Raw genomic sequence first — 532096 nt, 5'->3', positions numbered from 1 at the left:
GGAAAACTTTCTGCAAATAAAAAGCTGCTTCAGTCAGTTTAGCTCTGCTCTTATCCAAACTTGTAATGTCCTTGTTCATTAATCCACAAAATCCATCCATCAGTCATTAAGTGGATAGGCTAACATAAACATATTAAAGATATTTAGTTCCAACAACATTAAAACCAACAGAAAGATTAATGTGAAGTTTATGAGTAGCTGTGTAATGGACCTGATCGGGCAGGTTAAAGTCACTGTCCTGGTTCAAATTGGCTGCAATCATTTGTCTCATTAAAAAGTAGCTATCACACATCCCAGAGGATGATGTGATCAGCTTGGGCAGACCACGGACACCTGTATGTTCACACATTAGGCCTATAATGGCCGCTGCACTGTCTGATTCTGTAGCGTCTCTTAAATCAGAGAGCATGCTCCAAAGATGGACCACTTTCACATCACCTTGGATTAACAGGTAACAACTTAAGTAGGATTTCAATTTCTATATTCTCAGTCATTGTGATCAGCTCTTAAGTGTTCAAGAGTGATGGTGCCAGAAGTATTGTCATGACTCTCCAAACTTTGACAGGTGCCTCAGGCTACTATGCCACTGTAATCAGCGTCACCTTAGCGAGGTTAGGCCTGCTTTGCTACTCTCTCTTTCTCTGAAGTGACGTTTGCAGCACTACAGACCTTTTGTGAAACGGTCCTCTGGGTTCGCTTTCAAAATCCAGGCAACAGGTTATTCAGGAAGACAGTCACCAGCATGCCAAATCCATTCTCCAAAAAGTATGAATTCACTTGAATAAAGCCATTGGTTTCCCATTTTCAGCGAAGCAGACTCAATCTATCAAGGTCATAAACCTGTACTGATCTGAGAAGCAGCGACCCAGTAAGACCTTGAACCTATGCAGGTACCCCAGGAAAGCGGTGTTCTAGCAGGCAGTGATTTGGTGGTCCAGTCAGTCTAGTCAATATTAGCCCCTTGCCATGCAGTGCAACAAGATCAAACTGAACAACCAGTTGAAAAAGCCTTTTCTCAAAGGGCAATGCCATGAAAATGAAAAGCTGTCACAAATATAAAAATTCTTAGGAACATGTAAATGCGGTGGCAGAGACTCTCCCACAGTCCCTCCCCCACTGCTGACACACAGAGAAGATCCTTCCCTGGTTAAGATCTGCAGTACTAATGCACTATCACACATCTCTAGAGGGCAGTGTCAACAGCAACTTACTGGGGTAACAGAGCTGAACGTGTTGCTCTCCATACGCCATCTAACCCACCCACAACAAGGGGCTTTCAGTCTTGTGAGAGTCCACATACTCTTTCATGTGCTTACTTTTCTCATTGCACCATAGGCACCAATCAATAAGCCTTAAACTGTTTTTAGCTTTTTATTTAGGATCTGAGGAATTGCGAAGAAGAAGAAACCTGACACAGAGAGAGAGAACTGACTCCATCTGAGGATTACTCTGTCTCCTTTTATTCTGCATGTCCTCACAGTTATCACTAAGTACTTGTTCCTTTGAATTACCTTGTTGTGATGCCTGTACCATTCCCTCTTATCCATCAACTATTTTGTGAGCATATACAATTCTGCCATCGAGCGATCAGAGATACAGTTTGGTCAGTCACTCAATCATGGCCAGTGGGCGGACAAATTGTGTACAGCACTCGCATTCGATTGCTTAGCAGCACTTGTCTAATTGCATGTTTTTATGTAAATAGAGTTCAAATGAAGTTCAAACCCAATGAAACACTTAACCACCGAATGCAGAGGACACACAAATGTAGGTTACATTTAATTTTATGGTAGTTGTTTAACAGATGAACAAACAGGTTATGGCATAATTTTATGGTCAGTGCTGATTTATATATGGAGTCTAATCTATAACATTTATAAATGAAAGTATACTTGAAATATAAGTAAGTAAGTTGTTTCATTTACACAAATAGAAACTGCTGCAAATCAAAGGTGTTTCTGTTTTATTTTCATGTGCATGAACTGAACCGTACTATTTCACTGTATTTATTTTACTTCATGGCAAAGTCTTGTCTCTTCTATGGGGAACACACACACAAAAAAGAATCTGGTAAGATCTGTATTTGTGCTGTCATCGGTAAGTGTTTTTTTATACCTCACAGCTACGAACAGTCATTTTCTTTGTCATTTATTTTGGATTAATGAGTTAAGAAAAAGTTAATAGGAAATATGACAAATGCTGAATTATTATACCTAAAATGAATCAATTACAATGACCACAAATATGACTAATTCATCTTCTGTCACTTGACAAATTAGTTGTTAGACATATCATTCCAGGACTCTCTAGAGTCAAAGGAAACATACATCACACCATCTCATGATCAGAAACTCCTTTCGGTGTTGCCTTTAGCGGGTGACACAAAAACTCCCTCTAGTGAAAGATGGAGCTACAGGTATTTTGTTGAACTCCATGTCAAATGAGATTTCAAAGTCAGTTCATTATTGAAACCCCTGAATGTCTACACCAAATGTTTTATATATTTTTCATTCTATTATTTAGCTGTAGGTTACATGTCCATAGTCACATGTGCAGTGTTTTAATGCCGTATAAAGCAGAAAGGAAACACGAATTTATGTCACATTTTCCTTCAATTTCTGCTTTGTTCATTTACTTCATAACTATATAACCAAGTGTAAGCTAGGATGCTTTTACAAATAATAATAATAATAATAATAATTTGATATCATAATGCTGATTCAAATGGTTTTGGACAGCCATACACATGTGCCCTTGTCTAAGAAATGTAAGCTGCTCTCTGTGTTCCTTTCACCACACCTGATCCCCTCTATTGAAGAGAATCACAGAAGCATCTGTCCGTAGACACTGTAGCCCCCGATTGCACAACAATACCGTGGTATCCAGACCTGACCCAGCTGATGGCACTGACTGCATAACAGGCCAAATGCTTTGCCTGGGAAAGGCACTCTAGGTTTGGAGCATCTTGGCTCACCCTCTATCAATATTGCAAAGTGTCCGTAGTGCAATGGTTCAGACCAGTCCAGGCATTTTGTACCTATGAATACAGGTGCTCTTTTTGAGTCAGGATGATAATGATTCAAAAAGAGCACCTGATGCCTTTTTGGCTTCACTCGATGCTGAGGAAAGTGAGAGCAAATTTTCAAAATTGTCTCTAATTCATCAAGGCTTCACATTACTTACATATAATTTATGATTTCCTTTTTCCACTCAGTGTTCATGTACCATAGATTTGCAGATAATATTACAACATCATGAGCCAAAATGACAAAAAAGCAAAATTTATCTGACTGGTTATCAAAAAACAAATTCTTCTTTGAAAACACATGCTCTGGACATCAACTATGAAAAAGACAAGATCATTATTTGTAAATAACAATAATAATAAATATAATTCATTTATAGTATATCGCAAAATGCACAACATTTGATTAGTCCTCATGGAAGACTATAAATATTAGCAAATTCATAACTGATAAACAATTGCTGGAATTCCTTTTCTTCTCTGGGCATAATACCTACAGCAAACCAGCCATGCAATGGAAAACAGCCTGAAGATCACTCTATAACAAAAAGTTTAACAACATTAGTAATGCTGGAACAACAACAGAACAAATATCAACCTGATTCTACAGATTCTCCCCTCCCCCCAAGGACAGATACTGTGTCATTTGCAATATATAGTTCACAGCTCTACGCCTGTTGTGTGGAACAGCGCACAAGGCACAAATGGATCTGTTGTTGGAACGATCTAGCAAAATGACATGAATCAATTGGCTAAAGCGAGGTGTGTACACAACCAGTGATGCAACCTTTGTGTTTCACAGTCAGACACCTGCGAACAGCAGTAGTGCAATCACCTGGGAATTCATGAGGGAACTGTTGCTAAAGACCACGACCTAACTTCTAAGCGTTAAGAACAGCTTCCAAGAGGATATTTGCAAGAATGGTGTGAGAGATATGAGACTGCAAACAGAAAGGATAGTATCTAATAGTGTCTTTATGCTGCAGTGGTATCAGCTGAAAGAACACATTTGTTTAGTCAGTTAGTCAGTAACAAATCAATGGTGGTATTAAGAGAAATGTACACGAGGCCTGCCCCAGATAACTCCTGATTCTATATAGATCTGGGTTGATCTTTGATATTCAACGATTGAAGAGCATCTTCTTGCACCCTGCATCATACTATTTCATTGTATTTATTTTACTTCATGGCAAAGTCTTGTCTCCTCTATGGGGAACACATACAAAAAAAGAATCTGGTAAGATCCGTATTTGTGCTGTCATCACGAGATGATGTGATGTATGTTTCCCTGCATCTTCAAGCAAAATCTGCAATCATTTTGAATAACAACATTTTGCATCAGTGACTCTTACAGGCATTACAGTAATTAGCAAAAATGTATATTCATGTCATTGACCCCTGCCTTTCACCCACAGAGAGCTGGGATAGGCTCCAGCGGATGGATGGATGGATGGATGGATGGACGGATGGACGGATGGATAGATGGATAGATGGATGGCATATTGCAAAGTTCCCTGTACCTTGGAGATTCCTCAGTTTGAATTCTCATACAGATGACAAGAGACGTGTGAAAAAGTTTTGTCAGACCGGTGTTACAAATTCTTTTAGTCATTCGCATGGATAATCAATAGTAATGCATTCTGGTCTTGTCATTTTTGGTGACACACCACATTGTGTGCATTTAAATGTAAGTGAAGTAATGTCAGGCTTTCTCTCACCGCCTGCCTCCAAATCTCGTTCGCTGAGACAGGCCAAAATGGGCTGATGGTGCCAGACACAAAACAAAAACTGCAGCCCAGTGAGGTCCAATGGCTGACTGTCAGCTTGGCGTGTAGGGGCCCTGACAGCTTCATTCCAGTCCAATGAACTTGTGCATCTGCGATATAGTACATTCTCTCACAGAGAGTCTAAGTCATTAAGTGTGGGTGGGATCCTTTTAAGGCCATTGTGCCTATAGATGAACATCAGACATCGCATCCAACAATGTTTGTCTGTCTCAATATTCTATAGTTTGTCCAAATTATTTCTCAGAGCGAATTAATATCCAGAACTGACTCTTATTTCAAACTGATCTGAATACTTGTCAATATGGTTAATGACCAACCAGCTATTAACCATCTGCAATTTTGACCAATTTAATTGTTCAAGTACAGTGGGATAGATTTTAATTAATAATTAATCATAAAATCATAAATTAATAATTTAATTAATCTCCATTTCTCCATAAAAATGGTTTTCATGTTTAGAACCATGTGTGGGATATTTAATACGACAGTCACATCTGAGAAAGCTTTTACACTTCCATTAGTGAACTGTGACAGGATGAGAGCACTTTAAAAGTACTGAGGTAGAAAGATTACAGTCAATATTGCTTTAATATTACTTCAATATTGCAATATTTGCTCTAACCATTAAAACCATTTTGGCCATTATTTGATCGTTTTGCTTGCAAGCATTTAATGCACATTCACAGACAAGTGAAGACACTGGCAGAGATCCAATACTGAGAGGTATCTTACTTTACATGACTGTGTTTTCTAAAGACAATGGTGAGTCTTAAAAAGAGGTGAATATTCTCTCTATGTCACATGGAACAGGTGCTGTACAGTTTTCGTCCTACAAGTTCACTGCACCATGTTACCATGGTTCGAGATGTAACATGTAAGTCAGTGTCTTGCCACGTGCTTAAAGACTTTTGTACTTCATCAGGTGATCGTGTCCTAATAAGTAAGTAATAAGTAATAACGACTGCCACAATTAATGAACATTAATATGAGTCATTTAACTGTAAAATATTCCAACTGTAAATGTACTACAACAACCACTTTCAAAGAAATTAATACCAAACTCTGTATGAAAACATGGATGAAAGGCTAGACCTGAGGCAAGGATTTTTACATTGCAGTTTTTCTATGTCATTTTCTCCCTCACACTTTTCAGACCCGCAGCTTTGAGGCTCTTACATGTTGCAAATGCTCATTTTCAAAGAGATTACAACACATATCTGTCAGAAGCAGAATTGCATGGATATTATGCATGGGGACGACTCAGAAGTCTGCCAGTGGGGAACACATTGCAGTGTGCCTGAACCATCACCAGAGATTAGGGGTGACTTCTTAAAAATGGGACAAGACCAGGCTTGCGGGGTTGACCAGGTTGGAACCAGCTGTATACGTGCTTTAGCTGCACAATTTGCCTTTATTTGTCACACACGTATATAGGGAGAAATAAAACATCTATGTCAGCTACAAGTATTTCCTGAAGCGATTGGCCTCAAATGACTCAGTAAAAAGCATAAAACCCTGTAGCGGCTTTGCAGAATTCCTGTGGCCATTACCGCAGTTATGCCACACATACCATACAAACTCAAATACACAAAAAAGTCACTTGCAACAGATTAATCATATTCATTTTCAGAGACTTGCAGTTGCAATGCAGTATCTCATATTAATTCAGTGGATAAGTTAAAAACTATCAGTTTGTGAAATGTGAAACTTCATTCTCCAAGCACAAGTGCATTAATTTCATTCAAACTTATTAAATCCAAAGTATAAAATTTATATATTCACAGTAACTACACTTTTTAGAGGCTACGTGAAAGAGAGAAAAGAGTTTGAAAGAGAAATGAAAAGTCCACTTGAATAGGCAAGTTGGGCAATAAGAGCAGACCACTGTAATGTCTGTCATTCCACAGAGTAGTAGTTTGGTTTTAAACTTCTGAAAGTAAACAATCGGTACTGCAAAAGAAACTGTGTTTGGGACATGTGTTAGTCATTATACTGCTCACAAATACATACTAATTACCATGTCCATAAGCTTATTATGGCAGGTGGATTATCATATCAACAGAGAGAGGCTACTGAAAACAGTCTGGCTATATTTGTGTGCTAATGTTTGCTATGGAGTCATGTTAGCCAGAATGATAGGTACGGCCCAATTGAATGGGCTTTTCTAATTATCACAACAAAACTACAGTTAAATGGTAGGGATGGAACAGATTTTTAGGTTTGTAACTGCTAATTAATTTGTGAGTAAAATAGCTTAAAACAGAAGTATTAATTTGGCTGGAGTGTGTCTTTATATTTATGCACAGTACATAGAGCAATGCTATAAAATGTATAAAATAACCCTCAGCTAAATCATTATCAGTATTTGCTGTATTACATATATATTGCAGTATTAGTTGTGTTACTTTTTGTATGTCTCAGACTGTTGTACAGCAAAAAATACCATCCACATCTCTCACTTAAAAAAAAAAATAATAATAATGATCGGTTAAAAATACCTTACATTTAGACTGGCAGTAAAAAGAAACATTGGAAATATAAAGCACTGTAACAAAATCAGATAGGTCCAAATTTAATTAGCTTGGGAAGCTACTGTCTTCTGTTTTGTTATAACTACACATGTGTCATCATTTAGCATTTGCATGCTTCCCACTGTGCAGAGACAGACAGCTGGCAGGCATACTTTGATGAAAAATAACTGTCCACAGTGAGGTCTGTGGATTACCATGAGTAACTGTGCCATGATTTCAATTGCCTTTATGTCAACACTTTCTGAGGGAAACACACTGTAACACATTTTGGCCATGCTCTGTCTATCAGGGAGAAGACAACCATCCATTAATTAAGAAACTGAAGAAGATTAAACCGTTTGATTGAAAGTCAAACTCCTCACCTGTCACAACAAATTAAAGCAGCAAAAACAAAATTGTCTTCTGGATGGGATTTTGCTGCGCTCTTGCCTTTACTGTAGCACATAGTACATACTGTAGGCACAGTTCCTTTTAGGAGCCGTTCAAGTTGAAACTACCCCAGTGACATGTGAACACAGCATAATAGCTATGACTAAAAATGATAATTGTCCAGTGGCAGTCATCCCAGACCTAGACGTTACCAAAATCTGATCAACTGAACCTTGGGCCCACTGCCATCTGCCACTAAATTTCATCCAAATCCACTGATTAACTTCTGGGATATCTTGCTAACAGACAGACAACAACAGATGAGTGGAAATATAGCCTCATTTGTTGATGGAGGTAAATATCTTTACCACACAATGATTTAGCCTTATCACACTGGCTGGCAGCTCTCTATTCCAACATTTTGCAGACTGCCACAGCATCTGGGTCACCTAGCATAGTAAAAGAAAATGCCATTTTGTGTGTGTCAAGTTGCTGATGGAGGGATAAAGAGAATTTTTAATTCAGATCCAGCAAAGCAATACTGTAACCACTTTGCTTGCTTATGCCTGAAAGCATGTAATTATGCACCTACCCACATTGCTCTCTCTCGTTATCTCTCACACACATGCACAAACTTGTGCACACTTACATATGTATTCATACAGACAACAGTGAGAGCAGAAGGAAAAATTAAGTCAAAACTCGTAACTGACTAAATTTATTCAAACACCAATTATTATGTTTCTGTACTACTAATTTGTGCTGCAGATTTGTAAGGCACTCAAGTCACATGGAGGCCATTAAGGTAGACGTACAAAGCACAGGATTTTAGCAACAGAGATCTCTTGTCTGTGGTTTAGAGAACAAAAGCTCTTTGATTTACATTGGTCTTAGACTGTCGATTTAATTAAATGTTAAAAGCAGGCTTTAGTACATCTGTCTAAAGTCACGTTTACTTTTAACCATAACTCTAAAGCATGCTACTGTATACTGTGTTGCAAAATTAGATATAGTCTGAAACAAAGGAAATGTTGGAGCATTTTGCTGCTGCATTTAGTGTCAACCTCTGACAACTTGTCAGAATCAACAGTCTCTTCATTATATTGAGAACACATGCTAAAGTTTTTTTTTTGTTTTTTTTGCCAAATTATGAACACAAAACGTAGGCGTTTGTTCTTCACTTTACCATTTCAAAATATTACAATAATACATATAAATAGTCAACATTTAAATGTGACATATTCCCTTAAAACCAACATAACCAAATGCCATGTGAAGTCCTGTTTGTTCTTCCCAGTCTGTGGTGAGTCATCACAGCACATCCCTTAATTCTGCTTAATGGATAAGTTGACTTTTATGAATTGTTGTAAAAGCAGTTTGAATAAGGCGAACTGCTGTCCCCTTTCTGCATTTAGAAGCCATTCAAGTTCATGCATGAAATACACACTTATTGTTTTTCTACAGTACAGTACACTTTTTTTCTCCTCAATAAACTCTTTGGGGATTAGAAGTAACGCAAACAGTCCTCATCCAATAACTTTAGATGGAGGAAGATCCCCCACCCACTGACTCATTAGTTGGTAATGTCTTTAGTCAGCTTTGATTGCTTGCCTCAGATCTTCATTGTAGATGGGTCCCTTCATCTTACCATGCATTCAGCAATGCAATCTCTGACCACAGTTTACTTTCAGTATATTTTACTTTGCTAAATGTACCTAAGCAGTGACACAACCCAACAGTCTAAATGCTTTTGGCTTCTGATTGATTGTGAATAGCAGATAAGGGAAAGTGTTTTCTCTGTATGGCACAAAACACAACACACGTCTTTTTTATTCTGGAATACTGACAAAATGATATAATGTTAAACCATACATAATAAGCCCAAAGCTTATTTTCATATTAAATGGACACACTGTGTGCTCACGCTGTGGCAGAATACATTAAAATTCAATCACAGCATTAATGAAACTCATATTACATACTTAACATGTAACCATATTAATGGTTGTAGTTTAATAGTATAAAAAGGATGAGTGGTATCTTGGATTGCATTTAACTGGGGAAGGGAAGACCCTGGTACATTTATAAAGAAAAACAATGCATACCAAGCATTTCTCTATTTCTCTAATAGAATTTTGCAAACACTATATATTCATTATTGTAACAGTTTTAAATAAATTGAAAACAATCAGAATCAAATCCAGCTGTGGCTATAGCCTGAGTCGTCAGTCACTTTGGAAGTCATACAAATAATAGTTATTTGGATCTGGCTTCAGATCTACATTTTAATACTAATATTTACCAACAGTTTGCACAGCAGGAGCGTGACGATAGCACAGCAGGCAACAATCAGCACCACACTGCATACGCCCATTACGTGTCTGTTGTTTCTTAACTACGTGTTTAAAAATGTAAGATTCTATAACATAAATATTAGCTTTTGGTCATAACTGGCAACGTTGTAAACAAAATGTAATAATACATTATGGTGCACATATAGTGAAGCATGCTTTCTGCCTTGATCTATTAGAATATCAATTCATTAAAAATATATTTATGTATTACAATTCCATATTTACATGCTCGACTGACTTGTAAGGAAAGCTCCATTATACCTGAAACCTCTGTTCTTCCATCTTAGAGGAGGCATTTACATTGATGCAACTTCAAAGTTCATTCATATGTTTTCCATGCAGATATGAAACCTTAATAATACCGTATCTGAAATGTAATACAAAAATCGTATGCTGTTAGCAGATGACGTTTCAACTAATCAGCATTTCATTTCAGCAGGGAGCTTCAGACTGCTTTCACTTTTACCTGGATCATTTCAGTCAGTGGTCCAGGCGCTGCTTTGGAAAGGTTGAGAACATGTGGAAACAAAAAAAGAGCTTTCACAGTCAATGTTTAACCAGTACATATAGTAGACAAACTTGCCTGTAAGAAACCGTTTAGATATTGTTTACTTTGGTCTCTTTCATCTGGGTTTGAGACATTTTAATTTAAAGTGCACTGACCACAGATGCAGAAGCGTACACATCATTTCCTAAGGAAGACAGATTGCTCCCTCCTCAGGAACTAATTAGCCAGTGTCTTCCAGGGCCCATGTTCAAATGCCAAGTCCTGAAGCCAAAGAAGAATTCACAAAACAGGCAGACACAGAGACAATGCTAATTGTCCATTGAAGGCTCTTTGGAGGCCATTTGAGTTCTCCATTTTGAGGTCAGTTGTTCAAATTAATTCAATTTCTTAATTTTGGCAGTAAGAAATTCAAGTTGGTGCATCATAAAAAAAACACTATGAAATATTAGGTCAATTCGGGACAAAAAAAAAGTGTTCTAGTCATGTGAACCCACTGAACAGCACAGACTTTTTAGTGAGCTTTTAAGATGAAATGTAATGATGTAACTTAATGAAATGCCAATAACCAAACTTAGGTGCGAATGATGAGAACCTTATCTTTTTTTTTTTTTTTTTTTAATAGTATAGAGAGTAAAGAGACAGATTATTCAGAAGGTACAAACTCTCCATTTAAAAACATTACCTAACTGTACCTAGTGTATACTACCATAAAAAAAAAAATTAAAAAAAATCATTGGTTCATCTACAGGTATGTTCGGACAGTACTATTAAAGTGGACAGGAAACAACAATCTGGAATAAATGTATTATTTTTCATTTTGTTTCTTTCCAACATTCACATTTAACCTCCACTTCGCCTTCCTTTATCAGACAGTAGAGGATGTGTGATGATCCATGCACTCTAAGTGGATTTACCGCTTTGTGGAATAGTAAGGTAGGCTGCAGCAATAAATCATAGTGTTTTCTGACACACTCCATTTTGATTTCACTCTAGTAAATTTGAATAGCACGCTGTGAGATACAATGGCTAATTGGCTGATCCATCTCGACATTAAAGGCATTTCATAGCACATTTAGTGTCTTTTCAATAGTATTCAATGTGCCATTACAAGAATTCAATTGGAGGTAGAAAAACTAGTGGAATTGCAGAGAAATGAATAGTCATCAAGTACTCAAAATCGTTCACAAGCTCTCTCTGAAAACTGTCAGTATGTCAATAAGCATAATTTGTCTCTAAATCGTTCACTTGATGTATAATGTGTGTGATGATGCTTCCATTTTTTTTTCCATGCACTGCTTAAAGTCAGAGGACAGTGAACTGAAGAACAAATGTATGGAAATTAAAAAAAAAAAAAAAAGAAAAATGACTGTGTATTACTATAATAATTGTCAGAAGACGAACACACATCAGCATCCACTCCCTGTTCAGCGGCAGTGTGTGTGTTTAAGGGGTGAGAGGAAACCTAACCTTGAGTATTTACTGAGTGTCTCTTAGCTTCCTTTACACTCCTCAAGTCTGCAGCTCTCACTCATTTTGCCTCGAGGCCGTGTTGATGCTGAAGGTGGGGGTAAAGAGCCCTAGAGAGAATCACACACATGTACAGATTCTTATCCACCTGTGCTCCCACTCACAAACGTCACATCAAAGACTTGACTGCTGAATATTCATGAGAAGAAAAGAGAAAAAGGACAAAAGTGATTTTAAGTGCTATAATATCCAGGAGAGGCCTACTGAGAGTCAGTTTGTGAAGACCACATGGAGGGCTGGTTCATTCATCGACTGCGAATGCTAGTGACTAGTGACTATGACAACAGATGGTTTAGATTTTCGATGTAAATTGAAATCACCACTTAAGTACAGTAATCATTTGTTTTCTTTCTTTGCATCTTTGTGTGTGTTTGCATGAAAATCTATGTGTGTGGATGTGTGTGTATCTGCATTTGTGTGCTGACGTACGTGGGTGTGATGTGGATTAGTTTGAGTGAATACTGCTCTGCACACTGTAGCTAAACCCTTAAATGGGATTAATTCAAGGTGGGCTCACAAAGTGAAAGATGCCATTTACATTGGGTTTGTGTTTCTACCTCGGTTTGCTGCCTTCAATAAGCTCGGCTATTAAAAGTAATTATTTTTTTTATTGTGCAGTATGTTTCTATTTAAGTTGTAAACATTAGGTGTGTATGAATCTATGGAATCATGCTTAGAGGTTAAAATGGGAAAGAAGAGCAAGGTACTTTTCAGCAGCAACAGCAAACTTTGTATTCAGTTGCCATTACTGCTTAGACAATGCAAGGCAATGAAGCTCCTCAGTGCTACTGTTTTATAACACTGTCAGAAGGAATGCAAATTCATGCACACTTTAGAAATGATCTCCAGGGTCTGTATTTTAAAATATTTATTGCCAGACAGCAGGGTCAGCTAAAGCCAGAGTATTTTACTGCTATGCTCACCATGAATATACTCTACCCCTTCTGAATGACTCTCAGTTGAATATCACTATAATATTTGTCTCTCACCCACACTCTTGCTTTCTGCTTGACCATTAACTTCAGTTGCTTCAACCCCGAGATGCCCTAAAAACTGACAAAACGTCTCGGAGTAGGAACCTGAGTCGAAGCTAAACCAATACCGAGATGATGTGAACCAGCTGCACTGAACTGTGACTGCTCCCATTTACATCACCACACATCAACACAGCATGTTGTTAACATGAATACAGGAATCAGTATGCCTGCGTTCTTTTTTCTTTTCATTTGACTGATTGTTAAGTCAGCAGTGATGTTCACACTGCAGGGATGAAACTTGAAGTGTTCAAGCGAATATGGCTGAAATAGTTTATATATAGAGAACTCAAGGAGAGTGGAATGTGATACTTATATTTCCTTTGTTATTCTTTTCCTTTACTGAAGCAATCTGAAAATGTGTGCGAGCAACAATAGAGATATACTTGGAAGTAAACTGCAAACAATCTCACTGTGTTTTGTCAGAGCATCTGTGTATGGATGTTGGGACTAATATTAGTGCAGCTGCTCCTTACTGCGCTTAAATACACAGCTGCATGGTACAGTCCTGTTGCATCTGATTGCAGTGATGCTGAATTTTCTTTGCATATAACTAAACCCTGTTTTAAAACGACAGATCAGTCTCTGGTGATAAAACCATGATGTATGTGACCAGTCCTTTTCTAGTGTAATTTATTGGCAGCCAATTTTGCAGAGGTTAAGCAATTAATTTTATCCAGCAAAGTCTTACTTCACCCCTGGTGAGTTAGTTAGAATTTAGATGAATTGACACAGAGTATCACTGCTCACAGAGCATTCTGAGCCAACATCAACAACCTGAGCTTAAGATGAAAAAAGTGGTGAAGCACAAAGAAGAGAAAATGAAGTACTTAAAGGTCCACTGTTAAACATCCATCCATCCATTATCTTTACCTGCTTATTCCTTAACCAGGATCACAGGGATCTGCTGGAGCCTATCCCAGCTCTCTTTGGGTGAAAGGCAGGGGTCCACCCTGGACAGGTCACCAGTCCATCACAGGGCCACATAGAGACAAACAACCTCACACACTCACACTCACTCCTATGGGCAATTTAGAGTCACCAATCAACCTAACGTGCATGTTACTGTTAAACATAACGATAGAATAACTGTTAAAGGAAGCAGAAACATAGGATACAGGATGTTATACTGCAGAGTAAGACATCTCTATTTTACCCTATACACTCAGAAAGTAGCCATTGTACAAGGTATAGGAGCATCACCTCTTCCAAGTCACTCCACCGTGTGGTCAGGTTGGTTACTGACTCCAGTGGCTCACATCGGTGTGTCAAGGCATGACACTGCATGGGCACTTTGACATTCACAGAAAGAGTTCCCAGCTTAGTAAAGCCAGTTATCTCACAGTCCAATGAAAGCAAAGGCTGTGAGGCTGGTAGGACCTGGGGATGTGTCCTTCAGCTGTGGTTCTGATTTGCTCATAGACAAGATCCTTGAGGGATGAGTGTGTTAATTACCAGAGCCTGCTGTCGGTGTAAGATGGTTTAAAATCTACTCCATATGGTTGAATAAACAGATATCACAAAGGAGCATATGTGTCCTTCATTTTGTGATTTCTGTTTCTGATTAATTTCTACGTAATAAAAGGGACATAGTGTCCTGATATTTGGCCCCGATAGATTTTTTGAAACACTGACATGATTGACCGTCTGATTAAAAACAGCAAAAGTTGAGAGGCCACATATCACACACAGAAACATACACAAAAAAACCATTAACCTTTGTCTATGAATCCCCGCCTCAACCATTTGACGACTTTCTTCTTTTCCTTTCAGCTGCTCCCTTCAGGGGTCGCCACAGCGAATCATCCGCCTCCATTCAACCCTATCGTCAACTTCAAATTGCATTTGAAAAGCAACTAACATGTAGGAATCTAAAGAAATATTTTATTTTAAAAACTTAAATTGAGATTAAGGCATGTTTTTAAAAAAAGATAGTAACAGAGATTAGTAAAACTGGTAACTTTTTCTTGTGCTCTTTGACAACTTCTTGAATTAAACGACTGCTAAAAATCAACCTTCCTGGAACCAAATACAAAAAAATTGCTGTGATCCATGTATAATAAACTATATTGTTCACTACAACTAGGAAACTTGCATTCACATAGACGCATGCACAAATGTTTGGAATATCTAGAGCATCATATTCAGTGCGTGAGCTCTTCAGGCACTGCATGCATAATCAAGAAAAAAAAAAACACTTTGTTTGTTCCTCATCCAAAAAAGATGCAAATGCAAATGCTACAGCGTGGGAAGGTGTGAAAGCAATTCTAGGCAATTCAGATGCTGCAGACTATTCTCTGTCATGAAAATGGGCTTTGTAGTTGATGTGATCCTATTAGCCATACAATTCTGTGATAGAGTAACAGTGATGCAAATGGAAATGGTCAAGGAGTGTCCTAGTCTCAAAAATATGTTTATCCACAACTATTCCACATGCTATGCATGACCAACTATGCTTTCAATCTCTCACATTGTCCCTCTGCAATGAATGTGACATGCTTGCATTGTAATACAACAGGTAAGGTGCATCTCTATTAGCCATAAAAATGTAAAGTATCCCTAAGCCTTTACTGTAACATCACATGCTGATTATATAGTGAATGCAATGTATCATAAATATCTATTACTTTTCAGTTTATGCTAACAGGGCTAAAAAGTTTAAAGGCTGTAAAGTCTGCATGATGCAGAAATTTTATTTTTATAAAATATTTCTATATCGTTTAATGTTTTAATGTTTTATGTTTTAATGTTTAATTCCTCACATTTGTTTTTCCAAGTAACCAAAGTGTTGAACCCAATGCTGCATCACTGCTCAACCATTTGCATATGAGAGTATGAAGGTTCTGTAGTTCCACAACAATGGGACATGACACCCATTTCAGGGTTAGAGATACATATTTAAGAAGAACCTTCATTCTTATGATAAAACACGTTTTCCAGTGGGCCATCGTCGCCTCTGCTCCATCATTATTATGATAATCTGTCACGGTACATCAAACAGCTCCTGGCTTATAAATTATAAAGATAATTAATGGAAAACCTTTGTCAGAAAGTTCCAGCAGTGTTTTTAACCGCATCACCACTATAGATATATACATACATAGTAGTGTATATATATTTATTACTCATGCTCTGAAGCATGTTCTACAGTAATTCCCCTTCAGTGCATGCATTTTAATGAAGAGTAATTGCAGTGTCATTATTGTGATAGGACACAAATGACACAAAACTTTAGCACCAGCACAGTACATATTGAGTACATATTGATGTGCCAATGTGGCTTGCCAATATCTTAAATCAAATATTTTCTGTAATACAAATATAGTCATATATATGCTGCAACACAAGATTTAATCCTGAGTAAAACAGCAAAACTGGATGTGTAAAATACAGTTTAGAAGTGTACAGTTGTGGACAACACATGCTGTAGTTATTGTTTTCCTCCAGACTGGGATCCAGTGGCATCAGAGGTGATGTTTGAGCTTAGAGAAGCGAGGATATGGGGAGTTCCTCCTGTGTCCAGTGTCACAGTGCTGAACAGGAGATAATGTCAGCACTGTCGGGATTAATCTGCCTCAGCTAAGGGCAGAGATTAAGGCCATCCATGAAAGTGGGACAACATGGCATCAGTCTTTGGTTAGATGGAACTGAGCCCCACCAGCTCGAACAGCGCCGCCCTGTGTACTTACAAAAACATCCTACAACAGAACCTTCAAAGTAATAGAGGGTTTATCTGAGGTTTGCTGTCCTTTATCTGAAAGGAGCAACCAGAAAATCCTCAATTGTGTTGGAGACCTGATTTGGCCGCATACTGCAGGAAGAAACACCTTTCTACTTAATACAGGATATTTCACTGATTGCTGTTCGACATAAACTTTTTATGAAACCATATGCAACATCTCTTTTAAATTTTCATGACTGTCAGCATAAACTTGGAATAAGCACTGTGTAACAGCTACTTCTAATCCCAAGAGTTATAATGTTTTTCTCATCAAAATTTAGGACATCCTCATGGATTAACAGAAGTGTTTGACTTGTAAATTTTAAAAACCATTATTACAGCCTCCTTAACCCAGCATAACACAAAACACAGCCACATATTCAGCTGCCTTTATCATCTTCCCTACTGCTGTTTCCAGTGCCTCACTAGTAGTCATACACCAAACCCTTTAAATTAGAGTTAATTGCAGTCAGAATCATAAACAGGACACATGCATATTAAGAGCGGTTAATGATTATAGAACCAGCTGATAATTTGTGCATAATAAACACTTTAACTGCTCACGCTGACTGAAAAGACACGCCTTCATTACACTCTCGCATGCTGAGATAGCCCAGTCTTTGCATTGAAGCTGCTAGAGAGCACCTGGAAATCAAGCGGTTAATTATGGAGCTAGCTGAGGCTAAATCGGTAGCAACTGTCATTAGTGGAGCCAAGCCATATCTCAAGCAGCGCGAGTGACACGTTTATTAGTTCTTGCTGAAAAATTGGAATCCGATGTGGCTTAAAGCATTTTCCTAAACGCCTCCTTAATCACCGTCCTTATTGTGAGTTAGTGTCTGTTTATCTGACCAACTGCATGCCTTACTGCTTGGTCACAAAAATAGATATTATACAGGCATTAGCAATATTTTTTAAAATATATGGACAGATTAAGGTTATGCCAATGACACAACTTATGTGTGTATAAAAACAATACAGGAACAAACTAGTGACTTAAAATGTTCAAAAAGCCCACTGCATGCCTCTTATTTTGTCCTCCTCTGATTTGGGTGCAATGCAAAAACTGACAGTACAAATAAACCCACCAAAAAAAAAAAAAAACACTTGCAGGTCTCTAGACCTGAATCAATTTGAAAAATTTCCTGTTAAACAAGGTGTCGAGGTGTAAGAGGTGTCTTGATTTGAATTGAAGATTTTCTATTAATGTTTTCCCAACTATGGCCTTCTACTAATATTAATACGTAAACACAACTGGTGGAGAGATACCTGCGATGGCGCAATTTGAATTATGCATATTTTTATTTCACGAATAATCACAGTTTTTATGTTACTATTATATCGCACTTTCTTTTTATGTTGCACATCAACAGTTTGTTGACAACTAAAATCCTTGAAGAAGTTTTGTGTGTTTCTGTCTCTCTGCCTGGATATGTATCCTTTTATGTTCTGTGTTTGTTTGTGTATATATATTTTGTGACCATGTCACAGTGAGTGATAGAACCATGTTATTGTTGGCCAAAAAATAAAACAGAATTGAAAGTATATAGAAAGATTCATCATTTCCAAAGGAAAGTGTTGCAGGGCAGTTTGATGTAAGAAACCACTCAGCTTTAAACTGGAGCTTTATCAAAGTGCCGTGCTTGGTCATTAAAAAAGGCTGGATTCAATAATGAGATGCAGTATATTGTTAAAAGGCACATTTTAGTATAAAATGCATGCATAATCAGTAATTCATTGGACCATTCAGCTTTCCTGTTAGATCATCTAATGGTTAAGCCTGTGAAAATAATTGTATGCTCATGATATTACTGCTGGAATGCACTGAAATTATCTGGATGCGGATGAAGCTTTCTTTTGATACTTCTATGATTTTTGATGCCATTATTAATTAAAATAATAAGACAGCCAAGAGAAGACCTCTGGTCCAGTTATGAAAGAAAGTGCAAGGTGTTCTATTGACAGTAAAAATGAAAGTAACTTTGTAGATCAAATGGCAGTATGCATTGTAAATTAAAAGAGCTTTGGGAATAATTTTGGTTCCTAAATGTCAACTAAAATTAATGAATTGTAGTTTACTTTAATATGAAAGCTTGAATAGGCATTTTATGAGTCTACAAAGTAACATCATCTATGGAGAACCTGCAGGTTTTGTCTCTTGGTTACATTTCATAAACTGTTCATGATTATAAATAGTAATTAACAAACCAAGATTGTAGCAAGGTTTCAAATACACACTGACATTGTTTAATAAAGGTCTAAGTTTAAAACATATTTCACTCTGACAAAATAACATTGTGTTACAACATTTTTGATCTGTTTTACTTACTGTAATTATTAAGTGAATAACCAATGACTGATAAATGATGCACCACTGCTTCTTCAGCAGTCCCAAATTTCCAAGTTCTGATATTCATTTAGTCTTACAAAAGTTCACTTTGTGAGCTGCAGCCAATCCCAGCTGACACTGGCCAATAAGCAGGCTAAACCCTAGCCAGATAGCCAGTCTATCACAGGGTGACACAGAGACAACCTGTCACATTCATATTCACACCTACAGGCAATTTAGAGCCATGAGTCAACCTAACCCGCAAGTCTTTGGACTGTGGGAGGAAATTATGGAAACTATATACTGTGGTGTGTTTATGGATCAGTATGCCTCAGTGAAGAAATGGTTTCTATGGTTGTAAGACAGTTAATGGTGTCCCTGCTAATATTTGGACTAAAGCTAAATCCTTGGATTGATTCTTTTATATCACATAAATCTGCAAGGTGTTCAGCTAATGGGTGCACAGCTATTAAACTGTATGGTGAATGGCCAGAACTTGCACACAGATGGGATAGCTGCAGGAAGCCAGGCAAGTGTTTCTATTCATGACACATCAGAACATCAGTGGCATTCAACAGTTTCTTTTCCATTTGAGAAGGAGGGTGGACAGTCTCCTTTTCTAAAATGTTTCATTGGTTTGACAGGGTAAAGCAAAGACTGACAAGGCATGGTGTATCAGTTTGTGATAACACAACAGGTTTATTTCAAGAGAATCACTATCACTTGTGGGCATAATCTCAAGATTTTATTATTTCCATTTTGCGTCTCTATTGGCAATTGTCATTTTGTTGCCTGCAGAGACAAATGGCAGTAATTTTTTCTGCCTGGCTAAGGAGTAATCAGGGTGTACATCAAATCAACATTACACTAGCTATAGACTATAGTCACACAAAAATAAAAGAGAAAAATTGCTCACTGCCAATTGTGGTATCACACCATGCAGATCTGTTGTTATTTGCCCTGTACTTGATACAGCAACCTTTGAGATTCAATCACGCCGATATGGGGTGAATGAAATTAGTTTGTGATGCTCAAACTATTAAATCACATTTGAAAAACTCCACAGCAGTGTGTCTTTGAAGAAATGATTCCCCTCAGTGTTATACACAGACCTTGCTGTGAGCAGTTGCTGTATAATTACACTACTTTCTATTAAATAAATGGTCTCTGACTAAAGAAATACACCTTGTTTGGGAAGACTGTAATAGATTGGGAAGTCTGGATTCTGTATAATCCATCATCACACTGAAAGAATTCAAGTAAAATTCATAACCAACCCAACATGTGGTTGTGGTTAGAAAAGCAACATCTCAAATAATACTGGAGTTACTAAATGCAACCTTCGATACTGCTGATCAATTCTTTCTTATCTATAGAGTGAATTAGGAACACAGGTAAGGTCAGTCTAAATGGAGTCATTACTATCATCATTTTTTTACCAAAACTTTCACCACCCAACGATACATTTCTTCACATGGAATGCCCCAAAGCTCCGCATCTTAATTTTCACTGCTATATGGGTGACACCTACTGTAGCTCTACTGTACCCGGCTGTGGCTCCCAATGATCTCAGCTCTTTATGCTTCCCTAAAAATGAATTTTCACTTTTAACTGTTGCCTTCAGTTGGTTCATTTTTTAAGCAAATGAACAGTATTTCTATTAGGACAATGATGCACCATAACAGAAGTGCATTTTCAGTGTTCAGCTTTTTGCACATTAGTGCTGATGACCTTAGTAGACAATAGTTGTAAAGTGGCATAAGCATAAATGTTAGTATATAACGTGCAGAACACCAGCTTGGCCATTATCAGACCACCTGCTACAATATGCCATGACCCACGATTGACTAAAATTATTGTTGGAGTTGGAAACTGATCCCTTGCCAAAGTCACGCATTATATTATCAACGTTCACCTTTATGTTTTAATTCCTAGCTGCTAAATGATGACAGCATTAAACAGCATGCTCATCTCTTTCTCTTATGATAAGAAAACCCTTTCTGTGCACAGAGCATATTTGCTTTGAAAGCCATTGTGCTCTTTCTGAAATTTGTGAAATGGGTTGAAAGTGCTATGACATTTTGTAAAATGAGCATCTTGCAACTGAATTACACTTGTTATGCTTGCAAGCATTTTCATCACCACCCAGATGGAGATTTAGTGTGTAACCTAGATGGCTGATGGACTGTGTGACTTCATGTCTTGATAAAATGTGTCAGGTGATACAATTAATTTATGAAACAAGACAATGCAAATATTTTAACAGCGTAACTCATAATTAGACATGGTTATTGCATGCCTCCTCTGTCTTTTTCCATTACATGATTTGGTTATTTAGAACATGTTATGTGCAGCTATCAGCACAGGAAAAATAATTGGTTGCCTTATCTACCTCTTTTTCATTAATGGAATGAACTTCAGGCATCCTTGTATTATTAGTGCATGTACAATATATCTATGTATGTGATCTTTTTACATGCCTAGAATGCTAATTTTGAATTTGTGAAGCAGAGGATCACAATGCCTTACAGTAAATGCAGCAAACCATGTTAACACCTGTATTTGAGAACTTCTAATTTACCAACTGCAACACAAAATACTGGATGCTAATAGGGCAAGAGAAAAAAAAAAACAAGTAAAGGCCTCTTACAAAAGAATAAAGGCGTAAAAAGCATAGTGGCTGTCAAATGTTGAGAGTGTCAATTTGGGCTCCTTCCACACTGTTCAGACTGGAAAAAAGTGCACATAGGAAGAGGGAGAGAAAAGGTGGCTACAAGATGTGAGTATGAAGGAGAGGAAAAATATATATATATATATATATATATATATATATACACACACATACACACACACATACATACATATACATACACATACATACATACACATAGCATTGGTAATAGTATTTTTGCCACTAGAAATACTCTGACAACCACTATGATTCACATCTTTGCTCTGTTACTGCCATGTTTCCAATTGTGCTATATTGTTTATTGTAATTTGTGTTTTTAGTTATTGTAACTGATATTATTGAGACTAGGGTCACACCAAACTCTGACAGGACGGAGCTGACCCATTGTTTGAGCTCTTCTTAAATTGCTCCCGGACTCCACAGCAAGGGCCTGTTTATTAGGGCTTGGCAGTCCAATGTCATTGTGGTCTTGCTTGAGATGAGGGATAAAGTGACCGAGTCTTGCCATCTATACCAGAGAACCCTGAGTGCTATACCAGAGAACCCTGAGTGCTCTGAATCAGCACACTTCTGTGTTCAGTTGTTCCTTCAAGCACTCAAATACCAATATCACTCCATTTTAAGAATTGAGAATACTTTGGCGCACACTGCAAGGTTTTCCGTACCATATAAAATGCTTAGGTGCAGCAACACCACACAAAAATCATAATGTGACAAAATAAACTTGTTTTTTCTCAATTATATTGTCTTTGTCCTCACTTGGTGCCAAAAACAAAATCTTCGTATATGTAGAGGATGAGGTAACCATTATATTTTCAATAAATATGAAACATAATTGGTGAAATCAATAGCCTTTTCACTTTAAGTACAATAAATTTTTTCAGCTTTCTTTTACATGAGCTCAGGTTTTGGCTGTAGCATGCTTTGTGTTAAAGCTTAATAACATCTGTTTAGGATATTTAAAGAAATACCCAGTTTTACCCAGGCTTTAAACAATGATTATAAACATGAAATGAATTGGAAATGAATTGAATTACATTATCTTTAATGTAGCCCCATCGTCGTTTTCCATCTCAATATTTTCTGTGGTACTTTGTGATACTGGATTTACACAGATATAGAGTAGATTTGAGGACAGAAATTCATTGTTCATTTATTTTTTCAAATGACTTATGTGGCATTGTTATTTTTAAGTTTATGATGCTTGCAATCCTCAGTAAACATTACACAGGATAGCATTAATGTAGGAAGTGTCTTAATGCATGTAACAATGTGCTACCTGTAGTACGTCACCTTCAAAGAAGAGAGAGATGCAAAGACTTGTTCAAGGGAAACTAAGGCGTTTCAAGACAAACCTGAGAGTCTGTACTGATTGGTGCATTGACTGAGTAATAACAACAATAGCTACATCTTTAAACCATGCACTCCTTGAATCAAAAAAAAAAAAAAAATCTAAATTTCCTTAGCAAACATTAGCATGTTTTTGGTTTACAATGAATCAAAATTCCCTCAAGTCAAAAGGCCAAAACAAACAAACAAAAACAAGTTTATGTGTCACTTATTTTAATTCACGGTTTATTCAGACATCATGCCAAATGTCTGTGGCTCAGAGATGGGGCTGCAACATGTCTTTTTGCCAGATGTTAATGGAATTTCTGCCAGCATCCAGGGTAATCTATCCATTTCCAGATGGATTTCTTCATTTCATTAGCTCTTGATTTGGTCATAAGCCACCATGAGCAACCTCCAAATTACCTACATAATTGATGTCTGACATATGACCTAGTTATACTGCAAATTCAACAGTGAACACATCCTAATATGTAAGATTATATAACATCTTACATGTTTGTTTTAACAAAGAAAGATTTCCTTCCACCAATCATCAGCCTCGATCAAGTCATATAATTGATGCAACAGTATTTTAGGTTCTGTCAGACATGCTGGATTTTACAGTCACAGACACAAAAAACTATTCAACCTGTGGACAAGAACAACTACTTTGAAGCAATTTGCAGCAGAATGATCCATGGGGTTTGCCAGCATCTCAGATAAGCAACCCATGTTCTTTTACTGAAGCAAAAGCTTTTTTCCCCACTTTGTAGAAGTTTGACTCTGTATTGCCAATCTAGACTTTTATGAGTAATGACCTGTTACTTCAGTGATCCCCCTGCAGCTCCAATCATTCAAGTGATGGTACAGTGGGAGAGTGGTGGGATAAACTAGCCCTGGGCAGTAATTACACAGGTCTAGTGTCCTGACTGAGTTTATATGGGCTCTGTTCACTCTAAAATACAGAAAACAATGAAAAAAAAGACACAACAGAAAGACCTTACACCTAATCAATCAGAGCTGGGTGAAGCTAGAAATTAATCTGTTAAAAGTCAAAAGGAAATGTGTGAGTCAGTGACGCAAGAAACACGTCACTCTCCCACAGGAGCTTGTCCCTCACGCTTGACACATTTATCTGTGGTGAACCTTGTGTCACTGGCCACTTTACATAAAGAAAAGCTGAACTGCCATCTTGTATGCAACACAACTGTGGGTCAAATATCTCAAAGACAGCAAATATCAGGACCCATCAAAATTCTCAAATGCCAAATTTCTTTTTTCATATATGAATTTGTTGTGTTACATTACTGTCTTGACCAAAATGACATTTGAATTAGGTCAGTTCTGAGGACTTATCCAACATATGGAAATCAAGATTGCAATTATTAAATATAATTAAATTAATTAACCCAGATGGGCTACAATTAAAGCTGGAATAATACACCAATATAATCATCAACATTGATCAAATATATTTGGCTTTGTTTTTGTTTTAACTTGCACCTAATCATCAATGTGTGTGACTGTAATCAGAAACATAATAAAACAATACTCTGCATGCTTCATAAAACAGAAATATCTTACCACAGAAGCGCAACTGCTATGCACAGGCCTCTCAAGAGAAAACACCCCAGGGCTCTTCAACCTCAAAATGACCAGACAGCAGCATAAGTATTAATCCAGTGAGTTTTGTCTGATTGTTGGTATCAGTGCCTGAGAGCAGTCTTGCGTTCTTATCTGTTATGTTCCAGACAAGAACTCGATAGAAGACTAGAGCAGATACTAATAGCCAGTATGGCAGCACAGCTTTCTAGTCTATTTTCAAATTATGCGCAGATTAATGGGTGAAGTTATGGTTATTATTTATTAACCTATGGCAAGATGTCTTACATTTTTCATCAACAAATAACTAAAAAACTGTGACAGACAAACTAATGAACATAAAGCATCATGACAGACAAAAACAACTCCAGTAACCATGGTCAACAACATACATAAAGATAGCGACAGCTGTAGCACCAAAATGCAATTCAATTCAATACAAATCATCTCAAGGCACTTTATAAAAACTAAAACTAAAAACCCAACAATGCACAGAGTATAATAAAATGAAGGGAAGAACCAAGACTAAAATGTCTATATTTACTAAAATGTGACTAAAACTAAATGCGCATTTTTGTCAAGACCAACATGACAATGAAATCAAAAACCTTGCTTGGCATAAAAAGTAAAGGTTTTTAGTAAGACTGGACCCTTTTTTTGTAATACCCTTAATCTGGGTGATGCATTTTATTAATATTTCTTTTTTGTCTCCAAATTGGTGGAAACATCTACAATGGCAAACTTTCAAGTAGGGCTCTGTGATATGTGTCACCCTAACCTGATATGGCTGTAACTGCATTCCAGCCACAAGATTGGTTCGACACAGAGCTACTATATTTCCATTAAAACTGACTTTGTTATCTGTCAAAACATGAATGGAAATCTGTGGACCATGTCTTATGTTTCTATTGAGGAAAGGTTATTTTGCAATAATTATTTTACTGCCCTGCCCTACATACATTGATAATAACTATGTAAAACTTTAGAAAAACAATTGGATTGACTTGCTGAGAGAACTACAAGTACAGTACAGACCATACTTTGATTTAAGGGTCATACCTTGTTTGGTGTTCTTAATATTTTGAAAAGTGTTATGAAAAACCAGTTTAGGATGCCAAGGCACAGAATGATAAAGATCCCTAAGTGCTTGCTCTGAAATTCTTAAATGAATAATTAGAAATTCCTGTTACTGAAAACTTTGAAGATAATATTTCTGAAACTTACATTTTTCATGTCTTATTAGATTTTTTTTACGTTTTAACTGTCATTTTTTACAACCTGATTAGCACTTGAATCTCCCTAAGCCACTTATGGTAGGCGGTATTATTTGTGTGTGTTTGTGTGTTCCCTCAACAAGTCATGTTCAGCAATACTTGTGTTGTGCTGTGTTATGTTGTTACAAAGACACTGAAGTGTATCTCAAATTGTGGGCAGTCTGAAAATGCATGAGATCTTTCAATTCTCAGTAAATAGCCTTCTGCAGATTTTAATGAGAACCCTGTAAATGCATTCTCTTTTCTAATGCTTTGTTCTACTGCAAAGATGTTTTGCTAGCCTTACCATCCTGATGCAGAGAGTAACTGGTTCACTGAAACTGCACACAGGTATAGATAGTCACTACAAGTGATAAATACACCAAGCCACCCTTGTTGGCTTAATTGCCTGTCTCCTGGCCTATCACTAACTTTGCAATGCTTTTTGCCCATGATAATTACAGCCTATACAAAATTTGATTGTGAGTTGTTATGTTACAATTATGGAGCATCAAATTTATGACTTTAGCATTGTTCTCGACAATCAAACCTAGGCACATCTGTGATTACCTCACTTATCTTCCCAAATAACCTCAACCAAACAAATTAATCCAAATTAAAGTTACAATCTTTGTTCACCACACTGCTACTGGCACTGTCTAATTTTCTAAATAAAGGACACTCTCTCTCGCTTTGGCTATTAACATTTCAGTAAGCAAATGTTTAAAATGCAGACGAGTGACTTAATAAGTAATAGTGTAATTGCTTCCTTTTAAGTGTCACTGCTGCTGCAACTGATTAAAGTGCAATCTGAGAGATGTGTGAAAAACTGCAATGCGAATGTGGGTTAGCATAAAACTATGAATGTGTCCAAAACACACTACGTGGAGCAATTTAATTCACTGCTGACTGTAGCTAGTGGCACAGTTTGTTACTCATTATTTTCCAAGGGTCAAATCTTGGCCTTGGTAACTGGCAAGACTTGCCCAACCATTCAAGTTAATACGGCCTGAAAATAAACTATCTACAATATGTTCCCACAGAGTGATATTTAGATTGTTATGAGAGAATAGAACATAAAAAAAAAACAAGAGTCCCTTGTTAGAAATGGATTTATATAACTGTCTCTGTCCAAATTCAACAAAGAAAACTCATTAACGACCTGCTGCACCATTTGTATACTACAAGCATCCATTAGCTCATTTAATGATCACACCATCAATTCAGCAGACTTACACCCATGTAAAGATGTTAGAAAAATTACAGTGAAGACAATGATATGCTCTTTATAATCTGACAGCTCACGCTCTCACTGTGCCGATCTTTAATGTCAATGCTGCTGTTATGTAGCTGCCTAGATTATTCCCACAGTATCTGGGGGACAGCATCCTCAAGACCAGACCATTTACAATTGAACAACAGGCAGGTTCCTGGGTACTTTAACCTGTGGTTGGTCATGCTAACTTTGCCAAATAACTTAATTAAAAGGCCTAACTCTAACGATGGTGCCTCCAAGAAGCAGGACAACACAGCAACTGACTGGTTGTAAATCCCATTAGGAAACCATTTTATTTACTATTAACTGCAAACACAAGACATACACCTTCTACTTTGAGTTAGTGCTGACTAACAAATACTATTTTCATCATCATACATGAATATGCGCAATAAATACAACATAAAAGACTGCCTGAAATGCACTGAAAAAGCAAAATCAAACCAGTTTTTTAAAGCTCTGGAGCTGCAAGAACAGCTGACCCGATCACATTAACTACCCGAGTAGTCATCCCCTTTAACCCTGCACAGGCTAGGTGGCTGTGAGTTTTTGAGTAAAGCGTTATGGGCCCACATGTTTACCTTAAGAGCCCTGATCAACAGAGTAAGAAAGTATGTAATCATTGACTAATCTAAGCAGTCTGTCTGTGGTACTATTAGTGTTACCAAAACCTGCCTAAGGATCTCTATACCACTACTGACATGAAACCACAGAAAACACTAAACCATCAGGAAAAGTAATGTAATTACAGATGAAAGAACACTGAATGTAATAAACACGAAGAAATAAAAAATATTTTGAAAATGTCACCGTCATTGAGAATGTGAACAGGCCATAAAACAACAGGACTGAATTATATTAGTCACATTTCTAAGTTCACAGTTAAAAAGTTAAATTAGACAGTTACCCTTAATTTCCTCGTCAAACTCTGATGGCGATAAAAGGTCGCTTGTCACAAACAGCAAATGTTTTCTATCACATTCGCTAATTGCTACCCTGTTGCTCTTTAAATTATTTATACAAGTCAGCACGTCTGTCTGCGAGGTGCTTTGCCAAGTTGGACCTGTTGGCTGTGTTGGTATGAAACATCTTTTGCTGACGGGCTTTGCAGTGTCAGTGGCCTTGTTCTGACTGTCGGCTACAAAAGCAAAATAATGCCAAGTAGAACAACACGGGAAGTCTAGCTAAAATATGACCTTTAATACATGTTACAAGTCATATCACCACTGCACTAGTGACCAGTTACTGCACATGGTAGATTTGCCTGTAGGCCTACTTTAGATTTCAATAATTAGAGCAGTTAAGTCATGAAAACAAATATTTAGAAAGCTTATTGTTTTAAACTGAGGTTTCAATTAAGGTTAAACTGTTACTATGCGAACATTTCATCAAAACATCCACAGCTTTTAAGCCACAGATCCAGAATAAAACAATCTCTTAGCTTATGACCAAGCAGTCTGCAGACACACATCTCAAAACGGAAGCTAGCCCACGGAAATAAACTGGGGTGGGAAATAACATGATGGTCAGTTCCCTTTCTAAACAAACAACAGAAAGAAATGTAGTATGTAAGATACGAGAAGATAAGGTAAGATAAAGTGGCATTTATGGACAGTTTCAGGAACAGCAACAGTTTGTTTCTACTCACGAGTGCTCCATTATGGTTGACAGAACAGGCCGAGGACGGGGGGTGGGGGGAGTCTCCCAATGGGCCCATGGTTCTGCTCCAACACCAATAAAAAGCTGGTGTTCTCCTCATCTACAGTGAAAAGCTCAACCCGACTTCATGTTAGCTGACAACAAACACACAGCACAGAAACAAAACAGGCTAAATATGTTAGCGCGCTAATAAGCTAACTTGATTAGCATCCAGTCTTCATGAAACAATCCAAGTACATACAGAGAGGAAGTCACTTTAAAATGCCTGGACCACATCTGTAAACTGTGCATCGACCAAAAAACAGACATTCATTACTCTGAGCAGCGTTAGCTAACTCGTACGTTAGCTCCCATCTGCTAACTTCCTAAGTAGTCTCGTTAAATTTCCGCCCCCTTCACCTTTGACATTGGAGTGACAGGTGGATAACAGCCAATAGAAATGCACAAATGTCCACCTGTTGCCCTCTAGGAGTAGGTAGTCATCTAAAAACAAACTTTGTTTTTAAAACCAAATCACAGGGCCACATAGAGACAAACAACCTCACACATTCACACTCACTCCTATGGGCAATTTAGAGTCACCAATCAACCTGACATACATGTTTTTGGACTGTGGGAGGAACCCTGCTTGGCCACATGACTCTATAACTATGTCTGGCTATAAAAATGCTACATATCATTATCATTTATTACAGTTCTTCAATCCAAAGGGAACTTGGAGTAGATCCGATGCTCCTTTGGAAGGAGCCAGCTGAGGTGGTTCAGGCATCTGATTGGTGAAAGGCCTCCAGGAAGAGCTGGAACTTGTTGCTGGAGAGAGGAATGTCTGTCACTGCCAAACCCAACTCCAGATTAGTGGAAAACAGATGAATGGATCCTTCAACAGACAGAACAAACAATACAACTGCACCTTCCTCGAGCAGGTGGGGTGGGGCAGACAACGGGCCTTAATCATTCTTACGTGGCACTTACAACAGATTTTTGTAGGATTCACCCATTTTTTACTCTCTTGTAATTTTCTCTTAAGTATGAACAAAATTCAAACTAGACCTGTCCTAAAAGACTGGCTTCCTTCACAGGAAAAATGCATTTATTCTACTTAAGTATTAAGAGGTCTTAGTCTGAATATATTTTGAGTTTACATATGACACAGAAATGTATTTAATAAGAAGTACATACAATAGATACAAACTTAATCCTAAATTAATCTTGTTTTCACCTTATAATCATCTGGTGACAGGTATTGTTTTGTAATATTTCATCACAGCAGTTTTTGAATTTAAGCTTAAGAGAACATGCAAATCAAACATTACATGTATATGAACCATTAACAGTATAGCCTGCGTGCTAAACCTTTCCAGAATGACCATATATGGGAGTAGACAGTCAACACTTCATTATTAGGACCTTAAAGTTGTTGGTAATTAAAATTTTCTACATGATTTTAAGCAATTTTCCAATTCCGGTTGTTGTGTATATGACTGCATTTTGACACCTGGACAGCTGATCTTTGAACCTGTGGGTCTTTTGGCCTGCCCTGGACAGTCACATGCACTGTTGGGGTGGCTGTGGCTCAGGAGGTAGAACAGGTCGACCATGAACCAGAGAGTTGGTAGTTTGATCCTTTGCATTAGCTGGTCCACATGTCCACATGGGCAAGACACTAAACCCCAAGTTGACCCCAGTGGCTGTTCCATTGGTGTATGAGTGTGTGAGTGATTGTGTGTGTGAATGGCTGAATGGACAAATTGTGTAAAAGCACTTTAAGTACACTTGAGTGTAGAAAACTACTATACAAGTAAAAGACCATTTACCATTCAACTTGACCAGTGGTAATATAGCAGCAGGATAAGCTGAAGGACCTTGCATCAAACACCGCGTCACCAAAAAACACATTACATCCTTCGTGATGCACATAGCAACCGTAGATCATGGCAACGATCCACCTGATTGTCCTCCAGTATAGCTCATAACAAGTCAACCGGTGTTCTGTGGATTTGTTCTACCTATCAAGATGTGCTTCTTAGGTGTTCTGAGCATGCCTAGACCCACAAGCTTGGGCTCTGTTTTCATGCCCATAAATCTATGCAACATTTCTGTCGAATAGTGTGACTTTATATTCATTGGCCTCAGCACTAGGTTATGTCACAGGCTGTGGGGAAAGTGGACACACTGTACATACAGTGAAAACTTAGAATTCAGACAGGCTACTTGTTGGTCAGTCCCAAATATTTGTATTTTCTAATCTTAATAACTGTCCTACCAGATGAACATAGTCACCAAATGTAAAACTAATCTGCTGCCTGTTTTATCAGCAAATACTGTTAAATGGAGTCAAATTCCTGTACTGAATTATTGTTTTAGTTTGCCCCTGCAGTCAGACCCAGTATATCAGACCACAGTCCTTCAAAGCAAAATTGATCAGACTTGATACACAGACAATAAATAGGCTACATTTGAAACTGTTCTTGTCAGAACATCCCCCAACTAGTCTAAACTTAGTTTTTGTATTAGATAAAATTGGGCCAAATTTAAGCATGAATTTTTGTTAGGTGTATTAGAAAACTGAGCATCCTGAAAACACACAGTAGTGCTCATTGATTCGCTGAATAACTTCCTGAACACTGCTGAATAACATGCCACACTAGTAATTCCCCTCATTTCTTTAAGGCATCTCTCCTTTCTTCTTGCCTTAAAATCCTCCATGCTTCATTATAAAGCACCTTTCCAGACATCTGCTGAGTATTACAAGACTGTTGCCACCCTGAGATGGATTACATTGTTATGATCTGTACTGTATAAACTCAGTACGCAAAATTAGCAAATGGGCAGCTGTGACCTGTTTGCCTTGAGCATTGGCAAGTCATTTTGAAATATCATTTTATTACAGAGTACAGATATAGAGTACCCGAGCAACACTATTATGCATTTGGATATCTAAATAAGGCATTTAAACACCTGAGTACAGCAGTTGTACTTTGGTGCTTGTTTAGCTCTAACCCAGTGCTAATGGCTGCATTTAAACAGAGACCAGCTTTGGCCTCATTACTCATTACTGCACAAATGTGCTGAGTTAAAGTACAATTATTTTCCACATGGGTTTTGATAGTTTTATTGAATGTCATTCACTGAAGTGTGGTACTTAGTGTCTCTAAAACTGGGTTGTTTCAGTGTTTTAAATAAAGAGATGGTTTTTTCAACTATGTGCTCTAAGAATGTAGATTGGATAAGGCTGTGGATCTCAAGGACGCTTTTGAAACTCACGTGCAGCTGAACCTGAACGTCAGTGCTTCATTATTTGTTTATTACGTTATTATTCTGTTCGTTGTATGGAGTCTGACTCACTTCTAGATCATTTAATGTGATTTAGTGGTGAATCAGAAATTATTTGTAAAGCACACCAGGATGGAGGCTGAAAGAGGAGCCAGCAAAGTTTGCCAAGACTTTCACAGTTATCGGAAACAAAGCTTCTGGATTCAATGCCAGGGACAGGAGGAACTTGAGTTTCTTTGAAAGGTCTGAAAGAAGATCAATTGTGTTTGCCTTTGCTTTCCTGGAAATAGATCAATAACACTTTCTTGTGGCATGAGAATCTGATTGCCAATCAGCACCTCAAAAGAGCATGACCAAATGTGCCAACCACAAACATTTTGTGAATTCTAATTAAACACTGCCATATTTCAGTTATCTCTAAATCTCAACAAATTTATACAGATCCTACTGTCCAATAGCTCTTTTATACAACACAACAATGTTACCTTCCATTGTACCCTATTTTGTTTTCATAACACATTTACTTTGTTTTGGTTTTGATGTGTGCCTTGTATCAAGGAAGGTTTCTAAGCATCCAAGCGTCCAAACACATGCAGCTGCTTAAATAACTGGAGCATGGCAATTGACCTCTTCTTGTTCCCTCTCTGTCAGCTTGACATTTCTACCAAGCGCTGACACGAGAAAAGAAAATAAATAAAATACTACAAAACCATCATAACCTAGTGATAGATGCAGAATGAAGATCTTGTTTATTTTATCCATCCAGATGGTTGGGTTGAGGCGTTAGTATTTAATGATGACAGGAGGAAATTTGTGTTGCACTTACCACTGTTGTCATGAAGTGGCCATATACTCTTCCTCATTGTAAATATATGCATGCATACTTTGTTACTGGCTCTTAAAGGATTTGCTTTTTGCTGTTTTCTTTTTTACTTTGCATTTCCTATAGACCAAATCTAAATTTTGAGAGTAAAAAGGAAATTCGTATTGATGCAACTGCTATAAATCAGTACTGTGAGCATCATATAAAGAGATATATATTTAAAATGAGGTTGATGCAGATTAAATATGCATTACCCAGAGAGAATTGTTACAACTATGGAGCCATAATTAACTGATTAGGTACATGCATGAAAATTACTTCAGATCAAGGGAAAGATTCCTTTTTAGGTTAAAATAATAGTTTGAAAATAATAGAAAATAATAGTCAGGGATAAAAAACACAATCCATTTATCCCGACCTCTTCCTGTTAACATGGACTGTGTCGCTGAACGTCATGTGTCACATAATTCCATCCTTTGCTTGTGTCATTATTATTATGACCACTAGAGACAAACCAACACTAACATGTAACTGCACATATGATTTTTTTTTACAGGAGGAACATTTCCCTAGAAGGTCTGCTGACTATTTTATTGAGTTAAACCATATTTTCATTGATTCTAAAAGGCACAGAGGTATATTTAGCATTTCAGTCTCACCTAAACACAATGCAAAATATTCTGTTTCTACATCACCATGGTTATACTGGTGAGTTCAAATCACATTGGTGTTTTGTAAGGATACACTGCAAAAAATTGAAGTGCACATTATGTTACATTTTACTTAAATCATTACTGCCAAATGCAAAAATCTTGTAGGATTCTTGGCATCTCACAGTAGATATAGCACTCTCATTAACAGCATGCCAACTGCCAATGGCAATGCATTATCTCTGGATGATTTGTGTTGGTAATTAGAAGCCAGCAGGCAAGATGGCTCTGGATGTTTGAGATGGCAAACATGACCCTGAGCCTGAGTCATTGTCTATAGCAGGTAAAGTGGGATATGCTTCTAATATGCTCCTAATAGTTGGGTCGAACAAGAATAGTATCGTGTGTTACAGCTGAGTCAAGCTCTGGATATTTCACTCTAATGTGCCTGCACTTTGGTCTGAGTGCTGCTATTGTTAAATGTAGTAATGGCCATTACTTCTGACTGGTAAAAATATGCTGCAGTTTATGAATTCTTAAAATCGAAATGTACATTTTAGTATTTTGAATGAAGCATTACTATTTAGCAGTTGGATGATTTTATTGTGACTTTATGCTATACAAATAAATTGAATTAATACACAACACATAATGTAACACTATGATATTCTTTCATCTACTGCAAATCACTAGTACAGTTATGTGAATGTATATAAAGCATCAAAGAAACTCATCTGTTTGTTGAATTAATATTTATAAAAGCACTGTAACATGTTTTCCACTGATAATATTTGTGTCAAGGAGAGCACCATAGAAGGAGAGCATGCTCCCTGCAGAATCAAAACCGTGCTCTCTCTCTCTCTCTCTCTTTTTTTATAAGAATCAAACGGTTTTTATTAAAGCCTCATAATGTGAGTGAGGGCTGATTGCAGCCTGTATTAATTCTGCCCAAATTAAATTTTTCATTTTGTCTTCAGGATTATGTAAAAGAAATTGGTCCTCTAGCTGTTATAAGAATAAAACAACAGGAAATAAGACTAAAAATATTACTTTAAATGACTGTCAGATAAAATACCAACAGCAAAAGTGAAACATTGTGTGGAATTATAAGCAGATGGTTAGTCCGTGTGTTGTTTCCTCTTCCTAAATGTCAGTTTAACAGCTGTGAGTAGCAAACCAAATAATCGGAAGATGAAAAAGATGAAAAATACATAAAGACTGTGTGTCTTTTAAGAATCATCAACAACATGCACACCTGTCTATCTGGACCAGTCTAGTGTCCAATGTTTACGTAAAACAAAATTATGATGAATACATTAAATTGTTGCATGAATACCATATACACACACACACATACATATATATATATATATATACGTACACATAAACAATTTTCTAAAATTTATTTTAGCTTATTTACTAAACTGCTACTATTGGTGACAGGGTCCCTACTGGTGTCATGTAATGGGCCAATGTGGCCCCACTGCATTTGCAGAGAAATTCTCAATTTTCAATCTAGCATAGGGTTATTGGCACCTGCCCTTGTCGCTCATCTTCCACATGATGCACTGACTAATCTAGCATACCCTTCCCTACCTGCAAATGTGTTTAGTGAAGGGCAGATAAGACCTGTCACATACAAATCTATTTTTCTTCCCACCTCACCTTACTGGTAATGTCTTGATTGATGGAACAGCCCCAGCTGATGTTGAGACATGAACGGGGGAGGGAAGTTAATGGAACATTCCATTATCATTGCATACTTTAAACTGATTTAGAGCTGATGCCAAGGCTATGGTGCATTTGCATATTCTCACACGTCAGATCTGATTTTTGCATTGTTATTATGGAAACCTGCTGAAACCTTTGTAAGATTTATCTTTGTTTCAGTGTTAAATACTATTGTGCATTTGAGGACTGGGAACAATCAGCACTATCAGACAGTGTCTCAAATAAATCACTTTATTGGGCAAACTACAGAGTGGATACATGTTGTCATATTGATCATTATCCTTCAGCTTCTAATGACTTCTTTGCCCATAACTATTAAAAGAAAACTGAAGATGTGTAATTTGCTGTGATAACTTTTCTTGAGCACTTTAATTAACTGGTAGAACATAAAAAGGTAAATTAAAGCCACTCTTCAATGGTTCTGTCCAGAAATCAGTCCTTAATCTAAAAATAAACAGGTGAATGTGGTCATGTGAAGCTTGTTTTAATCACTGCTAATTGCTGACCTTCACAAAAACCATTCATCATTTTTTTTTTATTATTAACAAGATTATCGAGGGCACTTCACAATCAACAGTTAAAAACGGGTATGGACAAATCACAATGATACAGTTTTTAATCAATGCCAAAAGTGTTTATAATTAAAACCAAAAGATGAATATGCTGAATTCATGTATCTTGCACGTATTTTAATTGCTATTTCTAGAAACACTACACCAAAAAGGATCAAAGTATTGGCAAGTAGAAAAAGAAATAATTCCACTTCATTCTTAACTGGAAAAAACCATGATTTTATACAATTTAGTCCAGAAATATGTGTATTTTTCCACAGTGCTTGGAAGAAAAAATCCAATATAGCACTAAACAACACTTTCCAGTGTCTCAGTCGCAGTGAGTTGTGGGTTGGCTTTGTGGACACTAGGGCACAAAACTGGAGCTGATTTTCCAGGGATATAGTTGCATTTTCTGGTTCAGTGCTGAAAGCAATACAATGGAATAAACCTTATTTGCGAATTAAAAGCTCAAAAGCACAGATACACAAAGCACTAGCCATCTATTTAATGTCTGGGTCTGAGTTCTCTGTTTTGGTAAATGATTTATTCATGCAAAAAATGTCAAAATTCAAGTTCAAGAAACCAAATTTAATGAAAAAATTTGTAGTTCCAGATTTGTAGTAGATTCCAAATTTGTAGTAGAATCCTACACAGTCAAAATGAGAAATTAGATTTTTTTTTCCCTGTTTAAAACATTTGGCATTAACTATTCCACATGCCTAAAAATACATACATACACATAAACATGTATAAGTGCTGACCCCAAAGCTTGTGTGAATTAGCCTGTATATTACACAATATATACATTCCAATAAACCCTTAACAATGATCACTTTTTAAGCTATTTTTATTACTAAGTTTTTATCTTTAAATCTGCAAGGTCCACTTGGAAAGTCAAAATGCACACAAAGCAAAACCATAAATCAGCATTTTATTTGTATTATTTATCTGGTGGCTATGAATGGATGCAGCAAGAAAATGTTTCCTCTGCTCTTTGACAGCTTTCCTCTTTTCAGCTAACAAACAACAAAGCCCTGCAACAAGCCCTGTCTTACATACAGAAATTTGGCACTATGATCAAATGCATATCCAGCCATTCAAAACCTAATCATGGATAGACACACAGACAACCAACCTGAAACAGATGGCATGAAGAGAACACATTGTTTCAGCAAAATATACATTTGCTATTCATATCCAAATAAACCTCTTAGAAGTTAAGATTAATGCATGCAGGACAGATTGCTAATGTGTACTGTGCTTTGGAATTTGCCCAACTAAGGATACTATCAAATTCCAAAGCTTAACACTTCTTGAATGATATGCTTTTCGTGGCCATTATCAGTATCATAAATATGGGCTAATGGGGCCTGCCCCACTTCCTTGTCAGCTCAGTAGGTTCTTGTCATGGTTTATAATACTAGGTCTAGGTTCCAAAACAATTTGATTAGGTTTAGGGATAGATTGTCAGTAATGTATTAACTTACTAAGAAAGTGATGGGTATTATAACAATTGATAAGTGCCATTTAATGAGCTCATAATATTCAAATCCCATATCCTTACGGCTGGCTTTGGCCACTGAAGCACATAGCAAACAGTAAGCATTAACCCATCACTGATTTAGTTGTATCCAACGGTAAGACTGCAGAATGCAGCCTTTTGAGCACCCCTCACATCCCACTTTTTACCAGCCAGTTTTTGGTTTGTCCATTCTGGGTTACTATAGAAACATGGCATATGTATATTTAAAAGGCACATTATAAGATTAAGAAAATGCAACGGTTAGTCAGGTCAAGTCAAGTCAGTGGCAGGTTGATGCTTTCACTCTAGTTTTGCAGTTTGAACCACAGATGTCTGCATGACGCTCAGTTTCTGAGTCACTGTAATCAGAGGGTTTGGTGAAGTCAGTTCATTCATGTAGTTATTTCACATTGAGAACTCACAGTACTGACTAATCGCAAGCCATGTCTAAAGTGTTGAACTTTGAGGGAGTTGAAAGAACTACAGAGGTGAAAACAGAGAAGGCTAACGTATGAGCGGTGGTGGTGTTAACTGATTGATTGAGCAGTGCGACTGCGTAGGTGTGTCTAACTTTTGCTAATTACTGTAGGCCAGACTGACTGATATTCAAATACGGCTGCAAGCCACAGTCACACCTACCTGGTTCAACCTTTATTCTTTATTCTCTGTTTTGCTACAGATGCTATTTAATGAAAGGATTTTACTGTGAAGCTACGTTGTCCATAGATAACAGGTATTATATCTTTGCAAATATCATAAAGCAGTGTAGTAGCTAGACCATCGTTTAGCTTAGTTTTGTCTGATCCCAGGCCACTGCAGCATCACTGCTGAGAATATTTTAGATAAAATCATGTTTGTTTATTTTTACAAAAAACAAACACACACAAAAAGCACTGGCTTTAAACATTAAATTCCAGTCAAAATGCTAAAAATGTTAAAAGCTCACAAAGCTCAAAAATAAGAAATTCCACCAAGTTAAAGTCATTATTTATGATTGTTTACTTCTATCAGTCCAGTCAGACTTCTAATTCTGGCCATACACATGCACCCCTGACAAAGAAACCACTGAGGTCTTTAGTGTCTCTCTGGAGCTCCTTTGCTTTCAACTGTGGATGCAACAAGAGTAAATTAGTGACCCACATCCACAAACATTGGGGAATTTGTTCTTCCAACAGAGCAATGAGGAAATTCAGCCTTTCCTTTACTTATGTTGCATCAGTCCTCAGCAAATTAGGGTGGCATCTTCCCACTATCTCAGGCCACTGCCAGTTCATTGAGCAGGTCCACAAGACAAACTGGTCACTCAGGGTTGGGGATTGGTGGCATGGAAGGCTGGCAGGTGACAGCGATGCTCTTTTTCACTGGCAACCTTAGCACTGGATAAAATAAGGAATGCACAGAGGCCAGAGCGTGACAAAGAACTCAATGTACATATTTGCATTTAATATTAAAACTGCATGACATGAGTTTTTTCATGTTCAGTGCTCAAAATTCCACAATTTTGAATTACCCAACACTGTTTTGTCCTGGTCTCTCCAACCAAGAATAATGCCATAGTGAAAGTGTTTTTTTTATTGCTACCAGCTGTTTGTCAAGCATGTGGTTTACTTTTAAATTCAATACTGTGAAAGTAGATTCATTTCCATGATGCAAAATTTGCAGCATTCGAAGTTCAAGCTGTTCTGCACTTAAATGCAAATCTATGCAGTGAAGTTTGAAGTTCAATAAAAAGGCATCCTCTTAAAAAATATCCTCTAAAATATTTCTGGCAGCATATTTATTGATGCAGCAGGCAGCTTAATTGGTCTTGCATAGTGAGTGTTTAAAATGTTGAACAACACCCACAAATTGTGTAACATCATTTTGCAAATTCCACACTTGGATCTGAGTTAAGTGGCAATGAACTGCATTTTTAACTCACTCATCACTTGTCTTGTGCAGCTTCATATTTACAGATAACATTAATTGCTTTATATTCACTGGTGGATATTTCACTTTTAAAATGTTCCTTATGATGAAGAAATAAAATGTAATTGAATGTAAAATTGCCTAGTCACAAAATTCAAGCGAGATAATATTTTTTAAAATCTTTTTTCCCTCCCGAGGTCAATAAAATATGGTGATTAAAAAAAACCAGACGTGATCGCGTAACAGATTTGTGAACTCTCTTGCAGCCTCATCTCACACAGGTCTTGTGGTTTTGTTGTGCACCATAACAGGGACTACAAGCACCAGGAGAAACTTAATTTCTATTGGCAAGCAAAGAGAATAGATCTGACAGGACTCCAGAGCTAAAATCCCCATCATTAGTCTTAAATCTTCAGCAATTAGTACATGAAGCCAGGGCTCAGGGAATTCTACACTCTGCATAATGGTTGATGTTCTTTTTTTGGCCATTGTAATGAATTTAAAGAGAATGGAGAATTTGGTAATGGTAATGAGGAGGAGGTGTCGGTAGCTTCAAGAGAAGGTTCTACACTGCAAACCATGCACTATGAACATAGATGAGAGCTCACATTCATTTGAACAGTGCAGTAATGAAAGGACAGAGCTCTGTTCTTTACAGTTGTTAAAAGGATTGTGCTATCCAACAGGTTACTGTTTGGAGGCATTTTGGTGCCCTGGTGTCACTCCCCTACTTAATAAAAAGTCCATTATACCAGAAAGGAACCTTTTTTCCCTGCTATCATTACCATGACATTTTTTCTGTGAATCTGAACATATTGACACATAAAAGTAGAATTTTTCTTTCTATTCTAATTCTAGTGGAATTTGAACTCCCACATCTTTTGAAATGGTTCATAGTCATTTTTTACTATGAATCATTTTCTGCATTTTTTTACTGACAGTAATGTAATGTGTGAAAACTTGGTTCATCATGGTATTTTATCAAAAGTGGACAGTAACATACAAGTACTGCTGTATACATACAAGTACAAAGTTAAATTAGTGTATGTATATGCATTTTCCATTGTCCCTCCATTGAATTTAGAGTCAAATAATTGCATGAACTCTACTGTAGCTAAAGCTTTGTATGGCGCAAAGAATGACCTTTAAATGTACTGCTTTGGTCTGACTTTGTGGCTTTGCTGAATTGCTTGCCTGGCGTTAACATCCGTCCATTAACATTTTCCAAAGTGTTGCCATAACTAAAAAGATTCATTTTATTACAAAGTGCAGCATTAATTCATCCCTAAAAAGCAATTATAGCACACATTTGGTATAAAGCCACTTTGTCCTGGCAGGGGTTTAATTTCAGCAGGGACATGAATGCTACGATAAACAGAGCTGTCAGTTAAGTGCAAAGATTGACAGGTTCTTCCAGTTGTTCACTTAGTAGTCAAACGGTGGTGTCATAATTCACTTACAGGAAAATCAAGGACCTTTGAAAAATAATTTGGATTATGGCAAACATGCTATAGCTGGTTCCTAACTGAAAAAGTACCACTGTGCTGTCACTGTATGCAGTGTATCCATTTGTAGTCTAAGCTGAAATGCTGCAATACAGTACATGCACATTCCTTTACACAAACAAATAAATAATAAATGCATAACTAAACAAGGTAAACCTTTAAAACCCTATGTGATTATATCTGACCGTTCTTCTGGCATGCAACAATAGGGAGCTACTGCTCTCCAAACATCCACAAAAAGAGCTTAGTTTGATACATGCTGGGACTTGACAGCAATAAAATAGTAAGGGAATGTGATATGTTAGCTGCCCACCTCAATAATATTATTCCGACCCAACTGGGGAGGGGTTGAGTGAGTGTCCTCAGGGCAGGTGATGTGCTGAACTAAAAAGTGAGGCTCCAAGATCTTATCGGCACAGAGCGTCAATGACAAACTATGCCGACATTTGCTCTCAGCTTCACTCGGAGGTGGTTGGCATGTGCTGTTAAGTCAATCGTGGGCTGTGGTAGGCCTATTGATTTTCCTATGGAGTCTTACATGCATCCATCAATACTCCTTCCCACTTCTTTACCCACTCACAGACTGTGTCATTTTGGGTTGCAGATGGCAGAGAAATGCTTGGCTCTCTTCTGTTTGATGTAATTCCTTATGACCTGTGCAAAATAAAGAAATAAATCCTGACACAGAGCGATGAGTCAGTGCAGGCAACATACTGAACATAAACTGCCAAACAATCAATTGAGTGACAGGGTTGCTAGAAGACCTGGCAATAGTGTGTAGAAGCAAATAAGCATAAAATCAACAACATGGTGTAAAATCACTGTATTTTTGGAGAAAAGAGACTGGTGGAAAGTTTGAAACTTTTGAGCCTTGTTTAATGTGATATGACTTGGTTTCTAGGTAGTGAGATGTCTAGATTCTTTGTATCTTGAAGGGGCTGTGACCTTTTCAAACAACTTTACCAAGGAAGAACCTAAGAAGCACCACACAGAGAAAAAAAAATCAATAACGGCAATGCAACCACAGGACCCAGAGCACAGTATGGTAGGAAGCACGGTGTCAGCCTGAAACCATATAGACAGGTTTTTTTTTTTTTTAATCATAAGCCATTATCATAACAACGGTTGACTGTAAAAATAGCCATAGTGAGATATAGTAGAGTGCATTTTGGAGATGAGATAAACATTAGTTTAACACCTGTTGTCTAAATAAATTAAATTTCCCCTTGGCTTCCTGGCTGAGTAATTAAAAACATTTCAGCAACTTAGCTGTGGCTTTTACTATTTGCTTGCATATGTTGTGACAATGTAGTCATGCTTTTAACTTTGAAATACCAACAACTTAGATAACTGAAATGTTTTTAAAAAGTCATTGTTCATTATCAACACATACTGACAAAAACTTTCCAACACTCCCAGCTACAAAAAGTGCTTTGAAAATCTTGAAGTTGTTACTGAAGACAGATATATATGTTTCATATATTTTGAACATGAAATATTACTTTCACTAGTATATAGCTGGACGTTCAAAAAACAAATTCTGTGCATTTACCCACTACACCTTTTTCTCCCTTACATTAGAAGAAGCAAGCTGCCCCATGGTTACTATGACTAGAATCCTCTGCCACAGCCTGAGTTTCCTGGATCAGCAGAAATATTCCAATAAACACGGTGCAAGACCATTAACAGTGGGGAGCACTTTCATGGGACCTCAGGCTGAAGGCTTTGTTAGTCGTACATCAATTAATCACAAGGCCCAAGACATCACAACAGTCGGAGGCCAATTTTACTCAAGCAACATGTTGACATACACATATCTTTCGTCGTGCCATCACCTGGGCACACCCAGCCATCTGCTCATTACCATATTCTCCCCTGGTGGCCACGGATAAGCAACTACTGTGACAACATGAACAGCAAAATAAGTTGAAATCACATTCTGTTCATTAATCAGTACTTACTACAAAGAAATACCAGCTATGTGTAATATATTGATGTAATAATGCACATACAACAACTTACACTTCAGTTAAAACTCACCAGTACTAACATAATGTTATATAATGAACACATGTAAAAAAAGGTGTAACAGCAGTAACACCCTTTGGCCAGGTGCTATGGCCAGTCCTGATTTTTTTTCTTCTCCTCTCATTCCCACCTGGACTAACTTTTGTTGTGACCAGCCAGCACTCATCCTAACCCTGTTACTGATGTCTTGTCTCACTCACATCCTATTATTTCTCATAATGGCTTTTACAAAGCCTCTCCTGAAGAAAATTGGGTAAGTCTACCCAGGTGCTAAAAGCACAGGTATCACGTTCAGATGTTAGACTTTGCATTAGATTCCCTCATTACCTTTATGAATTCACACACTGTCAGCAGGTCTCTTAAGAACAATTTCTTTGGCCTAGCGAAGGTGTAGAACATGAACTGAAACTTTGAATGCAGCCTGGAATCGATGCTATATGTCATTCTCCATCTTTCTCTCTCTTCATTATTACCTATCAACTCCGTAATAAAGGTATACTTTTGGAAATTTGTAAAATGACTATCAGATGACAACAGATAAAGATATTAATAAAAATAGGCAAAATCCACAAAGTTTTTGAGGAAAAAAAAAAACTCTATTTTACTGCATGAAATATAAAACTGTTGAATGCCTGAACAGAATGGTGCAAAAACAGAACCATAAACAATGTTAACACATCTACAAGTCTTGTGGTTTCTTCAGTGTTTTGTATCTCTATAAAACCAATCCAAAAATGTAATGTATGAGGATGCAGGGTCTCAGCAGGCTTAGAGGTCACCCCTCTAAGCCTACCAGTTAATTTGGTAACAGCCCAAAGTTAACAGCCATCCACATGCCTAAACCTTTCTGTCAGTCTTTTTTATATTTTACAACGCTACAATCAAAACACATATCTAGGCAATTGTAACAGGTCATCACCCAAATTTTGTTTTCGTTCTGAATATTTAGCAGCACATTACTGGTATACACAGTGAGCAGAATCACTGAAACCAGCCTGCAGTACAAACAGTTTAAATGTTTATGCAAACAAAATGGTGCTACATGAGTCCCAGAGGTTTTTCTTGCTGTGCAGAAATATTCATTTGCATGCGACTTATGAAAATAAGCACCCTGATGTCTGAGTTCATGGCCTTATGGTAGTCACACAGGCACCCCATAATCAGGCACTCAATCAGTTAAGAGTATATTGGTAGATTCCCCAGAATGACGAGACTGACTGTCTGCGCCACTGAAGCTGGGAGAAGTTGCCTCTTGTTATATGCCAGAAACCTAAGGTTAAATTGTCTACATCTGGAAAAAAAAAAACATTTAGTTGCTGGTCAATTTAACTGTTCCCTTGACTAGCCAGAAAGACCAGCATGTGAAGACTGTAGATACAGCCCCCTCTGGGGCGGGGGGGGGGGGGGGGGGGGGCAGCAGAGTTAGTCTGGGTATCTTCTCAGGGTTATGAGTTTTTTCATGGTTTATGAGTTCCCTTTTATTTTTAGAGGGAGGACAAAGGGACCTTTATGCAGCCTCACACACTGAGATAAAATACGGAAGAGCGACAGGACTTATTAAATGACAAGGATGTGAGGTACACTACTTATGTTGCAACATTTGCTACATATACCTGTTTGTGGTAAGGTGTAGTAACACTGACATGCTATCTCCTTTACACGAAACATTAAAAAAAGGAAACTGAAATCTTTTTATTCTTTACAACAAACAGATCTTTAATTTTGGCGTATGACTTTCTCAATGCCTAAGTTTAAGCCTTTCTAGTCTCTTTCATTTTTCTTACAACTATGCTGCTTTTGAACTGAAAAAGAACTCAGTGTTGGTAGCCTGTAAAGAAAAACAAAAAACCGTTCCTAGACCTCCTAGACCTTTAAACCCTGGTGGTGTTTTGAGTATCCTGCATCCTCACAGCCTAGGAAATAGCACCATGTTTGTGTGAAGGACATTTTAAACTTTAATGGACATATAAGCAATAATATCTGAAATTGGAGAGGCATATATATCTTCTGAAACCACCACATCCTGCGCCCTGATCCTTGTTACAGTATGTGACTATAATGGTGCTTTATCTCAATCCTGTTGAGCATATCATCCAGATGCCCCCAAATGTGACATACAAAATATTTAAGCTGTGAAAATACAGTATTATCAAGCCAATATATTTGACAGTCATATTATTTAGCAATCATGGTTGTACAGTTAGTGTGCAGAATGAAGCTGTCAAACATGACATTTTGAACATACAGGTATGTTCAGCTTTGTCATGGCTAGACATATTCAGTGGTACAATGCCTGTGCAATTTTCATGGGTTGCACTGCCTTGCCTATTTCCCTTAATCTCATCTTTCAGTGGACTGGCAATTCCGCCTCCAGTCACAAGGGCATGTGGTACACCACTTTCCCCCGTACTTTAGCTGGCAGGATCCTTGAATCTGTGTATCATTTGAGTTTGACCAAGGACATCCAGGCTACTGCTGCTTTAATGCAGCAGGTCTTATCTTGATGCATACATCTAAAGCAGCTGAATATACTGTACTGACAAAACTAGCAGTACCTGATGTCCCACTGCAGCTAACATATCTGTATCATGCTAATCTTAGTTCACACATACTCTTTAGTTAATTTAAAAACATGCTGTCCTGATCTCTTTCACTATGTTCCTATTTTTTTTTCTTTTTATCCATAAATGCCTGTATGCAGTATACTTTGCCAGGCATTCACTGCACCCAAGAAACCAGCTTCTCTTATGAGCACACGTTTGATGCAATCTCACAACTTTTTTTTATTTGTTTGTGCCCACAGGCATCTCTCCCACAGTTGAGGAAATACATCAAATTGGATTTCAGTTGCTGTGCAGGCTCTATGTGTATGACGTCTTGCTGCTTTTTAACAGTTCACCCCTGCTGTCCTTGCTACATCATCACTGTCATTTGCAACTCCAACTGTAGCCTCTTAGGCTAAACACCCACGACAAGATTTTTCATTTGCAGCCGTGTTCCAGCGTAGTGTAATTTACACCTGGATGCCAGTACAGTAGGTAAACAAAACAGTAGGCAGCACTGAAAGCAAACTTAAGGACCAGGAGTAGCACACATTTTAGTGGCTGTGTGATAAAAGTAAAGCTAGAGAATGTGTTGATATGTTAAATATGCAGTATATTCTTTTTGTTGTCTTAATTTTTGACTGAACCTGGCTGCCCAGTTTAAATAGGGGAGACAGCCTGCCATTTCCACACAAAGTGCAAAGTGCTTCTTTCATGTTCTTCTTTTATCCTTGTTTTCATAGATAGCAGGTGCAGAAAACGACTTCCTGTTTTTCTCAACCATTAATGAAAGCATTACATATTAACATCTCTTTGACCCTTTCTCTGCTATCTTTTATTACAACCTATTAAAAGGAGATTTTGGTTTTGCAAGTATGGTGGATCCTTCATCATAGGATAGTTTCTATTAATGGCTCAAGCATGTTTGGATGGAATACCATAAATATCTAAAATATCGCAACATCGACTAGAGATTGGCCCACGATGACATAAAGAACGAACTGCTGTGACACTTGGAACAGACGTGGTTAAACCCAGCAGGTTTCACTGTAACATTTTATCTAGTTCCATCATCTGGCTGGAGTTAGGAAGACATTTATATTTGTCCAATATTTTAGTTGATGACCAAACACCCTGCCAAGTAAAACAAACAAGCTTCAAACATTGCAGATTCCAGAGCAATGACAAAAAGAAATGAGACAGATCTCACCCTTAGCTTCACCAGTACAACGCTTGCTAAGAGAGAACATAGTGTGTTGTGTCTCAAGACATTATCTTATGACAGTATGAAGCCAAACAAGTTCAGATGCTACTTGAAGACTTTATTTCCCAAACACAAGAGAAGCCAGCTGGTTTCGTTGGGAACAAACTAAGTCAGCATGCCTGACAGAGTCACTTTTCTAAAGGAGCATCTGCACCTTCACAAGCTCACCTCGCTTCTTACAGAGCAGCTACAGGGTTGGCGAGTGGGCTAAGTACATGACATTGCTTCAACAGCATCAAATTAAAGGCTTTTCCTCCATCAAATCCTAACAGTAGCACATGGTGTATTCATGATATGTCAACGATATAGAACAGCTTAATACAACGATCACTAACTGCTGTTTTACTTTGCAGATGGATGAAACTCAACTGATGAAACAGTCCTGCAGGAAAAGTTTGGAAAGTTTATATTCTGCACCTCCAGAATATATCATTTATTCTTTTCACTATGAGCCGCTGTGTGTATCTTTATCTATAATTGTGTAATAACCAGTACTAATACTGTACATTTTGTATCATAGCTCCTGTTTGTGTGAATCATCATACACATGGTTGGATGATGATAAGAAAATAAAACATAAAAAAGAGATAAATAGCTGTTGGTGGTAATGTTTATAACACATTATGAGTGATGCAACTGGGGGATTTGTCTTAAAACCTTAGGAACCTCCAATAATCTGAGCACAGCCCGTGCATTTTTTGTTCACCTTACTGCTTAATTAATTAACACTTTTGTCCCTTGAGTTGTCCATGCTCAAACTATCAATTTTGAATATGTGCTCTCCCATCAGCAACCCTGATTATTAAAGCGATCATGAAACCAAAAAGAACATTCTCTGATTAATAATGAATGTCGAAAGCGAGACAGAGAGCTCTTCCAAACTGTGACACTGTAGACATTAACATCTCAGCTGAATGATGAAAATATAGGTGTGTGAGCAGTGCATAGAAATGTATAATCTTTTGTGAAATGTAACATGACCATTATTTTCTCTTATTATCTCCCTTTCCTTTTGATTAAGGAGTCAAGGTACAGAGATCTGATGTTTCCCAGGGACTGTGGATGTGGCTGACCACAGTGTAGCTCTATCAGAGCAATTCGGGATAAGGTAGTTTGCTCGAGAGACTTCATGGATTACATCTACTACCTTTGAGACAAGCTGTAATATGTGAATTATGAAGTAATGTATATGGTCATTTTTATGCGAATTAATGACAGTGCCTTTTCTCATCGCCTAAGATATATCAGTGCAGTTTTCAAAGTAGTCTGGACAGCTTGTAGCAGATGATAGAACGTTAATTTAAACAATAAGAGACTTCAGACTAGATTTAGACTATCTTAAAGACTTGCAAAAAAGACTTGTGCGCATCTCTGCTCAGTACTCGATGGTGAAAGAATTTTGACAGCAGTATGACGTACAATCATTATCTCTGTATGGATGTCGTTTTAAAATTTGCTATAAGTTTTTAATCATAACATTTGCAAATGTTGACATCCTTTTCTCATATTCTGTATGGAGACATTGCTTCTGTATGCACTCATGTCACTGTCGCAATCCATTTGGATGTACTGACACTAACGGCACATCTAGTCTCCCCTGCTGACTTGAGTGTTTTATTGAGCTATACTCAGTATGGGCTTTGGATCTAAAATGCGAAGGAAGTGTGCTCAGTAAGCCAACCATGAGCGGCATAAGCTGTCTTCCTCCCAGATCTCTGTCTCTCTTTATCTCTCTCGCCCGCCCTCTCTCTCTCTTGCATTCTCTGTTGTGATGAGCCACTGCAGTGGGAAAAGGACTTTGATCCACTGGCTTGACAGCAGCCTGCCAAATTCCCTCTCCCCACGCAAAAATGCACAGATCCTGCCTTCCAGCAGTAGGGCCCACTTATTTGTAATCTCATAGATTACTGTCCCCAGGCTTAAGTGTAATGAGCCACAAACATCCAAGAAAAACATGTTATTTTTCACTCTAACTTGAGGGTTTATCTTGAGTATGAAGCAGTCCCACAGTAAGCTAAGACATACAGTAGGCCTAACTTTATTTTAAAGCACATCTGTAACCCAGAGATTCACAACAGGAGAGAATTAATCATCATACTTTTTCCTGAATTTGTTGTTTGTTCTTGTCCTTTTCTTCTCTTGAGATATACTGAATAAAACAGGTTGGGCAGGGCGGTCTGAGAACCCATTTCCTTTTGAAGACCTTGCATTATACAGGCCACTCCTATGTAATCAAAATGCCTCTCTCAGATGGAGTTACTGTACTTTTAATTAGAAAGTGCTTTAATCAAAACAATTAAGCACAGAGTCTTTGACAGGAAAACAAAGATGGAGTCAAGAAAGAACAAATACTTGCAAGAGGCTGCTAAAGGTGGATATGAAAATTACAGTGAGACAGATAGCCTGCTGGAACACAAACACAAAAACTAGTAAGAGGAGCCTAATGTCTTCAGAGCAGAAAAACAAGGGACTGGAAGATGTGGCATGCAGAGATGGATGAGCTATATGGATGCATTTGAGACAGCGTATAAACAGGAGGACCAAAGCCAACTGGTCTTCTGAATATAATGCATTTGTCACACGGAGTAGAACTGCTGAGATCTTTGGTGATTATTTTTTAACAGACATCAAGGGTGAAAGCAGTATGGCACTGACCTCTGTCGTTCCCCCACCTCATGAGGACGCTGCTTCCCTTATTTATCTTTTTCCCTCGAATGAAGAAAATCTCATAAACTAGAATTTAGCATTTTTCATATTCCCCCAGTCTTTCTTTAGTGAGTCCCCTGGGAAAAATACCTTAATAATAAAAATAAAATAAAGAAACACCCACAATACTTTTTTCTGGGCATGCCTGGGTTTGTAAAGCCAGATGGCTTAGGAAAATGAAGGAAGAATGTCATTCAGTAATGTCTAATATTTTTCTACAGTATGCTTTTCCACCGTAGCAATTTCCCTTCAAGGAATACAAATGCTGACTATTCTGTCCAGCCTCAGTCTGATTTCACCTTAAACGTTTTGATCTCCACGTCAGCACACACCAAAGTTACTTAGGCACCACATGCACTGTATGCTTTTGCCTCTGACAAACTGTAATTTAGATGTACCTGCAGTGCTTTTCCTGACAGCAGCTTTTTTTCCACTTTTTAGAGTTTGTGTCTCGCCTTTGCACATTTACACTCAAGCCAGAAAAAAGCAGTAATAAAACAAAACTTCAGTATCAATGCAATAAATTGTAAATAAACATCTAAAGCATTATATGTCATTTGGTGCACATCACCTCTAGAATCTTTCGAAGATCACAGTCCTAAATAATGTTATACTGTACATATACGCATATTGGAGGAAGTACAGTATATATGTGTCCAGAAACAAGGGGAAGCATTAAAGAATAAGTTGGGGGACATCTGTTGAGCCTGATTCAACTTCAGATTCATTTTTCAGCACATGCTGTCATCACACATAATGAATTCTGTGTAGAAAATCACATCAATTTTCATCCAGTGCAATCAGCATGATTCTAGCACTGAAATGGACAGAGTCACTGACGTTGAAAATTGCTGAGGCTGTACCAGAAAGGTGTGCCTCTCTATTACACTCGTCTCTCTTTCTCAGCATAATTACAATGTGCCCACTATAATTTTGTGCACTTTTAAATTGCAAATCTAAGAGGAACTGCAATATAGTTCATATCGTGGATCCAAACATTAAATGTGCAATGAAATCAAATGCTCTGTAGAAACACTGCCAGAAGTCCAGATCCAGAGCTCACTGGGTAGGACTGACATTAATAGATGACCAGCCTCAGCGGCAGAGCTTTAGTGCAATAACCCATCAGTCAACTCTCAAACCTGGTCTGGATGTGCCCACCCTTACCCCGTACAACTATGTGACTGATGACTTGCAGCCCAGCCCATGCAGAGCTGCAGTAAAGAAAGCTTCGTCATTTTCTGCTCAGGAGTGAAAGCTACATTCTGATCACCATTAGGACCCTAGGCTTACTGTGACCTTATGTTCTTTGGTAAATTCACCTCTGCAACTGAGAAGCACGTATCTGAACTTTGACCTCAAGGCTTGGTTTGAAAAGTTGGTGAGAACAAATTCAAAACTTGCTGGACAAAAGTACAGAGAATAGTTCCACAAAGCGCAAACACTGAAGGCCCTTTAAGTTTTATATAGAAGCATTCAGCATATAAAAGGTGTTGGGTCTTGAAAGCCAAAATAAAAAAGTCAAAGTAATCAGTGAGTCATTAGTATTGATCAACAACCATAATCGCTGGTAGATCTATCATGGTCATACTGTGCAATGAGGAAGCAGAGATCAGATCTCATTATTCTGACCTTTACTTTAAATAAAGTTCAGTGCAGCAATTTTATTCTCATGAACCAATGTCTGTGCAACATGTAGTAGATGATTCACAGGTGCGAGTCCGAGGACATGGCCAATGTGCGGCATCAGTGGATGTGATGGGCAGGATGTATTAGTGGAAAGTATGATGAGTGTGACCCTTCCTGCAGAGACACAAAGCAACAACAAGTATTTGGCAGCGGTCCTCACACTGATTGACTTGTCTCCACAGTGGGTGAGATAAGTCTCCGTCAACGTTCAGCACACTGTGCCAGCACCGGACCATTAACGTTGTTGTTTTTTCCACACAGCATTAAAATGCAATCAGTGTGACTTATTGTGGTCAGTTGCGCATTAAGGCAAGATCACCACCAACTTTTCAGACCATTTACTTGATGCTGAACTCCAATTACAATGAAGGTCAACAAAATGCCCATTTGTTTAGATGTATGTAACTGCTGCAGACACAGTCAGACAACATCCAGTCTTTGTATTGACATTTGGAACAATGTTTCTTCAGGCTTGTTATTTTCTGTATTTACATGTATACTTCCAGAAATATTTTGAATATTACTGTAAAAATAAACTAGATTTTTATATTTGTTAGTTAATGCAACACAGACATAAACCACAAACATATTAAAATCTACAGACAATTATTAGAAAGAATTGGCCTAAAAAAGCAGCTAATGAGCTTTCCATAATCAGTTCATTTCGTTTTGTTTGTTGAATGTCTGTTCAAATAGTTCATTATGTAAGTGTAATTATTGTTTGTGAGTTATTTGAAAACAGATATCTGGGTTTGAATGTCATTGATCCACTAGTAATAAATATTTCCCATGTATTAAAGATTCAGTCAGTGAAAAACACTGCAGAATTTTTCAACAAAATCATATTTCCAAATATGGCTCCAAATTTCACAAAAAAAATTTGCCGTCACTAATTTTTCAGTAAGATTTTATGTAGCTATACTATTTATCATCGAGACGATGAAATGAGTCTCACACAACATTAAACAACACTAATCAAAACCCTTCCTCATCTTTGAACTTTGGAGTTTTTAGATGTCTACTGAACAGATTGAAAAGCTTACATCCCTTAACAAAACCATTTTCACGCTTTCTTCCATTTAAAGGAAGCAGCAGCATTCGCATTGGAGTAAGATTACTGACTAAATCAATCACTGGATTCTTTAGCATTGCGTTCTGCATGTGGCTGATTTTTCCCTGGTGTTCATCACAGTTTGGACTCATACAATACTGCTGAAAGCTACACATTCATTTAAATGTAATTCTACTTTAAAAAATATCAATAAGTCTTTTTGTGGATTTATTTCAATTGTTATTGTCAGACAGTAAACACTACCAACTAGTAGAGCCCCAAAACAGCCTGCATATGATTCACAATGAAATCAGGAGATAAGGAAATTTATATGGCACAATTCCAACTCTTAAAACACTTATTCTTAGTGTATGTCATGAAAATCTCAAATGTGCCTTCACCCAGAGACTAGTCTTTTCAAAACGTTAATTGTTATTATCAACTCTAGGTAATGTGTTGCTTATTTCCTCCAATTTTGCCTCAGGTGGTGTTTTACTGAATTAGGCCAGACATTTTCATATTGCTAAGAAACACCAATAATGAATAAAGCAAATGACAAACATATTAAAACAGCATTTTATTTATAAAAATAGCCTAAGGATCCACATGCACTGCTGTGTTCTAACATTTAATTTTTCTGTGGAATTGTAAGACCAAGGGGTTGTACTGTTAGATCACAACTGTGTATGTCTGAAATATATTTGATTCTTGCTTTTCTATGTATTACTATGAAACCTAAGTTAATTACCACAAGATTTGAGAACATATGGGCTGAGCTGTGACATATGTACAGTGATTTTAACAGGTCTCATGGTGAGATGTGCTTAAGGGCCTCTCTAGAGATTGTGCAAGGTAGCACAGATTTTCCAAATCAATAGTAGTGTAGATTCTTTTCCTCCGTGGTTCAGACTCATTGATTGCCAACCAAACATGCTGATTTAAGTGTGTCATCCCTGGAGGAACTAAATTGAGATGGATTCAGTGAAGTAGAAGTTATAAAACTCTCAGATAAAGCATTTGGTGTGGTATCACTGTATTGTATGTTCATCTCAAAAAATACCAACCAGAGCAGTCACTCCTCTTAATATCTAAAAAGCATAAACCAACTTCTTCTTCTTCAAAAAAGCAAAGATTGTTTTGTGTAAGTGGATTATTATAACCCGCAGTTATGTTTTATTAAGTGACATCTAGCTGTATAAGTCTTTTGCCCCAGAATGATTGACAGCGCCTTCTTGTGGCCATAGTAATTATGATGGGAGACAAGAGGAAGTCAGGGCATTACATGGCAAAATCCACAACACAGAGAGATCAGTGGATGGATGGTTCGACAAAATATAAAACTTCAACATGTTCGCTGTAACTTCTGTGATAAATAAAATATATTTTTACATTCATGGCCTGAAGATGATGTATAATGCAATATCACACACCTCTAAAGTGGATCATACCAATTCCACTCCCTGGCATGAGCTTCCTCAAAGCTCCACAGCTGTTGGTGAGTGACAACAGCAGACTGTGCAGCATCCTGACTTACTTTACCTGCTGTCAGTGAAGCCTGTAGCATGACTGATCCAGACGTGTGCAAAGTATTTTGCTTTCATTTATTATTTTGTAACAAACCTAATTCCAAAAAAGTTGGGATGCTGTGTAAAATCTACATAAATACCTTTTACCAATTGAAAATATGTGACGTATTTTCAAATGAAAAATATGACAAACAAGACTTAGGACTGTTGAGCAGTTACAATCCTAAATCAGGAAAGAATGGGACAACATTCCTTCCTCAGAACTCCAGTAACTGGTTTCCTCAGTTCCCAAACCAGTAACGGTTGTTGTTAAAAGAAGAGGGGATGCTACAATGTGGTAAACATGGGCTCAACTTTTTTTGCTACGTGTTGCTGCCATCAATTTAAAAACTACCTTACATTTTTCTTAAAATGGTATATTTTCTCAGTTTAAAAATTTGATATGTTTTCTATTTTCAATTGATGATAAAATATGGGCTTATGAGATTTGCCAATCATTGCATTCTGTTTTAATGTGGATTTTACTGTGCCCCAACTTTTTTGGAATTGGGATTGTATATGGATTTGGTGACTTAATCAGAGAGTGAATTGAAACAACTGGATGAAGTAGCCTGGGCAGCCAGATCCACATTTCTTAGAGAGAGAATGTGGACCTGGGGCCCCTGGCTTGGGGTCTCTTTCTCCGGCTTCAAATGAGCTGGGCCTATCACAGCCCGTTATTTGCATTGGAGCGGGCTTTACGTTCCAGTCATCCAACCAGATTTAAACAAACCTTGCACATATGTACCGACTTGTCTGCAAATCTTTCTACAACTGGCTTTTGCCGTTTACTCTGTTCAAAAATATGCACAGAACTTGTGATTACACCGTGTATTCTCATGTTTTTACAACAAAAACGAAAACAGTCATTCGCTAGCGCTTCTACTCTGCCACATGCCTCGTTGGATTAGCACTGATAGTGGTCTCACTGTTGCTCCGCTTGCATCAAGAAAAATCTACACTTAGAAAAGTTGTGCGAAGACCTGAGAGAAGTCTGAGATCAGCGGATGCTAAGGAATGAAGTCTCTTGAGTGAAGACATTTTTTTGAGACAACCACAGGAAATCCTAGTTTGTTTTTTATATATGTATTTACATATTTATATATTTCCAACCTACAACACAAAAACCTAATTCAAATAATTGAATAATCAATTTTAGAATTGTTATTCTAGGAGTACTAGCATAATCCTTTCAAGCAATACTGTATGCTTTTGAGGACTTTCGCATCAGATATTTATTTCCAAGGGAGAATTCCTCCCCAGAAACATTCCAGTAGGGTTCTCTGAAATAATTTGCTACTACCACTGCACTACATTGCCATTATGTTCCACACAGAGTATTCCCAGTTGTTTTCTTTCCTTAATGGGATGCCTCACACAAACCTCATCTTAGATGACACAGCATGCACGCTCTGTCCTCCCTGCCTACACTGTTGATTCATTGGCAGGTGGATTGAGAGGCTTCACTTGCAATTTGGGAAAATAATGTAATCTCAGGATCTCAGGATGGGCAGAATTGTTGAACCCTCTCTAAGATTACTCTCTTCTGTCTGCCTCAGTGATTACTGATCACAAGCAATGGAAAGAAAAGAACGCCTTTCCTCTATTGTACGCTTCTGTTTTCATTCTCACCTCATCCGTCTGGTGAGTTATTCTCGATGGGTTTTGAGAATTGGCACTCTCTCTATTACTCCCTGTCTTTATTATTATTGTTCGCTATGTGACACTGCTGTAATGTCCAAGAACATAAGTTGTGTTCTAGCTTGTATTTGCTTAGACTGATTGGTTATCAATGAAAATGCATAAGAGACATAAAACATAAAAGTGCTCTTGTTGAGCTCAGCAGTTGCAGGCAATGTGATTTGGTCATATGACTTTTTTTTTTTTTTTTGTGAAAATTGAAAACTGCAGTAATCATAACACATCTCAGTGTTGCCAAGAACATGGTACAAAAGCAGTAACAGTCTCTAGTAGTAGGAAGTATTTAATGCAATTTTATTGTGAATCAACCTATAGCACCTGCCATGCTCCTTTAATACACTGAACATTACAACAAATTTTAAGAGTGCACAAAAAAGACTTTTTAAAAAATCTATTTGTTTTCGGTAACTGCCACAGTACTAATAGGCATTGTAAGATGTGTCTTATTGTTCACTTTTCACAATAACTCATCAATTTCTGTCACCAGGACAGTGTATAATGCACTTGGAAGAAAAAATCATGCCAGATGGAAATAGTGCATATGAAGATGTCAGAGGTGTATGTAAAAGGCTGAGTTTTAGTTTTGGATTGGAGGGCGACAGCTCATCAAGATATCTGGAAGAGTCTTTCCAAAAGTTAATGGTCCAATTAAAACGTCTGCCCTGGTGACAAATTCCTTTGAAGTCAGGCTCTGAACTCCAAATCGCAGAGGCTCTTCTTTAACACAGGGAAAGAGTGCACAACACCATTCACACCCACTGTTAAACGATCTCATCTGTTGAGACTTCCTGTGATGAATGGTAAGAGCAAAGGAAGGATTAGAGTGGAGTGGAGATTGAATGACTGTCTTGCATCAATGTAGACCAAACAGAGAAGAGAAAGTGTGGCCATTACTATTTCTGACATGGTGAGATAGATGTCATCCTTATTTGCCATCAGATTAGGGAAGCCAGGCGGGGTGCAGCTCTCAGCCACTACATCACATGGGTGTAATTAAATGAGTGAGAGCACTGACTGCTCCTTTGAGCCAAATTTTGGAGGCTGAACAAAAAGAGCCGTAACACATAGGTAAAACAATGTGCACTGACAGGTGTCCTCACATGAGGACAGAAACAAATCTAGTAACATAAGCTGATCTAGCTATAACTTAGCGGACCTTACCACTACAAAACCTGCACAATCCTTCAAAAAGGCAATTGCTTTAATAATAAAAAATTGCAAAGAAAATATGTATTTTGTCCACTTACAAAAAAAAAAGTTTGAATAAAGCAATAATGACCAGTTGAACATATGCACTAAATGACTGCTTCCACACCTTGGGCTACAGTCATCATGATAAGAAAATCATTTTATTCTTAGCCCACAGTACAACTTTACCAAAATCTGCATGACATGTCCTCATAGGGATTTTGTTTGGCTTCGTAGCTGCCCGACTGTTGTGTTGTTTATCGAGGATTTCTTTGCTGCTTTGGTGCATGATCATCATACTTCTTCTGTGGTGGATGGCATTGGTGCAAATCCATGAGATGGTTTTCTTTAATCCCTGTTTATGTCAGCCCTGACTAATTCCAATAGTGGCCCACACCACTCATATCTTGCACAGCTGAGGGTAAGAGGAGGAGAAAGGCTGGAGTCCAGGTAAAACTGAGGTGCCTGTTAAAGTGAGGCGATTTTGGAAAATGTCTGGCTTCTTTTGTTCCATGGAATGGAATTTCCTTGCTTTAGTTTATGGTTGCCAATACCATGGCTTGTGCCAGATTCAGGTCCAGCTCTTAGACCCATGCAGATGTCAATTATATCAAACCAAACCAATGGTGACATGATGATGTGGGTGCCACGTAATAGCTAAATACACACCATGTTTCTGCACAGATTTATAAATCTGTCCCTATAAATCATCCATCAATCAGAAACGTCTGTCATTTACATCAAAGATAAAGGAAAGGGCCAACTCAGCTTGGCCAGCTGGTGCAGTATAGCTTTTTTATTAAATGTCTACAACAGACTTGAGACAGTCAGACCAACTCTTTACAGCACACTGTGACAGCATCTGTTTTAGCTGAGTTTGTCACACTGGGTGGCTGATTAAGCATTAAGCAGACCAGTGTGAGGGCATATAGTCCCACACCCCCTCTGGTTTCTTTTGCCACATATTGGGCAGCATGGGATTGCTGTTTTCATTTGTGCGAGTGGTGCCTTGCACTTTTACAAGATCTGTAGGTTTTATGTTAGTGTGTGCTTGCAATCTGTTGGTAAATGAAAACTTTCAGCTGACTCTCACTGGACATCATATTGGCTATGGGGAGGTGGTGGGGTGTGCAAGAGTAAGTCTGAAAGATAGACAAAATGAAATAGGCCCAATAATCAAACCTATTAGTTCAACCTATGCTTCTCACATATGCAGCATTTCCTGCTTCCTCCTTTTTATATTTATATAGCTGCTCATACTCTTAAAGATTAAAGATTCAATTAAAGATTAACAATTCAATTTATCCACTGAAAAATGCTTCATCATACATTTGATTCAAAATTATGTTAATTACATTGTATCTACTACACTTTTATCTAGCTGTCTACAAGGTACCAGAGTTCAGGGGCAGTGAGCTGGCACAGTTAAAGCTGAAAATAGGAGCTACTTGAAGTCATTTGAATAACTTCACATAGTTTACAGATTCTCCAAGCCTCCAGCTGCAAGCCTCGCTGAATTCTCACTGGATATTTTGCAAACTAATGTTGTCATTGTCAAAACTGAGTTTATGGGATTAGCTTTGCAAGGCTACTGATATTAATGATCCCCTGTTTTATAGAACCTGGCATTCTTTAAAGAATTCAGAAATTCATAGTGGCCCCTTATACTTTATGAATGTGAATAATGGATTTAAGACAAATTAGAACTGATTATAAAAATGTATCTTGCATTTTTCACTTAAGCATTATTGTTGTACAAAAAAGCTGAACTATTATTTAATATTCCACATGAAAAGTTATTAAAATTATTCCATAAAGCACCTACTTTTTGATAAATGCCGTTCATATATGTATTCAGAGTGTCAAATCCACGCAACCTGAGATCCCAGATGTGTACCCAAATCAAATTGTGTTCTGTCTGCCTTTGTCCATACTGGGTATTAGTAAAAAGTAATTTCCCCTGCTCAGTCATGGCTCCACATTGCCTGTGAGGTGTATATTTTTTTCCTACAGCTGTCAAACTGTATTCAGACTTTTTCTACCAGATGACTGCAGAGAATGACCCCCCAACCCTGAGGCAGTTACATGGCATACAACAACGAACCCAAGGTAATTTGTTGCTAACAATATTCAGGTATTTTGTTCTGCATTAATACTGTGGCTTTGCACTTAACCAAAGGCTACTTCACCATACTGATCATTATACCAATTACCTCAGTGCATAACAAGTACACATGGAAGTAAATGGCACAAATCTGAGCACAGTGCCCATTTAGAGCATTTAAAAATGTAATAAATAAATTAGAAAATGTAAATATGCCAGGTTTTCCCTCTAAATGTAACTTTAGTTTTAAAGTATTTCTACTGCATTAGAGATAGTGTATTTTACTGACACATGATATGGACATGGAATCAGGCATAAATAAATTAAAATGTGATATCCTGAGACTAAAATGTGAGGTCGACTTTCCAGAAGTGTACAAGTGACCATCATATATACCAAAATGCAGGTGCAGTTCAGTTAAATATCCTATTTAAATGCATGGGCTGCAGTAGATGGAAACGGTATAGAGTTGAGGTATGCAGAAATGAGAGGATCTTGGGTGAACTGAGAATCTGAATACCGGTTTGACTTGAGGATAACTTCACATTGGATAACTTCATTATCTGTGACAATTGGTCCTCCTTTTCCCACCTGTTAGTGAATTTCAAACGAAACAACTGCTCCATCGTCCAAGCTCACTGCACTATAGGGAGGACCTATCTATAAACATTTGTTTAAGTTTCAGGAACACCTGAAAGGAACTAGGATGACCGGTAGCTTCAAACTGTAATTAGATATGAATAATAGATTCATGTCTGCACTGCTAGTAAATTTACCAACAGAGTGCTAATTACACTCTCACTTATTCAGTCTTGGACAAGTTCATTGACTTAGCTATGTCTCTGAAATGTTGTTTGATGTTAAACAGCTACATAACTACATCAGCTAGGAGGTCAATAACATTAAGAATTACTAATTAACCCAATAAAGTTTGGCTGACTTCTTGCACTAAGCAATTTTCTGCATAACTTTAGCTAACATGTGCTTGACCCACTTGTCTAACTGGCCTAAAGCGATTAGTTGAGGCCATAAATGACTCCTTTTAATCAGCTAAACATATATTCCAGTTCATAAAACACTTATCACAACACATGAGAAATTAGTAGAACTTCTTTCAATTGTTTTCAGTGAAAAACACAGATCTGACTGTGTTTTCATATCATATGCAACACCTGCTATGTTTTTTTTTTTTTTTTTGTTTTGCGCTAGTGAACTTCATTTGCTGCAGTTTAAAAGAGGTCATAAGAATCACAGAATAGCTCCTCTGTACTAGTTCCCTGACAGAATAACTGCTTTGTTGAGGCATACTTGATATTCATGAATATGCTCACTCACTGTGCCATTACAATTATAATTACATATGTCTAATCCTCATTATCTACTGCGTCAAGTCTGTCCCTGGATTCTTTTGAATATAGGAATACAGGCTTGAACTAAGCTGTAAAATGCATTACCAAAAGTGAATTATGAAGGAGGTGTTTTTTTTTTTTTGTTTTGTTTGTTCAGATCAATATTAGATTTATATTTGCATTTCAACTTTCTCAAATCAAATGCATTATGGCAGATGCAGTGGGAGTTAAGAGGCTATTGTAATGTTATCTTGTTATAATCAATATATTTCGTATTTTCTTCCATTAAACAGTGGAAAACAGCTCTTCTAAAATTATATTGCTTATTTGGAAATACTGCATTCTTTGTTCTTTGCAATGCAGGTATAAAACACAATCACTTTAAGTATTTTGCTCTTTAATTTTTTTGTTTGTTTCCTAGATTGTGAGTGACCAGAAGCAAGCAACTAAAAACACCACCTAACTCGTATCTGTAAGGAACTGTTCAAATGTTGCTAACTATTCACTGATCAGAAATATCCTAAAAAAACTGAAATAAGATCTCTGTCCACCTGAGTATGTAACAGTGTTTCAGGGGAAAGCACAACTTAAAAAATTAGAGAGCTCCCACACACTGTCACACGTAGTGCTGAAATTTACAACAGTCTGTTCTGATTATCAAGCCACCCACACCCACAGGTCTCATTGTTAACTGTAAACGAAATGTCTAAAGGCATGATTTCCAAAATATTTGTTGAGCATATTCTGGGTCCCTCAATAAGGAATATACAAGTGTGGTTATCTAGTTTCACACCAAAAATTTCCATTTTCACACAAGATCTTGATAGTGGATTTCAAAATTTTGACCATAAGAATAGCAAGATAGTTAGTATGTTGTTTTTACCATTCAATAGTTTCACAAAATATGGTGTGGGATGTAATTGAATATAATGAACACTGACTACTCCATTAGGCCTCTACTAGCTTTCTGTCTTGTTAAATTCTAAACATGCTCAATGTTTTTAGGGGAAAAGCTTTAGGCTATGCTATCCTATCTAAAATTTAATTTCATATTTTATGACTGCGCTGCAAGTGCTGCTTGGAGAATGGCACTTAGTCTAAAATATTTTCTTATGTTTTTATTGTAATTGAAATTTATATGAATTGAATGTCAAAATGTTTGTTATGTATCATAATCTTAATCATCAATTTTAAGAAATAAAGAGTCAATTTTAATGCATATTTTATTATTAGACGTGGTGAGTTCTATTTCTGGGGTGAGATGAAAGGCTGTGTCTGCAGTCCAAAGAACTAAGTATATGGGAAGCTAAACATGTTTTTGCTTCTCAAGCTCTGTGCTTCATATTAAATTTGAAATAAAATAATGGATATTACATTAAAGTGGCACAGTTTAAATCTGAATACAGTAGGTTTATATAAATATAGAAAGACCTAAGGGGGGTAATATATCGCTTTTAACACAGTGACCAGGGTTTAGGGGTTAAAAAGTAATTGGGCAGATACAAATGAAGTCACATAAAAGCATCATACTGAATGTTTTATGGAAATTCCTTTGCAGTCAGTGGCTGGTTGAAATCTCTGACCCACAGACATCCCCAGATGATTTCTATCTTCCCTGCCTTCACTGCAGCCACTTCGACCTCTTGCTTTTCTCTGTGGAGGTTTTTGCAAACTAGCCTGTTTGTTTTTGAGATTTATTAGGCGTTTCCATCTTGTGGTGACTTCTCTGAGGTTGGAGAGCATTCTTAAAAAACGGAATATTTTTAAGCTTGATTATGATCTTTTTCTTTTACATGAGTCCGCATATTGACAGACAACTGCACTTTAAACCTAAATGGTAGCGCTCATCGTTTATGGGCTCTTTTGTGCATGAACCAACCTTCAATTGATACACAGCTGCCCAAGAAACATTCAGTAGGCTACTGTCCCCTTTGGCCACTGTGAGTGAAAGGGTCATTTTTTCATTCACAACCTACTCAAATTAGTGCTGAGACTTAGGACAATGTGGTGTCTATTATTTTAAGTCAGTTAACTAAATGTGCTGAAATACAGAACCATAAAACTGCCCAAATACCTTCTACCTGGCCTGTAAGTACAATTGTTTAAAAAAATATTTTGTATTACATACAACATATTCCCACCTTTCACACTTTAAATGGATTATAGATGTTTTCTTTTAAGAAAAAGCCAATGTTCTGTGATAAAACTGGCAGTCATCTATTTTCTCTAGAAAGATAATGTGTCTATTGACCAGCAGGTAAGAAATCTCATTGGTATTCCTAATGTACTTTTACAGCACTTCTCTCTGTATATGGTTTGATGGTTGAATTATCTGACTTTCTCCCTGGTAAATAAAGTAAGAGCAGCATCTGCAGTACCTCATGTTTGAACATAAATTCACACATCCCCAAATGTGCAGTATTCTGGCCTTCAGTCTAATCATGGCAAAATAATGTTATAGCTCCTTGCTGTGGAAATTCAAACTACAATATTGCCTAATGCATGAGTAAATAAACCTGGAATTATGAGGAATAAGAAAGGAAACATGAAGGTCAATCTATTGTAGCTATGTTCTAATTAAAAGGTTTATTTACTCATTTGATAAAAACAGGAGATTTCATAAGCAGTGTAGATAAATATGTACTGACTACTGACCTTGCACTGCTTTCTGTGCCCACACATATTTCCAAAGTAACCAGAAAACCATCTGACCCAGGTCAGAATGTTTGTGGCCAGTTTATTTTACTATCTACTAACCCCTCAGGCAAAGGGATGGCTAATGTGTTTGTGTCTCTCTGCTACACTGACTCCAAAGCAGATGCTCATCATTAGTTTTAGTCATGCACCTCTGTTGGAGAAGGTCAAGAAGGGTGAGCAGGCCATGCTTTGTGCAAAGTTTGTATCCATACTACTAAGTCCTGCACTGTAGAGACTAATTACTTCACAGTACACTGTACAATATGTCATGGCTGTGCTGCTCTTTTGCCACTCCACACATATACAAACAGACTTCAGATCTGTCACACACAGTGAATGTTAGGCACTTTAGCCTAGCTTGGATTTTAATGAGTTTCTTGATATTCCCCAAGGAGAGAGAAACTTATCAAGTGTCCTTAATGAGATCCTTAATTGAGGAACACTTGTATCACCCACTAATAGGACATGGACAAAATATCTGCGATCCAGTGTCACTTAATGCAAGGATAGGTGAGCAGTGTCACACCAGCTCAAAACAAGCTACAGCGAAACACAAATATGGCAGAAAGTAATCCTGCTGTGTCTGTCCTTGACCGGACGTCAAAGTAAAGCATTAATAATAGCAATAATAGAATGTGGTGTAATTAAAATCGTTATATTATTGACCTGTATCAATGACAAGGAATGGACCACATCAGTGGGTCCGTAGCACCACATATCTCATGTGACAAAGGTAATTTCCACAGCCAAGACAAAGTTGTGAAAAAAAGTGAGCTACTATGAGCATGTCTTTGCTCACAGCAATGTCTGCAACTGCAAGTCGGGCTGGCAATGGCATTTTGTTTCAATACTGGCTAAAAAATGAGTTTTTAACAAAGCACAGGATGGAAAAGTCAGTTTTGAAATCCTCAGTATCCAGCAGAGCAATCATTGTGTCATTGGTATCGATTAGGACCACAGTCAAGCTGCCTGGACCCAACCTGTTCATCTGGAGTCAAATAATGGAATACTGGAATACACAGCAGAAGGGAGCAACCTTATATGTGACCTATGCTTTAAGGCGACTAGTTTACATTGGTGAAACATATCCGGAAAATGCTCATTTAAATTTTCATGTAGCTTGAGTTTTGTGGACATTTGCTTCAGTTTCACCTTTGATGCAGATAATCATGCTTTGGAAACATAAAGCAGATGCCAACTGGACCTTGGAAGATGAGACTCAGCAGCAGTGCAAAATGCAAATCAATTTACAGAAGAAATAATATGGTTAGTGTTGGGTGTGGAGTGTAGTTTACCACAGTGAAAGGATATTATTTACAGAGCCATCACCTGAGAGAGGCTGCTCCGATATGACTGATGCAGGCAAGTGAGAAAGAGAGACTGCTTGTGCAAGCAAAACATCAACAGGACGAAAAGTAAAGGCGATCTGTGAAGAGCACCCTCACAGTTGGCTGCCATCAAACACATGCATCAATCACTCATGGCACAGATGTGGACTGTGATGAATAGACTCCTGACAAGATGGGGTGATGAAAATAAGCTTGACAAAGAACTTTAATGAATCTGACAGCCAAAAGAAAAAAAGAAAGAAAGTTTTTGTTTCCAGCTGCAATATGTCAATGCAATATAGAATTTTATCTCACATACTTTTCTGTTAATATATTTAGTTTTTAGCAAAGGGAAGTCAGACCTCCTGTGTGGTAAATACAAGCAAATCAGCATCACTTTCTTTGTCTTAATATTTATCATCATTTATCATCATTTGCCACCATACCATTTGGATTTGAGATTATTTCACACAGCAAAAGCAATTTCAATGGCTCAGTCATGTCATTTGCTTATGTAGTCATAATGGTCATCCAACTGTGTAATTGGACATTTTAAACTGTTAAGCAAGTTAGTAGCAAGCAACACAGTACAGTAGAACAGCACATTAAAGTTGAATGACAGTTGAATACCAAAGGAATATGGCCGTCACTATCCCCTGCTTAACTGTGCTGTAAATTTAAAATCTTTGGTTAATGCAGATTATGTCAACATGTCCATTAAACACTCCACAGAATGATGAATATTATTACTGTCATGAGCCTTAGCCCTTCAGAGATGAACCACAATGACTGTCAAATGACCTAAATGTGAATTTGTTATGAAATCATTCCTCGAGATTTGGCTTTTTTTTTTTTTTTTTTTTTTTTATCTCTGTGTCCTTTTAGGATATCTGCTAAGGAGATTAGTGGCTGAGAATCAGTTAGAGTTAACTATGACAAGAGAATGACAGTTCATTTAGATGGTGAAAATTGCTGGTGGGATTTCTGCAGGAGTTGCCACCAAGCTGGGTTAATACTGTTTGTGATAGCAGCTGACAGGACGCCTTTTGGGAAAGAGCATTTGGGATTCTGACCTTTCCTTTTGACAGAGGTCACAGTTTATTTTTTTTTTTTTTTGCGTCAATACAGCTCCAGCTTGGCCATCGTCACAGTGGGAAGTGTTTCAAAACCCCAAAGGAAAGAGCAGGCAGTTATGGTCAAAATCACATATAATCAACCATTATGTGGGTTTGAGATTTCAATATGAAATGACTGATGGTATTTAATGGTTACAAATGTCATTACACTGATGAGAATGCTTTTATATTTACAGTCGGACAGATTAAGACTATTCACAGTAAGAGGGTGGTAGGTGTAGCAAATAATGTAATCACTGATACATGGCTTTCCTGCTAGAAAAACAACCTTTTGTATTTACACTTCTACTGTGTTTGTCAGTCACATCAAGGCTGTGTCATATTTATAGACGTTATCAGAACATTTGCTGACAAAGATGCAGACTGATGATATAAAGGCATGTTCCAAACTATCAGACTCTCAGCACTCTGGAAACAGGCAGTTCATAACTTCAACTACAGACATAACACCATTACTGTAAGTATATTATATCTCTTCCTGAGCAAAGTATCATATAGCAATTCCAATATCTTTTGGTTTTCAGTGGTCAGTACTTTTGGGCAGCACAGCTTTTCTAGACTCACATATAGCATTCACAAAGCTTTTGACGTGCCAGAACTTTACTGCATGAGTGAAAAGGATAACAATACCACCCCTATATTCTGCTTCACTGACTGACATGCCTCAGAAAAAGAACAGCTGGGTGGAAGGTCAGGACATTTAAAGAAGAAATTTGAAAACTTAATCAAATGCCAAAATAGAACCAAAACTAAACTTTTCCTGTACTGCTGTCACCCTCGGTCTCACTCGGTTCCCTGTTGTTTTGTACTGCTGTACTGAATACAACCAGTGTGATGGGAACGATAGTAAAGATTAAACTCACTGTTTTACAGCCACTCAATATAAAATGTAAAATCTCAAAAGAGGAAAAGACCCATGAACCTTGACTTCATATGGATCTGACAAAGTTAAAAAAAACCATTAATGCACTGCAGTCTGTTTTGCTCCATTTTATAAGAAGCATTATGCCACAGAATAATTTCCACTAGATGGTAGGCCCAGCTTATGTTTCTCTTCATTTCAAAAGCATGTCCATAATTAAACTTTATTTAAAATTAGCTCCAGTCTGTCCATTTAAATGGGGTAACAGAGCAGAGTATGAATCAGGCTTTCTCTGTGCTCTGGCAGAGCAGCTGGTGTGGCAGATATTAGCTCCTTTAGTGTGCTGACCACTTCACCAAGCCCGATAATAAAAGTCTGAAAATTGGATATGGTCACTGAGGGACAAGCGGACTGAGGAAATCAGAATTACTCCTCATTTGTATGTGATTTACATTTTTTTCCCAATGGTCTTTAAAAGGCCAGCATTGGACTCAATAAGAAGATTAAAAACAAGTATAGTTTTGTCAAACTGGGAGCTTGGTTGGGAGCTATTCACTTTCACGTCAGCTTTAAGTTGAAGATTTACTGTCAGGGCTCGTTGCTACTGTAGCTTATTGGGGGATTTAAGTGTCTTCTTGGCCCAGGATCTTTTAACCACCCATGCTCTGTGTTATTTCGAATAAAGTGCAAGTTGTAAGAGGAAGAAAGTAGGATTGCACAAAACTTGTGACCACTGTACTGTAGCTACATGAAATCAGATATATATGAGAAGAGTAAATTCAAGCCACACAGTATGCTCATCTACACCAACCAGTGCTTTTACTTGGAAAAGTAGCTTTAAATCTATAGGTTCTAGTCAGAAAAGGTTATATTTTATCACTTGTATGACAACTTTTTGTCTTATTAATCAAGCTGTGCAGTGTCATGTGATATAATCAACGGAATACAATCAGTATAAATAGAAAAGCATTGTCTGAAGTATTCAAGCTCAGACTGTCTTGCCTGCTGTGTCCATGCATGCAGCCACTTGTAGTCCTGTCTTTATCAATCAAAGTGTTTTCAGTGTCAAGGGCTTTGGACTTTTGTGGGGAAGAAATGGCATCCGGGTTAAAAAGTTTAGAAAGATCTAACTACAGGCTGCTGGATAAATCCCAACATAAGCCACAACAGCTTAGGACAGCTGTACAACAGCGTCTCCTGGCAGGAATATGTGTGCCGCTGAGATATGCACCCTGGGAGGCAGTCAGCGATTGGACTACCCTGTTATTTGCCTGACAACTGACCCACGTCCCTCAAGTCGCCTGCAGTCACTGCAATGACAATTTCACACCATGAGCTTCTACTCCCACCTAGCTCGCAGAATTCCAATGAGCTGACAAATGCCAAGACTGACCTCTGGAAAATTTTGTGACACGTTAGTTCAGAACAGCCTTTCCATGAAAAATTCCACATAATTGCATGTATGAAGTTATGTTTATATACAACTAAATTGCATAAGCAAATATTTTTTTTAGGAAAAGTAACTGCAACAGGAAGATGTTTTCTATTAACATAGAGAATGTTATTCAAATATTGCCAAAATATTCTTTATAGTTATGTTTGGGCACTGACAGGACATGGCTTATGGTTATGGAAAGATCACTGTCTGGTTTAATGCAGGAAAAGTTCTTATTTACAGCTGATGAAAACTACCATTCTTTAACCAAAGTCCTTTTATTGCCGAACTCTAACCGCAGTAAAGGGTCAGGATGCAAATCCTCTCAGGTGTGAGCAATGTGTATTTTGTATTTTACATCCATCCCATCCACCATCCTGGGGAATCCACCACCTTTAATAGATGTAGAGCTCCTCTGAACATAATCCAGCCAGCGATTACCTTTGCTACAAAACCTATTTTGTGTTGCACAGTTGCTCCAGAGAATTACTTCCTTTTGTTTTGCTTTGAAAGCTTTTTACAGTACGTCTGTGCTCACTGAGGATATGAACAAATCAAAATCCCACTTTTTCCAACATCAGTATTTTTGCCATAAAGCAACACATTGCAATTACAAACAACAAATGGATATTCAATGTTTTTCGAAGAGGGGCGAAGGAAAGAAAAACACTAAAGCTCAGAAGGGAGTGAGTAAAGAAAATGTAGTCTAAAGATAAGTACAATGACAGATGTGAGTGGAACATAGAGTTCTTCCAAGGTAAACAAAGTCTTTATTTTCATGGGGTGAGTCTGTTTATTTCCATTCAGTCTATCCATTGTGTTATGATGGTAAAGCTCTGACAGTTTTAACTATGATATGCTGTCATGCCTTGTGCCTCCCAAGAAGCAGTCAAGAAAGCTGAATAATCAGTTTTGCTAATTGCTTGACGGTACCACAATGTGCTTCCACTTTGCTGTGCATATTAATTGTCTAAACTGAGAGAAGATATCTTACTGTGTCAACAATTATGCTTTCACTTTCGGAATGAAAATATAGCATCATATTGGCATTACATGGTCTATGTTTCCCCTGTCAGCCACAACTGGGCTTAATTGGCCATACTTCTGAGGGACAATGATCCTAAGCCAAAGTTGCCTTAGAAGATTATAAGTTGTGTGCTTGCAATCCAGCAGACGTAATTGGGTGCTTAAAAACTTAATAACTTTTGAATAGAAGTACTCATCAGCTTTTTAGCACATCACATGTAATCTGTGACCAGTGCTCCGGAAGCCTCCACACTAATGACGACTATAGGGATTTAATTAAACGATTTTCCTCCCCTTCCAGTATATTTGACTTCATGTTCAAAATGCATTCCAACTTAATTTCTCAGACAGTATGATTTGAATAATGCCTTGGCATAAACCACTTTGAATTTAATTAAGATGCCTGATTGTCTTCCCAAATCAACAGATGCCCCAGTCTTAGTTCAAATGTATTTTGCCAGCCAAAAGGAACAATCAAAAAGACCCTGGCTTTGGTGGATTACAAAGTTTGTTGTCAAGAAGATGCATTGGCACACTACATAAAATATAAATCCTTAACCTTTGGATTTACATTTTGTTCTTCAGCAATAAAATCCTAATTGCATATTTTAGTATTTGGGACAAGAGAAATCCAATGTTTCTGAGTGCGTCATGCTGCCAGGAATGCAATACGTATTCTGACGACAGACTGCCCTTAGGTTAAGTTTCAGTGGAAAATAATTGAGTAATGAAAGCCCAAATCAGATTTCTCAAAAATGAAAAATGGATTTTTCCATTGTGTATACAGTGTTGTAGGAGTTGTAAGCATATATCAAGTCAATTCAGGGCTATCCAAATGTTTTTATGAGGTGCTTTTAACAAACAGGGTCATTGTAAAATTTTTTCCAGACCAACAAAGCACATGAATATAAATGTAAAAAACACACAGAAAAAAAAACAATTTAGTGTGTGTATATTTGTGTGTGTATATTTGTGTAACCCTGGGACAATCCAGAGAAGAGTACAAGATAAACCACAGAGCATGAAGCATCAGCATAGCAGAGGGGATAAAGGTAAAATAGTAAGCTGTACTAAACCTGGGATGTTGTATATGATCCTACATCCTGCTCAGTGTCCAACCAAAAGCCCCATTAAAACACATTTTATAGACCTACTTCTTGCTGCCATGACACAGCCATGAACTGACAAACACAAAAAGCAGAACAAAGCTTACTCCTAAACAAAACAGGCCAGTGCTTTGTTCTGTATTCATCAGCCTGATAAACAGTAATAATCACAGTAATGATGTCTGTTCAAGGGCACTTAGGAGCAAGGGAGGTGGATACGGGGCATGTGTAGAGGAGTGGAGGGAGGAGATGAGTGTTGTTAATCTAAGAGGCTTGTGAGGAGTTTAGACAGATAGGGAGGGGTCCAATGGCTGCTCACACCGAGATAAGGCAGCCTCCCTGCCACTGGTTACCCATGCTTCAGCCCCTTCCCAAAAAGGCTGGCCTAGTTGCTTGCTTCTAGGGCCAGGGATTTTGCTTGCATGTGATAAGATGCTCCTGAGCATTGCAAAAAAGCACAGGTATTAGCCTGCCCTCATCCTCACAAAGGAATGCCATAGAAGAGCATGAGGGGACGAAGAGGATGAACCTAGATAGAAGCCAGCCGCTATTCTGGGCAAACAGATAAGTGGTGCTCTGACAAGCGATTCTGAGAATGGGAAGGATGACCAGTAGCACTCCTGCTGAGAGAGATGAAGAGAAGCTCACCATGTGGTCTCATCATAAACAGCCCACACTCAACCCAGAAAGCACCAGATTACTGTTATGCATTTATCTGGTGGTTTAGGAATAGATAAATAGAACAATTGTGGTATTATTTTCAATTAGGCTTGTTTTTTTTAAGCTATACATTTAACACATGCATGGCACCTCTGATATTTCATCTGACTGTACATCGTCAAAGAAAAATGATTAATTTCAGTAAAAGAGACTGCGTTTAGTTATTGTGACTATACATTGTTATTATACAGTGTTTGTTATCGTTCTTATCTGATACTGTCAGATTTGAAAGAAAGGATAAATGCTCTGTGTGTACCGGTAATATAGATGAAGGGACATGAACAGAAATGAGGGTGAATTTGTATTTGAAATGTGATTTGATGATTTCCCAATCACTCCTGCTATAAACATTTTTTCAATGAAATTTCACTGAATAAAACTTTGCTAATTTCATTCCATGATACGCGAATATTTCACAGAACATTACTGCACCATGAGTAACTGCCGAATGAAACGAACAGATGTCCTAATCTATTCTATAGTGAGTCCAGGCAGAGTTTAATTTCAATGTGCGTAGCATTACAAGTGAGCCTGCCTGATTGAAGTAAACAGTATGTGCCTGTCAGCAGAATACCTTTACTCTAGAAGTAACTGTGTGCTTAATCAAGGACTATGGAACATTGTGGAAGATCTGCTTCACATGAGGCAGCATCACTTTCTGCAAAGTAAGTCACAAAGCCACAGAAATTCTTCAGACAACGGAGACTATTTCATTTACAAATGTACTTTCAGGGTGACCACTTTAAGTGCCCCTGTCAACTACAGCTCTGACAGACAGGGGAACAACTCATTGCACCACTTAAAGGGAAAAAAGAAATAGCTGATGGTGAAGAAGCAAAGAGAATGACCATTAATGTCAGGTGTCTGTAATTATTCCCTCAATTTATAAGCTGTAGCCCTAAAATTCAATACGCTTTCTGCTTTTCTAAGAACTATTTTTTTTTTTTCCTTTTGGTATAGCCAAATAGCACTTGTTATGAAAATCGTCTTTAAGCTCTGTGGCAAGGTTACTAAAGGCAAAGCATGACGGCATAGCCAAGGCTCTGATTTAAGGTGATTTATTTGGGCTCTTCTCCCAAACCAGTAAACCAGTGCAGACAAAATGTGTAAATAACTATATGTATGTATGTATATAAGATTAATGTTTACAATATAAAACAAAAACAAGAAAGAAATATTGCAGTTACTGTCCTTTTTAAATGGTTTGTTCTTTCCTTCCCTGTGACCAGCTCACCCTCATTTATAGTCTGAGACTCCTCCCAGCAAGCCAGCAATTACATAACACACATTTTCAGTTTATTTGTACACTCATTCCCACATTGATGAATAACATAAATATTTAAAAATATCTACATGTGCTCTTTTAAACCTCAGAAGTCAGATGGGTCAGTTTGATTACAGACCCTGCGAACAATAGGTGGACGCTGATCGTGAGTACCACAAAAACCACCGTGAATGAAAGCATGTCCAAACAGAGTCACCGAGTGTGCACTCTAAATGACCTGCGATAGACGGCAAGGAGGAAGGTGAGAGTAACCTAGAAATTAAAGGGCAACATAAAAAGGTAAACGAGAGATGATTCCCTAGGCTGTTTCTGTATATGTAGTGTGAATATGCACTTGTGAGTGTCTGTCCATGCCAACATCTATGCTAGTGTTTGTGTGTGCCACAACCGCAGTTCATGAGGGCTACTTCGCCACAAGCTTGAAGAAGAAACTTTCAAATTACTTCTGTGAATTCATGGACCTCTGTTTTGTGGTGAGCACAAACTCCAAACATTGTGTCCTTCATCACATCTCAAATTCTACCAACCCACAGCCAATATCTACTTATGTCACTATTCTTCTGTGACCTTTGAAAAATAATGGTTCCATTACCTGAATGTTGTGGTTCGGCATTTTCATAAAGCAGGAGATCTCAAGAGCAAGTGTAGAGGTTTTCATAACTGCACATTTCCCCTCTCCTCATTTGAACACCATTCAGATTGTATTTTATTTAAGATTTCTGTATAAGATAGTGTAGTCTATTAAAATTATTAGACTGATACAGAGGGCCTACAGCAAACTAGCAAATAAACAAAAAGCTTTGAAGGGAAATACACTGATTAATTAAGAGTTAGCAAGCAATGCTGATAATAAATCCACTGCTACAAACACACAGCTTCAATTTAGGCATCAAAAATCAGGGATGATTCTTATTGTAAAAATAAAAAAATAAAAAAAATTCTTATTTTCATGCAACTGATCACTGGCATGTCTTTGCAGTCGCCCAGTAATCAAACCTACAGTAAAAATACTGATGACCTTCTTGAACAATCAGTAACACAAGATTAATTTACTGTATTGCATTTCAGGTCCATCACACTGAGCAAGAACCGGCAAAGACAATTTTAATATGGCGATAAGATGTAATGCAGTACACTCAAAATGCCTCAAGCACCTGGTTTTTAATCCTCACAGTTTTGGCAATATGAGGCTTATTTTATTAGAATGCCATCGCAGTGAGTGAATTCAAATTGCTGTCATACAATATTAATTATACTGTGTCCCAGCAAAATTGAAAAAATTCTAGGACTAGGTCATGAACAGAAATTAATTTTTTAGGAGCATGTCAATAAACAACCCTCTTATTTTTATGCCTATTTTCTTACATACACTTCAAGGTAAAAAATACCCTGTACATTAATCTTTGAGATAAAAAAAGAAACCTGTCAAGAATCTGTTAAGCAACATCACTAACAAAGACATCTAGATCTGATTTATGAGTGGTGTACATTTGGCTGCTGTATGTCAGATCGCCCTGACATCATGTCTGTGAAGAGTAGACCAATATTAGGCTAATAGGCTGCATGTTTATGTAAAAATGGGTATGTACATAATTTCAAATGAGGAAACACTGCAATGTGGTTCTGTAACACAAATCGAGGACCGAGATTGGGCACCCCTGCACTAGACGATTTTAAAACTTCACCAGATTTGAATATTATAATCCTCTGAACACACACACACGCACACACACACACACGCGCACACGCGCACACACACACACACACACACACACACACACACACACACACACACACACAAACACACTAGATGATTCAACAAGACCAGGACACCACCCACCTGCCATTTGTAGTAACAGACACAGACATGAAATTTCACAGAAACTCGCATGATCAAACATCACTTTGTGACGCATGCCTTTTCATTGTCAGCCCTATTGTGATAACATTAAGTCCAGCACAATACACAATAGACAACCATGTTGTTGGCATAATTCAACGAGCGTGTCTTCTTTATCAATGCTCCTTTTGCCGCTGGTTTTGTTTTGATCCGCTACCATGTTTGTGAGGTGTAAAATTGGCTATTGTGAGCATTCAGTTGAAGCCTCTCCCAACCAGGAAACATGTTTGATATATACAAGCGAGGCTCAGACCCCGATCAGGAGTAGTAAAATAATCGTGTTGACACCACACCTTTGAGGATTTTTTAGACGAATAATTGTTGTGACAAGCCTCGAATTGGGCCACACCCCCCCGATCACTGAGAGGAGAAAATCGGGAATAAAATATTCTAGTGTCCTCAGCCTTAGTGATGCTCACATGAATAATCAGGGTTATGACTAAACATGGAATGCTATGCCTTTTGCGACTTGCCTAATGTTTACCTCATTATAATAAACAATTATAAGCCTTCTTTAAAACTTCAAGAAGAAGTAAGACAAGCTTCCCAAAACCTCAACAACAAAAAACCTCTGAACTTCAGTGATTTCTGTCACACTGGTAACTTTACATAAGCATTAAGAGCATTACAAGGATCTGACAGCTCATGGCCGCATTTACTTCTTGCTCATCTACCCAAAGATGTTTGATAATCACAGCATTTACCACACTCATCAGCAGAATGTTGAAAATGACATCTGACAAGCTGTAGAGTTTCTGAGCAGCCACAATATGGATCTGGCAGTACACCTTGGTTTTTGTTTTTTTTTTTTAATTATAATGAACTGGAGTCTGCAACAAGTACAGATACAAGTTGAACAAGCTATAAAAATGCTAAACACAAGTTCCTTTTATTCTGGAGACTGAATGTCGCTGATCTATGGCTGCAATTACTGTAAGCTGGAGAAGTGTAAGATTGTCATATCCCCTGATCTCTGCCTTCTCTGCAGGAAAAGGTGTGGTGACTTCGTGGTTCACCACAAGCCAATTTATTTACAGCCCTCCACTTGTGGCTGTGTAAATATTCTTCATGAGAGAGGAGGCTGTCACCAAAGCACTGCACTTAATCAAAAACAAACCCTTTCTTGTCAAGGGCTAATGTGAAGGAGTATATCACACCAGGCGTCTACTCTCTGAGTAGTAAGATGCAGGGATTGTGGCACTGTTACAAGTAATGTAGTTCCCTGAGGGACTCTACACCTCCACTGAGTGCAAGTCTCCTTCAGTTAGGTAGTAACACACAGTCTTTCCTGGCACTTGCTACAAGAAGTAGTGGGACTGCCGGTGTACAATAGCCTACAATGGGAGTGAGTATTTATTAGGGTAGACTTGAAGAGTCTTGCAGCTTATTACATCATTCAGATTGCCCCCCCAAAAGGCAGGTCATGCTGTGTGTTTAGAAATGAAATTTCTACCCAGTTACGGAATGACACATCTGCTTCACTATAACAGCAGTCATAATTGTAATGGAAAAGGACCATCCATAATTTTTCTGTGTTGTCTGTGACTAGCCTCAAGTTTCAGCCTGATCACCATAAGGGGGCTGTTATTGGATTAGACTGTCATGCCACCAGACTGACCCATGATGAAACACTTTTATTCTGCCCAGTAGTCTTTATTACACAATCTTTAACGGGGGGGGGGGGTGCATGACTCATAAAGAGTTGTTATGCATGCTTAGCCTACAGTTGGAAATGGACAGTACAATATGAGATGGAGGCATCTAATTTGATTTCATTATGAGACTATTGTGCCATTATCAGGTTGCTTTCATCAGGTTGTGAACCATTAGCATGGTTTTGAAAGCTATTTTCTTTATATAGTCTCTCAATGGAGGCCTTGATGATGCCTGTGGTCTATTTAGAGGGATCTCCTGGGGGTTAATGAGCTCACCACTCAAGGATGCATAATTTAACCATATGCCTCATTCCATGATCCGCATACTTCAATATTTGAAATATTCATAGGGTGTTTAAGCTGGTACGTTTATAGATCAGTTTACATCTCCATGAGGTCAAAGCAGTTCAACAAATGTAATAACTTCCCAACTAAACTTTCTATATTGAAAAGTCTGTTGTGGTGGTAATTGATACGTGATGAAAGCCAAATAATTATCTACTGGGGTTTCTGTATACACACGCAGTCACACAAACGCAATTAAGCTGATGCAGTGACATCACACAATATCTTATGTGAGCTGTGCATGAATTCTCCTTTGAGTAAAACTGAAAATAGTAATGTGTTTAAGGTAATGTTGATGTGTTTAAATCTCTCAGGTTACACTGCAAAATCAATATACACTCACCCTTTAACAGTACACACTGTTATCCCACTCATGCTATATTTACATACACAGTATTATGTCTTCTGCTTAATAATGAATGCCACAAGTTTCTTGTAATTATGTGAAGCACAATCTCATTGAACTATTTAGAAGATGAAACAACCAGTTTGGCAAAACAATGCCTAGTAAAGGGGGACAATACCTCTCATCACACAACCCACTCCTTTGCAGCAGCATCAAGAGAATAATAGTACCTTTGTCACTGACACAAATGTAACACGACTTGTGAACAAAACGATAATTGCCCCATGAAATATGCGTATTATCCCAAACACAAATAAACTCATGTGCATATTTCTAAAGAAAATTAAAGTGGGGATATGATTCAGGTTTTAGCAACCACTTGAAACAGTACAATGACATCAACTCTGATTAAAGGTGACTTAGCTCATATTTTTACTTCATTCGCAGTCTTTTGAAGAGTAAATATTCATATTGGTCAGCATCTGAGACAGAACATCAATAGTGGTGGAAAGAGTCACCCTGTGTTTTGATCATTTTGTGGTAATTTGCTTATGCGTTTTGTCATTAAGCTTCTATGAGAACATAATCCATATGAAGATTTTACATTTAAAAGCTAATCACATCTGGGAATTATCTTCAGTTGAGTCAAGAGTGCCATCTAATGCTAAAAAATATATACTTAAGTCACTTCGCTATATAAGTTGCAGGACAAGCTACAGGAATAAACTTATAGTCCGAAAAGTATGGTAAATACAAGACCTGAGATTGTATTTACCACAGCTTTGGACTCATTGAAAATCTAAGAATTTCAAGAGGCTGTGTAACAGATGTTTTAGTAGTACCCATCTCTATCACTATTTAGCTCAAAGCTCAACATCTTCACACATTCCAACCCAGAAACACTGCCTCAACGGGGTTTGCATTACTCTTACATCATGTGATCACACTCAAAAGTACTGTAAACATGCTGGAAATACAAGTTACTGCATACACACATCATACCTGCATAGTTGGTAATTATTGAGCAATGTTTATTTCTCTTTCAGATTTTCCATTTTTGTCTATAGCAATAGTCAATCAAATACAACAGTAAAACACATTAGTTAAAAAAAAACACACATTAAACAGCATAGTGCTGAGCACATATGCCCTAACACTGATAACTCACCATAACGTGGATGGAGAAGAATACATATGCACATAATTAATGCCACTTTGTAGTAATCAATCAATCCTGCTGTGTCACTGTTTGAGCAGAGATATTACAGTTTTGCTCAAACCTTTTGCCCTCCTTGGTGGGACTTTCCATCTGATATCAAAACTGTCACGAGTCCCCTTTTGGGATTTCCTGCCAGGGACCTTTAGACTGAAAGGACTTCTTGTCTTTGGTCCCCAGCAGCTTTACCTTAATGAGTTATTGTTGGCACCTGCGTTCTCTTTAGCCTGATTATGTTCACCCGTGTCTTATTAGTTCCTCCCTGGTTAGTATAAGTACTCCCTGTGTTCTCTGTTTCGTTGCTGTAGCATTGTCGACCTAACCGTAGTTAATATTGATCGTAGCTAGTGTGTGTATGTCTGCGACGACCGTCCCACACAGTCTTCCTGAGTTTTTGCCGTCTCATCCGGTTCCCTGGGTCTTGTGCTCTTGTGTTCACCCTGGAGATCCCCAGGGATAATAAAGTTACTGTGTCCTGCATTTGGGTCCTGCTCCTCCTCCTTCCATCCAGCATCTCTACACAACTCTTGACAAAAACTGCCTGAAAGGCTTTGAATCATTCTGACTCACTGGTATCTGCTTTCTACTTGGCCACCTATCTAACTTTACATCAATTAGTACCTGCACTCACTCATTTTGGAGCTATGGCTACTCCCTTTCTGATGAATTAGAGAGAGATATACACCCATCAAACCCCTGATGACTCCCATCTGGCTGGGCCCCCCTGACAACAGCTGCTTAGACACAGTGTCAGCCCAAATGTCACTTTGCACAGGGCAAAACTACACATCAAAATAAAGCACAGTTAGCAAAGCAATCCAGTGACTTTCAAACGCTTCTTCTTATGGTGGCAGAAGGGATTATTGTCTATTATGCTAATTCAGGTATCACCTGGAACCTTTCTAACATGGCCAACTGACAGCATGATCTTGACTTAGTGGCTACTAAACTTGCAATTTTCTCTGCATTTTCCAGGTTACTCTATGCTATACAGTCTCCTTGCAGCTAGTAGATTACAATCTAGGCTGCTACGATATGTTTTTTCAATAAAGGAATAGATGAATCAGCATCATTCACTTGTAAAGGACTTTCTCTTTCAGTTCGTATAAAGATTCCTGACATTTAGATGTTCACATATTATAAAAAAAAAAAAAAAAAGGTCCTTGGATTCAGCAACTGCAGCTGCAGTTGACACAGGACACTGGCTGGAAACCGTGGAGTAATCTCTCACATTATCTGAATCAAATCATCAAATTATTCACAGAAAAGTGAAAAGAACAGTTATAATATTGATGTTTCTTTCGAAAAAAGTTACATTTGACCAATTGGTGCAATTTTGCTCTGGTTGATGGGGGGGGGGGGGGGGGCGGCTGCACCACTGCCTTTGACCAACATGGTGTTTTAATTAAGCAGCTGTTTACCAAGAAGCTATGTACTTGTTTGATCATCTATTGTACCGTCTGTGTGTCCCCTCACATCTGCCAAATTTACATTGTGGCTTCAACTGTGGATTCAGGGAAATAAACCTGAAAGAAAAGGATTGTATGCTTCTGTTACTGGTAAAGCTGCCTCAACTCAACCTGTACATGAATCACAGACTCTTTGTAATAGCCTGCCTCTGTCAGGAGAGAAGATGTACCTGTCAAATCATTTAAATTACTACAACCATTGTTGAGATGGAAATGCTTGGATCAGCGCTTTGACGTTGTGGAACTTCCAAGGCCCTAAAAGTATGCCTCGCTGAGTTTTGGTGTCTTTGCAAAACAGAATTATGCTCTGTGAAATGTCTGTCTAAATCCATGGAACTGAATCAAAATCAACAAACTAAAGTTGAGCTTGGATGTATTTCATAAACACTGACGGTAATGCACAAAAAAATACACAAGCTCACTTGACAGTCTCTCTGTCAAGCACAACTATTAACATTAATGTACTGTGTGCTGCAACAAATCACAATTCATTTCTATTGTTACCATTTGTCACATTACACATTTCATATAAAACGCAATTTAGGTTCTCAGGTCTGACAATTTAGGTTAAAACTCAATAGTCCTCATACCAGCAAAACTCTCCTAGCACAAAACTTGCAACCTTGGATTTTAATTGAATTTATATAGATCTCACTATTCCATGTTATCTATAGTTAATGGCCTCTTGTAGACCCCTGACTGTTAATAAATCAGAAGTTCAGCTCTGGTGCTATTACAAATATAGTGATCTAGCAAAAGCTGTAGTATTCATGAATCTTCAGTTGAGTGTAAGGAAGAGCAGGGAAAAATAAAAGGGAAAAGCCTTTATTTTTCCATGTGCATTTCATGAAATAAAGTCATGGAAATAAAGCAAATCTGATTCTGAGTTTGATGCACAAAGGATACAAAAAAGGATTCAAATTACCTGCTTGTCTCTTAAATAGTTTTAAGTGGCAATGCTTTATTGACAGCATCCATCTTTTGTTCATGGAGAATCACATACATGTTGAGTTTTATTACAACTCCACCGATGGCACACATTAAAGGATTTTGTAATTTATATTTTTAGCAATTCTGCTGTGTTGAATTCTAACCTCAATTCCAAAAAGTTGGGATGCTGTGTAAAATCTACATTAAAAACAGAATGCAATGATTTGCATATCCCATAAACCTATATTTTATTCACAATTGAAGATAGAAAACATGAATGTTTAAATGTACCATTTTAAGAAAAAAAATAAGGTAATTTCAAAATTGACTGCAGCAGCACGTCTCAAAAAAGTTGGGACAAAGGCAACAATAGGCTGAAAAAAGTGGTACTAACAAAGGAAGAGCTGGAAGAACATCTTGCAACTACCGTATTTTGAGGGCAATGAGTGGCACTTTTTTTATTCCTCTGGCTTGCAGTGCGACTGATACAGCGAACTTATATGTGGATATTTACAGTCATTTTGTATAGTAGTCACTAGCATTAGAGGCTTCTTGACTTGAAGATAATATTGCACCACTGCAAAGTAAAAACCCTTACAACTCCCAGTGTAACAAAAGTGAAAATGCCCTCCAAAACAAAGCGCCATACTGCAGACTTCAAAGTGCAGGTAAAGTATGCTGCTGAAACAAAGTTTGGAGTGGGAGTCAGAGATGAGGAGGAGACGCTGTTTCATCTACCCTGAGCCCAACATTGCCGGTTGTTTAACATTACTTGACACAGATAAATGAATTTCGTAATGCACTTCTGCTTGTTGTTATGCCTAGCCTACATTCTTCATAGTGTAATTTACAGTATAAATAATATAATTAGAAATGAAACTTATACACTGAAGAAACTTATGTTATTTTCTGTTCAACAGGGTCATTTTTGCTAAAAGCAAATTATAGTCCTGAAAATATGGTAATTAGGTTAATTGGCAACAGGTCAGTAACATGACTGGGTATAAAAACGGCTTCTTAGAGAGTCAGAGTCTTCAGAAATAAAGATGGGCAGAGGTTAATTAATCTGAAAAGAAAATCTACAAACTGTTGAACAATTTCAACATAAAATTGCAAAGATTTTAATTATATCATTAACTACAGTACATAATATTATCAAATGATTCCAGGAATCTGGGGAAACCTCTGTGCACAAGGGACAAGTCCCAAAATGCAACACTGGGTGTGTGGGATATTTAAGCTCTATCGTGCAAAGATGAAGCCATATATGAACATGACGCAGAAATGCCACCATCTTCTCTGAGCCAAAGTTCACGTAATATGGTCTGTAGCAAAGTGGAAAACTAAAAGGGATTGTCCAGCTTATTACCAGCATTCAGTTCAAAAGCCTGCATCTCTGATGGTACGGGGTGATTAGTGCCTATAGAATGGGCGGCTCGCACAGCTGGAAAGGCACAATCAATGCTGAAAAATATATCCAGGTTTTAAAGCAGCATATGCTTGCATCCAGATGATGTCTTTTTCAAGGAAGGCTTTGCATATTTCAGCAGCACAATGCTAAACCACATACTGCATCTATGACAACAGCATGGCTTCATAGTAGAAGAGGCTGGGTGATGAACTGGCCTGCCTGCAGTCCAGACCTTTCACCAATTGAAAGAAAAATACAGAAAAGACGACCCAGGCCAGTTGAGCAGGTGGAATCCTAAAGAGTGGGACAACATTCATTTCCCAAAACTGGTTTCCACAGATCCAAGACATTTATAGACTGTTAAAAGAAGAGGAGACACTACACTGTGGTAAACATGGGTCTGTCTCAGCTTTTTCAAGATGTGTTGCTGCTATCAATTTCAGAATTACCTTATTTTTCTCTTAAAATGGTACATTTTCTCAATTTAAAACATTTGACATGATTTCTATGTTCTATTGTGAATAAAATATGAGTTTATGAGAGAGAGTAAATCATTGTATTCTGTTTTTATGTAGATTTTAACAGCATCCCATTTTTTTTTTTTTTGGATTGGGGTTATGAAAATCATCTTAGCCCTACTGCATTTCTGTTTCAACTAATTACTGACACTTCACTACCAGTTATTAATGATTTTATGCCCACCTAGATAACAGTACTAAAAAAATAAATAAATAAAGTTTGAGTTTCAGAGAAAAATATTTATATAACCAATGCTGTATTGCTGTAGTGCTGAGTCCTATTCCATTGTTACAAACCTATGATTATCCAATAGTGCAGAAAACAGTAGCTAAGGACTCACTTCATGAAGTTTACATTTTTTTGTTAGAAGTATTCACTGCAGGGTAATGTATAGGTACACAGTGGTGGTTTTGTTACCTATCTTTTTCCACAGGCAGGTATAAAATTTTAATGGTTGGCATAACAGGAAGATGTACAGAGTTTTCAATGATGTGGTGTCTCAGAAATATTATTAAAATTTTGTGGAGAAGTATCCTATTGTTATGCAGTAGATATTTGAAGTACTTTTTGAGTAGAGCCCCTGCAGGGAAAACCTATTGCATCTTTTAAAGAAGTGCTGGTGTCAGAGCTGCGAAAGAGACATATGAGGCTGTGGACATCCAATTGATTTTCAGTCAACACATCCCTCACGCAGTCTTTTATGTGTTAAATTATTTAAGCACCACAGCTTGAGGGAAGTGAGTTTATATCCTCTCAAAAGACTGGCTAACTTACCTGTGTCACTGAGTATTTCACATAGATTCAACTGTGTTAGGTAAATGAGTTTCCTGGATTGGCCTTTTTCTCCCATGGGTGGAAACGGTCCTAAGTCAGTGCCTCAGGGCACCACACACTATCATCATAGCGAAGATCTCAATTACTATGCATTAGTAAAGGGTCCATTTCAGCTTACCTCCCCAAGCATCGTTTTATCATCAGACAATGAACTTCCTCCTGCAGCATTCTTAGTAAATGATCATATTCATTATTCACCAAGGATTAGTGTCATAATCGATTTTGTCCAAACAGTCTGCATTCCACAATGTGTTCTTAATCCTATCCCCAAGAGATGCTGAACTTTGTTACATCTAATTATGCTGCACAAGTCAGCTCCACTGAGACAGCTTTTACAACTTATCCAATACATGCAAGACAAGCACTGGCCAATTCTTGGATTTAATCAACGTCTCCATACGTCTGACACCTAGTTATAGTGACATGATACAGCATGTACATGAAACTGAACAGATTTGGGCTTGTTTGGCATGTCACATATGAAACATGCTTTTCAGCAGTCTGTCAACAAAACAATTCAATTTTGTGTGTGTTGATTCAATTATGACCCAGTTGGTGATTCAGAAGAAATGAATGTTCTGCCTTTCAAGTAACTAAGTATAGTTTTTGTGAGGCTGCCCTGTGTTCCCTCCGGCCCTCTGGTTATGACCGTTCTGTTCTCCACTCCCAGCTGTAAGATGGACCTGTGGTGCATATGACATCTGTATCTGCCAATGGACGTGCTAAGCCTGTCAGCTCCACAGCGCTCAACCTGTCAGTCAACCTCGCTAGGAACAGCCTGGGACCACAGCTGTCATAATGATCCAACAACACAAAAGAACAGTCTGCTGATCTTCTCTTAGCCTGACTGAAACTATGGGTTTTCTTGAAACAGAATGCCTATTTGAGCTGTTACAGGCCAGACACAGAACATGGTCTCCTTTCCCTCTTATGTCTTTATTATTACTCCAATTAATCCTCCCCCACTTTCTATTTAATATGATAATGATGTTGATGGTTTGTATTACACAACAAACAATTTAAGGGATTGCATCTCACAATGACTGCACTGATTAGTTCTCTGCCAAGTACTGATTAGTTGGGTGTACATTTACATTTTCAGCAATACTTGGACTATTCCTTAAGAGTTGTACTTTAAATAGCAACTTTTTGTGCCCATTTTGCACAATCTGGTCAACTCAGCACAGTAGGCTCTAGTCTTAGTCTTAGCCCCCCTTTTTAACCTAGTTTTGGAGTTTACTTTCATAAAAATATATGGTTAACAGTCCTATAATATAATTTTCAGCATTTACAAAGAGCTGTCAAAGAGAACAAAATGTCAAAAATACTTCACCATAATGAACTGAGGACAGAGCTAAAACCATTAACACCCATATTTCCCTAAGGTGGGTTCTTGTTCTTTATTTTCAGATACAGTTAAATGGGTTTATAATAGTTTCCTTGTAATTAAACACAGCACTTTATCAATCACTTCAATTTGAGACAGAGGTTTTACACCCCAGGTCTTGACAACTTTGGATATATACTAAGAGGGCTCTATTGGTTTCTACTTGGAGCAAAAATATAAAAGAATATATAAATCAGACCCAGAGGTATAATGCTCAGTGACTTCATCAATTTTTTTTGATCTTTTGCCATTTAGAGACAACTCTGAAAAGGTTAGTGTGTCAGGCATTCTGGGAGGGCAGTTGATACTGCGATGGTAGGAGCAAGTGTATGAATAGAGCTTAAAAGAACAGCCAATTAAATTTTAACAAGACTGTTCTGGACTGCTGATACTTCATTGACGTATACAGGTCTAAAGCCTTGAATCCCCAGGGAAGATTCCAAAGGTATAATGAGCCAGTTATTCAGACAAGATAAATTCTGCCAGCCACTCATTACACAGACTGTCACTGCTGATTAAACTTGATCACTTGTCTTACTTTTAATTTGTATATAATATGATTATGATCTAACTCTCAGTTTGTTGATAATGCAGATTAAACCATGTGATCCTCTGTACTCAGTCTATTTCCAAATCCTGTAACTTAAATACAGCTAAAAGTTAGAATTTTTGAAGAGTTGTACGAATGAGTTTGCATGATAACATAAGAATTCTTTTAACCATGCACATCAAGTGGATATGTTTTTGTTTCCATTATTGAGCTAATCTGTCTATGTCGATAGATATATTTTAAGGTCTTAAGGTCCCTGTTTACTCCTAAGTGAAAAACTGAATACGGCAAACATAGTACGTTAAAATAAATAAATAAAATAAATAGAATAATCATATATAATAAATTAAATAAATCTACTCTGAACAGTCAAAAGCAATAGATGTTACAGGAGAACACATTAAATTTGGTCAACTTGAAATAAAACAAAATCTTAATTTGTAAATCTTTAATCTACAACTAAAATATTAAAGCTTTCATATTTTACAGAACAGAAACTGAATTCTTTGGTCACTTCCAAATAAACAAGGTCAAACATACATACTATGTTTTGCAGTTCATGCTACTCTGCTTCTTGTCGGACTTTAACAAGCTGATTTGGAGTCAGTGAGCAAATATTACTGTTTACACACTTGCACATGCAGTGGAACATGTTTTTCATTGACCCAGTGGGTGTTAAGCATAAGTTTCTTATGACTGATTCCACATGTAAACGAATGAGAAACTTTTGCAAAGGGCATTAAAATGACAGTTCACATTTTTCTCCACTATTTGTACAGCAAGGGCTGTAATGAGGCTACGAGCTGTCTTTGCCTCCTGTTACCCAAAGTGGAGTTTTAACAAGGGCGTTGTGAAGACAATGCTGTCATATGCTCTGAGTGTGTACAACACTGTCTGCATTCTGATTGCAGTGTCTCTCTCCCTGCTCAATGAATAATGCAAAGGTAGCTAGTCAGGTGATAAATTCTTGAGTGCAAATCCACAAAGCACATGAGTGAAATGACTGTATTTTGACAGTACATTGTCAAATGGAGAGGGTTCATACCAATCTACAAAGCTCAGACAGGAAAACACTTCAGCGCTAACAGCTCTACTGAACAGGCATGACGTTCTAGAGGATAAATGATCAGGGACGCTTTGTTTGTAATTTGGTCTTTCTCTGAGTGATCAGATGAAAGCATAATGAAATTTCATTTACTGATAATGTGACCACAACGAGAGAGGAAAGTTGTGCTATGACTAGGGATCATGGTCTACCAACCACCAGTTAAAATGATGCCCAATTATCTTCGCTGCTGGCTTCAAACATAAGCCAGTGGCAGTCACTCAGGTGATGATGGGTGGACGATAAAGGTAAACAAAAAATAGTAACAACAGAATGAGTGTCTTCTCTGTCCGTCACATCTAAAACTATTCAAAAAGGCTATTACCATTAAACATCTATTAAGCTAGATTTTATTTTCCAGTACTCCACTACATAATCAGAATCAGAGTGAGCTTTATTGCCAAGTGTGTGTGCACACACACACACAAGGAATTTGTTTAGGTACAGGGGGGGTACTCCAGTGCAAACAGACATAAATACAAATGCTACAAAGGATCAAACAGTAAACATATAGATCTCAGAGAATGACAATGCACTAGTAGTAACAAAACAATGAAGCGATACAGTTACAAAAATACACTCGGACAGTGCTTTATGCTGCTGCTATATTTTCTTGATAGTTGCTTTTTAACCAATAATTGAAACACTGCTAATACCTGAATTTCCCTTTGAGGATTAATAAAGTTTATCTCATCTCATTAATAGAGTACAACAGTACACTGGTAACCTTAGTCTTTTTATGCATTATCGTGTTAATAGAGTGCAACAATACGTGATCATTTTCAGCTCTTTTGTCAGAACAAGCTATTTGAATGTTATGAACAACACAGGAAAATTATCCAGGTGGAAAGATACCAAAAAAGCCATTGCATGTCTTCTTGCCCCAGTATCTGTTGCAGTATATAATGAAGATTTAAATAAAAATGTTGACATTTTTTTTTTCTTTTGACTACAAATGTTACGCACTGCACAGGCTGACAGACCGTAGTTAAGAAAAACAGAAAATGCTCATGGCACACAGGTGCATGCAATCATATGTGTACATGTGTTGGGGAAGCAGGAGCAACTGATGTTTTGCCTACTCACCACAGGTCCTCCTCTCTTCCTGCTTCATTGGAACCAGTATAACCATAAACATTGCCAGCACAGACATTGATCTGTTGGTCTGAGATGGGCATACTCCACCATAGTGTGCACCCAAGTGATTTGTAATTGTTATCACCATAACACTTGACAGCAGCACATTGGCAGGCCTCTCATTATATCCTGGTGCAGCAGAACAGCTTTACATGTAGTCTTGTTGAAAGAGCAATTAAGTCTTGGTGCCACTACAGACTATACTCTTTTTCATTAGTTTACATCATTAGGGTTCAAAGGTGCTTCAACTTTGCCTGTGGGAACAACCTCCCAAGTCCTTTAAGACACCTCATATATCAAAAGGATGTTTGAATGTGCTTTGATTACTTGCAGTTCCAGAACAGGTGCAGACAAAAAAAAAAAAAAAGCTTGAATTCTGCCATAAAATTGGAAATCTACTTACTGTCTAATGTGCCACTAGAAAACCAAGTGTCAGCTGCTTACCATTTATAGCCAAACCTTAGGGCGAAGTTATTTTTAAAATGTCAGTATTTGCAGAATATTTGTGAAGCATTTGTCAGGAAGTGGAAAATCTGTGCAGGGACATTTCTCAGCTGTTTTACAAGGGAACTTATTTTGAAACCCCCTGTTCTAAAGACAAATAAAAATCTGAATTTAATGACATTTTTTAAAATATATATACACATATACACAATCTGTATGGACTGGCAGTTTGTGGTGGTCCAAAGACTAGCAAATGTATGTGAGAGGCCAGTGGTAGGAAGACTAAAAGGAGAAGCTACTTAAAAATAAGCCAATAAGCTTATAACTTATCAACTTCAACCAGGTGGAGTTATCAGCTAAAAAGTAAAAATACACCACAAGTATCTGCTAACACTGGCTGTTTTGCAGTTACCTGTAGTGTGACCAAGCATTTTTTCCCCCAATTCAAACCTCCTTCGTAAGTGAGCAGCGAGGATTGTTCTGCGATTGAAAGCTGGCAGGAAATGACACTAAACGTCAGAGCACAGAGACATAACAAGAAACTTTCCAAAGATCTGCTTTTATGCTAGCCATACCAATTTTATACAATTTTTTAAAATAGAATTTGGTTCAAAGTTGTGGTTGTGAACCAATGCAGCCATGTCTCTTGACACTATTATTGATTTTCCAATAGTAGCCTATTGGTTAATCTTCACACCACTATTGACTATGCCTAACATATTTCATTACAACGGTAAAAGTTGTGTTCTATTATTCAGTAGGACCAGCATAAAATAACGAAAGCAGTCTCAGCATATAATGAAACATAGAACATATAAATCTGAAGTATAGGTTTAGCAATTTAGCCCCTATATTTTATTCCTGTAATCCTTCTATTGTGACTGATACTGCTGCTTTAGTGACTATCACATTCCTGAATCTAATTTAAGATCACTATAACATGTAACAGTTTAGCACCATGAAACAGAAGGCCTGAACATTAACAACTATCTATTACAACTATTTTGTGATAACACGTAAGACAACACAGCTCAATCATCACAGAGTTAAGAGGCAAAAATATTTTTTCAGCAGCTGTTGATAAAAACTACCAGATTATTGACTATCTACTCAACACAGCTTTCATCTGAGCAGCCTAAGAGTGACAAGACATGAGGCATACCGACAAGCAGGACTCATGTATAATCCACATCAAAAACCAGGTTGAAGTTCATGTGCATATCAAAATCCTGGCCCCCAACTTGCCAATGCCTGGTTCCAATCTGCCCTGGCAAGAAGTTTGTGAGAATGGTTTCTCCTAAGAGTTACATTTGGTAAACTAAACAACAGCATCTACATCTATAAATATTTACTGAAACAATCATCCACAAATGTGCTAATAATTAATAATCCAAATATGTGGATAGGACTTTTAAGGGACCATGCAAATTAAACTGCTTTATGTAATGCAAGAATCTTCAACCTAACATTAGTTTCTGATCGAACTAAGTTTGTTACCATACAGAGTATGTCCTTCGTATTTTGTAGTATCGCAAAACTGAACAAAGTACAATATAATACATAAAATTAATAAAGAAAAATATTCTTGATCAAACATATTTGTTCAAAAAACACAAACCGTGCCAATGTTTGCCATGATGTCCCTTCTCACCCAACTGCTCAGCCTTTCCTGGAAAACTCCCATGACTGTGAGAAGAGGCTGCATGAACTTTGACCTCAGCTGAACATTGGTGTTGCAAGGCCAAGTCTGCATCAACCTACAACCATTAAATAGCATTTACTATGGTTTTACACTTTTAATATATCTTTTCAAAGTAAAGCTATACAGTAATCATATCTGTTACCATAGTTTAATTATTGATGCAATCTATGTTTTATGTGCTTTCAAAAAAACACACTGTCACTAACACAAACAGACAAACTGAGAACTAAAACATGAAACATAAATTAAACCTTTTTTGTGACTGCGCTCTGTTTTAAGAAAACATCAGTACTCCAAATAGAAGCATATGTTGTCCTATTAGATAATTAACCACAGCTTAAAACACATCTACGTAAAATATTGTGCTTTTTTTAGTGTAGTGACCTAAGTGTGCTCGACTTTAATTAGCACTGAGCTCTACAACACAAGTTTAAAACTAGCGTTACTTGATTTGCAAATAAACTGCTGCTAACTAGCTAACGTTAATATTACCGAGCTAACAGCTAGCTAACTAGATCGGTAGTTAATATAACCCATGTTCTGCGATTAATGAACACCGATATGTCTTTAACCACATGTCGAAACACATTAAAAAGCTTTTTTAAAAAACATATTTACATAGATGTGGGTAGTTTTCTTTCGTTTCTGCCGTGTCCACTAGTCTGTAGTTTCTGATACGCGCCATCTTATGACTCTTATTCCCGTCATGCCACATTCCTGGAGAGAGCTTGAGAGCATGCGCACACTCTGTCCAATGACATTCAACCATGGTTGTTTCATCTATGGGCTACTGACATTTATAAGTCTTTTGCTTAAAGTAATTTAAAAAATCAAAAATGAAGCCAACTTCTTTCAACAAATCAAACTATTCATTAAGGAATTTCCCAAGAATAAGTTGTGAAATAAGGAAAAAGCAATCTGCACTTAAATATGTACTTAATCTTTTAATTAAGGGTTTTTGAAACTGAGTTTTTAAAAGGTGGGTATTTCACATTTTCAGATTAATATAAATACAACCCACTACTATCATAATGCCATAGCACTTTTTTATGATGGTGGCTCTTTTTCAGTTCAGTTTTTCAGTTCCCATTAATAGGTCTGGACTGGGTCCTCCAAATAGCCTACATTCCCCTAACCCACAGCAATATGGCTGACTCTTTTTTTCTTCTGTTTTGTTCTCATAAACTATGCACTTACTAGGTATATTTACCACTTACTTGGTATGCATAGGCACTGCTTCACTTTAATCTCCAGTCAATATATTTTAGACATCAGACACTTGACCCTTAATTTCTGTGTAAAATATATTGGCCTACCATGTTCTTAATTGCCACAGCTATCCTTGTAAATGATAATGACACCAAGGATGTAAGAATAAATACATGAACTGGTAATTTAATGGGATAAGGCATGGAAATCAATTTGCCATGTACTGTATGCACATATATTTCATTGGATTGCTTAATAGGCAGAAATAGTGCATGTGTTGAGTTGGCTAGCAGTCCCTTAAAATCAAAATGATCAGATCAACAGAGTAGTATTCCAAGCCAAGGTCAGTGAAGAATTATTAGCCTGTATTAAACCTGAACCTTGAGACAAAGGGATGTTAAGATAACAGATAAATCTTGCACCCACAACCAAATCAATACAGAAGATACATAAAATGCACAGAACAAAGTAATACATCATCTGGCACTTTGATGCTGAAAAACAACTGAAACCAAGGTCACAGTACCAACCATGAAGGTAACACAATAGTATCAGGGTAAATATTCCCATCAGAGTGTCATCGAAGGGTAACAGTTTTTTCTGTAGGACCTTTCATCCTGTTCAGTGAGTGGGATCGCCAAAATCACTTTATTCACCAGGTTTTATAGGGTCTTGACAGTGCATGATTCCCTTGTCATATATTTTAATAGTATATATGTTTAGTGATTCATGATCCCTCTCTCAACAAATAAATGGTTGGTATCTCTGATAGTTCAGTAAACTTATGTTAAGGAACAAAACAGTAAAGTCTCTGCCGTTTGGGAGAGTTCTCAAATAATCTGAGCAATGTCTTTAAAAAACACACATTAACATGAATCTTAGTTTAATCAGCAGCATAAAGCACCACATAATGAGGAGGTTGTGGTGGTGGAGGGGCATTGGCATGAGTGTAATCAGAGTAACTGTAACAGCGAAAAGTGTCAGATTGAAATGTACATGGTTTGCAGCTGCATGAATGTGATTGGGCATTGCTTGCCACACAACTATGAATCAGCTAGTCAGTGCAATCATAATGCCAACAGCAGATGTCAATCTGTCAATACAAGTGCAAATTTAGTGCTTTGCCTGAACTAGCATTATGTCTCATTTCTTGAAAGAGATGCTTGAGGTGAAATTACTGCTGATTTACATCATTTTGGTCAGTTCAAAGTTGTAGTCAGTGACTATGGAGCTAAAGTTTTTATTTTTTTCTCAGCTAAGTAGGCACATTGTCCTCAAAGTTCAGGTCTGTCAGTGACTGCATCATCGCTCATAACATAGCAACATAATGCACTGATCTCAGCAGCTCACGAGCAATCACATCATATTTTTTTTTTGGTTTTTATAGACTTTAATTTAGTTTTACCCCAGAGTAATGCACCGTGTATGATGGCAGAGCTGACAAGAGTGCTTTCAGTCACTAGTGAGTGTAGCTCCACTACTAAAAGCTAATTTAGCCAATGACAGTGGTGATTCGCTTAAGTCACTTGCTGATCCGACAATAAGGATGTGTTTGTACAGGCATGGAACATCTCTAAGATATGCTTGAAGTCAGTTATGTAGCTCAGCATTCTCTACAAATGTAGAAATGTAGTAAAGTCATAAAGTACTGGCATATCTCATATGAACACGCTTGTGTTTCAAACTGTAGCTGCTGTGCGGTAAACATGTGGATGTAATGCATTTTACAATAGTAAAGTGATCATATAATGAGAACAAGTGCAAATAAATACTAGCTAGGAATGTTTTGATAACCTGGCAATCTTTTGTAACATGATGGGTCAGAGCTGTGGGCAGCCAGCAGCATGACTAACCACTATATTTATTCTGCTCTGATTCGGACGATAACAAGCTGAACAATAACAGACACACACACATCCTGCCCATCATCCCTTCCTCCAAGACAACAAAATGCAGTATTAAGAGATTGCTTATCTAGCAGGTTTTCATGGTTTCTGGATGATTATAGTTACACTAAGTTACACAGGTATCCTTGGTACTGCAGTTGCAGGGAAATGCTGTAATTATGCTGGCACACAAACACATTACATGGACAACACATCACACACTGAGAGGCAGCAGGGAATATCTTTCATGGGGTTGCTTAACATCAAACAGGCAGAAATATGTGTCAAGTTAGCTAACAATCACTCGAAATCAACAACCTTGTGTATCAGCCCTGAACCTTGAGATAAAGGGAAATTAAGGTAATAGATAAATACTATATCTGATTTCACTTCAGAGGCAGAATATTCAAAGAATAAAGAGTTTTATTTTCCTGCACTTTAATACTCCAAAATAACAACATTACACAGCCTAATGTGGTGATTCAAATACATTCTTTCACTATGTGCATTTTGGCTTTCAAGGGTGGTGTGACTAACTAAAGGGAAACAGATTTTACTGTAGGCCATGTCATCCTGTTTAGATGGGATACAAATTTTCAGCAGCAGAATTTCTTTGTTTGCAGTGTGTATAAATGTACATGATATTGCTGGGAAATATAGCGACTGTAAATAAGCCGACATGCTATTACAGTACATGAAAAACATTTCTTTTACAGAGAAAAGAACAATGCAAGATAAATAATTGGCAGAACTATATATACCATTCTCTGGACATTCAGTCTGCACTGTGCATGCTAGAGATTGATCACAGCTGTGTAGTCAACCATAGTCAACCAAGCCTCAGACAGTGTGTACTCTGACATATTAGTGGTTGTCAAGGCAGCTATGATCTCTAGCATCATTTCTGCAGTTAGAACTGGGTTAGAACATAGTTCTGGATGTGTCTGTGTGTGTTGTGTAGGATGAGTTTCAGATTGCTGCTGGGTAATATCCTTGAAATTGTATTTCTGTTTTGCTTACCTGTGAGTTAATCAATATTTAGTTTGAAAGATACATTATTGGTAAGTTATTGCAAACAGCTTCAGCTGAAAAGGCTACAGTTTCTTTTGAAAACAACAATATAAAGAGAAATTCTTCTTGTTGCACAGAGATGTACAGGTATGCCTTGGATGCACAAGAAAAAACAATATATTTTAAGGATAAAAACAAAAAAGCATGAATCAAATAAAAAACAATAATAGCAAACAGCTATTGCTGTAAAGCACAGAATTAATCAGAAAACCAGACCCAATAACATTATTTTTCCCCAGCAAGCAATGTTCATTTACAGCTATTAAACAAAATCTTCAAATTCACTTTTCTTCTGCTGTGAGTGTTAAATAAAATCTTTGACTCCTTTTTGCATTGGATAATTAATAGGCAACAATATTGGTCTACTAATAGCAATTTAATTAATACCTAATATGCACATTAGCCTCAGACAGTGTGTACTATTAATGGTTGTCAAGGCAGCTATGATCTAGCATTATTTCTGTTTACAATACACTAAGACAACATATCTGGCTCTTCTTGGTTTTAGAGTAACATTCAATTATAGTCCAAAATGGAAAGGCCTTGGTCAATGATGAAGTTACATTTCAGGGGCCTTTAATGTTAAAGGTCTATAGCCTGCAGTTGTACCACAATGAGTATGTGATAAGGTATCTAACATAAAATATTGGTTCTAGTAAATCAGAGGTTTTGGAACCCGAACCGCCTGCAGGGTAATAGCCTATTTCGTTTTTCTTGGGGACAATGTAAGCTTTATCAACAAGTTAATAATTTGTGGCTTCCACACTGAGGACACAGCTGAACTCTGCTGACCTGACGGTAATAGTTGGGTTGAACAGTAGATACGGTTGAAAAACTTGTTTAGGAGCAGTTAAAGCAAAATAAATATGGATTTGATGCAAGGAAAAAAGAATTATAATGCAGTCAATAAACAAATTTCACATAAAACTGCCAGGAAAAGGACATAAACTGTGGGCTTACAATTTTACTTTAACATGATTGCTAACATTTGTTTACAAGCACTCAGCACACAGTGTAGCTGCAGCTGACGGTTACGTCTCCAGTTTTAGTCACATACCAAAGTTTTTTGGTTCAATTTCAACATTGAATCAATTACAGTTCTAGAGAACAAGTTATCACCCACAAAAAAAGTCTGTACCAAATTTTCTGGCCAATCACTAGCTGTCAAAACATTTCCCTCTGAACAACAAATGTCAATATCACTGTGGTGCTACAGGAAAAGTCCAACAATAAGCACTTAGGCCATGAAAGTCTGCACAAAATTTCATTGCAGTCCATCTAATAATATTGCCGTCTGGTCCAAAATAGTAGAGCAGCTAGCTGAGCCACATTGCCCTCCCTACATCCATGGTGTAAAGTGGCATTTGACTTGTAACCTTTAAAAACATAAGGTCTCTTTAATGTGCGTTTTGCTATTTGTGTGTAGAAATAAGACCACACAATATCTTAATTTTTTCCAAAAATGATGATGAATAAGCTAACCTTCATAACTTTAACACCGACATCACTAATAGTGACTGATGGAAGATATATTATATTTATTGTTCTCACTCTAGCTTGTTCAGCATGTGGAATTCCCACCTATTGGTTTCCCGTCCACGGAGAGCCTTAAATAATGTTTCTGAAATGCTCTAACTGTCCCTGACACACTCTCGCAGAGCTTTTCATCTTGTATGAGCAATAAACACACCAACCAATATAAAGTGTATACACATTCTGTCACAGGCATTTATATTGTGTAAGATTACCTTCTACCTTCTGCCACTTAGTTCGTTGATATCACAATAAAGGCCCCTCAGGGTAGGGAGTTTATTCTATTTTGCCACCTAATCTCTTGAATATGAGCAGGGATCCCAATAGCTGTATAGTTATTTCCAGTAAACTGTGTAGTTAAACCTGCTGCATATGCCAAAGGAGTAATGAAAAAAAAAAAAAAAAATCTCAGTCTGACAAATGCAGAAACACTTCAGACTGTGACAGTAACATAATCACTTTAACAACCATTGGTTTATTTGGGTGTTTATAGTTGTATGTAGTCTAAGACAACTACCTCAAGCGATGAGAAGGAACCAGCCGGTCCCATCTGTTTCAAAACAAGAGTATCAAAGAAAGTGCCGGGCTCTGCATTTATTGTGGTAATGTCTCAAAACAACAGTGAATCCACTGTGTCTGTGTCTCTAATGGGCATCAGTTTGTAATGCACTGCTATGGTATGGGTGATTATTCCCAAATTCAGAGCATTTGAATTCCTGCTTTTATATTCTGAACGTGACTTTCACAGTTTTCACAGTGCACACTGGCTGAGGAGAAGCCTCCAGAAGTGATGCAGGCTGGGGCTGAATTCATATCACCCCTCTGCCATCTAAACAGACAGTGAAACCTGATAGATGCCACTCTGCGGAACAAAAAATAAATAAATAAATAAAAAAGAACAAACTGAATTGAAAAAAACTAAAATACTAAACAAAACTATATATTCTTATGTTCAGCCATTTTCATTATTTAAACATGTTCTGTCTTAAATGTAATTCTTACTTTCATAATTGATTGTGACTTCAAGCACTGAGGAAAATGGTGTGTTAATGCTTGTGAGGAACAGGCAAAGAAGTGTTGTGCCAACTTTATTGCTAAAGAGTCATTTTTGCTAATGGTGATACTTTTGCACACTTGGAGCCCTAATGATCATACAGGCACCTCACAGTCCCAGCAGGTGGCTTTGATTATAAACCAATTCCTGGCTTTTAATGCTCTCAAAGTTTCACATTAAATAAATGATGAGAATATAAACCCACAAGAGGAAAGGCATAAAAACATGACTTTCACTGAAAAATTGTGCTCATCTTTATTGCAGTTGCAGGTGAATTGATGCAATCCTTGCCGTGGTCTTGATCGTGCTGAAGGATAATTCAGATAACTCATGTTTTTATCCTGGTTTGGCTTGTACAGTAACTTTCATAAAAACGTATGACTCTTTTTGGCTTTGACAGCTCTGCAACTTTCTTCAGCTTGTTCACTCCCTGTCTGTGTAAGCTTTGTTCAAAAGCACCTTTGTTTATAGCTGTATTTAGTTTACGCTTAACCCCTTGTAGATTATTGCTGCACATTCTCCTCAAACTGCTTCTGGTCTGAATGCAGCTGAGCTGAAAAAAAACCAAATAATTTAAAAAACATAAATACTTTCTTTTTAAATATAATTGTAAATACCTGTGATGGACTGGTGACCTGTCCAGGGTGTACCCCTGCCTTTCACCCAAAGAGAGGTGGGATAGGCTCCAGCAGATCCCTGTGACCCTAATTAGGAATAAGTGGGTATAGATGATAGATGAATTTATATCATTTTAAATGAATTTGGGCAGTAAGGGGTTAATGGACACACCAATCTAAATAATAATATCCGTCCATCCTTTACCTACCACCTCTCCATCCAGGGTCATGGTGAGCTAGAGTTAATCCCAGCTGACTTTGGGTGAGAGGCGGGGTTCACCTTGGACAGATCACCAGTTTATCACAGGGCTGACACATAGAAACAAACGCTCACACTCACATTCACACCTCTGGGCAATTTAGAGTGACCAATTAGTCTAATCTGTACGTCTTTGGTTTGTGGAAGGACAAAAGCCACGTGGACACAGACAGAACATGCAAACTTCATGGAGGGCGAGGTCAAACTGGATTCAAACCTGGAAATGCTGTGAGGCGACAACACTAACCCTAGCAACATTGTGCTGTCCATAATATATAACATAGTCCCATATACTTTCCTCGGGGAAAAGATAATCATGTACATCCTATCATTTTAAATGAGAATTCCTCCTGTTCCAGCCAACTGCTATGACAGTGTTGGACTTTTGATTCTCTCTCAGAGGAGTGAGAGGTTTAAAAATAGAAACTGTCATCGTTGGTTAGTGTGAATGTCCACCCTATAAAACAGACAGCGCCTAAGCTGCCAAGCTTCCTGCACAGCCAAACCTCCTCTCCCCTTTTTTTTATCAGGCGAGAGAGAGAGAGTGTGCAGTTTGAATAAATATCATACCTCCCACCACTGATATCGATTTTCTATACTACTGAAAAACGAAGTATCTTAACTTTGTTGTATGTGTGGTTGTCAGCCCTGATGCCTTGTGGGAAAAGTCCATTACTTAGTCACACTCCCTTTTCGTAGGAGTGGAAATCAGGCTTGATGAGCTGGTGTCAGAGCTTTTTTTTTTTTTGCTGCCTCACTCTCAACTGACTGGCGCAATCAAAACAATCAAAGACACTGCAGCTGAAAACCCTCAGTAACTAAATCACAGGCATGGTACCCTGTACATGCATAGCGAACCCATGATAAGATGGTTCTATGACTCCCTCTTGCATCCTAGCACTGTCTTGGTAACAGCATTAGAAAACATGGCTTTGTTATTTACCATAATACAATAAGAATGTGTTTAAAAAGGCTCCATCTGAGGACAACAGCACTAAAAGGTAGCGTACATCTCTTGATGAGAGGCAGGAGAGATCAACGAAACACAAGGAACCACTGAAGAAAGTTTAAGAGGGAGAAAAATAGTGAGGGAGAATGAAAGCAAGACAAAGACTGCTGTGAGTCCAAACACAGACATCGTTAAAACCAGGCCCAAAGGTGAAGACAGTCCAGCATTCCTGTGACTCCTTAGACGCAGGTGATGCAAGCGTTACATCAGCATGTCACACAGACCAACAGTGAATGCAAAGATGAGATGCTTTTGTTGTTGTTTTTTTTATGCTGAAAATGACTCGACTTCTCTTACTTCTCTGGTGAAATATGGCCAGGTTAGAGCCACATCAGCACGTTATTTACCTCTGAGATCTTGTCTGGCTGACATCCAAATTCAATGTGAATGCAAAAGGAGAAAGACTGCACCTGAATGCTAAAATTCTCGTTTTGTTTGAATAGTCAGAGAAATGTTGGCATAAAAGTGACTTGATTCATTGTGAGACATAAAAAGAAATTTTATCTTCTCCACAGAGGTCCCACTGAGATAGTAGCAGAGAGTTATAGCAATAGATATATGAATTGAAGGTCACCCTTCAAAGGCCCAAACAGTCTTAGAAAATAAAACACTGCAGGACAGAGAGAAGTGCAGAGCGTGTAAAACTGGCATGTTTATACATATAACAGTAAATAAGAAGTGGGGATAGGAGTATTAGTTTTGAGGAAATTGCCTATAAAATGCCGCAGATGTACTACACCTATTATGGTTTTACAGACTGCAAAAATATAAATGATAAAGTCATATCTAAAGGAAAGTGCAGCAATAAGAAATCATTACAGAAATACCACTGAAGAAGTGCATTTATTTTCCTGTACCAGATGGACTAAGCGATAAATACTGCTGGAGATAGTAACTATTCAACACACACATGGTGTCCTGCCATTAAGAAGACCCCTCTCCTCCAGGACACGTTGAACAATGTACATTTAAAATTTCATCAATCTTTTGCATAATTAAAAAGTAGTAAATAAAACACACCTGTAAGCAGCAGTGAGACTTTAAAAGACATGTCTTCATGAGAGATTGATCGGTCTGAGCAGTGAACATGCACTGTGGGAATTTAGGTCTTAGATGTCAAAGTTTGGTGAACTGGAAAACAATATCCTGTATTAAAAGTTTTTTTTCTGGTTCATCGGAGACTGACTTTGCCAGGGGAGACAGTTAAATGTGACACAGAGATGTGACCCAGTCCCTCTCTGTGGGGATGTTGACAGGCATCAGCTCTAAGTGTTGATGGAGGGTGATAATAACAACCAAGGCAGCCCGGTGTGGGCCTTAGACTTGCATTCTCCATATGCAAATCATTAGCTACTGCCTCCTTTGTTAAGTAAGGTTTGTAGGTTTGGTTGCGCTTCTTCTTTTATCATTTGTACTGCCAAGCCGACGAAAATGAAAAGCAATGCAAATATGCCTGGCTTTTAGGAGTCGGCAGATAAAGCTGGGAGACCTTCAAACTGCAGCGCTTCATCCGCTTCAGTTTAGCCTTGACCAAGGCATGCAAATTATACCTGAGTCGTAGGGAGAGTGACGCCGCAAGCTGCACAGGCGCAAAGCTGGGGCTGGAGATAGGCAAATCTCTCCTGGAGCAGGGTTAATTGGCAGAAAATATCTATAGAAAGGTTTATAAAAAAGGGATTTGTGAAGTCCCACCAGAAAAAGCACACATATTTATGCCCTATACTGTTTGAGTCGACAGCGAAATGCTTCCGCAGCATTTCGGCCTCTCCTTTTGTCATTTTGCTTCCAGCCACGGATGTGGTCTACCGCTGACCCAGGTACAAGGCACAATTCAGCACTGCCTTATCTGATCAGTATTACATTCTCAATTCTCCCAGGAGTTTTATGGATACTTTCTGAAGCCTACTGTAGTGGTGTGATCCTTACTGTGTTGCTGGATGCTTGTTTGCGTATTGAGGGCTCCCAGGATAACATCTTTCAGCCAAAAACCTTGGGTAAATGAGAGCTTACGACACAACTGAAAAGAGTACAAGTAAACAAAGCCTAGATTATAGCCATCCACAGAGTATGAGGAGGCATGTAATGGCAGAGATTGCATTTTTTCTGACACTCCCCATGCATATCCAATGAATCAGTGCATGACTCGGGAAGACATCACTACTTTCACATAAAAAAACAAAACAAAAACATGTGGGTTTGCTTGTATTTACCAGTATATTAGTGACATACAGTAATTACCTAAATGTTGCTATGCACACCTGAACCTCCATCTGACTCCTCTCATTTAACCCAGATTTGCTGTTTTATTTTAGCATTGACCTTTCCTGCTAATTTCCTGTAGGCTGCTGCTGAGGTTGACTTTAGTGGATGTACAGCCACACTCCCCCCTCCTTGTGCCCCTTTATCTGACATTGTCAGCACCAAAGGGGGCCTCTTATGTGGCCTGACTGCTCCATGTGGAGTTAGTAGGAATAGAGGAAGCTATAAATGTAACTTTGTCAGTCAGAGGGCAACAGCACATGTTGACCTGATTATTGGTCATGAGGAAACTGCACACAGTTCATTTCTCACTGTGGTGGATTGTGGATTTGTATTCCGTGCAGACTTCTTTGACACGTGTTAAAATAAAGCAGCACAGCGAAGGAGTGAGCTACAGACCTGCAGTGAGAGTCAGAGGAGCAGGGGTAGAAGTGGAGGATGGGAAATGGTCGGGGTTCCCCAGTGTGTTTTCACCTGCAGTTTGAGCTGGCCCGTAACAATCCTGCCTGTCTCCCTGAAGTGCAGTGTGCCAGCAATGACATAAGCAGCTGGTACTCCACCTAGTATGAAGGTGAAGAAGCAGAAAGGAGATGAATAAACCAAGTCTCCATTGTTATCATTTAACTGAGAAGTTTTACTCAAAGGCTGCACTCACAGAAACAGCAGAGTCCCTGTAATTGACAAAAAAACCTTCAATTTGAGGAAAGATAAAAGAAGATAAAAAACTGTCTCCCTTTATGGATTCTGTTATTGCTTTTGTACTTTAGCCTAACGGTCAAAATCGACTTGATAAAGCAATGAGAAACAAATAACCTGGACTGTGTCACCTGTGTTGTGATGCCTAGAGGGTAGTGTATTGAAGATGGCACACTGCTAATTGGTATTACATTAGATTTTGTCTTCCTAACGGTTTCAGTATTCGTACTTTAATCGAAAAAAAAAAGATTCATGTTGTTTTTTTAAATATCTTTTCAAGCCTTGGCTTCCAGCATATATCGAGGTAAGCTCATTGTAATTTGAATAACCAAACACCAAAAAAACGTGAGAAAACAATCCAAATGATTTGGATTAAAGACAGGATTTTCTGTTCCTCAGTATGAAAAGTGCAACACTGTTAATATATCAGCATAGCATCATAATGCACAGCATCATAATGGTGCAGATGTACAATGTCTTTGTAAAACCCACTGTATCCTTGTCTCATTGTCATTCTTGATCTTAAAAAAGACTGAACTCAAACTCACATCTACATTTCTTTTTAATTTAGTATGAGCTTGTTAGACAATGTTTACACATAACATTAAGGTACTGCACCAAAATGAAACAAGCACTGTGTTTATTTACACCTGTGATGGCATGAAGGGTAAAACTACAGCTTCAAGGATAATTCTGGATTATTACTTTTATAATTTACTTTTGCAGATTTGACCAGCTCTTCATTTCAGTCCTGGTAATATTTTACCCAGCAAAGTAATCAATGAGATCTGGAAACGTTGCTACAACAGAGTCTGACAGGTCAAGAAACATGAGCAGTCAGATGATCACACAGGTTGTAAACAAGCCAACAGTTCTAGGTGGTAAAACTAAAGGTGAACGCATCCATTATGTCAGCAGTAATGCCTCGTTGCACAGGAAATCGGTGTGCACACAGCTACAGCAAGCCTGACACGTCAGAGTTGAGCTGGAAACCTGGTCTGTGAACTGTGAGGGATGTTTACAACAGACAATGTGGATAATAAATTTAATTTTGGTGTTTACTTTTTTTTACAAATTAGTCTGGCTGATCAAGGTGTTTATTCACATCCTGTATAATCATTTGACAGTTTGTATTTCTTATCTCACCAGACATCGTTACTGTCTCCTGATCTCAGAAACTAACTTGCACATGCCATCATAAGTGAAAGAAACGATGGACGAGTGTAAGATCATATTGTTATAAAAACCACAATTACCCTTTCACACCAAAGAATAATAAATTCCATCAACTGTGCTTTATGCATTTTAATCTACAAGAACACTGTTGCAATCCTTTACACAAGGGAATAAATGTGTAATTAGTACAGTAATGGTTCTAATTAGTAGTACAGTCCATTCATTTGTGAGTATGAGTCAACGTACACAAGTAAACATATATTTGGGATTAAATCTTAGCTGTCAGCAGATAGGCTAGTTAAACAGTTACCTAATCCATGGCAGCCTTTGTAAAAGAATTATTTATATTTCATCAAGGCCACTTGGGCAGGTCTACACACCCATCCTTGGGTTAAGGTTGAATAAACAACCTCTATAGTGACCATGAGGATGTTGTGGTTCCAGCAGCATTGAATCGCACATGAATTAGATTATACATTTCTCACGTGACATTGAGATTTACATTTAGATGAAAGCATCCGAGGACAGTTTTCATCATCGTATTTTCTTTGAATGATTCTGGCTGACAGCAGGATGTTTAAACTCTTTTGAATTTCAGTTGTGAGGAGGAGAAGAGAAGGGAAAATAAACCTCAGTGTGCCTCTGGGAAATACAAAACATGAACTTTCTGCTTCATCTGTGATGAAGGGATAAGTCAAGAATCCATGTGCGGTGGACGAGCTAAGTAGAGATGTGGGTGGAGAAAAATGATATACTATAACCTTTTGCCATTGCATGGTCTGTTGAAAAGCCACAAAGCTAAGTTCATCGTTGGATACTTGTGTCAGCAGAGTGAAAAATAATATCGCCATATATTCTTCTTGGTTTTGTCTGCAAGATGCCATTTGTCAATAGTCTTTGTTTACAAGCTTGCCAATGCTACTTTAACTTTATATTAAAAAGTTAAGAAAAAACTTTGCAATATTACACACAGTACTACTGCTCTTCAGTACACTGCTGTTTTCAAATCTCATTATTTCGCAAGTTAAGAAAGAGAACAACCTGTACAAAGCTTAATGACAATGTATTTTATAGCAGCCGATGTGTTTTCTAAGCCTCAGGTTTATAGACAAACTGTGTAATTTTTTAGCTGAACTGAAGACACGATAACCATCAAAAATGGTAATGTGAGGTTTCCTGCCGACAGTTATGACAAGTTGTTTATGTGCATCCTCACATCCTCATCATAAAATATTAATGTTTGCATTAAACTCCAAATATTTACCAAGTATTAGCATGAAAACAGAAGGAAAACAAGTGTTGATGGGACATGGTTTACAAGAAACCTAATTAATACCACAGGTAATATACATCAGTGCCTATACATCAGTACTTTAGAACACCTTTTAATCAGAATCACTTCATATATTATTGAAAATTAATGTGTTGTAAACATGCTCATTAGTGTCTGTTAGTTAGGATCCCTCTGATGATACATAGCTGATGGCAGTTTACATGGCTGCAGCACTTTTATTTAATAATTCTTTTATAGAGATTTCCTTTTGATGTGTAGTTCCAGCTAATGTGAGTTGTGCATTACCAAGCCTGTGGAACATCTGACTGACTTGACTTTGACTGTCGCAGTACCTGGGCAAGATGATACTCTAAAACATGCCACCAGAAAGTTGAATTTCTTCAAATAAATCTGTAATAATTACAGCATAACATCTTTGACTCTTTCAGTACAGTTTCTGTTGCACCACCCCCCTGCAGGAGATTAAACATTCTGGTCTTCCATATCAGTTTGTTTTTATAACAGTCTGCACTGGCATGATGTCCTCAGCAACAGCATTGGTGCACTAGGAAGCATCTCATTTTCCCTAACCAAAACTCATTTTTTCAACAGCTGCAACAAAACAGAAAAAATGAAATTCATTGTTTTTTAAAAAAAAAAATTCAATTTTGAGACACAGTGGAAGGTTTCATAAATTCACATTGAATGGGATGGGGAAAAGGGTGGCAAAGCTAATAAAGTGATGCTTATGTGCCTTGTGATGCGGTGGTAGTCCGCAGCTTTCAGCTCTAAACAGATGGGATCTCTCCCAGAGGATCAGATAAAGGATGTCCATCTCCAACTCTACAGAACAGATTCAAAAAAGGTGTCCTGTCCATGGTGCTCACACAGAAGTCCTGCACATAAAACAAATGTGGCAGACCACACAAAGCAATAATGGCATTCATCTGGAGCATATCAATCTTAACTACATCATGAGATGGAATATGGTCAAATAATTAAACTGTGGTGGCCTCTGCCACTAGTGGAAAGGTGATGATGCTCGATCCTGAACATTCAAAGTGTCCTATGGACAGTACCTCTAGTAAACGGCATGCCTTTGTTTCCTCATTTCAGAAGCTAAATCGTAAGACGTCAAGCTCTGTAACAGCAGAAAGACATTCTCATCATGCTGTCAGGTTCCTTCAAACTATGGAACAGGTGAATAAATGCTACTGTAAGCTGCACAGACATCTATAAATACACATCACCTTGCAATTTAATTTTTCATATCACACTGTCAGTGGGAGTTGCCATACCATAAGAATATTCTCTAAACCCTCACCACTCATCCTAGTACCAGCTGCCGTGCCTTCTTTCAGTCTACGGAAGCCTTTGCCTCCAGAGATAATGGCTGCAGAGATCACCCTGTCTCTGCGTCCCCCATCCCTCTTACAGGGACGCCCCTTAACCCACATTTCTGGGTCATCACTGAGCTCATAGATAGATCCATCTTCCACACTGTGCTCCAAAGACTCCAGGGAGGAGTCTGACGCCTCGTCACCCAGCGCCGTTAATGGCCGTCCAGGTAACCCTGACGTGGAGCGCAGCTTGTACTGCAGCAGAACACCGCGTTCTTTGCCCATTCCCTCTCCCTGAGAGGAGCTGTACTGCTGCAGGGATTCCTGAGAAGAGGTGTCACTGCGGTCCTCACCCCCACAGGCAGAGTCTGGGCCATCCCCAACAGAATCCCTCTTCAGCAGTTCAGGAGACAGGGTGCTAGTGGTGGCTACCAGGAAGTCCACAGGGCCACAGTGGGCGTTGAGAGAGAACATCCCTTTTCCTGTCAGAGGCCGGCAGAAGGAATATTTAAATGAGAGAGAACAGGCGAACAGGTACATCTCTCTACTGGGCTGGGTTTAAGTTACTGTCTTATCAGTTGCAGTTTGAAGTGTTATGCTGAAAATGACTTCCCTGGGACATTGTGCATCTCATCAACAGTTACCTGTAATTGTCTATTATAATTTACATCTGTAACAGTAATTACAGTTGCTGTTGTTCAAGGTGTATTTAGATATTATTCAATAAACGTTGGAATACGGTAGTCATGAAGTAACGCTTCTGCAAGTGGGAAACTAATGACCTCATTCACTTGGCATAATAAACAAAATTCTGCCAGGCAGTTTTTAGATTACTCTGCAAGAATATATATACTGTCTGATTTGTGTGTTGCCTGCCTGGTAATATTTGCACTGATTCCCTGAGCTACAAGAAAAATGTGAAGTGCAACCTCAATAATGGGCATTGCAGAGTAATTTTCTGCTGTGAAAAAAACTCTTTGCTTTTCTTTTGACCTCCCAAGAGGCTGTTCAATCACAGTCACCTGGTCCCCTTGCATCCATACCTGTTATTTTTGGGATGCCCTCCAATTTGGGAACTGGAAGAGTGATAATTAAGCCTTCGGCAGTGCCCACCCACAACAGCCCCTGGCAAATTAGGAGACTCGTGACTCGCATGCCCTTTTGACCTGCAATATAGAAAACATTGACAGAAAATTGAACAGTTTTTGTTCGCCACCTACGGGTATAGAATGACAGATAGCTCAAAACTGCATCAGATTATGGTGCCTTTTGAAAGAATAACAGATAACTCCCTGCTGACAAAACAGACTGGATGGTCCATCTTCTATGAACTTCCACTTATTTTATCATCGCCCGAGGTTTTTTCAAAATGCTGTATGTTGAAAATAACCTGTTCAGTCCTACAATAACAGTAAAAAGTAGGAGTTTTCTTGGTTATCAGTGTTAGCTCAGGGTTAGGTTTAAGATCTGTGATCAATCTGTATTTGACGAGCTTAACACATGCACAGCACAGCCACCTAAGGCTCTGGGTTACATAAGATTATGAAAAATTGGATTTGTCTACTTGCTACTGACCGAGTTGAAAGAAACTCTCAAAAAAGCACAAAGTAGGAAACAAGAGACTGAACTTGCTATTATATATTTTAGCTTGAAATCCAAGTGGTTTGCAACAGCACAGCAAAACTAATGTGCAGGAAAGCTAAATACAAACTCATAATCCTTCCAAATTACACGAGGCTCTATGTGACCATGGTACGCCCACACAGGGTTTTAAATCATTTTGACTGATTAGATCAGACCTCTTCTCAGCCGTGTGTGAACAGTCAGTGCTTGATTTACATCTTCCTGACCTTTAAGAACCCACAAACTTGTAATTGTTTTAAGTGTCCTATACAAGAACAAAATAGGTTAGTTATCCTGAACAACTGAAAACCATTCAGTGAAAAGCAGCCTCTTGCTGCCCTCTCTGGTGGACGGCTTAAGGGCTCTTTTACTGCTTTACTGCACCTTTAACCATCCATCCATCATCTACACCTGCTTATTCCTATTTAGGGTCACAGGGGCCTGCTGGAGCCTATCCCAGCTCTCTTTGGATGAAAGGCAGGGGTACACCCTGGACAGGTCACCAGTCCATCACAGGGCCACATAGAGACAGACAACCTCACACACTCACACTCACTCCTATGGGCAATTTAGAGTCACCAATCAACCTGACATACATGTTTTTGGACTGTGGGAGGAAACCAGAGTACCTGGAGAAAACCCACACAAGCACAGGGAGAACATGCAAACTCCACACAGAAAGGTCCCTGATGGGTTTCAAACCAGGAACCTTCTTGCTGTGAGGCAAAAGTGATAACCACCAAGCTATTGTGCTGTTCCTGCACCTGTAATCACACTCAGTGTTGATGTCAGAGTGACAGGAATACACCTGTACATCACTGCAGTAAGGTGAGATAATACACCATTTGATGTGAGCAAAAACACAATTTCCTGGGGGTGTGAACAGTTTAAAGAGTACAGACACAACTTACAAATGCTAGTAGTGTAAGGTTCAACCTTGTAAGGAACAACAGATAACAACAGAAGAAGGGCTTCCTCATTTAATGGACAGATAATTGGACTGAGAAAACATAAAATATGAATTAACATGTATTGCATGAATTAGTTTGTATATTTGTTTATTGTTGCCCATAACTACTCAGATCAGATGAGATATAGTGAGCTGTTAGTGCTGATTGAGGTTCAAACAAAGTCATTCAGAGGGAATTTTCCCCTTCTTTTCAAGTGTGCTTATAATCCTTGGGGTGAGATTAAACATTGATTTTCTTTGGATGAATTTACCTTTTTACATTCTGTGATAGAGAATGATGCAAAGTCACCATATATTTTCTACTGTGAGGTTTCCCAGTGCTGAACTGTTTTTGTAGCACTAGTGATTAGGATAATTGCACACTCTTATTATACATGCACATCCTTTGTTTCTAGTTAACAAAAGGGTGAAAAACATTGTGGGGGATTTATTTTTCGCATTCCTCCTGTGGTCTCTCAGCTCTTGGCTCCCAATGTGGCCTAGTTATCTATAGAACCGTTTACCATAATATCCATGGAACCAAAATGGAATTACAACACTCACGTGATGAAAGCTATCAGAACGCTAATTTACATGTGTAGCTGTATTTACATGTTTGTTCTCTGTCATGCTTAGATGATGACGATTTGCATGAGTGGCTCAACAGCATCATTAATTAATTAATTCATCTGTGCAGCGATGACTCATCCCTAGAAGGAAGCTGATATGTGTACAAGAGGAAGTGGAGGGAGAGCACAGGAGCACACTCAGCAAACACAGCGCAGCCTGTTGGGTGCAGACCTTGCAGGGTCACGGCAGTGAGTCAGGTGCTGACAAAAATGGCCTTTATCTCAAAACTGTCCGCTACCTCACCTCATAGTCTATTTGTACTTTGGTTAGAGAGCTTAAGTGAGAGAGGGATGCTCATGAACCCCCGCCCCTCTTGGGTTACCATGAAATCTGAAATTAAGAAGAAAGATGTGGGTGCCAGGCATTGTCTTTAAGAATAGTGATAAAGAGGGATAATGACAAAGGCACTTGAGATTAAGGAGGTATAACTTAACCTCAAGCAATCTTGCACCTCCAATTTTTGCAACAATTCACACACTCCACAGCGTAGTGGGTTTATCTGGGGAGCCAGTATTTGCCTTAAAAAGAAGATGTCTCCAAAGATAAATGTTTCTCTGTGATATGTCACTGAGGACTTTATTTTGGAATATTATTTTTTCACCCTAAGGATAGAACTATTAAAGGCATTAGTAGAGAAGAGATCAGCAGTTTCCTCTGCCTCAAAAACTTGTTGTTTACTGCAACTGGAATTCCCTGTCGAGTATAAATCACATTAAGGGGAGAGGATTAGTGAGTATATCATTACTGCATGTCCTAGCATAAGTCAAGGAGAAACCTAGGGGAGCGGAGACCCATTGACAGAGAGGACCCATCAGTATTTCATGTGCAGTATCTGTGATTGTAGAGTGTTGGGGGAATGGCCTTTTCTCTTGTGAGCTCAGCAGTCACAACTTAAGTCAAAGATCCCCCTCCTATTGTGGACCCTGAAGACATGAGCCAAGCAACTCTTTCTTTTCACCCTGTAACTTCCCCCAGGGCTGAGCCTTGAGGCTGCCACCTTCCCTTAAATATGCTGCATATTTCAAGGGGAAGCAGTGGTGCTGCGTGAAAATGACCTTTGGGTCACAGGTTTTCAGTAGATACCAGGGTTATAAAAGTCTGTTCTCCTTGAAGTCTTTTCAGAACTTTGATCTGAAAGAGAAAAGTTTGATCCAAAACACATGCCTGTTCTTATTATCTGCTCTTCACCCAACTCACAAGAGAAAATCAAGCATTTTTCTGATGAGATGAATTGCTACCACAGCTTTGAGTATTGCTCTAAATACATCAATCACAGTCTAGTGTGACTCAATAAAATGGACAATATTTACTAAATCCAGATGCATTCAAACCACTCCCTGAAGCCCAAATCAAATCTCCACATGTACTGAATGAGCTGATGCATGTGCTGCAGCCTGAATATATTAGTTGGCACTGAGTCACATGTACCGTAGTTATCACCATTAGACAGCTTTAGGTATGCTTCATTGCTATCTATTTTTTTTATCATAGTTCTTTCCTCAAATAAGGTAAAACACCCACACCGGCTGATAAATATTTTATCCATGTATGAAAGACGGCACACAGGAAGTGCTAATGGTTATCTATGGCATCCTAAACAGTCTGCAGTGAGAAATGAAACAGGGGGTGTGAGGAAGAGATGACACGGGGAGTGAGAGGGAGAAACTGGGACAAAAGGAAGGCAAAATATTAACTCAAAAGGGAAGAAGGTAGGAGGCACATGCCGAGCAAAAGATAGAATACGGGCATGGAGAGACAGAAGCATGGACATTTAAAGTAAGACAAGTGTGTTTCCATGGGAACATTTAGTATTAAAATCTTTAAGGCTGCCATTTTACTGCCCCTCAAAGACTTTATTTCGCTTTTATTAATCCCTATCTCTCACCCCATGGCTCTATATATTGGCTTTGTGAAGGTCTGCGATGGATACTTATTCAGGTCATCCCCCAGAGTGCAAGACCCAAGGAACAACTTGGACATGACATGAATATCATTCTAGGGAGTAGAGAATCATCAGTGTGAAAGGATAAGAGCAGTGATTTCCTGGTTTTTCCACAAATCCCATACAGAGACTAAAACCAAGAATGATTTTGATGTACTATCTGTGAATCCAGACTCTGGTTTAGGTTATTTGCATGTACCATTTACATCTATTGTTGTAAAAAGACACCACTGAACACATTGCTGCACTGGCCGACATGTTTGTTTCTCACAAAATATGAGGGGGTCTGTCTTTCAAAACCAAGCTCCAAACACTATCACTTTTTACAGTCTCTGATGTAAGAAAGAATCAAGTGCACATACACGTTGTTGCTGCTCTGTTCACGCTATTCTGTTAGCCTTTCACGCCACACATAATGCAAGGTTGTAGCAGAGTGATATAAACATGCCCATGTTCTTTCTTACTTCAGACTAAATGGTAATGAACATTATGCTGAGTAAACAAAATTAATTGCAGTTTTTTGTCTCTGTGTTTGTGAAGCAAAATCAAAATGTAAAAAAATCCCATGTAAATTGGTGCGATCTCATTGCTCTTATATAATACACAGATAATGCAAATAAATAATGGTAAATATATGATAGTCAAAGACAAAAATGTGACCAGTCCAACAAAAACTTTGTTGGACAATTTTTAAACAATAACTTGTCACAGAAAAACAACTTTTTACACAAAAGATGTGATTCAGCTGCAGTGCAGGTTTGAGGTTGACCTCTACATATGGAGGTCAGGACCAAATGTGCTGTGTGTGTACCGGTGTTCAGTAGCATCGACCGTGATGAGATGTTGATTTCCTGCAGAAGTTCCAGAGTTTCAGTGTGAAACAGACGAATGGAGGAACCCTCAGAGAACGCCATCCACACTCCTCCACCGGCACAAACCATGTGTGTGACACTAACCATTGGGTCTGGATGGACTTCAAATTTCTGTAATACAAACAACAACACTGTTATAAATAATGGAAATAACATCATCCACACATTTCATTTTTCAATTATTCACAAATAATGACCTTTGGGTCCAAATGTAAACAAAAGAGTAGTTCTCTTTGGAACCTTTTTTTTTGTCTGGTGGACATAACAGATATATTGGGAGGATTTTTTGTCTTACTGTTGACTTGTACTATTGTAGCCTGAGTGCAATTTTTCAGTCTGAGGAGTGTAGCAACATCACAGCTATTTCAGTAGCATGTGGTTATTTTTCTAAACTATGCAATTCACAAAGATAAGGAACAAGAATTGAAAACCTAAAAAAGGAAAAAGGAAAGAGGAGCCGAAGAGTAAACGGAGAATTAGACTTCGTATAAACAAATCAGGTGGATGAGTGGTTAACACTGTTGCCTCACAGCAAGAAGGTCCTGGGTTCGCAACCTGGCCTTTCTGTGTGGAGTTTGCATGTTCTCCCTGTGCTTGTGTGGGTTTTCTCCAGGTACTCTGGTTTCCTCCCACAGTCCAAAAACATGTATGTCAGGTTGATTGGTGACTCTAAATTGCCCGTAGGAGTGAGACTTTGCTCACTATATTGTGCTTTACCATCGGCCAAGTTAGTTTTTTTTTTTTTTATTGCCACATCAACTTAAATTACTGTAGTGCTCATTACAGCAGAACTGCCATAAGTATATCATGATATGATGAGGTCAGCAGCAACCCTCTGAAACGTTAAGTCATTGCTCTGTACTTGTTTTAATGTACTTAAAGTCTAACTGTGCCTCCAAATATTGTAACTTAAAGAGATCCTGACATACGTGGCATGTTTTTGCATCACTCTCTTGGCTTCTATCTTTTTAAGAGCACAATGGAAAAAGAGTTTTAGGCACACCGTCTTAATGAGTAGCTTGAAATAAATGCAATGAGCCTTATCATGGTAACACATGCAGCCCCTGCAGTCCAAGGCGTGACAAACGCTAGTTTGGGCATCATCTTGAAACTCATATCACTGTCAATTCATGAGTTGCAATTAGTCAGTGAGAGTGAGTGAATGAAGATGAGAATTCAGCCCCAACCCAAGTGCACCAGCAGACAGGGATTACCACCTGTTTGTGTGCCCTTGCCAGTGGGCCCTGCTTTGTTTGAAATTAGGGAAAAGGGAAGAAGCCTTTGATGTGTTTTCTCTTTTAATTGACTATCACCATTGGGTGCCTGCTCTGCCTGGGAAGGGGTATGGAATGTATCTCATCATTTTTTTCATGTGCAGTCATTAAATTATTAGTTATACATAATAAAAAGGCAAATTTCACCTTCAATAACCCATTGCAATTCAAATGTGTTGACAAGTTTGAAAGAAAGAAACACCCACTCTGCTGTATGTGCTGTACAGTTATCACATTAATCATTATAAAGTGTTGTGGCACTCAAAGGGACTTGCAGCTAATCAATGGCTGACACACTGTTAGTGTTGAATGCCATCTTGCCTACCATATGTTTGAAACCACCTGGAAGGCATTTTGGGAAAGTAAATGTATATGACAGTCTCAGCTGATTGCAATAAACAGGAATCTCAAAAAGTGCCTGAAAATACGTTTAAACCTTTGTGCTAACATCCGTAAGAAAACAATATTTTTACATAAATATCAATTCACACTTAAGCCGATGTTGCAAAATAGAATTCTCTGAATATTTTATCACAGATGTAGTCCAAAAATGTTGAATGCCTGCTGTGCTGTGTCAAATACAGGGTAAGTACAAGCCACAACTTGGTAATAGTGTGCTGAATCCAGAGATGAGGTGGTCAGTGAAGCCTGACAGCAATAATGTGCCCTTTCCACTCAACTCGGCAGTGTCACACTAACAGCAACATCCCTTCTATAGTCCTCCAACAGCAGAACTGAAGCCACAAACAGTGCAGCTGGTCTGAACAGCTCATTAGTCCTTCATTACGCCAGGTGGCAAGGTGTCTCTGTCCTTTGCTGAGCACTAAGTCCACATCTCCATTCTGAGCTATAGTGAGAGAGTCAAGTGGAAATGTGAGTGATAGGAGAAAGGTAGTAAAAGAAACAGTAATGGGAAGAGGAAGAAACAACGCCTGCCAGTCAGTATTGATCAAAGCTTGGATATCTTTGCGTGTCCTACTCTGTTAAGGTTTGGTTACATGGGAGGGACTCAGACCTCTACAGAGAGTTTCTGTTTGTGGAGCTGTGATAATTCAGCAATCTGCCTTTGGAAATTCACTATCAAAGCTGAGAAGTGTCTGAGCTCAAGACACACATCTTTGCAGGTTTGAACAAAATGACATTTGTGTAAAAATCAAACAAACAAACAAACAAAGCACAGCATTATCGGCAGATTCAAATCAGCCCCCACTGTGTGACTATCTACATAAGAAAACAGCACTTGATTGGTTGAGTTTTTCCTAATTTTCTCCCCAATTAAGTTGTTTCAAATTCCCATTGTGTGCCATGGTTCCTGCTGCTACTGAGCCCTGTTATTTGGTCTGACAGGAATGTAAATAGGCTTTTATTATTTAGATTTTTTTTATATTGCCATATTTTTTTTGTTAGAAGTGAACTAGTTTAAACTGATTTTTATTTTTCTCTCGCACAAAGACACCAGTGACCACAGTGTCACTGTAAATGGAATCCTCTGATGATGGAAAAAGCTCCGAACATGCCTGTATTTACTTGCAATTGCAAGTAAAGACAAAGAAGCTGGCGACCATACACTTTAAGATATCATTTGTGGCTGTACCATAATTGGTCACTAGGGCTGACAGACCTGTTGCACAAAGTTGGTCAGTCTGCCTCTTCTGATGCATGCACAGTTGTGGCCCAATGGCTAGAGTCGGATTTGTTAACCAAAAGTTCTGGGTTTGAGTCTCAGGTCCAGCAGGAATTGTTGGAGGGGGGAATAAATAGCCTGCGCCCTCCCCTTTGAGCAAGGCACTGAACCCTGTATACCCTGTGCACTTTGGATGAGTTAAATGCAGAGCACAAATTCAGGTTGGGGGTCACCATACTTCACCACAAGTCACTTTTTTCTTTCTATACCTGGATAGAGCAGAGGTATCATCAGTGGGAACTAAAGCTGGTCTCAGCTGTGATGGTATGATAATGGTGTGATCCCTCATTTATTGCCACCAGCAGGTCAGTGCGTTCCATAAACACAACTTGCAAAAGTCATGACCTTCCCATCAGGCTCAGTGGTGCTTTGTGTTTACTAATGTCAGCATGATAATGCATTAATTGAAAATGATAAACATGGTTAACATTACCCTGCTAAACACTGGCATGTCAGCATTATTAGTAACCTGACGTTAGCATTCAGCTCGAACCACCACTGTTCCTCAAAGAACTAGCTAACATGGCTGCAGACTCATTTCCTTTGTTTAAGCCTCTGTGGTAATATCTCACAGTCAAAACTGCCAAAGGTATCATTTTGAGGCTTTGTGAGCTTGTCACAAGATATCTGCATCTCAAGACTGATGAAACTGTTTCTAAAGCCCCACATTCCTTCAGCCACACTTTCCTTTGTCTTTCCTCACAGTCATTGTATTGTTGCGGTTTTGTCAGCACTATAATTTTCATCTATCCCCACTGGGGAGTGTACATAATCAAATAGTACAAAGCAGACAGCAGACACACATTTTAAGTGGTGATGATCCTTTCTCATGCGGGCAATTCCAACACAGTACGTATACAGCATGTTTAACCAAAACACACTGAAAAGGTTGTATTTAAATAAATAATGTAACGTCAAGTGAAGATTTAAAATGAGACACAGGGTGCAGGGATCAGTGGCATCCAACGAGTGCCCCAAATCTGACAAGGTGGTAAACATTCATAGGGGAAAATAACAGAATGAGGTGAGTCTGAGTCCATGACCCTCTAGTCATTACTTTAGATACATGTGCCAAGTACTTCTCCAGATCCTGGATATGCACCACGGCCCTGGTGAAGTCAGTCCCCTTGAGTCCACATTAGTGAGGAAGACAAGGTTAGCAAAGAAGTAACCAGAACTGACCTGTTAAGCTCTGTGGGAGACACAGTGAACCAGAACTGTGCTTCCACTGCGTGGCCATTCTACTGATTAAGCGTGTGTCTCTGGGGGACTAGGCTATGGAAAAGAGGTGAAGGAATAAAAGGAGAAATCCCTAGCTCATCTCACTCCTGATTGTGTGGATCTTTGACATTGTATTTAACATAAATTGTGCATTGCTGCATATTGTTTATCAGCAGCTTTAATACTTGTCATGAGGTCAATCAGAACATCTAGAACTTCAAATGAAGTAATTGGTTACATAAAGGATAAACATTTGCTACTTTCCTAATTTTTCCTTTTCCACTGAGATGTAAACAAATTGATAGATTTTTTTTCTTACTCTTTTACTTTGGCTGTTCATACTCAACATTGTTTTTTTGTGACCGACCTTACGTGTCCAGAGAAGATAAGAGGCAAAAACATTTCCACCCATTTATACAGCTACACACATCTGAGAGCTACAATTAAATGGTTGGCAGTTCAGCATCTGAATAGTATATAAACATTACACAGAGGAGTTCAATATCATCAACCACAGCCAGAGAAGCTGCTCCTTATATACATCTAATGACACACAGTACAGATGAACACCTTGGAGACTGGCTACACAAAAATGGAAAGTATGACAGAGACAACATCCAGGATGATTTTCTGGAGATAATAGTGTGCAATCCTGTTCTGTAACTCAGAGTGCTACAGAAAAATGAGGCTTATTTGTGTGTGAGAGATCCAACAAACACTGTCTGAATCTACAAAGGGTTTGATTCATTGTCCGTGCAGCAGCTCCGGGCTGTAAATCTTGATGACATCACAGATTAGGATGCTGCCTCTCTAAGGCTGTGTGCATAAATCTTTTCAGAAAATGAAAACAAGAGGAAATTTTCCTCAAAGCTGCAAAAAGACAAAGTAAATACATAACAAAACACCATGCCTAGCAGTTCCACTTATGAATCCATCAATTTCTAACTTCAGACCATGTTTTGGTTGAAGACTAAAAATATTTAGCACCAGGGGAATGTGGACAGGGTTGACTTTGCAAGTAGGGGTGGAAACACACTCATTTTTAATACATTAACTGGACTAAAATACAATAAACCAAACACAACTACACATAATTTTTGCAGTGTAACAATAATGTAATAGAAAGGTCATTGTTAAAAAAAATGTACATACAGACATCAGCCACAACAACCTGTCCAATATTGTATAGGTCAACTATTGCCACCAAAACCTCTGTGACGCTCCACTAAACTTCTGAACATGCCCTCTGGCATCTGACCCCACAATGTTAGCAGATTCAGTCCTATAAATTGCGAGGTGGGTTAGCCCTAGATCGGACCCTAGATTCATTAGATTGGGCCACTCTACTCCATTGCTTTTACCAGGGGGAAGGGGTGACCATGTGCACTCTGGGTGGTCTGCAGCTACATAGGACCATACACAGCAAGACTCAATGACCAGTGTGTTCTGACACGGCCTCTTCTGTAGGATCAGACCAGACACCTTCCCTCCCCACACACATCACTGAGCCTTGCTGCTGGTTCACCACCTTCTTGGACCACTTTTGGTACATACAGACCACGGCACACCGGGAACACCCTAAAAGACCTGCCGAGATGCTCTGACCCGGTCGCCTAGCTCTCTCCTTGTCAAAGTTGCTCGCGTCGGTACTCTTGCCAATTTTTCCTGCTTTCAATACATCAACTTCAAGTACTGACTGTCCCGTTGCTGCCTAATATATCCCACCTCCTGACAAGGTGCCATTGTAAAAAGATAATCAAAGTTATTCACTTCACCTGACAGTGGTTTTGAAGTTGAGGCTGATCTGTGGTATAGTTGTAAGTCATTCATTCATCAATGATGAAAGGTACTAAAAAGGTGACCATATCTCATTATAGTCATTCAATAAGCTTATATTAATGTAAATGACTATTTTCAACAGTCCATTTGATGGGGTGACAGTATGTCTACATTTATCAACCAGCTGGTGTGAAGATTCTTACTACAGTTCTTTTACTACACAGTTTTGTTCACTGCTTCCTCCCCTTTAAGGATGAAAATTTATCCCCATTTATACCCTTTATTTTTATAGTAACAGGGTAAAGTGCAACCTTATGATCCCAGCAACGATTTAGTTTTCTACCTGAGTGGTGAGGCTGGAGATGTCCATGACTGTCACAGAGTTCCCACAGCTCGCCCACACTGAGTCATCTAACACTAACAGTGTGCGCACTGGTTCTGAGCCCAGGTTTACACATCTGCAGGACTCAGGGTCCCAAAGATCATCTGTGAAAAAACAAACAGAAGAAATACATGAACACAAAACAAATACACTGTTCAAAACTGCTCCCAGGCTATCTCGAGGACGTGAAGAAATCCTTATAATTACTTATATTATCACAGCTTGACTACAGTTATATTAATAAACTCATAACCAGTGTCCCACTTCCATCTGAACACTGCTACGTTGAGAGGGGAAATTAAACTTTTTTACCACTTGTGCCACAGTAAGTAAGCTGGGCGTTCACGCTGAAACATACTCTTGCAGTTATTTAATATTGTTGAGCAATTACTGAAGCTTCAGTGGAGAGAGCTGACTGTGTAGGCTCGTCTTCTCTCAAAACTAACAGAGCACATAAACTACAGGTTGACTAAATAAAGACTGCGGACCTTCTGTGGACCTACCCTTGCCACCCACATGCTAATAATGTGGTGTGCACTTGAATCTACGTTCCAACTTCTTTATCTCCAGATCTTCTCTCTCTCTCTCGCTGTTTCTTGCTATTTAGCTCTCTCTTTTTGCTTCATCAGTGTGAAAATGAAAGTGACTTTTTTCTACCTTTGAGTTTTAATTACAGTGCACACGTCGCAGCTAGCACAGACACATTATAAAGTAAATTACATAAGCATTTCCTTTGCTATGCGTTATTGAAGAAAAATTAGAGAAGGAAGTGCACCCAGCCATTTAATTAACATTTTGAGCTGTTTATTTCTGCCTTTCATTTCAGAATTGCTTTACAATGCCTTCTGACTTCCACAGGTTAATTGCTTGGCATGTTATAAAGGTCATTTTCCCACCTTTTCAAAATTCACTCTTGTAAACGTCCCTCTGGCCCCTTGCACTAAGACGATCGTGCCAATATTCTTCTCTTTAAAAGCAGGTGGAAGGGTGGATGTGGTCTAATCACACCAAACCAAACTCCTCTGCCTTGTCTTATAAAATATTACTATAAACTGACATGATGCCTGATGTACATATCTGAAACTGGAGCCCATTATTCACTAGACAATGTGTTGCATATATCCATATGCCTTTTGATAAAAGTCTCAACTGAAACATTGGCATTTCTTGGCTGCTGCAGACTTGGACTTACAGTAACACGTTAGTCAAGGGCATAAATCTTTAACAGATGTGCCGAATCCACAAACATCCCCCCTGCACCCTCCAAAGCTTTTCTACTGTCCTGTTTTATACACAAAGCATGAATAGTAATATTTAATCGGCATGCAGCAGCTTGGTGTAATTAATCATCCTTTCTGCTTGGGAGGAGAGAGGAGCACAGGAGGAAGGCTGGCACGTTGACATACTGTGGCCAGGTAAGAAGAGCCCTGTGATAGAGCTATTGTACTCCTGCTGGCTGTGAAGACTGCAAACCACCGCTGAGATTTTGTTAAGCCCCCCTGGCCTTGTGCAATGCCTGACTAAACATGCTATGCCATCTACCACATGGTGCAGTGTTATTTTCATACTTGCACAGGGTGTGAAATTCACTAGAAATGAGAAGTATAGCATAAAGAGAAAAATGATGCTAAAGTAAACCATTTCAAAGTCGATCCAAAATTAATAGAACTCTACACATACACTCATTCTGAAAGCAGGTTTTCTGAAAATATATCACACCATGTATGCATGTGAGAACAAATAATAGTATTTATAGATCCAATTAAGGGAAACATTTAATATTGGAACTCAACTGGTGTTTACTACAGAGCTGTTTCATAAATACGTAATGCCTAAAAACAATAAAATTCATTTGTATAAATCATTTAACTGTAAGAAAAAAATATTGTTGCCCCATTAGAAACAAACAATATAACACTTTTCAATTTTTACTGTCACATCTCAGTAACAGGAAACAGTGAGTGACCTATAGCACAAATGTAAAAGGGACAATGCAGATGAGATCAACTAAAGTAAATAACCAACTATTAAATATATAACTTTTTGGGGAAATAATACATTTTGACTAATTGTGCCTGCAATGTATAGAAACTACCACACAGTAAATACTGAAATTCATAAATAAAAATGTGTCCTGATTTAATTGCCTCTACAAGACATCTGCAGAAAATGTACTCAATTTAAGTATTTATTGTGTTTTTGAATTGCAGTTTGTTTCATTATTCATTATTCACAATATATCACAAATGGAAATAAATGAACCAATGCCAATTGCACACTTTCACAAAGAGTAGCAACAGCAACCCATGACAGATGCTAAACTACAGCCATCAGTCTGAAAACAAAGCAACCTTAGAAGCATCTTACCACTGCTCTTTCTTCCATAAACCATCAAGGTCCCGTTCCGCAGACCTGCGAACAGGAAGCTAGAGGACTGCTTCAGGCACAGCACAGGGGAGCCCTCTGGGTTATGGAGGGTCAATAGGCACTGTGCTGTAGTATCCACACTGCCATAGACCAGTATGCTGGAAGAACAAAAACAGCACAAGCCAACGTGATAAATGAGTGTCATTTGAAATGACAGAGTGCCTCGTTTTCATGCAGTTTGATTTAACAGTGCACTTTGGAGCAAAGTATTGTGTATGTGCAACCACTCTGTCTTTCTCATGTTTCAAATGCCATCTGATCTTTGCTGCATCTTATTGTGTTCTTCAGAATGACAAATGTATATTGTGTTTTTTTTCTCTTTCTCTGTCTGGGAAAAAAATGTTTAAGCAGCAATGAAGCTGACAGCCTTTCGAGTGTGCTGAAATACTGAAATAATTTATTATTTTTATTTTAACATATGTCAGGTCAGACACCTGCATTGGAAGAGAGTGATTCAGTATAAACTGCTGCCACGATTTGGGTTTTTATACAACACTATTGTAAATGAAAGATAACTGATAATGTAATAGGAAAACCTGAAATTTTAAAATATTCCATCAAAGGGAAAAAACAAAAATCACTGGAACTATGACAGGAGACTGAGAATAAACCTATTCTCTATTACACACAGTGGAAATCAGAAGCTTTGTTAGAGCTGAAAATGAAACAGTGATTTTGGCAGTAGTATTGATGCTGCGTTGCAGTATCATCTCTGAATTCTTGCTTTGATGAAATAATGACAAGCAAATCTACACTGATAAAAATGTCAGGGACAATATAGACTATTATACATTTCTGCTTCTTGTTTGACAATAAATCATATTTTCAATAGATGTAATTTCTTCATTTCTACTCATTATGTATCAACACAAAAGCTTATTACTCTTTTCTCTGTTGCTTTCTGCAACATCTCACCAGCCATCATCTAATCCAACACAAATATTGGTGCAGATCCCTGAGGGTGCCTTGTGAACTCCAGCCTCCGCCTCTGCCTCCTCAGTCGGAAGAGGTTCTGGCACATATTCCAGACATCGGACAGTAGAGCCTACCTGCAGGCTCTTTACAGCCCTTGGTGTGGGTCTGTTGAGGGAAAATATCTCTATGTGCCCCTCAGAACCTTCGCCTCCACTAGCCACCTGTAGGAAGAAAAACACTGTTTGGAAAAGGGACAGACCCCATGTTAAGATGTACCAATGGACTGAATCACAATACCACAGGTAATAAACTATTCTGCTGAAACAGAGAAAAAGAGATAGGAGGAGCAGGGAGAAGAACCAGGCCAGTCTTGCTGAGATCATTCGTGCAATGTGTATTCACTGGCTTTATCAGATTGTGGAGACCAGATGGCAAAGTGGCTTTTGTTAAACACTCTATACTTCAGCAATGCGGATTTTAAATCAATTATCCCTTCAGCCCTTTTCATTTGCGGCCCTCCCTCACTTTTCTGAATATCATTTAAAAATTTAAACACAGAAATTGAGTGGAATCACAATGTCATTTCGAACATCAAACGATTCTTAAGCTTTGCGATCTTTTCATCAGCAAAGAACAGAGAGGCTCTTGTGAGTTTCTCAGTTGCTTACCAATGAGGCTATTTTATAAATTTACAACATCAAGTAACTGAACTACTGCTGCAGCCAATAAAATCATCTTCATTTGAAGACGTCTGATTTTAACGTGATTTTCCAAGGTTAAACTGAACAATGGGGACACTTGAGGACACTACCAGTGAAGTACCCACAAATGTACAAGCAGAGCTGCTGAAAGATGGGAGCTTACAGTTTATCATTGTAGAAACAATTCCAACCAATCTGCTTATAGATGTCTATTTTTGAAGCTTTTATGAAAAACATCCATAACAAACACAAAACAACCTTAGATGTTATCATAAACAGTCCACCAATCATAACAAGCTTCCCAAGGAGATTCAGAGCCCACAAACTGAGGGTCTGCCTCAATAGAGGCTTAATTTCCTATGTACCACATTTATATTGGCCTCTGTGTAAGCCTGTCAATGCCAATACTGAGAAAACAAAGACAGCATGAGCCCTCCAACCTATCTTTGATGCAATTCCAATTAAAGTGGCACTGCTCCCATTCCCAAACAATTAAAATGGTGGTGTGGGTTTTCAGTATGATTTAATTCATTACTTCTGTGTGAGGCCTAGGTGGATGTCCAGACAAAATATAATGTCCTTTTTGGAAAAAAGCAGGGCTGCTTGCTGCTAGACAGCAAAGATTTATTCTCTGTATGAATCACATTGTGTGAATGTGCCATGAGCTAAATATAGTTTTTAGATCTCCTCGTCTATGCTTACCCTTATTTGAATACAATCATTTGTTTGATTTGTATCAGTGTGCAGAATCTGGATAGCAGAGATCCTGTGGGTTCTTGAAAATGAGCCAGAACAAATAATGGTCTGTTGCACAGGATGAAAAGAAGATAGAGAGGACTAGCTTGCAGCTTGGATCCAAAAACTACAGCTTCAAGTAACTCTGTGTAACCAGTGCCAGAGATAAGCCCCCTTCACCTAAACGAACTCAATAAATTATATAGTTACATGTCCATCTATATCTCATAACCTTCAACACCAACATCACCACTGTCCCTGTCGACAAAACACTTTCTCTTCTTTCTTTCATTCTTCTCTGTTATCCAGTACAAATACTGTGTGCCCCAAAGTCATCACTACTTATTTAGAGGAATAGGTATCTGGAGTCATGCCCTGGACAGATTTGTCCTCTCAGCTTGCGGGAAACAAAGAGTATCCCAACAGTAAATGCTCAGCCAACTTTAATTAGATGGGTCTGGATGCAGTGAGGAAGTGTAGGAGAATGGTCATAATAGCACACTCTGCTCAACTGCTTTCACCACAGAAAGAAGCCAAAACCATGGGTCACAGATTGTTGATGTATTCTGACAAAGATGCATTTCAACTCCCTATCACTGACACTTGCTGTGAATGCTAATATCCCAAACAAGTGTACAAGACAAGAAACATAAGGCCAGAGCTAACAGAAACTTTAAAAACAAGACATAAGATGCTGGGAAAAGTGGGACAAGGAAGGTGAAGGCAAAGAGTGAAACACTGGGGTATCATGCTGATTAGACACAATGTCATTATTCTGATCAAAGCACAGAGAAATCCCTATAGCTCATCTCACTTTAACGTGATTAGTGTCATCTCTTATTTGACAAGCCTGCCAGAGAGGTAGAACCAACTGGGGGTGGGTATGCTGAGCCACTAATTATTCTTTTTGGTTGTGCAGGCCTTCATTATCACCTTTAGTGGATACCATTTTCTTTTTTCTTTACTTACATGTTGTAATTATCTCTAAATCAGATCCTGACCTAAGCCCTGTAACAGAGTTCCCAAAGCTGTAATGATAATTAAACAAGAAGGCTTAAGAGTTAGGTTACAGGCTATTTTCTCTCGTGTATTGTCCCATTCAGATGTAGAGGTGTGCAGGTACCCTGTAACATTGTCCTGGAACAAGGTCACATGTACTCTAGGAGCTGCTTGTCCCCTTTGCAAGGTTTCTTTCAAGAACTTCAAAAACTCTTGAAATCTCTCCGCTGAACATTTTGGCTCTTAAGTGAAAAACCACCTAGATGACCTCTGATGTCGTTAAGATGGTCTTACAGGTGGCATTCACTGCAGTCCTTGTGTCTCCACAGGAAGACAATTTTAAAGTTACTGAAGTGCAAGGAGTGCACCAAACTTTACTCGGAATATCAAGTGTGACAGTCCCTAAATACAAAAATGCAATTATAATTCCATCAAGAGGTGTATTGTCATTGTTTACTTAGCAATGATCCTGTGACCTCTAACATTTTTTCTTCTCTAGATCCAAACATCTTATGAGGCAAAACTATTTTCTTGGAAATTACTGCCATGAAAAGAGAGAGCTCACAGGCAGAGCCTGGATTCAAGTTGGGCATGTCACTATGTGAACTTGAAATTTAATTTCAACTCCACTTACTTTAAACTTGACTCTCAAAGAATTTGACTTTGAAATTGGAAACTTTCAAGTATCAAGTTATGACCTGGTAAAATCCTGGATCAATAAAAGAAATAAGTGGGACAGCAACAGACAGGCCTTGGACGGTCACACATTACATATCTATTTTATTAGGCATTTTCTTTTTAAGGACTTGGTCTAAGTTATGTGTAAAACAATAACAAAGCTATAAAAATAAAATGTCACCATGAGTTAATGACAACAATTTATAGACTTTCAGAAACTTGGATCTTGACTTGTACCATATTTTCAAGTCGCACCAGAATATTAGTCGGTTTAGTCGCTAATTTCGAATTTTATAGTCTGCTTATAGTGTAAATGAGCCTATGAGCAACATACTGTAGGTTAGTCATAACGACAAGCAGAAGTGCATCACGAAATTCATTCATCCATGTCAAGTAACGAGACAATGTCGGGATGTCAGGCTGCCTGAATGCCAACACTCACTCCGAACTTTTTCTGCTGCATACTTTGTTACCTGCAGTTTCAAATCTGCAGTATAGCTCTTTCTTTTAGGCAGCATTTCACTTGTAGTTGTAGTTTAGCGTGAACATAAGCGTTTTTACATTTTTCTGAGGTATGTCTGTGTAGATTCTCAGTTTTTCTGAGGAATAATGTTATCCTGAGTTGAGTCAAGAGTGCCAAGAGTGCCAGCTTACACAAGTGACTACTCGACTAAATGACTTTTAAAAAATACATATATAAGTCGTAGGACAAGCCAGAGGGGTGATTTGATTTGGCCTCGCTCACAAGATCTGTGAGACATGACTCGAGTTTTTCTCTAACAAAGTTAGAACATTATCAAAGCAGATGCTGAAGCAGTGGTAAGGGGTTACTGCTCATAAACACATGCAGGTGTGAAGGAACTGAAAGGTTTTAACGTTTTAACTATGGCTTTAGTGTAGCCTTCACTCATTTTCCACCAGTGCAACACACAGCAGGTGAACAACCAACCTTTGCTCTTCCAAATGGAGTGGGAGGACAAGGTCAGACACATTTAAGTCATCTGTAATAGTATGTGCTCTAAAAGAACTTGAAGGTCAGAGTGGCCTGTGCTTTTTCAGACACTGATATCACAATGCTCTAAATGCTGCCCCCGCAATATCTCCTTCTCCTTATTTCAGTGACCATCCAGTTCTCTTCAGAAAAGCACCACAGGAAGCAATTAAGTCTGAGAAACTGAGCTGGACTTGTGTCTTTGAGGGCATACAGTTGATTTAGCCACCTTTAAAGTCAAAAGAGGATTACCTGATAAATGTCCCACCTTTTCCAAAAGGAGTGGGAACAAAAATTGAAACTTAAGATAAATAGCAGATTCTCTGCATCGTTTTTTGTTTTTTTTTAATTCATCCTTTTTCTAGAACTAAATCCATTAGCTAAAGTCCAGAAATTGTGTTGTGAGAGTCTGGGAGCACAATTTGCCCCACTCATCATAAAACATTAGCAGCAGAACTGTACAGTTCTACTTAACTTTATACTGTATTAATGTTTCATTCTCAGTCTAGAAATTCATTTTTATTCCTTTAATTGAAGACAGCAGGTTGTAGAAAAGACTTTGAAGTGGACATGGCAATTGTGTTAAAAGCTACAACGACCAGCAACTGTAAAACTTGGTGTTCAGTTGAGCGTAAGCAATGTATTACTTACCCAGAGGTAGCCTTGAGGTAAGGATGTGCTCGCGGCAGAGAAGCCCAACAATGCACAGTGAACAGGATTGTGAATGGCAGCTTCAAGCTACAAGAGAAAAAAATGAATATTGATTTTATATGTATCAGTGCAAAAGAGAAACCTTATTTTTTCATCTTTTGGAAAATCAAATCAAAATTCCTGCCAACGACAAAGTGCCTTAACTCTGCCATCAACGGGACATTTGTAATGTCACATGGGGGCTGCTGGCTCTCCAGCCATATTTTAAGCTGTCAGTGTTGCTGTATGTATGTGCTGGTCTGAAGCACTGGCTGGTCACACATTTCAGTTTTTGTACATGTTTACATATTGTAGAACATCCAAAATTACTGTGGACTTGCTGGGAGCCCAAAATGAATTCCTGCTTTAACAGGCGTCTCAACACTTGAATAGTAATTTTATATACTCAATGCAATGATATACACAAGCTAGAGACATTAGTATAAAACCTGCAGGTGTTGCATTTTAGATTTATTTCAACTACCAATGTCTAGTTTTAGCTTTCGCCAAACCAGGCTTATTTTTACATGGTTAGATTTGTCGTCATGCCTGGTTTTGCTCTGGTTCATTTAGTAACCATACGGTCTAATGACTTCTTAACAGCTTCTTCATTGTGCACTGTGTTTGTTCAGCAAAGTTTGAAACACTGACACTTCATACATGGCAGATTCCTGGGCAGAAAAACAGCCTTTCCATTTCCTACTTATTTCCAAACTCAAGGCAAAATGCAAGATTTAGTTTGAGATTACATGACTGGCACAGACAATTTTTAACCTCCGAGAATAACAGAACATTTACTGAAAGAGACTTAATATAACTGGTACTGTATGTGACATTTACTATTTGAAAATGGCCACACCTGGGATTTCCTGAGGGCCCAGAATATTGAAGTCCTGTAATGAAGTAGTTGTCTGACTATTTATTATCAATGATAAGCTAACATCATAGTAAACAGGGGAAGAAATCTATATTCCTTAGACATAAAGTCATTTTTTTGTCTGAAACAGAGTGATGGACATTTACAGTATAGAGTCTGTAGTGGTGAAAGCTGCTCTTCCATATGGTAGGGAATGATAATTATTTTGGTGTATGACTGCTAAGGGCTGGCCATTTGACAGACAGAACACATAACTGTGTGTTGGTGGGGGGTGGGAGTGGGTGAGATGGTGTATTGGTGGATTTGAGAACAGGAGGAGGGAGTGAAATGAGGGTCAGCGATGAAAACCGCACGTCTTTAACTGTCGTCCTCTACGGCAGCAAGCATCAATCACAGGTAATTTATAGCCTCCCTTGGTCAGGACCCTCCCCCTTTTCTCCCTTGTTGGGTGTGTTTGTAAACACTAAACAAAAAAGGATGCTGCTCTCCCCATCTGTACTTCAAGGCTTCCCCGTCCTCCCGTCTGTCTCCATCTATTTAAATTCACTACACAGATGCATGACTTGTCCGCTCTATCAATCTCTCAGTCCCACTTTCCCATTTCTCTTTACAATCTTTCACTCTTTTTTCATCCTCTCTTTCCCGTCTGTCTTCTTTTTTCTCCCCCTCTCTCGCTCAGTAGCCCTTCATCAAGTGCAGTGAAATGTTTTTGATAGGCAATTAAACAGAGGCCATAATAGGTGTCCATAAGGAAGGAGTTGCTGTGGACCAGGGGGACTGGAGCACTACAGCAGATGGTGCTGGTAGTTCAATGGTGGCTGAATTTTATCAGTCACCTGAGACTGGCAAACATCATAGGCCAATCTTCCCAGGCCTAGATTGATTTGTATGTTAGCACTCTCCAGACTCAGTATGGCAATACTAGTGGGCTCTAGCCACTCTATCAGAGCAGTTCCATCACAGCATCATAAAGTATTCAAAGGCAGCAATGTGCGCTGAGATCATTCAGATAAAGAGCGGATGTGTAAATGAAGAAGCTTGTTTCTTAATGAGATATCCACCGTTTGAAAAAATTTTAAGCCTAGTCTTGTAAAATGACTGCGGGTATTAAGAGGAAATCTCATTTTGGAATATTGTAATTACCTATTTGCTAATGACATCCTATTATGCTTAAAATGTTAAAAGATCTTTTCATATAGGACAACTAAATTAAATACATGAATTATTAAATCAACATAATCATGCAATAATTAGCATGAGACATTTCCATACTGTCAATTTGGAATAAATCCTTTGTCATATGAAGCAGTATTCTGTGTGTGAATGGCTCATGGGGTTTAAAGCATAATATGATACCAAAGTAAGGACAGATTGTTTTGCCATTAAATTGCTCGTGATCAATATAATACACCACTGGTCCACTTACTGAACATTAAACTGCCAATAGAAAGAGCCCAGGTGAATATAGCAAGAAAACCTGTGAATCTTTTCCTCCTGGGAATATGACAGGCACAAAGGAAGCAGCTCTTCAACAATGACCATATCAGGGTCAATCGCCAAGCTAATAAGGTATCAGTGAGACACCATTTAAAAATCAATGAGATCCAAGCTCTCTGAAAGTCAATTGTCACTCTCATTTATACACAGTCTGTGTGTGTGCATGTGTGTTTGCAGCGCTGTAGGTGTGAAGTTGAGAAGCTGAAGCAATTCCCAGATGTAGAGGCAAAATTAGGGAGGAAGGTGAGCCCGTAAACCGGCTGAGGGAGGTTTGATGGAGGACTTTGGGGAGTGTGGGAAGGAAACAGGCAGGTGAGCTAATTAAAGCGAGATTTGTTGATGTGATGAAAGGGTGGCCTCCCAGCTGCTGGTTACCAATGACCCCATGGTCGACAGAGGGTCTGCCCTACCCATTACCCCAAGAGGGCGCCAGCCCATATGCTGGTTCCAGGTGGCAATGGTTAGCAGAGGAGCATGCATTGCTTTTGTGAAAGATAAATGCAAAATGTATGTAATTACACCATCCCTACAGGATAGAATGGATGGAGTCATGCATTGCAACTGTCTTTTATCTACTTTTTTTGCCTAATTACACACTGGTACAAAAGTAGGTACTGGTGGCTATGGGTAGGGGTCTAATATTGGAGACCGGGGTTTTAATGATTTATGCACTTCACTGTCAGACTGTCAGAACTGTGTCCCCTTGGTATGGATGACTTCCCCAAATCCAATTAATGTTGTTTTACTTCCCAAGGCTACCCAGGTGCACTGTTTTCCCTTGCAGCAATATTCCTCTGTAAGCACAGTGAAATCTGCTCTCAGATATGTGGGGGATTTACCAGACATTAGATTTGTGACAACTGCTATCCAAATAGGGTCCATGCATCATATTCTCCAGGGGTCCATAATGTTATCAATGACACACACTGCAGCCAGCATTGCATTGTTTGGCTCCATCATGCTTATGCAATGGATTCCCTTTATTGGAAAACTGCTCTATAGTCCCTTATGAAATACTGCATCAAGTCAAACTCCTGAGCACACATTTCTGGACAGTTCAAAAGAAAAAACAAGCTTGCAAATACTATATATTGCACTGTACAGCATGCCGAAAATCAAATAATAAAAAATATCATCTCCATGTGTTCAGAGAGCTGGGTGCTGAATGTTAAACCCAGGGAAAAAAAGTACATCTGTTTTTTTTTTTAAATTCCATAGTCACAGTGCCTTCCCCCAGTACCAACAATCTTTTACACGCACTAACAAGCACTAATAGAAAAGTTCCACTGTTTATTAACTGGTAATTGACTGGTGCTGGCGCACCCTCCCTACTCCAACCACTTTGCCTTAGGCTGCAGGCAGGACAGCCGCAGAGTGAATCGCCAGGCAACATGAAATTACTTACATCCACAGCACAGATACAGGTAATGCACACTAAACAAGCTACTACCCTCAGAGATTTCACAAAAGTTGCTGCTCAGATTATCAAAAAGGCAAACTCGACATTGCTTCGGTGCTAAAATCTAAACGGATCATGATGTTGTTAACCATGTTTGGTCTTGGTTTGACCTTTTGTGTCAGGCAGGCATCTCTGTGACGGAGCACGCTCTGCCACTGCACTAAAACTCAGCCCTACGTATAGTGCTCTTTGGCAGTGGTTCCCAGCTAGGAACTGAAAAGATATTTGCTTTTTTAACTATGCCACTGAGAGAAATTTAAAATTTTCCAGTGACTAGTTTTAACCAGTAGTAGTTTTTTTTTTTTTTTTTTTTAAGAAATTGTAGCAAATATCTTTCCCTGTTAAAGAAAAAGATTTTCATAACTTCTCAAAGGAATTTCACAGTTTTGATTTAAGCAACACTGGACATCATTAAGGTCTGTACAGCATACAGAGTACTCCATAATCCCTTACACACTCATTGGTTGTGGACAAACACACACACTCATGACATATGGGAACAGCAAAATGTTGTTTGCTCATTATCTGTTGTCTAATACATCATAGTCCATAATGAACCTAATACTAGAGGACAACAGGATCAAAGTTGAAGCTCGCTGTTCACGTTATGATTTCATGAGCTAGATGTCACTCTGTGATTTGAATTCTTCCAGCACCAACAAGCAGAGATCAAAGGGCCAACCACCTGCTGTGCTTGCAGGCCTGCGTTACACTCAGAATATTCAAAGTCATTTGAAGACAATACGATTAAACCATTTGCAGAAGAGGGGCTGAGCCTGATTTTTAACTCTTGATAGGCCCATATCTGGTTCTTTGGAGGTGGTTAAGACTTGCGGCAAAACCATATAGCTATCAGCTTATTATAAATATGGCTCAGGACATTTCCCTCAATTTAATAACCCCTGTCTGTACAGTAACGATTCCCTGTCTCCCCTAGCTATGCCACAGATCATATCAGCAATAAGTGGAATGAAGTTGGAGAGTGGTTTTGCATATCACCGCTCAGAGCCAAAGCCTGACATTGGTAGGACATCACAAACTGATATTCATGACTCGACTGAGATTTTCTTCCTCCTGTCCTTTACTGCTCCTAGCTGAACGATTGCAACACGCCCAACAAATGTGATGCAAATTCGCTGTGTCGCTATGCCCCCTGTTCTCTCACTCTCTCACTCTCTCACTCTCTCACACACACACACACACACACACACGCGCGCACACATTGCTGACTCCTGCAGCCATGGCAGTTCCAACTCTGCATGAAAGCAGTGTATTGCCCCTGCATTAATGGGTTCAAAAGAGGACTACGAGCCAAAACTTCTCTGTGTAGTCAATCACTTCCTCCACCTTTCGGTTCCCCGCGTTTCACACACAGGAGACATCTGCACAGGGCCCAGACAAGTTTTGGATGAATGCTCTTTAACCACCTCAAAGACAGAAACTGACAAGACTGTTTGTCAACATGGGGTCCTGGATGAAACTCTGGGCACATGAATGGACAAGGCTTTCTATAATCCTTAATATCAGATGGCAGGAAACACAGAACAAAGAGAGCTCTGGTGCCAGCTCAGCCCAAGCCATGTGGTGGTTGCAGCTACTGCTGCCAAGGAAGCTCTGCACATCAAGGAGTATCTCCTGAATTTGAATCTGCCCCTTACAATCCTTGGAGCCTTATACTCTTTGGCATAACATAAGACAAACACAAATCACAACTGTTCTCACATACTAATCTAGGACCACTGTATTTCAATTTTTAGAACAAATGTTTCATTTTCTATCCATGACTTACCTAAAAGTTTTTTTTTTTATGGCAGAACTGAAGAAGCACAGATCAAGTTAGTTTTAATATTAGATTTAGTGAAAATAGCTAAGTCAGGTTTACGTTTGCACTGCTTTAAAAGAAAGCAGGTGGGCAAAAACCCTGTCCTTAAAACTGACCAACAATAAATAAAGCAGCATTCATTGTGGCTGTTGCTCATGTCTGGAAAAAAGTAAGAGGAAGCCTAATTAGCAGAGCAGAAAATGAGGAGAGAACATATTACTGCATCAGACAGGACCGGCTTGGCACAATAGCAAATCAAAGACAGGACAGGGCTTTCTTCCCATTCCTTTTCAATTGATGTAATTTTATTGACTATCACCATCTTCACACTGATGTATAATCACAGAGAAAGAATGTGACTGAATTAGCACATTTAGCAGATCTGCAGGATTTCCCTTCTGGGTACATAATTTGTTCTTGCATGCTATCTTGACAAGTACAGAGTGAGCAGAAACCCAGGCCAGAGAAGGAGGACTCTGCTCTGAAGCACTGCCAGTGTCTCTGTAATTAGTTTGTTAACTGTCAAAGATCAGACTCTTCACAAATGACCTCGTTGTAAAACATTGGGTGTGTCTTCCTTGTTCATATGTATACAGGTAACGCACTATCTCTTTTGGCAGGGAGAGTAATGAAGACGTGTTATGTCTATGGTGCTGAATCCAGGTGTATGCATGTTGTGGAAAACGCTGTGAGTAACACGAAGGGTTACCGAGCCCCTCTCCTGTGGAACCAGCGCCCAGTCCGGGTTAAAGAGGCAGACACCCTGTATACTTTTAACGTTAGACTTAGAGTAAAACTTTCCTTAGTTTAGTTAGAACCATCTGCTGGAGGTTTCTTCTGTTAAAAGTTTTTTCTCTCCACAGTCGCCAAGTGCTTGCTCACAAGGCATTTGTTGACTTTCTATGCACAGTGCCTCAGATGATTTTAGTGGGATTTGGTGCTATACTAATTAAATAACTGGAATTGAAATCAATTTGAAATGACTATGTAATTGTCACATAAATTATAATTAGAAAATGTAGCTCACATGCAGTAAATGAATCTCTTCAGTGTGCCCTAACTGTGAGACCCACACTCAGCAGTTACCAAACCACCTTGATACAAATTAAAAATCACAAATCCTTTTCACCATCCCTGTTCCAGCTGTTTAGTAAATTAATTAAAAGCTCAGGGAAGCCGAGTGTAATGATGACATGTCTCTTAGCATACTGATGCTAACACAGCCTCTTGGATATTTGCACTATTTATTTCAATATACCTTTGTTCGTACTGATGATAGCACAGCCTTTTGGGTATTTGCACTATTTTTTTCAGTACTCCTTTACTCATTTCAGTGCACACACAGCAGCAACTTTACTGCCTAGTCTGGCAGGAAAACCAGTATTGCTGTTCTGGCCAATAAAAAGGAGAGAGAAGAGGCTGCATCAGACAGCGACTATTCATAATCAAACTTGTCTATGAGCTTAGCAACATCATCTAAATCATTCCTTTCATCATAACACTAGATCTTAGTGTTAGACACTATACACTATATAGTCTGTACCAAGTACCAGGTATTATTCTAACAAGTAATAAAAATCTGGACCAAAAAAAAAGCATGTCTAATAAGACTCTTAGTATCTTTGTGTGAATGTTCTGGTCTTCAAATTAGTTTCACAGGTGCTAATGAAAATTATGCGACACTACACTTTCACAGCCACCTCCTGTTATTTACTTTGCATTATTCAACACTAAAACCAAGACCATTTAAAAAGGAATCAACATTTAAACCGACCATTTAAACTAAGTGCTCACCCACTACATCTACGTTTCTGCTTCTGTGGTTCTTGTATCTTGTTTGGTTGCTGCTGACATAGAACTCAAATTTGTCACAAAGGGAGGTGGCACAGCTGGCAGTTGCTGCTTTCGAGTTAAAAGCACCTTCTAAGCATTACTTGAGTTCAATAAAATCGACTGCTGATGCTGCTTAGCTGCGGCAGAGTAGAGATCCAGATCTACAAAGAACAAAGCTTGACCTCTGCACACTCCTAGAACATTAGCCAATATGTTGCAAACTGTCACAGTTCCCTCAGAGTTGTTCTCTGTGAATGCCAAAGTTTGACTTCTGCCACGACCTCAGTGAAAGGTCCTTTTTGATCGGGAGTGTTAAGCAGTCAGAACTTGTGTGCTGTCAGTGGCCCCTGTATCTGTGACAGTGACAAGTTTGGTGTGTTGGGTTTTGCTGAACTGAGCCACACTGGCCAGAAGGGCCAAACAGTATCAGCTTCAGTGACAGGTCTGCTGCGATCCAGCTTCACACAGAGAAATTAGATTGACACTTCTTGCTGCATTCTCACATTCTGCATGCCAAAGGCTTGTCTGCCCCCTTTGAACTCAGAGGAGGAGCAGTGGTATGTTTTGGTGGGGAGAACTGTAGTACATGTTTACAAAGCTTATTGGACCGAGAGTGGCTCCAAACTTGAGTTAAATTATTTTCTTTGGATTCTAAATGCACTTTATCAAACTTAGGTCTTTAAATAAAAAAATAATCAGGACATACGTTGTACTGAATCACACAGTAAATAAATATCTGCAGGACAAGCCTTTCAAAAAGTATCAGTTTTAGAGACCATATGTTACTTTATACAGTATAATGGAAAATAGAATCTGTGCACTTAATATTACAAACAGCAGCTGATGATTTCAGTAGTAGATGCCACATTACATTCTGCTTCAAGTGCTGAAAACATCAGCATGATACTTGAGATGTGGCGAGCATCTACAGCATTAGAATGCAGCCGTCAGATCTTGAAATGCAAATCATGCAATGCAAATCAAACAGCAGGCAAAAACTCATGTTGTTCACAAACACTCATTACTTTGTTGGTTTTAAATTAGTAGTGGACATTTTTAACATGACCTCGACATTAACAACCTGATGGGTAGACACTGATGGCATATTTGAGAATCATTTGTGGACATGATGATGAAACAAAACCAGCCAAACAGAGCGTAACAGCACGGCACAGTAGTACTGTTACTCATAATCATGATTCTGCTGACCCGTAGTCAAAGGCCTGTGTACTGTAGATTTTCCCAGACTTCAAATAAGCAATGCACATGGAAAAAGAAAACTGATTCAAAGAGGATAAGTTCTAAAAGAATAGTGTCTCTCCAAACAACCTCAAACACTTCTGCAACCTGCTGTTTCTGTTTTGTTTGGTTTTGTTTTTTTGTTTTTTTTTAGTTTGCAAGAAGGATGTTTCTGCAGAGTAGGAAAAGGAGGTGCTACGCCTGAATGGATGTGTGTTTAGAACAAGCTTTTAATCCATACTGTGACACCTATTCTCAACAAAATAAAAAAATAAATCAGAGAAGCGGCTGATATCTGCTACTCTGAAAAGAAGCAAATGACCTTCAAGAAAAATAGAGCAAGAGGCATTGCATAAGATGTCAACATGATGTCTTTACCTTAAAAAAATGATGATTAAAAAAGGCTGGGGGAGAGAAATAAATCATCTGCTGCAGGAAAAGGCCACCTTTTTATGCTGTCCTTCTCCTTTTTTAATCCATATTTCATAACATAACATGCTCCACACAGTGTTCACATCGAACCCTTTCCTTCATCTTAGCTGTAAGAGCTTTGAGTCATTATGTCCGTAAATCAGTCATTTACCAGACAATGCTACAAATGCAGTCGTGTATCTGCTGCTGCCAGGGATGCAGCTCAACAGCCTCATTTTCTGTACATGTAGTTACTTTCATGTGGCTAGCTGAATGCACAGCGCTGCTCTCTTATCACTCCATCAGCAGGGAAGATGGATGACACGGTGAATAAGAGGGACATGCACAACATGCCCCAAAAGCAGTAGTCCAGTAAACAAGCACAGACCGTAGTGGTCAGGTACAGTGTGATTTCACCAGATGACAAAGACGAAAATAACCTATAACATGGTGAATGTATTTCAAGACTGAAATACAACTCATCCAGAAAAGTAAGCCATAAATAAATATTTAAATATTAACTGGGATCTGTGTGATCTATGTAAACTAGCTGAGTGTTTTAGGGGTGAGTAGGCTTTGCTGTTTTCTGAGCTGAGACACAGAAGCTAATCCTCTCAGAAAAGAAAAAGAACGCTAACCCTGATGCAGCCCAAACCCTTTTCCAGTTTGTCATTCTGCACTTCAAAGCATACATGATGAAATCCCTCAAGGTATTATAAGACTTCTGGCATAGCAGCCATCCGCAACACTGTCCTAGACTAATGCCTCATAAACGGAGTCTGGAAACATGTCCTTTTACTATTTTGAAAGTCTTTGTAGCCTTGGATCTTTAAGAACCTTTTAGAGTTCCAGAAGAAGAGGTGCTTTCCTCTTGGGGGAGATATGATGCATGAATCATTATGTAGCCAAGGGATTCCTGTAAAATACTCTCACTGTAAAATGCTGCACATACAGTGCAGTTTGCATATGCACTTCTTTGAGCACAGGACAGAGACCAGGCATCAATCTGAATACCTCGTGTTATACAGCTTACTGAATGGTCAAATTATTGGCTCTCATGAATACAATCTATTTGTGGTCTCCAGGCTTTAGCGTAGGACAAAACAGGAAGAAACAACTTACAAAACTGTGTCAGTCTCATACAGTCAAGAGGAAAGGTGAACACCACATGTTGTCCAGTTTAGTTAAGTTAGAAATACTATAACTCTAAATAGTCCATGCCACTACAAGGCTTCTTTGAAAGTTTTTAATTCCAAACAGTAAATATTATTCCTAGATGTAGCTACCACATCTGGGACAATGGATTGACATACAAAATAAAAGGCCAGATGTTTATTTTATGGCTGCTGCTAACCATTTCTGTTTTTATTGCTGATTAATCATCCAGTCTATAAAATGCCAGAAAATAAAGAAAAACGATCACAGATTACAAGTGCCCAAGGTGATATCTTCAAATGACTCGCTTGATCCAATCAAGTATTGAAATTTGCATTATATAAAACAAAACATTATACATTTTCAGTTTTACCTCAATAGATGTCAATAGCCAAATGAATGTGGATTATAAAATCGGCGAAGGACTTATTTGATATTGATTGTCTAACTGATAAATGCACTTAGGAGCAAAGCTACAAATTATAGCAATGTCTGCCTTTGACTTCATATTTCTGTATATGATTTCAGCCAAATGCTGAGCAATAATAATAATCAAAATCACTAACATGATTCTTGCACAGAAACGGCAGTTGTGCAGTTTAACAGCTGATTCTCCCAAATAAAATCTCATTCAGCTGTTAGCCTTTCTGCTATCGTATCTCCTATTAATCCTTTAACCCTCCCTTTGGGCCAGCTGTCAAACCTGCAGCAGAAATGGCAGTGAAATGGATTGTGCACTGACTCTTTAAATAACAAGGACCATCAGAATGTGGTTTGTCCACTAACCAAAATACCACCTCATTCTGCGTGTGTGTGTGGGTATCAGAGAGAGAGAGGGAGAGCGAAAGGGAGAAAATGAAAGAGATAAATTGAGAGAAGTCCGTCTGGCCCCACTGTTCTCACTCAGCAGACTTGTGATAAGGTTTATCTCCGGTACCTAACGAGTTCGCTCAGTCGCCTTCTCCAGCTCCCACTGCGTGGACCGTGGTGCACAGAGCTGCACACAGCCAGCAGTGGGTTGAGCTCCCTTAGGTGACCTGTGCATGTTGTTCATGCTACGCTGCTTTAGAACTTTATTTTCTGCAGGAAATGGCTTCGGCCCCTTCGGCCACATCTCTTTTAATCTGGGATTTCTTTTCTGCCTCCTTTTCTTCATTCTTTCTACTCACTGTAACTCAGACTGCCAAGAGTAGCTGCATGAGCTGGAGAAAGAGATGCTGTGGAGCTTTGGCACTGAGAGGCGTGTGTGTCCCAGAGGCAGTGGCTGAGGCAAAGATGGAGCCACAGAGAGGGAGAGGGGGCTGCTGCTGAGTTAAGCCCCTAATCACAGTCTGCTCTGCATGAAGGACTTAAAATCACTCCATTTAATGCTACCTTCTCTTTAGTCAAAAAAACAGAAAGAAAAACCACTGCTCACCTCTTCTGTTTTCTGATACCAAGGCTCCCACTCCTATCATGTCTACTCTTGTGATTCAGTAATGTATACAGTCAAAGCAATTCAAAGAACTCTGCAACTCAAGCACATATCACAGAGACAAACATGAACATATTCTTGCTGACACGGTAAATATTTCCTCTTCTACAATCACACATTAGCTTTAATATCATGAGCTATGACATGCAGTCTTTTATAGCCATGTACAAACATACACACTCCATTCAGTTCCCAGGACATGATCAGTGTGAAAAAATTTTTACGGTAAACTGACTGACTGCCATGCCCTTCACTGGAATGCTCAGGTGCTTCATTTGTTGTGTGAGAAGTGAAGAATATGAGCAGATCCTCTGAGACGCCACAGTCCCATTGGCTCAAAATATATTAATTGACTTGGCTGTGCTTCCAGCCAGGTGTAACCACTTTTGCAGAATACTCTGGAACGTTGGAACAATCTTTAGGGAAATCCCCCCACCATCATGTCAGAGCTACACTTTCTGCACATCCAGCTGCTGTTTCACCTCACCTTCCACTCTCCTCCGCATGGCTAGCAGACAATGGGTTAGTGTATAGGTCTTAATCTGATGTGGGAACATTGATTTATGCTTAGGTGTCCCACAGCCATTAAGATAATTGCATGATCACTTCATAACATCCTCCCCTGGTGGCCATGGTAATTTGGCTCCCCACACCACCCACCTTACTCAGTAAGACCGGTAACCACATTATGGCGATAGAAAATATCATCTTTCCTCCCCTGCAAATTGATTCCATACTGTCTCCTAAAACCCCTTTAGTCTACCTCTCACCTGTGCTGACCATTTGATCTATTAGAGGCTCCTAAGTCTTAACAGCTTGTATTGATTGAAATTCTTCAGCCGGCATCTTGAGGGGTTGCTCTCATGTCACCTTGTAATTCCAGTGGTCTAGGTAGTTTTTAGTGAGATCATCACTGACAGTGTATTTTTAGCTGTTAGGGCAAGGCAAGTGCACTTTGATTGCACTCGATGGGAAATGACTGCTAAATGGTACTGTGATCTCTGTCAACAAAAATCTTTATTAAAATCAAAATCCACATATTTCTATCTGCTAATAGCTGCCTAAAAGGAGAAGTTAGCATCAGTGAAAGTCAAATTGCTTTGACAGATTGATTCTCAGGGAGGCACTTTGCTTCTTGAGTATAAACACTGCCAGTCTAAAAACACTAAACACATCAAAACCTTAGCAGCTGAATTACAATTTGCAAGATCGGAAAGATGTAGAGATTTAAAACGTTAAACCGACAGAAACTGAGGTCCTGCTGAAAATATCATCTATTCCAGCGTTTATTCTTGAGTGCTTCATCAATAATATTAGTAAGAGAATTAGTATTAATGTTATGAACTGAATCATGACAACCTACATTAAAGTATCTAATAACAAATGTTTCCATATTTACAGGAACTTACAAAAGAATTATTCACAAATCACATTATAAAATCAATATTACAACATAGAATTTCATGTACTGACTGCTTATAATGTATCCCTATAATCCACACCTGCAGGGCCAGATACAGTCTGTAAAGTCCCCCAGTGTTTACTGATGTATGGACTGTACATGTTCTGCTCCACAGACCATCACTACTGAATGATTAGGCTGATTCCCATAATGCCTTCCCTCTTACATGGAAAGTGTAAAAACATATTATACTGATACAACTTTTAGTTTGGAGAAGAAGTACACTAAATTAAGATGTGAAGAATTTCAGCAGTATTCATTTTTTTCTCTAAAAACATGGACTTAGTGCAGGAGAGTGAGATGTTGTTCTCTTTAAGAGATTATCTTTATCTTGTCATGTTGGAGGTGGAATTACCTTTCTGTCCGGTGACTTCACAGCAAAGACGGGCATGTGGCAGGCAAGCAGCGGACACCAAAATGGGGCCATCGTTTTTCCTTCGTCCTCTCCACATAGCCAGCCTGGTGAATTCTCCTCTCCTGAAAAAGTGAATAATGGTAAAATAGTGACATTTCTTAATTTCTTAAAATCTCACTAAGGCAGCAGTAGCTTGATGTTATTGTGGATTACCAATATGTTTTGTTTATTCTGACTAACAGTATGCATCTCACCCTCATAGTAGACATACAATACATATGCCAAGCCATACACTCTCCCTCAGGCTATGTCTAAACCATGTGAAATAATCAGAATGACATTTCACTATGTCCACTATGTAATATGGATGGTGTTATTAGCATGTGAATGTTATTATCAGCCAGAGGATTAGTCCTTGTATTCCTGAGGCCAGGTACTGCCAACACAGAACCTCAACAGTGATTAAATTTGCACTTAATCAACAGTGAGAGTGAGTCCCAGCAGAAAAAAAAAGAAACAGCTAGATTTGAGTTACAACACGGGATCTGCCTGGTGTATACAGCATCTCAACACTTACAAATCCTACACTCACAGTCTTACAACAGGTGCATCACTGACAAGGCATCAGGAAAATCACAATCTCCCATTATTTAATTTTGTAATTATCAGTTTCTTAAATCTGCTTCTTGGTTTCTTTTCATACGATACCCTAGAATAAACTACACTTTACCTGTAGTTTGCCTCCAGGGTAGAGGTAAACAGTCATTTACATAGTTTCTGATATGGTTCCACCCAAGAAGCAATAACAGTCTGGGACTGCAGGACAGCACCAAAGGTTGTGCGTAGTGTCTGCATGAGTCATCAATTACTTTCTATTTACATATGTGCACCTTACTCCCCCTGGGCTGTCAGTTTGAAAACTGAGGGTTTCAGTGTAGCAAAATCCTTGTCACACTCAAAGCCTGAGTACATTTGAATAAATGACAAAACATGTTTACACAAAGCAAGAAGCTACCAGAGCGATCAAGGACAGAAAAGAACAGCATTGGGTAAGTCTATTGTGTCTTTTCATATCGTTCAAGGAGTTTCACCTTGTTTTTGTTTGCTGTTTTTCAAATTTCTTTTTTCATTCTTTTGACCACCACAAAACCTTGTTCACCTTAGTTGCGTTTTCAACAGTGGATCTCAAAATGTTTGCAAATAAAACATTAGCACTACCAGCATGGCTGCACTACTCTAGAGTCAAGATAAATACAGTGAACCTAACCCTTACACTTTGTGTATGTATTGTACAGATGGTTACATACAGATTTAATCTTACTTTCTTCAAGCCCTGCAGTACAAAACACTCAAACATGTCAAGTGTTAGAGCCATGAAAATGTAAGTTTACATTGTTACAATAAGTTTTTTAAAGCACCATTCCATCTGATGATGCTTTATGTCAAAAATACAAGGTATTGCACAATGTAAATATAACTCATCAACTAATTACTGCAGTCAGTGTTACTGTGATGACTGGGGAAGATGGTTGTAAGGATTAAATCATTCAGTCATTTCTATTTATCTTGAGTTGTTGAGGACAGTTGGCCTGTGGGCTGACTATCCCTCAGTGAGTCCCTGTTAGAACAAAGGGAGGTGAGGTCACTTATTAAAAACTTTAATTGATGGCAGATTGCTTCAGGTGGGGCAGATCATCCAGAGTAATCCTCACCTTTCTTCAGCTAATTATTAGATTAGCACAAATAAAGTCTCTGTTTGGGTATTCTGACGTCTTTGAGTAAAGATGAATCTGGTTACCAATTAAAAGAGAGACAGGCACAGAGAGCCAGAAAGACAGAAAGAGACTGGGATACACCAGAGACCCAGGGAGAAAGTGGCTGTAAGAGAACACAAATTAGCCTTAACCTTCAGTCTTTGCCATGTAGTAATGATGATGAATAACGGTGAGCAAATGATAAGCACAGAGTTAAATTAAAAAAGGCATCAAATAGGGACACACAGACCACTCATCTCAACAGACACACATCTACACACAGTTACCCATCTTCATTTATACATTTATCTGCATCAGCTGGAGCTCTAAGCACAGGAAAACATAACATTCAGAAGTTGTTGCCGTGCTGCATTTCCTTTAATATATGCCAAAAACGTCTACTGTGTAAAAACCTGCTGTACTAGTCACTGTCTTTACTGTATATAAGTTGATTCATAAGCACCTGTGTCAATGCAAAATTACTCATTATATATGTTAAACTGCAAAAACAGGAATATATGCCATATGGACAAACATCCTAGACAATAAAAAACAACTGTCAGTAAGTCATTCAACTAAACAAGTGAGGAAAAGTAAAACCAAACTCTTTCTGAAATGTGTGGGAGGAAATTATGTCAAATTAAAAGTTGGATTCCCTGAACAGAACAACAAACTATGCAGATTAAACATTCTCCAAACTGTGAACACTTCCAGGTGAAACATTTCAGTTTAACTACTTTCAAAGAACACTTGTCAACCATTTGACCCAAGGATCTTCACACAAGAAATCCATTGATTAATTGATCAGTTAATCAACAAAGAAATAATCAGCAACCACTTTGTGAATCAATTAATCTTTTCATTTATTTTCCAAGCAAAAATTGTAAAACATTTTTTGTTTCCAGCTTCTGAAATGAGAAACCGAGCTTCTTGTTTTGTTTTCTACCAAATGAAAGTCTTTGGGTTAAGGATTTGAAAATGAAAACAAATCTGAAGATGTCATCTTGGTCCCTGAGACGCCGCTGTTTGTGAAACTTTCATCCACTGAATGAGTAATCGTTAAACTGAAAAAATAATCAGCGGATTAATTGTCAGTGAAAAATAACTGCTGGTTGCAGCCCTAGTCTGCACATAATCAAAGCAATCTATAACAAAACAATCAATCAAAAGCTCACACACAACCAGCTTGGCTTAACCATAAGTCCCTGTGGGTGGTTTGACACTGAAATAACAAATCTGACTGAAAAGACATGCATGCTGAGGCACACATAAAATTCTCCCTGCATGGAAGTAATGGTTCTCTTACTATGGGCACGGTTCTCCAATTACATGCTCAGCTCTGCCTATTTTTCTTGGTTCAGAAAGTTCAAAGGGTGGTGAACAATGAGCTTTTACAGTGGATGTTAGCGCCTCTTAAAAGTAGCTTAGGTTGTTGTTACTCTTTAACAAGTTTACTGTACAATAATATAACAGCATCATTTGTGAAGGTGTCGGGTTGGAATACTAAGCAGGGAGATTTAGTTTTTCAGTTTCTTTATTCCAATCATGTTTTTGTTTCAAGTCTTTTGCTGATGAAGATTAATTTGCAGAGCATGGCGCTCTACCAAGCCAAGTGACACAAAGGGCAAAGATATAGACTAATTAAATACACCAGTGCAATTGATATTTCCCATGGATCAATGAGAGTGTGGGATCCGTTAATTAAATCCGTGATAATGTTTACTCATCATAAACATTTCCCATGTTTGAGCACAGCAAGATAGGGAGATAATCTTTGCTGTCTGACAGATTAATTTTAGGGCTAAGGAAAAATCCTTCCAGCACATACACAATGAATTTTTGAGGGTGAGACTTCTGTTGAATGTTTTAAAGATTTCCATTTTCTTTTAACATAAAGAACCATTATTGAGTAGACACATTTTAATAGCACAAAACAAAAAAGACAACAGATACTCATTAGGTATAGCTAATTTTATCTGAAAAGATGCAAAGAAATCAGTCAACATTACAACCAAGCAGTTTAAATCCACAGGCTAATGAGACTAAAGCCCTGCAGTCTCTGCAAAAGCCCAAGCAGCAGGCTGGATTTTGCATTCTTCTTCTTTGTTTGTCTAATGTGCAATATACATTGGCATGGCATAGGTTATCACACACTGGATTAAGAAGGCATGTGTGCCAGAACTTCCAAGCTGCACTCTACTCATCTATTGATCCCTGCACGATGGAAAAAGCGAGACCGGCACACTTAGCAGTGTAACCGCAGGCAACAGCTCCCTGCATACCCTCTGTTCCCTGCAGTGGGACTGATTGCTTGTCTCAATCATCCTTTCACCCCCCCCCAGTCACCCTTTCCTCCCCTTTACACATACCCCCCTACACACACACACACACACACACGCAAACACATAATCCCACACACCCTCAACATCTCCCTCTCTTTGCCCTTTCATTCATTCCTTCTGTCCCAACACCTCAGCAGCAATCTCTTATGATTTGATGGCCTCTTGTTCTTCTTGTGAGGGTCATCACACTCTGCAGGCTTACCTCTGTCTGAAAGGACTGGGACTACATGGTAGGAAGCAATTAATTCTGCAATGACTATTAACTAAGGAATGCTTCTGGCTATTTCACGAAGATCCTTCAGAAACAGTAGGGCCACTTGGAGAGGCATAAAAGATGCAGTGGCACACCAGGTTATTAATGGACTCTGGGGCTACTAGCGAAGTACCACTGTGGGGTAATTCTCACTTTCTGTTTCCAGGCCTCATAACTACACCACATGCACTCACACAGTGGCAAATACTACTGACTAGAAACATTTCTTCAGGCTTGACTGCCATATCACGTAAAGCTTGGCTAGCAGAGCATCTTCAACATGATGGAGGTAGCAGGATGTTGAAGTGGTGTGAAGATGGGTTTGGGAAAATGAGTGTGACGTCTAATCACTCACTAAATCATGCATGAGAATGCTAGCTATTTGTGTTGTCCACCATTTCAGGGACATTTTGGAGCACGGCACTCATTTCAAACTAAACAAGACCATGGTTCAGTGCATTTGAAATGCTGATTCAACTGTAGGTCTCCCCTGAGCACAGGGCAGGCCTGCCTCCGCCTGCAATGACGAGGAAGGCCCGGTGACAGTACGCCATCCGTGAAATTAAATCAACAACTCCCTCATTGTAATTACATTTGGTTAAATGGGAAGGCAAAGTGTGAGTGTAATACAATTAACATGTAATTGTCATCCTGACCAGGTTGCTGCTGATCTATTTCCACAAGGGATTCAATGAAATCCATCAGCCTGCCATCATGTCCACTACCTGTTTTTAAAAAAAAATATTTGATGACTTTATATACTCGTGTGTCTCTAACCCGCCTGTGTGTCCTGTCTGACACAACCGTAGACTGACATTAAAGAAATATTCTGCAGGAGAAAGGGTTTTTTTCCACACTGTCCTTTGCATCCAAGTATTCTGAATATCCTGAACCCAACTGACTAACGTGGTTTTAACACAGATATTATATCAACAAAGTGGGTCATAAATCAAATCTGAAAGCCTTGTGTGATGTTCCACAGTGTGGTTGTTGGTTCTGAGGTGATTTGAAATGCTGATTAGAAACTACAAATTAAATTTGTAATTTATATTCTGTGGAGTGTATTTATCATCAACTCTTGTTCATTTGAGTTCATATTTACTCTTCACATTAATATTCACCATTATCCCTGTGTATGGGGTCACTCACCCAGTGCATGCTGGGACAAATCCTTACGTCCCTTGTGACACTGTAGAGCATACTAAAATATAAAAACTGAACAGATTCATTTATTTTATATATTGAGAAAATGTTAGCTCACCCATTCTGAAGAACAAGCTGCTCTTCTGTTTATAACCTTCTTGTCTTATTAGCTGATCATAAACATTTCCACTAACGTCTGTTCGAGAGGCCACATGGGGTTACAGATGCAGAGGACTGACATTGTGTGGCTGTCAAACATGTATATATGTATATGTATATAAATTCTTATAACCCATCTGAGAGGAATGTAAATGTAAATGTGAAAGTGCTTTGGACAGTTGTCTTGAAAAATAAAAGCAAACAACACAAGTACAGCTTTTTTTCAGTCTCTGCTGTTTGAAGTTGGCCCACTTGCTTGCAGGTATAGTTAAGGTTAGTTACGACTGCAGGAACTTTAAAACTGCAGAGATCCTGCATATGCTACATAATGCATAATAGATGAGAGCTATGTCTATTGCTTCTTGGAAATAGGGAGGAAATAGTGTGTAACAAAAACAGCAAGTGTAGAGCAGAACAAGAACCAAGGAGTTTAAAGTCTTATGTCTATAAAGTGTAAATCATATTACTATATTTTACCATGAAAAAAGTATCATTGATTAATTTAATTTGTTTTTTATTACAAATGCTGCTCTTTGCAAATAGATCTTACTCTAAGGTAAATTTGAGATCAATTTTGGAATTTGGTGGGACTGTTTCTGTCATCATTTCATCTGAAACGTTTCTAAGTCAAAGATTTTATGTTTATCTTAACAGTGGTACTGATGACTAGGGCTCAAGGCTATAATGTAGTAGCATAGCATGACAAAGACAGATGTGCTGACAGTTGTGCCATATTAGAGGCACTCAACATGAGAGCAGAAATTATCTGCCATATTTAGATTTAGATAGCATTTTATCCCTTGCCTTCAGGGTGTGTTTTCTGCAGGTGTAAGATCCTTAGAAAATTCAATAAACATTTATTAGGTTTCTTTCCAGGTGAATACCAAACAATTTCTGTTTAATTACTCTGTTCATTTTCTTCAACTCAAATCAGACTTGATATTGACCAGTATACACTACAGAACAGAGCTCCTCGTCTATTTGACAGCTCTGGATAACTTGCATGATTTTGCTTTGACTATCACAAATGTCCACACAGCAGCCACAGGGGAGGCGTGTTGCATGCTATAACTACACCACTGTCCTCATTAGCACGCCCGCTGTGTTACTGATATGAGGTGTGAGCAACAAGCAAAGGCTGAGGATGCTGTGCCTCACTGCAGCTACAGCATCCTCTGCACTGCCTGATGTTTCTGATGCCACTCTGACACACACCGTATACTGTACAGCAAGCTCTACTAGAGAGTTTGAAGCTTCATGCACCTCTATACCCCTGCTGTGGAAGGTAGGCCAGGAGCACGGCAGCGTGTTCTGTTTTTTATTGTAATGTGCAAGAATGAAGAACCTTAAGATAGAGGGAAAGCCAAATCTCAGGACAAATTCTTTATCTTTGCTTTTACCAGGATAGACAAATATATCTGTGCTCACTTATAAGAGCCAAACATTTAATTGAGAGTCCTTTAATCTTTCTCCAAAAACTTCCTTGGAAACCTTGAATGTGTTTTGTTGATGCTCACAGCAACAGCCTCTGGCATATAAGCAGCCATAATACAACTGAAGCTACACACACACACACATGCAGTTCACAGAGACATACGCCATGTACAACAAAGCCAGAATAAAGTGTGTATGACAAGGAAGAGTGCTGAAGGCGACACAGGGAGCAGGAAAGGATAAAAAAAGGGGACTGTTGTTGTGAGTGGGTTGAATTTGCGTGCCATCATGGCCAAATAAGCAGATTAATGTCCTCGGTGGTCCCATCTCTGATTTTGCCACTGGATGACAACATGCATTGACAAACTCCAAAGAGGAAGACCTCCTGTACTACAACATGGTCAGACTACATAATAGGCCTGGGTCTAGGCAGAGCATGGCAAGGGTTGGAGAAAAGAGGTTAGGCGGATTAAAAAAAAGAACTGTGCTGCTCCCTGCTGGGCAGGGTCGGGCTGTTGTTGCCCATCACGGATGCTGACCACTACTGAGTCTCTACAGTCAAGGAGATATTAACAAAATAAAAAAGGGAGACCTACAAATGATCTGTAGTACAAAATTTAAAAATAAAATCTAAATATAGAAGTCTTTCCTGAATGATTAGTCATAGTTGTTTGCAATACATATACATGGAATATTAGTACAGAGTTCATTAATTTATCATCAAATAAACAGTTTGATTCTTTCCTCAGCACATAAACTACAGATGACCCAGTTGAGAGCCTCTGTGATTCTCTGATTATATAAGTTGCAACACCAGTTGTGCATTTAGCCAACAGGGAGTGAAACAAACACTGGTGATGTGTCTGAGCCTCTGACTTAAAACATTGTTATTGCATTTCATTGCCTTGCATCATCCTGTTTAAAGAGAAATGACACAGTAATCCTTTCTATGTGTGTATGCCTGTGTGTGTGTGTGTGTGTGTGTGTGTGTGTGTGTGTGTGTGTGCGTGTGTGTGTGTGTGTGTGCTTACGCAGTGCAATCTTGGCCAAGTGCAGACGGTTGACCCAGGAGATCTTACTAAGAGGGCTGGGAGTGTTGAAGACCACCATGAAACTGACAGGACGCCCAGACCTGCAGGAAAACACACATGCACACACAAACACACAGACTCAGCCTCAGACCTAAGCACAATTCTTAACACATCTGTCACTTCAGTGAACAGCACAAGATATCAACATTATTGCTGGTTTAGTCTTACGTCTTCATGTCATCATTTGATTAAGTCAGACAGTCTATGATGTTGATGCGCAGGAGTTGTGATTCTGCTTTTTGACACCAAAATACAAGGTTTACAAGTGCAGGTCGATGCGGGTGTAGTTGTTTAATGACAGGATAGGTGAACCGAAATGCATTATGTCTACCAGGAAAAATAACTGCAGAAACACAGTATTTTTAGCAGGTGTGCTTGTGTGATTATGCTGCTATATGTCCTTCTGCAACCCCATCTACTAGAAATTACCTTTATATATTATGTTCATAAGACTTTTTTAATGATGTGCTACATTTCTCTACCACACCAGAAATACAGGAAGGTGATCAAGGTGGATGGTAGCCACAGGAATTTGATTACATTGATTCACATTTCATCTGTGAATAATTTAAGGCAAGACACGTCCCTTTGACCACGATAAAGGGAAGATTGTGGTTTTGGGTTACAGTTCCTAATTACATTGTGTGTCATGATTCAAGCCAGTGTGGACTTTTCTTTCTAACCTCAACCAAGTGCTGCAACTGCCCAGATATAACGATATAGAGCTTTAATAACGCTGTGGTTTGTGGATACTGGATTTATTATGTGAGCAGAAAACAAACTCTGACTGAGATTACACTGCCTTCAAAACATTCCTGCTTTTGCAAATTCATTGTAGGAGACAGTGTTACTTTTCAGTATACTGTATGTGTGTATTAAGTATACTTCATACATGTACTGTATGAAGTATACTATATGTATTCAAGTATACAAATCCCTTTACCAGAGTGCATTAAAAGGGAAATGTTTGAATTCTAAAGATCTGATTACAGGTCTTGGGAAATACTCCTGATATTTGGAAAAATACTGAATGAAACCTTCTGTAGCTCCATAGGGACTGAGGAAAGTTGCCTAATCTTGGTGTAAGAGTTAGAGGCCAAATGGACACTGACAGTAACTGTGAACCATGAGTTTTAATTCACGTCAAACTTATTGAGCCTTTTAACTGATCAGAATCGGGTTGAATTTATGGGCTTTAATTCTCAAAAGAGAAGTGGAGCATTGTCATAAATATTAGCAGAAGTGCATGAATGGAAAATACTCAAGATGTGCTAGATAAAAACATAGCACATAACAATAGAGTCTGAGAATCAGGGCACCAACAAGGTAAATACCTTTCTCTCATTTCATGAGACTTAATACAGTGATTTTTTTTTTTTCTGTCTGAAAAGCAGGTTGTTTTTGAGAGATTCAGCTAGTCAACATTCAGGGCTGGTTGTGAAGATCACACAGCCTGATCACACTAAATCGCTTCTAGGTGGACTCCGCTCAAAAAGCCACTGTGCGCTCCGCTGGGAACAGGCAGGACCAGTATAGGATCTGTTCAGTGAGGGCTTTTTGGTGCCATTTTGAACTCAGACACAGTACGAGACCAAATCTCATGTGTGTGTGCCCATGAAAATCACAAAAAGAAAGAAAAAGAGAGGGGAGAAAGCAGCCTTAATGGGAGTGTGACATTAGGAGCATATCATGACAGTAATGGTTTAAAACATCGTGTGTTGAGAATACATCTGCATTTAAAAAGTGATGTCCTCACCAGAGTTCTTTGTAGGCTACTGTAGTATATATATTTTATAAATATTAAGACATCTCTTTCAGGCTACTTAGACCTGTTCATATAAAAATATGTTCATGCCAGTGACAGAACTTTTGTGAAAACATAATATATAATGAATATATGAATATATCAGAACCTACATAAGTACAGGAACTAATATATCAGTCTAAACTGGACATGGACAAACTGATGCTGTTTGTTATAGGTAGTCTCGTCTTGGTCTCTGAAAAGATATAATATGAAGAAGCCTTTTACCTGGACAACTAAAGGAGATGAAAGCACGAACACCAAAAATACAGTGGAGAAATGTCAAATACTGCAGGCGTGGTAGGAGACGTTCGCCTTGAAAATGAATCTTAGTTTCATGAATTCAAGTGAACTACACCTGCCATCGTCTGCAACGGTGCAAGGCTGCAAACTTTTCACAGGCACCTTTCAACTCTGCAGGGGGTTAGCATTTGATATTCAAGAAACTTCTTACATACAATCTTCTGAAAAATAAATCGAAACTTAGTGATTAGTGCTTATGGATTAATGAGTGTGTTCAAAACTAAAAATTAAATAAAACAGATCATTTCCCAAATTTGCTTAGAAGACAGAAGTGCCTCATGCCGTACACTGACTAATCTATGCATATATTTCCATAACAGGCCCATAATTCAGTGTTTAACAGGGTTGAAAAATGTCCTGTCTTCCTCTTCAACACAAATGATAAATAGTATAAATATTAGAATATAGATTATAGCTTGCTTAAGGCCTCATAACATGCCAGATCACACATCTCAATGCTGGAATTTGCATTTTGCCTCTGTTCCTTTATGGTAATTTTAGTACTCTTGACAAGTGGTAAATATGTTGTCGGTGGCTATATATTTATGGATATTTCTTTGTTGTAGCCATGTATAATCTGAGTAGGCACAGAAAATTTACACCAAAAAAAAGTCAGACAAAAATCAAACATGAATTTGTTCTGACAACAAGCTAAAATCAAAACAAGATTGCAGGTGATAGTGTGAAACAATTGAGAACAATACTTGTAACCTTGACAATGTGTCTGTGCCTAACAAAAATACACACAACGTTCTCTTCCATTTGGGAAGTAAACTGCTGGCTTTTATTTTATATAAGCCAGCAGAGACTGTAATACAGTTTGAAAAATAAAATGAATTTTAATCTGCTTCTATTGAAATGCTGAATCACAAGAACAGATGTGTGACCCAAATGTCCCTACATTTTCTAAGGTGTTATTTCAAGTTTTATTTAAAGGCTTCAGTGCGAGGTGGCACAGGTTAAACTAATTATTATATAAACATACTTTCAATGAGATTTCTATCAAATTGGAGACAAGGGACTTCAGTTTCTCAGTAGGCTTCTTCTAAACATTAACGCTTTCATTCGACATCAGGCCACCAGCTGTTTTGTCTCTTTATTCCCTCAGGTCAGCCTCTCTTCATGAGTTGAAGGAGTTACAAATTGCTGACAGGACTTGGCTACAAGCCAACCTGTGGTGGACATTGTTTTTCAATTCAATTCAATTCAATTCAATTTTATTTGTATAGCGCCAAATCACAATACAAATCATCTCAAGGCACTTTACAAAAACTAAAACTAAAAACCCAACAATTCCCTTATGAGCAAGCACTTGGCGACAGTGGAGAGGAAAAAACTCCCTTTAATGGAAGAAAAAAACCTCCAGCAGAACCGGGCTCAGTTTGGGCGGCCATCTGCCTCGACCGGTTTTTGTTGCCTGATGCTTCTTATTTGCCTAATCTTAAGCAGTCAGGTGACAATTTTTATTTATAAGTGGGATTTGCCTAGCACTGAGCAGGTAGCAGAGTGACATAGCCTGCTTTAGGCTGCTATAACCTATGCAAAGAATGTTTTTGGATGCTTAGTTAGTCCTCAAAGAGCTCCAGTCATAACCCCAGTGACAGACCACGTCCTTCTTCTTACCTCCAAAAAGTAGGTGATAGCCAGAACACGACCATGGGCATTGTCTTATGTGAGTGATTTAGGCAAGGTTTACCAGCTGATAGTCAATAGCAAAATCAGGCTCTCAGACCAGAGAAAGCTAAATGGACTCAAGCTTGTTAATGTTTAAATTTGACTCCCTCTCCTTCCAACTAAAATAAAATGTCTTAATGTCTTAATGTTGAGCAGTCTAACTTTAGACTATCAGCATCAGCCTTGAGTTAGCAATAACTCAGGAAGCGTCGATCCATTGACAGGGGTGCTCTGTTGTCTGGATTGATCAAACATTATTGCAACTACAAATAAGCGGTTAGGCCAAGGATGAGATGCCTTTTTAAAGCACTAAGCAGACCTGCAAAATAATGGCCCTGTCTGAGTCACCTGCACAACACAGTGATTCTGAAGCGATGAAAGAAAACGAGAAAGAACACACATGAAAACAGAGTGCAGGTTTGGCGGGGGGGGAAAGGGGGTGGTCTCAGACACACATAAGGAAGACAATTTCCCCTTCAGACATCATTAGAAGGTAACTGTGTGGAGAACAGTGTGCAGCCTGAAATTCTGCTTCTGTCATATCTGCCACTGCCCGCTGCAAATTCCTTTTCATTTTATGGAGAAAAGAAGAAAATGGTTCAGACGCATACACATGGTAGAGAGGGAGAGAAAGATTGAAGACAGGATCAGAATAAAGTAAGTAAGATCTCAAACTTCCTTGACATGTTGAGAAAGTGGAGCTTTCACAAAGAGGTGTAATTCAAACCATTCGCTGCTTAAATATAGCAGAGGCAATTTGCCTTAGACAGAAGGGGAGACAGGGTGTGACAAGAATACAACTACACACTGGTTGAATTCCTTAGACAACACTTTATGCCCACATGGCCTCAAACATGCTAAACTGAGCGCAGTCTGTGATTCCTCCCTCCTGCCCACTGATTGACAGCCGCAGTGCAGGTGTGGTGCACTACTAGAATGGTAAACTAGACTCAGGCATGCTGGCAGAGGGAAGATGAGGAGTGCTGAGAGGCAAGAGGAGTCAAAAAGGGAGGAAAGGGAGAGGGAAGAGAAGAACGGGGTGTGCGAGCGAAGCAAGAAGCCGGCTGGGCTGATTTATGGGAGCAGGTCAGTGCCGAAGCACACGTGTGACACTAATGCACAAGGACGGGACAGATGTAGGAGTGACTGCTGAGTGGCAGCTTGTCATGCACCCTTCCTTCAGTTCACCTCCACTCTCCAGAGAAACAAACAGAGAAAGGCTGCTCTGCAAATATAGAAATGAATAAAAGGAGACAGCTCAGCATCGCTACAAGATTGTTGATCTAGTGCTGGATGGAATTGACCAGTCACAGAAAAATATAGATTTAGAGACTGTGTTAAAGCAGATTCAGACCTCAAGTGTTTTATGAGGTGTTTTATAGCAAGGACGCGACTGTATACAATCTCCTACAGTCGGCACCAAACAAACACAGGATTCTCTGTAGGCAGCACTAAATGAACCAGAATATAACAAGCTCTTGAGTTCCTGGTAGGATGTCAATTAGTGAAGTCTGAGCATTCCCATAAACTCACTGCTACAGTTAATGACTACTACAGTCACTGTACTGGCTGTTTGGGACACAAATGTTCACAAATAGTAAAAAAAAAAAAAAAAAATGGCAGTCAGTCTGAATTCTTGTTTAGATTTCCATATCCTAAACACTCTTGTGGTGCAGTCCAATCAGTGTTGGGATTCATATTGGGTAAAAAGTCATATATCATTACTACAAATATGAAGAATGTACTATAGCATGTATAATGTAAAGATTAGATAAATACCTTCTTAATTAACAAGCTACAGAGGACTGAAACTGACCAAAGAAAACATGCTGCAGGTGCCTTTCAGCTCCAGTCCCACTGCTTCTGATCACTGGCTGAAATTATCTGATAACTGGCTGAATGTAGAGGACTGTTGTATTCTTTTTATTCCGGTTGCTCCCGTGTGTGACTCTGTCTACATGTGGGACTGTAAAGAAAAGAAGAAAAAATAACAGCCAGCTGTCCCTAGATGAATAAGACTGAAAACTGTGGAGCAGTGGTAGGGGTGTGTGTACAAGACTGTGACAGATGCTATAGGAAGGATCTGCCATCTTCAGAAATGCACTTTGCTGTCTAACAGAGATTTTGTTGAGAAGAAATACTGCAGTCCATCTATGTGATTTAGTCTGCAACACGAATGTCACAGTGTTCAGTCAGGGTTTCACAAAAAAAAACAAAGGGACAGGGACAGCATCATTCTGAAACACATGTTGCTGATGAATGTTTTAGTCATCTGTTCCTGCTGTGAGCACATTGAGTGAAATTCCATTTACCTACATGGTACTTCAGTGGAAGGAAACATCTGAGGACGAAATCTGCAAATTTGGGCAATCCGAGCCCACTATGTGAACAGTTAGATGCCACTGGAGGCAAACAGGAAATTATCTCTTTGTGTAATTTCGGTGAACAAGCCTTTTGAGTGTGATCCTGCCATGTACCGATTCACTGATTCCCCCCTCTCTCAGCTGTCCACATGCCTGAGATAACAGACATAAGGGTGCATGTCTGTTTGGAAAAGACTGAAGAAGAAATTAAGTCACTGTATTAAGTCACTGTGAGCCGTGCCATTCACCTTGCAGTGCAGGCTACTTGCAAGGTGAATGCTCCATGAAAAAGAGAGGCTTCAGACTTTGAATACTGTTCCTTCATGTATGCTGTGCGCGTGCAGCAGGGGGTTGAAGCAGCAAACACATATGATTAAACTATGAAATTTGAACTGTGAATAACGTACCAGCATGGCCCATGTGTCTAAGCCTGTGGTTGCTGCAGCAGATGCAGTAAAGGGGGATGTTAATGAACTGCTGTCACACGTAAGCTGGTGCTGCTTTGAGGCAGCAGTCAGGATTCCCTCCACGTACTGTCTGTTTGCAGTGTGGAGGCTGTGATGTCCTGCCTGACTGCAGAGAGTTGCTTGCGGCCAGACAGGAGAGGACCAATTCAGTACAGGGGGTTCCTGCTGTGGTCGCACTCTCTCACCAAGAGAGCAAAGCCTCAGCTCTGTGTATAGTACTGTATGTGTGCTTCTGCCAAATCATGTGTGTGCATTTCTGTCGCATACTTGCTTGTGTGCTTCAGTAGGAAGCTGGAAATACAAGTAACATTGTGCCCTGCAGATTGTTACTTAGACTGGTAACAAAAGATAGAAGGATCTCAAGGGAATACCAACGTATGTGTGTTGCACTTGTGTGAGACACAGACCCTGTCTGCTCGCTGCTCTTCCCCACAATCTGCCACTGCTGCACCCTGCATAGTGTCAGAATGGTTTGGGCACTCGCTGTGCCACCTGTCACCCCAGCCCTGAGGCTCACTGCCGGTCCAGCCACCCGACACCAAGGCCCAGCCTCAATTAGATTGCTATCACACAACCAGCATTGGCTCCTTTCTCCCCCACAGGAGACTTCTCTCTTTCAGCTGACATTGTTATCTTTTTACCTCCCCATAAACTGTGGCCATCTTCAAGTATGACATCATTGCAGTTCTTGCTTTATATTTTTTAAGTTTTAAATACAAACCTACAGTTCGGACATACATAGGGGTGGGAAATCCACTTGTCAATGCAGCTGCTAATGACATTATCACAGGAAGTCAGCCAATAGGATACCCCTTGAAGGGGAATTTGGGGACTCACTTGTAAGCATGACATCTGGTTCGACCAAACATCTGAGTAAGCAGATTGGCCCTGCAGGCCTGGTGTGACAACCAATGAGGAAGCTGGGAGATGTGGGAAAACTGATCTGCACAGCTTCACTGCTCAAGCTGTCACTTTAGCTTGGCTTGGCACAGTTAGATTCTCCCTGGCTCTGAAGCATTAGGCCCAATCTTTGACTGCCACTGCCCTGCCGGCACCGAGCCAAGTCTTTCATCGGGGAGGTTGATCATCACGCTCACTCTTTCTTTCTTCCACTCCTTCTACTGCTTAGTTTCTCTCAGCAGGGCTTTGGCTTCTCTATCATAGTCTGTCTCTTTTTTGTCATCCCCTGCCTCTTTCTTATCCTATCCCCACCAGAAGCAATGAAATGGGATCCATTATAATCTCCCATTATTTGCTATTCCCAGTTCCTGTACAGTGCTCTAAGCTACTCATATGCTCTCTCCTTGCCATCTTTGTTCTCTAAGTAGGCGTTCAGCCATTCAGAAGGAGCCACTCTGACATATTAAGACAACCACTCTCACATCTTCAGTATGTCAAGCTAACCTGTCATGGATTGCATATAAATGTTCATCTGAAAACAACTCAACTTGTTTTGTTGATCATTTTCACGTTTTAACTTATTTGCTATGTAACCTAAATAATAATAAAATCAACAACTGGTTACTATTAGGAAATAGAGGAATTTTCCCTCTAACTGTCCCTTTAGGTTTTTAACTTAAGACAGTTGACCCTTTCTGTATTCATTTTTCAAAAGTAATATAAAAACTAAAGGTGTATTTAATTTATAATGTGTTATCCTGCAGTCAGGAGATCAATTGCAACACTATTGTGTAGAAGAACCTAAGACAAATATCTTGGTTTTCAGAACACAGATACAAAACACATTACACATGTGGCTGTTTGCTGAGCAATTCAGTAAAGTTATGCACTATCCTACGGCCCAATGTTTGTAAAAAAACTGAAGCAAAAAAAAAAAAAGCCTCAGTTAAATCCAGCAAAAGATACATTTTGGGGAGGCGTTTTATTTTTATTTTATCCATCCAGTACTGCAGGAAATGAATTATCTGACTCAGGTAATTATCCACTCACAACAAAATAAATAGTTCTCTGCTAAATTTACTAAAGATCGGTGTGGCCTGTTGGCCCAATGAGCTACGTTCAGATACAATACAGACCTCTTTATTTTCTGTACAATAATGTGTGTTAGAAATTTTTAAATTGCCTTTTATACCCATTAACTGCAGAAAGAGTGACAAGGGGAAACATATTTTTCAATACTGCAAATGTGTGAAGTCAAAAGCTGAATTTTCACATTGACAAACATTTCTAAAAAGGTCAGTTTGTCCTTATGTGCTACTGAGAGGAGATTCATAGTCATTTTTTTTCCACTTAAAACTAAATATACAAAATGTGCACAATATGACTTGGTGTGAATACTTTCTGAAGCCACTACGGAATTTGGTCATCCATCTCTTTATTCATATATTTTGTGCTACTCTCATTTTGTCCACCCTGACAATATGCAAACTGTCACATAAAAAAAAGAAAAATTACAAAAGAAAAAAAAAAAAATGAAATAAGTCAGCAGCATGCATTAGATTCTGTTGAGCAGAAGTTTAGTGCATCAGCACTAAGATGACTGTCGATGCAGAATGTCACAGTCCCTAATTATTACCATCGTTGTTTGTGTGGGCATTAAAATATTCATGTTCTCAAACATAAAACAAATATATTCTCAAACATACACAGCACATCTGACTTAGAGCCACATCTGTATGTGAGGTACTACTCACTTGTCTGGCCTGCCGGGCACCTGCAGGCGTAAACGACATTTGTTAGCACTCTGGATCTGTTCTTCTTTGATGCGAATAAGCCTCTGCAGAGCTAGACACCAGTCCTGGGCCACAGTGGTGTTCAGGTTCTTTGGCGGGAATACACACACAGTTAAAACTTGTCTCTCAGCTGTGTCAAACAATAGGTCATCTGGCAGACACATGTGTATTACTGTATATCCACTGTGTATTACTGTATAATCATACATCAACTAACGTAAAATATCAGTACTTCTTGTTTATTCATTTAGCTTTCTTGTTGTGGCTTTTTTATCCCCTTTAAATGCGACACTAAATTCACCTTAACACCGACATTCATTTGACAGTAAAAACAGCAGTCCCTCAATTCTAATAGGATCAAATCAATTTACTGAAGTCAATGAGCTCTGCAGAAGTGTTTTGTCTGTTCATTCAGTGGACAATATTATGGCTGGATGGGAAGTGAAAACAGTAATTTCCATAGTGCCAAGCCAATATCACTCCTCCTGAGGATGTTGTGCTCATTACGTGCAGAGAGGCAAAGGTGCCACCATTAGCCTGAGAGGCTCTGTGGTGGCTGTGGGAGCCTACCTCCCTGGCTGTGTTATAAAGCATATGGTTCTGGAAATGTGTTAGTGGTAGACTGCTGGCAAGCGTCCTGATTTGAACGTTACAGGAAGGACACTGCTAGTTTCTTTTGCAACATAGCAAATTCTATCTGGTGTAGCAGAGGAAACACAATGTTGATGAGGAGATCAACGGACGACCTTATGCTTTGGGAGGCTGATGATTAAAGAAGCACGAGGCTGCTCTTTGATCACACTTTAAAAATCTAGAATCCTTTTGCAGTTTCCTTAAGATGAATAGCAGAACGATATCAGAATCAGGTTTATTGCCAATTATGTTGGACACACAAGGAATTTGACTCCAATACAGTGACGCTCAGTGTGCTTGTCACAACAGTTCACACAATATGTGAATCTTTGTATCATTAAAACTTAATTAAACTTACTTCAAACTGAATCCAGTAATCTAGGAGCTATTGTAAGGTAAGCTGCAGTTTACAGAATGCATTCCATATTTCATATATTTTCAGTCAATATTTTGAAATAACTGACTTATGAACAATTTGTGAAACGTTTAAACAAACCCTGACAGAACAATGCTGGTTTGTGAAGGGATGTGAAAAATGCTCTGTGGTTTGGTCTGTAGATCCAGCTGGACTAAGGAAACCTGAGATCTTGCCTTTTGTCTGCCTTTATTACATTATATATGTTGTATGATACACATTAAAAGTGTAACATGAAGCAACACATACCTGATATGTCCCCTGCAGTGTGCCTACAAGGAGAGTGACCTCCTCCACAACAGACAGATCATGTTGTAGTTCCTGCAGCTCTTGGTAGAGCCGTGGAGGGCCCAGGATTGCTTTTCCTAATAGATGGCAACACGCAAAACCTTATTGATATCACAGCATGATGCATATTCTTCATTAAAAAAAAATTTAAAAAAACAGATACTGTCAACCATGTCCCCTCATCATACACAGGTAAAATACAAAAAGCAGCAAGGTTAGGTTCATTCAACCCTTTTTAATTTTTTATATGGAAGAATGGATATTCAGCAATGGAAACCAAAGCAATGAATATAGAATTATGGCCACAACTGGCAATTACTTCAGTACCAAATCAATCTGTTGATTTGAATTAATAAACCAATGAATGTATGAAATATCAGAAATAATTAAAAAAGCAATGCTCAGAATGATCTATTCTTTTTGTGTTTAATGAAGCAGTCCAAACTCTAAAAAACCAAATTAAACACAGAGCGATCAAAATCAGAAAATTCCTTGTTGAGAAGGTATAAGCAGTGAATGTCCTTGTATTTTTTGATAAATACCTAAACTGATGTAGACAGCATGACAGTTCAAGGTCAAGACAAAACGATGTTGCATCTGCAAAATCTTGGAATTACAGATAGAAAAGTTACTTTTGCTGAGGCTCCAGTAGCACTAATAATAGAGTTTTGATGTGTGGATAGATTGCTCATTATTCGCTGAACTACAGAGAAGCAATTTATAAGTAAAAAAAAAAATTTGATGGAGAAACTGTTATTTAGAGCTATGATGCCCTTTTACTGGCCAAAAGGAGTGCAGGTGTCTCATTAAACACAAAATTCAGCATCGATTTGAGGCCCGCTACCTTCAAAGTCTCTCTCTCTCTTACTGCCGCAAATCGATAGCTGTGTCTCCTCCTATCTGCCATCCACCGTCCTAGTTCTCCTAGCCCCATCCACCCAGCAGTGGGCTCCATAAGAACTGCCTAATTAAATTCTGCAGGTAGATTTTGCTCCAGAGCTGTCTTGCACTGTCACTGCTGCCACATAATAAAGTAGCAGAAGAGCTGAGCCGGTAGGCAGGCTTAGTGAGGCATGCTCCTCCGAAGGGACCTGCCGTCTTTTGTCTATCCACGTGCATAAATGGAGTGAGAGTAAAGCCCTAAAAGGAAAGGGAGTGAGAAAAAAGGTGGGCTGGGACAGTTCGTTTAAAGAGCTCCATTGTTGCTTCTGGGGCTGAGCTTCTGACTCAGGCAGCCAGTGACATCTGTCATCTGTGAAAAGAAATCAATAGGTAGGATATCTGAATATAAAGGGCCATGCTGCAAGCTACAAGAACAATGACTTCCTATCCTCTCCAAAGGGATTGCCTGGATCCCAGTACAGGTTTGTTGAGCCCTCCAGGGCCCCCTGTTGGCTACAGCTCGAGAGGTGAATGTGAGTTGTAATCCAACATAATCCCATTGGTGAGGCAGGATATGGTTTTCACATTCAGACATGGCTATCTACACAAGCCGCCAAACACGTAGCTCATTGGTCTAGAAGGCCAGAAGCCACTGGGGTCCATCCCTGCTTTCTGTGGTATAAGGCACCAATCAAGAACTCAGCTGCTGTTCCAGTGATACTAGCCTTGTATGAGCCACAGCCAAAGCCCACTTAGTACACTTATGACAAAACAACTGCACTCCTGACAGCAGGTGAAAAAAGAGATTCCACAATAAAGGAGTTGTAATAGGGGCAAAATGAAGGTAAGACAGTGTGATAATAAACGACTGGCACTGTCAGCTTTTAGAAAAAGAGCACACCTACAGTTTTTGTGGGCCTTTCGTGAAGTGGCAGGAACGGAAAGACAGAGACAAACGGGGAATGTAAGAAAGACAGGCACGTATTTCCCTAAAGGCCAACTTTCCTCAACAAAGAAGAGCATCAGGGCCTGCAGAAGAGGAAAACTGACTCCATTTTGAGCAAAGCTGGGGGAGCACAAAATTTCAACTCAATGACATCACAAAGAATGGAGCTATAAATATATGAGACAGTCTGTCTCAACAAAAATCTGGGGAACAGCCTCACAGATGTTCAGGGAGGTTCCTGGATAGACATGATTAAGGTGACCGCACCATGTCGAAAAGGTTAAAAAAATGTCAAGGACAGACTCCATCACCATCTACTGGGCATAACATTTGCAGAGTTCAGTGCAGATAAAGGAAGAGAGACGACTGCACTGAGCTAACCTTAAATGATCCCAAAATCTTGCAGCAAAATTGTGAGTATACGAGTGCATACTACTTAAAAAAAAGGAAAACTTAATCCAGTGAGAATCTAACCCAGCTCTCAAAACAGTAGCAGCTTGCTGAGCATGACACGGATAGCTCTGAAGAAGGTGCCATTAATATTTAAGTCATGGAGCTGCAGCTTTAAAAAGCCTGTACCATTACATCCTGATAAGGCTTTGTATCTCTCTTTTCCCTTGGCACATTTATCAGGGATCTCGTCAAGCTCTGTATACACCAGAGTTTTGTGAGGGCTGGTAGAAGAACTCGTGTTTCAACCACCAATTCCTATCTGCTCCTACTGGCTCTCTAATTGGGCCTGGAAAGGGAAGGAATAATCTCTGCAGATTGATGAGTCCACTCTAGATGTGTTTGTGGTCTATCAGAGAGTGAAATGAGACAGTGGGGACGATGCAGCAGGGGGCTCTCTAGTCCCACATATCTCTCCCAGATAAAACACCTCAGGCAGATGGGAACAAGCGACGGTCATCACTATCCTCCTCACAAACAGATCCTCAATCAGAGTGACAAGCAGCACGAATGTATCTCCAGCCCTCTGTTAGACACTTGAGAACAGAAATAGATTAGCCCTGCTGAGTCAGAGAAAGATGCTGAGACTAGTCAAGTCAGTCCAAGTGATGAGATTAACTAGAAGGTAGAAGATATAGATGTTGGAAAGGAATGAGATATGACTGGTTCCCATTTTCTTTCATTTTACCTGAAGAGCAGGAAAGACTTGGCCGCTTAGCCCCACTCTGTTGGAATAAAGTGTCCTTGCTTTGACAGGCCTCTTGCCCCACTTCTACTACTTGCACCTGCTGTAAGGGGGCGCTCCACTTCATGGTGTACTTGGGGCCAACAGGAACCAGGCTGCTGATATCTGGAGGCCCCCTGGTGGAGATAAGAAAAAAATAATAATTAGAGGAGGGAGTTTAAGGCAAAACAGTGTGAGAAAATTTCCTTCCCTATCCACATACTGCTAAAAGTACTAGACCCAGCACTCCACAGGAGGAGACGCTCTTTGAATTGCCACAAAGACTTGGGAGTGGGAATTAGAATCCGTATGATCATCCATGTTCCCAACCAAAATTGTACCCCTGGCTGTGAGGAGGAGTTCATTGCTATTCATGTATTCCTGTAATCACACAGACAATCAACATTGTGATCGGTTTGTCAAGATCCTGGAGGGCAGACAAAGTCAACTTCGGGACACTCGAGTTGAACAAGACGTAGAGTGATAATTGCTTTGAAGGCTGAACAAGGGGGCTTTAGACGACATCTTTGACAGGAGCTTTGCAAAATAAACGCAGTTCCTTTCCTGTTTACTTCTCTTAGGAGAGAGAGGGAAAGAGTGAGAAAGATGTGATCAATGGTGCTGTCACGAGATAAATTGGAAAGAAGCCAAAAAATGTTTTATGTCAGTAATCTGGGTCTCCTGTAGCTGTAGTTAGGCTTTCTACCATTTGTTTAAAGCTGATAAAGCTCCTGCAACTGCAGATAATGCCCACAGCCCATAGCAGATATTTCTCTTTACTATTCACTTTGCCAAAACATCCTTGCGAAACCTAGGGCATCCCATTAGAGCCCCATGTCACCTAATAGCTGTTTCTCTTAACTATGCAGTTTAGCAAACTCTTCTATCAAAACTAAGGAGTCACACATCTCACATTAGGAAAGCATTAGCAAAGTATCCTTGAATGCTAATTGAGCTCTACAAGAGGGACTTACTTGACATTTATGTTGCCACAGATGAGTACATCATCAAAGAGGAAGACCTTTCTCTCTTTAGACTTCAGGACTTGTCCTCGCTCGCCATACACAGTCTCAATAAGCGTCTCACAAAGGACCAGCGACCCCTGCTCCGAGTTCAGTTGCTAAAAGAGACAGTAATCAGATCAGAGGGAGAGGAGACACCATCACAAAGGCCCAATCTCCAGAGCTCCGTGCCTGGAGGACACAGAAGTCGGGCCTGGAGGAACAGATGTCTCATAAGGGATTAGTAACACATTCATGCTGCTGAAGGTCATTTAATGTGTGTATACATACAGCATACGCATAGACACACACATTCATCTTTGGCCTGTTCATTCAGCAAACTTAGTGAAACAGACTGCACATGTTCTGCCCATCTTTGACTTGCACACATTTGCAATGATAAACCTAAAGCCAACCCCATAATCTCTGGGCCCCATGGAGCTGCCAGAAACTTTTTCTAAATAATAATTCCAACACACGCATCAGATCATTCCATCTCTTTCTCTGTACCATGCTATCCACCAGGTCACCACCACTGTGGCCAACACTGCCTCACTTATGAGCACTGGGAAACGCATTCCTTTAAAACCACAACAGGGCAACTTCACAAATGCACAAACACTTGCTACACACACACTTTTAGACATATGGACCCAACACACAGAAGGAGTTAAAGAATCCAATAGCAGAGGCAGTTTAGGCAAGAGTACATGGGCACATACTGTGGTTTACAGCCGCCCATATGTTTGGCAAAGGGAAATAGCAACACAAAGCTTTTTCATCACTTTGGTCCAGCTTCTTTTATGACTGCCTATATCAATACTTTTAGTTTTATGTATACTGCGTCAGTCTAAGTCAGGTTCATTACTATTTAAGTGTAGCCACTATACTGCAAATACCAAGTTTAGAGTTCAATCAAGTTCGCATTCTGATACTTTGATGTTTGTGTTTGTTCAAAAGGCACAAATTTTAGCAAATAATGAGTCTCTGCCGTGTCCACTCCACAGCCTGCAGTGCAGTAATGCATCTGACCACATTTCAGAAAAGTATGTCCTCTCTGTAGGCAATCTGTAGCTGTTTTTGGCTGTGACTCAGAAAGCACACAAAATGAGTCATTAGTCCAACTGGGACTGCTGTTTGATGGCCAGAAAAACCACACAGCTCCCTCAAGAGGTGGGCTGCTATAAGAACACAACCTTAAAGACTCCAGGCATCAATAAGCACTGCACCATGTATATGTGTGAGAGGGAGTGCGTGTGAGTGTGTGTGAAATCCTTTCTCACTCACATTGTTATCTGTCCTATTCCAGCAACTTAGATACTTCGAGACAAAGAATGAATATTTCATTGGATGGTTATGGGGGCAATAGAGGAGACTGTTTCCTATTGGAATTCTGCAGTGTCACTGCAGCAAATGGAATTCTGTGTGGAGTGGAGGAGATTGGCTGAATCGGCTCATCTCAGAGTCCTGGAAAGCAAGGGCTGATAGAGAAAAATAAAAAGGGAGAGGGTGAGAGAAAGAAGCAGTCACACTAGAGAAAGAGAAGAAGTATGTGTAAGTGGAGTGAGAAAGTAAGCAAGAGGGGAAGAGAGGGGAGGTGAAGTGGAGAGAGACAGAGGAAGAGGCAGAGCGACAGGGTGAAAGAGATAGCTCTCTTACAGTTTCCAATTAAATGACTCATTTACCACCTAATTCTTCTTATTCAGAGCAGCATTTGTTCAGATTTGCAGCGGCAGGACTGTAATTTCAGTGTGGTAATGGAGAGGCAACGCCTTCACCATTGCATTTGGGACTGTTTAGCAATGATAATGGGCATCATTTCCAGGAGATCATTTCTCTGACTAAAAATGCCTCCGTAGATTAATGTGTGGGAAAGTGATATAAGTGATTGCTATATACCATTTTAATTCATAGGTGTTTGGCTCACAGTGATAACAACTCAGACGGGTTCAAGGGCTTAGTGGCTGGCCTGCGGTTGATGTGATTGGGACACATGTGCATGTGCATGTGCATGTACATTGCACAAGGGAGTGCGTGTGTACCCAGTCACCTTACTGAGGAGGCGATCACTGACGCTGCGGGCAAGTTGTTGAGTTTCTGCAATCTGGTCAGCTATTCGTTTCTGTTCATTCAGCTTCTCAGCCAGCATCTCCAGCTCTGTCAGAGCAAGCTGCAGGGGCAGACGATCCACATGGCCTTTCGGTGTATTCTTAAGCATGTCCTAGAAAAGGTCACAAGGGAAGTTTTAAGTAAAGACACTGCAAGTGAACAAATTCAAACCAATATTTTTATTGTTTTATACCTTCCTGTATAATCTGCAATATACTCAATTCAAATAACACGTTCTTTTTAGAAATGTCATCTTTACCTTCAAAAGTTCAAAACAGGGTCAAATCCTGTCTGCTCAGGTGTGTCTCACAGTGTCCAGAGGTTTTACATTATATCCCACTGACTAGCTAGTAGTTATTTAAACTTTATAAAGCCTATTGTATTACAGTTCCTACCTTCTGTAGCAGTGTCAACTAAACCTAAAAAGTGAAAGCTTGTTGTTGTCTTGATATGCATTTCAAACGTACCTCAGTGCCTTGAGCTCTAGTTGCCTGTAATGTATGATTTAATACATATACTTGCTTTTTGGAAGTACTGAGTTTAGGCTGGAAGAAAATGCTTGATTCACATTCATAACTTATCTTTTGAATTCATGGATAATCAATGCCCACTGAGGAATGAAATGAGCTACTGCAGATCCAGCAAGTCAAGCTCAAATCCAAATCTTTGCTCAGAATAGAAAGTGTAAGAGTTGGGATGTAAAGCCAGCAATATGAAAATCTGATGTGGCTAGCTACCTTTCAAGCTCTGGCTTACCACGTTGTAAAGGTATGTGAAGTATAACTTCCTGTTTAAATCCATAATCGATTCTGCACCTTTGAAGCTTTGCATCTTTATTAGTGTACATCCTACTGAACATTTACTTCAACTTAGGTTTCTTATATTGGAAATGTAAGTTAATAAAAACTAAATGAATACCTGCAGGAGCAATATGAACTGAGGGAAGCGTTGAATGGGTTTAACCATCAGGCCATACAGAGTGATCCGGTCAACACTAGATGCCTGCTTCTTCTAGAAAAAAATAAAAGAAAGAAAGAAAAATTAAAATAGGTCATGCATTTGGAAAAAGTACAGTTTCAACAAATGCCATTAAGAGGAAAAAAATGCTATTCCTACTTTAAGGGGGGATTAATCCTCCAGAGACCACGTGTCAGTGTACGAGTGGGTAAATAAGGTACGAAATCAGGGTCCGTTCATCACAATAAAGTATGAAAGAAGGTTTTTTTTTTTTTTTTTACGTCTAATATATTACTTTGGTTGTAGGTCAGGAGAAGATACAGTGTCATTTCGAAGCAGTGTCATTACCATCAGTATAAAATGCACATCACTGGGCACATCTAATACCTAGTATGATTGTAAATTTTGGGTTAGAGTGACTGTGAGACAGAGACTGAATATTACCCAAGGTTTTGGAAATGTTAATATCACAGTTCAGCCTAATTCTGTGTGTGCCAGTGTGCTCTTTATGATTTCATGTTGGTTGGTTATGAACGTGTGACAGTAGCAGTAACATTGGGACTTTGGGCCTCCATTTTTGATGTCTTTAGTCAGCCTTTGGGGGATCCTCACAGAGACCACTATTTCTGATTGACTACCCAAACATTTTACTCAGTTTCTCTTTCACTTGGGACAGCCACATAATAATTGCACAAGTTAAAATAAGCCTAAAAAGGAATCCCCTTGATAACTATACTGCAATCATCAACATTGCAAAAACATGCACAACCGTTAGACCAGTGGTCAGTAGTCACACAGCTATGAACATGGTCGCCAATGTTTTATTTAATCTGCAACATCCAGCAAATGGACAGATACAACTAAACTGAAGGTGACCTCTGAGTGCATGCCATGAAAAGTTTAGAAGCAACAAGTAAAATCTTTCCACCACACTTGAGCAGGTCAAGATGTCAATGGAGATGGACTCTTTCCTGCTTTATGCCTCTAAAATCCTTAAGTGGTGAAAGGAGGAAGGGGAACCTTTCTCTCTCAGTCATGCTCAGTCAAACCTGTCAAACCAGACCGTGTCTAACAAATACTGCCTGAAATGATGTTAATGTAGTCATAGTTGACCTGTCTGATCACTCAGAATATGACCTGAATGTTCACAATGGGACTGGTCTTCACTCTGGGAAACACTAAACTAAGTCATGTTTCCATCAGCCACTGGAGCCAGGATCAAAGGCCTAAATCATTTGAACTGCTATATTCAACCATCACCATCATCCTAGTGTAGGACTCCTGCTTCCCCATTAACTAGACTAAGTAGCCAATAGAACCAGCAAGTGAAGCCAGAGGCCTTTCTCATATTGGCAACTACGAGCTGTAACAATGAAAAGCTGGTGCTTTCTTCACTTAACCCGAACAGCTTGGGGTTAGTTGGCAGGGTCAAACTGACAAAGTTAGCACTGACAAAAACTAGAAAGGCTACATGCATGAGATCATTTCAGCTTCCTGAACGCTGGCGGTGGCATGCTCAGAGTGAGGATCAGTCTCACCTACTGTACACGGGCAGCAGCAAAGAGCACAAGAAAGACGGAGAGAAGGTATTCTTTGACCAGAGGTGTGACAAGTCAGCTCGATGTCATGTTATTCTTTCAGGTACTGACTGAATGCAGATTTTGGTACTGTTGGAAGAGACTAGTCAAGCAGCTGCAAATATCAATGTGCTGCTCTACAGAAGAGAGAAGTTTTAAGATGAGTTGAAAGGATTTAAAAGTTATTTCTGGATGCTTGAAACCAACTCTTCCTACATTAATTCTAATGTAATAGTTATGATAGACAAATCAGGAATGTTTTACTTCTGCAAGATATATTTCTGGCAAAGTCACCTATCTTACTGAGTAGAAACAAACTGTTGCCAGGCAACCTTAACATCATACCAAGAAGCCTCAGTGTTTACTGTTGTTCTGGAACTGACTGGACTGACCCTTAGTCTATTTTTCTGTTAAAACACTTGACAACTACTTTTGATTTCAAGAAAGGGAGAAATGTTCAAGACTAGATATTCAACTGAACCTCTCAAGGGCCCACATAATGAATAATACGTACGTCCATCCAAGCACCAGATAACTCGACACCTGCTCTCCCTATTGAACTGCCACACTATGTGTACATACACACCTTCCATTATTGGTCTCAATGGAGCACAATGATTCAAAGATTTTATATATTTGATTTGCTGTTTCAATATTTTTGGTGTACAAAAGTAAAGAAAAAAAATTATTAATAAATATTATATGAAGAACAACTGAGTAAAATCACCTAAATGTTCCTCTGAAAATGCAGCTCTCATATCATGTCTGTCAAATATATTGAATCACTGAATTTAATAGTCCGCATCCATGTTCCTGGAGTGTTTATGGTGCGTGCAGTCATGTGTCTGTGCCTAGCCTGTTTATTATTTGGTATGTCTTCAGACAGCTGCAACATACAGTGGGAGAGACAGAGGAACATTTTAAAGGAAAGAAAGGGACATGTGTTACCTGGAGTAACACATGGGGCTCTCAGCTGTGTGATCTGGTTCTGTAAATCAGCATTGCAGCTCAACGATCCAAGTCATATTCACACCTGAATGCTAGGTGCTCAGGGAATTGTTAAACCCAGCACATTTAAATCACTTTGTACCATCCTCTGTGCATGCTGACACTACATTTCCTTCTTCATGACCTATAATTAATATCTGCCCACTTTCCATATTTTACATACAGATGTGAATCAACCTGGATTCTAGTTGAGATCTTTTGTATTCATTCATTCTGCAGTTTCATTATAAAACTATTGGCAGCTTTTTAAGATATAACTAACACGTCAAATGCATAGGGAAGTATATAAATCCATACCAGGACAAACAGTGGGTTATACAATGCTTAAAAAAAATCTAATAAAACTACGCTATGCTAATTGGCTGAAGCTCACCTTTAAGAAGTCCAGAAAAGCTGGTTTGGACATGCATGCTTTTTTAATGAGAGCCATGGCATTGGTGAAGTTGTTCACGTAATCACTGTAAACATCCAGCACCATGGATTTGGAAAACTGTGGAAACAGAAACAAGCACAATTATCTGAATCTGTAACAACAGCCCTATAATAAGTGGGTCTGGTGCACTGCCATGTTTGATTATTTTGTATTTACACCAGCACCTGCAAACACAGTCATGTAATTTCCTCTGACATCCTAAATGTCTGTCTAACCATCCTGTGTTCAAGGCAGCCTATAGGTAATTTCATGATAAAGAGAGACTAGAAAATGACCATTTAAGTATAGTACTTAAAAAAAATTGGTTTGTTTACCATCCTGGTTACCGCAACACCCTTCATGAGTCATTTAAGAGGGTGGGCAAAGAGGAATGAGGTGGTGGAGTGAACAAGTGTGTCTTTGAGAAGGGGGTGTGTCTGTTGTGCATCAGACATTTATTCTCTCTCCTCAATTAAACCCAAATCAGGCAGCTGATAGTGATAGTCTAAAAATTAACAAATCACACGAAGGAATTAACCTTCTTTGCTCTCACCTTACTTCATGATCCTGTATCTCATTTATCCCTAAAGGCCCTGAAGGTACAGATACATTGCTGAATGAAAAAGTGGCCGCTCAATGAGGAGTACATAGTCCCATCAAGTTCCCTTTTGCAGGGAGGTCTTGGAATATCAGTGGAAAGAACAATAATTGCACCAGAGAATAAGTGTGCTGAACTGTTCCTCTCTAATAGGCAAATAATGAGCAGAATCTATGGCTGTGCACACTGCAGAGCCTCACAAAAAAAACTTAAACTGAACACTATTATTCAGCAGCCAAAATTTGCAAACACATATCCTAGAGAGCGTTGGATGCAGTGGAGATATTCATCACAACTGTAATTGATTCCATGTTTGGGGTAAAAGATCATTGTTTGCCCTATTTAAAACCTGTAGCTCATTATAACTCCAGTAGCAAAACCTGTGTTATAAAGTTAGACAGAAATGCCAAGAAAAATATGAGTGCTTCTATCCAGAATGTAACTCGCTGCCTGCAGTTTAGACAGAAACGGTGTAGAGACAGAGACAGAGACAGAGACAGAGACAGACACAGACACAGACACAGACACACGCACAACTGTAAATTAGCCTCCAGTTTCCATTTCTATTTCACACATATTATTTTCCCACTAAAAACATGCACATGCATACACACTAACCGAGGCAACAAATAAGTCTCCAATTTTTTCACTACTGTCCCACTCAGCAACACGTGATGCCAGTGCAATCTGAAACATGGAGTGGCACTGTGTGATCTCACGGATTCGGTAAAATATAGGGCGAATCTTCCGCGGACTCAGGATGCGTGGATCAGCTTCCATCAGTGGTCTGTGGTACTCCTGGTGAGATTATAAGAGATAATTAGGTTTTCACTGTCAGAATGTGCATATACAGTGTCTATGTGTGTGTGTGTGTGTGTGTGTGTGTGTGTGTTCGTGTGTGTAACATGTTTGTGTGGTGGGGCAGCTTAAGCTAAATCAGCAGTCCACCTCTCTTAAGCATCTCTTCTTCACACTAGAAAAATAGACAACTGAGACGTAGCAGACAAATATTCTGTGGATCAAAAAAATAAGAGAAAGTCACGCTGCCTGGAAGCACATTAATCCAAAGGATTCATGCATAAAGCAGCATTTGCCAATAGCAAACATGTCCAGAATTCAAGGTGATCTGTAATCATAAAAGCCAGAATAATAATGCCAAAAAACAGCTCCCAGCTGGGTTACAGATGCAGAAGCAACATGTTGAAGTGGGCACTGATTGATTCTTCAGTCACCACACATGGGGATATTAGTATAGCCTACAGAAATGGGCTGACATTGCTGTGGATGGCAAGCAAGTAAACACAACTTCTTTGAATTTGAACATGCTGGAGTATAGATAATATTATGTACAAGCCAAATGCAGCCAAACATAAAAGCTGAAAACAATAACACCAAAAAAGAATAACAGTGGCAGTTTTATCAGTGCTGATGTTTTGCAAGTCACAACAAAAAATTAACAACTGACAGTTGGGATATGGGCAAACAGCACAACATGAACAACTGTGCAATCTTTTTTACAGTGAAGATGAATGTTACAACCTTCAATATCTAATTGGGCTTGTGGTCTTTCATCTTTTTACATTGTCTATGTGGAGGCAGTGCATTTATCACTTGGCTGGACTGTGAGATTTCAATTGAGCTAAACCTGAAGTTTCACATGTAATCATGTCACTCAACATCAAAGGTAGGACAGTGAAAGTTTTTATAGTCCAAAAGGCAGCAATTGATTGCTGTTGATTCCACTTCACTAGGTGCTCCTCTTATTTTTCTATGATGAGGAGATAACAAGCCTCCTTTTCCCCACTAAAAAGAGAGATTAAAGAAGAGAGGCTGCACCCCATCCTGTGCACGCCTGACAGTCTCTGTCTGTTAGCAGCAGCACGACACCACAGAAACCAGGACGGCTGTTTTATCAGGATTATTTGAGCTGAGACACCTCCGTAATTTGATGGATACCACCACTTCTCTTTTCAGTGTAATTCATAGTGGCTAAATGGTGAAGATATTGCATGTGGCAGATGAGGACAACAGGGACTAAACAACTCACCTGCAAGATTCTCCGGAGAGACTGCAGGTAGCTCCGCTCACTCTGAATAATGGAGCCAAGGATATGGCGTCTGACAACCTGCGCAGACAACAGAGCAGTCAGGAAATTTAGCACTAAGAGGACATGATGGAGCACCGTTGTGCGGCATGCTTTCATTTGAGCACAGTACAGGTTGATGGATTGCACTATAATCATGTGTTTGTCACAGGTGGGAGAAGACTCAAAGTGTAGGTCTGTTTGAACAAGGCCTTCACTAGTGTTGAATCATTGGATTTCCGTTGACATTAAAAGGCTTATTCTAGAGTTTACAAAACATGCTGCTTTTCCAAACAGAATAAATGTCTACAGTATATATGCATCTTTAAAATACTGAAGTAACAAATAAATCCTTTTAACATTACAGCCAAGAGCCTTATCTCAAGGCCTTTGGGTACAGAATATTCACATAAATATGGGAACATTCACAGAAATACTAGCTGTAAATATTATGTAAATATTTCTACATAAGCGGGCTGTACTGGTGGGAAAAAATAAGAAGACATATTAACAAAAACCATCATGTGCACCTGGTGGTTGGTCAGCCCCTCTGGCATGGGGCTCAGCTGTGGGGGAGGATGCTTTATTTCTGACACAGCTACATCCAGGTATCCTGCATCATCCTCAACCTCTGCAGACATTCAGAAATGATAGTTAAAAAGAAAAAAGAGGATATGTACCAAAAAAATGAGAAAAGGAAACAACAGCAAGGGAACCTTCAGATCTCACTGCAGCTGAACACACACTGTGACACACTAAATTTATTACCTCTAAAATACGAAGAGACGTCTGTACTCTTTGAAAGAGAGACAGAGAATGATCGAGAAATAACCGAGAGAAAGACAGGGCCTTAAAAACAACACTGTAGTGCTGTAGGAGTAAAGAAGCTAGCATGCAGAAGTGTGTCTGCAAAACACGATACAATACATTCTCAGCTCTGCATTGGCACAAAGACACTTTATAGTCTCAAAAAAAAAAAAAAAAAATCCCCATTTCACCCGTAACCATAAAGACACAGATACCAGAAGCCTCCACTGTTCCAATTAAAGACTTGAATGATAACAGAGGATTGGTGGAAAAGAAATGTAAAGCTGTGCAGATTTCCCTCGATCAACACCTAAAAATAGCAGCACTGGCCTCCTTACCTCTGTGATGGCTCAGAGATTCGTTTGAGGCATGGATGTGGTATCTATGCTTTATAGAGCGGCTTCATTAATAGATTGCTAATCGCTCTTTTGTTAGGCAAGGGTTCCTAAAACACAACCAATACGGAGTTGTTTCATCCTTTCTATTTATTAGACAGTGAAAACTTTACTCAACCACATCATTGGTCTGAAAATTGAAAAAGCTTTTCTGTTTTATTTATTACAGTTATAATCAGTGAGATCTTCCTTTTTCTTGGTGCTTTCATTTCTCCCCGTAGGGATTTGTTTAAAATAGGTAAGACTTTCTGCTCCATCTGCCTCCAGCACTGCTTTTGCTTGGCTAGCTTTACACACAACCAGCTGCCTATAATTCAAAGAGTCAACAGTTACTTCAAGAGTTTTAAAACCCAAACTTTATAACCAATGCCCATTACTAAAAATAGAACAACTTCCTTCTAAAATAGTGAGCTGATCAACAGTTACAAAAATGTTCAGACTTCTCCGTGTTACCCAATTGATCTTTTCTCTGCAGGAAGGGAACTTTTCGCATGACGGCTATTTTGGTCTTTTCAAGCCCATCCTTCGTTCCACTTCTTGCTGCCTTCATGAGCTGCTGAACCTAGTGGAAAGGAGCAGACAGAAACACAACAAAGGGACATTAGAACACAAGGAACACACCATGCTGTGGAGACTTGATAACCTACTGTGCTCCTCTGGAGAGAGATGGAGAGAAGTGGTGCTCAGTGGACTCATCATGAATCTCACCATCTGCGACTCCCAGTTGGTTGCTCTACAGCCTCTAATCAGAGAGTCTATGAGTATATCATGGAGAGATTATGGTAACAGAGCGAGATCCACATCAGAGTAACAGGGCTGCATTGCTAAGTATGGGAGAATTCAACTGACCACAAACTCCACCCTGAGCATCACAGAGGACCTGCAACCAGACTCCACTGACCTAGAATACACCTAGGGTTGTAGTATTTTTAAATGATTCTACTTCAGGAAAGTAGGTCATTAACTGGGGGCAAGTTGCACTGGTGTTTACAGACGTTAATGCACAGAATACTATTTAATAATTCATGTGTCCCATAAATGAATCTTGATATTAAACCAGACAAGGAAAGAGGGAATGACAGTGAGTCTTAAAGGAAGTTCACAGTAGAAAGAAAAGCTGGGGAGGATGGTGCAGAGAGTGAGTTAGGCCACTGAGTTTGTTGAACATACAAACACAGCATATTTCAGCTCAGGATGATCATCAGTCCTACTGGCAAACATCTAGCAGAGTGATCTGAGCTCTGCAAAAAACAGTTTTACAGAGCTGTACTCATTCGCTGCTGGAGATATACCTTAATGTCATAGTTGTGCTTGCCAGACAGTCTCATGGCCAGTTCACGTTTGGTCCTGGCACAGCGTTCCCTCAGCCGACACACTTCAGGAGAGAGCTACAGGTGTTGGACAGGGACGGGGTCAGGTCACGTTTAGCCACAGAGAGGCAAAGGGAGGAGGAAAACGTAGGGGAGAGGAAATAGTAAAAGGAAATGGAGGCAAAGTGATCAAAGCAAAACAAGCTAGGCAATATCAGAAATTAATCACAAGAACAAGAAGAGTGAAAGCTTGGAGCACTGCTTTGCTCCAAAGGTCATACTTTATGTGAGTAATAGCCACAGATTTATTTAAGGAAGGGGCAGAGGGGTACAAGCAGTTAAGGGCAAATATTAACGAAGCGAACTCCGTCACAGCTCTCAGCGGCTGCTCAAATTAAGCACTGAGCAAGAAGAGAACTTCAGGTACACAATGAAAAATTAATTGGGCAGAACTAATTAAAAACAATGCGTTTTTGAACAATGCTGTACTAGCTGAAGAGTGTTGCCGGGCACTAATAGTTAAGTGCAGCTGAATCCTTCCTTTTGTTCAGTGGCCTGAGACAAGAATGGCAAGTAAACTGTGGGGGACTTTCACATCACACACTCTCTGACCTGAGCAACTCATTTTCTCTCAGTGTAACAAACACGTTTTCCCTCCTGTCTCCTTCCTTTCTTGGATCACAACAGTTATATTCACACATAAACACCTGCAGTATGTAAATATATAAGAACGTAGGTAGCCAGGAAGAAGCCAGGTAGCCAGGAAGAAGCCAGGTAGCCAGGTAGCCAGGAAGAAGCCAGGAGATCTGAGGCTTTTTAAACAGAGATGCCTCTTGTTTACTTTCATTCCACAGTGAAAGTATAAAGCCTCGACAGCCTCCCATATATTTTTCATGTTCTTTATAGTTTCCTTCCAGTTATTTATATTAATAAAGACAACTGTGCTAGAGGAACAAGAGATTAAATATTCTCCTTGATGATTTTGGAACTGCTGTAAACCAAAGCAAACTAACCAGTCAGTCCCGACATCACACACTCTCTGACAAACTAACAAAGCAAACTAACCAGTCAGTCCCGACATCACACACTCTCTGACCTGAGCAACTCATTTTCTCTCAGTGTAACAAACACGTTTTCCCTCCTGTCTCCTTCCTTTCTTGGATCACAACAGTTATATTCACACATAAACACCTGCAGTATGTAAATATATAAGAACGTAGGTATAAATCTATACTTTAATAATCCAACTCAGCAAAAGTACTTCTTTATTAGTGTGACTCAAAATATTCCTTGCACCTGCAACAATGCATACAGGTTAACGGGTGGTAAAGCTAGAGAAGACAATGCACCACAATGTGAATGTGCACACAGTGCCATCATGTGGAAGGCAGTGCTGCAGAACACTGATAAATAACATCCTTGAGAAGAAGCCAGGAGATCTGAGGCTTTTTAAACAGAGATGCCTCTTGTTTACTTTCATTCCACAGTGAAAGTATAAAGCCTCGACAGCCTCCCATATATTTTTCATGTTCTTTATAGTTTCCTTCCAGTTATTTATATTAATAAAGACAACTGTGCTAGAGGAACAAGAGATTAAATATTCTCCTTGATGATTTTGGAACTGCTGTAAACCAAAGCAAACTAACCAGTCAGTCCCGATGTCATACATGTTGGACACATGCAACATATTTCAGGGATGTATCCGCACACATATACACACAAACACACACACACGCACGCACGCACACACACACACACACACACGCACACAGACAGACACAGACAGACACAGACAGACACAGACAGACACAGACAGACACAGACACAGACAGACACAGACAGACACAGACAGACACAGACAGACACAGACAGACACAGACAGACACAGACAGACACACCTTGCTCCTTGTGGGTGGTTTGGCCTCATTATCAGATTGCTCATCATAGCTCTCAAATTCACTGGAGCTCCATCCTTTGTCTGTATCCTGAGGACAACTGTCTCTCTGAACATCTTCATAAATCATATCTGTTAAAACATATAAACATCCCACATCAGAAGCTACACACTCATAAGACTCGTAAGCAAACAAGTATTCTACATGATTCTGTTGCAGCTGCTGACCTTCATCAGGAGAGAGGGGGTCCTCACTTGGAACATCATCATAGATGACTTCTGGCTCAGCTTCAGCCTCACATAAATCTGACAAAGGAAACCAGTAGCATCAAAATAAAGAAACATTGTTTTTATATTAAAAACATGTGTCTGTCTTCTATTCTTTATTTCCATGTTTGATAGTTGTACCTCTTGTTAATTATTCTTCTACATTTCTCCCTGAAAAAAAACATGCACACACATCTCCAAACTGCACCTTCTGAGTCCTTCTGGCAAAGCAGATTAGATAAAATATACCAGATTTTCTCTCCTCTCGTTTATTTACACAAGCTTTGAATATTTACATACTTAGTGTATCATTTGGAAGGGTTGTTTGTTAAGGGAGATCTCTTGGCTTTGACCATGTAATGTAACATGATTGTATCCTGCTTGTTTGAGCTATTGACCCATTCTATCTTCATGCTCGGTAGGATTTGTCATTAACTGCTTTGAGAGTGTTTCAGCCTAATTTAGCTCAGCGAGCTTTATTGATTTGGTTTTAAACTCTGATTTGTCTGCAACACTTATTCCCAAGCCCTGGACAGCAACAGTCACTGTTTTCAATTAATCTGATTGGAGATGTGGATTCTGTCATGGATTATTCAGCAGCATGCAGTCTAAAACTCAAAATAACCTTGGACACAATCCAGCAGATGAACAAAGAGCCACTGTTTTTCTACAACAGAGGATTAGCTACACAAATGTTCGTTATATCTCACTCACTTTGCTACGCTGTGAGAAAGGATTCAGAACAGAGCAGAACACAACTGGATTTGGGCTATCAGTCTATCAACATATCTGTAAATTGACTAGGTGTCTTAGCAACAGGGCTTGTTATTTTCTAACGTGGAAAACCAGAAGTTGCTCACTGACTTTTCTCTAGAGTAACACAATAATGCTTCAATAAACTCATAGGCCACATTGACACTGTGGGCAATTCAAAAATATGCACTGCCATTAGAAATAGGCCCTAACTGTTGCAAATGTGAAAGAAAGCATTTGTGTATCAGTGTTAGATCATAATGAGAAATGGTTGCTTTTACAAACAAGTCTCACTTCATTATTCATAATAATCAGGATAAGGTATTTATGGTCAAAAATGAAACATAGTCTGTATACAAAAACATTCTGGCCCTCAAATTAAAGCAAATACAAAATATTTCATGATTCCTTGAATAAGGTATCAAATGTAACAGATTTCTCATTACGATCAGCAAAAAAAACAAAAAAAGGTTATTTGTCTTATGTTATTTTGCTTATTTCAATTTTTGTATTTTTCTATAATTTAGGTTGAAGAAAGTTTTCTTATTGTTTTATTAATATAGTGTACACATTCAAAGTGACAGCAAAGGGCTGTGTGCAAAAATACATCAGAGACATGGGACATAAAAACATTGTGCAGCTTTGCAGGGCTCCTTTACATCTCCCGTTTCTGTGCCACCTTCAAATAATAGTGACTGCTGACTGAGTCGAAATCCAAAAGCAATTTTTCCCTCATGGAAATGGTGCTCTATTGATCCTCATCCTGAATTAATTGGATTCATGTCATGTCCATGTGGAAATCAAATCATGGCAAAGAATAGCGTATGTGTGTGTGAACCAGTGGATATAGTATGGGTATGTGTTGGAATGAAGAGCACATGTGTGTCTTTACATGTGTGTGGCCTCTTACACCATAGAAACCAATGATCCATGAGTTGACCACAGGTCTGTAATATTGTGTTCTTGCCACCTTTGATCTAGGTCAAAAGATGCAATGTGCAGTACTAACAAATACTGGTATACACAGTTTATATTACCAGGGTCATTACATTGTGTTGCACAGCCCTGTTCCAACTTTCTATCAGATCTGTCTGCTATGTGAACATAATACATATGAGGAATGAGCCTGGATCTCAAGGCAAGCTTAGGTTTAATCTTTCTGGTCTGAAATTGAACCCTTGATCTACAATATAAGGTGCATTGCTTTGCTGTCAAAATAATTTAGTTCTGTACCTTCAGAAATGTCCCTTGAGCCAGAGCTTTCCTTGATGGGCTTTTTGCTGTGGTGTCCTGACGCAGCCAGCATCTCCACAACTGACGGCACAACAGGAATCCCCTGGAGCTCCTCTCCCACACAAAGAGTTGAGGGACTGGGCTCAGCTGCTGCTGCTGCTGCTGCTGCTGAGGCCCTGGAAGGTGCCCAAACATTAGCAGAGTTAAACCAACACCGAGTGTTGTGCCTCACTACGAGTTAATTTCAGTGAGAGGAAGGGGAGGCAGAGAGCATGGAGGTGGGAGTCCAAATAGTTCTTTGTTATTAAAGCTTGCACATTCCCCAAAGTCTGACAGAACACATATCACTGCTGTCAAATGATTTAGATAAGCTAACTTATTTTGGAAGTAGCCTTGCATTTGACCTCCACCAACAGGCTGTTTTCTGTCTTTTGTTTGCCTGTTCATTTGATACCTAGCAGAGCTATGTCGCACTGTCAAATCATTATGTGTCATGCCGGCAGCTTACTCAAACCACCGCTGGCTTTTTAAGTGAAAACATGCCCTAAACCAGCTATTAAAAACTCTGACATCACAGGGGAAAATCTTGTTGACACAGTTATCACATGGCCTGTGTTGATGCTGCCAGTGAGAGATTGTCCTCCCCCACATGACAGGATCCAGCGAGCAGCAGAGTGACTTCTTCTAGCTAATTAAATGTGCCCTGCTAACAAACACCTCAGTAACAGTTACAATGCCAGCAGCAGCAGCCACTCAAGGTGACGAGCACCTCACAGACAAACCAGACATGCCAGGGAAGCAATGTGCACAAAACACCACTATTTCAAACTATTAGGGAGGCAGTCTCTAAATATCTGTTTAGATTAAAGTGGCCACAGACTGTATTCAACCATCATCCAAACCATTCTCTTTCCTTGCAGCGTACAGAGCCACGTGAACCGTGTATTGTAAGAAATATAGGAACGTTTTTCTGAAGCAGACAAAAAGATAACACTAGGTTGTATATAGTGTTGTAACCACATGTGTTACCACACAGGGCATACACACTGACAGGAACAATGAGAATACATTAGAAACTACATGAGAATCATTTCAATTAGCGATTTCAGAAAATCACAACAATCTGACATTTCAGTCTGCTCCAACATCAAAAAGAAATATGTTATATTTACATATAATGTCTATAAATATACAGTACTAATTAAAATTGTAGCAGTATAAACATTATGCTACTATATTACATATACTTTAAATATAGTCCTCTCTGCGTTAATTTATGCTGCAATCTCCCTATAATTTTGCTGTAAATGCCAACCACTTATCTAGAGGTAGATGTTATTCCCTGCCAACATACCATATTAGAGCTACTTTACTGACAGTAGCCATTTGGTTTTGCAGGGGAGTCATTTTGCAAAGTATCATTCTGCTGCATTGTCTATGGTACTAGATCATTCATCTCAATCTAAAGAACAAAAATGATCTTCCCCTACATGAAAAACTAAAGAGCTATTTGTCAAGACATTTCTTACAATAAACTGATCTCTTGTCACTACAGTTACTTCTGTGGAAAACAAAGTGGAGTGAGAACAAAAGCAATATACACCTTGTCTGTTTGACTGTATGCATTCATGTCAGGTGTGAGTGATTTGAGCAGTGTAGCTATTGATCCAGGATATCATTTCGCACTCCTTCACAACGTATCTGTGCCTGTAAACCTATTGAGTCATACAGCTCAAGGGGAGAAGCAGGAATCATTTTTCAATGCAAATGACATGGCCTGGGGCAGAGCATAGCCTAAAGGAGAATCTGCCTGAATGCAAATCACACACTTCCATCTGTTTCGATTCCCTTCAGCTACTGTGCCAGGGCAGTACTTCATGCCATAGCTCTACCTGTTCTGCCCCTGGTCTCTGCTGGGTATAGCCTGTTCTTCATAACAGCACAAAAAATGTGCTGACCATACTGATGAAGCTCTGTTTGTCCTCAGGTCATAAATCTCCTGCCCAGTTCTCACATTCAACTTTTCCCACAATGCACCCAGCAATACTTGCCAGACGTTGTTCTGTACATGACAGACTCCAATTATAGTAGATACCACTTAGATTGGACTTAAGGAGTTCATGACTTCAAATTATATTTGTATACTAATTTGTTTTTGATGCATTTACAGTATCACCTTTCCTTTTGCTTTCCCAGCACTCCCAGCTGAGGCAAGCACAACAAGGTGAGAGGGTCTTCAAAAAAAAAAAAAAAAACAGTTGCTGTGAAAAATCACTGTGTTGTGTGAGCATTAGAAGAGTTTCTTCACAAGGGCAAAAGTGTAAAGTTCTGTAAGGTGTTGCAAAAGGGTAAAAAGGTGAAGGCAAACAAAAAAGTAACTTCGAAGGGGGAAGCGGTGGAAGTAAAGTGATTTTCTCAAAGGTTCACTCTGTGTACATAAAACAGACACATACATGCCACGTTGTCAAGGTTTCTTTTGTGTTAATCTTTTCACTGGTGAGGTTTCATGCAATGTGTTTAATGATCTTTAATGAGAACTATCTGTCAAGGGGTAAAAAGTGAAGTCACAGGGAAATGCTGGCATGAAAGAGTGGAGCACAGAAAACTCGCAGGAAAGGGATGCTGCCTTGAGCGTAATAGCTGTAACGAGCTGTGCTGTCACTGCAGTGTAAAGAAAAACTCATTTCTGCAATAACAAAATCGCATAGTAATTTTGGCAATATTATTGTAAAACTGCTGACAGGCCGGGTGGATGCACCAACAGTCCTAACACCTTGAAGGTGGAAAGTGCTATTGATAGCTCTTCTTTAAAAGGCAGACTATTGACTACACCTAGGTGGAAATGTGCACTCAGCAGAAATCTCTCTGTGTGAGAAATTGCCAAGGCCTCACTGTGACTCCCTTGCGCACACTCATTAGCGAACACACACATATACAAGCACACACATATAGCACTGCACACAGAATAACCATATACACACAGACACACTCTCACACCTGTGTACAAATACAGGGCACTCTTTTCAGCACAGGAAAGCCCACAGGAATCCAAACCCCAAGTCAACTATGAGTAGAGGTTTCGGAGCACACTTCCTACGAAGCACAGAAAAAAAAATCAGGACACCTACAAGGCTTTATCAAGTAATCCACAGAAACTCCTGAGATATGACTCTGATCAGCTCTGATCTAAACTGCCATTTTTTTATTGTCTGTTTTAGCTTAGAGGAAACAAAGTAACAGTTACATATGATAATTTTGTGTGACAGTCCCTGAACTACTCTAGTATTTTTTAATACTCAGTGCAACCTTTGTTTTTTGTGATTTGGGTGAAGTGGCACATAATACTTCTGAAACTTAAGAATCCCTGCATCTGCAGTATGTATGGAAATATTAAAATCCAATTGATAAACAAAGACTTTAGCTTTTTAGTAAAGTGAACTGCAATCTGGATATTCATTCTGGGTGAGTATGGATGCATGTCAGGGCTATAAGTCAAATGACCCCAACAGTCACTGAGTCAAACAGTATCTTTCATACAACCAAGAAGTCAGTTTGCTTCAAGGCCTCAGCACAGTCAGTGATAATGTGATAGTTTATTGATTTCTCTAAGGCAACTGTCTTTTTGGCCTGGTATCCTTCACTGGGATGTCAGCAATCAAGGTCTCCTGCTGAACAGCAGCGCTGGAGCTGACAGAAAGTTAAGAGCTTTTCCAAAGGCATTTAGCATCTAAACAGTCTGACCCAGGATTTCATTTAAACAATGACACTTTCATCATTATTCAATATAAAACATAAAATTAGATAAACACTAAAAGAATATACTCAGCTGGTAGTTTATTAGGTACTTAACCAGTCCAATATAACAGCAATCCTCCCTTATACGATGTTGAATTTTCATTCAACTTTATAGAGTTTTGACTGTACGATCGTTCTGGAAGATATATCATGGGTTCAAGCTCACTGTTAGCAAGCTACAGTTTCCTTTGGAAAAGCTCTTGACTTTTCGTCAGCTCCAGGGCTGCTGTTCTGTAGTTGACCTTGATTGCTGACCTCCCTATGAAGGAGAGCAGGCAAAAAGGCAGTTGCCTTAGGAAAATCAATAAACTATCACATTATCATTGACTGTGCTGAAGCCTTGAAACAAACTGAAAGATGATGTCTGTCTCAGTCAGGGGTTACTTCACTCATACTCCTGACATATATTCACTCTCAGCCAGACATGTATTTTACGATTATAGTTCACTTTACCAAGACTTCCCAGTTGAACTTTAAAGTTTTCATTCATAAAAACTCTCATTCTTCAATTCCACTAATTTTGCTGCTGCTGCTTACATTTCGTTGCCCCAGTTTCATTGATCTGGTATACACTTAATTAAATTAAGCCACTGATGTTATTAATTACACCTTTCGTTTTCCTGCACTAAAGAGTGACATGTTTGCAGTGATTTGTTGTTCTGGAAAGAGACTATGTTGTTAAAGGTCTTTCAGTGCTTTGACTTAATCACAAATGACTTGAATCTCCAGTGGTTCCACTGTAATGGGGTTGCAGAAATGTTACAAATGGACACATAAACTTAAGCAGAGACCAGCAACTTTATTTCCATGGCCACATATCACCAGAGTCATGTAAAAAAAAACCCTGTTTTTGCAGTCAGGTGAATTGCCTTTATAATTAAGTTTTACACCATACTGTTTAATGCTTGACATGTCACATTAAACTACATTATCACAAATAAGGCAATCCTACAATTTCCATTTAGGGTTGTAACAGCAATTTCACATTTCACTTGATATTACCTCCTGTCACCGCTGGTGTGAGGTGACCGAGTGCATCTAAAGATTGTACAAATAGATGTGGTGTAACATCACAGTATATCATGCTCACTGTGGTGTGTTGGGATGGAGTGTAAGCATGGCATTATCTCAGACATAATGACATAATGCTGATGTGGAGTGATGCTGAATTTACTTTCTCCACCACCCTTTAGTAATTTTCCCCATATTGTGACAGGAATCAGAGGAAACTTACCAGCTGGGTGACTCACTAACTGGAACATCTGTCAAAATGAGAAAAAGAGGAACCATGAGACAAACTGTTCCAAAGCAAAGGAGGCACATACTTGAAAAGTGACATATTCTACTTTGTTAAAAAAAAACAAAAAAAAAAAAAACACACACACAGTTTGGATGATTGTGAGTTTGTATTGTAACTACTTTTCCCAAAGCAAAAACTTAACATTAAAAACTAGATTAAAACTGCTTACGTGTATTAAGATGATAACTACAATTGCCAATCAAATCTGAGATAATGAAGCAGAGCGTGTAACATAGTCAAACATAGTCAAAAGTTGATTTTTCAAAACAAATGTATGTACAAGGAAGGGGGTTGTTAAACAAATGCCAGGATTGATTTTCTGTAGATCTCACCATGTACACTCATGTCATCTCCTGAGGGAGGGATCAGAATCTCAGCTGTTCTCAGCCCTCGATTGTGTAACAGACCATCACTACACAACATTACAGATGCTTGGAATTCCCCTATGAATCTCCACTGCCCACATAACAGATTACCACAGACAGACTTTAATTAACCACTAACCACTTAATTACATCCAACAGAACTTTTCCAAAACCTCCATATTTGGGTATGTATTTACCCATGGCCTCTTTGACAACATTAGCCAAGTAGTAAATATATCATAGCACAGTATATCTGCATAACTTCATCCAATTAAGGGGAAAGTTAACTCTGCTCTCTAATGCCACAGGCAGTAATTATATTCTGTTAAATAATAAAACCACATAAGTGACTGAAGTCATCACACATTGCACAGCCATGGGAAACAGATTAGATTACATTAAGTAAAGTAGAAGGTTGGATTACCAAAGACATTTATTAAACAGTGAAGAAGGAGGCAGTGGCTCAGAAGCATAAGAAGCAGTTTGATGACAGAGCACATGCTGGGAGGATAGATCATGTGGGTTTTTGGTTACAGCAACTCTACCTGCCCCATGTCTCAAAACTTTCTATATTAATAACTTAATAACTCTAATTAAATCAAAGAGTGTTAAATCATTAGCAGCGGTGCAAAATAAAGCACATTTGAAGTACTGCACTTTCACTTAACTTTCCTGTTTCTTATATTGCCAAATTTGCCAGATGGGCCAGAAACAAATGTCCATCTTCGCAGATGCACCCTATGCTATTAGATTTGTCCTTAATTTCAGGTTTTTACTTTTGTCCATTTATTCTGTTGTTTATGTCCTCCACTTACATTGTTTTTAATAGTCTAATGTTGTAGTAGCTGATCCAGATGGAGCGAATTATGATTTGTTTCAGCACACCTACAGACCACACACAGATGTTTTCACTTATTGTGCTAATTAAGCTTCCATTTACTCCCACTTGGTACTCCTACTTCACTACACTACGGATGCATTTATCCATCACACTTCAGCACCATTTAAATAACAGCCCCCTTAACATTAGCTTTTATATAAACATATGATCAACTGATTTCATATTTCCACTGCACAACTACAAAAGCATTTGGTCAAGTATTAACTTTAAAACTTTCCAAAAGTGAGCATAACTCAATATTAACAAAATGAAATACAAGAGTCTGAATAGGACCATTGCTCCATAATGAATAATAATGAGCCGTGTGTGATACCAGCGTTGGAGGAGGCATCTTACGAGCTGAAACAAGCTCGACTGACATGTTTTGGACCAACCATTTCATGAGAAATCATGGAAAAACCACTAAAGACACACAGTGTTGCGGTGTAATTTTCAGCTCACAGTATATCGAACTACATCACACTTTAAAAGTTAAACATTTCTATTAAATGTCACTGAATATAGCATAATTATTATTTTAACACATATATGTATAGTTATTCTATATAAAACAGGTGTAATCTATCATGGTTGACCAAACAGTGCAAACTATACACTGTTATATACTGCTGAGGTAGTTTTGGAGTTGTGAGGCATCTTTGACAGAGTTAGGGTGAGTAGCAAAAACTAATGAGCAGCATTTGGAGAGGCTACACACATTATTAAGGTAAACCCATTAGCCTCTTTTATTGTCGCTTTTTTAAACAACACCCTCTTGATCTTAATTAATATTTTCATTTCACCCTCCTCTTCTTTCATTGGAGCTAGTAATTACTTTCTAAATAATTCTTCATTTGGGTTTCCTCCCAGTACAGCAAGTTACTTTCCAAATTAACATCTTAATGCAGGGATGCTGTCACCATCACAACATTCAGTGAACAACCAAGAAATATAAGAATCTTACGTTACCTGTGGTAGAAATTGAAGCTAGGTTACTGGTGGGAATGCCCTCCTGTCCAGCAGGTGGCAGAGTTTCCGAGGGTTGCGTGCTGTCTTGGACTGTATGGGATGGAGTGTCTGATCTTTCATTGTCCTTATTTTTTGACACATGGACAGAGCTGACAGAGTCAGAGCCAATTCCTTTACTGTCCTCTTGAAGTTTCTCCTCATCTGCACTGTCCTCAAACGTAAACCCTTCCCCTTGTTCCTCATCCTCCTCCTCTTCATCCTCCTTCAAGGGTTGCTGAGAGATCACAGTAGACATAATTCCTGTAAAAGAGATCAAATTCAAGTATAAATTATTTTGTCCACTTCTTTGAGTTAGAAGTGACAGATGATAAAAAGGGATTGCAACCACATAATCAAAAAGGATATGATATGTTTGATATTGAAAAAGATTAAAAGATAACGAACAACTTTGAATTATAGAATGGAATATCTAAAATATTACAGATACTGAATAATGAAATAAAGATTATGTATTTCAGGGAATTGTGCCTCTTCACATATTCAACTAATACAAAAATCTAAAGCAAAAATAATGTTGTAACCAGTCTTCTGCATCTGATAATAATTAATATAAACCCAGGAGCTATTGCTTGAATCCTAATGTGTTGTTACTGACATGAAAACTGTTGTTTTTACTTTCATCCTTCACCTGATGGGGATTTTTTTGGATAAAGGCAAAAGAGCGTAAATGTACCGGAGGATTAGAATGTTTTTTGGGATTTATAAACACACCAAAGCCACATAACAAAAACACTCGCATCTAAATACCTTTAAGATAAAACTCTCAGAACAAAACACCAGACTGGAGTACAGCAGAGGACCGTGTTGTCTTCAAAGTGCATAAAAACACCTTAATGTGGGTAAATTGATAAATGAAACAACAAAAACGAACGCACACATAAGACGACCCTACATTTCAGCTGTACAGATACAGTGCAATCCTAACCCTAAACATGACATACAGCTGTTAGTTGAATCAAAGGGTCTAACAAGGCTTAGTTGCAGATTCATTCAAACCTCCACAAACCCACTGAAGAAATCATGTACCCTAATCTTACACACCTCAATTAATTAAAAGGCTAATTTCATCCTGTCCTATCAATGAAAACAGGTTTACCAGCAGCCTCGATAATTTCAGAATTAATCAAAAATAATGACAATAAACCATTTCATTGTAAACACATATGTTTACGGTGATTTGGGGCCCATGCTACTTCCTCAACAAATAGCCCAGCATGTTGATGTTAGCAAATTTTCTGACTAAATGTAAAATTTCAGGCATGTCTCTAAGGTGCACACAGTAATTGTTTCATGACTTAATGTAGAGATTTTCTGTGACGTACAGGCTCTGTATCTGTACATGTTAGTGTACCAATCCTGGACCAAGCATCTGCTTTGCATTTTGATTAGCACTGAACTGCTTCCAGTGCTGGACCATTGTTGGGCCTGACAGGGCAGTTTGTCGGGCTCCTCTGGGAAAATGACAGCACAAAGTGGAGGCAGCTGAACAAGGGCCGGCTGTGAAGGAAACCATCCCTGCTGCTTATGAATGCTAAAATTCATGGTCAGCATTTATTGTTTCACTGAGATACAAGGCCTGTCATGATGTCAGTTACAGCTCCCATTATCCTTTACTGCTGTTTCCTGACAGCTCAGATTGGACATGAAATTTCTTAGCACGTTTCTTGAATAATGATAGCTTTGAATCCACAAAACCCTCCAGCAGTCTTTACATGATAGTGACAAAATTAAGTTTTATAATGAAATCTGTACCTTTTTTAGAAATCAGTTCAGAGCTTGTTTACGAGAATGCCACTACAGCCTTTGGACCCAGTCGCCTCCCCACTGTTTCTCCAGTCGGCCCACTCTCTGGTCACATCAACAATGACTCCTTTGTGGAGTTAAAACTCCTGGTTAGTCTCACAGGGCATTGTTTCAGTGTTTGTAACTGTAGCACTGATTAGCTCACAGGTCATTTGGGCCATAGCTGTGCCGTCTCTGGTATGGGCCATAGAACTCGCTGTGGAAACGTTTATCTAAAGAAGCAGCCCAATGAAAGTTGTCTTTAATTGGAAATTATTGCCTTTATACTTCCACAGATGAGAGCAGTGCTGACTGAGCAATCATTCTTGATGCTCACTGGCTTGAACATCAGAGCACCGTGATATCTTCAATATGCAATTGATATTTTCACATTATTAAAAATGAACAGGACAGCTGGCAGATTGAATAACGTTGGGTTTGCTGATGCCAACACAAAACTGGAGCCCGAAAGTTTGTCAATTAAAATACTCTCCTCCGAATGGAAATGACAGATATTCTGAACAACTGTCTTTAAGGGAAGGTATTTGGACAAGCCATCAAACAGACTACAGCTTATAAAAATGAAGAGCCCTGGGAGTGGTGCTGTGTGAAAGCTAGTCTTCAGGGGGAAAATAAGATACATCACAGAATAGAAATGAAACCAACTCCTACACACCCTGTCCCTGACCTACATAAAGCTCTGAAATGAGTGGAGGGATGCTGTATGTGCACAGAGGAAAGTGAGGTACAGTATATGTACACCTGTATGGGTAATCAATAGCAAAACCAGGTCATGTGCACTGTACACTCTGAATAAACATTTCAAATGTTATATTAGGTTGTAAATGTCTGTTTAAGGCAGCAGTTTGTGAATTTGCATATTTAGTGTGTTACATTCTCCTTCACTTCCTTTCCATTCAAGATTTGTGCAGTCTTTGATTACTGAGCTGGATCTTGTGGGTACTTGGCATCTGATTTATGTTTCCTGGTTCCGTCTCAGCCCCCTGATGTACTTTATTTTGCGAGGATATGTTGTATATATTGTATATGTATGCTTTAAATATGAAATGAAATGACAGATCAAAAGAAAGTTTCCTAACAAGTAACTGAATGTAAAGCTTTCATTTGGGAGTTGGGCTGCATGCTTATTTCCTGCCGCTGCTTTACACAGAGTTATGTTTGACCAACGGCACACAAACCTCACAGACACTGCTCTGTGGCATTTGGGTAAATCAATAGACAATGGCAGAAAACAGTCCCTGGTGATGACTGAATAAACAGCATTGGAAAATCTAACAGAGAGTCACTGAGAACTCTTCTACTTTAGGGGTTTACTTAACAGATGACACACAAACACTCAGCAGACAATGAGAGACCAGTGGACCACTGACAACAACAAACAGTGCCAGGCAGAGACAATTTTGCCTCTGGTGATCATTTCTTCTTCAGCTTCCCAGAGGAACTCCTATCAAGAGATACAAATGTGTCACAGCCAATTTAGGAACTGCAAACATCTCCTTGAGAACAGACGGAATATGTCTTTCATTGACTGTCAAAAGGCATAACAATCTGAGTGGGAGGCTGTTCACAGACATTTGTGGATTTCATGGATTCACTTAAACATGACATTGCCCTAGCAAAGATTTTTGAACACAGAGGAAGCTAAGCCTATTGCATTATATATTATGACTGTTATGAATATTTAAAATTTCACTATAAATGAATTTCTGACAACTGAATGCCAAAGGCCATGTGGAATATCATTTCACACTGTAAACACAACACGATAAGAGGGTTATCTCTGCATATTTGAGATTGTTTATTCCCACTCTCCTTCCGGTTTACATCATGATGCCACAGTTAAGATATTCAAGGATACATTATTAATTCAGAAGCCAGTCTGGCCTTCGCATGCCCTCTGCTGTAGGGAGCAGTTCGAGTAAAGTCAGTGCTCAACAGCAGTGATGTGCTGGTGGTGTCACATTATTCAAGGACACAGTGGGAATAACCTCCACCTCCCATCTGCTATTTGTGCCCACAGTGCAACAGTGCGCTGGACTCCGGTGTGGGCTTTGCTGTACAAACACTGAACAGTGATAAGTGTTGACCAGAGTTTTTGTTTCTCAAGAAAATTTCTTTTATATGTGATCAAATAAACACCAGAAAGGTCCAGGTCTGACAGGAGCAAGTCATTTCTTTCATTGATGTCAGAATATGACAGGTTAAAGATGAGAGATCCTGGAACAGGAAAATAATGTATGTGCAGAGGCTTAACTGGTTTGTTGACCACTGAAAACTGATCAGCCAAGAGCTTTGTCAGTGTTTCTAAATTTAAAACGCAGTGGCACTCCCACTTTCCTTTTCTTTATTTTCACATTTCCTAGCATACACCCAGGCAGCTTACTACCTCATTACTATGATTATCTGACTTTAAATGCATCACTGGGTGGAGCTGTGAGAAACTGGTGTGGAGGAGGACAAGTTCAATATGTGCTCTACAGTCCCTCCTGACAGCTGCTAGAAACTAATGAAAGTCATTAGTTACTTAAGGACTGCAGGGAATTTTGATTTATGTCTTGTTAGTTACCTATTCAGAGAAAACCTTGACCCCAAACACATATCCTGTTTCTATGTCCTGCGCACATTAAAACACATTACACATACACATTAAAAGCATTATCCTGCTATTTCGGACTTAAAAACCACTTAGCACCTCTGATTCAACAATTAGCATTCAAAAAACAAAAATCAGAAAGACATTTCCTTGTAAAACCATTACTTCCCTGAGAATCATTACATTTCTACATTAATCCAGTGATAGTTGCCTGTACATCCATGTATACATTGCCAATGGGAGAAGCTAATAAATAATTTTGCATACTGCCAACATGTAAACAAACACAAGTAATAAAAATATCTAGCTGTAGCCCACACTACGATGGAAAAATGAAGGATGTTGGGAAAAAGTAGTTGTCTGACTAGATTAGAATAGTAAAACAGTAAAATATCTCTGCCTGCTGTACATACCCTCACCTTTCCACACGTCTACCTCACATCTCACTTCCAAAGGTGAGATAAGATAAAAGTTAAGATAAACTTTAGTCATCCCCGAAGGGAAATTCAGGATGTTATCATGATTAGACTTGACACAGCAACAGAGCACTTTATACAGCTGTTTTCACCTGTTAGGTAATCCCATGACATGTGAGTCTACTGGATGTTCCCTATCATTTAGTAGTCATGTCAGCTAATTCTTTCTTCACATAAGAAATAAGATCACTTACCAAATCAAAAACCTGTGCCTCACTTTCATAGACTAATAACTGTAAGATTTCACCATAGGTTCAGATATTTTGCTTTGAGTTTGAACAGTTTGATGATGTGTTTTATTATTTGTCCACATAAAAACAGTAAAGATTAAGTGTCCAGATTCAGCGACTTACTTCCCCATTCCAAGTTTCCTTTGAGTGCTAAGTAGATGTCAGCCAACTCCTCTACCTAATTTAGGCTGATCCAGGACAACACTGACACATCAAGAATTAGAGCTGGGACCACAGAGCACAGAATGACATTTACACAGTATAAACTGCACTTACACAGATCTAAAATGTGAGCGGTAAACAGTCTCTTAGATATTCAGTTTTTAGCAGATTCAGTGACTAAATCTCGATTTCTACACTCAGTTGTGTCCTTTGGCATCATGCTTGTGTGATTGTGCAGCTGTAGCTATGGAGGTTAGGTTTCACTATCAGCGCAAAAACATGGCTGCTGCTGCTTTGATGTGCAAATCAAATCAGAAAGCGCTTATGAAAATATCCTGAATAAAAGTGTTTAGCTGTTTGTACAATGCTGGCCAATGAAATACTTTCTACAATTCAAAGGAAGCTCAGGCCCGAGAGATTAGGTGACATCAAACCAGTGTGGTTGAGTTGCTTTGGCCTTCGAGTTTGTTACCAGAAAAGTGTACCAAAAAAGACAAAACAAATTTGGACAACGTGATGCATGTGTAACAAAAACATCTGGTAGATAAGCGTGGACTTACAAACATCCCTCAAACGCATCTGCTAGTTAATTATCTGACATTCCCCAAGGTTTCTGTAATACAGCACACCAGTAAACATTTGGCATGTCACCACTATCAAATGACTGTGTTCTTGAGCAACAAGGCCTTGCATGTGTACATATGACTGCATGAGTGCCAGAGGCATCGGGGCTGAATGTGTGACAAAAGGGACAGACATTTCCCATTGATAGTGGAGTCTTTGTGATAGTTTCAGGCCATGCATGGACGGATTGTTAATGTTTGTTGGAAGTGCTGGACTGTGACTGAGGAGGAAAAAATCCAATACAGTGAATCCATAGAGTTTCTTTAGAAAAAAGGCTCTTGGACATCCGGACGTAGTGGGGCAAAAACAGGGTCCTGGCTCAAAATGCAAATTACTTGGTCAGAGGTCCCTTAGCTCACCCCTCACCCCTCTCTTCCCTGCCTTCCCTCTCTGTTTTACTCAGAGTATAGAGGCTGTGTGAAATCCATCCTGGGAGGGGCTATTGTACTCTGAGAAGCAACCGTCAAACTGGAATGGTTAAGGCCAGGCCCCGGCCAGGGAGTCTCTTTTTATAGCGTGAGGCTGTGGAAAAGCTGTGCAGAGCTGTTGAAAAACAGGTGACCTGGAGTGGGTCTGGGATGAGCGGCCAGTCTCTTACTCATCCTTCCTGGTGTCTGCCTCAGGAGCTGCTGCAATCATAACAAGGCCTTATGCTCTGCAGCCCTGCTGGCTCTGTGAAGCAGCCTCAGGTTTAATCGTCCATGATGGTGTGTACTCTGCCAAAAGGCCACATGGGTATCTGCCATTCCTATCCTCTCCTCTCCTGCACTACCTTCCCTTGTCCCCTAAAGCTTTCAGAAAGCAGCACACCCACCCCCGGCTTCACTCCATCAATGGCCTCCCTGAGCAAAGCTGCTGTCTTTGCAACATGCTAACCATGCTAAGCGTGAGGAGGGAGAAAGAGGAGAGACAGAATGAAGAAGAGGGAAAGTGTGTGTGGAGAACAAATATATATGGCTCTCACCTCCTTGTCCTCAGTGGTATGTCCTCCGAGAAGCTTCAGACACTCCCTGATGACCCTTTAATCCTGGTAACCTCCCACAAACTCTCAGCTTTCACCACAGTCTTCAGCCATGCACACTCATCTTTATGGTCTCCTGCGAGGGTGGAAGTGGCTGAACAGACTGGAATTCTCCTGTGCTGTTTACTTTCCCACAACTTCTCCCCTGCACCGTGTGCACTAGCAGCTCCAGATGAGGCAACCCTCTGTGCTTCCTCCCTTTTCTTTCTGCCCCTCACAGCTCCCTGGATCTGTTCCTCCCTCTACCTCCCCTCTCTATCCTCTCTTTTTTTAGATGGGTCTTTTCTCCCTTTCAGCCCCACCAGCTTCATTCTGCCTTTTCTTTGGTTTTCTCCCTCCTCCCACTCTCCAGGCCCCTGCTGCTGCCCAGACAGCAGCACAAAGCAGGGTGAGGACTGTCAACCACAACCAGCCAATGGCAGAGTGACAAAATCAAGCTTGTGGCCAATGAAAAGCCTGGAGGGCAGCATTTGTACCAATCAGGGGAGCTGTTCACTGCAAATGGGCGGGACTAAAGGAATTAGAGGCATGGCTTTCTCAGAGCACTTCCGTATGTAACCTGTGTCAGCTTTATGAATTTGACATTGATGAGTTTTGAAAGGAAAATACAAATTATTTCTGACACAGTGTGGGGGCTGCATTAACTGAACAATAGCTGTGTAACAGATTTATTTATTTATTTATTTAAATAAAAAATATAAACACTGTCTGAAATGTGCCTTCAATTGAAATCTGTGCTGTTATGCACATGTTAACATATTTTGCTGTTTCTCCCTTTTCTAACCAGGAGTCTCTTATTGTTGATGCATTAGCACAATGGAAGCCTGTGTCAGGTGTTTTAACTACATTTTATACTGTAACAGTACATTATAAAATATTACATGCAAATGATTATGTATGTAAAATCTTAATCGTAAAGTAAAATGTCCATGTAGAGCAAAAAGTAAGACATTTCCCTAGAATGTAGTAAAGTAACAGAAAATGAAAATGCATAGGAAGAAGTACAAGTACCTCAAAAGTGCAGTACTTGAGAAATATTCAGCGTTTATATGGGCAACAGTATTTGTCTTATATTATTTATCTCTTACTATTTCTGTGTAGACTACTCTATGAATAACTTTTGTCTGCTATTTCAGTCACTTACTCACTACACCAGAATTTCTATTTCTGTCTTTACTCACATTCACGGTCCTGCAGGCTCATGCAGATTGTGACATGCATTGCTGGAGGACACAGCCCACAATGCAAGGTAGTGAGTGAGGTCAAGTCAAGAAAGGGAGGCTGCCTACAAGGAGAAATGTTTATCACACAATGTTACTGTTGTCCAGAAGATTTATTAAAACACACTGAACAAATACACAGAATACAAATAAAAAGATGACAATTCACTTTTTCATTCAATTGCTATACAGAACAAATATCGGAACCATAACACAGCTTGGAGCTCATTGTCTGTAAATGCTAGATACACTACCATCTCCCCAAAGTGAACCGTCATACGTTTCACATGCTGTGCATTCACTGCAACAATGGTGCCTTTAATCAGGGTCTTTTGGTAGCTTTTGAAGCCACATTAATAAGCATGTACATACATTGTTAACATATTTATAATATTAGACTGAAGCCTTTATTTTCTAACAGACATTACATTCATACTGACTTCAGTTTGATTGCATTTCACTGGAGTATTATGTTTTTGATGTTGTCACTCCAGAGGTAAAAGACATGATTTCAACTGATGAGCACATCTGGTGCACACTGCAGTTTTATGGCAACACCGTCCAGCAGACATTCATCTTTTTTTTCAGTTTGTTACATAAATCTATATGAGATGGACTTATCTCTGAAAAATCTTTCAAGTATTTACATGTTTCTGAGGTTCTATCTGTCAAACAACCGAGTACATGTCAGGGTCAAGTAATAGATGTCATGAATAGAAACACAGTGAACAAAACAGCTCACTAACACTAACAAAGAATAGCACAAAAACTGATATGATGCACTTCAAGGTTCAACTCATGAGTTGAGTAACAAAGCATTTTTGCTCTAAGTTAAAGCATCTTGTCGGAGAAAAGATGGTCGCGGAGGTTGCAGTGACACAAATCTAAGCGAAAGCAGGTCAGAAGAGAGCACCTTAGGACAATCATTCTGAATTGGCAAAAGGAGAGTACGAAAATACACTCACCAACTCTGTACAACACAACCTCTTCAGTTTAGATAAGCCCAATCACAATCATAATCCCAACAATGTCAAATAAGTGCTGTAGCGATGGCAGTAACAATATAAACAAGAAATGCCACCGGTCTTTGGAAAAAGAAATGAACAAATAAGTCAACAGCAATTTGCACTTTGAGTCCAGACATTCAAGCAATGCCTTCATAGAAAAGGAAATACACTAAGACTAAATGTATAAAAGATTGTTTTACTTAGTGGACAGTCACTTCAGCACATAATAATAGCAGATGGAATGGACTAGATATGTAAGTATACCATGCTAACGTGCCTTTACACCAGGTAAAGCAATAGGCAACAGCATACAGTTATGAAAGAACCAAAACATAACTGAGAGAGCTGGACATTATCTACAGAGTAACGCTGTGCAACATTGGTCCTTAAAAGCTGATATACAGAGAATATTCCTTCAAATGTACGTTCAGACTGTGACACTGTCGACTCTGTGGAGGAGAAACACCGCATCAAAGACCAAATCATACTGGATCATCATCTAAAATGGCACCTAACACATCTAATTTTACCTTAACTTGAAGAAAAGCAAAGAAAAGCTTATTTTGGGACTAGTCTTATGTGTCATAAGCACACACTGTAAGTTGTCATTTAGTTCTAGCAATAAAAGGGAACTGGGGATAAAAAAAAAAAACACCCTCCACTTGGGACTCTGTTGCCAGTTAGGCCTGAACATTAAAGCCCTGTATGTGGATGTAGACCAGATAGGTTCCTGTTTATAGTGCAGTCCCACTGGTCATGGCCCCAGGGTTGAGCTCCAAAGCCAATGCTAACATTCAAATATAGAAATAATCACAAGTATTGTAACATACACAGAAATATTGTCTTCTCTCTGAAAAATCCTTTTTGCTGCTCCCATAGTTTCTTCTATGCTGCCTGATCTGTGTTTTCAGCCACATACATATTTTACTATGATTAGACCTATGTGAGGTAAAATAAACAGCAGTCTCTGAATATTTACAGTACGAGAGGCCAACACTCACAAGCACTGGAGTCAAGGGTAACTGCAGGTTTAGCAGAAATGACTTTCTCCACATTACCAGTGGGTGGCAGTCTTTACAGGATTCAGACAGACTGTCCAGTTACTGCATACATAGTAATAGTGTTTGATGCTTTCAAATCAATACTTTTTCCACTGGTTACTACAGGAATGACAAAACATATTTTCATATTAAAGTAATAATATTGGTCGTCGATGTAATAAGCAAAACAGTTTCCTATCAAACTGAAGACATCCACGACTCCACTCCTCTTCACAGAAAAAAGCTTGAGTGGGGTGCAGTCACAGTGTACAGTGAGTAGGCAGATGAGTAAAAGCGACAGGTTGCACGTAGAATGAAAAAGTTCAAGGCTGGCATGAACAAAACACACTCTCCAAGATTAGAATGAGCCCCAGTTAAGAGAATCAGAAACTTAGTGCTGTATAGAGCAGGGCTGAAAAAAATGCTCTTTCAGAAAAACTGGTCCTTTCCCCCACCAAATCCTCAGCTCTTCAGCACAGGAAAACAAAAGTAAATATCTACTGAAGTACTTCTACAGGATAATTGAAAGATAAAAGTGCAACTGTTAAGATAGTATATCTGCATTAATCAAAAAGTTAATCGCCTTATCCACAGCCAGTAGAGAGCTTGATTTCATAGATTTTATGTCAGGATGGAGCAGGAGAAAGAGGAGGATGTGGTGAAAGAGATGGGCAGCAGTCATCCAGATCCAGATCCATCCCTGGGAGTCCCTGATCTCAAGTCAGTGTTACAGAGCCCGTCTAGTCCTCAATACAGATGACATCACTAGGTTTGCCTGACTTGAGGTCAGGTGTAGCCACGTCTCTCAAGGAGTCAAGTGACTTCTTGTCCAGATGGCTTGTAGGGGGTGGGGGGCCATTAGAAGACACTACAGAAAAAAGAGATTCAATATTTAATAGTTCATTGGTCCAAAACAAATATCACCGTTAAACTATTCTTAGCTCGCTATACTAAGGAACTATCCTGTGCAACATGACTGTCCCAATTAAATGATTCACGACCAAGACAAGCACAGTAACTCAAAATGCCTGATGGATATCTGCAGTAACAATTCCACTGTTTATTATTATTTTTTATTTTTTTATTTTTTTTCTTCCAAATGCATTTGGCTCAGCCAGGAGTTTGTTTTTAAAACCTGTAAAACTGCATTAATGTTTCTTGCTCTGTCTGACTTCACTTCAGGTGTGACACTGATGTGATACTGATAAGATGCTCTATTAGCAGATCTCAGCAGAAAGACCAGTGAATAAAATCAAATTATTAGAAACAGAAATGATGAAAACACTCCTATCTTTTGATTAAACAGAATTATCCTTTGATGTTATTGCAACTATCAATGCAATAACAGATTATCAATAATGTGCCATTATAACATGGGCACATATTGTAAACTGAAATACAAATTCAAATTTAATAGTTACATGTAATATGTGGGAAGATTTTCTTAAATCTAATGTCTAGCCTACAAAAGAAAAAATACCAAAATGGTGTCATTAACTATAACCTTTACACATGTATCAATCTATTGATTGTTATGGGTTCCAGCAGATTCTTACCACTGACATATGGTCCCAGAGGCATCTGACTGTAGTTGACCATGGGCTGTCCACCAGGTCCTCTGAATCCCCCACCAAAGCTGCTGCCATACATCTGGGAACAGCCAAAGCCCCCCTGGCTAAAAGGCTGGGGAACATTCATTAAACATCAGTTATCCTGGTGTATGCTAAGTTCACATGACTTCTTTCTAGGATAATAACAAGAGAGTAAATCCTCCTGTGATTATGGTGATGCAGCAGCTGTCCAACAGGTTTTGATGCTTCTATACAACATTTAGCAGGTATGAATAGTGCTGTCAGGGATATTTTCTTCTAACAACAGAAAAGTAAGCATATAAAAAACAAAGTAGACCCGACTGTTTCCCTGGTTACAACAAGAGTTGGCATAGCAACTGAAAAAGCACACTCAGAGTGCAGGACCAGTCCCACTGCTGGGCTGAAGTGATCTCTTGTATAAGAGAGAATAAAACACGCACATTCAACTCTGGTGAACAGGTGCAGGAGAGATGAAAGTAATGAGACAATACAGGCTTTGTTAAATCCTCTGGGACTAAAACATGGAGCTCAGTACAGAAAGTAAACAACTACTTTTTTTCACATTACACTTGGGGATACTCTTCCATGGGGGATTAGTGAGTCTCCACAGGCTGCAGAAGGTATAATGTGGTTGCTGAGTCGTGACTACAGAACACTTCAAAGTTTTCAGGACACAGCCTTTTTTTCCTAAATTTGTTGAGCCTGCTGTCACATTTCAGTCAGTCTTGTTTTCACCCATACGAGCCACCAGCCTCCACTGCATACAACAGCATGTACAATCTAAAGGACACCAGGACTGGCCAATTCTGGTCCTCGGGGACCACTGTCCTGCTTGTCTTCCAAGTATCCCTGCCCCACCTACTGCTGCTCACATGGATCATGTGTGTTCAGTCAATCAGAAGTTGGAACATATCATCTCAGATATGGGCAGAAGTGGGGAAAGACAAAGAATTGGTATATAGTTGAAAGAGAAGTGGGGCAGTGTGTCCTGGGGACCAGAATTGCCCAGGCCTGGTAAAAACAAATGCCACAGACCTAAAATTGACCTAAAACTGATTAAAGCAAATAAGTTCAGTTAACTACACTTTAATTATTTCCTGAAGCCATCTGACCTTCTCGATTGTCTCGTCTTGTCTCACCTGCTGCTGAGGAGGTTCGCTGCCTCGGCTGGTGAGGCGGCTCAGGATGCTCCTCTCAGACATCTGTAGTCGAGCCGACACTGGCGGGATCCTCGACAGCATGTTGGGCAGTCGTGTCACATCTGCTTTCATGTCACTCAGAAGTTCCTCCAGCTGGTTCAACACTGTAAGAGCACAAAGCCAGACAGCATATCAGAAAGTGTGGTGTCACTGGTGTCAGCAGCAGAGAAACTCAGAAGTCCAAGTCAAGTCTGAAGTCTCTATAGTTGAGATGAGCGCTCCATCATCTGCTACAGGCCGTCCAGACTTCTTCAAAAACTGCACTAACATATCTAAGGAATTCAAAGCAGGTATTGCATTGTCATGGCTCCTCTATCTATGAAATAAATAAAGCTTGTTTGTAAATCCCAAATCTGGAGTCCAAGTCAAATATCAAGTCACTGTGTGTGTGTGAAAACAATTAAGTAAGAGTGTGAATCTGCGTGACAAAGCTTTGGAAAACCTTGTGCAAAATGAGTCTGAACAAGACTAAACCATTAAAAAAGCTAATTAATGGTGTGATCCAGGCCCTTAAATGAACAACTGCCAAGAACTAAATGCCATAAAATGTTTCATTTGCAGATAAATCCATAAAGGTTACAGGGAACAACATTTTGAAATTATATCATTTTTACGCCTTAATTTTATACCGACTTTGGTCTTGGCCACTTCCCAACCCTTCAGCCTACTAATCACTGTAAGCATGTTTTGACATTAAGTCAAATTAAGAAAAATGAAGCCGCTGTGTCAAACAGGGTTAGGAGCTCTACACACTGTGGTGTGAAACAGCTCTGTGCACTTCATGTTGCAGCCTCTTTGGGGTCTAATTGGCTGGATACTGTAAACCTGTTTCCAACTGAAATCATCTGATTTTAAGCAACTAATACTAGAGTGAAGGGCGAGGCAGGTCAACTGGCCCAGGATTAAAAAAAGAACGTTATTTTACAAAAACAAGAAGTTGTTTTGGCTTAGGAACAGGTTGGAAAAACACCAGAAGAAAAAAACATGACCACTAATTTCAAATGTTTTTTTTTAAGAGAAAAAGTGAAACACTAACAACTGTAGATATGAATTTAATTGATGTTTCTTGAAGAACCTGACTGTGCACACAACATAGCACACTGTGAAATATTAGGCTGCAGACCTTTATGCAACACTGCATTGGCAGGCTTGTTCCCAGCCAGAGACTCTTTGGACAGGTGCTGGTGGGACTCTGCCAGACATTCCACCTCAGCGAATCGAGCGTTGAGAGCCATGGCCGGGTGACTGGGATCCTGGGTCATATTCAGGTACGCTGCTCGCCTCAGCTGCTCCTCAATCACCAGAGCCTGTTCCAGTAGCTACAGACAGAGAGCGAGTATGAAACGCAGTGAGATGGACATACAGTTTGAGAGACAGTGTATTTCAAGTTGCATTCAGGTGTAACAGATCCTTTAATCCTTGAATTACTACTTTTAATTATAAAGACTTCAGGATTGCCTTAAAGCGGCGAGCAAGGAACTTGTTCTTCATCTCTAGGTAGTTGCCTTTATGCATCTCAGTCTTGAAGGGTTCATTTAGAATAGCATAACGTGGGTCATTCTGAATGTCCTGCCAGCGAGCGTAGCCGTGTCTGAGATAGACTCCTAGTCAAGGAAATAAATGTGAGAAGACACAAAAAAAAAAAAAAAATCTAAATTCTTCAAAATAAACCAACAAAGATAGTTTTTGTTTTTGGAAAGCACAGTTTTATATCACTCCTCACAGTTCGCTAATATCAGCCCTTCAACTGCAGCGCCCCAGGTTATAAATAATGACATTAGTTTGCCAGATGCTGAGCTTCCCACTCTACATCTGGAAAAGGATACGTTACAATCCCAGCCAACAGCCAGTAGTCATGGCGACGGTGCCAGATGTCATGCATCTTTCCAGAGGACAGAGCCGCTTGCTCTTCAGTTTGCCACAGGGTGTGCAACTCTGACGGCATAAATATAAAAACAGACACTTAAAAAAATACAAAGTGATAGTCAAGATGTTCGAAAGACTTAGTGAGAAGACATTAACAACACAAACACAAAGAGTGATAACAAAACAAAGCGGCTTAATTATGGCCCCTGTCGCCTGGTAGTGAAGCACTGGAGCACAAACTGAGGAAGTATTAAGCCAAGTCTGGCACATGCAGTTCTTCTTGTTCCAATGGATCTGGACAGTCTACAGGTGGAGACAGCTGACTCCCTTGGCTGAATATCAGACACTCAAAAACACCACTTGGTGACATCTTTGTTACACTATTTTCAGTGGTATTCAATTAGGGAGTGTCTTTGTGAAGTCATGGAATCAAAATAGTTTTATTTCAAGGTCTTTCAGCTGTGAGACAGAAAATCCAAACATTTATCAGAGAAATCAGCACAAATGCCACTGCGCCATTGTGGCAGTGGTTTTATTATTCGCTGCCTATTCATTCATTCATTCATACCTGTAAAACCTCCATCAGCAATATTAAACATGAACTTGGCCTTGAATCCGTTTTTGTCCTCCCTTCTGCTCTCATCCATCTCGTCCAAAGTGTCTTTGTCTCCATTTAATCGACCGTCTAATGCAGCTTCACTCCTTACATCATCTGTAACAGCTACATAAAATGACAGAACAGTTGCTTAAAAGAAATATCTATATAACGGATTATCTTTAAAGACTACTTAGCTTTCTGAAAAAGAGTTAATGCACCATTGTATTGTACCTTTTTCATTTCAAGATTCATTGTGTGTATACCTGGCTTATTTTCCTTGTCTTCAGTTTTTGCTAGAGGAGAATCATTATCCCTTTTTTCTGACGACGTCTCCTTCTCTTTGCAGGCCTCCACTGAGGATACAAGAAATAAAAAAATAATCAATTAAGCAAAGCACAACCTTGCAAAAGAGTAGGATTTGCAGCACACAAGTCATCCACTCACTTTTAGGTGAGGTTTGACTGGATGACAGCGCTGTGTGTTTTGGGTTGGCAGATGGCTCTGTCTTTGTGGAGGGTGACTCGGTTCTGTCCCTCTCGTCTCCTCTTTTCTCCTCTGAGCTGGCCTTGCTCTCTTCACTGTCAGCTACCTTCTCAGGTACAGATGCTGGCTCTGTATTGGAAATCTGCCAAAGTAAAAACAGAAAAGGTAACAGGAGGAGAAAAGAGGAAAGTTGGTAGAAGGCAAAGAAGTTAAAAGGTGTCTTGAGTTTGACAGAAGCTTTTACTGAGCAAGATAAGATGAAATGATAAAATGAGTTATGGTTAAGGTGAAATGAACCACGAGCTGAAGAAGAACAAAAGGAAAATACAAGTGATGTGTAGTGGGAGAGAAATAGGACTCACTTCATGCTCTGACAGTTTCTTGCTATCTTGCTCTGTGGTCTCCTTGTCCTCAGTGGTACCCAAGAGAGACTCTGTCTTCTCTACAGTCCAGAAAACAACAACAACAACAACTCAAACTTTCTTTTGATCCATAACTATTTCGGAGCATGAATGTTGCTTTACAGTTGGAGGAAAGCAAAACTTGTTCAAGGCAGGCGCTGACCTGGTGGGACAGGGGTGCCGGGTTGTGTGGCGACAGGACTGGCTGGAACTGGGGTGTTGGGATCAGACGAGACGCTCTCAGTCAGTTTCTTCAACTCCATTCCGATGGGAATCAGATCTGGAGAACTCAGCTTCCCATTTACATGTTCAAACTCTTGTACCTATAAAGAAGAGATCAGCTCTGTAATAACTGAACGAAGATGGCTGATGTTCCTTGAGTAAGGATTCAGGAAAAGATTATTATAAAGTGCGTGTGTGAACAGAATCAGTTTCATTGTAATTTGTCTGTGACCTAATGCACCAACGCTTCTTAAATTCAAACTCTGCCTTAGTCAAATAACTGAAAGACAGAAATATTTGGGAACTATTCTCACTGTAAATCAAGTGTTTCAGTCATTTTTTAGCAAAAATTATTTTAAATATTTTCTGATTCAGGATGAAAAGATGATTTGCTGTTTTTCTTCTATATCACTATAATCTCAATATTTTAGGATATTTGGATAACAAAAACAAGACATGATGTCACTCTTGGCTCTGAAACATATCTTTCTTTTAAACTTGTGAAACTTTTTATTTTCACAGGTTTGTACATTTAAAAAGCTAACAAAATATCTGCATTTGCCTCTGCCTGAACAGTTTGACCTACTTCTTCCAGTCTCACAGAGTTGGTATTCTGCGTTGAAGCTGTTTTTTGCTTGAATAACCAGTAGCTACCTTCTTCCTGACAAGGGACATGACACCGATCCTGGTGAGAACATGCTGACGAGACAGTCCCTCACGTGGGACTCCATCAGCGAAGGTCTCTGCTCCATCTGCCCCAGGCTCACAAAGATGTCTCATGAACAGGGACACGTAGGCCCTGATGAAGAAAAAAATGCCTTTCTATAGTGTTACCAGCACTAACACCAGGTTTTAAATGCTATTAACAACTGGGGAGGAAGTAATGCTTGACAAAGCAGTATCAGTAGTAGAAACACTTGTAGTATTTGCAGCAGAGGTAGTACTAGCACTAACAGAATTAGAATGAGGACATATAGAGACATGATATTATTAGTGAGCATAGTTGTAAGGAAAAGCCAGAAATTTATCTCCCACACTTACAAATACCTTTGTAACCTATTTCAGTATTTTCAGGCAGATTACATTTAAATATGAGTCATTTTAACCCAACAAAGTATTGACTTTATGTTGGATACAGTCTTTCTCTATTTTCTCACTTTTCTATTCTTGGCAGCGGGAAAAATAATACGTTTAATTGTGACATTGCCAATGGTTGTAGTACTGTACCAACAATTACACTAATGTTAGTAGTAACTGCCATGGTACTTGTAGCATTAGTAGTAGCACCAGAGGTAGTACTGGTAGTTGTATTTGCAATATTAGCTGTAATTATAGTCGGAGGAATCATAGCTGTAGAAAATGCAGGGGTAGTAGTGTTTCACTTCAGAAATAACGAAAACAACTCAAGGCAGCTCCCATATTGAATATTTATTTATGTAATGTTTGACTCTGGTTTCTACATTACAACCCTGAGAGCGGCAAGGCCGACCTTCACGACACTGATAAGAGCGTTCTGGAGCTTTGCCCTGGGCTGCCCAGCTAAATGTGAGAAGTTGATAAAATAGCCTGGAGGTGCCTCCTAACTTCATGGCAGGCAAGCAGCCCTTAACTAAAAACTAAACTGAGTGAAGAGAATTACAGTCAGTCAGTAATCAGATAACACTTCTTTGTGTATCACAGTGTAGAGCTTTACCTGAACTCACGCTCACTCTTCCCTCTCAGGTCTCTAACCAGCCAATGGGAGTTGAAAGCGTCCTGAGGGGGCATGCCCCAGCGCATGATTGCATTGAGGAAGGCTTTCCTCTGGCGAGCGTTGAACCCCAAAACCTTTTAATTAGAAGAAACAGCTTTAGAGAGAAAATGGTGTAAACTGAAAAGATGCAGGGTATCAAGTCAAAAAGTCAGAATAGTCAGAAGTGAGCAGCAGAGAAGCAGCACAAACTGAACAGCTTCAGAAACACCCTGGTGAAACAAATTGATTTCTTAGGAATATTATTCTCACAGGCAAGCTGTACTGAGCTACGCAGTGTAACACAATACAGTACATTCTTCTGCTTGCTGTCTGTTTTACACTATAATAACAACGTGCTTCTAGTTCTGTCCTTGTTTGCCCATTCCAGTGAGTCAGAACGCTGCTATAGAGCAGTGATGCTTTGTCATGGTCCTCCCTCAGTTGGTTGCGGCTCCTAATGTTGTCCCTTTATTCCCAAAACAGTGGTAAAAAGTAACTAAACACATTTGCTCAAGTACCACACTTAAAATTGTGAGGTATATGTATTTTACAAATATTATACTGTTTTTACTCCACTGCATTTTTTTGATCATTTTAGTTACTTTTAACATATGAATGCAAATTTCAGTCAAATCAAATGAATATATTGATGCTTATGTATGAATGGAACTATATAAAATTGTTAAATTAACTCCACATATACCATCAAAGTTTACAGTTATGCCATGAGTGTTTTATACTCTGATATTTCAACTTTTATCTCAATGAAGTATGTGAGTACTTACTGCAGCACTGCTATTAAACACAGAAGTACACAGAATGAAGTAATAGCTTCAAAAAATGTTATTAATTTCTACAAACAAAGCATGTACCTCCATTTTAAGATGCATTAAGATATACTCTGAAGTATCTGCAAGCTGTAATTTTTACCTCAATACTGCCCCCAACTCGTGCCAGTAATGGTGGCAGAGGTTTGTCTTTCTCGCTCTTCAGCTGCCGACGGGACTGTCTGCGCCCACCTACAGAAATTTAAATACTGTTTCTCCCTTTGTAGCATAGTACAATGATCAAAGTGACATCTTTTAAACAAATAACTTCTAACTGTCTCCTCTAAAACAGATGTACTGCATCCTCAAACCAAAACAACACAACAGTTTTTTTTTGTTTGTTTTTTTTTTTTTTTTTGCTACCTACCTTCAGGCCTCTCCTCGAAATCTTCGTCCTCGTCCTCGGACCCCACAGAGTACTCCGACTGATTGTCTGAAAGATCATCCTGCCATTCTGAGCCACACATCAAAGAAAAAACAGTACATTGCATTCGCTTCTGTTGGTGGCCACCTGAGGGCGCCATGGCACTGCAGATTACTACAGACCACTACAGCTGCTCATGCACACACTGTACCACTTGTGTCCTCTGGAAGTGAGGTGAGAGTTGAATACTCTGGCAGATAATCACTTTAAACTTTGAGAGTACTCTAAACTGTGATGGGTTTGAAAATCTTTACACTCTCATAGTCAACACTGTTGGACTGTGCCAATCAGGAACTTAAAGCCACTTTAAAAGTACAACTAAATTACTCTTGAACTATTACAAAGAAGTACTTGAAAACCCAGTGAGAAAACTATATAAATGCATGGGATAGAAGCAAGCTTTAGGCCGGTATAATAAACTCTTTAGAGGATTTAATGAAGGTCAACAGCTCTTGTTGAGACTTACAGCCTAAGAGGATTTAATAAACAAGCTGCTTAATTTCTGTGCTACTCTTGTCTGAACTGACACACCAAAATTAGTGCCAAGATAAATGTCACCTTGTTAACTCATTAATGACCCCAAGCTCGTGCAGATGTGGCAGCTCAGACGGGGGCTTGATTAACGCTGTCTCATTTGACGTTATCATACTTTTACTGTGTCAGCAATGTCGTGTCCTGTAAATACAGTAACTTAGACCCAGTGAATGTGCTTAAATCTTGGCAGCAGATTGATGCTTCAGATTTAAGTGACATCTTCAAAGCTCCAGTACAAAAGTCTCACGTTTGTTTAAAATCCATGAACAAGTTTCTACCAAGGAGAAACTACTCAAAATAAGACCTGTCTTCAGTTCATGCTCAGCTCAGAGAAATAGCTTCAGCAGAACAGAAAGTGTTAATCATTAGCGTAATCGATTTGCTGTTATTTGTTTGATCATGTGTGTCTTCATAATGGGCAACAGCTCCCAGAATGCCAATTCAAAACATAACATTTAGTATTGACTGCTGAAGGCAATAATACACCTTGTAACTGCAGGAAAATCATTTGAAGAAGACAAGAAACACAGCCATACAATAAACCCCAATCAGAAGTCCATTGAGTTGTTTATTTAGAAAATTATGTCTCTATTTTCTTAATCATGTTTCTATTCTCAGGGTGCCACCTGTCCACCATTTAGCTGCCTAACAATCCGAAAAGCTTGTGTTTTCCACTCTGCAGGCTGTGTGCTGTAGTGCATTTCTGCTCAAAGTAAAATATGGACAGAAATCCCAAATCCAACATGTAAAATGAAGAGTGGCGATAAGAGAACATTGCTGCTGCTTCGAAAATGTCACCAATCAATACTGTTGCACGCTAATCTTAAAGATTAAGACTTTAGAAATGAATTCTGGTGAAGCCATAGGTCAAAAAAACAAATGCAGACATGTGAATCCTGCTGACAGAGCCTACCTTGGTCCTCCTGGGTTGTATCATTGTAGTTGACTTGTTTCCGGATGCGTTTGCCTTTTCCCAGGTTGCGAGCTAAATCCTCCTGCTGCTGTTCGTAGTGGTGGCGGAGGAGTTTTTCCCAGTAGTCTGGATCCACGTTCTCCTCCTGCTTGATGATCTCTCGCTCCACCTCCTCCTGAAAGTAAACACACAGATATACAGTACACGTTAGTAAATGCCAGAGGCCTGTACAAATCCAATCTTAACGCTAAAAGCTTACAGGTTTTAAATGATGCATAATAACAAAATGCTGCTCGCATAGAATGTATTCAGACATTTGTATGAAAGTTTTGCATTTCTGAAAACAATACCTTTGTTGCAGTGTATTGATCTGGTCTATAGAGTCAAATAACCGTAGCATAAAGGACATCTGCAGGTGAACACATTAGTGGTCTCTTTTTCATGCGTGATACATCAGGGTAAAATAAACACATGTTTATTCTCACCTCTCCATCCTCTTCTTTCACAACATACTGAGCCACCTTGAAAGAACTCAGGTACTCGTTCATGTTCTGAATCTCTGTGTCTTCAGTGGCATCCTGGCTGCGGTCGAGCAGCTTCGAGATAGCGTCATCATCATAGTGAATCACGTTGCCCTCTTCACCATCTTTGTTGTCACCTGTTGATAAGAAGCTCTTAGTTAATGACTGAAAGCAGCTGAAGGTATGTTCACACGTCTTCGCCTACAAAAAACGTTTAAACCGTTTATACAACTATAAAGATTCGCTGGCATTTCTGACATTTGCTTCCCAAACTTTGATTCGAAGGCACGACAATGAGAATGCTTTTTAAAGACAAGACTATATTTGTTCCAGCACAAAGAGGAGCATGAGCAAATATCCTTTCTGCATTTGAAAGTGAAGAGGTATATACACAAATGTACTATTGAAAACACAACAAATAAGGAAACATCAAAATGTCTCCAGAGGTATTTGAAAATGATACAGGAGTTTTAAAATCATGTTTGGAGTTTTTCTGGGTTGACTGTAGAATCATCAACAAACCAAAACTATCAACGAAGATGCTTGGTGTTGAATCGTCTTAGGGAGAGGAAAATTGAGCCACTGACATACCCATGGTTCGTGCTGCCTCCATTTCATCTTTGAAAAGCTCCTCTGTGCCAAACTTGAGGATGTCGTCCAATTCCTGTTTGGACATGGAGCCAGTTTTGGAGCCCAGGCCAGGCCGCACCACCAGGTGGGTCAGCATCATCTTTCTCTTTGCCACCTGAGTGATTCGCTCCTCCACTGAGCCTCGCGTCACAAAACGATAGATCATAACCTTTTTGTTTTGGCCTATACGGTGGGCTCTGCTGAAAGCCTGGGAGGATGGAGAGACGTAGGAGAACAGTGACAGGGATGACATACGAGTGAACAGCTCAACAGGAAGTGGTTAAGCTCATTAATTCACATATTGCAACAAACATCCATCATGTATTCTGTGAGAAATCAGTACTTGGATGTCATTGTGCGGGTTCCAGTCAGAGTCGTAGATTATAACAGTGTCTGCACTTGCAAGGTTGATGCCAAGACCTCCAGCTCGCGTTGAAAGCAAGAAGCAGAACTGCTGAGCGCCTGGTGCTATGACAAAAACCAAAGCAGAGTTGGTTTGGATGTGTGAATATGTGAGAACACATCCACACAAACTCACCCAGATTCTGGAAGAACAAACTCACCATTGAAGCGGTCAATGGCCTCCTGCCTTAGTCCTCCAGTGATTCCTCCATCAATACGTTCATATTTATAACCCTCAAACTCCAGAAAATCCTCAAGGAGATCCAGCATCTTTGTCATCTATAAGACAAGATGTGAGTATTAAAAGTTTATGTGTTGTGTGTCATGTTAATTCGAATTTTTAAAAACAAGAAAATTGAACACTAAAAAAATATCTGTAATATCAGCTGATTTACCATCTACAATTGACACTGACATTGGAAAGGCTAAAATATGGATGACTGGATTTTCAGCGTTTCATGGCCACTGATCAATAAAAGCTATGGCTTCCAGCTCAACCACAATATTTATTTGACTATTACTTGAGAGAAAATGAGAACTCGGTGTCCTTCATCTTTGAGTTTCTTCAGCATTTTCTGCAGCAGAGTCAGCTTTCCTGAGGACTTAACCAGTAGGTTGCCATCATAAGAACCATTGGGTAATACAGGAGCTTCCTGCAAACACAAAAACACATTTCAGACCCCAATTAGAGAAATATATGAATATATGCATGTCTCCAAACCAGGAGGCAAGGGCTAGAACTTTCTGGGTAGAGAATGATATACAGCCCTGGTGTCTTTGAACAAACACTCTAACTATGATGACTATTCTTTTATTTAGACATATTCAGTCCTGAAAATAGCTTTTCAAACAGACTTTGATTTGCTGTCTCACCACAGCAGCCACAGGGAACAGGTAGGGATGGTTGCAGCACTTCTTCAGGTCCATCATAATGTTTAGCAGCGACACTTGATTCCCTCCACCTTTGGAGTTTAGAGCCTCAAAATTTCGGGTCAAAATAAACTTGTAATATTTCCTAAAGATCAGAGGAGAGAGGTCAGAGCCACGATCAGTGACGAAGGTACGATGCTAAGTGCAATACTTCTTTCATTCACATGGTGTAATTATTGCAAATGAATGTAAAACATTATTTGCCAAAATATTAATAACTTCAAACCGTACAATATTATAGAATTTATCTTTTGCTGTTATATAGTTCTTAGGGTGTGTGGCGATCATTGGAGCTCCCCTTATTTTATTTAAAATATTCTGTATATAAGAGCTGAGTTTTCTGAAATGCACACACACCAGAGACAATCAGTGACTAATGCAACTATGATCCCAAATATTCTATTCCAGGACATACTTCTGCATGGGGCTGAGCTCCACTCTGACAATCAGCTCTGTTTTTGCAGGCATGTTCTTGAAGACATCAGCTTTCAGTCTCCTGAGCATGTGAGGGCCCAGCAGGTCGTGGAGCTTCTTGATCTGGTCCTCTTTAGAGATATCAGCAAACTCTTCCAGGAAGCCTTCCAGGTTACTATACACATCACAGGTCACACAAAGAAGAAATCAATCAGTGAAGTGCAAAAAAGACTTTTCTGACTTTCATAGTTTTGATAACTATCAGTATTGAAAGAAAATGCAGAAAGACAGGACAGGATTTACTTGAAGCGATCTGGGGTGAGGAAATTAAGCAGGTGGAACAACTCCTCCAGGTTGTTCTGAAGAGGTGTCCCAGTCAGCAGCAGTTTGTAGTAGATCTTATACCCGTTAAGAATTCTGAAAAACTGAAAAAGAACACATTGGACAAGATATGAGGAAAGCATGTCCCCAAAAAAAGAGCTGCAATGATGAATGCACTGTAAAACTCAATTTGGCAACAGGAACTACATGCAGAAACTCAAAAATCTCAAGTCACCTCAAAGGCGTTTTCAACTTTCTATTAGAATCTTAGATGAAGTTTGTGGACAAACATTTTGTATTTTTGCTTTTAACCTCCAACAAAGTCTATTAACTGCTGCTATCAGTGCCAGAAATCCTGTTGTACCTTTGACTGGTTGTTCTTCAGTCTGTGAGCCTCATCTACCACCAGGCAGGCCCAGGTGATGGAGCCCAGAATGGCCTGATCTATAGTGATCAGCTCGTAGGACGTCAGCAACACGTGGAACTTGATAGGAGTGTCTTTCTACAAGGACAAGACCAAAGAACATAACAAGAGTAATTCAAATGTTGACTAATGTAGAACCACAGAGTAGAGGACAAATGATTTAGTGTTGTTCTGTTTGCTGTGACATTGGGTGAATATAAAGGAATTACTAGGATAAATTCAGAGTCAGGTAGAATGACAACCTAAACAAGGTATTTAAAAACACTATTTGACCCAAATGTGTTGTGGAACAGCTGGGTGAGCGTGGCGTACCTTCATGCGAAAAACTTTGCGCCCTGATTTCACTGCATTGTCTTCAAAGGTGAACTCATTCTCCCTGATGATCGCCCTGCTGTCTTTGTCCCCTGTGTACGTGACCACGTAGAAATCTGGAGCCCACATCTCAAACTCCCTTTCCCAGTTAATGATGGTGGAGAGCGGTGCACTCACCAGGAAAGGACCCTTGGAGTGGCCCTGAGAGTGGAGAGAAGCAAAACAGGCCTAGAGCTACTCTCACATCACAGACACAATATGCTGTAGCTTTTATCATTTACTTTTCTCATTAGCCAATAAGATTCAGTCTGGGTCTAAATCTGCATTAGTATTTCAGGGGTGGGCCTTTTACATTGCACTCAGTGAACCAAAATGTGATGTTATGTAATATCAGCATAACATGACATCCTCCCTCTCTTACCTCCTTATAGAGTGAATAGAGAAACACTATTGTCTGTACTGTCTTTCCCAGGCCCATCTCATCAGCCAGGATTGTGTCTGTGCCCTGAGCCCAGGAGAACCTCAGCCAGTTCAGGCCCTCCAGCTGGTATGGGTGCAGTGTTCCTCCAGTGGCATTAATGTACCATGGCTGGTGCTCAAATTTGATGGTTGGCTGGTAATACAGGATATTATTAGTTTATGTTCAAAGGTTAGAGTCAGCAACATGAGCAACATCTATCCCAGTATAAATAGGAATTATATCTATAGCAGAAGAATAAAAGCATAGAAAGTTCATCATGCAAAGTAATAACATTCACTGCATTACTTGAGAGATTTACTGTGGAAGGCTGCTGCATATACAATCAATGACAATACAGTCTTGTATTCCCTAAAAGAACAGAGAATCTAAGACAACTCAGGTCCTCTGTGATGCATCTAAACATTGACACTTACATCAATGATGGGGGCATCAGGAGGGACCTCCCTCTTTGGATGGTCTTCTTTGAGTTTCTTTCCTTTCCGCACAACCAGGGGGCGCTGGTCCTCCCCTAGAATTTGCTCCCTGAGAAATAATTGCATCAACACGATCAGCCAAAAAGCTCAAGCAGGGGCATCACAGATAGAGTGGGGCAGAAGGAAAACACCGGCAGATGTCTTTGTTTATTTTTGTGTGCCAGGGATTTCCTCGTCATCCCCACTGTCACCTCCACACTAGTAAGAACAACTATAGAAACAGCCAGAGTTCAGACAACTTCAGCATCCTGTTAACCAACCTGTGGTCCCAGTAAAAGGCTTTATGAGTCTCGTACTCTGGGATGTCAAAATCATCCACCTCCCAGGTGCACTGGTCGTAGGGCAGGTCTCTCCACTTGATCAGATAATGCACATCTCCATCCTTATCAAAACTAAAAATAAACAAAAACAGAAAACAGGGACATAAGACAAATTTAATTTGTAAATGAGATATTATATAAAACTAATTAAATGAAAGTCATTTTTTCCTTCTAGCAGTAGTAGCTGAAAAGAGACTGACACTTTAAATATATGATTTAATTCCAGAGCATATATCGTATGGTCAAACTTGATGATCATACTGAATGTATAGTGAATCTATTTCAAGCACATCTCTGTACATATGAGTGACAAGCACAGGTCTGAAAATATATATAAATGAACCTCTTGGTTTTCTGTTTAGAGAGAACCGTGTTCGGCTCTTTCCATGAATCTATTGCCTTGAATCTTTGTGCTTTCAAAAATGCAGCATCTCTCATAATCAGAAATCTTCTGTGCTCTGAAGCATAATCTTTATCTATAGAGTGAGAGCAAGTAAAAAAGCAAGATGTCAGTGAGCATAAACCAAGTGAGTGAGCACCAGCTTATCACCAATAATGTCAGGTCAAGATGTCTGATTTCTTAAGATTAAAAATGTTCAGGGCCAGATGTAAGAATCTGTGTAACTGGGAGCAGCTACCTGTGATTGAGTATCCGGTGGATAATCATCCACTCCGGTTTAATGCCGTAGCGGTAGAAGCGCTCCTCCATCACAGCATACTGGGGGTCTTTGCTCTTCCTCTTCTCGCTGTTGAGCTCCTCCTCTCCAGAGCCATAGTCATACGGTGGAGGCTCGTCCATATCGTTCTTACGCTGGTAGTTCCGATACATGACTGTGTGATATAGCTCCAACTGTACAGCGACACAACACAAGAATTAATTCTGCTTGGTTTTATTCAGAACCAGCTCTGGCCTCTGGCAAAAGGTGGTTTATATTTTTTATAAGAATGTAATGTGTAGTCCAGCCATGGTGACATTGAGAGAAATGTGCATATATTTCTTAAAGAGTGACATCTAGCATCATTTTATCTTAAACTCCAAAAGATGGTTTAAGGAGCATGTAGTTCCTGTTGCCAAAGAGCAGAAGTGTTCATTTGATACTGGACCGTCTCCTGGTATCTCACCTGCAGTTCGCTGACCCAGGAGCAGTGCCAGTACGAAAGGCCAGCCCACTTTACAAAGAACTCCCTCTCTGGGTGCCCCTTGAGTGGAGGCTTGGTCAGTGGATCATTTGGTTTGCCATCAGGGCCTGCAGGCAGCTCAGCTGGCAACGGGGGCTCTCCCCACGTCCAGTGCAGAATCTTTTGTACTTTACCTTTCAGCGGTGGGCACTAAGAGAAAGCGGAGAGGTGCTGTGTCAGAACACATATATACACAGTTGTGGATGTCAGGGGGAACAAAGTGAAAGTAGGGGCAGGTAGAGGAGGTATAAGAAACAAAATAAGGCCCTACACATCAATATTCAGAATCATAGCTACACTATATAGTTCATTTTCATTAAAATGCAGTGTGAGTAATGGGATGAGTCAGAGTGCTAGCTTAAAATAATGTCCTTTTTATATATTTAGCAACCAAACTTCACAAAGCATCACAAGCGTTAAGCTGACACTTCAGTTTGTCTCTCACTGTTTCATATAGACTTCTTTCACCATAGATCCTTTGTGCTGAAATACACACTTATTTTCTACAGTTTGGTCCTTAGCTTCAGTTCCACCTTAAGTGCCCCTTAAGAGTGTGCCCCATTCCCTCAAAGTGCATGCCAGAAAAGTGACATTGCAATCACAAATAAAGTTAGAGGTATTTTTCCTTTTTAAATTTTATGAAAAAAATCATATTACAAAGTGCTTGGACTGTGTGTCTGTGTGCAGCCTCAGCTCACCATGCAGCGAGGACACAACCACTCCCCGTTGGGTATCTCAGGGAGAGGCGGGTTGAGGCAGTGGATGTGGTAGGATGATGGGCAGGTGTCACAACACAGCAGCTCTCCTCCATCTTTACACACTCTGCAAAACTCCATGTGGTCATCCTCTTCTTCACCCGCAGCCTCCTCCTCATCCTCCTCCTCATCTTTGGCCTCCCACTGGATTCCCTCCTTCTCCTGAGCGGCGTGTTTAGCACAAATGGTTGTAGCAGAAGTTAAACACTGCAAGTTCATCCACCATTTTTGTTTGTAGAACAAAACTGACCCACATTATAACACATCATAAAATATATTATTTACAATCTTTACATAGCTTTGAAGACAATGACAACCACAAGACTGCATGAGTTGTCTTGCCCTGTCTGCATTATCATCTTTGCACAATAGATGTTTAGAAGCATAAAGCTATAGAGTATAAAGTATTTCTGAACTAGCTAACCCACTCACACAGTGTGGACAGCTCCACTTGCCCTCAGGGGCTTTCTCCAGCTCAGGGTCCAGACAGACCAAGTGGTAGGCTCGGGGACAGGTGTCACACAGGATGATCTCTCCACCCTGCTGGCAAACCTCACAATAGTCCTGGTGGTCTGTCTCATAGCCATCACCATCCTCCTCTGGAGAAGGTACAGGAAGAAGTAAACAGGGGAAATCCCCACACAGAGAAAGCCACTTGAATGCAGCTGCTCATTTATCAAGCACATAAGATTATTTAATCATTATACTAAGTGGCATCTAAATGGGAATAAGGACACTCACTGCTGAGACAGAGCATTCAGACAAAATTTCCTAAATAAATAAAGCAAAAAAAAAAAAACATTTAATTTCCTTGTTACCCATAATCAAACTGTTTGGTTCTGAAGGATTTCAATGGGATTTAGGAAGGAAAAACACACACCGCAGGGCATGGTGAGTGTAGACAGTAAACATACTTTTTCTTTTTTTCCGCCCACGTCGGGCCTTCTTCTTGGTGGCAGCCCCCAAGGTATCAGAAAGCACAGAGGCACTGTGGATGCTGATGTCATCAAAGTCTGACTCCTCCAGGAAGTCCTCCTCGCTCTGGAAATGCATACACACAAACTAAAGAGCTCGCAGCTACACAAGGAATTAAAATACACTGACTTTGACAGTAAGTGCAGTAAACAGTCTGGTCGCTTTGATGTCATTTAAAATATACACTAGCAGGGAAGCTGAGAGGATGAATGAGCTGAGAGAAGACAGCACCGCAGAAAAACAAGACATACCGAGGATGCTTTCTTCTTCTTCCCACTTTGGCCCGACTTGGATTTGGTCTTCTTCGGCTTCGGTTTCTTCTTCACCTCCTTCACAGTCTTGCTTTTCTTTCTAACTCCTGGTCCTGAGACACAGAGATCCAAATGTTAACTGGAGTGGTATTATTTCTAAAAATATGTGTTCTGCCACGGTTCCCTGGGCCTTACCCTTTCCCTCTTTGGTTTTGGCTTTTTTGACCGGCCCCAGCTGAGAGCTCAGTTGGCTGCTGCTGACAGATGTTGGCTGCGTCACCGTAACCGTTTCCACAGCGGCAGCTACAGCAGCGGCCACAGCGGTGGCAGATGCGCCTTTGAACGGGTTGTTGGCACTGAACTCTCGCCACTTGGCCCCTAACACTGTCATCATCTTTGACATGGGAATCTTCGGGTTCTTCTTGGCAATGAGGGGCCTGAGAAAAACCAGAGGGGGAGCAGACAACAACAGCAGCCTTATTATGTCACCCTTCATTCCTGTTGATGGAATTTCTACTTTCCCTGGCACTGGGGGGAACTGGGTCTTGATTTGCTGAAACCCCACTGCCCCTTAAGTTTTGTTTTCCCTGCTTAGCTGTGTGTATGTCATGTTTGTGATTTGTCAGGCAACAGCCTGAGGTTTGGCATGTTGGCCTGTGAAAGATAGTGGGTCAGAGCACCGAGTCCCAGAGTCTCCCGGCTGTCACAGGCATCCAGTAAGCAGCTGACTACTCACAGGGGGCACTGCAGGAGCTCATGCTCCACTTTGTCAGAGCAGAGGCTTAGCCGAGCCAGACAGCCCCAGGTGAGACAGACTCTTTATACCAACAGCCGAGCTTTCTAGCTCAAACAAAAAGAGCAGTGTTTGCTCGTCATACCACTCTCTCGACTCGCTGTGGAGTTTCTGTTGGAAGTCTCTCAGTGAGGGACAATCTAAGGAAAGAGAAACAGAGCAGTTTAGCACAGAATGGTAATCCAGACACAAAATTAGATGCTTGCCTGAGGAACTGGCTGAAAGCCTTGTAGTTGGTGATGGTTTTATAGTCGTCCTCAGTGAAGCCATACTGAACATCTTCAAGACCCCACTCCTGCATCAACTGGCTGGATGATTTGGGCTCCTGGGGACATAAGATAAAACAATCAACACACATTTTTCCAAATGATGTTTAATAAGATACTGGTGTTAATAAATAATTTCCCATCTGCACCACCTTTAAAGATGTTCTGCTTAAAGCGTCAAACAAATGGGCTTTTTTTGATTGTTGGATCCTTGCAAAGAATTTGGACATTGGACTGTTTCTTTAAGGAACCATAACTTTTTTTTACCTTGGGGTATGTGAAATAAAATGTATTGTTGTCCATTGACTTACTTTCATACTCCCATCATCGTCGTCATCATCATCGTCTTCCTCATCTCTCTTCTTCTTCCTGGGCTTTTTCTCTTTTTTCTCTCTTGGCTTCTTCTTCTTCTTCTTGGTGGGGCCGTACATGCTGCTCTCACTCTCAGAACCTATTTCGGGACGTTCCCGTTCCTCCTCCACCTCTGAGGTCTCCTCCAGGTCACTGTCAACTCTTGCCTGGATTCCCCCCTGAGGCAAGGACACATAAACATTGTGCACTTGAACAAATAAATGAACGCTGTTGTTTTTGTCAATCAATAGCAGGACACCATTTTGAAATCTATTCAACATTCACTGATAAAAATGGGTTTAATATACAGTACATGTATTTAAGATACACTTTGACAAAATCTCCACCAAGCAGTGTTTCTTTGATGTAGTCAAGCTCTCCTGCCAAACAGATACTGTTACACCTGTAAACTGGCAGAATCTCAAACTCAGGACCTGACTGTGCCTGACTGAATCTAGCATCAAAGCCAAATTCCTGGGCCCCAAATGTGGCATGGCAAAGCAAACCCATCGGCAGCGAACAGCTATCTTCTGAGACACAATGTAAAGTCTAGTGGTAGAGAAGGGGGAATAATTAAATAATAAAACTCAGTGATAGGGTAAGACAGCATGGCAGTCCTACAGAGCCCTCCTGCGACAAAAACATATGCTATAAGTGTAAGGCACGATAGATAAATACTCCTGTTTGACTGCATTTACATCATCTATGCTAACCATGATTTCAAAGTATTACTGATTTACTAACAGGCTAATTATTTTGCCTTTCATGAAATATATGGTTAGGCTACGTAAAAGTTAGAGGTAAGCTGACAAGGAGTCAAGTCAGAAGCATTTTTCCCTTTAACATGTGCATCAGCGACAAACTAAACCAAGAAAGAGAACACCTCAGGCGGTGCAGCCAATCATAGCACAGAGCTGATCTGCATCCTGCCTGTTTAATACGCGACATCTGGAAGGCGATATGGATTTAACAGTTAACAGGTGCTGTTTGTGTGATAAAGAGTCTTGTATATATGAACAAATTCACTGGTGCGTCTTCATGATATTATGTGTGTGTGACTAAGAGAGAGAGAGGGAGAGGGAGAAGTAACTGGTGTGTCTCTCATGCACCTCTCACCAAACTGACAGTGAGCATGTGTGCACGTACGTGCCTGTTATGAATGAGCATGCTTCTCTACCACATTTTTGTAAAGGTTTGTGTGTTTGAATGCATGTGCTCATGTGTGCCTTGATATGGGTATGAGTGTATGTGTGTAGCTGTTGGTGTGAGTTTTGTATTATTTTTAATCTCTCTCTTTTTGCACATGTTACTTTCCACACGTGCGTGTGTGTTTCTGTAAGCGCACGTACAGTAAGTGCATGTGTCTGTGTGTGAACATCAGTGTCCACAGGCTAAGGAGTGAATTAGTGCACAGCAGCTTTGTGGTCTGCTCGCTGCCTGTTGCTCAGCAGGCCTGTGTGGATCCGTGGAGAGACTTGCAGGCGTTTTGCTCTGTAGCGCAGTGGAAAGGCTCACGTTGCCGCAGCGCCCGCCAACCCTACTAGCAGCCTGGCTGTGTTGCCATGGCGACCACATTTGAGCAGTGTCTGGCTCTAGCTCTCTTTCTGTGTCTCTCTCCTCCTAGTTTTCTCTCTTTATCACACAGCTCACCCCCCCCCCCCCCCCCCCCCCACCCCCAGTGTGCGCACACACACACACACACACACACACACACGCCTTCCTTTTCTCTCCTTCACATCTCATAGCCCCCCTCCCTCCACCCCATTATTTTCTCACTGTCACTTTCTCTCTCTCTTAACTGCTCCCCTTTTCTTTTTCTCTCTCACTCTTACTTTCTATCCTGACACCCCCACCACCCCATCATACACACATACACACTCTATCACAGTGGCAGCCAATGGAACAGCGCCATCCAATCAGACACGTTTGCATAACGAGCTTGTTATGCAGAGGCCTGTGGTTGCAGAGCTGGTGCTCCAGCACCAGTCTAGACAAATCTCATTTATGCATAAGAAGAAGGAGAGAGAATTGGAAATTGAAGATTGTGGATGGGGGATGGGAGTGGGGGTGGTGATGGAGGAGGGAAAAGCAAAGAAGCAGAACCACTATTGCGAGCAACTGCAAAGACGCAATAAAACTGTGTAACAACCTCACTGTGGCCCAGAGTTCAATATTACGCACACATCATAGGACCAAACAAGAGACTGGAAGCAACAAAGAGAATGTCTCTACTTTCAGAGGGAAGAAAATCAGATAAGCACTGATAACATAATCAAATTAGATGTTTCCACATTATGACTCGGCCTTAGGGAGATTGCAGAGGATGCCACATAAAATATCATATGAGCAAAGAAGTGGGTATTGAATAAAATCTACTTCAATAAGAAAAAATACTTCCTCAAAAACACTCCAAAACAGCAGCCTATTCTTTTTTCCAAAAATCACCAACAGCTCTCTGTTTACTCACAGTCCCGGAGAGGACAACACAGAGGCTTATATCAAACCAAATATTTCAGCAAAATGTTAAAGCTTCAAGCAGCTCCCTCACAGCTTCATGGAGGTTTTATTGTGCCCAGACCGCAGCCTCTTCTTTTCCCAATAAAATTAACTGCTTTCTGTAAACTCAGATTCCCTTGAAATCGGTGTTTTGTCAAACAGAAGACAGAATGCCCCTTCCTTTGTTTCACTGCAGAGAAAGAAGGCAAGTGCGTCTCTCCCTGGCTACCATTCCTCCTGCCACTAGCTCTGAGCTGAGACTGCGATGTGCCACTGACAGTCTCTGACCTCAGCTGACTTTTGGCCCTTGTCTGACATGAACCATTGGGGAGTGATTGGAAGTGAATTACAGCAGCAGTGGCTCATCAGTGGAAAGGCAAAGAGAGAAAGAAACAATAGGGAGGGAGAGAGAGAGAGAGAGAGAGAAAGAAAGAGAGAGAGAGAGAAAGAAAGAGAGAAAGAAAGAAAGAGAGAGAGAAAGAAAGAAAGAGAGAGAGAGAGAGAGAGAGAGAGAGAGAGAGAAGACAGAAAGAAAAGAAAGAAAGAAAGAAAGAAAGAAAGAAAGAAAGAAAGAAAGAAAGAAAGAAAGAAAGCAAAGAAAGAAAGAAAGAAAGAAAGAAAGAAAGAAAGAAAAAGAAAATCCACAAAAGCAGCAGCATCATGAACAAGGCAAAGTGAGTGATGCATGTGAGAGATGGGAGGAGTGGGAAGACAGAGGAGAATACAGAGCAGAGTCTGTGTGAGAGAGGAGAATGTCAGAGGGAGTCCCCCCCTCATTAGTTCACTGAGATCCAGAGCTCAGTGTTTACCACAAGCAGCCAAAGGGCTGGGTGGCCGCCTGGCCAACCAAGCTCCTCACAGCACTGCTGGCATCTCCAGCCAGCAGAAAAGAACATCCTGACTATGTCACTGACACTGTTAAAGCCATCACCAACACAGGCACGAAACCCTGGGAATACTGTGAGTTCCTGTAATCACAGAAGAATCATTTATTACACCTTTTTTCAGGAGCGTTGAATATAGTTAACAGTTGAATTAATGAGATGCTGCGTGCCTTTAAAGCTGCACTAATCAATACTGTATGGATCAGTACAAAAGCTGTCACTGGGCTGTGACGAACCACCAAAAGCTATCAACAAATAATGCAGTTCTTGATAACAGTGTATTTTCTGGCTTCTGTGTTTTCCAATTAATTTCCTGATCATTTTCTCATCATTTCGTGTAATTGAAGAAATTGTATTGCCCTGTAGATAAATATTCGTGTTTATGGTGCAGGTTAGTTGAATTACATGTTTACCTGTATATTTCAGCTGCATTGAATTCCTTATGCAGTTACAAAACTATAAAAAAAAAACCTATAAAATAAAGTGACTCAGTGTACTATATATTATATGTTATATGTACCATATATTACATATTTTATATGTTACCCAGTACTTTTCAGTTTTACATTGTTTTAAACACTGTGGTCACTGTTTGATTTTTTCCAGCCTTGGGTTTATTTAGTTCATGGTTAGTTGACAGAGAGCTGACTGGTTGGGATTAGGGTTGTGCTAAAGTGACAGACATACTACTGAAACTTTACACTAATTAAGCAGGTTTCATGCTACAGCAACTGTTCTGTAAAACACAGTGCTACCTATCTGCATGCTGCCTGCTGATGTTTCCCTCAGAGGGCAGTGAAGTAAATAGTAGAGAAACATTCCCAATATGGACAAAAGCAGGACATGGAATTTCTAAAAACAATGGACACTAGCATGGTAAGCACACACGAGCAATGATCTAAAATACATATTTAAAAATATAAATAACTGAAAAGAACTGGGTAATACTTATTTACATGTAAGGTTAAACAAGCCTATGTGATGCTTGAATGAAGTGAAATAATTTGAAATCATTACTCAGTTAAACACAATGCAGGACTTGGTGGCTACAGCCTGACTGCTAAGCACTAACTTATATTCGCAAATTTTAAATAAAATGACTTATTACTGTATAAATCACATCCCAGGCACGAGGATCTTTTGCTAATGTGCACTACGTTTTAGCCATCACCATATCAGTTTGTGACCACGGCGTTAATAACAAATTTGGTTGAATAAACGTACTAGTGTAAATGCTAAGAGCAGTTCAGATCTCTAACCTGTTCTCTAAAAGTTGGTGAACCTCTGCTGTCCAAACTGCTCTGTCACAGCTCTGACTCCCACTCCTAGCTTGGCACAAATGCTGTACTTCCGACCTAAGTCCCTGCCATCAGCACCAGCACCACAGGCACAAATCGACACTGTAAACTGGCGTTTGGACTCTACAGATTACACTGGCAATGAAGGTGATACCAGTGCCAAACTCTCTTAGGCCTGAGACAGTCCACTGCCTCTCATTTAGATTACAGAGGCAGCCCAGCAGCCAAAACACACCTTTGATCCAATTGCAGAGACATCAAAAGAGCAATGGGGTGAGAAATAGAGAATGTGGAGTACAGCTTGATCCAAAATGCCTGCCAAGCTGTTGTGTCGGAGGTCATGACAGATGGCGATGAGTGAGAATTACACCTTACCTCCTTTTTCCTCTTCTTAACTTTGGGCATTTTTCCCTCTTTCATCTTTTTGGGCTTCTTCTTCTTTTGCTGTTTGAGGGAGTCATCATCAGAGAAGAAGCTGTCGAGGGGTGTGAGGGGAACGGTGTTGCGCTCACCTTCGTCATCCTCATCTGGACACAGACACATAAGCATTGTCTGCTTAGCAACATACTTTAGTACACTATGCAATGGGTACTTTTACAATACACTTGGAAATGTGACTCATGCTGTCAGGTTTGGTCAACTCTACAGATAATTCACCGTGGAATAATTCTGAATCTTTATCTTTTGAAACATAGTCTGTCTTGTCACTGTAGTGCTGAAATGATTAGTTAATTCATCAATTTGTAAACTGACAGCAGGTCAATCTACTAAAATTTGCTCAACTAATTAAAAACTATAGATAGTCAGTAATCGTGTTTCTGAAAATAAAAATGATGAAGCTGTGTCAGACCAACAAGAGTACTTGGCAAAACAAACCTCATCATCACACATCATTGAGTGTGGATCAACTTTACCCGTCAAAGCACAAATAGATGGAGTGCCTGCCCTGCTGCTAAATGGGAACTCCCTGGAGGACCACAGAGGTATACTGAGCATATCTTCTGTCTTTAATGCTTGCTGGGACTAAAGCGACCTGCTGCTGGTTGTCAGCTGTACAGTCTCAAAGCTGCTGTGTAAAAACGTGCTGACTGCTGAGCACAGCAGACTTCCCTGATGTCATAGCGGGTCACAGAGGAGTAAGTAAGGGAGACAGTACATCACTATAAAGAGACACGCTGAGAAACACACACAGGATGCAATGGCCCCATTAAAGGTCGATCTGATCTCGTTTCCCCTCTGTGTCTGTGACCGTCTTTCTGTCTCTTCCAGTCAATCTTTCTGCGTGGCTCACTCGCTCTCTGCATCTCACGCAGACAGAGTGGAGGGCATGAAATATGCAGCACATGTATCAGAGTCAATCAGCCAACACTAGCCCTGCAGTCTACCACTCCCCTGAGTAGCTGGAGTGAGAGACTAGGGAGGAGGGATTCCTATGTAGTAGACACACAAACCTCACCAACCACTTACCCTCTGTTTAGCAAAGCTAGCAGGAGGTACCCCATGCACACACACACACGTGCAGTATATGTGCCACCTTCTTTACTGCTAACTGGCAGGAACTTATGCTTTACATGGCCAATAGTTTTATAGTAAAATTGCTGACTTACAACATTTTTAATGGTATTAAAATGTGTACTAAAAGGCATTAATACAACATGTACACCATCATACAGCACAAAACATAGACTTCTACCTTAATTAAATTTAGAAAAAATTCTATCTATCATTTATCTATCTATCTGTTTATTATTTCTTTCTACCTCAAGAAGAGACTCACATGCTTCTCTCTCTAGCAGCCTGCTAGTCATGATGACAGCAGAGCAGGCCTTACATCTCTCTTACACACAGAAAATGACATGGCTCAGATGGAGATGGAGATGGCCCAGCATTACAGAAAGCAGTCCATCACTCCTCACCCTTTTCTTTCTATGAACTATGACTGACAGTCTGACCACACATCGCTGATTAGATACACCAGATGTGTCTCTTGCTCTACTTCCTGAACAATAAATCACTCCAACTTGTCAGTGGCGACGGTCTACATTTGAAATGTTTAGTCACATGCACATGATCAGAGTGAACCTAGTCATGATGGTAGTGTGGTTTTAGGAACGGCAATGTTGGTCTTACAAACAGACTGATCTACCTCAGTATCTAACAAACCGATTGGCACAGACTTTCATGGGGCCTGACTTCTGCTCTAGTGCCAACATGCGGTTGGCATTTGTGGTTTTGTATAAAATATTCATGTCTAATTAAGATAATGACTTTGACGACTCACCTTTTCTTCAGGTCAAAATTTCTTCTTTTAATTTTCTTAAACCTTTGCTTTATGAGGAAGACTATTCCTATCTTGTCATATCTTGTCATATCTATCTTGTCGTGTCATATCAGCTAAACATCAGCGTTGTGAGCATGTTAATTTGCTGTTAATGCACAGACACAGAGCTGCAAACAAAAAAATATTCCACAAATTGTCTGTCAGTAATGCATTTTTTATAAGGTGGTCTCACAGCATTGCAGTTCAATGAAACAAATGTCTGTGTTTAACGCATGTATTGCCTTATAATCCTAACCCTGCTTATAGTAAATGGCCTGTAAAGTCCCAGCAGGGAAAACCATCAGGGGAAAGATAATCTTTCTGCTTGTGAGTGGACCAGGCTGTGCCAGGTGTTGGAAGGGGGGACGGTTGCTCAGTCATGTGGCACAGGGAGGTCTGGCACCAGAAGAGGACCAAAGCTCCACTTGGCAAATAAGCCCTATGTAATGTGTGGATGGATAGCACAGACACAGTTCTGACCTTCCTACAAGGGCTTGGACACCGGACCGAGCCATTAGAAAGGAGATTCATGAGTGAATCCCAAGTAAGGAAGCTAAAGTTTACTGGAAAGCACATTAGCCATTTCTCTGTTGGCCCTTGTGTGGAAATGCCCACTTAATGTTGCCCAACACTGCTTGCCACTAAGGAGGAAAGACAGAACCAAAAGGTTTCCCTTCTTCATTGATTAAGTGCTTATATCTCAAGCATCAAGCGCCGTCAGACAAAGACATCCATACACTATTATTAGAAAATGCAACCATCAAAGAGGATAATGCCCAAATACCATCATTAAGCTCATATCTATTATAGATGATGCATGCAGAAGATCATAATGTGTGCACTATACCACAGACATAAAACAGACCAGAATGCAGCACCGCTCATCTGCAAACACATTAAAAAAAAGCATCTTTCAGGCTTTGGCTTCATGCACGCGCAGCAGGAAAAAATGGTGTCAACTTTCACAGTGAGGAATCCAAAAATAGACCCCTTTCCAATTGGGGATAACATTTGTAGGCACACAAAATCCCATGATAATCTTTCAATTTTAGGAAAGAACAAAACAATTAAAACTGAAAACACAATGGAACAATCTGAGACAGTGTAAGCACCCAGAGTGAAACAAAGGGAATTAGGATACTTATGTGCCACAACAAATAAAGGCTGTGATAGGATAGTATTTAGGGGTCTGGAGTCCCCCTAGGATGTGCTTCTACATGGTTGCATTTTAATTGCACGGAAGCATCTTGATGCCAGAAAAATCTGACCTGGATTCTTGACCTTGTCTGTCACTTAGATGTCTGTTGGTGGAGGTCATAAACTGTCTAAAAACTGCCCCCGGTATCAGCTGCAAAACAAATGAACTGTATCACTTTGTTATGGGCAATGATATGAAAAGAGAAAAGCAAACTGCTAAAACCATCATGTCAGAATCATGTAAGTCTCTTAATTTATCCACAGAATGCGTCATTAAGACATAAGTACAAATCAGTGTGTCAGACTTTCAATCGAGTGTCATCATAAGAGACTGCAGTGTTAAAGAATTCCTTTGATAAATTTATAGTCAACAACACAAAAATACAAAATTATATAAGAGCGCACATAAAGCAGTTTTGAAGTATGGAAATGTTTTGATTTTTCAAACTGGATTACTTCTCACAAATCTTCACTCACCTGCCATAAATAATTGCACCATTCTTTCCTCATACATGTTTAACCAACTACTGGGTTATTGGGGACACGCATCAGTGCTCGTGTTCTCCCTCAGGCTATGGCTGGCAGTCGTAGATGATCCCTCAACTGCTCAACACTCTGTTTCTCTCCTTCCCTCTCTGTTTTTCTCTCCTTCCTGCACACCTTCACATAGAATCATGCAGGTATTGATCTATTAAAAATATTGTTTATACATATAAAAACAATGCATGGATTTTATGTGTAAGGCATCACAACAGATAACACTGATTCTACAACAGTCAGCCCAAATGTGTCAGGCAAGTTCTAAAGCCTGTCCTTGGAAAGAAAATCCCATCTACAGTGACTGCAGACAGTATTCAGACATCCAGGCTTCACTTCTTAAAGTTTACTGTGTTATACATTAAAATTAAAACATAAAATTGCTGTTTCCCCATCTGTCTAAACTTAATAGTCTCCAGCCTGAAAATGTGTTTTTAGAAATTTTTGCAAATTTTGTGAAAATCACCAACTGAAATCTCGCATTTAATCAAAGTAATCAAACCAGTGTGTTTGCTTTAATTATCCTTCAGATGTCGAAAACTTAATTAGAGTCCACCTGTGGGAAAATGAATTGATTGGATATAGTTTAGCAAGGCACCTGTGTGCACACCTGCATGTATCAAGTCCCACAGTTCACTCTGTAAATGGCAATAGGATTTCCTGCTGAGGCACAGATCAGGGCACAGGTAAACAACAAAGCTCACTCTAGCAGAGCTTCCAAAGTCCTCTGCAGAGATGGGGCAACCACCAACAGCTCTCCATCAATCAGGTCTTTATGGTTGAGTGACATGAGTAAAAGGAAGATAACAGCTCATTTGGAGTTTGCCAAACAGCACTTAAAGATGATCACAAAGCAAAAGGTGATCTGGTCTGATGATACAAAAATTGAAGCCTAGGTGGTGGCAGCATCATGCTATGGAGAAGCTTCTCAGTGGCAGAGAGAGGGAGACTGGTCAGAACTGAGGAAAGAAACTGCAGCCAAATCAAGAGGTCCTTAAAGAAATTCTCCTCCAGGGCAAAGGTGACCAGAAACTCTAGAGACGGTTCATCTTTCAGAACAATGACCCAAAGCATACACTCAAGACAGCGTTTCAGGTCAGGACAAGTCTGACTGTCTTCGAGTGGCCCAGCCCACTGAACATCGGTGAAGAGACCTGAAGGTGGCAGTTCAGACAGTTCCTATCAAATCTGACAGAGGATATGAGGATCCGCCAGGGAGAATGAGATAAACCACCCAATGTCCATGTGGGCTCAGCTTAACAAAACCAACAAACCACAGAGCGTTATCAATTTGAGTAAAAATTACATTCATGCTTTGTGTAACACCCCATCATTCAGAAAACAGCTGATCACAGGTAGACCTATAGTGCACTGCATTTTTACACTCCCAGACCTTCCATTTTTATATGACCAGCACCAGGACTCTTTTCCATTGTGATGTGAAAGTGAAGTAGAGGGCAAAGCAGCATCTTTTAAGTCTTGCTCTTGACATCAAACCACTAAATCATCTGATGCTTGGAGCAAGCTGCAGGAGTAAAAAAGTGGATCTATTGGCTGCACTGGATGAACTGACAGTGTTATAAAGATGCCTGCCTTTTCTGCCAGTACGGTGCAACAGTAGTGCACCTCAGCCCATAACACACTGGGCCAGGGAACAGATCCTTTTAGGGCACCCCAACCAGCAGTTCAAGTACATGTCATAAAGCCATGAAGCATGATTTCCCCAACTAAGCAGGCGCATTATCTCTTTAAACATGTAGTTTTTAGGAGGGAGAATCAGTGGGGACACCTGCCAGGACAAACTGACAAACGGCTTCTTGTGCACAGGTCACTGATCTTATCCCTTGTGACTTTATATTTACACAGAGAAAACGGCACAGAGTGGACACTACACTTGGTTGGTTGCCAGACTGGCTGACAGATTAATTTTCCAGCCGCAAGAAATACTGCACAGATTTGGCTTGTGTGAAGCCACCGCAGCTGACTGAGCTGCAGGAATGTGGGTTACACTTCAGTTAGTGCACGACCTATAAAGAAGGGATGTCGGTGGCCCGGCTGTGGCCATCAACTGTGCACTCGATAAGCACTGTTTACTGTAGCCTACACGTGGCTTTCACACCTCTGCGGCCACGCAGTGCTGGGAAAATGTTAAAGTTGGAGAAGACACCTGATCACAAGCGGAAACAAGCGCATCTCCCACTAAACGAACACGGATGTTGTCGCTGAAGCCCAGTTTTACTTCAAAACATGTAGACATCAACCGAGAAGGACAACAAAAACATCACAGTACACACCGAAACCGTGCCCAATGGTCTGCCATGGTTTGAAAGAGCTCTCTGGTCCAAACTTGTGCGTAAATCCATTCACTTGTACACTCATGCAACCCACAGAAACCATGCAGCTGCTTTTCATCATGCCCCGAAATCAGGCTGGATGTGAGGACAGCCCGAGCCAAATCCGAAAAAAAAAAAAAAACCAAAACACCCATTCCCACCTTAAAGACACTATCGTGTAAAAAAAAATAATAGCATGACTCTGCTTATTGCACCCCACCCCTCCTGCTCTCTGCTCTCAGGAACGCAGGACAAGCCCTTTTCCCCGCATTCAAGGCGTAGCGGCGCAAAATAATCTGAAGGACACCCCGCCTCCCCTCTTTCCCTCACCTGGCATATCGTCTTCAAAATCCATGTCGTCCTGTCCCTCGTCTTCATTACTCAGCGACCCCGGCATCTTTATCTCATAGCCCCCAAACCCCTTTTAGGCTGAGAATACTGAAAGTTAACCCTCCAGGCGCCGCAGCCCAGTCTCTTTCTTCTCCAAAAAGAAAAAAAAAGAAAAAAAGAAAAAAAAAAAAAGAAAAAGAAATGTGTTCGTTGCTCAGTTCAATTTTTAATTATTATTTTTTGTAGTGGAATCTTTCTCTAAGGGAGTAAAAAAATAATAATTAAAAAAAAACATTTACATTTTTTCCACTGATCTCTATCCAGGTCTTCGAGTCTGAAAAATAAGAAAGACAAAAATGGAACACACATGCCCAGATTGTGACGTCTGGTCTGTTGCCATGACGATACATCCCATAATATCACCCACAACTAGTTAGTCATGCTCCCCTAGTTACCACTTTAACTAGTAATGTGCAAAATGAAACTAAATACTATAAAATAAAAAATGCACCAAGCAGCAACGCCATGTGCCGCTTCCAGGCGGCCGTGCTCCCGCGCCTGTCGCCTGCACGTTCCCTCCTGGAGGTCCGGAGGATTGACAGAAACTTCTGTCTTCCTCACCACCTCTTCCCTGTGCATGACGCCTGTCTGTGGGGGGAAGCAGCCCTTTTATTTTCATACTCGGGTAAAATGTCACTTACCGTTTTTCAGGCTGGCTGAAAGGTTGAGATGACCCAGTGTTTTTCTAACTTCCACTTTTTCCTGACAATAAAAAAACAAAACACACAAGTGCAGCCTGATGACTGCATGCTGGGACAGGAGTCCTGACTGCCAGTGGTCTAACTGTTGTCAAGGTTACCACAGCTGCAACAGAGGATGCCCCACAGAGAGCAAGAGTCTCAGCTCCGCTCATGGAACAGGACACACAGACAAGAGCTGGCTGCTCATGCTGCAGTGGCATTTTCATCCTGCACATTGTTAAAGCCATAACTATCTCAAACCTAACTGAAGCTAATGGAGACCTATGAAACAGCGTCTCTGTATACAGGGTATCAATACAACAATATATCACTGGACATCACAATACAGGGGAAAATAGTAAAAAAAATGTAAAGGTAGATGAACTTTCCATTTGGATTGTTGAAGTTGTGCATCTCAGCACTGAAAAACTTTTACAACTGAGCAACGTGTATAACGTAAAGACTAACTGGCTGCGTTTTGGCACACAGGGTGCAAGCACTGGCCACTGGGAGCAATCTGAGGATCTAAGCATCAACCTTGCAATAAGTGGATCTACCTCCTGAGTCACAGACACCCAGTAACGTGCACGCACACGTTCATACCTATGGTATGTAGCAACTGTGCTTTGTGACCAAAAGTACAGCTTAAAGAAAAAGAAAACACATTTTCTCTTATCTCTTGACTTTTTATTAAAAGTATAGCCAGATTTAATCTTCATCCTCTTCCTCCTCGTCCTGGTTGATCTGGAAGTAGCGCAGCTCGTAGCTCTCCTTGGTGTTGGCCACAACCCGCAGCCAGTCCCTGAGGTTGTTCTTCTTCAGATACTTCTTGGTAAGATATTTCAAGTATCTGACAGAGAAGGGGGGAAAAGGGGGAAACATCATAACCTTTGTAGCATTTAAGCCAAAATTAATTAGTTTAGTATAATGTGTGACCCACAGATCAATACATATGGGTACTCTGATGACAGCTGTGGATTATACTAGAGGTATACCAACATGTGCCTGTGAGTTTTATCTACTTTCATTCATTTAAGAATGAAAATGATAAGTCACCCTCTGGTGGTGGTGACTCAAGCTCAGACAGCTTGAGGTCTCATGAAGTATCAATGTATCTGTAAATACTTTTCATTTTTTAATGGGTTTACACAAATTAAAACTTGCAAATGCAGAGACCTTTTAAATTTGATGCCTTCTTCACTTTTTCTCATGCCACCTTCACACCATATTTTGGAAACACCTACTTAATATCTATCCATGCTTCCCAAATCCACTACTTGCATCCAAATATCCCCTCACTTGTTTTTTATTTGTCTTAGTCCAGCCCATAACAGATGCACAGAACGCACTGATGCGATCCTTATTGTGAGGTGTCCGATCACATACCGATTTCCAATAATAGGGCAAGTTAATCTGGAACCAGAAGTCACAGTTCCTCCAGGCAGTCCTCTCACTGCTCAGAGGATGAGTTTAGGGACAACCTTCATTACGCCGTTTAGGACGACTTCCAGGTCAGAGGAAGGATAACAAAAGGGAATTGGGTAACACACCTTGATTTTATTTAAAATTCAAGTCACTGGGATTTCCCCCCCCCCCCCCCCCCCCCCCCCCCATACACAAGTGCTATATATCTACAGATACACACTGAGTTTTGGCACAAAGAGCATCTCAACAGCAATAGCTTTTAACAAATAAAAACGCCCCATCAACTCTGCAACTTGAATATAATGAACTCGTTCTTGATGGTGCTTTTCCTACAGTATGTTTAAAGGCCTGAAGTCAAAAAAGCCCTAAAATACTCAGTTATTGTTTCATCCCCTGTAAAATCTAATCCAATCCGGAGTCGTCTTTTAAGATGCCTGTAATTATCAGTTTGTCTCGACACCTTCATGAAGTTGTTCATTTAAGTCAATCAAAGGTTTTGGAAATGACATAGTTGATGTTGTACTGGAATCTGTGACATGAGGAGGAAACTGCCTCGTACCTGAGTCCACTCAATACCATGGAGTGCAGTGCAACAACACCTTTGACCAAGTCCTCAGTAATAAGCAAATCCCATGTCCACTGTACTGAGCTGGTGGCACAAGCCTCAGAATGAGAGAACATTAATAACCTCTACAAATCAAACCAAAACTAACTGTGTGACAATATTGTGACAAAAAAATTAGGAAAAACAGAAAGACAAAAAACTATTTTCAGACCTAATGGATAAAAAAAAAAAAAAAACTAAAGGTATAATAGAATCTTCCTCCTGGGTATTCATATTGACCACATCAGACTATTTATAATTACAGAGAACAAGCTTTTAAATACCTACAAAGTTGCAGTCAAACCACACATATTCTATCACTGCTAAAATTCAGATTATGTCCCATATTCTCCGACCAGCCGGTGGAAAACCACAGAGAATAAAATAAAACATAATATTGGCTAAAAGGTTAACAAATGAATGTTGCTTGCTATCCAGCTGGACAAGGTCACCAAGGAGAGCAAGTGGATTAAGAAAATAGCTGACCACAGTTTCTCCCCACAAACCACAAACCTTTTACAGCCACATCTGAAGTCTGTATGGGCGAGTGCTCAGGGAAAAAAAGTAAATCTGTTTACTATACTAAACTATTTATTTGGTGCTTCCTCATTTCTGGATATTAATTTACTTTTTCCAAATCAAGTAGTCTGTTACACATCTGTTGAAACTGCAATAGTCACTGAAATTCCTCTCCTAGATATTTTCCTCTTTTTCACATAAATGCAAACAGTGATGATCCTGATGACTTTGCTGCTTTGAATTGGACATATCTGCTTTTGTGTCTCAGTACTTTTCTGGCTTGGTAGCAAACACTGCACAGAGGAATCACTGCCGTTTCATATGTCACTGAAAAACACGTTTCTGTCAACTGGGAAAGCAGGGTTCACCCAGCCAGGGGTGGCTGCACTGTTGATCGTACCTCTTTGAGAAGGGGACTTCAGAGTTCACCGCGATTTTGCTTTTGCTCCTCTCAATGGACACCACGCCGCCACCCAGGTTTCCAGCTTTGCCGTTCACCTTGATACGCTCCTGCAGGAACTGCTCCTGTAAGAGCACACAGAGAGTCACATGACACTGCTGCTACACATCCCCCAATAGGGAATTTCAGAAATAATGGTGTAACATATAGATAACGCCTGTTAACAAGCACTGAAAATGATGGTTGGTTGTTTCCAATCAAAACCACTTAGAACACCAAAACCAACAACTCAGGACTGATCTCACTGATGTCTGGGCTGGTCTACTCACAAAGTTGGCAGCGTCCATGATGCCATCCTCCACAGGGTGGGTGCAGTCCAGGGTGAACTTCAGGATCTGCTTCTTCCTTTTCCCACCCTGCTTCTTGACCACCTGCTTTTTCTGCCACAGAAACGCAGAGGGTTACCAAACAGCCACCCATCCCGGCACATGCAACCTCACAGCAGCTAAACAAAGCCCTAGGATCATTTGTGAGACGTGTCCAGGTATTAGAAGAGACTATCTGCCTTTGGGTTTCACAGTGTTACAGCAGCAGCTGCTAGCTAACATTAGCACCATCACTTAGCCCAACGTGGTGCTCGGCGACACCGCTGAAGAAGCTAAATTTAAGCCTTAAACCGGCGGTGAAACACGGATTCATGTCCACAGATTATATACGTTCATCTGAGTGCAAAGACAAGCTGAAATACATCGCCTGTATGGAGTTTATTTGATGGTTTTACTACTCACAATCGGGGCCATGGCTGACACATTCAGCGAAAAGGAAGGGGAAAGGTTGCGCAGGACGTTTAATACCCGGATGAAAAATCGATCACATTCGCATCGAATTATCTGGGATCGATTAAACAAAGAGTCACAAAGTCAATGCGTCTGTCAAAGTAGGATCCAATAGAAATACTCAAGTGAAGTACAAACACCTCAAAATTGTACTTGAGTATAGTAGTTAAGTAACTGCAGTAGTTACTTTTCACCACTGTTCATTTTGTTCCATGTTGAATAACCTTCAGCTACTTACATGCTGAAAATGTAAATCAGAGATCCTTTGTGAATAACAAACATTATTTTTATACAGGGGCAAAACTAGTGTCCACCTGCTACTTCTCCTCAGTAAACCTCTAATGGAAATGACTGAAAATGATTGGAAAATGATGGACTTCGAGAAAGTGATGTCATTGCTTTTATTCAGTATAATAATACCAAGCTTCATTTATCTATCTCTTTTTTAAAAATGAGTTTACAAAGCGTTGCAGCAGCCTGAATGATCAACCCCTTTCCCTCCATTCACCTTGCCTTTGTGTCCAAGACATAATATAGCATGACATGAGACACAGGACAACTGTATTTTTAATCTGTATGGGACATCAATATTAAATGTCCCTTTTGCACTTTGGCAACCCTTGCGGGCTGGCATTAGGTGTGTGCTGTCAGCTGCCTTGCGGAGGGACCCCATCGGCCTACTATTGAAGAGTTTCTGCATTGCTGTCATTCCTGCTGGGGGCAGCTGATAGCGCGACTGAAAGTAAGACAGTGGCTCTCTGCGCTTTCTGCAGACTACGGTACTGAATTTACAGTAGGTTTGGTAGCTGGATATAATTGTTGATGTTCATACTGTGTTTAATGTTATTTATTTGAGCTCTGTAGATTGTGTGTTCTAATTGAATACCTAGGCACTTATTACACATCTGACAAGGTAAGAGGAAAAAGGAAAAGTGAATTTTATTTCAAAAATGATCTGACTATTAAAATGTTTCGTTAAACATTCAGTTCAGTTGTTCCTAAAATAAATTGTATATTTGGATTGTAATTCAATAGCATACCACATGCTAAAGCTTGTTTAGTGTTTACTCACCGTTTGTCATTATTCACACACTCTGTCTGCAGATGGCAGGAGGAATTTTCACCAACTTGGATAATCTGTGTAATGTGGATTGTACAAATGTCCACCCCCTGGTGTGCCACCTGTGTCATGAGCAGTACCAGTGCCCGTGTCTGTTGGACTGCTATCACATCTTCTGTGCCCGCTGCCTGCGAGGCCGGACCAGTGACAGCCGTCTCAGCTGCCCCCTCTGTGGGTAAGAGACAGCACTGGGAGGTTGACCAGGACCAATTCAGGCTCAATTTAGATAATCAGTCTTGTGAAGACAATGTAAAGGTTTGTCATTTCTGGGCAGCCTAAGCAAAAGTAAGTGATGTATGTTCTTTATTTCAACACTGAAATGACATCACTTTCCAATGAAGTGTGCTGCCTTTTGTACTCACCAAACAGTAAATAATCATTTGAAATGGTCTCAGTCAGGTTTCTGAACTACAGATGATCACTGAAGTGTTTTAGGTCTGTGTGTGATATCTGAGCCTGGCTATTACACCTGTGGTGCTAAGTAATAAATCCCCAAACAAACTGAAGATATGGAAGCCAAAAGTCAAGGACAGGTTTGATTTGGGGGCCTCTAGACACATTCAGTTTTAATAACAACCTCTCACAGCTTGTATGGGGAAATTTGGTGATGCTGGAGCAGTAAGTAGGTGCTCAACTATAACACAGCTGTAAATTCCTATAATAAAATATAAATTGCATGGAGGGTCAGGTGTTTTGTATGAAAAGCCAAATTTTTCTCACAGACCCCAGTTTTGGCCAGTAATGCTCAAAGGGATTTGTTCCAGTAAACTGATTAGTAGATTGGTTTGGTTCATGCAGGAGATTTGCGCGTCAAGGTTCTCTGTTCTGGTTTCAGAGAGTTGCTCTGTGACTCAGTGTTGGCCTGATGAGTGTACGGAAAGACTGAGTGGCTGGAGCAGCTGCATCCCAGGTCATCCCAGTCTCTGATTTAGCCCCTGGCCTCAGCAGGGCCAGCAAGTTCCGCTAAGACCAGTCACACAGTAAACAAAGCATACTGGCATTTGGCACCGGTGCCAGCAGCTTAGAGCAATCAAAAGCAGTCACATGATACCAATCCATTTCATTCCCTATTATGGAATGACACATGGTTTAGAATCACACTCTGCAGTATAAACTACAGAAAATGATCTTCACTGCAAGTAAACAAAGCTTACTGGTGCAAAGTGGTTATAAAATGACTATTTTCTACTGTCAGATTGAAGTTGACCCAGATTTTGGATTCATCACGTGGAGATCATAGAATCAAAATCAAAAAAAAAAAAAAAAACTCACTGGGGAGCAGCACCTAATTGCCTAAGTTCTGTTCACGCTTCTAAACTGTCATATAAACTAAGTGTTGAGATTTAAGTATAATAATAAATGCCAAGGCAATGGCTGAACCTCAGGTGAATGTCCATATTTGATCTGCCTCACAACTATTACATGTATTTCTGTGTTGAAGGTACATCACACATGTTCATACCCAGTAAAAGTCATATAAGTCAAATACTAATAGTAATTCTTATGATCATAGTATAAAGCACTGCAAAATGAGGGGGAACCCCAACCAATCAGTGGTTTGCCATGAAATAAGTGGACACAGAGTTCAGGCTGCAGGGGCCTGCTACTATTTCCAGCAGCAGCAGCAGCCTGCTAACAGCTGCTCACTCAAGAGCCATGTAATCTAGGAATTCACTAGTCTGCTATTAGTAGAACACAATAGATCCCCGTTGCCATGAAAACTAGATAAAACATGCACAGCAGAGGGGACGAGGAACATTTACATTACTGCAACTAAATCAAAACGATATAAACAGCATCATGACTTAGACTTTGGGATAATCCTTTGATTGATCAATTGGACAGAAAATTACATAGCACCTACGCAATTCTTTTTATTCAGGAAGTTTCCAGTCTTATGCTCTGAATTGTAAAACTTTGATGTTTTTTAATGGATTTAATATCTTTGAGTGTTATAATAATTGCTGCATAAAATAATGAAAATTCTCATTATTTTATTGATCGAAATTGGAAAGAGTTGTAGCTCTATATTTACTCACTAATCCTGTAGAAACTGTCCCGTAAATTAAAATGCCCATATTTTCCAAACATTTCAGATTCTGGGATCTTAGTTCAATAGAAAATCTGGCTGTTCCACAGACTAATTATGCAGATTACTGTGCAGACAATCAGTTTCTATTTAAAATACAACAGAGACCTTATGTGCTCCCTTTTAACATGTGCCAAATCAAAGAGCAGAGCTAAAATATCAATTTAGATATGGCTTTATTTACAGGGTGTCATGGGTACAGGTGTATGAAAGGATGAATTTGTCACACAGTGCGTGGTCCACTGAGAACAAAAAAACCTATTTATGCAGAAGTTACAGAGCACCATCTTCTGGTATGTCACAATAATGCATGGCTTTTCGTCATTAACAGAAGCATACCTGTCTTATTGCCCTACAAATCAAATATCACTATGTATTTTTGTGTTCATTTTCACAGCCATGCACCCAAACTTAAAATGTATGAAAATGGCCGAACATACAGAGCATATTACAGCGGTTTTACAACAGGACGATATAAATTATTGACTTTTTTTAGTCCATTTAATTGGTGCTAGTTGTTCAGTTCTCCTCTTCATATCCCTCGGTCTTCATGTCATTCAGGCCGAGCTCTTCATTCTGCTCAAACGAGCGGGTGTACTTCTCAACAGTCATCTCTGGGTCTGGCTCGGGTGCGTACACATTCTGGAGATAGCTGTTTCCCGCTGGGTCGTCCAGGATGACATGAACATCCATCTTTCCTGCGATAATTTTCTCTATCTTCTCTCCAAACTCAGTCAGCTTCTGCACCCTGTCTGTGGTGCTGCTGTCACCGCAGACGAAGGGGTTTTTGGACACAATAAGGTCTTTGATGTCTTTCAGCAACCCCTCCAGAGTGGTGAACTTTCCGCCCAGAGCTGCCATCCCCAGCTCAAACTCCAGCTCCGGGATGATGACGGAGCAGGTCTCTGATTTGAGCACGTCTCGGGTCATATCTGAAGGGTCGGTGACGCGTAGGGTGGTCTTGGTGCCAAGCTCCTCCGTGGCTCCACCTGATTTCACCTCATTGGTCCGGTGGCCACAGCTGTCACAGTTGGTGGCCATGATGATGACCTCCTTAAAGTGAGGGATCTGGACAAGCTTCATGTTGGTCGAGGCTGGAGCGTTGCATTCTGGGCAGTTGGTGTTGAAGACCAAGACCTCATTTCTCATGGTGTCCAGGTCGTTGCCCTCTGACTCCTCATCCTGGTCCTCGTCAGCCTTGATCCCCAGCTGCCTGTCCTGCTGCACCGTCCTCTTGAAATGGACCACAGAAAGAGCCTCATCTCTTTGTGGGGCAACTGGATTCTCCACAAAACTGTTCCCTGACGGATCCTCAATCACCAAGGTGAATTCACCTTCAACTTCTTTCAATTTCCTCAGCTTCTGGATGAAACCATCTATTTTTTCAGCCACCTCTGGGTCAGTCGCTCTTCTGATAGGTTGGTCCTGCTCCAGTCCTGCAACTGCCCGGTCTAAAAGACCCTCTACGGTGGAAAGCGAGCCTTTCTGAGTGAAGGGGGGTATTTCAAAGTCCAGCTCGGGGATCCTGGTGGTCGCACTGTCTGCTTTCACCACCTCCCGGTTCAAGTCCTGTTTTCTTCTGACCCGGAGTGTGTAACAAACGCCTTGCTCCTGTATCCGGCCTGCAGACTGGATTTCAGTGTTGGACCAGGCGCAGTTGGCGCAGTTAAAAGAGCTGACGATGATTTCCTTAAAGAACGGTATTCTGGTCAGGAGCAGACGGGTCGTGCCGTTCTGGTAGCAGTTCATACACAGACTCTCGATCTCTGTGGGCTGCCACTCTTCGTCGTCCGCGCTGATATCCTTAAAAACGCTCTCACCTCGCACATTTTCCTGAGCGATAACTGACATTTCTGACGCGGATGTTGTGTTTCCCCGCTCGGTAAAACTGCTAAATGCGCTGTCAGTGGTCGTTTGGAAGAACCTTTAGCTGGAACCTTCTAGATTAAAACCCACCATGCCTCCCTTAATGATCACGTTTGTGGAGTGTGAATCGCTTCCGCATTTTCTTCTTCGACGGTGGTTGTTGTTCTAGCGTCACTGCCGCCCCTGAGGCCCGCTGCAGTACTGCAGAGCAATCTGCTGTTTGCTGCACCATTTATTTACATTTAACTGTTCTTTTATATGTAGCACTGAACTTTTATTCTCATTGTGATTTAAGTTCACATTATTGTCATCAATTGTAATTTCATTTATAAATCTTTTTGTAAAATAGTTTCTTTTATATCATATATATATATATATATATATGTATGTATATATATATATGTATATATATATATTTGTAAGTTTTTTGTAAATAAACTCAAATAAACTGCCTTGCCATAAAAATCCCCATTTTCAATATTTCTGGATTTTATGTATTATTATTATTATTATTATTATTATTATTATTATTATTATTATTATTATTTTAACTTTAGAAGGGCCTCAGCATTTGTCCATTTATACTCTTTTTGAAAATGTTATCAATATAGGTTTGTTTTTATGTTGTTGTAGCTGTTTTGAAGTTTTAGTCATGATCTGGACTGATTTGTGTGCAGATGAAAAAATGCTTTGATTATGTGTGTGTTGTCATGCTATAGATGAAATATTGCCAGAAATGAACAACAGTGTATAACAAAACCAGCAGGACAAAAACAAATCACCTTTTACCTCCATTTTTTGTTTTTATTAGATCAAACACCTTTTATTTTAATTACATATTTATTAAATGACTGATCATTTGTGCTGTTACCAATTTCAAGATCTGTCATAAGTTTCTCTCATTCCTGCTGGTTGACCTTGTGTCCTTTACCACAGATATCCATCCATAGTAAAAGGGAGTAATGGGCTCCCACCAGAGGACCGTCTGCTGAAGTTCCTTGTTGACAATAATACAGACTCTGAGGAGACAGTTCAATGTGCCAACTGTGACCAGGAAAGTAACACAACGGTACTAAATCACTGTTTTGTATTTTGTTGGTGACTCGCAATAACAATGAAAGTGAAAAGATGTGAATTTCACGAGCAGAAGAACTCAGGTTGAAGAAAGCATCAGTGCTGCAGAGAGCATGAGTCCTGTATTGATTTATGGCTTAGAAAATAATAAAGATACAAACAGTTAAACAAAAGCTAATCTTGATTTTTGTGGACAGCATGCTCCCACAGTACTGTAGCAGACGGTTTGCATTTGGCTCTTATTTCTGAGAGGTGAAATCAATAGGCACTGGATTCTGTCATTTCTTAACAACCACTGAGAAAATTCAAATTTATCACATGGCTTTACATGTGTATTTTTTTTTTTTTAATCAAGTGTGGCCTCATATAATTTTAAATGATAAAAATGACATAAACATCATTCCACTTTGCATTGTATACTCCGTTTTTCTGTACAGGACAAAGGGGTGATGTACTACTGTAATACTTGTAGCCAGCCACTGTGCGGCGCCTGCAGAGAGCTGACTCACAAGGCCAGAATGTTTTCCCACCATGAGATTGTTTCTCTGGCCAAACGCACCAAAGCCAAACACAGAAAGTGCAGTGAGTGCCACCTGGAATTTACTTTTATTGCACCAGTGTAGATGAATGTTGGCCATCAGGGTCTGTAGTTCCTCCTGTGTTCTGCTTGAATGTCCCAGGCTGTTATGTTAATCAAAGACACATAGACACTGCAGTCAGTAATTTATAAAGTTGTATGAAAGGCATAAAGTTAGTGCTTGGTGGTAAATGTGTCTGGTATGAGTGAAATCTGTCATTTTTATCAGCCAGCCTGTGTTTGTTTTTGTCACAAAGCTGCTCTCTTGAAAAACAGAATAATTAAATCCTGTCCCTCCTGTGGGCTGAAGTTAAAAGACATCTGTGTCTCCATAGCTCTCCACGACGAGCCATACATCCTGTTCTCAACACAGAACAAGTCAATGCTTTGCATCAAGTGCTTCAGAGACATGCAAGTGTGAGCGAATCCGCAAAACAAAATTTCTACAGTTCTCTCCTTCTCTTCTCTTTTCCACATTAAGTTAGATTTTGTTTGTTTACCACAGGGAGAGCCGGACTCACTGCATTGATATTGAAACAGCTTATGTGCAGGGGTGTGAGATGTTGGACCAGGCGGTGCTGGTAAGTGAGTCCTGTCAGCTAATCGGCAAAGATTTGGCATTTAAATCATTTCAGCACTCTGCAGTGGTGATGACATTGTGAGATGCAGTGTAGGTGTTTTCAAAATTAGCTTAGCTCCTTACAGTACATAGCTGAGTGCTATTTTTGCTCAGATCTTATTGCTCATGTTAGTTTTAGTCGTGCCAGAAAATCTTGGTGTTTTGATTTATAATATGCAACAAATCTGAGTACACCCCCACTCAGTCCACTAAACTGTTCAAAACTTACACAGTTTGGTCATTTTTAAGTTGAAGTGTAGATGCAGTATGATTATAAACTACATTAAAAATATTAGCCCTAAAGTAGCCTATAATGTCCAAACAAAACCAAATGTGTGATTTCCAGCCCAGGCTAAATGCATCAAGGATGAGTGAACCTGTGAACCCCCCAACTGCTCCCCGGGTGTGTGTTCGGGTGCAGTTTGGGTGGGTTAAATGCACAAATTCTGAGTATGGGTCAAGTCAAGTCAGTGAACGCTGCAGCTTCTCAGTTTAAGCCTGGGTTGTGTCTAAGGCAATATGGATCCACATGATGTTTTTTCAGTGAAGAATGCTGCATAAAGTCAACATTGGCAACAGGCTTTGGTCAGATGAAACCAAAATAAATTCGGTTGGATCAGATACGGTCCAGCGTGCTTTGGCATGGATGTGAGCAGGACCACCATGAGACATGGAGGGGGAGGTGTGTTGATATGGGGCACTATAATAAGTTTGTACACACAAACACTGTCTGAAAAAGGTGACTCCCAGTGTCAAGAATCTTTCCAACATGATGATAATGATGGAAAACAAACTGCAGAAATCAACATATTTAAAGAAGTAAAGCAGTGACCAGACCAAATATGCCCCCTGAGTTAAATCCAATAGAACATCTTTGGATTATCTTAAAGCAGACGTTAGAGGAATAAAACTTGAGTGAAGCTGGAAAGAATCATCTCTGAAGAAAAGCAAAACATCTTTCTAATCATTTGTGCAAGAAGATGAAAATTTGCCTGGGACAATCCAATCTGTTAACAAAAATAAAGAAAGAAGACACATACATACACCCAAAATTTCTATAGTTAAGTATCCTCAACTATGAATGCATTTCAGTCTTCTCTGAACAAGAGCTTGTGATAAAGCCAGTCATTTTAGTAGCAAACAATGTCCTTTCACTGACACTGAGCCTCTTCCTCTCTCTGTAGGTGGTGAAGGAGCTGCAGACTTCAGCTCGAGAGGCAATCGTTCTTCTGAGAGCAATGATCGGAGAAGTGTGTCTGAATGTGGAGGAGGAAGAGAGTGCAATCTGCAGTCTGTTCAACAGCCTGCAGGTAACATATGGATCCTCATTTGATTTTTTTCTCCTTTGTTACTGGAGTGACACCTGCATGTTGACTCCGACTCACAAATCTATTTAATTGGACAATGGTTTGATCCCAACAGGCCCTTTAAACAATCAAAATGGTCAGAGCACACATATACACTACACATCCATACCAATGTGCTGAGAGCAACTATGATAACAAGTGTGACTGATTTTCCTGCCATCCCATTAAAATATTTAAAGTATAGCAAAGATTTACAGAATAGTTATTTGTAAGCTGCATAAAAGAAAACAGAAAACTATTGTACATGGCAAAAGCACTGAAAATCTTCACTCAATAATGTTTTTCTACATTCTGGTTCATTGTCTGTGTGGCAAATTTCACTGCTTTACTCCTGAGGCGGTTTTGACTAGGTCACATACTCTCATTGGTGTGTGTGTGTGTTGACACCATTAACACTGCCTGGCCACTGGATGTCTCTGTTAGCCTAACTGTGAGAGAAGAGTGGATTTTCTTTGCATAATGAACAAAGCAAGAGAGCAGATAGCAGAAAGATTTTAACCTACAATGTTGAAAATTCATTAGGTAATAGAAAGCTCAAGGACATTTTCACAGCAGTGTGAGGAATAAAAGGGGCTGTTTTCTCTGTTCTCACCTGACAGGAAAAACTAGCAGAAAGAAAGAAGATTCTGCTGAAAGCAGCTCAGAGGTAATATTAAATATTTCAAGATTTATGGCGCTTATATAAAAATTCTCTTTTATTGCCACAAAGCTCACATCACAATATTTACTAAATTGAATGCTATTATCCCGCATTCACTGGGCCACCTGATACTTTTTCCATTGTATCATGCAGCATTGTATTGTGTGTGATGAATAGTGGCACCCTGTTTGCTCTGGGATAATCTCTCTCCTCAGCAAACACATTTTCTTTGGGTGATTTTTATTTCAGCAAAACGTGGTACTAAATTAAAGCCACTTCAGTTGGATTACAGTTTTCAGACCAACAGTTGCAGCCTGTGCCTGGGTCCAATCAATGAAAATGAAGTCAACTGAAAACTAACGGTATACAACTAGAGAGTATGTAAATTATAGACTTTCTTAGGTCCCTACAATGAGTGCTGTTGTCCAAATGCAGTCTTTAGAAAGTCTTTAGATTTTCTCCACTTTACATTAAACTCTATATTTTGCACCTGTTATAGGACCTAATGAAAAATAGACCTGCATCTCTTACAACAGCCACAAATGTGGAGTCACATCTTTTCAATATTTATTATTGAAGATCAACAGAAATCCTATTCCTGGTTTATATTCGTTTTTATATGGAAACATCCAGACAGCAAAAATCTCAGATGCAAAACTGAATGACCATTTCTCAGCACTTTCCTTTTTCAGAGTGCGTTCCCCGTGTATGTGTGCGTGATTAAATGAAAACAATTTTGCACATATGAGTGAGTATGTGTATCGGGTTGCACTCTGTGGGGATCTTTAATGAGATTTTTTGTGCCCAAAGTCCTCCATCTCCATTCCCTCTCTCTCTTTCTCTCTCTACACTGCCTGGAAACCGTCCAGTGGCTGGCTTCCCGGAAGGCTGCTGAAGGCTATTTATGTCAGGCTTTGTGTGTGCAACCCTATGTGTGCCTGTGTGTGTGTGTGTGTGTGTGTGTGTGTGCTTATTACAGGAGAAGACAGAGAGATTAGCTTCTGGAAATATGGACTATGTTGTTTGTGGTTGCACCTCCTGAGTTGAGTCCTCTGAGTATGTTGGCTGGCGTGGGCATGAAGGTTTAGGGTTACATGCTTGTTTGTGTGTTTTCAGTCAACACGAGGAGAAGGAGAAAGCACTAAAGGAACAGCTGTCACACCTTACTGCCCTGCTGCCAACCCTCCAGGTGACATAAATAATAACAATCAGTGACAAAACGCATGTGACTGACATATCAGTGAACACAGCTCTTCATTCAAACTCCTATATAGGTAAAAACCTACGCACATATTCTTATCAAAATATCAAAAGTACAAAGTCTGAAGACAAATGGCCCCTGAGAGCTGTATTACTGTTTTACTATATGTCATATAATTAGACTGTTAATTAGACTGGTAGTGGGAGTGGGTCACAAATGATTCTAGGGCTGTCATGAGATGATTAATGGCTAGGGAGGAAAAAACTAAGTTGTATGTAAAATTTGTGTTTGTATGTGTGTGTTTTTAATTTTTATGGTCTAATGTTTTCTTCAGCGAACTGGTAACCAGCGATGGACATCTGAAACATGAAGCATGAATAATTTATTGTAGTTTAAAACCTTCTTATATGTTTTGAATGTCAAATCTTAATCTAATAACTAAAATAATAAATAACTATTAACTGCAGTTGTCACTATATGTAGTGAAGAAAAAAGTAGTGTTATGTTGTTGCAAATCAGCGATCAAAGCTGATGATCTTATGGATCACTGTGCATTAACATTAGACTTTTTTTTATGTTTGAAAACTGACCTTTAACCTCTGGTGTTTTTAGGTTCACCTCGTCACCTGTTCGGCTTTTCTCAACTCAGCCAACAAGTATGAGTTTTTGGACATGGGCTATGTGAGTACGTTAGAGGAGTCAAGTTTATTATCACGTCATGATTATTTTTTTAAATGAATGTAGAGTTACAACACTGCAATACAATACAGAAATACATAAACAGATAAGAAATGAGTGGGTAGGGAAAGGGGAAATAAATACATAAAACATAACTCAAAAAAAAGTTATCACGTATAAAAACTATAAACAAAAATAAATGAATTAAAGAATACTAGTGTGTATACTTTTGTATTTACTACGCCATCAGTAACACTTTTTATGAACAACTGTACATCACAACAAACTGAGTTTGTTCTAAGGAAGTTTCTTGGCAGGACAGATGTTAAGGTATTAGCTGGACTGAATTAGTCTTTAATAATGTCCCAGTGAGGTCAAACAAGTCACTGACTCACCCCCGGATGTTCTTGCTTACACAGCAACTCATGGAGAGACTGAAGAGGATTGTCAAGCTCCCTCATCGACTGAGACCAGTGCAGAGCAGCAAAGTGAGTGAGAACAGCCTTCACACAGCCAAAGACAGGTTATTGTCATACATTTACAGAAACTAAAAGCAGGCGAAACAGCAGAAATAAACCACCATGCATAGTGTGTGACGGCCACAACGAAACAAGACCCAATACCACACAGACTTTTTAAAGTGTAAGTAAGCAAATACTAATGTGCTTCTGTTTGTCCTGTGAGTTTAACTAATGTATTTCCATCCATCCATCCATCTTCTACCATCGGTGCTTTCAGAGTCACAGGGGGCTGGAGCCAATCCCAGCTGACTTTGAGTGAGCGGCAGGTCACACACTGGACAGATCTCTAGTCCATCACACTCTAATGTTAACCCCAACCTGCATGTCTCTCAACTATGAGGGGAAGCCGGAGTACCCATAAAAAAAATCCACGCAGAGACAGGGAGAACATGCAAACTCACCATAGAAAGACCCCACGTTCAACAAAACACTAAACTCCATCAAAAAGATACAGTAGTGTTGAAAATGCTTCGTTTGAAAATTGAAAGTCCACTTAAACTCCAGAAAAACCTAGCAAATGCACTTTAAGTGGGAAAAAGAGACGTTATAGAGTAGGTTGAATCACTTATTGTTATTGATAAACAGTGGTGAAGCAGAATATACAGATGGGTGAGGAGGTATAGGGAAAACACCAGAAAAGCCTCAGTGTTCCTGGGCATCTCTCTACAACAGATATTTCCCATTTTGCTGTTTCCATGATGGGGGTGGAACTGACATGTCTGACATGTCAATCCAGAGTCTTTAATGGCTGCTCAGGCAGGTTGTAATCTGGTGACTGTGACATCCATAGCATATGAGTTTTCATTTCCATAAACCCATTCAGTAACCCCAGTGCCCCCGCAGGAAAGCTTCTAGATGCTTTATGTTTCCCTGCTCAGGCATCTCCTTTGATTTGACACTTCTCTGTCACTGAAAATGTCTCTGGCCAAAATGTTTTAAACTGAGGGTGAACACTACACTACAACAACATGCAAGAGATATAAACATAATATTTGGTCTGCAAATGGAAAGTGCAGTTGTTCTTCTGGAGGGATTATTATTAACACATCAATGTTTTCCAAAAATGTGCAATTATTTTTGATTGTTTGTTTTTCTTTTGGATGATGAAGTTTATGTTTATGGATGGGCCTTAATTTTTATGGCCCTTTCATCCTTTATGGTTGTGGAAGTGGTTTTTCTTATTATATTATTTTTATTTCCAATATTTGGTTTCTTGTAAATCACAATAATGAGCATAATAATGGCAATGTTGTTATTTTATTCCTCATATTGTTATTTTGTAAGGTTGGTATTTTTATTATTATTCTAGGTTTGACTGTGGAAATGGGTGTGAAGTAGGCGTTTTTCAGGAGTGGGGTTTTTATTTCAGTTTTTCATGGAAACGATACCAAATACTATGTAGAAGTTACATGTTATTGAAAGGCTTTTTTAATTAATATAAGACCAACTGATCTTTATCTTCCATTAGATCAACACAGAATACAGAAGTGAGTTTGCCCGCTGTCTAGAGCCCTTGCTGCTGCTGGGACAGCGCTGCCCGCCCTCTGTTGCTGGATCTACAAGTGTTGCAACAAGGTTAGACCATTTACCTCAACATCTGTGATGCTGCTGCAAATAACATTTGAATCTAATCACTAAATGATCCCTTCCTTTAAGGTTTATTTCTCAGTGTGCTTATGGTGCCTGAATATCACCATGGCATCTTTTGGATTCTTCCGAGAAAGAAAAAAGTTTGGGCAGAAAATTTCACACTTGCAAAGCATCCAAACTTAAAATCCCCAAATGGTTTGCAAGTACAGATGGTAGACAGCGATGACTGCAGTGAGAAGAAAGAGGCGCCATGCTGAGTCGCAGTATGGCAGTTATTCTGTCTGTCTATAAGCTCTGCACGCTGGTATGTTTATGTAAGTCACCTTGTTGCGGGGGGCTGGGAAGGAGGCAGCCGGTCCTCTTTTAGAAAGCCAGGACAGGAGATGAATGGATGAGCGAACGTGTGTGTGGTCACAGTTCTTGGATCAAGATGCTTTTGGTTTGTTGTCCCTTTTTGACACAGACGTTAAATTTGTTTGCACACTGAGGGAAAACAAAACAACAGAGAATAAATAAATAAATACATATAGTGTTCACAGATTTGTTTGGGAATTGTTGTAACTCAGCAGTAAATATAACAATTATTTACCCATTAGATCAATGATTGTCCTTCTCTCTCTGCTGCACATCCCTCTCCACATACACCCCCCATGACTGATTTTTTTTCCACATCAGTGTCTCCCAACTGTTCACAGGTCCTTAAGCCCACCCACTAATGCCAACATACTGACATATCCTTTCCAACTTGTTTAGCGCCCTGCTTGTACAAGATGCAAAGTGGGCAGGGATAGGTGGCAGGGCCGGCTGGCACTATTTTTATCTTAATTTCACAGAACTCTCTAGGATTCATCTGGAAGTTGGCAAGTACTGTAGGAGCGGTCGGGCCGCTTTGTTCCAGGCCGGTGATATCACAGCGTTAGCACCACCAAAGTCTTTCATTGGCGTCACTGGTGGGAGCACAGAGGCTGGATGTGCAGAGGATGGTATGTGTATGGCACAGACAGAGGGATACATGTTTTAGACAAGTCGTCTGTTGCATCAACACTGGGCAAGAAGACCCCAGGTAAATGATATAGACTTTATCATTTTTAAGTCATTGCAATTTTGCTCTATAGTGTACAGTGTCATGTTTAAGTGGCATGTATCTTAACTTGTGTGAACCCCAAGTATATTAGCTCTTGTGCTTTTGTGTGGGATCGCAGGCAGCGTCACAGCCTGGATATTTTCCTTTTTTGGTGAATTTCTGTTGGTGCCGTCGACACTATGAGGTTCTTCAGTCCACAATTTTTCAAATCCACCCCGTACTCCAGTTCACAGATGGAGGAGGAAATGGGCTTTTCCTCACCGTATGGTAGTTCAGAATGCTGCCCACATGGAGTAGCCCGTTGCTCAGCACGAATGAATGTGTTGTGTCTGATACATCCTCTGTCTGAAAGCTCCTTCCTTCACTATCAGCCACTAATGCAGGATACAAACCGGCCAGGGATTGGTCACCGCGCCAGCTGGCTGGCCCTATTTTTATCATAATTTTACAGAACAGAAGTTGGATGGGCACGTACCCTCACACAAGTGATGCTGCTGCTGTATTTCTGGTGAAGTCTTTAATTGGTCGTGTTGGGACACAACCTGGATCCTTCACTTTTGAATAGGAACATAAGAGGGATGCATAATGCCTGGACTATGGTTCTACTACAGATACATGTATGTTTCTCTAACTGTGTGACTTTGTGCTGCAGAGACTTTCACACTCTCGGTGGTGGAGAGATGTGAGTCGTGTGCTGATTCATGTCAATCACATGACACAAAGGGGACTGAACAGTTTCTGTTTCTGTACTCAGAGCTGACTGATTACAGGTAAACAGAATCTTGGAGACTTTGGAAATAACTATCATGCCTCTATGTGAACGTTTATTAAACTTATTAGAATAGTGTAAATATTTAACCACTTTATACCCTTGTAACTAAGAGATGGAAACTGCCACTGAGTTATGTTTAGGGGATGTACAATTAAAGGTAAAGCAGAGAATAGATTTTGTTTTTTTTTTTAAAATGTGTGCAAAGTTCTTTATCCTGCGTAGAAAGTCAGAGGTGGCAGTGACTAATGGAAATTCAGGATCTGTTTTTGCATAGAGGACATACACAAATCCATACTAATAGCAACAATGGAATTGACTATTGCACTCAGGAGAAGAAAACCTGAGTTTATTTTCTGCCTCTCCTGTGGTTTAAAAGACATGGGTTAGACACAAGTAATGTTTTGTTGATGGAAAATGATGTGCCCCAACAGTAAAAGCACTGTTATTAGAAAGAAGTCCTGTTGTGTTCCCTCACCTCAGGCTGCAGTCCCCTCTGTCCATGTCCTGCCGCTCCCCATCTCTCAGTGAGATGCCACTGAGCTCTGTGCTGGGGCGAAGGTCCACTTCCCACCGCAACATCTGCACCAAAGTCCTCCTGGCTGAGGGGAGCGAAACCCCCTTCACCGAGCACTGCCGCAACTATGAGAACACCTATAGGGTGAGCACTGTGTCTGACCAATAATGCTGTAGATTTACAGTTACATTACTGCCAGTCACCTTGTGCTTTTATCCAGAACAATATTTAAAGCACTGAACACAAGTGAACAATAAATAACACTTACAAGGACACTGGAAGAAATTTACTGTTGAAATACAACTATAATCTAAGAGCAAACTCATAATGGGTATCATTTAAATTGACTGGAAATACTTAATGTATTAAAATATGAGTTTTACTTCCATAGTTTATAAATCTCCCATGTTTGTGTCCACACTGGTTAAAACAGCTGCATCAACTTTTCTTCCTGGGATCCGCAATAATAGATGAGGAGTCAGAGTAAAGCTGTGAAAAGGCAGCAACATGGAGTCTTGTGGGAACTCATCCTCAGCCTGTGTAGTGGGCACCAAGCTCTTCATGCTCGGATGCATTTCACCTAGAATCTGTACATCCAGCACGTGTCTTTCGTTTTAAAGACACTCAAGCTACTCAGGAATTTTATGTCTTATATACTGAAGATGTGTCTGTGTTAACAGCTTCTCCAGACAGACATTCAAAATCTGAAGGATCAAGTCCAGGAGCTCCACCGAGATCTGACCAAGCACCACTCCATCATCAACACAGATAAAATGGAAGAGATCCTGGACAGATCGCTGCACATTGACAACCAAATAGCTTCCCAGTACTCCACTGTGGAAACTATGAGAGTCATGTTTGAAGAGGTGCGTCAGGTGATACCTTGATGTTTTGACCTTTACTGTGTACCTGCCTCTACAGAGCACTTCTAACAAAATAGTTTCTACGTTTGTCCTCAGTCAGTGCACTTAGCTGCATACTGCCAGGCAGGTTTTTACCCATCCTATAAATTTAGACTGGTAGAAATGCAAACAGAGGGAAAAGAAAAGAAGCAAATGTCAAGGTATCCCATGAGGTGACAGACTGCAGTTCATGTAATGTTTTATTTCTTAGGAATCAGCTTACATACCACATTTTCTTCACAGATCTGGGATGAGACTTTTCAGAGGGTCACTAATGAGCAGGAGATCTATGAAGGTGAATTATGAAGAAAGTCTAACCTCTATCTCATTTTTGATTTTCTTGTTATAATTTAATTCTCATTCACCAATTGCAGCCCAGCTTCATGACCTGATGCAGCTGAAGCAGGAGAACTCGTACCTGACCACTATCACCAAACAGATCAGCCCCTACATCTTCTCTATCGCCAAAGTCAAAGAGAGACTCGAGCCCAGGTTTTGTATTCAGAGAATGGATTACCATCTGCTGCAATACTGGTTGACTGATGACTCTGATTCAGAGGAAATAGAAGCCTCTAACATAACTGTAATATGAAGGACCACTCTGTGAAGCATGGGGGCATATGTATAACAGGGGGATGGATAACGAAAATTCGTGGTTATACACTTACATGCAGACATGGGGGAGCTGGAGCTGATCCCAGTTGTCACTGGACGATAGGTGAGGTCACCAGTCTGTCACAGGGCTGGTACAGAAACATTTGTAGCATTTTATTGAATTTTCTCTTGCAAACAAACCTGATTTTTAAAGCTGCCTTGGTTTCATTTTAAAGATGATTAAAGTGGAGTTAAAAATCCAAGCTGATTCAAATCAACAAATCTCATGAAAAGACCTAAACCAATAGTGAATTATTCCTTGTCTGTGCAGCATATCCCTTTGTGCCACAGAGCTCCATTGTTGTCTGAGAACTATAAAAACACACCAGTGAGGGCCATCGTTGCACTGGGTGACATGTTCTTTCATTACCATGAGCATGGACGCTGTAATTTAACCTAACTCAATCCCATATCCACTATTGCACTGTAGTAAACACTCACCTGAGCAGCAAATGTGCTTTAACCTGCAGCAAAACATTGTTGGTTGACGATAAGGACAGAATAGTCCCAGCCTTCTAACATCACTGACAGCATTTCAAAATATATTTTCCAGATTTCAGGAGGCTAAAGAGCGCCATGATGACCGCACAGAAACTATGCTGAATATCTATGACAACAGCTCAGTAGCAAAGGAAAGTCAAGACAGGTACTGACATTTGCTGCATGTACAACTGTATTTCATCTTCATGACTTAGGTTAGACATAATACCATCTCCTGTACATTTAGGTTCATTACCCTGACAGAAACAGGCCACTGAAAAGAAATATTGTTTCTAATTTGGACAAAATAATATTTTACTGCACCTAATACAGTATATGATTTAACAACAGTGTTCTTTCATTAAATTCCTCCAAAGATTTCCTCTGGCTGGAGGATAATAAAAGGTTCGAGCTGTGTTTTAGGGAGAGAACTTTTTTTGTGATAGATTTTATTTGCAGAGCTAAGGGAGAGGAAAAAGTCATTTGCACGTGCTTTACAGTTTTTGTGGTAATTTATGTTTTTTAGTGACAGGTCTCAGGTATTATTATATTATTAAAATATCACAAAAAAAATACTATATGGACCTACAGTAGGTTCAATAACAGTATATATGTGACCAAAGCCTCTGGCATCAGAATTGTAGTTTTTATTAAATATATGTTGGATTTTGAAGTGAAACTCATTTATTTTTGTTGACAGTGACAACCAGAGCAGCGTTACAGACCAAGACAGAGACAAGAACAACCGTCCAATGATGCTTGAGTCAGGGGAGAGCTCTGTCAAGACCAATCGTCCATGCAGGCAGAGGGTCCCCCCAGACCCGAGCAGCCACAATGAGATACCTTCATAAACACCATGTCATTTGATGGTGTGTGACTTCTTTGGCTGTCCAGATTCTGTACGTATCATTTTCTCAGCAGCGGGGAGCTGTCAGCAACTCAAAGACCAGCCCTCTGACTGACACTAACTGGACGCAGATACAGGGAAGTCAGCGACTCACAGCTGTCAGAGCCAGACAGAGACAGCTTCCGTGTGCAAAACACAACAATGTTATAAATAATTACTTAGGTAATATTTAAGAACCATGGACTGCTTTAATAAGAGAATAGATAGCCTTTTTTTGTTCTGTTTGCTTTGGTAAAAGAAGCATTTTCTACAGTGTGTGTTGAATTGCTTTTGGCAGTATCTACTCTTTGCATAAAACATTTCTTTGGATGCTAGAGGTTGATGATGGATGATTCCCCTGAAGATTGTGGTGCCGGTGTGTCAGCACAGATGAAGCACAGCAAATGCGATGATGTGTGTCACTCTGGGTGTGAGCATGGGTCACACGTTGATGTGTCATGTGTATCATCGCACGCGTCTGTCCCATTCAAAATGAAGCAGGGCTGTGAGTGCAGGGAAGTTTCGTCTCCTACAGGTTCTACATATATATGCAAAAAAGGTGAAAAAGCAGAAATAGCAAAGGTGTGTGACTGCTACCAGATATCCAAACCCAAATACACTTGTCTTGGTTTACCCCAACTTCGCACCTCTTGTACTTCCACCCTCCTCTACATATTCTTCTTAACTAATCATGTCAGTATTTTAAACATTAAAAAGTGGAACATTAAGGTATTTATCTCACAGGTAGGGCAGCTAGAGAAACTGCCACCTAAAAGTGAAGTTGGAATGATTTGAGGAGATATTGATGCCCAATGCAAAAGCTTTTTCAAGGTCTTTCTACTTTGCCAAGAAAATACAATGTTTTTAAAAAACAGAGTTTAGTATACAGGAGCAATTCAAGGTGAAACCTTCCTACTTGCTACCAGCACAGAGAAAGGAATGGCCCCTGTTCTCAGCACAGGTAAGGATAATAATGAGGATGAGACTGATGGCTTTGGCAAACACAAAGAGAAGGTTATTTACATTACACAGCCGGAGCTAAAGTGGGTTTGTTCAGAGCCACCGCTTCACAGGAAATATTGGGGTCATGCTGGCCTTAAGGAACAGTCCTGCTCTGCAGAGATGTCAGAAGTGCAGATTCATTAAAAATACATTTGTGACAGCAGAGTAACAAATGGCTGTGCCTCTGCTCTGGTCCTGTTCTCCCTCCCCATGGTCATTCATCATCTGCACTCATTGAGCTACCAGGTCCACGTTCACTGTTTAGTATTCTCTCTCTCTCTCTGAGGCTCTGCCGGGCTCTCTCACCTACTGCTATGGAGAGAAAATCAAACTCCGAAGGTTATTTGACACCAACAAAAAAAGGTATTTTTGAGAAGCATTCCTGGCACATTTAGAGGTGAGATTCACAGAGATATGCTTCTAATATTTAACAATTAAGGCGGGTCACACCTCTACTTTGTTCACATCGCAGCAAATTCCAGCGTCGACTCTCGCCGAGAACGCGAAGGGCCAACGATGCGTTCAAGGCTTCAGTTTTCTACTCTAAAGTCTTCATCATCATAAAACTGAGAAAGAACATTAAAGATAGAAGAGAAAGATAAGATAAAATGAAAGTTTAATGATCACTATGTAAAAATTGGGTCACTGATGAAATAAACGAGTATGACATTAAAAAAAATACAATTAGAGCAAATTGTGCAGATTAAGGATAAAAGCACAAATGGATGAATAATGAGGAAGAAAATACAGCTACAAATCCTAATTATGTTACGTCCAAGGCTGCACTTATTACATACATAAAGATCTCAGGCAGATTTACAGATCAATATGTTTTTAAATCTGCAAACAAATCATTATTAGTAATAGAACTGTAGGCTAAAAAAGGTCAGCACTGGTCATGGTCTACTAATAGGACAGGCAGGAACACCAGCATTCAACATCCATCCATCCATCCATCCATCCATCCATCCATCCATTATCTATACCCACTTATTCCTATTTAGGATCACAGGGATCTGCTGGAGCCGATCCCAGCTCTCTTTGGGTGAAAGGTCCTGCCTTACACCCTGGACAGGTCACCAGTCCATCACAAAGCCACACATGCAGTCATACAGGCTCCTAGCATTCAACATAATATTATCTCACTTTAGTACACATCACAAGTTTATTATGGATTTTTCATACTATTTTTTTTTCTTTTGTTCCTCTGGCCTGTCGATGAAATCTCCGTCTTCTTTATAAGGGAAACTGTGATCAATGATTGACACTGAGGCTGCTGCTTTAAATTGTGCACATGGAGCTTCCTTAATTGTTATGACCAGACCGATGAACTCTACATTGGTTTTGTGAATTGGATATAATCTTTTTTCAGGAATATACCCAAAGGACAAGTTTTTTTTTTCCATTGTTTGGTTTGTTTCATTTCATTTCATTTGCAACAACAAAAAACAGTAAATTAATTGGTTCTTTACCTAATGGTAAGGGATTTATTGACCCCCTTCTATGCACTCTGCTGTGCTCTGGAAGGTAATTGGAATCAATTTTTATATGTTATCGCTGGTGACAGATGCACGAGGCCACAGTGTGAAAAGGTTAAGGGTTGAGGGAGCTCTCCTGGGGGACACAAGATGCTTCAGGCATAAAAATGTCATTGCTGAATCAATTTCATATATAAACACTGGTTTAATCTCTGAGGGGTTTTCAGCAGGACTGTTGGCCACTGAGGCAGCAGGTGGGGGCTCAATAACCATGTTTAAGATTGCAGCACTATCAGTCCATGAACAGTGCAGATCTCCTGGCCCAAAGCGTATAAAATATTCTTTATCTCCGGACTGGTCCAATGCTGTATAATTCACCCGGGAATTAAAGCCAATGGTTTTCGTTTGACCCCTGCAGCTCCCAAGGTCATATTTTTAGTCAGCTTACATCTGGATATGTGTCAAGAAGAAAACATGTTATTTTCATCGTGTTTTGTATTTATTTATTTAAAAATATTTAAATATGCAAAGATATTTTGGGCTAAGTTGTGAAAGCTAGTTTGCAAAATCAAGAGGAAAAAGGGATTGGTATTGGTAAGGACTGGTAAGAGAATAAAAATGATGCAAACAAAGAAAGCAAAATAAGAAAAAGCAGATTGTATAATACTGATTTTGAAATCTGACTTCATAAAAAGGAAGAATACTATTTCAGGCCTTAAATCTTGGTGTTATTTGAGTTTTTATTCCAGACACAACAGCCAAATCACTGATCATATGTGCATTGGATGTATTGGATTTAAATGATTGGACTAAAAGCTGTTATTTTCATTATTATAGCTTTTCTCTGCAATAAACAAATTCATGAAAACTGAAAACTCTACAGGTCAATTAGATTTCAGACATTGGTTAAGGCATTTTCTTACTGGGCTGAATATCTGCAGTCCTGACCCCCACAAATTTGTTCTTTCAAGACCTCACTGGGGACTGTCACTAATGTAATAACAGAGCTGACAAATTGAGTGCCTTCTATTGCATCGGCCAACAATAGCAGTGAACGAGCGTGTCCTTGACTCGGAGGAATCACAGGTGTGAGCCTGAGGATGTGTCAAACCTGCATGCATGCAAGACTCCAGAGAGGCAGCCCAGCAGCTCCTTATTAATCAACAGCTTGTTGGGCTGCTGGCCAGACCCTCCTCTTCACCTCCTCCCCCACCTCCTTTCTTCTCTCTCTCCACCATCACCCCCACCTCCCACTTCTGCTATCTTTTTTTCTTTTTCGAGCCACTGACTCCTATTCTGTTTGAACGAATTATTACCATACTCATGAACATTAATTAGGAGACCAAGAAAGAAAGCACCCCAGGATTCAGTTCAGTAACTAGGGAGAAATCAGGACAACATACCCATTAATGGGAATTTTTTCTAAGGAAATTTTATGAAAATATTTATGAAATTTGTTACTAATTATGGAATTTAATTTATTAGAAGAAATATCTTCATTTAAATCCAAATTAATATACATCATCCAGTCACTAATTGTTTGTATAGTTTGTTGAATTGTATGATTTTGCATGCTGAAATGGCTACACTAAAAAAAAAAGTAAATTAAATACATGTGCACTAAGGTTCAAACTTTCTACAATTAGACTAGCACCCAATTAAATATACAAAACTTTTTAAGAAGGTATTAAAGAATTTTTCTCAAATTTACAGACCCATAAATGAAACTACTTGACAAAGTAAAATTTGGGATGTTGCTGAAAATGGATAAGATTGAAGGTGGTGAGTCTGGCAATATGGATAGTAGAGTGAAAAAATGGTGGAAGATGGGAAAGCAGGATGATAAATGTTGTGCCTGGATAAATAAATAAAAGCAGACAAAAATCTGTGAGAAGAGCAGAGTGAAAGTAAACAACAGAAAAATAAATATTTGAGAGAGGGGAAGGAAGAAAAATCCAAAAACCTACATGGACAGAAGAGATTTGTCAGTCTTAAAATGTTTCATTGTGTTTCCAGATGCGAATGGAAACCCACTGTGCATCGTTACCTTATAAACTATTTGACAAATGTTCCACATTGTTCTTTGAGAAAGACAACACTTTAAATCTGTAAGTCTAAGAGCAAACACAAAACATGGCAGAAATGATCAGGACCAAAACAAAGGCGCAGTATTTTCAGGAAAACATGCCGCCTGCCAGCATTTGTCATTTTTTATAGTCAAGTAGTGTAGCCTTATGCCTTTTTCTCGGTGACGTCAAGCTGAAGCAACTATAATGTCTTTGTCAGGATATGCCCACCTTCTCAGACGGATCCTCGAAGCAAATAGAACAGCATGAGGAAAAAAAAATAAATAAATAAACATTTTTCTGTCAGTATATTCTTACAGTTTCAAGAACAACAATCTGTATCATGAAGACATTTATGTGATGACATGTTGCAGCAGTCTCTTACAAGTTGTAATGAAGATTTAGTTTCATTGAGACCCTGCTGAAGTGCCTGTTATTGTTCCTGGTACAAAGACGTAGCTTCTGAATAATCTTTGCTATGAACGAACTCTCAAACACAATGCCGCTGCCTTTCTGTGAGTGTTTCCCAATCTACAATTATCTGCAGGCACCGCAGTGTCCACTATGCTCTAACCACCAGAACTGTTCCACTGTGAATACTGACCAGTGATCAACATGACACTAATGAAGTGCTTTTAGTTTAAAACCATTCATTTCTCACACATCTACTGTGTTTGTAGAGAAGAAACTATTCTAACAGATCAACAAGCAAAGACTAATTGAAAAAAACTCAACATTCTGAACACAAGAAGAATATACCTTTCAAGACACAGAGTCAAAATTCAAATGTGTGTAAGTACCACATTTGTGACAAGTGAAAAAAAGTGAAAACTGCTGTGTGCACACACACACACACACACAACAGTTTATCCAACACCTTTCTTCTAAAAATAGTAGGCATAACAATAGTAACAGCATGGGAGCTGTAGAGCAGTTTTTCCTCTGTAATTATTCTACAGCGAGGTGCCTGCTCAGCAAAAAACATCGACACCTTTGATGAAAAAAAATAAATGGGTTTAATTGCACCACACTTCATTCTAAGACCCAAACACAGGTAATGAATTCAAATAAGAATAATATGCCATTTGTTTTCAGTGGAGCAGTCTGCAGCAGACTGACAGTACTGAATATAGGGACGACTATAACAATGACTACTAAGCACTGAATAGTTGAGGGGGGCAACATTGTTCCCTGCCTTTTGCTCTCAGTATGTGCCGACTCCTGGTTTGCTGTCCTGGGCCGGGTTGAAAGGATGCTGCACGTTGGACGGCTCATTCTGCTGGTCAATGGACTGATAGGCATCTCTGTTTCGTGATACAGAGGGGAAACCTGCAGAGAAAAGCCAAAAGTCTTCAACACACACAACCGCTGCTATGCAAATGTAATAACCATTACCATATCTAATTAAGGCTTTTATTTTGAAGCCTGGACTACTGTTGACTTATACATTAAAGCAGCTGAATGAAAGAATGGATTCTTTCTCTGATGTTATTTTTAGGACTTCACACAGGTTTTTCTTGAAAACATATTCATGACAGAAGTTTTTGTTATCTTGACTCAAGCATCTAAACCCCCCCCCCCCCCCCATCACTGATGAATGCTGGACTGAGAAAACAGCAAACTACATTTAAAACACCTCTCTGAGTGATGATGAAATTCCTCCTGCTTCATCCCTCTTTGTGATTTTTAGATCAGCTTCATGTATTGTAGCTATTTGATTTTGAGGAGAATCTGGACACAGACATGACCAGCATCAAGTATGAGGTGACTGAATAATCTGCTATAGCTCTTTAGATATCAGTCTTCAAACACATAGTCAAAAGTCTTCAGAACCTGTGAATTACTCACTACAGTCGTGTAATCGTGCTTCCTAATGAACTTTATGAAGGCTGGTTTAATCCATGTGTACCATTTTATATTGTAGGACTCCCTGTGATGCCCTACAACAAACGGCCCAGACTCAGACATCACCAGAATACAAAAGATGTGTTTTTGGAAGTTCAAAGGCCCATACACATACCTGTTCACTGCCTATGTTCAATTACTGACAAATATGTAGAATAACAGTAATAAAGTCAAAATTTAAATTACAACTCTGGTTTCTTCTATTTTATTAAAAAGCATGAAAATATATAAATCGTTTTATTGACCGCATCATGTTGGTCATCTGTCTTAGTGTGCATACAAACAGGTCACATTCCTTGTCTATTAAAAGTCAACATTAAGTTCACTTTAACGAGGCTGAGTTGAGAATGTGCAGCAGCATGCAGCTCTGCTTTAAATATATGCAAACAGAATACACAAGCACAAATGAGGCGTCTGGAGGGAAAAATATGAATAAAACATAGATACAAACTTGCAGAAATATATAAACACATAACACAATAGATATGAAGACAAACACTGCAGTGAAACAGCTATGCAGGCAGGTAATGAGGACTGATGAAGGTAGGAACAGACAGATGACAAGACAAATGAATATAAATAAATACAAATAGAAAGATAGACAACTCAATATGAACGAGATGACAGTTAGGAAAGAAACGTGTCTCTTTTTTTGTCTTGCAGCCTGCTTTGCAATCTTACTTCCTGTGTGGGAGGGGGTGGAAGAGGATGATTGGAGGAGAGAAATGGCAAAAAGGAAGAGGCCAGAGATCAATAGCGGCGGCCAATAAAGGCACTGTCAGCACTATCCGTAGTGCAGCGACTGTCCACAGAGGTCTCTAAGTCTGAGAGGTCAAAAAGGAGCAGTGGAGAAAAGAAAAGAGAAACAACAAATGATCAAATTATTCCAGGAAAAACATGAGACAAGTCTTCACTTAAGGGAAAAAACAAAAAACTAAAAGACAGAAGTGTGACCATGTGCATGACAGACTCAGAAATGATGACATGCAGGAAAAGAATTGGGAAATTTCAGTTGTGACAAATCCTTTCACACGAGGATCCCACAAAACCACACACCAGCTCAGAACATGTCGGGTGATGTATGTCAGAGAGTAAAGCCCAGCGAGCCTGTCCAGTTTCACATCACAGCACAACTCAGTGAGCACAGCCACAGGTTTTACCACTCAAAACTAGTAGTAATTCTTGAAAGCAGGAGTCAGACAGAGACACCCAACAGTAACCTTTATGCTTTTTGCTACAGTAGCTGCTAGTTACTTTTTTGCTCTAACTGAAACCTGCTTGGATGATTACCATTAAAAAATGAACTGCACAAACACAGAGGTCATAGTTACACGTTTTACTGTGTGTATATTAAAACTCTATGTTTGACTTTTACAATAGACTGAGGACTGATCAATGTGCTAACGGACTGTGAAACGGGCTGCGGTGCTACCCCAGGTGTGGCCGGGGTTGTTGGAGTGTAAACTCTCACAAATCCAATACCAGCAGCTGATGTTAGTCTCAGCTCTAACATAGTAGCAGGAATAACCCCAGATCCCACACACTGGAGAAACACTGCACAGTGGATGTCCTGGGCTTGAACAGGCATTTTCTTAAACACTTTCAAAATAATGTGGTTTACTGCAGATACTAATAGCTTTTAATTAGTCCTGGAAGTAGCTAATGAAACCACTGCAATGAATAATGAGCTAGTTATCATGCTGCTTATACTATGGTGCAGCAGACAAACACTGTATAGTCCAGTCTGTGCAATGTAAATCCAGCTTGAGTCAGTATGTTTGAATTAAGTCATTTAAAGTGATAGGAAACATGATCACTCAGATTTGCAGCCTTACTGCATTAACCAGCATGAGAAGGCCATCAATCAAAGCTCAGAGAGCCGTGGATACCTGAATCAACAAGTCACTCACCTGATTGCCTGCATCCCACAAATGCTAAGTGCAGCAGGGAACCATGTTGTTTCCAGCTACACAATCAGAGAGTAATTAAAACAGACAATGTCTGAAACTAACATTAGCTGCATTCATCAGTCGTCTACACAGCCAATCACAGTCTAATGAATGTACCTGCTGTGTGAATGTGGTGTTAAAGTGAAACCACAGAGGGAACAGATTTGTCAATATTCTGTTATCCTCCAAAAAGTCAAAGCAGGAGGTGCTGGGTGGCAGCTCGGGAACATTTACCTACGTGTAGTGTAATTCATTTCTATTGTAGTGCATAGTAATTACATTTGTCTTTTTTTTTCCCCAAACTAAACCTCCACAACCTAGTTTATTTTTATCATTCTTTTTATGAAAGCAAACACCATAAAAGTCTCAAAAATCTCACTATCCCCGTATGTAACCAGTCTCACATCTCACACTACAAACGATGACTACAACACCACATTTTCTTAATACTGTCAGATGGAGCCTTGAGTAACATTTCCAAGAACCAGCAGACATCACAGCTCCATGGGCTCCACAAATCCATGGCTACACACAGTTTATCAAAGAGCACATCTTAACATCTCCTGACTCAACACAAGTCAGAGGAAGAAGTGTACTTATTGTCTGCAGAAAGTTATACAATATACTCGACAGTCTCTGAAAAACCTCTTCCTGTGCTGTCTCGTAGCTCCTGACATTAACTGCTTTTTTTTTTTTTTTTTCCTATGATTTCAGATCATAAGTGTTTCACTCTGCACTGGTTTAATATGTTTCTCCATTGAGTATAAACTGGTCTCCAGGATGTCACAGAAGCAGCTTGTGGGAAGATGATAAAGTCTTGTGACTAACTAATTAGTTTGACAGAGGAATCATCTGCCAGTGGTTTAGCACAAAGTCTTCCCAGTTTGTGCTGCACGTAGCAGGTCTGTCATTACAAACAGCAGAAACAACATGGGGAACATGTCAAAGTGCTCCCAACACACCATACCTCCACATTTGGTCACACACTGAGGAGCAGGAAACTTCACATATTTCAGCTAATTTGTCATCAATGGAAATGTTCTTATTAGACGATGACTTCTTTTATGTCACCTGCTTCTTAATAATCTAATTTTTAAAAGTGTCAGAACAATAAGTGAAGATTGACCAACTCTTAACATCTTCAAAAGCTCACAAACGTCACATGACACTCCTGTAACTCTTACCAAAGTTAATGTTGTAATCTCCTCCACGTTCATGATACATCTGGTAAACGAAGAAGCAGGAAGCAGGTTTGAGCAGCAGGCTGAGGATGGCCATTCCTATGCTGAAGCGTACTGTGTCTCGGCCCCTCTCGATCGAAAGGTCAGTCGGATAAAAGATCCCAAAATGGATGATGTCAGTCAGTATTGTCACAATCATCCCAATCAGAAACTACAGGGACAAAGACGAGAGAGAGAAGGAGAAGTCTTAATGGGCGCACGCAGTGTTTCACAATTTTAAAATTACTGCTTAGTGCTCTGAAATGCCAACAGCCCTATAATCACGCTACAGGGAAAGATTCTTTTCAACATACAGTGTGAAAAATAAAGTCAGTCAAGTGCTGAAGAGAATAGGGTGTTAGGAGGAAGTAGAGAAAACATACATAATGAAAATACATATGGAAGTAAAACGAAGGGGGAAACTCAACTTAGAAATCTTTCCATTGCACTTAGCTCAGACAAAGATTTGATATTAAAAAAAATCTCTAGAAGCCAAAAAAACGAAAGAATCACTGAAATATGTAAAAACACAAATAGAAATAATTTTAGACACTAAAATGAAGCCAGCACATTATTTTAAAATACACATATGAATGAGTGAGTAGTTCATTTGACTTTGAAGATAAAGAATAATGTCAAGAATTCCACATGGTCAGAGAAGTGATTCATTTCAGCCCCTTTCTGAGGGACCCTGGATGTGAGCGACTGCAACCCTGGAGCCCACAAGGTAAAAGAGTCCAAGTGTTTATTTCCTAATGACAATAAATTTCACAGGTTCAGTCCAGTGACACTCACAATCCATCACTGAAAGAGACACTGGACAGCCAGTTTTTCATCATCTCATTCAGAACCCTCACCTGTGGTGTACCTGTTTGGAAAGTGTCTCACATCTGGTGAGATCTTTACACATCTGGAGCCTTTAGATAGATATGTAAAGTAATTTTTTTGTGGATTATCTTAATTAGGACTGATCTGTCTTAAATTCCAGACAAAGACAGCAGAGAAGAAGAGCTCATCACATAAGGACACTGTACTGGGAGTGTAAGCATTAAATCTAAACAGTATAGAGTTGCAGCGGAGCTAAGATGCAGTCATTTCTTAATGCAGGCTCAGTATCTTAGCAAACTGTTTTCTTGGCAAATGAAAATGACTGACGAGCTCCTTACTGCTGGATCTTTCTTATTGCTCCCTCTGCAGCTTTGTTGTAAACCACAAATGATTTTTTTTCCTGGTGCCTCCTGTCAGCAAGTGTCACTGTGTGGTGGTAAGGGGGCTGCCAGTTCTAACATGTTACACTTAACATGAGTCAGTTTTTCTAATTGTAAACTGTGCATTGGACCAATGTATAAGCTAAAGTCAGACAGGCTGCACACTGAAGATAGACAGACACCATGACAACCAGAGCTGCTGTAAACCGTGATGAATAAAGGGAAGGCCATGTCTTGCAAGTGCTCACAGACTGTCACAGATGGGTTAACATGCTACGCACCACTGTGCGTATAGTTAGATCCCTGCAGACTCACCATGAGAACAGCGTCCACCGAGTCCCTCTGTGCAATGGCCCAGACCCCAACTGCTAAAACAGTGAAGTTCCCCCAAGCGAAGGACATGGGCAGCCAGGCCATGCATCCCCTGAACACAAGACACAATTTATAAAGTCAGATTTTTGCACATACTTGAAGAATTAGGTTTGATTACTCAAAGAGAAGATGGAGGCTAAAGAGTAGGCCTGAATCAAGGCTGACTCCATTTCTGTGAGTACGTGTGTGTTTGTGTGCCAGAACAGGAGAGAAATTCCTCAGGTTTGTGAAAAAAAAAAAAAAAAACCTGCTCACACTCACCACACTGTCAGCAGCCAGTGCACCAGTACTATGGCCTGTGACAGAACACAACGCAGAGTTTAAAAGGCATTTAGGGTTGAAAACTTTCTAGAACAGTTCAGTCAATGAAGTGAGCGATTGATCATTAACCAAATAAAACTGTTAAATCATAAAGTGTTTTTCCAGTGTGTGGATATGGTGTCATTTTTTTTTATTATTTGATATCATTGTAAACCAGTCTGACTGTTCTCTGAGGTTTGCAAACCAAACAAACTTTAATGGGATTTGAAAAATGATCTGAAGACGAATTAACAACAGCAACTGTCAGAAGCAGCATTAGTTCCAACTACGTGAGCTCATAAATGTCAAAGCCAGAACTAACCCTGGAATGTGAAGGTGCATCAGGATGAGTGGAGGCTGGTTTGAGACAATTGTATTTGAAGCATCTCCCTTTGAAAGTTTATGGCATCAGTTCACTTATGCTCATTACAGCAAAGACATTTTCTCCAAGAGCTTTTATCAGCTACATTTCTGGCAATAGATTTTGGGCGCAAAAGGTGGTACGTGTGATAAATAACAGCTGCTTGCCAAATCCAGCTAATCTTGCTGTTTGCCAAACTTGTACACAAATATACCATCTTACATGTGTCTTATAACAGCAGATACATCTCATATTTGCATTTTTCCTACACCGTGTTATGCACCCTCTCTACAGGTCTGCTGTTCAACATAATTTTGATAATGTATCTTTTTATAACTTCATTCATTACGTTTACAGCTGAACATGACCCACCCACAGAAATACAACTTGCTCCTTTACTGTGATCAGTCATTACCATAAAGAGGAATCAACAAGAACTAAGGAACAAAGTACAAACAGGTTATAAACACCCTCAATGTTACAGTTTAGTAAAGAGAAACCTCACCTTTAGGTTTATGGCAGGGATTTCCATAATAGGCTGTCTGGTGAAAGCAGCTCTGCCTTATTCTGATTCAGTAGGTCAACCTGTTGAGGGGCTACATGAAAAAGCTGGTTGTGCAGGTTTTCTCTTACAAAAACTTCTCTGTAAAACTCCTCCTCTCTTCAGCTCAGCCTGTAAACACAGACCATGTGACAGCAGCTGACTGCTCCCCATGTGACTCCAACCTTTCTCAGCCGCCTCTTCTTGCTGCTGCCACAAAGAAACCACATGAGCATTAACACTGCTCCAGTTTTTTTATTTGGTTTATTTCCAGCTGTCTGTCAGTGCAGTGGTTCACTATGACTGGTGATGAATGCAGCAATGTCTCTTTGAACATTTAACACATGAAAATGAGACTGTCAAGCTGACAGGTAGAAAAGACCACAGGAAGTATTTTATATTTTACCATTTTAACATGCCAATTGAACATAACATGCAACAGGCTCCAGTAGCATTATGATCTTAATAAAAGCCTTTGATTGATGCATGGCTTAATATGAACACTATTATTTGGGGACTTGTTTTGGGGCATGTGTCACATGACCGCTAGACGTCACTTAAAATGCTTTGCTCACTATAGCAATGTTAATATACTGATGTTGAGCAGGTAAAATGTTTACCCTGTTGATCATCATGTTATTTATGAGATTTTATTAGTCCCCAAGCACTGGAGGTATTGTTTCTGTAAGGATCATTATTAGTTAGTAATAGTTAGTAGTTAGTATTATCATTGCTGAACAGGGCCATTTTTGAACTGGTTCAGAAACTTATGAAATTTAGCACAGACATCTGTTACAATAGTGAGCAGTTAAAGTCTAAGCCAGAGTGTGGCCCAGGGACTCCATGGCACCCCCTTATGTCAGTGAGTCTTGCCATGTAGTTTCAGCTACACACAGCAAACTTGGTAGGTGTATAAAACTCCCCAGTACAAACATTTATTGCCTGCACATTGCTATAGCCATGCCCAACAGGAAGTGAGGTATCTGCAATTTTGTGTGTTTTCACACACAATAGAATTTAACATACTTGTCTTACATCTTTCATGAGATTTGTTTTAAATTTGGTATACGTGATGTCAACAGGTTGCAGATGTCAAATTGTGAGCATTTTTTTTTTTATATGTTTAAATATGGTGAAATAGTTACAGTAAATTTACACATCTCAGCAAATAAATAGGAAATGTCTCAAAAATTTAAAAAGTATTCTTTGACAAACACCAAACATCAGTGGTTACTGAGAATGTCTGCTTTGATATACGCACGTGCAACACGGCAGACTGACATAGAGCCACTATGTGGCAAGCTACATTTAAGATTACTTATAGGATCATAAACCAAAGCAATGGACAAACTAAAGTTCTGACCTGATGCTGTTCAGGCAGCTTCTCCAAACTAAACAGTACACTCACAGCTTTCCTGGACAAATCAGGGTCAGTCCTGAGCAAAAACAAAAGACACTCAAGTACTCAATGTTATAGCAGAGCCAAACAATGAGGCACACCGTCATCTTATGTTTATTGTAGCTGGAAATAATATTCTGTTTCTTCTCCATCCATCCTCCCAAAACTTTGGTCCCAAGCAAGACACCATATTGATTTACTCACATACTGCCTGGATTACTTTAAAATTAGGTTTGGCCTTACAGTCCCCAGAAAATGGTTCCTAATGATTTTTAAGACCTCCTGAACATTAGAGTGCCACATACACATTAGAATTTCCAATGGCCAAAAAAAGTATTCCTGTGTCATCATTAACACACTCTTTTTCCAGGGAGCTTATATCTTTTATTCTCGGCAACAAGTGGAAGAAATGGATAGGAGAGTGAGATTGACATGACTTAGAGGTTAAATTTGAAGAAGATCAAACTTACATGTGCTGTGTTCATTGCACTCAGAAGAATTGGTGCATAATCCTGATACTGAACAACGCTAACAGAAAATCATCTTGCTCCATAAACATAAAAAGAAACCACTGTATCAGAAGACAAAGCATGTAGCCTTTGTCAGGTCACAGTCAACTGCCTGTTTGTGCTCTCAGGTGATTCCACTCAATATAATTGGCTTGTACCTGGCTGAGCAATCATGAATGAGACGACCAATAGGTGTTCAGCGTCAGAGAATAGACAGTTCCTCACAAGGACGTTAGGATTTGATTGATGTTTTTTTACACCTAAAATATCAACAGCTATTCCTATAATAATCTAATAGCACAGCCAAGGAAAACAAAAACAGCATCTCCATGGATTAAAATCTAGGATCCAAGAAAGTATAACTAGAAAGTATAACTAGAAACATTCCCTTCAAAGATTTTTCTCCACCTCTATCATGCATTTCAACTCTTTCAGTAAAAATATACTTCAGTTCTGTATATCCAAAATTCATTACATGTCTTGTGATCTCTTTTCTTCTGCTAGAACCCAATTTAAATTTTAATCACTTGCATCTTATTTTCATATATTGGTTGGTGTAACACTGTAGCCACCAAACAACCTGCTCTGGGAACACAGCAGCATAGACTGAAGACTGAGACACACAACAATAACACAGATCACAGCAATTACTTGGTGAGTACAATATCTACTACAAAGACATGATTTAGATTCATTTGCGATCCATTTTTCCTCCGAGAACAGACCTGTTGGTGCACATTTCAAAGTCCACTACATTTTACTGTTACACAATATGAAGAAAGAAGTATTTCATTTGTCTCTTTGGAAATACCCATTTACTCCATCTTCCTCATTCATTTCTATCACCTTTTCTCTGTTCCCCAACTGTTACTATATGACTAAAAATCCAATCTTACGTAACATGAACTGAGCCATCTCTGTTACAGCGGTGCAGTCTTGTCTCCACCAGCTGGGAAAGGAAGTGAGTATTTAAAATACACATACAATCAACAACTTTCTCACTTTTCCGATCTTCAACTCAGACCTTTCTAAACGCCCTAAATCATAAAATATTTCTTACACCTTGGCACTGTGATTGACCTTTGCCCTCCTCATCCACAAATAGCAGTCTCTGGATTTAATCAATGAAAAAAGTAATGTCTGCACACTCACTCCAGGCCAGAGATTTGTGGAAGTATAACAACAACCCGCAGCTTCGTCGGGTCACAGTATTTCAGAAAGTCTGCAACAAAACTGTGCACTGACAGAGTAAAACATTGTTATATTTAAATAAATCTCTGGCCTGTCGTGAGTGTGCCAGCGTAAGGTGATCTGCATATGACTGCCCTCATGAATCATGGATATAAGCCTTAACCACTGAACTCACTGTAAGTCACTATGGACAAGAGTAAATGCTAATAAAAGATGACTTTTCTTTGTAATCAAGCAGCATTTGTAAATCTTATTGGTTGTTATCTACAGTATGCCACAATCAAGGAAGATGACCCTGCACTGCCATCACCCTAACCTCCAGATGACCTCTGACCCCTATGGTGGCATGACTCAAGATTTTTCTCTGCAATTTAAATATTTTTGCTTACTATTTATTTTGCTGTTTAAGGTGTAATCATTTTAAGGACGAGAGGCAAAGCAGTCCATGAAGCAATAATACCTGAAAGCGAGTGATCTCTGTTTTCTTTCACACCTGCAGCTGACAGACTTGACACGTCAGTGACCAGGTGTGTAAATATTAAAGAATCAGGGATCTAACTACAACACTTTATTATGTTTAATTTAAGTCCTCCTTCATATCAAATGTTACATGTTCTCTAAGGCTTTGAGACTGAAGCATTTCCTGCAACTTTGTTTATTCAAATGTAAATTCTGCTCAGTGCATCCTTATGAGAGCGGCCTGATCTTGAGTTAAGCTAAGATAGCAACCTTGGTAATTAATTACTTTGAGAAGGCCTTAAGAAAGGTAGTAGTTCCTTTGTGGTGTTGGTGGCGTGAAACTGCAGCTGTGTGTAATCTATCACTCTGTTGGCTCCTGGCCAGGTTTCAACTCTGTCAGAGCTAAGTATTAAAAATACATCACTACTGCTTTTATTCTGTGGCCGTAAATCAGGCTGGCACAATCACAGTCCGACTGTGCTGGTGGTTAGGAGAGAAAAATGAGGGTTACTTTCTCCACCTAATCAAATATTAATATGGATAGATTTTCAGAGGCCTTGTGTGTTTGGATCAGAGGCGCGCTCAGGGTTATTGCTTGCACTTGCTCTAATGTGGCGTAAGCTTTCCGTTAAAAGCTTCTGACAGAGTTCAGGGTGGTTAGGAGGTAATGAGCTTCAGAGACTGCAAAGATTCATCACATAGAGATAGATGGACACTTATTCAAAAATGTCCAAGAAAAGATAATGTCTTTGGTTTATGTAGGTTTATGTGACTAAACAAGCTTTAACAGAAGACAAACCATATAAAACATATTATCATATTAAACTATAAAAAATGTCATTTTTCTCCCTTTTAAGCTTAAGCAATGTTTTAAAAACAGGATCAAGTATAAACAAACCAAAACATCTCAACTTTCTTTAGAACAGAATAATGCTCATTTACCTTCTGCGTGAAGTGATTACATACACTCCAGTACTGCACACTTAGCTCAAAATCATGAATGTTTTTATTTTATGCTATACTTCTAAATTTGAGGAAATATTTATCCTCCATTACATTATCTGGCACTTGTAGATATTACTTTAGTTCTGGATTAAGATTTTACATTTTATATTACAAACAGTACAACAAAGAGTGTCTAACTCTGGTCCTTGTCTCACTTGAGGATGTTGCTGAGTTTTCAGCACTTTAACCAAAGTGACTGACCCCATTCATTTTCTCATGAACCCTCCCTGGTTTACAGGTATGTCATGACCCTTTGAGACAGACTGATCCCCCTAAGCTGGGAACCACTGGTCTGACTATGGAACTATACAAACTAGCTGGACCTTGAACAGCTACAATAGTAAAATGCTGCTGTGAGGCACCAATATTAACAATGTAATCAAAACACTGGTGACTGGTGGAGGTGTTTTTGTTTATTTTAAATACATTTTGCTAATAAATTTTCTGTGGAGTTTGAATATGGAAATGCGCTGGTATTTTTCCTGAAGCGAAGGATCCGAGTGCTTCTTCTACTGCTGCTTTGTTTCTCAGTTAGTGATGAGCCTGAGCCCAGGCTGACATGCTGCATGACGGTATCTGGTGTCATAACAGAAACCTCCTGCAGCCTGAACACTGATATCAAGACATCAAGTTATCTTCACCAGCTGGATCAAACAAACAAAGCTGCAGGTTTCATAACCACCAAAAACATGTCCTCAAATGTCCTGAATTTCCCTTCAGGGATGGATACATTTGATCTCATCTCATCATTTACCTCATCACATATATGTTATATGAACGTTATTATGAGAACTGTGTTACAATGTTAAGATAGCTTGTCTGCAGATGTCTTACAACACACTAACATATCTGTTTTAACTTCTCTTTTTAGGCGACAGTCATTTTAATGAAGGTGAAAATGTAGACACACCACAGAAAGTTTATCCTAGTAAGTGTTTAATCATGAAAACAAAGGAGCCAGAAAAACACAGTATATAGACAAACATGTGCTTACAGTATAAATAAAACATATATTAAGACGTGTAGAGGGAAGATCAAACAAGCATCTTCGTTTATTGTTCTACTACATTTGAAGGTGGTGCCAGGTTTTTAAAAAAAAGCCATTCAGCCACATTGATACTGTATTTACAGTTCAGCAGCAGACAGGATCAAAGAACATTTGCAAATCATTTTTAGGATTTGTTGGGAGAACAAGACAAGCAGAGCTCCAATAAATTAAACGTAGCAGAGAGTTCACAGTGACACTAATTCAAAGTAGTATCATTTCTGTGAGTGGCAGCTTATTTGACATGATCTGAATGTTCCTGAAGGGCATACTGGGACTCCAACAACATTAACCACTGCTAAAAATGATGCATAAACATAGTTTGACTCTGGTCTGCAAGATGGAGACAACAGGATGTATGAGAAATGAGGGACACTCTGAAAAGGGTTTTCCAAAACTCACAAAATCTCCATTTGTCCAGAAGAAACCAGTGATGTGTCACCAGCAGACTGAATCGTTTATACTAACTACGACTTGGTCATTGTGGGCAGATGGAGTGTTGGGAAACCATTTTACTGTCTATTTAAACAGAACGATTGTGTAGTGAAAAACCCAAATTCAGACTGATGTTTGGATTTGAAGTGAGTTTGTTAAGTGCTTAAAGGTGATGATTTGCTGGATTAGAAGGTTTGAGGCTCATCTCACACTGCGACAAGCTGGAATCAGTATTTCCAGGTTAATCACCTGTTATTTTGTTTAATCTGATGAAATTAGGGATTTGGAACCAACAAGTATCCTCTTTAAGCACTTGGTCCGTTAGCAGTGTCATGTGATGTCCTGGCTGTTTTGCCAGCTATGTCAGAGTGGTCATGGGGTCATGCTTCCTGTTCCTCCATCTTGTCTTCCTACTCCTCTTCCTCAGATAGTGATGAAGTCTCCTTGGTCACTGCTGACTGACTCTGGCACCACACAGCGACCCCTCCTCCTTGTCACGCGCCGCTTCCGGTGGAATTTAGCATAACAACGCAGCCCTTGAATGAAGGCAGAAAAATAAAAGTTAAAAAAAGCAAAGTGAACAGGGGAGATTAGACAACAATGGATGTGGAAGATTGAACGAATCACTGGTTTGTAAGGGTTTATATAGTCTAATACTGACGTTTACATACTTACAGATGTGACCCAATTGTATTTACTTTTATTAAAACTGGGACATTTTCTGTTTACCACTTTCTCAGTCTGACACTAATTTTGGCAACTCCAGGGACCCTTAACATCCCTAAACCTTTAAAATCTTAATTACAAGCGAGACGTGATGAAATGGCTGAAAACAGATGAGCTAGTACTGATTTCTATTTTTGTGGTATCATGAACACTTACCCTCCTCACACATGCAGTCATCGTAGCACTTGTTGTTGAGGCCGCGGTTGTGAGGTTTACACTCGTGTTGTCTCAGGTCACAACAAGAACCTTCAATGGAAGAAGCACATTTCACTCTGTCACCAAACACGTGTGATAAATAATTAATATGAAACACAGAAAAACAAATAATAAAGCTTATTTACAGGAAATATCCTTTGTCTTGGCATCCAAATAATAACAGTGGCCACAAACCCCCGAGGAGTGTATGCACTGCCAAAATGAAATTGCGGCATGTCGGATCTCAAGTATGTAAACTTGAATGCCCACAGGAGGTGATTATTTAAAACGGAAACCTGCTTCCTAAACAACACTGAGTGAATTCACTAGACAAAAGTTTAGAGGAATATCTCAACAAATTACTGAATTTTGGTTTTTGGTGTGTTGAACATATTTTACCAAATGATGATTTGATTAATTTCAGTTCTCGTGTTTGTTTAGGTTTTGATGCCTGTATGATGCACACTGACCTGGGAGACAGTCCAGGTGGTGGTCGCACGGCTCGATGGCATCAACATCGACAGTCGCATTTCCACTGCTCAGGTTCTTACTCCGCCTCTTGTCTGCAGCAGGAAAAGGAATGATGCACTTCTTATCAATGGAAAACCTCAGGAAACTGATGGACTGATTTGTGATTACTTTTCTGTACGTCATATTCTGGTGGAGACATTTCTATGTGTACAAACCATGTTTGAGCATTTCTTTTATTTTTGCAGCCCATGTCTGATCTGCAGTTTCATCACAAATATAACAAATCAACTAAATGTTTAACATATATTATATACTTTGGATAGTCCAGTGACAATTAGCTGCATAGGATAAAGTCAAATAAATCTAACTATGCTTTATGAATGTGAGTTCTTGCACTTAAAGTAATTTAGATATTCAGAATCGGCCTATTGTAAATAACGTGTTGATGTGTTGTTTGTAACCACTCTGTGGGGGGTGACTGTCTGTCTGTCAGCCAGTCCACCATGTTGATTCTGACAATAACATATCAACAAATACTCTTAACTTTTGGCCAGACTGCTGACTCCTGATTTCTGATCTGTGTCATCAAAAGCTCAACATTAAGGAGTTTGAGTGAAATATCTTAACAACTATTGGATAAACTACCGTTAAATTTTCAAATACTGAAGGCCATCTGAGCCCCAGCACATCAATGTTTTCATTTATTCATTAACCTTTCAAAACAACTTGTCAATGCATTAACACCACATTTTGAATCCAAACAACTTCTGTAATTTTCTGATTTTTGTTCCACTGGCAGCACCATGACATTGGCATTTCAAGCTGTTCCAAATCTAATTTGTCCAATATTTCAGTTTATGATTAAACACCTACAAGATCAATGACATTTCCACCAACTCTTTAGCAGAGTAACACACTAAACCAAGATGGCGAACATCAATATTGTCACCGTGCTCCAGTGAACTGCTACCATGGCTGTAGACTCTCAGTCTCATTAATTACTGTACAACAATCTGTTAAAATAATAATCTAGTATCTGTTTTTCCAAGACCACATCCAGCTTTGAGCTGAACACAAACCTTTCTTCCTGGAAGACGGCCAGGCGTCCACAGGTTTCAAGTCCTCATAATCTGTCCAGTCAAAAAGCGCCATGTCCAAAGTTGGCATCACTTCTCCTTGTCCTTTTCCAGGGCCCGATCGCTGCAAAAGAGACATAACATAAGGCGACACCTTACATTTTTTCATTGTTATCTAATGATATTTGACTGGGCATGTCTGCATACAGGCTTAACTCACACTCTGTAAAAGAAACCCAGACAGGACAGCTCAGACATGCTGATTGATATTCAAATCTATAATCCTAATCAGTTCTGTCTCCACAGATCAATGTCCTATCACTTCAATTAAAGCACAGCAGCTGTAGATGATGGTGGTGTGATTTGGCCACTATGTCTTACAGGTAAACATGTTCAGGGTGCTCTTATTGATACGAACTGGACATGTGTTGTGAGCAGCAGTGGTAAGGACTCATTGATTCATAAAATGCCCTCACAGACACAGCAGAGATAGCAGGAGCTTTAAAACCAATCGATTGGTTGATTGGTAAGAGAGATCATGGCTGCCCTCAGACCAGAATACAAATATAGCTGTAGTGTATAAACATATAAACACACACACACACACACACACACACACACACACACACACGTATATATATATATATATATATATCCTCTCCTGGAAATTGCTTAGACAGTTTCTGCAATAAAAGCCATAAACATTACTACTGTCATTTAACTCACACAGAGGAAACACAATAGAAATGTTACAGACAGTATAATTAAGTCAGCAGGACCTTGAACTACCTCTTGGGGAATAATTCATTCATCAAAAATAAGTACTTTATGGAAACAGATCCCTATTTGTTTCCTTTCACCCTCAGGAAATAAGTAGCTATGGAAATATCAATTAGATAAATTGCAGAGGGCTACCTACCTCTGCTCAGCTGCTCATTAAACCATCAGCAGATCGAACATTAATTACGAAGCCTTGCCACGTGCTCGTGCCACTGAACCTGGGGTTTTTTTCCCTGTGGTTAAATAATATTTTACTGTTCTCACAGTTGAAGACATGCACAGCCTCCCAGGTTCTCACAGACCTGGTAAACAGAAGCAGACTGGCAGTCCAGTCTATAAACATCAAACATAGAGACTGGCCAGAGAAATCCCACAGAGCAGCCACTACTCTTCTTAAAACCTTTCATTTAACCATGACCAAGACTGAGATCAGTAGCCTCATTCTTATTCATGCAGGGGGCAGACCAGAAATGTTCATATAAATCACAATTACATGTTGCATGTTTCAAAACACTTAGAGTTGTTTCAAATGGCAATGGCCTATGTTTTTTGTCCTTAAGCTGGAAAACTTGTGGATTACTACAACTACTTGAATTAGATACTGAGGGGCCCAGATTAAGGCATCAAGTTGAACACAGATCTGTTTGTAGCTTAGTCTGTCCAGGAAGAGGTATCCCTCCCCTGTTGCTCTTCTTCTTGTCCAAATCCAAGGTCTACAGGTCGATGGTGTGATATGTTGTACACACTTTAAAGCCAAAATCAAAGGAAACAATCTGCAGAGTTGAGTTTGAGTTGGGGATGTATTTATCCTTATTTCATCATCTTTGTCCTAGCATGAAAACAATAAACACTGCATAGATCGGTGGTACCATCACAGTCATTCAGGTGGTACAGTATGAGTATGGATGATTATGAGTGGAATCCAAATAACTGCACTGGGGTTTTGTTTCAACACGACTCCTTGAGTTTTGACTGTTGTAGAAAAATCTCTGTATCAGTCCATGTACCAGTGGCTGTGCTTACTTTTACTTGAGCACACAGGAAAAAAAATGCTCAGCAATATTCAACTTCATATGTGTTTGAATGTCAACCCCATGTCATTCTTCTTTCTTCTTCACTGAGCTTTAACATGAAGTGGTGTTTTGAGCAGAGGCCCTCAGCAAAACGACTGTCAATCAAACAGTGGCAGAGATCACATCCAGTGACTGTGGCGAACTGTTCTCCCACGAACACGCTACAAGCTGTTGGATGTTTGTAGCAGCAGCTTTCATGACGTGAGCATTGGTTTAAATATCGAATGACATCAGGTACCATCTTGTCTTAAAGAGTTTCATTCTGTTCTGAGATCGGAGGAGGCACAAGTGATCTTTTTCCTGCTTATAGATGCTGTTGATGAATACTGTTGAAGCGTCATGCTGGGTGAGTGTGACAGGTGGTGAGTGGTGCCCCACGCGCTCCTGCAGATTTTTCATAACATGTGCCCACAGTTTGAGACAAAAAGGATTCGCTATAGTCACATACATTTTCTCCTGACGTGGTTTCTAATAAAGAACCAGGACGGTAGTTACAAAAATATGCTGCTGGACTCTGAACTGTGTGATTTGGATCCCAGAGGTGTAGTTTTATTATATGGAACATAGTCATATCTATCATACACACTGTGACCAGGAGCCTGTGGGCTTGGCCTGCTGGAGGATATTTTTCAGCAGCAGGTTCACAATGTGGAGAGTGTCATTTCCAAGAAGAGCTATGAGGTTTGCAGCAGCATAATGGCAGTAATGGGAGCCATTTCCACTCGGTGTCCCCCCACACACTGGAACCACACTGAGGCACAACAGATGCAACCTTTAATAAGAACATGAGCTTCGATGGGGTTACCTGGGGTTTGGTGGAGGCCGGAGGCAGCGTTGGGGGATGCTCGTTCATCACCGTGGTAACCATGGAGGAGCCCGAGCCAAAGACGGCGGCGACGGGGGAGGATGGTTCATTGGGTGGGGTCACACTGAGGGAGGGGGAGGCAGCAAAGGAGGAGGGAGGATCCTCAAACAGATCTCTGTCCTTCAATGCAGAACTCAACTCTGGAGGGAACCATGGAGAAAGAGAAAATATTTCGCTTGATGATTTTTATTTTGAACATAAACAAAAGCCCAAAAGTGCTTGGAAAAATGGACATTTCATGATCTCAATGTCTCTGGATAGAGACTTTCTTAAATGTATCACCTTCCATGATGTGAGCACCATAAAATAATCAACACTGTGTTGTATGAGATTTCAAAAACATATCTAAAAAATGTTACCTAATAATACCACACCTATAAAAAATAAAAAATAAATAAAAATATGGTATTTAACAAAGTTAATGTGAATAAACCCTTTATCCTGAACTTCACAGGCTTTTCTTAAAAATGAGACTGGTGTAAATGTTAGAACAAAAAATTAGCAACCCTTCCTTAGTATCCCAAAGTACTAAGGTAAATGAAGTTACCATACATGGTTCCTCACCTGTTTTATTTACACAATGGTTTCCATAATGTTACATGTCTGTAAAACAGGGCATTTAGCTTCTTGTTGCCCCTCCAATACTGGAAACCACTGCAGCCAGACATAATGTGTTACTGAGAGGTATGACTACAGGTCCAGATCCAGTGAGTGCTCACCTTTTCCATGTCGCCCCTTGTCACGCCGACTCCCTGGTCTCCTATGTTCCAAGTGGTGCCCATGCCCATGCCCATGCCCATGCCCATGCCCATTCCCGTGTCCATGTCCCCTCCCCTTGCGTGTCCCCAGAAGGTGGTTTTCCCGGGCCTGGGACGGACTCTTCATACCCATTCGAACTCTGTCTCTGTCCCTGCCTGGGCCCATCTCCAATCTCACTGGGCTCAAACCCTCCAGACCTGTCCCATCATCCTCTGGCCTGGCCAGGGGGTGCAGGGGCCTGTGGGAAAGCAACCCGGCTCCACGTTTGGCAGGACGGAGCCCCTGGCTCCCATGTCCTCCACGTTCCCTGTTGTAGCCATGGCCCTGTAGACCATGCAGAGGGTACTGCAGGGCATTGCTGCCACCTGCTGAGGTCTGTGCCTGTCTCCTTTTGCCATGAGGCGCTCCGGGCTCAATGCTATGTGACAACACCAGGATGGCAGACAGGAACGCCAGGAACAGACTCCAGGAGAAAGCCATTGTCTGTACAGAACAACGCCTCCTGCTGGATATAAAGAAAAGCACATCAGTGCTGCACAGATTCTGCAATATAATTAGATTCAAATAACTGACGCTGAAGCTAAATGGATGGATGGTTTCTCCTGTGTAAACAAATTGTAAAGGATTATGTTATTGGCTTACTGACAAAGAAATCAACAACTATGTTCATCATTGTTATTGTCATTTCTGAATATCACTTTCAAATATGGACTCATGTGATAGTAAACCCAATGTTTTAGTTTTCTGGGCTGCTGAACAGACAAACCAGTAATGAGAAGACATCACTCTGTTGTTTCAGGAAACTGGGACCAGTAATTTCAAATTTCACTGATCAAATGAAAAGTTGATTAACTAAGGAAAAAATCAGCAGATGCGTCTTTAATGAAACTATTATTCTGTGTTTAAAATACATGTGCATGTGTCTTTCACAGAATATTATTTGGGACATAAAAAAGGCACAATAATACTTTTGGCTCTGTCCAGCAGAAAGAACATTTCTGTTGGTTTAAAAACACTTGTCTGGGACAAAAGAAATGTGTGAATGAATAGTGGAGTGAAATCGCCCACATTGCAGAAGTTTTTTGAGATATTTGTACGGATGCGTTTATATGTTTTTACACGTCCTTAGTGTGACCCTGGATTGTCATTGGACTCGACTGTAACAGCAGCTAGCTTGAGAATCTAAACTACTCCATGCAGGACATTTTTTCTGGTTTCATATGGAGTAAAGTATCAGATATGTTTGTCTTCTCCTCTGCAGGATTCATTCTCCCCAGCCTCCATCACCCATCCCCCAAGCTCAGTCTACAACACTCCCAGCCTCTTGACTGGGCCCATTTATTTGGACCTGGTAGGTGTGAGGAGGCGCAGAAGGGACGGATTTCTTTTTAGAAATGACTTCCCAGGCTCCATTCCTGTACTTTCTTACCTTGCTCAGTATGAGCTACCACACTGCACACATCCTTCATCACTGTCTATTCAGTGGTCTCAGGGGCCCTCCAACTGTACCTTTCATTACAAAAGTCAGCATATCTGTGAGGTGTGACTCTACTGAAATATGAGGTTCTGTAACACAGCACCTTGTCCAAACGTGAATACAATGATGGTGAAAAACAGAACAATGGAGTGGAAGCATTTGTTGCCAAATTATAACACCAAGCTACTTAACAGTGATGCTCAATTTAGACTGTAACTTAATATCACTAAATTATGATTTGTATTCATATGGATGTTTAGTTTTGTGTGATTCTGCCATAAGGTAGTTACAAAGGACAATCAGTGTTTTGGAAGATCAGCATTTAAAGCAATACAGTTTTTTCCAGTGTCACATTGTAACTGTCTGCAGCATTACATTTAAAACCCTCAAACTGATAGTAATGCACTGATCTTATGCATTAAATTCTTCACTTCAAACAAGAACCTAAGTAAAGGTTCTTAAATGACCTCAGCAGTCATTGTGATAGTTCATTTGCTGAAATTTGCATTAAGTAAAACAAAACATCCAAACTAAACTGAGAAACACAGACATGGAAATACCATTTCAACTAAAAGTACATCGACTCATTTTTAATGATCTTACAGTACACAGCTCTTCATACTTTACTCCTTTTTGATTATCTTGCGGTTATCAGGGTGCTGTCTGGTTCCCTTTAAACAGTCCATCAGTCATGTGACTTATAGATCATCACAGGCACGATACAAAACAGCTATAGCGTCATTTTTAAAAGTACATTTTGCAGGAAAGCTAAGCTAAGCTAAGAAACAACCCTAATGAAGGCAAGACAGCAAGGAGATATCTGGGGGAGGGAATGGAGCATTGTGAGAACAGAAGAGTGACATGTTTTAATTTTCATCAACTTGAATTGAAGTTGTGTTTGCTCAAATGATAAAATATTATATAACACTCAGCCCAATTTTGTGACATTTTTAATCCTAACACAGCATAACACCAGTTCATCTCCTTTTAAAAAAAACACTGTCATGCACAATGACAGGTTCGAAGAAATATGATTTGGTTTGTTTTGTCCTCAACTTTAATAGGCTGAGACAATCCATCGTGTCCGTGGACACACACAACGCCATTATGGTGCTGTGGCAGGCGACTCTTTTGTGTTAAAAGACAAACAGCAGTGCAAGGCTTACAGAAAATCAATGAGGGAGAAGTATGGTGCTGCTGGTGATGGCGTGCGTCTGTGAGCTGGAGCTGATAAGGTTTCTGCTCTTTCATCATACTGACACACACTAAGCTGAGAACACACATTCTTAGGTTTGTAGTGTGTTGTTTAGATGTTTCTAAAAACAGGACATAGGCAGCAGGTTGTTTGTGTGTGATGGGTGGACATGATGTGGTGATGTCAGGGGAAATTTGTAGTGCGAGGGTATTTAGCATCCCAGGGGGATTTTGAAGCAGGCTGCGTCAGCTGGCCTCTGGGAGTTAGACCAGCTGTGCAGTTTTGCAAACAAGAGCGTGAAGCTGGCTGCTGAGGTGAGACCTTTATCTCCAGACAGGTCTTCAGAGTGTCAAGGGGGAGGGAATTCAGTCGTGCCATGCACAAAGTGTTTAGCCAGGATTACACTGTGTGTGCTTGACACGTGAGGTACTGCTGGTGTTGAGCAGCCTCAGCCATGTAGAGCCCAGACGGGGATTTAGTAAAAAAACAAAAACTTCCAAACATAACTGAGCGGCAGGGCAGTGTAGATAGAGGAGTGTCTATGGAATCACATCTTAAGAATCTTAAATATATAGTTAGTAAAAGACATTTTGGGAAATGTGCTTGGTCGCAGGACTGCCATGTTGCAACACCATATACCTACAGTAGCCCAGAATGGACAAACCAAACACTGGCTCTAGGCAGGGAATCACATTGTGTTTCAAAGGTGACGGCCACCGTAACTATCACAACTGTGTATTCCCTAAATGTCAAATTCAAACAGTGGAAATGTGTGAAAAGGATTAACGGTTAATGGTGAGTGATGCATCCATCTTTGATAAGAGGGTATTTTTGCAAGCACAGACTTGAGTATTTGTTCAAAAAAATCAAGGGGTAGATCCATACATATAATATAACTCTTTAAAAAATGGATGTGCCCAACATAAAAGATGACACCACCATAGAAACAGAAAGCACCCCATGTCAATCCCATCAACCCTATGGCCTGAATAGACCTTCCATGCGAAAAGGAAGGCAGACTGTGATGGAGGGGGACCAAGTATCTCAGCACAGCAGTGCCCTGTTTTCATCTCTCACACTTTCATGTGCCGCTAACAGGTGGTCCTTTGAGGAGACACGGGATGGGGATGATAATGGAGCACTCTGGGTGGCATTCTGGGTTTCAAGCCCAGTCTCTCGTGTGTGATAAACAACTTCCCCGAACAACACAGCCTCCTGCCAGAGATTGTATTAAACATGGTTGTGTGTTGTAGGTAGAGCACAGCAGGGCAAGCATCTGCTACTGAGGCAATGGGAGGCCAGACAAGCAGCCTGGAACTGATGACTCTCAGTCCCAAGTAAGAAAATCCAACATATGACTGAAAATCTGAAGTGAATTCTGTTCCTTTTTAATTGTTTTCAGGGTGTTAATATAGCTCTGTATAAATGTTTGACTTGAAGGAAAGGAATTTATTTTAAAGACTGGAGAACTAGACCATGTGACACCTGCTGAGGAAAAACAAGCCTTTAACCAATTACCAAAGGTGACAGTCCCATTTTACATTCCTCAGATAGAAGAAAAAAAACGTAATTAAAATCAATTCACTTTGAAATTACAAGATTTTAAAATAAGGAACTGCACCTAAATTAATCTAAATGTTCTTCAACTTTACAGATTACACAGTTTGTTCCCAAATAATTTGCAGTGTAATGAAAAATAAAATCAACTTGTTTTAAAATGATTAAAGAATAGAATAAATAAAAAATAAATGCACTTATCTGATTTTCTTTCACACCTTTATCAAATCATTCTATAAAGTTATTTACTAGTAGCAATAATACTACCAGTACTAAACAACTTTATCAAGTCACACTTCATTAAAGCCAAAAAGGAAATCAAAACAGAAATAAAGCAAAATTTTTTATAATGTAGCTTAGAACTATAAAAAAAATATGATATTCAAGAAACATATACTTGTCTCATACTTGCATGCGTATGTTTTATTTCATCACATAAAGTTCATCCTACACACTCTGGGGTCTGCAGCAGGATTTAGGCACATCCAGGCTGGGATGGGTTTAGGGAGAGGAGAGGATGCTAATGATGTCAGGGGAAATTTACAGTAGAGAAGTAATAACCAGGTGAAAACAAAAAAGGCTCTTCAAAGGAACAAACCTCAGATTGTGAGGTTATTATGTTGAGTGTATCCTATATGGGGAGAAAATTATACCTCAATATAAAACATAATAAAATCTTAAAATGAATTCTACATGTCTACTAAGCAGGAGCAGCGAAGCTGAAATTGCGTTATTGTGGTTTACATTTTTTAGGAAACACAATATATGTGTGTGCCAGAAGCTTTTATAAGCACAGCGTACAGGGTGAGATGGCCACCAGGGAGACATGCATCAGCGCAGGGTGAGATAAGTATGAAGTGATAGCCAATCTTGCACGAAATTGCAAAAGGGGCACGATTAGAGGTTTGCATGATTAAGCTCTGATGAGATCAGAGACCTCACTCCAGCCTGTGATCGGTCGGTCAGTCCCTTAAGTGTGACACACTCGTTATAAAAATATATTTAACTGAGAGTGGACCCAGATCTGTGGCCGAGATGAAAAAGGTGAGAGGGAAAAGCAGCGAGGCGGAGCAGGAGGCATTAAACTGGTATTAAACTGCTGTATGTGTGCATCTTTTAGCTTCACCTGCTGTGACACCAAACCTTCACAAGCCATCTGCTCCTGTTGTTTCATCTCTCATAGCAACCAGCAAGGCCATAAGGATCCAGCAAACAAAGACTCCAGAAACAGGTGGCTGAAGCAGAGCTGTCATGTCAAGCAGAGGCCACCGTCAACACTCTCATTTTCCAGACCACAGGCAGAGATTAGAGGTTTAGATCAGGACTACTCTCCTGCTGATTACGGTCCGAAGTACTCACTAGATGATATCTAGTGGAGCACAAAGTCATCAACCACCTATTAATCAGGCATTTGAACATTTGATCAATTTGGAAATTTATCATACACTGTCAAAAAGTGACCCATAGGTCACTCTGGGAGTGTGGAGCTGAATGGGAAGAAGCTAAATTTCAGCTTTCAGCCACATGGTTCACTGAGCAGCAGCTCAAACATCTGCTGTAAACAGACACAACAGATAATAAATAGCAAAGCCCATGATTAAATATAATATTCACAGAAAAAACAAAGAAGGTTATCTGTTGTCACAAATATAATTCAGCTTTGCTCCACAGACATTCCTCATAATGCTGAATATTTGATGCATAAACACTTAACTTTTATATCTCTCATCACAGGGAAAACAGCTCTAGTTTGTGTCACCGAATTATCATAAATATCTGCTCAGTAACAAGCACGCAGTTAATGCCTCTGCATAATAAACACCTCTGCCAAGCTGCAGTTAACACCATACAACTTCTTTTCTTCCGGGGCCAATACCACTGACTTCAGCAACATAAAACCGCTTTGTCTCCTGTCTCCCATCTTCAGAAAACAGTATCAGTGGGATTCACACATCGACTGGTAGGTTTTTTGCATCTTTTAGGTGTGTATTGGACGGAAGCAACACAGGGTGAATAAAAAAACAAGAGCCATAAGGAAGGTCCATCTGTCAGCAAGTGAGCCGGAGCAGAGAGCAGGAACACACCAAATGATTCAGTGGTAATTTGGTCGCAGGTACAACAGATGTGAGGCGAGACCAGAACATTGTCACTGATGCACAGCAACATCAGCAACATCCTGCGACGTGGCCCTTATCGCCCGTTTGAACGCACTGAGGCCTGTGCACACATTCACACACTCAGAGACAAATACACACTCACAGCAGGGAAACCTCCTCCAGACACCCACACAGAGGCATGTTCCAAAAATGGTGTGAGACACAAACAGCACCAGAAGCAGCAAGAGGCATCCCACAGAGAGCAGAGAGAATGAGCGAGACAAAAGAGAGGACGAGGGGGAGAAACTGAGATGAGCGAATAAGATGTAATGCTGAGAGAGAGGAGAGAAACAGAAAGGGAGGGAGAGGAGAGAAAGTGGGAGAGGAACACACAGTGGGAGGATTTATTCTGTCTTAATTAGAACAAAGTGTCGGTGGCATCTTTCATTTCATGGCAGATAAGGACACCAGATGAATCCCCTCAAACACACTAAGAAACAACAAAGCTTGGGCTTCTGAAATCAACAACAAAACATGGTTTCGAACCCGTGAAAGCTGCATCTGGGTCTGTATCTGGATGTTTTGCATGGGAACAGTTGGAGCGGTCAGGAGGGGGAAACAGTTTAGAGATGAGCAAATGAAGCATGCAAACACATTATATGAACCCAAAGTTTCTCTCGCTCCTCCTCTGGTGGAAGCGAGCAGCACTGACCGTCTGCCAATGTTGAAAGAGTCTTGATCAAACAGATGCAGCCATGCTTGGCAGTGACGTTCGAGGCGAGTTTCACACCAAGGTGGAGGAGACGGGATGAATGTTTAACAACAGCCTTTTGGCAGAAAAGAGATTTGCTTAATGTTTCAATGCACCAATTTGAAATAGTGACTTTTTCAAGGTTTCTTGAGGATCCAGTAAGTGTCAAACAATCACATTTACTGGATCCTGTTCATAGATGATGATTTAGATGCTTACACTTCCAACTTGATCCAGTTTTTTTCCAACTTGATCCAGTTTATTTCTAACTCGATCCAGAAAAAGACTAAATGAATTCCCAATTCAACAAGAAATGATGTCAGTGTTTCCCAAGGTTATCTTTTCATTTTCATTCAATTCACTTATTAGTGAATCTGAGCTGTGGTGTGGCCTGAGGTCGACTCACTATGGGGTCTCCGCTCTTCTTCTGATCATGTCTAATGTTTCTGTGCTGGCTGACTTGCTATTAATTAACATTAACTCATTAATTTGAATCCACAAATATTGCTCCTTTGCAGTGTGCTTCACTTATAATTGCCTGGTATCACACTGAGACTCCCAACTTTAATCTCTCCCCTCCCTCCCTGCCTTTATCTCTGCTTCTCTTTCTGACACACACACACACACACACACACACACACACTCACACACACACAGTTTCACACTGTCTTTGGTGTGCGGTGAGCGACAGTGAGCTGTCAAGAAGAGATAATCGCTGCAATCATTTCTGATTCTCCTCACCATTCATCCAATGAATTCCTTTGTGATGCTGAACTGATTTTAAAGCGTGTCAGCGGGAAACACCGCCATCTCACAAACTGATTATCGGATTAAATCTGTTTTTCTGCTATCAAACCAAATCTAATCTGTTTGCAAGCAGCCATTCTTGCACTCGACAATCTCTGCAAGTCAGTTATCTTAGCAGTGAAACAGGGAAGGAAGGGTTTGCATTAATTAAGTTATTAACTTCTGGGATATAATTGGAGATGTCACATTGGTGCGTTTTTACGCGCAGATGCAAATGAGTCCATAAACTGTGCGGGGCAACTGTAATAAAACTGAACCATTGTGATAAGGATTTTAGTCAATCATAGCAGCAACAATGAGAACTATCGACAATCTGTTCCGTCTGTTTAAAATATGGTACAACGGGTTGTATGAAATGCAATGAATTATAATAAAGTCGCTGCAAACTCTTTGAGCCCAAACCACAGTAAAAGAAGCGACACCAGAGGATTTTTTTCTTCTGAATTGGGATGAAAACCCACAGAGCGCCAATGCGTCTACACTGGAAATAATGCAGTTACAGCATTAAGAAAATTCCTTACCTTTCTTTTTTTAATCGGTGTTGCTGTTTTCCTGTGATGTTGTTTAAGGTTAGAACAGCAGCTCGGTCATAAGGCTGCAGCGGACAGGACCGAAACGCGGCGCAGCAGCACCTCTGTAGTCCGCTCTCCGTGCACCCCGGGATGTGCCGAGCATCCGGACCGTCTTCTGCTTCTTATGAAGAGTAGAGTCACCGGCTTTAAGTGCGCGCTCCCGAGTGCGCGTCCGCGTCAGGTCTGGCTGTTTAGCGGATAGGCTTGTCCCAGCAAGTGAGACAAGGACAGAGGGGAGTCACTTTATGCTGAACTGGTATCTTATAGCAGGATCAGTTATTTCTGCAACTCTCCTCCTCTGGATCCAAGTACAACTTCATAGAACCTCTTTCTCCCTGCAACAATTTGCTTCCAGCTCAGGTAAATGTTAATGCTACAACATGCAACCATAGTCTAGACAAAGTGCTTGTCTTTGAGTCGTCAGTTTAGGGAAGTCCCTTTGCTGTTTAAACATGATAATACAACTCTGCATGACATGATGTCCACAAAAGATGCTTTCCCAGTTTCACGTGGATCTTTCTTGTCTGCACAGGCTCTTTACACAAACAGCCAGAATATTAGTAATACTGAGGTCCCATGTCCCCAAAACACAGCCCCCAACACTCAGTCCCTTATTGTTTGACCAATAAAGCCTTCAGGTCAAAACTGTTCATATTCTGTTCATAAATTATTCAGCTGCACTTTCTATGGGTTTTGTTTGTCAATATGAACATTTAGGCCTCCTCCACACAGCAAGGAAAACAAACCAGCAGGCCAAAGCCTAAAAAAAAAAAATCATAAAATAAATGAACAACTCCATGTCCTCAGTGGAAGCTACGTCCTAAATCTAACACCTCAGGGATGAAATAAACATCACAGGCCAACCTGACTTGTGCTTTTGTGATTAAATGAGAGAAAATCCCTGAAGGCTGGTTCCAAGTCCTGGTGGTAAGTCTTGCCAGAGAGGCTGTTATAGCAGCATATTAATGCCCATTACTTTGGATCATCCGGACAATCGGACGACACTTATGTTCTGACCATGTGAGAAACACACGCAGATGCAATTGGTTCCTGCGTAAAGTAGCTACTTCTTTTCTGAGTAACAAGTCTAAGAAAGCTGAGGTAACACAAGCAGTCAGCAGTGAGTTTGGTCTTTATATGGTTGATATCCTCTGCACTGAAACCCTGTAATTGCATTTTTCATGGCTGGTTCTTTCTCAATCAAACAAACTCAGCTGACTGCAGAGCGCCTGCTAAAACTAATTCTGAATCTACACTATGAACCCGCTGTGTGTTGACAGACCTAATGCTGTATATTTGGAGAATGATTGTGTCTAAACCACAGAAGGGAATAGGGCTGACATTTAGAATTTGAGTCTATTATTTTGTTTTGTGCGTCCGCCTTGAAAAATGACTTGTTAGCATTATTGAAACCAGTGAACACGCTTCATACTCATTTGGTCTGAATGCAAACAATGCTGACAAGCCACTTAGTGATGTGTGACTGTAACATAGTGGGGCTGAGGCTGCTGCAGGAAGATAACAGACTAAAAGTGAAAATGCCTTTAGAAATGTGTATACAGACATTTTACTGTGTTTGACTTAGTGAACATTTCTGTATGTTTTGTGCATAAAACATGCACTGGGATGTTTTATTCTTATGTTACATACACACAGCATTCAGCACATCATTTATCCATGTGGCCATCACGTGTTCATAGGGTATACACTTCTAAGGAGGCTGCGTTGCACAGTGATTATACAGTGAGTATTCCTGCTAAAACACATTATAAATCTTAAAACAGAGATCAGCAGCTCTGAAAGGTAAATGCCGCATTTTGAATGCGACCTCTAAAGCTCCTGTGTGAGACTGGCAAAGATTTTCACTGATCCTGATGGGAAGCCAGTGTCAGCGGAACACACACTGCAATCAAAACAAATGTATTCCCACAGGTCCAGATTCTGCAGCACCGTCAGGTAACAGCAGCTGTAGGTAATCCATGCACTATCCAGTGGAAATACAGATGGGTGGAGTAGATCAAGTTACAATGGTGTAACTCTTATCTTTATCGTCACAGAATAAACAATAAACCCCCAGCTAAGACAGGCTCGTTGTACAGGACTCACTTTCCACCTACTTGGTAAGTGAGTTGTAACACCCTAACACCATGGGCTGTAACTAAAACACACAGCAGGCATCCAGATAAATCCAGCATTTTATATAAGATAACGTCAAATAATATAAGATAGAGGAGACAACAAATGCTGGGAGCCACTTCAGTAAAGGAGCATGGTCTATTTACAGAGAGTTTTTGCATTTTATGACTCATTTTATCACACCTGATAGTATTTGAATATCCCAGGACAGTGAGCTCCAGCCTTTCATCACATTAAACAGAGTAAATCACTTGCAAATAATATTTTTAGGGAGAAAAGTGATTACAAATGACTCATGAGACGCAAGACTAACTTACTCTATTTACAGGTATCGGAAAGATGGTGATGCACAAAGTAGAGTATTGTATGTTTGAGGTCACCTGACCAGGGAAATTGATGTTGTTCTTACTCAGAATCCACAAAAGGTTTGATACTGTGTGTTGAATTCAAAGCTCAAGAAAAAAGGTCTTTTGAAATAGTTGTTTACTGTAACTACAGTAATTAGTGTTATGCCATTATAGTCAATGCTGCACTGTTTTCTCAGGGCCTGTGGTATGTAATATGGGCCCTGCCTATAATTAGAAAGTTATACAGTGAAAGACCATGCAATGAATGGTCTGTCGCACTGCAGTGGCAGAAAAAAGCCTGTGGAAACTGGGTTTTTTTTCATGCCTGGTCACATTCTCTGGGCATTCACATAGCAAAAATCTCAGTTGACCTCTGAGCAGAAATAAATGAGTGACAGAGAAAAGCAAATGCTAATTGTAGTGTATTATGTATACGCTCACATGTGATTGTCCTCCAAACAGAACAGCGGCAGAGCCTAAAGCCTTGCTCTGACCAAAACAATGATGTCAACATGCTAACTTGTCACACTGACAATGCTAACGTACCGTATGTTGCCATGTTCATCATTTTAGTTTAGCTTGTTACCATCTTGACATTTGCAATAAATTACCTGTAGTCCAGCTGTGACAGATTTGAATGTCATTTGAAGATGTTTACCATAATCCAAAGCACTGGACAGACTACAGTTTTTATATGATGACGGCATTAGATGACACGTTCAAACAGTTCACCCTGAAGGGAACAGGAATGTCTATAAAAATGTCAATCTAAACATAAATTGTTGAGATACTGTTATTAAGGAAATGTCACCCTGCTGTTTCTTGCTGCAAACCATGACTGTCTGTACACAGATTACACAAAATCCATCTGAAGGTAGTTGGGATGATAGAGTCTGGACCAAAACTGTGGACTGATGACAGACTGATAATGTCATTCATAGATTCATCCCACTAGTTTGGCTAAAAACATCTTCATGTAAAGTTTGACCTGAGCGTTGTGTAGCTATATTTTGTGGTTATTTGGTTATTTTAAACTACAACTTTCCATGTTCACCATCATTTTATCAGCTTGTGAGTTAAATAATATGAATACTGTGCCATTGTGGTGTTGAAATCACTTCTTACGTATGTCTGTATTTCAGCCAAATATACTCGGTGCAGCCTCAAACAGGCCCATGAGGCACAACAGGGGACTCCTGACTCCTTGGGCCCCTGCCCTGCACCACAGCTTCTGTTTAAAGTGACACAGAGCTCAGTTATTACAGCTACACTAACACAGCAGGCAGTAACTGTTCATTTAAATATAGTGAAATTACTGAATTAAAATCAAAAAGTCGTGATATAACCAGTATTCAGACTTTGTTGGATGATTTCCTATCACATTTTTTTCAATATTTTGCACCGTAGTATTTAGTTCAGTAGTTGTGCAGAGGAGTCTTAGTGTGTATCTGCTGTAGCAGGAAGCTTTGAATCAAAGTCAGACTGTCTCTCTTCATCTTCAATCAAACAGTAAAGTTTAGGTGCAGTTTTTGAACTAACGGTAGTACCCGGGAGTTCTGATGCACCTTGCTCATATGCTGGAGAGGTAATGGGGTGGGGGGTTTGGAAAAGCTAGAAAAATTCCTGTCCAGCCTGGATATTGGAAAGGCAGAAAAAAAACATGCAAAACCCAAACTGTAGCTACCACACATTAGAGCAGATCTTATGTAGATGTCACTAAAACCATGCAGGCATCCTGTAGAACTCTGCTGTGTGCATCTGTGGTGTGTGTTGAAACTGGGAGTGATGAACAGGAGGAAAAGCAGGAGGACCCCCTGCCAGGCCTCCCCATGCATGATCAGCTTGCAGCTCCCCAGCAGGGATCAACCACTGCACACCATGATGTCGAGCTTTTATACCGCCCTGGGCAGGTTCAGTTTTAATATGGGGCAACTCTCAACACTCCCCATTTCTCCACACAACCGCAAACTTCTCTCACACATCCAAAGAGAAATACACGCGCACACACGCGCACGCACACACGCGCACACACGCGCGTGCGCACACACACACACACACACACACACACACACAAAAGGAGGTTACTATTTAATTAACATTGATTGTCAGAAGAGTAACACACAAATCTGTGCTTGATGTGCTTAACTGAAATGCTGCAAATTTTTTATTTATTTTATTTAAATATATTTATATGTATATATATATATATATATATGTATCTATATACACACATTCAAACACGCGTGTATCGCATATATGTACAAATGACATACAATATCGTAATGTGAGTCCAGATGTCAAGCAAGTGTGACTTTGGAAAATATTTTCAAACCAAAGCAAAGCTTTCTAAATCTGACCCCGCCTTGATTTAACAATTAACAATGTGGACACGCAGCTGCTTCACAATTACACAGTGCTCTATGTTTGTTACTATGTGCTGGAGTATTATTGCCTTTACACAACTGCATTTGTGATGTAAGGATGGACTACATAGTGCACTTGTACATGCCTGTTACTAACAGTGAATGCATTAACTGATGCCAGCTCAGTGACACTAAGTTGACGGTTTGATCAGAGGCTGAATATTTAACCTGAAATATGCAGTGTTAATTTTGAGACCAAGCACCTTGGGCAAGAGTTGAGGAATTGTAAAAACATAGAACACAGTAGAATACTGCCACCTTGTGGATGAACAGAACCAATTTTTCACAAACCTCCCTGCAATAAAGTGCTGCTTCTTCCACTGATCAAGTATTTTCCCTGATGCCACTTTAACAGTTACACAAGTGACAGTGACCATGTTTTAATCTTAGTTAATTCACTGGCAGTCAAGAAAACAGGAAATTCATTGATTCTTTCTATTCTGTGGCGTAACGTTACGGAGAAATAAAAAGCAGATATTGTGTAGCCTCCAACAGGAATTAAAAGCAATCTGAGTGAATGATGCTTTCATCACATCAGCCTCAAGGCACATTAAATACACTTTATGTAAAAGTGTTACTGCTGAAAGCTGTAATTACCCCAGCAGCTCTCTGTAACACCAAAGATAACACATGCCAATGAATCTCATTTGCCCATACAGCTGCAGTGATGTACGTTGGCCACGTCAATGACTGATGCACTGTGTTTCCGATTCTTTTTTCTAAAAGCTGAAGATCTCATCTGTTATAACAGTCTTAGGGTTTACTGAACCCAGCCAGTGATTAATTTCACACTCCAGGTGCTGAATGAGATCAATTGGCAGTCATGATGGTAGAGAGAGCAATGACAATTCACTTTATGAAACCAGTTCAAAAATAAACAATGTTTTAAGCTAAAATGTAAAACATACCTGTTAATGATCAACTTTAAAACCCTGCCTAAATCAGCTTTACAAATCACTCATTCACTAAGTGGCAGTTTAAGATCATCATCCTTACATTCACAGCTCCAGGTAATCCGCTCTGGACTTTAGGACAGGACAGACCGCTCACGAGGGTGTCAGAGCTACAGAGTCTTGGCTGGTTTTTACCGCAGGGACCTCGTACTTGAAGACCACGCTGAACAGCTTCCCTCCCAGCCGGTCGGCCAGCCATGAGTTCTTGATGACGGCCATCTTGAGGCTCTCACAGCTGAGCATGGCGTAGTAGTTGGTGTGAATGGCTCGGCCCATGCCCTCAATGACCACCAGGTCGGTTTGACGTTCTCGCACCACCATTGCCAGCACCTTGTCCAGACGGCTGGGGAACAGCGGAGGCAGAGAATTAAACATAAGGCACATTTGATACATTCCTCATGAGTCGCTATAATATAAACCTCAAAATGAATGAATGCTGTGTTATTATTACATTAATTTATATCCTGATCACTGACAACTCTGCTGTGATAAACTGAGAAGCCTTTGACAAGTTTGTTTATGTCATTCACCATTTCTCAAGGAGGTAATGACCAGACACCTGTTTAAAGAAGACATGCTGGGTACAGTTAAGATGTCAACCACATTACAAGTGTCATATTTTTGCAGTACAGAGATGAAATAATAACTTTTCCTGTCAGTTTATTAGAGCTGTAGTAGTAGACTTCCACAAAACTAGGCAGGTTGCAAAAGACAGATTTTAAAGCTGTCAAGACCAATAAAGCAGAGGACAGATTTTAGTCCCCAGTACAGGAAAAGCTCCAAACACACTACATCATACATTTTTACATAGAGCAGACTATTTCGTTAAACTAAGTCTGACTGGTGAAAACCTGTCTTTCAAACTAAATCCCCTAATTTTAATTGTGCAGGCTTTCATTTGAAAAATACTGCAGTGCCAATGCTGAAGCCAAAAAAAAAAAAACCTGGATGAGATTGCCAGCCATTTAAACGTTACCATGACATACGTTATAAAGGTCCCTCCAGAGCCAGACATCATAGTAATGCTTTTCACTGGCAGAAGAGAACTGCCTTATAATGCTGAATGTAAAAACACCAAATAACCAACCTGAGATCGAGGCAGGGAGAACTGGAGCCACTCTGGACCAGTGTGAGCCTGTCCTCACTCAGACCAGCCCTGCAGAACAACAGACCAGAGTTCATTTTAGTTACAAGTCATGAAACCAAACATAGAAAATAAGATTTCTGAAGTTACTTGAGATGATATGTAAAACAGACTATGTTGCCATCTGTGTGATTGATAAATTACTAGTTGTGGTCTTTATCTTGATTGTAGACTTTCTCATCAGTTTGTTTTGTCTGTTTTCAAAAAGTCAATACTCACTGAATCACTGGATCCATAGCCGCAATTCTTTCAGTCAATATCTGCAGTTCGCCATTTGTTACATCATTCAAAGCTGGACCAGAGTTGCTGGCCAGCACAACCTGAAGGAGGATGGACCAGAACTGTAGCCATATTTGATCAAATATAGTTATTTAAACGGATGTTGTGGCAGCTCCTTACCTCTGTCCCACGACAGAGAAGCTCTCTGACAAAAGGCATCACCCCTAGAATGATGTCTATTCCACTATTATCTACGAAAAACAAGGCACACTTATGAGGAGGACCCTGCAAGAGAAAACCAGGATGGATTGTATTCAAGCACTAATCATAACAAGCGCAAACACAGAAACACTATCACATGTGTGGGAATATTAATAAGAAGCCTAAGAAACTGTTAGCTGTGTCTTTGTGATCAATCAAAATATAGCTGTGCCTGTGCCTGGTGACAACAGCACCAGACACAGCTTGTGTTAACAGCGTGTGAGTGTGTGTGAGTGTGTGTGTATAGTCACAGATATGTCACATAACTTTCCACCAACAACACTACACAAAGAATAATTTGAAATCAAAAAGCAGAGAAAGCACCTGACCTTTAGTCTCTCCAGCCACTCGTCATATGAATCAATAAGCCATGGCCGCTCTGAGATGGGAAAATAAACACAAATAAAATCCCTTTGAGCAGAAGAGTAAATATCACAATTTTAGTTATTACTGTTTTAAAAAGCAGAGAATTGGGTCTGAATCCTTTCAGTGTGTCAAATGTTTCCACAGCAAATGTCTTACAGTGTCTACACAAAGTGTTTCATCTGTCTACACAGGCCGTATAGTGCTTCATGTGTCACATACGTGTATTGGGCTCTGAGCATTGCAAAAACACAGATGACCTACACTCAATACTGTGCATGAACCCATCCTATGTAGACACAGATGGAGGACTTCAGATGCTGTGCCTTCTGTGTCGATACAGTGCTAAAGACAAACACTCTTAATACCTTCCAACTGTCGTTTAGCCTCCTCAAACCCAAACTCCGGATCTGATTCCAGGACACTGCATGATATCAAGACAAAATACACAAAATCAGTCCAAGCATACAGCAGGTAAGTATTTTAGTCACAGTGCAGAAAGCAAAGGCATTAGGCTCTTCAAACCTTGAGACCAAGACCAAAATCTCAGAATTTACCAGCTACCGTAGACTGGCCTGCAAACAAAAAGGTGTGGTCTGCCCTCCACACAGTACCAATCATGTGTGCACACAGTAAAAAAAAAAAACATATCAAAATGATTCAGCATTGCCAAATACACTAAAAAGCAGTGTAAAACTGCTGTTTAAAGCTGCGGCGCTAGACATGCAACCAGCGCCTCTGCCACACCCCCAGTCAGCCAGAGCAGAGAAACTAATCGACCGAGACGCTCACAGGATTCAAAGCTATTAACTCCACTCACTCTGACACGGCCTTGGCTCCCCAGTCAAACACATTCCCAGCCAGGACACCCCTGACCAGAGCAAACTGTTTCTCCTCCCAGTTTAACTGCTCCAGGGACTTCACTGCCTTCTGGTAGTACTTGAGAGCAATGTCATTCTCCCTCTGTTTAATCTGCAACACAACAGAAATATGTTTCAGCTTCCAGCCAACAGGGACAAAAGCTGCAACTAGAAATGCTTCAAAAAGGGATTATGTTAAGATTTCAGTCAGACCTTAGAGTAGGGATCAGGAAAGTTGAACTCATTTAAACAGTGTTCCCTCGTGTCTAACAGACTTCTGACAGTGAGGGATCCATAAGCACTATGTGAGAAGAGAAGCACTCTACATTAGCCAGAGAGAAACACAGACAATGGGGCTTTGGTGGCAGATGCACAGTATATATATCACTGATATCTTCTTGTTTTTAGAAATGTTGACAAAGGCTGAATTGTGTCTTTAAAATGCTGTGTATGAATGTGGAACAGGTTTCTAAAAATCTGTCTGCAAACGACAAATAACTCAACTGATGCAAACTCTCGAAGTGTTCATCATTCCTAAAAACTGAAACAGTAAAAACACCCACACATCCAGTTCTCCCTGCTCATTGACAGTGCATGTGGGCAGTTACACCAAGTATGAAGACACAAAACTAATGCAGGCAATGAAGGAAAGAGTTGAAGTTTAGTCTTCTAAAAGCAACCTCTGGGTCAAACAGACACACTCTGCATACAGTAGACAGTCCTTACAAAGGCTGGTGACGGAGAGTCTCGAGCTTGTGTCGGTATTTGTGACGGAACTTTTCGGCCCGTTCAGCCGCCTCTGGCATGTCAGGCTGGCTCGCTACAGCTCGCTTAACCACCTGCTCCAAAAAAAACAATAAGTAATCAGCCACACACACTTTTTTCCAGTGCAAATACAATATAGGCCACAAGTAAAAACTCTTTTACAGTAGTTTATGTAGAATGGTAACCCAAAATGTGAAATTTACATGTGAATTCAGAATCAATATACTTTAATTTACAATAATACACACATAAATCCATCCAAATGAAGCTGACCAACATTTTCAGTATGGCACAGCAACTTCAAATGCTGCATTTATACTCTGAAACAAAAACAGCCGTCCTACCCCATCTAGGGCATCCTCAAAGCAGTACAGCCAGTATTCTCGGGCGAGAGCATCCTCTGTGAGGTCCACAGTGTCAGGGATGTAAGACGAAGGGTCCTGCAGCAGAGGCAGATTCACCAGCTGCCTCTCCAGACGGTCCATCTCCAGCATGTCAAACTAGACCCAGCAAAGAAACAAAGAGGATACGTGCTGTCTGTCTCGTGCAGAACTCGGACAGGTCACTGCCTCTTTCAGCTTTTGTACTAATGTCAAAATCTATTCCAGCTATGACTCTTCTACACCTTTGGAACACTTTGGTAGCTTGTCCACATTCTCTTCCTTCCTGAGACAACAACAGGCTAAAAATAAGATGCCATAAGGAAGAAATGAAGGAATGTTCTAGCAGGATTCAATCCAAAAAGCCAGTGGGAGCCAGTGGATTCATTAATTGGGGACACAATCAATAGTCCACAGTTCACATAAGATGAACTTGTATTTTTTTAAGTGCACTAATGAAAGTGTGTAATGAAAGAGGAAAACAGGAATCTCAGAGGTGAGACTGAACAGCTAACATTGGAGGTTAATGACCCCTTATGTTCTATAGAGACCAGGTGCTCAAAGACTCATGCTGAAGAATTGAAACGTCAAGTGCACACTGTTACTGAATGAAATATTGTTATTTTCCATCTTCAGCTCTTATGATTTAAGTAAAAATGACTTTAGCAAGGAACAAAACAGCAGTAGAATATCATAAACCTGCTGCCAGGCCTGACTAGTAAAACAAAGCAAACAAGCAAATGTCTGACATGAATAAGTACCTTTTACAGCTATAGAACAAGGCACTGTGAACACAAGCAACATTTCACCAAACCAGTGCACACAGGAGAAGCACGCAGAGGTACTTACAAGAAACTGAAGGACAGGGTTAGGTAGACAGAAGAATGTGTGGAGAGGAAATGAAAAGACAGATTATCAGATTGATGTGATGAACGTCTTTATATGATGCTTATGGTTTGAGTGAGGACAGTAATGATATTTTGTAGCTAAAATCAAAAACAAAAATGTGAACTAAAGTTTAAATGCAAAAAAATGAAAGAGCCACTTTAAAGGAACAACAATCAACAGAGTGAAAATGGGTAAAATTGTGGTACAATGCCAGGCTTCAGGTCTTTAGATCTACTACTCTATACTTGCTCTGTAGACTCACCGTTCCACTACGAGCACGCTGCATGGGATTCATATCTGGAGACACGCTCATCAGGCCTGAGCTTCCAGCATAATTCTCACCCCAGCTGTACTGGTTTGGATCTAGAGGAGTGAAAGAATCTGTGATATTATGGAATAACATTTGCTTTAGAGTACATCTGATTTTAATTTAAGGTTATTATTTAAAATCATTCAGTACCATGCCATTTAGCTGCTTTTAAAATTTGCAATATACCAATTTTTCATTATATTTTATTTACTCAGTAATTTTTTAAAAAAAAAGTTAGTATGTTATGCAAGAATCTACTAGAAGTGTCTAGTCAGCCCTAATATTTGAAGGTGACCTTGCATGTGTGTGACAGCTACTATATGTTTTTTTCTTTTCTTACTGTCTTCCTCTGCTCCTTTAAGGAATGCTCCAATAGCTCCCAGATAGCCTTCATGTCGTAGGAACAAGGCCTGAACTTCACCCTACAACCACAGAGCAAAACAAGTTAATGCTGCCAGAATCTGGGCTGTAGGTGAACCACTGCCATGCTCAGCTAATAACAATCCTAACTCAGGACAAAACTGAGATGTAACAGTGGGAAAGAAAAAAGAAAAAAACCAATGAAGGTATCCTGTCTAGAACCAAGACAGTGTGTCCCCTGTGCAGTTGTGTTGGATGGATTTTAGCTTGTTTTAGTGTCCGCTGAGGAAAAGGCCTCACCTTTGTGAAGAAGTTGATGCTGTAGGTGATTGTGTGCATGGTGACAGGGTGGCCTCTAATGAAGAAGCCTCCAAAGTACACTCTGGACAGGTCGTGGAGTTTGGCGTACAGACAGGCCAACTGCCCAATGTCATTACTAATCATATGGAGTAAGCTTTTCGCCATGTCTTCTTTAGAGAATTCTACAATTCATAAACATACAGGGAACAACTTCGAAATAGCACTGGGACAGACATACTTAAGACTAAATAAACTAATGGCTCAAAAGATAAACAGTAACTGGCAGTACAGGCTGTGAATTTCCCTGGAATACTGTAGTTCCTTCATTTCTAAACAGTTACAAATGTAGCCGATTTACAACTAGGTCATCAGTTCATTTCAACACAGCTTTTGTATTAAAACTGAAAAATACAAAGCCAGACTTGTCAAGACAATATCATTAACATAAACAGTAAACTGTATCTGACTTGGACTTTACACATAAAGCCATACTTCATCCATTGTTAAACATAAAGCAGTAACCGAGGCAGCTTGGATTCACAGAGGTTAAAATTAGTTCCTACAGCTGCATGTGAGAATTGAAATAAACACGTCAAAGTACGCAAATGAGCAAGTTGTACACTTTCTGCACCCACCCTTTATACCCTAATAGGATGAGCTGCTTTACTGCTTAAACGTTTTAACTGCAAATATGAGATTTAAAATATAAATGGTGCCATTAATCCAATGCCCTGGACAGTCATGTACATAAGGCTGCAGAAAAACAAAATGAAGTCAAAGTGCCCATGCATCACCTTTGTCAGCAGTTGCAGATTTCCCAAAACTGCTGGCAATAAGATCTCCTGTCAGTCCCAGAGAGCCATAAGATCCTCCATAGATATCTTTGACAAGCATATCGACACTTGTGTGCTGCCCTTTTGAGGCCAGTTGAAGCAACTCATCAAATCTCTACCGGAAAAAAAGCGGAAAGTTTGAGAGGACAAATTAAAACAAAGAAACAACTATTACAGTCTGACAGTGCACATAGACCAAGTGATTTATGATGCCTTTGTTTTGGTGAGCAGGGCTCCAAGGCCCCAGAATGTCCCTCCACCAATAGAACTTCCTCCTATTCGCTCAAATTTGTCCTCCGATTCAACCTGTTGTAGAGGGAAACAATGGGAAACTGCTCACTGTGTGATTCAAACACAGTCTGGAAAGTTAAAAATGTGTATAACTGTAGGGAGATAAAATTTTAATACTGTACAATATTGGTCAACACATTACAATAAGATATCAACTGAAGGGAGGGAATTTGAAAATGAACAGTGAATATTATTACCTTGACTATGGACACTCCAGAGCCAATATTTACAAGCAGGTAAGGGAAGATGTCCGGATGAGTCGTCTGGAAGCGGAACTCTGAGTCGGCGTGCTTGGCATACACAAAAGCCTCATGGGGAATGTTCCTCAGCACAAAGTTACAGCCCTTAATGAGACAGGTCATCTCATCCTCTTTGTCCACTCTGCCACAAAGCAACACATCAACAGTTCATTTGCTTGAAATATTCTCAATCAAATGCACTCTCCTTTTTACTTTACACACCTGTCCACTGTGTACAGTTGTGTTGAGAGCCACAAAGACATACTTTGATACAAACAAATACCTCCAGCTGATTTCACAGATTAACCTCCTTTCTCTGAGCTGAACTATTAGTTATGGAAAACCTACAAAATACAGAATAATGATTCTCAGTGCCAATGCCATACAAAAGCAAGTCAAACATCAGGTGAATTATTTTGCTTTCACATATTTTGCAAGTCAATTTCGCAAAACATGCGAAAACAAAAGACAAGTCAAAAGTGGCACCACAATGCACAGTAGATTTCCCAGAACTAAACAATTAAATCTGTGCTCTGATTCAACCCGTGTCACGGGAAGAGGTCAGGATATTGCCAGAGCAGCATTGTTTCCAACTTCCAATTTAGTCAGCCACAATATGCCAGGGATGTGGTATGCCATGTGTCCAGTTCAAACATGTATAGAAAAAGTTGGTCACATCATGCACATAAAACACTGCTTTGGCTATATTTACTGTACTGCTGGTCTGTATACTCACTTGAGTCCAAGCTTCCTCTCAATGAGTTCCTTGAACTTGTGTGCCCCCCCACCTGTAGCTTTGATAACTTTGGTTTCTGTGTTGACCAGATGGTCTTTGATGAAGTCCAAGCATGTCTCAATGTAAGCATTTTCAAACTTGATAAAGTGCAGGCGTGCAGTGACCTCTTCCTGCACTGATATCTCATAGAGCTTGTCACTGGGGGCCTCCTGGGAAACAGATGAAAACACAGAGGAGAAAGGTTAAATACTGCATTACGTCCATTTACTGACGTTGCCTTTTCTACATGGGTGTATCCAGCATATCTCAATGAAGATACTTGTGTAACGTACATTAGTTTATCTGTTGCTGTTGGTATTTTTGACAGAAAGAAAATCTAACTTAGGGCAAGGAGGGTGTGGTTGGAAACTGATTGATTACCTTTGTAGTGTGGTCGAAAGATCGCACTTTGGCCACTTTGTGTTGCACAGTTGAGTAGTAGGCAAGCTTTGTGAGAGATCCACCTGTTAAAGCGAGACAGCATTAATAACCTGTAGACAGCAGAGGATCAACAGCGGACTGATGTTAAGATCTACAGATAAATAAACAGATAAACTGCCCAACAGAGACCACAAAATCCGCACGCATGCTAGCTAGCCGCTAACGTGAACGCTGTCGTACTTGTCAAAGTTGGCCAGGTTGTTTGGCACACATCCCCGTGAGATAACGCTAAAGACAATTCTGCAGCCTCTTCAGACCCCCAGCTCCAAAATATACACACTCGCTTTCAAACCAATTACAATCAGGCATGAATCTGAGCGGCTAACATTAGCTTTGACGTTGTTATTTTCACTTTAAGTCACTCGTTGTCATAGTGTCGGGCTGCGGCACAGCTGCTCCATAAACGCAGAGATTAGTTAGGTCCAAGCAAAAGTGTCTGAAGAAAGAAAGAAGACGTTCATATTCCCAGGTACCTATGTCTATTGCAAATCGCTTTGCGTTCTCCAAATTGCGGAATATTTCGTCGGGCGGAAGAGTAATGCTTTTATCCATGGTATGACTAGTTGGTCTGCTGTCAACTCGACCACATTCCGCCATGGTCGGCGATGATTTGACGCTGCGTGTGTGGCGTACGTACGTACGTGACCTCAGCCGTCCAATCAGCATTCACGCACAGTCTGAGGAGTGGGGGACGTCTTGTAAACATTTCAGAATCAGCATTGCGCTGTAAATCATTTTATTTATTGTATTTTGTTTTGCTTTTTATTCTATATTTGTCATCGTTTTCAGTTTTAAAACAAGAAACTAGAGACGGTCATTGAGACGCAAACTGACGCAGACCATTTGTGAGCGATAGCTAGATAGATAGATAGATAGATAGATAGATAGATAGATAGATAGATAGATAGATAGATAGATAGATAGATACTTTATTCATCCCCCATGGGGGAAATTCAGCTATATTATGGTTATTAAGGGTGTAGTTTGTGCAATCTATCTATAAAGTATTAGACATGTGACCATTTACAAAGACTATAAGATGTAATGAAAGGGTTGATTATTGTTAATATATGGGTTTTGGCTTCTGATACAGGACCTACAGGTAACACAGCTCTTAGCTCTTAGCTGATACCTCATTATTATGGTGGTTGGTTTTAATGGCTATAAGTCAGACTGTATATTATGCAGGTCAAACAAGATGCATGAAATTATGCAGCCAAAAACATACATATGCTATTGTTGTGCAGTATGGCATTTCTTGTACTAATGCTACTAAATGATAGTCAAAAGAGCTTCAAGGACACTATATATGTGAAAGGGGTCAATTGCAATTGTATTTTGCAGTTACATTAGGTAATGCATCTATTCCTAAGGAGTATACAGTACTTAAAATGATCACTAGGGGGTAGTGCTTAACCATAACAGAAATAAGGTTGTGGTATGGTGTGGGCTGTGAGAGGTGGTAATATTCCATTATGTTATATTAACTGTACATTCATTCAGATGAGGTGCTGCTGATTGTCATTGTGAATAAGGAAATGGCATATTTCAAGTTCGAGCTGATGTTTTTATTGCAAAGGAATAAGTGAATCACATCATGCTTCTGTACCTCAACAGAGGTGCTAGTGGTGATGATACATCACGATAAAAACTTGTATACAGTATATTGAAACAGTGCACATCTGCAATATCTGCATTAAAGACAGGGAATCATTTAGTTCAAGCTAAACAAAGTGAATCAGTTCTCTTACAGCGAGAAAAAATACAGTTCAAAGTCACATTTGCACCATTGACTCAGCAAATCATGCTGATAATATGAGATAATATATCAGTGACTCAACGTGGGTCAATAATCTTTTACAATATAAAAAATATACATAGTACATCTCAAAATATGCACATTGAAAAATATTCCTGGCTATATTCATAAATCAGTAGTATTCATGGAATACATACATTTCAGAAAACATGCTTTGAAAAAGAAAGCAAATGCCAGTCCAGCAGGACTTTGAGGTAAGAGAAGCACTTTGAACAAACACCTCAATATAATATTTCATGACTTTTGACCAATATGACCTTTGCCTGGTAGTAACTCCAGTCTGTAGGAGTCTACCACGGCCTCCAGAGGGCACTGTTGCCTGCGCTCTTATCTGCGGTGATGCTGGTCTGGACTGTGGAGCTCAGAAGAGAGAAGTCAACCTCTGTCAGGTTGTTATCAGAGGAAGACGGCAGCTTGTTGAAGTGGTTCAGCAGTCTTCTCTGGGACTGTGTCTTTGCCGCCTCCTTGGACAGGAAATGCGACACCTCTTGGACACACCTGGAGTAGCCTTGTTTGACAGTTGTTGAATCCACAGCTTGATGCTGCCGCAGTCGTCTCAGGAAGCAAACTGTCATCTCCAGGATGTCTGCTTTCTCCAGCTTGGAGTCTGGCTGATGTTTGAGGAACTCTGGACCCAGGAGAGACTTGAGCTGCTCGATGCTGCTGTTGATTCGCTCTCTGCGAAACTTCTCCACCAGAGGCTTTCTGAGCTGCAGAAAGAAGAACAAAGTCATTAATAAACTTATTGTGGAGTAAAGTGGTAACATGAACACAAACGCTGTCTTGTGAATGATATTTAAGTGTCCTTGAAGCTTGAGTTTACCTTGTGGGTCAGAGTCAGGTGGTCTTGAGAATTGGTCATTGCTGCAGTGATTGTAGGAGCCATGTCTGGATCTCTGTGCTGTTGAGGTCTCTGTCGAGAGAATCTGATCTGTGCTTCATCCCTCCTATTTATAGTCCCACATCTCCATATGAATGTGTGGGTCCTGGTCTGGCTGGAGTTTCCCACAGTCTCAGCCAATCAGAGAGCTCTATGAGACAATAAGGCAAGTGGAGCAGCAACACACTGAATGGTGTCAATGCCCAAGGGACAATGATTAGATCTCAGGGGAACAGGTGGAGGACTGGGGGGGTGATGGAGAGAGACTCTCTGAGCTCTGTGTGAATCTGGGAAAGTGCTGACCCTGTAGAGAGAGCAGATCTGATGCCTGATGCTGGGATCAATGACTTTGACTGAGCACACGTTCGTCATCCCATCATCACATGTGGAGCATGTGCAACAAAAATCTCTTTACCTTACTATTGTTTCATTTTTATTATTGAATCATCCCTTGATAACTGATTTGAAATTAAATACCATGATTTAAAAGCAAACGTTATATTCCCATATACGAAATCAAACATATTTCAGAATTATGAAAAGGTAACAAGGCCTTTTAAACCAACTCTGAACATTACTGTCCCAAGTAATTGGATATAAGAAGAGCTGAGTAACTGAGCATAATGACAAAAAGTCATAAAGTCATCCATTAAAACAGACCTGGCCTCTGTGTTGTAACAGGATGTTTCAGTGAGGTGGGAGTTTGTCAGTTTCCCACACTGTGAGCTGTGATCAGTGCAGCACAATCAAAGTTTGAACCCATCAGTTTTGTGACAATTGGTCCAGTGTTGTAGAAGAGACAGAATCTGATGGCCCTAACCATCTCAATAGAAAGAAAGTCAGTGGTTTATTCAGAGCTTTGGTTTACAGTAAATACTTTATTATAATTTAGCATAATATTTAGGTGTTTTTCAGCAGCTTGAATGTAAAGTTGATCATAGGTAATACAGTAGTGGTTTAAACAATATCAAATTCACATTCTATTTCGTTCTAGGATTCTTTTGTCTGTTTAATCCTTCAGTTTATTTAGAGGTTTCCAAAAACACATAGTATTTCTACAAAGGCATATGCATGTCAAAACACAAGTCTTAATAACTTGTAAGGGTGACGTTGCATTGACAGTTTGTCATTCATCAAAAAATAAAAATGTCTAGACTGAAATGATCAACGGTTAAACAGACGGGAAGTGAAGTTGGCAAAAGTGAGAGTTGGCACCACACAGAGAAACTGGCAATGAAAGAACTACAGAAAAAGGAGAATAAGAACTCCAAGTGCCAACTCCCCTTGGAGAATAGTCGGGTGCTGGTAGCATTAAGGATGTTAATCACAGTGAACTGTGACTGTGCTCTCACGACTTTCCCACACTGTCCCCATTGACAGAGCTCCCAGTCAACAATAGACATGTGCCTTGTTAAATGCTAATTCAACATTGCACAAGGAGCTCCCAGCTCTCCCCCAGGCAAAAGTTTGCTTAAACACTCCTCAATTAGAAGAAGGGAGTTCGAGAGATACAAACACAAACGCAAATATTTTGACAGGGGATGTAATCTAACATCTAATCAACTAAACGTATTTGGGTGCAGATTTGATAATTAGATAGAGCTTTACTCTGGGTGCACTTCACTCTAACCCTTCATATTTATAAGCCGCAAAAAACATTTAATACATAGTTTACACTAACATCAACACATTATATTGTCACAATAAGCAGCTATATGGACAGATTTAAGAGTTCATTAAGGTACAGCATTTGTCAACAACTACAAGATATTCTATCATATACCAGTTTTACCATATTGTCAGTACTGCCAGTGGTTTTTAATTAAGTACATTAACTTAATCATTACACTGATCAATCATCTACTTTATTTCCTCTTTATGCAACTACATACTGCTCTCCACTACATTCTATAACTTAATATTCTCCTTTTGATTCCACTACAAGTGTCTGCCAGCTATAGTTGGTGGGTACTTTTCAAAATATAATTCATACCTGTCCTGTGAGAGCCATTAAAATTTGTCCAGTTTGAACTTCAATATCTCTGATAAACAGAAGAATGAAATGTTCCTGTAATGGTGGGGTAAATTGTCTCACATTTTAGGCTAAATACATTATGTTTAAAAAACAATTTGAGTAAATGAGTTTGTCTTTGCCTGCTACCAGTAGTATTTAAATTAGTGTTAGTATGAACAACCACATATTAACATAAAACCGTAGAAAACACAGACAATGACACTTTTTTCTGCAAAAAGAGTGTGTTCACCTTTTTCATGGTAATACACAATTTTAATTATAAATGCAGGACTTGTAGTGAAAAATTCTTACAGCTTGGTACTGCTACTTTTATTTAAGTGAAGGATCTCCACCTCTTATATCTGCAATTTATTCCATGTTTATATACAGCTAATAAATGCTAAGTAGGGTGGAGATTATTTAGAGAATCAAGGCTATGAGGCATTTTGGTTTACAAATGGTTTAAAATTAAAAAATGATAACTAAAAGGCTGAAGAACGAAATATTAAATATATTTGGTTCCATCACATTCTTGGCAAACTATCATTTAATTTCTTTCAGTGAAGAACATGCCCCCTATTAAAACTGCTATGTGAGTAATTTTCAAGATTTGTAAATATACAAAAACCAACCTTAGAATTTAAAAATACATATTACCAGTTTTAGTGAATGAAAAATGAGAACATTAAAGAATTCCTCCACCCCCTTACAAACTTCTTTGTCTTGGCGGTCTCTATTGTCCCACAGGGGCTCTGTGATTGAGTTTTCTCTGGTTTCCCACACTCTGTCCATTCACTGCCTTCAAGAAGAAAAGAAGTGTGTCTGGTTGCATCACATTAATTATGGAGTCACTTCAGAGTTTTGTCTCACTGCCTCTGAATAGAATTCCTGTCATCAGGACCCGTCATTACCAGGCTTTTGTAAAATGTCTATAAGGAATGCAGACATACTAAGGATTAATGGACATTCAAAAGTACTTTGCACCTCTTTTTTATTGAAATGATTTCTCTGCATTCCAGGCGGTTTATTATGACAGGAAAGATGAAATGGTGTGCATTCCTAAATCAGGTGCCGATCATGGTGCAACAAGTTGAAATGATATTCAGTGATATTTCTAACAGGTCCTGTCCAACTTTATTTGAAATATGATCAAACTATATATAGCTGTTGATTAGGACATACAGAGACCATTTTAAAGGTCCTGTTATATCCAGAGTCTGATGTTAATTTACTAAAATTTGTATGACTCTCAGATCAAGTGCTGATTCAACAGTATTAGCAGACCACCCAATTAGAAAAGAAGCCAGGCAAAGAAATACTTCCTGTGTGATAGTCTTAACCTTTGATCTGTATAAAACAGAAACACATATGATCAGTTTTAGAAAACTCTTATGGCATAAATTTTGTTCTCTCATGTGTGATGGGATGATGAGCGTGTGCTCAGTCAAAGTTATTGATCCCAGCATCAGGCAGCAGATCTCTCTACAGGGTCAGCACTTTCCCAGATTCACACAGAGCTCAGAGAGTCTCTCTCTATCACCCCCCCAAGTCCTACACCTGTTCCCCTGAGATCTAACTATTGTCCCCCAGGCATTAACACCATTCAGCATGTTGCTGCTCCACATGCCTTATTGTCTCATAGAGCTCTCTGATTGGCTGAGACTGTGAGAAACTCCAGCCAGACCAGGACCCACACATTCATATGGAGATGTGGGACTATAAATAGGAGGGATGAAGCCAGCACAGATCAGATTCTCTCGACAGAGACCTCAACAGCACAGAGATCCAGACATGGCTCCTACAATCACTGCAGCAATGACCAATTCTCAAGACCACCTGACTCTGACCCACAAGGTAAACTCAAGCTTCAAGGACACTTAAATATCATTCACAAGACAGTGTTTGTGCTCATGTCACCACTTTACTCCACAATAAGTTTATTAATGACTTTGTTCTTCTTTCTGCAGCTCAGAAAGCCTCTGGTGGAGAAGTTTCGCAGAGAGCGAATCAACAGCAGCATCGAGCAGCTCAAGTCTCTCCTGGGTCCAGAGTTCCTCAAACAGCAGCCAGACTCCAAGCTGGAGAAAGCAGACATCCTGGAGATGACAGTTTGCTTCCTGAGACGACTGCGGCAGCATCAAGCTGTGGAATCAGCCGCTGTCAAACAAGGCTACTCCAGGTGTGTACAAGAGGTGTCGCATTTCCTGTCCAAGGAGGCGGCAAAGACACAGTCCCAGAGGAGACTGCTGAACCACTTCAACAAGCTGCCGTCTTCCTCTGATAACAACCTGACAGAGGTTGACTTCTCTCTTCTGAGCTCCACAGTCCAGACCAGCATCACCACAGAGAAGAGTCCAGGCAACAGTGCCCTCTGGAGGCCGTGGTAGACTCCTACAGACCTATCAACGAAGCTCAGGAATGAAGCTTTTTAAAATATAAATGCACCTGTACTTGTGCTTCTCTTATGGTCTTCTTATTTTGAAGTCATTGCAATTTTAAATGTTATCGCCTTTTGTAAAGGTCAAATTCTATGTTTCTGTGATATTTGCAGACAACAAGTTCGTTAATATTTTGTTTTTAAATTCAGAGTTATAATTTTACTTCTGGTGATACGCTGTGAAATAGACTTACTTATTCTCATTGGGAATGCCTAGATATTGTTGGTAACACTGTGTGTTTTTTTCTATTTAAAAAATTTCATGTTTTGAGATTTTTATGTTGTATTGACAAGCCACATTAATTCAAATGTGCTTTATATATATTAACAGCCTGCATTTTTAGCAGATGAAGCTTGTTTTGGTATCCTATCAAGACAAATGTGCTGCTGTGTAACTCTGTGAGTGACAGCACCCATACCTATAGTGAAGGACTTATTTGGAAAATGAATGTATCTCTTCAAGCCAAGTGATGCGAATTAAAACAATCAGAAAACAAAAGGTTTGCTTGTCTCATTTTTAGCATGTTGTTAGCACCAATATTAATTTTAATTTTATTTTGAATTTAATAATGGAGGAAAGCATGTAAAGCATGTAAAGCATGTAAAGATGAAAGATGCAGAATGCTGAGCCATGTGAACAAGAAAATTCCACAGTTATAATTTGATCAGACAGTAATTAGTGTGTTCTGGCATTTGATAAACAATTATTCCAGATCTAAGAAACACATCACGTGTCAGTAAACCACAGTCAGAGAGCTGCTGGATCAGCTCTTTAACTGTAAACCTGTGGCTGACATCATGTCGGAAATATTCAGAATTAGTACAGAATGTGGTGATAAGTAAAAAACCAACTGAAGTGTCTCATCTCTCATCTCACATGAACCTGCAACAAAGTTTCAGCATAGATTTGCTAAGTGTCGATTCCTCTAAAAGATGATCCCTCTGTTGATGATGAGCTGCCTCCCATAATTATTCAACTATAGACAGAGATCTGTCATTCAAGGAACCCCCTGCATCGTTTCTCCTTTAATAAAGCGTCTCCATTTGTTTTTTCTTTAATGTGATACTTGTCTGTACTTGTGTCATGGTTAGCAGAGGCTGTGTCATGGAGCAGAAAATGTGAATAAAGTATTTGTTCCATGTTTGTACTGTGATCAAAGTCCCATCATATTTAATTATTTGTACAAGTTAACAATAGTTTGAACATGTGCAGAAGATTTTAAATTTTGCAGAAAATAACTAGTTTCAATTGTGTTATTCCCCAAAACTGATGTAAAATAGGACATAAAAGGATTTGTGACTTTTACATTTTTATTTTTTTGTAAAACGCCAAAACAAATTTAAATCCACTTTGGATGAATAAAAATAAAACTGATGAATTAAACAAACTCTGCATACATGGCATACACAAAACAATAACAAGTCTCTTTTCAGAAGAAAAGTTGGTGTATAAGAATATAACACATTATACCCTGAAACAAGGCAGTCTCCCAATTACACAATATTAGCCTATACAATATTTTCATGTAAAAAATATTGTATTTTGGCTTAAAATGTAAAAAAGAAACAATCAGTGAAAATTCTAGAGACAAAATAAAATCTGTTAGGACATTTCGGTCCCAAATATTATCTGTAACTAGTTTCTGCATAGTTAACAGACTGGATTTATCTTCTGTGGCCTTGTTCCAAGAAAAACTACAACCACTAGAATCATAAATCCCACAAATAGCAGCACAAAATTTATGAACAGTCTTCTGTTCAGTCACTAAGTGGCCCCTTTACTCAATCAGTTGCATCCAGTTTTGCTCCTCTGGTTTTAGTGAAGCTCAGAGTCACAACAAACAGATTTTTTTTCTTGGAAAAGCATGAATAAGCTGAACAAGTCAAATTAGTCTCGGTGAATCCTCTTGACACGGTGCAAATAAAGCATCTGTCTACAATCATCATCACATTTTCATCGGATGCAGTGCATCAATAATATGATGTAGTTTACAGGTCAAATATCTGTAATCGCCCCGTAAACAGATTCTGAAGTCCTTTATTAATCCCGCTTAAAAACACAGGGGAGCCACGTCATCCTCTGCATCAGGAAACAGACGTAAAATGTCCCTGGAATATTTGGAGTAGCCGTTGTGTGTCAGCAGTGCTTTTCTCAAGGTGAGGAAGGACTTTGTTTTCTCCAGGATGTCTGAAACAGGGATCCCGTTGTGCAGGTGTTCTTCTATCAGAGCCCTCAGTTTCTCCACTCCAGTGCAACATTTCCTCTCCAACATGTGGAGTTTACACCTGAGAGAAAAAAATAAACCCAAATGAAAAAAAAATCTTTGACAGAAACAAAACAAGCAGGAATGTATTTTTTACTTATGAATGACAATAATGGTTTTGGTTTGGCCCATGAAGATCTGGCTTACCTGAAGAGCTGCTCCTTCACGCTGTCCTGGAGAGCGAGGTCTGCATACAGAGCCATGTCTGGGTGTGTTTCTTGTGGTGGGAAGATCAGCCTGCTTGGAAAGGTTCAGAGGATGTCTCTGCCGACATCAGCGTCTGTGCTCTGTATTTATGCTGCTCATCCTGCGCTCTCTCTGCTGCTCAGCCAATCATGAGCCTCTGAGCTCAGGACAATAGAGTGAATTAAATGGCTGTCACATAGAACAGGTGGGATGCTTAAATATGTATATATGTGACAAATCAGCAAGACCAGTGGGAAAATGTTTTTCCTTAAGTTGACACGGGAAAATTTTGTTTCTACTGTGATGTTCAGATCTGGCCACAGATTTTAATGTGAAACAGCAAAGAACCTTAATTGGCAGTAAAGTTAAATATTGTTTGATCAATTAAACTGCACCAGCAAAATTTTCTATCTCTGGCATTTCCTGCCTACTGAAAATAAATGCTGTTCAGAGGGGTATACTACATTGATTTCTCTTTTTCTTGAGATAAACTGACTGTTTAGTTCAGTTTTCACTAATAAATTTTGAAATTTTACCCAAAACTGTGATATTGTTTAAAGTTCCATTTTCTCACTCTGCGTGTCTCAGCAGTGAGTTACAGCCAAACCAGATGGTTGGTCTGTGAAGTGGCCTTCTGTCCTCTCCCTGCCTGAGAACAGTCATGAGGCTTTGTGGGAGCAGACACACTTCTATTGTGTGTGCGGTTGAGCAGGCTGCATACAGAAGTGTGGGAAGCCGTGTGTCGCTGTGGCTCCCAGCACCAGAGAGAGAGGAGGGCGTGTGACCGGGGCACGTTCAGCCTTGTGCAGGAGGCTGTGGGGGCTCAGAGGAGGACTGGGAAACCTGAGACCCTCCACATACAGCAGTGAGGCACCCAGGCAGATGGAGAGGAGATAAGCAGGACGTTAAAACCACATAAGCCTGGTTGGCATCAGCTTACAGTTGTCTTAGGGCACTTACAAATAATTATGAACAAAAAACACAAGACATCTATCATAGACAAAACATAAATACATTCATCAGTATGTGCAGCAAAAAGATTATGTATAGGTAAAGGAAGGTCCTTGTACTATTCTACTATATTCTACTTGAACTGCATTGTATTTCTATAGAAAATATAGTAGTTTTTACTTCACTAAATTATTTTAACACCCCTAATATATTGAAAATATTTGAGGTATTTATATTGCAATGTTCATTAAACTATGCAAGAAATGTCAGTTAAAGTTAATTACATCTTCACAAGTTGCAACAGTACAATGACACTTACCTCTAATGTATTAGTATTAATAATCCAGTAATATGAAACAAACCTGTCTATCTTGGAGCCAAAGTTTTCCTCCTCTCTAAAAAGAACTTATCATCCCATATCCTGTCTATATCCTTCTAAAGAAGAATAAGGGATGTTTATTTTTTATTATTTATCTCAGATTTATTGAGATTTCACATAGTTAGATGTGCAGAGTAAGCACTACTTCAACTTTGTTTCTAAACTATCAAATGGCAGCAGAAAAGACAGAAGTGTGATAGAAAGTTTTTAACAGTCATTAACAGGTGACATGGAAATGCTCAGACAGAGTATAGGAAGAACTACTGGTAAAAAAACAACCAAAATTAATATGTTCAAAGTCAATAATTTGCTATTTATTATAATAATAATAGTAATGTAATGTTTTTATGACAGTGTAATTAGAGCATTTTAACGACCACTAAATACATAAATGTGCAAGATCACAATCATTACAAAATTGTGATGGTGTGATCTTTTGTGAACCTTTTAAAAGAAAGCAACAAACAACTGGATCTTACAAAAAAGCAGCCGAAATATTCACAGAGAGTAAAGTCCACAGCAATCAAACAAACTGAAAGTAATACAAAGGTAAAAAATGTTACCAAATCCTTATTTCTAATACATTAAGTATAATGATGTAGTATGTAAATTGGGTGAAGGTGATGTTATAGTGGGAAGAAAAAGTTTAAATCAAACGCAATATTTGAAACAGGATTTTAAAAAGCTCATATTTGAGAATCTCAGTCATATACCAAAGAGTGTCCATGTCAGGAGTCTGTTCTAATGTGTGTGTCTTCAGGGCAAAGGTCTGGATCTATTGTCCCACAAGGCTCTGTGAGTGAGTTTTCTCTGGTTTCCCACACTCTGTCCTTTCACTGGGGGAACAATAGAAGTGTGCCTTATTATACAGCACATTAAAAACAGTGCGTGACCTCTTTACAAACAGAAGCTGTTGACTGTAAACTACAGAACACTTGAAAGTGACATATATACCAAAATAATATCATACTGAACATTTTTTTTAATGCTGATTTTAATATTTGACTTCTTGAGTTGACAAATTAAGTAAAACATTATTATTCCTCGAACTTTATGTCGAATGGGCTTAATTTCATGTGGATAATAGTTGTTTAAATATGGACTTGATTATAGAGAACTCAATAAAACTATACTGTAGAAAAATTCAATAAAACATGTCTGAGTTCTCATTTTTATGATCTGAAAAAAGAAAACTTAGGAAAATTAACATGAGAAGACAAACATTTTCAGCTGGCACTTTGTTTATTCACCAACACACAATGAGCCACCTAAAGTGTGACAGCTCATAAATGAAGTGATGATACATCACAACAACAACTTGTAGATTTCCACAAGACACTGTACTCAGAGAGAGTAAAGGAACCACTGTCTTTATAAAAGACAAACTGTTTACAGTGTTTCAGGACACAGGATCACTGTGCTTTGAGAATGTCCATAAAAATCATTAAAAACTCATACATATTGAAAAATACTAAAAGACCTTACAATAGATCACATCATTCTTATAATTCCAAATGTAAATTTCAGCTGAAAATGTAAAACGACTTTGTCATTTAAAAATGACATTGAACAGACCATTCACTGTGAAAGAATAAACTGATTTTAAAACAGATCAGTTTTCAATAATCACAAAAATGAGCAAAATTATGACAAAATGTCCATAAAAAGGACAAGTAAGATTTGGATCAATATAATCAATTACAATTACGAGGTAACAAATATAACTATTTGATGATATTGTATCAATACATGATACAGAGTGAAGCATAAAAAGTACCACAGTAAAATTGTGATATTAGGAAAAACCTTTTGAAAAAATAGACAAAAACAATTGAATCTTAGAGCAGATCAGTTTTGGGTAATCACAAAGATTAAAATGAATTCATCATTTGACAATATGTCAATAAAAGTACAAATAGGATATTTGATCACAAACATCAATACTAGTCAATAGTAACAAATGTTACCATAGCATTATAATATCACCAATACATTACGTACAGAGCATTATAATAATAATTGCTGATGCAATGAGGTTTGATTCATGCAACATGCATGACAAAATGTTCTCTTTCTTCACATGAAAGATATTGTTGCTGTCATTTCCTTAGGAAATGTCCTCTTGGAAAAAACATAAATTACAGCCTTCTGTTCATACAGAAGAACAAGTGTATGGAATTTCCATGAAACCAGTCCAGTAATCTTTGACCAGTATGGTCATCTCAGTTTGTCTGGTAGTAACTCCAGTCTGTAGGAGTCTACCACGGCCTCCAGAGGGCACTGTTGCCTGGACTCTTCTCTGTGGTGATGCTGGTCTGGACTGTGGAGCTCAGAAGAGAGGAGTCAACCTCTGTCAGGTTGTTATCAGAGGAAGACGGCAGCTTGTTGAAGTGGTTCAGCAGTCTTCTCTGCTGCTGGTTCTGCTGCTGCAGCTGTGTCAGTACGCAAACTGTCATCTCCAGGATGTCTGCTTTCTCCAGCTTGGAGTCTGGCTGCTGTTTGAGGAACTCTGGACCCAGGAGAGACTTGAGATGCTCGATGCTGCTGTTGATTCACTCTCTGCGAAACTTCTCCACCAGAGGCTTTCTGAGCTGCAGAAAGAAGAACAAAGTCATTAATAAACTTATTGTGGAGTAAAGTGGTAACATGAGCACAAACACTGTCTTGTGAATGATATTTAAGTGTCCTTGAAGCTTGAGTTTACCTTGTGGGTCAGAGTCAGGTGGTCTTGAGAATTGGTCATTGCTGCAGTGATTGTAGGAGCCATGTCTGGATCTCTGTGCTGTTGAGGTCTCTGTAGAGAGAATCTGATCTGTGCTGGCTTCATCCCTCCTATTTATAGTCCCACATCTCCATATGAATGTGTGGGTCCTGGTCTGGCTGGAGTTTCCCACAGTCTCAGCCAATCAGAGAGCTCTATGAGACAATAAGGCATGTGGAGCAGCAACATGCTGAATGGTGTTATTGCCTGGGGGACAATAGTTAGAGCTGAGGGGAACAGGTGGAGGACTGGGGGGGTGATGGAGAGAGACTCTCTGAGCTCTGTGTGAATCTGGGAAAGCGCTGACCCTGTAGAAAGAACAGATCTGCTGCCTGATACTGGGATCAATGACTTTGATTGAGAACACGCTCATCATCCCATCACATGAGAGAAAATCTTTTAAGCCATAATGTAAAAAGTTACATGTGTAAAAAAAATAAATATGCAAACTAAGTGGAAATTATTTTCTTATTATTATAAACTGTCAAACTTATTCTTATTTTCTAAGAATTGTTTTCTTTTAAGTCACAGCAGGTGAAATCATTGTATTTTAAATTGATCATTTAATCACATTTTTACTGTATACATCTTGATCATTCAATCAACAATACAACATTTTACAAAACAGTATTATGTTAGAAAACAGTGATATCCACATTCGCAGCATTTCAATCCAACACAAGACAATAATCATACTGCTGTCCAGATGCAGTCGAGTCATTTGACACGTGCCTTGTAGTCACTGTGAGTAACACGTTGATCCCAGTTTCCCACACTGACTCCTTGTGCTGTGATCAATGAACCACAAAAGGACTTCAGTGACAGATGCTGACCGTGTGTTGTTATAGAAACACTGTCTGACATCACCAACCATCTGGAGGGAAAGGATCCCATTGGCTGGACCAGACAATTTGTCCAATTTACAATTAAGATGTAAAATCTCTCATAGAGTCTCAGTGAAGTGATTTGGTGTCCCCAGGTTTCAGCTTCCCATCACTGTCTTGTCTTTTGAACCTCCTGATATAATGAAATCTCATTACTGACCATCAATTGTATCAATTGGTGGAGGGGGGGCAGCAGTTTCCTGAAGTGTGCCAAATCCCTTTAGAGAAATACTGGGCTGCTGGTGGAGAGGATGTCATTCACACTCAGATCAGCTCTCCAGAGCTTTCCCACACTCTGTCCGTTAGCAGAACAAGCATGTGTCACACTATTAATGAATGTTTTGAATAGACTGTGTACACTGTGTGGGCACTGTTGCTCCCATAAAAATATTTAACAATTAAACTGAAAAGTGTGTACTTGAGCAACATGTTAAAATCAAAATTTACCAAGTTGCACTTTAGACACATAAATTGTTAACTGGTGTTATAAAATTCTACAATCTTTTATCTATTATGCCTGATTATGCAATGAAGTTGATTAAGTTCATAGCTAATTTGACAGGAATTGCATATTGGTGACAGGCCTAAGCACTAATTGATGCCACTAGCTAATCTTGAAATTTAACATTTCTCTGATTTTGAATTCTTTTTGTCAATGAAAGTTTAAACTAGTAGCAGGGAGGCTATATACTGCAGCCTCTGAGGAAATCTTCTGGATGAGAAAACTGCAAGACATAAGAAATTCAGTAAAATGAAATGGTTGACAGACACAAGCAGCAGCAAATCAGTCCAGCTCTTTTGTCTCCAAAATACTGCTTCTGTTGCGCGCTGTTCGACTGCTGTAGCCCTACAGTGTCAATATTTCTTTCCTGGAAAACCTGGTAAAGTCAATATGAAATTTTACCCTGTCCATTTGTGAAAAAGTGATTTGAAAAAGGTTCAAAGGTTTAAAGGGTGGGATCTTTTTAACCAGTGTGTCTTCAGGGCAAAGGTCTGGATCTATTGTCCCACAGGGCTCTGTGAGGGAGTTTCCGTTGGTTTCCCACACTCTGTCCTTTCACTGGGGGAACAATAGAAGTGTGCCTTATTATACAGCACATTAAAATCCATGCATCATATTTTAAGAGAGGGAAATAAGTAGCTTTAAATGCTTTGCACTGAAACACCTGACAGTTGTCCAAACAGGATGCTGCAGATGAGAATTAATGTGAAATGCTGCTTTTCTGATTTGGGTTGATAATTGTTACTGCATGTAAACAAAGTGGCCTAATTTCATCAACAACCTGAGAAAAACCGTGTCAAACATTACTAGACGTAAATGGTCAAAAAAATAAGAATTGACTGTTCCTCAAAAAACTACAGTTAATTTGGATATTAATCATTTAAATTCAGTGTAAGACAGCAATTTGATTTAAGTCCAGTGAATTTAATACAAGTGAAATGGAAGTCGTTTGTTTGTCATCTTATATTGTACAGGTATTAGGACAAATAACACAAGACAAACATTTTCAGCTGGCACTTTGTTTATTCACCAACACACAATGAGCCACCTAAAGTGTGACAGCTCATAAATGAAGTGATGATACATCACAACAACAACTTGTAGATTTCCACAAGACACTGTACTCAGAGAGAGTAAAGGAACCACTGTCTTTATAAAAGACAAACTGTTTACAGTGTTTCAGGACACAGGATCACTGTGCTTTGAGAATGTCCATAAAAATCATTAAAAACTCATACATATTGAAAAATAATAAAAGACCTTACAATAGATCACATCATTCTTAATAACCACACACTTCAATTTGATCTAAAAATGTAAACATGACATTGTCATTTTTAGACAGTGCCATTAAATAAACCTTTTATACTAAAAGAATAATCGGTGATCTTAAAATAGATCAATTTTCAGTGATCACAGAAAGTGAGTTAAAATATTATGACAAAATATTTGCAAAAAGAACAAGCATGAGTTTTGATCAATATAATCAAATACAATTATGACTTAACAAGTATCGCTATTGCAATATATTTTACCAATACATGTTGCAAAGTGAAGCATGAAAGTATCACAGGAAAACTGTGATATTAAGCAAAACTTTTAGGAAAAAAAAGAAAAAACAATTGGATCTTAGAACAGATCAGTTTCAGATATTCACACTAATTAAAATGAATTAATTTCTATTTTGACAATATGTCAATAAAAGGACAAATAGGATATTTGATCACAATGATCAATACTAGTCAATAGTAACAAATGTTACCATAGCATTATAATATCACCAATACATTAAGTACAGAGCATTATAATAATAATTGCTGATGCAATGAGGTTTGATTCATGCAACATGCATGACAAAATGTTCTCTTTCTTCACATGAAAGATATTGTTGCTGTCATTTCCTTAGGAAATGTCCTCTTGGAAAAAACACAAATTACAGCCTTCTGTTCATACAGAAGAACAAGTGTATGGAATTTCCATGAAACCAGTCCAGTAATCTTTGACCAGTATGGTCATCTCAGTTTGTCTGGTAGTAACTCCAGTCTGTAGGAGTCTACCACGGCCTCCAGAGGGCACTGTTGCCTGGACTCTTCTCTGTGGTGATGCTGGTCTGGACTGTGGAGCTCAGAAGAGAGGAGTCAACCTCTGTCAGGTTGTTATCAGAGGAAGACGGCAGCTTGTTGAAGTGGTTCAGCAGTCTTCTCTGCTGCTGGTTCTGCTGCTGCAGCTGTGTCAGTACGCAAACTGTCATCTCCAGGATGTCTGCTTTCTCCAGCTTGGAGTCTGGCTGCTGTTTGAGGAACTCTGGACCCAGGAGAGACTTGAGCTGCTCGATGCTGCTGTTGATTCGCTCTCTGCGAAACTTCTCCACCAGAGGCTTTCTGAGCTGCAGAAAGAAGAACAAAGTCATTAATAAACTTATTGTGGAGTAAAGTGGTAACATGAACACAAACACTGTCTTGTGAATGATATTTAAGTGTCCTTGAAGCTTGAGTTTACCTTGTGGGTCAGAGTCAGGTGGTCTTGAGAATTGGTCATTGCTGCAGTGATTGTGGGAGCCATGTCTGGATCTCTGTGCTGTTGAGGTCTCTGTAGAGAGAATCTGATCTGTGCTGGCTTCATCCCTCCTATTTATAGTCCCACATCTCCATATGAATGTGTGGGTCCTGGTCTGGCTGGAGTTTCCCACAGTCTCAGCCAATCAGAGAGCTCTATGAGACAATAAGGCATGTGGAGCAGCAACATGCTGAATGGTGTTATTGCCTGGGGGACAATAGTTAGAGCTGAGGGGAACAGGTGGAGGACTGGGGGGGTGATGGAGAGAGACTCTCTGAGCTCTGTGTGAATCTGGGAAAGTGTTGACCCTGTAGAAAGAACAGATCTGCTGCCTGATACTGGGATCAGTGACTTTGATTGAGAACACGCTCATCATCCCATCATCCATCCATCCATCCATCCATCTTCTATACCCGCTTTTCCTGTTCAGGGTCACGGGGATCCGCTGGAGCCTATCATCCCATCACATCAGAGAAAATCTTTTAAGCCATAATGTAAAAAGTTACATGTGTAAAAAAAATAAAAATGCAAACTAAGTGGAAATTATTTTCTTATTATTATAAACTGTCAAACTTATTCTTATTTTCTAAGAATTGTTTTCTTTTAAGTCACAGCAGGTGAAATCATTGTATTTTAAATTGATCATTTAATCACATTTTTACTGTATACATCTTGATCATTCAATCAACAATACAACATTTTACAAAACAGTATTATGTTAGAAAACAGTGATATCCACATTCGCAGCATTTCAATCCAACACAAGACAATAATCATACTGCTGTCCAGATGCAGTCGAGTCATTTGACACGTGCCTTGTAGTCACTGTGAGTAACACGTTGATCCCAGTTTCCCACACTGACTCCTTGTGCTGTGATCAATGAACCACAAAAGGACTTCAGTGACAGATGCTGACCGTGTGTTGTTATAGAAACACTGTCTGACATCACCAACCATCTGGAGGGAAAGGATCCCATTGGCTGGACCAGACAATTTGTCCAATTTACAATTAAGATGTAAAATCTCTCATAGAGTCTCAGTGAAGTGATTTGGTGTCCCCAGGTTTCAGCTTCCCATCACTGTCTTGTCTTTTGAACCTCCTGATATAATGAAATCTCATTACTGACCATCAATTGTATCAATTGGTGGAAGGGGGGCAGCAGTTTCCTGAAGTGTGCCAAATCCCTTTAGAGAAATACTGGGCTGCTGGTGGAGAGGATGTCATTCACACTCAGATCAGCTCTCCAGAGCTTTCCCACACTCTGTCCGTTAGCAGAACAAGCATGTGTCACACTATTAATGGACTTTTGGTAAATTGCATGTCAAGTGGAGGCCAAGGATAGTGGGCAGGGCTCCACAGTTAATTAGAAATTAAAGTGAAAAGTGTGATGGAAAACAAAAGGTTCCAATTAAAATGAACTACTTCACATTTTGAATACATAGCTAAATAGTGAGTTGAAGATGGCGGTATGCACCTTCTTTCTGCTTTGCAATCCGCCAATAAATTGAAAGAAGAAGAAGCTGCTAGTTAACGTCTCCAATAAGCTTTGAAACGACTTTCAGATGTTTTCGAAGCTCAAAGTTTATACCTGTAGTAGTAGCAGTGTGGCCACAAAGTGCAGCATCTAAAAAAACGTTTGGGCCCAAGAAACATGCAACAAGTGAGCAAATTAAATCGCAAGAGAGCGTTAGCTAACGGCTAACAGCTAACGTTGGCTAAGTGAGGCCTGTCAATCTGGTTAATCTCTGTTAATAGAAATATAGTTACCGCCATTTCACTCACTTCTAGACTATTAACAAACAAGGTGGGTTTAGTTATTTAAAGCTCTACCCTGTAGAGGTAACGTTATACAAACACTAGACCACAAAAAAGATTTAACGCTAACATTAAAGCATTAGCATTGAGCTAGCTTGGATGATTGAACGCAAATTAATGGTAACCTGAGACGGGTCACCGCAGCCCCTCTCTGCCTTTAAGTTTTAGAGGTGAGTAAAGTATTATTTTTTATTTCAACACTACTTTTATCGTCCTCCTTTGCTGTAACGTTGGATGATAAATAAGGTTTTGAAACTGCGTGTTAAAGATATTCGCTAATTGATGAAATGAGGTACAGTTATAGACGAAGTCATGATTTAAAGCAAAGGCCAATTTGCGGTGTCAGCATTTAGCCTGTGTGTCTTCAGGGCAAAGGTCTGGATCTATTGTCCCACAGGGCTCTGAGAGTGAGTTTCCGCTGGTTTCCCACACTCTGTCCTTTCATTAGGGGAACAAAAGACGTGTGCCTTATTATACAGCACATTTAAAAAAGCGTGTGACCTCTTTAAAGAGGGAGATTTTAACTTCAAAATCTACATGAAAACAGGCGATACTGAAAATGTTGCAGCAAAAGTGTTTTTAAATTACACACTCAGTTTAATTATTTGACTTGAAATTGTGTGGCATTGCATTGGTCTTCCCTCTCTATCAAATATCTTAATTGAATTGTGTACATTTATTATGAGAGTTACACCACACAGGTATGTTATGTCATGCACAATTACTTTGTGTGCTGAATTTGATCTTACTTTGTCTAACAAAGGTAAAAACAATAGTAGGCCCAACCAGCAATTAACCGTTTTTTAATCATCATGAAAGGGGTAAGCATAATGCAAAATGACTTAAAAGCATGGAAGTTTGAGTTGAAAGTGTTTGTTTATTCAACAAGGCGCAATGAGCCATATAAATTATGAAAGAGATGATGATACATCACAAAAACAACTTGTAGATTTCCAAGACATCTCACAGAGAGTAAAGGAACAACCGTCTTTATCGAAGACAAACTGTTTACAGTATTTGAGGATGCTGTCTTTTGAGAAAATTTCCCAAATGCAGTAAAAATCTGCACATAATGGAAAACAGTCATAACAGACCTTACAACAGATCACATCATTCTTATAATCACGATATTCAATTTCTTATGAAAATATAAAAATGGCACTGTCATTTTGAAACAGTAACATTAAAGGCACTGATCTTAAAACTGATCAGTGTCCAATAATAAGATAAACTGAAAAAAATTAATGACAATACCAATGAAAATATAACAAATATCATTACTGTATTATGTTTTACCAATACATGAAGTACAGTGAAGCATAAGTATACCACAGGAAAATTGTGATATGAATCCAAACTTTAAGAAGAAAAAAACAATTGGATCTTAGAACAGATCAGTTTTGGGTAATCACAAAGATTAAAATGAATTCATCATTTGACAATATGTCAATAAAAGGACAAATAGGATATTTGATCACAATGATCAATACTAGTCAATAGTAACAAATGTTACCATAGCATTATAATATCACCAATACATTACGTACAGAGCATTATAATAATAATTGCTGATGCAATGAGGTTTGATTCATGCAACATGCATGACAAAATGTTCTCTTTCTTCACATGAAAGATATTGTTGCTGTCATTTCCTTAGGAAATGTCCTCTTGGAAAAAAACACAAATTACAGCCTTCTGTTCATACAGAAGAACAAGTGTATGGAATTTCCATGAAACCAGTCCAGTAATCTTTGACCAGTATGGTCATCTCAGTTTGTCTGGTAGTAACTCCAGTCTGTAGGAGTCTACCACGGCCTCCAGAGGGCACTGTTGCCTGGACTCTTCTCTGTGGTGATGCTGGTCTGGACTGTGGAGCTCAGAAGAGAGGAGTCAACCTCTGTCAGGTTGTTATCAGAGGAAGACGGCAGCTTGTTGAAGTGGTTCAGCAGTCTTCTCTGCTGCTGGTTCTGCTGCTGCAGCTGTGTCAGGAAGCAGAATGTCATCTCCAGGATGTCTGCTTTCTCCAGCTTGGAGTCTGGCTGCTGTTTGAGGAACTCTGGACCCAGGAGAGACTTGAACTGCTCAATGGTGCTCTCTGCGAAACTTCTCTACCAGAGGCTTTCTGAGCTGCAGAAAGAAGAACAAAGTCATTAATAAACTTATTGTGGAGTAAAGTGGTGACATGAGCACAAACACTGTCTTGTGAATGATATTTAAGTGTCCTTGAAGCTTGAGTTTACCTTGTGGGTCAGAGTCAGGTGGTCTTGAGAATTGGTCATTGCTGCAGTGATTGTAGGAGCCATGTCTGGATCTCTGTGCTGTTGAGGTCTCTGTAGAGAGAATCTGATCTGTGCTGGCTTCATCCCTCCTATTTATAGTCCCACATCTCCATATGAATATGTGGGTCCTGGTCTGGCTGGAGTTTCCCACAGTCTCAGCCAATCAGAGAGCTCTATGAGACAATAAGGCATGTGGAGCAGCAACATGCTGAATGGTGTTAATTGCCCAGCGGACAATAGTTAGATCTCAGGGGAACAGGTGGAGGACTGGGGGGGTGATGGAGAGAGACTCTCTGAGCTCTGTGTGAATCTGGGAAAGTGTTGACCCTGTAGAGAGAGCAGATCTGATGCCTGATGCTGGGATCAATGACTTTGAGCACACGCTCATCATCCCATCACATGACAGGCAATAGATTCCATGTTGAAAACTTACATGTAACTAAATTTAGTAATTACTGGACATTGATTCTAAATGCATTTCATGTATTCATCTTTCACTTCATCTTGATAATTTAGTTTTTGTTTTTTTAATTTAGTTAAATTTTACACACTGAACTTTTATCTTTTAAAGATATTTAGTGAAGTTATTTCTGTCCAATAATAAAAAAGACAGTGATGCCCATGGTTAAATTAATACTATGTAAAAACAGCCATCATGCCAGTGTCCAGATGCAGCACAGTCTTGAGACTTGTGTCCTGTATTCAGTGAGTAGAAAGTTGGTGTCAGTTTCCCACACTGACTCTCTGAATGCTGTGGTCAATGAACCACAAAGAGACTTTGAATGAACCTTTTGTGACTGATCCTGGACGTGTGTTGTAGTAGAAACAGCCTGATGTCACCAACCATCTGGAGGGAAAGAACACCATTGGCTGGTACTGTTCACTTTAAAATGATCAACATTTTGCCATAAATATTTAGCTGAATTGATTTAACACATTATGTCCATAACTTCCAATCAGTGCCATACATGTTGCTGATTCATGTCCTAACTGTTCCTTTGCATCATCAAGTGGATTCAAATTTCAGCTCTGTTCAGTTCAGCTCTCTGGGGGTGGGAGGTTGAGGCAGTTGTTTCGTGAAGTGTGCCAAATATAGGGTGGATATCTGGCTGCTGGTGGGGTCGAGGATGCTAATCATGCTCAGCTCTTCTATTTAAAAATTTCTCACACTGTCTACTAAGGGAAATTGGGGCATTTGTCCAAATCCAAGCTGACATATGCTTAAAATGAATGCAAAGAAAACCTTGAAGGTTACTTATTTCAATTTGGAAATAATACTATACGTTTTAACTGTTACTTTTTAAAATAATTTAGCTATATAGCTATCAGCATAGGTGGACTGGGGAGGTGATGGAGAGGGACTCTGTGTGGATCTGGGAAAGTGTTGACCCTATAGAGGGAGCAGATCTACTGCCTGATACTGGGATCAATGACTTTGACCGAGCACACGCTCATTATCCCATCACATGGAGCCAGTATGTATCAATAGTCCATGTGTGTTAGTAAAATCTGGTACAAAATCTTTGTGGTTGAATATAACATTAAACTAAACATCCTTTGTAATCATTCTGTTAAATTAAAATTGTCCGGGTATTAATATATTATGTTCTTTAATTTATTAAAATCAAAACAGGCATTTGTCAGTGCTCCGAGGCACTGGCAGACAGTAGCAGATGTTAATGTCATTTTTTTGGTTTATGTTTAACCTGACACAAAATCTCCCTGCTGTCCAGTTGTGACAGGTGTGTCCCCTGTCTTGTGGTTGGTAGCTGGTGTGAGTAGCTCTCAGTTTCTCACACTGAGTCTTTGAATGATGTGGTCAGAGCAGTACAAAAGAAACTTGAAAGGAGCTTTTGTGTTAGATCCTGGTTGTGTGTTGTAATTGAGATGGAGCCTGACGTCACTGGCCATCTGGAGGGAAAGAACCTCATTGGTTCCCTTCAAGGCTTGATGTTTTTCAAAAATAGAGTAAAAATACATGAAATCTTATCAGTTAGACCCAGTTTGAACCTAAATTTTCAACCTGGTGCTGTGTGAAAATAAAGAAATACAGTCATTAACTACTTCAAAATTACAGCTTTATATATCAGGGTGGGAGGCTGAGACAGCTGGCTCCTGACGTGTGCCAAATCCCTCTGGACAATAGTCGGCTGGTATACTTAAGGATGCAAATCAAAGTGAACTGTGTCTCAGTTATTAAGAGCTTTCTCACACGTTGTCCACTGACACACGGTTTTAAGTTTGCCGTGTTAAAGCTGAGTGTGTCTGCTGGAGGAAATATTTTTAAATATTTTAATTCAATTTCACTCTCCTCTGTAAATTTAATTTACTTATAAATGACATTTTCTTATTTTTTTTAGATTTCCATTTTGATTGCACCCGCATCCCTTGTTAACCTCTTCAGGACAAAGGTCATGATCTGTCGTTCCTTTGGGGCTCTGTGAGTGACTTTCCTCTGGTTTCCCATACTCTCTCCTTTCATTGAAGGATCAATAGAAGTGTGTCTTTACAGCACATTAGCTGTAACGTGTGGCCTCTTCCAGGACAAAATATGTCACTTTAAAGTTTTCACATTCCAACACATGGTACTGATGTTTGCACCAACATTATGATACAGCTAATTTTTCCACAGTGGTTAACGACTTGTGATGACTTGCTGCTGCTAAGATTGAAATAAATGATGTCACTGCATCAAGTCTTTTCATTAGTCCACATTACAGTGTGTTCAGATTTGATTTTGAACTAAAATGTTGACGTGTCCCTAATGGTTAAAGATTCATGTTCCAGGTCTGAACAGTGGAATGACAATAGATCTCTGTCAATGGCAGATTGTCAAAATAAGTCTTATGGGATCTTTTTTTCATCAATGCAATGTAGCTGTGCTTTAATAGTCACATGAACACAAAATTTTCATGATCAGGTTGTTTTGTTTATTTAACTCAGTGATATAAGATTTTCAGCTGAAGTCAGATAGAAGTGATGGTACATCACAATAATAGCTTAGAAACAACTCCAAGCCACATTGTACTCAAAAAGAGTAAAGGAACAGACGTCTTTACAAAAGACACAAACATTATGGAATTAATGTGGCTCAGTCTTACATAAAACACTGTTTGAAATAAACTTTTCTACTTTATAATAAAAGTGCAGATAAAAATAAATCTGACCTTAGGTCAGACTAGGATAAGATTAATATCTAATTAGTCAGTTCATTTTTATAAAAAGGAGAAAACAAATTAACTGTCACAGTAATGTAAGACAACACCAGATTAAAAATCAAATCCAAAACAGAATAACAAACACATGATCTTATAACAGACCACTGTTGACTAATTAAAGAGATTAAAAGAACTATATCAAGTCAATGTTTAAAAAAATATCCTCACAGAGGAGAGTTAGTGTTTGATCAGTGTTCACTAACATTAAATTAGCACACTTCATTTCATCACATACGACCGGCAAGGGACAACTGTAACAACTGTGCATACTTGTAAATGCTCATCTATGTTACTATAAAACAAATGCTACCACAGCATTTTAAAACTACCAATACATTACGTACAAAGCATTATAATAATAATTGCTGATGCAATGAGGTTTGATTCATGCAACATGCATGACAAAATGTTCTCTTTCTTCACATGAAAGATATTGTTGCTGTCATTTCCTTAGGAAATGTCCTCTTGGAAAAAACACAAATTACAGCCTTCTGTTCATACAGAAGAACAAGTGTATGGAATTTCCATGAAACCAGTCCAGTAATCTTTGACCAGTATGGTCATCTCAGTTTGTCTGGTAGTAACTCCAGTCTGTAGGAGTCTACCACGGCCTCCAGAGGGCACTGTTGCCTGGACTCTTCTCTGTGGTGATGCTGGTCTGGACTGTGGAGCTCAGAAGAGAGGAGTCAACCTCTGTCAGGTTGTTATCAGAGGAAGACGGCAGCTTGTTGAAGTGGTTCAGCAGTCTTCTCTGCTGCTGGTTCTGCTGCTGCAGCTGTGTCAGTACGCAAACTGTCATCTCCAGGATGTCTGCTTTCTCCAGCTTGGAGTCTGGCTGCTGTTTGAGGAACTCTGGACCCAGGAGAGACTTGAGCTGCTCGATGCTGCTGTTGATTCACTCTCTGCGAAACTTCTCCACCAGAGGCTTTCTGAGCTGCAGAAAGAAGAACAAAGTCATTAATAAACTTATTGTGGAGTAAAGTGGTAACATGAACACAAACACTGTCTTGTGAATGATATTTAAGTGTCCTTGAAGCTTGAGTTTACCTTATGGGTCAGAGTCAGGTGGTCTTGAGAATTGGTCATTGCTGCAGTGATTGTAGGAGCCATGTCTGGATCTCTGTGCTGTTGAGGTCTCTGTAGAGAGAATCTGATCTGTGCTGGCTTCATCCCTCCTATTTATAGTCCCACATTTCTATATGAATATGTGGGTCCTGGTCTGGCTGGCGTTTCACACAGTCTCAGCCAATCAGAGACCTCTATGAGACAATAAGGCATGTGGAGCAGCAACATGCTGAATGGTGTCAATGCCCAAGGGACAATGATTAAATCTCAGGGGAACAGGTGGAGGACTGTGGGGGTGATGGAGAGAGACTCTCTGAGCTCTGTGTGAATCTGGGAAAGTGTTGACCCTGTAGAGAGAGCAGATCTGATGCCTGATGCTGGGATCAATGACTTTGACAGAGTACATGCTCATTATCACCACATGTGATCGTAGACTTAATAATCAAAGTAATCAATATGATTAAGTAAAATCTCTACAGCTGAAAATCACTATTGTACAAGTCTGTGTATGTAAGTTTTTGTTTTTTTTTGTTTTTTTTTTTAAATTTTTATTTTACTACTATTCTATTCTCAGGTTATATGCACATTTGCTGCTGCTTTGTTCTAAATAAAGTGTAAGATATACTAATACAAGATTTTTTGTCACTGCCTTAAGGCACTGGAAAAAGAAAATGACATATCATGTAACTTTAGTATTTATTAATGGTAAAATTTAAACAAACTCTCCCTGCTGTCCAGATGTGACAGGTGTGTCCCCTGTCTTGTGGTTGGTAGCTGGTGTGAGTAGAAGGTAGCTCTCAGTTTCTCACACTGAGTCTTTGAATGATGTGGTCAGAGCAGTACAAAAGAAACTTGAAAGGAGCTTTTGTGTTGGATCCTGCTGTTGTAATTGAGACAGAGCCTGACGTCACTGGCCATCTGGAGGGAAGGAACCTTATTGGTCGATGTTTTTAAAAATATAATCAAATATATTGTTTAGTCTCACACATCATGCTAAATTTGAACTCATTCAGAGAAAAATTAAAACTGCTGCTAAATTCAATCAACAAGTACATGATAGAGCTCCCTATATGAAAGTGCGAAGCTGATACAGCTGGCTCCTGACGTGTGCCAAATCCATCTGGACAATAGTCAGCTGGTCTAGTTAAGGATGCAAATCAAAGTGAATTGAGATTTGGATATTCAGAGCTTTCTCACCCTCTGTCCACTGACAGACGGTTTAATGTGCATCATGCTGGAACAGGAGTGTCTTTGTTAACAGCAGTCAGTAATTTTACTTTGCGTTATTGTGTTGTAATGCCTTTTTTTCCCCCAATACAACTGTTCAAAACTTTAACTGAGAAGCAAAACATTATCACATGCCAGGTACTTAACTAAGTGCGTCAGTAGACGTATGCTGAAACCAATAATGTAAGCCTTCCAATAGACTGACAGTTCATACTCTTAAAAAATCCTATAAGTTTTTTCTTCTGGAAAATTTTTGCGAAGTTTTGATGTTAGCTGGCATTGCATCAGTTGGAGTACCAACTTTACAAGATGGCAGATTTTCTTTGTGATCACACCATATTCCCTCTTAAGCCCTTCAGGACAAAGGTCGTGATCTATTGTCGCACAGAGCTCTGTGAGTGAGTTTTCTCTGGTTTCCCACACTCTGTCCTTTCACTCCTTTCACTAGGGGCTGAAAAGAAGTGTGCCCCATTACCCAACACATTAAGAGACGTAAGTTAAGTCTGAACATCTCACATTCCAACACTTGAAACTGAGAAGTGCACCAACAGCAGTTTGTTTGTGTATGAAACAAACAGAAACACACCTAAAGGTTTCCACTTTGGTTTGGTGACTCATGATGACCCACAGTGTATAAGTAGAGTGACATAAATAATGTCAGTTCACCAAATCTCTTCCTCAAAATGTAATGTTTTTAAATTTTAACTGAAATTAAGATACATGTGTGATGTCTTGATATTTCAGTTCCAATCCTGACGTTCACCATTTGAATTTTAAAGTGATGTTTCTGCGCTGGTAGTTACGTGATAAAAAATGATCTATCATAGCATATGGTAACTACGTAAGAAAAAAATATGCTAAATCAAAAATGAAATAATGTTGATTTCTTTATTCAAATTAATTAGAGTTTATTTTATCAAAGCTGCTACAGGAGTCGGATAGATGGGATGATATACCACAACAATAATTTGGTAACGTCTCCACGACACATTATAGTAGTACAAGGAACAGCCATGCCAGTGTCCAGATGCAGCACAGTCTTGAGACTTGTGTCCTGTATTCAGTGAGTAGAAAGTTGGTGTCAGTTTCCCACACTGACTCTCTGAATGCTGTGGTCAATGAACCACAAAGAGACTTTGAATGAACCTTTTGTGACTGATCCTGGACGTGTGTTGTAGTAGAAACAGCCTGATGTCACCAACCATCTGGAGGGAAAGAACACCATTGGCTGGTACTGTTCACTTTAAAATGATCAACATTTTGCCATAAATATTTAGCTGAATTGATTTAACACATTATGTCCATAACTTCCAATCAGTGCCATACATGTTGCTGATTCATGTCCTAACTGTTCCTTTGTATCATCATTAGATCCAAATTTCAGCTCTGTTCATGAGGGTGGGAGGTTGAGGCAGTTGTTTCCTGAAGTGTGCCAAATATAGGGTGGATATCTGGCTGCTGGTGGGGTTGAGGATGCTAATCATGCTCAGCACTGCTCTTTAGGATTTGACTTCAATCAGGATATTAAAATTAGGCATGTAAATCCAATGGGACTTTTTAAGAGTTTATTTTACATGTTGTGACCATCCTCATCTTTATTTTTGTAATAAAAAAACAATAAAGGCTTTACAAAGATTTAGAAAATCAAAATTTGGAATAATAGAATCCAGCAGAGAAATCACCTTGCTCATTAATATATTTGAAGTTTAACCATTATATACTGAGGTTCAAGTGAGACTTTATTTTTCAGTGTCTGATGTTAAAAATCTAAAACAACTTTAAAATTTTAAGTAATGGCCTTTTCACATTTTTCATAAAAGACAGAAACTTCTTTTGCCCCTCTGAAAAAGAAGGTGGTGAGTCATATGGGGCCAGCTCTGTGGTGCAATCCAGGAAATCCTCTCCCTGATCAAGCTCTTTCATACCTTAAAGACCTCATGTTTTCCCAATAGACCACTTTGAGAGGGCAGGTCTACTTGTGATTCCTCGAGTTTCCAAAAGTAGAATTTCAAACACGTTTGCAGATATCCCTGGTCCTAGACCTGTGTATTGCTGATGTGGAGTTACTGGCCCCATCAAGTTGCACAGTGTTTAATTCAGTGTTGTTCTTTTCTGTCTCCTCTGTCCACTCAGCCCAACCAGTCGAAGCAGACAGGCAAACTTAGCCCAGTTCTGCTGGAGGTTTCTTCCATTAAAGGGAGATTTTCCTCTCTACTGTTGCCCAGTGCTACTCAAGGGATTTATTAGGTTTATATGTACAGCGCCATAAGTTATTTTTTTATTGTGACTGAATTGAATTGATTTGTTGTGGCAATGGCATTATGTGTAAAATTGGTGAAGATGATTATATTACAGGAAGAAAAGCAGGAAATAGAAATGAACATTTTAAAAAGACAAAAAAATAAACTGTTTTTGTAGTTCAAGTCCCTTTTGAACCAGTGTGTCTTCAGGGCAAAGGTCTGGATCTATTGTCCCACAGGGCTCTGTGAGTGAGTTTCCGCTGGTTTCCCACAGTCTGTCCTTTCACTGGGGGAACAATAGAAGTGTGCCTTATTATACAGCACATTAATAACAATGGGTGACCTTCTTAAAGAGAAAAATTGATGACTTTAAAGGTTTTACATCAGAAGCTATGTGAGCTAGAATGTGGAGAACTCATCAGTTAAATGAGAGGAATTCAATAAAACATGTTTGACTTCTCTTTTTTTATGATCATAAAGAGGAAAACTATGGGAAATTAACATGAGAGAACAACATTTTCAGCTGGCAGAGTTTGTTTATTAAACAACACACTGTGCACATTCTGATTTGGTTTAATGACTTGTAACCAGAGTGATCTAACTTCATCTGGAAACTTAATGGGAACACTTCAGATTATACCTCCACCCATTTAAGGGCTCAGTAAATTACAGATTTACAGTCACTTTTTTAATTTTTATCATTCAAATTCACTACAGGGAAGAATAGAATTTAAGTAAGATGAATTACTATATGTGGATGTCATCATACACCAGATAAGTATCAGGAAAAATAATGATAATACAAAGATTTCAGGTGTCAGAGTTTATTCACCAACACACAATGAGCCACCTAAAGTGTGACAGCTCATAATTGAAGTGATGATACATCACAACAACAACTTGTAGATTTCCACAAGACACTGTACTCAGAGAGAGTAAAGGAACCACTGTCTTTATAAAAGACAAACTGTTTACAGTGTTTCAGGACACAGGATCACTGTGCTTTGAGAATGTCCATAAAAATCATTAAAAACTCATACATATTGAAAAATACTAAAAGACCTTACAATAGATCACATCATTCTTATAATTCCAAATGTAAATATCAGCTGAAAATGTAAAACAACTTTGTCATTTAAAAATGACATTGAACAGACCATTCACTGTGAAAGAATAAACTGATTTTAAAACAGATCAGTTTTCAATAATCACAAAAATGAGCAAAATTATGACAAAATGTCCATAAAAAGGACAAGTAAGATTTTGATCAATATAATCAATTACAATTACGAGGTAACAAATATAACTATTTGATGATATTGTATCAATACATGATACAGAGTGAAGCATAAAAAGTACCACAGTAAAATTGTGATATTAGGAAAAACTTTTGAAAAAATAGACAAAAACAATTGGATCTTAGAGCAGATCAGTTTTGGGTAATCACAAAGATTAAAATGAATTCATCATTTGACAATATGTCAATAAAAGTACAAATAGGATATTTGATCACAAACATCAATACTAGTCAATAGTAACAAATGTTACCATAGCATTATAATATCACCAATACATTAAGTACAGAGCATTATAATAATAATTGCTGATGCAATGAGGTTTGATTCATGCAACATGCATGACAAAATGTTCTCTTTCTTCACATGAAAGATATTGTTGCTGTCATTTCCTTAGGAAATGTCCTCTTGGAAAAAAACACAAATTACAGCCTTCTGTTCATACAGAAGAACAAGTGTATGGAATTTCCATGAAACCAGTCCAGTAATCTTTGACCAGTATGGTCATCTCAGTTTGTCTGGTAGTAACTCCAGTCTGTAGGAGTCTACCACGGCCTCCAGAGGGCACTGTTGCCTGGACTCTTCTCTGTGGTGATGCTGGTCTGGACTGTGGAGCTCAGAAGAGAGGAGTCAACCTCTGTCAGGTTGTTATCAGAGGAAGACGGCAGCTTGTTGAAGTGGTTCAGCAGTCTTCTCTGCTGCTGGTTCTGCTGCTGCAGCTGTGTCAGTACGCAAACTGTCATCTCCAGGATGTCTGCTTTCTCCAGCTTGGAGTCTGGCTGCTGTTTGAGGAACTCTGGACCCAGGAGAGACTTGAGCTGCTCAATGCTGCTGTTGATTCGCTCTCTGCGAAACTTCTCCACCAGAGGCTTTCTGAGCTGCAGAAAGAAGAACAAAGTCATTAATAAACTTATTGTGGAGTAAAGTGGTAACATGAACACAAACACTGTCTTGTGAATGATATTTAAGTGTCCTTGAAGCTTGAGTTTACCTTGTGGGTCAGAGTCAGGTGGTCTTGAGAATTGGTCATTGCTGCAGTGATTGTAGGAGCCATGTCTGGATCTCTGTGCTGTTGAGGTCTCTGTAGAGAGAATCTGATCTGTGCTGGCTTCATCCCTCCTATTTATAGTCCCACATCTCCATATGAATGTGTGGGTCCTGGTCTGGCTGGAGTTTCCCACAGTCTCAGCCAATCAGAGAGCTCTATGAGACAATAAGGCATGTGGAGCAGCAACATGCTGAATGGTGTTAATTGCCCAGCGGACAATAGTTAGATCTCAGGGGAACAGGTGGAGGACTGGGGGGGTGATGGAGAGAGACTCTCTGAGCTCTGTGTGAATCTGGGAAAGTGTTGACCCTGTAGAGAGAGCAGATCTGATGCCTGATGCTGGGATCAATGACTTTGAGCACACGCTCATCATCCCATCACATGACAGGCAATAGATTCCATGTTGAAAACTTACATGTAACTAAATTTAGTAATTACTGGACATTGATTCTAAATGCATTTCATGTATTCATCTTTCACTTCATCTTGATAATTTAGTTTTTGTTTTTTTAATTTAGTTAAATTTTACACACTGAACTTTTATCTTTTAAAGATATTTAGTGAAGTTATTTCTGTCCAATAATAAAAAAGACAGTGATGCCCATGGTTAAATTAATACTATGTAAAAACAGCCATCATGCCAGTGTCCAGATGCAGCACAGTCTTGAGACTTGTGTCCTGTATTCAGTGAGTAGAAAGTTGGTGTCAGTTTCCCACACTGACTCTCTGAATGCTGTGGTCAATGAACCACAAAGAGACTTTGAATGAACCTTTTGTGACTGATCCTGGACGTGTGTTGTAGTAGAAACAGCCTGATGTCACCAACCATCTGGAGGGAAAGAACACCATTGGCTGGTACTGTTCACTTTAAAATGATCAACATTTTGCCATAAATATTTAGCTGAATTGATTTAACACGTTATGTCCATAACTTCCAATCACTGTGAAAAGTCATAAAGATTTTAATTTAAAATATTTAAATCCAAATTTCAGGGACATAAGTTCCAGCTGAGAGGTCACTTTACTCAGTCATAAAAAAAAAAAACTATATTATAAAAGTTACAGAGTAATGTCAACATGTAATATGTGGCTCAAGTCAATTCTCCTCACCATATTGCTGATCCAGCAGGTTTTAATACTTAACTACATTCTTTTTAGTGTCTCATGTCAAAGGATAAAATGAAATAAGGATTTTGTTATAGATAGATAGATAGCTAGGTAGTTAAAAAATTCTTGATATTAAGGTTTAAATCACACCAAAACGTTTACATGTCAGCAGTCACTCTGTTCTATCATGTGTGTCTTCAGGGCAAAGGTCTGGATCTATTGTCCCACAGGGCTCTGTGAGGGAGTTTCCTCTGGTTTCCCACACTCTGTCCTTTCACTGGGGGAACAATAGAAGTGTGTCTTGTTATACAGCAGATTAAAGACAATGTGTGACCCCTTCAGAGGGGGAAGTAGTTTGCTTTCTTTTTTTCATATTAAAAAACCTGACACTTATCTCAGATGGATGTTGCTGAAAAAGAACTTTTAGAAAAATGCACATTCTGATTTGGTTTAATTCAATTCAATTCAATTCAATTTTATTTGTATAGCGCCAAATCACAATACAAATCATTTCAAGGCACTTTACAAAAACTAAAACTAAAAACCCAACAATTCCCTTATGAGCAAGCACTTGGCGACAGTGGAGAGGAAAAAACTCCCTTTAACGGAAGAAAAAAACCTCCAGCAGAACCGGGCTCAGTTTGGGCGGCCATCTGCCTCGACCGGTTGGGGTGAGTGGATAGAGCAGAGAGAAAAGAACAGCAAAAATAAACAACAAATAGACACTGCAAGTTGGTGGGGCCAGTAACTGCACATCAGCGATAAACAGCTCCAGGACCAGGGACACCTGCAGAAGGTACAGAGAGAGAGAGAGAGAGAGAGAGGGAGGGAGAGAGCACAAACTAGGGGAGAGAGAGAGCACAAGGTTAGTAACATTCAATGGTGGAATATACATGAGGTGGGAGAGAAGGGGGGGGGGGGGGGGGGGTAGGGTAGGGGAGCTCAGTGCACCGATGGTCCTCGGGCAGTCTAGGCCTATAGCAGCATAACTAACTAAGGGATGGTTCAGGGTTGCCTGAAGCCAGCCCTAACTATATGCTTTGTCAAAGAGGAAGGTTTTAAGTCTAGCCTTAAAAGTACAGAGAGTGTCTGCCTCCTGAACCCAGGCTGAGAGCTGGTTCCACAGGAGAGGAGCTTGATAGCTAAAGGCTCTGCCTCCCATTCTGCTTTTGAGAACTCTGGGAACCACAAGTAGGCCTGCACTCTGAGAGCGAAGTGGTCTATTGGGATAATATGGTACTATGAGGTCTTTAAGGTATGAAGGAGCTTGATTATGAAGGGATTTGTATGTGAGAAGAAGGATTTTAAATTCTATTCTATATTTTACAGGGAGCCAATGAAGAGAAGCCAATATAGGAGAAATATGATCTCTCTTGCTAGTTCCTGTCAGGACTCTGGCTGCGGCATTCTGGATTAATTGGAGGCTTTTTATTAAGATATTAGGACATCCAGATAGTAATGAGTTACAGTAATCTAGCCTTGAGGAAACAAACGCATGGACTAGTTTTTCTGCATCATTTTGAGACAGGATGTTCCTAATTTTGGAAATGTTGCGCAGGTGAAAGAATGCAGTTCTAGAAATTTGTTTTATGTGTGAGTTAAAGGACATGTCCTGGTCAAAAATAACTCCAAGGTTTAATGACTTGAAAGCAGGGTGATCTAACTTCATCTAGAATCTTTATGGGAACATTTCAGATTATACCTCCACCCATTTAAGGGCTCAGTAAATTACAGATTTACAGTCACTTTTTTAATTTTTATCAATCAAATTCACTACAGGGAAGAATAGAATTTAAGTAAGATGAATTACTATATGTGGATGTCATCATACACAGGATAAGTATCAGGAAAAATAATGATAATGCAAAGATTTCAGGTGTCAGAGTTTATTCACCAACACACAATGAGCCACCTAAAGTGTGACAGCTCATAATTGAAGTGATGATACATCACAACAACAACTTGTAGATTTCCACAAGACACTGTACTCAGAGAGAGTAAAGGAACCACTGTCTTTATAAAAGACAAACTGTTTACAGTGTTTCAGGACACAGGATCACTGTGCTTTGAGAATGTCCATAAAAATCATTAAAAACTCATACATATTGAAAAATACTAAAAGACCTTACAATAGATCACATCATTCTTATAATTCCAAATGTAAATTTCAGCTGAAAATGTAAAACGACTTTGTCATTTAAAAATGACATTGAACAGACCATTCACTGTGAAAGAATAAACTGATTTTAAAACAGATCAGTTTTCAATAATCACAAAAATGAGCAAAATTATGACAAAATGTCCATAAAAAGGACAAGTAAGATTTTGATCAATATAATCAATTACAATTACGAGGTAACAAATATAACTATTTGATGATATTGTATCAATACATGATACAGAGTGAAGCATAAAAAGTACCACAGTAAAATTGTGATATTAGGAAAAACTTTTTGAAAAAATAGACAAAAACAATTGGATCTTAGAGCAGATCAGTTTTGGGTAATCACAAAGATTAAAATGAATTCATCATTTGACAATATGTCAATAAAAGTACAAATAGGATATTTGATCACAAACATCAATACTAGTCAATAGTAACAAATGTTACCATAGCATTATAATATCACCAATACATTAAGTACAGAGCATTATAATAATAATTGCTGATGCAATGAGGTTTGATTCATGCAACATGCATGACAAAATGTTCTCTTTCTTCACATGAAAGATATTGTTGCTGTCATTTCCTTAGGAAATGTCCTCTTGGGAAAAAAACACAAATTACAGCCTTCTGTTCATACAGAAGAACAAGTGTATGGAATTTCCATGAAACCAGTCCAGTAATCTTTGACCAGTATGGTCATCTCAGTTTGTCTGGTAGTAACTCCAGTCTGTAGGAGTCTACCACGGCCTCCAGAGGGCACTGTTGCCTGGACTCTTCTCTGTGGTGATGCTGGTCTGGACTGTGGAGCTCAGAAGAGAGGAGTCAACCTCTGTCAGGTTGTTATCAGAGGAAGACGGCAGCTTGTTGAAGTGGTTCAGCAGTCTTCTCTGCTGCTGGTTCTGCTGCTGCAGCTGTGTCAGTACACAAACTGTCATCTCCAGGATGTCTGCTTTCTCCAGCTTGGAGTCTGGCTGCTGTTTGAGGAACTCTGGACCCAGGAGAGACTTGAGCTGCTCGATGCTGCTGTTGATTCGCTCTCTGCGAAACTTCTCCACCAGAGGCTTTCTGAGCTGCAGAAAGAAGAACAAAGTCATTAATAAACTTATTGTGGAGTAAAGTGGTAACATGAACACAAACACTGTCTTGTGAATGATATTTAAGTGTCCTTGAAGCTTGAGTTTACCTTGTGGGTCAGAGTCAGGTGGTCTTGAGAATTGGTCATTGCTGCAGTGATTGTAGGAGCCATGTCTGGATCTCTGTGCTGTTGAGGTCTCTGTAGAGAGAATCTGATCTGTGCTGGCTTCATCCCTCCTATTTATAGTCCCACATCTCCATATGAATGTGTGGGTCCTGGTCTGGCTGGAGTTTCACACAGTCTCAGCCAATCAGAGAGCTCTATGAGACAATAAGGCATGTGGAGCAGCAAACATGTTGAATGGTGTTAGTGCCCAGGGGACAATGATTAAATCTCAGGGGAACAGGTGGAGGACTGGCTGGGGGGGGGGGGAGTGTTGACCCTGTAGGAAGAGCAGATCTACTGCCTGATACTGGGATCAATGACTTTGACTGAGCACACGCCTGGATTTCCCTTCTGGGATGAATAAAGTTTTGTCTTATTTTATCATCCCATCACCACCTTTGATCATAGACTAAATGAACAATATGTTTGTTTAAAATTTGCTGTATTGTGCAATGGTGTGAATGTAGTTTTGTACAAAAATAATAAAATCAATAATTTTTCTTATTATACCATATCCTTTTAAACTATTCTGTACTGATTAGTCGGTATACACATTTGTACTAATAAATTCTTCCAAAGTGTTATACTAACAGCATAGTTTTGGAAAAAGAAAAAACATTACATTTATTAATGATAAAATTTAAACAAACTCTCCCTGCTGTCCAGATGTGACAGGTGTGTCCCCTGTCTTGTGGTTGGTAGCTGGTGTGAGTAGCTCTCAGTTTCCCACACTGAGTCTTTGAATGATGTGGTCAGAGCAGTACAAAAGAAACTTGAAAGGAGCTTTTGTGTTAGATCCTGGTTGTGTGTTGTAATTGAGATGGAGCCTGACATCACTGGCCATCTGGAGGGAAAGAACCTCATTGGTTGACACTGAAGTTTTGACAGTTTAAAAAAACAAACAAAAAAAAACAATACAAAATACATCATATTTCAGCAATAATGCTGAACTTCCTTTTGTCTTATGTGCAGAAATCTTAAATATCCAGTCAAACTGAAGCTTTTGTATGCTCAAATATACCAGTATTTTATGTTTCTTTATGAAGGTGGGAGGATGCGGCAGCTGTTTCCTGAAGTGTGTCAAATCCCTCTGGACAATAGGCGGCGGCTGGTAGGGTTAGGGATGCAAATCAACTTGAACTGGGACAGTCTTCTTCAGAGCTTTCCCACAGTTTTTTTCATTTTGATGTGTGCTGTGTTAAAGGAGGATTCCTGTCAGCACATGCAAAGGCATTACTTTTAATTCATTTTGCATCAGTTTTTCTTTTTATGACAAAAGCTTCCCATGATTTTATTTGAAAATTCGTTTTAAAAAATTATATATTTATGAAATGTTACAGCCCTGCAAAGCAGTAATTTACATTCTCCTAAGGTTACAACATTAAAAAGTGTATCTAAACCTTGTCTTAGTAAACATTATCCACATATTTAATCCAGTCTAACCTAAATCCTCAGTATACCGTACATTTTGTGAAACCAGTTGTCAGAAAAACATTTACATATGAGATTAGGAATTTCAGTTTTGCTGGCATGCTGTGGTAGAATATTTATTGATATTCGAAATAAAGGCACACCTCTTGTTGGTGGCCTGCTGTATATTGTTTCATCTTAACTCTAAACCGCTAAGAAAGTAGAGCAGAGGTCATGATCTGTCGTTCCTTTGGGGCTCTGTGAGTGACTTTCCTCTGGTTTCCCACACTCTCTCCTTTCATTGAAGGATCAATAGAAGTGTGTCTTTACAGCACATTAGCTGTAACGTGTGGCCTCTTCCAGGACAAAATATGTCATTTTAAAGTTTTCACATTCCAACACATGGTACTGATGGTGCTGATGGTCCAACACATGGTACTCAGTTTGTCTGGTAGTAACTCCAGTCTGTAGGAGTCTACCACGGCCTCCAGAGGGCACTGTTGCCTGGACTCTTCCCTGTTGTGATGCTGGTCTGGACTGTGGAGCTCAGAAGAGAAAAGTCAACCCCAGTCAGGTTGTTATCAGAGGAAGACGGCAGCTTGTTGAAGTGGTTCAGCAGTCTCCTCTGGGACTGAGTCTTGACCTCCTCCTTGACTGGAAGAACTTCTCCTGAACAATGAAGCTCAAATTTATATTGTGGGTCAGAGTCAGGTGGTCCTGAGAAATGGTCATTGCTGCAGTGATTGTAGGAGCCATGTCTGGATCTCTTTTTCTGTTGTTTTTGCTTCACATTAGGTGCAGTCTGTTGCTTAACATGGAAGAGAAGCCAAAACTACCCCGTTTAATAACACCTGGAAGTGCAATAAAATCAAATATATTTTTTTATTTCCCTATTATCAGAGTCACATTCAAAAGCCGCCAGTCTGACTAATGAGTCACTGCAGAAATGTTGATCAAATTTCATCAATCACTTTTTCTATAATTAACAAATTACCTTAAATAAATACATTTGTGTGTTAATGTATTATTTATAATATAAGTCATTTGGCTCCTACCTATTAACCGATGAAGGAGATCTTAGATGATCTGTCAATATTTTGTGGATTGGCCTCAAATGATTTATAACAGTAATGCATTAATTCATATGTTCAAACAATATGAACGACTATATCAACCTGGATTATATTGGTTATACTTGATAATCAATACTTCCTAGATTTTAGCTATTTCCTGTTCACACATAAATGAAAACACAAGTACAATATGTAATAGCTAATTAAAATCTCTTTATTACAATCACATGTACATCATTATATTCCAAAACGCTTGCTGTAGTGAAAAGCACCCTTGCACAGACAGATGGAGGTGGTGTTGCAGGCTTGATGGACAGATTGTCAGATGGAGTAAAACAAGTGTTGAGTTCACCAGCAGCAAGTATCCGCTCCAGTGTGCTTTTAATTTCATATCATATGAGGACAGCAGCGCTATTTTCAGCTCTCTGTGTCCTTGTGTAACGTAAGCAAAGAGAGTGAAAGGGGGTGGGTGGGAAGGAAAAATTCTCCCTTCGTCATCCATTATTCAGACTGAGTCACAGTTGAGAGAGAGGGAAAACATGGAAACAAACCGGGTGGAGGTTTGATTTCACATCTTTTCACTGAGCATTTGTGTTTAAAGTATTTTTTATTTATATTTCAGCAAATCATCTAGTTTTCTGTCTTCAGAGTCAGATGAAAATATGGATAATAATTTCACATCTGAGTGTCCAGTTCAGGGGCAGGATTAGGACATGCTTACTTTAGTTACAATCTATGTTGCAACAACTCCAAAGTTGAACAAACCCAGTGCTCAGGGCTGGTTACCCCATTAAGAGGACAAGACCTTTTGAGCCTGGTTCCAGATCTGAATCACTGCTGATTTATCTAGTGATTCAGAATTGAGAGGGACCTGGCTGTGGACAAATGGCAGCTTATGACCTAGGTTTGGGCACTGTCAACTTGTCACACTTTTCTGGAAGTAGGGTTAGGTTTAGGGTGCGCGATAACCCTAATACAACCATCCATCCATCATCTATACCCACTTATTCTTAGGATCACAGGTATCTGCTGGAGCCTATCCCAGCTCTTTTTGGGCAAAAGGCAGGGGTACACCCTGGACAGAACTTTGACAATATCATGAGTGTTAAAACATACTGATACTAAAATGTTAATCTCTGTGCTGTATATACAGCCTCCATAACACAGCTATATATCTACAGAATCACATGAATAAACCACTGGAGGTGTCTGATGGCATCAGCATGTCCTGTTTTTAACTCCAACCTTATCTGTGGCTTCTGATAAAATCAATATGTACATGTCATAATGACACAAAACAACAGTAAGATTCAATTTAGCCAAGAGACAATAATATTCACATTTTGTGTTCACTCTTTAAAAGTGGTAAATTAAAGTTTCACCAGGTCTTAAGTAACTTAGGTAGATTTTAAAGATCATAGAAACTGTTCACATTGGTTCTGTAACCACCACAAGAAAAATACTGAAATATGTCCAACACAATCACAATAAACTGATTTTATCCTCCATAGATCACTATGATAGTTTATAAAGAAAACATCAACAACATACGTCGTTCTATCTACAGTCGTTCCACTGGCCTCAGTCCCTGGTACAGAAAGGTAGGGAAAACTGTTCATATAAAAATGATGTGCAAAAAGTTGTTTTCTTCTTTCCCTCTCACGAAAAACAATGTAAAGAAATAATGTAAATATCTACATAGTATTTGCTCTTGTCATTTTAGATTCTAGGGTCACTGCGCACTTGTGGTGACTTGTCACGTTTGTATATCTGTTTAAAACAAATTACTGCATTTGATGGAAACCTGACAAGTAGGGCCACACCTTCATTTTCATTTTAAAACTGGCTTGAGGTATTATTGCACATTTTCCCAAACTGCAATCTGGAATCAGTAGATTTCAGATTTCCTCATCCTGTACCTCCCTTTAGTGGAATGTCAACACCTGCTTGAACTTTGTCCATCCTGACTCTACAGGTGCTGCTGCAGTCTGGACATCCTAACATAAGTTGAGTGAGTTGTATCTTCTTTTGCTTATAATCATCTCCACACAGTCAACGTATCTCCGTGGATTTCAGTAAACATGCATAAGCTGTTACCTGGGTAGGTAGATCTGTAAACATCCTGCTGACAGTAGACACAGCAGGAACAGGGAGCCATGAGCCATGAAGGACCAAGAATCCTACGCTGCATTCATGCCATGTCATCAGACTAGTTAGAATAGGGAAAACCTCCTGTTATTACAACTTTGAAACATTCAAACATTACGGTGTCTGCATAATTTTATCAGACGGTAAATGCTAACAACTGCTACTGCACCTAACAATGTTAGTGTTTGGCATTTTGACTGGGGATCAGCAGGAGGCTACTGACCAATCAAACTGTTGCTGTCTTGAAGGCTAATTTCACTACATGACTCTAAAAAGTACGTTGTAGATGAAAATATAGACAATGTTTCTAAATATTTCGCAATTAAAGTAGTATGTTCAGCTAATTAATCTCTTTGCTGGCAAAGAGGTGTGTAATTTGTGGCTCAAACTCCTAAATTTAGTTATCATAGATGTATTAGATGCACATGTATATTTTATTATTTTGTTGGTGTGGGTTTCATCGTGGCCATTGTCACACAGCAGGCTGCAGCAGCACATTACAAAATTTCAGACATCATTGCAAATAAGAATGCATGTTCACAGGCCTGCTGCTGCCTACCTTGGCAACATGGCTCCTATCAAATTTACACTGATGAGGCAGTGACAGCCAAACACTGTCTTAAAAAGTCCGTTGCTAGCCTATGACCCACACCAGATGTTACATCTAAATAGGGTTTTTAGTATATTTTTCAATCTCAATCTTAGTCCATACGATATGACATGAATGCAGCATGTTGCACAAGCAAGGGAATCAAATAGCATTTTGTAAAACTTTTTGTTTCTCCCACCAAGTCACATTTTAACTGTAAACAGAGTTTCTATAAAAAACAACTTTGGCATCAAACCTCAGTTGTCATTGTCTGATTTGCTACAGTTATTCTGTGCCCTGATGTAAAAGCAGTTGTATGTAATCTGTTAGTGCACAGCCAGGTACATCACACAGAACAATATTGCTCCCCAAAACTTCATGGTTTGTTTGAGTCCAAACCCAAATATTCTGTATTTTTTTTCAAAGATTCTGTAAAATAAATATAACACAAGATGTTGTGTCAAACATGTGATGCAAACGTAAGCGCTCAATTGACCTTGTTTAGTTGTTTGTTGTTACAAGCGTCATGCACTGACACACACATTTTGTCCAGTTTGCTGTACAGTGGTGACACACCCACACATAAAGCTATCATTTGAGGTGATGTACAGCGATGACAGTGAGGTTTTGTCTCTCATGCGCACATTCATTTAGAGAATAGTTGCATTTCTGTAAATCCTCATGTTTTCAGCCTTTGCCAAAGTGATATGAGAAGACAGACATCAGTTCTCCATGCATGGATAGATAGATTGAAGTTTTAAAACACTCCAGCTGACAGCCATGTGGATGGCAAACAGTGTACATTGTGCAGTCTGGGTATGAGCAGGTCAAATTTACACCACCCAGACCCATACAGAGATACAGAGTACAATTTGGGCTTCCGATGACAACTTTGAAATTACACAGACACTTGGAGATACAGCAATCAGAATTTATTTAATCCTAGATTAACAAATTATTAAAGCTTAATCAAGATTAAAAATCAAGTTAGCAAGATTAGAATTAACAGGTTTATTTACCTCAAAAACATGATAGCCTGGATTAATTCCACTGTGGCAAAAAACTGCAGCAAATTAAAGAGGCTAGCAGAGGTTTATCCTTGCTTATCATACTTTTGTGGGACTAACTTTTTTTTTTAAGAAAGAAAATCAAACAGGTTTGGGCTTTTTTTTTTCCTCTTGGGTGCTAGTAAGGGGAGCATTTTTCCCCTCCGTGCTAAACAAGATTAAACACATCTGGAACCTAGCTCTGTTACAAAGATGAAACTGATGTCCTTCTCATTTGACTCTGGAAAAGACAAGATAAGGATTTATTAAAATGTTTTATTGTTAACATCACACACTCATACACAGTGTTACAGTTAGACACGGTGTCCATGCAGTTAGACAGTGGTGACCGTCAGCAAGGAGCTGGCACAGAGCATGTCGTCCTGGTTGTCCAGCCTGGTCCCATGAGTCAGCAGCTCCTCTACTGTCGTCCAGTCGTCCAACAGTTTCCTGTTCCTCAGACGACTTAATTTTCTCTGACTCAGCTCCAGGACTGTCTTGCATCTCCCTTCTGCAAAACTGCCAGCTTCTCTGCTGTCCAACACACCTCCATCTCCAAAAGAAGCTCCTCCTCCCACAGTGCTTCCTCCCCTGTTGATGGTGTCTCTCAATGTCCCTCTGGCCTGCAGCTGCTGCTGCCTCTGCTCACGGGCCATCATAAAGTGTTCTTTCCTCTCGGTACGACTCCAGTACCGACCCATCAGCATGTCAGCATTGGTCTCCTCATCTGTACTCATCCCACTGCGTTCATCTGCAAGCTGAGATGCCCGATCTCTCAGGAGCTGGTTCCTGGAGATCCTTGAGGTTGGGTTGGGTTTGGAACTTGGATTAAGTTTCGGCGGTAGACCAGAAATGGGATTGGGACTTGAATTAGAATTCATGTGTCCTTTCTTTGCATCCCATACAGCAGAAGCACCACCCCCTGTGTGGCCCTCCAGGGTACTATAATGACCTCTGCCTCCTCCACCAGCCTGGGACTGACGATTGGCTGGTTTTGGCCATGTGTCATTGGTGTCTGCGGCCTGAGGAGAGTGGACCAGACTCTGGAGATGTTGCTGCTCTCTGGCTTGGTTTCTCTCTAGCTCCTGCTGCCTCTCTTTTTCCAGCTCCTCCTGAATCTGTGCCTCCCTTTCCCTTTCCAGCTCTTTCTCTTTTTGCATTTGGCATTGTTGTTCTAATTCCCTCTCAAGCGCTATGTCCCTTTCACTCATCATTGGCTCAGGCAGCAAGGTTCTTTCTTGAGAGTGCCACCAGTCATGGTGAGCAGTCTGGCTGTTAGAATTGTTGTCATAGCATCGATCATGGGTGTTGGCATTCCTCATATGACCCAGATTGGTGGTGTGTTGCTGGTGTGAGAGCCCCAGGCCTGAAGAGTGGGAAGGCATCACTCCTGCCACCATCTCACCTTCCTCTGACAGGCCTGGTGGTAGGATGTTACGTGGCGTGACACCTCCACAGTGATGCAGGGTTGCTGCACAGTACGAGGGGGAAGCTGGGTGGCTGGCCCTGCGGCGGTACTCCTGTGGAGGAGGGCGATGGTGCAGTGTTCGGCTTCTTCTTAGCATTCCTACTGAACTGGAGTGGTGTTGCTGAATCGGGAGTAGTGGTCTCCTGTGGCTTGAGGGGGTGCTGCAGGTGGAAAGGACTGGAGCAGTCATCCTTGAGACTGTAGCATGGGTATGAGAAGGATTGAAGAGAGCTCCACTACTGGAGCTGTGACGGTTCAGACAAGGCCGGTCAGCTTTATGGAACTGGACCGATGAAACCCTGGAAATATGGAAACATGGAAGACAACAAACAAGCTCTAAATATGCATGAGGACATAGATGGTAGCATGTTTGAAAAGCTAAAACTGGTTTAACTACACTAGTGCAGAAGTCTGACTGAACTCTGAAAACACCCCCATATATTGCTGCTAATCTTGATTTATTCATTGCACCAAGTCGGTCATTTTGCAAGGACAGTTATTCTGCCAGCTTATACCTGAAAAGTCCACGGGGTGGAAGGTCCATGATGGGTCCAGTGCCCTGCTCCATCCCAAGCTGCAGACGTTGACACTGTGGCTGCATGGTCAGAGCCTCAGGGATGGCCTCCAGCAGCTCACGGTGGCTTTTGGGACAACTGTCACGCCGCTCCCGCCTCTCGCAGGGCTCACCTTGATGTTGCAGTCTGGCATTGTACAGCCTCATTCGCTTCTCCAGCAGCCTCTGGAAGTGCCGAAACTCCCCAGTACTAACACTGTAGAAACCAGAGTCACTGAGCTCAGAGGAGATAAAAGACTCAGAGGAAGGCGAGCCACCACCTCCAAAGCCCCCACAACCTCCTGGGGCAAGGGCCCCATGTGAATGACAGTCCTCCAAACCTCCCTCCTCTGTCTCCAGGCCTGAAAGATCCCCCTGGTGGAGGGAGCCATCAGTCCAACCCAGGCCGCTGTCCAGCTCATGGTGAAGAGGCAGGAAGCCCAATGGCTTCTCCAGCATGAAGTCCTCATCATCTGTCTGCAACAACAGGTATCCTTAGTGCCAAGGTGGTGTATGCAAATACCAAAATATTGTAAATAGTAGCATATTATTGTATTTTTTTCATGTGTGTGGGATCCCAGACTGAGCACTGACTGAATGTCCCTATATCAGTGAGAAACTGCCAAATACTGAAAGTTACTTGGCAATTTATTTACTTTGACAACACTTTGCCATAAAAATACCCTGGATTCTCTTCTATAGTCGTTAAATTGAGCATGATGCATTTGAGTCTTAAATCACAAAATCAATATCAGTAGGACCACTGGATGTCGTGGTATTGATTATTGTTTTGATGCTGATATCAGTTGATGCTGGTATATACTGTATGTTTGGTTAAGATAACATGATAAAAACAGTTATGACTACTCTCAGTATCTGTCATGTCTACTCAGAACAAGAGGTGTGGAAAAACTTATTATTTTGGTATGAGTGCTGAAACTGTTACTGGCAGAGGCATTGAAACATGCAGCCCAGCTATTAGATGGCTCAGTTTTATATACCTGACTGTGGCAGCCATTAGGTTCTTCTAAGTTGGTATTGCAGCATCCCATCAGGCAGTTCTGTTCCTTTGGTCTACCACCAGTCAGTTTTGGGTCCTGAGAGGTTCAAGATATGAAACAAAGAAAATAATAATACTTCTATTTACTCATTGGACTAAACCTTCAGTTTTTACACACCCTGTAATTGTACATGCCTGCTAGTTAGTTCTACAAGGCCATACATAATGGCCAAGGCAAAACTTCAGTCATAAAAAAAGACACAGAGCTGGGTGTTTTTTTTAGGAAAACAACAATGTGGCCAGGTTTTCTATTAGGTAATTGTTGGATCTTTTTTGTTAACACGGTATGGGTAATAATAGCATCCAGCCTGTTTATCACAAGAACAACCAACAGACCACATGACAGAATTGCTGAGCTGCATTTTGTGAAAATATGACTTTAGTAAAGGATCCGGAGTAGAATCTTTTTTCTCTTTGTCACCTGGTGGCCAATGTCCACTGTGTCCCGTGGGGAGCTGGACAGATAGCTGTATCGTCCTCCATCACAGTGATCTTGTGGCAGAGACAGATGGCTGTAATAATGCCTGTGACAGATGATATCATCGAATTTAGTTCTGTTCATACTAAGCTGGGCATTACATAGGAAAACATATTCGCACATTCACGCATACAGTCCCTACATTTGAAATTTTGGCCTCTGAAGAGAATGTAACACCATTCACAGTATTATATGATAATACATATAATAATATCTCATATAATATGATAGGATAAAGATTTTAGGTCCAAATTTCAGATGATTTTTGTCTTCATTTTCTTGCTGCTCTTCAACAGAACAAGTGTCAGCAGTCCAAACTTTTGTCTCATTCAACTCTCTATGATAATATTTTCTTTAAAATCATTGTCTGACCACTAACAGGTGTGGAATTTTGCATATTACACTGTGAGTAAACATTGGATGGATAAATAAATAAATAAATGGAGTGATGGCCAGAACTTCAGATTTTACTATAGTTAAAAACGTTTTAAAACAATTTCCCCCCTGGGGAAATCAAGTTATCTGTATCTGAATCTGAATGTAAATCTAACAGCTCTCCATAGGAATGTTTACCTATTACATCCTCATCATATTGTTCTTTGTTTGTGTACTTACCTGTCCTGATAGGAGGGGCTGGAGGCATTAAGCCCCACCCCCATTCGGGGGAGCGGTAGGTTGAGGTGCTGCAGGTTGAGGGGCAGAGGCTCCCAGGTTCCTAAGTCTCCTTCAGTCCCACAACCCCTGTGACCTTTGACCTGCATCGTGATTGGATGCTGACTGGCCGCCAGGATCCGCAGAGCATCTCGCTGGCTCAGGTGTGCTAGACTCCGCCCACTCACCTACACAAGTAGACAGAAAAACTGAAAAAGCTACAGATTCCTACATCCATCACACCCAGAGCAACATTATTCTTCCTTCAATGTTTATATAAAAATATTCATCAGTGGAGCTTCAGTATACAGTACCAGTCAATGCATATGTCCAAACGTTTGACTGGTAGTGTATATTTTCTCACCACATTAAAGCATTTTATTTTTTTAAGGAAACAATTAAAGTGGTCAACAAATATTTATCTGTCATTTTTCTGGCAATGAAATGTCTGTCTTGAATTATAAGAATAACATGTATTACATCTCTGAAGAAACATAATTCTGAAGAAACAATTGTTGGAATTAACTCATACAATTAATAACTCAAAACAGAAAATTAGATGTTACATTATTTTGGTATATATCGTGCTATGTTATAGCTTTGCTACATCTGCTAAACTACAAAGCAAGCTTTGTAGTTTCATCATCTTCTCAGGTGAAAAGCATAATTAAAGTGTAGTTCATTAATCACATTTTTTGCACTGTTGTTTATGGGTTAATGGTTCTAGATGCACTGTATGCGTGCTTCTTCTCATCTTGCTGTATTTGTACCTCTACTCAAGCTGTGGGCATGGACACTGGCCAAAGGCTCAGCAGTTACTCAGCACACTGTGGGGTGTAGTTGTGTTCTTGTCTTCTATTTGTCCACAATTCATTTTTGTGGAAGTGTGTGATATTCTGCCTGGGTGACTGACACGAGTCTCGCCAAGCTCTTCTCCGTTTCATTTCATTTAAATTCTGTACATTTTATTTATTAATTACATTTAATTATTAATTGATTTGATTACACCAAAGGCTTAATGCTCAGCTAAATATTCCCAATGACCAATTTTAATTAAAAATCTTTTTTTTTTTAAATTGCAAAGAGAATAGACAAACTTTGTCCTGGTGTTTACTATTAAGAGCATATTTAAAAACAAACAAAAACTCCAGAAGTCTGTTCATTTTATCACAAAATTACTACCCAACTTTAATAATTGAAGGTCTCAGGAAGAGAGAGTGGAGTCTGAAAATGTCTTGGCCTTGGAGACGATAAACTATAACCTCATGGAAAGGCTACTTTACAAACTGGAGCTTTAAAAAGCTAGTGTTAACCAGGCAGGGAAAATCTAATGACAAGATGCTGTCCAGTGGCATTATAGGAAATATAATGTCTGTTTTGAAGGTTTGACTCACACCAGAGACTAGAAGTCTCTCGGCCTCTACTGCACAATTCTTTTTTTATCTATCGGTCTTTCTGGGCAACTTTATGGAAGTGACAGGTTGAATCACTAAAGAACTGTCTATCCAGCCATGCATTCTGGGTAAACAGCATCCATCCATCAGTACCGCAGTCATAATTTCGTGTCAGTGCTGCCATTTTAACCACCTTTAGTGTAGTAGGTTTTTTTTTTTTTTTTTTACAGTGTCAGCACTCTACAGACAGAAGACTCTGAATTAATCGACATTAAGCAACTGGGTCTCAAGACACAGCTCTGCCTGCAGACAGAAGTTGGCTTTATTCCAGGACGTCAAACAAACTGGAATTTTGTTGCGTTCAATCATGTGTGATAAATGTGGCCACGGTGTCCATGTTTGCATTTAAATGGTTAACACCTACGAGCCAACATGGACCTCATCCAGCCTCACACACACACACACACGCACACGCACTCCCACACAGACACACACACCCGCAGCACATACATGCAGCTCAGCAGCCATCGAATTAGACGCCTGAACAGTATTGTTAACTCCAGCACAGAACAACCATGAGTCACCCTTCGCTACATTCAACCGGACACAGACACACACAAATACATACACACTATGAGTGGGGGAAACACAAAATGGCACCTGTGTGTGGAGTCAGAGGACGGCAGCAGAACGACTGGGCTTTCGGCAGATGGAGATGACAAAACTGCATTTTTTGCAGACAACTTCAAAATTCTATATATTTACAACAAAATTAGAAATTTAACGTTAAACAATTGGGAGTTTAACACAGGTACGGGTTTTATTGATCACACAAATGCATAGTCTTGCAGAAATCATGAAAAGATGCCACTTCGCATTTGCAACTACACGCTCACGCGTACACACACAAACCTGAATGTGCCGTACAGAGCTTATTTTCATTTTCAAATGAGATGTCATAAAACACACACATAGCATCAATTATAACATTAACGCAGGTTTTTAGTTGCTCACCGTTTGGTCACCCGTCCATGGTCCAGAGAGCCAGCACCCCATCGTCACGGCAACAGACAGCTGCCTTGGTTCCTGTGGAAATCAACGCTGCTGCCTCCTCCAGCAGATTTTCTTTTCCTCCGCCTCCTCACACTCTCCGTCGATCTCTCCTCAGTGCTGCTTTCACTATCACTCTTTTCTCAGCATCTGTCCTCTGCTCACGTCCTTCTTCTTTCCTGTATATTTGTCCTTTTTCTTTTATTTCTTTAGCATCTCTGTCTTCTCTCCTGCCCCTCCTTCACAGTTCTAGATTTTAGCATTCTCCAAACACACACACTCACACACACTCACTCATGCATGCAGCGCTGCAAATAAAAAAATATGTGCAGACTTGACATGGAGCGCTCAGAGTCAGAGGGAAACACACAGTCACACAGTGAGAATAGAGTTTGATTGGTGGCCTTTTAAGATTTATCAGCCAATCAGATGCGGTTTTCTCGCTCTGGATGTCTTCCTCTCTGACTGAAACTCCTCGACAAACCCTTGACATCTGCAGGAAGAAACCTGCACTGCAGCAGCACACAGTAACAGAGGAAACACCATCCAACCGTCCATCTTCCAGCTGTTTGTCCAGGATCCTCCAACAGATGCTATTTGGCAATGCATGCTGGGGGAGGTAGTTCTTCCAGTTTGTCTGCTGAGTTCTAATGCCTTATATCGGGGAGATATTTGGGAGAATCTAACTGGATCCAATGTGGAGACATTTATTTATTCTGTTTTATGAAAGGGAAGGACAGAGAGAACTGTTCTAAGCAGACCTAAGAAGATTTGTTCCATAACCATATTGTACATGCATATATGACACTACACTTGAAACCTCAATGCATCTCAAAGTAAAGGCCTGTTTAAGGTGCATATAAACTGGCACTTAAGTCTAAATCCGGTGTTTCCAACACCTGATATTGACCAAGAAATTTTGTCAAAGTTCTTATCTTCTACATTGCATAAGTAACTGTAACTAAAAGTTTCACTAAGTGTAGACACTTAAAGCAACACTATGTAACTTTTGCTCATGGTTGCCCCCATCTGGTTGAAAAGCGCAATTGTCTGTTAACAATGTCGTAAATACTGTTGCTGTATAAGCGTCCCCGTGGGCAGCACAATACACATGAATTTGTTGACTAAACTGGCGGAACTGGGGAATCCAAAGTGTAATCCCGTCCGATACTGATTTGTGTTCAGGCTGGTGTCCAATCACTCTCTCGCTTTCTTTTCTTCGCTTCCTCCAAACAAAACCCTCTTTGGTTTCTTCGCAAGCTCTGCTATGGCGTTAGTTTTAGCTGTTGGCTAACTCCACGTAGGCTACGAGTAAAACATGTGACGTATGCCGTAAAGCAGGTCGCACTTTTCCGCTGGCAGCAGATGGGCGGGGCTGAGTGATCCTACCCGAACACCAAAGTTGCATAGCGGTGTTGCAGCCGATGTGAGCCTGCTCAGGCTGCAACAGCAGTAGAATTCATCCAATTAAGAGTTGTTCTACCACTGAAATAATTTTAGACATATTATTTTGGTTGAAAACTACATAGTGCTGCTTTAAATCAAATTTCTAGCAATGTGCAAACCTTCATGAAACCCTTGAGGCTTTATATGTGTGGAAAAAGGTATGGAAGCTTTGAGACTTGAAACTCAGCAAGCACAGTCACATCTAGTGGATTGTAGGAGTTATAGCAGCTGAGGCCAAAACACAGACCTGATGATATTGCGTTGTCTATTTTCTTGTTGAGCAGCAAATGCTTATAATGTACAATATGCTGCATTAAGGTAATTGATAAATGTGTTGTAAGTATAACTGTAAAAAATCTACTTTTGCTGATGTGATGTGGGCTCCACAGTTGGCTGTTACTTTTCAGTACTTGGTACCAGATTGACATGTTCTCATCTTTATGATACATGTCGTTTTTTGTTTCTCATCTCCTCTCTCTTTATCCCACTATTGTTGCAGTAAGTAAGGTAGACTGTCGCAAAGTACTCTACTCACATATAGTGAACTTCTTTTTGGCTTGGGACAATTGATTTTCTGCTGTACTTTTATTTAACTGGGATTTTAAATGTGGGACTTTATTGCCTTATTGTATTGGTGCGTTTACCTCCCACCTTAATGTGAACATAGCTTTTGCTCTGATTGGACAGCAGCCTGGCTCTCGTTACAGTGTCTCCTGAGAGGAAACTGCAGGAGAGGACAGTTCATGATGGACAGAATAAGAAAACAGTCACAGCCTCTGCTCTGCAGTAACACGTATATATATATGTATGTAGGCTTCATTTTATCTGATTAACTCAGGGATCTGGCTTTGACTGTTTGGTTGTTATGGTAACCAACTCGTCTGACAAGTACATGTCTATATGTGTGTGTATCGCTTTGTTAATTCAGTGAATTTTCTTTTTAAGATGTGAAGAGCTGGATCTGTGTGGAGGAAACCTGCCACGGTGCAGAATTGTGGCGATGCCGGTGACACTATTTCAACACAGATGTTAGTGAAGATTGTGCGGGTATGACTGTGCGCTCCCTGATGATGATGATGATGACGGGTGCCTCTGGATGCCTGTCGCTGAGCTCTGCCATTTCTACACTGAAGTACGGAGGCGGAATGAGAGAGAGGGAGAGAGAGAGGGAGAGAGAGAGCATGTGTCAGAGTTACATTGCACTGTAGAGCCTCAGCTGTGACACACAGACCTGTCTGTGTCTAAAAATGGAAAACACAGTTGCTGTTGCTGAGAAGCCACAAGAAGCTTCAATATGAGGAGAGTACATGCAGGGACTCGTATGAACATACACTAGCTTTTTTAATAAGATGCTGATAAAAACTGATTATATGCCACCATGGCAGATGTTACAAAGCCACAATGTATCATGTAATTAATTAAATTACTGTAATTAATTTTGTTAACGTCCATTTCATTTTGCACTTAATAGCCCATGACTTACCCTGTAATTTTCATGTATCAATTTAACCTAAAGTCTCTGTAAACAGTGTTGTCTGATTATCCAGCAGCAAAATCCACAGATTAAATAGAGTACTCTTCAGACTCATATTATGGTTTTGGGAGCAGAGCAGTTAAAGTGTAAGATTACACTCTCTTTTAGTATAATGCTGCAAAATGAGGAGATTGTGATATACAGAAATACACCTTACTGTAGTTGCAATGTTATTCTGTATTTGGTTGTTGTTTTTCTTTCTTTCTTTTATAATTTGCAGCCCAGGTTGAACATTTGTTGCTTTGAGAAATTGGTGTTAAGATGATCTACTAATGTGCTTTTGTTCAGAACATAAAGTCATTACACAAAATGTTAAACAACTCCTGTAGTAACTTCAGGTTTGCTTATCGTATGCGTTTGCAACTGCGCGTTTAGTATAGTTTGTCTCAAATACGGACCCGTACATCAAACAGGTCAGCGCATGAGCCGCTGTGATTGGTCGGACTTTCAGAGAGGCGCTGTGGTTGGTTGGATTATGAGAGAAGCGCTGTGATTGGTTGTAATGACAGCGGTAGCGCAGCGGGCTCAAAACACAATGTACCGTGACGACTTTAGCAAGGCGTCCTTTCGCTGCTAGTTAACCGTGTAATAGCTCGTTTTACTGTTTATTTTAGTGCTGCAGTAACGTGGTGGGCGACAGGGTGATTAGCAGGCACTTCTGGCGTCTTTGTTATGTAGTGTTACTTTTCAGACAACTAAAAACTGCTATGACAGCGTGAGCTCTGTTAGCTTATCACGCTAACTTCCCAGTGTTATAATAGCTTTTTACGTTTAGCTAACAGCTACCCGGAGCACCTACAGCACCGAGAGAAGGTAACGGGAAGCTGAGGGGCTCAGCGCCTGTTGATACACGATATTATTAAGTAGATTGTTTTGTTTAGTTTGGTTAAACGAGAAGCTTATGGTTCTTTTAGTTACTTTGACAGAGACAGATGAACAACACCGCTTTGACCCCTTTTTGTTTTTAAATCATAATTCAGACTTTTGAAACTTTCTGCTGACAAATAATCTATCAGCATCAGTTGACCAAGGCATTGGGACAGTATGTATAAAATATGTAATAAAATAGATTGGATTTACGATTCAGAGTTTCTTATAGGATAGTAGTATTTATAAACGGTGATAATCTGCTTCCTTAAACGAGTTAAATCATGCAAAAGTGAATTTCTTGGAGATGTTTCATAAATACAGGACATCCCCATTGTAAACCAATTAGGAGGTGAGAGTTGTCAGCTAGTGGATCTGTTTATCTGTCTCCTCTTTCTTCCTCACAGCATGAACATCCCCCCCACCAAGCGGTTTAGAGGTTTGAACCATAATGTAGTGACAGCGGTGACCTATGATGACCCATTTGGAGATGATGATTGCTTCACACAAGACGACTTGGATGAGATCGACATCCTGGCCTCACAGGCTGTCACTTCCACTGCTGCAGGAGCAGCACTCGGGTCTAAACCAGGAACCAAACCAGTGGAGCTGGTTCATAGGTCAGCATGCTCGCCATGTGTAGGGCAGAGCAAACCCCTGAACAGAGCCACAAGTCAGAGCAGAGAGAACACCTTTGGGTGCAGCAGCAGCAGCAGAGGGAATGCTGGGATACCAAGCAGAGAACCTTTCGGTGAGCAAAACTGAAAAATGGATCTGATTTGTTTTTTGCTTTTTCTCCATAATATTCTTATATTTAAAGAAGAAAATCTGCAAGTTTAGATATTCTGACCTGTTTCTTTTATAACAGCTACCAAATTACTGCTGGGTGTTTATTCATGAATCAGTTTTTAGGTTCCATCTTTCCGGCCAGCCATTTATTTTACGTTATTTGTGTTATAGTTGTAAATAGCCATGGCAGTAGAAGATCACTTATTTATTCTTCCAGTGGCATCAAAAGTACCGGGGCGGCAGTTAAACAATTACTATGATAACACAGAAATATCTATTCAACTGATAACCAAAAATATTTTAACTGTGAATTTCCTCTCATCTGATCTGATTAAATGTCTTCATAAAAAGATTAAGGAAAGTGAAACAATTTTGCTCTTTCCTGATGGAGAGTTTGTTCCTCTCAATGTAACAAGCAGCAAATTTGGCTTCGAAATGTGCAAATCCTAACAGGCTTAGATAACGGTTTGCTTTGGGAAATTGAATTCACAAATTTGCAGTGAAGATTTAGACCAGAGTAAAAATGATACGTAACATAACTTTCTCATTCTGTCTCTAATGCTAATAATCTTCACTGAACCAATTACTGAAGGTTAAAAAATTATAAACATGTCTCAAATTCAATGCTCAGCAAACCTTCTGAAGTTGAAAATATTTCACCTAGTATGAAAATGTTCCATGAATGAAAAAGTTTCTACAAACTTAAGAACAAGTGAGTGAGTATTTAGAAAGTTTGTAAACTTGAGAATTGACTGTGTGTTTTCACTGCAAATTTACATAAGCTGAAGAACGCATGCATTCGGTTGCATTTTTTTACTGTACCAAGATGTATTAATGCTCATATGTAAAAACTGCAGAAAACTACCACAGTTTCCTTTGACAAGCAGGTACCAAAGAAAAAACTGAACAGTTAATATTTTGTGTTTTTGTTTTTGTCTGTTGTGTGTGTTCAGGTAACAAGCAGCAGTTTGCATCAGACAGTGAGGACAGGTCCTATAGCCTTTTGGAGGCCCAACACGCAGAGCTGAAAAGGAAGGTGAGACTCATTGCTATTAGTCAGAAATTTGACCCCAAGTCATTCTACAGCTTAAGAGCTTTTTTAACATTATCCTTCATCAGAAAAGGTAAAGTCAAGTCTTCATAAAGCATAAATCTACTAGGATTACAATGCATTTAAGATGACCAGACATAGTTCGTGGTATGGATACATTTCAGTCTGCACAAAAAAGTTACTCATAATAAAGAAGAACTGGAGCAGTGTGAGGTCTTCCAAAACAGACAGGATTTATTGTCAGTGTAGTTTAATAGGAAATGTAGTAGTAACTTGTACCAGCTGGATAAAAATGTTTTTGTGTTTGTATGTTTAATTAGCTGAAGGAGGTGGAGGAGGAGATTGTGTTGAAAAGCGGGGAGATCCGTGTCCTGAGAGATTCTCTGAAAGCAGCTCAGCAGGAGAAGGAGGCTCAGACGCAGAACCAGATCCTTCTGGAGGCTCAGAGACAGAAAGAGCAGAGCAACAGGGAGAAAGAGCTCAACAAAAAGGTTAGTCACTAAAACAGAAGAGACACACATGTAGTGTAAATACAGTCCTCATGATAACATGAAAATGTTATCTGTGTGCAGGTTCAGTCTCTGCAGTCTGAGCTGCAGTTTAAAGAAGCAGAGATTAATGAGATGAAAACCAAACTGCACAGTTCTGAAAAAAACAAGACTGCCTCACCACTCCCTAGAAACAGGTCAGTCAGCATTAGTATTACCTCACAAGTTTGTTATTTTAATGTTTTATTTTGTTTACCAGCACAAACTCTTATTATTTCTCTGGATGTGGATTTTCTGGTTTTCTCCACTTTGTGTAAGTTTTCACTGAATTAATTTCAAACTGTAGGTTGGACAAAATGATTCCACTTAACCTATTGCAAGAGTCTGTAAACTAATTAAACTTTGGCAATGACAATATTGTGAAATTACAACAAAAAACTCATGTCAGGTCACTTTACATAATAAGTAAATACAAAACAAAACCTAAAGGAAATGTGTGTGACACTTATGTTTTTGTTCAAATTCTAATCTAATATCTTAAATTGTGTCCTTACAGTTAGGCTGTTACTAAACTATCTGAGTGGCTTGGCAGTGTTAACTTAGTGTATACTTTCCAAACTACTTATTGGTAAATGTATTTGGTATCAATTTTTACAGGTATAAAATATATAGCTTTTTATTTATTTATTATTTTCTAAACTTCTTAACCCTGCACGTACAAATGTTGTTTTGTCCATTTAGATTTTTACCATTGTTCAGCAGAATTCTAAGTATCAGCTCATCTTCTAACCTGAAAGGCTGCTCTCTCTTCTCTGTTCTCAGTCCTAAAGTGCTAACCTGTCTTGCCCAGTTGCATCATGGGAGTGGCAGCAACTCATCCTCTCCTAAAGAAAATGGTTTCATCACTAAGGAGATGTTTGGAGCACAGATCCTACACAGAATACCATCAAGGACGCCGGTCAAGACACCGGTTAAGACGCGGAGAGAGGGTGGGTCACAGATGATCACAGAGGTTGTGATTGTGAGGACTTTAATGACTTTAAATGTGTATGTGTGTTCCAGTAGACGGAGTGGTGCTCAGCAGCAGATCTAGTGACAGCCAGGAAGTTTCTCACCCAGACCCCTTTCAGTTTGTCAGACCTGCTCATCTGCAGCACCAAGGTCAGTCATTCTACTGTGCTGCTTCAAAAGGGTTAATGGAGATAGATAACCTGCATCACATGTAAAAGTGACTAATATTCTGACTAGTCAGCCAAAAAAATAACTAATTAATTATAACAGAAAAGTATAATCAATAATAATAAACTGTATTATTTGATCGTGCAACACCTTTCTGACAGTGGTAAAGAGTGATTTTTAGATAGAATAGATCAGTTTACCTTTAGTTGCGTCATGCCACCTGTTGCTCTGATGGGGATTTGTCAAGTGATGTCATTAGTGATTGAGTTCAAGGTGTCAAATATTTGACAGAAATCTGTGTTACCAAGAGATGTAGGATCCAGTTCGAGTGTGACCCATTTTAGAGTGAATATCTTGTCTGCCTCACAGATTTTGAGTTGTTTACATGTGTGTTGTCTTTGAGGTGGCATCCTTCTAGGCTTGATGCTGCAACAGCCTCTGTCTCCCAGCAGCCTCGGCCTCTCTCACTTGCTGTGTATGAATCTGACTGACTTTCACCTGACAGCCAGGTAAGAACTCTGCTTTGTAACCATGGCAACTTGGATGGTAATAGTGTGATATTTGTAATGCAGTGCTTTAGTGCTTAGAAGGAAGTTGTTGGCAGCAGTAACTTAACAGAGCGACAAATGTTGGTTTGATCTTAGAGAAGAAATTAAAGAACATCACTTGCTCCTCCCAAGACCAAATTATTTGAATTTAACACCAATGCCTTCAGTGAAGCACCAACCAACCAATGACCAACAGATGACATGGAGGAGGATTCATACTCACTGAAGGTCAACCAGTTTTAATAAAGTTAGGATTAAACACAAATGCCAACACATCCCTGGAAATCTGCTGTTTAAATCTACATGAATCAGTGGCAAAAATACATTATTAAAATATGATTTTTTTAAATAATATGGTGTTACGATCACATCAGCATCTACTTTCTTATATTGTGTAGTGTCACTTAATATAATCAATGGTCACCAGTTGGTGTCAGAAAATCTTAAATATAAGTGCTTTTAACGTAACCAAATCTTCAATTTTAACAGTTAGAATGTACAGACTATGATATATTGTTGTGTACTGTGTTGTGTGTTGCATGTCCAGTGGGCTGTCACCCGGTTTTCTGTGCCACTCTGATGCTGCAGCCAATCGTAGCAGCAGTGGAGGGGGAGCTTCCAGAGCTGCTCTGAGTCCTGTCCAGAGTCTGGCTGTAACTGGACTGACCATGCTAAGCCAGAGCCGGACAGCAGCTGCAGTCAGCAGCAGAAACAACAGGTAGACTGACTGTCTCAGGACACTACATTTGCTCTGCAGAAGCCATACAAACCTTGACAAGGGATCCAAAGCTCAATAAAATCTGATTAGTTCTGTGGACAGTAGAGCCCCCTTGTGGCCAAATAATGTAAGAGCAGCAGTGAATTGAACATGTCAAGCACCAGTACAGTCATGTTAGTGTAGATAATTACCAATCAGTATTTACAGAATCCCTGCGAACTGACATATCAGCTCTCACCTTCAGCCCATAAGGTCTCCTGGTTCAGATATTGGTTTGTTGTTGTTGAAACTAAGAATTATTCACAATATTTGAAATGCTGTCTGTGTGCAGAAGTAACACTGTAGTATAATACAATATAGAGCCCCACTTTTTTTTAAAAAAAGGTCTTTATTTCTTTGTGTGTAGGTCATTTCCTGGAGCTGTCCTCCTCCTTCCTCTCTTAGACCTTCACTTGTCTCGACTCTGTCAAGCTCTGGACTCTCTCCGCTCCACCTCTGCTTGTAGCAGTGGTTCAGACTCTAGAGCTTCCAGCTCGCTCCCAGCAGGCCATGCTGCTGCTACTACTGGCCTGGGGAGACTTGAGGAGGCTGGTTTGACTGATTTCACTGTTGAGGACACTGGTTTGGCTGCTCTGAGGCTCCTGTACCTGCTGTTGGCCCACAGCGATGAGGTGATGACACAGCAGATCCAATACAGATGCCTGTGTTAAATTCTATAACGTACTTGATATTTTCTTTTAATGGTCATTAGATTATCAAAAATGGTCACCAGATCAGTATCAGGATTCTTAAAGTTTTATCGGAGTGAAACTTAATAAGTTCAAGTGTTTGTACACCGTTTGCAGAGCTGTATTTTCTAAGTATTTTCTGGGTATGTGGTGCTAACCATTGGCCTTTGACCTGCTCTTCAGGTGGTGGAGGCCGTGTTGTCAAAGCAAAGTCAGAGCAGCGCTACAGACATGGTACAGATACAAACACATCTGGATAATTCACACATGTACATTTTATTGTATTTAATAAACTTTCCCCCCTCATCGCCATTGCAGTAGAGGGCAATATTGAAATATTAACTTTGTGAAAGGAAGCTGCATGTGTATTGTATTTATCCTTATATGATTACAGTTCATTTCTGGATTTTCCCAATGCTGGATAGTCATTGTTCACTTCAATTTTCTCTTGTAACATGTAAGGAAAATCCTTCTCACTCTCTGGTTGTAGGCTGACTGCTCTACTGTAGGTGTGGGTCTCTGCTCCCAGAATGCTTTGCTGCAGTCATTGCTGTGGCTGTGTGAAGAAGGACACAGCACCAAGAGCATACATAGGGAAGAACTGGTCCTGACCACCATGAAGACACTGTGTGTCCTAATTGAGAGGACACCACAGATACACACTAACAGGTGAACACACAAATTGTCAGGATTTAATGAAGAAATATGAAAAGGCAACTTCTTAGTTACTCATTGACATGCAATATGTATTTGTGTAAAACTGGTTTTAATGTTTGCTTAAATAGTTTTAAATTCACAAGCCCTTTTAATATAGAATATGTTCAAGCTTGTTCCTAAATTCGTTACAGCTGCAGTAAACAGTGTAGGCGACATGATAGTTCCCCGACTCTGCACACATTCACACTTTCTTTAAAACTTCAGATTGTGTTGCAGAGTATACAGGAGGGTGGAACCTTGCTGAGGCCGAGGAGTGGCTCAGTAGGGAATACACTGTAAGTGTGTTTAAGGCTGACTGTTGCTGGTTATGTAATATCTGACTGTACGCACCCTGCAGGTATTCACAGTCATTGGGGTGATGTAACAAAATAGAAATAACTGATGAAATGTGAATGGCTGCAGGAGTGACCACTGAAATTAAAAAAAGAACAGATCACAGGTGAATGCTGCACCTATTTAATGTAGTTTGTCAAAAATCTCAGGACTTGAACTGAGAGTCAGAGTTCAGTCAGTTCTGAACATACAGATCTAAATGTATGTGGATCATCCATATCCAGAAAAGTCCACCTTTTGACTTCAGGTTCAGCTCTGTCCAAACTTCAGTCATCATTTTCTTTATGCTGAGCAAGAATCCAGAAACAATAGGAGATTCAGAGAGAGTGCCACTTTGTGATACTATTTTAATTTTGCCATTAAAATGACCAAAAAGTCATATATCACATTGGATTCACCACTGGTCACATCTGCCCTCTCTCTGTTTCTCAGGTTGCAGTGTGTGTTGCAGGTGGTGTATGCATGTTTGTCAGCACACAGCAGGTTACAGACGGTTACGAACTGTGTGTCTGTCCTCATGTCGATGTCCGACCACCAGACATTGGTTCAGCAGCTCTGCTCTCAGCATGGTGCGTGTTCTTCCATTACTGCTGCAGTGACTTAATATCTGTTTACAATCTGATAAATCAAGTTTGAGTCACACTGGACTCTTGGCAGCTAAAAAGTAACTAACTATTCTGTGATGCTTGTAATGTTTTCTTTTTTACCCAGCACATTTTATATTTAAGTTTCTGCTCTGTGTGATATGAAGAAAGAGGAAAAAATTCACTGCTGTGTGGTTGATGCTTAGTGTGTGCTTGTTGTGTTCTTTAGATCCCTGTGTTTTCCTGAAGTTGTTCCACTTCATCAGAACCAGACCAGACCACACAGCAACACGCTCAGACTGGATTCTGTTGGACCTGCAGGTAATGCATATACTGCAGAGACATACTGACCCATGTAAAAAATAATGTTTTCTTCAGAAAGATTTTTCTTTTTATGGTCTGTCATCTAACCTGCATTAAGGGTGATTTGATAGTTGACTGTGTTGTTGTAATGATGGATTCAGTGCTTTGGATCCCCCCACCCAGTGTTTTCCTCTGGACTTAAAAAACATCAACCTTGGTTTGTTTGTGCCGTCCACAGCTAATTTTTGAATACAGCTCTTATTTGAGAGTGTACAGTGCTTCCATTTGGACCACAGTTGTTTTTGTGCTTCAGGTGGTGCGTTTGTTGAGCAGACTGATGACTCAGATGGCAGAAAGCTGCTCCCCCAACTTGCACAGCAGCTGTCAGTGTTACATTGAGGTAAAACTCTGTTTCTTTGTACATTGAGACGAAACTTTATGTTGCACCTATCTACACAATCATCTCTTTCTCTCTCTCACTCTCTCTCTCTCTCAGTTGGTTCAGACAGTGGTAATTGTTTTCCATCGTCAGTGGTTGGATCTTCGAGGCTCTCAGGAGCTGACAGACTCGACAGGTCAGTAAAATTTCAAATCAAAAGCAAGAGGCTGAAAATATTCACCGTTCTCTCCCTGAAAATGGTCACGGTCAACAATATGTGTCTAAAATCATCAAATACCGCTCAGATATTTCTGTTCTACAGGCTTGGTGCCACCCTCGTCTCAGTGCTCCACCTGCTCGTTGCCATGGTGGAGCGGCCCAGCGGCATCTCTGCTTCGAGAGTGTCTGCTGCTGCTGCACTGGCTGCTGCTGCATCACGGTAGCTTCTCTCAGAGCTGCAGGCCGCTGCTGCACATGTACGACCAGGTGATCCCTGCTGTACGAGACACACTGAGGAAGATCCCTGAGCTGAGTGAGAGCGAGGGTATAGGCGCGCACACACACACACACACACGCACATACATACACATATAAATATAGTGCCTTTAGAAAGTATTCAGGTCCCCTCACCTTTTGTGCAGAATTTATGGTGTCTTTAAATTTCAGTTTACATTCAAAAACCCATAAACCACAGTCAAAACATGTTTTTAAACTTTTTTGCAAATTTGTTAAAAATCAAAAACTGAAGTGTCTCATTTTCAAAATATTCAGACGCAGATTTTTATGGCATTAAGAGTTATACATGCATCATGAGTGGCAATACACGGTATACACCAAGTTTCATTATTTAATTCAGCTATAAGACAGTTGTAAGAGCACCTCTCTGAAGTAAACAGCTATGCTTTCCACCTCCTGTTCCCGGTCTATTAGAGCTGGCATTGGAGGAGATCTGCCGCTCTGAGGGCGACGACACTGATGACATGGAGACTGATAGTGGCTCCTGATTGGCTGTTGGCACTTGCTCCACCACTGACCACCAAGCAGACACGAGGGACAATTTTCTGACTATTGGGATGCGTCGGACTGAGACAAGGACAGATCAATAATTCTGGCTTCTGTCGAATTTTTCCATGACAAAGTGATGCTGAAGAGTCAACGTCTTAACTGCCGAGATGAACAGTCACAGGATTTAATCCACTGTGATGGATTTTAACAGTAAAACATGAAGGTGAGAAACACTGCTGCAGTCATTGTTCACCTACTCTGTATTCTTTCTTTTTCTTGTCTTTCTTTGCATCATTCTTCTTCTCCTCGTTAACGGAGCTACTCCTCTGAGGTTGCACTTTTATTTAATTTCTGGTGGATTTTTGACTTGAAGGTTGAGAACATACCAATAATAAAACATTTCCTTACTTGCCACCAATCAAAAATTAGTTCAGGACCAGAACATTTTATGAAACGTCTTTATTTATTCTCCAACTGTAACTGAGATATCACACAGTACATCAGCATAAGGCATCCTATTGGCTGCTGCAGGTTTGCTGCATATTGACTGACCAGTCATATTTAAAGGTAACACCGGACCAGGGTATTAGGAATCATTTTAGTGCCAGTCTCCATATTTTCTTATTAGGATTCAACACATGGTGCTTATATTGTTTTCCTCTCATCCTGAGATGTAATTGTGTGATTATACTTATACATTGGAAATTGACATTTTGTGATCTCAAATGAACTCTGCTGTTATTTTGGGATGATGTTCAGTTGAAGCCGTGTCTGCACTCATGAACAAGAGGTATCTCGAAAAACCTGTTTACATGTGATTATTTTTACAGTGATAAACACATTTGTTATCCAAACAAGATGTCACGTAATGTAACAAAACTATCAGTATATGTCAACAATAATCAGGATAAGCATTTACCAAAAAACACTTGAGGAATTAGTAAATGAAACTGATTGATTTGTATTTGCTGTCATGTTAGTTCTCTGCTTCCACATGAGTTGAAATGAAATCATAGGTAGAGGTTGGGATAATTTTAGGTCAGACAGCAGCCGATTTTGAAGCAGTTTTGTCATTGTTGTCCACATGGAATTTATGCAATTTATCTCATGGTTGTTGCTTTTCAGAAAGATGTCAGTTGCCAGGGGTGTTGTACAGCAACAACATAGTCATCCTTCTCTTATAATACTAGGAGGGAACTGTGAAGGGTAAACACTGAGATAAAGAAGCTGTGTCCCATTTTAGACTCCACCTCCTTGAAAGTCCACTTTTTAAAATCAGTTGTGTGTTTAGATGATCTTCATTAACTCAGTAAATGAGTAATAGTCAGGCTAGGTGTGTTGAAAGCAGAGTAATAAAATACAGGACAGAAAGTATACCATCTGCTTTTTCAACACAACAGTGCATGGAGGCTTTGACACTCATCTAACTCACAATAAAGTTATTGAATAACCAGGTTATTCCCAGAAATCAGATTATGCAGGTAATCAGAAAGTTGCATTATAGCATCCTGGCTGCTATATATCTGTATACATGCAGCAGATCGGCAACAGATTGGTTTCCTATCCCTGAATTTGTTTTGGAGGCATGGCTTTTTTATTTCCACAGTGTTAGTGGTATACGATGCTCCATTATAACTTTATTTTTGTTTTTAATTTGAAACAGACTGATGCTTTTCCACATGGCACAAAATGGCTGTCAGAGGTTTAGTCATGCACATTCATTCATATAATTTATGTAAAAACAATTAGAAACTTGCCTTCCTATATACATGACCAAAAAATAAATCCAGGTACTCATTTTACTTGGCTTTTAAGAAATCTGGAGAAACTACTGGTGTTCTTTACATATATTTTTGGTTGTTAACAAATCCCATTAAATAAGCAACATCCTGCTTTCTCTACCCTATCTGTGATACTCAACACATAAATCTATAAAATGGGCTACAACTATATAGTTTGAGTTTTAAAAAAAAAACGCTTTCTAAATTATCTGGGTACTGTAGTTTTTACTTGAACAGGAGTAGGTTTTGCATTCTTGAGTGACTAATTTCAGCTGTGGATCTGTACACATTGTGAATACTTACAGCAGCAGGACAGTGTACATGGGACTAACTGAACATACACCACAATGCCCAACATGTCACCCATTGTAAAATTGTTTTGGATAGGTCATGAACAAAATGGTCTATGGCACACGGGAGTAAAGGTTTGGATGCAGAGGGAATGCTTGTTAGATCAGTTTGTTGGTTTTGGTCTTTTAAATGAGATTTGTTGACAAAAAGATGTGGAATATAACCAATGTTATCCTTATAGTGCATATAAACGCACGTTTAATGTCAAACATCACAACTCAAACACCCAGTTTAACACTGCAATGTAACTCAATGAGAACTGGGTAATTCTGCATTTTACAAGTTGATGAGGGGCACTTGAACACACCATGTCTAGTTTGTGTCAGGTGTTGGTGGAACAGGTGATTCATAAGCAGTATTAATAGAGGTGTTGTGCAAATGATTTGGGAGTAGAGCTTGAATTGAGACACAGCTACAGAGAAAGGCACCTGCGGGTCAAGTAGTCCAGGATCAGACTGTCTTTGTAGAGTGTGTATTTTCTTGTACTTCTATGCTTGTGAGGACCACTTTCATCTGTTCATCTTCAAAGAAATGTTTCATAGGGTTCAGCGTTGGTCTTTGGTCATGGACGCTCCAGATTTGGGTTTATCTTAATGCTTCTTGTGAATTTATTGAATTTGATTGATGTTTCAAAGATCTGATGGGAACAATTAGTATTATTAGACTGCACGTTGCTTATACAGATTAGTTAAAGGGACACTTTCGGTTCATAGTCAATCAGTGAATTCATTGGTAGTCTAGCTTTTAAAAGCCAAATCACATCTATTACAACAACAGGCTGTGGTTTGTCTGTTTGCTTTCACGCTGTGAATTGGATCAGGCTCCAGTAAGAAACACACAAGACTATATTTCAGTCAAAAAGGCAAACCCATCAGAGTCCATGAAAGCATTATCAGGGTTACAGTCAGGTTCAGGTTAAGTTAAGGTTTGGCTGATCGTTGTAGTGTCAGGGAATGTATTAGCAGGGGTCCTCACATGTATAGAAGTACAAACATGTATGTAGGTGCGAGTGTGTTAGTGTTTTTCTGTCCACGTTGGCACCACCTGGTCATTGTCCTGTTTATCCTGTGGTGTTGTGTGTGAGCTGTGATGCATCTTGTCCTTGTGATGTGGTGTGCAGGGATTGGTAAGCCATGGGTGCATCAGCAGCTCTGATGCCTCAAGTCTCTCAGCAGGTGACTTCCTCAGCATGCAGCCAATGAGACACTTGGCCTGTGGCGACAGCCAATCAGGCAGGCTGAAGGTCCCACGGCGGATCTTGGTGAACAGAGCAGCGGGCTGCGTGTCCTGAAATGGGTACCGGCCTATCAGCATGGTGTACAAAGACACGCCCAGGCTCCAGATGTCTGCGGCACGGCCCGAGTAAGAACCGTTCCCATTGGTCAGCAACTCAGGGCCGACGTAGGCAGGGCAGCCATGTCTGTCTGTCAGAGAATCATCATCATGGTTACCATGTAGGAGGACGCAGTCATCAAGGCCAAGCAGAGCGAGACGGGTCCTGCAGGAAGTAAACCAAACAGGTCTCAATCTTAGTTTACTTAATGCATCAGCAAAGATGGCAGTAGTATCTGTAGTACTGGTATCTTGTCACTTACACTACAAATACTAGTTAGAACCAGTAGTTGTGGTAATGCTGATACTACCGTGGAGGTGTTAGTGGTGGTATTTCTTTCATATTGTCCTACTACAGTGATTATACCTCTAACACCTCTAGCACTGCTAATACTATTAAACACTAACTGTAGCAATTTTATTAGTATAAGCAGTATTAATAGAGGTGTTTGCAGTATTGTAGTGTTTTTTGTTTTTAGGTACGGTCAGTAATGGCACTTTTAGCAGTGTCACAAGTATAGGTGGGAATGATATTATTTGTTAATTATTATCAGTAGTTTTGGCAATATTCTAGCACTATCTATGTGTTTAGCAGTGTTTATCAGGAGTATTTGTAGTTAGTATGTGTCCTGAGCCTCACCTGTATCTGTCGATGAAGACGAACCTGCGAAGCTTCAGATCTCTCAGGATGACTCCATGATGATGGCAGTGTGTCACAGCATTAAGCATCTGGGTGAAGAGAAGCCCCGCCTCCTCCTCACCCAGACGCTTCCTGCTGCGTACATATGCGTGCATATCGCCATAGTGACCAGGCAAAAAGACGTACACACTGTCCTGACCCATCACCACATCCAATAGGCTGCAGATGTTGTCATGATGACCGATCCGGGTGTAGGCAGCCAACCGCTCCTGGTAACCACGCAGAGGGAGTACCTGTAACCATGTTGACCAGAAGGATCAATTAGGGTAATGTGTTACCACAATAAAAACTGCAGTGTTTGTGTATTTACAATATTAAAGTATCACCAGGAACAGAATTATTTTCAGCAGTATTTGAGAGAGACAGCTGCTTAAGCAATATTGATAGTGGTGGTGGTAGCTTTGTTTGTGCATTACTGTACCTGGCAGGTGTACTGCTGCTGTGTGTGCGCATGCACAGCCCTGTGAGTCTCCTCCCCCTCATGCCGCTCAAACAGGAAGTATGGTCCAACTCTGGATGGTGATTGGCTTCGATCTGACTTGGAGGTGGGGCTTCTTGGTCTGAGGTAGGGTGATAGGCCAGGTGCCGGTGGGGGTGGTGCCAGACGGGCTCGTTTACATTTTGGTAAGTTCTGCTCGGGCTCGTCTAAGAGCCTCTTCAGACACTGTTCAGACCTGGCTGTGACCACGCCCTTGTCCATCTGTGATTGGAGCAGACAAGTGACATCATGAGGTAAATTTAAGAAAATTAGTTGAGCATTTTAGTGCTAAGACATATTAGCACTAAACACAGTACAGTAGAGGCTCCAATGAGATTGTATTTGGTATAAATCAATGTTCTGGGTAAAATTCAAATCCATGATGGTGCTGCAGAATTCATGAATATCTACCAAACTTCAATGCTGATCTATTTAGCAATTGGCTAAAATCATCTGAAGCTTTTGTCTATGTGCTGCAGCTCAGGCATATTTTACTTACTATTTTTACATTATGACTGTAGAAGGATGTCATAATGGGAACCCTTAGTTTGATTTATGCCAGAATATTTCCAATACAAACTCTGGCCTGTTAGGTCAGTGCTCTGACAAACTAAAGCGTTTTCATTTCTGCACAGCAGCGCCCTCTGCTGGTGTCTCCACAACTGAGTCTCCTCCCTTCACCAAACCCTAAGTGATGTTTTCACATACATAAATAAGAGTTATTTTAGTATCACATCTCACTGTGTTGTGTGTCTCTCCTGCTCACATGTTACACTGTTAAGGCGTCTATAGGCTTCATGATGCAACTTCCTGTAAGCTGTCAGACACTTCAGCTTTCAGATTGTTGCATCAGAGCACAACAGTTTATAGTTTAAACAGGCTTTAAATACAGTCAACACCTATCACACACACACACAGTGAGGGTGTATGTTTTATACAAAGTTTTTTTTAGAGCCTGCGGTCATGGTGGCAATGCTGTGCAGAAACCTGCTGTTGGCCAAAGCTGCTTTCACTCTGGTGAAATACCATGAGTCACAGCATGCCAACGCCAGTGTCATCCCCTGACACACACACACACACACTAGTGAATAAGTGATCTCTCATCAGCTCTGTGGAGGATTTATGTGCCACTTTCTGTTACGCTGCAGTTTCACAATCAGAGATCAGACTAAAACGCAAAAGTAACTAGACTTCACTTGTAGGTGGAAACTTTTTTTTTTAGGCTGATGTTTTTCTTGCAAAAAGGAAATTGGCTAATGAGAAATCATGTTCATTAAAGGCAGCAGAACACAATAGATATAATATGATGAATAGATATAAGATGTTAAATGTTTTGATTTTTTGTTTCAAACTACTAAGTAAGGCTTTGTTCCACCAAGGCTGGATTTTTAATTAGTTATTAGAAATATTAATGAGATTTTCTTAGTTCTGGTTTCACTCAGCTTTCTATTTGATTATACTAAACCCTAATTTTGTTTCCCTAAAACCCCTATTTTTTCCATTTCTGACTCAGACAAAGGTTTCATTTGCCTTCCCTCAGGTTTCTCTCCATCCTACAGGTTGACATTAAAACTGAGACCAAACTAAACTGAAACTCTGTTTGGTTCCTCAGCTTTAGCCAAGTATCTCTGTCCTCTCCAACATCTTATCAAGCTGTTTGGCCTCATTATTAATTCATTGGCCTTTTCCTTGATAAATAAATACATATTATGCATTTATACAATACTAGAAAATGCTGAAAAATGTCCTGGGTGACTTTTTCAAATTTTCAGTACTCAAACTAAAGAATTTCTGTTACCTGTCATGTATGACAATATACAGCCAAAGCTCTCATTCAGGAAGATAGAACTACTCCATTTTTGGCATTTTTGAGAAAATAAATTACATAATCAACAAATAATCAAAAATGCTGATTCACTTTTTGTTGAGAAATTGATTTATTGACTTTTAGTGCTAAAACTCAAACCAAAAGCTTATCAACTATTTTGAATATTAGCTTTTTCACTTTTTAATGAATGTTTAATAATATTTCATAGTTTTCTGAATTGTTATTTTTTGGTAACTTGTAATCACAGATGCATTACTGATCAGATCAAGTGGGTCTTTGTCTGAACTGTTATTAACATCCACTGAGCTCATTGTCTTTAGCATTAACTCATTTAACTCCTTTAATTACCCATAATTACTGAGTGTGAGTGGTTTTGCTATATTTGTATTCACAGTGCAGGCCTCTGCTGCAGTAAACCTACATTAATAAATGCTGTAAATGTGAATCTATTTGACTGTTTGGATAAATTGAAGTAAACATCTCTGGTCCTAACCCAGTTAAACTCCACTCAGTCCTGCACTCTGCTGAACTCTGCTGCTCTCAGGCTCTAGTGCAATGCAGTTAAGTATATTTACTGTACCCGAGTGCAGCTGTGAGGTATTTTTACTGTAGTACTTTGAGTTTCAGCTACTTCATGCTTTAACCACATTTAGGAGGACAATAGTGTAGTTTTTACTATTTTATCTGACAGCTGAAGTTAAAAAGATGACACACACACAAGGTGACGAACTGAAACTTTCATTTCTATATATATATATATATATATATATATGAAATATAGCCAAAAACTATATTTCAGTGTTGTTGTTTTTTTTAACTTTCTCATTAGCAGGATGTGAAGGCAGCTCCCGGGTTTTTCTTACCTTGTGAGTTCCAGCTGCAGGTCAACAGAAAACCAGTAGATCCAGTAGACTCAGGTAAAACAAAAACCCACCGAGATAGTTTGGTTCGGGGGTGATGGTTCCGGTTCTGAGTGGAGCAGAAAGTTGCTGGAGACTTAAAAACTAAAGGTTTTGTTTAAAGTTGAACTCTGACTGGAACCAGCAGCTGGGATACTGGGAGATCTGGAGCTGACGTCTTTGTCTCCGTATTGTTGTCTGGGTTGCGCAACCTGTCGTCAATCAGTCAGCTGTTACTTTGTTGAGCTTCTTCCTCGATGTGAATTCAATTATCTCTGAAAACTGGCACCAAATAAACCAACACGGTTGATTCAAAAATTAAAAATAGTACTTATACTTTTTTTTCACATCCGGAGTTGAAGCGAACAAAGCCGAATCAAGCCGAGTCGTCCTGTCCTTTGAGTTTAAATAAAATATCGTTGTCTCGGTCTGGTCTGAACCAAGCCTGGCCGTCCGGATTCTGGTCCCCGCTGACCCTGTTCGTCTCCAGAACTTTCAGCCGCACTAAGGACTCGGACTCTGGGTACGTTTGGATACGTTGTTTCCTCCCGCGGTGTCGTCATCCAGGGGGGCGGGGCCTCCATGTTGCAATCATGAACCGAGCAGTCGTCAGAAAACCAGTTTATTAGGAACAGTAACAACGACAACAACAAATCCTGCACCTGCGAGACAGTGTCGGTTTTTGTTCACACTGCACTTAACTCACAGCTCAAGTATCACAGTGTAAAAGTACTGAAACCTTTAAAAAAGTATTAGCATCAAAATATACTTGAAGTACCAGAAGTAAAAGTACAGAATGACACATTTCACATTAATGTATATCACAATATTGGATTATAATTACTGTCAGAAATTATTGGGTTCATCACTTTGGGTGGATCTAATGTTAATTTCCCACCAGAGATCATTAAAAGTTTATGATAATTCCCTATTTTGTTTTAATCTAATTCTGAAAAGTAGCTAAGCACTTTAGACCAATGTAGTGCAATAAAAAGTACACAACTCTCCTCTGAAATGTAGTGAGGTAAAGTAAAAATACATAAAAATGAAACACTTATAACTTAGTTACTTTCCATCACCGGTCATTTTACCACCGACACAGCAACACACGTACTTTTACTTTCAGTATCTGAAACAGCCCAGTGTCTGTGTGGGAATCTCTGGCCTTATGTTGCGACACAGTAGATTCTCCTATACGGTTTTAGATTTACGGATTTTTTTTTTTTTCTCACCTTCAAAAGTTACAGGTAAAATCCTAAACTGTGCAGGCCTGTTGTTCATTGACTGTTCCCACAGTCAGTTACATCAGGCACAGACAAAACCAAAAGTAGCTGTTAATATTACAGGAAGGAAAATATACTGTATGTTAAAAGTATCTGCAAAGGTTAATTTTACACAACAGTACATTGTGGTAGATGCCGTTTATAGATTGTTAAACTATTCACTGACATCCTGAGCAGTTCAAACACATATTTCACAAACACTTTTTGATACAGAGCCAGTTATAAAGCACTTCTGCAAGTCAAAAACTACCAATAACATCATCTGCTTGGGTTGCCAGTTTGCAGAAAGTCACTCTCCACTATGAAATTTTTAAATGTTTCATTCACCTCTGTGTGGCTGCTCACATTTAGGACATCTGAACTAAAAATGATTTATAAACTTTTATAAATACAATAGTATAATATAATAGTAATATAACTATAACTATTATATAATAGTTTATGGATGATCATCTAAACAATTTTTATTGAACTACACTTAAAATAATAGTTAATAGCAAACCGAGGAGGAAGTGTTTGTTAGATTAATAAGGCTTTCCTCTGACCGTCACAGTTGTTTGTTCAATCTGACCTCATTCAGATTCAGAGCCACCTGCTGACCTTTGACCTCTGGCCTTAATCTCTGTTCAGTCAGTCACAGGTTCACCTGCTGCACTTTATCTGCTCATCTGACATTTGTCTGAGACATGTTTGTTTTCTTCACTAAACCCATCTGATTGAGTCAGTGGCTCATCACATTTTCTAAATTCTCAGACTCTATAAATCTTCTATAAATCAGCTGCATTCACGACTTTAGTCTCAGTGCTCAGTTCTGATTTTTTTTTTTTCTTTTTTTGTCAGATCCAGTGTTTGTCTGTTGATGAAGCACATTCATGTTCCTAAATGACTCCCTGACACAATATTTTCCATTTTACAGGTTGAAGGGGAAAATGACACGGAAAGAAGAATCTTCCTGATCAACAATGAAAGCAGCTGTGAAATTTATGGCTGACCTGAGGCGATGTGACATAATGCAACATGAGAAGCAACTACAGGATCTTCGCCTTTTATTTGGATCATATTTGTCAAGTCATTTCTCCACAGTATGACTGATTTTTGTTATCTGCCATTTGCAGCGTACTGGTGTTGGGAAGCATCACTTTAAAGCCAGTATGGACCAGAGACACCAACAAGTCTGTGCGTTGACATGTGAGTGAACCTGTCGATTAATCTTTGCAGGAAATACAGACTTAAACCTGCAGCTGCAGGAAATAAGGCTGCATCTTCATTACCTAGATTTCCGTGTGTGTGTGTGCGTGTGTGTGCGTGTGTGTGTGTGTCTAGTCAGCTCAGCTCTTACTGGCCAGATTCCAAGTGACAGGTAAAGAGCCTGACTGACCTGGTTATACACAGACACACACACCACAGGTTATCTCTGCATGGGTAGTGTGTTTTTATGCCACATGATGAAATATTGAAGAAACAGGAGGAGAAACATTGTGTGTGTGTGTGTGTGTGTGTTAAACTTTACTGTCTCTTTCATAACTGACGTGATGAAATCAGAGGCCAAGTGTCTGACTCAACTACGGCCTGCCACAAGAACACACACAGACTGAGAACAACACACACGTACATAACACAAATATTTGTTCTCTTTATTCTGTCTCACACACACACACACACACACACTGTGCTACTCTTCAGGATGATCACCTGTACAACACCTGTGCTGCTCCGACTCCCCGAGTCAGGCTGCTGTCTGTGACTCGGTGTGTGTGTGTCAGTGTGTGTGGTACAGTTTTAACAGTTTTAAGTCCAACTCCTGTGTGTAGCTGAACTGCAGTGATCGCTCTGTGTGTGTTTTGCTTCAGGGCATTCTGATCTATCGAGTCCCGGGAGCTCATGCTGAGGGGAAAATTTGACTAACAGTAGGAGCTTTAGGAGACAGTTAAAGCCCTGAGGTGATTAGATGATAAAACATCCTTGGGCGTATTCTTTGCCTGATCCAGTGCACCGGGTGGTCTGTGCTAAATGCAGATTAAATCAGCCACGATCCAACTTTTTTAACGGTTCTGTTTTTCTTTATTTTGGAGAGGTAAACAAACAGAAGTACTTCAGTGCAGCCAAGATGAGTTTGTCCTGTCCTGTACTGTTCTTACAGTTTTTTTTTGTTTTTTTAGTGTTTTACAAATACTGCCTTTATTTTCTACACTTCTACAAGTTTACACACTTCTAAATTTTATATTCAAAAACCCAATGTAACAGAATTAAACTGCTCTGAAACTAAGTGAATTCTGCAACATCAATGTGTTAAAACGGGCACAGGAAATGTTTGACTACACTAACGAAAGTGCATGCACTGAATGAACTAAATGAATCTGCGTCTGTGCTGAAGTATAAAGAAACTGTAACACGCTACACTAAGATTGTGAACAGAGCATGAGGGCATAACAGCATGTTAGCATTTAGCACAGAAGTAGACTCAGTCGTGTCAGTTCTTTCTCGATTTCTGTTAATTGTTCATCTATAAAGAACCAAAACACAGATTGTTAATGCTCATTACAGATATTTAGAGTTCATCATAATGTCTTCATTAATGTCTTGTTTTGTGCAACCACTAGTCCTAAACTAAATGAATATTGCATTTAGGTTCATAAGAGATGAAGACAACTAGAAAGCATTCAGTACAGCTGGTGATAAATTGTCTGACTATTGCTACTCTACTCTGCAATAACAAAATTCAGCCTATGCAGTTATGCTATTATTAGGTGTTACAATTATAGTTGTTAAGGTACTTTTTTGGCTCTTTGTTGTGGTGCTGTCATCTCATGAAACTGATCTTCTCTCTTTAGTTCAGTCTCCCTCCCCTAACACACACACACACACACACACACAGACAGGTCACTGGGGATGATGCAAAACTGAGATAAGAAGAGACTTAAATACTGTATGTGTGTGTGTCTGTGTGTAAAGGGGGTTGATCTCTATAAACACACACACTGAGGCCAGCCAGGGATTGTCTCCGTGATGAAACCAGCAGTAACGCCTGCTGTTGGCATGATGACTGCATCCACTGTAACATGACTATGTGTGTACTTGTATGGACATACATCTTGCAACCAGTTTGCGTTTTACACCATGGCAGTGAGGACATGGGCCAGTTGTCACTTTCTGACAAAACTTTAAAGTGTCTGTTTGAGGGTTAAGACTTGGCTTCAGGTTTAAACTCAGAATCAGGTTTAGGTTAAAGTGAGGATGAGGGTCAGGGCTCAGCTGTGATGATAAAGTTTGTGTTAAGGGTTTGGGAGTAAATTATGTCAGTGAGCATCCTCACAAAAAGCTGTACAAATGTGTGTATGTGTGTGTTAAAGTGGTGTCTGACATTTGACCTCACTGTACCTGTGAAAGAAAGTTGTTATAAAGGCTTAAATCTGAAAATATGATTAGAAAAAGTATGACAATAATAATCTAGCAAACAGTTGTGTGTCTTTAAGAACAGCTTTACTTTCATTTCCAGCTCAGTACAGAGAAACACTCACTACAAAAAATATTACAGTGATAATTAAAACTTCTGTTTTTATTGGAACTACTTTCTACTTAAGAAGTCAAAGTGGAGTCTGCCTCTAATTTCTGCTGCGGAGTGTCACAGTGGCTGCTGCAGTTCTTTCATGTCATGTGTTCTCAGCGACAGATGTCACCACATCTGGACAAATCAAATCTGTTTCTTCTTGGCCCTTGATAAGATACAGATGAGACAAACTTTATTAATCAGGCAGTTGTAACAAATCAGATTCTGGCAGTAAACTCAACATAAATGACATCTGTTACACTGGTCCTCAGTCAACTAAAGTGTGAACATGTGGGGAAAAACAGATGTTTTTGTCTTCATGTCTGTGTGGTAGAAGTTTGTTTTACTGTATTCTACTTACTGATGTGGGTTTTATATGCTCACACTTGTTTATTTTTTAATTTACAGATAGCCAGTATAACCCAGTGTTGCAAGATGCACCGGAAAAGTTGTTAGTAAGAGAAAAAAGTTGTTTTACTACTAAAATCTTAGTTTTAGTTGGGACATTTTGGGTCATTTCTTCAGGCTTTAAATACTGAAATAAAACCACCTGAGCGGTTTAGCAGAAAGTTTTATTTGGTGAAACTGCTGTCAATTTGTACATATTTGAAATGAAAGTGGAGAATCAAAGGAGCATCAACTGGACACTGCTGTTTTAAAAGAATTCACACAGCAAAAAAAAAAAGAGTGGAAACCCCTGATTTATTCTTTAAGAATGTGCTGTATTTCATCGGACCCTCCATTTCAAAATGAACTTTCACATGTAATACCTCCTCAGGGTTAATGGAGTAGATGGAAGAATATGTATAAACTACACACAGTCTGGTCATTAATCAATGTCTTTATTCTGGGGCCGGGAAACAAACTGCACATCTTACTCCACCAGCTGCAATGAAGACAAGGTCAGTTATTTCTTCTCTGACTAACAAATTCACAATAATAATCTGCAGATGGAGACAGTCTGATGGCAAGGTTTGCATTGACCTTTATGTGTCCTTATGAAACACAAATTAACAGTGATTTGCCAATAGTGAAGTACAAGTACCTCAAAACTCTTGTTAAATACTTGGGTAAATGTACACAGTTACTTGACATCACTGACATCAGGAAAACAACACCCACGTCAGAGCTCCGCCTGCTGGAGGTTAATCTGAGGATGTTGGTGTCTTCTTCTCTGTATCTGATCAGTTTCCCTGTCTTGAATTTACAGGTGAGACTCACCTGTTCTCCTGCAGCCGGTGGGAGCTGCTCCAACCTGTAGGCCTCCTCTGGTTTTTGGGTCAGGCTGCTGTTTCCTACATGTAGATGAGGATTTGTGAATCAAATAGAAGTTCACACAAACCACTCTGGGAAGGATCCTCTTCACCAGTGGCTCCTCAGGTATGTTGCATCAGCAGCTAATTAAGAGTCAGACTCCCCCCCCCCCCCATGTGGGCCTTAAATCTCTCTCTCATTAGCTGAAATGAAGCACTAATCAAAACAGTTGTGAGTGAGACTTGATAAATAAAGATAAATCACAGTCTGTGTGAGAGCTGTTAGAGCTCAGATACTTCACAGGCAGGTTTTATTATTTGTTCTTTTTATGCCAGTTTCATTAAACCAGACTGATGGACCAGGATCAATTACTTTGACACTTGTGCTCAGGTCATATGGTTGGGTGGTATAAATGGGTCAACAACCTGTGTTCACACCATCAGACGCCTTTATAACTGAAGAGTCTAAAGAGTATCAAAATAGTAACAATGCAACCCCATAGCCCTTAAATGATGGTCAGCTTTCTGGACACCACTGTATTTACTTCCATGTTGGACGTCTTCAGATAAATCAGGCGTAATTCGGATTTGGAAGAACGTTCTTTACAAAATCAGAAACTCATTATGATATCTCTACAGAGATACAGCCTTAATTCAAGTGTCCTGATTTGTACACCAAGCAACGTGTGAAATGTGAAAGATTTAGCGGCATCTAGTGGTGAGATTGCAGAATGCAACCTTCTGAGCACCCCCATCCGCAACCCAGCCTCCATTGGAGGAGCCCTGCTCCCTGAATAGGTTTAACAGGCGCATTTCAAGGGTAAGAAAATGCAACGGTCAGACAACATGTTTATGAATACTATATTCCATTTCTGCTAATAGATTCCTCTAAATATGACACATTGTACCTTTAAACAACAGAAGTAACTCTCAGTATAATCCAGCACAGTTCAACAGCAGCACGAATTTACAGCATCCAAAACAATCACACAGCATCCTAACCTTAAGCTGCATGCAGCACAACACACGTCTACATGTTTAATTTAAGTTAAAAAAAAACTGCTGTAAAAGTGTGTTTCATGCCACAATAAGAAAATGTTGCCAGCATCAAGACAAAGATTAAAAACCGATGGTTTATAAAAACGTGGACAATGTTTGGAAAACATCCAAAGTTAATTATTTTAACGTGTGTGTGTGTGTGTGTGTGTCCGTGCTTTTATTGCTCTCCTGTGCAGCCAACAAATGCAACTAGAGGCAATACTCTGCACATTGACACTCACACACTCACCCATCTCAAGCTGAAACAAACAAAACAAACAAACACACACACTCCCTCCATCACCATCCTGCTGCTTTCTGCCGTAACGAGGTGCAATCAACACGCAACACTGACCAACACACACACACTGAGGCTGGTTGAAGGATGAAGTCAGCCTCTGATTGCAGAAGAGTTACAGTGTTGACTGTGTGTGTGTGTCTGTGTATGTGTTGACCTCATACTGCTATGATGTCACATCTTTAATAGTTGCATTAACTTCCACATTCAAGTTTTATTATATTTATGCACAAAAGTAAAAAAAAAAAATCAAAGACGTTTTTTGTTTTTGATCTGTTCGTTTTCACTGTTCTTTTTTTTTTTGTCAGGTTGTTTTTTTTATTCCTCTGTAAACAAGGAATGGCATAAATTCAGAGAGTCCAGGATTAAACTGATAAGGAACTAAACTAAATACAAGCACACTGAGCTGCAGCTGCGGTTGAGGGGATGTCCTGGTTTTATTGTCCCATCCTAGAAGTTTCAATTTTTCATAGAAAGTCTAGGACTTTACTCACACATTGAAATGTTGCTCTCTGAAATTTTTGATTGATTGATTCTTGTTCTCATTAGTTTCTGCACAAAAACTTTTTGACCTGTATATTATTATAATATTAGCCACCACTTACTTCCAGCAAACATCCACAGCTATGTTGACAATAAAACCACCTGGAAGACAATAAATAATTGTCATTGTCTGTTTAATGACACAGGTCTAGACCAGATGCTGATTTCCATCATGTAAATCACAGAATTTTAGAGTGAACATGTGGTTTAAGGTCAGGGTGAAGGTTCAAGTCAGGCAGGTGGTCCTGGATAAAGTCAGGGTAAGTCTCCAAGAAATGAATGGAGAAGTCCCAGTTTGGAATGAAAGCAAACACTTGTGTGTGTCTATGCATACCATTGGGATGTGCACAGGGTGTCAGGATGATGCAACAAACACACAATCACCAATAGCCGCCACCCCCACCCACCCACCCACCCACCCACCCACCCACCCACCACACACACACACACACACACACACACACTGGGGATGAATCAGTTGAGATCTCCTGATTCAGACAGTGACAAGCTTCAAATAATCTGCAATGATGTCAGGAATGAAGTGATTCATATAAACTTTGCTGACCTGTTGCTCATAATAAACCAGATTAGTGATTATTTATCAGTTTATTTCAGAAGTGATGCAGAGCAACCTCCAGCCACCAGAGGGAGACAAACTCCACCAACTTCTTCAGGTCTGTTCAGTTTTTGAGAGTGTACTGTCTCTCTCTCTGCTTGTGTAATTTAACCTGTTTTAATCTAAATCTGTGACTGCTACACAAAGACTTGAGAAGTAAAGAAGTTAAAACAGTCATTGTGGTTTCTCTGTTTACTTAATTGCTAGATTTGGTTGACCTATGGACTGAACAATATTAAACAAGCTACTGCTGCTTTTTTCTTATATTTGTATTTGTGCTTTTCTCTAAATAGCACTATTCACTATAATCAAAACTCCACATATTATTTTTATCAGACATAGACCCCAAAGTCCTATGGATTCGGATTTGTTTTAGTCACAAGTGCACGAGAAAAAGGCCTGTAAAAGGTTATTACAAGAGCGTTTTTGGCCTTTTGAATCTGATACTGTAATAAACCCTGTGGTGTTCACTGTCGTGCAGCTGGAATCTAAACTTGTGACCGTGAGCTGATAGTCACAAGTCATCTGCAGATGTAATTTACTGGGAGTTTTGTAAGAAGCTGCGGGTCTCTCATTCTGAGGGGATTTCATTTTAGGAAGAGTGGTTCTATTTTTGGCTGTAGTGTTTTAACAGAGTCATCCTGAGTCGTACAGTCGTTTGTGCACAAAGAATGAAGCAGTGGAGAGAAAGGCAGCAGCCTCGTGGAGCCTGATTTGAACTGAAGGTGACTTGGAAAGAATGTTGCTGATTTTAACTACTTGTCTCCTGCCCTGAAAGAAGCACATGGTGGTGACTACAATGTTTTACATTCACAGATGAAACAATGAGATATAATGTGTTAATCAGTGAGTCTTAGAGATACTTGTAGGCAAATCTTGTTTCCAGAACAAAGCCAGAACTGTTTCCCCTCAGACATGAGAGTGGTAGTGGTCACCTCATCAAACTCGCAACCAGAAGGCAAAGATGAGACTTGGACTTTAGTCTGACACACAGTGATTAGAGTCTTGACTTGGACTCCAGATTTGGGATTTGTGAGCAATCTTTTTTTATTAATTAATTTATTACTATTATTATTATTATTTTGGCATGTCATTAAGGAAATGGCTGATGAACTGAATATTATTCCCAATATATGTCAGTGGTTCACAGACATAATGAATCAAGCAGATTAATAAATTTCAAAAACCACATGCATTCAAAGTTGACTTGTTATCACTACAATGGCAGACATTATAACATGAAATCCTGTAAATAGTGAAAGTACATCATTTACCTCATTTTGAGGGTGGGGAGTTTTTTTTCATACTGCTTTGCAATAGCCCATTTAAAGTAATCAGATATGGAAAATGGACATGGCGTTCAATGTGTAATATTTAGAGCGATCTATTAGCATAAATGGATTAAGTATTGATAAATATGTTTTTTGCAAAGTCACCACTAGATGGCACTAACTAAGTGATGTCTCTGTAGTACATGGATTGAATTTGTTAGATCAAGGCAGTTTTCTAAGCAGTGTAGACGTCATGTAGCAGCTGAGACTTGACTTGGATTTGTGAGCAACAGGAAACAACAGGAAACATACAGATCTGAAGTTAATTAATATGCCCCTCAAACTCACCCACCATTCAATAACCAAACCCTATGAAAAACTGGCATACATAAATGATCAGAGTCATGTACACTCAACACTAATGAAGGTTTGTGACTGTAGATGTTATAAGTAATGACATAATGAACTGAGATCCTCATGTTGGTGACCAAAGATTTATTTCAGATCTCTGATCGTTTTTCTCAATCAGACGTCACGCTGACAGAAAAAATACTGTTTTTATCACAATGCTGAGCAGAGACACAAACTCTGAGTCCCAGAACGAAACAAAACAAAAGCCTCTTCCATCCAGAAGATTGTCTGAGTCAGCTCGCACAGAATCTGGACTATTCTCTGACGTGTTTGGGATTTTACACTCGCTTTGTTTTCAGACAGACGTCAGCTACACAGCTTATGACCATGTCATCAAGACATCTAATGCATACAACTTTAATATTCTCATATAATAACATTGTATAATACGGACAGAACCAAAGCCTTTACAAATATATATATCGGTTTGGTGTTTTGTGCTAGAGATAGCTGCTATTTGTTGCAGTGTCTAGTTGCCATGACTCAACCTCTAGATAATAAGTGTTGAGGTATTTTGATGAGGTTGGCTGCTTATAGGTCACATACGTCCAGAAACGCCAAATATCTAAATGACGTTTTAATGAACCTGGTCACATTTTTCACATTTTGACTGAGGTGAAGGAATGCAGTAATGTAGAGCATTCAGCTGAGCATTAAACACACAGAGGCAGCAGCATCTGAGACAGGGAGCAGGAAAATGTCAATAAACTCAACACGTGATAGTAAAACCTACGCTCAAGTGACACAAATTTGTCCGTTAAATACTTGGACCAAAACAACAGGAACAAAAGATTATTTAAAGCTGATTAAGCTGATTAGTAAGGTTATTTCAGATCCAGTTCAACTTAAATTTAAATTTATCAACCAATAATAAGCAGAGGTTTTGTATTAAGACAAATTGAAAATTGAACCTGATGATGACATTAAGTGATCACCACAGTCACAGCAGTTTTTCTGTTATTATTATTCTCTTATTTGGCCTAGTGTTATTGGCATAAAGACACGGTGAAGCTTCCAAAATGCTTATACAGCTGAATCATGAGATTTAATTTTTACCTGATTAAAAAACAACAGTTTATTTATATATATATATATTATATATACATGTATGTGTGTGTGTATTAATCTGTAACCATCTTCCACATAACTCCTGTTAAACAACACACACACACACACACACTGTGACACTTGTCCTACCAGACAAAAGACCTAATAAAGAACAGAGACAGACAGATGAATCTCTTTATTTCCAGACATAAGAACATTATCTGTCACATGAAACGCTGTGCTTCTTAAATATGACCGTGTCGTTTTTCATTCAGCTTTGAGTTTGGTTTTTTTAAACCAGATTTTGGGGTTTGTTTATCTTCTACAGGAAACAGTTTGTCTTTTAAAATTTAAATCTGATGTGTAGTGATGTTCAGTTGATGGTTTGGTGATTTTGATGGACATATCGTGGACTCACTTTGACAAGCTTTCATCTTATCAGTTTAGCTGGTTCAAGTCCAGCTCCATTGTTCTGGTTCCAGTCTGACTCTGGTCCAGACCCACATTCAGGGTTGTACTGGGACAAAATTTTTAAAAAATTATATATATATTATATTATAAATTTAAAAAATGATAAAAGGAATTATATTGGTCTTTAAAGTCCATTGGACCCCTGACAGAATACCTGATTACCAGTGCATCACTGCCCACATGCATCTCATTAGCAGTAGCTGAAGAGAGCAGCAGCAGGGGAGCATGTGAGTGAGTGTTAGTGGTCATGAGACTTAATGTGGATTTTCAATTAAAACAGAACTGACCAACGAGCTGCTGCTTGTTAAACTGCCACATCTCAGATCTGATTGGCTGAGTCTGACTTGGACTTTGAGTTTGGACCTGACAGGGTTGGCACAGTTAACAGGTAGACAACTTTACCAGTGCTGCTGTTCTTTTAATATAAAATATATTTGCAGATACAAAGCATGTTTAATACAAATTTAACGTATAAAACTGGAAAGAAACTGAGGCTTTATTACAGCACGCAACAAAGTGTGTGTGTGTGAGAGAACTGAAATCATATTACTGTCAGCGGGGTCTGTGATGCAAAACCAGACCCTGGTTACACAACTAAAACCAAAAAAAACTCAATGAATCCTGTTTAGAAAGGAATCCCAACACACACACACATTTCCACAACACTGTGGCGCCATTGGCTGCTGCTGATGAATGGACGGGCTGTAGACCAATCAGGCGCATATGACTGGTGAATATGTAGACCGATCAGCATCGGTCAGGCACACTCTGACTACCCATCATTCACACACACACAAATTTATAAACACAAACAGTTTGTGACATATCTTCATTGGTCGTCTGTCAACATGCACAGCAAAGAACAGATCAGGTAAGAAACATATTTTAAATCTCTTCTGCCTCCCTTTTTTCTGCTGAACGTGTCAAAATGTGCAGGTTGTTGTGTTATTATTAAATAAATACTTTTCCTTTAGTTTCCTAGACAAGTGTTAGTGTTCAGTTTTTGGCTTGTAATTTGTCATCACATCTTTCTGCTGTGACCAGTTCAAACAAAAATATTTATTTTGTTTATTTGAATTTTATCCAGAGGTCTTGAAAGGGGTAAATCATTATTCTGTAATTCACAAGAGAAAAATGTAAATATTAGAAGGAAGGACTTATTCTAATAGTTATAATCTAATATTCTTGTCTTTATTGTGTCCACGGTCTCCTCACTTATCCTCCATATTCAATTTTCAACACCTGTGCGCAAAGAATCTTGGGATATGTTGGGCTGTGAAGGATACAACAGAAGCCTTCATTTCCCAAGAAAACAATGTGATATTTGTCAACTGCATTTGAAGGAGGCTTTGAAAAGGGACGACCATGTTGTGACACTGTGATGCAATCGGCCTTTGCGGCTCCTGAGTTGGAATAAGCTGTGTTTTTACACAGAACATATAATGAACAGGAATAAACGTTTCACACCAGAAAAAGACTAGAACTTCCATCCATCCAGTATCTATACCCGCTTATTCCTTAACCAGGGTCATGTGAATGTGCTGGAGCCTAAAGACTAGAAGTTATAAAATGCATTTTTTTATGCTGTTGTCTTTAACATTAAGGTGCTTTATGCAGACTGTATTGCAGAGGTAGAACGTTGTACCTCTGCTGCTCCTTACAGTGAAGTATTTTTGTGGATGCTGTATCAGGTGCCTTCATGGGTCTTTGCACATAATATGTATGAAATCCTCACACAGTCCTCTCTTCTTCCTGTCTGCAGTCATGACGAATACCAGAAGACAGCTGACTGGTTGATGTCTCAAACGGAGCACCGCCCCCAGGTGGCAATCATCTGTGGGTCTGGACTGGGCATGCTCGCTGACACCCTCAAGTGTCAGGACTCCTTTGCCTATTCTGACATACCAGGCTTCCCTCAGAGCACAGGTACTCTGGATATACAGTTTTATTTCACTGTGAACAGCATTAAATAAATGTGTTGTTGGCTGACAGTATGGAGCGCTGCAGAACTTACTGCTTCATGCCCTGTACAGTTCATACTTTGATAAACACAAATCACCTCGACATCTCTTTATAAATAATGTCTTATGTTTAAGAATATTTGAAAGTGCTTCATTTAAAAGAATCAGTGAGGGTCTTCTGATGCAAAAACAAATCAATTCATTTCATGGAAAAAAAAAATGTGATAGAAACGGGAACTTTCAGTCACAGGAGCATCATGGTCAAATAAGGGAAGAAAAAACAAGATTGAATGTTTATTATATACAAATTGTCTTTTTTTAGCATAGCTTAGCACAAAGACTGGAAGCAAATGGGAACGTCTAGTCTCACTCCATCCTGACTGCTGTCCTGTGTGTTTCAGTGCAGGGTCACGCAGGACGGCTGGTGTTTGGGGAGTTGAAGGGGAAGACGTGTGTGTGCATGCAAGGTCGCTTCCACATGTATGAAGGACATTCACTTTGCAAGGTACACACACACATTTATGCTTGTCCTTTTATAGTTGCAAGGATGTTCACTGACATAATGAGCCCAAACTCCTAAACTTTATTCTAGCTTTAATCTTAAAACCAAGTCTGAAACCAGAACAGCCTTTGAGGGATTGAGGAACAAACCACACATTTTTTGTAGTTGTAGAGTATTTTTGTGGTTTTGCCTTTAGAAATAAAAACTTGAGCCATAAAACAGCATTAAATTCACCAACCAGCACGTCAATGCACAGGCACTCGCAGTGAGCTGATTAAAGCAGCTCAGTCCTGTAAACTTGGTACAGCACACATATGACTGTAATCAGCTGCATGAGACTGGTTCACATTTTGGGTTTGGTCACATGCAGCCTTTTAGCAGCCTGGTCAATGCTGCCATTGTTCCTTCCATATATATTTATATGCCATGCTGTGAGTAACTGGCTGTCCTCTAGGTGGCGCACTCAGTATTCAAATTAAAATAGAGAACATCAACTCGTAGCACTCTGTGAAAAGGCTGTTAACCTGGGCCCTTTGAGACTGAAGCAGCAGACTGGGTTTTTCTGTGATATTTTTATATTTGACATTTTTCTTTTAATCTGTTAGTTCTCATCTAAATAACCTTTGACACATCACCAGTGTTATTTAATGATTTGATTTTATTCTCTGTAAAGCACCAGTTCAGTTTTAGAAAGCTGTTATGTAAATAATAATAACCAGGGTGCAGGCTAATGGCCAATGAGCTTCCAGCATTTGTCACAATAACAACAACAAAAACAATGATAATAGTAATATAAAAGTTGGGTCCTTGATTAACAAATATTATTCTGTCTTTAGGGGATTTTTTTCAAATCCAAGTGTGACTATAGTTTAAGGTTGAGGCAGAGATCTGGTTTAGGTCTCAGGCAGGATTTTCACACAGACATAGATGCAAAAAGGCTTCAGACTTAATAAGAACTCTGTTAAATTCAGCCGGGCAGGTTATGTAATTGTCAAGATGAGAGTTTAAAGCTAGTGAACAAAAAAACATTGTCTCCACAAATGTAACAGAAGTTTCTTCTGTGTTAGAGACAGAAAATGTTCATTCAAGGTTCTGACAAGATTCTGTCTGTTTTATGACAGACAACATTTCCAGTTCGAGTCTTCAAGCTTTTGGGTGTGGAGACTCTGATTGTGACAAATGCTGCCGGCTCATTGGCTGATGGTCTGCACCCTGGTGACATCATGGTCATCAAGGATCACGTGAACTTCCCTGGACTGGTGGGTCTGAACCCGCTGAGTGGACCCAACGATGACAAGTAACTCGTATTTACTCTTGATTCATTTTTGTGTTATTTATTTGTCTTTCTTTGTATGTGTGTGATTGTTTCTCACACTCATGCTATTCATTGTGATCATATTGGGTCAATTCAGTTTCCATGGTCATAAGAAGCAAAGTACTGATGTTGCTACTTTGAGATTAGATGAAATGAGATAAACTTTATTAATCTCTGGAGGAAAATTCAGCTATTGAGTTTTGTTGTTGGTAGTTTTGTTTTCATTTCTCATGTTGTTCTCTATTGTTTGTTGTTTACAGGTTCGGGCCTCGTTTCCCTGCCATGTCAGGTTGTTATGACAAAAGCCTGCGTTGCCTAGCAATGGACATTGCTAAGCAGCAGGGTGTGGCCAGCCTGATGCAGGAGGGTGTGTACGCTATGGTGGGAGGGCCAAACTTCGAAACCATCGCTGAGGCCAGACTGCTGCATCGACTGGGGGTGGACGCTGTTGGTACGACACACACATGCACACAGAAACCAGGCCAAAAGTGTAGGGTCCTAAGGCTGCAGAGCTCAATAGCATGAACAAACATCCTGAGGACTTATCTGTTCTCAGAGCCTTACTCAGGGCTCATCCTCTGAGGAGCAGGAAGTAGTTTCTGCATTTCCTAATTATTCTAATTATAGTAACTACCAGGGTGGTGATGGTGATGTCAGCACTAACCACAACAGTAGCATTATTCTCATCTGTATTATCAGGACTGTTGTGACCTGTTTCAGTAACTCCAGGTGTTTACAGGTATGAGTACGGCTGCTGAGGTAGTCATGGCAACTCACTGTGGCCTGAGGGTCTTTGGTCTCTCTCTGATCACCAACAAGGTAAACACACAACTGACCCATTAATCAATACGTGGATGGATTGATTCATTGATTGAGCAGACAAGGAGAGTGATCAATTAAGAATTATAAGCTGAATACCCAAATTTGAAAGATCAGTGTTACAAAATCTATTGTCTTCTTCTAATACAAAACTATGAATCTATGACTTTCATGGTGAAACCAGCAATATATTTTTAACTTTCATTTGTTCCAGCTGCCTTAATGAAGACACTGATGAATATTCAGGATTATTACACACATCTTGCCATTTATTGCCTGTGTTCTGACAGATATTATAGAGCAAGAAGCAGAATGTACCATTTAATAACAGTAAATGATTAAAAATGTGAAAATGTATTAGTGGTTCTTCTTCTGCGCTCTTTCCCAATATAAACCATGTACAGTTCATTTCACCAACATCCTGTCATGTCTGAATGGAGCCAAATGAGTCATTAGCATAGAATAAACATATGTTTAAACCTGATCACATGCCGGTTTAATTGACTGTTCATGTGACTGTCTGTCTGTGTCAGGTGGTGAAGAGTTACGAAGACTCGGACAGGGTGAACCACGAAGGCGTCCTGGAGATCGGTCGGCTGCGTTCTCAAACTCTGCAGCAGCTGGTAACTGAATTGATCAGCAGGATGGAGATCAATAACAATATCACCAATAATGCTGTTTGAACCCACACATATACATTGTGTATATTTTGGATTTTTTTATTTACAGTGATTTTTTTGTTTGTTTACTGTTTTCATTTATCATCCATCATGTTATTTTTTTTAACTTTGCTGTAATAATAATATATTTATATTGACATGGTGCCTAATAATTATCTACCAGGGTAAATCTAAATGTGCCAATTTTTGATCTTACAAATTACTAAAGCGAAGGCCACTGTGACTGATGGTGCTTTAACATAAAAACATATGAACACAGATTTTATTGTCTATTTTACATTGTTACATATTTTTGGATTTTATTTTGTAAAAAAAAAAAAATCACTGATTCCTAATCTACATTAATCTGATTAAAACATGCTGCCAAACCTGCTGTTTCTGTGTTGATTGACCAATTGGAGCTTGTGTGATCAGCTGACTTGAGCCCTGTAGGAATAATAAGGCCATAACCAAGAAAAGAAAAAATATATCACATTAAGACCTTCAACACAAGACTGATGATGCATTCATTCACACATGGATACAGATAGCTACTTTATTAATGCTGATGTTTAAGAGCTGTGTTGTGTTGAGCGTTTTCTTTGTGGCAAACTGGCAGCAATTTGTGTCCACATGCTGTTATTGTTTATGTCCTGGTAAGAGCAGAATGTTTTCTTTCAACTTTCCTAGAATGAGACATTTCTGCCAATTTTCTGAATAACAGACTAATTTGCTTCAAAATACAGGATCTCAACAAGGCAGGCAAGTATAGTAAACATATAAATCTGTGTATACTTGAATGTTTCACAATGGCTGCATGTTGCTCAGACGTGACCTTGTTAATCTGGTGCTAACAAAGTTACAACACCACAGTGTTCTTCCTAATGATTTACTGTAGTCTCACCATCAGTGGAGCTTAGAGCTGCTGTTTTATATGTCTCTCTGCTGCTGCGAATGAGTGCAGGTTTGTCTCTGAATGCAACACTAAAGAGTCGTCCATAGGAAGGGCCCTTTCAAATGGAATAATAATAATTATTATTTTTTTATTATTTTTTACCAGCTTGAGGTTGTTTCTCTAACCTTAAAAGATGTATTGAGCGTGTTGTTAACAGTGTTTGACCTAATCAGAGTGTTAAGGTTCCTTGTGCAATATTCGTTGAGAAAAACCTTTGTACAATGTTCGTTTAGTAGCCTTTATGTCAATTTTAGCATGTGAACTTTCCCATTTTTCTTGTAGAACTTTCAAATGTCCATCTCCATCTGCTGAAGAAGGTTGTATCACACAATCAAACCCTCCAGCTACTAAATGGAGCAAGGTCAAGACTAAACTATAAATATCAATGTAAGGCTGCTTCTTTTATTCTGAAAAAAGTGTGTTGTGTTGAGAAGTGGAGCCCATCACTGCCCCCTGCTGTTCAAGTCTCAGTATGATGATGCCCCAAGGTTTGACCTTTGATCTCGTCATCGTGTCGCTGATGGTTCTGCTGCTGGTTCTGATTGTTCTGCTGCTTCTCTGTTGGATCCTCAGACGCAACAGAAGTAGGTGAGAACCAACAGTTAACTCATCCAAACATCATCAGCTCAAATCTGCATCAACATCCATTCAAGGTCATTTTTATTCACATTTAACTGTGGACTTTTCATTTATCACTGCAGATGTTCTCAGTCTTGATTTTTTGTGTTTTCAAACCATTGTGGTTTAGTCCAGTTGGATCTAGTTTTTTCCCCTTTGGTACAACTAGTGGCAGATGTAAACACACTAATCAAACTCATATGTGAGCAAAACAAGCACCCCGAGGCCCAGGAGAGGAAGTGGTCTCACTCTGGTCACCAAAAAATTCTGATGAAATTGGTTTTTTGTAAACTTTCCTCCATCGGGCCCAAATATGACATATGTTCTGCAAGCTGGACTGAATATCCTGGAGCCACTGCTGGCCGGCTGTGCTTAGTGTTTTGAAAAACAAAAGTTACTAGAAGCGAACCAGAGGTCTAGCTATGTTTTGCTAAGTTTTAATCTTCTTCTCACATTAAAACACTGAAAATGTTTTGTTTGTGCTGTTTTGGACAGAAACCTGACAAATGTTTGTTTTAAAGTATTTCTGTGGTTCTTGCTTCTCAGAAACATCACAGAGATGCAGCTCTCTGCAGGACAACCCCCTCGCATCCTCACCATCAGAACCAAGCCTGACGATGCCCACCAGCTGCTGGACCATCTGCTGGACCGAGTCTTTCTCCAGGTGAAACCTGGACCTGAATCTGAAACAGAACCTGGAGCACAATCTGCAGGAGAAGATGGACCTGAATCTGGAGAGGAACTTGGAGGAGAATGTGGCTCACGGGCAACAGCAGCAACTTCTCAGCCAATCAGAGGTACTGTGCAGTAGGTGACTGTAAATATAAATTGTAAATATAAATACAGATGTTTTTAAGTAAGTTGAAGCTTACCCTGAATTGGTCTAAGAGTATAGAGAATTGATGGATTTGTTTGTCTCCTGCAGCAGTGGAAACCTTTCACAAAAAACTGATGAAATGGATGAAAGCTGCAGAGATTCCTTCAGGTGAGGGAAAAAAAACGTTGAAAACCTCATATGAATCTCCTATTACCTTATTACTTTGTAAGTTAATAATACATTTCTATAATTTCTTTTATTATGACGACCTACCCTCCAGCCACTCCTCTTCCTCCTCATTCTCCCCCTGCGAATAAGGATCAAACAGGGGACCTCCATCAACAGCAGTCAGACGTATCCCAGCATGCCTCACTTTCCTCACAAGGTGCCTCCTGTAGTACACGCTGGGAGTAGAAGGAGCATGTCACAATTTTAGAGTGAAATAAAAGAGTCAGCAATTATTTTGTGAGGACAAAGGTTTTTTTTCAGTGCAAACGATTTGCAGGTTCCTGCAAGATGAAACCATCAGACGTAAAATAAAACAACCACCTGAAATAATAATAAATAAATAAACTCAGATTTAGTTGCTGTCTGCTGATAGTGATCACAGACTGGAATTAAATCAGGTCAGTTGTATTAATTATGAAAACTGATTATTATTCATTGATCCATTTGATGTTCATGACAGAAAACAAACAGCTGAACTGCAGTAGTGGAGTGTTGCATTTCCTTCAGTGACCATGTGGGGGCAGCAGAAATCAATATTCCACTTAATACTACTACAACTACTGCTACTAGTACTCATTTCAAGTGTTGTAATTATGCTGCAGATTATTCATTTTAATACTGTCTACTTAGTAATCATTTAGAAAAAATGATTTTGGAACAAAGCAGAAAAGAGGTCTGCATACACATTAAACACAGAATAATAGCTATGAATTTACAAATCATAATAGGAGACGTATATAAAATAATACAAAAGAGGTTTTTCAGTATGTGTTTAGTATTTTTATGTTCACTGAAACTGATTTCTCAGACCAGTTGAAAAAAGCTTCAAGGGAGCTTCACTTTCATTTCATAGATTTATAAAAATGAGAATTGAAAATGCAGAAGAGCATATGAGCATATGAAAGTACCACAATATACAGAGTTAAATATTTTTGGTCACATTTCCAATTTACAAAAACAAATTTAACGTGAAGTAGCCATTAAACTAAAAAAAAAAAACTAATGTTGAAAAGTACAGCAAACTGTATTGGTTTTACATTGGGCTGTATCTTATGCATGGTAATAAAGTATGGTAAGAATAAACATAAAACACAAGATGTTTGTCTGGCCTAATGTGAGGTGGAAACATTAGCATGTCCAGCCAACAAACCTATACTTACCTATACCCCTATACAAACCTATACAGCAGTATCTGAGAATTACTCCAGAGGCTAAGCAGCTTATCATGGACTAACTATAATAGTTTGTTGGGTTACAGCAGTGGTGGGAAACCCATGTTCCTTAGGGCCACTGTCCTGCTTGTTTTCCAACTATCCTTGCCCCACTCACTGTTGATTACTTGGATCAGGTGTGTTTTGGCAGGTGCCTGTTGGGTGGATGTAATGTAGCTAATGTAAAGTAATCCAACAGTTAACAGCTCTGTCCTACTTTTTATTGTAGCTCCAGGCCACATTAACCAGCTACATGTGAATTCACAGAGCTGTTTGCATGTTATACTTGTTAGCTAGGATTTGTTCCCCTTAGTGAGCATTCATGTTACCTGACCATGCATGACTATCGTCATATGAGAGTCAAATGTGGTTTTAATTATAACAAACAGACTTTGCCTGATGTGAGGAATCCATTTTTGTTTTATAATTACTTTCTTTTCTGAAGCAGCTAAAACTGAACACAGAAAGTTGAAACACTGAAGCTGATCCTCACTGGCCGTCAGTAATAGCCGACCACCTACAGACGGAGTAAAGCAGCTGGGGGGAGTGGTTCTGTGTTGGTCACTGGATGTGGACATGGTGAAACTCCTCCTCTTAGGTTTTAAACTTTTAAACTGAGGGGGTGGAAGAAATCTAAACATCTGTGATGAGTTTCAGTGAGAGCACTCACACTGACACAGAGGATGTGATGTGTGTTTCTCTATAATCTGATTTTCCATGTGAGCTCATGTGTAAACCATGGAAACCAATTTCTTCCAGGAAAAAAAAAGCATGAATTGTTGAGAAAAATTTTAAAATGTCATCATGATAAAATGAATAATCAAATCCTCAACCCAAATTTTCTATAAAAAAATTCTAAATTAAATTTTGGAGACTTTTATGCTACTGATTGTAAAAATTTAGACTTAATCTGTGCAGCAAAATGTCCCAACCAGAACATGTATGGGTAGAAGTGACCATCATCTGTAAAATGAATGCTCCAAGCTAAAATAGGATGAATAACAGACACAACACCAATGTGGAGACTAATACAGGGATTATTATTTGCAGCATCGGTGAAAACACTGAACGTGTGATCTTCTGACAGCTGAACTTGGTATGTGATGATGTGTACTTTGTAGAGTTTTTAATTCATCTCAAAGCCAGAGTTTTAAAATGTAGTCCATATTCATTTTTAGTGAGTATGCACACCAAGTGTTTTATTGAATGTTGTGACTCAGTTCTGGATCTGCTGCCTGGATGACAGTAAATACCTGTAGATCCCAGGGAGATAACAAAAATACCTCGAAGTAGAACTGAAACATTTAGTTAATCAATTAGTTCATCAAGAGAAAATGTATTGTAAAGTCTTTTAATCATGTTTCCAGAATATTTTTGATAGAGTCAAAGAACAAAAGAGCAGTGTGTTATCGTGTAATGTTTTCTATGTAAACCTGTCTGTCCTGACTGAACCGTTTCATGAAGCTGAACTGTCTTTTGGATCAAACAGGAAGTGACCAAAATGTTTCCTAATCCATCTCACCCTCTACACTGATAACCCTCCCCACACACACGCACACACACACACACGCACACACACTCACACTCACACTCCCTCCGCAGATATCTGTTTCTCCTCTGCTGTCGCTCTGACACACACACACACACACACAGAGGGAGGTAGATAACTCTGTGATTCCACTGCTGAATTTTTAACGCTGTTGTGGAACTTTTTTTCCAGGCGGGTTACTGTGGCACCAGGGTACTGTTACACCGACACAGGCACAGACACAGGGTTCAGCTCAGTTCTGTTGTTTACTGAGACAGGACGGACTCAGACGGGTGTACGGTGAGTTTATCTATCCATTTAGCTGCTGCATGTTATTTTCTGCTTGGCTTTTTCCGCTGCCCCTCACAACAAACATGTTATATTTTCACACTTTGTGCAACATCCCAGAACAAATCCACATGTGACAGGATTTTTCAGACATGTCACACATGAAAACTTCAATTTGATATGTGAAAATATTTAATCTGACTACACAGATTGGTTCTCAGATATGTCATATGTGAAGTGTAATTCTTTAATGTGATGCTTTTTTCTCAGGAGTTTTTGTGGTTTTCATTTAGCTAAAAAAAAAAAAAACACTTGTTGTTCGGTAAAGCTTTTCAATACTGTCTGACATTTACCGTGAGGAGCCTGTGACCTTTGACCCTATGACTGCCTGATGCTTGAAGCCTGGCTGCAGATGAATGAGTAGAAATGAACGTATGACTCCAGGGCAGCATTTTTGGAGCTGTAGACCCACAGCTGCAGGAGCTCTGACTTGCTTTCACCATTGTGACTCTGTACTTGGCACCTTTAAATACTTGAATAATTTATTGTCAGAGGTTTGTTGTGTGTCTGTGCTCGCTTATGCATACTGGAGATCTTCATTCAGAATATCCCGGATCTGACACAAGATATGAGTTTTGTGTTTTCCCACATAATATTCATCTTATCAGTTTTTAAAAGTTTTGAGTCAGTAAATTATATGGAATCAGTAAAGATGGTGAGTCAGTACAGACAGTTCACTGTGAATATTCTTTGTTAGGCTGGATTCACAGAGACTTCGGTGTGACCCTTCACACTAGTTTTAATTCAAAGTGTGTTTATGCTGTGTGGTCTGGCACCATCGGGGGCTCTGTCAAATAACGCACCGTCATGTGGGAAAGAGTTTTCTGCAATGCAATGTAACACCATTTTGTCACCACCTCTTGCATTTTTAAACGAGGGCCAATGTCCATGTGAATCCAACCTTAAACTTCATTCATATATGAACTGAACGCACCTAAAAATGTAAACAATCATAATTCTTATCCTGGTATTTCTGTCAGAACATTCTTGTTGTTTTGTGATAGAATCATCAGAGAGTTAAAGATCTGAGAATTCAGAGAGGAAGTTGAAGACAAAAATGAACTTTTCCTCTGTTCTTTCCAGGACAGAAACAAACTGGACAAAACCAGGCAGAAAGCCGATCTCAGCTGCTTTCTCCAGTGAAACTCTTTTTACTTATTCTTCTTTGAACCACTGCAGAGTGGAAAATGTGATCACTAGTTGGTGACATCTGCCTTAGAATGTGGACAGAGTAAAAAAAAAAAAATCAGTTTCAGCTTTTAAAAAAGTCTGAAATTAGCTTGTAGAGAGGAAAATCACCTATGTTGACCTTCATACAATTTTAAGCATCTCTAATCAGTATGTTTCTAACCTCAAATCCAAACAGCAATGTGAAACCAATATGAAAGGGGTCTTAGTGATGAATTTGAATCTGCATCTCTCTTCAGTTTTACAGGGTTTTATAGCTCATTATTCAGCTGTCCAGCCCACACTTTTTACCGTCTTGGTTCGTTCCTGCCATTTTCATAGCCTCATTTTTGGCTGCAGCAGCTGCTTTCTGCAAAATCTATCCCACTGTAAACTATAAACAGCAGACAGATACAATTAGAGCAGGTGGTCGGTGAAGATATTTCTTAGTGTTTAGCAGCTAAATAGTCAGATGTTTCCCTCAGTAATCGGTAGAGACCAAAAACAGAGCTACAAGAGGATGAATATTGGATTTAGAAATGTCAGGTGGCCAGAAATGTGACCCCAAATGAGTCGTAACTCCTGGAAGTAAGTAACTGTCATCACCACGTCAATTTAAGGGAAGATAAATAAAATCTTTTACTGAGGTTTTAATATGGTAAAGCCCATAGAGGGTCAGGCTTTATTCTTCTTGTCTCCTTCCTCAGACCCTTCTGTCCTGATGTCGTTATCATAACAACATGACCCTCAACACCCAGAGAGAGAAGGATCCTCTGCAGCGGAGAGGCAGCACACCGATTCCTCCAGCTCACTTCTATAAGCACCTGTCATGGACTCGGGATCCCAGGCCACCTGGCAGCACCCAGCCTGACCCAGAGCAGCCCCGACTCCAGCGCCGCCACCCTCCTCTGGGACAATCAGCGTCCTACCATCCTGGCGACAAGTCCCTCCACTACCACACTCACTGGAGTTCAGACTCGGACGACGACTCGCAGAGCGACTCGGACTGTGTTTATAGAGTGGTGTTATTAGGCGACCACGGCGTCGGAAAGACCAGCCTTGCAGGAATCTTTGCTGGGATCACAGAGAAAGATGAACACCCTGGAGGTAGGACTGCTTGGTTTTATGTTCATCTAATTGAACTATCAATCATTCCTGTATATACTAACCATATTTTATGCTTTTTGTGTTGACACTTTTTCCAGCTGATGTTTTTGTTGGTACTGCTGTAGCAGCATTCACTTTTTGTAAAGGTGGTTTCAAATTCGTCCTGAACAGATTTGCTTTTCTGAACAAATATCCATGGACAGGAAATGATACACAGGATTTGGATGAGAACTATAGAACAAGAAATAAATCTGGTTTTCTTTTCACACATGAAATTGAAAATAGTAAATACATAGTTTTTGTGCTACAGCTTTTCTTGGTCTGTTATATTGTAGTAATTTAAGGAAGAACGCTTTAGACTGATATCACTGTTGAGTTTTTCTAGCTCTTATTAACCAATACAAAGGGGATTACTGTAACTATACGCAGTTTGTGTTGTTGGCAGTTGTTGATGTACTGACAACAGTTGTCTCATATCATGTTGATCTATAGGATAAATGCTTTCTTTTTGTAGTTGCAGTACCACAGTTAACCACTAGGGCAAGCTAGGAAGAACACAGGTGTCATGGTTGTAAATCATTCAGTTAAGTAATTGTACCATCCATCCATCCATCCATTTTCTATACCCGCTGATCTGCTGGAGCCTATCCCAGCTCTCTTTGGGTGAAAGGCAGGGGTCCACCCTGGACAGGTCACCAGTCCATCACAGGGCCACATAGAGACAAACAACCTCACACACTCACACTCACTCCTATGGGCAATTTAGAGTCACCAATCAACCTGACATACATGTTTTTGGACTGTGGGAGGAAGGAAGAGTCTTAGTGCAGGATTCATTGTCTGTGGACTTTAGGGTCAAGATATGCCAACCTACATAGATGTGGCTGAATCACTGGAGTACTCTTTAAAGATTTTTCCATTTTTGTATTGTTGTGTTGTAGTTTTCACACCACGTTTCAGTCCTCAGCATGTCAGTGTTCAGTTTCTGTCTCTCACTTCAACCTTGACTGACCCAACATTGATCAGCTCCCGTGTCACGTGTTGATTGACCTGAGGCCATGATTGACAGCTGGTATTGATCCAGTGACAGTTTGACATAGTGTGAGGGGGCAGAGCCTGTTTGCTGTTAGATTTTAGGTTGACTGGTTACACTTTAGTTTTATATGGTTTTATTGTTGTTGTTTGCTTCATGTTACTGTGTTGTCACTGCTGTTCACCAGGTTCTTATTTGTCTCTTTAAAAACACTAATACAAAGCACAGCTTTCATGGCTCCAGAGAGCAACTGGCTGATTCATCATTTTGGTCCTGACTGAGATTTCTAAATCACTATTAAATAGATTTCAATAAACTATGTAAATGTTTTGTTTCCATGGATTACTTGATACTTGATGTAGACTCGTCATTAGGGTTTAATTTGCCCAGGACTTTGGTTTGTGACCAAATACCTGCAGAACGAATAACTTCAGTGTGTGTTTACTGCTAATCACTAGATGTCAAACTGGGTGAGGAACATTACACCTGCTAAACATCATCATGTTAGCGCTGTTACTGTGAGCATGTTAGCCTGCTGAGGTTAGCATTACAAAGCCACTGACATGACCACAGATTCTCTTGGTTATTGTTTGTTACAGAGGACACATATGAGCGAACACTCACTGTAGATGGAGAAGAAACCACACTCATTGTCATGGATACCTGGGAGAAGGACAAACTGGTAATGTGTGTGTGTGTGTGTGTGTGAGGGTGTGTGTGTGTGTGTGTGTGTGTGCGTGCGTGCGTGCGTGCGTGCGTGCGTGCGTGCGTGCGTGCGTGCGTGCGTATATGCTGAGGAGCCACATAAACCAACCACAATGATCCCCCTACCCCTTATTATTAGAATTTAATATTCTAATAATAAGGAGTTTTTTCTTGTACTAATGAAACTATTAATCTGTGATCACAGGAACAGAAACTTATGTCCAAATCACAAAATATCATTTACAATGGAAACTTTTATTTTTAATTGAATAAACTGTACACAAAGACACATTATTACAGGTTGATCTGTAACTTTTTAGTGTGGAAACGCTTTCAAATTAAATTATTAAAAATGAGTCAGGAATGCATTTACTCAAATATTGAATTTCTAGTTAATTGGATCACAGTAGCCCACCACTGTCAAATAATTGTGCAGTTGTTGATCTGGACCACTGTATATGCCTTGGTCACTGTGATGAAGCCCTTTTACAGCTCCTTCACCATAAGTGCTTTCTAGTAGTGAGAGGTTTTAGTTGTAGCGCAGCAGGAATGTTCAGTTATACTAATAGTATGTGAAGGTACTGAGGTTTGTCACCCAGCTCAGTGTGGACACTGTGAATTTTGACAAGGATGTCTATCACCTATCTATCTATCACCTTTATGATATTCACTCACACCATGGAGCACCAAGAGTCTGGACTGAAACTTGTCAATGAATCAACCCACTGTCAAACCTGCAGTCAAGTCCGTTTATTCCATTTAGTCTAAAGACTTATTTTGCATATCTCTTTGCAAACTCCTGCTGGAGGAGGTTCAGAAAGTTGACAGACTGAAGGAGGCTATGCTGCTCCCTCTGCTACCAACACGACTCTGACCAGAGCAAGCAGCCTTAGCAGTAGACTTTGAACAGATCGGCATTTCCAGCTTCTGAAATCCAGATCTTAAAAAATGATGGAAGTGATGTTTCTCTTTGTCTCTTTACCTGTCAGCAGGTGGAGGATGCCTCCTCTCAGGACGACTGTCTGAAAGTGGGAAGTGCTTACGTCATTGTCTACTCCATCACTGATCGTTCCACTTTTGATTCTGCTGCTGAACTCCGCATCACACTGCGACGAACCCGCCAGGCTGAAAACATTCCCATCATCCTCGTGGGCAACAAGAGCGACCTGGTTCGGTCCAGAGAAGTTGCTGTGGAAGGTGGGGGGGTCAAAGGTCACAAGGGATATAAACATATAAATCTATATACAACATAAAATGCTCATTATGTTAATTTAATGCTTCATTCTCTTTTGGTATGTGTCTTTTTTCCCAGAGGGCCGAGCGTGCGCAGTGGTGTTTGATTGTAAGTTCATAGAGACGTCAGCATCTCTGCATCACAATGTGGCCGAGCTATTCGAGGGTGTGGTTCGACAGATCCGTCTCCGTCAGGACAACAACGAGGCCAGCCAACAGCGACGCTCCATCTACAAACGTAAAGAGAGCCTCACCCAGAAGGCACGGCGCTTCCTGGACCAACTGGTGGCACGCAAAAATCAGCGCATGGCAGTCAAAGTGAGGTCCAAGAGCTGCCATGATCTGGCTGTCCTCTAAAGACGAGTCCTCCAGAAGCAGCAGATTAGACTTGACTCTCTGAAGTTCTTGCTGTCTGTGACATCATGGACAATGATTCCTGCGATTAGTGAGTCAAAGGACAAAAGCGCAGTGAACTGAGTCAATGGACAGTCACATCAGCCCATGTGATCATTTGGTGTCAAAATCTTCCTGATAACCTAAATATATAAAAAAAATCTGATGACTGTAAAGGGCATCACTTTCGAGCTAATGTTTTGTTCAGTGTCAGTTTGTGTGTGTGTGAACAGGTGAGTAGTTTCAGATGTGTTCACTGGTGTTTTCCTGAGGTTTCCACTGTTTTCAGTTCAACACTGTGCAGAATAAAGTCTTAAAGGACCAGTCATCTCAAAATCATGTTTTACAGACATCCAACACAGAGCATCATGTTAAACACAGTGAGTGTTATGAACATTAATAACTGCAATTCATTTCATATTACTTTTCTTTAACTCATTGTATTGTTATTATTTGAAAATGACAATTCACTAAACAAAACTCAGCTGTTTTTTTTAAGATGAATTTCATTTGTGGTATTTGGGTGGTGAACTCTTGAGATTATTTAACTAGTTCATTATTTCATTTCAATTTTAATCATTGGATTTGATGTTTACATTTTATTTGATTTCTGTTTCATGTCTGTGCAGAAGCAGCAAGGATCAAACAAACACACTCAGGTCTCCATGCCAACGCTGGGCCTCCTAGGTGTTTGCTGTTGCCATGGTGACCCAAGGACCATTAACCACAGTCGAAGAAGAGGCTGTTTGTTTGGAGGTCATCAGGATGACAGGGTTACACACTGACAACTCTGAGTGGCTGACAAAAAACAGGTTAACAGTTTAAATGGGACTTTGTTGCCCTGAGTTTGGCCTCTCAGGCTGCACTGTCTGATGGGAATATGTGCAACCTGTTAATGGTCCAAATATAAGACAGTGCTTCTTTGGAAGTTACATGTGAACAAGACAAAGGTCTATAGTCATGTGAGCAGTTCTGTGAGGCTGTAGGTCTACATAATTACAGCAGTACTTCACCAGACACTAACATCACAATCACAATGTCAAAGGGAGAGTTTGGGATTTTAATTTATTCTCTGCAAAAACTCTTTCCAGAGTTATCTGCTCATAAGGTGTACAGTACTAGTGTTAGCATGTCAGGCAGAAATAACCCAGAGCTGCTTTGAAATAACAAGAAAGTATAGTTTAAATCTGCAGCAGTTTATCTTGAAAGCACAGCAGCAGACTGGTTGTCCCAGTTTTTACTGATCAAATATCACTGCTCTTTATGGATTGGGCATTTTAGTGACAGACGTTCACACACATGGTGGTTGTACAGGGACAGTAGATGGAGGAGGAGTGTTGAACATTGATTTAATGAGGGTAATGGAAAGAATGTATGACTGTTCAACCCGGATGACACACACACACACACACACACACAGTGGTGTGTAAACATCCTCTCAGTGGAGGAGGACCAGAGGCTCAGAGCTGTGATTTCAGATCCCTCCTGAATCTCTTATGTTGAGAAACATCAGAAAAATGTTTCCCCTGAAGTGTAAAAGTCGTGTAGCTGCTATAAACGCTGATCAAACCTACAATAACTGGCTGAATTACTGAACCAGCTGGGCCTGCTCATTACTCTTATCCTGCTGTTGTATTTATAGTAGTGGAGATGAAACAGGCATTTGGCTGTTGAACTGACGTTAAAAATCAGCTTCAGTCTGCAGCTGTGGGCCGACATCCGCACCCTGATTCCTCTGAGCTGCAGAGGCCTTAGCTCCAGGTTAATGCGGCTTATTAGCTCATTGCTAACAAAGACATGAGCTGATGAAATTTATACTATGCAGACCTCAAAGAAATATGATATGTCATACACTGTATGACCAATTCAGCTGATTAAAAATGAGCTAGATACTGTATATACTTTTTGTATCTTTAGTTGCTGAACTCTGCTGAAGCTTAACAAAGCTTCTTTCACACCAAACGTTCTTGGTTCCATTCAAGTAAAATTGGTTGAACCTCATTCAATTTCATGTTGACTCTGTTCTTTTGTGGTGTGAAAGACATTGTGACAGAAAATATGTGATGGTAGCATAATTGTAAAAGCTAGATCCAACTGGCCAACTCTGTCCTCCTTACACTGACACCAGAAAGCACAGTGTGGCCTACAGCTAATCCCTGGGCTGTGAACCTTTAGACTAAGTGAGAGACTCAGTATCTGTATCTGTTTCCAAACACACATCACTGACCTGAACATTATTCTAAAGGACATTTCAAACAATTCAGCCACTTGTAGGTGCATTAGATTTATGGGCACAGAGGAGAGAACAGAGAAACCTCCCTGTGTTTATTTGAACTCCACACTTTCCTTTCTGTGTCGCTGGTTCAGTGTTCAAACCTCAGCACTGCAGCTTCACACAACCTGACACTGCCAGGACCTACAGGAATGTAAATTCAACACAGTGTGTGTGTGTGTGTGTGTGTGTGTGTGTGTGCGTGTGCGTGTGTGTGTGTGTGTGTGTGTGTGTGTGAGAGAGAGAGAGAGAGAGTGTGAGAGAGAGACTGTGGCTCCCCCTGCTGGTCGGATGCTCTCTATTGTTTTGCAGCTCAGCACAGTATTTCATCTAAAATGTACTAATGCAGCAAAACATGTGTAAAGACTTTGTCATTACACAAACAACAAAACGGTGGCATTATTATTATTATTATTTGGAAACAGCATTTTGATCATCAGTAATGACTAAATTATAAGAATCAATCCAAACTGCAGTAACTGCATGCATGATATTTATTTCAAACTTGTTCTTTAAATTTTATTTAAAAAATCAAGTTAGAGTAGAAGGTTGCACCTCAAATATCAGACTGCGGTAAAGACATTCAGAGCCCTAGTAGCCAAGTAGTTACAGTCGCCCCCCACAACTTCCATAGTTTGGTTCTGCTTTGGGCCTGTGGTGCACGCTCTCTCCAGCACCCATTCCTGCAGATCAGGAACAGATCACAGTGCAGAGCAGACACTGGGAGAAAATAGCCCAGATGACATACTAGGCAAGATACTTTCTCATGTTGTCAGCTAAACAATGGAAATGTAAAACTAACATTTCAGTAGTTTTACAGACAATTCTGCAGTATCTATAAGGTCCTGTCTTTATTGTAGGGTTGCCAGGTTTGAACAATTTTAGCTCTGAATGAAAAGAAGACACCCTGCTCCTCTCAGCTTTTTGATCCACACAGGTACAGACCAGGCCAGCAAAGTCTCAAGCAATTTTTTTAGTATGAAATAATATTAATTTTATGTGAACAACCCAAGGAACAAAGAAACCTCCAACAGAGCTGTATGTCAGGGGAGCAGAGCTGAACCCACACAGCTTCCTCAGTTTCTGTTTAGTTTAGGAGACATAAATTGTTTGGCAGCTCAAAGATGCTGCAGCACTGCTGCCAAAACTGTGACACTTTTACATTTTAGTTTCTACACATGTTCACAGTGTCCATAGGTCTGTCATGTGCTCCAGCCATGTGTTTTTGATCCCAGCACCTGCTCAGCACTGATCTATTCCAAGTGAATATTTGACATTCCTGCAAGTTAAACTGCCATTTATTTTTCAAAATAAAAGTGTGCAGTCAATTGAAATATTGATTTGTTAACTTTTATTTACACTTTAGAGGTTTGTCCAGTCCGGCCAGAGTGTAAAAAACAAAAAACAAAAACAAATTAGAGATATTATATGTTATTTTTGAGTTTAAACATACATAATTAAATGTAATGCGTTAAAGTGGGCAAAACATGAAAAGGGTTGAACACTTTCCGAAGTTACTGAATGTCTATCAAGCCTTTTGAGTACAAAATTCTTTTTTCTGAATGATTAAAGTTTTGCGTTTGTGTAAATAGTAAAATAAACGAAATACTAGTGTGAAAACTGAAAAGTTGTTTGTTAATTCGGCTTTTATTTTGAAGGTTTCGGGTCGACCCTGCAGCTTCCAGTAACTAAACCTGTTTAGTGAAGTGTGTAACAGCAGAGACACAATCTGGGGTATTGGGTCATACGAAGCTTCTCTGTGATCGAACAGCAGCAGGATGAACAGCGCAGGTAAGAACTCTAACGCACTGCAGGTCTGCGTCTCCACACTGGTCACACCCAGCTGCCGCCGGACACAGGCCGACAAACATAGCTACATGCAGCTTTTGCTAAAGAAACAAAAGGCTTCACACTTCTAAACGACTTGGATCTGTCTGTGGCTCTGTAGTTCGTGTTTGGTCCGGGTTTATGGAGCGGTTTTTAATAAATCTGTTTTGATGTGGTCTGGACAGATGGAACATATGGACCCGCCCATGTTTACAGATTGTTTTTTTTTTAAATTGTTTTTAGGAAGCAGCCAACGCCTTTTTCTGCAGTAACAGCCAGTAACTAACAAACTAGTGAATGAAATAGCAGCTGTTGACTAAACTGTTAAATTACTACTTTGTATCTATTCAATCCAAGAAGTCCGGGTCTGGGGAATGTCCTAGAAATAAACAATTAGGAGAGAAATCGTGGCCATGGCTTCCTGAACCGTGCCTAAGGATTGCAAATGTCTACTGCAAGACAAAAGGTCCACATCAAACTGTCCATGTGTTGGCATTTCCGCCTAATGTGGGGAAACCAACATTAGAAACTGATCCTGCAGGGCTTTCATCTATTTTCCTGTGAAATTCCCACAGTCATGTCTCAACTCGCTGCTCTGGCTTCATTCACACTAAAACGCGCGCGGCGTTTTTGATCCTTATGTCTGATGATGCGTCAACATGGAGCTGGATTAGTGGAGAATGAAATGGTTTAATCAGTGCACACGTTACATGTGAATTTTCTAATGTTAATTATGAGCTAAGCTGAAATAGAAGAGTTATATTTGGAATTAACTGGGCTTTTCCTGTTGACTTAGTGCAAATATTCAAGTTTTAATGTCAAGTTAATTAAAGATACATTTTCAGAGCACTTTAGATTCTATAGTGTCAAACTCCAGACCTCTGGGGCCAAAGTCCTGCTTGCTTCCCAACTATTCTGGCCCTGCCCACAGCTGATTACCTGGATCAGGTGTGTTCATCCAATCAACAAGCAGGACAGAGCTTGACACCCATAATTTAGAGCTTCTTAACAGGAGTTGGTTCTGACTTTTGGTTTGAGCTGAATGAGTGAATTGCAGACACACATAACTCATTAAGTTTTGTGTCTCTGTCAAAATGTCTGTGAATTCAGACCCAGGTTTAGCTCATTGGTTTGTGCTGTAGACCTCCATTGTCTGAAGCATGAACCACACTGCTGCGCTGGCAGACAGTGTCTGAATTCACAGACATTACGGTGGGTAGGCCTATGCAATGTGGAAAATAACAAGAAACTGAAAATGACCAACCTTATGCTTTAAGAAACAAAACCATCAGACACTCAAGCATGATTGTTTAACATCTCTAGAGCTTTTTCTCTTTTGTAATTTGAAGAACTTTCATGGTGGAAACATGTCTTTAACTCATTCTAAATTAAGTACCAGTGTTTTTTCATAATAATGAAAATAATGTTGACCATGATGGAGGTTGGTAATTAATTTACACTAATGTCTAGAATAAAATGTATCGAGAACTGAACTGAGAGAACAAGAGAAGTGATTCTTAGAACTAGGAAATGTAAAAGGAAAAACAAAAGTTTGTTGCTGTTCCTGTTACTGAGCAGTCGACTCTGATTTATTTTAGGTTTATTGAATTTGTTTTCCCCAAGTCCAGTTATCCAAGTTAGTTTTTACATGCTCAAAACAGTTTTTATCTTTATTCATAGCTTCAAGCTGAGTTCATTATTGACTTGCAGCAAAGTCAGTTTGGCCAAATGTCTCAACCCCCTTAACCAGATAATTCTTCATCCACAATGTCAGAGCTTCAAAGCGCAAAATACATTGTAAGAGCTTTAAAAGAATTTATCGTATTGGTACATTTTCTGTAACTGAGGGATTGTTGATGCCTCCTGCACATGTGGTTTACTTATTAATTAGTCTTTCATATTTTGAAGAATCTATAGAATTTATCAAAGTCCAACTTGCATCTGAGTAAGTCCTATTATCTGTTCTCAGACTCCATCAGCTCACATCACATTCATTTGGAGGTTTCTGTTGCAATGTAAATGTAAACGCATTGATCTCTGCAGGAGCAAGCGTTACGTCAGCAAACCTTGTTAGCGGAGCTGCAGTAGAAGTCTCTAGATGGTTTTTATTAATGGAAATGAGACAGCAGGAAATGCTGGGATGGGCTGCAGGGCTGTAGCTGCTGTGGAAGATGTTCTGCAAATCTACTGTCCTTAGTCCACAGATTATATACGACCATAGTGTCTTCAGCTTGATGAGGCAGTGGAGTGAAATGGTTGGACTGGAGTGCTAATGTGATTTTGACAGAAATTAATCAGTGTGATAGATGCCTCTGCTAATTGATTTTCAGACTGTACAGAAACTAATGGAAACCAGTGGGTGCCTGGAACTGTAGGAACGAGACAATAACACTGCAGGCCTTAATGCTCAGTTCTGCTCTTCATAACTCCTCACTGGTAATAACTGCAGCTCGAGGTTTTAGCTGTTCGTTCATCTGTCCTGTCTTTGTGAATGCAATAACTCAGCAACAATTCAAGTAAAGGTCTTCAAATCTGGCTCCAATGTTGAGTTAGATGAACTCATTCCATTCTTGGGAGTGAGATCTCAGGAATGCCTTAAGGGAATTTCTTCAAACGTGGTGGTGGACAGTGTAACATGCATGTAAAGCGTAACTTGGCTGGTTGGGGGAAGCATAAACGTCAATCTGACAATTCAAATTTTTGTCAGATTTTACCTTTTGTATTGATACGTTACATTCATGTTTGTAGCTGACATATAGTGCATCAATAATGTTCATTTAGCTAACTGCCACATGTTAGCAGATTAAAAGTACACTGGCTCATCCATCCATCCGTTATCTATACCAGCTTATTCCTATTCATGGTGGCAGATCACACTGGCTCATTGTTTTTATTTGCAGAATGTACTAAACATTCAGGACAAACATTCAGGTTCAATAAATGTAATTTCTGTCACCAGCCAATATCAGTTAACAGCAAAAGTCACTGCTCTGATTGTGATGACTTTATTTAAAGTAAATGAATTAAAGAAAATGTTGAAACCCAGTGTGAAAGCTTTTTGCCTTCCTCGGGTTTCTTGTTGAGCAACAGCTATTATACACAGTGGCTGAGTGGGTGTAGTGTCACCATTCCAGGGAATATCCAGCAACTTAAGTCTAGTCTAGTTAAATTGGACACAGCAGGTAAGTTTCTGGAAACTGGAGTTTTTAATGTAAAACCATGTCGTTTGCTTCTTTTTCCTCTTCTAAGATGTTCAATAAAATTAAAATGGTATGACATAGCAGCCAAACTAAAAGATGTTTTCTTTAAATATAGCTGAGGGTCACATTCCTTAAAACCAATCACATGTTGATCCTTGACACCACAGGTATAGATTGTAAGAGGCCATCTGGGACAGTCTGGCCTTTTGTATCCAGTTCAAATTTAAAGCATCAGATCTTTGACTAAATTTGACTAAGATTAAATCTAAATTAACACTGGTGAGAATGAGATATTATAATAACACATGGAAACTAAATAGTTCATGTGTGATGAATAGTCATTCACGTGTGTTTTCACGTTTATTCAGTCTTTTCTGACTCTTGGCAAGACTGTAAATAATATCAAGCTGTTATATCTGAGCACCTCCTACTCAAGTGTTTTCTCATGTTAACCTGATTAGATCTCTTGAAATGTCAAACTGCACTCTGGTTTCTAAGTTGAGCCACGATGAAGATAAATTGTTGACTTTTAGTTCTCTTTAGCTTTAAACTTGATGGATAATTTTGTTTTGTTATATGAACACTTTCTTCTTGTTGTGTATTCCAGCTATGTATCCCCCTGTTAGCGGCCCCGCACCTAACATGTTTGGCAGCGTGCCAGGATATCAAGGCCCTACAGCAGGGGCAGGTAGGTGCAGTCCAAACCTCAGCTCTTCACAGAAAATTAATATTGTTGCATCATCCTGCTACAGTTTAGTTGGAGGGGTAAACTGCCTCCATGGATATGGATGAAATAAGCATATTCCCCAAATTTCAACCATTTCCCTGTTGTACCTTTTAATGTCATTAGATCTTTTAAACTGTCAAACTGTAGACTCTACTGGCTTGAACCAGGAAATAAAGATGATGTTGATGATTTTTAGTTTTCTGTAGCCTTAATTTTCTTTCATACTCTGGTATAAGAACTCCTCCCTGTTGTCGTTTATTCCAGCTGTGTATCACCCTCTCAGCGCCCCTACAGCCAACATTTTTGGTAGCGTGCCCGGCTATGAGGCGGGAGCAGGTAGTTCAGTCCACAGCTCTTCACAGAGCATCCACGTTGATAAAGGTTACTTAAAAATGTACTTAATGTACTTACGTTAAAAATTGTTGTTGCTGCAGGAGGTTACATTCCCCCTCCCATGCCCATGCAGCCCACTGCCCCACTTGAACCTGGCTCCACACCTGACAACTGGAGGTAAGACCAGATATCACCAGTTGGACTGAGCTGCTCATCCACCTGTTAACAACCAAACAATCACAGTTTGTGGGATTCATACATTGCTGTCTGTCTGCTGGATTTGGAAAGACTACATTCAGGCTGTTCTGGTTAAACTCATGGTGTGTGTGTGTGTGTGTGTGTGTGTGTTGTAGTATTCCTGCTCTGTCTGAGGATGATGCTCGTAAGGCCTTCCAGAGCTTTGCTTCGTCTCATTGCTGCTACAGTAGCTCTCCGGCCGACAATGGAGTCATCACCAAGATGGAGCCGTTCAACACGTACAGGGTGATCTGATGTTCACACTCTCAATGACTGGGCTCTGTTTTGAAGCGTCATGTGATCATGCCAAAAAATCACATGATCTCAAAAGAAGTTTCATTAAGTTACACTCATATCAGTGAGGTGCCAGTAACAATAATAAAAGCATCAAGACCACTTGTATCAAATGCAATGTTAAGCATTGGCTAGGAGACAGATTCTCTCACATGCTTTGAAACAGTGAATGGTAAAATCATAAACACTATGCCGACATGTCTCCTCCACAGTTCTTTTATCAGGGTTTCTGCTTGTTAATCTGGTTCAGTAATGTTTGTCATGGAAACTATACTTTCTGCTGCATGTGGCTTTTCAGGCGCTGTTAGCTTTCATCTATGAATGTTTTCAGATGTGAGTGTACAGGTGTCATCTACACCTGCTGGGATCTGAGCACAATGTGAACCAGACCACCTCCAGATGTGGTTTGATCCAGTCTGATTGTCTGCAGCTGCCTTAACTTGCACTATACATCCATAACTGTGACCTGAACTATGTTTGCACTATATTTAACCATGTATTACATTGAACATGTGTAACAATTATTGTATGTTGCATCTCAACAAATACTCTGTTGATCAGATTCAGACTCTAGTCACCTATACTCCTACAAGATCCCACTGTTAATTTCTCTTTAGCTCGTAGCATGCTAACACAGGCATTAACACTTAATACCTATTCTATGTTAAGAAGATCAGGGGATACTGTTTGAATGATGTGTATTTATTCTCCATGTTAGCAGTCAGTCTTATTGATCAGTTAAAATACAAGATAACATTGACATTGACAGTATTCTACTATTATTTCTATTTTTTCCACAGTTTTGTCTGTGTCATCTTAAATGTTATAAGGATTGCACATGTAACATCTTGTTAAAATGTGATTTCTGTTCTGTAGTATCGACTGGAGACATTCACTGAGTCCAGGTCAACTGAATGGGCCCACAAGCCTTATGAAGGTATGCACACACAGTTGTTCATGCTAAATAGTTTTGCCCACCCCATTTTAAAATGTAAGGCAAGACCTTAGAGACCATTGTTTCTGTATAATGCAGTCCAGCACATCACCTTCACTGTGATGTCAGTAACAAACATATAGGTGGATTATATTTCTCGGAAAGCTTCATAAAGCTTTTTTTCAAATCCCCTGAATTAAAGCTGAAAATCTTTACTTTGCTTTGCTCACATACAGTGTTTCAGTTCAAAATTACTGTGGTGGTGTTCAGAGGCCAAATGGTAAAAATCTTATCATAGTCCCAATACATACAAACCTACAGTAACTGTATATGGCAGGGCTGGTGTAGTGAGTTGCTTTAGATTCTAGAGGTAAAGTTGAAGCACGTGTACCTGGACCTTTAGCTGCTTTTAGTATCTAACTCTGTGTGCTGTTACTATAAAAAATGAATTTGTTAGACAGAATTTATTTTTGAAATATGACATTTCTAGGTACATACATAGAAAATGCCTAGTGGCATTGCTATAGCTGCAGGTTTTAGATATATTTTGACTGACTTTTGACAGAGGTGTGTGTGATGTCTCTGACAGGTGAGACACCGGACTGCAACACCCAGCCGGCCCCTCAGCCCTGGGAGATTGCTGCCACACCCCCCAAACTCTTCACCAAGCAAACACAGGAGCTCCGGGTGCCCTTCACTTCCTCCATCAAGGTGAATGGTTAACAGGAGATGTTTGTCAAAGTCTCCCTTCGTTACCTTAACTTTATTCTTCAGTTGAGTTCTGATTTAGGTTTTATTGTGGACATAAAAGCCAATCACAGGGCGTGACTCTCTGTTGCCAGGTGAAATTTGCTTATTCTTGTGTCCTTGACTGTCTTGTGTCCTTGAGCAGAGGTCCTTCCTTATTTCCTTGTTTCAAATGGTAATTGATGAGGTTTCATGCTTCCTGAAAAAACAGTAGTCTTGAAAATGATATAATGCATCTCAAGGGGTTTATATAACAAATCTATTATACAATCTATTGAAGTTGTTTCTGGGTTTCCAGAGGTTCCTGACCAGATTCTAATAATACTCGAAGTGGTTCCATAGATCCTTAGAGCCTCCAGGGGTCCTAAAATAGATATCAGAAGCTCTTAAATCTGTTCCAGGTGTTCTTGAAGATGTTACAGGGCTCCTTCTCTCTGGCACCCTGGAAGAGATTTAGTCTTCCTTGATGAGGTTCCATGGGGTCTTACAGACATTCAAGTGGTCTGTAGGGACTTTTCAGAGGACCTTGAAGTAATTCCATTGGTCATGGAGGAGGTTCCTGAGGTCCTTGGGAAGGTTCTTTAAAGAAGTAGCTTTGAGTTCTGGCAGAACCTTGAGGTCCTTAGAGGTTTCAGTATCCTTTGAGCTCTTCAAAGGCTCCTTGAAAAGCTTCCATAAGGTCCTTGAGGAGATTACTGCAGTCATCTGAGGGGGTTTTTAGAGGGTTTTGAAAAAGTTCAGGGCATCCTGAGCTCTGATTTAGAATAGAAGTTTAAGTGTAATGTTAATGATTCCCAAGTGATGTGATGTGTGTGTGTGTGTGCGTGTGTGCGTGTGCGCGTGTGTGCGTGCGTGTGTGTGTGTGTAGGACTGCAACACCTGCCTGGCCACAGGAAAGGTGAAGTGTGAGGACTGCAAGGGAAATGGATATGTAAGCAGCCGACCAGTCAATGAATTAATCCGTACTAGTAAACTACATAATAACTGTAGTTTATATGCAGTAACAACTGTATAATATTAAACAGTCAGATTTTAGATGAAGATACATTAGAAACTGAGAATTGAAAGGTATTTCTGATATTGATGTTCTTGTGTGTGTGTGTTTAGAAATCATGCACAATGTGCAATGGCTCTGGGAGGAGGAATGAGGAAAGCTGCACTCAGTGCGAAGCTGCCGGCAAAAAAAAGTAAAGGGGAGATGGGGGCTTTTTGTCTTGTTCTGCTTCTTTTAGAACAGCTAAGGAGAGGAAATAACAGGCTTTCCTGGTTCAACAAAGTTAAACACTTATGATAAATAGTTTGGTTCAAGATTATCTATTCTTATAATGACTAATAAATACATTTTAAAATTGAGACTGATGCAGCAGAATTCTGAATTCTAATTGTAGGTTATTATTTATGTTCTTTGGCAGATGAGAAAGGTGAATATTACATTTTTAACTGCTGTGCAGTAGTCATTCAGCATTCACAGACTAGAACATGCAAATTAGCTGCAAGATACTTTAACTTACAGTATAGTAAGTATTTGGATCAAACCACTGAAGAGGGATGTGTGTTTGTGTAGGTGTTCTGTGTGTAATGGTGAAGGAATGAAGGCATGTGACACCTGCAAAGGAAAACGCCGACTGCTCGCCTTCATACAGGTCAAAGTGGAGTGGTAAGTACTAATACTGGGGGTTCGTGAAAAAGGGATTGTGGTCTTGAAAGTGAGTTTGGCAGTTCTTGAGGAAGTACCACAAAGCCTTTGTTTCTCAAGGTCACTGGGAGTTTCAGACATTCTTGAAGATGTTCCCAAGGTTCCTTGAGAACGTTCAAATGGTCTTTGATCAGGTTTCAGAGGTTCAGAGGTTTCCACTAGCTGTAGTCTCTTGAGGTCCTTGAAGTTTCTCCAGGTGTCCGTAAAAGGTGCAGTTGGTGCTTGATCAGATGTCTGGGGTCCCTGAGTTTTATGGGGTCTGAAAGACCTTTACACAATCTACACAGTGTGCATTGACTGTAGTTTTATAGTAAGTTAATTGAGTGGACAGTAGTGATTCGCTGGGTGGAATAAACATAAAACTGCATGATGTGAGTTTAGCCTGATGCAAATACACACTGAGGCTTTGTTCCTACTGATGAAATTATGTGTGTATCTATTATTCTAGGTGTGTTTGTTCATGTGTGTGTCTATGTCTGTGTTATTAGGACTAACCATGTGGACGACCACATAGTGGAGCAGAACTCTGGTCTGAAGGCTGAAGAGCTTAGATCAGCAAATGGGAAGGAGTTGTTCAAGAACAGCCAATACCTGGTACACAGCTAAACTATCACAGCTAACTTTACACAGGTGTAGTGGAGGTAAAAATGTTAAGTTTGTTCCCCAGGTGACACTGGAGTAAAGGTGATGAAATGATGTTGAGATGTCTGTTATATTATCAGTCCTGTGTGTTCATCTCTGCCTGTCTTCCCTCAGCTGTACCCCCTGCTCGGGTTCCCAAACCCAGCCATCTCTGAGGCGTCTGAGCGTCTGATCAAAGAGCACCAGAGCAAGTATGCCCAGACCTCCAGGATCCTGCAGCAGGTAGACCAACAGGCTACAGCTGAAACTATTTCAATAATGGTTATTAAAACATTTATACTGGGAAAAGATTCTTGTACAAAGACACAAAAAGACACAAAAGCTGGAAGCAGGGGGAAAAGGCTATCCTGGTTCACAGACATCCACATTGTACTGTACTTATGGTAGTTAAACTTATGGTACAAACTTAACTTATGGTACACCGCTCCGGGTGTGTGTTCATGGTGTGTGTGTGCACTTTGGGTGGTAATGGAATTTCCCCACTGTGGGACTAATAAGGGTCTCGTCTTGTCTCGTCTCGTCTCGTCTCGTCTCGTCTCGTCTCGTCTCGTCTCGTCTCGTCTCGTCTCGTCTTGTCTTGTCTTGACTTCTCAGTCAGAAAGTAAGTGACAGCAGTGAAAGTGTGAGTTAAGGCTGAGCTTGAGAGGTGGTAGTATTTACGAAAACATTGAAACTATTCCTTTAACATTACAACCCTCTCTTCTTCTTTCAGAGGCAGACCGTCGATTTGATCCCCATCACTAAGGTGGCCTACAAGTGGAAAGAAGCGTTCCACAGCTACGTGGTCTATGGCACCAATAACCAAGTCAGTGCCAACGACTACCCAGCAACCTGCTGCTGTGTCATTCTGTAGACACGATTTTTTTCTATAGTTGTGAGGACACCTGTCCCTTTCCATAACCTCAGTTGTCAAAACAAAATGTTTAACCCCATCCCTAACCCTAAACTGAACCCTCAAACAGCCCTTAGAAATTGAGGACCATCCATAATGTTCAGTTTTGACCTAAGATGTGTCCACATAACCATAGAAAAACATGTACTCTATACACACACATACACACACACACACACACACACACACACTTTTCAGCTCTCCCACTCTATCCTATATAATCCTCTTTTTAATTTAACCAATCACTGTGTAGATCTTTATGATTTTACCATGTAAAGGTAAAGAATTAATGACTAATCAATTTGATTTCATTAGAAATAATTATGTTTAGAACTTTAATCAAACATATTAATCCACATAGTTTTTGTCACATCTTCTACAGATACATGCAGATTAACAGACACACACACACACAGATGCTCTAACTTATAAGGTATAACTTTATTAGTTATCAAGCATTTTCATAATCAGAGGCTTCTTAACCATCGCTGGGTAAAAGCTGTCTGTCTGAGATCAGTCTAAGAATGCCTTATACTCTCAAACCTTAAATAATGTATTACTTTCATTAACTTTTATCAAATTAATTAATGTTCACTTTTGATAAATAATTTTAATCTGCAAATGAACATATTCATTTACATATGATGTCAACATTGGGCTGTTTCCATGACGATGATTGAGCAACATACAGTAATAGTAATAGACTTTTTCTTGTTATGTATTAATTACTGAACTGAGTAACATTTGATTTCTTTGATTCTTTTTTTAATCTATCTGGAAAGCAGTCAGGCAGTATAAGCATTATTATAAACATTTAGTTGCATTTCAAACATTTTGGAAATTTTACAGTCAAATTTGACTGAAAGTGTTGACACCTTTACCTGGAGCATGATTGATTCTTCAGTAATTTCTGAAATCAGAAATCCATTTGTATGTTGGAGAGCTCAGGACAGTGTCTTCATTGCTTGATAAATAGAAAGCTGAATGGGAGAGAATAAACAGAAGGAGGTGGCAGCTTGAGTGGCTTTAAAGAAGGCAATGCAGGCCAGTTTTTATAATCTTCCATCTAGAGCTGATGACAGCAGTGGTGGTTTCTATGAAAACCTGATTGATGTGTGAAATCTGCAGACTGGAGAAGAACTCATCTTGCTCCTCATCAGTGTCACTTGTGAAATTTATCCACAAAATATTTGGTCCTTGAAACGTGGTGACATATTGACTGCTCATAGTTGAGTGACCTAGTGTAGACAATGAGGTTAACAGTTCATTACCCTCCTTCTCCTCTGATAAGAAGGGGAAGAGTCAGAAACAGTCACAACTTTGGAAACAAGTTTAAGATTTGTGTTTATTGTGCAGAAGATTCAATATTTATTATTAAGATAGAGTCATTAAGATTTCTGGAGATGTCTTTTAACTGATCTTCCAGTTTTTTCACTGTGGATTTTTTTTTTTGAGAAACCACTGATTACCTCTAGAGACACAACATGGGAACAGCTGCTAATACACTGGTATGCTGGTACTTACTAGGACTAGTAAGCTTATTCTTATCATAATTGTAAACAATTCCCTTGAATAAAGCGCAACTCAAAAAGGAAGGAATCTAGCCTGCTAACAGAAGCTTCTTACACTTTGTACTGTCCAACTAACTTCACTAGAAATGTCACATTTAAAGTTGAGGCAGTTTCTTTTAATTCCGGTGTGGTGGATAATTAACCCTTTTTGTGGTTATAGTTTACTGGCAACTAACAATATTACCATTATATTCTTCATTCTAAGTATAGAAATATATCTCTATGTGTGCTCTGTCATATGTAAGCAATATTAACTAATCTGTGTGCAGCATGATACATCCACCAATTGCTCATAAATGTTTCGTACTTGTAACGCTTTTCTATGCGCTTCAACTCTGAACCAGTGAATTGAACATCTGCAAAGTAGATTTACAGCCTTACTGATCTGGTCAAAGTCACAGAAAACAAATGTGGGGTGAAAACACAATAGGTGTCATTTTGTGTTAGCTTGAAATGTCATCTCAGACTCAGGTGCCTTTTTCTGTGCAACAATTCGTGATTGTTTTGTTTCATAACTTTGGCTCAGACCTGGAGCTTTAGTTCCATGAAGATACCTCTGTTCATCCACATAGAACGAATGTTTTTGGGTATAACTGTGGGTTTCAGATGACCTAACACGCAGACCTCCTCAAGGTGCATCTTGCACATATACTGTATTATAGGAACTGGATACTGGACTCAAAGGTGCAGCTTACTCACTTCAATAATTTTTTTTTTTTTTTCAGATGTACACTAGTGTTTTTTCTGCTCACACTAGAGAAAACTGGAACACAGTCCCATGTAAAAAATTATTTTCTAAGCTCTGAGAAGGTTTTACTATCATAAATCCTTAGTTGATTAAAAATTAAAATAAGAAAGAGTAAGATCCCCATCTGAATCAATATTAAAACTAATATGCAGGAGTGAAATGGCCTGTTGTATCAGATCATCACTGATGCATGTTGTAGTTTCACAAAATCTCAGAAATGTGCTAAAAATATGCCAAATATTTTATTAATGATGATAAATGATTAAGTGATTACAGTAAACTTCACCTCTTCAATGTCTCAGTTTGTCTCCAGTTTCACCTGATATTAATAGATTACATCAGGGGAAAAATATAAGTCTAACCCTAACCCTGCAATACAGCAGAGCTCCTGTAAGGGGCGCTCTGTGTCTTGACTCATATTTTTAACAGTCTCTCCTGTTTCCTATATCTATAACCGATTAATCTGTGAACAACAGGACAGATGTTTCAGTTTTATAGGTTTTATTGTTAATGTTTAATACTTCTTTTTTTTTTTTTTACATTTGTTAATTTAGTAAATATGCTGTATTTATACCATTCATGCATTTTATAAAATGGGATTTGACTGTCAGCTGCTGTTCAGAGGACTTTTTAATGGGGAAACGATTAAATTCACATTCTGCTTTTCATATCCATGTTTTTGTTATGTGTGTCCAGAGTTTAATTATGGTAAGAATCTGTTATCAGTTTTCAGCAGTCGACTGTTGATTCTCAGGTGTAAGAGTGTTCTTGAACACATAAAAAGTGATGTTCATAAGACTTTGACATTACCACTTTCAACTGAGTGATGCTACTAAAATGTGAGCCTTTAGTGGAATGCCCCTTTATCTGCAACGTAAATGCCTTAAAACAATATTGTAACTAACAAACATTTACTACTAACCTGATGGACCTGATGTTATTACGCAGTTGTATTCTGTTGTTACAATAGATTAGTCATTGTATGTTACTCTTGAAACAAAGAAATAAATCTTTAGACTAACTTGCTCTGTCCCATCTGTTTACAACTACACTTGAACAGTTACAGACCTTATTATAGACAAATGTGTGGGAGGTCAACTATTGATTTAACTTAATCTTTTCAATTCACTGCACTTTTTTACATGGTTCAATTATTTATAAAAACTATTCATGATGTTACTGTAAAAGCAACCCTTACACTTAGTACCTTAGTACTTAGTACCAAGAGGTAACTGAGAGAAAAGGTGAAAGTCCAGATGATACAGATTTGATAGACCTTCATTTTAAAAATGTGGAGGTTCACAGAAGTCACAGCAGGTTCGTCTTTAACACCACCAGACATCTGTTAGAGGTTCTGGATTAGTCTCAAAAACTCCTTTTGAGCTGGACTTTTCTTTCATCTGTAAATTCTAGGATTCAAAGTTTCCCCTTAAAAACATGTACAGAATGTATGTCAGCTTCATGAAAACTACATTTACTATGATTCAGTTTAAAGGCAGTAAAAGTGTCTCCTACAAAAACCATTTTTTCACAAATTATGGACTGTTTGTCCTCTCATTGTTGCCGGACTAGTGGGCTTCTTTATTCCAGTTTTTATTCCTGTTTTATGTTTTGGTGCCACAGAGGTCATAAATAGCTGAAAAATGCCTTCCAAAGTATTACCTGCAGAACAGCCAGAGATGGTTGAATTACCTGTAAAGGGCAGCAAAAAATGCACCACTGTCACGAAATTATAAGCTCAAAAAGACCAAGTCTGGAAAAACTGCATCAACCCTTACATGTGTAGTGTCACACTGCAATCAAATAAAAATAAATACCGACTAGTGTTTTCAGTACAAAAATATAAAACCCTTTCAATGACAAAGCAATAACAATAAAATGGAGTAAGGGTTTAATGGCAAGTGGCATGAACAACTTTCCTGAGAAACAAAGAGGTAGAAAAGAAGCACAAACATATTAATTCTATAAGTAATTAAGAATACAAATAGCAATGGTAGCATCTTCACTTTCCTTTTAGTGCCAAAAACGCTGGCTCAGCACTGTTGATACTGTGTATGTAATTAACAGCAGATGAAATGAGTCTGTGTAATGAGAAAATGTCTCATAAAGAAGAAAGGTTGGAAGTTGATTCCCTCACTGTGTCTCTGTTATCTCTTCCTTTCCTCTGTCATGTTAATTTAGTTAGACTAAATCCTCCAATCATCTCTGCTGTCTGTTGGTCCCACTATCAGATCGCCTTCTCTGTCTGGAGCCCAACCCATAATGCACTGCAGCACAGCAACTAACACAAACAGTTTCTGAAATAAACTACATTACATATTACATTATACTCTTCTTCTCTGGTTAATGTAATTGTTTCCTGTTTGTGCTCTGATTTCACTTCCTGGAGGCTATGACTGACTCATTTACTTAATACTGACATTATGTTACATTTGCATTTAGGATTTCAAATCTAAAATGTTAACTTGCATGTCATTGATCTAAATTGTAATATCTGACTTAATTTCATGTTTTTGCTTTTAATTTGAAAAAGATCATAGGACAGGGGTTGGTAGACTATGTTCCTTAGAGGTCACTGCCTATTTGTTAGTAAAAAACTATTTTACCCACACAGTTTTATAAATAAAAGCCTAGCCCAACACAAACACGTAATGTTGCTGTGTCATGTTGCTTTTATTTATATATTACAAATTTACTCAAAGAACTTTCTAATCTGTAGAACATATGACACCTTCTCTCCTTAGATCCTCAGGCTGGAAAGAGTCACCAAAATACACACAACAGAACACAATGGAAGGAACCTTAGGAACAGAGGATGGATCCTTCTTTCAGGACAGAAACGTAATAAATGTGTGTACAGAACAGCATAGTAGATTTCTAACATGGACAGCCAGGATGAGGGCAGCACTGTGGTTCAGTGGTTAGAACTGTTCCCCTTCCTTTGTGTGTGGAATTTACATTTCACTTGTGTTAGTGTAGGCACTTTCCTTCCCTTGTCCAGAGACATGCATATTAAGTTGAACAGTGACTTTAAATTGCATGTAGGTATGGAGGCTACGTGAATGTGGTGACCAGTCCTACACAACTGACAAAATCCAAGCATACTATTCACACACAAAAGTAATAGGAACACACACATCTGAACAAGATCAAACAATTGTCAAGTTATTGTGTTTACAGCTGTCTCTGAAAAAACATAAAAAATCTTACACAGCTTTAAAAAAATTAAAACAATTCAAAATATAAAACAAACTAAGACTAAGACTAATTTATCATGTGATGAAACTCAGATTTTTTCACTTTTTTTTTGGCTCACTTTCTGCTGTGTGTGTGTGTATTCACATCTTTCTGTGGGTGTGTGGACACATTTTACTCTGATGCCATTCTTGTGTGGACATTCTGACCTCATGAGGACATTTTTGCCTGTCCCAACAACTTCAAATGGTTTTTTGAGGGTTAAGACTTAGTTTTAGGGTTAGGGTTAGGGAATACAAGTGTCCTCACAACTATAGTGAGACATGACTGTGTGTGTATGTGTTTTATGACAGGCTGCAGACACCCGGCGCCATTTTAAACGTTTTTTGGACTTCCTCCACCTCTTAGTTTTTTTTGAAGACGTTGTCTCGCGCGCGCGTATGCACACGCACGCCCCCCCGGAGGGCGGGGCCGTCCTGTTCTACATCACCACAGATCTGCAGTTTCACAAAGAAGGAGACGACGAAGAAGAAGAAGAAAAACCATCCGACCGCTGCTGTTGCTGCGTCTTCGTCATGTAAGTCCGCTTCATTTTGTTCTTTAACGGAGCTTTGTGCTGTTTTACCGAGTGTTTCCCGGGTCGGTGTGTGTCTCCACGCTGGTACAGTCCCAATGTGCGTGTCTATAGATGGTTGAAACATGGTGAAAACTTGGGCTGTAAAGTTTGAAAAATTTCCACCAAACTTCATGCAGTTTTCTGTCGATTTTACCACGGGTTTGTTTTCAGTCTCTTTGAACTGTTGTTGTTTCTTGGAGTGTTGTGTGTCTGTGTGGAAACGTGAAGAAGCGTGAGATAGATAAGAAAGAGACAGACAACTGGAAAAGAGGGCGCAGGGGGACTAAACTCTCTTTAGTCTTTCCTGCCCTCTGTTTTCTTTGATACATTAACTTCTTCACATTTTCACTCGTCTTCTTTAACCTGTTCCTCTGTACAGTACTGCTATAAAACTCCCGTAGCGAGTTTCTTACCACATTTCTGTAATATCCGTTAGCTGGTAGCTTGTACTTATCTGATTGTTGGTTCTGCCTGATTAGTCTGTACCGTTACAACTTACAGCTGCTCGGTGGGTTGTGCCTTTATGGTATTTGACCCATGAAGTTGTTTTTTTTCCCCATAGTATTTATAATATTTAAATAGTGTGTGAAGGTGGAATATGCACTTGAAAGTACAAGTAATGACACTGTTTCCACTTCCCTGGTTTTGTACCAAAGTCACAAATATAAAGAGAAACAATATTTCTCAGCTGCGAAAACACAAACTGTCTTGATCTTTCATTTTTATGAAACACACCTGAAGCGATTTTGGCAAAAGTAATGAACCACTTTTGGCAGCAATAACCTCAAAATATAGCCGCAAACGGCGATGAACAGCCCTCGCCGTCTGCGACCTGCCGTGACCCGTCGAGACCCACCCTAACCACCCGTGACCGTCCATTACAGGCCGTGACCAGCCCCTGGTGCCGGTCAAACTGTGTAGCCAATGATTTCAGTGGGAGCCCTTTAAAAAGCCTGAAAACATGACATCATTCTGTGTCACCATAAAGTTACATTGAAAATATATGGTGTGTTTCGGTCATCGCCAAGTCATCAGCATTGACAATAGGGCATGGGTGTCATTGACTTTTTTGATCAGGATCCCCTAAAGGAATTTTGTGCCAAATTATATTCAAGTGTGACAAACTACATTTTTTTTGGTCTCCATATAAATTGCCTATAAGCGAGGCACAAAGGGGGTCCGGGTCAGGGTTTAGTGGTGTTTAGTGGTTCGTTAGTGTGTTTGACCCGGTTAGTGGGTCTCTGCGTATTGAGCGGTTATAATGCTCCCTTACCTTCACCTTTGGTGTGGGCTCCGGCCTGATAAGACCAGTTCAATGTTCAAGAGGAATTTTGGACCACTCTTCCTCACAGAACTGCTTCAGAGCCGCCATGTTCTTAGGATGTCTGGTGTGACCGGCTCTCTTAAGGTCATTCAACAGCATCTCTATTGGGTTGAAGTCTTTGGTCTGACTGGGCCACTCTAAAAATGAATTTTGTCTCTTTGAAGCCATTCTGTAATGGATTTACTTCAGTGTTTAGGGTCACTGTCCTGCTGCATCATCCAGCTTCGTCTGAGCTTCAGCTAGCAGAGCTGTCTTGACACCACGGTGTGGGATACCTTGATAAACTTGGGAATTCATTGTCACCCACACAATTTGATGTGATGTGGTCCAGCAAAGCGGCCCCAAATTGTGATCCACTGTGCTTCACAACCAGGATGATGTTTTCATTTTAGTACACGGTTCTCTTTTTATGCCATACATAGTACTAGTACTGTTCAATTCTGTTCAATTATACCTTTGTTTCATCTGTGCACAACAGTAGTGTGGTGCTCTTTGGCAAAACTGGTGTGCTACAATGGGTTTTGAGAGAGCACTGTCTTCTTTGGTGTCCTGTCATGGATACTATGCCTATACAATGGTTTGTGTAAGGTTGACTCATGAACAGAGATGTTCACCTGCTCAAATCAGACCATGAAGTCTTTAGCTGTGTTTATTTTAAATCTCTTTGAGGATTCTGCATTATGCCTTTGAATGGATCTTGACTGGGCACACACTAGTAACAGTACCAAAACGTTTCTATTTAAAAACAATATGACTGTCGTTTGATGAATATCTAAAGTCTGAAAATTACTCTAACACATAGATCTCTTGCTCCTGACTCCAGCTGACTAGTGGTCTCTGAAATCAGAAACCTAGTGTTGCCATTACTTTTTCCACCATCCCTTTGTTTGTTTAGTGGGTGTGTAAATAAAGATGTGACAGATCACCACTGTTTTGTGTTTTTATCATATAAGAAATATTGTTTGTTTGTATTTGTGACTTCAGTAAAGATCTGATCACGTTCTATGATAAGTTTATGTGGAAAAACAGGAAATTGCAAACAGTGCCATTACTTTTTCTAGCAAGTGTAGTTGGTCTGTTTTGGCATGAATAAATGTGAGTATTCCTGTTTGTATGCATACCTGCACTGATATCACAGCCTTAGGGAAATTATTTCATTAAGGGGAAAGTTCAACTTTTTTTTGAAGCAGTGATTTGTGCAACTCTTTTGACAAAGTCTAAACAACTTTGCAACGATTCATTAGTTGACTGAGTGAATGATCAACTAATAAAGTACGCTGTATTGTGTAGTTGTTGTAGTTTGTGTTAAAGTTGTCGACCGATATGGGTGTTTCTATGGCCGATGCTGAAGCCAGTCTTTAGAAGTCAGGGCAGCCGATGATCGATTTATGATGCAATATTTATTTATTAACCTTTTTTAAGCTGATATGTTAGTTTGTTTTTCTTTTACTGTGTATTCATGTTTTCTGTCTAAATGTAAGGGATAGTTCTCAAATCAGACTTTTAAGGGTGCTCAGCCCCTAAGAAGAATGTGACATTTACACAGGCCCCTATGCCCAGTGCCCTGCTCTCTCCTCTTCTCCCCCTCTCTATCGTCTCTCCGCTATGCTGTCAACCAAATAACTAACTTGACATCCAATCACAGAAACTATAATAAGAGGTATAATTTGAGCCTATCGATTTTTCTAACTGAATATTGGGTTATTACTGAAAATGCAGTCAGGTAATGTCAGTTTGTCTTGGTTGGTTTCTTTAAAAATATTTATATCCATTTATGGAAGAACAGATTACCAGTTAGTGAAGGTTTTTCTATGCTTCAACTCAGTTGTTCATAAATGTACTGAAATAATTTCATCATAAAAACAGTATGTGACTTGGTGGTTTGATAATTTAGCCATGTGCTCATGTTGATATATGCATATTAGCCATGTGGAGCAAAGCTACCTTCACATTTAATGTAGACATAAAACTAATTTCCTCTAGTTTGTCACTTTATAAGTCACTTTCACTGTGTGTCAGTTGGGTGTATTTTGGCTTCCCGGCACTGTGTATAACATTTATTTTTCTACTATTTATTGTAAAATTCATTTTTTTTGTAGTCTAGTTATTTTAGGCCTATGTCGTTATAGCTTCTCTCAGTTGTCTGTGTTGATTTTACTATAACAAACTATAAATTAAACTCTCATTACCTTAGCAGTGCTAACAGTATATTTATAATCTATTCCTGAGTGTGTCCTTAGGAGCAGTGTCTATGTAGACTTTATTGTACTCTACTGTATTATTATGTGTTATGTTAGTCCTGTAATATTCACTGGCTAGTAGCCTGTACTTATTTTACTGAGTGCCTACTTAATGGAATCATCTCCTACAAGCTTTATATAATGATCTCACAATGTTTGTATAGAAGCATATCCTGCATGGTAGTCAATCTTCTAGTATTACTCCAGTGTGTGTTTTGTTCACAGTCAGGTCTGTTTAGACTTTTCTGTTTTCAGTTGTATCATTGTATCATCATGTCCCATACTACTACTACACTATGGTTATTAGCTTGTAGAGTTCTGTCTTTCCTTCTTCATTGTGGTGACTGCTGCTGTTTTGACTAGACTAGTGGCATTTTAACAGTGTGTCTGTCCTCACTTGGTTAAATGGTAACTGATTAAGTTTCAGTCATTTTTAAAGCAAAAGGCTTTGTCGGGTTCTGGCTTTTTCTTTCTTATATCTGACAGTGATTAGAATATCTTTATGTTTTGGACAGTTGGTCGAATAAAACAAGGCAGCTTTAGACATTGCTGTGGGATGTGCTTCATTATGGAACTATTTTTCAATCTCTACAATGTTCCCAAAGTGATTCTTTTAGTTTATGGTGACTTCTTTAGGATTATTTTTCACATCATGCTTAATTTATGTGGAAAATTTTTAGTGTGTGAAGAATGAATTTAGACTTTTTGGCTTTATGTGCATTTATACTATTGGTATGTTGTCTCTTTATGTTTGTGTTTATGGCAGGCCTATAGTGTGTGATGGGGTGTGTTAATGATATTTAGGTTGACATGCAAACTGAAATAGGACACTGAAACACTACATATAGTAATTATAAAGAGATGAAAAGGTTGTGTGGTCTGCGAGACAAACATCCTCCTCTGGACTTGGCCAGATGTAATTATGTAGGCCTGATTCTAAATCTGAACTACAGACACAGATTGTTACAGACCCGACTGTCAGTCTGTCTCAAGTCAGTTTATCTCTCCAGCCCTGTGACACTGAGGGTCTTTATCGTGGTATTTTATCAGTAGAGTCTCGATTCTCTGGAAGGAGAAAGCTCACAGAGAGCCTTTAAACAAGGAAACGGGGAGAATCTCTCTTCCAGGACAGGCAAATAAGAAATATGTTGTCAGAATGGACCGTTAGACCACAGAGACAATTTCAAAATCAAGCATTGGCTAAGTACAACCAGCAGGACAAAGTATGTGGACTCTGCAATTACCTAGTTCTGCATGAACTGCTCGAGAAATTTGATCTGCCATAAGTCATATGTATAGACAAACAGTGTGCTTAGAGTAATAATTATTATAATCGTTTGTGTCTTTGTTGAATCTACCTGGTAAGGATTGATAGTGCTAGTGGGGAAAAAGTGAACCTTGGATGTAAAATCTTTGGCAGCAATATCCTCAACAAGTGCTTTCTGCAGCTTTTGGGCCAGGCCTACACAACACAGGAATTTTGGACCTTTCCTCCTTAACCTGCTTCAGCTCAGCCACATTCTTAATATGTCTGCTGTGGTTGGCTTTCTGAACTTTTCCACTGCATCTCTTGGGTTAAGGTCTGGGCTCTGACTGGGCCACTCCACAAGGTAGATTTTCTTTATCTGTTTCACTCTGTAGCAGCAGATTTACTGTTTGGTCATTGTCCTGCTCTGTCACTTATCTTCTACTGACCTTCCGAGATCTCTTTTTAAGACATGGTTCAAATCAGCAGATACTTCTGGTGAATATAACAAACTCAACATGTTTGCAAACTCCGGACTCCGGTTAGCTTTGTCAGTAGCTGAGGGGATCACATCATTGTCTAACCTACACCATGTATGTGTGTTTGAATGATGTGTTCAGCGTCATTTATGTGTCATTGGTGAAAACAAATTGTGTTTGTTCATAATTGCAACTTAGATGATGTAAAACAAATTTTGTAAAAATGCAGGTAATTCCAAAGGGTCCACCTTGATTTTCTCTCACTTTATATTATTAATTTACAGTTTCTAAATGTCTGTGTGTGTTAGCATGGTAACGGGGAGTGAGTGTCGATCTGAGCAAGGGTGGTTTTTCTGGCCAGTTTCTAAAGTCACTGTTTAAAATTAGATTCGTGTGTACGTGTGTGTTTTGGTGTGCACCTGGTATTACTTACATCATAAGAACCTAAACCTTTTTACACACTCACATTGTCCTCGTGGAGACCAGATGCTGGTCTCCACCATGTAAATCACTGAAACTAACGATGATAGCTTGGTGTAAGGGTAGTAAGTTATTGTTAGGTTAGGATGAGGGATAGAGTTAGGCAAGTAGTGGTTATTGTTATGGTTAGTTAGTTTCCAGGAAAGGGAAGTAAGTCAGTGTAAGGTCCCTATTAAGAACACACTTGTGTATCTGTGTGTCTGTGTAAGTAATATTTTCCTCTGTTTGTCTTAAACCCTCCACAGCTGCACTTGAAGTTTTAGCTCGACTTATTTTCCATTCCTATTTCTGGTCAGTGACAAATAATAGAAATAACGATGTCCAGTTTCTGTCTTCCTCGTGGAAACCAAAATATTCATTCAGTGCTGTGTATCAAACCTGAATTTTATCTTTATTTAAAATAATTGGCCACAACTTATTTTGGGGTATTTTAGGGGATGTGGGTCATGACTGGATTGTTTGATTTTTTTTTTTTTTTCATTTTTGGAAGTCTTCATTTGGTTGAGCACTTGTAGTTCATTCATTTATAACAGATGACTTGTTTTTAGTGATTTCTAGTTGAAAGCACATCCTAAATCTTTGTGAACATGTGAGTTACATACAGTGATATTGTTTGATTACAGCAGTGGCTTTCACTTATTTACCTTTACCTACAACCTGCATTGGTCTTTACTTAGAGAGTGACAAATAGCCATGATAAACTCTAATGAGCCATAACATATTTGATTTGTTGTTTTGAAGACTACGTTTTATTATTAAAAATAAACAAACCGTTTTGGTTATTACTTCCATATACTGTATGCTTGACTGTAAACAATAAGGATTTGTCTGTATCTTCTCACTGATCATCGAACTTTTTCCGCATGTTCACTGTGCTGTCATTTGTCGTGTCTCTGGACACTGTGAAAGTTATTTGTAAAGTTATTTATGTTCATTTTGAATCCTCTGACATTAAGACTCCTTAGTGTTGCTGAGATACTAGTATATTCTTTTGCAGCCTAATACTTAGTCTAAAGGAATATAGTGTAAGTGTTTTGTTTATTTGTGTGCCTCGCCATGATCTAAAAACATGTCTGATTTGTCCCTCACGGCTCAGTGTGGAGTCAGATATAGATCGTTATTATTGCAACACTTCCAGTGTATTTCATTTTTGCAAACCTGTGCTTTTTCACACACAAGTTGCCAAGTTAATTTGTTGTCTAAATGCAACTCGCTGTACAAAAACTTGGACTTCCTTCCACTTTCCAAGGTAGTGTCTTGCTGTGTGCAGATTTCAAAAAGATTTACAATACGTCAACTGGTCATTGCGGCACTAAAGTCAACCTAAATCTAAAAGGTAGAGACAGAACAATGAAAAATGTCTCCTTTCTTGCGTGGGTTGGTGATAGAAACCTAAAAAAAGCAATATTTCCAAACTTGTTACCATTGTTCTGTCCAGATGTGTGTATATGCACATATAAACAGTGTACACCCCCACTGTGCTTTGGGATTTGCTGTAAACCTTCCTAAAATCAGCTACAGGTACATTTCAGTCCACATATTGCAGATTCTGATGACTGTAAACAGAACCTTCTGTTCACTGACTTTAGATTGTGGGCCAGTGGTTTCACACAAGAAACTTGCATGCATTGGGTGGAGCACTGCCTGACAAACAAACCAACCACACCTTTCCCCCAACCTGTGTGTGCCTTAATTCACACAACCAGAAACATGAAACAGACTAATAAAAAAAGGCTTTTTATCAACGATTACATCTATGACAGTTAGAAGCTGTAAAGAGAAACATAGATAATGTTTTACTGCAGCACCATGAGTGTGTTGGCACTGCTCGAGGAAATGTTTAGATCCTAAAATTTGCAGTACAGCAATACAAAAATACTCCATTACAGTTAAAAGCTGTGGCTGCACTATTCCAGTGGTGGAATTATATTATGTACTCAAGTACTGCACAAGCTACTCAGCAGTATGTGAAGTATTTCAAATTAAACTCATTTGTTAGTTAACATTAGCTCCAACCTTACCAGCGGTAACAATATAATCCAATAATATCATGCACATTATATAGAAATATGCCATTTTGTGTAAGAACTGTGTTTCGTAATTCAGCTATATGTTATGTTAATACTTTTGCATTAATGTAAACCTCTGAATATTGGGCTTTTTCTTGTATTTTTACACTGTAGTATAGCTACTTGTACTTAAGTGAAGAATTTGAGTACCTTTTATACCCCTGAAATATTCTGCATTATGTTATTGGATTATTATTGCTGATAAATTCATGTTAAAGCAGTTTACCATTGCTGTTGGTATTTACTGTTGGGCATTGCATCATATTTTATCAGCTCAGTTCTTGTAGGTAAAATGAAAATCTCTAAAGAAAAAAAATTACCTCTAAAATGAACTAAGGCAGAGGTATTAAGATGGCAGCTTGTAAAAGTAATGCACACATTTTTATTTTATACTTCAGTACAGTAAGTGTATATAGTTGTATTATTTAAACCTAAAAGGCAAAACAGCCACAGACACGTTTAAAGAAAAACCAAAAGTTAAACATGCAGCAGAGTCTCATCCTTCCCTCAACTTTCTGTGGATGGTTCCTCTGCGTAAACAAAAAACACAGTAAAACAAGTTTGTAGTTTTCATTGGTGTGGTAGTCTGTGAGAACTGGCATCAGTCTTCCTGTGGTGACATTATTTTCCAGCCTGTTCCTGTCCTCCATCAGCAGAGCAGCTGGTTTCCATCCTGTTATTGAGGCCAGAGATCACTGACAATGGTTTTCTGTCAGATGGTTTTACGGGAAGCCATGTAACCTTTAATCCTGTCACCGAACCCCCACTCCAGCCTGTAGACCCTAAAATAACTTACACCAACTATGATTCAGCAATTAACCCTGCACTGTCCTCTAAACTCTCTCTGTCAATGTGATTTGTTCTCTATAGTGGGCTGAACTATTAAATCATCTTTTTGCTGGAAAGACTGGAAAGTAACAGTGTGTGTGGGAAAAGAGTGGTACTAAAACATACTTTCAAAAATCAGCTGTTTATGCAGTTAAAACCACCGTTTGTGTGATTCTTAGTAAAGTTTCCTTTGGTTGCAGGTGAACCACATTTCTATCTGTTCAGCTGTTATTAAAGTGTGTAAGAAGCCACAGTGAATAGCAAATATTCAAAGCTTTGGCCACTGTGGGGTAGGCCTCTTATAAATGGCATATTTTATTCATTGTTTTTGTCTTATTCAATTTAAAGTGTTCACACACCACTGAGGTCCTCCTCATTTTCTCTCCCAGTGAGAAGTTGTAGTGCATTATAAAAAGTATAAATATATTTCAGAAATGTGCTGATGACATGTATTCTGCAGTTCACCATTCCTACATTTAGAAAAAAATAAAACATACCAAAAATGAAAATAAAAGCCTACCTAAAGAACTAATATCTGAAGAGTAGAATATTTGGGTTCAGCTGTAGCAGGAACACACGTGAATCAGTTGTCCCAATGCATGCTGGGAGTGTTCCCATCACACCCACCCTTTGTAACTGCAATCATATGATTAGCACCAACACAATCACATTAGCATTGATCATGGTGTCAACTCTCTACTCATTTTGTCTTTGTTGAAAGTGTGAGCACAATATAACCTGATCTAGTACCTACAGCATCACCATAGCTGGATAGCACCATGTTAGCTGACAGGTTACTACAGGTCATGTAAATGTAAATTTCTACTCATTTCACACTGACATCGTGCAGTATGTTGACTTCTTTGGTGTAAGTAAACTAGAAGCCTGTCTTTACAAGATAATAGGGGTTAGAGAAACAGCTACATTTCTCCTGGAGAAGGGTGATTTCTGTCGTTTATACGGGTAATTAGGTTTTTTGTTAACTCTTTACGCAAGCATGATAAAAACAGGAGGGCGGTAGAGTAACAGCTGAGCAAGCAAGTGAAGAGAAAGATGATATTTGAATAGCATTGTGTTGTTATTTATACAGTAACTCTTACATCTGGCTGAATCTACCACAGAGAAGCCTCTAGAAGTCTAAATAGGACGATTTCCACAGCTGTACATTTGATTATTTATAAATGAATTAGTTCAGACACAGTCATGCTGAGCTCTGTCTTCAATAATGCAGTTAAAATAAGCCAGCCATGCTTTCAAAATACTGTCAGGGCTGGGGAAGAAATCTGATTACTGAACTGCTGCTTGTCACTGTGGATTTACAGTAACTTAGTTTACTCAAGTAACCTGGTTTCTTTGAGTAACCTAAATGTCGACCCCACAGAGGCTGACTCGCAGCCACCGTGCGTTTACCACACGTCATACATACGTCTGAATGTATGACCATGTATTTATAAATTTACCAATGATAAAATACCCACTTTAGAGTTTCCTTTAAAAAAAATATATTAAAAAAATCAAGAGTTCAACAGAGAAATTCTTGAGCCTCATTGAAAATATAGCAGTACTATTTACTGAGTTTACTTAGCAATAACTCCTCCTTCATGAAAGTGGAAATAAAAACATTTAAGAGGTGGAAGTTTTTAAATGCTGTACTGTATAAAACGGTGTACGTACTGTCAGTATATAGGATGTGACTTGCTGAGCTCAGCTGAATAACAGCCATTCTATCATACCATTAAGGTAACAGAAAATAAATGATTTTCCATCTTGCAGTGTGGAGCAAAAAACTTTGTTCAGTCACTATACTCCTAGAACCAGCTGTGTTTCTGTATTTAAGTAAATGAATGCTTGAAAATACAACTGAAAGGTTTAGATACAGCCTGTGCACAAATAGGATTATCCTGTCATGTCCAAAGCCATAATGAGTGTTTACATAAATGTCACCCCTAAATGACAAACAGCTTCATGTTACCAAACTACTGAAAGAACACTGATCCTTCACTACAGGTAATATAGTTGTGGACTTTATTCCCAGAATTAATTTTTAACATGGATATTGATTGTTGTATCCCCTGCTTTCTGTGTGGACTTTAAAAGTTTGTTCTGAGCTGCATCTGGGTGAAAGCTCTTTGTACCAGGGCACGCTGGCTACAGTTAAACTGTAGCTTTCAGGAAATTTTCCCAAAAGCCTTGTCTTTTCTTGTCTGGGAAGGAATAGCACCGACAAATATGTGTGAGTATGTTAATTTGTATCTGCCCTGACTTGTCTCCTCTGGTTCTCTTTCAGAAATCAGTTGGTTTTGCTTTAGATGCGTTCTGATCGTACGTACTGTATCATTACACTGGTCTTTGGCCCTTTTTTCAGCCTGGAAATGAATGACATGTCTGTTACAGTAAGTATTTTTAGGTCATACATGCTGAGGTCTGTTTTAGTAAATGCTTATTCAGACACAGTTGATAATTTTTCACTATGGTGTAGCTGCAGTTGCACATTTAATATTATTTTACATGTGTTTTGTCAGTAAGGGGGTGAAACTTTTTTCAGACTTACTTTGCTTCTACTGGAAGCATAAAAACTGCTGGTGGTGGCAGGCCTGCTAACGAAGCTGAGAATAAGCAAACAAAGATGTATTTTTTTGCTTGTTCTGGAGATAAAGAAACAAGACTTAATATTAATTAATGAACTTTAAAGGTGCTGTACTATTATTAAACCTGCACCATGAAAGATGTTGCGCTACTGTTACTGCGACAGAACTTAGTCAAGAGTATTACTCCCAAGTTTAAGATTTTATTTAAGACATTGGGAGAGCGAGAGCTGAAACAGGAGACGCTGAACTGAACCCAGCTCTGATTGGTATTCAGAGTCTGTCAGCTGGGGGACTTTCTTGCAGGAGCAGAGGGGAAGTGGGCTGTGGAAGGAAGTGGGCAACTCAGAAACATTTCTCCTTCTCCCGCCCTTTTTGTGTTGTTTTTATTTTTTCCTCAAGTGCACGTTTGTGTAGATGATGTCATTTTAAAAAAAAAAAAAAAAAAAAAAAAAAGCTTCTCTGCCATCAGTAAACCACGTCTCCCTGATTAAAACAAAGGCTTTAGGCTCTATACTTTTTGCTGAACTTTGTGATTTTTAGTTCATTTCTGATTTTGTCAGGGTGAATAAAACTATGGTCTGTGTTCTTGTTGTGCATGCAATTTTCAATAGCTTGTTGCAATATGGATAATAATATTTGTTAGAAATAGTTGATTGATAATTAGTGTCAGCACAGTGACTTAGTGGTTAGCACTCTTATAGATCACTCTATGCCTCACAGCAAGTAGGTTCCTGGTTTGAAACCCATCAGGGGCCTTTCTGTGTGGAGTTTGCATGTTCTCCCTGTGCTTGTGTGGGTTTTCTCCAGGTACTCTGGTTTCCTCCCACAGTCCAAAAACATGTATGTCAGGTTGATTGGTGACTCTAAATTGCCCATAGGAGTGAGTGTGAGTGTGTGAGGTTGTTTGTCTCTATGTGGCCCTGTGATGGACTGGGGACCTGTCCAGGGTGTACCCCTGCCTTTCACCCAAAGAGAGCTGGGATAGGCTCCAGCAGATCCCTGTGACCCTAAATAGGAATAATAAACTATTTCTAACAGTAACCGTTTTTAAAAGTGACTTATGTGTGGCCAAGTATGGTGACCCATACTCTGTGCTCTGCATTTTAACCCAATTCCGAAGTGCACACACACAGCAGTGAACACACACACCGTGAATGCACACACTCGAGCCGTGGGCAGGAAGCAGTTGGGGGTCTGGTGCCTTGCTCAAGGGTCTCACCTCAGTCATGGTATTCAAGGTGGACAGGAAACTGGCTCTTCACTCTATTCACGCCACCGATTTATTAGTATATTAAGACATTATTTTATATGAGATGAATTAGCTCTTAAAGGTTTAATGTGTAAAATTTATAGATTTGAACTATTAGCAGAAATGGAAAAGTGTCTTCATAAATATGTTAACATATTACATTTTGAACACTGCACCTTTTAAGTAGTTTTCATCAGTGTCCACCAGTATAGAGTTTAACTAGTGCTAAAGTCTACAGTAGTCTGAACTCTCCAGCTAAAGAGGGATCATTTTTATACATTTTCATAGTGATACAAGTGTTGTATTATTTTATTAGTTTTATTTATTTTATTTTCATTAAATTATAATTTTTATTTTATTATTATTGTACTATTAACATTCATTCATGATTTTATATGTGTCAGTTTATATTTTATGATGCTGATGTGTCTTTCTATCTAACCCAGGTGTGACAAAAGGTCCTGTGTAAACCACTAAGAAAGCAGCACAGTACTCCATCTTCATGGATATAAAAATAAGTGGGGCGATAATGGCACAGAGGAGAATGTCCAGATGACAACAGATTACACTGTTTAACTGTGCTGCCATAGCAGCCTGAAGGGTTGACTTGGAGCTCAACGTGCCTTTCCTCCTGCCGCCGTCCATCCACCGTCCATCCACCGTCCATCCAGCCATGTTGTTGAGGAGGAAGGTGTGTGTTGCCGTGGTGACCATCCTCTTTCTCATGCTCGCCAGTCAGAGCATCCAGAGGAGACACTTCCTGCTACAGTCAATCATACCTGTAGGTCGAGCCATGCCCAACAGGGGAGAGACAGGTGAGGAACTAATGTCTTCATCATCATCATCATCATCATCATAATGTCTCAAAAAATAAGTGTCATTGAACAAGAAAGTTTTAAAATGTTAATGAAAAGTCATTAAAGAAGATCTGACCATCGAGCTTTAACAACTTTTTCCGCAATGATTTTGACCAGTATTTACTGTACACGTGAATTTGATTCATCAGACTGTCCATGCTGTTCTAATTAAACGCTTTTTGAAATTTATTTAAATTAGGCATTATTAGTAGTATTGGTAGTAAAGACAGTGTAAGCCATAGTGATAGCAACAGCACTAATGTCAATATTAGATCACCAAGAATGTCAATGTTTAACACCAACAGTATTAAAAGGTAGTAGACACAGACATGGTATAGCAACAGTAGTAATAGCTTTAAAACAGTTGAATTAGTAGTAGTATTTTTAGTTGTACTGGAATTTGCAGTATGGATGTAAGAAACTGATATTAGCAGCTGTAGTAGTGGCAGGAGTGCAATTGTAATTGTAGATGATAACATCATAAAAATGGTAGCTGATGACACTTTGAGTAGTGGCAATAATAACAGTTGCATTAGTAGCAGCAGTAGCAGCAGCAGTGTTGTCATGTTAATAGTAGTAGCAGAAGTAGCTTTTGCTGTTCTAGTGGTGATTGCACCAGAGATGCTAATGGTGTCAGCATTTCTCCCATGATGCAATGTTCTGACTCTGTTTATTTGTGCTTGCAGAGGTTGAACGCACACAGCCTCCTGCTAGCCTGACCCCTGATCGCTTCAGTACCACCTCTCCTCCCAACATCGCCCAGTCTGAGGCCAAGGAGCAGTCTGTAGATTATTCCCAGTATGAACTGAATTAACACAAAGGAAGCCATGGACTTGGTGTAACCCATGATTCCTTGCTCCTTGTCTGCCTAACTCCCAATTTTCATCCTTTTTTTTAGGTCCTGTGGTTGTGATGAGCCCTGTGTTTCAGACCTGAGGGAGCGAGAATGGTTCAGAAAACGGTACGACCCCAAACAGCAGCCCATCCTCCGAGAATCCAACAACAACTTCGACCCAGACGCCCTCAGATGGTGGCTGGTAAGGGCAAACTGTAGGAACAGTGCAGGCTAAACAAAAGTACTGTGTAATGACTATCAGTCTGCGGTTTGAAAACCACCTTAACAAATTTTCTTAGTTTTAAATTGTCACAGTTATTAATGAGGTTTTGTTCACTGAAATAGTTTTCTATTCTATTTTCCGCTTGTGTGGACCTGTTACCTGCTGTAAAAATAGGCCTTCAAAGTAAAAGTCTTTTTTTGCTTGAAGGTCTTGGGGCTTCTCAAGTCTACTATTGTAAACCTTTTCAACTTACTTAAACATTAATTAAACAGTTTAGAATTATTGAGCTGGTGTACCTTAGTTAATCTACAGAAAACAAATCACAGGGGGTACATGGGCACTAGCAGCTTTAAAATCAATGTTAATAATTTGGATTAACATTCACACCAAAACAAGTAACCAAAAGCTGTTTAAACAAAGATTTTAAATACGATATTCTGTGCTCTTTCTTTCTTTCTACTTGACTCTGGTATGAGAGCAATAACAAAATGTGTTGCTTGTTGCTTAAAGTATTTATAGTCTGCACACTGGAAGTGACCTGACAGCACTGAATTGATGATAATGCCAAGAATGTGCAAATCAGCAGAATCACAGAAAGATTTATTAGAAGACCAAAGAAGCATGTGTAATTATATAGTGCATGATATGCATACAGTGAGTTTCTGTAAATAGCCATGACCTTTTAATGCAAATCTGTGTTTTCAGAAAATTTAAATATAAGATGCCTTAAAATGTGTCTTTGTGGAAGCTGTCAGCAGTCTGGATGACAAGACAAACGTCTGACTCCTTTTCCTGCATTTACAGATTAGGTCCTGCTGCAGGAACCATTAGTAGATTAAAAGAGGGGCTGTGGGGGGGGTAGAAATGCTAACATCATCAGTCTGATCCACAATATGCAGTATACAGTATATTCTGCTATTGTGAGCTACACACAAACAACCAGAGCTGAATGCTAAAATTTAACTGCTGCAGTTTCCCAGAATTAAAATGACATTTTTTTGTTAGACCCACAGTCCAATTATAGTAGAAGTCCATGAAACCTGTAATTATTCACCTTTAACAGGCTGGAACTGTCAATCATTAAAGTAATTTCTGATATATTTTCTGTTGAGTGACAAATTTCAGTTTTAAAACTCTGTCTTAATATTACAGTAAAAATGATGTGTATTGCACTCAACAGGGTCTTCAGCAGTCTAGTAAGGACCAGACTATAGAGAAAGTGATGTCAGAGATGTTTAAAGTGATTTCCCCGCCCACTGCAGACTTCAGGCCCCTCCCCTCTCGTTGCCGGACTTGCGCGGTGGTTGGCAACTCTGGTAACCTGCGACACTCTGGCCACGGCAACCTGATAAACTCCCACCACTCTGTGTTGCGGTATGTATGTCCACACACCAGCAATACATCTTGCTCCATCTCATCTTCCTCACCTCATCTTCCTCCTCCCCAGGATGAACAAGGGTACGACTCAAGGATTTGAGAAAGATGTCGGGAACCGGACGACACATCACTTCCTGTACCCAGAGAGTGCGGTTGACATTAATCCTGGAGTCAGCCTCATCTTTCTGCCGTTCAAACTGAGAGACCTGGAATGGCTGACCAGCGCACTGTCCACTGGCCAGGTCAAAACGTACGAAAAACATCCAGATACACTCAAAATCCACCAAATATACAAAGAAATATATATATTTAAAAAAAATAGCAAGTAAATAAAGATGTTATAGCTATAGTACGCATAAAATATTTAATATAAACTGGACAGTATACCAAGGTAAATGTGCATTGCTTATCTCATAGCTGAGATATTCTGTGTGTTCTCAGGACCTACATGAGAGTTAAAGAAAGAGTGGCGGCAGATAAAGACAAGGTAAAATAAAAGCTTTGTTGATAATTCTTCACACCACACTGATGTGGGAGTTTTGTTCTGGTTTTAATACTGCATATTTAGACTCATTTACACTTATGGCAGGTTTATGCTAAAAAAATGTATCAGAAAGTTATATTTTATTATTATATTATTAAGTATGTTACCCTTAACAAAAGAAGATATTTCAGATTACTGATGTAACACTTTAATTTTTTACTTTTTTTTTTTCTCTGATATTATTTTGTACATATACAAATGAAATTAAAATCATTCAAAACTCTTCAGTGTAACACATTAGACATGCTAACATTGTAACGTGTGTGTGTGTGTGTGTGTGTGTGTGTGTGTGTGTGTATATATGCAGGTTCTTGTGGTGAACCCGGTGTTCTTTAAATACGTTCATGATCACTGGAACGAGAATCACGGTCGTTACCCGTCCACCGGCATGCTAGCCATCATCTTTGCTCTGCACACCTGTGACCAGGTAAGTGTGAGGAGTGAACAGTCTGTCTTCAGTTCTGACATCAACACAGCGTATATATGATTATAAATGCAGCTGAGACCAAAGACCTGTTGGTACATTCTTTAGATCATTTATTAAAGTTACAAACTGTTCCTTTAAGCCCAAAAATAGCTTTGTGGTACAGGGTCAGGGCAGAAAGATGAGGTCAGAGGTGCTAAGGTATTACTCCTCACCCTCAAATCTACAAGTACAGGATATATTTAGTGACAGCACAGCACATCATACACTGTGTGTGCTGCAGCATGTCATGCCGCCTCTTTCTGCCTGTGTTCAGGTGTCGGTGTTTGGTTATGGTGCCGACAAGCAGGGCAACTGGCATCACTACTGGGAGAAGAATCGCAATGCTGGAGCCTTCAGGCTGACTGGTGTCCACAGTGCCGACTTTGAAACGCAGGTTATTCACCAGCTCGCCAAGGACCACAAGATACGTCTGTACCTGTGACACGACACCTGATCTGCCGACTGTGGGACCGACCTTTTGACTGATTTTCTGATGGACCAATGGACTTCCAAAACTCACATACAGACCTGCCAGCCAACAGACTGATCTGTAGACCTACAGACCTGGAGACAACCTGATAACCTGCTGAACTACAAACTCACTGACCTACAGCCAGTGTCAGCGCATTCAACTGTCCCCTGACTGTAAAACCAAATCTGAGCTGGCTCTGGACTCTACTGGACCTGTTTTTTGGGAATTTGAACAGGGCAGGAATCAGACCTGTGTACTTCTGCAAGTCAGACATCCAGGCATGCTGAATTCAGGCCGCTGTTGAGATGAGACATTTTTACGTACCTAGATTACCTGTGGACGAACATTTTTGGTGGTAGGAAGAGCTAAATCTGTCATCATCCAATTGGGTGGCTTGGATATTTACCCTGTGTGGATTCCCATTTGTTTAAATGAGTTCTAGCTCAACCTAAACAAATACTGTTTTTGTTGTTGTTTACTGTTTTTTTTTTTGGGGGGACACTCCACTATTCAGACCATCCTGCCCCCGGTGACTGCGAGGATCAACCACACAAATTTTGCTCTGAGCACGAAAAAAACCAGACTTTTTTTTTTTTTTTTAATTAGATTTTATAGATATTATGCAGGGATAACTTTTTAATCTAAGCACTTTGTCCTGAATAAGAAATGTTATGAAGAGGCCTTCTTTATCCAATTATGAGTTTTTTTTTTTTTATCATTTATAATCCATCCATTTATTCTAACCGAATCTTAATGCTAAACGTTGTGGAAAACAGGAGGACACTTTATACGTTTTCTGTGATGTGTGGGTTTTTTTTCTTTGGCCCTTGTTGGTTCCTGTTTCGGGTGTATATAGAAAATTGGTTGGTGAACAGGAAGAGGTGAGTTTTTTTTTTTTTAAATTGTCTGCAGGTGATTATTACTACCTGCTCAAAGAAGAGACATTTTATTAGTGAGTGTTTGAATCATTTTAAAGGAATAGTTGGTTATAACCACCTGAAGCTGCAGACTGATGATCCTAAAGAGGAATGAAAAGACGTGATATAAGTTCTGAATGACAGTTCAGCTGATGGGAGTGACAAAGACAAGACGGCCCCTGACTTTAAATTAAGGATTTATTAAACAAAACAAGGACAAAGTAAATCAATCAGGAATATTACCAGCATGTGCAGGACATGGATGAGTGGAAGATTTGTGCAATGTACTTTCAAAATAAAAAGTCCTACCAAAAATAACCAACTTTCTGAACGATGAGACAGAGCAGCCGAGGAATCTTCCAGTTGAAGTAAGAGGGCTGCATGCACATGGCTGCCAACGTACTGTGAAGCTACAAACAGAACATGTCACTATTATCAGTCCCCTGAACCTGTTTATGGTGCAAGGAGTTTCAACACGTTTTCACACAGCTCGAGTCCACATTTGCAAATCCTGCACTGACTGTTCCTTCAGGGCAAATGACAAAATATGGAAAGTATTCATGAAAACAGTCATTTGTCTAGTCATCGATCTTGTCTTGTGAGGCATTCGGTTATTGATTTTGTTTTTTTGTGTAGAGACAAAGGCATCAATAGTTACATTTCTTTAAAGTTAACTTTTTTTTGGTTTTTTTCTTAAATCAATTTGCCAGTGTGAAATCGCCTGTCTGTCACTCTGCTTCAAACAAACTTATTTCTGTTGTTGGACCAAAGCAAAATAATTGCACCGGTTGCTGGGCTAGTGAGTCACTGTGTAACAATGGCCATGACTGGTGAATTCCAGTTTTAAAACGTTACATGAATTGTCACTCGTAGCTGTTGGAAATGCAGGTTACAGGCAGGGTTTCCATGATCCAACAAGCACTTTGTTTGAAGCAGGCTGAGGCTGTCAATATAATCATGAATGCTGTGGTTTAATCTGAAACATCCGTTTTAAAATTTTCAGTCACTGCTGAGCTTTAACATTTTGTTGGCTTCTCCAGGAAAACATCCTGATGGTAAATGGAAATGATTCGCATTACAATTTTACAAAAAGTACCTGAATGTACCATAAAGAAGCCACCAAATGACAAAGCAGCAGCACTGTGGAGTCCTGAGCTGGACTAAACATTAGAAACAAGATTTGTGAGCGCTGTAGTAAACATATTTTCTTCCTCACACTTAAAAAAAAAAAAAGTTGTGGTGTTGGGAGTGTAAATCCAAAGTTGTGCTTATCAGATTCCCTGATTATTTCCATCAAGAACAAAGAAAGTTGAAGATTAAATCAAGTCAATAGCCATGGAAGTAAATTCCTCCCCATAAGTTGCCATATATTGTGTTTGGCAATTACAGTCAAGAAGACAGACTGCATATTGTCTACAAACTGTGATTTAAGAAGTGTAGAAACTATTTTCTGTGTGAAGTTTTTTAAAAGTTATTTACAGACTGTTCGATATGTGTACAGAGATCACCGAACAGTTGTGGATCATTTGAAAGGTTTAGAAAGTATTCAACCACTCAGAACCACAAATGTATTCTGCAAGAACAGGAAAGCAAACGTTCGGCTGTATATAGAGATGGAGTTGGTGCACATATACCTAACAAACATTTTAACAACTGCACGCAGAAAATAGTTTCACACATCTGTATTTGTCATCAAAGACACATTTGTGGTGACTCGATGAAAAATGTACCTCCATAATCAACAGTGGGTAAACAGCTGTACATATCTGTATGCCTATAGCAGAGCAATGTTCACTGAGCCAACAAGATACAAGAATCATGCATGTTCAGTTACCATGGCTTTAATTTAGCTCATCATGTATAAACTGTGACTGTTTGGTTAAAAACAATGTCAGTTTAACTTTGCAACCTGCTAATCATCACTTCATTTGTTTTTAGCCAAACAGGACAGGAGCACTGTGATATTTCAATAAAAACCACAAAAACACAAACGCATCACTGTCCCTTTTAAAGAAATAAAAAAAAAAAAAATATGAGTTTAAAGTTGTTTGGGGTTTTTTTTTCTGCTTAGAGGAGTACAGGTTGAATCAAAGCCAGCTCAGTTTTTTCATATGTACATGAAGAAACCCATCTTTACAGTTATTCCTTTATCTCAAATTATTTTATTTTCACAGGAATCTTAGAATTGTTTTAATGAGATGTTTCTTGATTAACCGATCAATTTAATATATAGTAATAAGAATTGTCCTTTACTTAAAGTATCTTAAAATGTGAAAATTGAGTTAAATTGTTCACATTTTAATGAGAAACTGAGCAAATGTGTTTTTTGTGTAATAATATCCTTAAAGCATGGTCACATTAGATTTCTAGTATCCAAATATTCGCTCTGTTCCCATTCGCTTCTACTGAAATCCAAAAGACAAATTCAAGCCTGTTTCCTGCTTTTCAGCAAATCCAGCTCTGGCAGATTTGCAGGTCATAGTTTACTTTTGGTCAGTTTGGACTGAGCCAAGAGAAACACTGCAGTATTATTCTACTGAGTCTGTCAGTTCCACAGTAGATTTTCTTACGTCAGCCTTGTAACTTGACTCATCCTGATATTGATCGTCTGCATTACAAATGTGACAAATGTAAATTTCATTCTGCAGAAAAATAATGTGACCAGACACTTCACTCACTGAGATGTTTGTACCATGTGACAAGAGGACAGCTGTGTCTGATTTCAGGCCCCGTCTCCTCTGAAGTCCATATTTACAGTGACTGATTTTACCTGAATTTAGAGCAGAAGACGTATTTATCCTCAGGATCCCACAATCCACTTGTTGGACCTGATGAATCATCAGTAAAGGTTCAGGAGCCACCTCTTTGGTCCAAAGACTGACAGGCCTTTATTAGCCTTGTCCCTCCAAGGTGGTGAAGCCTGAAATGAGGCAGAAGCGACTCCTTTGTTGGCATCGCCACAGGATCATTAACTTTAAATACATTAAATAAACTAGATTAACTTATCCGTGCCCACAATAAAATATTTTTTTAATTAAATGAATTAATTAAACAATAAATAAAAGTATCATTGACATCGTCACCGATTAGGCTGCAAACTGTCTCCATGGCAATATTACTACATGGCCCAAGTCGTCTTTTGTAACATTTCCATGGTAACTGAAGTCATACATTGCCGTGGCTGCACCGTGTGAACTCATAGGGTTCTGGAATTGTTCATGACCAGGTCCTGGTGCACTCAAGATCAAGGGTCCAGCATCTGCTGCTCACTACTGATCCGCTTTGGTTTGGGTGTGATTCTCCTGAGCTCCAGGTGCTCCGATGTGGCCTGGATCTGTGCTGTTCAAAGGTCTGGCTGGGTCCAGGCCTGGACGATATTCATGTCAGTCTGAGAGTGGCTGGACAAAGGACGACGGAAACAAACCCCTCTGGTCCGGTTCATCCTCAATGTAACCATGCTGCTCATACACAAAAACACACATTAACCTCCATTTGTATATTTACTGTACATTCAATAAAACATAAAATGGACTACTGCCAGTTTTGGCACCTGATTTTGAACTGAGATGGATTTGTCAATTTTTTAAAAATGCCACTTTAAAATGCCATTTTATCATCCAACACAACAGTAAGTTATGTTCTCGTTCTTTCGTACATTTATTTTTTAATTTTAGAGGTTCATTTTTATTTGGTCATCTACTTTTTTAGCCAGTGTAGATTTATGAAATGAACCCTGCTTCTCGTGAAAGTTTAAAGTATAAGAACAAGAACAAAACATTTTTAAGAGTTTCTTTGTGCCACAAGTGCAAGCACCAATCAGAGTGAAGGACGATGATACGTACCCACCAATCACTGTCCTCCTGCCCCAGGACCACTAGCACCTGTCCTTCAGAGAAGCTCAGCTCATCGTGGTGGTCGGCCTGGCAGTCGTACAGAGCCTGAACCCGCCGACTCGTTGTGCCTCGAGGCTGCAGGACGTGAGCAAACGATGAAAATGTTTTCACGATTAGTAATAAAAATTATTAACACGTTTATATTTCTGAAGAAAACACAGTTACTATAAAGATAAATTTAACTAGTGTTGCTATGTGGTTACAATGGAGCCCCTTACTGTGAACAAGATTATTTCAGTCAAATTTATAGGTAAACATTGGACAAAATGTAGAATGTCATTTTTTATTAAAAGATGGGTTTAATTCCTTATTTTATTTCGCAAGTGACTGTTTTCTTAAAGTAACTGAAGAGGTTTTTTTATGTTTTCAACTCACCAATGATCTGCGAGGGAGTGGCTGAGGAGCGGGGCCTCTAGTGCCACTCTCAAAGCTCTGAGAACGGTGATTGGCTGGAGACTCATTGGGCGGAACCTTACTGGCAGGGTGCAGGAAGTGGGAGGGGCTACCTTCACTGTCAGCCCTCCGGAAACCTGAGAGAAATCAATACAAATATGACAATGTCTTAACAAGTTTGCATTTCATAGGAAAATACAGACAAATTACTAATTATTTTTTAACTAAAGGTAAAACCATCCTAACACTGCCCATAACCCTAACAGACCATTTTTTTCTCCATTATAAAACTACAATTACAATTTGCCTTATCAGCTGAATCAGAGACAAAATGTATTATTTTAGAAATAGCACAGAATAAATCTGAATTACTTCACTTGTATGAATATCTATGGTCTGTAAAGTGTGACAGAACAAGACATACCTCTGTCTGGTCGCTCAGTCAGTGAGCTGAGAGGAGAAGCTGGACTGGAGACAGAGAAAGAGAGAGGGACACTTTTATTACCTGTGAAGTTTTCATCAATCAACTCTAAGCTGTAATTCAGCCTGAGTCCACCAGAGGCCAGTACAGTCACAGTTCAGATGAACATCTTCAGCTTCTTCATACTTACATGCAGTATCCTATCTGTTCATTCATATCTATAGGGAATCGCTGGAGCTTTTTATTGAAGCTAAATGATCCTTTCACATGAGCGTTTCAAGCTCAGTGTTTTTGTGGCTGCATCAGTCTGATGGAAACATTCTGTTGCATACTTTTAAATGTGTTTCCCCAAAATTCAGCCACATGTATTTGGTACCTTTAAGTAGAATTTAAAAATAAATTGCTGAGACAATTAAATTCAGCACAGACTTTTCTGTGACTAATAAAAAAGTAGGACATCACTGAAACGTTTCCAGATTTCTGATAGCCACAGCCTGTTCTCTCTATTTATCCTGAAGCTACTGAAGAATGAGATATTTTGATAATATATAGTTTTATAAAATCCTGACTGTTGGTACCTGAGTCGACATCATTGCACTGCTGGTCCATCAGAAGCCTCGTTCTCTTGGCCATATTTATTGTAATATACTGTGAGTTCAGTGAAAATTCAGTGTGACTGCATCTCAGATACTCACACACACTTCTTAAAGGAGGAGTCTGGACCACTGTAGATCCTAGGACTGGTTGGCAACCCATAATCTACACACACACACACACACACACACACACACACACACACACACACAGTTAATTACAGCATATTCATCTGACAGATTAATTGCAGTGTGTTTCTTAGATATTACCATGTTTGCTGGACTCAGAGCAGCTCCTCTTCTGTCGGACAGCAATGGGAGGGGGAGGGGTTGACTTTTTGTTTCCTGTCAGGTGGGAGAAGACTTCTCCTTCCTCCTCTTCCTCACCCACTCCATCCTCCCCAGCAGGAGGGGGAGGAGGAGGAACACTTGGAGCTACAGGGCAACAGAGAGACAACTGATTTATGTCTAATGTCCACTATCTTTCTCCACCTGCTGCTCAGTACAATACTAACAAATCTCTCACTCACTAATTATTTCCAGTCACTTCTAATATTGTCACACAATGCAGACGTGCAGATATAGCCAGTAAAACATACATGAATGTAATAAAAGCAAAAGTATTGCTCTTTCAGAAAATGCCTTACATTTAATATGAGTGATATCATCACATGACATTACAGCGCAGCTCATGAAGAGATCAGACAAAGGTCTCTTAACTCTATAGAAATAAAAATAAAACACACCTTTGACCCTGGGGGGTATCGGAGGAGCGGGGGAGGATGGGGGAGGTGGAGGAGGGCTGGGTGCAGAGCCAGGAGGTCGGCCGTGGAGCTCCATGGCCATGGCGAGTCTCCTTCCAACGCTGAGCAGACCTCCTCCTGCTGCTCCAGAGGAGTGTGGGGAGATGGAGGAGGACATGGACTGAGTGAAACTGAAAGGACGTGAGCTGAAGGAAAAGGAGGATGTGAAGGATGTGGACGAGGAAGAGGAGGTACGCTCCTTCTTCAATGGACCATTCTGAAATAGAGGGCAGGTGTCAGATCATGTGTATATATCAGCTCATGTTCATTGCCAATATGAACAACTGACAGAAAAAGGTTCAGACTAAAGGACTCGAAAGTGTTTACCAATCAAAAGGTTCTTCTACATGCTTAATTTTTCTTTATTAAAGAGAGCTCAGTTATAGGACTGATTTGCTGTACAGATTATTGAGCACACTCGTAATGAAACATCCAGTTTCTTGACTCAATGAGTCAAAAATCTTCCCATAAAGGCAGAAAACTGTGTTTGATAGGAGACAACATTGATGTTAAGGAAAAACAAAGCAGATAAATCAGGAAGCTGTCGGTCACCACGGCTACCTTGTCTTCGAAGTCATCATCACTGTCATAGATATCGTCATGACGAAGCCTCCACTCGTACTCCACGTGGACGTGATGGTCAAACTGATTGGACTGGGCCTGCTGCAGCTGCACACAGACACACACACACACACACACACACACACACACACACACACACACACACACACACACACACACACACACACACACACACACACACACAGAGTCACAGTGAGTCAACAGTTACAGCTGCGTTAGTGTGTTGTCAGTGTGTTGACCTCACCAGCTCCTCGCACTGGGTGTGTTTCAACCTGCGGCTCATGTCCAGAGCAGACTCTCCTAACTCGTTCTCTGTTAAACAATTAGATATGATAATTTGATTTTAGAGACACAAAATATCCTCACCTCACCCAGATTGTTCTCAAAAAATGTTCTCATTTTTCAGAAATGTCTTCCGAAAATATCCCCACCATGCCCATGCATGCAACAAATGTCATTCCCAAAAATGTTCCTACTGTTGAAAAAGTCCTAACTTCCTTAAAATAGTTTAATTTCCAAATGTGTCCTCATTGTAAAAAAACATACTTCCAAAACATGTGGTAAAGCCTCCTCACTTTCACAAGATGTCCCAGTGCTAATGAACAGACGCTTAACAAACACGTGTGTGTGTGTGTGTGTGTGGTTGTGTGTCTGTATTACTGATGTGTATGTTGGCTCTGGCCCTAAGCAGCAGCTTCACACAGTCAGTCTTGTTGTGCAGACAGCTGTAGTGCAGCGCCGTATTACCCGCAGACGTCTGCGCATCCACATTGGAGCTGAACAAGAGAAAAAAAAACAAAACACACTCATTCATACATACATACACACACACACACACACACACACACACACACACATATACACACACACACAGGTGAGCACATTACCACGTGGTTTAATACCTGATAAAGACAATCAGATCAGACTGACCAATTCTGAGCCAGGAAATCCAGGATGTGTAGCGATGTCCTGTCAGCCAATAGGACGGCAAGATGGAGCGCCGTTTCCCCTTTCTCCTGTTGTCATGGAAACATAATGCTGAATGTGTGTGTGTGTGTGTTTATAGACTCACTGTCTCACTCCTCCTCATGTGAAACATTACATTTTAGAGCAGCCGCTTAATTTAGGGTAAATGTGTGTGTGTGTGTGTGTGTGTACCTGCATGTATATGTACTTTAGCGTATGCCTCTGTGTCAGTGTACCTGCAGGAACATGTGTATGTACCTGTATGTGTGTGTGAAGCGGCTGGCTCAGCTCCGTCCTCTGAGCATACAGGTGAATCAAACTGTAGATGTCGCAGCTCTTGGTCGCCTCCTGCAGGCCGAGTCTCAGCGCAGCAACAGAGCTGTGACTCCGCCTCACAAAATGGACGTCTTGATACTTAGACAGGATAAAGTCTTTCCGCTCCGCCCTGCACACACACCACAAACTTATAGTTTCAAATACAGTGAAATATTTTATACTACAATAGTAGAGTGTATGTGTGAATCTTACATGTGACTGTGTTGTGAGGGCTTCAGTGAAGGACTCAGAAGGTTCGCCTCAAGTATTTCATTAAAACCAGAGTTCCCAATATTCCTGGCCAACTGGAGAGAGACAGGAAACAATTTGCTCACAACCTACACCCTGGAAGGAAATTTCATTCAAAAAGCTGCTGTTGTCATAGTTCTGACAGCAGCATCTAAAGAATAGACTTTAATGGAAACAAGTGGAAGGAGGTGTTCTAGGTGCTCCTGGTTAAAACCTTTGATGACTAATTGCTGGGATGAACGTGAAACTCTACTGAATCAAAAAATGAACTTTGTTATGTATGAGAAGTCAAGAATAAATCCCAAGGAGCATTTCAGTAACAAACATCAAATCCCAGAGCTTCAAATTGTTTGGGTTTAAGCTCTGCCTTTACTGTTGACTATACCAAGCTGACCAGGATTAGCTTGTTAGTAACAGGTGTGACCTACCAGCAGGTCTGAGGTCCCGAGACTGTCCAGACTCAGAGACTGGATCCTGGAGACGTGTACCCCCATCTCCCTATGGATCCCTGAACACTCAATACAGGTGAGGATGCCCAGGTTGGTCGAGAGCCATCCAGGATCTGGGGAGAAAGTGTTCAAAATAACCCAGTATACATTAAAGGTGATGAAATCCTTGTTAGACACTGAAACAGCAGAAATTATATCTAAGCTCCAAGATAATAAGCATCTAAAACTTGTTTAAAGTCAGTTCATCTGATTTGACAAGAACATGCATGAAAGAAAACAAAGGGTCAAAGTAGAAAAATAGTTTCTGGTGAGAAGGTGACTAAAAATGAGTCATACAGTTTAAAAATAGTTTTTAAAGTAAAATAGAAAGACAACTGTGATCTTTGTTTTGGGGATGGCACAGCAGTTATTGTCATCTCTCTTTCTGTGTGGAGTCTGCATGTTGTCCCTGTGCCTGTGTGGGTTTTCTTCTCCCACAGTCCAAACACACACAGGTTAGGTTGACTGGTGACTCTAAATTGCCCATAGGTGTGAATGTGAGTGTTTGTCAGTCTCTATGTGTCAGCTCTGTGACAGACTGGTGATCTGTCCAGGTTGGACCCTGGCCCCTCCCAGTGTCAGCTGGATTGGGATCGCCCACCACCCTGGATGTACCAGGGCAAGTGGTAGATAATAGATGGACAGATGTTGCAGGTGAAAAGATGTGTTGACTGACTGATTTTACCTGGAGCGCCACAGTCACAGCAGTTGTTGTTTCCTGGCATCCGTCTGATGTCATCAGTGATGGCCCGGGTCAGATCCTCCATGCTGCTTTCGCCTCCTCCGCCTCCACCCCTCCTCCCCCCATCCAGAGCCACGCTCAGAGCTTCCTGTTTACTGTTACTGAGCACCGAGATCCAGCTGAACCACACACATAAACACAGATGCACACAAATAAATGTTGAACACGTTCATCACTTTCATTTTCATGATGATTAACAGAAATGTACTATCACACCGGTATCAGACTCTACCAACAGTGAGTCAGATCAAAGTCTGTTACTCACGCCACACACTCGGCTTCATCTTCAGCCAGAAAGTGGTAGGTCCGATTATCTGTAGGACAAAGAATTGGTTATATATCACATTACATATACTTTTCATTACATTACATACATTTCCCCTCATATTAACACAAAACAACCTGTATTGATAGTCACCAGACATGCAAATTTAATCTCAAACGACATTTGTATGAATCTGAAAATCCAAAATCAACCAATGGTTGTAGGAGGAAAACAGACTTAAAATAACATTAGCTAAGGTGAAGCTACAGCCTGCAGGCCTGATGGGCAGAAACAAAAAGATGCCAAGAATTATGTGGTACTTTTAAATCTCTTGGGTCCTGTCAAAACAAGGAACACAAATTCTGCGGTTTACCAACAAATCACGATCAGGCCTGTGGTTATTAGTATATTTAGGGTAATACGCTGTGATGAGTGATGAGTGTGTGTGTGTGTCTTACGAGAGATGAGGTCGAAGCATTTCTTGTCCTCTACACTGGGTTTAACCTGACAGGTGAGCAGGTTCAGTCTGGTAGGAGGTTTATTAGGCTGAAAGAGAGAAGAGGGTTAGGGTTATGATATCAGTAAACATAATCTTTATTTGCATTTGTTTATACACATGCTTTACAGAAATGGAGTGAAGAAAGAATAACAAATCAATAAAAAGATAAATACAATATGAACAATATGTATAAAAGTATGAAAAAGTATGAGAGAGAAACTATTTGTAAAAAGTAAATTATAAATCCCTATATAGAAAAGTAAAATAAACACTACAGACTACAACTACGGTGGCCGACAGGGGCAAACGCGCCGCAACGGCCAAAACACATGCAAGAGAGAAACGCCGCAACGGAAGAACAAAGTTTGACTTTTACAGAGGCGACATAAAAAAGGTAGGTTTTCCGTTTATTTCTTTTTAAACCTGGCCGACATGTTTTACACTATCATAAAAGTACAGTATTGTAAAAGATGACGGTCAAGTGTTTCAAAAGTAATAAATGGAAAACGTACCTTCAGATGTCCCGCCCTGCAAAAACATGTCTCCCAACGCTGTATGACACTTTTGATCAAGTAAACCAATGTAGTAGAACATTGTTAGCACATGTTAGCACATGAGAACAATCATCAGAGGACGCTCGTTCTGTTGCAATTTAAAACAATAACTGCGTCTCATTGTGCAGCCTCCGAAATGAGACGCGGCTTATATCACTACATGTGTCTCTCTCGCCTCTGTAAAAGTTAGCCAAACTTTGTTCATAGCATCCCTCAGTTCGTGGTCCCCCTACAGGCCTGGCGCACTTCCGTTGCAGCGTTTCTCTCCTTGCGTGTTTTCACTGTTGCGCCGTTTCTCTCCTGCATGTTTTGGCCGTTGCGGCGCGTTTGTCCTTGTCGGCCACCGTACTACCCCCCTCACCCCCACAGGTGAGCTTACAGTAGCATGAGCGATGGTCAGGTAACAGTCGTGAACTGAACATTTCCTCTTCTGCCACATTTTCCTCAGCCTGAAATATAAACAGTTTAGTCTCAACAATATTTCTGCTGCTTGGATTATTGTCACACCATTTAATGGCTCTTATCATGGCCATAAATATGTTTCAGGAGTACCACCCAGGAGGAAATAAGATGGAAATTGCTATTGGGAAATTTTTATTTGATTCGTACTTTGAATTTTCAGTTTAGCTCCATGGAGGGGGCGGGGTTTATGATATATACTGCAGTGGCTTAACTTCTGGGTGGAGATCACACTGACCATCTTAACCTACAGTCCTGGTTTCAACCTATGACAATTTTTTCCTAAATCTAACGTAATCCAGATGTTTGCTATTGTAACCACGACAACAAAAGTCTATGGGATGACGATGACCTACATTTCATTGTGTGTATTAGTGTGAGTCTGTTTGTTGATGTGTGATTATACCCGTCACTCTTCTTGTAAAGGAATCCAGCTCTTTCTGTTCCATATTGTTTGTCTCCCAGCAGCTGATGCATATTATACACTTGCTTGGGTACACTGTCCTACACACACGCATACACACACACACACACACACACATTATTTACCTGTTCAACAGTTTTAGCTTGTGGGAGTGTTTATGTTTTATGTCTCTGACCTGCTCTGTGTGGACAACCGGCCTCAGCTGATCCCTGAGAGCACACAGCTGCTTCTTCTCCTCCTCCTGACGCTGCTTCACCTGCAGACACACAACAGTTCACCAACCTGCACAGCTTGCTCACCTGAACAGCTCACCTGAACAGCTCCCCCACCCGCACAGACCCTTGGTCTGTGGAAAAATCAACTCAAAAATGAATCTAAGGCTCAAATACAGTCTAATCTAATTCGAGTCAGAATCTTCTGTTTTCGGTCTATTTGGGACAGATTTTCCAGTAGGTCTGTCAAACCTAGAGAAAGGATCTACTATCCTGGGACTGTACTGTCTGTGTACTGATGCAGCTCAAATAACATTAATGACTGTTTTAAATCAAAACCATGAAATAAAGCAAAAACATCCATGCATTGTGACTGTAGTCTGTTCTCCTAGAAGCTGCAGCCACAATATGAAAGTCTGCAGGTCTGACTCGTTGACGTACCATAGTCAGGACTCCATTCATCTCCTCCATGTACTGCTTCAGCCTGTGAGTGGTGGAGACACACTCCTGTAGGAAACTACACACAAGCACAGATGCAATAACTACAACCAGTTTACTACCTAGGGGTTTGTTCATGTGCGTGTCTCTTCTTACTTGTTGTGGCTGTGGTAGTGTTTGATGAGGTTCTGCAGCAGGTCAACTCCTCTCTTCGTCTTTATCTCGTTGACCTTGATCAGATACTGAGAGAGAGATGAGTCCGTTTTAAAGCACAGAAAAGAAAATGCACATTTCTAAGTGATGAGCATCCAATCACCAAAGGGACCAGACCAGTTGGACCAGTAAAACACTTCTGGGAAGGATGCTCCCATGTGTCCTCACTCATGGATTTCCAGGTCAAGTGACCAAATAAAGGGAATTGGCATGTATACCAGATAAAGGTGACAGGACAGAGATGGAGGTCAGAGATCGAGTCACAGACCTCGCACATGGTCAGTTGGAAGGAGCGTCTCTCCTTCTCGAGCTCCTCAGCGATCTCTCCTCCGCTCACCTCGGTCCTCACCATCCCATACTGACGAGCCAGCTCCCTCTTCTCCTTCTCCACCTGCTTACTGCAAACACACACCTTATCTTATCAAATTGTATCATACTAATAGATATTAAATTATTTTGCAGTGGTTCAATGTCTCAGCATTCAACTGTCTTAGGGAGCAGAAACATTGTTTGAGAAGAATTCCTGATCTGTAGGTGTGAAAAGCAGTTAGACTGTCGAGGAAAGGCTGAGTCTTATCTGATGAAGACAAGCATTATGCTGAAATGTTGCTGCTCCATATTAAAAAAGTCATCAGCACAGATGCTGTCTCTCTGCTGTCTGCTGCAGCACAAGCAGTACTCTAGCTATCATATTCAGGTTTCTCAAAACGTGGACAAGAGCTTATGCAATGACATTTGCATGAGCACACACTTCAACAGGATACTCCAAAAATCTGATAATAATAGCAGTACTTGTGTGAGCTCAGTGTGATCATCACTCACAATCTGCTCTCGTAGTCTCGCCATGCTCTGTCAAACGGCTTCTTCAGATCCTACATGGAGAAAGACAGAGGCACAAGCAGGATTTCAGATCTGCTGTACGGAGGAGACTGTCAATAGTGTTTTTATCATTTATACATTCAGTCTGTTACTGTTAGAGTCAGTCATGAATGTGAATCATCCAAGTGATGTGAAACCAGCAAATAAAGTCCTCACCCCCTTCACCTCCCTCAGGTCTCCTTTCACCAGAGAGTCCAGGAAGAAGTTGATGTTGTGGAGCATGCTCTTCAACTGTGTGCACACGCACAGGCACGCACGCACATGCGCACACGCAGGCACGCACACACACGCGCGCGCGCGCGCGCGCGCACACACACACACACACACACACACACATTTGAGTTAAAAGGCAGCACTATTTTAAAATTATTGGAACTTTTAGTTGAACTTTGGAACAGAAGTTAAGCCGACCTGTTACAAAACCTTTTTTAATAAAGTTTTCTCCTGTGGAACGTTTTTAATTCAACAGTCATTTTAATCAGATTTTTTTAACCAGTTGACAGCCAGTTGGTTTTGAGTGGCTCACAGAGTTTCCAAGGGACTTTGGACTTATCAGTGAACTAACTGGTTTTCACCAAATGTGTCTCCCAGTTTTGAGTGTTTTGAAATCAACAATAAATTGGCTGAATGAACAGTTAAGTGCTTGTAAGAAGTTCTTGGTTAAATGGTTTCTGTTTGGAATGAAGTTTAAGTTGTACTATTTTATCTATTTTCATTTAATGTTTTTTGTTTGGATATAGATATTTTCCAAAATCTGCAGTGGACTGGTGACCTGTCCAGGGTGTACCCCTGCCTTTCACCCAGAGAGAGCTGGGATAGGCTCCAGCAGATCCCTGTGACCCTGGTTAGGAATAAGTGGGTATAGAAAATGAATGGATTTTCTCCAAAATAAGCTTCAGATGAACTGGAGGCAGCAACTGTGAATGGGTACAAGTGTTATGACCTTTGACCTCTGTGGTGTCATGCCGCCGACTTACCAGGTTTTTCATGGGAGAGACGAGCTCTTTAGAAAAGTCTGCCAGACGGTAGAAGGCAGAGCCGACCTCAGGTTCTCCGTTTGAGTGACAGTTGACCGACAGCTTCTCCATCGAATTAATGTACTGCTCCAGGTGAGCGACATGGTCTGAAGGAGAGAAACAGTGTTAGTACAGTGATATCTGTGTGTGTGTGTGTGTGTGTGTGTGTGTGTGTGTACCTTGTCCTGAGGTGTATTTGGCTTTAGCAGCTTTCTTCATCTTCTGCAACACCAAGCGATCACTGTCCAGAGCCTGAACACACAAACACAGACACATACAGTCAAACGTCAGTGAGGTTTTAATTATCAGTTCGAATCTGCTGAATGTGTGTGCTCATGTAGGCGGGTGGCAGTAATTCACCTGCTGACTCAACATATACAGAGGACGAGCTTTGTTCTCCGACAGCAGCTACATTCCTGTGTGAGTAAACTGAAGCTGAATCTCTACATGGAGCAGTTGAAGTCACAGGTTGATGTTTTTAGGCAAATTCAGACCTGGACACCACCAGAACTGTAGAAACCACCATGAATTAAGCTAAGCTAAGCTAAAATATGAGTGATACCAATCTGAACCTCCATGATATCCATATTAACAGAAGTGACAATAATTCCATTGTCCAGATGAAGCTCTGAATTTCTGCTGCACTTCCCCATCAGTGATTTGTTTGTTTGTTTGTTTTTGTCAGGCAGCAGACAGAGCCAGGAGATTCATATCTCCTCCTTATTTGCATTACGTACTCTGGAGATGAAATTATTAATCTGACTGAAAAGTTTGATAACTCAACAAAGTCATTTACTTTTCAGTGTCTGACTGATGCTGCAACATTTGAATATGTTTATTTTTGGCTTCACTGAACAATCAGCTGATGTTTACAAAAAATAATAATCACAGGCTGCAGCCTAATATTCTCCTCCACTGGATTAATACCTTCCCTTCCCTCTGACTGTTAATTATTTAACACAGAAACATATGGAAGCAATTTCTTCACACACAAAACAACTGTTTAGATTAGAAGTAGATCTGGACACTGCAGGAGTAAAAGGTGGGAGTATGGGAGTTGATACTGTAAACTGGTGACAGAAATGTATCAGACTATCAAAACCTAATGACAGAGTGGGCCCTGCAGCTGTGACATCCAGCACTGACTGCAAAGTCCAAGATTAAATCATCCTGAGTCAGAGCTCATGAAGCCTCATGCACATTCATATGGGCTGGTACTGGTACTACTAGTACTACTAGTACTACTACGACTACTACAACGACTACTACTACTGCTACTGCTGCTGCTGCGGCCCCTCCACCCCCTGTCAGTGCTGACCTCCTCCAGCAGGTAGACGGTGTTTCTGCAGCTCATCATTTTGGAGGTGAAGGAGGAGGTGGTGGGGGAGCTCCAGTCCTCCTGAACCTCCTGCACGAAGTCTGACACCGACACACACTCTGGCATGGTTCTCCTCAACCCGGGACACACCGGGTCCTGCCGGGACAAGGCAACAGAGTCCGGGACTGACAGACCGACTCCACACAAAAGGCAGAGGAAGCCAAGGGAAACGGAGGCAATAAGAATAAATAAATAATTCCTTAGCGACCCAGTGTGCACAGGTGAACTAATCCCATCCGCGCTGTGTGCACACTGTCGGTTCCGTTAAGAAAAACTGGCATTTACAGGCTGATACAAAGACTGGACCCGTGTGAATCACAGCATCAGCCGCTTCTTTCCTCAAACAAAAGGTGAAAAAATCCTGCAGGAAAAACCCGCATAGTGCAGATCCCGAGGAGGAACCTGAAGACTAAAACGCCCCCGGGTCAGGAACGAATCAACCTAACGTGGCTCTTCCCGGTACAGAGTCTTCATTCAGAGAAAACCCACAAACCCGCCCGGGTCTCCGTGTGTGAACCGGCTGACAAAGAGCGGAGGAGCGCAGCGGAGAACCGGACCCCCCGGACACCAGGACCGGGTTCAGATGAGAGCACGAAACCGGCTGTTGCTCCGCATTTCTGCATCCGCTTCATGTGTTTCCATCGTCAGCTGATTTTTCTGATTTTCCTTCTTTATTCAAACCGCATGGAGAGGCGCGTTCACGGTGCACAGCGGCGGAGCCCTGTCCCGCGGCGGCGCGCACTGCTGACCGAGCACAGAGGAACACTGGGTAGACTGGTTATACTGGGAACCTTCAAATAATAAATAAACTGTAATTCATATGAACCCTACGGCGGAGTGTTGGGGCCAAATCAAGGGAAGAACGAGAAGAGGACATCCGTTTATTTAGCATAATGAGAGTACATTTTAAATAATATAGTAATATAGTGTTTGTAAAAAGTGCATTTCACCTTTATTCCATTTCCATCTTCTTGTCAAAATACTAAATAAGAAAATCTTTCATTTGTCATACAAAGAATTTCCCAGACCAGCTTTTTAAAACAAAACACATTTTACAAAGAAAGAATAAGAAACAAATTTCTGAAATAAGTTTCTCCAATAATTTAAAATCTCCAGACTATTTAAAGATTTATTATATTGCTTTTTGAAGTAATTAATAGATTTAGATTTTCACACCAGCCATCATGATATGGACTCTGAGGTTAAATGCTAATGTGAACATGCTAACCACTAGTGTTTGCCATGTTCACCATCTTAGCATATGAATATTTGCTAAACAGCTTAGATGAGGCTGTTGAGGATGTCAGAGTGTTTGGTCATGAAACAAATTTAAAGCGAATGGTTCACCAAAGCCTGTAGTTTTCATCCTGAGGGGACCATGAGAGTCAAGAATTTTCAGCAATCCATCAAATAGTTGTTGAGATTATTTCAGTCTGAACCAAAGGGTTGGACCACTAACACAGGTAAACCTGTCTGGCATGTGTAGACAGATGTTTCCAGCATAAGCTGAACTGTGACCTGGTCTTCAGACATTATTTGTAGACTCTGAGGCCATGAGCAAAAAGCTGATCAGCCTTAGAGGAAACAATCAGAGCGAGCCTCTGTAAACAAACCATTTCTGACTTCCTGCTGTTTGACCCAAGGCTGAGTCCCTTTCCCTTCATGAGTCGAACTGTCTCCTAATCATATTTAATCATCTTGTATTGAGGATTTATTTACTCAGAAACAACAGCTAACATTCAGACTGATCATTCTGAAACTGGTACAAATGAAAATATAAACTTCAGTTTAGGGTTAGTGCAGAATTAAATAAAAATATGAAAGTGATCATGTTTTTCTATTTAAATGTTTACTTTAAAAAAATTTGGCAACAACTATATTTAATCATCAAAATGAAACCTGTATACAATAAAGTTATGTTTATATTGGGAAAATGTTTTTGATTTATCAGCACAAATTTGTTATGTTTACATCTGTCCAGTGCTGTAAAACAGTTTTACTCATTTTAATTTACACAATATAAATATGTGGCTTGAATCCGCAGTGAAAGATGTCCTGTAATTTCTTCTGGTGACAGATGAACCCCTGATTATTCCTCTTACCACCCAGGTTGTCTTTATATTAACAAGGATTCTGGGTAATGTAGTGCAGTCAGTGGTAAATATATTAAATAAGGAGTGTTGCTGATTGAGCTCCACAGAAACCAGACTGAGGATAAAATATGACTCCAGATCAGGAACCTGAGACCTCCAGCAGGAGATGACGAAGACTCCGCACTCTGCAGGTTTCTTCATCCCTTGATGATGAGACCAGAGATCTGCTGTGGCAACGTGTAGAAGATGAGGGCGAGGAAGAGACTGAGGATGGCGAGGATCAAAAAAGCGATGATGTACTTCTTGAACTTCTTCCAGATGAGGAAGATGAAGGTTTTCATGGGATTGACGAACCACGTGAAGCTGGTCGTGGGACGGCTGGAGGGAAGACAGGAGACAGTTTACACCTGATTCACATCGGAGACTTAGTTCACAAACAACTGTGAGACAGAAGTCAATGGTACAAATACAGCTTTCTAACTGCTACTAGCCAAAACAGCCAAGTACAAATACAATAAACTTTTAAGAGTAACTGACTAGTTCTAGCATGTTTCTGGGTTTCTGCTGTGACCAGAAAATAGATTTATCAGTTTTAAATATCAGTGTTAAAACATCACCACACATGGCTACAACCAGTAAATCAAGCTTTAGTGTTTAAATGGGCATGTGAGTATTGTTTTAAGAGCACTGAATAATAAGGAGACCTTTCTTTTCTACAGTGTGTGTGTGTGTTGTACTTTGGTTTGTCCAGTGGTTCTGGTTCTTTGCGTGCCCTCCCCACAGGGTTGGCCTCTGCTTGCTCCAGTGTCACCAGCTGAAGCTCGGCCTCCACCTTCCCCTTCAGAGACACAGACACAGTTTCCACAGGTATTCAAACTGGAATTTAATTTAAACCAGTTAAACACAATTAAACACACACTTTGAATGCTCCTTTCATATTAACAGACTAGCAGGTAAGAGAGAGATGATTTTTTTATGGCTTGCATTTATAAAAATTTAAATAAATAAAAATTTAAATTTGATTATTTTATTATTTACATTTAAAATTTACAACGAGGCATCAACACTTTACATAAAAAATGCAACCTATTTCCAGAGTCATAACATCTCTCATCATTCCACCCAAACTCAAACCCAGAACCACTTCCTCACCATTTTGTATATGGTGGAGAAAAAAAGATTCAGATTCAGGTCTTATCTTAATTTTTGAATGTGGTTATTGTGTTTTGCCTTTGTTGCATTAGCTGCAGAGTATATTTGTTTTTTTTATACCATTAGCAGGTAAGTGTTGCCCATGCTGTCGGTGTACTGGATGTCCTCTTCTTTCATTTGGCTCCTCTTGTCCTTGCGCTTCTTCTTCTTCTTGCCTCCCTTCTTCATGGCCTCCTGCTTCTCCTTCTCCTCCCTCTCGAAGTCCTTGGCCGTCTTCAGGCGGGTCAGGGGCCACCAGCCCTTCATCTTCTTGGCCCGAAATATAGAGACTCGAGGGGCAGCTCGATCCTTTGCCATCTGAATTGTACACTTACTGGATGCCTTTGCCGCTCGCACCATGTCACTGAGAGACAGCTCTACAGTGCCTGAAAGAGGACAGACAACAGAAGGATGAAGGCCACTATGAAATGACCAGTTTAAAGGTTTTAAAGGGTCAGTTCACGCAAATTATAAAAAACATTATTTTGGTTTTATTTGTCCATGTTGGAAGATACCTATATCTGAGTTCACAGTGTCAAAAATGACTTGTAAATAATTCACTCACACAGAAAAAGTGTTTTTTTTTCCAATGTAAAACAGAATATAAATGAAATAAATAATTGCTGATTGTGAAGCTGCCATCAATGACATGTTTAGATATTTCACATTATAAGCCTACCAGGAATGGGACGCATTGTAACTTTTGAGCTGCCTTTCATTTGAAAAATTGTAACAGCAAAGTAGAAGCGATAAGTGTTTGAATGTGGTAGGCTTCAGTATATTATTAATAACATTAACACTGTTAAAATGGACAATGAATTTATGACGTCATCAGGTAGATATGGCAGAAGGACGAGGTCAGAAAAGGTCTCTTACTAAAATCAAATGATTAGAGCACGAGAGAAGCAGCAGTTTATTACCGAGTAGAGAAATACTACACAGGGATGTAATAAAGGTTGATGAGCTTATTATTAAGTCTGTCATGGTTAAAATGTGCATTTTTCAGCAAATGTCCAGTCTGTCTGTCTCACCCAGGAAGTCATTTGCACCGATGCAGTCGTAATCCCAGACCTGCAGCGTCAGAACAGCTGGCTGTCGAAACTCCGACTCCTCCAGAGAGAAGAATGACTCCTTCTTCTTATACACCACTTCTTTCTAGAGAAGAGGAAAGGAAAGTTACTGGATGTCCTCAACGTTTTTCAGAGAGATCCAAAGTTTCTCAGAATGAGAAAACAATCACCAGACGTTCTTTGTCAATTAAATTAGCTTTTCAATGCCACCCCCTTACATAATAGGTGGCTCACAAAAAGTCAGGAGATCACTCAGACCATCAGAATTCATCCTCTTTATTCATCCTGCTTTACCAAAGTATGTGTGGGGGTGGTACCTCAGTAGGAAGGTAGTCGAAGCGAAACACAAATCTCCAGTTGAAGTTTCCTTCTCCAGTCAGAGAGTTGAAGTGAACATCTGTCTCCTGTTTGTCTCCATCCAGTCCCTTAACCCAGCTGCACAGAGAACACAAAACTCAACCTGACAGACAGTTTATTATGCTAAAGGTGTCAAGTTTACCTTCAAAACCTAGAGTTTTTTAAACCAAAGGTACTTGAGTTCAGAGAGAAGTAAACAAATTTCTCACCAGAGACTAGTGATTTTCTTACAGTGAAATCACTCACAGATTTTAGGACCTGTAACTATAGCTAGCTAATCGAGCTGACACCATGAATTAGTTGAAATTAGTCTCCAGCTGACAGTTAAATGTTTCAGCTAATGTGTTTAACCAATGACTGATCCCTTCAGTCGAAGAGTTATGTTTTCCTGTAGATGTTTCACGTAGTTTTAGACTCCTGAGGAGATAAAACTTCCTGATGTTCTAGAGGGAAAACAGCACTGAGATAATGCAATAATAATAAACATAATATTGTGTGCTTTGCTGTTCTTTTCTCATTCATATCTTATTAATCATCTTAAAACTCTTCATTAATCTTGGGACCCATGACAACCAGACTGGGAACCACTAGAGCTGAGTAATGAGTAAAGTGTGTGTGTGTGTCTCACCCTTTAACGTAGATGTCGGAGGATGGGTCGCCTGTGAACGGGTTGACATCTTCCAGAAACACATCATCCGTGTTCCAGATGATCACGCGCAGCTCATACCTGTTGCCATGGAAACAAAAACAAATGTCATGTTTGTTCCTGTTCATACTATTACTCCACTGTGCTCCAGTGCGTTTTTGACATACTGTTCAGGTAGGCGAGGTTTTATGTCAACAGTGGGCGGAGCAGGGACATCAGTAGGAAACATGTCCAACCACATATGAAGGTAACCCTGAAACACACACATACGTAGGCACAGTTGATGTGAAATTTATTAATACCAGTAGCAGTATGTTCTTGTTTGTTCTGACTTTCTGTATGTCAAATGTTGTGGTTACCTGTGGGAGTCCAGGTTTATCCTGGTTCATCAAAGACCGGACCTCCACATGCTCTGGAACCAGTGGGAGGGCTGTATGGACAAACTCATTCATCTCTCCCCATCGATGCAGCACATTCAGGGCTGCATGCTCCTCCATCTCTTCCTCTTCCTCTGGAGTTCGCTGGTTCTTCTTCAGCAGAGCTGATAACAACAACAACACTTCAGTTAAGACTATTAATGGTGATAGCCAGCTTAGAGCTCGTAAAGCTGGTAGAGCTGTACGTCGCTGCAGGACAAGCAGAGCAGCAATAAAACATCCAGATCAGTAATAGCAGCAGCAACAGAGCTGAGAGGTGATGGTACTGGTACACTACATCTGGCTAGATCTACCTGTCTGTCCTACCTTCAGGTACTGCATCTGGTGGGATCTTGAAGATCTTGTTGAGGACTTTGATCTCAGATGATCTGTACTCTGGATATGGGATACCATTCTCCCTGCAGAGATCTGTCAAGATAGTCGTCGGCTTCATTGAATCACGCCACATATTGTAACCATCACTAAACAGAGAGAGACAGAGAGACACGTTAAAAAAACAGATACTAAACTAAGTACATAACTAAGTACACACACATAGTTGTTGTACTGGTTTTTCCAAATTTAGTTTTTTTATTATATAAATATTTTATTACAGTTTTATACTAAAGTGTATACCGGTGTATACTGGTTCTAATGTGCGTTTTAGTTCTGTTACATACAAATATACTGTAGTTTGAATACTTTTCTGTCCTATTACTAGTACTGATGCGTCTTAGCTTTGATACTAATACTAGGTTGTAGTTCTGGCACAACTGTAGTTCTTACTAACGTGTTGTGGTACTGATTTAACCTAATGTGTCATATTACTGGTTGTAACATGATGTAGCTGTGATGTCCTGGTGGTCGGATTACTAACGTGTCGTAGTAAAGAGCCAGGCCGCAGCAGGGTCTGTGGCGGCTGTAGAACCGGTTCTCCAGGTCAATGTGCGTCTCACCAATAACATCATCAGACCCCACAAGATCGTGGTCCATCACCATGATAACTAACTCTGTCTCCAGTGGAAAGGACACTGTGAATTCAAACACCCTGAAAGACAGAGTCAGCTGTGAAGTGTAACAGTCATTCAAACAGTCAGACAAACAGTCAGGCAAATACTGGTACTACAAAAATTCTACTGACTCTCCAAAAGTGGGATTGAGCTGCTTGGGAATGTATCGATCTTTGGTGTCTAGACTCTGCTGTCCGACTCGGACCACCAGGTACGGGTCAGATTTACCATTCGGGTCTGTGGGAGCCAGATTAGTTGCCTGCAGGACACAGTCAGAGATGGAAGAACACAGAGCATAGCTCAGAGTAGAACACAAATGTTGTACACACATCTCTCATTTCTGTCTTCAATGCAACAACAGTGTGAAGTCTGTTAAAAGAAGATTTTATAAAACATTGGACGGCTCCAGCACAGTAAGGCAAAGTCAGGACATAGATTGACAGTACCTTGATGATGTAGACACGGACTAAGACTTTGACCGGTGAGTTTTTGGGAATTCCATTTGTGATCTGACAACTGGTGTCTTCTTCATCCTCTGATTCAATGGGATAAACTAGGAAGGAGCCCTGAAGAAAGAGAGGATAGAATAATGAACTCACATTAACAAACAGCTAGATGGACAAACACCATGCCATCCACAATACCTTGTATTTTCCCATCAGCCTATCTTCATCATCATCATCCTCATCCTCAGCAATTGCTTTGCCTTTATAGAGTGGGAGGATCCGCAGCCAGTCTTGAAACTGGTTGAACTCGGACTCCAGCTCCCCTGCATACAGCTGAACATGCACAAACACACACAGAGAAAGTACAGCTTTCATGAGTAACATGATTCAGACCCTCAAGAATCTGAAGTCTGTCTCTTAAACATGAAACCAAAAGTTCTTTAATGGATCTCTCAGTTCCCAATATCTGAAGTTTGACCAAGGTCCAAATTACATTTAGCTCAATCAATGTCTAGCAGGGTGCCTGTGTATAACTGCTGGTCTCTGGCCTGTGTATTAACAGGACTGACAACAGGTGAACAGACTGCTTGTGTAAAAGTATTCTTGGGTCTGTTGCTTTCAGATAGAGGTTTTTTTGTAAATTAATTTCTGCATATTGGCGTCCTGGCATTGGACAGTGTCAGGGCTGTGCCTTGTCACCAAATCTAGCACCTCTGAGGGATGTCAAGTGTCTTTTACTGTGGGTCAGTTTTCAGCCAAATTCAAAGCGCTCAGAAAGTGATGGCTCGCTCCCTTCAGACTGGCCTTAAGTTGCTGCACCAACTACCAGCAACAACTTAAATTCACATACGAGTGTTATTTCTGCTGTTGACATTAGTGCAGCCTGGACTGACAGACTGGACTGCAAGCTGTCAATCTCTGTGATGTCACACCTTTAGTGTGGCGATCTTCTTGCGTTTAGGAGGCTCAGCTTCCACCACAACTTCATCCTCCTCATCTTCGATGTTTGCCATGGTCAACTCTGCTCCATCTGAGAATAAGAAAACTGTCAGCACTTGAACTCTGTTTACTCTGTTAATCACTTTCAATTGTTTTTTGTGGTATGTTGACTTTGTTCATATTTATTTATTAGTTTCCTGTATTGTGTTTAAATGCTGACCCACACGCAGAGCCGTGGGTTCAACCCCATCTAACATCTTTGAGATTAACGCAGATGCTGTCTGAAAGCCAGGCCTCACCACCCTACATCAATACTGGACCTCACTACTGCTCAAGAGGCTGAATGGGAGCAAATTCCTGCAGCCAGGACCATGTCGTTGGTACACATTAAGCTCCTGGGAGTTGAATTTGTGTGAACACTGTACTGTTGTAAACTGAGGGTTTTTCAAACTAGGAAAATGCATCAGAACTTTAGCAACATCTAGTGGACATTAGAGGAACTGCTGCTGGAAACATTTAAGTGCTGACGAAATATTTGTTGCTGCCTTTTTCATAATAGTTTTTTAAACATTGACAAATATGGCAACACATATACATATTTATGTATTACTTTGACTGAAATACCAAAGTGTAAGTTGAACTGTACCTGTCTCTGCGTGTTCCTCCATTTCCTCCTCATCAGGTGCCTGCAGAAAGACAACCAGTCCATCACAGGGCCACATAGAGACAAACAACCTCACACACTCACACTCACTCCTATGGGCAATTTAGAGTCACCAATCAACCTGACATACATGTCTTTGGACTGTGGGAGGAAACCAGAGTACCTGGAGAAAACCCACACAAGCACAGGGAGAACATGCAAACTCCACACAGATGTTCATAATCAAAAACAGCAGAAGCCAAGATATTCTGACCTTCACTCTCTGGTATCCTACATTTCCCATAATGCAGAGGGCCTCTTCCTGATAAACACCAAACCTGACCCTTCCTTAACTCAGTCTTTCAGATATAAACTTTATCCAAACCCAAACTGAGGTAACTGATGACGTAGTTATTTCATCACCAGGGGTGATTGATATTGATTGACGGACAGAAAGGCAAATCAGTGACTCACCTGTTTCTCCATCTCCTCCAGTGAAGCATAGTATTTGGACCACCAGTCCAGCTCCTCCTTCTCAGGTACCTCCTCCTCCAGTTCCTCCACCTTCTTCATCAGCTTGTTCAGAGGAGACTGTGGAGCAGGACCAGTGTCAAAATCAACCCATTCCTTGAAATCTGTTTAAATTTTTTCTGAATAGTTTGAGTTGTATGTTTTTAAAGGAGATTAAACTACACACACGAACAAACTTTAAGGGGTTGAATGGAATCTTTGACTGCTTGATTTGCAAGTTGCTTAGTCCAATATCCTTCACTGCCAGCAGGGGGTTGACTTTTACTGTATTCCGCCTCACTGGAGAGAGACAGAAAGTCCATTTAGGTTAGAGGCAGACTATTCAGATTCTGTTGTAATGTAGCTGATGCTGGCAATCTTTCCATTCCACTCTTCAGCCTCATAATCTACATTAACAAGTCAAGCTACAAATGATCAGCAATTTCTGTCTATCTTTATCTAATATCAAGGACCAATTCTTTAAAATTCCTGCCGTTGTTATCATTATAACATAGTGTATACATACCATATGTGTATGCTATACCATACCATGTCAAGCTTGGCAGGTGTTGCAAGAGTAACTAAGGTCCTTAGTGACAATATAGCATGTGTCTGAATGCTAGAAAAATGTGTTCCATCTAATGGACACTATTGCTGTGAGAACTACCTTTATTAGGTCTTACCTTTTCGTTTGCGCTCTTCCTCTTCCTCCTCCGGCTCCCCGCCCTGGTCTCGCGGGCCATAGTCCATGAGGCTCTGGACCACATGAGACCCGACCAGGGCGAGTCGACCAAATGCCCGCTGCTCCACCACGAACAACGTCAGAGGTGGGTGGAGGTAGGCCTGCTCCGGCAGCTCCTGGGTGGACCAGAGGGAAACACAGCGAAGCAGGCATTAGTTTATGTTCCTTACAGGACAAGCACTGCAACTGTATCTTCCAAATTCAGAAGGCCACATTTCTTTAAGCCAGATTTGTTGTCGTTGACTGAGATCAGTAATCATCACTCATGACAGAAACTGACCACGTCAATGTAGCGGACCATCTCTTTGAAGTTGGGGTGAACCTTGTAGCTCTCAATCTCTTCAGACTCCAGCTGTCGTCCTGCACACTCCACCTTCACCATGGGGCGCTCCACCTCAAACAGATTCACACGCTTCAGCTCACGCAGACCCCAGAACAGCACCTGAAGACACACACACAAACATACAGGCAGCATTATAAAAGCCTGATGCCCCAAAAACACATGATGTATATAATGATGTATATAATGTTCACATGTCACAACCTCTATCCTGAAGGTCTTCAGAATTGGTCGGACTCCATCTGGGATGATGTAATATCTATTCTCCTCCTCATAAGGCAGCTCCTGAGGGTCCACGCTGCTGGGGAGAGAGGGCTGGGGGGGGGGGGTTTCTAGTTCACTCTCCGAAATTATTGTGGTAATTTTTCTAGTAAAATCAATGAATATCAATGGAATCTAAATAAAAGATGTTACTTGCTTTTGTGTCAAGTTCAACTTGGTGAATTGTTACACAAATTTGACCAATAGCAAACCGAGTTAACAGAACTGATTATCATAAAAAGGGCAAGATGTAATATTGTTTAAATAAAGAGATAATGATCCACAATTTCAGATGATCTGTCTAGGCAGACATCCCTAGTGTTGGCTCAGTTATGAAAAGAGCTAGAAATAGTTGAGAGAGTGATTTTTAGAAAGATGGTGGAGTGTGGGGTTTTTGAAGATATCCAACTATCCAACAAGCAGGAATAGAGAGGTAGAGAGTCCAGAATGGAGGAAGCCTCTGGAGCTGATAGCTGTGTGTGCAGTTTTATTGAAACTCGTGTGAGACTGTACATTGGTCTACCAAAGAGTTGTAAACTGACAGTTACCAAGATCACAAACTGATGGAAGAAATGGGCAAAGCTACCAAAATACAAGGCAAGTCTAAATCTTTTCAGAGAGACACTGTGGTGTAGCGAGACGTTGACTGATTCATTCTCACCTCTCCAAACCTAGAGTAGTCCAGCTCGATCAGCTCAAAGGCAGCAAGCAGCTCGCCAGCAGGGGCCCTGCCGAGGCTGATGTCAAAGAAACGGAGGCGAGGCTTCTCGTAGAACAGCTCAACGGGTTTAAACTCCGGCTCAGCATACACCCGACCCAGAGGTTTCGGGGCACTCTGAACACACACACCCGCACGCGCGCACACACACACACACACACACACACACACACACACACACACACACACACACACACACGCACACAGACACACGCACACACACACGCACACGCGCGCGCACACACACACACAGAGGCTGTTATGACATGTTGAGACACAGGACAGAACACATGGAGGAAAAGAACATCAGCGTTACCATTTGGTCGTAGTCATAGAGGTGGACGATGATGAGGGGCGGGTCTTGTTGGAGCTGCTCCCTTGTTCCCTCCAGTAGGACTCTGTCAAACAGCAAACACTCACACCAGGCTGGTGAGAGAGTGTCAAACAGCACCTGAGCGCGTGGGCGCGCACACACACACACACACGCACACACACACACACACACACACACACACAGAACATCTATGGGAATGTGTATGTTAAAGGACCAAATGGTGCTCAGTTTCAGTTGTATAATACTTTCCATAGGACTGGAAACCACAGAATTAAAACACAAAGCCTGTGCTGAAATGAGTTTAAAAGACACAACTGTTTATCAGGCACTAATGAAAGACCATGCTGGTGAGTTATGGGAAATGCAGGATCCTGAGTTTTTGGAGCATGTGGTTTGTGGTATTGATTTCTAAGAGCAGGTTGATGAATGAGAATTGACAACATTTGAAATCAACTGTCTGTTGCATTAACAATTACAAAATTTTAATTAGTCGGACAATGGTACCTACCCTGGTGACCTGGCACTGTGTAGAGAAGATGACCTTGACAAAGGGATCTGATAGGCCATCATCATCAGCAGCCATTATGCCACGCCCCTGGTACAGGTGACATCGTAGCTGGAAGTACCTGCTGTCTGTGGAGGGGAAGAGAGGGTTTACCTCATTGTCAAAATAAAAGTAATTAGTGGGATGTTATTCTTAAGAACAAACTTTCTGACAATGAGGCAGACCTGCTGTGGATACTATGCCTCCCCAGTTGAAGGAGATAAGGTGACTCACCCTGACAGGACAGACTGACAGGAAGCTTCCTTTTCCCTGTGCTGACCAGCTCTCTTTGCTCTTCATCCTCATCCTCATAAATCGGCAGAAACTCCTCTGGCAAACTGTTAGTGGCCTCTTTACTGTACTTGGCCAGACCGAGCCACAGGTAGACCTCCAGCTTGGCAAAGATCTCACTTGCTGAACATCCTGGAGCCTGAAAGAACCGTCAGTGAGGCAGAGAATCATTAAAGGTGACTGGACTAGAGACTAAACAGTGAATATCATGATTAAAAAGACAGATTGATAAGTGTTACTGATGATTTTTAAAAAACAGGTTGGTCATCATGAGTCTGGAGAAAAACAGTGAGCACTGTCAGTGATTTTAGAAACAAAGCGTTAATTATTTCAATGTAATGTGGAGTGTTATCAATAACGGAACAGCAGACAGCAGTCGCCAAGTCTTCCTCATTAAATTTTAGTGATGGCAATGAATGGCTAGCATTACAGATGGCTGTATAGGCATAATGGTGTGTTTCAGACAACAACTGATGATTTATGATTTAGAGTGGCAAATGTTTGATGATTTTAGAAACAGAAGGGTTACCTTCATGTAGAGGGTGATGACTCGGCCACAGTCCCGCCCCCTTTGCTCCTCCACCAATGAGAACAAGATAGAGTAGGATGGGATCCTGACATAGGCCAATCGTTTGCTTCCACTCAATAACCACAGAAACACATCCGGGATGGTTGTCTGGGGCTGGAGAGAGTGTGGTGTCAGTCACACTGTACATATTGCAACTTTTGATGTCTTTGTGGTGGCACCTCTATGACCTCTGACCTCTTTAGCCAGTTGGCGGAGTTTCTTCAAAAATTTCCTGCTGTCTATTAACCGTTGTCTGACTGTTCGTCTGGTGGTCCTCCGTCTGGTCCTCACTGCTCGCCTGGCCAGCAAGATCTAAACATAATCAGACATTCAGTCAGACCCGGAGGCAGGATATATACAAACAGGCGGACAGGTGAGGAATGACTGACCAAATGCTTCTTGACAAACTCTCTCCTGCATTTGTCCAGCTTGTTGGGACGAGACTGAGACCTCCTGTCTGAGAAAGCACTGAACTGTCTACAGAGACATGGGAAGACAGGTCAACAGATTGAAAAGCACGAGGGAAAATCAAACCAAATCAAATTAATCAGTTTTTAAAGGGAGGGCACTGACTTGCAGGAGGCCACCATCTCCAGCAGCACCTCCATCAAACGCTCCTTTGCATTACTCCTTGGCCTCCTCTGCAGACGCTCCACCTCATCAAGACCAATCTCCTAAAAGAGGAGTGCAGAGATTTGGGAGAATTGCCTTACACACACAATGTTTTTCCATGTTGACAAATCACTTGACTCTCACCAGCCTGTCGGCCATCTTGTTGAGCCAGTTAGCCTGATAGAGACGAAAGCTGTGATCTTCAAACTGACTCCAGACAAAAAGACAAGGCTTCTGTTTTAAGGAGGGTGGCTGGAGAGGAATACACTGGAATGACCTGACAGACAGGAGACACAGTTAAGCATCGAAAACCACCACAAGTAGTTGATAGTCTTTCTCCCCATTCAAGGACACACACCCACACACACAGTGAAATAACATGCAAGGTACTGACTTAACCAGCTTCAGAGCTATTGGGAGTTCAGACAATTTGACTTGTGAGGATCAAACCACCAAAAGTGCAATTAGTTGATGACCTGCTTTACCTGCCTAACCACAGCCAAGGACGGGTTGGTGTGTATCTCTGATGCTGGGAGCTTTATTGTTGGGAACAATGCCTCTTGATAGTCTCTCTAAAAACAACTTGGTTCTGCCTGAGAGTCCAGATTAAAAGCAACAACCTCTATGAATCAAATTAGGAATTAGGAATTCTGGGGCCACTTCTAGACTGCCCTACTTGGCCTACTGTCACTGCAACTTGCATTTGGAGAAGCGGCAGCAAATAGATGTTGTGTACTAGTTACCCGGTGTGAGTGCAGCTTACCTGTCATACTCTGTGGGCTGGGGTCTCGTGGCTGCAGTCACAGATCTGTTCTCAGGTTCGAGATTCAGCACCACCTCTCTGTCCAGCTCCTCCTCTGACTCCATCAGAAGCCGCACCTCCTGATCCAGATCCTCCCTGCTCCTCCTCAGGTCTTCCCTGCTCTTTCTCAGCTCCTCCTTGCCCTGGTTCTTCTTGGATCTCTCAAACCCCATCACCTTTCCATGATTTCCTGCCAAAAACAAAACACTTGATACAGATGTGTCTGCAAGCCAACTGTTCACATTCAGGACACGATATACTGTACACATTTTACCTATTGAGAGTTCAAAGGTCAATGGTTTGGTTCCCACAGATGGGTCTATCATAGTAATTTCAAACAGAGATGCAAACAGCAGAAAGTCCTCTCTCTGTCCCAGGAAACCCTGAAAAACAAGAAAAAATTAGTACTGCATTACTTTCTCTGATTTACACTCTTTTATTTAACTTACATTGTAGATTCTTTCACTTTCGAGATAAGTATTTTCAAAGTATTTCTTGTTATTTCTATGCAGACGATAGTCAATTCTTACATATGTTTAATGCTAAAACTGTTTTTATTTACAGCCTAGACTAAAATCTGATGAAAGACTTTTTAATATACATAAGTTCATTTCTATTTTCCATTGAGTCATGGTCTGAAAAAAGAATAATTGATCTTTTTATATCAATGTTTTGCTGTCAATGTATAAGGAAACAGGAAAAGCAAGGACAATAAGTGAGAAGGCAAACCTGGCAGAAAATGGATAGAAAATGAAGTGAATTAACTAGATATAGATGTTTGTTAAAAATGGTTTAAATGTAAATTTCATTTAAAATGGCTCATTAATAATGATGATGATTATTGGGTTTGTGATGATTGTACTGACCTCAGGGAGTGGGTGGATCTCCTCAGTCTCAACAGTAACAGCCTCTGGTACTTCAACTCCTGCCTCCCCTGAGTCGTCCATCCCTCCGCTGTCAACTGCAGATGCTACAGCAACAACAAATAAACAAACTGATGAATAACCGACAAATACATGTGTTCTGAAGGAAGAATTACAACAACAACACAAATTATAATGCATCTTGTACTTTTAGTTTTTCAATTCTCCCCAGCAGACTGACCATTCTTTTTCTCCTTCTTGCTGCTCCTCTTCTTTCCCATACCCAGTTTCCCCATTGCTCCTTTCATCTTAGGAGCACACAAATAGGAGGGTCACATTAGAGTGATTTAGGTCATAAAAAATCAGCCTGGTGTTAAGGGCACACTGAATTTTATTAAGGTAACATCAGTAAGTTAAGTATGCAATGGGAAAGAGCTTTTATAAAATGATCTTTTTCTCAGATTTTAATAAATTGTCACTGTGATGTTATGAAAAACAATGAAGAAGTACCTTTCCCATGGCAGCAGAGCCTGACTCGACAGTGACAGCGGAGGGGGAGATGTAAACCTCGACGGAGAGTGCGAGGAGGATTCGACCACGATAAAAGATTCCGTCTCCCAGACCCTGGTTTAAAGCCTGTAGGGGGAAATTGTTCAGGCCGTTCTAATTCTACATGATTTGATTTTAAATGACATGTTTGTTTTACCTGGTGGACATCTCCAAGAGTCGAGTTCTGTGGAGAACCATACAGATTGAGCCAGCTTGGACCAAAGGTGGGGTTAAACCCTGCAGACAAAAGACAGATATTACCGTCACTTTAAATTCTCAGATGAAAGATGGTCTAGAAATTATAGCAACAACTTTGGCAACAAGCAAGTAAATGCTGGTTTTCAAAAAGAATGTAAAGAATTCTTGCAAAGTTTTAAAACAATGGATATCTAAAAATAAAGGCTTGTGTTTAATATAAGCCTCTGCTCAGGTGATGTTCAATAGAGCTAGTACCATTAGAGCTAAAAGAAATGATTGTATATTGTATCATTGGGCAAATGTAAGGCACAGGTCGTACCATTCCTGGTGGGATCAGAAATCTGTTGCAAGTCCAGGAAATGTGTTGCCAGGGCGACGTCTCCCATCTTTGCATCATCAAGGACCTGGATTCTGATTCGCTGAGCCAAAGGAGGAAACTGCTCAATGAAGGAAATCTCTTCATTCCAAACTGGACAGCTGGTGGCATTGGCGACTGACGTCTCCCCCTGCGCACACAAACACAGAAGGATTAGAAAATTTTAGATACACTCCCCTCCAAAGGTATTGGAAGAGTGAGGCCAATTCCTTTATATTTGCTGTAGACTGAAAACATTTTGGTTTGACATCAAAAGATGAATATAAGACAAGAGATCAACATTGCAGCTTTAATTTCCAGGTATTTACATCTGGATCTGATACACAATTTAGAAGATTGCAACTTTTATTTGAACACACTCATTTTTCATGTGAACAAAAGTATTGGAACATGTGACTGACAGGTGTGTTTTGCTGCCCAGGTGTGTCCTATTACATTGACTATTCAAAAAATAAATAGTGCTGAATGTCTACACATAGTTTCAGATTTGGATCTTGTCTGGCCAGACTGTATTTATAGTTAGATAAGAAAAAAAAAAGCTATAAAATATAGTCCTGTTTGCACTTCCCCAATGATACAGTATACAATCATTTCTTCTTACACTTCATTTGAAGATCCATGAGTATATGTGTACGTCTGTGTACCTGTTGCCCAGAGAAAGTCACTTGTACGTAGGGGTCAATGAAGACTGTCCGATCAGTGGCCTTTGACATCTTGGCCATTAGACCGGCATCCATAGTGGGCAGACCCTCAGCCTTGTAGATCCGGACACGGAATCGAGCCCATGGACGCTCAGAAGCCATTCCACGAGGAAGCAGCAGGTTCCTGCAAGAAAAACACATTAAGAAAAGGTCAGATCCCTAATTGGGTTGCACCAGCTGTTCGCAGGTACATATGGACTTATTAGATTAATTTTAACATATATATGTTTAAATTTTAAAGATCCAAATTGAATTAGTAAATCACTATTTTAGTTTGCCAAAACATTTGGTAGTTATTAACATTTAAAAAGGAATTTACAACTTTAATTATTCACATACACTGTAGTTGGTATAACATAGACCAGGACACAAAATAACTGCTGAACAGTTGTCAGAAGGGAGCACATGGAGAACCTAGTTAACTGAAAATTAAGCATGTTACAAAATTTGGCGACAATGTTTTCTTAAACTGTTAAACTCTGAGGACAAATCTGTGCACAGTGTCATTGTATGTGGCGCTTCCCAAGGCTCTATCCTAGGTCCTCTTATATTTAACGTTTACATGCTTCTCTTAAACCAAATTATGCAAATCAGTAAACTTAAATCACCAATGCAAGATAATCAATAGGTCCCCACACCAAATTTTGCCTTAATCTCTATTAATCTGGCGAGACTGATGCATGCTCACTGACTTCATATTTTGATTTATGCTTGTTAAGTACTGCGTTACTGTGTTTCTGTGAAATGTTATGGGATCATAGTTAAGATGATAACTTTTATTAAAATGCATTAGGAAACTGATTGTTACTGACTTTTCTATGTCCTCATTGGCTCCGGACGAGGAGGTTGGTGGCAGACTGGGCATGCTCAGAGCGTCTCCCTTCATTACTATACTGAGACTGGCCTTGACATAACCCTTGATCCCTGACCTGGTGTCTGCTGGGTCAGTTAGAGGAGCCCATTTCTGGTAGAAGCGGTGGTCTGGAGATGCAAAGGGATTATGTCAGTGAGTACTGCGGTATTTTAATCAGAATACTGCCATGTGAGCAGTACTGGTACCTGGCTGGTTGTACACAGTGGCAATGTCAATCTTAAAAGTTCCAATGTGGGTCATCAGAAACGCAAGAGTCCGCCTGTGGAAGACCTGAGAGGAAGTGACATCACAGGTGTTTAGTTTGACCAGACCCAGGTCTATCACTATGGTAACAGCAGTAAAATAAAAGTTAAAAAAAAGAAGCGAAACTGACCTTTATCTCTATGACTTTATCAAAGAGGGTCTCTGGAGCCTCTTGAAACTCAAACTGGAAGTTCTGAGAAAGAAAGTGCAAATTTTACTAAATTCTCAGGTACTGTATTCTTCTGCACTGTAACAAGCTCTATCCATCATCTATACCCTCTTATTCCTATTCAGAGTCACAGGGATCTGCTGAAGCCTGTCTCTATTTGGGTGAAAAGGCAGGGGTACACCCTGGACAGGTCACCAGTGTAACAATTTTTTCTGAATTGTATTTTTCTGCATACTACATTGAATTCTACTGTATTTTGCTCTGCACTCTGCTGTACCTCATTGTAGTAGGGGCAGTTAGTGGATTTCTGTGTCGCTGTGTTTCTTTTCTGATTTCCCATTCTGATGAAAACTGCAGGGTTTATGTTCACACCAACCAGTTTCTGAGCCTCCAGGATGTTCACATTCACCTGTACGTACACACACACACACACACACACACACACACACACACACACACACACACACACACGCACGCACGCACGCACGCACACACACACGCACACACACACACACACACACACACACACACACACACACACACACACACACACACACACACACAGAGTTATGTTTTCATTCATTGTAGACAAGTCATATTGACTAATTTTAATACCTTAAGTGAAGCTGTTACTCTAAATCATGTATGAGGATGCTGGGTCCCAACAAAAGTGTGTAAACAAGTTTTGGTCCCTCCAAACAACAACATACATACACACAGCTCATGCCTATTATAATGTTCTTTTGTAATTGGTCAAAAATGGCTGCATAAATAAATTCACCTGGAAACTCTGGACTTTCGGCATCCCTGAAACAGCATTTCTGGACAGAGGCCTGCAACGACTAAACACAAACACACATGTTGAAAGCAGATACAGTTTTTATGCATCTAGAAGATTCAACAAAACTCACGGCAGTCAGTCTGGTAAACAGACCTTAGCAGAGGAGTGAGGACAATGTTGGAAGTCTCCAAGTCCATGTCATCATCATCATAATCATCATCGTCATCATCGTCGTCTTCATCCCCAGTCCGAACCAGACCCCGCCCTAGACGCCGAGCCTCTCTCTCCAGCTTATCTGGGCGAGTGACAGTCAGCTGACTGACAGGAGAAGCAGAGAAAGTAAATAATAAAGTAAGTAATAAGTTTCCACAGTTAATGGAAATATTTATCCTGTTGCTTTCTCCCTTTGTTGCAATAAGGCAGATGTTAAAAACTTCTTTTTCTACACCCCCAGGATTTTTTTCATTTTCATACACATAGTCAGCAAACAATGACTCAACTGACATTAATTGGAGCAAAGACTTTTCACTATTTTTACTATTCAGATCTTTTCTGCAGAAGCACTCCCCAAGAGATTTAAAAAAAGTTTAATGAGGAGGTTTTCAGAAACCTAAACAGCATTCATCACCCTCCTCCCACAACATAAGTTCTCAGGGTCCTCTCAGGGTCAAAGAATTTTACTTTAGGTTTCTTGTCAAATGTGTTTCTTGACCTTGGGAAAAACGTATCTGCAATATAATAAACTTGAAAACTTAAACTTCAATTACAAGCTTTTTGAACATATCCCGTGGCCTGCAGTGCCATCATACAAACAAAGTATGTAACTTAAATGATAACAAGTGAAAAGCACACCGCTGTGCAATATGTTATTATTAAATATACTTGGATGGATCTACTTACTCAAATAACCTTGTGGGCAGAGACATGTACCAACATTGGAGACCATACATCTCTTATGTCAGATGATTTGTATATTGGTTCCAGGAGTCAGTCAGGCCATAGCTGGCATCGGGTTATGATTGTGGTTATATATACTGTATATTGGTACCTTTAGGATGTATTGGTCTAGTTAAGAGAAATGTGTAGTGTAAATTCTCACCTCTCAGGGTCATCAAATCCTGCATTCCTGATGACCAGATCTGACCTGAGGGTGACGGAAGAGAAACAAGGTGAAATGAGAGAGAGATAATGTGTTGAGACTGGCCAGAGCACCCACTGCTGGATTTCCCACGCTGCCTGTTTGCTGGAAGTTCTTTTCTCTGTTGACAGAACTAATCTCACAGTTTCCTCCTGCTTTCACTAAAGAAGACATGCACTGCCTCTGTTCATCTTAGCCTGTTGTTTTGCTTTTATGTTTTGTTTGAAACCATGTGACTGTTTTGATGTGACTCTTGAAGAGCCAGAGAATAAGATGACAGACACATGTTTCAGTATTCTGTTAGTCCAGCTGACACCTAAAAAGTTCTGTGTTTCACTGTTAGATGTGGATCTGATCTTACTCGTCTTCATCTTCAGCCTCCAGGAAGTCGTGTCCCTCCCAGCGTCCAGCTGTTCCCTCTACTGGGTGATACTGAATATCCAACTCTATGTAGATCTACAGACAGAAAAACAAAACCAGTGTGATTCAAAATACAAGTGTGTGCATGTGTGTATGCATGCATGTACTTACATCAGTCAGGCCATAGTTGGCATCAGTGAGCGGTTCCCGTAGCAACTGCCTCCCCATGGAAACAACATGTTGGAGGCTGACAACCAACTTACCAAGGAGTCTACACACACACACACACACACACACACACACACACACACACACACACACACACACACACACACACACACACACACACACACACACACACACACACTTTTAAATAAAATGATATATTTATAAATGTGTACTATATTGCCCGTGTGTGTATGTCTGTCTATATTAGTGTGGATAAAGTTTAAATTGTGAGGATATTTTAGCTGGTCTGGACAATTTGAAAGAACTTTCTAAAGATTTAGGACTTAAGGTTTAAGGTTAGAATCAGGTTTAGGTCAGGGTTGGGGTAATTTAGTTGTGAAGGTTCACAAAGACAGTAAAATCTGTGTGTGTGAGAGTGTGTGTTACCTGTTGGAGAAGACTTTACTGCAGTTGTAAACACTGATGGACAAAACTTCATCACTGATTTCTTTACCATAGTGAGGCCAACGGAAATGCTGCGCACAACACACACAGACACGTTATTTTCATTACAACATTGTTTCATGTCTGATGCCAACTGAAAGAAGAAGAAGAAAAGTCTGAAGAAACTTTTAGTCATAACACGTTTTAGCATTTCCTGGGCTTTCAGCTACACCTCACAGAAGTGGCTGTAAATGTTTCTGTTCAAAGATGTTCTGTGTTGGTGGATGGTACTGGACCTTTTTTCAGTCAATCATTCACACCTGGTCCATGACCTTTCACCTCTCCTATATAAAACTTTTCTCATGTGGAATTTAACTGAGGCTGAAGTAAATACAAACACATTGGAAACAATATGGTGTTCAGGGTCTTGCACAAAGATGTTTCAGAGCAGGGATCGAACCTCAAGATCAATGCTGTAGACATTTAGAATCACATTAGAAACATGAATATCAGACTTACTGATCAAAACGTGTTTACAACTATGTGCTCAAAATAGCGGAAGAAGGAACAGAATGTCTCCTTTCATGTGGACATGTTTAACCATTAATCATCATGTCTGAGGATGACGCATGTACACCTGGTCACACCTGAAGATCAAATAAAGACTGACTCGAAGAAACAAAGAACCATAATGTATAATGTGTTTATGTCAACAAATGGTTGGAACCTTCAGGTCAACAAATATTTTCCTCCTCACCAAAACCACATAATAAAATTTTTTTTTAAGAGACACTCAAACCTTAAACTCTCCAAACCACTGAACTATAGTGACAGTTTGTGTGTTCAGGTCATCATTAGAAATGTTTCATGTTTTTCCTTCAAATCGGTGGAACAACACTGAACACTGCATTACCCATGAGCCTCAATGACTGACACTATAGATATGTTCTCAGTCAGAAATCTAAGCATTTTATCCACCTGCTTTGAACTGAAGGAAATTCATTTTGTTTGAGTCTTTGTTAAAATGAGTGAAAATGAGAAATACTGTACATTGGTCTGAAGAAACACACACATCCAGCAACTACAGTGGTGATATCAGAACTAGAGTAGGGAGGCTGCTGACTTTGTCTATCTCCTCGCGACTACAGTTTTCACTCCTTTTCCATCAGTTTTACACTGAATGGCAGACAGATGTGTATTCATTATGCACTTTTCATGGATGGATTTTCACTTGGTCACTTGCTCTGTTGGAGTGCTGAGCTGCCTTTGATGAACCAAATGAACAATTCCCAAATACATATACTATGTTCCCCTCCAGACAATATATAACAGCACAGCAAAGCAGACACAAGCATCTCAGCCATTCTTCACCCATGACTCAACACAACCCATAATTCAGGAGCTGCTTAGCCAGTTACAGTGGGATGGAAATTTCAGTCATAAAAAAGTGACAGACTGACCAATCAACAGACACTGCCAGCCAAAAAGCACAGTAATTCCTGTGTTAACACGGTCAGTTTGAAAGCATGACTTCAGAGGCCTCTTGGTTACATGGAGTGCTGTAGGTGTGTGTGTGTGTTGAAGGAGCGGTTGTGTGTGTGTGTGTTCTGTAGGAGTGGCACAGTTTGATATCAGCTCCATGAAAATAGTTTCAGTCTGACAGAAGACAAACTGCAGCTACTTGCTATAACACACACAGGATGAAGGTCATGTGACCTGAAATCTCAAAAGCTGCTTCCCCCTGAACTGACCCATCAGTCAGAAGGACCTCACTGATCTCCTGAGATCTGAACCTGTTGTGCATGATCATGTTTTGACTTTATAGTCAGAAGTTGGAGGTTTCCAGATTCATTTCTATAGTCAGTTTTCTGACAGCAGCACCTAGTGGAAATTAGAGGAACTGCAGCTGAACCCAAGTTAAGTTCTAAATTACACCACTAGCCCCCTGTTCTTTCTTTTAATGATGTCCACAGTGGACACACAGACAGATCAGACCAGGTCTACTGACCTCGTTGAAGATGGCCAAGTTCTGACACTGCAGGACTCTGGTTTTATGAGTGAAACCTGAAGGAAAGACAGTTACATAACATCAGCATTAAGGCTGGATCTGACCACAAAGTATCTTATAAGGCCAAAAGTATGTAGACATTTTTTTCAAAATGCAAATTGCAATACAGGCACTAAGATGACTATATCCTTGTCCCACATCTATGTGTGTGTGTGCGTATATATATATATATACACAATTCAATTTTATTTTGAAAAGTAATTCAAAATAAAATTGAATATATACACAGACAGGATGGAGTAGACAGTATTATGGTTTAGAATCTGGGTAATAGTTTCATCACTACCAATCTGTGAACACAAGGCTTGAAGCTCGCTATATCACCGTATGCTGTAACCTATGACAAATTAAAGGAAACTAAAATTGTAAGAAAAATGCAGTCCTCATACTTGGACAGTTAATGTACATTACAGTTAATAACAGAAGATATTATATATAAGAAGAGTTCATAGAAGTATACACAGACAGACCTTAAATGTTATTTACCTCTGAAGGTGAGTTCGACTTTTCTGTCACATCGTCCTGGCAGGTTGGAGATCCTCCTCAGATTCACACTGATGGACATGATGAGCTGTCACCTGAAACCTGGTTCTTCAGTAGTTTTTCTACATCATGTGTCTCTGAAGTCGTCTCCTCTGTCTTCTCTCCTCAGCCGCTGTGTGTCATGCAGGCACATGTGTGTGTCTATAACTGTACATGGAGGCTTGTTAATGAGTGTGTCTGTTAGGGCAGTTCCTTCCTAATGTTTGAGAAAGCAAATAGAGTTGCTCGACGAGTTTCCTTCGAAAACACGCACACACAAATTACTCTCCCGCTGCACCTCAAACAATAAATATACTCGATAAGTAACAGTTGTGCAATGAAAACCAAAAGCAAAACTACATTAAACTACTACATTACTTTTTCAGTCTTATGTTTTTAGCTAACAAGTGCAAACACAAGTAAAAGCTTTTATAATGAAAATAAGTATAACAAACTTAACTTTCTGACTGGAGATAAATGTCAGTTTTTTAACCGGGTTTTGCAGCAGCTGATTAAGCAGCTGGTGACCACATCTGGACGAGAGCACAGTTGTAGGAAAAATCAATTACTACCAGTACTTTCATGTAGCCAAGTACATTGAGATCATCCTCAGAATTCACATACTTTATTTTCATTTTATGCCACTTTTTAATTCTACATTTCACTCCACTGTTTATCTAAGCTACAGTTACAGATTTTACACATTTCAGGTTTTCCCTCATCATTTTTTTTTAAATCAGTAACAAAAACAAAACTGTACTCACCAAGTTAACAGCTGAGCTCTGGGGAAACCAGTGAGTCCGACAGGTCAGGGAACACAAGGTCAGGAAACACAAGCAGACAACAGAAATGCCAAAAAATTGAAAACAAAAACCCCCAAGTAGGAATAAACCATAACCAATTAAAACAGCAACAGCTCTCTCCAGTGAAACACAAAACAATTATTTCTTTCCCCAAGTTTTTTTTTTATTTTGTATTCTAACAACCTACTTTCATACAGACATCGCTGACTACACTGGTTTAATTACACTGGTTGGTTAATAGTAGCTGTTAGCTGGATAGTTGTTGGTCACGTGATACTGCAGCTTAGCTAGTTTAACAAAAAAAAATTATACATGTATTAAGAGGATAAAACTGCAAAGCATTATGGGAGGTGTACTTATTTAACATAAGCTTGGCAATCTTTGCTCATTCATGACATTTTTGCCTGTGTGTTTCCAGCATAACTATCTGATAACATTCACAATACATCATTAACAGTGTGTCTAAAATAAAAGCTGCATGTGTTTTCAGCTAAAACGTGTAACATGAAACTGTTGGCAAAGAAAAAAAAAGGCATGTTGAGAGACACCCACAGAATCTGCTGCTTTTTGGCATCAAAACATTTGAAGCTGAAACAACAATCTGAACTCATGATTGTCTTAAAAATTCCCAGAGCTTCCACATGCATCTTTATCAGCAGATTTCTTTTGGTTGAACCTGTTCCCAAAACCCATGAACTAAACTTGACACTCCAGTGGATATGAATGTTGGTATTTTGATAACTGTTCAGTATTTCCAGAGAATCAAACAGGCTGAAGCAGCAGACACTGCTGGCACTAGAGAACAGACAGAGGACAAGCAGCTGCAAACACTGCTTTAACTAAAAATAGGCACCTGGTATATTTAATGGAATATTCACATCTTCACAGCTTCACTGGTGAAGGCCAGGGGAAGTGGTTGTAACATAAAAAAAATGATCAAAAGGGACCTTGAGCTTAGATTATTTTGTGATGGTGCAGCAAGAACACAATTTGCCACTTTCTGCCCCCCATCTGCTTTTGGCCAGACCATGTGAGTAAGTTTTACCAGGCATATTTTGGTCTGACTGCACCATTACACAGATTGTACACTGAGTTCTAACACTTAAGACTAACTGATCAAGCAACACTTGAGTCGTCAGCCTTTGTTTGTTGAAGCATTTGTCTTTTTCTCATTTCTCTTTAATAAGGCACAAAAACAAAATCATTCTGAATGATTTAAAATGGTTGCAATAAACCTGAGCTTTGACACATTTTAATACTGTGTGTGTGTGTGTGTGTGTGCGTGCACAGATCAAGCCAGTATCCCAGGTGGGATAAGGCGCATGAATCAGGAGAAAATCTATATTATCGAAACAAAGCACAAAGACTCAGGTCTGTTCAGATCATGGGGGAAGCGGGGTTACCATGGTTACGACTCCCAGGTGCTCACATCATTGGACTAGTGACGGCGGCAACCAGAACTATTCCTCATTAGGAGTCTAAAAGTGTGTTTAACCTGCTAAACTGTATTTTTAGTGATCCAGCAGCAAACAATCGACTGTCAGAACTTCACCTCCTGTTGAGTTTAAAGCTCTTTTGCCTCTTCTCTCTACACGGGATTCTTAAAGCCCTGGCAAGATTTTTTTGTCTCACACTTAAATGTCACCAAATAAAGATCCAATTTTTATGTGAGAAGCAAATATTTATTACTTTTGTGTCTTAAATCCCCAAATATCTGCTGATTAATTTGTCATGAATTGATTCAGATGATTTTTTTCAGTTTTGAAGTCATGAGGGGGGGGTGAGGGGGTGTAAAACAATGGTTATAATCAAAATAAGCATTAAACCAGAATTTGTTGTTCTGAATAATCAATGCTGCTGGTTTATTTAATTTTGAGATCCATCCATCCATTTTCTGCCAATTATTCAGGACCAGGTCACAGGGGCAGTGGTCTAGGCAAGGATGCTCTCCCTAGACACTTCCTCCAGCTCTTCCGGGAGGAATACCAAGGCATTGCCAGGTCAGCCGTGAGACATAGTCCCTCCAGCGTATCCTGGGTCTTCCCCGAGGCCTCCACTTGGTGGGGCAGGCTTAATTTTTGGATATTAAATTATTTTCCTATAACTAGAAAAAAAGTTGAAGAAAATGGATGGATGGATAGAAAAAAAGTAAGTTGAATGCTGACTGACTGATAACAACAATATCCACATGACCTGAATGCAGTATAATAGTCCAGAATCTGCAGGGACACCATGTGCCACATGACATGTCATGTCATGTTTCTCAAGGCCAAACAAAATTCAGCTCCATTTTAGCAAACAGGTATACAAGCTGTGTCCCAATTAAGGGCTGTCACCAACTCTTTCTGCCTCCACTCTGGAGTTATTAAGGCTCCTGACTCCTTCACAGCTGCAGCTGGACCAGAGATGATGATATTGGTAAAGTTTTTCAATATTAACACTATTGATGGAGCCACATATGTTAATTTTACATATATATTTGTTTTCAGTTTTATTGGAGGAAAATGAGATGCCTCACCGACACTGCATTTTAGGAAGTTTTGAAAATGGGACAGTTTTATCACAATACTGTGATGCAATTGGTCTTCAAATGCAGCCTTTGAAGGATGCTGCCCCTCAACTGGGTCACAGCTATAGTAGAAAGTACTGCACTGCGAGCCAAAATGGCAGCCACTGCAAACCACTGAGTCATGACAGTACAGTCTGGGAAATTTTTTTTTTTTTTTTTTAAATTTTAAAAAAAAGATCAGGCTAAAGCAGCATTATAGAGGTTATACTAAAGTCTACAGTAAGGCTATAGTGGTAAAGCTATGTTAAAGAGTAAAAAATATTCATTGTAAAATTTTCAAAGATTTGTGCATTAGCAAAGTGCAAAGTATTGATATCTGATTAATAAAGCTAAGCAGAGCCATGCACACAGACACAGGATTGGTCCAGGTTGTGCAGTGTCACCATGGTAACGAAACAATATTAAGGTAACTGCAGCTGCAGCTCCTACAGTGTCCACTAGATGAGACGCTACCACACCACTGCTGTGGTAAAACTGTAAAACTGTGAAGCAATTGGGAAAAGCCAATGTTCTCACTACGAATGCAAAATCCATACAGTTCAATTCAGATCATTCACTTTTTTAACAATAAAGTTGAGAGAAAATGGGGGTTTCTTGTGTGTGTGTGTGTGACTCTGCAATTGTTAAAGATATGTCAGAAAACACGAGATATGCATAGTTAGTGAGGAAGCAGCAGGAGAATTCAATTATCTATACTAGATCTCCAAAAAATGGATTATACAATAGATTTAAAAATAAAAAGGGAAAGATGGCCCCTGGCATCTTGGTTTGGCTGACAGCTAGATGCCACATTATGACTGGCCGAAACTCCATCTGGTTGGTTGTGAGCCTGGAATGAGATCAGGGTGGGGGTCTTCAGATTCAACGGTGGGTCTGGGGAAAGCAGACCATGGGGTTTAGGATTTGGCAGCAGCTTTAGGTGGGTCAAGGCCCCTCAACTTGAAATAGGAGACCAGCTGCTTGGGAACCTCAGCAAGGACAGACTGACTCAGAGCTGTCATGGGAGCCTGGAGAGAGATGAAGATGTGATGTTATGTGGTGCCCTGTTATCTGTACTGTTAGCAAATAAAGGCAAAGATACAAAAACAAAGCTAAAAGGAAAAACACACAAATAGGTTTTGTTCATCTGCTCATTTTTCTTCCTGTTTAAAAGATCCCATCTAACATGCTTCCAGTGAAAGTCCAAGATAGACCAGCTCCGTCAGTAACGTTCTAAGAGGATTTTTAGTATAAATTCCTATCTGGGTGCTTCAGTACAGTAGCTGTATACTGTTCATCACTATATACTTACACTTACATCTTTGAACTGTCTGTATGGAACAAACTGAACAATGTCTCTGGCAACTGGCTCTCCCACAGTCGACTTCAGGACACCATCGTCCCCATCCAGCAGCTCCATGGCTTTAAAGTCTGCTGGTCCCACCCCTATAATGATGATTGACATTGGCAACCGCGATGCCCGAACGATAGCGTCCCGGGTCTGGTCAAAGTCGGTGATCTCACCATCAGTGAGGATGAGGAGGACGAAGTATTGCTGCAGAGAAATGTCGACATAGCTCAAAGACTCAGAGTGTGTGCTTGTTGAATTTTTTGTGTGTTTTTGAGTGAGTCCTCACAGAGGCATTGTTGGCCTGTGCAGCGCTGCTGGAGATAGAAGCAACGTGGTTGATGATGGGAGAGAAGTTTGTTGGTCCAGAGAGTCTGAGCTGAGGCAAAACCATCCTATAGGCTTCAACTATTCCCTCAACACCTGAGTGAGACACAGCGGAGGAAGCAGTGCATTACTTAAAATATTTGTTTTTCTTGTGAAACAATCCAGACTGTCAGATAACAACTGATTGCTGGGAATTGTATTGAATTGTATTACCCAAAATTCATGGTGAAAATCTGCCCCAGTTTCCTTTGAAAAATACATGAGCTCTGGACGTTTTAATTAATGATGCATCTGACTGAGCTTCTACTGCATGTTCACATAAAGACTTTGATATAAAGTACAGACACCTCCAAACCTCATCTACACTCCTACACAACTGTCCCATAGTGTACTGCAAACACGGTCAACAGAAATACACTGAGAACTGCTATGTAAAACTTTTGAGTGAAGGATGTTGACTGTGGGTTTGTAGGAGTACCTTTGCAGTATGGGTTGCTGGGGTTGAAGTTGAGGGCAAACTCATGGTGGGCAGCCTGTAAGATCAACAACACAGCAGTTTAAAAAAAAAAAAAAGCAATCTACAAGACTCTTTATTAAAAAAAAAAAAAAAAAACTAGTGCAATCATTTAAATTTTATGTCTCATAAAAAGGGATTTCACTCAACCAAATCACAAAATGAATTTTACAAATTGGGCTTAAAAAACCAAAACTTTGAAAAGATTTGTTGTGATAGTTGGTTAGAAAGCTGACCTTGTATTCTGGAGGCAGTTTGGCTCCAAATCCAAAAGCTGGGAATAATTTATCACTGAAAAAGGAAACGCAAAAAAATCCAATGTTACAGTCACAAAAATAAAACCACTCGTTCTAAGTAAACCTTGTTTTTTGGTTAAGGGTGCGGGATTTGGAGATTAATGTAGAGTTCAAGACGCAGGAGTTAGGGCGGGGAGTTTAGACTGTGGTGTGCAGTTCTGAAAGTGTAGTTTGCATGTGTATACTCACGAATCATAGTCCTGGACCACCTGACCCACAGCCCAGAGAGCACCCAGGTACTGGTTCATCCCATCTGGACTCAAGTAGTGGAGAGATTGAGGTGAGCGAGGATCACCGTTAGAGCCAGTGAAATCGATCCCCACCTACAGTGTTCACACAACACTCATTTATAAATCACCACCTACAAACATTCATGCATTATTCCAATCCATTGCTTATATGTTTATACTCTAATTTAATAACCCAGTTTACAACTTGTATGTATCCATTTCATAAGGATCTATCATCTCTAAGGATGAAATCATTTTGACGTCTCTGTCAGTATTTGAGTCCTGTCTGTGTGACTGGTTCGAAAGGAGCATTTTAAATGAGAAGGTGTTTGTTCATGTTGACGTACAGTGAAGTTGATCTGGCAGCCGCCCATCACATAGTCCAGGAAGGTGTACTGAGTCACCAGCTGTGCATGCACAGAGACACCACGTTAAAGTGACTAAGGAAGAAATCTGTTTTGAAACTGATAAAAGCAACAACTTGCAGTAACAAATTTTTGGTAATGAAGTCTTTACCTTGCAGCTCTTCACAGAGACAACACCAGAGTTTTTGTAGCTCTTCTTCTTCTTCTGTTTCTCAGGATGGATGCAGTCAAACGCCACCTGAAAAAATAAACATAAAACACAATTTTAATGGCCTCTAACCTCCAGCCAATAGTGAGATCTTAGGTTTTATTTTATCAGCTTGCTCACCTGAGAACCTTGTGCAGCTTTCAGCAGCTCTGTGGCACTAGTGGTGAAAGAACCAATCAAATCATGAGATCCATCACTGTCATGATCGGAACAATCCACCTGCAAGAACAGGAGAGTTCATGTAAAGCTCAGCTTGGTTTTTAATACTAAAGGTGGATTCTGATTGCCTGTTTTGAATAAAGGTAGAATCTGATTGGAAGAACCTTCAGTGGTCTGTTGAGGTCACTGGAGCACAGTGTCTGCAGAGAAATAAAAAACTTCCTCCAGGAGGGATTTAGATTGTTCTTCACCACCTGCAAACACACAGAACTTCATCATTATCATCTTCATCACCTTTATCCCAATTAAATTACCCCAACAACAAAACAAAAAAAGGCTTGAAATAGGGACAACTATTAACTTCAATATATGAAACAACCCAATAGGCTTGCAAGTAATAATTACACACAAGGAAGATGCAACAGATTAATATTCTGTGCAATTTGACAGTAGATACAAACAGTGACATAGGGAAAAGACAACTGTAGTACCAAAAATGTAGAAGTGTATAAAAGAGTGTGTTTGTGTACAGTATTTACCTCTGTTCTGTGGACCAGTTGCCACCTTCCATCATCTCCTTGTTTGGAAAATTCCAGGAATGGATCAGATTTCCCAAATGTATCCTGAAAAGACAGAAGACACCATGATGCCATCTCATTCACTGCATTTACATACGGTGAATCCCAATTCTAAGAATTGCATCCATGTTTCCTTCACTTGGGTCTTTTCCTTGTGTCTTAGTCCCACCACATAAAATGCAAGGAAAAGATGCAAGAAGAAACTTCAAGGACAGATGAGTAAAGAGACATGTTTTAACTGTCATAAGACATCCTTTACTCTGATCCTCAATGTGATGGGTTTAATCTTCAAACTGTCAATCTATAACAGACTTTCACAATGAATGTGCTCAAAATTTGGACTGTATCTACTGTTATATTGGGTTGCTATAGACAAGACTGCCATCAGTGCAGGAAGTGTAAACCACTAACACAGCAGGAAATACAGTCTATTTGTTGCAGTGGGAACTGAAGGAGGACATTACACAACACCTCAGTGAAGGATTTATGAAGAGCTGCTGGAGCAGTCCTGAAGAGGAGGAGATGAAAGAGGAAGATAAGAAAGAAGATGAAGGAGAAAGTCGAAGAGGAGGAGCAGAGCTACCTTCTTGTCAAGATTTTTAGCCTCCATCTCCAGTTCAATGGCTCTGTTGTCCTTTATCTCCTCTGCCGTGACCTGCACCAACACACACACACACACACACACACACACACACACACACACACACACACACACACACACACACACACACACACACACACACACACACACACACACACACACACACACACACACGATCATAGATCATATTATCCATGTAATGTCACATAAAATTTAAAATATATATATATTTTGAATTTCAATCAAGGCTTGCTGCGACTACATACAGTGATGGTGCCTTTCCCTGCAGGTTTGTTTTTCTGCAGCTGCAGAGGTCTGGTCACTGTTTTACTGGAAACTATCTGAAATACACACAGTTTCTTCCTCAGCAGTACCCATGGCCACACACTCCCATCATACATGTACTGAAGGAAAATGGTTTTGGATAAAAATGCTACAAGCCTATTCATTATTTACAATGGATTATGATTGCATGTAGCTTCAGGTGGAAGCTACCACTTCACTGGAAATCGCATAGGAAATAACATAGAAATGTAACAGGCAGTGATAATACTCAATCATTTCAGGCTTTTTTAAACAAAATAGAAAATATCAACTGACTTTAGCTTCTCAAATGTGAGGATTTGCTGCTTTTCTTTGTCATATATTGTATGTTTATAAACTGAATGTCTTTTGACTGCTCCTTAGCTAAAACAAAATCTAAAGATATCACCTTGAACTCTGGAATATTAAAAAGTGGATTTTTACTATTAAGAATTAACAACTGAGAAAATAATTAGCAGAATAATTGAAAGTGAGAAAAATAATGCTCAGCAGCAAAGTATAGCTAATATAACATTCTAATCTGTTCTGAAAACATTTATTATTTTAAATATTACAATATTCAACAGTCAAGTTTTGTTTAAATTTTCTGTCAACATACTGACTGTAAAACTAACCACGTAAAAGGTTGGCGATGAAAAGTGAATCAAAGTTATTACAGATGTTTACTACATTTAAGATGGATGGAAATGTCATGTAAATCCAAGTAAAGGTGCCTGCAAATCAGTTTTTTTTTTTTTTTTAACTGTAGCATTTTAGGAAAGTTAATTAAAAACATCAATACAACATGAAGAGCTGATATACTGCTAGGAGCTTATACATTTGATTTCACTGAACCTGAATCAGTGGGGAAAAAACCCTATGTAACGCTAGTGTGAGCTGTGGAGTTGAATGTGAGCTGGTGTGTACCTGTCCCAGAGTTAGCTCTGTCCCTCCCAGGTAGTCATCATCCTTGAGGTCAGAGGTGGAGTTGTCAATGTCATAGACCGCCAGCTTCAGATTCTGAACCGTCTCAAAATGATAATCCACTCTGAGACGCTCAACGAATGATGGATTCTGGTTGTTCAATATACGCTCAGTACGGGCCAGCTGATAGAAAGAGGACATTTTTTAAAATTTAACACAAAATTTAAAATAAATAGTGTGATAGTGTGTAGTATAATAATAGTGTGACTGCAATGTTACCTCGACCCAGTTGTCTCCTCCTGTGTTCTGCAGCAGAACACACAGAGGATCTGACTTTGATCCATAATCTTTATCCAGCAGGTTAGAACAGGAGACACTCAGCTCCACCTTGGTGACACAATCCGCCATCTGAGGGGGGACAAAGATTTTCAGATCAGGATTCAGAAAAATAACTTCATTATCACAACAGATTTCACAGGTGGTCATAATGTTAAAGCCTTCTAATGTCTATGTACAAAATAAACTGATATGTAGATTTGAAATCTGTTCAAAAAGCAGGAACTAGAGATAAACTGAATAAATTCCCTGCATAAGAAGTTTCACAGGAACTGAACAGAGACCACACAGCAAACAGAACAGAAAACAGGACTGAAACTATCTACCAACAGCACTTTTTTGCAACTCCAGTGTTATTCAAAGATCAAACAAAGAAAATGTAAACAATAGCAGCATCCTGAAAAAAAAAATAAAAGGAAATTATCTTAACCGGAAACAGCAGTTCCCTCTCTCTGCTGGATCTGGTTTTAAAGTCAAAGAACTGTAAGAAATCACCATTGGAGGGGTTGGATCCAACAAACAGTGATTCATTTTCTTTCAGTCAACTAATCATTGCAGATCTTAACACTTTAACCACAATCTACAGCAACAAACATCCAAAGCAGCCTGAGCACAACACTTACTCCAGACAAAACCACTTTGATTCCTCAAACTTCAATCTGCACTAACAGGACCAGTCACGTCATGAAGAGGTGAGAACATATGATTTGGCGTCACAGGAGTTCTGCTGAGCTATTTATCTTGTTCTTTTATACTACATTTGCATCACAAAATGCTGTGTCGCACTTTATGAGTGTTGAAATTAAACTGTATGAATACTTAATTTATCTTTTCCATATGCAAAAGAGAGTACTGATCAACTAAAAACTGACTATAAACCGACTGAACTACAGCTCAGAGAGAAACTTTTTCATTCGACAGCTCAAAGATGATTTTATCTCTTGTAAATTTAATTTAGGATACTGGATACTCTATTGATGCTAAGATAATATCATCATTATTGCATTATTGTGATGAAACATAAATACTAGAAAGGTCATTACCAACTAAACTCTTTAAATATTTCCATTTTCTGCTGGCGTCATGCCGTCTGCTGTTGTACTTTACATCCCTTACATTTATTTTATAACTTTAGTTTCTAGCTTCTTTTTGGAATCAGATATATAGAACTAAACACAGTATAATTATAAACGTTTAGTGATCCTCAGTGGGAAATTCACACTATGTAAAGTAACTCAAATTACAAGCATATGTGATAGTTAGCATTAGCTCCACATTTACCAGATGAAACATTAAAATAGTGAGCACAATAATGCATCAATAAATGATTCAATAACATAAAACATTAAGTGAGCTGTGAAATGTGTATATGTGGTTGATAATTCTTTTCATTTTAAATGCAGATAGTTAGTTACTTCTGACTATTACACGGTGGCATTTCTACTTTTACTTAAGTAAAGGATCTTAGTATTTCTTTCACACAGAAACCGGTTGACATTTTGATCGATCAAACAAATAACCCAATAGATTCTTAAGGAGAACCTCATGTAACCTTCAGCAGCTTAATCCATTTCTGATCTAAAGGCATCTAAACTCTGTTGGGGCCTTGAAGTATACACGTATCACATTTCCACACAACTAATTTAATTCATTGAAATTTGTTGATTAGCTTTATTTAATATTACTTCTTTGATGGGTACTCGTGTTTTGAACCATGTAAACAGTTAGTAGCTTTGTTAATTATTTTCAGGTTATTTAATTAGAGGCCATCAAGTGACCACACCTTTGCAACTAGTACAGTTACGACTTGTCAAAACACATTGACGAGCAACACCTGAAAGCAACACCACGTTTAAACTGAATCGGATTCAACTGAAGCTGTAAAATCAGCCAAGTAAAGCAGCAGTTTTCTACAAACACAAACAAACACGTTTGTACAGCTCTTTCTGAGGACACCCATAACCTAAACCTGGCTAAGTCGAACTTTAATCCTAAAACCAATTCGTCAAGCAGTCTCTTGAAGGTTTGTCAAAAAATGAAGACCGGAAAAAACATCCCATCTTAAAAACTGTATCCAGTCCTCATAACGTTTCCCCACACGAGTGCACATACACATATAGACACACACACACACAGCGCTGTGTCAGCACAATTCGTGTAAATCGCTTTTATCACAGTCATTAACTCACATTTTTATCTCTTTGACCACAAGAAAACACACCGAGGCGATAAACTCCCACCCACTCAGTCCGGAACAGGAAACGACACCTTTTCAGTCGGAGTAAAACACATCTGAGAGTGCACTAACCTTATCTTGACCAGTTTTTAGGCTTCACCCTGAGATTAATCACAAATATCACAATTTAACTGCAAACCAAGTGGTAACAGTATTTTTTTCAACAGCTCCAAGCTAAATGGGAGCGGCAGACAAACAGGCTACATTCTGATTGGACGGACGTTGCACAAGCGCATTCTGATTGGACAAGACGACTGCCAGTCACGCTCTCTGGCTTCAGGGCGGATGAAGTTTCATTCAAAACTTCCGAACACACTCCTTCAGAGTAAAAGCCGCATTAAAACATCCGACGAGCAGGATAAGATAGTGCTTTTCAGTCTGTAATACACTATCAGAGTGCTTTGCTATGTTTATATTGAAAGCTCAATATACAAAATGTGAGATGTTACACTTGCCCCATTTAAGTAATTTTTCATTCTTAGTCTATGACAGACATCCCATCTCTCCTTCTGCTCTGCACTTCAATTCTACACAGTCTCCAGGAATGAACTATATACATATATATTAAAACAATTTTATACTGGGAAGAAAAGAAAGGCCAGTATTGTTCAACTATTTTAAAGCATCAGCATGGTAACAACTCATTTTATCCACCCTGGATAGGTTATCTACAGAGCAAAGCAAGTTGCCTGGACCATAAAGCCAATAACACAAAAACAAAAAGGAAAACATCCAAATGAAGTAACCTCAGACAGGCAGGTGATGACCTTTAAATGTCCATGGTCTTTAGGTCTTTCATTGTAATCTTGCAAAACTGAAGTTGCCCTCTCCCGGCTAAAGCTCTAGAAAGTTTATAATTCATTATCCTTGGAGAATGAATGTGGGCTCACCAACAAGATTTGTTTAACAGGTTAAGTGCACTAATATTACTTACAGTCCCAAATTAGATATTTTCAATATTTGGACACTGAACATATGGTTGTGAGGACAACTAATATCTACTTAAGACAACTGAGTTTTCTGTGCTTTTATGTTGAAGAGCAAACACTCATGCAGGAAATACTGCTGCTGTAACAAAACATGTTTTCAAAGATTAACTGCACAGGGACAGTCAGAGAAACCACAATGATCAGTAATTAGTTCACTCCAAAGGAATACAAAGGAAAACTAGACGTTGCTTTCCTATTCATATTTTATTATTTGATCATATGTTTATTTTGTAGCTCATTTCATTGAGGAAGAGGTATAAAATCTGACTACAAGGAAATACTCCAGCACAAGTGCATCATAACTGTATTCAGATATTGTAAAGCCATTATCTAAATCATCTAAAGGTACACACGTCAGGTCTTTTGGATCTGCATTTGCAATCATGCACTGCAGCCAGTGAACAATGCAGAAAAACCGGCCCTTGATGAAACTGTCTCCAGGCCACCACCTGGAGCATCTACAATCAAAATGCTACAGCAACATGTGCATGACACACTACATCTATTGACTGCCATTTACAAGCCACCTATTTACAACCATCTAATGCTCTAAAGTAAACATATATGTACAAGCCACAATTTACCCTACAGGCTAACACGCACCCCTAGACTCTCTGGACTAGGCTACCAAGTTGTAGCTGCCCACCACTTCAGGCTGCTCTACATGACATCAACTACATTCTAAATGCTATAATCTACAGGCTACTATCATATGTAGACTACCATTTACAAGACACCAAGTATGAGATTAACTATTGCTACCATTTATGGTCTACCATGGACCAGTTTACCATTCACTGACAAAACATGACCACCTATAGGCCAACATCCAGCAACTAACATGCAAAATTTACTGGCCATTATCGACACAGTACCTTCTACCCATTCAACAGCAACGTAAACTATTTATTCTCTTCAAGTCAAATCTAAGATTAATTATAATGGTTTACAACTAAACGTTTTCAATACACCGCCTTTCATTTCAATGTCTATATTTTGCATGGAGCATCTTTGTATCTGTCACTCACCTGCAAGTCCAGCTTTCTATTTATCACAGGGGGTCAGGAGGTATAATAAGATGAACCTTTATTTGTCCCACAGTAGGGGAAGTCCAGGTGATTGAGTGACAGCTCAGTGTCAGCTAATCAACAATATCTTTACCTCACTCAGATTTTGAACTCATCTTTTGCAGGGAGTTAGTATGTAGCCAGGATTCTTCACAACAGAGCAATGACACACATTGAACTAACATTTATCTTACCATTTCACTTTAGATATTTCTTTCACACACACACGCACACACACATGCACACACACACAGTCAACTATTTGAACATTATTCATCAGTGTACCTGTGCCTGGGTTAACCACTTCCTCAAAGCATCAGATGATTCCTCTTCAAACAAAACTACTTCCACTGATGCTAGTTAGGTTTGAAGCATGAAGCACACTGAAGACAGCTAAGAGCTGCTAAGGTGCCTAATAAGATTTAGGATTTTATTTATTCATGTTTAAATCAGAAATAAATTACTTTATCTTTGTATCACTATTTGGAATACTTATTTTTAAAGGACAAACTTAATGTCTTCCTATTTGACAAAAAACCGATGTTTAGAACAGTTACATTCTGTACAGCCTTTTTTGTCATTGCTTTGTTGACTTTGCTCTAATGTGAAGGAACATGAAAAACACCATGACAAACCCAGCTCGGGTAAATTAAAGACAGAAATGTGTTAGTCTTAAATCACGGCATTTTGAACCTTAGCACATTAACATGGTTAACATGGTCTGTCTGTGCATAAATAGGTAAAGAAAATATTAAAATGTGGTGAGGTAGAGCCAAGGTAGTTTAGAGAGGAAGGCACTAAAGGAAGGCACCTAAATAACCTTCTAGTAGTCTCAGCAGCTCTCAACTGTAGCAAAACCACCTGGAGCACCAGACATATCCATGAGCTCCAGAATTCATTAGTTTTCCTGGTTATCACACAAACACTAAACCATTTATCCAATTAAAATGTACTAGCTTTAACTCCATGTTGGCCTGTGCTCTCTGATAGTTTAAATTAACACAATGGAAATCTAATAATTTGGTTTAAAGCCTTCAAAAAAAAAAAAAAAAAACACACGAAAGCTTAAGCCCACATATGTGATCCTGCAGACCAGGAACTAGCCACAGTTTCAGTCTAATAAAAGTTCAACATTGGGTCTAGCAGCAAGCACAGGTGGTAGTTGAATTTTCAGTAAATGTATGGCTATGTCTAAAGACATAAAAGCAATAGTGACTTGAGCCACAATGGTTAACTTCCAGCACTTCATAATGTGATGGAAATGTTGAAGGAAAATTATCTGTACTCCAAACAAAGCCAACAGTCTTCTATTCAAGTTTAACGAAACAGAAGTGAACACACACACATCAGATACCGTAGCTTTCCATCATCAGACAGTAAAGAGCAAACAGTCAGAGAGAGCTGATCGCAGGTGAGCATTTGTGCATCAGGAATGTCCTTTTATTAGCCAAAGCAAAGGAGACTCCACATCATGTATGGATCATACAAGTTTTGTTCACACTGAAAATAGAAACAAAAAAGAGCTTTTAAGATGGGAACATCCAAAACATTATCAGACATAGATACCACAAAAGCTACCAAACTAAAAATGCTACAGACCTCATCTTAACACTCTACAGTTCAAACACCTAAGGAGTATGTGAAAGGGAGGGGTTGGGAGTGGCATTGTTTAAACACAGCAACATCGGGAAATGTGACAGGTGAAAAGGATTCAGCAGCCCCAAGTCATTATTTACAAAATAAAACACGGTCAGGAACCTGTCCATCCTGCTTCCACAGAGCACTACTGCAACCCAGAAATGTGTCATTTTACCATGGCAACATAGTGTGAGCCTTTTACAATGGCAATAGATCTTGATGTCAGTATAATTCTTACCATAGCAACAGAGTATGACAGCATTTCACCATAGCAACAGCATAAACATTTGATCATAGCAACACAGCTTTTTAGCATAATTTTACCATAGCAATGAAGAATGTGAAGGCTTTACCACAGCAACAGAGCACCATCATTTCACTGTGGTAAAAAAGCTTTTCATCTATGGCATGTTTTACCATAGCAACAGATTTTAACCATAGCAACAAAGCATTTTTTGATGGAAACAATGTGGCTCCTCATCACCATTTTATCATAGCACCAGAGCATGTTAAAATTCTGCCATAGCAACAGAGCACATCAGTTTTAAACCACAGCAGCACAGTATATTTAAGCGCATACACAAACAATGCCTCATTATAATCATCATGTTACCATAGAAACTAAACAGGTGAGCATGTTCACGGTGTCAACTTCAGACATGATTTGACAAAAAGCTGCATTGTCATGGAAACAAGCCAAGAAACTGTGCCAACATCAGCATCAGTTCATGCTATCAGAGTTAGTGGAGGTGCTGCAGGAAAGAGCAAGGTCTGGTACCATTCATCCTACGGAACAGACTGCAGGGGGACAGGGCTTACCTGCCATTAGCTATACACAGGAAAGAAGCTTAATTAATCACTGACAGTTAGTGAACAGGGCAAAGTCTAAACTAGACAACACTTTAAAGTTGAATCCAGAGTCAGGTATGGTTTATGTTGGCTTTGTTTCACCTGAATGACTGATCCATATAGTCATACCAAGTTTAATCTAGAATCAGTTTTTGGCAGGGCTTTAACCCAGGCTTATCTTGACCTTGCGTGCTCCAATAGGTCGGTCATTGAGGTCCATGACAGCAGCAGCAGCCTCCTCATGGTTCTGGAAGGCCACCATGGCCTCGCCAGTCGGCAGGCCTTTCTCAGTGAACTGCAAACAGACTGAGCCTGGCAGCACTTGGTAGCCATAAAAGAAGTCCATGATCTCATCCACGGTTACCGTGAATGGCATATTCTGAAGTTTTACAATTGTTGGGCCAGTAGCATTACGTTGACTATTGGGATTGTTGGATCCTCCAGGGGCTGCCTGGTTACGGAGACCATCAGCTCCTGGGGTGAACGCTGGCTGTCCACCAGCAGCCCCACCCCCTGGACGTCCTTGGTTGTTGTTAGCTCCTCCCACTCGGTTCGGTCCTCCACCGACCTTTCTGTTGGGATTGTCGAAGGGCACCATGCCTCTCAACCCATCCTGGCTGAACGGAGCTCCCCCCCCCAGCTCCTGGGCGAAAGCCTGGTGGCTCCAAGATTGGTGCTCCGGGGAGACCGGCAACTAGTGGAGGAGCCACACCCAGATTCACATCCCCTAGACTTGCTGCCAGAGGAGGGAGAGGAGGAGGACCTGCCAACCCATTTCCTGGGGCTGAGAATGGAGTCACAAAGGGGGCATTGTTGAGATTCCCCATGGTGTTTCTGAGAAAGTTAAACTCATCCCCACTAATACCAGCAAATGGGTTGATCTGGGGCTGCTGAGGATTGGGCTGGGCTTGCTGATGCTGATTCTGATTTTGGTTCTGGTGGCGCTGGCCCCTCTTGTTCTGGGGAGGAGGATTCCTCTCAATTTCCTTCATCTGCTCAAAGGTCACCAGGTGAACAAATGCATCACGACCGTTTAGTTTTTGGCGGTGCAATCTTTCAGCTTTGCGGGCGTCTTCCTCAGTCCGTAGCTGGAAGATAGCTTGCCCTAAACCATTGCCATGGCTATCTGTCAGGACCTTTAAGGTGTCCTCATAAAGACCCACACCCTCCAGAAAGGCACGGACATCCTTCTTTGAGACATTGTAAGGGATGTTGGTGATGTGGGCACAGTTCCTTGGAGCTTTCAAGCCATCCTGGTTCTTGCCATCACCCTGTGCTGCTTCACGTTTACGGATTGCATCAATCTTTTCAAGCATACCCTTCCGACTGATTGGGTGGACCTGGATGAAGCGGGTGCCCATGTACTGCATGTGAGCACCCAGAGCACTCTTGTAGTCTTGTTCGGTTTTGAACTCAAGGAAGCCTTCACCTGTTGCTCGCCCGTTAGGTCCATAGGCAATGTAAATGCTGTCCTCTACAATGGCCAAATTTTTAAAAAACTCTTTAATTTGTTTCTTGTCAGCCTCATAAGGCAGGCCTTTCAAGTAGACACAGAACTCCTGACGGTGGGGAGATCGTGATCTTCCTCTCTGATCTCTGCCCCCTGGCCCAGCATTACTTCTGCAGTGTTGCTGGTCCTGTGACTCATTGCTGTTATTTGATTTGCTGCTATTTTGAGGAGTATGACCTGGCGTGCTGTCGCTAATGCTAGCCCACTGTCGCTCAGAGCCTGGGGTGATTTCAATGAACCTTTGGCCCATCATGCCACCTCCCCGTTTCACAGCTTCAAAGCACTCCTGGGGTGAGAAGAACTTGACCATAGCTCTGCCGGTTGGCCGACCCTGCCCATCCCTTAACAGGCGAACCCCATCCACCCCAAGACCACGAAAGAATTCCCTTACTTCTATCTCTGAGCAAGAAAATGGGAGGTTCTGGAGGAAGACAAACAACTCATCAGGATTTCCTGCTCCACTGGCTGCAGCAGCAGCAGCCTTCATATGGGCCTGAAGTCCCAGAGAGGCCAGAGGGGACAGAGGATTAAACAGCATGGGGTTGGGGGTTCCGAGAGGGAGGCCAGAGCCCAATCCTGCTGGAGGAGGTAGAGAGGGGTTGAAGGGAGGGAGGGAGGGCATATGGGGTAGGTGGGACATAGGAGGCACTGGAGGTCCTTGAGAAAGGGGGGAGACCGTAGGGACAGGCGGAAGGGAGGACACTGGAGGAGGAACTGGAATAGTAGGAAGCGTAGGCATGGGGGGCATGGAAGGCATGCTAGTAAGTGGAGGTATCGGTGTGGGGCCCGCATTGAGCGATGCCAGGGCTGTGGTGATTGTGGGTGTTGAACTGTAACTGTTGGGGAAGCTGGGCACAACACTGGCCAAAGTGACTGCAGCCTTGTTGCTTGGTGGCGCCTGAGATGAGCTTGCTGCTGTAGCTAAGGCTGGGGGGTTACTGAAACTCTGGTTTCCCGTACTGCTTCTCCCCCCTGCCCCTGGCTGACCAGTGGGAGTGGCACCTGTTTGCCGGTTGGTATTTCCTGCTGTAGATGTTGCTGTCTCCACAGATCCCGCGCCAGCCTCAAATCTGCGGCGGCTCAGTTCAATCATGTTCTGCATTTCTGTTTTGCTGCTGAGCAGCAGCGAGACTTTGGAGCCCTTAATGGACCCACCTGTACGCATCATCCCCAGCCGAGCATCCTCGTCAGTGGCGAAGACGATAAAGGCCTCTCCATGCTCACCCCCTACGATATGCACTCCTCCATCAGGGATTGTGAGGCCAGAGAAGAAGTGTCTGATGTCCATGGTGCCGGCCACTATGGGCAGACCCTGCAGCCTGATGACTACTGCCATACTGACTGCTAAACGACAGCCCTACAACCTGGGGAGAAAGTAACACCATTGTCAGATGAAATCAGAAAGAGGGAGACCAGTAGTTTCCAGATGTTTTCTCAGGAAACTCAGATCTGACAGCCAAAAAAGGCTCAGCCAACAGTGCTAATGTTTCACATCTTTAAAGAATAACCAAAAATAAAACTGTATAGACTCTGTGCATCAATTTCAGCATCCTGACATTTGGAAACCAGTGGTGCTTGGGGGAGTGTAGTTAATATTTGTAAAACTTGCAGAAAACAGAAAATAAGTTTCATAAACCTGTTCTGGCTCTGTGAAAATAATAAAACCATACTGCACGCCAAAATTTGTTAGCTCCCAATAGAAGCAACTTAAGCACAAATAGAGCTTCACGGCTCATTAATTTTAAGTGTTGTAAAAAAGAAACAAGGAATAAGGAAGTTAAACAACAGCAGTGATATCTAAAGACGAAATGTATATATTAAGCTAAAATCTTAGAGGATACAAACAAGACATTCAAGAAAAGGAAGTTTCCCAAGGAAAAAACACTTCAGAACTCCAAACTGACAGAGCTGATGCTGAAAAATTCTCCCCTTGATTTTCTCTGTGCTGCAACCATTTTAATTTTGTCACTCACTGTTTTATTATTGAGCAAAAGCTTTTTTTCCAGCTACCTAATTATATCAATTTCCTTTTTTGGAAAATGGTATGCACCAGTGCCAAGTCAGATTCAATGACTCTTCCCAGTGAAGTCTGTTTCCATTTTATTCAACAGAAGTTTTTTAATTTGTTGAACTTCGTCAGACCTTTCATTTCAATACAATGGCCTAACCTTGCTTGGTGTTTCACTTCCTCTATATAGTTGAAATTTTGTGTGTAACCTATTTAAAGCAACAATTACAGTTTCTGCTACGCAGTACAAAAATATGACTTGTATTTTCTGCTGACATTAAAATATTTTGTGCAACAGTAAACTTTCATGAATCTCATGCAACTTGCAACTCACCAAAGCAACTAAGCTGTGTGTACGGTTTCACTGTGTTACAGACTGGTGATTTCTTTAGGACACTGAAACCTGGTGAAAAAAGTCAGAAAACAAACATTCCTGTTCAAAACATCTTGATTGACTTCAACCTTTCATAGAATACACTAAGTCATTTTACATTAGCTTCCAGTGGCTGATGTATGTTTCAAAAGTTGGCAGGTTTTGTTTAGTCAGGGTCAATAACTCAATAACATCTTGTATTTTATAATTGTAGTCGTTCTACAAAATATTACCTTTAATCTCAACACAAAGCAGAAAATCTACTAAACTCAAAATGTGTTTACAACTAGCAGGAAGAAAACAAATCTCAGATCAGATCACATCACCTTTTCTACCAGACAGTAGAAAGACACCCTTGGCCCAAACACATTACAACTAAAGTCAGCAGTGCACACCAAATATCCAGCTAGGCACAAACATCTCTCAGAACAATTAAGCAGCAAAGTGAAGATAGGACATGCTGAGCTACAGAGATACCAATGATCTCAACAACCAGCCAGCAGTACCCTGCAGACACCAAGCAACAATCCAGCATCTATCTGGCGACCAGGAGGCAGCAACAGTACAACTGTGAGCAGGACTGATCCTGCTGAATCACCAAGCAGCACCAAATCAGCAGATATCACCAAATCATCCAATAGTTGTAATCACCATAACATGAGCAACATATCAAGCAACACTTGTGTAATACATTGCCAATAAACCAGTAGCATCATCTCAACAGGAGCAACAGCAGGAACTTGTCAAGAACAACATCAACCAGCAGTTTAACAACAGCAGCATCAGGTACATGTAAACCAGTGCAACATTAGCATTATGTCAACCAGAACATTAGCATCATGTAAACAACAGCAATATCAGCAACTAAGTGCCAATGCCATCACAGCACTTAAGACCACAGCTGATCAGAAGAGAAAGCAAACAGAAGAGAGGTGAGGAGTAACATATACTGATAAAAACACACTGTCCAACTGAGCAACCCAAGTGGGGCAATCTTTGCTGCTTCCACAGACACCACTGGATACTATGACAACATCTTCAGGTTCCTGTGCTCTGACTAACCATCTGTCAACCACCAGATTCTAAATAATGGTCTTGGATGGACATCTCACTAAGCTAGAATATTTCAGTCACTCTGACTCATAAAATCTGCCAACTCAAAAGTAATGAAACAACAGACTTTTAAATCCTTGCCTCTATGCTGGGCTGCAACATGGAGCTCATCACACCTTTTAAGAGAAAGAAAGACATCAGCATCATAATGATCAATGAGTGCAGTGCTCAACCTCAGCATGGGAAAATCCATCCAAACCAGCACTGACATATGATGGACAGTTCACTCAAAGCTTCTTCAATCCAAAATCCAATCCTATATAAAAACTTAAGAAATCTGCAATACCTGATACTCAACAACAAGAGAGAACACAAATGATTTTAATAGGGTCAAGTGAAACTGTAGTTTGTAGTTTGCACTCACCACTCACATAAACAAAGAGCCACAATTAAGCTAAAAAAAAAGAACCCCAATCAAACAGCTAGGAAACCAGAAACACATTTAACACAGCAAATCCAGAATAAAAGAGGAAACAACTGCCTTGGTTTCTATGTTTAGAGTTGAAATACAAAGACAGTTCCACATATTGTCATAAACCACAAAACACAGTAGAGTAATTGAATGAAGAGGGTAACATCAACAATAGCAACAACTCAAAGATAGAATCCATTTTAGAAAACAATCAGCATATATCACAACAGACAGGATAAGGAGACAGAATCCAGTGCAATGAGTTCAGAACCACACTGTCTTTGCTATTAGACACTTACTCTATTGCTGTGTGCTCAAGATCTTATCCATCCATCTATTTCTGAGGCACCTGAAAAAAATCTGCTTCTGCAAGTACAGAGATCTTCCACATCCTACACTGTGATCCCAACAGGACAAAAACAGAAACAACTGATGTACATAGAACTATGCTAAGGGCTCAAATTCTCCATATGAGGAGCCATTCAAACATAGCCCCTTTATGATACACACTTTATTACATAAAAGTACTGGCAATTTTACATGCCAGGTCACTGAGATTAGTTCATATAACGGTCACAAAGGCAATCTGATGAGGTCAGACCTGCATCGTTTCAGTCATTCATAAAAATGAATCAGTCAAAAAATGTTGAACTTGCTAAATCTGAAAATACTTTCTGGCTTTGTGATGTGCCTCCAAAAAAACTGATGTGTTAAACCACTACAATCCATGAGTCTTCATGTATTTTCAGCTTTCATTTATGGGGACTGCTTTTTATAAGGTTTCTTTAAATTTCTTTAGGTTAACTGTTCACTAGGTGGATACAGAGCAGGGCACTTTAGAAGTAAAATATTAAACTGTCACTGCTCTCCAGTGGACAAAATGAGAATGACTGACAAAATGAGAGAATGGTGACACTCCTTTCAAAAATGTTTGAAAGTGGTACCTGTACTTTCTACTGTTCGATTTTCCTATAAATATGCTATCTATTGGCTGAATATAGTGCTGAGGAAAAGTTCTAGCCACTTCAGATATGAAGATAAATAGAGGCGTTCGTGTGGTCGAGTCATTCTGCACAGTGATGAGCCTAAACCTCCATCCAGAGTGTTAAAATAACTATCTTCACAGACGAGAAGAAAAAGTAGTCCCACAGAGACCAGATCTTAACATCATGGAGTCAGTCTGGGATTATATGAAGTAACAGGAGACACAGACGTGACCTAAATCCAGTTAAGAACTGTGGAAGTTCTCCAAGATGCTGGAACAACCTACCTGACAAGTGCTTTGAGACTTCACAACATTGTTTTTTTTCTGCTTCCTGAACGTCATAGGACATTAATAATACAGCACTAATCTTGGTGTTATTTGTTGAAAGCATCCTCACTTTTAAAGCCCACAACATTTGCACAGCACTGTATATAAAGACACTGATGGAGTAATGGCCTGGCTCTAATGGTCAGAATAAAACCACATAATTAGGCGTAGGCATCCAACTGCACAATACATGTTAAAATCCAATACTGCATTATTTTCCTCAGACCTTTAACTATCCATGTTCTGGTTCTGTCACGACTTAATGGAACATCTGAGCACATTTAGTGTTTTTTAGTGATCCTTCTCAACATCCCGATGGCCCAAACAAGCACTAACCATGGTCTCAGTCTCTTTTTGTGGACGTGTGGTGTCAGGAAGCTGCTTTATGGTTTACGATGGGCAGAGAAACTAGTTCAAACTGTTCATACCTCGAAGATTCACACTGTTGTCCCAAAACCAGAACAGCTTGCTGCCCGCACCGAAAAACAGATGAGACCATGTTAAAACATATCGGTTAGCTAGCTAACGGCTGAAGACACCGTTTTAAACGTGTGTCCAGTTTTTACCCCAGTAGTCATTATTATGTTAGTTAACAAGTAACAGATAAGAAGCCCACACAGTGAAAACCCTACTATTCATACAAAACTAGCTAGCTCCCATCAGAAATGCTTACTGTAGCTAATTTAGCACAGTTTAGCTGCATGAGCTAACGCCGTTAGCCACCTAGCTGGTTGTGAATCTGCTTTGTGTGTGTGTGTGTGTGTTGGAGTGAAGCAGCGACCAGGACACACGCACGTAGCTGCTACTCTCACGCTTGGCTCCCGGTTACCGAGCAGGCTGCCGCAGATGGACTCTTACCGAGAAATTTGTCAACAAACACACTGAGGCTTAAACTCATGAACGTGGCTCTTTTCTTCTCTGCAGGATGCTACCGCACGAAATGTCGGCGCAAACACCGCGATACCAGACGTGACAACACGAGACCCTCGATTTGAATGAGTGACGTCACAGTGATAATACCAATGTCTATAGTTTTCTTATTACACTGTAAAGTGATTCTTTAATAAATATTTGATATAAACAATGAATATAATATCATATATTTATTTACCTGCAAGTTTTATATAAAGTGTATCAGGAGAGTTACACATTTGGATAAATGAGTATTACAGGAAATTAGCACCAAGCACCAAGAAGTTACTGAAAGCTGTATCTGTATATAGAAACACTTTGTAATTGCACTAACTTTCCAAAGATGCTGTGGAAATGTAAAAGCTAAGGGGACATCTGGCCTTTCTTTTAACATCAGTTCAGTCCTGTCACAGCCATGATAGCTGCAGACAGCTGAGCAGTCACATGGCTCAGGGTCCTTTCTCCTCAATATTACTATCCCTGCTTGTCTTTTTCACTTTATCTTTTGGGAACCCACATACAAACATACATTGGGTTTTTATATGAATGTTTCAGACATGCAGGTTTGGGTATGGGATTGGTTTCTCACATCATTAATGGGTGGTGAGGAGATACTGCATCCATGCACCAATGTACTGCTTTATGTATCTTATTCTAAATGTACATTATTTTACTGTTTACAATAAAGTAGTAGTTTCATTCTATTAACTTGAATAGTTCATCACTTGTATGACTTGTGGGTATAATATTAACTCACCTTATTGTTTTTTATTGTATCGATGTTTTCTATCTCTATAAAAATACACAAAGTTTATTGCATAACCATAGAGCAGCAGTTTATTGGACAATAATATATATGATGAGAGTAACATCAGGAGACATAACTGTAGATTCTGGACTCAAATAAATATGAATAGACATCCAGGAACACAAGACTTCCACTGACAATTTTAGTTCTTTTGTGTTCAGACTATTGGTATCGCCATGAGATTCTTGTCAACAACCTTCTTGAAAGCTGGCAGATGTGTTCATATCAGAGCTTCAGTCTTAGTGCTCCAGACACTACATAATAATCACCTACTGCTAAGTGTTTAATTTGATGTTTACTGGATACTGAACACCATTGCGGGTACAGAAACAAAAACTGCCACACTGAATTATGGGGAAAAGAGGAGAGGGTATATATCACATTTGAAAACAGCAGGAAACGTGTCAAGTGAAAAGGTCTGACTCAAAGAATTATTACCAAATCATTCCTTCTTTAGATGACTCAGTGAATTTAGATGTCCTTTAGTTGCCACCTCTAACCTTGCTGAAAAAAAACTGTCTTTAGTTCCTATTTTGTTTCTTGTCACTGGGGTCATTGCCCAATTTAATGGCTTAACACTTTGGCAAGAGCCTGAATCACAAATCAGGATTTGCAGTTTAGCTAGCTATTTTGGGGTTTCACTCAGGTTTTCTGGCTCCACAGTCCTTTATAATGCTTATGCATAGGCTGCATGCAACATGGAGTTTATTAAAATTAGCAACAAAGGAAACAACTTGAAGTCATTTCATTCATTTTGCAATCTGGGCAAAACACACTTTAGTTTGACTTCAGAGGATCAGAACACTGCCTGTCAACAGTTTACAAGTCTTTATAAATGTAGAAAGAACTTAGAACACTATCAGATTAATAAATCTTTATGGTTGAATATTAATTGTACAAACTGTACATAATTTGTGGCATATTTCACCTCACCAAATAGAATTTTGCTGCTGGTGTCACTGTTGTCACTGGCTGGAATTAAGAATTTATTTGACATGACCACTGATAGCTACATTAGTAAACTCAGAGTTAATGAAAGCTTCATGATACCATTGTTATGATACCATTGTCAGGATCATGTGTGATGTCAGACTTGGGTCAGGTAACCCAAAGGCAGTCAGGCTAAGATGAAATGAGTGTGACACAGGACCCAGGTGGTACAGCTTCTGACAACTCTTCTGTCAGGAGATAGCTGCAAGTTGCTGGGCACCAGATGCTGATGGGTGTACAAGAGAATGATTAAAACACCCAGAGATCACCATGTGTTGGTCAATTTCCCCTGACAGGGCAACCAAAGGAGCATCTACAGAGACAGATCTGCAGCTACAAACAAACTTCAAGTCAGACAGGAGGTTTGTGCGTGTTTGTGTACAGGAAGAAAAAGCTGGTCTGTTCCCAGAATTCCTTGGGATCTATCATTGTCGTTATGAGCTGGGAAGTGGACAGCTAGTGAGAGAAGACTAGTGCTGTGTCCACTTGATGCTCTTCAGATCGATGCCTTCCTGAACCATCTCCCACAGAGGACTGAGGGACAGACAGGGAGAGAATATGTATTTGCCATAACACTAGCATTTTTAAACTTTTAACTTGGCAGAGACATGTATGCATACATGTATGAAGTAACTCATCTAGTATCAATCAGTTCCAATTTATTGCATCCAAAGTACAATTTCTTGGTTGGAAGTTTGGAAACAAATAGTTTATCCAGATTATCTGGTGCTTTGAAGCTCAGACTGAGAACAGCCTGTGAACACATTCTTTCCTGTCCCTGACTGGTAATAATCCATCACTACAGTAATTAAAACTACAATAGGTAAGAAAATGCACATTTGAAGCAGGAAGTGAGTCTATAAACTCTGATGGAAAATGATCATCTGAGCCTGAATATGATTGTTCACTTTGATTTTCTCTGATCGTTTGACAGTTCGTGTTTCTTGACAGTTTAGGGATGTCACCATTAACAGATCTCACTGGGGAATGCTATGTTAACATTACTGACAGAGATTATGTACCAAACTACCAAAATAAGACAAAAGTTTGAATCTCACCTCATCTCTCTGAGTCTGCGGACCTGCTGGATACATTTCTCTGCAGTGTAGTCCACCTCTTTCTCTGTGGTGAACCTGCCGATACCAAACCTGACACACAAACAGGCTTACATTCATCTACACCTGAGGTCACACGGGCTGCAGAGTTCATAATAAAACACGCTTTCCTGTCTGTGAGTGTCTGCTGTGGTCCAGTCTATCAGATGTGTAAATTTTAACAATAAGTTTTATTTTATTTTAACACACTTTCAGTGACTTCAGTGTAAACACAGAATATGTCAGTCAGGATTAGAGTTAGGACTGTGAACAGGTTTATTATCCAGATTATAATGTACACACATTATTTTAACTGTTTATCACTCAGATCTCCTGATGAAATGTTAAAAAAAAAAAACCAACAGTATATTTGATTAAAATCAGATGGTGATCACAATTGTTATCAATTAATTATCAATATTGTAGGCATGACTATTATGCTTTTGATTACAGTGAGGACGATGAGTATTTGTACCTGATTGAAGAATGAGCCAGGTCTTCATCTGCGCCGATCGCTCTCAGGACGTATGATGGCTCCAGAGACGCTGATGTACATGCACTGCATATAAACACAAATGTATCAGTTTAAAATAAATAATTTCTCACAGTTTAAGTTACCACATTAAGTAAACTTCTAAAAGCAAAACTATCCTTATACTCAGTATTTCTGATTTTGTGTGTATAAGTTTAAAAAACATGTTGAATACATTTCTTTCTTCATAAAACAATTTGCATGGCAGATTTTTTATCCACATTTTTTATAGATATAGCATATGTCTGACCTGCCAGAAGACAGCGCAACATCCTTCAGTGCCATCAGCAGACTCTCTCCCTCCACATAGGCAAAGGACAAGTTGATACACCCTGGAAAACACACAGTCAGGTAAGTTCATCTGCCTCATCTATTCCAGCAAAACTGGAACTGGAGCACATGACAGTAGTGTGTTTTTATGCAAGAGTTTCACTTCTTTGTGTGTGTGTGTGTGTGTGTGTGTGTGCGTGTACCGGGGTAACGTTGTTCTGGATCTCCGTTCATAATCACATCAGGAATCTCAGAAATGATTTTCTGAACTAGACGATTAGCCAGCATGGACACTCTGCGATGATCATACTGCACACACACATATACAAATATTAAGTTCCAGCATGTCTTGGTGCATTTATTAAGTCTCAGGATGTTTGGGTGTGTTTGTTTTACCTCCATCTCCTGCTGGGCAATTCTGCAGGCGGCACCCAACCCAACAGCCAGCGGGGTGGGGACTGTGCCAGAGCGCAGCCCCCTCTCTTGCCCACCTCCGCTCTGCAGCGGCTCTAAACGTACCCGGGGCCTGCGACGCACATACAGAGCACCCACACCTGTACACACACACTGGCAATCTCACAAGCAGGTCAATGAGACCTATGAAGTACTACAACACTCAAAAGCTGCCCTCCCTCTGTGCAGTGTATGAAATGAGCAATGCATGAAAAAACAAAAAACTAAATGGTTGTTTTGCCTATCAACCTCACAGTTCAGGTTATATCTATCTGGTACTGCAAACCTTTGGGTCCGTATATCTTGTGAGCACTGATGGACATCAGGTCGATGTTATAATCAGAGACGCTGATGGGAATCTTTCCGACAGCCTGAGCAGCATCGGTGTGGAAGAAAACTCCTTTTGAACGACAGATCTTACCTGTGGACAGAAAAAGGAAAAGTTAGTGGATCAACAGTTCGTCAAAGCTGATATTGCTAAAAAAATAATTTGTAAATGGATCATTCAGAGATTAAATTTCTAACACAGGAGCAAACAGCATGTTGCCATGGTTACCGATCTCCTTAATGGGCTGCTTGACTCCAATTTCATTGTTGACAGTCATCACTGACACCAGAGAAGTTTCAGGACAAATGGAGGCCTCCAGCAGCTGTACACACACAGATCCAGATGTTACCTTTATGTTCTCTGTACATGCTTTATGTGTTCCCTCTGTACTTTCTCCAGTGTTTCCACTCTGTGTGGTGTGTGTGCGTACCTCCAGGTTCAGCAGTCCATTTCTTTGGACTGGCAGGTATGTGACTTTGAATCCTTCGGCCTCCAGAACACGACACGAGTCTAGAACACATTTATGTTCTGTCTGTGTGGTGATTATATGATGCTTCTTGGTCTTGTAGAACCTGGCCACGCCCTGCAGGAGAGGAAGAAACAGACAACTGGGCTGTAATTCATTGTTGTTATTTTCCTGGACTTTTAGCATGTGATTGTTCCTATTATGTTCTCATTTTGTTCTGTCCTTTACGCATTCCCCATATATGTTCTAATTCTGTTATTAAGTTCTTACTGTGTTCTGGTACTTCTCTTAATGGATTTGCATGAGTTCTTCTTCTGTTATTATTATTGTCTTTATGTATTTTCATCCTGTTAAATTTTCATTCTGTTTTAATGTGTTCCCAGTCTTTTGTCCTTGAATGAGAATGCTCTACATTTCACACTCTGGTTTTGTCTTTACTGTGTCCTTATTCTGTTCTTACTATAGTTTCTATGTTCTCACTGTTCCTAACCTGTTCTCACTGAGAACTAAAACAAGAGGAGTAAGTGATGAAAGAAAGAGCAGAAAAGGTTGTGAAGAGAAGAGTGAGACCTTAAGAGCCATGTTATTGGACTCTGTGGCTCCGCTGGTGAAGATGATCTCTCTGGGATCGGCTCCAATCAGATTAGCCACCTGCTGCTCAGATACAGAGACAGGGAGGGACAACACAAAGTGACAGATTTAAGGGAATGATGACCATGGCTGCAGCAGGCTGTGCATAAGAACAGAACAGAAAGAAATGCTTAGAAGCAGCATTTTCTTGCCCTCAGGAGTTTAAAGTTGCAAGTGTGTCTCATCTCTTGTACCATTATTAATAACAGGTGTAGCCGGATGTAGCAAAAATGTGTTGCACATTACACACTACACACAGAAGTGATGTCACAGGGAGCTGGAGTACACCTGTACATCACTGCAGCAAGGTGAGAAGTCGGGGTGTGTGGTGTTAGGCTGCTCTTTTTGCACCTCTTCTCTGTGCGTGTGTGCACAACCTGAGTGTCCCTTTACCTCCCTGGCATTCTCCATGGCACTCTCACTCTCCCAGCCATAGGCGTGCGTCCTGGAGTGAGGGTTACCGTAGAAATTCACCTGGTAGGGCAACATGGCATCCAGTACTCGGGGGTCCTAAACACCGCCCCACACACACACACACACACACACACACACACACACACACATTATACTCTGTCAGTAACTATGACTGACTTTCAGATGTTAAAGCCTATAAAAATGACATCATGACAACATGGTTAGTAATGGTTACCATGGGTGTGGTGGCTTGGAAGTCCATGTAGAGGGGGCGTAGCTCATCTTTGTCCAATTCATGCTTCTTTATCAACTCTGCACCACAAAAGAATGAAATTGTTTTATTCAGTTTAATCGAATCCGTAATTATGTATTATTTTTCGTAATTATGTATTATTTTACCAACTCAATCTACAAAAACATCTGTCTCTATATGACACAGTACAGTTTTACTTAGATTTTAGTTCATCAAGGATGATGTTTAACTGATTGCAGACTGATTATGCGCCATCACAACAACCCCAATCATTCAGCCATAAACATACAGAGCATGTTCATGGTGAACAGCAGAAACCAAAACATTGTCAGATATTGTGAGAAAACACATATTAAATTATTAAAAAAAAAACAATTACCAGAAGGCTGTCTATCAGCTGCTCCTAGGGGACTAATTGATTTCAAGTGATGTAATGTATTATTACATTTCTGTAGTGTCACACGTGTCATTACTAAACGTTTCATCAGCCTTTCTGTGCCCCTATTAACTGCGTCACTTCGAGATTAGCCACATGCTAATAAACAGGCTAACCTACTGCGGACTGCTGTTACCTTTCTGCACAGAGCTGGCTGCTCTCCCTTCACAGCCCAGCCAGAGAGGGAACCACGAGGACGGCTTGAGCAGGCGAGAAGAGACGGTCCTGCTCGATGAAAGCATCTTGACTTCGTGCTGGTTTCAAGTTGAGCCCCGTTTACCCCCGACAACAACACACCGACCACAACCAAAACACCAGCGTAAACCTGCTGGAACCAGTTTAGTCAGCTCCTTTATGTGGAACTAAACTAAAAAGCTGCAATTTGAGTAGAAACTGTGTGTAAACTGAGTTAAGTTTGGTAACACCGCCACCTCTCAGTCACATCCAGGTCACAGCGAAACCCACGTGTCAAAATAAGAACGTAGACTTCCGATGTTGAACTTCAAAATAAAATTATTTATTTTTGAGTCGTACGCAGGTTTCAAATTTCATGTCAATGCGACGTTTTGTCAATTCTAATTCTACAATTATAGAAGTTTCTATTGGACCGTGTTATCAATATTTTAACGATTCTGTCTAGTGATCGAATTAAATTCATTTATCTAAGAACTGTACTTAATTTGGTGTACTTGTAGTTTGCTTGGGTATTTATACTTCAACTGTATACTCTGCTACATTCCAGAGGTAAATGTTTAACTTTTTACTAGCTACAGTACATATGTCTGACATCTGTAGACACTTTGCTTTAAGTTGCAAAGTGCTTCTCTTCCTGTTAAAACATTTATAAAACATCTAATTTCTTGTAAAATACGATGTGATGCTGTAGATGTTACATATTGTAGTTCATAGCGGTTCAGCCTTAAACATCTACAGGAGTGAAGTTCAACATAATAATGCATCAGAATTGATAATCCAAAAACAACATGTGTAACATTAAAATCTAGACCAGGACCATTTTTCCGATAACACTAGTTACATTTTCTAATAACACTAACACAGTGCTTCTACTTGTAGCGAACACTTTCTAGAGTGGTACTGAGAACCTTTACTTAAGGAACTGAGTACTTTCTTCCAACACTGACTCTGTGCAGCTTGACGCAGCTCGCTGCTGATGCTGTTTCATGGTTGCACAAGAAACGAAACAGAGGGGTGGGACCTCCTCTGGACAGCCTGCGCTCTCATTGGTCAATCTGCATTGTTTTCGTTTTATTTGCCTTCTGATTGGCTAAAAAACTGAGTTAATGAACCGGGTTAAAAAACACAAACACTACGTGGTATAAGTTTGGTTTTTCGTCTACAGAAGCGAGGCTAATCAGAAATCAGTTTTCAAATACAGACAGGAGATTTCGGACAGGTAATCGAATATGAAGGGACGAAAAAACACCAGAAGATGGCGGTAAGGCAGCTCTACGCTCATTGCCAACCGCCGAAGAAGAAGAAGAAGAACAGCGGAAAACAAAGACGCAGAAGAAGAAATAGAAGAAGACGGCTTGTTTTATGGCAGCCATACGCAGTAGCTAACAAAATACTTCATTATTTTAAAAATACATTTATTTCAGAACGTAATGTGAGAAACAAGAAGTTGTCTACTATTTCACGATCTTATTTACACGTGAGTTTTTTATTTCTGGAGTTTCTTTATGGACGTAAACAGGAAGTTTTAACTAAAGCCAGCAAAGACGCTAACGTTAGCTAACCTGTCAGTGCACTATTTTGGATTAACGTCAGCCTTGGGCGTTTTCCTCCGACTGATCACATTTAGTTAGCTTATATTTAATATAATATCATGACATAGCTTTCCCTCATCTCCTCAAGCTAATGGGCACCTGGGGGTCCAGTGTGTGCCTTCCGTGTCCATTGACAGGAACCAATGTTTTTGTTGTTACACTGACAAACAGGTTTTCCAGATCCTTGGCAGGTAGGGTTTAACTTTGAGACCCTGACACAGTACATCTGTGGATTCAGTTTCTACATATAACCCCAGACTGAAGATTAGACAGAAGCTAAGGGAGATTCATTGATAACAATAGTATCTGTTCAGTTTTCTCTTTACTCTTGTGTTTAAAGAGAATATTTATGTATATATATATATACACACATACATACATACATACATATACATATCATAGTATGGTCAGCTTTTCCACATACTGCGATTCACTGGCAAATTACAGACTATGCTTTATAAACTTTATTGTCCGAGAGGGGAAATTTGTTTTGGGCACAGAGCTACAGAGTTGCTGACACACAGCGTTCCACAAAAAACAAAAGCAAGACAACCTAGTTAATCACATATAGCCACAGTAGGAATAATAGTGAAAATAATGAAATTAAATATAAATAAATAAAAAAAGAGTAAAACTCAAGTGAAGTTGACTATGTTTAAATTATGACGCAAACACCTGTAATTATGTATATTATAAAACTAGGTGTTATGAAATGCCATTTAACATCTCGGATGACTTGTCACAGGTGACATCATGCTCCTAAAGCCTGCAGCAGCTGAAGATCGAAGTGTTTGACAGGGAATTTGTTGTCACTGCTGCAATCATGGGAACAACAATGAGTGAGCCGTGTATCTACGACAAACTGTCTGAGAGCATTGACATTCTCCGCCAGTCGGGCTACCGCTATGGCATGTCAGAGAGGGAGATCGAGAGGTTCATCAAGCAGGTTCTGGAGACCAATGAGCCCAGGAGGGAACCTCCTCAATTCCCTATCCTGAGAGCCACCATCAAGGTCAGGTCTTTTTTTTGTTTGTTTTGTCATAATTTGTATCCTCTAAGAAAGGACATAGTCTCAGTGTAGGAAATGTCCATTTTGCAGTTTGTGGTGGCAGTCGGCTTTCTGTTGGTGGTGGTACTGGCTTTCACCTACCCTCAGAGTGCTCCCCAGCTGGGTCTGGTTAACCTGGGCTGTTACAACTGGTCGTCCCCCCTCAGCCACGTCCGCCTGCTCTCCCTTCCTATTGCCAAGAAGTACAACCTGCAAGGTTACAAATGTATTTTTTGCAGCATTGCCCCGTATTCTACAGTTGAAATGCCATGAAAACACTACTGCCATTTGTGAACTAGCAGAGTCTTTAAACATCTCCAACCATTAAAGCACAAGACAAACAAGAAAAAAAGCACAAATGTTATCCAAGCATCATCTGCATTAACAATTGTTTTGGTTTTTTTGGGGCAGATTTTTGTGCTTCCCAGAAAACATGTTTTAGATTTTTCTTGATCTCCTGATTTTTCCTCTACTCCCACCACATAGTTGATATATTCAGTTGACTGATGAAATATCGTAACAACTATATGGTGGATTTATGGTCCCCAGAGAGTGATTTGTAAGAACTTGGATCCCCTAGCTTTTTATCTAGTGCCAGTAAATGTGTGTGTTGTTGCAGGTTTTCATGAATGGTGGAGTGCTGGTTCACTCAGGCAGAGTCTGGTCAACTGTTCAGGCTGTGCAGAGATCTCTTCAGTCCTGGAAGTCCCAGAGAGCCTCAGGGGGACTGTGACTCTACGACGGGGGCCACAGCTTGTCTTGCTGAAGGTCGGAGGTCAACACAGCCAGGGGTGCAAACTCTGCAAATAGCATCTTGTGAAAATTGTTCATACCAATTTTGAATGTTCTCTGCAGGGGGGAGAGTCGCTTAGTATCCAGCGGCACCAACTCGAGGAGCTGTACTTGGCTCATTCAAGGTCTATGTCCATTCTGCTGGAGGAGGACGATGGTCTGCAGAACCACAACCTCGGCCTCCCACAAGGACCCGCCAACTTCACCCTGTTCTGGTACACAATCATGTTCAGAAAAGAACTTGAACAGTTTTCAGAAATGTGGATTAATATGTGTAACATTTAACTCAGTATTGGTGCAGGTGCAAATCATATCACTACAACTCCAAACACTCAGGACAGGTGCCAAGTGGACACAATGGCATTTAGTGAATGGTGGTTAATGGTGTCTGTTGTAGGAGGTTCAGCTCTGGGACCAGGGAGAAGGTGTTAAGGTGGCTCTTCCCAAAGGCTGAGCTCTGCCCCCTGCTGGACAGTGCTGGGACCATCCTGCAACGCTGCCTTGTCACGCACAGCACAAACTCCCAGAGTAAGGTGAGTTCAAGTGTTCGTTGTCTCCACAATGAAAGACTGGAGGAATAAATAGACCTGAGTACAGTGTTATTGTAACTGACCGGGATAATAGCCAAAACTAAGAAAGTAAGAACTAAATTGTAATTAACTGGAAACATTCTTTAAGGATGAAATACATGGACAAAGCAAAGTCAGTTGAACACAATTCCTCTGAATCCTCAGCATCTTTTGTAACTTGGCCTGTGTGTGTGTTTCAGGGTGTCAGGGTGTTGGGGTGGTTGGTGGTGGGCGAGGGGCTGCCAACGGTTCGAGTTCTGCCTGTTCAGCGCTGTCAGAAACACTGCAGCTCCTTCAACCTGTGGCTGACTCCTGGAGACATGGGTAAGTCCTAAGTCCTGCTGCTTTGGTTTTCATCCATAAAACACACTGAGCATGTCAACAAGACAAAATGGCAGATATAAAAATAAAACTCCAGTTAAAAAAAAAAAATCTTCAGGTTCACCAAATCTAATGCATAAATTACCAGGCAAGGCTACAAATACATTTTGCACATTGTGCATAAATTATATGAATACATAAATGTATATTATCACTGTAAAAGTCTTGTGCTCACAAATCATTTGTTTCATTGTTTAGGAAGTGATTAGTGAGTTGCTAATGCAGACTGATATACACACACACATTTTTGTGTGAACAAGACAAAAAATGTAAAGATTGCAAGAAGATAATATCAGTAGACTTGTGCTTGTATTATAGACTTGTTCACAATTCATAAAAACATTTTGCCCCACTGTCGATTTTGTTCTCTTTTTGGTGCCTCTGCTAAAACTATTCCTGGTTCTCCTGGTTACGAAAGTCAAATATTTGAGTGTCACGTGTTTGCTGAAGTTATCCAGTCTATACACTCAGCTGACAGCTGTTCCCTCTGACCTTTGACCTGTGTAGTGTATGCTGACCCTCGGTACTGGCAGATGGAGCTCTTCCCCGGTCGAGGCCAGAACATCATATGTGATGGATCAGCCTTTTAACATTCAGGTGCAGTAAAGTGAAGGAGGATGGAGGTCAGGACTGAGAACACACAGATCAGCTGTGAGTGTTTGACTTTCTGCTGAGGCGTTTCAGAGCTTGTCTGAAACACTTTTCTGTGGCCCCGCCCACCGATGCCTTATAACCCTCGGGTCTTTTTCTGAAGTTCCAGCTGCCTGATAATCCTCCCAGTGTCCTCACAGAACTGAAAACTACTGCACATATGACTTCGGTTTGGAAAAAGGAATCTCCTGCTGGTTTAACGAGTCGCGGTCAGAAGATTGAGAAATGATGTTGCCCATGTGTTTAACAGCAGAGCCTCATCAGTCACAAAACTCTCAGATGTCCTGGATGTGCTGTGCTTGTGCCATAGCTTCTAGAAATTTAAAAAAGATTAATTGTCATGATATCAAGGGTGCATCTCTATTTCAGAAGGTGGTGAGTCTCAGTTGAGTGTACTGGCGTCTCATTGGTTCCAGGTTCTGAATCACTGCTGATTTGCGATTCAAAGTCTATACTGCTGCTGTGCACACTGACAGCTGTTTCCTTAGTTAAAGTCGTTTCAGTCAGACGTATGGAGGTGAAATTGGCAGTGGGGACGTTGTCTTTTTGTGCCTGAGTCACTGAAAGTCACTTCAGTTTTAACTTGAGTTTTAAGTCACATTTCCTCATCAACATGACAGACTTTAGGTTAACTTCTTAAGCAGCAACAGCTTCTGTGTCCACTGACAATAATGTTGACTGGGCAGATACATCAGCTGCTTCAAATTGGTTTAGGGCAGAACAAACAGCTAACAGGAACAACACAGTGTCAGGCTGAAGAATAAAACAGGTATTCAGTCTGAGCATTCTGGTACCTGACTCCAGGCTGCATTACACTTGGCAAAATGGGCTCCTGCCTCTGGAGCTCCAGAGTCCCCCAGTTTACTGTTTGGTGATTAATTTGACAGATTTATCAGTATAAACTGAGGCTGGAAAGGGCTTAATTAAAAATATAACCAAAGTTTAGAACTAAGTTAGGACCAGTGAGCACTTACTTCTTTTTGCGCTGCATTCTGGGAACATGCCAGTAATTTAGGGACAGCTGAAAGTTCAGTTCGAATGAATGAAGTAGTTTTTCTCTGGCTGCTGGTAGTTCTGCAACAAAAAAAAGTCCCTTTCGACCCAAAAAACATTTTCCCCATTGGCCTCCATTTTAAAAGAGATGTCTGTCAAACTCTTTACAGGACATTTCAACCTGAAAACAATCAACCTGGTTTGGTTTGTGTATTATTACATTTTAAGCACTGAAGGTTTTATGTTTGTAAAACCTGGTCATGTCTTTATGTTTAAAGCAAGAAACCACCTCAACACATGTGACACTTTAGCTTATGTGCTCTGTGAATAATTCTCATTTGAGTGAGTTGTTGCCATCCTTGAGTTTGGAGTCTAGTTTTAATATTAAACCCATAGATTTTCACAACCTGGAGCTGGAGATTTGAGACACACCTGAATCTTCACCTTCTGCTGATAGAATACCAATTTAAGCCTAGTTTTCTCTAGTGGTATCTAACCTGTCAACAGGTTTCATTGCCATTTTTCTGATGAATGTTGTGATTTAAATTGGTTACTTTCTATAAATTAATCTCCAGACATGTATTGTCTTTAATTTAATTGTCTTCTTTCATTTAAAGAAGATATAATATGCTCCAGGGTTCTTCAAGTCATTTTGGGGAAATATTACTAATTTATCTCAGATTTGAGATGTTAGGCCTAGAGTTGCAACCATTAGTCATTCAGCAAAAAATTAATCAGCAACTATTTTGATAAATTAAATAATCACTTTAGTCAGTTGTCAGGCAAAAATATCAAATGTTTCCAGCTTCACGTCAGTCAGAACTAGACATTTGAAGATGTCTGTGTAAAATTATAAAGAGCTTTTTAAAAATATTTTGTAGACGAAACAAATAATCTACAGATGTACAGAGAATGAAATGTGGTTCCTAATTGTTAGTTGGATGCCTACTTTGCCATGCAGTAATTGTCATTTTTAAAAGCCCTGTGATATTTTTGATTTTAGCTGTGAGAGTTTAAATATGGTTCAATGTGCCAGTTCTCTAATTTCAATGTTATTTATTATAATTGTATGTATATATGTAAACGCAGTTAATTTTAATAATGAGAATAATCAGTTATTATACTTTTGATTATTACTGGTATGGGCGCAGACATTAAATCATGTCCGATAGGTTCAGATTTTTTTTCCTAACAAAAAACAGCAAATCCATGAAGATGATCTCTGTACTTTAAATGGTCTGAAATTAAATGAGTTTGCCAAAGTTAATGCTTGTCAGACTTTTAGTGCTCCAAATCTCCAAACATCGTTACTAAAACAAAATCAGAGGTTAGTCTTTGGTTTTAGGAGGAAAATTAAAACTTCCATCACTGTGGAATTGTTAGTCTCAGCTGTTTTGAACTTGAATAATTTTATGCAGAAATTATAAACTGGACAATCGTTCCAGTTTGAAAGCTCCTGCCCAGTACACCAGTAATGTAACATGGCCTCAAACTGGAAACTCCAAACTCCTCTGACTGTTTCCCCTCACAGTGTATGTGAAAGAAGAGCAGGTACAATTAATGACTGAAAGTAATGGCTCTTTAATTATAAAGTCACAACAGGACTGACAGTTTGAAAAGTGCAAAAGCATCATGTTTGGATTTACAGGGTCAGTTCTGCCAAATTATAAAAAGCAAATAAAAAAAATCTTTCTTCCTTTTAGTAGTTGGATGCCTACTTTGCCATTCAGTAATTGTCATATTTAAAAGCCCTGTGATATTTTTGATTTTAGCTGTGAGAGTTTAAATATGGTTCAATGTGCCAGTTCTCTAATTTCAATGTTATTTATTATAATTGTATGTATATATGTAAACGCAGTAAACGCAGTAATTTAGTAGAATCATTCAGTCAGGTAGTTCTGGCTTTGTTTGTCCAGGTTTGCAGTATCCGTGCCCCCTAACAATGGAGGTGTTTTTTTTTTGTTTTGGTTTTTTTAATGCTGTGGGAACAAAACTCCAAACCTCAACAAACAAATCTGAAACTACCTGTCTTAGTGGATGTCACTAGAGAGATGAGAGAATATGTTTGGGTGAACTGACCCTTTAAGTGCCATCACAACCTTTAGAAAGTCTGTAATAAGTATAAAAAAAATTTTAAAAAAAACTTGACTAGAAAGACTGACAATCTGTGTAAAAGCAGCTTTTGGAGAATACTTTGCTTGTGGTCACGTTCGTCCTGCCAGCAGTGGAGACGACTCAGAGTGTTGACTGCTGTGATGATTTAATGTTGTGATGCCCCCGTGTGGCCAGTCGTACAGGTGGCTGCTCTGCACAGCTACTTCTGCTCGCAAATTAATTTTCTTCATTAAAGAAAAAAAAAAAAAGGTTAAGAAATGCTTACCACATCTTTAGGTATTAAAAGGAATATTTTGAATATTCTCTTAGCTTTTCAGCATTAGATGAGAGGTTTTAAACCACTCATGCCTACACTATATGAGAAGCTCGACTTAGGATGAGGTTAGCCTAGCTTAGTATAAAATCCTGGAGCAGCTCACCTGACTCCCAGTTTACCAGTAAACCCATCAGTACATCTAAAGCTCACTAAATGAACACACCATGTCTCTTGAGTAATCACAAACACAGAAATATGAAAACAATTTGTGGTCTGAGGAGCAGCTGGAACTGTTTATGCAGTAATAGTTTGTGGAAATACTCAGTAACATCACCCCCTAATACCACAACTTGTCATTTTTTATACAGGTTAAACAACAGCTGTTTCCTTATGCTAAGATAAGCTAAGCTAATGACCTGCAGCTCCAGCCACGACTTATGGGCAACACAAAGGATTAACAGTATCTAGTATCCAGTATATCTGCAGTGAACAAGCAGAAATAAAACATCAGGACTGTCTTTAAATAAACCTTCTGCAGGAGTGAATTCAGAACATCTTCTATGCACTTCTGACACGATGGGGCTTCGGCCCAGAGCTTGACTCCTAGGTTACACTAAATTGGATTTGATCTAGAATCCAAGCAGCTGTGTAGTTGAAATGATGAGTTTAAATACCTGAAAATCCCGGATGTAGGTGAGGAAGAAACTGATGAAGGAGAAGGCCAGAGACCATTCAGACACAGTGCTGATAAGGTGAGACAAGTAACCCTGGGAAAATAAATGAATCAAAACTTCAATGTTCAAACAAGCCATTTGTTTACTTCATGACGCTACTGACGTGTGTCTGTCGCAGTGGCTACCTACAACTGTCAAGGGGTGAAAGTTGATATGAAATGTTCTAGCTAGACACTTAGAAGTATCAGCATTTGTATGAGAAAATTGTTTTTAAAAAAAAGGTGTAGACACAAGCGACTACTCACTGTCTCTCCGGGACTCCAGTGAAGTTTGTTAGGTACGTCCACCCCTGGCAGACTGCTGTACATGATGACTGACGATACAAACACTCACAGGCCGTTAAGGATCACAGCGTGTGTTGAGGGAAAGCACAACATTCATAGCACACAATGGGTCTTTCAATCTACAGCTGATGTTCTTTTTCAGAATAACCACAGGAACTGAACCTCCAGTAACCTGAAGCTTCCCCTAACCAGAACCTGTAGGACTGTGGGTCTGAGTTCTGCTTTGTGTTTCCACTGTGTTCACAAACCATGGTGTCCTGGGGTGCAGACTCATCATATTCTCATTCAGCATAATCATTTATCAGCTTTTTTGTGGAGAGAAAACATCATATGAGTATGTAGTAGTGTTTGGTCATGCAGTAGGAAAAACAATCACTCAATTACACGAGGCTGAAAATACAGATGTTACTGGGAAATGTAGTTAACAAGGAACATAGCAGTGCACAAACTTAACTCCAGGAACTAAGTGGAAACAAAAGCAGAACTGGTGACAATGCATACATGTTAACTGCATTAAGTCCCTTTAACAGAAAACTGAACTACACGTTTAAGAGACACGTCTTTAGCGGCTCTTATCAAAATGTTGTGGTGTGGAAACACAACAGTTTTGGGATCTGTAGGTTTTTAGTTGTCAAGTTGAAAAAGAGCTTTCAGACTCAGGAAATGACTAAGACACCTGGGAGTCCATGTCCACCTGTCCACAAATCCACTTTGCATATCAACAAAACCGTTCTAGATTAGTACTTATCTTCAGTCTGTTGGGGCAATCAGCCATGTTAAAGGATACTGCTGATGATGCTGCCCACGGTCCATAGTCCGATAATGAGGCGGACCAGGTACATGGTCTTGCTGTGGATGTGCGGCTGCATGTTGAACGAGAGCAGAGTCTGAACCAGGATGTAGAGGGCGCCGACCCCAAACGTCAGCACCGCCCCCACCAGGTGCATGGAGAACAGGGTGGTCTTCTGTTCTGACACACACACATTCACTGCCAACATGTTCAGACACTGTGCAGGTGTGAACTGACCCAGGACCAGCAGCACTCACCTGGAAGTTGGCGACCACACACATCCCAAAGGAGCTCATCCAGCCGAGCAGCAGCCCAAGGCGGTTCATTCTTTGGAGTGTGAGTTTGTCCCCACCTGTGAGAACCTCCACCTGTTTGTACCGCACATATACTGTCGCCATGCCTACAAACACACACAGCAATCCAAGGTCCAGTAACTGTAGAGACATTTAATTTTTCTTTCACATAGAAAAACAGCTGTACGGTGAGGACATTTGGTGAGTTCCCCACTTCAGGTCAGACTGTTTGATGGTCAAATTCAACGTAAGGCTGTTGTTAGTTTAACTGTAGGGGACAGGTTTTTGGCTGAAAACTTTAAAGTTGGGGTGAGGTCATGTATTATGTCATCAAGAGTCTCCTCGAATAAAAAAAGGCCAATTATGTGGGTGTTACCTAAAAAGGCCGACACATCCAGCATGATGCCAAACACACACCTCTCTGGTGCTGTCGTTCCTGTGTCACTGCAACACACAACAAAGAGAAGTCTGGCTTAAGTTGATAAATGGGAAAAGTGACTTTTGGAGAAAAAAAGCAGAAATGTGTCAATAAGCTATGGAAATAAGGTCATTCTGGTGATAGTACTGAAAGGCCAAATAAACTCAAATCACCCTAAAAATAATATTACAGTCTGATCTCAATGGCTCCTTTCAGAAGAGAGTTTTGATGCAGTAGTACCTAAGTACCTAAGGAGAAAGGTTTAGTGAGTAGTCAGAGCACAACTCTGAGAAACTGCAGTGTGGATTATTATTTTCTAACATCTGTTTGACTAATAAATTGATAAATTATTTCAAAATGTCCAGTTAACTGCAAATTGAAATGTTGCAGCCTTGTTTTCAGCTACATTTCCAGGTGATGTTCAGACCAAAAACAATCTAGATAACAGGAACCAGTGAATAGAGGTTTCTGCAGGATTTTAAAGTTACAGTGACAAAACGATGCAAAAAATGCAGGAGGATGAATTAAACAATGACGTGACTTCTGCACACAGTTCAGAGTCAGAAGTGTCCTGTTTCTAGTTAATAGGTTTATAACATCTCCTCAGACACCATAAAACTTTTAAGACCTGTTAAATGCTTTTTAAAAGGGGCAAATTCAATGCTTTTTTATGACTTAAGAAAGAAAGCCTAGAACACAACAGAGGTGAAGGACACTCACACCTCAGAGGAGACAGTTGTGGTTGTGTGTCTGTCCAGACTCTGACCTGATGTATGGCACCAGAGGATCCACATGTTTCAGCACCACTGCTGTGATGTAAGCAAAGGTGAAGGATGCTGCCGTCCAGATGACCAGACCAGCAGGCAGGATGCACAGACCCTGCTGAAACCACCACATGGTCTCCTCTCTGGTTCACTCTGTCCTGTACACAACACAGACAGAATGAAACAATGATTAATCATGTTTAGATTATTTATGCAAAAAATAATGTCAGTTTTCTCTTTCAGTTGGAGCTCTAACTGGAAAAATACTTTTAAGTCACTTATAAATCCAAACTATAATCAATCAGTCCGGTTTTCCCCAACTACCCCTGCACTACCTACAGCTGTTCACCTGCACCAGGTGTGCTCAGCCAGTCAGAGGCTGGAGATACCAGTTTACTTTGTGTTTCCCCACCCTCATCTGAGATGGTATCTTCCAGCTTCTGGCGGGCTCAACACACCTGATCCAGGTGAACAGCTGTAGGTGGAGCACAGGTAGCTGGAAAACAAGCAGGACTATGGCCCTGGTGACCAGAGTAAGTGATAAAAATAAAAAGCACTTTAGGAAACTCCCCGTGATCTCACTGAGGAAGTGAAACAAATAAACTCTAAAATAAGAAGCTATTCTACTTAACAAGTCACACACCAAAGTCCATCATGAAATCGAACAATTTAAGCTTTTCTCAAAAGTCAACTAGCTGCACATCCCGCATATATCCTATTTAACTAATCAACAAATAGATAAAACCGATAGATGTGAATTTATAAATCAAATATAGAGAAAAGTTAGCATGAAGCTAAAGGGTTAACGTTACAGACTAACTTACTTACTACGTTTAGCGTTAGCTCAATAAGAGCTAACTAGCTGTTTGCCCGCTATCGTTAGCCAGATAAACAGTCTCTATCAGCCAACAACAACAACAACAAAAATGATAAATGACCAGTTTACTTACAGATTTATCGGCGGGAGCAAACAGCTGCTACACTGAGGAAATAACGTTGAGACAAGTGCGTTAACTGAACAAAATTATATAACGCTAATCACGACAGACATCATAATCCTCCTGCGGCATAAAAATACTCGCACCATGTATTTTAAACCCCGAATGTGTTTGGACCTCCGTTATTTGTCAATAACCAAATAATGTGGGTTTTGTGTCATTCACATTAAAAACGAACTACTTTTAAAGTCTGTGTTCCGTAGAGGAGAAAATGCGCATGCGCTAACAAGACCTACGACATTTCCTGAGCTTTGACTCGCAGGCGAACCAGCCGAACGGCTCCGGAGTCACCCGAACAAAATATTATTTTTTTGTCTGGTCGAAATTTTAAGTTATTTCAGACTTTTTGGTCTTTATTTGAAAGCTAGCAGTAAATACAGTGAAGTGAGAAAGAAACCTCCACAGCCGAACTCAAAACGCAGACATCAATGTGCAATGGTGCATCTATTGTCATTTAACACAGCTACAATAATATAAAAAAGGGTTGAGAACAAAAATATAGCTCAACATGTTTAATGATAATATGAAGTATAGCAACTTTTATAATGTTGAATTCCTTTCACTGACCTCATTTCCAATAGATCATGTTATTCTCACAATATTGTAGATTTTTTCTTACTAGTGTATTTTCCAAAAGCTTTATTCTCCTCTAATACAGTATACCTTTACTGAAAACAGTGATAAAATATTAAATTTGTTCCAGCAGTGTGTACTTTCCAGAAACAGAACTTTTCATTGCTGCAATGTTAGCGCCACTTGTCACAAAGAAACTTGACTTTTTTTTCTCATAAAATGACTTTATTTTCATTATATTACATTATTATACATTATCATTATAAAATATTACAACCTTGCTCTTGTAAAATTACAACTGCAATTGTTACTTTTACTGGTAAATTACAATTTTTCATAATTTTCACTCAAATTCTGATGACGTTCCACAATACCTTTATTCATAAATGTCAAAATAACCCTAATATTTCTCTAATATTCCAACTTAAGGCATTAGAAGACAAATATTTAATACTTCTGGGTGGACAGATTTTTTTTATGAACCAGTGGCCAACAGTGTTCAGATAACTGTATATTACGATCAAACCGCCCTGAACCTGAACACATCCAATCAAGACAACGTTACTGCACAGAAATGAATTAGTCAACACATGGCATTATGGATCTTACCAAACATTTTAAACCAGCTGGAGATGTTTACCATTATAGCTGCAGCTGAAATAAAATATAAATAAAACAGGCACAATATAGGAAAGCAAAAAAAACAAACTGGTCTCTGGTGTTTTAAAATCTCAACAAGAATACATCACTGCAGGTTCTTTTCTAAAGCAGCAACATTAGACGCCCAGTGAGTACAAGGTGCTGTAACAGTATCATATGATATCAGAAGACATGGAGGCAGAGCGAGCAGCAGCTGCACTTAAAATAAACAGGTTTTTATTCAGGGAACAAAGTTTGATCTGATTCTCTCAAGTCTTCATGTTAAAAACTCTCATTATGTGACCTCATCTCCTGCACATTCAGTCCCCAGGTACCTGATCTGCCTCAGCAGGTATGTTTGTTTGACACTCTCAACCAGACTATGTTAATAATGAACACACTTTAAAAACAGAAACTCAAGTCAAGTAGCAGCATTGACACAGAAAGGAGTGTGACATTCACATAAATAACCGTCATGGTTGTTCAGCTTAACGTATGTCTGGTGATATTCCTTATTTTTCTTAATGCCAACAAATCCTGTGAAAAAACTACAAGACAATTGTTTCATCAAGCAAAACTTTTTTATAAGCCCCATATTTTTCACCTAAACCTTGGAAACTTTAATTTCCTAAAAATCAGCTGGTATTCAGCTGTTCATTTTTAACAAACACACCACTGAAAATAGTCCTAAACAAATACAACAATTCTTTGAGTTTTAGTAACGTTAGGTAAAAATGATGTCTGTGGAAACTGTCTTTTTTTTTTTTTTTTAAATGAAACTACATGTGTGAGTTGTTGTGAACATTTACATTTTCAACAGGGACCAGTTGGCTTGAGGCTGGGACCTGCAGAAAAGCCACATAGGGATAGTTGGGAAACAAGCAGGACAGTGGCCCTCGAGGACTGGAGTTTGAGACTGCTGAACTAAAACATTGTTGGTTCTGACCATGGTTTAATGGGATTTGCTGATAATAATGAAAATATTAAATAAAATGAAAGGTGAGGAGTGACTAAAAGCAGAGTGATTGCTGGTAGAGTGATCTGTAACACGACAACAACGGAATTGAACAGAGCTGAAACGATGTGATGTGAACGGATTCACAGCAGCCACTTTAAAACATCTTGACATTTCTAATCTACTGCCAAATTGGAGAAAATCTGAAAATTTAAGTTGGTCATTAGGCTCAAAGGTCCATTTACTAGCATTCAGACATGGTAGTAACTTTGACTTATCAAGTATCAACTTAATGATGAACATAGAAGCCAAAAAAAAAAAAAAAAAAAAAAATTGCTGAACTTAAATAATGCCCCCCAAAAAAATCCAACACGTACCTTTAACCAAGTGGTTGGCAAACTAAACAAAAACACTGGCAGTGAAAGTTTTGCAGTTTGTTCATTTAGATATGTAAATGAAAAATAAGGTGGACCTGAAGTTTCTTTTGAAACATCATTTTGCTGATGGAAAACAGCTGCACTGTTTTGAGTAATGTGCAGGAGACGAAGTAAAACTCTTGTACATGAAAGGTTTAAAACAAGTCAAAGCATAGGCATTAAAATTGAAGCACAGACACTGTAACAGTTTGGTATTTACAATAGCAAAAGGTAAAGTTACGCAAATATTACAAAATTATAATGATGAAAAGCAAAGTCGGATTCATTTCCTATACGTTTTCTTGCACATGAACAGTTAAAACACTTTATTTTCTCTCTTTAAACATAATGAGTTGCACCTGGACTCTGCCAAACATCTGATCTGTGTAGCCATTAGTTTGTCAGAAGGACAATTCTTATTACTGGGGTAGAAACCGGTACAAATTAAATTCTGCACTGGTGAAAAACAATGTAATACTCCAGTTTCTTAATATATATATATATATATATATTATTTGTCCTCACAATTAGTTGGCAGAAGCACATACTTTACACCATGTCATCCCCTGTATCTGTGCGTGGAAAACGAAAAGATGAGCACGACTAACAGGAAGAGACAGAGTCAGTACTGGCTGGTGTGTCCTCAGTGAGGAGCTGAACTGAGGACTGGACAAGGCTTGATTTTAAAAACAAAAATGTGAAGATGGGAGGCAATCTGGTTGCAAACACTGACACAGTAACGCACCAAGTCAAACAAGGAAATGATCTGCGGGAGAGAAAGAAACGCCATCACACTTATAATAATGAAAAACAACAGGGCTAAACACTACGGAGGCCACCGAATGAGTAAATATCACCATCACTGAACACACAATCTAATCCAAGTGCATTTGTCCAACGTGTGTACTTACCAATGCAATCCACAACACCAGGTACTCATCAATAAAGCTATTGAAATACTGATCCAGGAACAGCAGTCCTGGTCCTAGGAAGGCTAAATCATGGAGATGCATCTCACTTTTCGTCATATGTGCTACCTGTGGACCGAGAAAACCACACACACCAGTCAGCACCAAACACAACAGCTCAATACAGGCTCTGCAAAGCACTACAATCTCTGCTAACATAAAGGCAGTTGATGGATCTCCTGTGTCCAAACAAAAGTTAATTAGTTAGGCCTAAATTAAAGCTTTTACGTGTTCTTGTCAAATCCAAAGAATCCAGCTCAGATCCAATCTGTTTTGTTTTTTTTTTTTTTTTATGAAAATGGATTTAGGCATCTGGAGTTCAGGTAGATTTTCAGTTGTGGTTTGGGTCTGTGAAATCCTCTATAAAATAAAATAAAAGTTTCACTTACAACTAATTTATTGGTGATTTTGGCAGAGACAAAGCCAAATGCCAGGACATAAAGGCAGGGGTGTTTCTCAAAGAGCTGGACTGTAGACTTCTTATATATCATCATCGCCAAAATTATAACTGTTCCAATATGTAAGACTGGAGACAGGACACTGGTTCCCTGAGAACACAAACAACACAGGTGGTTAATGGCAGTAGAAACATACAGTACAACAGCTCTGACACAATCTGCAGTAAAGTTTTATTTAAATGGATAAATATAAATGTGCCTTTATTGGCTTTAAAGTCAGTACAGCATGTGACTCCTGTCCTTTGACCCTCAAATCTGATGAAAACTTGATAACTTTAATAGGAAAAAATATGATGAATGCTGATCCACAGTTTGTTTTTTTTTTTTTGTTTTTTTTTTAAATCTGATAAACCATCTTCGGTCAAGTCACTGAGCCAACAAGAAGTTTCCCGTTTATGATAATGAATATTTCCTACTTTCAACTTTTGTGTTTCAGGCAGTTTCCAGCACAAAAGTAAAACTGTTCTCCCATAAGCTCTCAGTCCTTCTGATTTGTTTTCCAACTCTGCCTGTGCAAACATCTGACGGCGATGTCGCTCTGAAACCCGTCTATACTGCCTTGTTTGTGATAAAACAATATCCACCCTGTGTTCAGTCAAGCTGTGGCTGATTCTGCTCCTTCACCACTAACGTATCCAGAGAAGCACTGAAGTCATCAAACTTACTGCTATTGTGGATCCATTTTTGCCCACACCTCCTGTAAAAATAACTCTGAAGTAATTGGTGCAGGAGAAGATGGCTCCTAAAAATGTGCAGAAGGCAGGAACCAATTTCATCTGGACATTTAGGATCGGAATCTGGGAATCGAGACATTAAAACACTAAAATTAAGAAACGAAGGCATTTACATCAGCTATCAGGACATGCGTCTATCATACAGTAACTTTCCAGCATTGGTTTTGGTAATTTGTGAGTATATTCACCTTCACATCCACCACAAAACAAAAGCAACAAACAGAAGCATCATGAGTTATGTTAGACAATTACAAAAGCAACATTCTTTGTGATAACTATATTAGAGCATTAGCAACATAAACATCATTACATAATTATGCCATCATTCTCATTAAACTCAATCGATAGGAATTAGAACCGATCACAATTACCAGTGACTGCCAAAAAGCAGATCCTCCCACGGCGGCCAGCAAATACATGGTTATTATGAAGATTTGCACCTCAGTCACATCAATGCTGAGTGGGAGGAGAAAGCAGAGTTTCAGTGAGTTGTACCAGTGCACAGTCATTCTGCAGCCTTCTTCCACAACACACTGCAGGTAAAGGAGCTCAGGAGATGCTATTGTGTTGTTCTGAACTGGTTTGGGAGGTTTTAACAGGGAAATAGCTCCATTCAGGATTTACTCAGTAATAAAACTTTACAGCTCTTTCAACACAGGCTTTCAGGTGTTTGTGTGTTTTAAGAATGACTTTGTATACTGATCAAACAAACAAGAGACATGTTCATTGGTTTTAGAAGTGTTGGAAGGGTGGCCAGTGACAGGCTCCCTGTTTCCACTCTGCATGCTCAACTGAGCTAAGCACAATGAATTAAGATAAAATGCACTTCCCAAAATGCTGCTGATGATTCAACTTAGTGTTTAAATAGTGTTTACAGTGAACACTGCCTGTCAAAACTTCACCAATCAACACAACATATCACATTTTCAATCAGGAAAATTAGCGAATGGGCTTGTTCATCCAAGTTGAACATCCAACAGGTCTCATTATTTTATTTAGAATTTAACTGCAAAGATGTAATCTGGAGCGTTTACATCGGTATGCACAGCTGACTGAGTCTAACTTAATGTCAAAGTGAACTTATAAGAACATTTTGTGAAGAGATTGTGCAGTTTCTCCAGTGTCCTTCAGCTGAGGTTACTGAAGAGTCATATCATACTGTCTGCATTTTTATGCAGACTGAATTTAAATCCTCCATGTGGCTCCACAGAGGTCAGCGGTCATTGTGGAAGCAGACAGCAGAGAGCCATGCAGCAACAACCAGGAGATTTACCATCACGTTCCACAGGCAGGGACCCACAGTGGCTGTGAGCATCTGCAGTCCTGCTAGACAGATCTGCACCTCTGTTATATCAAATCTACACACACAACACATTCACATTTACTGCAGCTCAACAGCACAGACTGAGGTCGAACCACTTTTTCAAAGTTATAGACACTAATGTTGTTATTGTCTTATTTCTTTTCACTGAGTTGTCAGGGACCTGAAAGCCTCTACAACAGTGATACTTCTTTTCCAGCATCACTGTATTTGTGCTTCTGCTCCATTTTGTCAAACTGCAGGCATCAGTGAATTGGGCAATGTAGGTGTTTGACTTCCTGAGTGTTATATAAAACACATTTACGCGCCACAAACAAATAAGGACCAGGAAAATAAAAAGAGAAAAGTGGTCCTGGTTTGTTGACACCTACGGGTAAATTTAACATTCATATATTTAAAGTGAAAAAATGAAACTATGCATCTAAATAATACTGAATCACCAAGAAAACACAACATAATGGACATAAAGGCAACTGTTCTGTAAGAATAATCCACAAGTCCTCAGTAAACTGTGCCCAAACAGCTGGAGCTAAATTAAAACTCTTCATGCTTAATTAATGTTTAATCAGGTGAAGTATTTCCTGTTTTTAATCATCCTTCTCTTTGGTTAAATTTGTCTGTTATATAGGCATAAACTACTGTTTTTACCTTTAGACAGCATTCATTTCTGATGCCTTTGATATGTGTCTAGATAGTGGACTCACATGCCAAACCGAAGCGTTCCTGATACGTATGTTTGCCAGTGGGCACAGTAGAACATAAACATCCCGGCGAAGCAGCAGAAGAACATCCAGTCTGGGTTAGTGCCCAGCTGCACTGCTATACTGGTTCCCAACACCACAAACACTGAAGAAAACACACAGGTGGTGTCAATAGGGATCCAGATTTCCAGAGAGACAGGAAATAAACACAGGAAACAAACTAACCGGTGGAGAGGGAGTCACAGCCGTGGTCAAACAGCTCGCCGAGCGGGGAGCTGCTATTGGTGCGTCTGGCCTGCTTCCCATCAATGGCGTCCAATGACTGGTAGACAAACAGACCCACTGCACACAACAGGTACGCCCAAAGAGGAGCCTATAAGAACACACGCATTCAGCAGAGGTCAATCTGAATTGACCAATCAGGTAGGTCCAGGTTCAGAGCAGGCAGGATTAAAGTATGCACTTCCGGTGTATCGTTGTTTCAGAGTAATAACCAACCTGTTCGGTGGCAGTCGGGCAGTAATAGACAAGAACAAGGGTGGTGAAGACATTGGTGGCCAGGCCGATGATGGTGATGAGATTGGGGGCAATCCAGGAAGGGACTCGTGCCACCAACCATTCCCAGTAGCGCTGCATGAGCGGCTCCAACAGGGAGCGCCCAGCGCTGCTGTACCTGCAGGCACAGACAAGAGCCGGTGAGGACCTGGAGATTTACCCGCCACTCAGGAAGAACTGGAAATAATGCTGATGATGACACAATACTGTCAACTGGACTACAGCTCAGCTCAGCTACCACAAAAACAGATGTTGTCAGATTTACTCAGTTTACTCATTAATTAGTGTTAATTCACTAATTAGACCTAATTAAATGAAAAGTGAGCTTTGGTGTTCAAAAAATACCAACAAGAACATAGAAGTTGACTTTCCTGTTACTGGTTTGAATTCTGAGCCAACATTGTTATGATTTTTGAATCATGGCCGTGTTTAACTTGAGCAGACCACACATACAGGGCTGGAATTTCACTTGTACAGTTTCAGTTTCAATATTGTGAGAAAAACTTGAACAACGATGTCACGATGGTAGAGCCTCTCTGTATAACTTTAAAAGTCCATAAGTAAATAACTGCCCCATGGATTAGACATAGAGCAGGAATCTTTCTCACCTGTGCTCCTCCAATCTTTTGAGCTGGTGTCGGGTCAGAGGGGGAGAAGGCAGCTCGATCAGCCTGCGGAGCATGCCAGGGGCCAGCCAACAGGTTGCCTCCATGCCCATCCCCTGCCCAGAGTCCCTGTCCCGGGCAAGGCCTCGGCGAGAACGCAGCCCCCCCCCTTGCTGCTGACCTGTCGTGCTCATGGAGCCCTGATGCCTGCTGGTCTAGTCCCCAATGGCTCTGGCTCTGCCACTGTCCTGACGGAAGGGTTAAACCTCCACAATGTGATTGGATGAGGCTGGACGATGCTTAGCAAAAGAAATCAGTATCACAGTAAGTATAATAATACACAGGTACAGCTTCACAAATCTCGTGAAGCCATTTACTAGGCTCCAACTAATGACTGATTTCTTCACTGATTATTCTAAAACTTTTCTCAGTTTAGTAGCCAATGCTTTGGTCTATGAAATGCCAGAAAACTGCCCCAAACACAAATATGTTGAATGTACAATGACAAAAACAAAGGCAGACAACAGTTACTTTAACAAGCAATCCGTGCTTATTACACAATCCTATGACAGTTCACACACTTCTAGCAGTTTGTCTATTTCTGCTTGTTTGTTCTGTAGATCTGCAAATATAAGAAAAACAAAGAATATTGTTTAGGCTTGTTATTATACTGAGTAGTGTATAAATTTTTTAATTTAATTTAGTTAAATATTAAATATGGGAAGCATGGTGGATTGGTGGTTAGCTCTGTTGCATCACAGCAAGAAGGTTGTGGGTTTGCAACCCATCAGGGGCCTTTCTGTGTGGAGTTTGCATGTTCTCCCTGTGCTTGTGTGGGTTTTCTCCAGGTACTCTGGTTTCCTCCCACAGTCCAAAAACATGTATGTCAGGTTGATTGGTGACTCTAAATTGCCCATAGGAGTGAGTGTGAGTGTGTGAGGTTGTTTGTCTCTATGTGGCCCTGTGATGGACTGGTGACCTGTCCAGGGTGGACCCCTGCCTTTCACCCAAAGAGAGCTGGGATAGGCTCCAGCAGATCCCTGTGACCCTGGTTAGGAATAAGTGGGTATAGATGATGGGTGGATGGATGAATATTAAATATGGTAAGACTGAATCATAACCTGTGGATCTGGATAAGTGACAGCAAACGAATGGCTGAATTATCAAATTTAAAGAAAAGGCACAAAAAATGACTGACTGATCAAACACTTTCAATTTCTAAATGGATAAAGCATCACAGCAGCCAGCGATCAATTACAGCTGTGATAACCAACATTACTGCTAATGACCAGAAGGAATAAATATCTAGGGCTTAATGAAAAGACTTTAAGGCCTTTCAGAAGAGAAGAATCTTAGTGCTTTTTGGACCGTTTGAGACCTGCTGATACCCTACTGCATGTAAACTGTCACTGACATGTTAATCAATGTCATTGATTAAAAGATCAGTCCTTTCGGGGCCAATGGATGTGTTGCTCTCCGATATGTTGCACCACGAGCAAGCCATTACCCCGCCGTACGACGCAAAGATCCACCTCACGGTCCGGATCTGGATCGCTGAGGTGTTCGCTGTGACTGTCAGCAACACATGAGCTACGGACAAGTCTCGAACCAGAACCAGAACCATCAGCCCGCCTCGGATTTGCTAACGCTGACTAGCACCTTGACGTCATTAGTGCTGGTTAGCGTTAGCATTAGCATTAGCCAGGCTGCTGTAACGTTATCTTAAAGGAGAACTTTGTCAGTTTCAAGTTACATGTTCAGTCTCGCCCTGTTGTCACAGCTCCGTGTTAGAAAACACAGTTTATTTACGAAATTAAATCAGCCTGTCTCAGTGCGGCCAACGTTAGCTTGAGCTAGCCGGGCCAGCTAACATCAGTTAGTTCAGTCGGCGGATGTAGCACTAACCTGATCGATGTAAGATTTAAAGCCGCGAACAGACCGAGGAACAGTGAACTTCAAGCCGAGAGACAACTCCTCTCTGACGGGTGTTAGTTCGTGCTTTTCCCCGTTGTGACCGGAGGAATGTTTGCAACTGCAGGTGGCTCCTCACGACCGGTGTCACTGTGGCACACACGGCTAGCTAGTTAACGTTAGCCATCACGGAAGTCTCGCGATACGGTCTCGATTTTGGGTACTATTTTGCCCTGGGTTCAGTCTCCCAGGCAGGTTTTTAAACCACCGCTGAATTTAGACTCTTCACGGCTCATTTCTGCTCTGCACATGGCAAAGAATGTGTATTTTAATCACTAATTATTCTCATGGACCCGTGGCCTGAAGGAACCACAAGTTAGACTCTGTAACTTAAAGGGATTAGTCTTTTAGTTCGATATTAACAAACATTGCTTTTGGTTTTATGGCCAGGCTCAGATTATTAGCTGATTGAAGGCTTGTTTATTTTTTAGACATTACAGGTTTAGGTGGTTGTGAGTGGATGCCTGCATTTGAAGGCACTCTTACTTTGGTCACAATACATTTGAATGTAAAAGTGCAGCCTTACCTTCATGTTGTAATGAGTTGTTTGTGTGTGTTTTGGTGTCCCTGTGGGGTTTTTGCTTGTATAATGTGGTCTGTTTTATTTAATATTTTCTCATGTCACTTGTTTTTGTACGCACATTTAAAACACTACGTTTACCTGTAATGCAATGTACTATTTAAATAAAATCACATTGCCTTGCCTATCTGAGCTGTTTTCCACTTTTACACACAGGAAAGCACATTTGGATTAGTTTTACACAAGATGCTATAAATCAATTTGATTTTGAACTTACACACAAAAAACAAAAAACTCCAGTGGGATTCGTCCTCCTGCATATGCAGAACAAAAGCAAATCAGGGACCAGCCTCATAAAAACATCTGGCAACAATATGTCAAAGAGAATAAATCAGACATGATTAATGTCTGAGATTCATACACTGAGGCTCGTTTCTCCAGTCAGTCATTTATCCTTCAGTCAAACAAAGCCAGTTAGATTACTTTCTAGTTGGTACTTGAATGAAAGTGTTGCAGTCTGCTGGTGTGACGACACACTGTTAGAAACAAAGTGCATCAGCGATTGTATTGACTGACTGTACAAACTTACAGGTCCAAGAAAGTTGAGCAAAGTTGATCTCTGAACTGTGAGTTTGCTGGAGGAAGCACAGCTTAAACTTGAAATGAACAAGAAACAAAGCAAATACCATTTCGGTCTGAGCGATATATTCATTTGAGCAATTTGGAATTTAATGCTCAAATTGACAGTTTTGCACATGTCTAAAACTACAAAGTTTCAATCACATCAGAGTCTTTCTGGATTTTGCAGGAGAAAATGTTTATTAATAATGTGAACTGTCCTCAAGCTTTATGACATTTGTGTTTCATCATCCAGTTCTGGAAATGTAATGTGACTGTACATTAAGACAAAAAAATAGCTTTTATGGTTGTATCCATTCAAAAACTAGGTAGTTTAGTTTTGAATTAAAATGAAAATGATCAACCCTATAAGATTTTATTCTGGATCTAAACTGGTATGACACTACAGATGATTCTGTCACTGGGCTTTAGGTGTTTTACTCTTCAAACAAACGACAGAGTTAATTTTTTTTTCATGTCTGTATACTGTAGCTTCATGTTTGTGCATCAGTGTGCTGTTAGGGCTCTCTGTCTAGCAGGTAAGAATTGAAAAAGTCCCTCAGAAGGCTCTGCACCCGGGTGGGCTGGGGGCTCCCCGCACCAGGGCCCAGCTCTGGATTCAGAGCCAGGTTCAGGACCTTTGAGGGGTCAAAAGCAGCAGAGCGAGTCTGGGCAGTGTGCAGGCCCTCGATGGCACTGGACAGCCAGATGAGTCTCTTGAGACTCTGGATGCTTCGGCCGCGGTCGTGCATCAGCTGGTGTTCAGTCACAGCTCGGCGACTGCAGGGAGGAGAGAGAAAAGGTTTGTCAGCCACAATCAGTACATCCTCACAGTTCAGCCAGCACTCAGAAACCAGATGTTTTATCTAAATACACAGATGCAAAATACATGAAGTCAGAAATGTGCGATACGTTTGAGCAACTTGCATTTGTAATGACCAACTTCAATGAATTCTGAATTCATGGCATCAAAATAGTATAAATAATTAAATTTAATGTCTATGTAAATGTATATGGTTTGAACTACCCTCTGAAATGTCCAATTGCTCCTCTTAAATTGTGCGATTTGAAAAACATCAAAGGATGGACACAAAACATCCACGCTCATACAAAATGACAAATCTATCTTCACATTTCATTAAAACATTAGATCAGGCAGAAGATTTTCTGAATGTGTTCACAGCGTTTTTGCAGTTGATGCTATGGTTCTGTGTTTAGGGCTGATGCACAGCAGATCCATGTTTTTGTCAGGGTGGAGAACATTGTGAACAGCTGGGAACATCTGTCTCACTTCTCATTCTGTTGACACTGGCCAGTTGTGAAGATGACAAGAAGCATGACAGCGAGCCACTGCACGGGTGTGTGAGGTATCTGCATCTTCTGCAACAAATGCAAAGTAAGAAATGCATCAAAACATCAAACGCCACTCAGTTTCTAGATCCATCCAGTTAGTTTGACCAACCAGTTCCCAACTATAGCTCAGCTACAGATCACCTAAGGCTAAAGACTTCGCTTTCCATGGTTATATTTAAATAAGTTGTGAGAAGGAAAATCATCCATGAACTCATAAGAAAAGAAAATAACATTTTAGGTAGAAACTAAATATGATTTTCTCAGAGATTTTCTTGCATCCGCTGTATTTATAACTATATAAAAAAAACAGAGAAAATCAGGAACATGACTATGTTGTCTCTAAAAACATAATCTTCACAAGCAACTTTTCCTCAGTTTTACTGTCTCAAAACCTTCAGGACATAACAAAGGGCATCAAATATCATGGTTATATAAATAAATACTGCAGTCTGCTAAAAAAACACAATTTCTAAGACTTTAGACCAAAACCCTGAATTTCCTGTAACAATGTGATGGACATTAAAAGATTGTTAACCACCAACTGAACCGTACACACACACAGGGGTCAACTGTCTAGGATGGTTTCTGATAATGTAGGAGAACCTGGATATAATCACATTTGTGCCTATTTACAGGCTGGTCCTTAATAGTGGTGGCTGATGGAGACCCGGTCAAATCATCTTTAGTCCAATAAAACATTAGGAGTGAATTTGTCTTGCTCTTGGCCTAAATACACTGTAAGACGTTTTTCCTGCATCAGAATCCAAACTGAGCAGAGCTGCTGTTTTGTGTGAAAAAGTGAAAAACTACAGACCATTGACAGCAGTTTTCTTTAAAATGTTCCACACTCAGAAGACAGATTTTTAATGAAGGGTCAAGTTAAAATAAAGATTCAAGACTTGTCTTTTCAATTTTCTGCCTTTCCCCAGTGGAACTGAAATCTGGAAATTGATGGTAAATGTTGAAACGGCTGGGATGACGGATCTCAGTCCTCCTCTCTCCAGCAGAAATCATGGTTTGCCAAAGCCACATGTACACATCTCTGCATGCAGAGACAGGTTGCGACAGTATCTGCTGAGGAGCAAACAAGCTCCGCTCCCAAGTCTCAGCAATAAATTATGTTAATTAAAAAACAACTCTGTGAATGTTTCCAATCCTGTATTTGCTTCTGTCCAGCTTCAGTCAGTCCACAAAATCAGTAGAATAGAATCAGTAGAAATAGAAATAATCTGATTTCCAATTCCCTAATTTAGCATCTATTAAAAGTTTCTCGTCATTAATTTTAGTTCTGTTTGTGTAGAAAATGTCACAAAGTTGTTTGACCAGACGTTAAAACAAAAAGTCACATTTCTTCAGTGAGTTCAGGCTTTTGAAGTTTCCTTTGACTGGAAAGAAATAAACAGATTATTCAAGCAAAAATAAAACGCACATAGAAGAAACCACTTTGTTACACCAGGACACTCTTCACATGGTACTTACATGGTCCCTGTTGGTGCTGGTAGCTCCTCTAATGATCAGACACTAAACTGACTTCAGGCTCGACCTCCAGACCTTTTATAATACTGACACACACACACACACACACACACGTTCAGACCTCCCACAGGCTTAAGACTCACTACAAATTCAAAGTGGGGTGTTTGATTTGCTAATGAAACAGACGTCAGCACCGTCATTTCGCTGACATGTGACTTTTGTGTTTGCAGAGAGAAAAGATGCGACATTTTCCAAGTTATTTGTGTTTCTACAATCCCTCAGTGTGACAGTGGAGGAGGTTTGCACTGTCACAGATGCTCTTTACATAATCAGGTGTTTTGAAAAGGGGGATGAAATTGAATTGAGGGATTATCATTTTTTTAGTTTCTGGTCTAATCCTCCCTGTTCCTCTTGGAGACATTTAGGAGGAATTTAGAGAAGCATGGAGCTGAATGGTTTTTCTGATGTTGATGGTGCAGACAAACAGGAATGAGTCAGTGTGGATGATCTGAGCGTCAGCAGCCTGTCTGTCACTGAAACAAGTTGAAACTTTCCAAACTGAGTCTGTGTGTCGTTAAGATGCTTGTCACCTGGAGCTCTTCTCCAGCTCTTTGACATTAAAACCATCTCACCTAATGAAGCCACGCGAGGGAGCACAGTCGCCTTGACAACACCTTCCAGGCCGAGTTTCCTTCAGTGAGAAATGCAGAGGCTTGTGGGTGGAGAGATGGAGCAAGTCATTTACTCTATTAGGGAATAAAAGCTAGTGTGTGAAGAAATTCACAGAAAATGGAGATGGACTAAATTAGCAGATGGAGTTAAACATTTCTCACAGCAGGAAGTAGAAGAGAAAGTCTGTTTGTGGTTTTGGTCCCCGTCACGCTTAAAGCCCACTATTTCAGTTTCGTTTTAAAATTTTGACCTTAATCTTTTCCTCTGTGGCAGCTTCAGCACTGGGACCAGGCTGCTGACGCCATTTTGAGAAGAGCAGAGCTTGTCACATGTAGCTCTCCAACGCTACCAGAGGACTAAATGCACTGCTGTGCTGAATTTACACTAAACACATGAAGCACAGCAGCATTGTAGGGTGTTTAGAGTAGACACAGCAGCATCAGTGTGAACTGAGTCGTTATTATAAGGCTGTTTTTACTCTCTAATACAATCTCGACTAGGCAGAAGTAAAATTTAGAATTTTTTTGCTGCAGTTTTGCAAATGTTACTCTGGCCCAGTGGTGACATGGAGACTTATTGAATTTAAATTGTTTTCCAGATGTTTGATCCATAGAATCTGAGGTTGCTCATTTCGGCTGTAAAGTTAATTAAAGATTACGTTTGGGTTGTGTTTTTTAAAATTTAAAAAAAAAACTGCCTAGAGTTTAAGGCGTGAGGTCAAAGATAAAATAAAAATAATTCTACACTTTCAATTAACTTTCATTTTCACCTACAAACTCAAGAAATTGTCAGTTTTCTAAATCTAAGAGAAGAAACAGATGTGATCCACATCTACAGATGTTAACTGGTGATTTCCTCAGACTCCAGTTTGGGAGATCAGTGTGTGTCAATGTATCATGTCAATAATTAGTGTCATACACAGAATAAATGCTTTAATCCACCATTTACTAACAGCTTTGATTTGGAGGTTCTGCAGGTGTAATACAGCCTGTGCCCACATGGTGGCAGTGTTGCACTGAGTGCTGCTGAGGAAAAGGACGTTTCACCACAACTGGAGCTACAGAGCCATCGAGGATCTGCTCCCAGCGTCCACACTGGTGGTCTAAAGTCTAACAGCTGTTAAAATCCACCACATTTTGGATCAAGCCAAATTATCCTCGAGTCTGTTGTGACAGGGTCTGACTCACCTCGAGTCCTCCTCAGATCAGGCCTCTTGGTTTTATTAACTCGCACAGATTGAGGTTTCATCAGGTTTCTGATCCGGTCCAAACTTCTGAGCCTGTGAAGACTGAGAGCTGTCAGTAGGTGTCATTTCTACTGCAACAAGGCCATGATTCCTCACCAACTCTAAAAGTTAAACCTGAGCCCTCAGTGCAGCTGGAAGCACCGTTGCCTTGAGACGCTGAGGGAGTCCTGACAGAAAAAAATACACATTTAACTTCAGTAAAAGTACCAATACATAAATATGAAGTAAAGGTCAAGTACAAGTCCTGCATTCAAACTCTGCTAAAAGTACAAAAGTATTAACAACACAATGCATCTAAAATATCACAGGTAATGGTACTACTTCTGCAGAAAAGTACTCCCTGTGAGTATCATTTGATATCATATATAAGATTGTTATGTTGCTTCGACTGTGATCATGTTGACGTTTGCAGTTTGCAGTGCTGCTGTAGCTGTAATGTGTTTATACTCAGGTGGCTTTACTAATAATTATTTACCTTCAGCTTTTATCAGAGGATGAAATGTTTTTCTTGGCTTCAATTTGGGTTTTAACATTTTAAAACATTTTTTTAAATAAAATATCTTTGATTTTCCAGTTCAGACACAATTCAACATTATAACCTTGGCATTACGAAATAGTTTGGATCCCACATCCAGAAGAAAAAGTCTGTGTGACAATAATTAAAAAATAAAAATCACAAATTGACACTGATTTATTTCAAATTCCAATGGCTTTATTTTATGTATATAGATTTGTATATATTTATATATTATATATATATATATATATATATATAGTTATGTAACAACTTTTACTCCGTTGCTTGATTATCATCTTTTGTTCAGCTTAAGTTCAAACGACATGACACTAAGACCAAGGCATTCCACATGATCATATCTTACAAAAGAGTAAAGAAAAGAACGCGTGCGTGCACGTGCCGCACACACACATACATACACCAATGTACAGGTATTGTGGTTCTGCTTGTAGAAAGGACCGGGAAATAAAAGGCAGATCGAGACGTGGACGAGCAGACAGAGTGAGAGTGTGAGGGAGAGAAGCATGAGA

The 532096-nt window shown here is 39.7% G+C and overlaps 28 protein-coding genes and 3 pseudogenes across 49 annotated transcripts; 8 read left to right on the top strand and 23 right to left on the bottom strand.

Moving 5' to 3' along the window:
- Positions 1 to 101581: 101581 nt before the first annotated feature.
- arhgef10la (Rho guanine nucleotide exchange factor (GEF) 10-like a) lies at positions 101582 to 190944 on the bottom strand. Of its 5 annotated transcripts, XM_026306935.1 has the most exons (27): positions 190600 to 190944; positions 183688 to 183987; positions 181408 to 181435; positions 176379 to 176554; positions 174354 to 174431; positions 174130 to 174257; positions 172214 to 172309; positions 171375 to 171483; positions 170250 to 170350; positions 169684 to 169761; positions 168255 to 168434; positions 167000 to 167116; positions 164003 to 164095; positions 163026 to 163196; positions 160949 to 161094; positions 159939 to 160111; positions 156934 to 157049; positions 155598 to 155725; positions 146273 to 146373; positions 138157 to 138278; positions 124534 to 124620; positions 119779 to 119999; positions 118804 to 118961; positions 116398 to 116540; positions 110036 to 110207; positions 105124 to 105246; positions 101582 to 104562 (listed from the first exon to the last, which is right to left on the bottom strand). In XM_026306935.1, the coding sequence occupies exons 2-27, from the start codon at positions 183980 to 183982 to the stop codon at positions 104012 to 104014; spliced, it is 3891 nt and encodes a 1296-aa protein (XP_026162720.1). In that variant the 5' UTR covers positions 183983 to 183987; positions 190600 to 190944; the 3' UTR covers positions 101582 to 104011. The 5 variants fall into 5 exon arrangements, with proteins under 5 accessions (XP_026162720.1, XP_026162721.1, XP_026162722.1 ...); XM_026306936.2 differs by lacking the exon at positions 172214 to 172309; XM_026306937.1 differs by lacking the exons at positions 183688 to 183987; positions 190600 to 190944 and adding an exon at positions 181643 to 181660.
- Positions 190945 to 192174: 1230 nt separating this feature from the next.
- On the bottom strand, positions 192175 to 226199 carry chd5 (chromodomain helicase DNA binding protein 5). The gene is made up of 40 exons (XM_026307814.1): positions 225908 to 226199; positions 219566 to 219717; positions 214473 to 214691; positions 214102 to 214220; positions 213298 to 213539; positions 213103 to 213215; positions 212791 to 212917; positions 212309 to 212475; positions 211820 to 212038; positions 211065 to 211271; positions 210581 to 210792; positions 209883 to 210014; positions 209563 to 209671; positions 209090 to 209281; positions 208669 to 208869; positions 208297 to 208434; positions 207915 to 208036; positions 207613 to 207786; positions 207141 to 207282; positions 206789 to 206920; positions 206429 to 206546; positions 206209 to 206333; positions 205827 to 206073; positions 205200 to 205372; positions 204715 to 204889; positions 203211 to 203276; positions 202947 to 203035; positions 201978 to 202111; positions 200939 to 201083; positions 200226 to 200385; positions 200024 to 200103; positions 199623 to 199803; positions 199442 to 199531; positions 199149 to 199301; positions 198541 to 198649; positions 198173 to 198305; positions 197838 to 198033; positions 196655 to 196818; positions 195480 to 195606; positions 192175 to 194791 (listed from the first exon to the last, which is right to left on the bottom strand). Exons 1-40 carry the CDS (start codon positions 225972 to 225974, stop codon positions 194664 to 194666), a joined length of 5979 nt encoding a protein of 1992 aa, XP_026163599.1. The 5' UTR covers positions 225975 to 226199; the 3' UTR covers positions 192175 to 194663.
- Positions 226200 to 227312: 1113 nt separating this feature from the next.
- On the bottom strand, positions 227313 to 230433 carry rpl22 (ribosomal protein L22). The gene is made up of 4 exons (XM_026308128.1): positions 230384 to 230433; positions 229925 to 230035; positions 229596 to 229720; positions 227313 to 227497 (listed from the first exon to the last, which is right to left on the bottom strand). Exons 1-4 carry the CDS (start codon positions 230393 to 230395, stop codon positions 227356 to 227358), a joined length of 390 nt encoding a protein of 129 aa, XP_026163913.1. The 5' UTR covers positions 230396 to 230433; the 3' UTR covers positions 227313 to 227355.
- A 601-nt stretch (positions 230434 to 231034) lies between these two features.
- On the top strand, positions 231035 to 249030 carry rnf207a (ring finger protein 207a). 2 transcript variants are annotated; one of them, XM_026305985.1, is made up of 18 exons: positions 231035 to 231210; positions 231536 to 231726; positions 236443 to 236575; positions 237018 to 237162; positions 237493 to 237574; positions 237663 to 237738; positions 238961 to 239086; positions 239743 to 239789; positions 240900 to 240972; positions 241597 to 241665; positions 242082 to 242150; positions 243652 to 243758; positions 246110 to 246287; positions 246824 to 247009; positions 247289 to 247340; positions 247420 to 247537; positions 248253 to 248345; positions 248880 to 249030. In XM_026305985.1, exons 2-18 carry the CDS (start codon positions 231536 to 231538, stop codon positions 249028 to 249030), a joined length of 1896 nt encoding a protein of 631 aa, XP_026161770.1. In that variant the 5' UTR covers positions 231035 to 231210. The 2 variants fall into 2 exon arrangements, with proteins under 2 accessions (XP_026161770.1, XP_026161771.1); XM_026305986.1 differs by lacking the exon at positions 231035 to 231210 and adding an exon at positions 231219 to 231344.
- On the bottom strand, positions 233800 to 235646 carry zpr1 (ZPR1 zinc finger). Its single transcript, XM_026305987.1, has one exon. The coding sequence runs from the start codon at positions 235489 to 235491 to the stop codon at positions 234160 to 234162; it is 1332 nt and encodes a 443-aa protein (XP_026161772.1). The 5' UTR covers positions 235492 to 235646; the 3' UTR covers positions 233800 to 234159.
- Positions 249031 to 252034: 3004 nt separating the features above from the next.
- agtrap (angiotensin II receptor-associated protein) lies at positions 252035 to 261575 on the bottom strand. 3 transcript variants are annotated; one of them, XR_003295651.2, is made up of 6 exons: positions 261432 to 261575; positions 260527 to 260561; positions 260209 to 260317; positions 258650 to 258857; positions 256198 to 256340; positions 252035 to 254940 (listed from the first exon to the last, which is right to left on the bottom strand). XR_003295651.2 is itself a non-coding variant. In XM_026305989.1 (5 exons), exons 1-5 carry the CDS (start codon positions 261456 to 261458, stop codon positions 254816 to 254818), a joined length of 504 nt encoding a protein of 167 aa, XP_026161774.1. In that variant the 5' UTR covers positions 261459 to 261571; the 3' UTR covers positions 252035 to 254815. The 3 variants fall into 3 exon arrangements, 2 of the variants coding, with proteins under 2 accessions (XP_026161774.1, XP_026161775.1); XM_026305989.1 differs by lacking the exon at positions 256198 to 256340 and having other exon boundaries at positions 261432 to 261571; XM_026305990.1 differs by lacking the exons at positions 256198 to 256340; positions 260527 to 260561 and having other exon boundaries at positions 261432 to 261555.
- Positions 261576 to 267016: 5441 nt separating this feature from the next.
- On the bottom strand, positions 267017 to 282001 carry draxina (dorsal inhibitory axon guidance protein a). Of its 2 annotated transcripts, none has more exons than XM_026307245.1 (7): positions 281860 to 282001; positions 273416 to 273960; positions 272637 to 272836; positions 269982 to 270102; positions 268902 to 268994; positions 268393 to 268482; positions 267017 to 268046 (listed from the first exon to the last, which is right to left on the bottom strand). In XM_026307245.1, the coding sequence occupies exons 2-7, from the start codon at positions 273933 to 273935 to the stop codon at positions 267934 to 267936; spliced, it is 1137 nt and encodes a 378-aa protein (XP_026163030.1). In that variant the 5' UTR covers positions 273936 to 273960; positions 281860 to 282001; the 3' UTR covers positions 267017 to 267933. The 2 variants fall into 2 exon arrangements, with proteins under 2 accessions (XP_026163030.1, XP_026163033.1); XM_026307248.1 differs by having other exon boundaries at positions 273416 to 273957.
- A 4538-nt stretch (positions 282002 to 286539) lies between these two features.
- Positions 286540 to 296800, bottom strand: pank4 (pantothenate kinase 4 (inactive)). Of its 3 annotated transcripts, XM_026307770.1 has the most exons (20): positions 296672 to 296800; positions 296139 to 296221; positions 295719 to 295927; positions 294941 to 295124; positions 294666 to 294758; positions 294414 to 294567; positions 293620 to 293801; positions 293300 to 293381; positions 292912 to 293012; positions 292611 to 292616; positions 291726 to 291881; positions 291343 to 291455; positions 290830 to 290917; positions 290577 to 290728; positions 290125 to 290180; positions 289723 to 289772; positions 289313 to 289417; positions 289133 to 289233; positions 288857 to 288925; positions 286540 to 288112 (listed from the first exon to the last, which is right to left on the bottom strand). In XM_026307770.1, the coding sequence occupies exons 1-20, from the start codon at positions 296793 to 296795 to the stop codon at positions 287863 to 287865; spliced, it is 2358 nt and encodes a 785-aa protein (XP_026163555.1). In that variant the 5' UTR covers positions 296796 to 296800; the 3' UTR covers positions 286540 to 287862. The 3 variants fall into 3 exon arrangements, with proteins under 3 accessions (XP_026163555.1, XP_026163556.1, XP_026163557.1); XM_026307771.1 differs by lacking the exon at positions 292611 to 292616; XM_026307772.1 differs by lacking the exons at positions 295719 to 295927; positions 296139 to 296221; positions 296672 to 296800 and adding an exon at positions 295205 to 295334.
- Positions 296801 to 298122: 1322 nt separating this feature from the next.
- LOC113130578 (transcription factor HES-5-like) lies at positions 298123 to 298948 on the bottom strand. The gene is made up of 2 exons (XM_026307325.1): positions 298841 to 298948; positions 298123 to 298727 (listed from the first exon to the last, which is right to left on the bottom strand). The coding sequence occupies exons 1-2, from the start codon at positions 298901 to 298903 to the stop codon at positions 298308 to 298310; spliced, it is 483 nt and encodes a 160-aa protein (XP_026163110.1). The 5' UTR covers positions 298904 to 298948; the 3' UTR covers positions 298123 to 298307.
- A 3611-nt stretch (positions 298949 to 302559) lies between these two features.
- On the top strand, positions 302560 to 303303 carry LOC113130577 (transcription factor HES-5-like). The gene is made up of 2 exons (XM_026307324.1): positions 302560 to 302765; positions 302879 to 303303. Exons 1-2 carry the CDS (start codon positions 302643 to 302645, stop codon positions 303296 to 303298), a joined length of 543 nt encoding a protein of 180 aa, XP_026163109.1. The 5' UTR covers positions 302560 to 302642; the 3' UTR covers positions 303299 to 303303.
- A 5979-nt stretch (positions 303304 to 309282) lies between these two features.
- Positions 309283 to 310038, bottom strand: LOC113130718 (transcription factor HES-5-like; annotated as a pseudogene).
- A 2984-nt stretch (positions 310039 to 313022) lies between these two features.
- On the bottom strand, positions 313023 to 313980 carry LOC113130591 (transcription factor HES-5-like). Its single transcript, XM_026307348.1, has 2 exons — positions 313775 to 313980; positions 313023 to 313661 (listed from the first exon to the last, which is right to left on the bottom strand). Exons 1-2 carry the CDS (start codon positions 313895 to 313897, stop codon positions 313329 to 313331), a joined length of 456 nt encoding a protein of 151 aa, XP_026163133.1. The 5' UTR covers positions 313898 to 313980; the 3' UTR covers positions 313023 to 313328.
- A 3359-nt stretch (positions 313981 to 317339) lies between these two features.
- LOC113130592 (transcription factor HES-5-like) lies at positions 317340 to 318024 on the bottom strand (annotated as a pseudogene).
- Positions 318025 to 321501: 3477 nt separating this feature from the next.
- LOC113130705 (transcription factor HES-5-like) lies at positions 321502 to 322314 on the bottom strand (annotated as a pseudogene).
- A 5089-nt stretch (positions 322315 to 327403) lies between these two features.
- LOC113130710 (transcription factor HES-5-like) lies at positions 327404 to 328168 on the bottom strand. Its single transcript, XM_026307530.1, has 2 exons — positions 327963 to 328168; positions 327404 to 327849 (listed from the first exon to the last, which is right to left on the bottom strand). Exons 1-2 carry the CDS (start codon positions 328083 to 328085, stop codon positions 327517 to 327519), a joined length of 456 nt encoding a protein of 151 aa, XP_026163315.1. The 5' UTR covers positions 328086 to 328168; the 3' UTR covers positions 327404 to 327516.
- A 3749-nt stretch (positions 328169 to 331917) lies between these two features.
- On the bottom strand, positions 331918 to 332735 carry LOC113130667 (transcription factor HES-5-like). The gene is made up of 2 exons (XM_026307465.1): positions 332477 to 332735; positions 331918 to 332363 (listed from the first exon to the last, which is right to left on the bottom strand). Exons 1-2 carry the CDS (start codon positions 332597 to 332599, stop codon positions 332031 to 332033), a joined length of 456 nt encoding a protein of 151 aa, XP_026163250.1. The 5' UTR covers positions 332600 to 332735; the 3' UTR covers positions 331918 to 332030.
- A 16220-nt stretch (positions 332736 to 348955) lies between these two features.
- atrip (ATR interacting protein) lies at positions 348956 to 367708 on the top strand. 3 transcript variants are annotated; one of them, XR_004463075.1, is made up of 19 exons: positions 348956 to 349246; positions 349708 to 350051; positions 351043 to 351125; positions 351461 to 351631; positions 351713 to 351825; positions 352451 to 352617; positions 352691 to 352789; positions 353211 to 353316; positions 353903 to 354073; positions 354480 to 354744; positions 354985 to 355035; positions 355292 to 355470; positions 356284 to 356420; positions 356665 to 356756; positions 357052 to 357138; positions 357235 to 357313; positions 357440 to 357661; positions 358048 to 358345; positions 367691 to 367708. XR_004463075.1 is itself a non-coding variant. In XM_026306614.2 (18 exons), exons 2-18 carry the CDS (start codon positions 349709 to 349711, stop codon positions 358119 to 358121), a joined length of 2436 nt encoding a protein of 811 aa, XP_026162399.1. In that variant the 5' UTR covers positions 348956 to 349246; position 349708; the 3' UTR covers positions 358122 to 359988. The 3 variants fall into 3 exon arrangements, 2 of the variants coding, with proteins under 2 accessions (XP_026162399.1, XP_033181108.1); XM_026306614.2 differs by lacking the exon at positions 367691 to 367708 and having other exon boundaries at positions 352694 to 352789; positions 358048 to 359988; XM_033325217.1 differs by lacking the exon at positions 367691 to 367708 and having other exon boundaries at positions 358048 to 359988.
- trib3 (tribbles pseudokinase 3) lies at positions 360345 to 366055 on the bottom strand. Its single transcript, XM_026306615.2, has 4 exons — positions 365456 to 366055; positions 362708 to 362986; positions 362227 to 362519; positions 360345 to 361752 (listed from the first exon to the last, which is right to left on the bottom strand). Exons 2-4 carry the CDS (start codon positions 362984 to 362986, stop codon positions 361269 to 361271), a joined length of 1056 nt encoding a protein of 351 aa, XP_026162400.1. The 5' UTR covers positions 365456 to 366055; the 3' UTR covers positions 360345 to 361268.
- A 3829-nt stretch (positions 367709 to 371537) lies between the features above and the next one.
- On the top strand, positions 371538 to 383958 carry pnp4a (purine nucleoside phosphorylase 4a). 2 transcript variants are annotated; one of them, XM_026307231.1, is made up of 10 exons: positions 371538 to 371701; positions 374080 to 374127; positions 379032 to 379195; positions 379632 to 379735; positions 380854 to 381029; positions 381308 to 381498; positions 381787 to 381866; positions 382400 to 382489; positions 383272 to 383291; positions 383763 to 383958. In XM_026307231.1, exons 3-10 carry the CDS (start codon positions 379066 to 379068, stop codon positions 383857 to 383859), a joined length of 888 nt encoding a protein of 295 aa, XP_026163016.1. In that variant the 5' UTR covers positions 371538 to 371701; positions 374080 to 374127; positions 379032 to 379065; the 3' UTR covers positions 383860 to 383958. The 2 variants fall into 2 exon arrangements, with proteins under 2 accessions (XP_026163016.1, XP_026163015.1); XM_026307230.1 differs by lacking the exons at positions 371538 to 371701; positions 374080 to 374127 and adding an exon at positions 378052 to 378140.
- Positions 383959 to 387953: 3995 nt separating this feature from the next.
- On the top strand, positions 387954 to 394637 carry rem1 (RAS (RAD and GEM)-like GTP-binding 1). Of its 2 annotated transcripts, none has more exons than XM_026307332.1 (6): positions 387954 to 388182; positions 390105 to 390504; positions 392137 to 392219; positions 393235 to 393439; positions 393555 to 394248; positions 394498 to 394637. In XM_026307332.1, exons 2-5 carry the CDS (start codon positions 390138 to 390140, stop codon positions 393830 to 393832), a joined length of 933 nt encoding a protein of 310 aa, XP_026163117.1. In that variant the 5' UTR covers positions 387954 to 388182; positions 390105 to 390137; the 3' UTR covers positions 393833 to 394248; positions 394498 to 394637. The 2 variants fall into 2 exon arrangements, with proteins under 2 accessions (XP_026163117.1, XP_026163116.1); XM_026307331.1 differs by having other exon boundaries at positions 387957 to 388182; positions 393232 to 393439.
- Positions 394568 to 411009, top strand: LOC113130582 (protein SSUH2 homolog). Its single transcript, XM_026307330.1, has 14 exons — positions 394568 to 394680; positions 397799 to 397931; positions 401775 to 401855; positions 402159 to 402230; positions 402329 to 402404; positions 402581 to 402710; positions 403635 to 403695; positions 404282 to 404403; positions 405308 to 405370; positions 405547 to 405626; positions 406004 to 406096; positions 406624 to 406729; positions 406892 to 406999; positions 407490 to 411009. Exons 2-14 carry the CDS (start codon positions 397919 to 397921, stop codon positions 407628 to 407630), a joined length of 1146 nt encoding a protein of 381 aa, XP_026163115.1. The 5' UTR covers positions 394568 to 394680; positions 397799 to 397918; the 3' UTR covers positions 407631 to 411009.
- A 2615-nt stretch (positions 411010 to 413624) lies between these two features.
- st3gal8 (ST3 beta-galactoside alpha-2,3-sialyltransferase 8) lies at positions 413625 to 433703 on the top strand. Of its 4 annotated transcripts, none has more exons than XM_026306151.1 (9): positions 413625 to 413760; positions 426749 to 427117; positions 427846 to 427957; positions 428058 to 428196; positions 429398 to 429591; positions 429665 to 429844; positions 430036 to 430081; positions 430446 to 430565; positions 430879 to 433703. In XM_026306151.1, exons 2-9 carry the CDS (start codon positions 426976 to 426978, stop codon positions 431044 to 431046), a joined length of 1101 nt encoding a protein of 366 aa, XP_026161936.1. In that variant the 5' UTR covers positions 413625 to 413760; positions 426749 to 426975; the 3' UTR covers positions 431047 to 433703. The 4 variants fall into 4 exon arrangements, with proteins under 4 accessions (XP_026161936.1, XP_026161940.1, XP_026161939.1 ...); XM_026306155.2 differs by lacking the exon at positions 413625 to 413760 and adding an exon at positions 418602 to 418973; XM_026306154.2 differs by lacking the exon at positions 413625 to 413760 and adding an exon at positions 424446 to 424698.
- An 823-nt stretch (positions 433704 to 434526) lies between these two features.
- Positions 434527 to 447841, bottom strand: unm_sa1614 (un-named sa1614). Its single transcript, XM_026306150.1, has 28 exons — positions 447716 to 447841; positions 446577 to 446649; positions 446359 to 446504; positions 445538 to 445612; positions 445325 to 445374; positions 444771 to 444900; positions 444446 to 444531; positions 444293 to 444368; positions 443815 to 443895; positions 443622 to 443719; positions 443136 to 443205; positions 442162 to 442249; positions 441704 to 441752; positions 441382 to 441557; positions 440637 to 440770; positions 440173 to 440264; positions 439903 to 440089; positions 439609 to 439694; positions 439339 to 439454; positions 438923 to 438990; positions 438658 to 438765; positions 438040 to 438313; positions 437564 to 437728; positions 437396 to 437459; positions 436704 to 436747; positions 436262 to 436416; positions 435836 to 435961; positions 434527 to 435451 (listed from the first exon to the last, which is right to left on the bottom strand). The coding sequence occupies exons 1-28, from the start codon at positions 447839 to 447841 to the stop codon at positions 435377 to 435379; spliced, it is 3018 nt and encodes a 1005-aa protein (XP_026161935.1). The 3' UTR covers positions 434527 to 435376.
- Positions 447842 to 448642: 801 nt separating this feature from the next.
- Positions 448643 to 472001, bottom strand: fer1l4 (fer-1 like family member 4). The gene is made up of 49 exons (XM_026307669.2): positions 471727 to 472001; positions 471181 to 471236; positions 469176 to 469264; positions 468732 to 468831; positions 468562 to 468656; positions 468162 to 468206; positions 467216 to 467380; positions 467063 to 467123; positions 466559 to 466690; positions 466243 to 466305; positions 466055 to 466139; positions 465808 to 465976; positions 464939 to 465119; positions 464238 to 464424; positions 463878 to 463957; positions 463682 to 463807; positions 463413 to 463479; positions 463175 to 463278; positions 462583 to 462691; positions 462270 to 462498; positions 461651 to 461783; positions 461468 to 461568; positions 461284 to 461371; positions 461090 to 461206; positions 460856 to 461008; positions 460270 to 460465; positions 460000 to 460124; positions 459474 to 459608; positions 459101 to 459274; positions 458383 to 458493; positions 458119 to 458280; positions 457780 to 457954; positions 457284 to 457396; positions 457061 to 457177; positions 456590 to 456629; positions 455937 to 456034; positions 455203 to 455337; positions 455005 to 455124; positions 454690 to 454817; positions 454426 to 454596; positions 453876 to 454030; positions 453492 to 453673; positions 453300 to 453385; positions 453115 to 453213; positions 452447 to 452564; positions 452091 to 452214; positions 451141 to 451445; positions 450606 to 450706; positions 448643 to 450246 (listed from the first exon to the last, which is right to left on the bottom strand). The coding sequence occupies exons 1-49, from the start codon at positions 471803 to 471805 to the stop codon at positions 450066 to 450068; spliced, it is 6165 nt and encodes a 2054-aa protein (XP_026163454.1). The 5' UTR covers positions 471806 to 472001; the 3' UTR covers positions 448643 to 450065.
- A 725-nt stretch (positions 472002 to 472726) lies between these two features.
- cpne1 (copine I) lies at positions 472727 to 483754 on the bottom strand. Of its 3 annotated transcripts, none has more exons than XM_026307800.1 (16): positions 483611 to 483754; positions 481246 to 481374; positions 480970 to 481149; positions 480006 to 480080; positions 479722 to 479793; positions 479100 to 479183; positions 478725 to 478814; positions 478522 to 478620; positions 478345 to 478431; positions 478176 to 478235; positions 477788 to 477921; positions 477539 to 477593; positions 477267 to 477321; positions 476751 to 476884; positions 476426 to 476668; positions 472727 to 476141 (listed from the first exon to the last, which is right to left on the bottom strand). In XM_026307800.1, the coding sequence occupies exons 2-16, from the start codon at positions 481372 to 481374 to the stop codon at positions 476031 to 476033; spliced, it is 1608 nt and encodes a 535-aa protein (XP_026163585.1). In that variant the 5' UTR covers positions 483611 to 483754; the 3' UTR covers positions 472727 to 476030. The 3 variants fall into 3 exon arrangements, with proteins under 3 accessions (XP_026163585.1, XP_026163584.1, XP_026163586.1); XM_026307799.2 differs by having other exon boundaries at positions 483492 to 483732; XM_026307801.1 differs by having other exon boundaries at positions 476432 to 476668; positions 483492 to 483732.
- A 3661-nt stretch (positions 483755 to 487415) lies between these two features.
- On the bottom strand, positions 487416 to 495769 carry rbm12 (RNA binding motif protein 12). Its single transcript, XM_026307798.1, is given in 4 exon segments — positions 487416 to 488713; positions 488715 to 490955; positions 491934 to 492002; positions 495668 to 495769. Coding segments are annotated over 2 exon segments (2682 nt in total). The 5' UTR covers positions 490928 to 490955; positions 491934 to 492002; positions 495668 to 495769; the 3' UTR covers positions 487416 to 488244.
- A 771-nt stretch (positions 495770 to 496540) lies between these two features.
- Positions 496541 to 502870, bottom strand: nfs1 (NFS1 cysteine desulfurase). The gene is made up of 13 exons (XM_026307896.1): positions 502532 to 502870; positions 501942 to 502018; positions 501686 to 501802; positions 501233 to 501316; positions 500627 to 500779; positions 500425 to 500518; positions 500155 to 500289; positions 499812 to 499969; positions 499619 to 499724; positions 499396 to 499477; positions 499089 to 499172; positions 498578 to 498667; positions 496541 to 498053 (listed from the first exon to the last, which is right to left on the bottom strand). Exons 1-13 carry the CDS (start codon positions 502635 to 502637, stop codon positions 497990 to 497992), a joined length of 1350 nt encoding a protein of 449 aa, XP_026163681.1. The 5' UTR covers positions 502638 to 502870; the 3' UTR covers positions 496541 to 497989.
- An 890-nt stretch (positions 502871 to 503760) lies between these two features.
- Positions 503761 to 509883, top strand: c5h6orf89 (chromosome 5 C6orf89 homolog). 2 transcript variants are annotated; one of them, XR_003295646.2, is made up of 9 exons: positions 503761 to 504067; positions 504928 to 505194; positions 505282 to 505447; positions 505850 to 505998; positions 506086 to 506237; positions 506420 to 506555; positions 506792 to 506915; positions 507480 to 507623; positions 507727 to 509883. XR_003295646.2 is itself a non-coding variant. In XM_026305947.2 (8 exons), the coding sequence occupies exons 2-8, from the start codon at positions 505006 to 505008 to the stop codon at positions 507560 to 507562; spliced, it is 999 nt and encodes a 332-aa protein (XP_026161732.1). In that variant the 5' UTR covers positions 503762 to 504067; positions 504928 to 505005; the 3' UTR covers positions 507563 to 509883. The 2 variants fall into 2 exon arrangements, 1 of the variants encoding a protein (XP_026161732.1); XM_026305947.2 differs by having other exon boundaries at positions 503762 to 504067; positions 507480 to 509883.
- Positions 509884 to 510177: 294 nt separating this feature from the next.
- On the bottom strand, positions 510178 to 515457 carry dram2b (DNA-damage regulated autophagy modulator 2b). The gene is made up of 9 exons (XM_026305949.2): positions 515355 to 515457; positions 515221 to 515252; positions 514273 to 514428; positions 513465 to 513532; positions 513053 to 513195; positions 512793 to 512970; positions 511967 to 512049; positions 511662 to 511754; positions 510178 to 510955 (listed from the first exon to the last, which is right to left on the bottom strand). The coding sequence occupies exons 3-9, from the start codon at positions 514401 to 514403 to the stop codon at positions 510821 to 510823; spliced, it is 831 nt and encodes a 276-aa protein (XP_026161734.1). The 5' UTR covers positions 514404 to 514428; positions 515221 to 515252; positions 515355 to 515457; the 3' UTR covers positions 510178 to 510820.
- Positions 515458 to 516695: 1238 nt separating this feature from the next.
- Positions 516696 to 525283, bottom strand: cept1b (choline/ethanolamine phosphotransferase 1b). Of its 2 annotated transcripts, none has more exons than XM_026305945.1 (10): positions 525099 to 525283; positions 523197 to 523492; positions 522532 to 522706; positions 522259 to 522406; positions 522037 to 522178; positions 520383 to 520467; positions 519943 to 520074; positions 519209 to 519367; positions 518763 to 518888; positions 516696 to 518617 (listed from the first exon to the last, which is right to left on the bottom strand). In XM_026305945.1, exons 2-10 carry the CDS (start codon positions 523385 to 523387, stop codon positions 518495 to 518497), a joined length of 1281 nt encoding a protein of 426 aa, XP_026161730.1. In that variant the 5' UTR covers positions 523388 to 523492; positions 525099 to 525283; the 3' UTR covers positions 516696 to 518494. The 2 variants fall into 2 exon arrangements, with proteins under 2 accessions (XP_026161730.1, XP_026161731.1); XM_026305946.1 differs by having other exon boundaries at positions 523197 to 523482.
- Positions 525284 to 526559: 1276 nt separating this feature from the next.
- pth4 (parathyroid hormone 4) lies at positions 526560 to 529268 on the bottom strand. The gene is made up of 3 exons (XM_026307584.1): positions 529135 to 529268; positions 527594 to 527682; positions 526560 to 527082 (listed from the first exon to the last, which is right to left on the bottom strand). Exons 2-3 carry the CDS (start codon positions 527677 to 527679, stop codon positions 526821 to 526823), a joined length of 348 nt encoding a protein of 115 aa, XP_026163369.1. The 5' UTR covers positions 527680 to 527682; positions 529135 to 529268; the 3' UTR covers positions 526560 to 526820.
- Between the last annotated feature and the right edge of the window lie 2828 nt (positions 529269 to 532096).

This window comes from Mastacembelus armatus, chromosome 5 (assembly GCF_900324485.2).
Source record: "Mastacembelus armatus chromosome 5, fMasArm1.2, whole genome shotgun sequence".
Taxonomy (NCBI): domain Eukaryota; kingdom Metazoa; phylum Chordata; class Actinopteri; order Synbranchiformes; family Mastacembelidae; genus Mastacembelus; species Mastacembelus armatus.
The sequence above is the reverse complement of the archived record's forward strand: the minus strand, read 5'-3'. Positions and strand labels throughout refer to the sequence as shown.

Bases quoted from the DNA above. Each gene is read 5' to 3' on its own strand.
- arhgef10la (XM_026306935.1), bottom strand. From the start codon at position 183,982: ATGTCTACTGTGATCTCTCAGCAACCCTTGAAGGAGGATGAAGAGGAG. The intron at 167,117-168,254 runs GTTAGTGTGTAT...CTGTTTCCACAG, and splicing joins GAGACTTATTTGTTGCCTCG to TTTTCCAAATCCATGGTGCT. The intron at 105,247-110,035 runs GTACACACACAG...TCTATATTGCAG, and splicing joins GTCGATGCTACTGAACACCG to GTCAAAAGGGCATGCGAGTC.
- chd5 (XM_026307814.1), bottom strand. From the start codon at position 225,974: ATGCCGGGGTCGCTGAGTAATGAAGACGAGGGACAGGACGACATGGAT. The intron at 208,435-208,668 runs GTACGCCACGCT...TTGTCCTTGTAG, and splicing joins GCAAAGTTTTTCGCATGAAG to AAAGACACTCCTATCAAGTT. The intron at 198,306-198,540 runs GTATCCTTTTCC...AGTCTATCTCAG, and splicing joins CTGTTGGCTGGGATTGTAAC to ACACGGCTACGCTCGCTGGC.
- rpl22 (XM_026308128.1), bottom strand. The intron at 229,721-229,924 runs GTGAGTAGACCA...GTGCTCTTACAG, and splicing joins TCATGGACGCTGCCAACTTT to GAGCAGTTCCTGCAGGAGCG. The intron at 227,498-229,595 runs GTACGATCAACA...CTTCTCTGTCAG, and splicing joins GAAGTCCCCTTCTCAAAGAG to ATACTTGAAATATCTTACCA.
- rnf207a (XM_026305985.1), top strand. From the start codon at position 231,536: ATGGCAGGAGGAATTTTCACCAACTTGGATAATCTGTGTAATGTGGAT. The intron at 241,666-242,081 runs GTGAGTACGTTA...TTGCTTACACAG, and splicing joins AGTTTTTGGACATGGGCTAT to CAACTCATGGAGAGACTGAA. The intron at 248,346-248,879 runs GTACTGACATTT...TTTTGTTGACAG, and splicing joins GCAAAGGAAAGTCAAGACAG to TGACAACCAGAGCAGCGTTA.
- zpr1 (XM_026305987.1), bottom strand. From the start codon at position 235,491: ATGTCAGTTATCGCTCAGGAAAATGTGCGAGGTGAGAGCGTTTTTAAG.
- agtrap (XM_026305989.1), bottom strand. From the start codon at position 261,458: ATGGAAATCCCTGCCATAAACCTAAAG. The intron at 260,318-260,526 runs GTGAGTGTGAGC...TCTTGTGTTCAG, and splicing joins CACTGGCTGCTGACAGTGTG to GGGATGCATGGCCTGGCTGC. The intron at 258,858-260,208 runs GTGAGTCTGCAG...TTGTCCCTGTAG, and splicing joins CGGTGGACGCTGTTCTCATG to TTTCTGATTGGGATGATTGT.
- draxina (XM_026307245.1), bottom strand. From the start codon at position 273,935: ATGGCTTTCTCCTGGAGTCTGTTCCTGGCGTTCCTGTCTGCCATCCTG. The intron at 270,103-272,636 runs GTAACCCCATCG...TCTCTTTTGCAG, and splicing joins CGGCCTCCACCAAACCCCAG to CGATCGGGCCCTGGAAAAGG. The intron at 268,483-268,901 runs GTCAGTGTGCAT...CTTCCATTGAAG, and splicing joins CCACCTGGACTGTCTCCCAG to GTTCTTGTTGTGACCTGAGA.
- pank4 (XM_026307770.1), bottom strand. From the start codon at position 296,795: ATGGCGGAATGTGGTCGAGTTGACAGCAGACCAACTAGTCATACCATG. The intron at 293,013-293,299 runs GTAAGAAAAGAA...TCACTCCTCTAG, and splicing joins TAAAGGAGCAGAGGAAGACA to ATCCAAACCAGTACAGCTGG. The intron at 290,181-290,576 runs GTGAGTGGAGTT...GATATCATGCAG, and splicing joins GGAGCCAAGGCCGTGTCAGA to TGTCCTGGAATCAGATCCGG.
- LOC113130578 (XM_026307325.1), bottom strand. From the start codon at position 298,903: ATGGCTCCTACAATCACTGCAGCAATGACCAATTCTCAAGACCACCTG. The intron at 298,728-298,840 runs GTAAACTCAAGC...TTCTTTCTGCAG, and splicing joins ACCTGACTCTGACCCACAAG to CTCAGAAAGCCTCTGGTGGA.
- LOC113130577 (XM_026307324.1), top strand. From the start codon at position 302,643: ATGAAGCCAGCACAGATCAGATTCTCTCGACAGAGACCTCAACAGCAC. The intron at 302,766-302,878 runs GTAAACTCAAGC...TTCTTTCTGCAG, and splicing joins ACCTGACTCTGACCCACAAG to CTCAGAAAGCCTCTGGTGGA.
- LOC113130591 (XM_026307348.1), bottom strand. From the start codon at position 313,897: ATGAAGCCAGCACAGATCAGATTCTCTCTACAGAGACCTCAACAGCAC. The intron at 313,662-313,774 runs GTAAACTCAAGC...TTCTTTCTGCAG, and splicing joins ACCTGACTCTGACCCACAAG to CTCAGAAAGCCTCTGGTGGA.
- LOC113130710 (XM_026307530.1), bottom strand. From the start codon at position 328,085: ATGAAGCCAGCACAGATCAGATTCTCTCTACAGAGACCTCAACAGCAC. The intron at 327,850-327,962 runs GTAAACTCAAGC...TTCTTTCTGCAG, and splicing joins ACCTGACTCTGACCCACAAG to CTCAGAAAGCCTCTGGTGGA.
- LOC113130667 (XM_026307465.1), bottom strand. From the start codon at position 332,599: ATGAAGCCAGCACAGATCAGATTCTCTCTACAGAGACCTCAACAGCAC. The intron at 332,364-332,476 runs GTAAACTCAAGC...TTCTTTCTGCAG, and splicing joins ACCTGACTCTGACCCACAAG to CTCAGAAAGCCTCTGGTGGA.
- atrip (XM_033325217.1), top strand. From the start codon at position 349,709: ATGAACATCCCCCCCACCAAGCGGTTTAGAGGTTTGAACCATAATGTA. The intron at 356,757-357,051 runs GTAATGCATATA...TTTGTGCTTCAG, and splicing joins GGATTCTGTTGGACCTGCAG to GTGGTGCGTTTGTTGAGCAG. The intron at 357,314-357,439 runs GTCAGTAAAATT...TCTGTTCTACAG, and splicing joins GGAGCTGACAGACTCGACAG to GCTTGGTGCCACCCTCGTCT.
- trib3 (XM_026306615.2), bottom strand. From the start codon at position 362,986: ATGGACAAGGGCGTGGTCACAGCCAGGTCTGAACAGTGTCTGAAGAGG. The intron at 362,520-362,707 runs GTACAGTAATGC...ACATGGTTACAG, and splicing joins AGCAGCAGTACACCTGCCAG to GTACTCCCTCTGCGTGGTTA. The intron at 361,753-362,226 runs GTGAGGCTCAGG...TACTTCCTGCAG, and splicing joins GTCTTCATCGACAGATACAG to GACCCGTCTCGCTCTGCTTG.
- pnp4a (XM_026307230.1), top strand. From the start codon at position 378,118: ATGCACAGCAAAGAACAGATCAG. The intron at 378,141-379,031 runs GTAAGAAACATA...TCCTGTCTGCAG, and splicing joins CACAGCAAAGAACAGATCAG to TCATGACGAATACCAGAAGA. The intron at 381,030-381,307 runs GTAACTCGTATT...TGTTGTTTACAG, and splicing joins AGTGGACCCAACGATGACAA to GTTCGGGCCTCGTTTCCCTG.
- rem1 (XM_026307331.1), top strand. From the start codon at position 390,138: ATGACCCTCAACACCCAGAGAGAGAAGGATCCTCTGCAGCGGAGAGGC. The intron at 392,220-393,231 runs GTAATGTGTGTG...TTTACCTGTCAG, and splicing joins CCTGGGAGAAGGACAAACTG to CAGGTGGAGGATGCCTCCTC. The intron at 393,440-393,554 runs GTGGGGGGGTCA...CTTTTTTCCCAG, and splicing joins CAGAGAAGTTGCTGTGGAAG to AGGGCCGAGCGTGCGCAGTG.
- LOC113130582 (XM_026307330.1), top strand. The intron at 402,231-402,328 runs GTAGTTCAGTCC...TTGTTGCTGCAG, and splicing joins CGGCTATGAGGCGGGAGCAG to GAGGTTACATTCCCCCTCCC. The intron at 405,371-405,546 runs GTAAGCAGCCGA...GTGTGTGTTTAG, and splicing joins ACTGCAAGGGAAATGGATAT to AAATCATGCACAATGTGCAA.
- st3gal8 (XM_026306151.1), top strand. From the start codon at position 426,976: ATGTTGTTGAGGAGGAAGGTGTGTGTTGCCGTGGTGACCATCCTCTTT. The intron at 429,592-429,664 runs GTATGTATGTCC...CCTCCTCCCCAG, and splicing joins TCCCACCACTCTGTGTTGCG to GATGAACAAGGGTACGACTC. The intron at 430,566-430,878 runs GTAAGTGTGAGG...GCCTGTGTTCAG, and splicing joins CTCTGCACACCTGTGACCAG to GTGTCGGTGTTTGGTTATGG.
- unm_sa1614 (XM_026306150.1), bottom strand. From the start codon at position 447,841: ATGCCAGAGTGTGTGTCGGTGTCAGACTTCGTGCAGGAGGTTCAGGAG. The intron at 443,206-443,621 runs GTATAATCACAC...TTTATATTTCAG, and splicing joins CTTTACAAGAAGAGTGACGG to GCTGAGGAAAATGTGGCAGA. The intron at 442,250-443,135 runs GTAAGCTCACCT...TCTCTCTTTCAG, and splicing joins TGACCATCGCTCATGCTACT to CCTAATAAACCTCCTACCAG.
- fer1l4 (XM_026307669.2), bottom strand. From the start codon at position 471,805: ATGTCCATCAGTGTGAATCTGAGGAGGATCTCCAACCTGCCAGGACGA. The intron at 468,207-468,561 runs GTAAGATCAGAT...CGTCACCCTCAG, and splicing joins GAGGCTGAAGATGAAGACGA to GTCAGATCTGGTCATCAGGA. The intron at 452,215-452,446 runs GTACCACCCCCA...CCTCTTCTCTAG, and splicing joins TCGACTACCTTCCTACTGAG to AAAGAAGTGGTGTATAAGAA.
- cpne1 (XM_026307800.1), bottom strand. From the start codon at position 481,374: ATGGCGGATTGTGTCACCAAGGTGGAGCTGAGTGTCTCCTGTTCTAAC. The intron at 481,150-481,245 runs GTAACATTGCAG...TCTTTCTATCAG, and splicing joins GAGGAGACAACTGGGTCGAG to CTGGCCCGTACTGAGCGTAT. The intron at 478,621-478,724 runs GTTCTTCCAATC...CTGTTCTTGCAG, and splicing joins ACCTCAACAGACCACTGAAG to GTGGATTGTTCCGATCATGA.
- nfs1 (XM_026307896.1), bottom strand. From the start codon at position 502,637: ATGCTTTCATCGAGCAGGACCGTCTCTTCTCGCCTGCTCAAGCCGTCC. The intron at 500,290-500,424 runs GTAACCATGGCA...TTCTGTCCACAG, and splicing joins GCAGCCCATTAAGGAGATCG to GTAAGATCTGTCGTTCAAAA. The intron at 499,725-499,811 runs GTAAAACAAACA...GTGTGTGTGCAG, and splicing joins TTGCCCAGCAGGAGATGGAG to TATGATCATCGCAGAGTGTC.
- c5h6orf89 (XM_026305947.2), top strand. From the start codon at position 505,006: ATGGGAACAACAATGAGTGAGCCGTGTATCTACGACAAACTGTCTGAG. The intron at 505,195-505,281 runs GTCAGGTCTTTT...TCCATTTTGCAG, and splicing joins TCCTGAGAGCCACCATCAAG to TTTGTGGTGGCAGTCGGCTT. The intron at 505,448-505,849 runs GTTACAAATGTA...GTGTTGTTGCAG, and splicing joins CAAGAAGTACAACCTGCAAG to GTTTTCATGAATGGTGGAGT.
- dram2b (XM_026305949.2), bottom strand. From the start codon at position 514,403: ATGTGGTGGTTTCAGCAGGGTCTGTGCATCCTGCCTGCTGGTCTGGTC. The intron at 512,971-513,052 runs GTGAGTGCTGCT...GTGTCAGAACAG, and splicing joins GTGTGGTCGCCAACTTCCAG to AAGACCACCCTGTTCTCCAT. The intron at 512,050-512,792 runs GTATCCTTTAAC...ACGGCCTGTGAG, and splicing joins CGTGGGCAGCATCATCAGCA to TGTTTGTATCGTCAGTCATC.
- cept1b (XM_026305945.1), bottom strand. From the start codon at position 523,387: ATGAGCACGACAGGTCAGCAGCAAGGGGGGGGGCTGCGTTCTCGCCGA. The intron at 522,707-523,196 runs GTGAGAAAGATT...CTGTGCCTGCAG, and splicing joins AAAAGATTGGAGGAGCACAG to GTACAGCAGCGCTGGGCGCT. The intron at 520,468-522,036 runs GTGAGTCCACTA...CCTCCCACTCAG, and splicing joins GGAACGCTTCGGTTTGGCAT to CATTGATGTGACTGAGGTGC.
- pth4 (XM_026307584.1), bottom strand. From the start codon at position 527,679: ATGCAGATACCTCACACACCCGTGCAGTGGCTCGCTGTCATGCTTCTT. The intron at 527,083-527,593 runs GTGAGACAGATG...TCCTCCCTGCAG, and splicing joins CAGTGTCAACAGAATGAGAA to TCGCCGAGCTGTGACTGAAC.